The following is a 576,716-nucleotide window of genomic DNA, read 5'->3' on the forward strand; positions in this document are numbered from 1 at the left end:
TACTTCCCCTGGCTTTCTTCACCAAATTTATATTAGAGATCTTTCTAAATAGTGCATGAAGGGAGTCCTGTTCTTTTATAAAGCTGAAGAGCATGCTAATGTATGAAGATACAGTGATTTAAAGAGTACTCGCCAATATAGGAACGTTTGGGTTTTTTCCAGTCATTCGCAAGTTCAAATAATACTGCAGAGCATAATCTTACACACATAAACATATATATCACTTTACATATGTACAAGTATGTCTGAGACTCACTTCCAGTGGTGAAATTGTAAGGTCAAAGGATATTGGCATTTTTAAGGTAATGGATATTGTAAAATTGCACTAGTAAGAATTTCTGTCAACTTACACTTTTACTGACAATATACACGTGTCTATTTTTCCACAGTGAAAAGTGTTGCCCAGAGGGCAGCAAGCTTGCTGGGCAGAGAAAATAGATATGAAGAATTTTGAGTTTACTGAAGTTTGCAGTACAGTGTACAGAAAAGAAGGTGACAGCAAAGAGAGGACCTTCAGAAGTCTTCAGAGATCCTTTTAAGTCTTTGGCCAAATACTTAGCTGTGTATAGTAAAGTTTGGAAGAATTCCACACTTAACAATAACTTCTCTCTCTCACTCTCTCTCTCTCTCTTTCATCTCATACTTAGGCTTATCACAGTCAACTTATTCAAACTAAAAGAGAACAGAGATTCTCAAAATAAAATAAAATAAAAAAGAAAAGAGCATTTTAAAGATGGCCAGAGGAAAAGAGACATTACATACAGGGACACAATGATAGGAAATACTGATGACTCTTTATCAGAAATAATTCAAGTAAACAGATAATGAAATGACATCTTAAAAGTACTGAAAGAAATAGAAGAAAAAAGCTGTCAACTCAGAATTTTATACCCTTCCTAAAAAAATCCTTCAAATTATCTAAAATATATTTTAGATAAACAAAACATAAAAGCATTCTTTACTGTCAAACCTGTGCTACAAGAAATTTTAAAGGAAGTTCTTGAGGCTGAGAGGAAATGACATGACATGGAAACTGTGATCCACCTTTTTAAAAAATCAACAGCACTAGAAATGCTAAACAAGTAAATAAATATGACTTTTTGCTCAATAAAATATTTCTTGAAACATAATTGTTTCTTTCAAGCAAAAATAGTATCAAAGAATTGTGGAGTTTATTACATACATAGACATAAGAGAGAAAGCAAAAGGAAACATGTTGTAAGGATTTTATATTATATATGAGGTGGTATTTGAGACAGACAATGGTAAGTTAAAGATACTTGCTGTAACTTCTAGAGAAGTCACTAAAAATAAAAAGAAAATAAAAATAGTCAAAAAACCATAGAAGAGATCAAATAGAATACTAAGAAATATTCAGTTAATTTTTTAAAAAACAGAGGATAAGGAAAAGTACAAAAAGATAGGAGTTAAATAGAGAAAAGTAGTACTCGGTACAACAGTAAACGGTAGACTTCAACCCAATCTTATTAATAATTATGTTATTAATTAAAGAGTAAATAATCAGTTAAAATGCAAAGGTTGCCAGATTCGATAAAAAGAGAGATCCATATATGCAACCTACAATAGATATAAGTTAAAATTAAAGGTACAGAAAGGTTAAAAGTAGAAGAATGGAAGAAGATAATGTGCATGCAAATACTAGTTGAAAGTAAACTGGAAACATCATGTATTCATATCAGACAAAATAGACTTCAAGAAAAGGAGTGTTTTACAGGAGGTAAAAAGGAATGTTTCCTAATGATAAAAGGGTCCATTCATCAAGAAGGCATAGCAACCCTGAACATTATGTACTTAATTATAGAGCTTCAAAATACACAACTAAAGGAGATGTAAACAATTTTCCAGTTATATTTGGAGATTTTAACCCTCTGCTCAAAGTTTTAGGAGAAACGTGGACAACAGAAGGATAGATAACACTAGTGTTCAAATTAGTATTCCCATTCTGGTGTCGGAAACATTCCCTCCCAAACCAGAAGAGACACACATCTCCATACATCTCTGTGGCTGACTGAGTTATCAATTACCAGGATAAATCACATGTCATCTGATCATGTAAATCTGGACTTGGCGTGCACACTTTCAGATCTAGGTAAATAAACATATCCACTATGTGCATTCTGTCTCCCACCCCATGGAACAATCAAATTGGTATTCCTAGAGACCTGACAACTGCATCCTTACCTCAGCCCCTCTTCTGTATAGAATGGGAATATATCTAGAAGCGTAGCTAGGAGAAATGGGAGATATACTTTTAAAGGTACCATATCTACAGGTTTTCCATGGAGGAAGAAAAAAATATGGCAGATTCATAAAAAAGGAAGAAAAGCCTGTTTTAAACCACACTACATGTGACAGCCAAAGAAATAGTCTTGTGTGTCCAGTGAGCTAGAAATAAACTTCAATAGAAATACTTTGAAGAAATGCTAAAAACAGTCGGCTTCCTGTAAAACACCATAATTATGAGCTAGGGAATGGGCAGAGGGACTGCTGCTCAGATGGGAAGGCAAGCATCCCAAAGGCAACTTTGTAATGGAAGACGCAGCTGGCATGTGTGCACCACTAAAAGCCGTATCTGGAGAATTCCTAATGATTCATTCAAATCTCCATCAAAGAAGGAAACAGTCGGTCCTGGAACAATGGACAGTTTGTGCTGGAAAGCTTAGCTCTCAAACAAAGAACACTCTGGCTAGATTTCTACCATCTATTTTATTATTATGGGGTGAAGTTTTGGAAAGGGAGCAGAAATGGAAAAAATTATTAAGTGAATATACATTTGGTAATAAAATCGATGCTTTTACAAGTGTCTCAAAGACTTTTTTGTCTCAGTTTTTATATAACACAAATTGCAAGTCACCAAATAGAGAACTATAAAATGGGAAGCTGAGACAGCTCTACTTGTAAACGTATCACTAATAAAGCTACTCAATTTCTCTAAGCTTCATTTCTCTCATATGTAAGGTGCTAATAGGACCTTGCTCATAAGGTTTATTTGTGTATTTAAAGAGACAGTCCATGGAAAGTGCTCAATAAGTATTGATTATCATGTTACATTGATATTATACATATTATTATATATGTAGGATTATTTATATATACTTTTGTTACTTCTGTTTCCACTCAATAATGTTCAGATAAATTTCTAAACCAAGAATCACCACGTGTTCATTGGAAAAACAAGGAAAGGAAGACGCAAGTGGAAATCTTCCATTTAGTTTTGGTCTTTATTTCTTGACACAAAGTCTTCTTATTCTTGCCAATTACAGAAAAGCTATTAAGTCAAAAATCATTGAAAACTAGCTTATTACCCAGAAAAATCGAGCTTAATTGAATTTTTAGTCCAGGGATACTTTGGAAAGGACGTAACTGCTCAAGGGATGGAAAATTTTACTTGAAGACCCCAACTAGCTTGTGTGTTCCCAAAGCAGTGTGTGGAGGAAAGTTGCTTCTCTGTTCTTTATTTTAAGACTTGGTTTTCTACTTTCCTTTAATAACACTGGACTTTAGGTTTATTTGATTGAAAAATAGATCTTAAATTTTCTTCTCAGATGAAATTTTTAACTGGGATATTTCCAACTCATTCATGTTATTTTAGGAATGGGAGTAGAATCAAATGTATGCTAATTCTGTCATTGCATATTTAGTAGACAATCAGCAGGTACTACTTACATAAATAGAAAATTAAGTGACAATATAATATCTAAATAAAGCAGCTACAAACTTCTCAAATAATCAGAAAGAAACAGACAAAAAAACTGAAAGACATCACTTGCTGAGACATAAAATAATAAAAGAAACAATAAATGCAAAAAAGTTAAATAAGACACACATTAAAATGAGAAGACAATCAGGCTGAATCACAAGCAGCACAGGAAGGTGCACTGCACAGAAGAGGCACACTCAACGGAATGGCTGAGAAAGGACAAAAAGGAGAAGAATAGGCAAAGGCATAAAAGGCAAATGCAGATTAAAAAAAAAAAAAAGAAAAGGTCCAAATCTTAGTGTCTCACAGGTTGAATTCAAACTAAAGGCATTAACTGAGAAACATAAAAGCCCTTTACAATGGTGAAAGTTAAAATCCATGGTAATGATCTAACATTTCTGAATATCCATGTACCAGAGAACAAAGCATCAACCTTCATAAGGCAAAATATATATTTAAAAAATACCAGCAACAATGGGCAGAAACACACTAGACAGTGGCTTTAATTCACCTCTCTCAGTCCACAGCAGTTCAAATAGATTAAACATATGTATGGATATAAAACCTACATTATTACTTAAACAATACACGCTGATCTCTGAGCCAGAAAACAGAGACAGTTATATTAATTGACCATGTATTAGACCACAGATAAAGCATCAATTAAGCCCCCAAAGTAGAAAGGTACAGACAATATTCTCTGGTCACAATTCAACAAAACTAGTTTAAAAACTAAAATAGAAAAAATATCAAAACCAGAATCCTTGGAAAATTAAAATAACATCTAGAAGTTTATAATACACCTGGAAACTAAAAATAATTTCATCAAGAACTTTTTGTTAAAAAAATACTTAATTAAAAAATCAGAACATCGAAAAGAAATGTTAGTAAAAACACCCTACATTAGAAGTTATGGATACAGCTAAAACAATATTCAGAGAAAAATTTGGGGTACTAATTACTTATACCAATAACTAAGAAAGAAGGGAAGTATATGAATTTAGCCAGAAATAAGAAGTTAACGAAAATAGAAAAATGTAAGGAGAGCTAAATACTAGATTTAGCAAAGTATGAAAAAGAAAAACTACATTAGAAAACAGAAAAAGGTAGAACATATACATAAATCTTAGAGCTGGCTCTGAAAAAATTTAAATAATAAAAAGTAAAAACATAAAATATTATAGGGTAATAAATACCTAAAAATATAGAGGAAATTAAAATAATGATGAGAAACAAGCCTAATTTTATACAATAAATTTGAGAACCTAGCTAAAAATGATACATTTCTAGAAAAATATAAATTAGTAAAATTGACTGGAAGATATAAAAATAACCCTTAACAGACTAATTGCCACAGAAGATGTTTAAAAAGTTGTCATTAAGTTACACCTAAACAAAAAGCACCAGGGTCGATGAGTTTCACAGGCAAATTCTACCAAACCATTAAGAAACTGGTTACTTAAAGCCATATAAAATGTTTTAATCCAGATATTAAAAAAATCCAAAGTTTCTAAACTGTTAAGCACACATGAATACTGCTTCAAAAATCCCACGAAGATAAAATTACAAGTCAGTTGTGAACATCTATCACTGTAAAAATCAACAAGTAAGGTATTAGCAAAGAAAATGCAGTAGCCCTCTGAAGAAATTAATAGAGCAAGACAAGTAAGTACAGTTCCAGAAATGCAAGAATTCCTTAATATTAAATAACTTTTAATAATCAAAAGGGAAAAAATTATAACAGTATCTCCACTAATCCTGAAGATATATTGCATAAAATTCAGTATCTTTTCTTGAATAATAACAATGATAAATAATAATAATGTAAATTACCCATGAGTTCCTCAGCACAGTGTCTATTCCAAATCATTCTGAAATGTTTCCCTTAGCAAACAACTTTGCGCCATTTTCAATGCTGACACTCCACCTCTGTATCCTCAGTTGCTTGGTCCACAGCTATAACCTCTTTCCTGGTCTTTTGCATATCTCTTGCCCCTGGAATTCATTATTATATATCAGAGTAATTTTGTGAAACAGAAATACGAAAACTTTATTTCCCAGTGTAAAATTCTTCAATGACTTTCCTTTATATTCAGCATAAAATTCATGCCCCTTAGCGTAGCCTATAAGCCCTGCATGATCTTGTTCCTGCCTGATTCCCAGACCTCATCTTGAACCACTTCCCCATCACTCTCTGTGCTCCCAGCTAGCATGGCTGTCTTAATCCTCCTGGAACAGTTCAGGCTCATTTCTGCTTTGGGTTTTTATATTAAAGGGAGTTCTTCTCCCTGAAAATCTTCTCCTTGAAATACTGTTTCCTCACTCAAGTTTCTACTCAAATATCACTTTCCCATAGAGTTTCCCTGGCTACATTTTCAAAAAGCTTCCTTCTTGTGCCTGGATTCCCCTTTTCTATCCCATTTCACTGTTTTATTTTATTCATAGAACTTTAATCTACCAGAAATTATCCAGATTATTTGTTATTCCTCCTTCAAGTAGAATGAAAGCTCACTGTAAGCAGTCTCATTTTTTTGTGCACTCAAGTCAGAAAGACGGCATCCTGCAAATGTGGCCAGAACGCGGGATCTGACAGGAATTTGGGCTGGGCTCAGGCATGGTTAGAACCCCTTCAGTAAGTGACTGCCTTTGCAGAAGATGAAACTTGGCTGGGGCAAGTCATGGAGAAATGTGAATAACAAAATTGTCAAACAATAGTCCTGATTTCGAAAAACACAGTATTTTAAAAATATTAAAAATAGATGCAAATTCTGGAGCATGATAATTAGTAAATATTGTTAAACTTTAAAAAAATTTTCAAACTTCAACAACAAAAGCTTTAATGAAGGGGAAAACAATCCCTTTTTGTAGGTCAAATGTTTTATACCCACACCTCATTTTTCTATAATTGTACAAACCACCCTTTTATTATTTATGCACGAATTTCCTAACATATCCTCTTTCTTTCCTTCCTTTTTTTGCTGTTTTTTTTTCTGACTTATTTCTTGTTTGGTTCCTTTACATAAACTGATGAATAGATTAACATCTCAGGGAACACAGGACTAAAGTGCTAGGGCTCCCACTATGAACCATTAACTGTTCCATCAGATCTGACATATGATGGCGTTTTGTGGTGGGAAGGCATTGCCATAAATGCACCGGGCTTTCAATGAGCCAGCCAGAGGACAGGGATGTGTGTACATATACATGTGTGTTGTGGGTACTAAAAACCATCAATTCTTCTCTTCTGTTTTCAAATCTCCCTTCTACTGCCTGTAAAATTTCTCGGGGATGTATTAAGCAGTGACAAAAATCACAATAGCTAGTCCATTGAACTAGTCTGTCAGGGTACATACTCTCCTATCATTACAACAATCCCATGAAGGAGAGAGGAAACAAGTTAAATGATGCACTGAAGGTTATACAGCTGATGTTAATAAACCAATAAAGTAAACTAACTCATGTTGACCACAGCCACCATGACTGTGCTCTGAGTTGTGAGGTATTAGCATGGTAGCTGCCAGTGGCATAAATGCAGAGGCTTTTAGGAATAGCTCCTGCTCTTTAAAACACTTTTCCTGATCACTTGCTGATGCTTGAAATTTTTAAAAATAGACTTTATTTTTTAGAACAGTTTTAGAGTCACAGTAAAATTGAGTAGAAAATGCGGAGTTCTTATACACCTCTTATCCTCACTCAGCCTCTCCCACTATCAACATCCCTCACCAGAGTGGTACATTCGTTACAAATGATAAACCTGTACTGACACATTATAATCACCAAAAGCCCACAGGTCACTTTTGGATTCACTCTTGGTGTTATACATTCTATTGGCTTGGACAAATGTATAATGGCACATGTTATCCATCATTATATCATACAGTGTAGTTTCACTGCCCTAAAAATCCTCTGTGTTCTGCCTATTCATCCCTCTCTTCCCCTAACCATGGTAACCACTGATCTTGGTACTGTCTCCATAATGTTGCCTTTTCCAGAATGTCACATAGTTGGAATAATGCAGTATGTAGCCTTTTCAAATGGTCTTCTTTCACATAGAATATGCACTTAAGTTTCCCCGTGTCTTCTCATGGCCTGATAGCTCATTTCTTTTTAGTGTTGAATAATATCTCATTGTCTGGATGTACCAAAGCTTAATCATCCATTAACCAACTAAAGGATATCTTGGTTGCTTCCAAGTTTTGGCAATGATGAATAAAGCTGTTATAAACCTCCATGTGAAGAATAAGTTTTCAATCAGAAAATATCTCTTGCTCTTCAAAATACTTTTCTTGCTCACTTTGCTTATGCTTAGAATTTTCCTCAGGACTTCGAGGAGTTTCAATTCTGCAATAACCAATGAGACTTAACGGTGCCAAGGCCTCTGGCAAGAGGATGCTGTGCATTCACACTAGTGTATGCATAATTACATCTGAAACTTTCCTGAGAATAAGCATTGGGGACAGCTGTGTATCTAAACCAAGGTTACAAAAGAAGTGTCCAGAAATCGCAAAAATGTAAAAAATGTGCATCAATTTGAATTACACAGCTTTGTTCCTATTTGTTATTTGATTTATTGCTGTGACCAGTTATGTTTTTATCCCTCTCTTGGCCATCATTGGAAATCTGTCTCTAGAAGTCTTTTTTTTTTTTAGCAATTAGGCAATTCTTAAACTTAGCTTCTGGTTTCCGAACTCTCCCTGACCAAGTGATGCATCAGAGCCTGTCTTGTGTTGATACAAAGAGAGAGGATGCTCGCATCTACATTCCTCCACCTAAAGAAACATAAGTCCTTTACATTTAAAGGAAGAAATTTCAAGATGACTTTAAACCCTTTTATTTTAAAATGATTACTGTGACTTACGTATTTGAAGAGACACTACAGCAACATCTCTGCATAGCTCAGAGTGCACACCAAATATTACTTGCACACTCCACCCCTATTTCCCTGATGGGTATCCAGTTTTGTTTTGTTTTGTTTTGTTTTGTTTCAAGCAAAACAGTTTCTTTATAATGGCTAATTTGCTAATACGCAGTTCTAGAATAGGGCCTCTTACTAGGCCATACGAGGCAGTAAGGGAGCAGGTCCGAGAAGGACCAACACATTCCAGACTCCATGTCACACTGACACTCATGCCAGGAGTGACCGCCATGTACGTCCTTGAAGTTCAGCCCACCCACCAGTTCAGTCAAGATCAGTGTCACTTTTAACTCTTTGGCTTTGGCCACTGAAGATAAAATCCACCGTGATGACAGGGTACTGGGCCTGAACTTTTCTAATTAAACAGCTTTTGTCATATCACATAGGTGTTTCTTTCTAGCATCTTTTTATATTTATATATTAGCTATTCAGTAATTAGCATTTCGATGTTTCTATTTCAATAAGAAATCAAGTTCTCTAAGCCTATTTTCCATATTGTGATTGGAAGTATTATCCATTCATGTCCACTAGGCAAACTGCAAAACGTAGGCTATGTCTATAATTTATCTTTGCCTCCTCCTCCTCCTAGTAATTTTAATTAGGATAATCTGGGATTTTACATCCAGATTACCATTAGGAACAACTGTGTTAATTTTATTTACTGTTTTTCAAAAAATGTTTTTACACTTTTACCAGGTTGCAAAACCATATTAAAACTGTTAAAAATAAAAAGAACATGGTTACTAATGGATTTTAGTTCAGACTGTGGTAGTAGAAACAGGGAATGCATGTTAACTTTATGTGTTCTGTTTATGTATTTTAAAGCAACACGTTATTCTTTGATTTAAAAAGTACTTATTTTTAAGGAGAAAAAGAAAATAAGCCATGCTTCCTATGGGGAGAAAACATATTTACAATAATTATTTGGGCAATAAGTCTAGTTCTAAGTAGTTATATTATTTTATACCTATTCTTTTCTTCCGTATCTTCATTTTTCCTGAGTTGTTATTATTATTTTTAAGTGGAACAATTATTTCCTGGATAATATTTTCATGAAGGCAATGTGTCCTTGCACATTTGAGAGTATCTTAATGATTTTATTCACAAATTATAGAATGGCAAATATAGAATTCTTTCCCTTCAAAAGCTATGCAGACTTTTCCTTGAGGATCTCATTGAAATGTTCCACTTTCATTTAGTATTCAGTGCAGTAGAGATTTTGTTTTATCCTGAGATTTTTTTTCCCTCTGTAAATGACTTCTTTTCTGTTGAAAAGCAAAACTTCTTTTCTTTTTATCATTAATGTCGTCTGACATTTGAGAATCCATTTTCTGGGTAAAGATTCAAATTTTTCTTCAACTTGGGACACTTTTATTCAATTATTTCTTTGATTTTGCTTCTCTTTATCCTCCATTCCATCCTCCTGTGCTACATATATCATGTGTGTTGGATCCCCTGGATCATTATTCACAGTCTTTTGTCATTTTTCTTATTATTATGTTCTTATCTTTGTCTTTTTCCTCTGAGTTCGGAGACAATGTTTTGTGCTCAGTTTTCATCAGCTTCTCAGTTTCGTTCACTATCCAACTTGCTAGAGATTGCCTCTATAGTGTTTTTTAAAATGTAGGAATTGGGTTTATTATATGAAACAATATTTTCTCGATATGGGATATTTCTTTTCTAACATCTTCTTCCTGCAATGTCATCTGGAATCTCATTGAAAATATTAATTACAAAGTTCGTATTTACCCCAATCCCTTACCTCTAGTCCCCTTCTTTTGAACAGCTGTATCTTTTCATCTGCTGGTTTATTTGTTTATTCTTACATACAAGAGTAGAAAAGGAATGGCATAGCCACGCTAAGGAATCTTCAGTATGTTATGTGCAAACTCAAAGAAGCTAATGCAAACCCCTTTTCCCACACCCCCTCTTCTCTAGCCTCAGAAAAATATCCGCATATAACTTTGGGGTGAGAATTGTAGCCTCAGTCCTGGAACATTTCTTGAATCAAGGTGATTTCTTTCTTTCTCAGAGTCCACTCTTGCCTCCCACCCATATCCCTTCTAGCTTAGGATTCTGCTAAGTATTTACACCCACTTGTTTCCCAGCTGTATTATTCTTTGTATATGATACTATGTATAAGAGCTTGCCAATCGCTTCACGCCATTTGCTTACTCTCCAAAATTTCTAAAATTCTGAAGTTCTGAATTGGGAACAGTACCCTTCCCAGGATCCAGGGATCTCTAGTATATTTTCATGGCCACTTGAACAGACATGAGTTAGAGAGGAGTGCATAATAAGGGTTATCAAATTATCACCCTCAATGGAAATGACCAGGTATTCTTGTCCTAGAGTGGACCTATGATAAATTAGATGTCTTATAACATTTTAAGTTTTCTGTAACCAAACAGCATCATGCATGGGCCATCTTTCTGGGATTCTGTGTGGGAATTTTCTGCACTAAAATGAATAAGCTTCTAAGACGATATAATCCCATCTCATTTTACCACTCTCCTGGCATCATCCGAGTTTTATTTTTATGCCCCTCCATATGTGTTTGTCCACCAGCTTCCTGCTCCCAACTTAATGACAGCTAAAATAAGAGTTACATTTTCTTGCTGATTTCCAAGTTGCTTGGAAGAGATGCCAATTGGTTTCCTGCATAGACCTTTGCTTTATAATTAGTCCGGGGTTATGTACCATCATAGATGTCACAGCACACTGACTGTCTCCTCTTTAACTCTTGTCATCACTCCCTCGTAGACCATCCAAGGCATGATGTAAGTCCAATTTGACATTCTTCTCTCCTGTTGAATCGTCCTCTTAAAAGCGTTTGGAAATCTCATACTTAAATTGGAAGCTACTGCCTTCTCCCAACCCCAAATCACCAAGGTCTTTTAAGCAAAGTTATTTCACATTCTATTTTCTTTTCTCTCTTATGGAATTTATGCTTAGAGAAAGAGGTTGGATGGGGTAGGACCTTCCATCTTCTAGAGAGAATGTGCTGTAGAGCAGGGGGAAGAGAAGGGACAAGGTGGGAGGGATAAAGCTGACACCTCTTGCAAAAAAAAAAAAAAAAAAAAAAGGCATAACCTGAATTGAATCATCAGGAAACACAGTCAGTTCAAACTGGAAAAGAATTTTTTTTTAAATGTGCAATGTACTGTATTCTCTGAAAATGTCAGTGTTATTCATGAAAGACAATGAAAGATGAAAGAATAGTTCCAGGTTAAGGGAGACGAACGAGGTACAGCAACTAAAAGCAACACATGATTCTTGGGAAAAACAATGCTACAGAGGAGATGGTTAGGAAAATTAGCAAAACTTGAATATGGACTGTGGAGTAGAAAATAGTACAGCGTAAATGCTAAATTTCTTGACATTGATAATTTTACTGTAATTATATAAGTGAATGTTCTGTTATTAGGAAATATACACCATACAGATTAGAAGTAAAGGGGCATGATGTTCGCCACTGACTCTCCAATGGTTCAGGGGAAAATTACATATACATATATATATGTATGAATTACATGAGATAAGGAACAGTGTAGCAAATGTGGCAAATTGTTAACAAGTAGTGAATTTGGGGGAAGGATACATGAGAATTCTTTATGTATTCTTGCTTCTTGAAACTAAATCTGGATGAAGTGTGTATGAGAGTATGTTGCATTATGTTTGTAATTTTTTAAGTTTGGAATTATTTCAAAAATAAAAATGAAAAAGATACAAAGTAGAACAAAATTAAAAAAAAAAAAAAGAAGAAGAAGAACTTGCGTTTGGAATTGGCCTAGGTGAATGGTTATTAACTATGCTAGTGTAATGCCCAGCCACAGGGAAGCGAGTGATCCACGACTATACAGAGATGCTGCTGTGGCCTCTTTTTGGATTATCCGTCCGGTTTACCGCTGTTGGGTCTGGGTGGAGGACTCTGGACATCCTCGCCCAGACCACCCAGGCCTTGGAGTAAAGCATAGCTGCCTAGGACAGAGCGGCAAGGACCCGGAGGCTGAGTGATGCGCTCTCACCCAGCACCAACAGAGGGCGCAAGGCCGGAGGCAGAGCGCCCCTTTCCGCGGGAGGAAGGAGAGCTATCGCACCTTCTCTGATTCTGCTAGTTTCAGAAGAGCACTACACAAAAGCCTCCCTTTTTCTTCCTGATTCAGGCATGAGGGGTGCCTGACTGGATGCCATGTTTAGAACCGTGTGAGTGTCATATTTGAGATACGTGACATTAAAGCTAAGAAAAGAACTAGAAGAACTGGAGGGCTTTGCATTATTTCTTCCACCTCCGTAGCCCCTTGGAATGTACCAGTGAACAGGGTTATTCCTAAAGCAACTTGCACCTGAGCTCCTTCCCATAGTCCTCTTTTTATCATTCTACCTTTGGAAGCATTCGTTGTTGCTTCTCACAGTTTGAAGACTTCTTGCCTCCTCTTCTCCTCCTTGGTCCCAGTAATTTGGTCACAATGTGAACAGTTACAACATCAGGCTTGCTAACACTTCTGCAGTGGCTGGTAATTGGACCCCCTGCTCCTACCAATCCATTCACACCTATGGTTGGGTTCTAGATACCCAAGATCCTAATGCCATCCATGTTCTGGCCCTAAGACTTCAACCTGCTTTGAATTTTATTCCCCAACTTCTTCCCGGAATTCTCATCTTTGATTCCTTGTCTCATCTTTTGCTTTGAGATCTACAGTTACTTCTGGGAAACTGACAGTGGTTAAAATTTCCCTAGTCCTTTTCAGAGGAAGAAAATGAAGTATAGAGTGGTTAGGTAATTTATTAAGGTCAGATGACTAGTAGATAATGGAGTCAGAATTGGACCCACCTTTGGCTGATTCGAGGTCCTTGACCTTGGTACTACATCATTCCTCTCAAAGCATTCTCTACTTGCATTCAGAGGCATAATATTTATGAAATGCATCCAATGGCTTCTAATTTACAAGTTAGAGAGCTAGAGCTGGACTTATGTTTGGCAGAGTTACTAAGCCTGGATGAAAAGGTGTGGGAACAAGGTGAGGGTTGGCTGTATTTTCTTCTCTTTACTGCAGCTGACTGTTCCCTTGGAGGGTACAGAAACAGAAGGAAGTGGTGTGATCCCAATCAACATACTCTATCAATGCTATCAATGATTTAAGAGATAATTTGTAAAGGAAAACTCATAAAAGACAGCATTAGAAAACTTAAGCAAAGTCTATTTCTCCAGTAGTTTCTGCCCCTCTCGTGTGTGGACACTGGGTTTAGTTGAAAGTAACTCACCTGCAGACATATAGAGACAGCTGAATGCAGCCTGCTGCTTTCAACGTAACCCTTGCTTCAGCTGCCGGAAAGCTCCTTTCTAGCTTATTTTATTTCAGTGTCTGACTTTTGTTTCCAGTTGCGAATGCTGAATGAACCCCTTTCAAAACCTGTGCCACCCAAGCTCGTCCTTGCTTTCAAAAGGCTGAACCTGCTCTCCCACATGTGGTCACCTCTCTGCCTTCCTGCAGTAAATACCCACGGCCCCGGTGGGTCTGCAACTCTCACCCTCCTACTCCTCCTTGGATGCCTTTCTGATCCTTTTTCATATGAGGATGCCCATTGTCTCAAGAAGTGGTCACTCCACATGAACCAGTCTCTTGGAGATTAAGATTAAAGCCCAAGGACAGTACTGACTTGCTTGAAGCCACACAGCTGTAGGTGACTGTGCTGGAACTTAAGCTCAGGTCTCCACTCCCTGATCAAGCCTCTTTCCACTGCATTGCGCCTTTGAACCAGGTGGTTTCAAAGGAGAGGCAGCCTGGGGAGTCCTGTCTCTGGAGTCCAGCAGATGTGAATTAAAGCCCCAGCTCCATAACTGGCTGGTAGTGGGACAATGAGCAGGTAGATTAAGCATTTTCTTTCCTTGGCTCTATCCTGGGAATCACAATCCCTAACATACAAGGTTGCAAGGATGAAAGGAGATAACATATGAAAGCATCATAAATGCCAAGTTGTATGGTACATGTAAATAACCGCCTCCACCCTTCTTCAGAATGCCTTGGAGTGGTCAATCTGCCTTCCCTTTGGCTGACTGAAACTCTGCAAAGACAAGTGGGGAGTCAGGGTCTTACCCATGCATGTAGTCCATGAGCTGGAAAACCTGATTCATTTCCCAGAACTTAAAAAAAAAAAACAAAAAAACACAACTGTGCAAACAGAGAAAGACATTTTTAAAGGTCATAACGAAGTCTTAGAAGTTAGTGTTTACCTCACTTATCTAAGATGAATAACAGAATCTCATATCCTTTCATTGTATAGAAAAGGAAACAGTCCATGTGAGGTCTTAATCAATGCCCAGTACTAATTAGCATTGGCACTGAGACTAGAACCCAAATCTCTTGATCTCCAGGCCACAGCCTTTTAGGCCCCACATATGCTGGCATGTATGATTAGAGAAAAATATTTGTATTTTAAGAGGATTATTTTACTTAAGAGAGAATCAAATTGGGGGCATAATGAGGTTTTGTCTAATGGATTTTTATTATTAAACTCTCAGAGTAAGATTGTACCTCTTTAGAAATGCTTTCACCATCCCTTTATTCATTAATTTCCTGTGAGTCTTCATGAATTTATCGCTTTGTTTATTCAACATAGCACTTTTTTTTCCTCCAGACTTGCAAGCAACAAGCGTATTTCACAGTTGATAGAAGCTAAAACTCCCACCAACTCTGCCAGCTTAGTTGCTATGGTGATAAATGGTTTAAGAAAGTCTCATTTATTTGAAAATATATTTAGAAATAATTGAGCCCCTTGAGAGCAAAATGTCCTAAATTTTCACTGTCATAGTGCTTGATACTCTTCCTTCAGGGGACCAATAGCCTTTGAAGGAAAATTCTCTTAATCATGGTGGTTGGGTTGCTTGTATATGAGTTTCCATGTTCCCTTGATTACATCTTGGTCTGGCAGGACTTGGCCCAGGTTCAGTCAATACCCTCTTTTTGATTACACACCACAGGGATGCAAAGGAGTGTTGCCTGGTGGATGTTTTCCCCTGTAGTGATCATGGATTAGATTCTGATGTTAATTAAACAGAATGCGATTCGAACAGAGACGAATGGTAGAAGCCTGACAGAGCAGATGTTGGAGAGAAACGTGGGATACGCACTTGTTAACCTGGGCAAAGGAGAAGGATTGTGGGCCGTTAAGGTGAACGTAACCCTCTCAACATCCTCCTGTTCCAAACGTTAAGCAAGTTGCCCAAGGTCACAGGTATTAGGCTGGGACCCAAGTGTATGCCATGTGGGTGCCAAGAGCTTGCATCGCCCTAATGTGGGCTTGAGGGTACGAGCCAAGTCTTCTCAAGCAGACCCTTGAACTCACCACCTTAGGAGCTAACATCCCCATCCGTGTAATAAACAGAGCTAGTAGAAACCTTGAAGCTTTGAGGCCCTTAGTGCTATTGCATACGGCGCAATGTGGCACATAGTTTAGCGTGTGGCTCTCCATCTGACTTAACCATAGTACACATCCACTTTCTTTAGCTCCCTTTTTCATTTGTTGGGAACAGAAAAGCATGTCTGTCTTCATTAGGCATCAGCAGTGGCAGCAAAGCATGGTGGTAAAAGCATGTGCTCCGGCATCAGACTGCCAAGGAGCAAACCGTAGGTCTCCCACTTACTGGCTGTGTAAGACTTTTCCATACCTCAGTCTCCCTGTTGATAAGATGGGGATGATAACACTGCCTTCTTCATGGGGATGCTCCTGAGGATTAAAGAATATGCCTAAAGCTACTAGGATATAGAGCTCACACAGCCAGGCCCTTGGCTGTATTCTCCGCTGTATCTCTAGATCCAGCACACTGCTGTCACTCAATAAACATATATTGAATAAAAATACTGCTAGGTTGATCAGGGAAATATATTTTAACATGGAGGCTCCATCAGCTGGAGTCCTTGAGCTTAGTCCCACGACCTACCTGTCTGGCAATAAAACATGAAGAAGAAGTGAAACATGTTTGTTCTCGTGAAGCCACCGAGATTGGGGGCTTGTTTGTTACTGTGGCACAGACTAGCCTATGTGGACCAACAGCATCTGGGACTGCTGTTCATGTCAGCCCTGGACCATTTCAATGGGCTTCACTGCTTTACGTGGTATAAGAGTAAGCCAAATATTCTTTCCTTTTTTGCTCACAGAGACTGATCCTAAATCCTTGCTAGAGAATTCTTCTTCCTCTTACATCTGGCTTGACTCTAACCCAAAGGATTTAATAACTGGTTGCCTGGAAGCCTTATGTTTCCAGGACAAATTTTCACTTGTCCACCCTAGACGATCCCTAAATTTGCATATGGTTAAGGATAACGACTTTATCTTTCCTTTTCTGAACATAATTTAGGTCATAGAAGCAAGGACAAAAACTGAAAGGTTCATTGGGAATTATAATCTCAACATTCTTTGAACATTTCCATTTTGTGTTGAAACATGACCAAACCTGCTATCATCTGGCTTGACAGAAGTGGTAGCTCTACATGAAAACTGAAAGAAACTGAGGTATCTAATTGCCAGTATTAAAAGCTACCCGTGTTTTCAAGAAGACGCCAACTATTTTTCCTGGCCAGAACTCTGTAGAAGAAATTTTCAAACATGAGCAGTTTGTGGTAACATCTGGTCTCTTATCTAGTTGAACATGGAACTTTCTGTAAATATTTCCCTGTGGCTTTTTGTTGCCTGCTTCTTCTGGATCACATCTCCTAAATGTTTCCCATGCAAACCATGTTCCTTGGGTCCATAACAAAGTACAGACATGCCTCAGAGATATTGTGAGTTTGGTTCCAGACCACTGCAATAAAGCGAGTGACACACTAAAGCAAGTCACACAATTTAAAAAAGATTGCCAGTGCATATAAAAGTTATTTTTATACTAGACTGTAGTCTGTTAAGTGTGTAATAACGTTATGTCTAAAAAACAACAATGTAAACACCTTAATTTTAAAAGACTTTATTGCTAAAAAATGCTAACCACCATCTGAGCCTTGAGTGAGTCATTATTTTTTTACTGGTGGCAAATAGCACAAAGCCTGACACATTGTAGTTGCACAAGAGTATAAATCTGAACCTTTATTCACTCACTCATTCATTCAACAGTTTTATTGAACGCTACCACTTCCTACTATCATCATCATCAGGAGTAGCAGTACTTCTGCTAGTAGTAATTACTTTGTACTAAATGCAGTTCTAAATGCTATAGGTGTATTATCTTAATTTTCATTTACTCCAGTAAGTTTACATATGATTATTCCATTTCCTAGATGGGGCAACTAAGGCATGGAGAATGTTAGAAATCTTGCTTAATTTCCACAGACAGTAAGTACTGGAGCTAAGATTTAGCTCCAAAGTGTGAGACCCTACAGCCTAGTGACTCGGCACTGAGTGCACTGTGCAGTGATGTGTACCAGTCCAGGAGATGGATAATAAGGAATAAATAGATTAGTAATTGCACAGAAGAAAAAGCTAAGGAGGAAATGAACAGGAAACTGGGATGGAGAATAATGAGGTGGGAATGATACTGATTTAGAGAGATAGGTGGACTCATCCCCCAAATTGTGATATTTACGCTAGGGCTTGAAGAATGAGAGGCGGGGCCGTGCAGCAAGTGGTGGGAGGAGCCTGTCAGGCTAAGGATATAACAGTTCACTCAGGCGCTCTGGCAGGACAAAACTCGTGTGTGGGGATCAGTGTGGCTTCACCTCAGAACCCAAGGGGTAGAATGGCACAAACTGAGACTGGGAAGGTGGGCAGAGGCCAGAACATGTAGGAGGCTTGCAAGCTAAGGTAGGGACACAGATTTTGTTTGAAGTGCAATGAGGAGTTGAGTGGTTTTAAAGTAATTAATCTTTTTGAATGGTCACTCTCAGTGCTGTTTGAAGACTGGATTGGGTGAAAATGCTGCAGAAGAGGGAGCAGAGAAGACAATTACGATATTACAGCAGTGGTCAGATGAAAGGTGGTGGTGATTTACTCTAGGTGAGACAAAATTAAAAGTCTAATTTTAAACATATTAAATATATGCCGATTGAAATGCATTATAATAGAGACATCAAGTAAACAAGTGGATACCTAAGAATAAAACTCCAAGAAGAGAATAAGTATAGAAATCAAGAACTTCTTTACTTCTGGTATTTAAGCCGGAACTTCTTAATATACTTCTGGTCTTTAAAGCTGGAGGTAATGAATGACATCTCCCAGAGAGTGAGTTGAAAGACTGGAAAAGACCAAAAGTTTCACTAGAACTGATACCTGAAAACACCTGAGTTACTCCAACATTTGAAGGTTAGACAAAGTTAAAGGACCCAGTGAAGAAGACAGTAGAATTACCCATAGAAGTCTGAAAAATAGGCACTATGTCCCTAAAATCGGGCAAGAGAGCATGGAAGCCTTAAGTGGTCATTGGTGTGGAATTTTGCTGGAAGGAAGAATAAAGTGAGAAATTATAGGAATATTTAGGAGGAATGATGGTGAGACATCATTTGAGTAGTTATGGGGTCAGGAAGAGGGAGGAACCCATGATGACCAGGAGGCCCCAGAATGCCTGGATGCTCTGAGTGCTGTTCACAAACACAGGAGAGACAGGGGGAGGGGCAGGATTAGGGTGGTGGCTTCTACTTGGCAGGTGTTGAGTGTGAAATGTCTGGAGGTTACCTAAGAGGGTTGAGAGTCCAGAGGATGAGAATTCATCTTTTCCTTTGGCTCTCCCTGAAGAGCAAGGAAGTTTCTGTTCCTTCTAGAAACCTGTAGCAAATGTCTTATGTTTTGTTGACCTGAATTGGACCACCTGCCCTTCAGGGATCAAACATGTTGACTGGATATGGGATACACTGATGATTTTCTCTGGTAAAGACAATCTAGGCACCCCTGGAGCTGAGCGTGGATAAGTCTTTCTCAGACCATATGTGTGACCCTGGGGAGAACTCCGTCAAATACCTGCCACGTGGGAATTCCACCACGTAGAGTGGAGGCACAGGGCAAATAATGAATAAATGTCTGTCCCAGCATCCGGGGATCTCACAGACCCATGGTAGCACGGAGAAGGGACATCTACCTATGTCTAGGGTTGTTGAGAAAGGCTTGATAGAGGATATGACTTTTGAGTTGGGCTCTTCAAGAATGCGTAGAAGTTTGGAGAAAGTGGATGGACAAAGGTAAAGGGTCTTCTGACGGAGAAATAATGCTCAAAAGCCAGAGACCCAGACGGCCAGGCCTGACTGGGTTTGTCTGGGGATTTTCCCTCACTTTGCTGCCCAAACAGCATGTTCTCTGAATCACAAAGTATTTTGTTTCTCTGTAGAAAATTATAGAGCATTGTCTTAATCCATTTCATCTAATTTTTATTATAACTTTTAATTTTCATTCCATCTGATTTTGACAATGAGAAAAGGGAAAGGGTGTGTATACTGCACAGTGTTCCTGAATATACCTGCAGTCCCCGTGGGTTTTGTCCAACAGGACTCATTTTTGAATGCAAAGGAGTTTATATGACAGGTATTTGATCCTCACTTTGGGAACTTGAGAAACTGATTGAACCTCTCTGCACGTCAATTTTCTCATCTAGAAAATGAGAGATAATGATACCTTAGCTGCAACCTCATTGTTGCATTTAAATACCACAAGACATCTAAAATAGCCTGTAGATTGTATCTGTCTACCTAGACCAGAAAAATTATTATTATTATTTTAATGATTATTATTGAGAAATAAAGGAAAATAAATCAAGAGGAGCAGTTTAAGACCTATTTTGGAAGAAAAGTTATCGTGACCAGATTGCGAGCAGGCAAGCAGCCTTGGAAGCCGGCTGAGTGCACTGCCTCTCAGTCTTTTGGTGATAAAGGAGATAGTTCATCAAGTGATTCCAACAAGGGCAAAAGTGCCGTAGCCCCAAAGGACAGAAGTCAGAATACTGCCTTCGCCAGTTGCTTGCACTGCATTGGTCTCTGGAACTTACAATAACTGAGTTCCTACTGGGTGCAGAGCATCTTCACACATTGTCTCATTTAAGCCTCCAAATAATCATGTGAGCTTTAGTACTTCTAAGTGTGTTTTGTTTCAAAATAAAAAAGGAGACGGATAAAAGGAAGTGTTGATAGATTTAATAATTAGCCCTGGCCTTTGCCTTCATTGTTGCCAGTGATACATACTGTTGTAAAGGTTTTTTAGGTACCTAAACACAATACAGTTCATTGTTAAGTCAAAGAGATCATTTGACAAATTAAAAACAAATTCCTAAATTTTAAAAATGAATGCTTGTGGCTTGGGAAAATTTTTACAGTGGAACCATCATACTCAAAAAAAAAAACAAAACAAAAAACAAACAACCCTCAAAATGGGCCCTATCTCAAATTACTTATATGGAAATGAAGATAATGTGTTCTGGAAAACCATGTTAGATGACTCAAAAAGCGGTTATAATGTGGATACAGATCTGGTGTTAAAGATGCACATGAAAAATTTGAACAAAATCATTTCATTAAGTGCAAGACTAAGAAAAAAAAATTTCTAAATTAACCCATGCTTTTCTATGGTAACTTAAATATATATGCATAGGTATGCATAAGTAAGTTGATAGACTGAAAATAATGAGGTAATTATTTAATCTAAAATCCCAAAGTTTGGGGGAGGGTATAGCTCAGTGGTAGAGTGCATGCTTAACGTGCTGGAGGTCCTGGGTTCAATCCTCAGTACCTCCACTAAAAAAAAAAAAAAAAAAAAAATGCCCGAAGTTTATGTATATATAAAAAAGCTAAAAACTGAAGGCCTCTTTGGGGGAATCTTTCTATCAGAAAAAATTGGAAGTCACCTTATAATTGATTTATAATTGATATTACCTTAGGATTGTGAATAATATATGGTAATGTGAGAGCATTGCTTAGCGTATTGTAAGATGAATCTTGTGTTCTTTGATTTGAGTAAGTACACAGGAATATAATAATTGTAGTTACAACCACGGAACACAAAATAATGGGAGGCATCTTGGCGAAAATGTAGGCTCTGCAGGCAGACAGACCCGCGTTTTAATCTCAGCTCAGTCTCTTAGTAGCTTTTTTGTATTGAGAAAATTATCATTCTCTCAGTTTCCTTGTCTACAAATTGGAGCTAATGAGATTTCCTGCTAATTATTAACAGTAATGCAATTAAATGAGAAAGTCCCTGTAAAGCTCTGAGTGGAATCCTGGTATGTGATAAGCCCTAAGTAAATAGTAGTTATTCCTAATATTACTTTAAAGTTGTGGGCAACTTACTCTTTATTTTTTTTTTTTTTTGTCCCTTTCTACAGGCGAAGGTTTGTACTGTAGTAGAACAGTCTTATGTCTAAGCCTAAAGGACAGAGAATCAGAGTTTGGGGACCTGACAGAGCTGCCTGTCATCTTGCAGCAGACAACCGTCAGGCTTGAAGCCAAAGAGACACAGATTCCTATCAGAAATGGTACCTGTGTGATTATAAATGCAAACATTAGCTTTTTCCCTTTCTTTATTTTTTGAAAAGACAATGGTAGTTTAGAGCAAAATTATAGCATTGTATGGTAGAGTTTATAACATATTTAGATGTAATCTAGATGACAATCGTAGCACAAAGAATGTGCACATAAATGGAAACATACTGTTTTAAAAAGAAGAGAAAGAGAGATTCCGATTCAAATCTTGGAGCCATGACATCCCAGCTTTGTGACCTTAGGAACATGATTTCATTCATTTTCCTTGTCGATACAGAGGGAATAGCTACACCAACCTACAGGATTCTTAAAAAATGCTAAAGCCTAGTGATTCTGGAAGAGAGTAAGGGCTCAGTGCGTTGGAGGACCTTTCCTCTTCTAAACGTGACCTTGATCATAAGCAGAAAGCACTTTTTGACACCCTGTGGAAGGATGAGCTATTTTGGAGTTCTAAATTAGCTAAGAATTCAAGATAGTCTAATGTAATTTGCTCTGTCCTAGCAGCCCATTCAAACGAATTATCTCTTAGTATCAGGAACATAAAAAAGGAGTGAGGCCTATTAAAGGGTATAATTAAGATACCAGGGTAAAGGGACAACAGCTGTCAATCATCGTGGTCATGAGCAGCATAATGGTGAACACTAACGGAGCATTTCCAAGTACCAGGATTACTCTACGCGTAGTAACTCAACGAATCCCCACACCAACCTTCTAAAGAGTTTGAAGTTGGGACGGAGAGGATGTGGCACAGCGTTGAACGTCGGGCTTACTCTGGGAGGCTGGCTGGCCACATGGAAAGGACCTTTATAGTGAGATTAGCTTCATAAATTAACCAGTGTGGAGGACCTGGCCCTCAGCCATGACGTAGGCTCATAAAAACACTCTCATATATATCCCTGAGTTAATTGGATTTTGAAATGCTGATTCGGGCTTAAAGAAAAAATAAAAGGACTTACAAAAGATTGATGAGTAACTCAGAATCAGAATTTAGACATTGGCAATAAGAAATAGCTGTCAAACAAACTAGATATTTGGGTTAGCTTGACCAGTATGTTTCCTCCCTGTAAGCAAAAAAAAAGGCAAATATACTTAAGGAGGACCGTTGGTGAGTGAGGGGAGTTTGGCACGATCTGAACACTGATCAGCATATCAGGCCATGAGTCCGACACTTCAGTTTCCAGAGGGGGCAGCCAGTCCTTCCGGATGAGCTTGGGGTCAGGCAGGTATTGATAGGATTTACTTTGCCAAAATTTGCTTCTGATTCTTTAGATACAAAGCCTTAAGTGAATTCTATCTCTGTGAGCTAGAATGTTTTTTATTATGATTTTTTTGTATTACTGTTCTATGCAGGAGTTGGCAAACTATGGCCCATGATCAGCTTCAACCAGTCTTCTGACTTTGGACTGCCCAAGAACTAAGAATAGTTTTTACTTGTTTAAATGGTTGGAAAAAATCAAAAGAATACTACTTTGTGACATGTGAAAATGATAAGAAATTCAAATTTCAGTGCCCATAAACACAGTGTTGACTGGAACACAGCTGCGTTCATTCATTTCTGTGTTTCTGTGGTGGTTTCCATGCTACGAGGGATAGTTGTGACAGCCACCCTGTGGCCTGCAAAGCCTAAAATATTTCCTATCTGGAGCTTTACAAAAAAAGTTTGCTGACTCTTGCTCCAATCCACTGTTACTAATTTTATTAATCTGAACAAGCAATCTTATTTCTCTTACATTCTTGAGGGGGCTACATAGCTACGCAGCAGAGCCCATTTGCACCTGACATATTTCAGGTTACCTAATTTTATTGTCATAAAATCTTGGTTAAATCTGGAGCTGGAATATAAAATCATTTGATCGTAATTGATAGCATGTCATTTACTGAGCAGTCATTATGTGCTAGGCACTCTTTGTCATGTCTTATTTAATCATCAGAATCACATTGTGTGAAAAATTTTTAGTATACCTATTTTTGGGGCTGAGGAAGCTGTGGCCAGAATGTGACTTCGCTCAAGTCTACCCATGATTATTGGCAAAGCTGGAATTTAAACCAAGACTGTTTGCCTCCAACACCTTTTTCTCTCTTCCCTGTCACACTCATCTCATGTCAGTAAGCCAAGAAGGAAATAGGAGTTTAACAAGCCACTTTCTGGCAAAAACACAGTAAAAATTATATCAGGTTTTATTTTCTGAAAGGGTGCAGTTCATGGGCATCTTCCATACAATCCCAGCAAGTTCCTAGCGAAGCATTTTTTAGGTCAACAGTGACAGAATCAGATGTTGCAGCAGAGCCTAGGCAGTGATGTGGACAGGTGAAGTGGACCCCAGGGTAAGAAAGGTTGTGTGATCTTCTTTGTTTCATTTTCAGTTGTTTAGTTTCCCATTTGTATGCAGACATGGATATAGAGGTTATTACTTAGAAAATAAGCAGTAATTCAAGCACTAGGCTTGTGCTGAACCAGAGAGTTCATGTCCCATCTAAAGGGGACAGATGCCACTCAGAGCCAGCCAGCAGCTGCTAGGACGCAGTTTAGGACCAGAGTTTCCAGGTCTGGTATCTCAATGGAAGTCACAGAACCGGATTTTTTTCTCACTACATCATGGGAATCTTAAACACTATACAGGTCAAAAAATGCCTATCTTCAGGTCAAATCTGGCCCATGGGCTGCCAGGCTGTAACCTCTGGGTTGTCACTGGTGGCCAACACGTCCTCCTCCTCAAACCACATACTGTCAGCCAGTATAGGCCCTGTAACAGGGTCCCTATGTGGACAGGGGCCTTTGTTCTGTCCAGGCGCATCTAAGGATGGAGGCAATAAAAGTCACATATGAGGCTTTAATTATCCAAACGGCCCTTTTAGCACTAAGTTCCATCATAACAGTTGTATCTGATGGGCTTTTGATCTCCCTCAGGGTACCGCCTCCTGATTAAAAGTCTTTTCTGCCTTTAAAAGTTCCTCATCCTGGCTTAATGTTCTGTGCCAGCTAATTTGGCAGGCTTGCTCTGCTTTGTTCTCAAGTCTGTTGAGAGTAAAACCAACCTGAGAAGCCATGTGCTTGCCTGCTTTGTGCTCTCCCATGTCTAGTTGTCTGCCCTCCCTGCCGTCGAGGGCTTGACACAACCCACTTCACAAAGCCCCCTTGTGCGCCCTGCCTTCTTGAAAGCCTCAAAACAAACCCAAGTGTTCTTTCCTCTCTTCAACTATTTAAATTTTAACAAAAATAGTGAACTAATTTGGGCTGGAACAAATCTATTTTTATAGCTATTGAATCAGCATTCCAAATATCTTTTGATCTGAACCTGAACCCAGCCAAAATTTCATTCTGTTTGGGACTCTCATTCAAACAGCTTTTGAGAAGGGGCCTTAAAGAGAGCGGCTCCAGCCTGGCAATCTGAAACTCTCTTGGTCGGATTCTTGAACCTTTCCATCTGCTACTCTGATCCACTTCTTACACAAAAGCTCAGCTCCGTTTGGGTTACCACTGAGATATCACGGAGGGGTCACAATAAATGGCATGTGCCCACCCTCATGAGATGGCATGTTCCTTCTTGACTTTCAAAAATACTGTTTACTCAGATTTGTATCCTTGATGGCAGGTACAGAGTAGGTAGTCCATGCTTGTTTATGGAATAAATTATGGATGAATTCCAAGAAGACTTTGTCTTTCACATAGTTCCAGTGTCTACTGCACTTTTACTCCCCATCTGTACCCTGAGGTCAAATCATAAAAGATCTAAGTTCCTCTAAAAGGACCATATTGGTATAGTCAGTCAGTAGGCTTTTCCAGACAAGGAGGCAAATCTTACGAACTTATGAGTCATTTCTTATTATAACCTGGGTTTCTAAAACACAAAACATCTTCTAAACATGTAGAGACCAACCAGAAGGAAAAATTAAGCTCTGTTTAAACTCAAAATGTTTCTTAAAATAAATTTTTGCTCCACTTAGAAAAAGTACATAAATCAGTTCAGGAAAACAGAAAATACTACCCTTGAATTTTTAGAACTCGGCGTTAATCACATAGACCACCCGAGGCCAGGAGCAGTAACCAGGACATGGTGAATGTTGCAACTTACAAGTGATGGGCTGAGTATAAGAGGGGATGGATAGAAAAAAGTCAAGACCCAAGGTGCTTGTAGCGTGTAGGTGTTTCTGGAATTAGTCCTCGTTCAGTAGCCCGGAATCACCCTGTATAAAGTTCTGAGACTACCACAGCTTGTAAAACCTAAATGATTTTATTAATTTCATGGTTCCTGCTTTCAAAGTGGGAGCAGGACATACAACTGGTCTAATTCAGCTCAAAAGATTTGAATGGACAAATATTTCAAGTCCAGAGCAGCCTCCCAGTGCATCTTGTTACCCTGCACAACTCCACTTACACCCCGTTCTTTCAGGAGCCTAAATCTCAGGATGAGTGGTGAGAGCATTACCTAGAGAGACAGGGGTATTCTCCATCTCCGTGAATAGTGCCTTTCTCCAACCAGTTGTGCAAACTGGAAAACTGGGTCATTCTTTGACACCACCCTATCCCAATCACTTATATCCAGCCAAATAGATCTCAAGTTTATTCACTTCCCTGCATTTCCCTGCCCTCCCTCTGTACCTTTCTTTGCTCTCTAACCCAGGTCAAGCCCAATCAGTGCCTTTTGTAGCCGTTTCTGAACAACTCCATCCTTCCTCCTGTGACTTCCAGTTCTCCCTCTGACTTTCGTTCTTTTCCCTGATGTCACTGTTTTATCCCCCACATATCACATCAGTTCATTATGGTCTGTTCCTCTACTGTATGCCTTCTTCTTAGCTTATCCAAACTGTCAGTTCTTGTCAATAAACCAAAGAAATGTAATTATAATATAAAAACAAGAATAAGGCTGTGTAATTAATTCATTTAACAAACAAGTCCTGTGAACTGCTGTGTGCGAAGCATAATGGTAAGTGCTGTGCGAAATTCATAACATAAACTCTGCCTCCAGTATTTTGATAGTTCAGTAGGAGAATAAACATACATGGAAAGGAAACTATAGCCAAATTAGGCATTGGTAAAGGCATCAGACAGGTACATGAATAAACTACTGCAGAAACAAATGAATAGTTTGTGAATTTTCTAAAATGACCTCTCCTCATTGTGGATGTTTACCCAGGACTTAATTTTCTTAATCTTTAGCACGAGTCATCTCTTGCTAGGGTGTCTGCATCTAACAATGCATTCAAGAAAGGAGATACCTCTTACTGACCATCCTGAATGTCTCCATTTTTCTGACTATAAAAGAAACAACATCTTCTCTAGAGCTTGCATCAGCATGCAAGACAGAAAAAACAAAACAAAACAAAAAAAGCAACAACAAAAAACATTTCCCTTAGCTTAAAAAAATATCTGAGCACAAATTCTGGGTTTTACCTAATTTTACTTTTGGCCGCTGACTGATACACCCACTCAGTAATTTTCTTTCTTCACTCCTCTGAAAGCCATCTGTGTGCTGAGGATAACAGCAGAGTTGTGATCAAACAAATCAAATGAAAATGTTTCAAAATATATAAAGCACTGGGAATTAGGTATATCATTAATATAACTAAATGAAAAATCTGTAAACACAAATGAGAAAGTAAAATTCCAGCCATAATCAGCAAAGAATTGCAAAAAAAAAAAAAAAATGCAGGTGGGAGAGTCACCCTTCTTCTCCATTTAGAATGGCCTTGCTTAGATTTCCTGGTATCTATTATCAGGGCCAACTGTGTGTTGCACATATAATTTTCCTTTCATTGTCAGACCTACATACAAATTTACGCTTCTGAGAATACTCAGGGTACATAGTGATTTGCCCATTTTTAACCTATCCATGAAGATTCATTTATCTCAGAAGTAGAATTGCTTTTATGAAAAGCAAGATACAGTGGCCAAAGCCCAAAAGAGGTAGGCAGCACATAATACGTAGTGACAATAATAAGGCTTTGCCTATATACAGTTTTTTCTCTTAAAACCCACATACTGGCTAGATAATACTTTCTTTTGATCCTGAGTAACTAAATAATTCTAATACATAATGTGTTTTGCATATGAATAAATTGAGAGAGGGTAGGAAATAATTGTAACTAGTACTGTCATAGTAATCCATTATATACTTAGTCGTAGGTGTAAGTAATTGCTAAGTACTACTATCCCGAATCTTAGCACAATTTATAGCATGATGTAACTTATAGTCATTTACACCTGGAAATAGTATCAGATACTTGTTAGGTTTATCTAAATTTGATTCCAATACTTGTTAGGTTTATCTTAATTTGATTCCAATTCTTTTCAGGACACTATTTTTTCTACTCATAATTCACTGAAGGAAAAGAAAGTTCTTTAACTTCTCCCTCTGGCCTGTTCAAATATTTAACAAAGGAACTTTCTCTTTATTCTTGATTTTACTTTTGGCCATCTTCTTTTATATTAGAATCATAACTGAAGACAAAGAGTAATGGACCATCATTATCTTTAAAATAACATGTAATACACCCACAGATAACGAAATTATTCATCATTTTTATTCTTCGTATTCCTCTTGACTCCTCTCCCACGCTCAAGGTAAAATCATTCTTGCTCTAATTTGCTCTCCTCCACTCTTTCCCCTGACCACGTGTGTGTGAAGCCTGTGGTCATGCACTGAAAACACCTAATTTCATTACTTCCTTAGCCTCAGCCTCACTGCTTTTCAAAACCTGCACAGCCTGGCTGAGGCAGATATAACATGGCACGTAGATCATTTTAAGGTAAGGATGTGTGGTGTGGGTGTGTGTGTGTGTGTGTGTGTGTACAACTCTTTCCACTTCACAAAAATGGACAAACGATGCTATTTCAGGTAGCGGTAGGTAATATAGAGGGGAGAGCAGAGGAGAAAAGATTCCCACTCACCTGACAACAAGAATAAACTGGACAAAGTTATTAAAAACAAAAATTTCAGGGCACAGGGAACTGACCAAAGGCAAGCAACACCTTTAAAGGTTTGCTCAGGAATGACTGACTGACGCTTCATTGGCAAGTAACGGTGAGTCTGTAAGCCTTCTTACAATATAGCCATTTCCACACCTCCCACACTTAGGTAGTTAAAACCTATCACTTTATCAGACAGAGAGTGTGGTCTTAGTGTGGAGTAGGTTGCAAAGCAGCTAAGAATTTACAGGGAGATTTTGGTAATGAGATCCAAGAGATCTGTAGAACAGATAATAAATGTGCCATGCACACCCGGCTGACTGCTAACTCCATGTGTGTGTGAGATCCCAGGGAACCCAGCAAGCTTTGAGAGACCATGCAAGCATGCTTTGCCTTTGAATGTGTTTCTCATCTTTAGGATAGCTAACATAGAAAAACTGGTGATATCAAATGTTAATAAGTTGTGGAGAAACTGGAACCCTCCTGTATTGTTAATTGATATGTGAAACAGTGCAGCCACTTTGGAAAACATGTTGGCAGTTTCTTAAAAAGTCAAATATAAGTTCACCATATGACCCAACAATTTCATTACCCAAGAGAAATGAACATCCGTGTCTGCTGATCAGCTTATGCAAGTATTTGTAGCAGCATTGTTCATGATACCCTCAAACTGTAAAGAGCACACGTCCATGAACTGCTGAGTGGATAAACACGTGAGCTACCCATTCAGCGAACTACTGCTCAACAATAAAGAACAAACTCTTAAAACACTAACAATATAGATAAATCTAAGGAACATGGAAGTAAAAGAAGCCAGTCACAGAAGCCTGAATTCTGTGTGATTTCATTTAGATAATATTCTAGAAAAGGTAAAACTATAGTGACTGGAAACCAAGCAGTGGTTCTCAGAGGTCAGTGCTGGAGGCCTTGATTGACTGCTAAGGAGAATCAGGGGCTTTTGGGGTGGGGTGGAAACATCCTTAAGCTTGAAAATGCTGGTGGCTGCAGGACTGTGTACATTTACCAAGGCCTTCAAACCGTGCACTTAAAATGCATGAATTTTAATGTATGAAAATTACACCTCTACAAAGCTAAAAAAATGGATTAAATATCCTTTTATTTCCTAATAATTTCTATGAATGACAGGAGGTGTCTAGAAGCCTCTAATTTTTGGTTTTAAGTCCCTCTTTACAATTTCTGTATTATGATTTATTATTACTATTATTTTAGTTCTTTTCAGTTTCTCCTCATGCATCTCAAAAGCTCTGTTTCCATTTCCCAGAAAATTATAACAATGTGCTTACAGCACTGGATTAATACCTGCATCTCAGGTATTTTATTTTATTAATATTATATGTTGCAAATTTAATTTAGTAAATAAAAATGTTACTGATGTAATCTGCCTGTTTTCTCTTATGTTTTACAAGTTTTCTCTACCATATAAGATATACGTGTAAAGAAAATCCTATATTTCTGTTGAAATACTTTTTTTTTTTTTACTATTATGTTAAAACATTTGGCTAGCTTTCTTTAATTCAGTTTTACCCAATTCCCAATGGACTACCTATGGGAACTCAGGAAATGATTATAATTTGCAATTACATCTAAAACTAAGGCTGACAGTCAACATATTGCCAGACCATAGGAAGCATTTTCATTAATTAAAAGCATATGAAGCAGAAATAAGAATTAGAATATGAAAGAGACATTGGCATATGGTTTTCACCTAAGGGAAGGGAAATATTCTTGCCTGAAGTACAAAGAATATGAAATTTCTCGCTCACATCTTTGCTTTCAGATCAGAAATTCAGACCTTTATCTGCTGAAAGCAGCACATCTATTTCTCTGCCCCAGTAAGTTATTATTTTGAAGTAGTGAGACATCATTCCCCACTCCACTCCAATGTTCCTCTTAGTCAAGTAGCTTCAGCAATTGCAACCCTTAGAAGACAAGGAGTCGGACAGTGACAGGTGGACACTGTGATGTTGTGCTATATTGTCCTCTGGAAAAATGCTACAGTGCATCCTGGGCATTCAAGATTTTTATATATCCTATCAGTAGTGTATGTTTTCCAAGAAAGAAGAATAAATACATATTTTTTAAAATGACAATCAATTAAGTAAAGTGAAAGCCAAGCCACAAAAACCTGACTGTTGGCCAACACCGGATCCAGGTAAGTCGCTTCTCATCATTTTAAAGACTTGGAGGAAATCATATCACAAAAAATGATTTTATGAACAAACCCAGCTTTGTAAGGCAGGAACATGAAGCCATTATCAGAGAAGAGATAAAATTAGAATAGAAATTCAAAGGGACATGGATGCTATAAGTAAACTAGACAAATTCAACAGCTGTCTCCATTAGAAGACAGAATTAGAAATTCAGCATCGTGAATAAGAGCTATAAAGGTCAAATTTAAGAAGCTGTCTCATGATGCAGGGGAAAATGGCAAAAACAACGAAAAAAGTTAAAGATCAGAGTAATGGGAAGATAATAAATGGAAATCCATTTAAGAATTATGAATTTCTTGAAAAATAAATCCCAATAATTAGAAAGGAAGCAACAATCAAAAGATACAACTGAAGAACATTTGGCTTGCGTTGGAAATATAACTGAGGGCACAGATGTTAATAAGGAAAGTACTGAATTTCTTGTGTACCCTAGAAAACTGAATTATGAAGAAATATTCTTGACGCATTTTGAAAATACAAATTAAGGAAATAAAGAAAAGAAACCACTCTACTATCGCAAGTAGTAGTCCTGCGGGCTCCCTTTTTTCCTTTCTGGTTCTTGTCCTGGTTTTCTCAGATCCTTGGCCTTTGAATCTGCACTGGATTTCATGACACATGACCAAACATCAAGGAAGTAAATAGAACTGATTCTGTCTCAAGAAAAGCAGACAAGCAAGCTATCACATTTAACTCTGGGTAACAGTAAGATATTCATCTTAGCTCACCTGTTTCCAACACAAATAGGTAACAAGATTTTTTACATTTCCAAATAGATGCCAAAAAGCTGCTGAAAGCCAAAGTGAAGAAGGGAAGGCAGATGTAAAGTGTCTGATACTGAAGACAAAAGAGAGCTTCACAGTAAGCAAGAGCCAATGCTGTATCGTTTGCAATGTGCTTTTCTTATGTTCTGCAGAGATGCCATTAATGAGGAGAAGGGATGAGGAGTCACCAGCCAAGCCAGAGCAAGACCAAGGGGTGGGCCAGCTGGGCAGCTGCTGAGATCAGCAGTATACATGGGGCCCTGAAACACTGCAACCCTAGGCTACTTGGGGGAAATGATGAGATGGAGCGAAATGTGTTGACCAGAACTCCTTTAAGGAAGATTATTGAATGTGCCCAGAAGGAACATTTGATAGGCTGCCTGCAACGAAGATGAGTATGCAAAATTCCTGAAGGAAGCAGCTCATTTTTAACATGATCAGAATAGAATCTTGAGTTCTACCACTACCATCTTGTCCTCACTAGATTTGCTTCCAGTTTCTTCCACCTCAGTAACTGATCCCCCATTTGCTAAGCCCAGAATCTAGGACCTGTCCTTCATTGCTTTTTATATTTACTGTTCTTATCATATCCATCAGCAAATCCCTCTTCTCTGTCTCCAAAGCATTTAATACAGTCATTAACTTTCTATGGTCTCAGTCCTTACCAAGCTGGTCATTTATTTTTTTTTATTATCCATATGAAAGGACATTTTTGTTTTCTTACTTTGTTATTAAATGCCAGTTTTGCACAGGAATGCTTTATGTATATAAAATGTACATACGTATCTTTTCAGATGTTCTCTGGGACTTGTTAAAATTTTCTTTGACGCCTACCAATTATTTGATCAATTTCATAAGTAATTCACATGCAACTGAAAAGAAGGAATATTATTCAAATAGATCAATAAATTCCATACTAATTAATAAATTGTTTTAGATATTCTATATCCTTATCAGTTTTACATCTTTGATCTCTCTCTGTCTGGGATCTCTGTCTGTGAGAGGACTGTTAAAGTCTTCTGTTTTCAGTGTGTGTTTGTTCTGGTTCTCTTTTCCCAGTGGTTTCTGCTTTATGAAAATTGATGCTGTTATTGAATGCATGGATATTAACAATTATTATATCTTCATTGTAATTTGTGGGCTTTAGCAGTATAATGTGTACCTCTTTGTTTCATTTAATACTCTTTTATCTGAATTCTATTTTATCTGGTAACAAGGTTAAGTTCTCTATTTTCTTTTCCTTTGAAGGTCCCTGGTAAATATTTGAGCATCCTTTAGTTTTTAACCTTTCTGAATAATTTATTTTAGGTGCATTTCAGGAATAAAGCATAATGTTGGATTTTGCTTTGTCTGAAAATCTTGTTCTTTAGTAGGTGAGATAATACCATGTATATTTATTAATACAATAAAATTCTTCACTGTATGCCTGCTTTATTTTCTCTTTTGTGAGGAAGGGTTGTGTGTGTGTGCTTAGAAAAGGTTGTATTTTTATACTAATGGTTATTAACCTTTATAGCATACTCTTAGTCCTCCCTTTCCTTGGATAGTATCACTTACCAGTATGACCAATATGGAACTTACTGGTAATCTTTTTTCTCCTTCTTTCTTCCTCCTTCCTCACTGTACAATTTTAGTCACCTAGTATTATCTAGTGTTAATGAGAGTATTTTACATATATTTATCTTCTATGACCTGTTCATCAGCTTCAAAGGTTATCATTTTTCTCCCAGCTCATGCACCTAATACAATCAATAACTTTCTTACATTTCAATGAATCTTCCCCTTCTCCTCACACATTTTTGTTAGTTTGTTTATCTCTACATTGTCAAAGTGTAAACAGTTAAATATTTTGGTAACCAGGTACCTGTGTTTTAATTTCGTTTCGCAGCTGAATGTATTCAGTAGTCACCCTCAGACTTTGAGCTGAAGGTTCTTCAATCATCTGGGTTTGTCTAAAGCTCATTTTCTAATAGATTTTTCAGGAAGAGCTCATGGGATCAATGTTCACAGCATCCTTCCATATTCTTTTAGCTGTTTGAATGTGGCCTTTATAATTAAAGGAGACTTCTGTTGAATATAAAATCCTGGGTCATATTTTCCCATGAATACCTTAAACATGTTTTTCCATTGTTTTTAACATTAAAAAAGGAGAGGCTGTCAGGATAGCATCCAAATCTGATTTTCTTTCCCTCATATATAATGTGGCTCTTTGCCTGGATTCTCAGATTCTTTTTTAAAAGTCCTTTATTTTTACTAGAACATGTCTCTCTGTTGAATGTTCTGGGCTATGTTTCCAAGGTACAGGATGATGTGCCCTTTGCATGTGAAAATTCAAGGCTGCTTTTATTTTAGAAAAGGTTTCCTGAATTATGCTTTTTTTAAAATATTTATTCTGTTCCAGAGCTTCTTCGGTGTCTCCAATTATATGAATATCTGATCTCCTTTCCTGGACCTTCATATGTATCACCTTCCCTCAAATCTATTTTATTCCTTTAAAAAAATTCCCTTTGATTTTTTTCACTTTTCTTCTTTACTTTTCATATTTGCCCCGTTATATTTTCCATGATGTCTATTCCTTTCTGTGTACCTTCTCATTTGGTCTTCATTTCAGAATTTTTTCTTATAAAGTCCTTTCCTGTGTTATGTCAGTTCTCATTTCATATCTTTTTTTTTTAAATATTTTTTTCTTTTCTATTGAAGTATAGTCAGTTTACAATGTTGTGTCAATTTCTGGTATACAGCATAATGTTTCAGTTATACATATACATACATATATTCCTTTTCATAATAGGTTCCTATAAGACATTAAATATAGTTCCCTGTGCTCTACAGTATAAACTTACTGTTTATCTATCCCATATATAGTCATTAGCATCTGCAAATCTTGAACTTCGAGTTTACCCTTTCCCACCCCCTTTCCCCCTCTGGTAACCGTAAGTTTGCTGTCTATGTCTATAAGTCAGTTTCTGTTTTATAAATAAGTTCATTTGTGTCATTTTTTAAGATTCTGCATATAAGTGATATATGATATTTTTCTTCCTCTTTCTGGCTTACTTCACTTAGAATGATGATCTCTGGGCCCATCCAAGTTGCAGCAAATCATTTCATATCTTCCTGTTGCCTGACTATATCACTTCTAAATTCATCTAGTTCTGATTTGTGCCAATTTTAAAGCTCCAGTCATTTTTACAATTTCTTTTAACTTGGTTTGAAATATGGTTACAGTTTTTGTTTGCTTTGTGGTCACATTTCTGGTACATTGTCATTGTCTATCAGTATGTTATTCAGTATATTTTCATCTATTTTTTTATAACTCTGTAAGGGGTTATGTCATATTCCTTCTTTGTTTCCATGCTTAACTGAGATAGGTTTTCCTGTGATGGGAAAGGGATGGGTCAGGGTGATTTTCCAGCTTCATGATTCAAGAGCTTCCCTATTGCTTCTGAGAAGAACTAAATGAATGGTCTCAGTGTACACCAGCCTCCCCCCTCAGAGCTGGATCTAGTTAGTTCAGGGAGGTTTTCTGCGTCCATCCTTGTGTTTATCAGGGGCTCAAAGGTCTCACCTTCCAAGACACTGCTCAGACCTTTAATTAGGATAAATTTCCTGCTCAGTATTTCCTGGGATCTTCTTCTTCTGGGCTCCTTTCCACCTTAACCCCACCTTTGTTGTCTTCTGTTCAATTTTTAATCCTTTTCCTATCACTAGTCCCTCAAAGTGAGGCTTAGTCCTTTGGACAGGAAGTGTTTGCTGGATAATTCTGAGAGCAGGCTTAGGCTGATTTGTCTACATGTGTGTGCAGCCGGTGCCCTTTCCTAGACCTGGGAGCTCATGAAGGCATTCCCGAGCAGTGCCCATTATTTTACTGAAGATACTATCTGTGGGAGTTTCCTTTGCTCCACCATTTGGGTGGAGATGGTTTACAATGACTTTATCATAATCCCACTTGCTCAGGTGTCAATTCAAGACATAAAGCAGGTTCTAACAAATTCCAGTTTAAAACACTCAAAAGTTTCCCACTTCAAAATAGAAGCCAAAATCTTTATTCTAGTCTACAATTTCTCACAAGATCAAGCTTCCATTAACCTCTCTGACCTCGTTTCTATTCGCTGGCCCCTGCTCCCTACACATCAGAGCCATTAGACTCCCTTCTGCTCCTCAGACACACAAGTTCATTCCTCATGAGGGTCTATGCCTGGAATAACTCAGAGAGATCTGCCCTGTCCTCCACTCTAAAGCAGAACTCCAGCCACTCTCTCTCTTAGCATGCTAGCTTAATAATCTTCCCATCACGTACTATGATGCAATACTTCTCCTGTTATATGTCCATTCATTTTCTGTCTCCTCCATTAGACTGTGGTCTCCGTGAGAGCAGAACTGTTGTCTGTCTGGCTTATTGCTCTGCCCTAGTGCCTAGAACAGTCCCTGGCACGCTGGCAGGCAGTAAATATTTACTGAGTGAAAAAAGGGAAGAATAGGAGGAAGAGAAGGATACAAAGGCAGAGTTATGGAAAGAGTATCCTGCTTTGGACTCAAAAGAATAGGAATTTACATTGTACTTCAGTCATCTATTAGCTTTACGACTTTATGAATCTCTCAGAGTCAGAGCCTTAAAATCTAAAACAGGGAGGAGATATGTCATGTTCCTCGCACCACGTGGGGGGATATTAAATGAGATAACATATGCAAAAGCACTTAGCAAGAGCTGATACAGAGAGGTTTCCTTTCTTCCCTTTTCCCACTCTCCCTCCCTCCCTCCCCTCTTTCCCCAATTTCTCCTCCTCTTACTTACACTAATGCGAAGTTAACTAAGATGCACATCTTTATGATCATTCTCAAATGTGGGTTTTCTTCTTCAAGAAGGTATGAGACTAAAACTTAGGGCACAATGAAATCCCTGTGCTCGATCAGGCACGAGCCGTTCTCTTGACTCTGTGGCTGGATGATGATCCTTGCATCCGTATTGGACGACACCTGTGCCTTCTGTAGTTAACTACACTGGGGCAGCTTTACTCTCATTGTCATTTCAATTCTGGGTAAGTCCACTGGCATATGAAAAGGTTCGTTCTCACTCCTTGCTGTCTTAACAAGACAAGTGTAGGAAAAAAGAAACAGCAAAGGGAAAAGGCTCCCTTCTGAATCTCTTGAACCGCTCTTCCTTTCCCCTAAAAGTCACTGCATAACAGTTCAATTAATACCAAAACCTCCCAAACATATCATCATTCTTAGATTTAAAAAGTCACTGTTTCACTGGGCGGTAGTTGCACATCTGATAATGTCTTCATAGGGCAGGCTGAGACCACAAGGACTATTAGAGAAAATGCTGCTCAGGCCCGCAGTGATGGTATGAGCAACAAATATACGAAACAGAAATTACTAAAAGACCAGGTTGCCATTTCAGAGCAAATACTGTTATTTTCTCTGATACTACTGAAAATACTCATTTGTATAGTTAAAAACCAGGAAGGGACTATTTTGGGGGCACCCTTGTGTCTTTTTTAAATTTGTATTACTGTTGTCTTCTCTACTTCTGTTTTTTGAGCTGGGAATTTAATTCACTTATTTATCTTCTTTCAGTTTTATTGGTAAATGTGGTTAGAGTATCAGTTTTCATTTGGCCACTCTTTCAGATGCCTACCATAGCTTCTGACCTGTGGTGATTGTCACTGTCGTTTTTAAAAATTCTTTCATTTCACTGTGCATTTCCCCTTTCACCTAGGAGGTTTCAATAGCAAGTTTTAAAAATTCCTAGGTCGAAGAGAATTTCCCTTTATTGTTGCTAGTTTTGTTTTTTTTTTAGTAAATTCTAGTTGTACTGCATTGTGATCAGAGTGCTGCTGGCACTGTTTATACTTTCTGGGAGATACTGACATTTTCTTTGTTTCTCAATATATAATATGATCAGTTTTTGTGAACGTGCCGTGGACAGTTAAGAATATGCCACCTCTGTCACTCTGGTGCAGGGTGTGATATATATCCACGTGATCTATTCGATTATGTTGTTTGGCCCTTCTGTCTCATTAGTTATTTCTGTCCTCTTGATCTGTCTTACCCTGAAAGAGGTATATTTAAGTCTTCTATCATAAGTGTGTCTTTATGTCTCCTTGCACTTTCTGTAGTTCCGTTTCACAAAGATTGCTCCTTCATTTATGCCTAGATATTCATGTGTTGTATCTTCATTGTGGATTGCAGACTTTGTCATTAAAAAGTCTCCATCTTTGTCATATCATAGCTTTTGGACTTGAGTTCTTTATCTGATATTAGCACAGCTACCCTGCTCTCTTTCTATTTCCATCTGCCTGCTATAAGTGTGTCCATTCCATTATTTTTAGCTTTTCTGAATCATTTTAAGTGTGTCTCTTAAATACAGCACAAAGTTGGGTTACATTTTGTGAACCAAACTGGAAGTCTTATCTGTTTAATATTTATTTTTTGTTATGACCAATGTTTTCTCTCAAGTCTATCATAATATTTTATGATTCTGTGTATTTTGGTTTATATTTTATGCTTTTTTCCTCTATGAGATTTGTATTCTTTTGCATATGTATTTTATATACACATATTTACTTTTTATAAATAATATATAATATATATGTATGTGTATATTTCCTACTTTTGGAATTTAGGAAAATTTATATTTTTGTTAGTAATTACCTTTGCATCTATACCTATTTAAAAATCCATAATCCACTTTTTCTTATTTGACTTCTTAGTTTTTAGTGTGTCAGGGGTTTTTGGTTTTGTTTTGTCTTACTGTGTCAGTTACTATCACCTGTTAGCAAATAACAGTGAGCTTTATTTTCTTCTTCCCCTCTCCAATCTCCTCCCAATATGTGCATTATTTCTACTTTGTCACAGTACATAACATTTATATATTAGTCTTCCACCCTCATCTCCACCTTTGCTTTATTCTTTTTTTTTAATTGAAGTACAGTCAATTACAATGTGTCAGTTTCTGGTATACAGCACAATTATTCTTATATGTACACGTATGTATTTTATAATGCTCACTTCAGTTCTTTTGCTGAGTTTTCCCCAGTAATCACTGTTGGGCAAAACTCACCGCTACTATGTTCCTCATACTTGGGGATAAGCTCAGTGTTCCCCAAGTTCTTTTATGTTTCAAAACTGTTTACATATCTCTTGATGTTTGAAGGAGAGCTTGGCTGGATATAGAGCCCTTCACATTTTCTTTCACTAAGTTTTCTAAAAGTGATGCTCCATTGCTGCCTTGCTTTCATGCTAACTTTGAAAGGAACTGTTAGTCTAATTCCTTTGCCTTTGTAAATATTTTATCGTTCTGCCTGGAGACCACAGGGAATTTATCTTCGAAATCTAATCATTTTACTAGGCTATGTCTCAGAGTCAGTCATTCTGGTTTAATCTTCCCAGGTATGCAGGGAACCATTTTAATGTGTATGTTCAGATGTTTTTCTATTTCTGGAAAGTTTTTGTGAATTGTAATTTTAATTATCAACTCTCTTCCATTATTTTTCCTCTTTATGTGTTCCAGTAATGTAAATATTATTGCTTCTCTGCCAGTCTTTCATTTCTATTACTTTCTTTTTGACTTTTATTTTTTACTTCATTCGTAATGTAATTTTTATATTCTTGGTTGTTTTATCACCTTTATTCAGTGCCTCTTATTAAATTTTTATTTGAGTTTATTCTTCCTTGGGCTCTTGCAATTTATTTCTTCATTTCTAAGAAAATTTTGTCTTTTTCTTCCACTGCTTTTCTGAGTTCAGTCACCTCACTTTTTTTTTTCCCTATTTTTGTCCATTCTGGTTTAAGTTTAGAATTTTTGATTCAAGGTGACTTAATCAATGCAATACACCACATTAATAAATTAAAGAATAAAAACCATATGATCATCTCAATAGATCCAGAAAATGCTTTTGATAAAATTGAACATCCATTTTTGGTAAAAACTCTCTAGAAAGTGGTCATAGAGGGAACATATCTCAACATAATAAAAGTCATATATGACAAACTCACAGGCACCCCAATGTTCACAGCAACACAATAGCCAAGACATGGAAACAACCTAAATGTCCATCAGCAGATGACTGGATAAAGAAGTTGTGGTATATTTATACAACAGGATACTACTCAGACATAAAAAAGAATGAAATAATGCCATTTGCAGCAACATGGATGGACTTAAAGATTATCATATTAAGTGAAGTAAGTCAGACAGAGAAAGACAGCTATCCTATGGTATCACTTACATGTGGAATCTAAAAAAAAATTACAAATGAACTTATTTACAACATGAATAGACTCATGGACATAGAAAACAAACTATGGTTACCAAAGGGGAAAGGCCAGGGGAGGGGTAAATTAGGAGTTTGGGATTAACAGGTACACATTATTATTTATAAAACAGATGAAAAACAAGGACCTACTTACTGTATAGGACAGGGAACTTTATTCAATTTCTTGTAATAACATGTAATGGAAAAGAATCTGGTGTATATATATATATATATATATATATCTGAATCGCTTTGCTGTACACCTGAAACTAACATAGTAAATCAACTACACTTCATTAAAAAAGAAAATTAAAAAAAAGAAAACTGATTGTGTATAACATACTATTAAAAGCATAATAAAAACAGTACTTTTCATTCCAAAAAAAAAAGGTGACTTTTCATTTCTTCAAATGCTTGACTACATTTAATTCTTTTTTTTTTTTTTTTCATTTACTTCTATTTGGACTAAAACTTAAAGTTATATTCAGCTCCATGGTTGTTTTTTGGGGAGTGTCTTCCCTTACTTGACATATGTGATATTTCATTCCTTATTTTCTGCAATAGTTCTGTGTGCTTTTCTTCTGTTTGCTAATTTTTATTATATCCTGGTGTTTTACAAGATTCCTAGTTTAGGAATTTCTCTATTCCCAGCAAAGTCCTGGTGCATGAGTGGACTGCTTTGTTTTAGTTCGTTTGTTAGTGGAGGAGGGGTTGTGAGTCTTCTGGTTTTGTAGTTCTCTCTTGTCTTTATATTGCTCCCATTTTCTTATTTTCCCCTTCACTACCAAATTGCCAAAGGATATTTTTCCCCTTTGTTCTGTCCCAGGACCTGTGCATACAAAGGCTGTCCTTCAGTCAGTCTTACTCTTTTGAATAACAATTGTCCCTTTACACATTGCATCTGCCCCTTTAAATCAGACACGGGCCTGGCCGTTGAAGTCACCTATACTTAACAGTATCTGCCCTGTAGCCCACGCCTTGGAATATTTTCAGTCTTTTCAGATTGAAGGTTGAGTTAATTTTTCTAGTGACTGATCCAGATAACTCCCAGTCTTCCTTATTAGCCCTTCTCTTTTTTTCTTCCCCACATTTGCCTAGTTCTGCCTTTGCTGGAGGAAAAAGGGAGGGAGCTGTAGGGAGCATGAGGGATTATACTTGGGGATTGGCTGATTTTTCTCTTTCCACCCATGACTACTTTCCAGTTTTGACATTCCCTGTCTTCAGTTAATGCTGAAGGTATGGTTGTATGTAGAAATTCCATAGTTATGAAGTTGTTTTGTATCTTTTGTGGAGGAAATTGAAGGCCAATTGCTACCCAGCTTACATTGTCTTTAGCTAGACATTTTTAAATGAATTGTGATGAACGGAATTTGCTAAATTTATTGTGATCCAATTTATCAGTTATTTCCTTTACGATGAGTGTTTATGTTTATGTTTATTCATTACACTTTGTTGTACCTCTCACATTCAGAATGACAATCCACCTGAAATTGATTTTCTTCTGTTGTGTGAGCCTGGGGATCTCCAGTCCTTTTCCTCTCCTCCTGCCCCTTTCAGTCTCCTTATTCTTTTTCATATGAATGAATATCCAAGTGACTTGGCACCATTTATTGAAAGGTTAATCTTTTTTCCTCACTCCACTGAAATACCACCTTTGTCAAATATCAAGTAGCCACGTGTTTGGTATTTTTATAAATTCTCTTTTCTGTTCCATTGGTCTGTTTGTTTTTGTGTATCACCCTAAGAAAGCACTACTCACTGGAGTATTATATCCCACTAATTCCTCATTTTTGAAAGGGTGGGGAAGAGGATGGCAAGAGAAAGCCAACCCCAAAACACTGATATGGATTCCTTATCAGTTTTTAAAAATTTCCTATTTGGAAATAGTTTTAAAATTACAGAAAAGTTATAATAATAAAAATACAAAAATAGTACAAAAACAATCATGTACCTTTTTACCAATTCCATAAATTTACCATAATGTTTTTATTTCATTTACAACTTGTATTTCATTGATGCCAATTGACCTGATATTCTTTATAGCATTTCCTTCCTTCAGTACGGTATCCAGTCTAGGGGCACGTTTTGCTTTTAATTGTCACATGCCTTCTGGCCTCCTTTAATCTAGACCAATACCATAGATTTTCCTTGTCCTTTAAGACCCTGACACTTCAAAGAATACAATTTCCCTCTCTCCTTTTTCAATTAGAATTTTTCACATCTCTGGTTTGTCTGATGTTTCTAATTATTATACTCAGGTTACATATTCTTGGCCACAATACCATATAAGTGTTATTTCCTTATTGAGGTATATGATTATTGTGGTATCTAGAAAAATTTTCTTACTTTAATTTTTAGAAGTTATTTATAAACTAGGACAATATGCTTTTATCTATGATACAAGCTGCAAATGTTTTATCCCAGTTTGGCGTTTGTCTCTTTGAGTTTGCTTATAACGTTTTTGCCATGCAAACCTTGTTGGTTCTTAGGTAGTTGAACTTAGTCTTTTCTTCATGCATCTGAATTTTTAGTCATAATTAGGAAACCTTTTCTTATACCCAGATTAGAGAAGAATTCATTTGTATTTTCTTCTAGCACTCATGGCTTCTGACTTTTTTTGGTGGGGAGGCTTAATTTAGATCTCTAGTCCATTTGGAGTTTGTATGTATGTAAAGCAAACAAACCTGACTTTACCTTTTTCCAAGTGGTTACTTATTTGTCCAACACCATTTATTAAAAAAAAAACTATCAGTGCTGAAGTGATTTGACATATCTTTATCATATAGTAGATTTTTCTATGTAGTTGAATCTGTGGATCTGTTTCTGAATAGTCTACTTAAGGGGTCAGGGAGCTTTTTCTGTAAAAGACCAAATTGTAAATATTTTTGGCTTTGTGAACCCTGTAGTCTCTGTCACATCTCAACACTTTAACAAGCATTAAAGCAGCCATAGATAATATGTAATTGAATGGGCATGTCTGTGTTTCAATAAAATTTAATTTACAAAGACAGGTAGTGAATTGTATTTGACCTGTGAGCTGCGATTTGATGACCCCTGGTCTGTTCTATTGTGTTAGTTTGCCTGTATATTCATAAGCCAGCACCACACTGTGCTAATTATAGAGGCTTTGTAGTTTGTTTTACTATCTGGTAGGGCTAGTCTCCACTCAAAGCCCTATCTTGTCTTGAGTTTATTTTCCTGTGTGAAATTTAGCGTCAACTTCATAGGCTTTAAAAAAAAAAAAAACTCATTTGGAAATTTATTACATTAAATTCAAAACCAGTTCAGCTTTAAATTTATGTCTTGTTTGTCCCCTTTGCTTTAATCTCAATTGCTTTTGGTACTTAGGAAAATAGGTATTTTTATTGTAAAGGTTCCTATTGTTAGAGTACTGTTTTTACTGCCCTCAATCTCCTCTCCGCTGCTTCCTTATCCTTCTAGTCTCCCATACTCTTTTATGTAGTATCTGTTGACTCTTTCCATGACCTATACATCAGTCAATGACGTTACTGTATTTTCCTAATTTTCTGTCCCTTCTCACATTTTAAAAGGTATATTTTGCCTACTTTATCAGAATTCATAATGTTTACATATTATTTTTTAACCTACATTCCCATCTTGTTTTGGTGGTACAATTAAAAATGTGTTAAATCTTCACTGTGTATCCTTTCACTGAATTTTTGTCCGGTCATCTTGGTTTAAATGAAGATCATGCTTTAATAAGGTTCTCATGGAGGACACATGTGTACACTACTCCCTGAGTGAATGAAAGAAAGAAGAAAAAATATTTTACTTCTTCAATTCCTGTGATAGGTATCTTTTTTCCCATTCTAAGATAGAGAAAATGGTCAACTATTCCAAATAGTAATAGAAACAGCAGTGCATTCTAGGAGCCTTTGATGCACCGAGGTCAGCTTCCTGAATTACCCAGTCATGCAGCTGGGACCATTAAGAGTTCTATTCCGAGGCAACCAAACAAACTTTTTAAGAATGTGAGCTGTTCAGGGTAAAAAACACAAAACTGCGTCTCAAATCCCAGGCAAAGATAGTGCAGCACGTGAATGTCTTAGGTAGTTCTCCTGTGTAGGAAACAGTGTTAAGACATGATGTGAGGTTCTGATACTGATTTCTGATTATTTCTTTTTTGTTAACTCCTTTAATCATCCATGAGGAGTCTCTGGTAGAGCACGTCTTCTGCCAACACAACTGGCACAGCATTATACATAGGAGAGTTTTTACATGCTGGTTCCAGCCATGGACCACGAATGGTTCTTTCTCTTACATTCTATTCCCTGGGCCCCCTGTTATGAGACAAGAAGTGGAAGGTTTGGAGAAGCATTGCTTCTGAGGATGAACCAGATACATAGAGAAGGTGTGATATGCCTCAGAGGCAATGGAGTGAAAGGAAAGGAAGAAAGAAGAAGTAAAAGTTAAGGATCCTGGTAAATGAAAGAGAAACAAGACACATGGACCATTCTTCTGCCAACATTCCCATCATCCATTAAAGAAACTTCACTGAAGAGAGGATAATGGACAGAAAGGAACGATCCTAAAGATTAAACAGCATCCAAAAGAAAAGTAGGAATAGAAAAAAATGAGACCACAAACATGCAAAACTACCACAAAAAAAGGTCAGAAAGGAGAAGTTTCTGCTGATGCAAAGGCTCTTCACAAAATCGTATAGTCACTAATAATCATCTCCATTTTTCTAATTTTTTCTAGTAATCATCTCAATTGCATAGCTTTGTACTACCATTCACATCAGAAGCCTTGACAATCCAGGTGTGTTTAAATATACCTTAGAAATAGTAAGTAGCATTTCCAGAATCTCTCTCCAGTTCTATTAATAAAACATACCACTGGTTCTCAGAAAGTAGCAAATTCTGTGATAGCTTCCACAGACTGTCTTCTCAAATTTTAATTCCTCCAGATTTGAGCCACCATGCTTTTCCTGCAATTTTGATGAGCAGGGAATTTTAGCTATATCTTCCATTCTGTTGAAGAAATCTTCAGAAACATTTTGCCTTTTTAAGGATAAGGCACACTTTCTGTGGACTGTCAAAACCTGTTATGTCCTAATGGAAGACTGGGGCCTCCTTCCAGCCAGATCCTACTGACTAGAGAACCAATAAATCAGAGCAGCCAAGTGCAGGATCAAAGCATCATTATTCATGAAGGCCCAGTAACTCCTAAAGCATAGAGTTCCTTGGATAACATTCAAATGGAGAGCACCCAGGAACATAAAGGAGGGTTTCTGTGATCTCTTCCTAAACTTAGCCCAAATGTAGAGCTTGGCACAAACTTGCAGAGAGATTTGGGTCTGAACAGACTCAGAGCTCATTTATTCAGTTACTTACGCTGAGGACCACAGTCTGCCCTAAAATCTCAGGCACTAGCAGAATAGAGGAGACCAAAGACGGCTCTCTGTTGTCTTTTCCATGTCATGAACCAGACCTCACATAAGCATGGCCAGATAGACAGGTTCTCATTAATTTCACTCATCAGAAAAGTCATTCCTAGTCTAGAGAAAAGTGAATAAGCAGCAGCTCAGGATTTTAGAAACATGGCTTTAACATTCTCCATGTTTTGAAGGTAGAGAAAAATCCCTCTTATAAAGAAACATGAAAAAGAAGAAGGGACAAGTATTTCCTACTAATACATTCTTGTGAGTTGCTGTCATGAGTAGAGACATGAACAGTGAGTGCTCAGAATTACACGTGTAAGTTGGTTTTGAAATAAATAAATCACAGAGTGGCATCACAGCAAACTCCAAGCCACTGTTAAAAAGTCAAATATACACCTCTACCCGTGAGAATTCATGGGCTACTCAAGAAATGGAAAAAACTTTACTTTTTTAGGTGATCCAAAACCATTTTTTTTTTTTTTTTTTTTTTTTTTTTGCTAAATTGTGACTCTGGAGAAGGTCGATGTAGGTAGTCTCCCAACCCTCATAGCCTGGCTTGAAATGCAACCGTGCCAAGATCCATCCAGAACTGATGGAACTGAGCACTTTAAATAGGTGAATATCTGAATATTTAAAGACTGCATTGCCCCAAATTGGGAGCAGTGGATATGTTATTGACATACTGACTTCCAATTCTACTGAAGCTCCCTTTCCAAGGAAAAGTTTATAGGGCACTGTTGGAGTGTTGGGAGTGGTTATTCCGATGAGCCTGAGTTTTCTCACATCATGTTCTTTCCCCTGTGCCAGATTGGCTGGAAAAGTGGAGCCAGGGCCCTCAGGACTTGAGATAGAAGGGCTGCAGCAGGCTGTGTGTGGATTCCTTCCCTACCCAAAACCATGAGTTGTCATGGCAACCAGATTTGGAGGCATCTGAAATGGAGGCCAGAGGGCTAAAACATGCCAAACAAGAAATGAAATCTGTCCACAAGAACAAGGTGATTTCAGAGACAGTAGCCTAGGGGCTCAAATAAAATCTGATTTATGTCTGAGTGAATTTCCATCTTCATTTTTTTCTCTACTATTTTACCCCATCCCTAGATTTCCTTTAATAGCATCCAGCCTCGGACAGGCTCAGGAAACTGGTCTCAACTCCTGTGCTTACCAACCTTTGTCCTGGGGGCCCACAGTTCTTAGTTGCTCAATTGTAAAGCATCTCACTCCCTTAGCAAGCAAGTTTCCCACATTGAAATTTAAAACCAGATTGACCCTAGCTGGCCTTTTTAAGACCTTTCAAACCTTTCTGCTCGGGGCATTTCAAGTACTTGTACAGAAATAAAAAGGTGGAGAATTTGATTCAGAGCATGAGCGTTTAAGCTGCATGTATACCAAAACATTCCAGAGTGGGAAAATATAGGAGGTGACTATATTATCTTATCTGATCAAAAACTGTTTTATGAAAAACAAAGTACATGCTAATTTCAAACACCAGTAGAGGCGAAACTCTTCCCCAAGTTCTGCTTGCTAACTGGTTGGTTAATTAGCAGATATGGTCAGCCACTGTAGGGTAAATCTTTTTTGCTCTGAATACCATTCACTTATATTTCTGCGTCTCTATATTTTTTTCCTTTGAGATGGAAACTTCCTTGACACCCAAGAAATGATACAACTGGATAAGCATCAGAAACTTAATCACTAAATAAATAATTGCCAACCACGTCCTGTGCATAAGACTGACCTAATGTGGGCAGCTGGAGAGAGATTGATGAATAAGATCAGTCCTTTGCTGTAAGGATATAGTCGGCTATCTCTTACCATCTGAATTTTCCCAAAAGGTGTGCGATACTTTTGACTCGAAGATTTTGCCAAAAGAAGCAACCCTCTTCACCACTGCAACATTTACGGCAAAGTTTAGAGAATAAGAAAGAACAAGTGAGACCCGAGTCTGAAGACTAACTTCTTCGTGCTCAGATGATACACTTCTTTTGTCTCCTTATTTTCCATCTTCAAAATGAAGGTCTTACGATATTTTAAGCCTTCAATTAGAATTAAAGTACTTTGGAACAAATAAAAGAGAATTCTGATAAGTCAATAAGAAAGAAATCTTTTTTTTCCTTCAAATTGCCTATCAGAATCTCCACACCAAAATCATGGTCATTGTAAGTAGGAAAGACCGTTGTGTGCCGTGAGCTTTAGTTCTCCAACTCAGCAACCTAATGAAAGGAAGGGAATTAACCAAGGCCCAGAGAAGCTGATGTGGGGAACTGAGCTGGGCCTTTAAACTGAGTTTCCTGTCCTTGTATATGATTTAACTGTGGGGAAAAAAACAGTAGGATTGTTTACTTTTTTACCAAGTTATCTTGATAGTTTGTTTTGGCAAGAGATTTCCAAGCATTAGGAAATTGCAGAACTTTATATTAATACATTGAAAGGAAAAATCTGCCAAATCTCAAGCATGTGCATCTGAAAGTGCCTGGGCTATGACCCTGTGGAGCCCCACGTGGCTCACCTTTGAGACCTGTGCCTGGGATTCTGTGGGGTGAACCAGAAGCGTGCAGACCCATCCTAAGGGAGAGGCAGAATCCTCTCCTGGACCAACTTGAATGATGCCCTTCAGAATCCTGCCTTATGTATGCAAACTTCCTTTGTTTATCCTGTATCTGGCCCTTCCTCTTCTAGTCACAGGGACTTTTCAGTGGCAGAGTTTCTCCATTTCCAGAGGTTATGGGCTGAATGGTGTTCCTTCCCCTAAAACGTGTATGTTGAAGTCCTAACCCCCAGTACCTCAGAATGTGTCCATGTTTGGATATAGAATCTTTAAAGAGGTAATTGAGTTAAAATGAGGCATAGAGGGAAAGACCAAATGAAGAAACAAGCAGAAGGTGGCCATCTACCAGTCAAGGAGGGAGATACCAGTTCTGCCAACACCTTGATCTCAAATTTCTAGCCTCTAGATGTGTGAGAAAATAAAAGCTCTGTTTTTTTAGCCACCCAATCTGTGGACTTTGAAATGGCAGCGCTACCAAACTAATATGCCAGGCAGGCAAGAAACTCAGTTTTTGTGGTGTTGTTTTGTATTTTTCAGCTCTGTGGTTCTTCATATTTTGATTAGTAAATACAACGTTATATTATGCTTCAGATGGTGTTAATATATATGAGTGACAATATGAAGCACTTAGTAGAATTTTGAATAAATTAAAATATAATTATTCAATTATGTACTGACAACTATTATCAGTAAGAAACTGACAGACTAACGTGCTAAATATAGGGAGAAGGCTGAGATAAGTTAGAGTAAAACTCATAATCCTGAAAGTAAGACAAGTAACTATTTTAGCAGGGTTGAGACTATCATTGCAATAAGATTTCCCTTTTTAATATTATTCTTTATTTTAGGTTATGGTCTAACAAAACAACATTTTTAACATATGTATTGCTATGCTGATTGTACTGAGAAACCCATGTGGGTGTAGGGTGAATCTGAACATTTGTTAGAGAGGAGAGAGAGAAAGGACCTAAAATCCAAAATTGCACCTGCTCAGAAACAAAATATGCAATTTCACCAAGAAAAACATATAAAGCAGAAGTTTTTAACCTAGAAAACTTGGGTAAGCTTTGATGGTCCTGTGGGAAAAATGTATGTGTATGTACATATGCATATTTTGAGGAAAGGATCTAATTTCTCAGTCTCTCAAATAAGAGCCACTTCCCATGAAGAACCATACACCTAAAGTATAGCTCCATTTGTTTAAAAAGATCCCCACATTTTATCAAGTTTCAGTGACACTGTACAATTAGAAAACTGGCATTTACCAAATTCCGTGTTGTGCAAATATTCATTAAATATCATTCTATAGATTTGGATCAGGAAACACTGTTGTTTTTGGTGGAAATGCAGGATACGTGTTTATGCACACCTATTTGCAGGATGAATTATCAGTATTTGTAGGCATAACTGAGGTATGGCCCTACCCAACATTTTCAAGCATCTACCAGATAACAGAACCGTCAACTTTAAAACCATAAAGCCCTGACGTATCATCTCATCCTATTATTAAATTTTCCAAGGGAGAAAAGGTGGTTCAGAAAATGAACGTATTTATGGTGACGTGGCCAGACCTCTGCATTCTCCGAGTCTAGTCAAAAGCACCTTAGCTCATGCCATTAAGCTCTTTTCCTGCCTTCACAGAGTGAAAGGTCTTTTCACAGACTTCAAGGTGTTATGGCCACTAGAACTGATTTCCCATAAGTGAAGGGTCCTCTTGAGAGTATTGAGTAAACTTAAGAAGTGCAGAGAACGTCTGCCCAGCACAATGACAGGGAATTGGGTGGCAGGCGAGGCAGCAGAGGGGTGTGGTTCCACTGCCCATTTAGGAGCCGGACCCACCTGAAAGCAAGCCCCAGCTTTGCCACTTGGCATTTGTGAGGTCCCAGGCAAGATTCTTAAACTTCTTAACTTCCTCGTAGAAACCTGTTCCCTCATCTGTAAAACAGAGATAATAATAGTGTCCATCACAAGAGCTGTCCTAAGAATTACATGAGTTAGTGACTGCAAGACTTTTAGAAGAGCATTCAGCCCGCAGTACACATTGTGCCAGAGGAGGCTCATTCTCCGCCCCGCCCTTCTGCTTAAATCAAGTCTTCCATGAAGCCTGTCTTGAAGAGAGAAAGAGACTTTCACAATGATTTCACAAGCTGAACCTCACTTGCCCCTTCCTGCTAATTCTATTCCCCGCCCAACACAATTTCATAACCACCATGTGACCAAGGGATCCAGCAGGAGTTTTATTGGAGGGGACAGAAGACATTGATATGAGTATTTGCTATTTTTCCCACGAATGTGCTAATCTTATCTTTCCCTGTAGCCTTACAGTCTGACATACAGTGTAGGCTTACAGTCTGACATACAGTGTGGGCCAGGATAAGTCTCTTTTGTATCCTAACATGTACTGGCCATTCTAAACTTCTTGTATTTCATATAACAGAGAGGAAGAAACATAGTCTTCATTTTTTTTTACCTTAAGCAAATATGTCTCCAGACTCAAACATAAGAAGGGCAGTTACTGTGGATTGACCATTGAAAAGCCATTCCAATAGCCCTTGCTTTTATCTACAATCAAAATGGGAAAGTAAAAATATACCTCCAGCCTCCCAGAAGCTAGCAGCATCCTTGTGTCCCAATTTTTTGCCAATGAGATATAACATGAAGTCTATAGATTAGACACCTGGGGAAGTGGATTTAAAGGGATCAGGTCCAGATGGCATGTTCTCTGAGCCCTTTGCCACCTCTTTTCTCCTTCCCTTTCCTTTCTTCCTGCAGCACAGGCATGATACCTAGCAGTGAAGCCATGGTTTTGTGACATCAGCATAAAAGCACCAGGCTGAGGACAGCAGAGAGGGAAGATAAAGTAACTTGAATCTTTGATGGCATTGTTCAGCTAGCATATCAGCCCTGGATGCCTTACACTTGGACTTCTGCCCTTACATGAGGCAAATAAAGCTCTTCACATTTCATGCCACTTGTAACCAAATAAAATCCTATTTTATATAATAGGCATTTCAATTCAATTAGTTAGGAATTAAAGAACCCAGAGAAAATAATTATTGCAAGATATGTGTCCTTTCCAAACCACACGGCTTTGTAAAGCCTGGCAGAAGTAAGAAAGAGCAGAAGAAAGGTTTGCTGCAAAGTTACAGAGCTTTACTATGATTAATATAGGGCACTTGAATAGTTATTTAGGGTATAGCTCAACACAAGACATGGTAAAAAGTAGCCTTGTGGGAACCTAGCTGGGTTAGAGGACCCCTTGAAGTCCCAAGCTGTTTATTCCATTATTTCCATTATTCTGGAGTTCCCTTCTTTCTAAACCATACAAAATGTAAATACAGTAATAGACTTTTGTGGGACTTCCCGACAAATGGTTGATTACAGCTTCTTTTTTGTGTTATAGGAAGAGAAGTCTTCACAATAACATTTTCCAGTTGTTTTAAAGCACAAAACAGTCTTTTAGGGCAGCCTACAATTCATAGTCCTAAGGGTTGAGCAAGCAAAAATGTGAAGATGTGGGTCTGACCTTGACGATTCAATTTAAGGGTCATACATGTCTAAACAATTAATGGGTCAACACAGAAATCAAAGAGGAAATAAGAATACCTTGATAAAATGAAAATGAAAATGAAAACAGAACTTTCCAAAATCTATGAGACACAAGTGTAGTTCTAAGAGGGAAGTTCATAGCAACACAGGCCTAAGAAAAATTCCAAATAAACAATCTAACCTTATACCTAAGAAACTAAGAAACTAGGAAATGAAGAATAAACAAAGTCCAAAGTTGGCAGAAAGAAAGAAATGATAAAATTAGAGACAAATCAATAAAATAAAGACAAAAAAAAAAAAAAAAGAAAAGATCAATGAAACTAAAAGCTAATTCTTTGAAAAGTTAAACCAAATTTATAAAACTTTAGCCAGACTCATGATGGGAAAAATTGAGACGGCCCAAATAAAGTCAGAAATGAAAGAGAAATTACAGCTGATACCACAAAAATATAAAGAATCATAAGAGACTACCATGAACAATTATATGCCGAATTTGGATAACCTAAAAGAAATGGAGAAATTGCCAGAAACATGAAATCTTCCAAGACTAAATCAAGGAGAAATAGAAAATTGAAACAGATCAATTATTAAATGAAATTAAATCAGTAAACAAAAATCTCCCAACAAACAAAAGTCCAGGACTGGACAGCTTTATAAACATTTAAAGAAGAGTTAATACTAACCTTCTGAAACCACTCCAAAATATTGAAGAGAAAGGAACCCTTCCAAACTCATTCTACAAGGCCAGCATTACCCTGATACAAAACCAGACAAAGACATTACAGAAGATGAAAATTACAGGCCAATATCACTGATGAACATAGATGCAAAAATCCTCAACAAAATACTAGCAAACTGAATTCATCAATATATAAAAAAGACCATACACCATGATCAAGTGAGATTTATTCCAGGTATGCAAGGAAGCTTAAATATTTACAAATCAATCAATACAATATACCACATTAACAAAACAAAGAATTAAAACCATATGATCACCTCAATAGACTCACTAATCAACCGGGAAATGCAAATCAAAACACAAGGAGATATCACCCCACACCCGTCATTATCAAAAGCACAAAAAATAACAAGTTCTGGCGAGGACCTGAAGAAACGGCAACCCTCATGCACTTTCCGCAGGAATGTAAATTAGTACAACTACTATAGAAAACAGTATGGAGGTTCCTCAAAAATTAAAAACAGAGCTAACATGCAGTTCAGCATTTCCATTTCTGGATTTTCATCTGAAGAAAACAAAAATGCTAATTTGAAAAGATATGTGCACCCTAATGTTCACTGCAGTATTATTTACAATAACCAAGATACAGAAGGAATAAAAGTGTGCACTGATAAATAATGAATAAAAAAGAAAAGAATATATAGAGAAGAAAAGAATACATATTTACAAAGAGTATATATAAAGAATACATATCCTTACAAAGGATAGAATATATATAGAAGAATATGTATAATATGTATTTTTTTCCAATGCATTTTTGCCTTTTATCACTTCACATAAAGCTTTAATTACTCTTATGGACAGTGTAGGAATTTTATAGGGGAATGAGTAACATGATCAAGTCACAAAGAAATAAAAATGAGATGTCATAACTCTAATTTTCCTTCATCCCAATTATGGTAGTAGTTTATGTCAAATACATTTTATGTTTAACACAACTGAGGGCGTTGCTCAGAAACCGTGGTTAACTTCGTAGGTCTAAACTTTCTGGGCATGTGGAAACATATTAAATGCCAGTTAAGGTTAGGTTTCATTGGAACTGACTGAGGAAGACTTAGTTCACCAAGCTTATAACTGACTTCTCTGCCTTCCTTTTCAGCCCAAGACTGACAAATGAAGACCAGTTTCATAGTTTTCGTTTTAATAGCCATCAGCTCCATGGTTTCACATTCACATCACTTATGTGATGCCCAACTGCCTCAAGTACACGTATTCTTTTCTTCTTCTAATTACACACTCTAGTTTTCAAAGAATATATATATATATGTATAGAATATATACTTACAAAGAATATAAAGAAGAAATGAATATATACAAACAAACAAATAAAAACCAAATGAACAAACATAACACAACAGAAACAGACTCACAGACATGGAGAATAAATGGGCGCTTGCCAGAGTGAAGGAGGATGGGGAGATGGCAAAATAGGTGACAGTGATTAAAAAGTACAAATATATAGCTATAAAATAAATAAGTCATGGGGATATAATACACAGCATAGTGAATACAGTCAGTAATACAAAAACTTTGTTTGGTGACAGATGGTAACTAGACTTACCATGGTGATAATTTCATATTGCAGAAAAATATCGAACCTCATGTTGTACACCTGAAACTAATATAATATTGTAAGTCAACTTAAGTCAATATTACTTATGATATTGACTTACAATATTATATTTGTCTCATATATATATAGTGATATATGTCTCTATAGCACTGTAATGGGAAGGAGGGATATATATATTTCAAAATATTGAACATATATGATATGCATGTTTCAAATTTTTTGAATATATGTATTTCAAAAATTATAAAAAGACATTATTTATTGAGGGAAAAATAATGTTAATTAAGCTCCTCTTCCCACACCAGGACATTATGTCTTCTCTCTAACTCTTCATGGAAATTCTGGCCATAATTTCGCCAAAAGCCCCAAACTCTAACTTACACTGAATATATATAATGTACAAAGGAACAATTTAATATCATGGGGATGATACTACATCCCTTAATAATTTGAAAGTCGAGCTACAAAATGGTCTAAGTCTAGCATCTTTTTGGAAATAGTTCATAAACAACTTTTAAAATTTCCTTATTAACTTATTAAGTTTTCTGCTGCTTCTTGAGTCAATTCTAGCTATTTATATTCTCCCAGAAATTTACCAATTCATCTAGATTTCTAAAAAATTTAGTAGAATTGGTACAGGAAATTTTATATCCACTCCAACTCTTGGGTTTATCTAATTTTTCATTCTCACGGTGATAGCTTTTATTTCCTTTGAATTGTTTTTGACAAAGTTTTCTAAAATCAAGATGATGAATTCAATCCCAGAGAGAGCATTTGTTTAAGAGAGGAATGTTGATAGCATATATAATTTGACAGCTGTTAGGCTGTTGTATTTATATGTTAATAATTTTCAGGGAAAGCCAGAATACAAGGGGGAACTAAGACTTGTACTATGACTGTTACATGTCAGGAAAACTTTGAGGTACAAAAAAGTAGCACTTACTGAATATTTACCGTGTGCTGGAAACTTCCTATGCACTTTCACTCCGAAGTGTTTAATTATTACTATGCTTGACCCACCACAGTACCCTGCGCATAGTAAATATATAACGTGATTTTTTTTTAAATCATGAATAATAAAAAAAGGATGTAGTAGTCCTGCTAAGCATTTTAAATACTCAATGCTTTTCTCTCACAAAGCAAACATGAATTCAGCTTCCAGTCAAAACATAAGTCTTTTCCCTAGGGTAAATCTTAATTATTCCAAAATTTACTAGTCAAGAATTTTGGTTGATGAGAAGAGCACAGGATGAATGACTGCAAAAATGTCTGCTGTAATTTTAAACCAAGTTGTTACAGAAGCGAAGCTGGTAAAACAGGTCTCATAACATCAATGCAACTTCACATATATAGACAGAAGCCTCTTCACCTACCAGAGAAAAATGGATCATATTGGATCCACCCTGGATAGGGCTCTCCAAACATAATGGGGAAGCCACTCAGTGATGCCAGACTGTTCCTCACATGGCCAGTGTTTTTACTTTCATTTAACGTAGCTGCAAAGTGCATCACAGCACAGAATGCCTGAGTTCCAACACCACCAGTAACTACTTATAATCATAGATAAGTCCTTTTTCCCTCTCTAGCACTCAGTTTTGTTATTATAAATAGTAGGGGCTACACTATTTTTGTCTATAATTTTCCTTCTAGTTCTAATACAAAAGTGAGTTCTTACAAAATGAGTTCTCTCAAAAATGAGTTTTAGAAAAATCACATCACATTTCAGCAATAATACAGTGCAAGTTCTCTGCCAGGCAAATTCTCCATGAAGCATTCCCCAGCTCCTTAGTCAAAAATAATCTTTACATCTTCTGCCTCCCCATAATAATTATAATCCAGCAGCATTGAAGAATTACTGGGAATTTTGGAGCTTAATTTCAAGGAGTAAACACTAGAAACTAGATTTACATTGACTAAACTCATCTCTAATTTGAAACATCTTTTTAAAATCTCTTCCATAGCAATGCCTCTCCAACTACTATAAAACCCCACAACCCACAATAAGCAGTAGGCGCCTTTATTAAAAGAGGCTCAGGGAGAATTGAAGGCAAAACAAAACAGAACAAAACAAACAAACAAAAAACCTTAATTGGGTAATTTAATTAAACAATGTGATCTGCCTTCTTATTGGGTTTCAGGACATTATGACATCTGGCACTTATCTAGAGACCTCGAAATGGTTCTAGGTGAATATGAATACCCTAAGCAACTTAGCACCTGTGCACACGCACGCACACACGCGAGTGCACACATGCATACACAATACAGTTTGATTCAGTTTATGTTCTCTCCTACAGCCTCCCTCTACATATCATGTACACACACAAAGCATGCAACAAAATGACATCACCTCTGTGTAGCAAATCTAGGCTTAGAACAGATGAACTCAACATTTTACCCTATGCCAAGAGAGAAAGAGAAAAACTGCATAGTCCACATGGGTTTGAAATACCCACAAAGCCAAATTTCTTTGTGACCAAAGGCAGCTGGTGGCTGGAAGAGCTCAGGCCACTTCCATCAGAGTGGCCTGTCTTTATCTTCCCTAGCAAATCTGAGCTGGGTCTTAGTTGAACACAATGTGCATTGTGTTTCCCCATCAAAGCAAAACGAAAAATTTGACATTGACTTAACTACATGATTTTGGATACCAAATTTGCAGCACAAAATCTGCATGAGCGCCTGTGTAGCTCATGACTTATCTTCACATCTGACTGTTGATCCTAAGAGCATCTGGCACCTAGCAGGTCTTCAAATAATGTTACTTGATTAGAGGAATGAATAACCATTAACTCCTGACCTTCGCTGTTTTTTTTTTTTAATTTAGGTTGTATTTTTCTCCTCTCATTTACAAGTTTCCTCTCAAGCAAGTTAGTCACTTATTGTTTATTAGGCAATAAGTTGTTCAGAAGGTGGAAATTCTTGTGGCAAATCAGTTTTTAATAGATGATATCATTTGTAAACAAACAATTTATAATCTTTTCTACAATTTCATATTTTCACATCTTTGGATTACTTCACATGGGAATATATCACATAGTTGAAATTACTTGTTACATAAACAGTTTTGTGGGACTCCACTGTCACCCCACCAGGTCTCTAATCTGTCTGTTGAGTGGAATATATCCCAGTAAAGTAAGTAGTTGGAAATGGAGTCACATGCATTACCTTGACACTATAATTAATTTTAAAAAATGTCAGTAACTTGAAATGTCAAATGATGCCATTTAAATTCCAGGGTGCAATTTTCACCTTATCTATAGAAGTATCTTCAGACAGTAATTAGGTGAAACTAAAGTCACAATCATTATTTCCTGTAAGTAATGGATAGTGTATAATACATTTCACTCTTCCAAGATGTCAGAGCATTTATTTTTACTTTGATCAGTGCAGAGTGCAATAAGAAAATTTGTCCAAGTGATTCTACTGACTATGATTATTTTGTGAAGTCAAATTATTGAGGAATTTGGAATGAAAAAATGAGGGGTATAAAGTGCTAGATAGTTGTTTATAAAGCATAGAAGGGCAGCATGACCTCAGCAAATACAATGAAATGTTTTAAATTTTGCATTGCATACTAGGGGCTCAAATTTAACCAGCAGCAGCATGAGCATTCCAGTAAGAAGAACATCTCCTGTGTGCAGGGTCCTGTGCTAAGTGCTGGGGATACAAGGTGAGTGAGAGGGCCATGGTGCCTGTTCTCACCAAGGGAGCCCGAAGATAAGCAAGTAAACAAATAAGCAAAATAATTTCAACCTGTGATAAAGACTACAAAGAAATTAAACAGTGAGGATAGATATAATGACTTACTTAGATAACACGGTGGAAGGAGGACCTTCTGAAGAGGTGATGTTGTCTTGAACGAGGAGAAGGGGAGTTTAGAGCATCTATGTCCATTCCTGGGCATCTGACCCAAAGATCTGAGAATCTCACTGGCCACTGACATCACAGATGATGGCGCCTACATGACAAACATGGGTAAGTTAAGATTATATCTTGAAAGCGTAACAATTCCAAAACAAGTACAAAAGTTACTGAAAAGTGCAATCAGGTAAAACAGACTACAGGATGTGTGTCAACTGGTGGCATTAACTGTACATAAAGAAATCCAAGATGATAGAAACTGTTATTTGCCAGCATAATCCTAGAGGAGAGAGAGATTCCAGAGTTGTGTCAGCCCTCCACTCTTCTCTCTTAATTATTCACCAAGACCACGTAGCATGGCTCCCTTCAATTAAAACTGAGATGCCTAGTTAAAAACTTGTAGTGGACTTCTGCTGTTTTTCACAATCCTGCCTCTTCCTGTTTTTATTTTGGTAATTGCACTCTGTTTTCCTCTTAGGGAAACTTCTTCCCCTTGTGATTCACAATATTAGTGAGGTAAACCACCATGCCCTGCTTGGCCTTCCCAAGCCAGGCTAAGGCTCTCATGCAAGGAAGGACTTTGAATCTTGAGCTGAGTGATCAAGGATCAAATAGTATCATTGGAGCACATTCATTTCAGCAGCCGCACTATGACTGTCCATTTCTGGTGTGCATAGCCAGAGAGTTGCCTTGGTTTCCATCTTGTTTTTGTCTGGGCTTTCTGTCGGTTCCTCCCAATAAGTTACTTTCTGTTTAAGTTATTGAGAATTGATTCTCATTGCCTGCAACCAAAATTCTCTAATTCTTATGTTTCCCAGAGGGAAGCTATGATATTATTCCAAGATGAAGTATAATATCACAAAATCAGATAAATCAAAAAATGTCCTGCATCAACTAGGTAGTCATTATTTTAGAGACCCTGCCATTTAAAAATAATTTAACTAGAAGAAAAACCCTCCTCAGAAATATTGTAATAATTCTGCATTTACACAATGGTTTAAGAAAAATACAGAATTTTCTGTAATTATTATTAAAAGATGTAATAACGAGAATTAAGCATTGACAGACATATCAACTTGAGACAAGGACATAATGAGATGAAGAAAAGGAATAAAGAAAGAAGCTCTCAAACAAATCCTCAGAAACATGCCCCATCTCAGAGGAGCAGGGGTTAGAGGCGAGAGGCAGACGTGAGCTTTTAGAGAACACATCACTGATGTTTTCTTACCTCTGAAAACCAGCAATAATTACCCTCAGTGAATAATCAAAGAAGGAGTACTCTCAGAGACGACGCCTGTCCCAGGTAGCTGTGCCACCAGGGAACAAGGAACAGAGGGGATTTGATATCAACATGGGGAGACATGCTTGCCAAGAACACTTGGTGGCATAGAAACATAGAAATAAAGCTTCCTAATGTGAATGCCAGGAGCCCAACGTCCACATCCAGTAAGTGAATCTATTGGTTGGACGTAGTAGAGTAGAATGAATATTATTAGAAATCATATTAATATAGAAGACAAGCAGAACTAACTCCCCCATAGCAGGGAGAAAGGCCAAAGAGGCTTAAATAAGGATTGATGATAAACACTAAAGATACATTAAAAAAAAAAAAAAAAGCAGCAGAACACAAAGGAAACAGGAATCAAAGACATGAACACATAAAACTCCTCAGCATATATACACCCAACAACAGAATGTCAAAAATACATTAGGCAAGATAAATAAAAACTTAAAAAAAAATTAAATTTAACACTGTCCATTTACATGTGCATATTTAATGGAATGTTGAATTTGGAAGTTTATAAATGGTCATGAGAGATCTTATTGAGGTGATGGAAATGTTTTAAAGCTGGATTATGAGCAACTTGGTAAATTTACTTAAAGTTACTGAATTTTTACTTAAAAATGGAAGAAAACACTAAAAATAAAAGTTATGTTTCAGCTGAAGCATCAATGCAAAAGATGGTGTATAGCATCTGCAGAATGTTTTTAAAAAGTCTCTTAATTCTGCCAAATCAAGTGTAGAAAAACATCCAAATGTTGTAGAATGGGGAGCCTGGGAGACTGCCAGAAAATGACCAGAAAGTCATTTTAAAGGTGTCCTGCCCAAGAGGTAGCCCTACTGAGGTGAAGGGATTTCTGTACTCAGATTTGGAGAGGTAGGAGCTGGGCGGGGCAGGGGGAGAGCTCTCCGCTGTTAATTTTGGCTGTTAATTCTATTACCTAAAATTCTTGGGTTAAGTTTTAGAGATCACATTCTTCTAACTTAAAGTGATTTAGGTGGGGTCATATACAGGAAAAAATCTACTATCCTGAATTTTAAGTTTTCAGGAATGTTTTCTGTCCAAATTACTGGAAATCCACAAAGTTAACATGGAAAAAACATCTTCAGAAGCCAGATGGGAAGTGATGGGAAGTGTGGCAAACTAGAGAACATGAGTCCTTAAAGACAAATTCCACTTTTATGAACAAATGTGCTGGACACTAAAATTAAAAATATAATACTACCTGCCATAATATTGCCTCAGAAGAAAAAAGAAATAGGTGTAAACCTGGTAAAAACAAGTATAGAACATGTATGTGATAAATTACAAAATGTTGACAAAAGAAATTTTTAAAATCTAAATAAATGGAGAGATAGAAACGCCCTTGGATTGGAAGACTCAACATAGTAAAGATGTCAATTATCCTCAAACTGATACTATAGGTTTAGCGCAATTTCTATCCAAATTCCAACAAGATTTTTTATTTACATTTAGATTTAGATAAGATTTTAGATATAGACAAGATTATTACAAACTTTATACAGAAAAAGCAAAAGGAATAATAGAATAGTGAAAATACTTTTGGAAAAGAAAAACAAAGTAGGAGGAATCTGTCTTACCAATTTCAAGGCTTGTTTTATCACTAGAATAATCAGGACTACGTAGTATTAACAGAAGGATAGACACAGAGCAACAGAACAGAACGGAGGACGCAAGCGTAGATCCACACAAATATCTCCAACAGATTTTTGACCAAGTTGCAGAAGCAATTCAATAGAGGAAGGATAACTTTTTAAACACACGTTCTGCAGCAGTAGGACATCCATAGGTGACAAACTGAACTTCAACTTACATCTCACACCTAATACGAGAAAAAAAAAAGCTCGAAATGCGTCACTGATTTAAATGTGAAGTGTAAAACCATAAAACTTCTATTTAAAAAACACAGACACAATTTTCATGATCTAGGGCTAGGCAAAGCGCTCTTAGAATTAACAGCAAAAGCATGATCTATTAGGGGAAAAATGGATGAATCAGACATCATTGGTATTAATGATTTTTTGCTCTGTGAAAGACCTATCTCAAGAAGATAAAAAAGACAAGTTAGAGAGAGAGAGAAAATATTTGTGAACCATATATATGAGAAAAGACTAGTACCTAAAATTCTCAAAAAAATAAAAATAAATACATAAAGTGGTTCAGTTAGAAAATAGGCAAAAGATGTAAAGGGACATTTCACTGAACAAGGTATACAGATGGCAAATAAGCACATAAAAAGACATTCAGCATCGTTAACTATTAGGGAAATTCAAATTAAAACCACAGTGACAAATCTCTAAATGTCTATAAGAATGGGTCAAATGAAAAATAATGACAACATCAAATGCTGGCAAGGATGCACAGAAATTGAATCACTCCTACACTGCTGACGAGAATGTAAAATGATACAGCCAGCCTGGCAATTTCTTAATAAACTAAACATGCCACGACCATACAACTCAGTAATTATTCCCCTGGGAATTTATCCCAGAGAAATGAAATCTTGTGTTCATGCAAAAATGTGTCCTCAAATATGTATAACAGCTTTATTCTTAATAGCCAAAAAACTGGGCCAATCTTTGATCTAGCTGACCCAGAGCTAAGAGGGGTATGCAGCCAGCACCTAAGTAAACAGATGTTGGGGCTAAGAACAATTACCCTCTCTGCACTAGGCGCCGAGATGGGATAAGCCTCAGAGACAAGAATCAAGTCAGGGGGAGGGTATAGCTGAGTGGTAGACTGTGTGCTTAACATGCAGGAGGTCCTGGGTTTCAATCCCCAGTACTTCCATTAAATACATAAATAAGTAAGCCTAAATTACCCAGCCCCTCCCCAAAAATGAGTAAATTCACAACAACAAAAATGAACAGTAGAAAAAAAAAAAAATCCCAGCAAAAGGAAAAGTGGCATTCATGCTAAAGACTTAATCTTTGGAAAAACAGGTAGTCTTATGGCCAGACAAGATTAAATCGCATGTATTTTAAAAAGGAGGACAAAGCAAGTGAAAGCAGAAGCAGCCGACAAAAATCATCGTATAAAATTACAGGTGTCATTCTAGGAAGAAAGTAGGACGTTGTAACAGAAGCAATAACACAAAAATTAGATAAACTGCACCAAGAGAAAGAAATAGACTCCCCCTCGAATCCAATTCTGTTACATACAAAATATTAAGCATGTACCAGACCAAGCTGAGGAGACTAGGTGCACACCTAAATACGTGTTAGCAGAGTATCTGAATAAGATGAATTCGTTTTAAAAAAGGAAACTCTCAGGAGCTTCCAGGCAAAAATTGCGGGTTTTCTAAAACAGGAACCGACTTCCGTAGAAGACAAGACTACAGCAGCTGCAGAATTCTGAAGAAAATAATCGTGTCTGAAGAATTTTATACACAGCCGATTTTTTACGTGGAGGCGACAGAAAGATAATCTTAGATATGCTAGGGTTTACCTTGAAAAAAATTTCTTCAAGATATGCCTCCGCAGGCAAAGAAATAAATTTAAAACTATGAAAACCCAAGGGAAAGAAACCATTGCACTGAGAAGACTGTGAGGAGCCCAAGACGTCCACACTCAACTCATCAGAAAAGCCTGTAGGAGAAAAATCACCCCCAAACCGGCATTCAGCGGAGCTGGCTGTGCCTGTTTCACGCAGAGTTCGTGAGGGTGCATCCACCGTGGCCTAAAGAGAAGGCTGTGAAATAGATGATTTTATTGCAATTATTATTTTTCATTATCATATCAACTCTATTGCTGAGCAAAAAATAGCTCTTAAATTAAAAAAAAAGAATCCTGTATGTGTGCAATAAACAGTTAAACAAATACTCCCACCTTGTGGTCCCCGCTGAGGGTAAGCACACTATGGAGATACCCCAGGTGAGAGGGTCTGTGTGGTGGGGCAGCCAGCAGAGCCAGGCAGTCCTGGCAGAGAGGATGCTTCCGGGGACATGGGGTGCTCATCTCCCATTACCCCACTGGAAAGAAAGATGACTTGCAAATCCCAACGAATTCTGCCATATAAGGCAGATAGACACCTCCACCTCCTCCCTTTCCTCTTCTTCTTCAAAAATCTATTTTACATGGCTCCTTTGTTCCCAGAAGCACCCTGTTACTGGCAAAAGTTAACAAGAAACATGGGATTCTTGGGGCAAAATATTGACCCTGTGTCCACTATGGGTGAGTAGTCAGTTGCAGTTAAAGGGCATTTAGGCTGTGAATCCCATTTTGGCCCTGTTTGGGGAACTACTGTCCATACTAGCTATGGTTATGATGCAGTTTCTTTACGTTCCTTAGCTAAGAGTTAAATTCAAACACCAAAACATTTTGACTTTAAACCATTTGGGATTGGACTCTTCCCAAAGGGGATGTCAAGCTAACCTGCATTATTGTCCCCCTAAAGCCAAATCTCTTGAACATGGCTCTCCATCTTCCTGATGTCTTGACTCCCAGAACTTATTCAGAAATATAAGTTTCTATATTCTACAGCTGTAAGATGTCCTCATGTTTGAGTTCATGATTTGTGTAGATTTTTTCCTCCTCTGTGCTCAGGTTATTGGTGACTATGCCTCACTGTCAGTGTAGCTGCCTCTAAAGGCAGTTTCCCTACCTCTACCAGCCTTTCAGACATCGAAGAGTCAGCAAGTGAGGGCCCCAGAGATGCTCTTGTCCTGTGTCCCACCTTCCTCTCACTTAAAGGAGTGATATAAAAATAACGTTTGTCCCCAATGTCCAGGGGCATCTGAATTCTGTCTTTGGTGAGTCACTCTGCCCCTGAGGTCCCTGTGAATAATAGACGGAAATCAAGTCCTCTTCCTTTTATTGCTATCCCTTGCAACTTTAGTTCAAAGAAATAGCCTCTTCCTGATCGACAGTACAGGCATGTATGGGAGGGGAAATGGCTTCATTAACTCTTCTCCATTCCTGCTCCTCCAAAAGTAGGAGGAAAACAGATCTCAAAAGCCAGGCTCCAGGACATCTAATGGGCCCCATTTCCAATGGATAGAATCACTGGGCACCAGAAGGTCAGGAGAAGCTGATTGTTTCTTTTCCCTCCTACATCAGGGTGGCGCGAGTAGGAACCTGACCTGATACCCACTATCTTACGACCCCCTCGAACATTCTTCTTCTTCTCTGACATTCTAACCTCATTATGGACTTATGTCATGCTGAAGTCCAAGCAGGTTCAGTACTTTCTCTTGCTGTCTCTCTCGCTACATCCATCTCCTCCAGAACTTTGTTGGGGGTGATAGAGCATTAGGTTGTGTTGAATCAGCTCAGATACTGTTTTCAAATGGGGAAACGGAAGACTGCATTGAATCTTTAGTCTAAGCCACATAGTCCAGTTTTATCTACCAGACCTTAGAATTAGTGTTTGGGTTTCAAAATATAGCTAAAAGAGAATTATTCAGCTTTCCTTTGCCTGGTTTCCTTGTGCCTATAAAAGCCACATGGGTCTTTCTGGGCATCTTTCCAATGGTGAGATTTTGGCACCATCTAACACTTCTGCTAGCCTTCCATCATGTCACACATCAGGCGTGTGTGTTAAAACCAACCTCTTGTTAAAATCCAAACAAGAGGTTGCAGTTTTAGGAGGTCCAGTGGATATACTGAGTAGCTACATGGAGGAAAGAGAAAGTTCCCTGCATGGGAAGTGCCCCTGGGGTTTAGAATGAGAACTCCAAGACCCTCTAAGACCTGAGGACAAGCTCCTATGTGTAGCCAACAGGACCCAGTACTAACAGGTAGGAAGTTTATATTGAGAGTGAGGACAGTCTTTTCAAGATCTTAAAATTCCACAAACAACACATTTCTGTAAGAGAAAGACTCTCAGATTAAAATGCTCAGAAGTTTGGCATATGAAATTTACAGCCTTTAGGTTTTTGTTTCTAGATTTACTGCCCTACATAGAGTTCTCCTGTCTTTCCAGGTCCAGAAAGGAGCCTGTTAGGCCTGTCCCCAGCCTCCCTAGGTCAACCACATCCTGGGCTGCCAAGTTTGCTCTCCCCTGTTCATTAGGTAAGTCCACACAGTGGGCTCAAGCCATGTGATCATGGATTTCCTCAATGTACTACAAAAGAGGAATTGAGAAATAATGCCAATATGACTATTGGGAATTATGACCTGAGTAAGCCCACTCACTCATCTAATGCAGGGGGCAGAAAATTTTCTGTAAAAGGCCAGATAATATGCTTCAAATTTTGCAGCCTGGATGCAACTACTCAACTCGGGAGTCGGCAGGAAAGCAACCATAGTGGATGTGCAAATGAATGGGCATGGCTGGGTTTGGCCCAGGGCCTTCGTTTGCAGCACCCTGTGGTCTGGTTAGAATCACTGCCAGTTGCAGTGCCATCGCACACCTGTGGCTCATTCTCTCTTCTTTCACCAAAGTTAAGCCGAAGAGTAAACTGTCAGTTTATTTTCCCCTCTTTTCTTCCACATAACACAAAAGGTAAGATGGAGATACCATAGCCACAAAGGGCCCATTTGTATATTTATTCAATACTTCTGAGCACCCACACTCTTCAGTACCAGCACTGTTTTAGGTCTTGGGCTTATAGTAATCAGCCAAACAGGTGTGCCTGGCAGAGCTCGTGGTACAGCCGAGGCCAACATTAAACCAGTGATTCCACAAATGTCTAAGTAATTGCCATTTCCATATGTAACTTGAAAGAGAGGAATGAGGAGTCGCAATAAGGTGACAGAGGGTAACCTACTCTATGCTAGGGGTCAGGGGAAGGCTTTCCTGAATAAGTGGGTTACACTATGAACAGGTTATGCTAAGAAATTTTTAGCAAAATTCATGAACTCTGTATTCCATAATGCTGCAAATTTGATTTTATTCCATTCCATTTTCTCACTTTATGTGGAATTAGATCAGGTTGACAGAGGGACTGTGATGAGGTAAAGACATTTACCCAAATGTAATTACAATTCCAAGAATGTAATATAGATTCATTCTTAATATTAATTAGGCCAATCTCAGACTCCATCAAACTATCAGAAATCAACAGCTTTCTGAATAGCTTGTAATAATGTTTAAGCTACTTTCCAAATAATTATAGCCATACCAATCTCTAACATCTAATAAAAGAATCTTTGAAGCCACAGCATCAGCTTTATGATTCTAAACACCCCATTTTCCTTTATTTCTTTATTCATGGTAAAGACCTTTCTAAGTATGAACACACACACACACACACACACACACACACACACACACACACATTGAGTATTTGATCATATTAAAAATATAAGCTCTGTATATAGGGGAAAAAAACCCATAAAATCATTAAAGACAGTAAAAAAAATCCCTGGAAAATGGCATATATAAGAGAGACAGGGGTGGTAATATTCTCACTACATAAAGAGTTGAATCAAATCAGTAAGACTGCTAGACACATCCTAACAGATGGCTGGAAAAAGAGAATGACCAAAAAATCCATCTGATACATATTATGTATTTGATAAGTATTTTTGAATAGATAAATATCTTGTTCAAAAGTAATTAGATAAATATCTAAATATTTATCAGATAAATGCTAAAACAATTCACTAAAGAAGGTACAAAAATAATAAAATACGGAGTAGGGAACATTCAATTTAACCACGTATTTAAGAATTACAAAGCAACCAAATGCCAGTTTTCATTTGGTGGGCAAAGCTTAGAAATAATAATAATGTTCGTTGTGTATACTGCTCCTACCCAAGGCAACCTGAACCCAATTTTAAGAGGGAACTTGTACTATGTATCAAAATTCCTAAAATGTGCAAACTCTCAGACCAAATAGCAAGTAGGGGTTTGATGTTGATTTTATAGATTTTCAGATGTATTTATAAGCATTTTCCACATAGCAGTATTTGTAAGACTGACAAAATAGAACAACCTAAATTTTCATCAATAAGTAAACAGTGGAATAATCGATGGTGAATCCGTAAAATGAAATGCTATAATTTACCTTAAATGAAGATCTAAAAGATTGTTCACATGGACACTAAATATATTCAAGATAGTTTGTCAAATGAGAAGGTTGGTTACCAAACAATGTATAGTGTGATCCACATGCCCTCATATTTACTTACATATGCAGGAAAAAAAAAAAAAACATGGAAGAACATTCACCGAAGTGTTAACAGAATTTACGTCTGATGATATTTTTAAAATTTTCCGTTTCCTTATCTGGAAATTCCACAGTTCCTATTATGAATGTGTATTGCATTGATAACAAGAAAACATTTATTTCGTCGTTTTTGTTTAAAAAAATTTTTTTAAACAACATTGATAAGCTTCACTGGAACCTACCATGAACATTCTGCAAGCAGACAGTATGGGGGTTGCGGTGAGGGCTGTGGCAAGGCTTTTCTAAAGGCCCTTTTATTTCTTTTCAAACTGCCATCAGTTTCCCCTTCCTTTCTTCTTTGAGACTGCTTGGGGAGTTGTACAGAATCTAATTTGGTTCTGAGATCAGGATGTTTGCACAAGTGAGAGTGACAAGGGGAGAGATGATGTTGATGGGAAAAAAAGATACCAAAAAAAAAAAAAAGCACAAAGCAAAAGAACACTCAGTGCCAAATACCAGAGCTTTTCATAATGAGTACATTTACCATGCTACAAAAGCTCAGAAATGTGTAATGGTAATTAATTGAGTGACATGTTGATGAAATAAATCAGACACAGATGATTAGTGTATGATTAGAATTATCTGTTTATAAGACTTAATGACTTTAGGAGGCAGTTCACACTGTGCTGGGGTCCCATCTTATGCTGTCTCCATGTGTGATGGAGAAGAAGGGACGTGGGGCAAACTCACATGCTAATGTTGCCCGCGGTATGTTCTAGGGTCTCCAAGATGTTGTGATCATCCTTAGAAGTGGCAGTAACTCCTGACAGTACAAATCCTCCCCTGGGAACAAGAGATCTTTCCCATTCACAGGGGTGACCAAATTTGAGAATCAAGGAGGAACTCTGGGAATCACACTTTCCAGACTTCAGTCTCTAAAAGAATCGGACAACCCCTGTATCACCGTTCTCCACCCTAGGCTGGGCAGGAGCAGCAGGTGGGCCCTACTCCATGCTAAGCACCTGTGTTCGTAACCAGACCAATCAGAATGGACTTTGAGGGACACCAGATTGTGGTTTAGTCCCCTGAGAAATAAAGAGGAAAGAGAAGTATCTTTATACTGGAAATATATGCGGAAATTATTTTTCTCTCAATTCATGTTTGTAGCCAAGGCAAAGGTAAAGCAAATGTGGAAATACATGTTTGAATAGAACCCAAGAATCTAAAGCTTTCAGGGGACAGGGACTGGGACAAAGATGCTTCTGTTGAAGGGATTTAGACACTATATCTCACCCTCAAACGTGCATACACACATCACATACCTGTTTGCATTTATTGATTGATTTAGAGCCTGAGAGAGGTCCCCAGGGGAAACTAAAGAAAAAAGGTCAGGAACCCTGTGAACACTGAGGCCCAGGACATAGAGACATACATGAGACATTACAGGAAGGGGAGTAGGGAATCAGGGGATGACAAGTCCTAACAGAAGCTAGTGGAGGGAAAATGGGCAGGTGACGGTCCTGGGAGAGAACACACCGTAAGTAAAGGGGAAATTTACATCCTGATCCATTGGGAGCACAGTTGTCTGAGCAAAGTCTGGAAGGGGAAATTCGAACATAACATGTGGCCAGGCAGGTGCTGGAACTCATCCAGGGCCAGTGTCTCAGGTTACATCAGCAACCCTGAGGGACTTGTGTAGGAAATAAAAAGTATGGTAACAATGGACACTTGAACTGCTTCACAATGGGACACGTCTTGTGTAAGGATAAAAATAAGGAGAAGCTTTGTCCTTTTCGTTTGGAAAGGATCGTTCTTTCATAGCATCATGGGGATTGAAATAGCAGTAATGAATTCCCTTAATAATGTGTGCCAAGATATTGCTGCAGGAGGTGGGATCAAAGTGAACTAGTATCGAGACCAGAGACACTGACAGAAGCAACAGCCACTCCAGCAAAATTCTGCTTAGAAAGATAGCCCCAAGCTCCTGGCAGAGAGAGGTGAGCAACAGACCTAGGTAAACAAGCCTGAGGACTCTTGAAATATCTTGGATGGAGAATCTGTGAACAATTGCAAGAGGAGTGGCTGGTTAGAGGGATTAAGAGCATTGTATTTAAGGTTATGAATACATTACATCACTTAAACCCAGGTCTGTGAAATGAGACACACGTCAGTTACACTAGAGAGATCAGTCGTCCCAACTGATGGGGCATTTTCTAGGGTTAAAAGTTACCCCTGGTCTGTGTTCTCATTATTTCCTTCAGATTATAATTGAAACATTGGAATGGGGAGTAACTATGAAAAAAATGTAGAAAATGGGAGCAGTTTATGGTGAGAATTGTGCAAGATTAAAGATGGTCATAAATTCTTTGGCACTGCTCCCACCAGATGATGGGGTCAGTTAAACTTCTCCTTGAATGGGGTCAACCTGTGACTTCTTGGACCAAAAGTGCACAGCTGAACTAATGCTGTAGTTCTGGGCCTCGCCTTGAAGAAGGGCTAGCAACTGCCTGCTAAGTCTTCGGGAGTCTTGAACAGCCTCGTAAGAAATCCAACTCCGCTACTGGAGATACCTCATAGAGGGCCCTGAAAGCACACGGAGAGGGAGCGTGGCAGAGGTGAGCTCCGCTTTGAAGCCATCCCCATCAAGCATTACGTGATTGAAGTTCCTTGACTCCTCCAGACCAGACCAGCTGTGAGCTGAATATCACCGAACCATTCCAGTCATTGCCAAGTGAAACAGGAGAATTGCCCAACAGAGCCCTGCCTGAATTCTTGACACATGAAATTGTGAGCTATAATAAAAAGGGTTGTTATTTTAAGCCACTAAGTTCTGGGGTTTGATGAATAGCTGTTGATAACTGGAACAGTAGTATAGGCTGCAAATTCTACACAGTTTTGCCCAAGACTGTCTTCTTGCCCCCCCTACCCAGCCTGCTGGGTTTTTTTGTTCATTGTGTAGATTGCCCCAACAGTACAGAGGCTTTGCTTCCGGGAGGATGTTGTAGATACATCACCAGGAAGCACGGGAAGAACTCCCATCAGTGGTAGAGAAGGCAAACCCGTTAGCAGGGCTGCCTGATTCCCCTTCTCCTCTTAGAAGATTCCCTGAGATCTACCTCAGTCTACATTCACCATTTCATACAGGATAATCCTATCTCGGTTTCTCATCGAGCAGTTTAGAGAATTACCTTAGCCAATTAGAGGAGATAATCCTATGTGATGAGACTGAATAGCTGAATTCAATAAGCCCCAAACTTCCAGATTATTTTCTATGCCTATTACGGCCCTTTTTGTTCTATTGAATGTAGCTAACATCTATGTGGGTCACTCTCTGAGTTGTAAAATGGAAATAATATCTACCTTCCAAGTACCTCAGGGTTATTGTGAGATTTAAATGAGATGATGTGGGCGGAAGCTCTTTGTAAACTTTAAAAGCTTCTAGACTGGCAGTGTTATCATTATCATTACTATTAAGGAATTAGTAAATTATAGGTAGTGTTGGAACACATGGGCTTAGTATTGTGCGATCTTAGGCAATTCACTTAACATCTCAGCAATTTTCTCATCCCTAAAATAAAAAGTGTTTACTAAATAATATCTAAGATTCCTTCTAGTTCTCAAATACTATGATTTTTGAGAACCTGTGTTGGCACAGGCAAACTCATGCATCATGTTCAAGGACAAATGTGGCTCCACCCTTGCTGACCAGGAATTTAAAATGCAGTTGTTAAGATAACTCACACTTTAAATAAAGTAAATAATGATTCAAGTTAACCTTGTTTGTTGAACTATAGTTGATTTACAATATTGTGTTAGTTTCAGGTGTACAGCAAAGGGATTCAGATGCATATAGATTACATATTATAGATACAGAAATACATATATCTTCTTTTTCAGATTCTTTTCCATTATAGGTTATTACAAGATACTGAATATAGTTCCCTGTGCTACACTAAGTTAATCTTTTAAATACAGGTTCCCTGGGACCTAAATGTCCCTAACAGGAAATTTTCCAGATGCTAGTATAATGTTCTGGTATCTTCTATTTTTCCCTGCAGAGACACTCTGCCCTTTCAGGCTGACCTGTAGGGACTACATCAAGGCACTCTCTTGCTTCAGAGCATCTGATTGGGTTCTGCCAGTCTAGAGGTCCATCAAGAGATGGAGAGAGAAAAAAAGACATCAGAGTATTTATCTCACCTGCTCTCTCCCTGTGGGGTCATCTGAAGGTATCTGTTCTCTTGACCCAAGGATGCAATATCTCTCAAGGCTGCCCTCTCCACATAACTCTATCCTTCCAAGTTCTGTAAACTACTCTCTCTCTCCTTGTCCCTTTTCCCCAGGGATGGAAACAGCTCAGCTATAGCTAACCCTGGAATATTTCACAATCCCTTGTAGGGTAGGCAGCCTCCAATATGGCCCCCTGGGTCCAACTTCCTAGTCCTCACACCCTTGTATAACCCCTTCCTCTTGACTGTGAGCTAGAATTATTGTCTCAGTTCTAACAAATTGAATAGAGCAGAAGAGATAGGATGTCATTTTTGAGATAAGGTTAAAAAAAGGTTCTGACTCGTTCCCTGGTCACTCTCTTTTGGACCACTTGGCCTGGGAGAAGCCAGCTCCATGTTCCAGAGGAGCCCTGTGGGAGACCCTGCATCAGGGTCTGCCCACAACTGTGTGGGTGAGCTTGGAAGCAGCGCCTTCATCCCTAGTCAAGTCTTCGGATGAGACCATATCCTTGGCTGGTAGCTTGGCAGCAATCTCACGGGGCTTCTTGAGCCAGATACAGCTACCTAAGCTGTAGTTAGGTATTCCCGAATTCCTGAATTTCTGACCCACAGAAACTGCAAGTTAATAAACTGTTGTTGTCTTAAGCTTCTAAGTTTTAAGGTAAATGGTTATACAACAATAGATAACTCATAAACCTTATGATTTTTTTTAACCAATTGCCTATCCCTTTGTAAACAGTCCTTTCATTGTCTTCCTCTAATGATTCTAATTTGACTATGGCAACTGTTTCCTTCCAGCATCATAAATAAAACAATGATTCCAGGCATGTTGGTAAAATGAAATACATTCTCAGATTCATTTCCCCTAAGACATAAAAAGAACAGACCATGATTGAATAAAGAAATGTCCCTGAGTCTTTGAGGACCCCAGGCCCTATAAAAGAATTTAGATTTATTTTCCAAGGTGGGTAGGTGGTGAGATTTGTGTTTTTAAGGATTTAAAATAAAAGTTGCTCCTTAAGTGTTAAGATGAGAAATCGAGATTGCAGTTTCTCTTCCAAGGACATCCTGGAGCACTTGAGTAAAGCTTATCTCAGGTAACAGACCTGAGGCTAAAGTGGCCAGCGGGCAGGCGGGCTCTCCAAGGGCTGGGCACTCAGGGCCTGAGGCTTGGGAGCCTGGGCAAAAGGAGAGAGAATCTCTTTCGTGGAAACTCGCCTTCCTCTGCAGGGCCTCACGAGCTTTGCTGATGAGTTGGAGCAGAGCTGGAACAGCTGAGGGGAAAGTCAGAGAGTGCCTGTGGCCTTGTATGGTGGTGACAGCAACTGCAAACAGGGACCTTTACTCTTAGTCGTGTAAAGCAGGTTACTAAACCCCTCCCCTCATCCCCCCAGTCTCTTTCACAGATACATTGTTCTACAGAAGGTTTTGGTTTTGGTTTTCTTGACAACGTCAGGAAGGAAGAGGTGGGGAGCAAGCCAATTCCTACCTAAACTAAGGGAACTATTTTTTTTAAAATGTCATTACTTGTACCTTGTGTTTTGTGGAATAATGACACCTGTTATAATTAAAATAAACATGACTAATGTAGACAGTTAAATAAGATAAGGAACCTCCCAGGTACCTTGCATCAGTAAGGCTGGGCCCTAAGCATTATAGGGAACCCAGCATCCTGGCTCCTAGGAAACTTCACAGGGTAACCACATCTGTCATGTCAGCAGGTTCACCGTGTGTGGTCCGGGGCCAGGCTTAGAGTCATCTGCTCACCCAGATTCTCAGTACGTATTTGCCAAGTTAATGTGTGTGTGTGTACACATCACAGGAATAGGAATTCTTAAAGTTATGAAAAGCATACTGTCTTCTCCAAGTATTTTATAGATGCCAAGATTGATAATAACCCAGTGGCTCAGGACATAGGGAACTGAACTAAGGCTGTTCAGAGGAGTAAGCTGTTTAATGATCTCAGCTGAGACAGCCCAACACTTCTTCAAAAATTTTTTACAAGATGCCCTTGACAATGGATCAGATTAGAAGAAAGCCTTCCTCTTGCTGAAGAGCCTCCTGCTCGCAAGGGCTCCATGCTTCTCCCTCTTCTGTCCTTCCGTGGTAGATTTCTTCCCTTTCTGATGGTGAATGTCTTTATTTAGAGATATTCAAGTCCATAACCCATAACTCACAATTCTGAAACCCTCAAAGCTCTGAAAACCAAAAGCTGTAGTAAATTGAGGGCAACTCTGACCTGAGATAACATGAAACTATAATCTTTACTTATGCTTCTTAGTGTGAGGTTCATGCTTTCATTGCACAAACACCGATGATTTTCACAACACATTCTGCTTAGGGTATTATATGTAGAACATATGGTATATTCATTGGATTACAAAGCACTGTCTGAATTCCAAGGCAAATCTTGCCCCAAGGGTTTCAGATTTATTATAACCCAGTCTTTCAAGCTTGGAAACTATTCTATCTCTTTAAGTTGACTTTGCATTTCTCTGCCTTGATCCTGTGTAGTTGGTTTTAAGGGCTAACTCTCAGAGAATTATGTTACTCACCTTGCTTGCCAGTTGTGGGGAAACTCTTCATTCCAATCTCCGTTTAAGTCAACAATTGTGGATGAGTAGTAGATCTGAGTAAAGGGGGAGGTGGGCGTTATTAAGGAGGAGAAGGAGGGGGAGGAAAGTTTTTTAGGTAGCTGAGCTTTCAAGGATAAAGAAAATTCTTTCTTTGGTAAGGTGACACTAGAGTTCTAGACAGAAATAACCGTGCAGAGGCGTGAAGCCGCACAGGGTGTCTAGACTGCTGAAGACAGCTGACTTATTGTTGGGGTTGGGATGAGACGGGATGCGGGCTTTACAAGACCTGACCCCGGAAGACTCATGGAGAGTGAGTCAAGGGTTTCTTACGGCAGAGAGAACTGTAATATAGAAAGCCAAGCCGCCAACAGTGCAAAGAGAATAGATTGGTGGGAGGCGGGGAAGAGATGGGGGCCCAGGAAAGTTTTCACAGAGGTCAAGGAGACAGTCTCAGAATGAAGGCAGTGGGATGGAGAATAGGAGAAAAGAGAGTCAAAGTTTAGAACAGAGAATCAAAAGAAAGGCCTTGGAGGAAGTTGGCTATGATGGGGAGGGGGAGAGGTTAGATCAAAGTCGTTGATGATTGCTGGTAGAGCAAAGTTCACTAAGCAGAAGATCAAGTCTGCACAGTCTTAACAGCTGATTGTTACTAATTTGAAACCAGAAAATTCTAATTTTACCAGGGTGGAGAAGACTATGACCAACCCACTATGGCAGGCAGCGCATGGAACTGGGGGTCAGCTGACCTGAGTTCTTTATTGTAACCTGGGGCAAAACAGTTTCCCTTTCTAAACCTTAGTCTCTTCATCTGAAGAACAGGGACACTACCACCAACCTGGCAGGATCTGCGGCAGGGTGCATACAGTAAGTAAACGAGGATATGAATGAAAATTCCTGCCCCTTTCAAAGTGTGTAAATGAATGCTAGTTACATCTGAATGAGGATCCTTGGATCAGAGAGGTTAAGGGTCTCCCCAAGGTTGCAGAGCAGTGACACTCTTCTAAGACTCTGATGCAGGAGCTCTGTTCCAACCCCAATACCTCTGGAAAACAAGGGACCTGTGGGCTTAGCCTGATATATAGCCGAGGACAGAGACAATACGGAGAGACTTGTCGTCACCATTCTCTTTCCCCTCACATAATTTACCTTTAGTAGAAGATCAATTCTTTGCCTTGTATTATTTATTGTCAACATGAGTAATAAGTATAGAATCAACTTTAAAGGTCAAGGAGGTTAAGCAGAGGGACATGCCACAGTTAAAAGCCTACTTAAACAGGATAAACAAACACAATTCTCTCAAGGGTGTTTTGTCTCACTTGCCTTAGGTAGTTAACTTGCGATAGACGTTGAGAGGCAATTACTTGATTCAGTAAATGACTCCCACTCCAACTTGTGGATGGCTATGCATACGATTTATTTTTAAGTTGGCCAGAAAATCCTAACTTACGTTTCTAATTGATATCAGCTGTTCCACCTGCCCTGTCAAACTCATGGCTCCGAAATATCAAGAGCATTTTTCTATCAGCGTCAGGGCTCAGAAGTGGCTGGCACCAAATCACTGCGCGTGACCTCACACGGTCATTGACCTGTTAGCCGTGACAGGCCAACCGTGCATTTGGCAAGCTGGCGTTCACTTTTTTACACCCAGAGGAAAAAGCAGTCTGATGATGTGCACTGCCAGACAGGTAGGGGTTACAATTCTGCTCTGGCTACTTACTATCATTATAATCTTTCGAGGAGGGCTAACTTAACTTCTGGAATGTTAGAGGTCTTTGGAAATATAAAATGGAAACAATGGTGCATTTCTTATAAAGAAGTTGGCAAACTGGTGCATAGTAGGTGCTCAGTTAAATGTGACATTTCTTCCCTCAGACAGAATGTGAGCATTCCAGTTGTAAGAGCCTTACGACATTCACTCTTTAACAGTCGGCTTCCCAATTCCCCTCTGGGTCTTCCTCTCATCTTCAAGGACTTGGGCTGGACTAATGTTCTTTCTCTAGGGGAATAGGGCTTAGCCTAGACTTGGCTCCCAGGCTGCCCTTTATATCTAATAGTGAATGGGAACCAAGACACACTGAAGCCTTAATTCTAAAACCCTGTATAATCCTCCTTGAATCATATTCTTTGTAACAAAGAATCAATTTGGCTGAATTTTTACTGAGACCACTTAAACAACACTTCTACTGATTTGTCAATTTTATTTTGTTCTACACCTAAAGCAGGTTTATGCATGTGGTTCATTCATACTTTATTTACACTTTTGGTGTAAAGCTAAGCAGCAGGATTACTATTATGAGTTCCTCGAGTTAGAGACTCTCCTACCTAGCTTTGTACAGTTAGTATTAGAATAGGACTTAGAGCAGGTTCACAGAATGTTTCTAATTTGTCTTATCTGAGGGTTTTCTTACCCTCTGGCCACGAGTGTGATCTCCAAGTCCACTCACCCAGAGTCACTTAGCTCCCGTTTAGCTTTTAACATTTCTTGGATTTTTACTTGAAAGGCTTTGTTCCATTCAGTAACCCCCTAGTGTGACTCAGCAATTCTCAAATGACATACTAAATGCCCTCTAAAATACATTAGAAGTTTATCTCTGAATAAAACTTAGGATAGGCAAGTGCTTAAAACAAACCAAAGACATGCAATTTAAAGTGTTTGCTCAGTTTACAAATACATTGGAAATTGCTTATTGGTAGGAAATGATGCAAGAAAAGTTAGGCCACCTAATTCCATCTTCTCTCTTCCTCTGTTCTCTTCCATATGGTTTTGATATGTATGTATAAAAACAATCATGAAAGCTAACATTTATCAGCTAGGAATAGCTAAGGTACTGGGAGCTTCTGCTATGTACCAAGCCCCTAAAGGCTTTTCATGTTTAACTATTTGTTCCCATGATAATCTCATGTGGTAGGTGCTCTTATCGTCCCTATTTCACAATTGAGGAAATTAGTGCACAGAAAGGTTAAGTAACTTGCCCAAGGTCACACAGCTAGTTATGTTACATAGGCAGGATTGAAATAGAAGTAGTCAGATTCTAAGTCTAAACATCAGAAAAAGTCAATATTGAATATCTTATCCAAAGAATTCAAGAAGCTCACAGCCAGTGGAAAGTCACACTTTGTCATGAACTTCTGATAAGAAGCGTAGCTATGTATTTCAATGTCAACTGGTAACTCCCTTCAAATGAGGTCAAAATAAGAGTAACCATACATTTTAGGCAATGCTAAGCTTAGACAAGAAAAATATTGAAAATCTCCATTATCATTATCATTATCAAATATTATATAAGCACTTAACGTGTATAGATATTTATTTGTATTTATTCTTATCAGTTGTATGTGTACATGATATGTGTGCATGCATGTATGCCTGTGTATGCGTACCTATACTTACAGGGGTGTAGCACGTGTCTCAGACATCTATACACTCATCTTCTATACAACAGATGTATGGGTACTATAGCTCAACCTCACATAAGTACATCATTAAAGGGTTCTTTTGCAAACACCTTCTGCTCACCTCTTCTAGTACTCTTGGCCTCACCTCTCACTGTAGGTACCTCTTCAGGGTCAAGTTCTGCAGTCTTCCACAAATTTTTGACAGGTGCAACCTAGTATTTTTCTTGCTTTAAGCCCCTCTTGCTTCCTATCTTTGGGCATCTCCAGAACAGTGAGCACTCACAAATAAGCAGGCATCCTGTACAACAACCCTGACCCATGAGACTGGCAGCTAACAGAAAACTGTTTCCCTCTTTCTTACCCAAGCTGATGAGTTTGAGATACATTTCATGGGGTTTCCCAAAGGCTCATGGTATGAAGGGACCAGTTGCCCGCTGAGTGGCCAACATACGGTGTAGCCAGCTTCTAGTGCAGTTGAATTTCCCTCCTTCCCTGCTTTATTCCCCCATCCCTTGCTTCTCTTCTTTGTAATCACGTTCTCCAGTTAACTGCTCATCATAAACCTTTACCTCCGACTCTGCTTTGGATGATACCGGGCTAAGATGGGCACTATTTATCTTACACTTTCTCTATTCAATTATTTATTTTATTGCTAAGATAGAGTGAAAATTAGAACTTCAACAAGTAATGCTGCAAGTTTCATTGCCTGTCAAAGGTCATCATTTCAGTTCATAGCTTTTAAAAAATAGGAACTTTCCATGGTAAAAGGTTTGCAGGCTGGGAAACATTTATTGCAGGCCAGCAATGGTCCGGTGATCAGAGTCAGTGAAATAGTGATTTATGTCACATGTGTCTGGAAAACAAATTGAAGTCATTCTCCAAGCCAGATCCCTGTTTCAAGAAAAATTATACAATATCATATACAAGTCCTGGTGGGGACATTATGACTTTTAAAGGGCATGCATTTTATTAAGTGTATAACATAGCTATGTAAAATATTAATGAGGATGTTGGTTCATTCGATATGTGAAAAAAATTAGGGAGATAATGGATGAGTGTAGAGTGATATATTGTGATTCCACTGTCAAGTGGCAGTTTCTTTTGCTGAATCAAGTTTAAAATCAGAATACTTCTCTGCTTAGCAAGCAAACGTTGCCATTTCTAAGTGGCTATTAATAATGTGGGGGGTGGAGAAGGGGGAGAGCAGGTCAAAGTGTCATCCTGAGGCGTCTCGGTCATCAATTGTTTAGGATTCTCCAGGGCAGGGTTTTTCGGCCTCAGCACTATATCGACATTCTCTGCTGGATAATTTTCGTTGTAAGGAGATATCCTGCACATTCCTGGATGGTTAGCAGCGCCCCTGGCCGTGGCCCACTAGATGCCAGTAGTATCATTCCCGCTCACGTCATAACAACCAAACATGTCTACAGACACTGCCAAACGCCTGGGACAAAATCACCTCCAACTGAGAACCACTGCCTTAGGGCAGTGCAGATACCGACCGACTGGTGTATCGGGAAGCCTTCCAACACAGAACAGAGGGGTTCAGGGTTTTAGAAAGAGGTTCTTCTGAGAGGATCTGGGACAGTGAAATAGTCAACTTAAAGCAAGGTTTATTAATATCCAACATACGGGGACTAAGTAAAGATAAGTAGCTTTAAGTTTTCTTGAACTTTGGTGGTTTATAAGAGTTACCTACAGAGCTTGCTTGAAACAGATTCCGGAATCCCACACTCAGCAAGACTGGTTCAGTGGTTCTGATGGCCCAGTGAACCTGATTCAATAAACCCAGCGCTTTGCATTTCTCACGATCTCCCAGATGATGATGATGCTGGGGGTTTGTGAACCTTTAAGTAGCCTTGGACTAGAAGTCAGAAGACTCTGCCTTTGAGCAATTCACTTAAACTCTTATTTTCCATTTCAAGTAGATATGTAGATAAATAAGCAATAAAGGGAAGAAGGGCCAGGATAGAAATAAAGGGTCTTAACTAGCTTGTTCACCACCACGGTCATGCAGCTGCTGTCATCCAGCTGCACTCAAAATATGTCCTTTGGATGACTCAGTGATGGCTAACTCTGAGCTGGAGAAAAAGTGGCACGAATCACAAACGCTGCTTGGAAATTTTCACAATGTTTAATTTTTGTCAATTATTAATGTATGTGTGATCTATGAATAATAAATATTTTGCATTATGAATTTATTTGTGCTGTTGCTTCTGCACATTTCATTAATCCTTGGAGACTATGAGAAGCAAAGTACTGTCAAAAGGGCAAGACAAGAAGCAAAAAAAAAGCATGTGTTGAGACTGCATTGCTATTACAAATTGAGCGGGGCAAGCGTCCCCATGTTCTCACATTCCATGGCGCTGCCTGGCTTCTAGGGCTTCTAGTGAGGTGGTTTACGAGTTTACAGGTGTTCATATCTGTACCAATCTTACTTCTGTTGCTTGAGTCCCCACCTAAGACCTATATGGGTAGGCAAATGATCTGAATTCTTCCAATTTCCCTGTTGCACCATTAACTGAACAAAGGGGCGGGCATGTTCTATGATTAGTCTTCTGTGACACCTTGGCTAGTTTATAGTACCCAGTTATTTAATCAGACACCACTCTATATGTTGCTATGAAGGTATTTTGTAGATGTGATTAACATCTAACATGAGCATGTTGTCCCACCTTTGACAGCATGGGGAGGCCTCACTGAATCAGCTGAAGGCCTGAAGAGAAAAATCTATGACTTCCCAGAGAAGAATTTCTGCCCCAAGATTGCAGTATTAATTTCTCTTAAGTTCCAGCCCACCAGCCTTCTCTACAATATGTGTACTTATATACGCATCCTACTCATTCTGTTTCTCTTAAGAACTCTGATGATACAGTATGTAATTAAGCTTTGAGTCAATCAGAATCCTTCCCCAGGATTTCTTCAATCCCCTTTCATCTCTGAACGTGAATTTTCAAGGATGTGGAAGAGCCTTGAGCAGATAGATGATCCACGTAGTCTCAACTGGTTTGGGAGCAATAAAGCCAATGTGCAGAGATGCAAAAGTCAGAGACGGAGACAGGCCTCCAGGCCCTGAGCCAGGAATTTCTGAGGTCAGCTGTAACCCCTTCCTTCCTGTGACTGATTTGTGTGGGCATCAAACCCTCTTCTGGCTTTAAAGCTAATTTGAAATGCACTTCTGTCACTTTCAAGCGAGTTACTGGGATTGGAGTTCCAGTTCTGTTTTTTTGTTTTGTTTTGTTTTCTAAATGAGTCTCTTGAGACTGCTTGGTTGGAGGATCTTAACTCTCTGAAAGTCATGGGGAGTGATGACTACACCTGTCCTTGTTTCCCATGTAGAAAAGATATACAGGCCCAAACAAACACTGTTTTCCTACCTAAACAAATGCTAATGATAAATGCATGCTTCAGCCACCTCTGTTGTAATGTACTTTGCATCTTCAGACCCTCTGCTTAAATAGGTCGTGTTTATATTATGTTACCTTATTACTGTCACAGCCAATTGGAACAACGCTGAACATCTTACTCAAAGAGAAGCGTGTACGGACTGGCCTGTGACCACTCACTTGTGAGATCTGGCTCAGAAAGATGGGCTGGGCTGCTCAAGTTCCATTCTTTGGGAATCTGGAATTTGGCAGTTATGAACCTGAGTTAGAAGTAGAGGTGGATAGTAAATCAAACTCATGATGTTGAGTTGAGGACATGGCAACTCAAGGTGTACATGTATAACATCAAAGCAAGAAGAGCAGGGGACAAAGATGCCAATTAGTCGATGGAGAAGCCCTTAGCAGATGTGCAGTGAGAAGCAGGTGCCACGAGAGAGAGGCTCACAGCTGAGCAAGTTCCAGCCCTGTTCTCATGAGGTGCAATGAGGCTGAGCTCCCTGCCAGGTGAAATACAGCTTCCTTTATTTCTGAGTTATTCTGAGGTTAGCCTCCATCCTTTACAACCAAACAAGGCCACTTGGAACACGTTTGATGGGATTGGGAAGTGCTTATCATGGGTTTAGCTTCAGACTGCAGCATTTTAACTAAAAACGAAACAGGAAATGATTTTCGGATGGCATAACTTCCTAGAAAGGCACATCAACTTGCAAAATGTCTGTTACGTCATATTCCAAATCATCTGTTAATGTTTACAGGGAAAAAAACACCTCTCAGAGACCCTATTTCTTAATTAAATGATTTTTCCCCTGTGAATACAGAACTAGTATTTTAGATAAATATAATATCTCTATATGCCATTACATAGCCCATAAATCTTATTTTTGTGGCAGGAGAAATCTTTGGGAGCTGATGAGTATATGTATGGCCTTGACAGTGAGGATGGTTTCACGGGTGTATTATGTACCCCCAAATTCATCAAGTTTTTGCAAAAAAATAAACAGCTCTTTATATGTCACTAATACCTCCATAAACTGGTTTTGAAAAATCTCATTTTCACTATTATAGATTGGTTTTAAAGAAGAGAAAAAACCCACAAGTAATCCCATTTTCAGATGACAATAAAATATAGGGCACAATAGGAACTGATTCTCAACTCTAGCCAGATTTTTGAAAAGAGGAAAAACCAATGTAATAAAAGAGGAAAAAATTATCTTAGTCTTTAGAGGAAAGTGAGAGGGGTGTTGAAACAACCTGAGAAGTTGAAAAAAATTACGCAAATCCTATTAACAGGTTGTGTTGTCCTCTCTTCCCTAAAAGGGGAACACAAATTATAATGTCAGTCCAGAGGCATAACCTGGGACTCATCAGAGATCAGCATTGACCTGCACAGCTTGGGAACAGCCTTCTCAATGGGTGCTTAGTGTCTGACTGTCCATTTGTGCAAGATGGATGAGCGCAGGTGCTGTAATAAGGCCATGGCATTTGGTTATCATAATGGTCCCCGATGACCAAAGCGATCCATAAATTATAATTGAACTGCAATTGAGTGCAGGCAGCATGTGACACAATTCAATCTAGTCGCCTTCTTCTAAATTCAAGCCTAGAATTGTAAATGCTGAAGCCCAAAGGCAGGGCTGAGAGTCCCAGAAGGAAATCCTGTTCCTACCTTCAGCTTCCTTTGTGATTTCTAACTGGGAGATGTTAAGGATCAGAGCTTTACAAAACTGTCTCAAGAAAGTGGTCCTTCCTGTGGGCAGGTTTTCCTAGAATTTTAAGAGTAGGGGTCAAGTGTGGTAGTCAACAAAAACTTTCTACTTGTTCATTCATTCCATAAATATTTCCTTGTTGCTTAACTGAGCTCCACTGAGGCTCATTGTCTCACAAAAGAGGCAGTCACATGTAGATAATCTAGAACAATGTACAGTAGTGCTCCAGGTGTGCTCACGGAGTTCTATGGAAACTCCTTACAAAGAGTATCTAAAACTACATGGATGGGTCAAGGAAGTCTTCGTAAGTTTGGAGGGTGATGCCCAAGCCAAGTCTTAAAGGATGGGCAGGAGTTCACCAGGCAGAGGAGGAGGGAGTGAAACATTCCAGGTTCAGAGACTGGATGAGCTAAGTGACAGTGAGAGGCAAAATATGATACAGGAAAAATTCATACAGTCTCTCGAAGGGCATGAGAGTGTCCTGTCCAGTTTCAGTCACCATTTTAAAAAGTGAGTACCCACTAGGTCCTCAGGCACTTGCAAACTGCTGGGGTTACAAAGTTTATAAAATATAACCCTGTAGCAAAATACATTAAAATAAATATAAAAAGCACCATCATGGAGATATTAACAAAAGTCTGTGGAAGTCCCCCCAACAGAGGCGAAAACCCAGATTAGTGATAATTTTATAAAGATGATGACTTTTGAGCAGGGACTTGGCAAATGAAGAATTTCTCAAGTGAAGAAGGCATGAATTCCAGGCAGAATGAAACTGGAGGACTCATTTTCTGAAAGGAAGGGAAAGATTGGAGCAGTGCATTCTCCAGGAGAGACTTGGGGAGCCTGGCAGGAGAATCATAAACTGACATTTCAAAAGACAGCAGGGAATTTGTTGTGTTTGAAGTTGTGTTTCCATCACACTGCTTTTATACAGATTTTATGTTTATCTTGAGTGGCTTGCATAGAGGTGCAAATGGAGATGGTAAGAGAAGTAAAATCTCCCTACTCCGTTCCCACTGGCTCCACTCAGCACAAAACTAGAGTTCTCTAGAGTTCTGGAACTGTCATCCCCCAGGACAGACAGAATGAGCATGTCCCACTGAGAAGCCTGGTTCTACAAACCCTCACCCGGGTTCAGAGGGTCTCTGGAGTTTCTTACCACTACTCTTGCTCCATCTTCCACCAAACAAGTCTTGATAACAAACGCCTCTTTAGATGGTAAGGTAAGAGAGGCAAGAACTAAATCTTAAATCCAATTATCTTCTTTCCCAAAGAGCCCAGGGCAGTCGTCATTCATGGAGTGCCAGTGCAGGGCATGCTGGGACATTGGAAGGCTTGTTTGGGAAACATGTCACAAAAGGATGAAATATGTGTACTGGGGGACCAGGGAGGAAACTTGGCAGGACGGGGATGGTCTTGTTCAGTGTCTAAAACTTAAAGGAGGAGCTCAAATATGACCCAGACAATTCTTGTTTCCAAGAAGAATTCTGAGTGGTGGGTGGTATACAGCATAGAAAGAAGTCAAGCAGATGGTCAGATCGTGGCTCCAAGGAGTAGTTCTTCTGCTCACAAGACAGCAGTTTGTGCAAGAGATGATGAGCAGCAGCATCTAGTCACCACAGAGAGAAAAGGGTTATTGGAAATTTGCCAGCAACATGTCCACCTTGCATACTTCCAGGGTACGGGACAGAGCACTGATCTAAGTAGAGATCAAGAGCGCTTGTCCAGGGAACTGAGGCATGAGCCCAGTCCTGAAAGAAGACTGGCGCAGGGCAAGGTGAAAAGAGAGAGTGGAATAATACACGCTAGTGGCTTCAAGCATGCTTGGAACTTGCCCTGTGTGACAGATCCCATGAGCTTGGACATCAGGCGCTCCAAAGGATTGGATTTAGGGATAAATGTACCTGGGTCTGGGTCTGCTCTGGTTGGAGTGGACATATCCCAGAAGGGCCAGAAAGAGGCAGAGGAAAGGAGCGTTGATCTGAGACCGCCACGTGGGTACAGCTGTATAGGAGCAGCAGCACGCAGGCCGAGGTCGACCCGGCTATTGGCTGGGAGCCCACCTGGGGGACCACCGCTGCTTGGGCTACCATATTCCTTGGATGCTGTTGGAGGCTCCAGACGGGAATGCTGAGGGGCGGAGCACAGAAATGCACAGGGAACAGAGCATTAGGATTGAACTTCCAAGCCCTGTGTATATCTCTTAATTCCTTCTTAGTGATTCAAAGTAGAGTTTCCACTCTACAAATTAGTGAAGCTATAATTTCTTCTTTTGTTTCTCTTTACTCAGCCTCTGGGTACTATTGCTTATTTAAATCACAAATGAGGGGAAAGAGAGAAGAAATTTTCTGAAATAGTTTGGAACAAAGGAGGAAATGGACCAGACTCCCAGACGATACAAAGCTGGAAACTTCTTTCTTCCGGCATAAAGTGTCCAGGAAGAATCATTCCATGAATGACCCAAGGACTCACAACTTAAAAACAGTCTGTTGCCCTAGCATATGGAGTCAATCAAGAGGGACGGAGGGTGTGAACTACTGGTAGAGTTTCATATTACCTGTCTACTGGTGTCCAGCACCATCCCCAAACTTAGGGGCTCAAAACAACAATAATTTTTTATTATCTTTATTTATTATCTTATGGTTTCTGTGTGTCGTGAACTCAGGAGCAGCTTGGATTGGGAATTCTGGCTCAGAGTCTCTTATCAAATTGTAGTCAGAGGTCAGCTGGGGCTGCAATCATGTGAAGCCTTGACTGGGGCTGGAGGCTGTAATTCCTCCCAAGTGGCCCACTCTCATGGCTGGCAAGATGATGTCGGCCATTGGCGGGAAGGGGGCTTATTTCCTCCCCTCAGGGCCCTTTCTATGGAGCACTTAAAATATGGCAACTGACTTCCACTAGAGCAAGCAGTCCAGAGGACCAAGGTGGAAGACAGAATGTCTTTCATGAGTAGTCTCGTTGGTCACATGCCGTCACTTCTACAGTCCTCTACTAGCCTTGCCTCAGTGTGGGAGGGGACTGAGCAAGGGCATGAATATCAGAGGTGAGGATGATTGGGGCCAACTCAGAAGCTGGCCACCACAGTCTCTAAGTGTCCCATAGCCTGTTACCTCCCTACCATACCCCCATGACTTTGCCTTTACCTGGAACTTCCTGCTGCTTTTTCTTCTTTTTCAAAGGGCAGCCCCAAATTCTCTTCCTCTGAAAAAGCATTGCTAACACTTACATACAGTACTTTACACATAGATCTATTTTAGAGCGTATGTGTCTGTGTAATTGTTAGGGAGGTCAAGCACACTTTGAGACTGGCAAAGAGCTGCCACTCTCAAGTGCTGGATCAATGAATGAATGAATGAATACTTATCATGGCACCAAAGGACATTGATGGCCTGTAGTTCTCAGTTACCCTCTGAGACTTCAGGATAAGTCCTGGGATGGTCATTATAAACCAGATTCTCTCCTATAAGTAGTTGAGGGGAGTAGGAAGCACAGAGCATGACTTGGCTCCATGCAAACTTTGCTTGGCGTGATCCTCCTTACCAGCATCTTAATGACAAAATTCCAATAGAGGCGTATGATCACAACATTCAAAAATTACCCAAATATTATTTGCAAGATTTTATTTTTAAATGTGTCCTCATCTCACCAAACCTTATCAAGTAAACGAAATAAAGAAGTCAGGGAAATTGCAAAACAAGAGAACATCAGCCAGAAAAAGGGGTGGGGGGGAGCCGTAAGACAAAAGCAAACAGAGAATGTGGGTAACCATTGGAGTGGGCTGCCAGGATTACCAAATCTGAAACATAAATTATTTTCAAGTGGGTTATCATTATCTGAACTATGCTTTATTTAATTTATTCATGAGAGGATCATGATGTATCTGCTTGTTAAGGATTGTTTTTTAAGAATTCTTTTACTCGAAGTGTATGATAATTTGGGTAGAGTCTTGTCTGCAGTTTCCCATTTAGGTTGTCTCTGTGAAAAAGCCTTGCTCAGCAAACCACTAACATAAATAAGGGATCGAGGGAATGAGAAGTGCGTGGAGCAAAGGGGAATTTTGCAGAGAACTGACTCTGTTGGGCCCAGGACCTAGGGCAGAGTAGTACTCAGTGGTCCTCATCAGAGGGTCCTGTTTCTCCACTGAGGCGCCACCTTGGGAGTCAACCTATTGAACATTGTTTCTGGATTCCTGCTGTTGGGGCTCTTGGTGCCGCCGACCCGACAATGTCTGTGACGCCCTGGTACCGGCAATCACTCTATGGTAGGGGCAGCCACACTGAACTTCTTGGGCAAGTTTCTTAACCTCCACGTGCCTCAGTTTCCCTATCTGTAAAATGTAGATAATAATACGATCTACTCCGTAAGGTTGGTTATAGTAGTAAGCACTATAAGTTCACTGAATATATATATATATATATGTTTTAAAATACCTTTAACACTTTCCACTTTCCCTCTCTTCCCAGCTCTGCCATTCTCTCTTTCCTAACACTTCTCTCCTATCTTGAACTCCCTACATCTGGCTAGTGTTTTGTAATTATTTCTTCTAGGAAGATTTTCTTGGTTCCCACCCCTCCCAGGAACAAGCTTCCTGCCCTCTCTCTGAGATTCTTAGCACTGGGTGCTATATACGGACATTCATGATACAGGACGGTAACTGCCTGTTTACTTATCTCGATTTCCCCACAGAAACAGAGACTCCAAAAGGGGACAGACTAGGCCCACCTTGCTCGTCACTGTGTTGCCAGCACAGATCACAGAATATGTTCTATTGCAGGCTTCTCGGTAATTGTGAAAAAGGGAAGAAATTAAAGCAAGAAGGAAGGGAGTGAAAGAGGAATAGAGAAGGAAGGAAGGAAGAAAAGAAGGAAGGAAAGAGGGAGGGAGGAAGGAGAAGAATGTAGACAAATGGTTCCCCAGGCCTTTCTAGAGAGCAGTCTCTAGGAACTGTGCCCACCTGACCCCGCACACATGTGCTACCCTGATATCACAGAGATCAAAGTTATTAAGCCAAAAGAAAAAGCAACAGAAATTGAATGAGATGATGGCAGCTAGAGATGTACTGTGCCCTCAGGATGCACTGTCCTAACTGACTAACAAAAGCAAACACCTCAGGGAAGGGAAGATCAGTGTATTGCCCACCAGGGTGGAGCTCACAGAGCCCTTGTAGTCCCAGAACAACTCTTGCATCTCCTGGGGTCTCCCTCTCCTGGTGTGAAGAGCAGAGTTTCCTAGAGCAGCCTCAAAGCAGACAGTAAAAACCAACTGTTCATCTAGGAAATTAGTTATCCATATGGAGTAGCTAGAAATGCCAGCCCACAAACTCAAGCATGCAAAAAAAAAAATTGCATCTATTTTATAGAAGCCAGCCCGACTTTTATTCCAGCATCTCCCTCACACTAGGCCTATTGTGAAACTGGACCTTGGTCATCCTCAGGGTTAAGCCTGGATGGATTGGTGAGTGATGGGTAGGGACATCTGGTCTTTGGTCCTGGGCACACCTGGGTCATGCTGGAGATGCCAGTCATCCCTTTCTGCTTGGATCTTTTGGAAACATCACCTGCGGCTCTCTGCTCAGACACTGCACACAGCATTCCCTTCTGGGGTCTGGGCCCCTCATCCGGGTGCTGCTGGAAGCCAGGCTGAACCCCACTGCATCAGGACAGCTGTACTCCACTCTCTCTTCCTGCAGCCCAGGGCTTTGTGGACTCTTGGGGAGGACACATGTGAGCCAGACTCTCCCTTCTGCTTCTCCAGGTCACTCTGCCTCTGCCACTGAATGCCCCTCACCCCTGTCACTTGTTCCCCAAGCCCCTAGACTCTCTGTAAATGCATATAAACAAAACACCAGCTATTCTTGCCTGTGATTTTGGCTTTCTGCCCAGCCACATACCTTATCTGTGCAAATGAAGCACAGACAGCCTGTGTGAAAGGGCTAGAGAGAAAAGAGAAGAAAGTGAAGACAAATAAATAAAATCATGTCTCAAAATAGCACCCAGCCATACAAAGTTCCCAAAGCACGAGGTCCGTGGTGGACTTCCACAGTCCGCAGAGATGGAGGGCTGGAAGCTTGGCGAGCTCCTTGAGGCCCCGCCCACGATCTTCATCAGCTCAGTCCCAAAGAGCGGGTTGCGATGCCCAGACCTTCCGTACATGAAGCCTGCTGCCTCAGCGCATATTTATATTCCAGGGCTGGACCCAGCTAGGGGGCCAAGCAGGGTATAAACAACAGCTAAATTAACTCAGTGCCTCACGGGTCTTTTTCAGGCAGGCAGGTGCCATTTAGGGGCACCTCGCTGGGAAAATCCACCTCTTTGTGCCAGCTGAGCCCCTGTATTTACAAGCGAGTGAAGCTTTTACCAGCATTGCTTGGAAGATGCAGACAGTGTTCCCAGCTTTAGAAATATAGTTATTTGTCATCTGTCCTTTACCCAGAGCTGATTGAGGGAGGCGTTTTCTTGTTACATTGATATGCTCTGCTGCTCTTGGTGTGAGAAGATGGCAGATGCTGATCCTCCTGCCATGGGATTGTGGGAACATGCCGCAGAACCCGGGCGTGTCTGCCGGAAAGGGGCAAGTGTGTGAGTACGTGTCACCACGCATGCACACACACACAGTCACACACACTCAGAGACACACAGGGTCTTACACACACACAGAGACACGGACACATATCATCACACACACAAAGTCACACACTCAGAGACACACAGAGTCTCTCTCTCTCTCTCTCACACATACACACACACACACACACACACTAGCACATGCAGCGTCACTGGATTAGGGAAATCTAAGCCAGGGTCAGCCTTACAAAGTCTTGTTCAAATATTTAATTAAAAAGTACTGTGTTCTGGCTTTCCTCTTGGTAAAACGGTTCCTACTTTTCAGAACTGTTTTCTTTTTTTTTGCCTTTTGTTCCTGGCTTTCTGAAGATGATATTGAAAAATTGATCTGTTGCATTTCATTATAATTGATTATACCCATCCATTTAATTGTCTGATTTCTCAGCAAACTTAGGCATCTTTCATCCCCAGCATCAACCCCAGAGTCTAGCCACAGTAGGTACCAAAAACCAGAAGATACTTTTACCAACATCATTAATTTGCATTTAGAAATTCTGGACTTGGTGACATCTAGTATTAGTCAAGTATTACTCCTAGTCTCATGTTATTAAATCTGTGTGTGTTTCATGCCTGCTGTGAGTCAGATTCTTTGCCTAAATGCCATACATTCCTCACCAGAAAGCCACAAAATTGAAAATGTTTTCCTTGGGGAGCTTGAGTGACATGCCTTGGTCACCCAGCCGGCAGCAGAGTTGAGAGTCAAATACAGATCTCCCAGACTCCAGAGGTGGCATCACGCCGCCATCTCTCCACAGACTGAATTGTATTCAGAAACTTGAGAGCTAGAAGGTGCTTAGAGAACGTCCAACCTCTCCATCTTCTAGATGAGGCCAAAAAACGATACGTGATCTTACCCCATGAGGTAGCAATAGGAAACAAGCCTGCCTCCCACTCCGGCCCCTGTAACAAACAGTTATGTAACCCCTGCAGAGGGCGAGGAGCGCCACCAAATACTGTGGTGCATATAACAATGCGTAGAAGGCGAGGCCCCTGCTCATGGGCAGTCATTGCCTGCAGTAAAATATAGAACCAACAGCAGTAAAGTGCTGGCCCCAATCAGAATTCTTCAGGAGTGGGAGGAAGGAGGAATACATGGACGAGCTTCTTGCCAGATGTTCATTTCCAGCCAAGTCTAATGAGTGGAAGGAAGCTGGTCACTGAGGGCTTTGCCAATGTTGCGATTCAGGAATCATCGCTCCCTCCTGTCAAGACACAGGGTCACCTGGCCTCTCCTTAGAAATCAAATCGCTGCTGGAAGAGTCTTGCAGTCCTGGGTTTCCAAATAGGGTAAGACATTCCTAAAGGCTGTCTGGAAGAGGGTGAAATATCCAGCCTTCTTCACTGATGGAGGGAGAAAGTTGTTCAGAGGACCGCCTGCTAGGCAGACACTTTTGAAATTCTCTCTTGAACAGAAGTGGCTTCCTTTGATTAAATTTAATTCTGGAAGTAGCTCAAGGAAGAGGGTTACACAAAGAATTCTCCTTTGGGTTAAGCTGAATTGTTATAAATAGTGATAATCTGATATCTTGATTTAAACTACAAATACGAATGCATTTCTGGCAAACACACATTCTGATCTCATGTATCAGACTTGACCTAATCACTATGTGTTGCCTGCCTCTAAGTGACACCAAATGGGAGGTGTCAGGTTACCATCCTGCTGGAAGCTTCAGACTTAACCATTGCCCTCAGAATTATGTCCAAACTCCTCGGAAAAGTGCAAGAGTCTGTGATGAACCCCTCCCACCCTAGGGACCCCCACCCTAGCATCCCTCCTGCACAAAACTATCAACATTACAGTCAGAAAGGGGACATTGTTCGTAGCTCAAAAATATTGCTTGGCTCATTTTAATAAATAATTTGCAATGTATGCTTGATCAGTTTTTTCCAAGTTTTAGGAAAGCTTCTATAATGTTAGAGCAATTCTCAGTGTTGCTAAAGAAAACAAATCTGAAAGATTTTTAAGTATTCACACTTATAAACAAAGGGAGAATCCTTAATTGTCCTGTTTAATACTGGATGCTAGGAGCCATGCTACCCAGTGATCCCGCCCTATACTGGGCACAGAGCAAGCCTGCCTCAGCCATCGATTGGCTGGATACTACCAGCCCCATTTCCTTTCTCTGGACACGTAGAAGAGTATGTTCCCAAGTCTCTCTTGCAATTAAGTTGTGCCCGTGTGATTGGATCTCACCAAAAGGACAGGGGAGGAAGCAAGGTCCACGACTTGCAGACCAGGATATAAAGCCCCTCACATGATCCTCCTTTCTCCCTCCTTCTCTTTTACTGTGCCTCTGGATAGACTGCAAGAGCCAGAATCCCTAAGTTACAAGTGACTGCCCAACCCTCGAAAAAGAATGCCATGCACAAGAAAGCAAGCTTTGGTCTGTCTTGAGACTTGAGAGTTCCTGTTACTGCAGCATAGCCCAGCACACCCTAACTGATACTCAGTCCTCTCTTGTCCCACCAGACATGACACAGCAGTGCTGGTCTCTGGCTGCTGAGTGGATGCAATGGGTCACCGCTCCCCAGGTCCCCTCCTTCAGGACAGAGCACTCCCTCCTCTCGCTGGGGGAGTGTTGCCTGCTAAGGGCTCAATTCCCCAGGCATCGCCTTTAGCCAAAGGGAATTTTCCTTCCCAAGATTACATCCGCCACTGCCTTTGCCATGAACAACCCCTTCCTATGTTTGACACTTGAGGACCTATAAAGGCTTGGCTCCCTTGCTTCAGTTTGAGACCCCTCTGCAGAGCCATCCCAGCTCTAGAGCTCCCTGTGACATCTACCAAGGCCTTTGCTACAACCACCTTGCAGTTTAACTTCTGCTGAGTCCTGCTTTTGTATCCCCCTCAAGTGTGCTTCCTGTACTGATTCCTCCCCAACAACCTTCCTGCAGGCAAATCTGATTCAGAGTCTGTTTCCTAGGGAACCCCACCAGTGACACCTCTTGTTCCCATGAAAAGCTGGGTCTCTTTTGTTTGCTAACTTTTAGCTGTCCTTTCTGTCCCTGAACAATTCTGCTGAGTCAATCATTTGGTCATTGACATCATCTGGAGTGCAAATATTACATCCTCCATCTTTGCTACTCCTCTGATAGATGGCTCCAGGCAGTCCCCTCCTCTCACCTGGACCTCCCTCCGACATAGCATTTATCCCAGGTATTGTCATTGTGGGCATGGCTTCTGCCCTTTAGACAATAGACTCGTTGACAGCAGCAGATACGAGTCCTCTCTGTCACCGCAAGGCTTAGCATGGTGCCTTACAGTTCATGCTCATCAGAGCTGCAGACATCAGCACTCTTGCTCACCCAGCATGGAGGGCGCTGGGGAAGACCACCATGGCAGGAGAACTTTTGTGGATATTAATTTGCATTTGTTCTTTCTGTCTGGAAAGATTTGGAAAGGATGAGAGGTATTTTATCTTGTTTACTCAAAATTTTTATTCTCACCATGTAGCAGGACTCTAAAATCTAATTTTCTGGAGGGCAGGGCCTCTTCCTAGTGTTTAAGAAAATCTAAACTCTCTGAGGTTATGCTACATAGAAGAAGAGAGAGGGAGTGCCTTTGAAGGATTCCCAGTGCATGGAAGAGAATGGAGGCAGTGGTTTCCCCGAACACCGGAACGTGGTTCCATTCCTGGCAGCCGGATGGGGAGGGGGTCTGGCCGTGGTGCCTGAGGAGGACTGAAGCCCAGAACGTAGACTCTTGGGGGTGGGGGGATGAACTGCAATGAGTGTTGATATTTTATGTCCTGTTGGCCCAGCATCATAGAAATGCAAAGCCAGACTTTATTTTGAAGATAATAGTGGAAATTTCTTATATAAGAGAGGTTATGGTTGAGAATTCACCCTTAAGATATTAAAACTCAAACCAAACTAGAGAGAACGTCTCTGAAGGTGAGAATGTTTCTTTAACCACCTGCCTCTCTTTGTATCCTGGCCAGAGGCCTCTGAGACGAGTAACACTTTCTCCAAGGCAACCCTCCTCCACTCCCTTGTTCTCTCAAAACACATTTCTCATAGAAAATGCCCTTCCCCACATCTGGCATGTTATACTGACCTCGGAAGCACACTTCTGAATATATTATTTGGAGGTTTATTTATAAGCTGCCTTATAATGAAAGACAGGTTACTCTTAATCCCCTTGCAGGCTGATGAAATGTTTGGGATTTAGGGGTCTGGGTGGGCAAATGCTGGTTTGGGGTAAAGGAGACAAATAGATTTGCAGTAACTTAACAAGAGCCACCTGTCTTGGGAAGCTTCCTTGTCATCTGGCGATTCACCACCCGGTTTGTGATATTGTACCTAAACATGTCACCAGCACTTGAGAAAATCATGACAGCCCACTGCCTATGGGACAGGAGCGCTTAGGATGAAGGGGAACGAGTTAGCTGGAGCGTGCAGCAACTCTGTATCACGGAATGCCTAGCTTATTGAAACGTGGGGAGTCTGACCCTTTAAGCTCTGCAGAGGTGTCCGGCAATGCACCCCCACAGTGTCATGACAATCAAAGATGTCATGGAGGTGAACAAAATGGGACCCCCCCAAGATGCTGTGAGGAAGATGAGCTTTGGCCTTCCCCATGGGGGCTGGATGGCCCTGCGTTCTGTTCTCCAGGTTCCTTCTCCATCTTTCTCTGCCTGCTCGGCCCGAGAGGCTGCGCTCTAGGGACTGCACCTGGGCCTCCCTGCCCTCTGGTTTCAGGTTACAAGGAGACACGCGCAGGAAATCGAGCAGAGGGAGGGCCTGGGGGTGTGTTCTGTCAGCTCCCTCATGGGTCACGGGTCTGCTGAGGGTCTGTCCCTCCATCGACGGCCACAACGCCTGTTGCTGACCTGCCTTCACCCAGAGCCACAGCTCCTCCTGGGGTTTGAGGACCACGCCATCCCCTTGCCCAGGCAGCGATCAGAGCAGTAACAGCCCCTAAATGTGAACGGCCCACGGCCCTCACTGTCCCTTGCCGGTTTCCTCTAGCCCTACCACAACTTTATAAATAGTCTTTTCACTGAACCCTCCTCAATTACACCGGTAATATTGCACCAACACCCTGATGACATAACATATTTACCTTAGATCCCCCCCAGGGCTGTACCTACAGAAGACAGGTAACAGTGAATAGATAACACTGCAAACTGACAAAACTTCAACTTAAAAATATATATATACATATATATACTAAAAAACAAACAAACAAACAAAAAACAGTGAATAGGTAGACCTAGCAGTTGTAACACGTTCTTCCTTAGGAATTCCTGGCTTTATACCTTATCATATCAATCATATCATATGTCACATTACGATGTTATATTACTTAGATTAGCCAGCCTCAATCTTATAACAGCATTTGTCTGCTTTTATTTCCGAGGATTTCTGTGTGCACCAAAGCTTACTTTTTGGACTATTAAAGTACAGGTAAGTATTTCTTTAAAAACTAATAGGTTCTTCTGGGAGTTGACAGTGTTCCAGACTATTCTTTATTGAATTCATCCAACTCTGTTGCTCACCAGGCTTTTTCATGCCCCCATGTCGCTTTCTCACCCTGCATGTCTTTTCTACCCATCTCCATCCCTTCATACCCTCCTACTCTTTCTTGCACAGTTAACACCTCGCCTATGAATTTACCCATCTAGCAAATTTAGGCTCTCTGCTAAATTTTGAATGTCTCAAGGACAGAAAATATGTTTTGATCTCTGCCATTTCCTTAAGAATGATGTACACATCAAGTGCATACTATGTGCGTTAGTCAATGCGTAAAGAATCACAACACATCACCAAGATAGCCTTACCCCTTAGGGCCAGCAAATGCCCTGAGCAACTAACTGATCTGATATGGAAGGATGGTTTGACAGCTTGGGGTCTTTGTCAGATATCGCAGAGCTGAGAACCCACAGGTTTTGGCCAATATGAGCAACTTATACCTAAGAGAGTGATATTTATAAGTCCCAGAAAGAGGGCATTCCGGAGAGAGTGAGGACAGAGAAATTGCCCAGTCAGAGCTGTCCTGGTCACAGAATAAGTTCGGTCCTCCTATCTCCTCAGTCCTCCTCCCCAAAGCTTTAAATAACTAGCCAGATCAGTTTTAGTCACTCTGAAAAATTTACGTAACTTCTGATAAAGTCTAGCCCCAACATCCCTCTCACACGGTGCTGACTCATTTGCTCAAAATATGCCTGACCAGTGAGGCAGAAATAATGATTCTTACTGGCTTTCAACTTCCAGTCTCCCCAGCTCTGTTTCCCTCAGTCCCGGGGGCTGATTCTAATTTGGTATAGGAAAAAAAATATATATGCCTGCCAACTTCCATCCTGGAATGACTGAAAGAAAATGTATATGATTATGTTACAGGCACATGTATTTATATTAAAGTGTTATTCACAGCCTCCACCCCCACTTCACACTCCACCATCACTCCCATCGCCAGATAATTGTTTCAACTAATTGCATCTTGGAGTTATGCCATTGCCCTACATTAAAAGAAATGAAGTTAAACATCATGGCAAGATTAAGAATAACATCTTCTTTACAAAAGCTTTCAGAAATCCTTTCCTGCTTTGCCATGGGGAATAGCTGTGAATTGACAAAACAATTGATTTGATTTAACTTATGCTAGAAATACTACAAAAAGTGTCATTGATTTAGTTTCTCTTTACTAGATTTGTGGAAGGTTACAGCCAATGTTTGCACCCCATTTGCAAGGAGCGTGGGTCTCTGAGAGGCGCAGTTTTGTTTAACCCTCACTTCTGTTTCCATTGCATATTCATGCCTCTCTGGCCCTTTCTTCATCTTCTGGTTTAATCTTGTCTTGGTATATTGTCTGTATCTTTGCAAAATGCCTAAATATGTATGGAAAAGGAAAAGGCATACCAAAAATTTAATGATCACTTTATTTGAGCTCTTATCTTCCTACCTCAGGCAGATAAGTCACATCTTTCAAACCTAATAGTACTTCTGCTTAAAGTGAGGGCCAAGATATAGGAGCAAATATTTTGCTTCCCTGTATGTAGAGACCATCTGGAGAAGGAAAGAATTAATCTGCAAACAGTCATCACACTCCCTCAGTATGCACTTCTACCTTCCAAAATGTTATCACCTCTATTTTCTCCCAAGCCTGACTGGTGTCCAGAGGTAACTGATGTCCTTGACCTACTCTTTGTAGGAATTAAAGGCAAGAACACAGGTGCACATATTAATCTGTCTATTAAGGGATCCTTGGGTAGGCTCGTAGAAACTGACTATGACTCATGCTTCTACATTAATTCATAATTGAAAAATGGAACCCACTGATTCTACCTTGATACCTTACCATTTAGAGCTAAGCTGTGCCATGCACCCTTCCTTAAACCTTATGAGAACAATTTGGAAAATCTAGGCTCAGAGGTTATTAAAGCTTTGTAGTCACCTGTTTTTCCAAGCATAAATGTGTGTAGGTGGGCATACTTTTTTTTAAACTTAGTCACAAAACGAACTTATACTAGACATAGAATATCAAATTGCCCTAAAATATAAGAGGTAGAATGAGGCCCATCACCCCTATTAATACTTCCCAGAATAAGCACCAGGAATAGGAGCTTTCATTTATTCATTCAAAAATATTTATTGAGCATCAATTATGTATTAGGCTCTGTGGATCAAGACAGGTGGATAAAAATAAATAAACAGATACAGAAAATAATAATCAGTTCGTCGTAAGTGCTACAAAGAAAAACGTACAGTGGTCTAGCGAAGACTCTAGCTGGCTACCTAAGTAGACTCTTTCTATAAAGACTCCGTCTATCTAGAGGGCCAAGTGAGGTCTCTTTAAGTAGAATGTGACCACATGGCCCAGGGAGCGGTAAATGCAAGCCCAGGGACAGGAGAGTGCCGCGGGTGTGCTAGGAACAGCCAAAGGGCTGAGGCAGCTAAGATGCTCTGAGGAAGAGGGAGCGTTTACAAAATGAGGTTAAAGATGTCAACCGTCGGCAGGGTTTATAAGTCCTTGAGACATTGTAGGGAGACTAATATTTTTATCCAAGTGCCAGGGGAAACAACTGGGTAGTTTTAAATGGAAGAGTAGCATCCTTAATAACCAAAAAGCTTTTGTGTGGGGAGAAACGATCTAGGGAGATGCAAGAAGATTAATTTTTCAAGGAGGCATCAACCAGAGGGAAGAATTACTATATACGGTTGTTTTGTGGTGTTTATGCTTATAGCTGTTTCCTGTCGCATTAAATCCTACCACAATACTAATAACAATTAAAAAATAATAAGCTGCCTTATCAGACTCAGTACAACCTACCTCTTATGCCATGCCAACACCTGAGTTCATAGGCAGAGCACCCAAATGAGACGAAGGGACGATGGGAAGCTGACCCCGGTTCAGCTGACCCCCCTGTCTGCACCAGTAAGATAGTCTATGCCTGTTTTAATGCAATAACTATTATCTCTCTATATACTCTTTATAGTATTTTTATTTTGAAATAGTTTAAGATTTGCAGGAAGATACAAAAATAGTATAGAGAATTTCCTTTACCCAACTTCTTCCAATGATAGTATTTTACTTAATACGTAGAAAGTGTCAAAACCAGGACATTGACATCTATGTAATGTTATTAACTTAGGTACAGACCTTATTTGGATTTTATCAGTTTTTACACATTCTCACCTCAAATTATGTATTTTAGGAGCATGTATAAGTATCATGAAATTTTATCTTTGCAGAGCCAAGTAACTGTCACTGTAATGAGGATTCAGGCTGTCCCATCACTGCAAAGACTTCCTCATCCCTAACCCTTCATTATATCTGTTGTTGTGTTGAAAATCAGCTTTTGTTTTATGAACATTTCAAACCTGAATGTGTAGACTGTTTCTAGTTCTGGCTTCTCTATTGAATTTTCAGTCTGATAAAATCTATATCTACATTATTACCACCTTTCTAAAACTTCAAACATCACAAACATAAACATTTACATATTTCATGAATTCTCTTAAATCATTTAAACTTGATTTTAAATGTCATTAACCGAATTCTCCAAAACATTTCAATAAAATTGAGTCTATTTTGTCAATTTTCGAATTGAATCAATCACCTAGAAAACAGACAACATTCATGGAGTATTAGAATGATTTTAAAATTTATTTTTAAAAGTTTTACTTACCCTAATACGAAAGTGATGATACTGTGATTCTGATTTATTTTTTCACTTTTTTCTATACTTATATTATACCTCCCCAGGATTATAGTAATCTTACTACCCTGAAAAGAAAATACAATCTCCCAGAAATCTGCTAAGATGATGGGTTCTGGAGTACTAAATAACCAATTCTTGGTCATGGCACAAGATCTGGTTGTGTCCAAGCTTTTTCAAAGCCAGATGGGTGCACCTAAGACCCTCTTTTTGCAATCAACCCTCACTTGCAAATGGAACTTTTCAAGTTCATCCCTTTAAACAACCCACTCTCCCCTCACCAAAAGAAAAGTTTGGCTTTTTTGTACAGTGCAAAATTCACGATCTTCTCAAATTTGTTCATAATTTTGATACAGTCTGTTAGCATTTTTAGAAATTTGAGTATGCTTTATTCACATCTTACTATGATTAAAGCCCTACCCAGGATTTTGTAATTAATGAGATGAGGATCTAGTCTATTCAGTCTGCTTTCCCCTTGGTCCTCTGGCTTGCCCAGCATCTTTGATGTACTCTTTGGAATTCTTTTTCCACCTGGTTATTGTGTATGAGCACCAGGTTCCCTCAGTTCTCCCTATTCTTAATAAAATCCTTTCTTCTCCCAGAAATATTTTGATTGCTCGCAATTCCCAAAATGCACCCATTCTTGCTCACATAGATAAAAATTCAGTATATACTTCATAGAAACAACACTTAACCACCTGTATCAACTATCACACATGTGTTACAATTAATAAAAAATAAGCATATACTATTGCAGTCATTGTTTTATTTTACAGCTATCTTTTAACACAAGTTATTAAATGGTACCTGCTTTGAGGCTTTTTGATGACGAAGTTGCCACAGCTTGGTAAATGTGCACCCTATAAGCAACACTTGGGGGTTTTCTGATGGCATCTTTGTGTTCTGGGAAAAACCAGACATTCTACTCCCAAGTTGATTTTTTTCAAGCCCCAAGACATGAAGTTAAGGAAACAAATAATGTAAGTGATTCAAATAAAAGACAGTCTTTATTAGTTGATGCATATCAGGAAGAACCTGAAAACCAGGTAACTCCCCAGACCAAAGCAGGACTGGAGTTTTACAGAAGAAAAGGATGGGTATGTGTCCTTGTGGTTTTCCCTGGATTGCATTTTTAAAAAATCTCTTACTGCTGACAACTTGTGGTTGCCAGAGGTAGAGAATGTTGTGGTTTCTCTTGCTTGTTGCTCAGAATCATTGGTACAGTCCCATTCAAGCAACTGACAGAACAGTTCCTTCAAGAGCTATTTTTGCAAGCTTTGTGGTTCTGTCAAGGTTCAGAGGAGAGAGAGGAAAAGAAGGAAATAGCAGAAGGAAAAACAAAGAAAAGGAGGCTGAGGTCAAAGGAAGGAAAACAGGGGTCTGATGGAATTTATTAACGGAGGTCATCCTAACTCAGGATATAATTAAATTTAATTATAAATATATCATTAAAATTAATTATAAATTTACTTGTATATGAATTTAGTGGAAGGAAAAGGGATGAGCTACACAGAAACAATTAATAATCTTTATTTCAATATTTCTTCACAATGGAAATATTTTCTAAAAGATTCCTTCCAAAGCTAAGAGAATACGTAATTTTTTTTAAATGGCAAAATGTCATAAAAACAAATTTTTCTACTTGTGTTCATTTTAGGGAACATCATTTGCCTTCCTGCTAAAGATGAGAAGATTAGCATTCTCACATTTCTTCCCACAAGCTTCCCACCCACATTCTTATTGCCATCACATCAAAAGGCAAAACAAAATGACCTTCTAGAACATATTTGACCAACAGAACTTTCTGCAATGATGGGACTTTCCTGTATCTTTGGCTACTGAGCCCTTAAAACGTGGCTAGAATGAACAAGGGAACAAAACTTTTCATTTTGTTTAATTTCAATTAATTTAACTTCAGGTTAACCACATGTGGTTAGTTGCTATTGAAATGAACAGCTCAATTCTAAAAGGTAATATAGAGGATGATTTTCATGACTTGCAGGACAGAGAAATTGGAGTATAAAAGAAAACATGGGTAATCTGTATTATATTAAAATTAGAAACATCTTTTTATAACATATCATTAAAAGAGTAGAAAGGAAACCACAGAATCGAAAAAGATATTAGCGACACCTTTAAAAGAAAGGGCTTACATGCAGAATACATAAAGAACTCCTAGACTCAGGATGAAAAACAAGGCGAAATGGACAAGGTACTGGAACTATAGGCTCTTGCCTATAGAGTTTATTCAAATGGTTAGTAAATACATGAGAAAGCGCTGGACTTCATTAGTCACCAAGATCATGAAAATTAAAGCTATATACAAGCCAGAATGGCTAAAGTTTAAAAAAGTGACCAAAAAAATGGGCAACGATATGGAACAACTTGAACCCTTACACATTGCTGGTAGAAATGGAAACTTAAACAACTTTGGTAAACATTCTGTTATTATCTATTCAAATTGAAAATGCATGTTCCCTCTGCATATTTCCAATCCTAGGTATGGAATGGACGGAAATGTTTGAGCGTATACACAAAAGACACATACAAGAATGTTCAAAGAATCATTATTCATTATGGTTGAAAACTAGAAGCACCTTGGATCTCAAGAGTAGAATGGTAAATTGTATATATTCAAGCAGTGAAATTTTATTCAACATTTAACATACTAGAATTATAATTATATGTAATAACAAGGATAAATCTTGCAAACATAAGGTGGAGAGAAATAAGGCAGATATAAAAGAATGATTACACTTACATACAATTCAAAGATGGATAAAACTAAACCGGAAAGCTAGAAATCAGAATACTAGTTACCTTGGAATAAGAGGAAAGGGGTAGTATTTGGGGTGGCCAGGAAGTGGACTTTTGAGATGCTGGTAAGGTTTTATGTCTTGGCCAGATGCTGATTATAGAGATGTTTACTTCGTGACATTTTAAGAAGAATTACATTTAGGTTTTGAACATTTTTCACTGTCTGTTACTCTTCAATAAAAAAGTGTTTTTAAGAAAGTGATCTTGAACCCCAGAGAACAATCAGAAGTGACCATTTCCTAAAGCAAATGCTCTCATTCTTTAAACTGTCTAACATTGGCATGAATGAATGAATAAATAAATAAATCTTTCATTTTTTAATTTGCATTTTTGGTTAGTAATGATTTCACGAGATATTTTTATTCATTTTCTGTACAATGCTTATTCATAGCCTTTTCTCATTTTTACAGGGTACTCATCATTTCCTAATGATTTATGAGAACATTGTATAGTAAGGACATTATCCATCTTTCTGTCAATCGGGTTGCAAATATTTCCCTCAGTTCATCATCTAATTTTGTTTGTAGTATAATTTTATATTGCCAAAGTTTTAATTTTTATTTAGTCAATTTCTTTATATCATTTATGTTTCCTGAACTTTTTATTTGCTTATAATTGCTGTCACATTCCAAGAGTACAAAAAATATTTGCCTGTTTTTCCCTAGTATTTTCAGAGTTTTGTTTTTTAACATTAAAAATCTTTTATCTATCTAGAATTTACTTTTATTTATGATGGGGACAATCTAAGTCTTTTTTTTTCCTTTTGTACATTTGAATTCTAGTTGTCCAAGCAACAACCTGTGTTGTGTACACAATTCACCTTTTTAACATCAGTTTGATTTCCTTTTGCATATATGTGTATGCACTTACGTGTGTGTGTGTGTATGCCTTAGACTCCCTTAGATATCTGGGTTTGTGTCTGGGTTCCCTATTCAGTTTCACTTATTTATATTTCTAGTCTTATACCAATGTCTTGATGGTTTTATCACTGTAGCTGATTAGCCTTCGGTGCAGTCACTGAAATGCAAGTTTTTAGACTGAATCAAGTTGGCAGAGTAGTAGGACCACGAACTCGCCTCTCCTCGCAACTACAACAAAACCACAATGGCAGGTTTTACCTACTGTTTTGACTTCTTCACTCACAGGCGTGTGCCCTTCCATGAGTCTCTCTCCAATGTGGCATCTCATCCTCCAGGTCCTCTCCCAGTGTCCTCTCTCTCCAATAGAGTAGTTAGATGTTTACACGGGTGGATGGCTTCCAAGCACACAGAATTGTGTACTGTCAGGTCTTTTTAAGCTAGCTCTAGCTAGCACCACATTACTTCTGCCATGTTCTACTTAACAAGAGAGTCACAGGCTGGTTAGATTCAACGTGGGAGTGACTGCACTAGAGTGTGACTACCAGGAGATGTGTCCATTGGGTGGTATCTTTGCAGACTGCCTACCTCAGGGGACATTCTAAGCTTGGTTCCGTGTGCAGTAAGATTGCCTTAGGCTCTTCATTGATATTTGTTGTTTGTTTCTAGCTTTTACCCAGATAAGGAGGAATCTACCATGCACAGAGATTTGTTTTGTTTATCACAATGGGTGCTCAATAGTGCCCGATATAATTTGGAATTTATAAAAATAACCCTATGGTTTTCTCCTTTAGACGATTTATGTAATGAATTCCATTAACAGAATTCCTAACCTTTAAACCCTTCTTCCATGTCTGAAGGGAACCCTCTGTGTTAGTTTGTTTGGGCTGCTGTAATGAAATACAAGCGATTGGGTGGCTTATAAACAACAGAAACTTACTTCTCAAAGTTCTAGAGCCTGGGAAGTCCAAGATCAAGGTGCTGGCAGATTTGGTGTCTAGTGAAGGTCTGCTTTCTGATTCCAACATGGCGTCTTCTTGCTGTGCCTTTGCAGAGTGAAAGGGGCTAGGGAGCTCTGTGGGGTCTCTTTTATAAGAGTGCTAATCCCGTTCGTGAGGGCTCCAATCTCATGACCTAAGTACCTCCCAAAGGTCACACCTTCTAATAGCATCATCTTTGAGGGTTAGGATTTCAACATATGAATTTAGGGGTAGACAAACATTCAGACCATAGCGTCCTCCAAGGTCAAGGTGCATTATTCTTTAATACACTGCTAGACTCCATTTGTTAGCATTTTACTGAAGAATTTTGCATATATAGTCGTATATGAGACTGGTGTAATTTTGTGGCACATTTCCTAACTTCTTCATTTTGCAAACAAGGCATATGAGGCCAGAGAAGTGAAATGAGTGCCTCAAATTAGTGAAAGAACTTGTATAAGAAATAATACCTTCTGACTCCAATTCAGTGTGTTTTCTACTATGGGATGCTGCCAGTTTCTCAAAATATTCTAAGGTTACTTGTTTGAATTTTCTTTCCAAAATCATTTAGAATTACAGAACTTGGTGAAAGGGACCAGTGTAGTTCAGTTAACGTTTATTAACCGTAAGCTATTCAAGTAGTGTTTACATGTAATTCATTTTCCACCAGATCTCATTAGTCTCTGTGTATAAACAAATATTATTAACTCCTTTAATGATAGCTTTAATAGCACCTTTCTCCCTGTTTATTAACCCACAGGAATTCCTAGGACCTTGAGCCCCCTCTAGGTCTCATCCAATTAAACTAGGGAGCCCCTAAATTAGTCTCACTGGAGTTTTGGGGGGTGCTCTCTGCTATCATGTGGCATATGTCATGCTCTTTCAAACTCTCATCTCCCTACATCTGGGTAAGTTACCTCCAAGGCCACTCAAGGATGACGTTTCACGTGAGCCTTGCAGGAATGCTTATGTCTAAGGCAAGGCTACTATTTCTGGAATTATTCCGGAGCAGCAGTATTGAAGTTTCAAAGCCACTCTGTCATTTCAGCAGTATTGCTTGGGTCCACCTATTGCACAGTATATATCTTTTGAAAACTTTTGTCTTACCCACTTTCCAAAATAAGAGAAAAACTCTTGAGTATCTGTGACATTCCCTCAGGGGATGCTCACCACGTCCCCCTCACTCTCCTTATATGCAAGTCAGTGACCAGGGACCCATCCTGGCTGTTGATAAGGTACTTTGGGGTACATATGAACCCAAATGTTGGCCAGAATAGGTCCACTACACTGTATGTGTTATTTGGGAATATATTTTCTTCTGAGCTTTAAGAGCAAGGAAAGGAAGAAATCTGTGGAGTTAAATTTATGTAAACCTAACACCAAGCATAAAAATAATGGCCTAACCATCTTTGAATGCTCATAAGAATGCCTCCATATGTAAAGTACAAAAGTGGGCAATTATCCAGTAATTTTGCTCAATAGATCAAATTACACATTTGGAAGTTTCAGACTAAACCCCAGGCTTTTTCTTTTTTTAAAAATATATTTTGAAATTATTTAGGAGATTATGAAAGTACATGCATTTAGGCTTGTGTGAAGAAATAAACCTAAAGAAAACACTAGCAATCCCAGCAGCAAAACATTTTCACAAAATCTGAAGGATTTGGCTTGAAGTCTTTTGTGTAAGATTTTGATCTAAAGCCAAAGGCAGAGAGAATGTCATAACATTGATGATTGATTCAGCTAAAAATTTGAAGCAAATTTGTCCTAAAAGTATTTGAAATATCAAAAATATTTTTGATATCTAAAAATATCAAAGAGCTATGTTCTTTTAAGCAGATATTAGAATTAGAGCAATTTAGAAAAGAACGCTTGGCAAAGAATTTATGAAGGTAGATTAGCTTATTAGGTATTTGAAACCATTAAAAAGCAACAGTTCTTTAAGAAGTGTGGTACTGACCCTCCCAAAAGACTGTAAGTCCTTGGACTGCATGGAGAGACTATATGTGAACCAAGCAATGCAATAAACTTAATATACAATAAAGCTAGCTTTCCAGTATAACTCTCTATTCTTGAGGAAAAAGAATTATTTAATGAGTAATTTTAGAACAATTCAATAACAGTTTTGAAGAAAAAAAAGAAAACACTCACACCTCATATAAGATCAAAATAAATTCCATGCCTTTGCACAAGCTGTTCCATCCACCAGGGTGACTTCCTCCTGCTTGCCTACCTAACAGACTCCCACACACCCTCCATAAACATCTCAACTCAATGCTTCCTTTGTGATTCCTTCCTAACTTCCTTTTTTAAAAAAATAGATTCTATTCTCTGCTCCCACTTAATATGGGTTAAGTATCTTGTGACAAACACCATATTGCATCATAATAACTTGCACTTCCCTAAACAGAGGGCTTACTCAGTTCTTTTAACTCTGCAACCCCACCCCCTGAACCAGCATTGGCCACAGAGTAGACATTCAAAGGGTCTCTGATGAATGAATGGCATGTCACTATCTGGGATAATATGCACACATTAAAATTCCAAGCATGATTTTACAAAATGTTGGTGAGGAATAAGTTAAAAAAAAAATACATTGTAAAAGCACATGTACAATGAGATTACAGCTATAAAAGAAGAAGTATGGTTTTACTGACCCCAAAATAAAAGCATAAGTTTATGTTAGGGTAATTAAAATGTTTTCCATTGTTTCATTACCTTTTCAAATTTTTTTTTCTAGTAGCGTGTCAGCCCTGAGCTTAATGTCATTGTCACAGGATGTTAGAATGAGAATCTTCCTGTAATTAGTTTCAGCTGAAGCACCAATACAATAAATATTGGATTGAAATGGTAGAGACAAACCTATCCACCACTCTCAAGTGCAGAATTTATACTTAATAGAAATCCCTAAATTTTTGGACACTTGCATGAGTTCAAAGGTATATAGAACATCAGAGAGAAGCTTTGGGGAGGAATTTAGGGAAGAAAGATTTTTTTTTTTTGCTGTTGTCTTGCCTGCTTCCCTATGTTTCTCTTTGGGGGAGCATGTATGGCATCATAAGGCAAAAATGAGGCACCAGCCTAAAGACCCACAAGGCAGTGGCCCTTAGAATAGGCAGCAGGTGGTCTCCAAGATGACTGCTCAGACAGTGCTGAAATTCTGTCGCCTGAAATTCTGTTCTATTAAGAAACATAGAAGAGACTGGTCCCTGATGTACAATTGAGAAGGTAAAGCCAGCTCTGGAATATGGTCTGAATTGCCCCGGAAATCTTAAGAAAAGAGGAGGCCTGAACAGTTGCTTCGTTGAGATTAGACTGGTTTCCCAGGGTTTGTAGGGGCAAAGGATAAAGTTTTCCCACAGTGAGAGAGGAGTGAGTGGAATTAAGGTGGAATGGAACTGTCCAAGGTCCTGTCCAGTGGAGGAGTAAGGGGACCTCAGCAAAGAGAAGCTGGAAGGGGGGTGGTGCGGAGGAGCTGGGAGCATAACAAAGGTGACCTAGGGCTGAGAAAGGAGTCTCATTTGGGAACGCAGATTAAACATGTTCCTGCCTGAGTCGAGGAAAATGCAAGATAGAGAGTTCCAATAGGAAACCTCTAAGGGGTCTTTGAAAGCACTTTATGGGAGAATCAGTAAACAGCTTTCACCAGCTGTGGGGTCCATAAAGCACAACGCCATCCGCCTAGAGAGACTTTCCCTACACCTCTTACCCTTCTAAGCCTTCCCCATGAAGACCTCGCTAAGAGTAACACAAGTGGTAGGGGAAGTTAGCAGGACCAGGCTCCCTGTTCCGAGAAGCAGGTCCACACTGGTACAGGGAAGAACGTGTTATTCCAATTTTGTCATTTTGATGGCTTTAAGGAGCTAGCCTTCATAATATTCCAAATTGAGAGTGATTGCTACTTAAAGCAAATGTCACACTGTTTCCTAAGAGTGAAGAAAAAGTCACGAGCCTGCCGAAGAAAGATTACCACAGGTAAAAGATTATCACCAGGGGATAATGTTTAAAAGGATGGTGGGAGATAAAAATTAAATTGTGTTTTGATTTCAAACCACATATTGAGCATGTTCAATATGTCAGTTGCCTAAGGAAAATCTGTCATTCTCCTTTCTTAATGCTCTAGTAAGTCAGAGAAAGAAGTTATCTGGGTCAGAAAGTTTGTTCAGTTTTGATTTTTGTTTTAAATGTCATTTAAACCCTCATGAACTGTGGAGCATCCTACAATGTTTCATATGCCTTTCTCTGGATGAGAATGCTTGGATCATTTATCATAAGATGTGGCCATTGTGTGCCACCCTCTCATTTTACAAATAAAGAAACTGTAACATAGAGAGTTTAAATGACTTGTCCCTAACACCACTGCTGGTTAATAGCAAAACAGCTTCTGACATGCCAAGCTTCCTTTTCTGATCCACTCCAAAATTTCCACAGTCTGCTATCGCTACACCCCCAGTCTGAAAGGAGTCTGAAAATAGAAGAGAAGTGGGCAGTTTTCTCAACAATGCTAATCAGATGTTCCGGTCTTCTCTAAGTAAATGTCAGAGAGGGTCTCACAAAGCAAGCTTCTATGGACTGCAGGAAGTTAATTACCTTCCTCTACAATTCATTAGTCCCCGTCCTTGTAACCTGCGGCTACTTAAAATACAACTTGCATCTAGTAGCATGCATTCAGAAGACTTCAGATATTAATACATCTAAGAGAGCTTCTTTTATCTAGTTTATTATGTTTTCCTTTGACAGGCTTAAACGACTTTTAAAATCTATCTTTGTGTTAGTTAAAAACAACTAAACAGATTACAGAGAAAGAATGTTTTGATTGGAATTAATGATTACCTAATATGTCTCCTCCAAATGAACATGAAAATAGAGCTTACATATTCAAGTGGGTTCCTGGGATGAAACTGACTGAATTTTCAAATACAGGATTGAAGAAAGGATTGTCTACTTCCAAATAACACTCTTAGCAATCTGCTGCTACCAATTCTGAACCTCAGAGGTCTGATTAAGATGACACAGAAACTGGGTACAGGATGCTAACTGTGCCCAGGACCCAGAAAAAATAAGACAGGATGGATGCTCCTGAGAAGAGTTATGTTTCTGGGCCATGTTTGCTTTTTAAAGTGGCCTTCTGGCAGTAATGCCTCAAGAGCATTCTCCAACTCAGAGGAATGGCTTCACAGTTTAACACTGGGTATGGGAAATAGTTACTACTTACTCTTCTGTTCTGTTGAAAGCAACAGAAAAAAAAAAAAAAAAAGGTGATAAAGAGAATTCCTTGACAGGAATTGGAGGCAGTGAGTGAAAGCAGATAAAAGGAGTCAGTACCCACGGGGGGAGGGGGGGCACTGTAGTTGGAGGGACTAGCCCTCTGCTGGTGCAGAACTGAACAGGACAAGGAACGAGATCCTGCGTTATGGATCAACGAGTCCTGAGACCTCAACACTGTGATGAGGAAATGGATCCCCTCCAACAGTGCTCTCACCATGGTTCAGGTCTTTTTAAGCCTAGAGCCTCTGCTGTTGATCCTTTTGATCTTACACTTAACCTGAAAGTTAGTCTTCCCACCAAAAAGAGTCCCCGCTTGCTGCTCGGCACTCCCGTGGGAGGGCAGAGCCAGTGGCCACAGTCTGTGAGCATGTGAGACAGAACTCAAGTGGCATTTCCGAGTGATATGTAACTGGCAGCAGGCACTCAGTCAACAAATATGAATCTGTGCCGATTATCCCAGGCCTGCAGTACAGTAAACCACACTCTCAAGGTCACTCCCTGAGGGACTTTATATTGAATGAAGGAGCTTAGTTCGCATTTAATTTCTGAACTTTCAGCAACTGCTGATGAAAAAGCTGAGCATTTTCTGTTTTAAAATACAAAGGCCTGGGTAACTAATATGGAAAAACAGAGTGTGGCATATACAGAAGAGAATCTGAACGTGATTAATAGAAAAGAGAAAAGCTGTGCTTTGGAGGCAAAAAAAAAAAAAAAAAGATAATTCCATAGCTTTTCCTGGCTAAGAGCTTCACCAACTCCTGTAAACAATGAATGAACAATAATGTATCAGCTAAATTATATAGGGTTTCTAGGTGATATCTATATATACATAATCCTGGGGCCTGTCCATTTAATGTCAGCGTTCTCATAATTTCTGTCAAGAAGCCTGGTGTGTCAATAAGCCTCTTGCTAGTTTGCCATCACAGAGCACAGTTCCCATAGTTTCCATTCTGGTAATAACCCTACTGACATTTCTGTACCCCAATGCTTTGATCAACTATAGATCTTATTCTCTATAATTCATGGTTCAGATTTTAGTGATATCTACTACAAGTCAACATGTGGTCGATATAAATTCCCATGGGACTATGCAGAAGGAGAAGAGGGAAGGTCTCAGACTAGATCCTAGGAGAGAGTTATCTGTAAACAATTTGACTAAGAGACTGGGTAGAATGGAGATTAAAAAATTACTATTGAGTTTGGTCAAGTGAACGGCATGGGTGGCCTTGATAAGAGATCTTTTTATAGTAAAAAAAAAAAAGTCAGGACAAAAGCTTGACTGCAGTGATTACAGAGTGAACTGGAAGAGAGAAAGAAGAAAATAAGAACAGACAATTCTTTCAAGTAGTCTTAATGGAAAGAGAAGAATAAATATAGGGCAGTACCTCTTTAATGGAAAGAGAAGAATAAATATGGAGGACATGGTGTTAAGGGATTTAATTTTTAAGATGGGAGATAAGCATGGGGTTTGCATAATATGAAAAGTAATACTGTGCTCAGAATGACAATGTAAGGATCTCCAAATTTCCACTCCTCCACGAAAGCAATGAGAACACTTGCAAAAATCAAATTTAACTTTCTCAGAGTTCTGAAAATTAATCCGCAGAAATCTGAGGAATGTTTATTTAAGAAAAATAGACAAATCTCAGTAAGAACAGTGAGCTCTGTAATGTTTCAACTTGCCTTAATCTCATCTCCTTCTCCCCAGTTCCAGGGTCTCCATAAAAACCCAGCAGTGGCCCAGCAGCCACTGGGGAGGGGGAGAGCAGGTCAGGAGCCACAAGAAAAGCCCTGTTCCCAAGAATTGTTATCATCTGACTTGCATGACAGCTACCTAGGAACCCCAGCTCACAGGGCTTGTCTTTATTTGACCTGACTTGAGTTTGCTCATTGCTACCAGCATGTTCCCCCCTTTTTTTTTTTCCAAAAACAACGGGTGGTAATTGTTTAATATTGCAGCTGCCTAAGGTGTAATAACTATCAGAAACACTTAAAAGGAAAGCTGATCAAAACACTTAAAAAGAGAAGCTTGGAAATGAGATTTCAAAAGAAAAGCTTTGACATATTCTACAGAATCTAAAAGGCTTCATACGTATGCAGAGTTGTGCACATGCTCAGAAAAAAAAATCTCAGAAAAGTCCTAACCTCTCACCTCTGGCTGACCTTGAGGCTGTGCACAAACAGAAAATGAAGGCTAAAATAGAGTTGTGAACTGTCTATAGGGCAATGGAGTCATGCCCCAAGCACAAAGAGAGTCCCTTAACAAAAGCTGGGAGACTTATTAGTTCAAGGCATTTAAATAAATGGAGATTTAACCAGATTTTGTGTTTTCCAAGTGGGGTGATGTACTCTTGAGATCAGATTTTAACAGATAATCACAATCAATCACAAGAGTGATTATCATGATATATAGAACCGAAGTGGGATAATTAGGGAAGTGAGGATGTGAGATTAATGGAGAAAGTGTGTTAAGGTTAATAGATTGATTGTTTTTGGGAGTTGAAAATTACGAGAGTGGGAATAGCAGAGGAAACTGGAAACTTAGGGAGTAGAGATGATCAGAAATTGGGATGATGAAAATTGAGATTTTACAACCTTTGTGTATATGGACAGAGATGGCAGCAGGCAAAGGGAGGAGTTTTGTATGTCACCAGACTTCCTTTGTTTGGAGATTTGGGATAAACATCGGTAAGGCTGTGGTAAGTTCAGGCTCCGTGGAACCAAAAATTTTCATCATTACATAGTAATTTTGGAAAATGGCTTTTCTGCTGGAGTCTGGCATCTCCTTGGGGACTTTATGTTGATGAATGGCACACATCCTATAGTGACACTCAGTTTGTCACTGTTCTGAACTCACAGGCCAGTGCTTTAAATGAGATCTCTATTAATGCTGTTTCAGGCACAGAAACCTGGGTGAGAATGGAACTGTGTGCTCAGCCAAATGGACCACTGTCTAGTCAAGTAGGACTGACTCCAACAGTTAGTCCATGTGATGCTCATTTCCTCGGTTGGCTGAGCATGACAACCAGGCCCTCATCAGGAAATTTGCTTCATTGCTCCACAGCCATTCTTGGAAGAAGTTGGCTTTAAGTATCCATTTATGTGCTCAGTTAATACGTATTGATCCCTCGAATGGTGCCTAGTTACTTGGCACTTCTCCCAAGTGAGAGAAGGTAGTACCTGCATTCACAAGTGGACCAGTTTCTCCTGTTCAGTGCTTGGTATTTAAACGCATCTTCTTTTAAAGAATTGGAACTTTCACATCTATCTCCTTTATGGTTAAAGCCAATGTTTTCCAAGGTCTTGAATTGGCCGGTTCCCTTATGAAGCAGGTGGTCCAACAAGACTACCGGAGTTCCCATGCAAATTAGTAAAAGCAACCGTCATGGAACATGGTTTATTAAAATAGCTTTGGTTATCCTTTCCCAACTCCTAATTTTTTCCCCAGAGACATCCAGGTCCCTTGGAGCATCCTTATCTTAGGAGTTTCAATAGAACTGAAAGCAAAAAGGAACAGGAAGATTCTCAGGTAATGGCTTTTCTCAAATTTGTAAAAAGCCAAAGTGCTTTAAGAAGAAAATGTGAAGAGTCCCAGAAGGAGGGCATAGTAATTGAAGTTTTTTGAAGGAAAGGGAAGGATGATTGGCCAAGGCTGAGGAGGAAAAGGGGTCCCTTCCTTCCTTCCTCAAGTAGGCCTGGGCTTTCTCCCCTGCAGGAGCCCCTCTAGGAGGATGATGGCAGAGTTTATCTGGGGAGGCTGTACCTCACTCAAGTGTGGCACAGAAGATGCTGGGATGAAGGAATCATATATTTCCATAGTAACCAGTGGGATCTGTGGTACCAAAGCAATGTTGGGGTGTTATGGAAAATCTTAAGAATCTTGACTAACTATTAGAGTTAGAGGAGATAGAAGTTGAATAACTGCTGAAGTTGATTTTTCAACCCTTTCAGATTCAGAATTAAATGATATAAAGTAAAATTATAAAACACAATTTTTCCTACACATCTCTTTGTGGACCAGGAGTCATTCCTACTACACTAACCTTGCATGTAACTTTGCAATTTTCAAAATTGTTTACTTACCTTAGTTAATGCATAACTTAGAATAAATATATAGATAAATCAACCTTGCTTTACAGATCAGGGAGTTGAGATTCAGAAAATTTGAACAATTTGCCTAAGAATAGAATAAGAATACACAGCCAACTTGTGGCAGAGTTAGGAATTAAGGTCAGATCCAACTAGTCCTAAATGAGAGGTTCCCACAGCACCAGCCTTGGGTTCCATTAATTTGCTAGAGCTGCTCACAGGACTCAAAAAGCCAGTTGACTCATTAGATTTCTGTTTTATTACAAAAGATATTAAAGGATATGAATCAATGGCCAGATAAAGAGATAACGTAAGACGAGTTCCTGAACAAAGGAGAGTCTGTCCTCTTGGAGCTGGGGTTCAGCATGGTGCCATGTAGAAGCATTCTGGTTCCCCAACCTGGAAGCTCTCCAAACCCCTTCCTTTCCAGTTTTTATGGAAGCCTTATTACATAAATGTGCTTAATTTAAGTCATTGACCATTGGTAATTAATTAACTTCCAACTCCTCCCCTCCCCAGAAATTAGGAGATGAGGCTGAAAGTTTCAACCCCCTACTTGTGGTTGGTCCCCTCCAGCAACCAGCAACCCCTCCCCCCATATTTAGGTGTTTACAAAAGTCACCTCGTTAACAGAAACCCAGCTGTGGTGGCAAGGGTCTTGTTATGAGTAACAAGACATCCATTTCACCTTTATGGCTCTGAAATAATTTGGGAACTGAGGGCAAGGACCAAAGATTATAACAAAAGGTGATTCCACTGCTCTTATTGCTCAAGAAATTCCCCAAGTTTGGGGCGCTATGAGCCAGGAACCAGGATGAAGACCAAATGTACATGAGAACTATAGTTTGGTCATCTGAATGACCAAACATATGTTTCTTATAAATCACAAATGGCACTGATTTAAGCCATAGTTAACAATAACAAAATCAGACCTCAATCACAGGTTCTCAGGGGCCCTGTGGGATCAGTTTGATGGGGATTTTCCTATCCAGCTGCTCTTTGGCGTCTTCTCAGGCTCTGGCATCTCTCCCTTCTTCAAGGAAGCTGCCCTTGAGCTTCAAAGGAAGCTTCTAGAACTTCATTCCTTCAGCAGAATTCAACCCCACAGATGACGCCCTCATTGTCGGAGCCCTTCTCTCTGGACCTCCTTCTCATCACATTCTCCTGGATTTTCTCTTATCCTACTGGCCTCAGTATCCCTGGTCTCCTTTTTTTTTTTTTTTTTTGTTATCTGAATAAAGTACTGCCTTTCCTCAAAGTTCTGTATGGAGCCCTCTTTTCTTTTTTGGGGAAGTAAGCTCATCAATTCCCATAACTTTAAATCTTAGTAATTATATATTTGAATCCCAAAATAGTAATTCATTTTTGTCGAGCTCCAAACACTGATTGAGCCAGTTTTCCACATTTAATTAAACATCAAAAATCTCTACCACGAGGTTTGATCTGTAAATCAGTCCATTTTCTGCCTCACTTTACTCCCCATTCACAGTCCTTTAATAGGGCATATCCGTCCCTCCGAGGTTTCCAATCTATCTTCTCCGCCATCCCTCTTACCTCTATTGTCACTATCACCTCGCACCTGGACTTGTGCAACTGCACCCCAACTGCTCTCGCCCCCCCTCAGTCCTGCCTCACTGTAACACACCCTGCCATAGCAGCAAAAATAATCCTCCTAAAACATAAATCAGATCATCTGACCCCTGTGTTCTGAACCCTCCAAAGCCTTCCCCTTTCACTTAAGGGAACCCAAACTCCTTATCACAGCCCACAGGCTGCTAATGATCTGACACCTGCTCTGACCGGTCCCACGTCCCTCTCACACTCGCTCAGTCTGTTCCAATTGCACCTAGCCTCATCAGGACCTCTACACGTGCTGCTCCCTCTGTCCATAACTTTCTCCCCCAGAATCAATCCTCCTGCTGGCTTTTCTCAAAAGTCTCAGAGAGGACTTCTTTGCCACCCATCTAGAATGTTCTGAACCTCTGTTCCTCATTTGTTTCCTTCCTTGGACTTACCACAGTCTATGATTTTTCAGGTGTTAGTTCAATTACTTGATTGTACCCGTGTCCACAACAGAATGTATGTTCCATGAATAGGGACCAGGAGACTCTTATTTGTTCTTATATCCCCAGGGCTGAGCACATGAGGGGCACATAGAAACTTCTGGATAAGTATGTGTTGACTGAGAAAGGAGGACCCGAGCCCAACGCTCAGTAGATCAACAATATAAAACAGGAGGTCAGCTCTGGTACTGAGCTCATAGCTCAGATCTTGCTCCAGATTCCATCTAAAAGGCTCTACTCCTACATGACAGGGAGGGAGTTTAGTCATGGCAGACTGAGGGTCCACTAAATACAGAGGGGCTGACCCAACTCGACCAGACTAGAGCCTCGACTTCCCTTGACTTCTTGAGCACAGATCCCAGGGAGTTCTGTTATGTCAGATCATGTGGCTGAAAGTCACACTTCCACTTCACGTGGAGTGATTGACACCTATGCTGTAACATGTAGGTCTGTCATGTCTGACCATCTGCCATGTCTGATCTGATCAGCAGTGTTATGCCTTTTAGCATCTTCATGACCAGTTCAGGAATCCAACCCTTTCCTGATCTGATTTTGTGGCGTAGCCTTTAGCCATGATGACAATCAGTGTCAACTGAGTCTGTCCTGAAATAGTTTGCTGTGCCACATGGCCAAAAAGAAGATTACAATGACTGATGCTTTGAAAATCCACCTTAGCCTTGACTCTGTGTGGTCAATGAAATCATTCTGTTTTTTTTTTCCCAAGGAAAAATACTTGGGCAGGCATGGGGGTGGGGGCACTGTGCTTCATATATGATTTCTCATTGGGTTATGTCTAGGAAAACTTTCCAGTCTTTTTATTGAATCTGCATGCCTATATATCTCCAAACTTCTGCAATGTGCCTGATTTAGAGAACTATAAGAGATAATACCTCTCCCATTAACAAAACTAATTTAGAATCATGGCACTAAGGGAAAACAAGGGAACTTTCTCAGCAGTAAAAAGAAACAAACTACTGATACACGCAACAATGTGGGTGAATCTCATTTGCATCACACTAAGCAAAAGGAACCAAATTCAAAAGATAACATACTGTGCGATTTCATTTATACGATGTTCTGGAAAAGACAAAAATACAGGGAGAAAACAGATCAGGGGTTGACAGGGCTGGGGGTGGGCGGCGCCGGGAGGACTGATCACAAAGAGGCATGCGGGAATTCTCTGGGATGGGGGGACCATTCTGTATTTTCATTATGGTTGTGCTTACACAGCTACGTGCCAGTAAGTCTTCAGTGTCAGCTTAGCTAGGCTATGTACCCAGGTCTTCAACAACACTAATCTAGGAGTGGTCATGAAGGTATTCTGTAGATGTGGTTAACACCTACAATCAGCTGACTTTAAGTGAAGAAGATTATCCTTGATAATGTGGGTGGGCCTCATCCAATCAGTGGAAAGGCCTTAAGAACAAAACTAAAGACATATATATGTATAGCTGAATCACTTCACTGTGTACCTGAAACTAACACAGCATTGTAAGTCAACTCTATTTCAATTAAAAGAAAAAAAAAAGAAAGAAATTCTGCCTCAAGACCACAGCATCAATTCCTGCCCAAGAATTTCCAGGCTATAGGCTCTCCCCTGTGGATTTCGGACTTGTCAAGCCCCACAACTGTGTGAGCTAATTTCTTGAAATAAATCCTTTCATATATATAAATATTTTTAATTTATCCTATTGGTTCTGTTTCTCTAGAGAACCTAACTCATACAATGTGCTTATCAAAATTTACAGAAACATACACCTAAACATAATAAACTTGACTCTATGTAAATTATACCACAATAAACCTGATTTAAAAAAAACTGATCAGGATTCAGTTTTAGTATATATAGAGAAAGTGTGTGTGTGCATGTGCAAATGAGCACGCATGTGAGTTAGTGCACACTTGCTTATGTGCCATGTGTGCCTTTGCAGGTATGTGTGCTTCTGCAAAAGGTGTGAAGAAGGCAAGTGAGTTTGAAAAAATTTCTTAATCATGAAAGTGGAGTGATAAAGGAAGGTATTTACTTGCAATCTGGGCTCCTTAGGAGGTGGTGCCACAGCTAAAGAAGGAGGCCCCCCTCCTTCTTTAACAGGACACCAGTTGGTTTTTGTCAGTGCACTAATGAGTCCTAACACTTGGGTGGGGAAATTAAATTAAAAGCAAATTTTTATTTGCTGATTTTTATTTACTCCCTATACATATGATAACGTGCCAGGCCATTCTAGGTAAACAAAGGGAATAAAATATAGTTACTGTCCTCAATGTGTTCACATGTTAGTGGGGAAAATATTAACAACTTCACAAATAACCATAACCCTGGACACAGAAGTGCAGATCCAAGAAAACATGGACTGCAGGAATAGGGTGCTCCAGCAGGGTCAAAGAGAGAGTGAGTAAGTCCAATTTAGTTATTCATTTGATAAATAGTTGTGGGAAGGGGCTTCCTTTGGGCCAATCTGGCCAGCACATACAGTATATATAAAAAAGACAAAACTAAAAAAGGCAAGGCTAAGGTGAAAACACTGAGTAGACAAATTTTTAATTAGAAACAGCTTAAAATGGTCTATTTCCATTTGAGATTTGCAGATACTAACTACTATATATAAAATAGATAAACAGGAGTCTACTGTATAGCACAGGGAACTATATTCAATACCTTATAGTAACCTATAATAGAAAGAGTATGGAAAGGAATATATATATATATATATATATATATATATATATATATATCTGACTGAAACATTATGCTGTACACCAGAAATTGACACAACATTGCAAACTGACTATACTTCAATTTAAAAAAAGAAAGAAAAAAATGGTCCATTTCCCCTTGAGACAGGAATGAACTCAGATGTGAAATGGGTCACCTGCCCCTTAAGATCTAGCGAAGATTTGCTTAAGCCATCAGTTCACACTCTATTAAATGTCCAAAGTCTTCCTTGAGAGGTTTGCTAATTCTCGGGCTGCTTAATCATCCTCACTTTGCTCTGATTTTCTGCTGCTCCGGAATCCTGGTTTTCACGTCGTCTCTTCCACACCCTTCCAGCCATCCCTTCTCGTCGTCTCAAGGACTAGGCTCTTGCAACTTTCCACTCATTCCTGGGGCATCAAGTTTTTCCTCCCTGCTGTACTATTCCAACAAGACTGCAGGACCTTCAGACTTGAAACCCCTCCACCTTATGTCCTGCTCCAACTACTGGCCTAAATCTATGCTCTCATTCACTGAAAAATAGTCAAAATTCAGAATAACAGATGCATGTATTTTAAAGAAATGACATAGGTGGACTTCTCACTGGAGCACCCCCAAATGTTGATGTCTGGGAGTCAGGTGCTCAGGTTTTTGGAGACCATGACCGTGACCTTAGTCTGAGGCAGGGCAGTGGGGTAATGTCTGTTTGCCAGTGATCCAGAAACGGGCTATGTAAAGCTGACTGAGTATCCCTGTTCCATTTGTAGACTAGCACCAAACCCCTCTTGTTTTCAGCCCCCCAAGTTGCCTAGCGTCCCTTGTTTCAGATTCTCTCTGGTCTTATTTCTTCAGAAACAACAATCTTTCCTTCATCTATCAGGTGTGTTTGGGAAAGCTAGAATTGTCACCCGGCTGTCTGGAAAGTGGAATGAAACCGGGGCAGGCGAGAGCTTAACTGTTCTCTGTACAGAAATTCAAGCAAATCCCAGGCCTCTGGCTAGAGGCACTCAGAGATTAAGATCAAGAAGCTGCTATCGCTCATTGGGATGGAAAAGCAAAAGTAAAAGTCCTCTGCTGTTATTTGGAAATTTGATGTCTGAGCAGAGACCCAGGACTGCTGTCTATGAAGCTGCTGCCGCCACCGATGACTCTGCCGAACACTGAAGACATGACTTCTCCACACACTTACTAATGTCCCCCTCACGCAGGCTGCTGCTCTGAACCTCCCTCCCCACCTCCCCGCCATGGGAAGGTAGCAGCAGACTGGGTTAATTTCCGCACTGATATGAACTACACTTCTCCTCTTAGAAGACAAAATACCTATAGTTTCTTCTGGTTTAAAACAACTTTAAAAAAAAGAGTTATTAGGTAGATATTAAATTAGGAATACATCCTCAGATATGGAAACTAGACACATATCAGGATAATCTCTCTTCTGAATCAACTACTGCATGTTAAGGTTAATAAAAGAAAATAGAAATATAGCTCAGCTCCCTGACTGTCCTCTAGTGTGTATGCCTGCTACAAATTCAACGAAAGGAGGAGTAAGAATGGTGGGCACAGGATGTGACATTCATGCCATCCACCTTCTAGTTTAATGACGAAAAAACTCTCTCAATTCAAATGACTTCTGAAGTCTGAAAAATAAAACTCAGCAAAGCGTGGGGGCACAAGTGTGCATTGCAAATCTTGATAGAACAGGTACAACTCCAGACATAATTTGGATGCACAATGCTCAGAAAATTCAAGAATTTGGGGAGTAACCTTCAGACAAGGTCGGAGTCACCAGCTCCTTTGCTGCTGAGAACCAATCACAGGACTGGCTGTTGCCAAGAGCGGCTCTGGGGCCTGAGGCTGAAGTTGGCAGAGGTGATGGAAAGGGACGGAAGTCGGGCAGAGTATAGGAGAGAAAAAAATAGAAAAGAAAATAAAGATGTGTGAATACCATCAGCAATCGCCTCAGGTACACTTTGCTGTCTTGGCTGCGTGAGTCAGCCTGGCCGGAAACGATCTAAAAAAGGCACCGGCAGGGCTGGCTGCAGGGTGCATATTTTGGGTCCGCTGCGCTGCCCACGCCGGAGCTGGCGAAGCGGCAGCTGCGCTGTCTCTCCCGCGCGAGGCACGGGCTGCTGGCGCCTTCCAGGGTCCAGCTGGAGGCGCGCGTCTCGGAGGTCACGGAAAGAGGAGGGAAGTCACTACCTTCTCTGCATAATAATCATCCCCCGCCCCCTCCTCATTGCTTCCCAAATTGAGAGTTGAATATGAACTAGAAAATGTTGTTAATCAAACGAAAATGCCTTGCTTAGCCAAGGAAACGTGGTAAATGAGCTGCCGCGGTAATCAAGTTCCAATTCTTACCTATAGCAAGGGAAAGGCCACTCCGAGAAGTGTCCGTTATAAGTGTGGGCAAGTCTCCCCCTAGTGGACAAACGTGTCACCCTTCCCTCGCAAAGATTGTGCCTCGCTGGCATTAAACAAAAACTCATAGCGACGAACCAGACGAGAGGCGGAAAACGAAGCAGATGTGTTCTTATGACGCGTATCTCAGCCTCGATTTCTAAGGGGTTCTTCTGAGTGGGAGGGCAAAACTGAGCTGAAGTTTTTACACCTCACTTGAGAATTTTTACCCTTAGAGTGTTGGTTATTAATCAGTTAAGTCTGACTCCACGTCTCATTCTAAGGAAAACTGAGCAGAGAGAATACCATTTGCTAGGATTGGTTTTGAAAGGCCTAAGTCACTTCCAGGGAGGCACTGTACTTGGGGACGAGCCAAGAAGGTTCATGGTAAAAAAAAAAAAAAAAAAAAAAAAAAAAAGAGTGATTGGTAAAAGATGATCCTATTTTCAGAAGTGAGTCCCCAGGTCCATGCCCCTTAAACAGTGGCGTATTCGCCACCTCATCAGGCTGACAGTTTCTCGTGGGGTGACCTTGTGTTAGCATCTTCTGTCACCTCTACCCCTGTTCCAACCAGGGGTGGAGCAAGGCACCTGTGCTCTCAACTAATCTCGACCTTCCACAGTCTACTCCAGCTATTCTTGGCTTTCAGCAGGAAAACTTGAACTGAAATCTTTGGAATAGACCACAAAAGAGTTTCCAGGATCCTGATGTGTATAGAAAAGAGATCTGTATGTGTTCGTGTGTAAGTGTGCATATGTATTTGTGAGTGTGTATGTACTTATCTTTCTGGATGAAAGTTTACAGACTGGAAATGCAACTGATTTTTCAAAGCATCTGTGACCTGAAGAAACATTAGAAACTAGTTAGGGAAAATCTCACTCCACTGGAAAAATAAGCCCCAGCAGTGATGGGATACCTGGGTTGTGGAGTCAGAATACCTAAATTCAAATCCAACTGAGATTCCTTAGAAAAGTAATATGATCTCTCCAAGCCTTAGTTTCCTCATCTGTAAAATGGGAATAACAACAATAGCACTTAGTCCACTGAATTAATGCAAAGATTAAATGATATAATGTATGCAATGCACTTAGCAACTTGCTTGACAAGTATTGATTGTTCAACAAAAGTCAGCCTTCAATATTATGATGGAACTTCAAATATGTGCAAAATGATAGGTTCATTAAAATTTCACTGTGTGTATCACATATTTTCCAATAATTTTACAGTCTGGGGGATGAGGTAGAAAGGTTATTTTTGTCTTTTGATAGGAGAGTGTTATTTCTTTCAAACAACCTAAGTATGGCTCTATCCATGGTGATGACCTAGATCATAGAATTATATAATTTTAAAGCAAGTAGAGACCTGAATCGTTATCCAGTCATATCTCCTTCAATGATATTTTATAGATAAAATAATCAAGATGCATTTTGATAAATTACTTGTCCAGGTCACTCTGATAATGTGGCTGCAATCCAGGACCTTAACTTTTAATTCTGAGCTGGTTTTGCCACAGCTCTCTTTTTCCCCCCCTATTTCATCACATGCTCAAAGGTCTATAACAGAAAAGATTGAGAATGGCTGTCCTGTGGGAAACATCACCATCCATTAGGACTCTGCTCAAATCCCTGACTTCCTGGGCCCTCTGGCTCAAAGCCAGTTTTCTTTTGTTTTTCTCCTCTGAGAATTCTGTGTATCACAATCTTCATACTGTTTATCTTTGTCTCCTGATGCATATCACATTATATGTCTCTTTTTTACCCAGTAGGAGTGTAAGCATCTTGAAGACAGGAGCTTTGACCTTGCATCCAACAGAATCTGGCAGAATAACATTTCATGAAGGGAAGGACAGCAGGTACAAAGGGATCGGCAGGGCATCTATTTCACTGATCAACTTAAACCTGAAAAACTCCATAGGACCTAAGAAATGTCCATTGCTCACTGGTGGCACTTTCCCCTGGAGTCATCTGGAAGCAATAAGAACTGTAATCAGCCTGTAATCGGGGCCATCAGCACAGAAAGGCTAGAGGTGGGTTATAGGAAAAAATCCAAGACCCATTCACATCGTGGGGACAGGACTCTAAAACTTCAAAAGGGCAGAAGATGAGACTCAGGCCTGAAAAACAGAATATACAGCAAGGACATGTTCCTAAGAGTGTGGCAAGCTTGGTTCCTAGACTTTGATCCTAAATCTAGAAAGAACGGAGCAGACCAAGAGCTCAGCTTGGTCCAGGCATCTGGGATTGAACAGGCACTGAGGGAGGGGTGAAAGCTGTAGTTCTGAAGATCAGAAGCCTTGAGGGCAGAAGTCGGGTCAGACCCTAGTCTCCCCAGTGTTGTCTTCTGCTGTTTCTTAGCCTTTCTCCCTTACTGCACTTCAATTATGCCACGATAGGTGAGACATGGTCACACGTTCTGCCAGTACAAGCGTCTAGGAGCACGGGCTTTTAACCTGACCCTAACTCATTCTTTGACTCCCCTGAAAGAATACTCAAAAGGGGAACCTAGAGCATTTGTGTGTCAGGGCAAAGGATGTGTAGATTTCATGAGATTCTTTGAGGAGTCAGTAACTGCAAAGAGGTGAATAGTGGTTGTTTTAGTCTCTCAAGTCCTCACAGCTCCCCAAACCCTCCCAGAGGAATCCTACTCCTTTCTGAGTTCTAAGAATGACAATTCCTTTAAACCACTCCCTGGACAGTCATCCCTTGTGTCATAGTCCAGGACCTGCAGAGACACCCATCTCTTGGGAAGGATTCTCTGAAGTTGCTGCAAATCCAGTGCTACCAGAAGAAAGTGCTGGATGTTGGAGAGCCAGGCTGCCTGAGAATCCTACAGGAGCCTCAGTAATCACTAACCCAGAAGAAATTCACAAAGCAGAGTACAGATGTATTGACCTCAAAGTGTTCCTTTAACACAGCAGACAGTAGCTTAAGGAAAGTTTGGAGTAATGTGTAGACTGATAATCACTAGCATATTAAGAATAGTGATTTATTCCTTTTAAATCAGGTTCTGATCTTAACAGAGGGCAGAAACAACTTGCCTCATTTTGTCTTTAAATTATTTGGAGACCTGCTTTTCAATAGCTGGAGAAAATGGGTCATGTGTTTGTCTTTTTGACCAAAGAAACTCACATCCCAGAACAAAAGGACATCATCAAGACTGTTCTGCTCAAAGACATAGAATTTACAGAGTGTTGTTTGAGGTTCTGAGGTTAATTAAACGCTAGAAGTTATCTGTAAGTATCAAGTGAGGAAACAATTGATTTTCCATGGGATTTAGATCTATTCTAGCCTGTAGTAAATTGCAAGTGTTACTGCAGTGCCCAGGTTCGAAGAGTAGCAATCAAAGAGACTGTCTTAAACACTACTGAGGTTTTATTACTCAAATGAGCAGCTTTTGAAATGGGGCCTTTGGGTCCCCTCTTGTGTTGGATGCCCAAATCAGCAACATCACCCGTCCATCCACCCAGATGCCAGCACAAAATCCATGATAATCCCAGACCACCATGTCTCGGTGGAGAAGGAAAGTAAATGTCCGTGGAGAGAGAGACCATTTGCCGGGGGCTGAGGAGTAACAGTGTTCAAAGGATGCTGATGTGGATCGTGTGATGCTCCTGAGAGACACGGCTGGCTGCCTGCTTAATGGTCATGATCTCTTCTTCTTCACTACCAGACAACCGTTTTGTTTGGAAATGTTAAAGAAAAAGTTACATTTTCCAACTTTGTTCAAGCAGGGAATGACTAGGTGACACAATTCAGGCCACTGAGATATAAGCAGAAGTTGGGAAATTTTTCCCTAAAGGTACTAAGTCAGCTTATATGTGCCTTTTGACCTTGGTTATTCCTCTTCTTTCTTCTTGGAATGGAAACAAAGGGCTGAAGACAAAGCAGGCACCTAGTGTCCACGAGGAGACATGCGTGGGGACAAAATCCACACGCAAATGAAAAGACAGGAAGTGTGTACGTCCCTGATGGCATCCTACAGCCGTCCTCTCTGCCCAGGACTCCTTGATTCCAGTTTTTTTATTACACGAGAAAACTCACATCTCTGATTATTTTTATTAGTCACTAATTAATTGGTTTTTCTCATATTTGCAACTAAATGCAGTCCCTACTATGCATGTCCCTACTCTCCTGATGAATTGAGGCTCCATTAAGTCTCCTGAAACTTAGATGCAAATCTAGAGAGAGAAACCTCTTGATTACCAAATTGAATTAGCCTACCTTTCTGGCCCTGGTTGAGATGGAGGCTCAACAAAAATATAGTAATCATTTTCACCTTAGAAAAAAATAAAGGATTTTTTTTGCACATTTGATTTTAGAGCTTCTGAAATTCTTACATGCTACAAAAGCACAGGATGAGAAACAGCTTAAATACCAGACAACCATGTGGTGTAAGTCCATTGGCTTTCACAACCAGAAAGAGATGCCACCAATAAGGTGGTATCTTCCTCTCAGTGCCCCAGCTATGCCTGCTCATGGCTTGGGACCCACTCTGACTCTCTGTACTAAGATCTTTCTTCTACTCTTTCATAAATTTCTCTCATGTCAGCTGACCAGGGGAAACATTCAAAATTCCTATTCATTTGTTAGGTAGAACCACTCAGCCGCTGGTTTTTCATCCTCTCCCATCGCTTTCATTTCATAGAAAGAATTATTAGTATGTTTTCCTGAACTAAATGAGTAGACTCCTAGTTCTCCAATTTAGCTCTTCTTTACAGCTGCCCAAACCTCTCCTTACGTTTTCAGGCTGGGCTCCAGCTCCCACCCTCAGGGATGAGCACAAAGTGGTGCACGGGGCAGGAAGCCACGCTGGAACATTTATTCTCTTATGTTCCCAAGTAGAATCCATGGAGGTTATGGTTTTCCCCCTTCTTTTTATACAGATATTTATGTAGACTCTGTAACACAAGAGGCACCAAAAATCAAGTATTAGAAGCACGGTTTAAAAGGTAAGAACAACACAAAGCTACCTATTTAAGCTCAACTCATCAATTTGGCAGCAAGAACCACAGTTCTCCTCTCCTGCAATCCCTTCTCTCCAGTAGTTTCCTGGGAACTGTGGCCCTTTCCCTGCCTCAGATTTCCACACCCCACAGGGGCCTGGCTCAAGCATGAGCTAGCACCTCCCTGTATTAGTGACACTCCCATTCCTCTGTCTTCATGGTCACTACCTATCTAAGAGAAGGTCACCTCCCTCCCTGCCTCTTCCCAGGAAGTATTGCCAAACCTCTGCCACTCCCATCTCCACTGGGAGTCAGTGTAACCAAATGGTTAAGACCATGAGCTTAGCAGCTCATAAAGCTGGGTTCAAATCCCAACTTGCTGCTATTTAGCTAAGTGACTATGACAAAGTAACTTAACCTTTCTGAGCCTCAGTTGCCTCATCCTTAAAATGGGATTAATGATTATTCCTGTGATATGTTAAAGGGTTATACAAGGTGATGTGTGGTAAGTACTTAGCGGTAAAGCTGACACCTCGTAAGTGCTTGGTAAGTTGGTGCTTCCAATGATGGATTTCTTTCTTTTACAATTATTTAGAGGCTGAGAAGCCAGCAAAGTCCTTTCTTCAACTATTTCCAGCTAGTGGTCTCCTGGCTGTATTTCCTCTGCTTTTTCTGCCACAATATTAAAAAAAAAAAAAAAAAGTACATTGCACTCTGGCTCTTCCCCAGTGGGGCTTGTCCCTCAGAGGAGATGCTGAGGCTCCTTCTGCCACCCTCCTCCGTAATCCGTCTCCTGGTCCCTCTCACCCCGGGATCCAACACAACATGTAATGATTATATGTTAAAAAAAAAAAAAAGGTCAACTCTGGAACATGGAGGTTGGTCCACCACCCCTGCAACTCCCCTCAGTTAGAATCAGTGAGTTAAAGAGAAGAGGCCAGAAAGATGGAAAGAAGTCGTACCACATGTGGCCTTGAAAGTATTGGTAAAAAGAAGGTGTTAGGGATCTAAAGCAAGGCAGTGAGATGATCTGGTTAAGAAGGTCACCCTCACTGCTTTATGGAGAATTAACTGGAGGGACACAGAGTGGAAACAGGATCAGTTTAGTGATGTGGTCTAGGAAAGAGATGCTGTGTTACATTCACACACATACATGTACAGATATATACATATGTATACATGTATACTTACCCACAGAGAATATTTATATATAAATGTGTTGCTGATTACTTTTTAAAAAAAAATTTTATTACTATTTTTGGAGGAGGGTATAGGTTTATTTATTTATTTTTTAATGGAGGCAATGGGGATTGAAACCGGGACCTCATGTATGCTAAGTATGTGCTCTACCCCTGGGATATACCTTCTCCCCTTCTGATTACTTTAAATGAAATGGCCACCATATTGTGCCCTTATGTAATCTGTTTTCTTGTAACAATTATTTTTCTCACCTGTTCTTCTGAAAAATTACTTTTGACAGGTGTATGGTATTTCATTGAATGGATGTGTCACCATTTATTGAATTAATTTCTTGGTGTTGGTCATTTCATCTCAATTTTTTTGTTCAGGATGACACTTTCAATAACATCTTTGCCAAGAGCTTGTTGAGCATGTCTCTGATTATTTCTTTAGGGTTATTGTTTGAAGTGGAACTATTTGAAGTGGTCACATAATTTCTTTTTGAGGGTTTGGCCATCAAACTGTCCTTCTCAATAGTTGTCCTAATTTATACCCAGGTCAGAAATGTGTGCTGGTGCCCATTTCCACAAATTCCCCTTTTAATTTAAATTTGCCAGGTTAATGGACAGAAATGCTGCAGTTATTTTAATTAGTATTTCTTTGATTATTAGTGAGGCTGAATATGTATAGTGTCCCTTTTATTTATTTTTCTGGGTATTGTCTCTAAAGTAGAGCAGAGATTTAAGAAGCACGAAGGTTCCTTAAATGATGGATGTGAGAATGTCAATTATGTAGAAAAACTTGCCCCAGTCTGTAAGCTCTCTGGGGTTCACTAAGTGAGGTCTTAGGTCTATGTGAAACCTCCCTTGCTGCATGCTATCTAACTCACAGAGGAAGTCTGCAATGGGTGTAAGTTAAGAGTAAATGCTTTGAAAGTTGGTTCAAGTTGCTACCTGGTGCGTGAGGCTCGGTGCTTAACAAATGATCCTGGAACAGTCTTGCAAGTCCCATGCAGTCTCACAACTGAACAATCAGGGCTTGTGGCTCTCTCGTGAAGGAAAGGAACTCAAATGGTCAGGCGAGCCATGTGAGTGAGAAAGCAGTGTCTCCAAGAGATATATTATAGAAAATGGCTCTCAAAGGCCGTTCTTCACAATGGCACCAGGATTGGATGAATTCAACCATGGACCAGGCAGTCTGAACCCTCACTTAAATGCAACTGTGGCTTGCTGCCTGTAGGAAGAAAGGAGTCAGGCTCGCTGTTAACTGGCAAAACATTCAAAGTGTTAAGAATTAAGAAAGAATTATCAGTGGGTATGAAATCTGATAGTAAAATAAGTGAACAGATTTGTGGTTTTCATTTCTGTAGTTTAGTCTTGAGATTTTATTGACTCTGAAGCAAATAGGCATATCATTTAATGAAGTTTTAACTTGGAGTGAGAACTAGCTTTTGATTTGAATCCTGCAGAGCCTAAACTGAGGAAGGAATGGAGTTGGTAGACCTATATTTCTTTTAGTGGATATGACAAGTGGGGGTAGGGTGTAGCTTAAGTGGGAGAGTGCATACTTAGTATGCATGAGATCCTGGGTTCAATCCCCAGTACCTCTCTAAAAATAAATAAACCTAATTACCTCCCCTCCCCCACCAAAATAAAATAATTAAATAATACAATAATAAATAAAATAAAAAAGAAATATTTATTTAAAAAAAAGAATACGACAAAGGTTGAAATCCTTTTTCTCATCTGTTTTTCTTTATTGAATTCTGTGTCCTTGGAAACAAAACAACTCCAATTACATAATTTTTATTCCTTTAATACTAGGGAATCATGGATCTCGGGACCCTACCATAGCCCTCGGTTAAGAGTCAGCATCAAATCTCAACAGCTGACACTCAACACCAAATCACCATACTCTCCAGGAACATCATTTAAGCAGAGTTGCTCATCAAGCCATGTCATGGGAAAATGCACTGCTCTGGGATTTTTGATCTATTCTGTCCCAAGAAGAATATAATATCCCAGAAGGATGGAGCCATTGAGCAAAAAAAAAAAAAAAAAAAGAAAAAGAATATTTCTTAAGCACCTTCTATGTACCAGGCCCTCTGGTATTTTATTTTAAAATATTTTATTTATTTATTTATTTATTTTAAATGTTTTTGAAACATATTTTATTGCAGTTAATTCTCATACTGATGATCTGAGGTAGACACGGGTATCCCCATTTTTCTGATGGAGAAACTGGAGCTCAGAAAAATTAAGGAGTAGGTCCAAGGCCCCGTAGCCAGAAGTAAATTTAGATGTTGGTGACTTGAAAGACTATGTACTTTCTGCTGCTTGTTGACAGTATGGGTTTCAGGATTTAGGGAAAACTCCCCTTTCACTCAGGGAGAAAAAGAGAGGGGAGCAGGAGAGGGCAGCCTGCCCAAGCCCAGCCTGGAGGACCTCGACACCCAATTGAGCCCTACTCCTCTCACGTGCGCGTGAAGACCTAGAGGCCCAGGGATTTAGACGTGCTCCCTGGATGCAGGGACTAAGGTGGGAACTGTGCGTAACGGAGTAACGAAGCAGGCTGGGCAGGGCAAGAAGCTAAGCATAGATGTAGTTTGGGGCTCCCTAGCTGACAGCACCAGTCTCCAGGAATGGGAGGAAGACCATTGTGGAGGCCTCAGCTGTGGTCCAGCTTCCTTGGCTGACACCATGTGGAACAGAGATAAGCCATCTCCACTCAGCCCCAAAATCCTGACCCAAAGTATCATGGCCAATGTCATGGTTTTTATCTTCAGCCAGCTACCAGTTTGGGGATGGTTTTTTGGCAGCAATAGATCACTGAAGCATCCCCAAAATCTGTGTCTGATTGAGGAAGAACATTGTCTAACACAAAATGTGATTACTATTTCTAGCAAAAATGTGTGTGTCCTGGGGGAGGAAAAGTATGTTAGAGTCACTGGGAGACAAGACCTTGGACCTGGTCCTTACAAGCTGCAGCCTTGACTTCCCTGGGAGCATATCTCATTACCTTTGTGTTATTTCAGTCACTTTTCCTGAAATTCAGTTTCTGGGAAGAGAGCCTTGGCTAGGCCTCGCCAGGGTTAGAGGTCCACCCCTTGCCCAGGAATGTGTTGGACAATCAAATCCATGGTACTGAGAACCTGAACCTCAAGTGGTGTGATGTGGGAGCTACATGCATCTTTATGAAGCATCCTCAGGGATGTTACATCCTCCTCCTCTGAACCTTGACTCTTCCTAGGTTTTCTTTCTGAAGCCTGGCTGTGTGACTTCTTTGTAGATTCTAATTCCATCTTTCAGTGAATTCCTTTGGTTCTTGTAATCAAAGAGCCTTAACTAATACAGAGAGAGAAAGGGACCTCAGAATATAGCTCTAATTTAGCAGATGAGGAAACCAAGGCCTCAGGAAGTATAATGCCATTGTTCCAGGTCTAGAGCCAGAATCAAAGCCCAGGCTTTCTGGCTTTCCGTCCAGTGCATTTCCTCTGTTCCAAAGGAGAAGCAGGACTTGGGGTAGAATTTTCATTTTTCAGATGGAGATAATGAAGTTAAAGCCCCTAGAGAAGGGGTGTTACCATCCTTGAGAATCACCCGACGCCCAGGGTGGCAGACTTCAGTACTGAAGCCATTCAGCATTCTGTCTCTTCTAAGGAGATGCTTCATATGTGGCTAAAAAATCTAAACCACTTACCAAATTCAGTAGTAACCTCGTGTTTTGAATCAAAAGCAAAGAAATGCACTTGCCCCTCCCCAATTCACTTTAAGAATTAGTGAGAATTTTAGCTTATAATAAATGAGTTACTTGAGAAAGTTATTTGTCCTACTCAATAGAAATTCTCAGCAGTGAGACAAAGGCCCTGGAGTGCATTCATGAGATGCTCTTAAAACTTGCATAATAAAATAATTTATATTTTTAAACTATGAATTAAAAACTGTGGATCTATTATTCATGAATTTACTTGAATTGGTCACACAATCTCTGCTTTCTCTCTCTCTCCATCTTTTCCCTAGGTTATAGGTGTTTTTCTCTATTTCTCAATTTTCTCTGTTGAAAGTAAATTTTCCCTTTTCTTTATTTGTCAAGAAGATATTCCCTTCAAACTGAAGACACATCCCCATTTTCCATAACATGTCTTGATGTTTCCTCTGTCCACACTCTCTATATTTTTATAGATTCTAGCTGTATTCATTTTTCATTTTTGAACTTTCATAGCATTCTCATTTTTGGCAATTAAATCTAGTTCTTACTTTGTTACTTTCCACCTGTGCTTTCCGCTTCAAGATTATATTTTCGCTGATGTCAGTAAATCTTTTTCCTTTTTCACATGCCTCATAGTTCACACAGGTTGTTAAGATAAGCGGTGTTTTTTCTTTTTTCATTCATTCACTTCTTCAATAAGTATCTATAGAGAACCTTCTATGTACAAGGAATGGTACTCAGAACTACCAAAATGAATGTGATGTCATTCCTGGCCTCAAGAAGTAACTGAATCAATGAACACCCTTCTCAGTCTTTAGCTATCCCAATGTCCTACCCCTAAAGAATCTAAAAAGAAAAAAAAAAAAAAATATATATATATATATATATGTATGTATATGTATAACTGAATCACTTTGCTGTACACCTGAAACTAGCATTGTAAATCAACTACATTTCAATAAAAAAAAATTTTTTAAATGCCCTATCCCTGAAAAGGGAAATTAAACCAATTAGCAAATTGAGGGGCCTGAGGCACATCCAAGTGACACATTCTAAGAAGAAAATTCACAGAACCTGGGCAAAACACGGGAAAATACTCAGTGTCCTTGAACATCGTGGAGGTTAAGAGACCTGGGCTGAGAATCTGAAAACTTGAACTTTGGTTTCAGTTCTGCTAAGACGGGTTTTGTGACACCTTGAATTTTGGTATCTGAAAAATTGAGAAGATGGACAAGACACCCTCTAAGTTTTCCTCCAGTTCTAAAATTCAGTGAACAAAGAACCAGGTAAAAATGCCTCCAGGATCTAACCAGAAACAACAGGATGAAATCAGGAATATTAAAATTAAAGGTAGAATAAGACATGGTTCCCCTTAGTAAAAACTTAATAGAATATGGAATTTTTCTTACAGGGAAGCGATTAAAGCCTCCTTGGTTAAAGAAATTTAAAAATAAATCCTGACCAATTTCATACACTATCAGCATCCCACCAAAGCCTTTGAAAGCAAGAAAGCAAAGGAAGGAAACAGAGATAAATGGACTTTTTTTCTTCCTGGAATATCTATCATTGTGTAAAAGAATTTTACTAGTCCCCAGAAATGTACCATTCTTTGCTTCTTAAACAGAATCAAAAGAAAGGAAATGATGGCAGAATAGATTTGCGAAGTGTTCAGTTAGAGTGACAAATTTACAAATAAACCTTTTTTTTTTCCACACAGGACTTCAAGACATCAAATACATTTGCTATTTTGTAACAGCACATCAGAATGCTAAGTTAATGAGACACAGGAGTGAATAATATGTCAACATAACGATAAGCCTGAGTGACAAAGTAATCGAATATGAGGAAAACTTTTTTGGAGCAAAGTGGTAACATCTGCAATAAGGCATGAGCTAAATTGTGCAGGATCCATTTAGTTCAGGAGCCCCAAGTGAGAAAAGAAGGGAAAAAAAAAAAAAGCAGAAGCAGGAGTTGAACACGAGCTTGCATTGTGTCAAAGTCCAAAGACTGAGCAAAACTCGCTAGACAGCAGAGGAAACACACCGAGGAACCAAACTCAGCTCCAGAAATGAAAGCCTGTTTGAAGGCGGGTGGATGATTTGGATCATCGAGGCATCCCATAGAGAGAACTAATGAGTCAGAACAGAGTTGGAACATGAGATTTCCAAAATGTTATTTCACTCTCTTTTCAAAAGTCAGTGTTCCTCCTTGGAAATAGGTACTGTGCTCGCCGAGTGAGCCCCTGTATAGCTTTGCAGAACTTGAGTTGGTTCCAAAGAGGCTGGAGGTAGGAAAATTAAAAGTTAGATGTCCAAAAACATGGCCTCAAGTGTAGACAGCTGTGAAATAAAGCAGAAGTCCAGAAGTCTCCGACTGTAAGAAAATATATTCTCAAATGTACAAAACTCTGTTAACATATAAGTGAGACAACAGGAAAGTTACCCCTTAATGGAATCGAATTCAAGTTTAAACAAACATCAAGGTGGTTAGGCTTTTTAAGTAAAGTCAGAAAATTCAAACAGATGACTCCCCAGGTAACAATATCTCTGACAACTTATCCATACATTGTATTTCACGTCTGTCGGCTCTGTTAACTTTTAGACTTTTCTTGTAAAATGGCCAGCGCGGGATTGGGGTGAGACTTTGCTAAACCTCGGCAAAGATGTATAAACCACATCAGGGATCTGTGGATGGATGGAAACAAGTGTACAAAACATAAAATCTTGTGGAAAGATAGTACTTTCTCCCTGTGCTGTGCTTTGATGGGGATGTTTTAAGGTTGCATACGTTGAAATCAAAGCATTCTTGAAGTGAGCAAAGAAAGATGGTGTGAATCCAGGGGCATGGATGGGTGACCCAGCCAAAGCACCACCCTTATGTGCAAAACACAGCTGCTCAATGGGCCTGGGGAAGGGAGGTGGGTATAGCTCAGTGGTAGAGTGTGTGCTTAGCATGTGCAAGGCCCTGGGTTCAATCCCCAGTACCTCTATTGGAAAAAAAAAAAAGGAAGTTGCATGTAGCACCAGACACCTGGCAATACAGATAAACAAGGCAAACGGGAAGAAAAAAATGGCATCCTGGAAGTGTACCGAAATACTTTGTATTTATGCTAGGTTTTGCATTTCACAAAGTTTTCTGTGGAAACTATCACTGACATTTTCCATACAGGTAAACAGAGGTTTGGAGAGATTTCTAATTTAACCAACACTCCAGCTAGAAAGTAGATTCGCATCCAGGGCTTCTGACGCCAAGTCTAGTGCCTTGTCTATTCTGTTGCCTTCTGTCTGTCTTGATCCAGTGGCATATGTGGTAGAGCAGGACGGGGGCATCTTTCAAGGGGACAACTGACTAAAGTGGCCAAAGTTATTTGCTATAAAGTTTGTATAACCGTAGTTAAAGAAGTCTTGAGCTGTACACCCAGAAATGTACATACTGAAGCGGGCAGGGCCACAAGAAAGAGTTATGTCTGTGCTCGACCCAGAAGACCTCATGGGAATAGGAGAGGAAAAGGATTGAAAACTAACATTTATTGAGCATCAACTATGTGCCAGACACAGAGCTAAGTGCTTCCCATGTTATTCTTTTAATTCCACCCTGAGAAGCAGGTCTTACAGGTCCTATTTTAGAGCTGAGGAAACTGGGGATGAGAGAAGTCGAGAGATACTCACATTAACTAGCTAGAAGGAAGTGGAGATAGGATTTGAAAACAAGCAGGCCTGACTTCAAAACCTCCAATGTGATGTCACCTCACAGCACGCATATCTAAGAATAACTGGTTACAAGGAATAGACTCATGAACATAGGAAACAAACTACGGTTACCAAAGGGGAAAGGAGGAAGGGATAAATTAGGATTTTGGGATTAACAGACCCATACTACTTTATTTAAAATAGATAAACAACAAGGACCTACTGTATAGCACAGGGAGCTATATTCAATTTTTTTTAATAACCTATAATGGAAAAGAATCTGAAAATATATGTATATATATGTATATGTATAACTGAATTGCTTTGCTGTACACCTGAAACTCGCATTGTAAATCAACTACACTTCAATTAAAAAATAAAATTAAAAAAAAAAAAGACCGTGTGCATGCTAAGCACACACTTTACTGCTGAGTACTCTCTGAGGTTACAGAATGCTTTTACCTCATTTTACCTGCTCTGAAGCACAGGGCCCTCTGCTCATGGTTGGACCCCAGCCTCAGGAGAGGGGATGGGCAGTCACCTTACTCTCTCTCTCTCTTTAATCAGGGATAAGAGGAAAATCTAGTTTGGAGAGGAGCAGATTTGGGTCCCTTCTCCTAGAATCAGGATCTGAGTGGGAGAGAAAAGCAGGTTGTGTCACTGAACAGTCTTCCCTTCCCTGCTCCACTGCGCCACAGCAGTACGACTATGCTTCACGACACAGTCCCTAAGTAAGCAGCACCTGCCGCACACAGATTTCAGGGCTTATTACAAACAGCGAGCTGGATCCTGCAGTGAAGAGAGAACATTCCTCGATGCGGGGTGTACCATTCTCTCTTCAGACCACAAGGGCTGCTGCACTGGGCCTGACAGCAGAATAGTATCCCAGGAGGCAAACTGCTCACCAGGGTACAATTGGAGATTGCTTTCTCCTGAGGGCAAGGGGAGTGTCCAGGAAAATAATAACATAGAGCGTAAAAAAATATATACTAAATACCCCTGAAGAAGCGCAGAAAGAAGCTGCTGTCCCCTCACTCTAAACCCCCTACCCCCATCCCCACATCTCCTAACCACACATTACACTGTGCCTCTTAATAAAACAAATGGAGAAATGCCTCCATGATGTGTATATAGCAGATAAACAAATACGTTTCCCTAAAATATTAGGCTAGTTAATACTAGCTGCTGTTACAATCTCAAAGTCTTAGTGGCCTAACACAGTAAAAATTTCTCATTTAAATCACAGTCAAATGAAGATCAGATAAGGCAGTAACAAAGGGGAAACTCCTTTCACTAGCCTGGTGTCAGTGGAATCATGCTGAAACAGAAAATTTAATAATTTAAGTAAGATCCAAAGTTTCATAACATAATACCCAGGATGCCGAAAATACAATTAGATGCCACTTATCACACTAAGAAAAAATGTCAATTTGAATGAGAAAAGACAATCAACAGATGATAACACCAAGATCACACAGATGTTAGTATTATCTCACAAGGATTTTCAAGCAGCCGTTATAAAATTGCTTTAGTGAATAATTTCGAGCACACTTGGAATAAATGAGAAAGAAGAAAATTTCAGCAGATAAATGGAAGACACATAGAAGAACCAAATGGAAATTTTATTTAATTATTTATTAAATAAACTATCTAAACTGAATAATACAAAACCCAAAATGGAAAGCTCAATGGATGAGCTCAACGGTGGAATAAAAAGGACAGAAGAAACAATCAGCAAATTGGAAGGCAGAACAATAGAAATTACCCAGACTGAATAACAGAGAGAAAATAGGCTGAAATAAAACAAATAGTCTTTGGATAGAACAAAAGATCTAATATGAATGCTATCAGAGTCTCAGAAGAAGGAGAGAAAGAGGCTGGGGCTGACAAAAATACTCAAAGAAATGACTAAAAATTTCCCGAATTTTCCCACACTACGTAAACCTAGATTCAAGAAAATTAGTGAAACCCAATGAAGATAAATTCCAAGAAATGTACACCAAGACTCATTATAATCAAACTTCTATAAACTAAAGACAAAAAATCTTGAAAGCAGTGAGAAAGGAGGGACACCTTATCTATAGGGGAAAAGTAATTTATATGACAGCAGAGTTCTATCAGAATAACCAGGAGGAAGTCACACCAGAATTTGCAAGTGCTGAAGGGAAGGAGCTATCAACCCTAAGTTCTATATCTAGGAAAAATAGTCTTCAGGCCTGAAGGAGAAATCAAGACAATCTCAGATGAAGGAAAACTAAAAGAATTTGTCACCTGCAGACTTACCTTAAAAAAAAAATTCTAAAGAAGTTCTTGAAAGAGAAAGAAAGGGTAAAGCAAGGAATGTAGGAAATCAGGAAAGAGTAAAGAATAATGGAGAATGAATAAGAATAAGTACCTACACTTTCTTTCTCCTCCTGAGTTTTCTAAATTGTGTGTGATGTGTGAAGTAAAAAGCGTAGCTCTGTTTGATATGATTATGGACGTGTGTAGGGGAAATATGTAAGGCATTAGATTTTAAATGGGAAAGGCTAAAGGAACTTAAAGTGAGATAAGGCTCCTACAGTTTACATGAACTGCTAAAAATGTCAACATTAGTAGACTGTTGATAAATTATGTATGTATAACCTAGTACCTAGAAAAATCACTTAAAATTTTATACCAAGAGATGTACTAAAATGCAGAACAGATAAATCAAAACAGAATTCTATGAAAAGATCCAAGGAACTCACAAGAAGGCAAGGAAAAGAAAAGACAGAAATAAGATGGCAGGCCGAATGACAAGCTGTCTACAAGAATCTCACTTCATGCATAAAATCTGACCCTCCTTTGCCTGCTGAATGAGCCCCTCTGCTTTATTGATGGGGTTACTAAATGAGAGTAAATCAATTCTCCTCATACCCCGATCCATACCCACCTTTCACTGCCCCGAGGTCATAAGGAAAATAATAACTCACCATGCTCCTGGAGATCATTACAAAACTAAATTCAGAAAGAAAATTTACATATGGAAAACTTCAGTTCCATATCTAAATGGTGGGTTGGGTTATACATTTGCATAAATTTTGTAAAACTCACGAGCATGCCGAACTATTTAGGGGGAAGTGTGTCAAATCTGCAGCATACTTCGAAACGCATAAAAGAAATTAGATTAAAGAAAGATAAAAGGATAAGAAATAAATATGTGATAAAGGTAGAATCTAGGTGGTAGGTAGACATGTGTTCACTGTAAACTTCATTCATTATTTCTCTATATTTGAAAATGACCATAATAAACTGCTAAAAAATTAATGACTGCTCATATTATATAAGCAAGAATAAGAAATATTTATAGAAATCTTTTCTGAGGGTGCTTATCTAAGGAGGCAGAAAGTCAATTTTTAAAATCAGGTTGAAGGCGATTGTGATCCACACAATTGGCCCCTCATCCATTCCCAGTCCTGGAGAGCTCCTCTGACAGAACAGATGGCTTACTCTTGGGAAAGAATACTACAATCACGATCATTCAAATGAACAAACGAACAAACAAACTAGAAATATGCCTTCCTCAAATTTGAGTGAGATTATTTAAATCAAGTAATAAGTAGTTATGACTCGAGACCAACTCCTGGTAGACAAGGTGAGATGCAGATCTCATTTGTGGTATATTCCCTGCTCTTCAGTGCAGAGGTGGAAGTAAAATCTTCAGCAACAAGAGGAATTCCTACATTGATTCCTAGAGCCATTATTGATGCTACTGTGGCTGGAAGGGCAAAGTAGTGGCCCGGCAACTCGTCCTTCATGTCCAGTGCGTGAGTCAAAAACAGTATTACTCGCTGTGTGATCCAGAGTTTGGTGCCACCTTCAGCCTCAAAACTTGCGTGGATGGTAATTCCCCTCATATCTCCAGTTGTCTACAGTTAAATGTGCAGAAGTCACATTGGTCTTATTGGTCTTTGAGAGTAAAAGGTTATTATAAGGTTGATCGTGTGAAATGGCTCAATTACAGCTGAGAAATTGGCTCAAGGGAGATAGCTCCAATACCTGGTACACAATTATTCAACTGGCAAATGTTTTTATTGCTTCCCACTAAAGAGAAATAACCAGAAGCAGTATGGTTTTACCTGAGAGGGACAGGAGTTCATTTTTGCCTCAGGGTTACTTCTCTGCAGATGTGTGCCATAGTTCATTTATGAAAACTTTACCATTCCACCAACTCACAAGTCAATGATTATGTTGGTCTATTATACATATAAAATCATAAAGGAATAATGCTTCTATCAGGAGACTCAGAAGTGATTACATCAAAATTAGATGATGGTCATTTGGGTTTTTTCAAGCGACTTAAGTAGACATAAAAGGAATTCACAATGTCAACTGTCATTAATAATTATCACAATGATTATGATTATCATGGAAATATAGAGACGCTTTTACACATTTTAGCTGGAGAGGAATATGGAATATGAAACCCAGGACTAATAGTAAAAGTTAATAGAAAAACTACTGCAGGGCAATAAAGGAAGAGCTACCAGGAGCTCAAATCTCTCAGGAATGAAGTTTGGGGTCAGTTTCTCTGGGTCAAGAGCACCGACTAGCAGATGTACTGGTTGAAAGCAAAAGGAAAAATAAACTGAGTAGAAATGCAAGAAAAGACAATACCAGCAAGCTATAGCCTTATAATCCCTCACTTACAAGCATAGCCTGAGGGGGAGGGTAGAGCTCAGAGGTAGAGCGCATGCTTAGCATGCACGAGGTCATGGGTTCAATCCCCAGTGCCTCCATTGAGGTAAATAAAACTAATTACCCCCCCCCAAAAAAACCCAAAAATAATTTTAATAATGTTAAAAAAATTTTTTTAAAAAGCATAGCCTCTACCAGAAAGCCCTTCCTTATAATATTTATGTATCTTACCTACATTCTACTTTATTTCATTTTATTTCATCTCTTTCTCTCACTATGGGTTTTTTTTTTTAATCGAATTACTATGATGTTCAATGTTTAATTGAAGTTCTGGATGGTGAATTTTACAGTTTAGTTTATAGTTGTAGAATGTCCAGACTGACTGGGAAGGAAAACAGAGGAGTGAGTATAACCTGGAGATCACAGACTTGTAACAGGACGCAGCCCTTGATGTAACTTGAGAGGTCTCCTTTTGGGGAACTGGTGAGTTTATTTTTTTCCTTAAGAGTATAATTAGATGACAGCATTTTTGAAAAGGGAAAGGATACATATGGTTCTTGGGCTGATAAAGGGACTGTCTGAATCATGATAAGACAAGAGGTTCACCTCTCAAAAGACAGGAAGTCATTGAGACCAGTTACTCCCTTTTCATACTCCGTGGCAGCTAGAGAAGCGCTTAACCAACCCAATCTGTGCTCCTAATCAAAGGACACTGAAACAGGTGAGAAATTATTTACAGTAGTGGTGATGCTGAGAGTCTAGCTGTCCAGTGATATCAAGTGTCTGGAGGTGACAGCACAGAGCGACCCAGTTCTACAGCAAAGATCAGATTAAGGGTGTCACCTTCCCCACCCCTTCAAAAAGTATATTCTTTTTAGATAGCTTCAATAAGGCTACCATTAATTTTATAGAAAGAAGGGTGGGGAAGGAGGAGGCAGAAGGGAGAGAGAGAGAGAGAAAGAGAGATAAGGAAACAAAGCTGCTTAAAAATTAAGTAAGAAAAGATTGGGATAGTGTTGCCGGTACGTTAGATTTACTGAAGCAAATCAATCAGAAACCTACACAGTTTTTGAGGGACTAGTGTTGTCAAAGAAACCATGATCCTGGGCATGAAGACATCTTTGACATTTTAAGTCCATGAGCAAACAACCTTACATAAGCAGAAAATGGGCCATGAAAAGCCCTGCATCCCCTAAAGATGGTATTCTCTCCAAAGCCCGTTTCATAAGTAAAAGAGTTAAAGTGTAAGAACCTCCCTGAGGGTGGAACCAGGTACCAAGCGCTCCTTCCATACAGCAGAATCAGGGCGTAATTGAGAAATCTCCAAATGAGGTGGCTTTTCCAGTGCCTGCCCAGCAGGGTTCCATCATCACTGTGGACCAGATGAAGACAAGTGTCTTCTTTTTCTAAATGGGAATTTTGCTGCTGTCTTTTCTATGCTCCGTTGTTGCCTATGGAGTATGTCAGGCTCAAATGATTTATTCCTGGGTAACTTTCATTGGAACTAATGGAGAGGACTGTACGTCACACAGAGATCAAAATTGGATGTGGTGACTGTGGAGCTTTCGTTTCCTCCCTCGATGAGGAGTCTGAGTGTATTTTCTGTGTGGGAAGAATAGCAAGATAGATACCGTATTTGGTGAACAGGAGGTGACTAACTATAGCAGAGACTGGTTAACGGTTCACTCACCTATAATCTATTTCCTCTTCTTCTGAAACACACAACTAGTCTACATCTCCCAAACCCTCTTGCTGTCAAGTGCATACAGGCGACTGAGTTCTAGCCCATAAAGTGTGAGCAGCAGTGGCATGGGCTTCCTTCAAGCCTGACCCCAGAAACCACCCGTACATCATCCCTGATGCCTTTGCCTGCTTGCTAGGTTCTTATACGTGAGCACAGTGAATTCTGAAGCAGCAAGCGTGAGCTTGGGTTGCTGATTGCTGCTTGTCAGTTATAAACACTCATTTTGAACTCTATGTGAGGAACAAATAGACTTCTCCCATCATTTGCTTTGAGCTAGTTTGCATTTTGCCATTTGTTTATTACCACAGTTGGACTCATCCTAGCTGGAAAATCTCTCCAGTATTAAATATAGAAGATTAAATCTAAAACATCATAAACATATGGATAATAATGCCACCAAAGAGATTTATTTCCTTCACCACTATCTAGACAGCAGCAGGGTGCTGAATTTAGGCAGATTTTATTCTCAACATTCATAGTCTCTTTTTTTGCATTATACATATATATTTGCAAAACTAGTCTCAGTAATTGACAGGACATTAGCCTCAAGCAGCATCTTTGTGTCCAACTGGGGTTTCCTTCAGGGGGGCAGACCCTGCAGAGAACCACACCAGTCACTGGCATAATGAATCAAGACAACAGTCAAACTCATCTCCGTAGTCTCTCCCTGGACATTTTTCTGGGTACAAGTCACCCATGTCGATCTAGCAGAAAATTCAATCTCCTGCCTCACTAAGTCAGGATAAATTTTGCCACAAGAGGCAGATTTTTTTCTCACGAGGCAGAGACACATCGGCTTGGAAAAAAACAGCCTGGATGTTCTTCCTCCACAGGGATTGCACGTTCTCAGAGCAGTAGGTATGCCGGTGAGGGGAGGTCTCTGTCCCCAACTTGGCTCATACTTAGGAGAAGGGAAGAACCACCATCAGGGCCACACTGGGTTCCTGATACGTCCTGGTCCTTACAAGAAGACAGAGGATACAAAGGATGTGTGGGTCACGCCTGTCTCCGTGGGACCTGATGGACCTCGGAACCAGTATGCACACCTGCCCTGAAGAAACTGATGAACAAAGCTACCCAAAGAAGAGATCTGAATTCTGGGCAGGAAAGCTCACCCTGCCCTGCCCCTGCTTTTGCTTTTCTATATCTTGATAAAATCAAATCAAATCCGTTCTGCTGCTCCTTTACATCCACACGGGCTCTGGAGGCACAGGATGCCCTCTCCCCTGTGCCCACGCTTCCTCCCCTGCATCCCTCCGCACATGATGCATCACATGGTGTTCTGACCCTTGTTTCTCTGCATGTCCTGGGAGACTGTGGGTTCCGCAGGGGCAGGGATGGAGTCACATCCATCTTTGCCTATTCTGTATATAGCCTAGGGCCTAGCGACCTGCTAAAAACTTCAAAGGTGGAAACATTTTTTGTTGTCAGTCTGGATAACTGGAGTTTCTCAGATTTCTTTTATAAATCTTATTCATTTTTAGGGCCCAGGCAGATGATTGCTGAAAAACAAAATTTAACTTAAATGACTAGATTTTGTGTAGAAATAACACAGGGAGATATTGGAACCTGCTTAGTAGCATGGTCCTCCCATGGAGAGTCTCTTGTTTTGTTTCCATCGTCTCAGCTATTCCCCTGGTTGAGACCCTCTTGGTCTCTCAACAGCCTGCAGACCTGGGAGCGCCTCAACTCTCCCATCCTTCCTATCCTGTTGCCAGAATGAATCACCCGAAACACCCATCTGACTCCAAAGCATTTTGTGCTTCTCAACTGACTACAGATTAAAGTCCCAGCATAATGTATTTTCAAGACCTTTTGCAGTCATCAGCCTCCAAAGATTTCTCTTAAAAGCACATTTCCCACCTCCTCCCTTGCATTTTAACATCTCTGAAATCAGTTTGTGCCTTAAAATCTCTGGCAGCCACATGGTGGGAGTGATGTGGTTGCCACTGCCTGAGAACACATATCAGACTTTGCAGAAAGGGTGTCAGTGCTTGGAGGAAACCCCAGAGAAAATTGCAGAGCACTCCTTTAAGAAACACCACGTTCCCAGCTCTTGGTGCCGCAGAGGACAGTATGCTACTGAATGCACAAGTAACTCAGGATGCTGAAAGTGAAGATGCTTTAGGCATTCTTGAACCAGCTTCTTTTCTTTTCTTTTTTCTTTCCTACTTATGCATAGGAATGATATATGATGTATAACTAATTCTAAAGGAGCTCTTTCAGTGAAATAAATGTTTTGTGTCACTGTTTAGTTGGCTGGGTTTTTTTCTTTCTGAATGGAGCGTGAAATCACAGTGCACCTTACAGTGAATGTTGTTTTTAGATGTGATTGAAGTGGATCATAGCAATGCAATCACCCTATGAATTCCTCATCTCTCCCCCGTTAACCTTTTACCCCAAGCCAGTCCTCACCACTAGTGATTCCTGAATCACAGCTATACTCTTCTGCCTTTATTTAATCCATTTACTCGACTGGAATTTTGTTATCACAAATCTCCACCTGTTGAAATTCTGTTGATTCTTTAAACGCCACCTTAACCTACTGCATGAAATCTTTCCGATATCACTCATTTACTTGGACCTTCTCCAGTCTCTATAACCCTGCATTACCTTACATCTCTTATACTTCAGATAAAACCAATTCTTTTGAAGTCTTCCATGGCCTGGGACAATGGTAATCCCTTTAGCATACGTTGACTCAGTTAATCATCACACTAACCTTCTGAGGTAGGAATTAGCCTCCATCCTTCAGATGAGTTTAACTGAGATTTAGAGAGAACAACTGAGTTCTACACTTTCATACATTTAGTAGGTGGTAAGCACGGGTCTTTGGCCCAAATCTGGTCTAACATCAAACATCAGCTTCCTTTTCTCCACAACCTGCCCTCCCCATCTACATACTGAATACATTGTACTGAATTTAATTGAATATGAAATGCAAAATACCATTCAAAACTAAATTCCCTTGAGAATAAAACCCCAAATTTATGTGAAAAACAAGCTAAGTATTTTAAAATTCACATTTTCATTATTAGGCTGATATTCTTTGTTAGACCCCCTTTGTTTAGGAAAAATTAGAACTATATTTCATTGTGAGAGAAGAACTATTGAAGATTAGCCTCAGAAATGTCATGATTATTTCTCTTGTCCCTTGTGTTATTCTCTTAGATAATAATGCAGAACTACTGAAAATTTAACCACAACAGCCAGTTTACATTCAAAGTAGTAAAATATGAGAAACAGAACTCACCTTTCTGCCTGTGGGAAGAGTCAGCTATGAAAAACATTAAAAAAAAATTTCCTTGCAAAGAGGAGGAGAGGACGTGCCATTTCTCAAATACAAGGAGTAAGAACAGCCAATATAATCTGGAAATCAAACAGCTGAATCACAGTTCAGGCACTCCCCAAGTTTACACTCTTGGACAAGTTACTTAACACTGTTGAGCATTAATATTCTCATTCATAGATTGAGGATTAATAAAAACTACATCATAGTGCTGTCTTAGGACCAATTGATAACGGTACATATATTAAAGGCATTATTATTATTATTATTATTATTATTATTATTATTATTATTATTATTATTATTGAAGCTATTTCTTTTTTTATGGACTGGGGATTGAAACCAGGACCCTGCTAAGCATGTGCTCTACCACTGAGCTATACCCATTTCCCTGAAGCGATTTCTTAACGGAACATTTGGCCATATCCAGGAAGAGGGCTATGATATCATCTTTTTAAATAAAGAATAACCTCTTGCTGTCATGTAGAGAATAGATTAGAAGGGGTCAAGGATTGGGTAACCAGAAAAATGATGGCAGTTTTCCAAATATGAGACTATGGTTGCTTATACCTAGATCATAACACTGGAGAAGTTTCAAGTGTCTCCAGTTGAGATGATTTGAGGATATAGATTCCATGTAGTATGGTATTGGACTGGTTGTGGGAGGATGCGGGGGAGCAAGGAACTGAGAATCACCTCTAGGTCTATGGCTTAAGCACCTGGGTACATGGTAGTCCCATTAACTGAGTTGAGGAAGGCTGAAGGAAAGAGGTCAGGTTGGAAGTGGGAGTAAAATAAAAAGTTCAATTATAGGACAAAAGTCCACTGTCAGAAATTAACAGTAGAGTTTTCAAAATCAGAATTCAGATTTTGATTTTAATTTTGGTGATTTCTTTATTTCTGTCCACATCCAAAATATTGATCCAGGTAAAGAATATTTTCTCCTCCTCTTCCTTTGCCACATAAGAGACAGGCAATACCTCAGTGACCTTATCAGCTTGACTTCTTGCAAGAAACCTTTTAGATTTTCCTTCTCTCTCTTGCAGCCATTGATTAACTCAGCAGTTAAATTAGCCATCGTGACTTAAATCTTGAAATTCTCCCTGCAATTTTCCTTGCAGGAGTGATAATTCTGATCTAGGAACTTAGGTTCTCATAGTGGGTTGGCTCCTTTGTCTTTGGAAGCAGAGATTCCTTTTAGGACCTGAAAAGTTTGATTGTATCACCTGTCATGCCAAAGACCTTTCCAAATTTATACCTCCCTCTGTACTCCCTTGGGATCACTTTTTCAACAATACTCACATTGTTCTGTTTGACAAACTCTTCCCTGATTGGTTTACGAACATAAGTCCAATTGTTACCTTATGGTCACCATAATCACAGTTGCAATTTCTATTATACCTTGCATTTCCAGTAATCATCATTACAACCTGCATCTCAGTGACTTAAGCTTCCCCTCCCTGAAACTGTACAAGCAGAGACAGTCTACATGACCATGATGGATGAGAGGTGGAATGAGATGACCTCTCAGCCAACCTTCTCCTCTCAAGTTCTGTGTATTTCACATTCAACATTGTGCAGAAAACCAAACGTGCTTCCTGTTCACCTAATTTACTGTAGCTTTGTAATACCAACCACATTTTAGCTGATCTTATTCAGCTGAAAAGGTGAATAAGCAGAAATGGTCTCACACTTGACTAGCGAAAAAGCTATTGCTACCATCTTTCAGTGAAAAAGAGTGCCCTGTGCAGAGTTATCTGACATACACAGGGAGTGGTTTGTTTTAAATGAACATCTGTTAAGGGGGTAGGGTGCTGCAGTGGAAAAGGCTATAGTTGGGTTATTACCTTCATTCTGGCACTAACTAGCTAACTGAATTTGAACAGGACACTTCATATCTGTGAGTCTTAAACTCCTCATACACAAGATAGAAAGGTTTAACTAGATCAGGATTTCTCAACTTCTGCACTGCTGACATTTGGTGCTGGGTAAGTCTTGGTGTGGGGACCATCCTGTGCGTTGTAGGATGTTGAGCAGCATGCCTGACCTCCACTCACTAGATGCCATTAGCATCCCCTCTTCCCAGGTTTTGACAACCAGAAATGTCTCCAGATATTGGCAACTATCTTCCAGGGGGCAAAATTGCCCCAGCTGGGAACTTCTGCACTAGGTAACTGTAAGAGGAAAATATACTTAAAAAAAGAAGGGCTGTAAACCAAATTGCATCTCATCACCTCCACTGGTGTCTACTATATATAAGGGTGTGTGTGTGTGTGTGTGTGTGTGTGTGTGTGTGATTTAAAGATAACCACTAGTGGAACTTTCAAGTAGATGTATACCTTCCAAATTACTGCAGAAAGTGAAATCAAATAAACCCCACTGGCTATTTAAAATAAATAATAAAATAAACATCAATAACAAAAATAGGCTATGCAGCCCCATAAGGGCATCAATGGAGAACTCAGAGCACGTTACTATTGGAGAACTCGGAGCATGTTACAAGGTAATGTCAGACCAAACTCACCAGTTGTGACAGTAACATCTGAGCACATCTGTTAAAGACAAAGGCACTCAGATTGTTCAAAAAAAAAAAAAAAAAAGACTGAACTATACACTGCCAAAATTTATAGATCTAAAATAAAATACCTTGAAGTTTAAAAAGAAAGCGATGGGCAATGATTTATCTGGCAAAAATAAAAAATAAAAAAGTCAAAATGGCAAAATTAATTTCAACCAATCTGGAAATCAAAGTGAAAAGAATTAAATAAATTTGAACAAACCTCTAGATTTAACTATTGATACAAAGAAAACACAGGAGACAAAGGAACATTTCAGATGCTACCACAGAGATGCAGTTAACAAAATCCTTACTGAGGAAAATGCAGATTTTCCCTCAACAATAAAAATTACCTAAGTTAAAGAGATAAAAATGCAAATCGTGTCTTAAAAATTATTTAAGAACCATTCAACTAGTCACTAATCAACTAATCAATAAATGGGCCTCATTTGGAATCCCATTAAAACAAAATATGATTAATAAAAATATTCTCTATGATAATTGGATAATATAAACTTTGGACATTTGATGACATTAAAAATTAGTTAATTATTTAAATATGATAATGGTATTATGGTTCTTTTTAAATCTCTACCTTTTAAAATAATATTCTGAAAACTTCATAGATGAATCAGGTTTAGGATTTGGTTCAACGTTATCAAGGACTTGGAGGAAAAGTATGTGAGGATATAGATAAAATAAGGTTGCTTTTGAGCTGTTAGTTGTTGAAACTGGGTGATGGATACATGTAATTTCATTTTTTCCTAATTTTCCATATATTTGAAATTTTCTAAAACTTTCTATCACTAAAATAAAATTTTAAAAGGCAAACTGTGTCATATAAGCTACTGAAATGTCTGAGAACATTACAAAAAGGCACAAAAGTGTATTAACATACACTGAAGTCTGGTGAACAATTAAACCAGCCTAAGACGAAAGGGAAGAAGATCCTAGAAAGAAGGAAAGCCCGTTGAGATAAGCAGCTGTTTTTTGTTTTGTTTGTTTGTTTGGGGTATATGTTTTATTTTTTGGTTTATTATCCTTTGGGGCATTTGCTAGTTCATGTTATGGGGCATAGAGGTTGAACAAAAATCAGTAACCTAAAAAATTCAGCCATCCTTCTGGGGTGCAAAGGAAAAAAATATAATTCAGGGTACCAATGTGACAAGGACTTGAGGGACCAAGACCCTGGAGAAAAAAAACCCACAGACGGGTGAGCCCAAAATGTATGTCCATTACTCTCAAGGCATTTGTCAGTTCTTAAGTGGTGCGTAGGGGTTGGGAAGAGCAGGCAGTGCTAGAAGCCAGGAAACCAAGCAAAATTATCTGCCAAGAAGCGAAAAAGCTAATCAGAAACTCAGGCAGTCTTATGGTACTAGAGAGACTAAAACTGAGTTGGGCCTGCTAAGATTTTGGTTGAACCCCTGCGCCCCGCCAAAAACAGAGCTAATCCTTAGGGGTAAAGACAAACAAAAAATACGTGTGACTCAAAAGCCTAAAATCATAGTAATCGCTGCTTGCATTAAAGTGATCTATTTTTTTTTCCTTTTCTTTTCTAAGAGGTTGTTTATTGTGATATTTAAAAACATTGTCACTGGAGTCAAACTTGCTTGTGTGTGATACTGGCTCTGCTGCTAGTTTTTTGTTTTGTGTTTTTTAAGGTGATCTTGCATTAAGATATATTTCTATCTGCCTGCCAGAAGAATATTAAATTCACTCTGGAGGAAGATAAAATCTTCCAGAGCCCTAATTATTTTTCACACTATTTTTCATGCATGATGTCTAGCATTTAAATTAATAGACATGCCAAGAAACTGGACCAAATGCCTAAAGACCAGAGAAAAAAAGGGAGAAAATATGATGGAAACAGACCATAAGTAATAACAATATTGAAGTTATCAGAAATGGATTTTAAAATGCCTACAATTAATATGTTCAAGAAAAAGATGAAAAAGTGGATCACTTCTCTAAGGAACTAAAATATATAGAAAAGAATCAAATGGAAATTCTGGAACTAAAATTAATGTAATACTAAAATTAAAAATTAAATACATGAGTGTCACAGCAGATTAGATAAACCAGAAGAGACGAATCAGCAGCTGGAAGATAGTCAGTAGAAAATATCTAGATTGAAGCATATACAAATAATAAAGAATGGAAAATAAAAAAAGAGTTAGTCTCAAATGGAATACAGTGAAAATGTCTAAATTGTGTGACTGGGATCTAAGAAGAAATGAAGAAAGAATGGAGCAGAAGAAATATGCGAAGAAAACTGGCCAGGGGTTATCTGAAATTTGTGAAAAATACAAAGCCACAGATTCAAGAATGTCTTACACCCAAACAGGATAAACAAAGAAAAGCACACCTTGGCATCTCATAATAACAAAAAGAAAATCTTAAAAGCTGCCAGAGAAAAAAGACACATGACCTTCCAAGAGCTGTAGTAAAACTGAGACCTACTTTTTTTTTTAATTAAAGTGTAGTCGATTTACAATGTTGTGTTAATTTCTGGGGTACAGCATAGTGATTCAGTTTTCCATATATACATATTTTCCTTTTCATATTCTTTTTCATTATAGGCTATTACAAGTTATTGAGTATAGTTCGCTGTGCTATACAGTAGAACCTTATTGTTTACCTATTTTATACATAGCAGTTAGCATCTGCAAATCCCAAACTCTCAATTTATCCCTCCCCACTTCTTTCCCCCTATATATAAAATAAATAGAAACAATGGAATACTACTCAGCCATAAAAAATAAAATAATCCATTTGCAGCAATATGGACGTACCTGGAGATTGTCATTGCTAAGTGAATTAAGCCAGAAAGAGAAAGAAAAATACCGTATATCACTCACATGTGGAATCTTAAAAAAAAAAAAAAAAGGACACAAATGAACTTAGTTACAAAACAGAAACAGACTCACAGACATAGAAAACAAACTTATGGTTACCAGGGGAGGAAGGAAATGGGAAGGGATAGATTGGAAGTTTGAAATTTGCAGATATTAACTACTATATATAAAATAGATAAACAACAAGTCTCTACTGTAGAGCACAGGGAACTATATTCAATATCTTGTAGTAACTTATAATGAAAAAGAATATGAAAACAAATATATGTATATATCTGTATGACTGAAACATTATGCTGTACACCAGAAACTGACACATTATAAACTGATTATACTTCAATAAAAAAATGGGGAAAAAAGAAGAAATGGATAGCACTGAAAATGAAGGAATGTGAGTAAATTTTAAAATATTCCCCTTTTAATAATAATAGTAACATCTTGTAAGTGTTCAAATAAATGTAGAATGAAAGGAAACGGCAACAATGGCACAGAAGTGAGAAAGGATATAAATAGAAACTGTGGTGTGAAGCCCTTTCATTATCTGAGAGGTCCTACAAGTACTAATATTAGGTGGACTCTATTAGGTCAAGGATCCATTATAGGCAGCCGCTAAGAGAAGAATAAAAGAATATGCAACTAAAAAGCTAATAGAAATAGGAATGAAATTTAAAAGTACTGACACAAAAAGAAGGCAAGGAGAAAAAAGGAGCAAGATTAAGATAGGAAAAATAGAAAACTAATTGTAAAATGGTATATTTAAATCCAGATATATATATCAGTAATTACATTAAATGCAGCCAGACTAAATTATCTAAATAAAAAACTAAAATATATAATACATACCCCTATATATTACATATTTTTATATCCTATATATTACATATATCTATATTCTGCATATATTCATATACATATATGTTAGTAAAATATATATAATATTCCTGTAAGATTTTATATATATATAAAATATAAGAACACAAATATTGAAAGGAAAAGGACAGAAAAAGACATATCATTGCAAACTCTTATTTTAAAAAGTTGGCATTGCATTACTAAGATCAGTCAACAAAAATTTTAAGGCAAGAAATTTTGTTAGGTATGAAGGAGACATTCGTGAGAAAAATTTCAGTTCAGCAAGATATAAGGTATAATAGTTCGACAAGAAGATATAATAAGATAGGAATTTGTATGCACCTATTATCATGGCCATAATATACATCTGTGAAAAGAGCAAACTGCTCCCATATGTAGAAACATGAACAACTCTCATAGACATCATACTGATGGAAGAAGCCAGGCACAAAGGCATATAGCCCATTTAATTGAAGTTCAGAAGCAGGCAAAACAACTCCATGGTGAGGCGAGTGTGGTGGTGATTGCCTTTGAGGGTCCAGTGGATACTGACTAGCAAAGGGCCCGGGGGAGACTTGCAGGGTGCCTGGTTCCGGGTGATGTATGGGTAAGGTGACTTTTTAAATATTCATGGGATATATACACTTAGGTTTTCTGTACTTTATAGGGTAATGTTATGTTTCTATTTTGTAATTTTTAAAAAGAAAAGAAAAAATGTGTCCTTGAGAAATTCTAATGTGCCTCAGATGTGAGAACCACAGACTCTGTCATCCTGGAGGGTTGGTTCCTGTTTGTGCTTCTTTAACCAAATGCTGTATGTGAGGCCCCACCTCCCCACTGGACTAACTGCATCCTTGGCGACCCGTGGCATGCTGGATGCTCCCAAGTACCACCAGGCAGAGCCATACGATGGAGACCTCTCGCTTAAACACAGAATCCCATCCTGCTCTGATCCATGGAGTTTTATATTCTCCACTCCACCCGAAAAATTCTCCCTTTAGAAAAGACTAGAATATACCAAACACATACCCCATTACATCACATACCCCTTTAAATAAGCTTCAGCTATTTTATTCCGCAAAAGGCAAAAACCTAGAGCCCTGAGACCTATATGTGCTAAATATAGGTCTATATACTTTGACGCCTACTTTGACGCCTTTTCTCATTTGTGATCACAGACCCCGATTCCTAACCACTCACACCACGTTGGGAATGGGCAGACACAGCCTGATTTTAACACAAAGTGGTGGTAAGAATCTCTACTTCTGACCACAGTTATTATAGGCTTCATCTGGGGAGCAAAGGATTTTGGTTATTATATATAGAGATCTAGAAAAATGCCTCCTTGAGGACACTTTAATAGCCACTGTGCTTATTTTGCAAATGTGGGAAGCGTTGCAAACTTTAAATGGCTTGAACTGGTGCAGTAATTGGACATTTCTGGCCAATCTTCAAGAAAATGCTTTCTCTTAAGCAAAAAATTCCAGCAGAGCTGGACCAGTTTCTTGTGGTGATATGATTAATGCACTTATTGATGTATATGTTTGTTGAAGGTGCCACTGGGTTTTCTCTGACTGTGCTTGACATCAGGGAAGTTTCCTGGAGAAAAATGTGCTTTGTGTTTCTGCTCAGGTTTATTTATTTATTTGTTTTCCATTATGATAAATTGCACTGTGTTTGGGGAAATTGAAATGGTACATGGTAAAATGAAAGAACAACAGAGTGAAAGAACACAATATGGGAAGCAGCTGGAGCACCTTAAGATAAAAGGGGGAAATCGAAATGACAAAGGGTTTTTAAAAGAATTAATTTACTCTTCATCATCTAGACAGACAAAACTATCTTCTAGGAGCCATGGGGAGAGACAGAATGATAACATGCATGCTCAAAGCCTTTCGGTGTGATGGATAGGTATCCAGCCTCCACCACAGAGAAGCATTGTGGTCTTGAGTGAATTATTTTGTCTTTCGGTGCCTCAGCTTCCAAATTTGCAAAAACAGACTAGTAAGTATAAACATATCCCACACAAAGGGCTTTTTATATGCCAATGTTCTGAGCACTTTAGTTCATTTAATTGTCACAATGCAGTGAATGCTATCATTACCATCTCTACTTTACAGAAGAGGAAACTGAGACACAGAGGCGCTAACAGACAGCCCCAGGGCCACACAGCTAGCCAGTGGCAGAGATGGAATCAATCCTAGGCTATTGGCTCCATGCTGTGCTCTCAAAAGCATTAAATTCTACTGCTTCTCTTCAAGTTTGAGCACGTCACTTTTCTTAAAGTGCTCCTCCCAGAGTTGCCATCAGGATGAAGTCCAAACTCCATGACATGAAATAGATGATCTCTCACAATGGAGCCTAGTCTTGCCTCTCCAGACTTCCCTCTCCCGACCTCTGGCCACCGCGGCACCTCACCCACTGGCCACACTCTCATCATGTGTTGTTCCCTGAATATCACTTGCTCCCTTGCGTGCCTTGGGCTCTGCTCTTGGTCCTCCCTCTGCCTGCAATGCTCTCTTCCACTGACCACTTCTGTTCTGCTTTACGGACTCCTATACTTCCTTTGAGTCCCTGGAAAACTATTTCCTCTAGGAATTTCCTTGACTTCCCTGAGCACAGGTGAGTCGCCCTGCTGTAGTGCACGTCTGCTGTAGTGTTTGTCTCTCAGCATTTTAGTATTTTATGTATGACTCTGTCTCTCCTGCCAGACCATGGTTCAGACAATGGGGTCTCTACCAGTCTAAGGAATTAGTGGTATGAGAGCACTGTGTTGAGAAGGATTCTGAGGCCCTGTTTCATTTCATCAGGTAAATGTTAAATGCAGACCTCATAAGGGCAGAGACCTTACCTGACTTCTATACCTTGGTGTCACTAGTGCCTGGCTCAGTCTGAGTATGTGGCAGACACTCCATTCATCTTTGAATGAACGAGTAATAAATTAACAATATCTCCTATAATAAGGCAGGTGAAAATGGTGACACTCATACCAGATATTTTACATCCCTCTCATAGTCCCTGAACTCTTCCAGGGCAAAGACGGCATCTTATTTATCTTAGTATCTTTGGTGCCTCATTTAGTCCATTGAACAAAATATTATTGCTGTGTAAATACATTGTTGGGGGAAGGGCTTTAAACCTCAGTCTATACTGATGTGAGGCATGGAAGAGGAAAACCAAGCCATGTGACTCATTCTCTCCTCTGTTCTTTGATGAGCCAAATGGACCCCTGCAGAAAGGCTGAAGATACGTTCATTGATGTACGACTCTCTTGCCCTGTGTGTGAAATCACAGCAGGTCCGCCTGAGGGTTAGAGTGAAGAGGGACAAGTGGCAGCTACCAGAGGGGCTGGGAGGTGGTGAGTCACACTTTGCATGTATTGTTTTCTCCTCCAATCCTCAGGAATACCTTCTTCTCCCTCGCTTGTTCACTTTTGCACCTCCTCTCCTAGCTCTACGTTAGTCAGCCTGGTGGGTCTAGGGTTTGTCCCAAAAAGAAGGAAAGCTCTCGGAGGTCCTTGCTAGGTTGTTTGGATCTGAAGAATCATTATTTGTTTAATTGCATTTTGAAACTCCTTTCTCCAAATTGTTACAAGATAAGGAGAGGACGCCTAGCTCTAAAAAGGATTAATCTGTTTTATAATGAGCCAAGGCCAGATGGGACGTTTCCCCTCAAGATACCAACCTGATATGCCTGTGTCTCCTGTATAAGGATATACTGTTTACTCCGCAGTTGACTTTGACTCTCACTCTTTGGAAGGCACCAGAAAGTCTCAGTGAAAAAGGCAGAAGACCCAAAGGGTGAGATGGCAAAGGGATCTGTCCGATGAAACAACACCTGGCGTAGCACCAAGGGACCACCTGCACATGGATGTCTCCAAACGGTGCTGGTGATGCAGTTGGTGAAACAAACAAGCCTCACTCTCCAAGCACGTTCTATTTTCAGCTCTGCTCAAATAGCTCTTCTGAGATGTGAACAATAAAAGTTTTGCTCTTCACAGAAAAAAAAAAAACGGAGTGTGACATCTTTTTTGTTTTAATTGACCTGAATTGGAACAAATTAACTTAAAAATAATTTGGTGACATTCTTTGAGATGTTCTGAGAATGTTTGAAGTGTTATTAAACTAAAGATAGCTTGGGGAGGGCAAGTGTTTCCTCTTTCCTGATCTCACTCTGGGGCTTAGAATGAACTCACTGGGAGATTTAAAGCAGAGCTGCCCAAGAGAATTTTCTGCAGTGATGGCAGTATTCTACATTTGCACTGTCCAGCGTGGTAGCCACTGGCCACGTGTGGCTATTAAGCATTCAGGACGTAGCTAGTGTGACCTTATTTTACTCTTCTCTTCAGAATGAGTTTCATAATCCAGCCAGGAGAATTTTCTTCATTCCCCTTAAGATACACATTTATCTAGAACTTGAAGCCATTGTTCAAGCTGAGTTTGATATAGAAATTCCCAAACCCTCAGGATTTTGGCGTCAGGAGCTATACCTGATCAAGAGAAGCCACAAAAAAGCCCACCTACCTTCAACTGTCTGCCGGGAATATCCTGAACCCCTGGCACCTGCTGTCTACCTCCTCAAGACCAAAAGTCACTCAAAGATCTTTCCTATCCTCACCAGCTTCATTGCTCAGACTTGCTCAGCTAATTATTTTGCTATGATCACTGTTCCTCCTCTGCCATGACCCTCCTCTTCCCTACCTTGGGTCCCTGGAAGTAACCCTGAAAGTAATCTTTCCCAAGTTCTTCATTTTATGGAAGGAAGGGGTACTAAGACACAGATAGAGTTATTGTCTTGCATCAACCCTCCTCATTAAACTCTTACCCCTTACTCAAGGCTCATCTCTAGTACCCCCATTCCCTAACAGCCTTCTCTTATTGCATTTGTACCCATTCATAATCCCTCTGTGTATTTCTCTAGCACACTGCCAAAAACATCCATTTTGGCACAAAGTCTTGCATTGTTTCATCACTGTTTTCTTAACTAGAATGTAGCAATCCAGAAAACGGAGACTGTTCCTTTAACTGTCTTCCCACACAATGCCATGTGTCAGCATGCTTGAGCTCATAATGCTATTGAAAGACAAAAATGACAGCTCTTGTCCTGACTCCTAAGAGAATATTATGTACCCTAAAGGGAGAAAGAGGGTAATCACATCAATTCTCCTCCTCTCAGATAAACTGTAGAAGAAAAATATTCACTTAAATTTCCTTTATATTTAAATGGCTATGTTTGATGGACTATGTGCAGGTACATACTTAAAAATTAGAATTAGTTCCAACACATCAGTCAATTCAATTGGGCAACCGTTTATTAAATTCAAAGACCTTATACTATAGTTTAAAGGACAGTACTTTCGCACTTGAAGGAGACTGAGATTAATATGACCAAATTTAATTTAATTTAAATGTTTATTGAATGCCCACTATGAGCCAGCAAATGTATAGCTCAGAGCTTTTCAAGGTTGGTAGCAGCGAAAGTTACTAAGGATCGCTTTACCAATATGGAGAGAATTAATACAGGCTTCATGTGATGGTAGAAAATAGCAAAGCTGATAAAAGGAGTAGAAAGGAGGGGAGTTGCCATTTCCAGGGATTGGCTAAGCATCAGTGCTGATGTGGAAAGGCATGGGAGGTGCATAGACTTTGGCCTCAGAGTTGAGGTTATTTACTGAGAAGAGGTGGGAATATCACCATTCAAGAAGAAGGGCCAACCTGATGGGAACATGAGACTAGACTGGGCTGCTCAGGCAATGGGGAAACACATAAATTTCTGAACAGCAGAGGGACATCTGGAGGTGTCAGAGACACACGGAGTAGAAGACGTGAACTGATGTATCTTCTAACTGTGGTTGTGCAGTGGCAACAAAGACCAAGATACTGATCTACTTGGAGAATCACTGTCAGAGTAATTTAGGGATCTTTTGTTTTATGGATCTGCAGAGTTTTGAAGGAGGAAGGAAAGATGTTTCCAGGCTTGGAGTTTGGAAGAATGCTCTACTGATGAAGAGAGAAAGTACAAAAGAGTCAAGGTGGTAAAAATAGGACATCTTGAGTGTGCAATGACTACAGACCTGCTGATAGAGATGCTAAATTAATTTCAAAATAGGGAACTGGAACTAGAATTAAGGGTGAGGATGAGGACAGTCAAGGACTCCATTTACAAACAGAATCACAGTAAGGCCCATCTTTACCTGTTATGTCATGCCAGGGTTCAGTGGGAGGACACCCAGCTCAGTCACACTCACACTCACACTCACACACACACCCTCACTACAATAATAGTAACGAGCAACAGTAATCAGAGACTACTGAAAACAAATGCTTTCTTAAATAACAAGGATCATGCATTTCAGGATGGGTAACTAGCAGCTACATAGGATTTTTTGACTGAAGCCAGTCGCCTAATCTTATGTAAAACATGTCACATTTTCTTTGAAATCCTTCATACAAACTAGAAGTAAGTTTAGGATAATTCGTTTTAAAATAAAGATTAAATCATAATTCATTGCCCTGGCTGAGTCCAAAAATTCCTTGGTCAGGACTTCCAGTCATTTCCAGTCATTTGTAAAAGACAAAACATTGCTACTCTGATAACCCTGCTGATGATTTCAAGCTGGCCTTTATGAGGGTGAAAACGATCCTGGTTCCAAAATATTATCTGATAGCTCAATGGGTCCATTTTTCTTTACTGCCAGTAAAATAATAGCTTGGAAGAAAGCAAAGGAAAAATCAGTCCAAACTGTAAGTTATGAGAATAAGTTGGACCATATCATCTCTCTGCGAGTATGACTGATTTAGCTAATAATCTTTCAGGAAGTACATCAAAATGCAGCAGGAGTGAATTCTGATTTTTTTTCTGACATGGAATGAACTTTAAAAAATGGAAAAACACTGAGAGACAAAAAAGTATTAATTCACCTATCATCATCTGACGCCAACTGGGAAGAGAAAGCTCTATTCTAAATTTTTCTAGCAATTTTTCCTACCCACAGCATGTCTAGGTGAAAACAGCTGGCCCATGATCAGAATCTAAATCATAGCAAGACTTTTAAACGTGTACTTTATTTAAAAGATCGCAGCAGTAAATATTAGTCGGAGGACCTGCAGTGAGAGGTAGCATAAAAAGGAGGCAGAAGTAGGAAAAGGGTTAAGTGGAGAGAAAAGTCCAACCATCCCGAAGGGAGGCCAGTGTGACCAGCAAGGCACCACTGGTGAAACTCAAACAACTATCTGGAGAGCAAGCATATTGTGAACATTCAGTAGAGATGCTTTTGCCATTGTTGGTGGGATATGGAGTGGAGAGGACTAGCTTCTTAGTTGCTTTGAATCTGTGACACTTATATTCCTGTAAAGTATCTTTATCTGCGAAATCTCTGGATGATTCATCATACGCTCCACCAATTTTACCAGGAAATATAGTTGATTCTGATCCTGTTACCCTTATACAAAGTATTCCCAGCATGTACAAGATCAAGTCAAATCCCCCCGCACAGCTTAGATCACACATCATCTGCTACTATTTTTCTAGTCTTTTCTTCCTGGCTCCTCCTCACTCTCAATGTATAAACCCACTGCATAAACCCCCTGCACCACCATGCTGACATGCTTGTAGGTGCCCGATCAAGCAGTGGTACTCCTCTGTGGAATGTAGTTGTGTTCTCAAATGTGGTTCTCTCTGCCTGAAAATGCCCTCCACTCCACAGTCAGGATTCCAGGACAACGCTCAACCCTCCAACAAATGGCAGGTTTCTCCCAGTAAATCTAGTCAAGGTTTCCTTTGCCTGGTTCATCCGAGTGGAACTGTTTCCCTCTGGCAGACCAACCTCAACATTGCACACACGGCTAGACTTACAAAGTGATGCCTTCTCAAGTCAATTCCTGGCCCCCCAACTTGGGGGCGCCGGAGGTCTGCGGGGCTCGAGCATCTGTGGGGCATTCTGATGTACCAGACCATGAGCTACACTGTGTAAGGCTGGGAGAGGCTGCATCTCAGATCAAAGCAAAATGAAACAATCAGGCGCACACCTTCCACATGGCATAGTGAGCTTCAAGGCTGAGGAGCAAAAGAAGAATCCAGGTATTTAATCTAGTAAAATAGAAGTCAGAGAAAGAAAATGACCCCAGAGATGTTTCTACCATGGTCAGAAGCAGCCACCCTAAGAAACATGCTGTAACCCTGGGTATAGTTGAGTCCTGAGGGCTTCAAACAGAAAACACCTGGGTTCGAATGGACTGGATTAGAGAGATACAAGTCGAATTATTCATTAAGCAGCTGTAATTTTAGTTCATGCTCAGTGACTCAATATGCACAGTGATTCTCATCTTTTTATATCCAGTTGATCCCCTTAGAGAATGTATTTCCCAGCATTATGATGCCATCTTCAAACTTGTCTGGTTGGAATCCCAAAAACAACTCATAATGTACTTTTTCAGAGGTGGGTCGTTTTCTGGTTCTGCTGAACCAGATGGTGGTGCTGCTTTAATCCGAGTGTGATGAACCCACGGCTTTACCCCGGCTAGCTTGACAGATGGGTGTGTGGTACTGCCACGTGGGGGCCTGTCCTCCTTGCAGCCCGCAGACGTTCAGGCCCTCGTTCTCTCCAGGTTTTGAGGAGGACTCGGTCTCCAGGTTGGAAAGGACAGGCAGACCTGCTGGAGGCAAACTCACAAACAGAGGTTAGTATAGTGCCCAGAGTTTTAAGTAATTGGCAACTGCTAAGTCCTTCAGAGACTTTACAGGTTTTCTAGCCCGGGGAAGGCACCCGGAACAGCCTTCCATACGGTATTTTAAAGGGGCTTAATTTAAGCCTGCTTCTGGGACCCACTCTGATCTGTCTGTAGCAGGGCAACTGGCAGGGCCTTATCCCAAGTTAAATTAGTCTCTTGACAGATTTTAGCAATGTTCCTTTTTAATGTGTGATTCATTTTCTCGGTTTTTCCTGTTGATTGTGGTCCCCAGGAAGGATGTGGTTTCCAACTAATTTGCAATGCTTTAGACACTTCCTCGAGACAAAAGCAGGCCTGCTATCACTCTGAAGGGTGCTAGGCAATGCAAATCGGGGCTGATTTCCTTAAGGAGGGCTGTAACCACTTTGGAGGCTTTTTCTGTCCGGGTGGGATTTGCCTCCCTCCTTCCTGATAAAGTGTCCATAAACACTAGCAGGTATCTGAAATTTCCTGCAGCTCGAGGTATTCAAGTAAAGTCTATTTGCCAGTCCTCAGTGGGGCAGCTTCCTCTGTGTTGAGTCCCCATCTGGGAAGGTCCGACAGCAGTCTTTGGGTTATTTTTAGCACAAGTCATGAAATTTGAGTGATTCACTGGACAGTCTTTTGTAAGTTAGGCCCCATTACCTACTTCTGAATCCATTATAAGGTGGCATCTCTCCTGCAAACTGTTTCAGGGTGAGGTCTCTTAATTACCATTGCAGAGGTTGTAAGAAGGAACGATTTTGTCCTCTACAGACTCCTGTGACTGGGATGGATTGAGATGTTTTCTGTGCCACCTTGGTGTTTACGACAGAGGATGTTGCCCCAGGATCCATTATAAAGTCAATCAGCTCATTCCCCACTGTCAGTTTTACCCAGCATTTCTGTGGGGAAATTGGAACTGGGTGCCTCAATTCCAGGGGAGCCCCTAGGCCACTTTGTTTATCACCAGAGTGTTCCTCTTCCTACAATATGAAAGGCTCCTGTCTTTTTTTTTTTAATTGTTTTCCTGGATCAGACTCATCAAATAGACATATTGAGGGGTACCATCGACAGAACTATGCATCCCAGAAAAATAAAAGGCAACTCATAGGCAGAGGATTGATACAAGAAGCCACCTAAAGAAGGACTTAGCATTAGCCCTAGTCCAGGAAGAGTCTCAAGACTTCCCAGTACTGTAGCCACATCATTTGGAAATGCCTTTGCAAAGATAGAAGATGTGGTTATTGCTGTAGTGAAACTTACTGCATCAGTTATTCTCACTAGAAAACATATAGCAATAAACACCAGTCCTTTTGGAACTTGGCCCAATACACTAAAGAGAATTATAACTTCTCCTGAGACAAACATTCCTGCTACAAACGTAAATTTTGCTCTAATATGTACAAGATATTTTCCAAATGCCAAAGATGCCAGCAAATCAAACAAAGCATAACATCCAAAGATCATACCAATAACTGTATTGCTGGCTCCTTTCTTTTCAGCCTCCCTGGGGGAGAAGGGCCCAAGGGTGGAATAGCACAGCATGGAACTAAGTTAACGGAAGCTTCTGATACCAGTACGGAAATACGTCCTCTTGAAAGCTGCCTGGGTGTCTCCCGTTCATTTCCCTGAGGGCCATTACCTCTCAATGTGCAAGACTGGGGCAGGTCCTAAGACAATGTAGCATCAGGCTGTGATTAAGTTTCTAAAAACCAGAAGCCATTTCCTTAGATGTGGCATTTTACCACTGAATCGGCCCAATAGTTAAGAAGAAATGGCATAGGATAGTGCCAAACCCAGGAATACCAGTCCCACGTATCCAGCTGGTAAATCAAACTTCTCCAAAACAAAGAGGGGCAGCATAGGATCAAGAAAGCCAAAACATGAGCTGAGTGAGGTGACGAGGAAGGATATAAGGGCAACCTTGGGTAAAGTGACGACCCTCCAGAGTGAGTATCTCCCTGTTGTTTAACATTTTAAAAGCAACATCTACCATTTCAAATGCACCATCTAATTTTTTTCAATTTTCTCCTATTTACCATTCTAGCATTTTCTAGGGGCCTCAGGATCTGCTGTAGATCTGATAAATCCTTTCCAAAAATTCAGAGAGTCCTTCACCTGTTTTCTGCTGGACTTCTTTAATTTTGTTAAACCCAGCCTGCTGAGATACTGATGTAGAAGAAATTGTCCTGTGCAGGGAGTGGCTCCTGGTCCAAACTGGGTGAACTGTCAGGTCTTGGATGGCAATACCAAACCAGGTCCCTGTGTTCCAGGAACTAGCACAGGATTTTCTAACTGATCCCTATAAGGAGTGGGAGCCAGTTCAACCACTTCCCAAGGCCCAGGGTCGGGAGTTGGGGCTGGCCGTGTAGGAACGGGAGGCAGTGGAAGGGGTGGATACAGTGGCAGAGCCCGGAACGGCTGGGACAGCTGGCTCAGCCAGAGGAGTTAAGGTTTGAAGCAACATACCCTAACTCTCATTCCTTTCCTTTTCTTATTTTCCCTGATGTAATAGCACAAATGCTTGCATACAAAGGAATTCATTATTCTTGCCTGCTTTTTCACAGAATACCTGTAATTGCAGGATTGTATAGAGTCATTCAAAGGCCACCATTCCTCAGCATTTTATTGTAAAACCATAAATAGCAATTAATCCTCTTTAAGCATTTTGCCTTGGCATCAACCAACCTGGCTAAATTTGGGGCTAAGGCTTTTGGTGATTTTAGAAACCAAGGGAACCTTTCTGTCCTCCCTGGGAACGTCTCACTCTCGGGCAAGAACAGACAGAGTTTGGGCTTTTTTTTTTTTTTTTTTTTTTTTTTTTTTTGCTTTTGCCTTTTTTTTCTGTTTCTTTCCTCGATTTGACATCAGTAAACTTTTAAATATCACAAAACTGACTTGGCTGTAAATGGAGAAACAGTACCAAAACACCACAACAAAATGAAATTAAAAAAACCCAAAGGACAAACAGAAAACCCTAAATAAATGCACAAGTTTGCTCTTAGGGTTTTACATATACCAAGGATACAGGAGACCACAAACAACCACAAATTTACAGAACAAGGGTGGCAGTACATGGACATAACCCTGCATACACCCCTTGTGGAGATCCGAACAGGTCCGACGGCCACACGTTGTTCATCTTCCACTTAGGCAAGGGTTCATAGCTGTAATCAGGCCACTTACCCAAAATGTGCCTCAGAGAACTTCCTTAGGGATAGTTGAAACATTCCCCATTTTTTTAAAGACAGAAATACAAGACAAACAGAACACAAACGGCGCACACAAATGCCAGCATCCAAAGAAACAAATAAACTGGTTCACAAATCCAGTAAAAGTCCAGCAACTATTTCCTCTCTCCAACAGGGCACCCCACTCAAATACAAAACAAATTGGCTTGTTCTGGAGAAAAAAAGCCTCAAACAGAATGGAATAAAGTTTCTGGTTTTACACACCAGAGTGGCTTACCCTACTGCATGGAGCCCATCAGCTCCCAGATAGTGATTCCTGCTCCAGCTGCCAGGTGCTAGGAAGCGGTGCCACTTCGGGGAATTTTGAATGGAAGATCCTCTGGACAAGTGATTCCAGCAGCTGCCAGGGCCTTATCCGAAAATTCCTTGACTGGGGCCAGCTGGTCACGAGCAGCTTCACCAAAATTTGTTACTGAGTCCAAACTAACCCTGCTCACTGCAAGACAGGCCACTAAATCAGAAGATGAGGTGCTAGGGCAAGGAATAACAACTTTATTCAGAAAGCCGGCAGACCAAGAAGATGCAGGTTTGCTATCCTAGAAAGCCATCTTACCCAAGTCAGAATTCAGGCTCCTTTTATACTAAAGGCGGGGGGGGGGGGGGGGGGGGGGGAGTATGGTTAGTTGTTGCAAACTTCTGGATGTGGGAATCCTTTGTTCCTACAGCTGTCCAGGTAGGTCAGGTCATGCATGATGTCCCTGTAAGCTTCCAACAAGACAAATGTTATTTTCTGTTCTGCAACTTTTTATCTCTATGTGAATGGAACAGTGTTATACCCTTAAAGGTCAGAACCTTGAGAATGGGCGGTCCTATATTATTTCAGGCTATTGGCAACATTCTTTTACAAAAGGTGCAGAGCCAGCACAACTAAGTACAGGAAACAGCCAGGGTTAGAGCTAAATTTAGGAATAGATCTAATGTGGAGTCAGATTTGTTCTTCCCTATTACAATTACATCTGATTGTAACACTTAAGCTCCAAAAATGTTTCCTTAAATATTATGAGAAAGGTACCTTTTTTCATTCTGGGCTATAAAGGAGTTGGTTTTATTTTTGTTTAGAGTTAGGGTATACTGGCCAACCATCCTATTAAAGATTAAAGAAAATGTAAGTTTAAAGGAATGTAAGCATAAAGGAAATGTAAATTAAGCCCCTCAGCTCGGGCCACAGGAGTGTTTTCCTTCTGGTGCTGGCTCAGTTCTCTAAGAAGCCAAGCGTGCTTTGTTTCAATATCATGATGTAACTTTGCCATCGGTAAAAACAATCTTTGATGTCAAATCAATAGTCCCCATAGCTCAAGGTGCTGAAGATGTCCTTGGTGAGCAAATTCCGGGGCCTCTTTGTGGAGTCCCTGAGGAATAAATGGTGATCATTATTTGGTTCTGCTGAATGGCAACACTTCTGGTTGACAGGAGAAATTTGGCTTCCTGTAGTGCTGATTCATCTAAGGATCTGTATGTTGAATTGGCCGAAGGTGATAATCTTCCCCTCAGTGTCATCTTGGTAGAGCTGTCCCAGCATTCATGGGAACTTAACAATTGGACGGGGGTTTGTATTAAGGGTTAAGTAGTGAAGTCAAATGAAGAACATTCACGTTCCATTGGTGATGTTTTATTATCACTTCTCCAGTTACCGGTTTGTAAAACATTGTCAGTAAGCCAGATAAAACAGAGCCAGCTTGGTGATGTGACTTAAGAAACAGAATTTAGAAAAGAATTCAATAAAGTCCACTCAGAATAATATTAAGTTTAAATTTTACTATAAAACTATCATCCCTTCCAAAACACACCCATGACATAAACACTTACCGGAGGACCTGGACGTACTGAAAACTGAGAATAAAGGGAGGTTAGGGGAATCTGTGAATAAAACCTCGGAAGCCCAGGTCTCATCTGATGTCTAGGAGACTCATTCTTCTCAACTTCATAATCCAAGGAAAGTTTAGGAGATTGTAGGGTGCGTACCTTGTTTTGTTTGTAGATAAAACTCACCAGATGGAGAAGTTCGAATTTAACACATGCCTGGTAAAGATTTTCTGTCACTAGAATGTTGACATTTCCATTGAGACCTTCTCTTCACTAACTTGTTGGACCTAATGATGTAGGCCTTATGTAATTTTTCTCCCTTTAAAGAACACTTCCTTGATATCCTCCAAACCATACATAAATCATGCAATTCATTGGAAGCCCCCTTCTCTCTCCAGTCCCTTATGCCAGTTGCTTCATGAACAAAGGACAAGCTGTTGGGTCTTAAGCTGATACTTAGTTTAAGGAAAAAGAAGACTTTAAGTATGACTATGATATGCTTGACCACTTCCTTATCATCTTGAGATGAAATCTGTCCAGAAAACAATGTAGTAACCTATTGCTATGAATTGCCCTTTTCCCAGCCTCTGACTTTGTGTGTCGTGGGTGAAGCTGTCTTGACCCAGATTACGGATGCCTTTACTGAACTTGCTCTTTAACAAGGTGACGGTTAGGGTTGGTGGAAACAGCTGTATGACAGATTAATCACAATTCTGGGCAGTGAGAGACAGAGCTGCTTTGGGCTCTTGATTCTTTTTAACTTAAAGCTTAATAACTGAAACTTACTTAATGAAAGAATAGGTATGTATGTGTTATTTTCTTTTCTCAAAAATGTATAGATTGTTTTCTATTCTCTGATTTATCATGATGGAATACAAGTAACTCTCATTCATAATTTGCATTGTAATCTGATTGTTGTCAAAAAGAAGACTTCAGATAACAGCCTTAAACCAAAATTGTTAGGCTTGGCAGACATCCTCCAAGATTCAATAGGTGTATATTCATTTTTCTAATGGAAGTTTAAATGTTTAGTTTTTACCTATAGTACATTTTTGCAAGTATTTACCCTGAAGTGTTTGCCAGGAAGTACAGTGCTTGACATTAAGCTTTCTATTTTGCATGCAAAACTTCCTGGCAGACTGGCTGATGCTCAATAAATAGTCACCATTGGGATGATGAAGATGATCATGACAATGGTGACAGCCAGCCTGCTGGCAGCACCATTTGAAGATTTCACATACTGCCCTCCAAAGAGCAAAAAATCCATCCTATAAAAGGTATAATATGAAGTATCAAAATTAACCCTCTCCCCAAAAGTTTAACAAATGTCTTTTATGTCACACAATGTCAAAAATTCCAAAGCCACTTCACAGAAATGGCCACTGTTTAGTTGAATTTATTTTGAACAGCTTATAAAATGATTCTCCACAATCTATCAGACAGACTTGTCAGTGTTTGACAGCAGTTGAAAATCTGGATCCTTAGATGTTTTCTAGAGGGATCTAATTAAAAGAATAAGGTGTCTTTTGCAATCGAGAACACAGAATGCCTGGCCCAGATCTGGACAGTAGGAGCAGCAGGCGGCTGCAGGCAGGTAGGGTCTCCTGATGGGGAGCTGGCAGGGAGGGCCTGGAATACCTCACCGAGGGCTGCTCTCTTCTGAGCAGTGAGTGACATAATGAAACAGTGGGAAGTGTGAGTTATGGAGATGGAAGCTCTCTCTCTGCTATGTTCCGTGAACGAGTCATGGAGATAACAGAAAGGAAGCTGCTTTATCAGTGCAATTTTTCCAGAATTGGGTAATTAGCTTTATTGACTATCGCTGGATATAAATTCCCCTTTCTGAGCACTCCTGGAAATCTCTAAATTAGAAGACAAGTACCATTATCATAAAATTATATTGAGTTTAACTAACAGAAATCACTTTTTAACACAGGTCAAACATTAGGTGCTGTGAGGTTACTGAGAGACACGAAGAATTCCTAGCTGACTTCCACATTTGAATTTTCATTCACTGTTCATATTGTGGATGTTATACCATAACTCTATATAAATAAACAGGAAATGTTGATAACATATTCAGAGTAAGACTTTTAATATGCATTAACTGATTTAAACCCCATTCTCATTCTACGACATAGATTCTATCATTAGCTGTATATTGAAAACAAAAAGAGGCACAGAGAGGTTAAGTAACCTGCCCAAAGTACACAGGTGGTAAGAGGCCGGGTGGAGACTCCTGACTCTAGAGGCTGCATCATTAATGATAGAGCAACTGCCTCTCCGGACATACAAGTAATACCGGGAGGGTGTGCTGGCTGTGGTGGCACCTTTCCGGGTTCCCAGCTGTCCCGGGATGCTGCAGAGTGCCTTGCCTAGGACGTCTCCAAAGCTCACCACTTCCGCAGGTTTCATCCTGCCCATGCTGAGACTTGGCATCTGATGGGCAGCCCTCTCTGACTCACTCCCAGCATAACTGCCATCTCTCTGGCACCTTCCAGACCGTCATGGGCAAGCTGTCCTCGCTGGCTGGCTGGCCTCCTCTCTCAGCCTCCAATTCCACACTGCCTGATCCTTGTGGAATCACTGGGGAGAACTCAGTCACCTTTGTTACCCATCCCTGAAGTCTTTTCTTCCCTATCCTCACCTTTCTTTTCTTTCAGTCACACAGAAAGTATCCCTGGTCTGTTCACGTCTAGATATCTAAATGGTCTGCCTGTAGTGTTTAAATAACACTTTAGTTTCTTAAGCAATTTTCATATTCCCCACATAAATTTTAGCCACTATTAATTAAGGTAGAAAGAGTGCTGAGAAACTGACATTTATGAAGCACTATTATTTGTCAAGATTTCTCCTAGACAATACACCTATCAAGATCATAGAGGGGCATTAAATCAAATAATAGTCACAATATCCATTATTTCCATTTCACTCCTTAGGAGACACTCAGTGAGGTGAAGCCACTAACCCTGCTCACAGAACTGATAAATTATGGCACCAAAAATTAAACCTAAGTCAGCTTCAGTCCAAACCCACGTTCTTGTCATTACAGCTGTACTCCCAACACCTCAGTGAGCACGTGCATCACCTGGAAGCCTTGTTAAAATGCAGACCCTGAGTCAAAAGGTCTGGGGTGGGGCCAAGATTTTGCATGTGTGACAAGCTTCCATGTTAAAAGAGGCTGCTGGTCTGCAGACCACAAGCTGAGTAGCAAGGCTCGACAGTGCTCAGCTAAACGTTTTTTCACAGTGAAAAGGCCATCCTCAGGCCCATCCCTTCTAAATGCTGCAAATCCCATGGCTTGAATCAAAACAAGCACACATGGACTTGCTGCAGTACAGAAGGTGAGGCTTAGTATTTCCTAAAGCAGGCAGCTTGGATCATGTGTACAGAACTCCCTACAGTGCTAGTTAAATGCAGCTTTCTGGCATCACTTCAGCCCCTCTGGACCACAATCATGTGAGGCAGGACCTGAGAAGGTGCATTTATGACAAGCTTCCCAGGCCCTTGTAATTCACACTCCAGCTGGGGAAGAACTACAGTAGCCAACACATCAAATGGTGGAAAGGAAAATGATGGTCATAGAGGCTTACTGACAAAGTCCTGCAGACAACGGAGCCTGGATGACATCTCCCTGAAGGCAAAAGGAAGCTCTTTGTAAAAGTGGGATTAAAGTTGAAAGGATGGGTCATAAAGTTTTAGACTTGGAAGAGAGCCAACAGACTAGGTATCAAAAAGCAGATCATCTCGGAGAGCCCAAGAAAATTAGTCTCTGCCCCTTATGAGGAAGGGGTCATAGCATTTTTACCCTGTTGGGTAGAAATTTGATGGATATTAACTATTGGATTGATACACACTTTAGACGCTCCCTTAGCTGTGCCTGTGGAGAAGAGGAATAAAAATAAACTTCAATTTGTAAAGTATTTTCACCATGCGTATTAACATCCACGACATAATTTGCCCTCATTCATTGCCTCAGAGGGTGTATAAAGGCAAGAATTTATTTACTCCCATCTCACAAGTGAACATACTGATTTGCAGGGAGTGGTGGTAATGCCAGGACCAAACCCCTAGTCTCCAACATTGTGACTTGAGTCTTCACCCAGCCCAAGAGCTCCCAGACATGGCTGTGCCTCAAAACCCCTGAGAGACCCTACCTGAGTTCTGCTGGGTCAGAACCTGTGATGGGGGCCTGGTCACCTGTATTTTTAGAACACCATCATAGGTGATTCTTATGCAATCTGTCTAGGGAACCAAGTTTGGGAACTCAACTAAATTATATGGCATGAGAAGAGCTTCCTATGACTCAAAGGATCATATGGAAAGGAAAGAAGTAAAAATGTTAAGACCCTGGGACCCCTTCCAAAGATAGGAATTAGCAGGCAGGTTGCAGGGTCTTCCTTGCTTAAGGGTAAGCTTTCAGGACTGCCAGATGTAGGAAGCTTTAAGGGATTTTCCTTTGAAAACTGGGTCAAAAGATAACATAGCTCAGAACCTAGAAGATTTTATTAGCGAGCTCCTCAAAGTTAATGGAGAAATTAAGATTTCTGTAACTATAAGACACAGGGAGAGTCTCAGTGCTGCTGCAGTGCTGAATTTAGGACTAGCTCTTAGTTTAAGTCCTTACTAGCTGGGTGGCTTTGTCTAAGTCAACTTACCTCTAAGATGTTCAGCCACCTTTTCTTCAGAACATAAAAAGTGTGGGAAAAGATGAGAGGAGATTAGTGAAAACACAACACACATATTGGCACTTTTTACATATTAGTTGACCTTAAATGGGGGTCAGTGGGCTGGAGAGAAGAGAGAGGGAACAGAAGACTCCCTGTGGCTGCTGGCAAGACCCAAAGTAGCTCACACTCTAGGAAAGCCCTTCTGTCAGCAGGTCTGGCCTTCCAAATGGGCAGATGGGGCCACAGACTGAGCAGTGGGATGGGGGAGTTTCCTCAGGGTTGCAGTGTCTAAAATGTTATCATTTTTTCGTTTAGAGACTGCTCCTCAGAGCCTCTCTTCTTGTGCTTCTCTTTGAAATGTGAGAAAGCCCTAAGGAGCCAACTTTATTCTAAATTTTAATTGTCTGTTTATTGACTAAAAGAACTACAAGAACACAAGTGGGCTGAGAGTGGGTGGCATGGGGACACTGGAGGAAGGATGTGCAGGGGATAAAGGGGGCACAGGAAAGAGGGTGAGGGGGCTGAGGTCACATGCCGCCCACATCACAGAGCGAGCAACACCATGTGGTGAGGTGAACATCAGGTGCCCACTAAAGGCAGGTTTGCTACCAGAAGAAATCTGTCTGAGCCTGGCATCACTCTTCTTAGATGGAGCGGGGAGCCCATCTCAGTTATGGGGGAACTTGAGTAAGAAGATCATCATTATAAACTCTTGTTCATCAAACAAGGAAGGAGGCAAACGCTCCTTATCAGAATGGGGGTGGGGAGGAACCTTTTATTAGGAAGAAAATGTGCTATTCACATGAGACCAATTTGTGTTGTCTCTCGAGGAAAACAAATTCTCATTGTAGAAGTGTGTTTGCTTGAGGTGGGAAGCCCCATGAAAAACATCAGCAGGATCCCCAGGCAGGGCCATTACTCTCCTGCCAGCACCATCCGGTTCCCTGGCCCAGCGGCATTATCTCCCTTTTTGCCTCTGAAACGGCTTACTTCTAAGAAAGTGGAACTTACCCCTAAGATTCTATTGGTTCCCTGAGCTCACTCCTGATTGGTCCATTTCTACTACTTCTGATTGATCCATTTCTATCACTCCTGATTGGTCCATTTCTACAACGCTTGTTCCTAGTTAGTCAACTTTTGTTACACCTTATTTGCATATGATGTTGCAAAGTTTAGACTGGTAGCCTATAAAAGCCTATGTAAACCTACAGACGGGTTCTAGAGCTTGGGGTGTTAACTCCTCTGGGCCCCCTGGCGTAATAAACCTGAGTTCTCCAACCCTCCAAGTGCTGCTTGGTCTCTTGCCCAGATTCAGGTTGCTGTCACAACTGAGCTGTAACACTGTGCTATAACACACTTCGCAGCAACTTGCTTATAGATGACTCACCAGAAAACCAACTGTTGCTATCAGTGATTTCCCTGATTCCACCCTGACAAATGCAGAACATCCACTGTGAGACGGAAAATACTTGGGGCAGGGATGAGGGAGGTGCAGGGAGTTGGGGGGTGGGTTGTGGAAAAGTGTTCTACTGCACCCAAGTGGCACTTACGCTTTTTGTTTTTGAGAGATTAGCCACCCAGTCATCTGGTCTCTCTTCTCCCCTCCCCAGAGCCCAAGCTGACCATAAAACAGACCGATTTTCCTTATGAGTAAGATTTCCTAGGAAGGCCAGACCACTTAAAAGAAGATTAAGGACACAGCATATGGGAAATGTGGGCTGCTTCTCCACAGAAGATAGGCAGAAACTTCTAAATTTCATTAATGGTGGCATTACTTAGATCAGAGCAACCCTCCTGCTCATAACAATTACTAACTTTAGGGAATTAAAAAAAAAAAACTTGAAGGCACTGGAGAATGACAAAACACTGTTAGACCTGGAGAGGTTGTGACGTTTGAAAGAAGAAAACCCTGCTGGGTGAGATCCTCATTTAAAGGATTGTTTCTCCAGGCCACCCCTCTAGTTTGCATGCAATACACGCAGAGAGCAGAGCTCAAGAAGAAAGTAACAGGCTCCTGGAAGCAAGATCAGAGTTTAGGGCAACCGGAATGCTAAAAATTTAAGGGGGGAAATCTCCAAAAGGAGGGAATCTCAAATCTGCATATTAATTACCCTGCAGCCCTTGGCTGACTCTTAAACTACTTATGTGCAGGATGAGACACCTAACAGCCAGGGGAGAGTGACGGCAGGAAGGCTGAATGCTTACAACTCCTCCCGCCCCACTTCTCTTCTGAACCCTAGGCTCAGGTACCCAACTGTCTCCTCAACAATTTCCTGTGCATACATACCACTCATGTCAAACGTAACATGGTCAAACCCCAAATTCTGGTCTCTGCCTGAAGAAAAAAATCCTAGTCTTCCCTTTCAGTTATTAACACTGCATTTGCAGTGCAGTGCATTCATACACTTTGGAGCCATGCTGGATTTTTCTCTTTCTCTCTCACTTGACATCCAACCCACCAGCAAATCCTGTCGGTTCTACCCTCAGACCTGCTCTCACCACCTCTACTACTAACACCTCCATCAAAACTGCATATGGAAAACAATATGAAATTGAATCCCTTTCATAGTCTATACATAAAAATCAATTTCTAATTAAATAAAGACAAGTATGAGCACCTAAAGTTAAACACTTAAAAGTATATATATTTATATCTTTTTGACCCCAAAATAAGAAATGATTTTTGAAAAGAAGTGCAAACCACAAAAGAAAAGATTTATGCATTTGACTATATTAAAATTTAGAACTCTTGTTCACCAAACAACTCTTGTTCAAGTGAGTGAAAAACGAGCCACAAACCAGGAGAGGATATTTTCAACTCAGGTGAAGAATTAGGATTAGTATCCTGAATATATAAAAATTTTCTAGAAATCAGTAAGAAAAAGTCAAAAGACCCAACAGAAGACTGAGCAAAAGACATAATAAGTAAAGCTAATATGCAGCCAATTTTAATTGATTTGATGTACTCTCACAGGCATTCAGTTTCATGGTACCTGTTGTAAGTATTTTGAATATCATTAACGTTAGCATGCATTTCACAGAAAACAACACAAATATGAAAATACCCTCGATTTATTAGTAATGGTAGAATTTCACATTAAGTCACAATAAGAAACCATTTCACATCTACAATATTGGAAAAAATTAAATTCTGATGATACCAAACCTGGTAGGATTTGGAGCAAAACATACTCTTAATCATTCCCAGTGGAGAATAAATTGATACTACCAGTTGAATAGTTTGGCATTATCTTATAAAGTTGTGCATGTATATACCCTGCATCCTAGAACTTCCACTCTAGGGAAATGCTGACATATTTATATCAGGACACATGCAAAAGAATGATCACAGCAGAATTGTCTTAAAAAACAAAAACAATGGCAATCCAAATATCATGGATAAAAGAATAGATAAGTAAACTGTGGCGTAGTCACACCATGGAATATTAAATGACAGTGAAAATGAATAAACTATGTCTCTAACAATATGGATGAGTCTTTGAATTTTAATGTTAAGTAAAAAAAAGTAAGTCACAGAACACTAAAGATCATTTGATATTATTTTTATAAATCTCAAATAAAAAGACGACTAAGAATCGCATTATTCAGAGATGCAAGCAATACATAAAAACAATTTTCAAAAAGCAAGGAAAATGATAAGACAAAATTCAAGATAGTTGGAAAAGATAGGGTCTCCCTCTAGACAGGGTCAAGGGAGGCCCACAAATATATTCCATGCTATTATTCATGTTCATTTTTTTATATGGGTAGTGGGTTCACCAAAACTTATATCATGATTTATAACTCGTTAATATTACAAATAACTATAACAGAAAACAAATGTCACATTAGTACTTATACCTGAATCCAGATAGCTCCAAGTGTCTGCTTATCACCTGCATTAATTCAGTCTCTTAAACAGTCATTCCCACTCCTGGTGAATTTCTGGGAGTCCCTAAGAGATGTCATATGTATACCCAGAATTATGTTGACACTAATCTCTACTGTTTACATTGCCAATAGCTTCCACTATATTTTATGTGGGCTTCTGTCTCTATTACTGTTGCCTGTAGATTTTCCCTGGGCACCTCAGTTCTTATGAGGTAGTGGAAGGCCATCGATCTCTTGAGAACCCAGAGGGAGAATGAAGTTTTTTCTCTGTTATGCTGAAATTGTTTGGTGTCCACCATAATGTATCGTGGAGTTTACTGAGCTATATCTTCCCACTCACTTATGGCCCTTTTATCTCCCAAACTGCATCCTGTCAAAGTCACTGGATAGTAACACTGGCTCACTGTACCTGACCCTTCTGCGCTCAGTCCACATATGAAACAGAAAAGTGTTAGAAATTTTTGAGGCAATATTCATCAAGAACAGGCAAGATTACAATCAAAATAATACATACAATTACTTAAAACATTTATAATGGAGACAAGAAAAATATGCTGAATAGTAGAACCTATCAATCCAGTTAATTTAAAGTCTGGCTTGCTCCTGCAGAATTTGGGGGAAAAGAATAGATATAAAATATACACAGAACAGATCCAAGAGAGCCAGTACAAACACTATAAGAAACCTAGAAGGAGAAAATCAAAAAGATAAGACCCTCCTACACTGCTGGTGGGAATGCAGTTTGGTGCAGCCACTGTGGAAAGCAGTGTGGAGATTCCTCAAAAGACTAGGAATAGACTTACCATATGACCCAGGAATCCCACTCCTGGGCATATATCCAGAAGGAACCCTACTTCAGGATGACACCTGCACCCCAATGTTCATAGCAGCACTATTTACAATAGCCAAGACATGGAGACAGCCTAAATGTCCATCAATGGATGACTGGATAAAGAAGATGTGGTGTATTTATACAATGGAATACTACTCAGCCATAAAAACCGACAACGTAACGCCATTTGCAGCAACATAATGCTCCTGGAAAATGTCATTCTAAGTGAAGTAAGCCAGAAAGAGAAAGAAAAATACCATATGAGATCTCTCATACATGGAACCTAAAAACAAAAATAAAAACAAAAACAAAAAAACAAAGCATAAATACAAAACAGAAATAGACTCACAGACATAGAATACAAACTTGTGGTTGCCAAGGGGGCGGAGGGTGGGAAGGGATAGACGGGATTTCAAAATTTTAGAATAGATAAACAAGATTATACTGTATAGCACAGGGAAATATACACAAGATCTTATGGTAGCTCACAGAGAAAGGAATGTGACAATGAATATATATATGTTCATGTATAACTGAAAAATTGTGCTCTACACTGGAATTTGACACATTGTAAAATGATTATAAATCAATAAAAAATTTAAAAAAGAAGATAAGAAAGAATTTATGATTAAAGAAATAAAAAGACTCTTTCCCTGAATCCCTGAGAGTAAAGGTGTCACATTCTTGCTTCAGGTTCTATAATTCAAGTGACATAAGAAACAACAGGAGTTAAAAGCCATGTTTTCAATTGCCTGAGGACTCTGGAAAGAAGTGGTCCTTGAAAACCCCACCATGAACGCCAGCTTCTGCCAGTCATGTTCTTAGTGAGCGTAGGAGCAAAGAACAAGACTCAAAGAGCTGGATTAAGGTTCCTGATTAATCATTTTGAGAGACAAACTGTAATGTCGCTAAGAAGTCTAGCTTTAACGTCATCTAGTGAATGACATAGTGTGATCATCAGGTATAGGCTGTCCAGTCACAAGGAAACACGCCATCGTGATGTGATGTCATATTAATTTAGATCAATATGGAAAGTTGGAGGCTATGGTTTTATACAGATTATTTTAGAAACAAGCTTATCATGGATTTTTTAAAAATTTTATATCAAAACTTAAAGAATACCTTCCCAGCCACCACTCTGATAAGGCTGTCACTGGGACTGGAGTACGTGACTAATTATTTAGGGATAAGGAAGAGGATTTGGTGGTGAAAATGTCACCACCATGATTATCTCAGCTCTGCCCAGTGACGTGTCTACATAGCTCTCAGTGTCACCAGGATTACATCCAGGTCTGAGTTAAAGTAGAATCCCGCTAAGGCAGTTCTTTTTGAAAACTGTAAGATTATGACACACTCAGTATCATTTTCTTCCAAAAGAGAGAGAGCCAGTTGTTAATCATCGGTGTCTTCATTGCTCATATCTTACACTCAAGTGAAATGGCTTTATGGACAAGAGCAACAGGAATCAGCGAACGGATGGCAATTTCAGGCTATCACACTCTAGCTGTTACCAACAGCTGTGAATGCAAAAATGATATTAAAATGCGTACATCTCATTTCACACACCGCAGTGCCCATGGTCATTATGTTAAAGGCTCTGGTTTCTGATTTTAATAAATTAATTTAGCCACTGTCTATCTCTTTATAGAGTACATTAAAATCCCATATGGTTTAAGATACATGCAATTATTTTTCTTGTGAATCAAGTATCCTAATTAATAAATAGCTATCCCTACATAGGCACATTATACAGGCATTAACAATTTTCAAAGAATTAGAACACACTCTGTTCAACACTAAAATAATCCTGAACAAAGTTAAAGTTAGAATTCACATACGTTGTTCTAGTATATACTTTTTAAGTCCTGATTTAATTTTAATAAATCTTTTAAAATGTTTTATTAATTTTTACTTTTTAATCAAGATTTTATTAAATTTAAGTATTTAAGAAGAAAAATGGAGGAAGAGAGTTGAAGAAAGTATTTTATGATTTATTAAGATATGAGTGGTAGCTACTCCTTCATGTGTGAACAAATTGGAAATAAAACAGAGTCCTGAAATTAGAGTATAAAGAAATTCACAGTAGGATGTATCTCCATGATTGTGAGCCAGTCCGTAGGATTTCAGAAAAGCAAAAATGGCTTACTGGACAAAGAAGAAATTAGACTACCCTGAGGGCATATTGTAGAAGAGGTGTCCTCAGGGCCTCAGGAACAATCAGAAAGAAGGTTTGATCAGAGTGGGCTCTGCTAAGTGAATAGTAAAATGGTTTTAGTTACCACTGCCTCCAACTGGTCGGTGTCTGGACTGTACCAGTCATAAGATAGTCGAACATTGTGCCTGCATTTGAAGAGGGTGGAGACCATGAGCAAAACTAGGCCAATGCAGTTTATTCACTGCATCAAAGCTGTGTCAGTGAGCTGCTCTGAGCTGCAAATAACAGCTAACTTGAGCTGGCTGAAATGAAGAAATGGAACGGCTTACACAATTATAATCCAGAGGAAAGCTGGCTCCCGCATCATTTGCCTGTTAGCCCCTCTCCTCTGCCCTCGTCCCTATACCAGCTCCCCTTCAGGCTGCCAGCCAGATGCTGTGGCAATATTTGCCCTCTGCAGGTATGCAGCATCGTCTGCAGGATGAGAAGCCATGGGTTCCTAAGGCCATGTCTAAATGTGACAAAGCTTTCCTCAAGAAACTTGAATAGCCTTTCACTGGTGTCTCTTTGACCTGTGCTGGGGTCCCATTCACATTCCTGAAGCAACCCTATAGCTATCGATTGTCTTAGGCCTCGGTTTCTGAACTAATCCCCAGCAAAGACAATGGTGTTCGACCAACGGTTCTCACTCACGTGTGAGCCTGAGAATCTCCTGGAGGGCTTGGCCCTCAAAGTTTGTGATTCAGTAGGTCTGGGGGGAGGGGAGGGCGGACACAGAATTAAACTATTGTTTTAGAAAAAACTTAGTTTTTTCTAGGTGATGATGATGCCTCTGGCCCCAGGATTGCCATTTGAGAACCACTGGTTTAGGTGAGACATGAAAGCAGATTGTGGGTCAGGAAAGGATTCTGTAGTCCTGGCAAGCTCCCGGTGATGCTAATGCTGTTGTCGGTCCACAGGCCACTCACCGAGAAGCACCGCCTCAGAGACCTCTTCATACTCTCGCCTCCCTGGTCAAGTTTATTCTCCGTTTCAAAGTACACGCTCCTCACTTCCAACCCTAAGCACAGAATTCTTTTGCACTATGAGTATTTTTATTTTCTCCTCCCAGAGAATAGAGAGCAGCAATTTCAGCACACCTGGGCATAGCCAACAAAGAAAAGCCCTCATCTCTGGTGGGTATATCACCCTCTGGGGCAAGCGCTGGGTTCAGATGCAGAGGAGCAAAAATGCCTTCACGTGGTACTAGGGTCCTGGTACCCGTCATGGGGACTGAGGGAGCAGCCTCCTGGCCACACGCTTGGTGTCAGGTTAACCAGCAAGACTTCCTACGGAAAAGTCAGTATACTCTCAAGTGGACTGAGGGAGAACTTTTTCCTTTCCACAGCGTCTTTCTTAAAAACGGCTTCAATCACACTATAGTGAACATTGCAATTTATTACAAAAACATCATGAAATGAGTGATCTCTTTACTCCTAATGCACTGGTTCTGGTCTGGGAGGGGAACATGTCAGCTGGGAGTGATGGAGGAATTCATCACGGTTCTCAGCCTTCCCTTTTGTCTCTTCTTTGCTTAAAATGTTTTATTTAGAAGCCACAGGAGACCGTGGAAACGAATCACCTCCAAGCCCTCAATGACGGCAATGAATTATACTCATGAGAGATGATCGCATCTGAGGCAGGCAGGAGGTCCAGTGCAGGTAATCACAGTGCAATTACAGCATTAGGCCGAACAGCACTGGGCCAGGTGGGATGATGTATGGCTTTTCTGAAGGAGAACGGGGTAAGAGCACTTGGCAGCAATGGCTAAGGCTTCTTTCTGATCAGCAAGCATCACACTGGATTTTCTTAAGAACGAGGTGAAGCACTTCTGTGAGGCTACTTCAACCATGTGGCGTGCTAAAGCAATCACTTACTAAATGGTGCAGGTCAAAGAAAGAGAAAAATAAACCTAGAGAAGACCTAGTTACTGTACTCTTTGGGCTGCCTCCAGCAGTTTGAGAAACCCCATGAGCAAGAGAGGAAATGGAAATAGAGGAAGTGGATGTGGGCTGACAACGTGTGTTGGGGAGAATGACGTTAAACAACTTGGCCCTGGATCTGCTATTCAAGAGTAAGCAGAAGTCTGCTGTCTGGATCTCTTGATTAAAACTCCAGGAAAGTGGGCAGGGCTGCAAAGTTGGCTGTCTAAATGCAACAGAAGAAGAGAGGAAGGTGACTGACGGGGAAAGGACGTGAGAGAGATGTATGTGGGCGTGGATAGCCAAGACGGAGGCTTGGGTGGACCAGCCTCTAAGGGCTGTGCTGCCTAATGGTCAGTGCGGGTGTGTTTTAGATATCTGCTGCCTGACCATCATCAGCTCTGTGTTCAGAGACGAGCTTCATCTCAATAGGAAATGGCTCGCTTCTGAATGGCCCTGTTGGATATGACAGACAAGGCTTTGGCATAACCTGAGAGAAGACGGTTAAGGCAAAGCGAAGATAAATGGCTTTGCTTAATTGTAAAACAAGAATCTTGATATTTGATAGGAGATGGAAGCCTGCGAACTGAGAGACGAGATAGGAGGAAGCTCTCAGGAGTGGAGACTGCGGAGCCAGCAACGTGGAGGGAAGATGGTCCCATTAAGAGAGATGCCCAGGTGAAGCTTTCTCTGGGTTAGAGGGTAGCAGACCAAGTATTAGGAATAGTGATTCCTGACAACACAGCTACAAGTTTCTTCCTGCTCTGTGCTGCAGTGTCTTTGATGTCCCCAAATATTTTCAGTAGAATTCAATTAGACACAACCTGCCTTGTATTAGCAATGTCTTGGAGGAATATTGAAAATGTGCTGTGTCCCTGTTTGGGTGAAGTCAGTGTATCTTTTACCCTAGCTGCAGCTGTATGAACTCATAATTACCAAAGGGAAACAAGAAATCTCAGATGGAGGTGAAAGACTAATAAATATTTCAAAATTATTAGCTACATGTAGCTCATTGGAGACTTAAAGGGTCTTTTTCTTTTGCCTTAAGGAAACAAAGATTTGTAGGACCGCTGGTGTAAATAGCCCTTATAATTTGAGAGTTACATGGTTAAGCAGCCAGATGACCTGATTATGGGTTTCTCACTGACGTGACACTGTGTTCACATTTCCAGATAATGAGAAGGGGGAAATAATTTTCAACCAGGTGTCAGTCTGGAAGGTACCCTTCCACAAAAGCTTCTCAAGTCCTTCCCACTTCCACAGCACGGGAGGGAAGTGAAGCAGTGCTGTTAAAGCACAGGGTGGCTGACAGTGTTCTGGGAGAGGCAGAAGCTTCAGTCCAGGAAGTGATGCTACCCGCAACCAGGACAATCGTCCCGAAAGAGCATCAAAGGAAGCAAATGTGCTTAACTTCTCCAGTTCAGGAGCTTGGGATCTGCAGATACACACCAGTATATATAAAACAGATAAACAACAAGGTCCTACTGTACAGCACAGGGAACTATAGTCAATACCTTGTAATAGCCTATCATGAAAAAGAATATATATATATATTTATTTTATATATATGTAAATAAAAAACTGAATCACTATGCTGTACACCAAAAATTAATACATTGTAAATGACTCTATTTCAATAACAAAATAAAAATAAAGAAAAGAAAGAATGACTGAAGAGTAAGGTGGCAACTGTGGAGATGGGAGCATGCAGTAACTAGGAAACAGGGCCTTGATGTAAGAAAGAGATCAACTTGGGGCAAGAGGAAGGGTAGAAGCCAAAGAGACCTGAAAATACAGAAGAATGCTGGAGAGCTGGGCAGGGCAGAGGTCTTTGTAATTCCTGGTGGAGACTTAGAAAGTAATGTCAGAAGATACTATGTATCATTTATAATTTTTATGTGTAATTTTGCTTAAGTTCTCTGTATAGTGAATTATGTACATAGTTCTTATTCTAGTACCAAAATGTAGGTTCTATCATCTTCAGCAAATTGCCTGCACTGTCATCATAAGTGCCTGGGTTGCAAAAGCCCTTCCGGTATTGAGATAAAGACACCTTATGGACACCACAGCTTATACCCAACCCCCCACCCACCCACATACACAAATAAACACATTACTATAGAAGATTCTGGAGCTCAAACTGAACATAAAAGTTAAATATCTGATTTATCTTTGAACCCCAATCAAAAGTTCAAGGTCATTAACACACACATACACACACACACACAGTAATTCAATACTAAAAAATTGAGGGATAAAATGCTAGCTTAAAAAATCAAATATGCTCTGTGGAAATTTTAGTGCCAGTACATTTTGCTTCTTAAAATTATTGCCTGTCTTTCTTCAGTGGGGAGAGATTGCATCAGGGAAATCACATTTTAAGAGAATCTGAATGGCAGGGAAAAAATTGCTAAGTATACTTTCTCTGGGAGGATTAGATAAAAGAATAATTTTCTATACAATAATGAACAAAGGAAATAAATAGGCAATTTATAATAGACAAAATACAAATAGCTAAGAAACATATGAAAAAAATTGTTTCCACTCCCCACTAAGCAAGAAATGCAAATGAATACAAAACACCATTTTTTCACATCTCAAGTTGGCGAAGTTTAAAGAGAATGAGAATGCTTATTATTGGCAGAGGAATAGGGAAGCTGGCTTTTTCTGGCACAGAGGTGGGAGTAGCACATGGACAGCCTTCTGGAGGGAATTTTGGCCTGTGTCGCACGAACCATAAAATGCACATACTCTTTGGCCCCATAATTCTACTTCTAGGAATGCTTCCCAAGAAAACGATCAGATCAGCAAGTAAAAGATGTTCATTGTGTCATTGTGTAGGATGATACATTTTTGTTCAGTTTCAGCAGTAAAAATTATGTCTACATATTATGGTACACCAATACAATGCAATATAGCCCAGTCCCTTGAAGATGTGATTAACTAGATTTCATTGACATGGAAAGATGTTCACGATATATTACTACACCAACAATCAGGTTATGAAAGAGTATTGTATGATACCACCTAGAAAAATGGTAAAGACTAGAACATTTTATACACACATGCATCTACACGTGGGTGAGGGAAATGAAGAAAGAATTTCTACCAAAATGTTTATTATATCTGGGAGGTGAGATTATGAATGATTTTTCCTTATGATTTATCTGTCCTGAGTTTTCTATAAATATAAGTTAATTATGTAATAGCCATAATAAAAAGAAAAATGCTACATTCTTTCACTTCCATCAAAGGGAAATTGATATAAAAATAGATTAAAATACAAGTTTCTTCTGTATAGCATAGGGAACTATATTCAAGATCTTGTAATAACTTTCAATGAAAAAGAATATGAAAACGAATATTATGTGTATATATGCATGACTGGGACACTATCCTGTACATCAGAAATTGACACATTGTAACTGACCATAGTTTAATTTTTAAAAAAGGGAGATGGATTCTTTTGTAATTTAATTAGTGTTATTATTATTTGCGGTTGTTTTTCTTAATGACAACAAAACTAATATCAATGCCTTTTTATAACCATATGTGATCTGTATCCATATGGGTCTATTAAAGGCTAAACTGCTTTCATATTCATCTTCATAATGAACTGAAGGAGGATTGAGGACGGTTGTGTTGTAAGTGGGGAAAACAAGGCCCAGACAGTCACTAAAAATTTCCTTTGAGTTTAAGGAAGAATTAGAAGCAGCTCTGAGAGGAAAAAAGAATATGCAAGATTCCAGACTGTTATTTTAAATAAAAGTTGATTTCCCCTCGGATGTCAGTGGTAATTTTCTCATCAAAGCAGTCTTAACACCATGTGCCTTTGGCCACACACACACACACACACACACAGAGAATTCTTTCCTCTGGTTTTAAAAGCATCTTCCTTGAGCTGGGAACACATATACATGGAGACAGACCTGATGCTGGTGTGTGTATTGTGTTTCACTCTCACTTTGGGTAGATACTCTGGCTGCCCTCTGAGCCCAGTCTGTCCTCAAAAAGAGATCATTCTCCTTCTACCAGGATGGAAATTTCCCCAGTAAGAAGGCTTTAGCAGCTCCGAGTGAGAAAAAGAATAGAGAACCAGACATAACCAGGCCTGACTCTTCACATCTCCGAGCCTTACTTTCCTCCACGATCAAGCGACACTGACCGAGGATGGGGAAATGAACTGGTGGAGTGTGACAAGCACCAGGGACTCAGCAAAAGTGAGCTCTTCCTCCCCAGACTCCGACATCATCTGGGACCTGCCCATTCCAGCCCCTGCAGGAGAGTCTGGTCCACCTCATATCTGATAATATCCACAAATCTCAACCCAGAGCTCAGTCGAGGAGGATTTACCGTGAAGGTTTAAGCTTTGGGGCTTTTCCTTGCAGGCGCCCATGAGAGAGCTGAGTGTTTTGCTGAGAATTGCAGCATGTCCTATGTGGAGATGGAAAGACAGCTTAAAAGCAAAAGGATTTCTGGAAAACCATCCCTAGAAAACTACCTGAAAAGATCTCAGAGGCAGGAAACCTGAAATCTCCAAGATTCCAGTAATCTGTTGTGATTTCTTTTCATACTCTAAATAAATACTTAGCTTCCTATGTAATTGCTATTTGTATTTTATAGTTTTTAAGAGGCATCCCCAAATTGTACAGACTCTGGGACCCTCAAAACCTGGATCCTCCATGAAACCTTAGTTCCCCTCTCTTACCATCCCTACTCTGACTTCTGCTTGGAGCAACAGTGAGATTTCTACCTCCAAGGCAGCCCTCTCAAATAAGAAACAGTTTTAAACTGGACCAAATACACCGACGGAGATGCTGTCCCTGAGCTCCCACTTGTGCATCACATTTCTGCTCCCTGGCCCCGCACAGAACATATACTACCTCTGATGTTGCTTTCCAGACAACACACGCAGCCTGGAGCCTTCTCTCATCTGCTTGCTTCCGTAGGTCACCGCGGTCCCTCCTCAGAGAGCACCTAGGACTGAGCCCAGCACTAGGGGTGTGACCTGACTCCCCAGCACGTGGCAGGCTTGTGGTTACCACCTCAGTATTGCTGGGCACAGTCTCTTCTTGAAAAAGAGTGATCACCCTAAAAAAGCTCAGGTCACAAGTGATTTTCCCATAAGAAATTATGGTGACGAACTTCAGTGTGACACTTTTGGGGCCAAGACTGCTGCAGCCAGTTCACTGCCCATCAGCTGAAACAGCTGCACCCTGCACAGACCTGATTCTAAACTGCAGCGCGCACACACACACACACACACACACTCACACACACACACACACACACACACACACACACATTTACTAAGTAAGGAAACCTTACACAAGGGAAGCTATTTCTGGCGTGTCCCCCCACCCCCCGCACCGGCTTGCTCCCCCCTGAACATAACTTGGTTTTGTCTTATGTCAGCGCCCACAAGGTAGATCATGCCCCAAGCCAGTAGATGCAGCTCTCAGTGACTCAGAGCCTGACTGGCAGTGCAGCGGAATTACACTATTTGTGTACCCGTGAAAATTTGGATTGACTGAAAGAGAAATAACAGCTCACAACAATAAAAGACTAAATTTCAGTTTTCGGAAGCAAGCCAAAATTGAAAAAATAGGCAGATTGGTTTTGACAGCTCATAGTTTGAGTGTCAGGAAATAAACAACACTGGTTAATAAGTTCTGTCATGGGAGACCAAGGAGATGATATTTCATGCTTTTTAGAATTGAAGAAGATTATAAAACAGCACACTAGAACAACCATTACAATATCCACTTGTCCATCCCTAAGGAAGTCCAGGTGAACCAAACTTACTCTTCGCTTCATTCATCTTCATCCCCATCCATCCAGACAGCCCCCAAACTAGCCAGCCAGCCAACAAATGTTTGTGTGCACGTGTGTATCAGAGACTGACATGCTGAGTCACGTCAGCAGGAATTTCCTCTCTACGACTCCTCCCTTGTTTTCGTCATCATGAGGACCAAGACTATGGTTTGTAACTCAGGAGTGCCAGACAGATGTGTACCATCTGGTGTTAGCTGCTCAGAACCATTTCCAGGACAGGTGCCAGGAGCAGAAAGCGAGGTTGGATTGTTTACTGAGATGCCCAACCAAGAAGGCATGGAGCTAGGGGATTGCGGTACACAGCACTGGAGTCACTAGGTCAGTAACATTAGACGCTGGATTTGGATCACAGTGAAGCAACAGGTAATAATGGGCCAAGGAAGAGGGCCACACTCACACTGTGGAGAGGAGGCAGAGTCTAGGGAGAATAAACTAATTATAGAAATTTGTTTTTCTACTATTATGAATAATTCCTTTGGGCCACAGTATGCTTATCTGGATGGCTGTCTGTCAATTCAAGTCATTTAAATTTAATCTTGGTGAATTCTAGTATGTTACCTAGAACACATTGAGCATATTCAAAAGATGAATTTAAATTTGTATGTTAGATGGCATTTTTCTTAAGTATTAGATTGCATGCTATCAGATTATGTCTGAAGCCATATATTTCAGTATCCTGACTTTTGTATAGAATATTCTACTTCTAACACACAAAGAGAACTGTGTGTATTTGAACTTCTTTTTGATTTTTTTGGTACTCTGTGATTTTTTTTTATGAATTTGACTGCATTACATAATAGTTCCAAAACAATTATTTAAAAATTCATCTAATACAGAATTTTCCATTTACAAACCAAAACAGACTGATGGACATAGAAAACAAACTATGGTTACCAAAGGGGAAAGGGTGGGGAGGAATAAATTAGGCGTTGGGGATTAACAGACACATATTACTATATATATAAAATAGATAAACAACAAAGACATTCTGTATAGCACAGGGAACTATATGCAATTTCTTGTCATAATATATAATGGAAAAGAATCTGAAAAGAAAAAAATATATTTATTTTTATGCATAACTAAATCACTTTGCTGTACACCTGAAACTAACATTGTATCAACTAAACTTCAATAAAAAATTTAAAAAAAAAAATTTAATCTTGGTAATAAGAGAAAGAGAAGGCTAGAAAGACGAAAAACAGACATTAATACAATGGGTTGAGATGAAGGCAATCTTGATCAACCAAGGAGAACTTCTGTAGATAAAAAAATGTTTAACAATATGCAAAGAGCAAAGCATGTGCCAAGGAAGTTTGGTACCAATTTTTAAGCATCACTTTCATTTGCTTCATATTAGAACTAAGCCAAAGATCATTACTATTTCCTGATTGTTTGCAGGCTCTTCAGACTCTTTAATAGCTTGGACGGGAGCCAGATGTGCACTACAATAAACCTCCCAGGACTCAACATTAATTACCAAGGCTGAGGGAAAACTAAAGTGCTAAAGAAGACAGTCAGAGCAGTCAGGGAGACATTTTTTAAGTGTGGATGCAATGGGAGTGGGGGACAATCTGTTTGGAATTCTGAATCTACCGTCGCTAAGTGATATGACAGATCGACATTTCAATCCCAGCTCTGTGTCTTACCTATCTTGGATCTCTGTTAGCTCATCTATCGTATATGTGTGATAATATGTCTGTCACAAGTTTAGGGTGGTTTCACCAAGCAACTCTATCTTGTCTTTATAGGGATGCTCAGAGCCCTCAATACGGTGGCGGGGGTGGGGTGGGGGACTGAGGAAGTTGTACTGAAGCTTCATGTGCACCAAACTCCTTTTACTCTTGTTCTGCAATTATTTGTAAGAATAATGGACTTATTGAGGAGATTATAGCCATTCCAAGTCATCCCTTTACCCCAGCAAACCTTCTATGTAAAAGGCCGGTTTGTAAATATGTTAGGTTTTATGAGTCACATAGTCTTTCTAATAAATACTCAACTCTGCCATGCAGTGCAAAAGCAGCCAGAGACAATATGTAAGCAAAGAAGTGTGGCCATGTTCCAATCAGTATTTATTTACAACACATAGCAAACGAGATTAGGTCCACGGGCCATAGTTTGCCAACCAAATGAGATAGCATCGATTTACTTTGTTACTTTGACAAAACAGTTATTTTCTCAATTTCTGACAGTTAAGACATGTTCCATAAGTTCATCTCTGGCTATTGGTCAACACGGCTCCTATGACTCAAAAAGCATGTTCATTCATTCACCACATTTTGTTTTAGTGCTTTCTGTGTGCCAGGATCTACTCTTGTCACCAGCATACAACAAAGAACAAGACACAGTACCTGCTTCTATAGACATTATGTTGGGGAGGTAAGGAAGGAAAAACGGGTGAAAGAAAGGAAAAAAGGGAAAGAAGTTATCAGCCCATGACAAATGCTAGGCAGAGAATAACTGGGATGTTATGGGAATAAAAAGTGAAAGGATAGCCATTTTGATAGGACGCTCAGAGGAGACATCTCACAGCAGGTGACATTTAGCTGAAATCTGAATGAAGAGAAGGAGCCACCCGTGCCAAGACCAAGGGAAGCATTCCATGCAGAGTAGACAGTGAGAGTGGATGTCCAAGAGTAGGGCTGAACATTGCCTGTTCATGGAAAGGAAAGACGAACAGTGTGGCTGAGCTCAGGAACCAGCAGGAGGATGAAAGAGGGCAGGACAGAGTCAGGTAGAGGTCACATCATTTAGGGCAGCACTGTTCAACTGAAATATAATTTGAGCCACCATGCATAATTTAAAATTCTCTAGTAGCCATATATATGTTGAAAAATGCATGAAACTAATTTTAATAATAGATTTTACTTAACCCAACATACCTAAGCATTATCATTTCAATATGTAATAAATATAAAAATTATTGAGATGATTTCCATTCATACAGTCTCTTTTTCACATAGAGTCTTCAAAATCTGGTCTGTATTTTATCCTTACAGCGCACGGCACCTCATCGGCTCAATAGCCACATGCGGTGAGCGGCTTCCAAATCTGACAGCCCAGATTTAGAAGTTTGTGAGGTAGGATAAAGAGTTTGGATTTTCACTCCAAACTATTAGAGGGTTTGAGTAGGAGAGTGATATGATCTGATTTATTTTTTTAAAGATCATTCCTTGGGGACTGCTTTGTGGAGAATGGATTAAGGGGGGACTACAGGAAGAGAAAATTGAAGTAAGGGAAGTTATTGGCCAGGTGCAGGTGAGGGAAAGTGGCAGCTTGGATTGGAGTGGTGGAGGTGGTTGGAGAGATGGAGAGGAGGACTGGGTGTAAGATGCCGGGTTGGCATGGTATACGGGGTAAAGGCTTATGGATTATGTTCTTGGAGTCAACACCTGTCCATATAATGGACTCTCTGCTGCCCTCACACAAAATACACAGTTGCTCAGGGTGACCTGTTGCTCCACCATATTGAATAACGCCACAGAGTTTTAGTCTTTGCTGAAATTCCCCCATACCAGGTTGAACAAGAGTGATTCACAAGGAGAAAAAAGAAATAAGAGCACGGGATGAATTATACGCTATATTATCTGTAAAAAGAAATTGTAGACTTTACTAGCACTAGAAATTTGCCTCCCAACTGCCCATCCACTTCAGCCCCACTGGGGAAGCCCAAATTTCTTAGGATCCTGTCTCTGCTACCTTACCCTGCCCCACTCTAGCTCTGCCCATGTCACTGCAAACATTTCCCACGCTTTGTTTATCTGCTTCCAAAAGAGGCAGCAGGAAGCAGATATCTGAGCCTCACACCTGTCTCCAATCTCAGCAGCTGCCTTAGCCCCGTCCCTGAACCTCAAAGGGAGATAGGGCCGCACAGGCGGAGGAAGAAGGGAGCTGCTCGGAGAAACTTCTGGGCAGTTGTGGAAACATGCAAGTGTGGAGAAGTCAGAAAAGGAGGCAAGGCAGAAGCAAGGAACAGACCTAAGGAGTCCACAGAACAAAAGGCCCCATGTTTATAGAACTCTGTACAATTTGCTATGCGCTCCCCTATATTTGCTCCATTTAATCTTCAGGAAGACTCTTAAGGTAGGCATTTTTTAGAACATTTTCAGGAAAGGAAACTGAGCCTGACTCATTTGTCTAAAATCAAGCAGCCTGCAAGACATGAAACCAGGGGCTTCAAATCCATCCCTCACTCCCACTATACCCATGACAAAGTAGGAATGAGTCCCTGGGGCCATGTTGGGGGCCCCATCCGTGATCGTCCAGCTGTGAAACACAGAGGGAAGTCATACACACCAAGGCTCAGTCTTCCTCATTGAGCATGGAAGTCGTTTAGGTCATGCCCTATGGACACCAGGCATCTTTTTTTCATTTCTGTTCCTTGATATTTAAGTTTCAGACAGTGCATTTCAATAAATGAAATACTGCTCTGGACCAAGGATATCACTAGCATCTGGGATCAGCCCTAGAGTGGAGAATCTGGCCGGGGGAGGGTGGAAAATGTTTTCCATCATAGTTCATTTAAAGATTTCCAAGTTAAGTTGACCAACCTTGAAATGCCTCGGAAAGACAACTGAAAAACCAAATGGCCTGAAAGAAAAAAGGAGCGAAGGTACATGAGCTATTTATTTATTTCCCTTTATTTGTATTTCTAGTCTAGATCCAATAGGAAAAATTTTTTTATACAGACTTGCTCTGTCTTGTCTCCATCACAGAAGTGCCATATGAATATAAAGTAAGATTAACCAATGCAACATTTACTATGTGTGAGACACTAGACTAAATGTTTTACTTTTAATCCTGTGACAACTCTACAAGAAAAGGTCCTATAATTATTTCTATTTACAAGAAAAAGAAAGAGGAAGTGGAGGAGGAGGAGGTGGAAGAGGAGGAGGACATTTATTGAGCACCTGCTATGGACTATCTACGAAGGGAAGTATCTCATACACGCTGAGTTACCTACTGAGTCCTCCCACAATGCCATGGGGCACTGCTATCTACATTTTACACGTGGGTAAACTGAGTCAGAGAGGTAAGTAACTTGCCAGAGTTCACAGTTAAATGTGGTGGAAGCAGAATTCAAACCCAGGTCTTTCTAGTACCTTCTGCTATTGCTGCAAGAGATCTTTGTGATGGGAGGCCTCCTATAAAACAACTGTGTGATACAGAACCGAAGGACACAATTATGTTTCGGTGTATGAATGGCATAAGTCCCTTCATCGTCTTTTCAATAGTCTGGCTCACTCTTCTGTGAGCTTGGCACTAGCTATTCAGCTCATACAGCAGTCTCATGATGTGGGCGCTTGATATTTTATAAAAATGGAAACTGAAGTTCAGATAGTTAAATTGACAGAGATAAAAAGCACCAAATCTTAGTAAAAGTGATACATATGCTACTTCAAATTGCCTACTAAGTAAAAATTAATGACAACTGCAAAAAAAATTAAAGCCAACCTAAAGAGCTCTAGACATCTTATGATACCTCCCCTCCCATTGTCTCCAGAAAAATAGAGGGAAGGACTAGGACAAGACAGGTTGGGCGAGCAACTCAAATCATATTTCAAATATTTAGGGGTCAAACTCTCAGGACACTCTGCTAAATATTAACTACTATATATAAAATAGATTAAAAAAATTTCCTTCTATATAACATGGGGAACTATGTTCAATATCTTGTAGTAACCTATAATGGAAAATAATACGAAAATGAATATTTGTATGTATATGTGTGACTGAAACATTGTGCTGTACACCAGAAATTGACACATTATAACTGATCATATTTCAATTTTTAAAAAAAGATGCTCTGCTACGTTTATAAAGTGTCATTCAGTAGAAAAACAATATGAAATTGGTGAGGAAATAGGCTTCATGTGTGTCCGTCTCATTAGCTTAAAAGTTAAAAAATATCTTTTTAAGAACGACTGGCTTTGTAAGAAGTCTCGTGAGGGCTCTCCAATGAGCCTCACCCCTAATGTAAAAAAGGAAAGAGATCTTTCTAAAGTTAATTTTCTTAAAAACAGAAAATCATATTTGTCCAATGCCATCATCCAGAGGTCCAAATGTGACTCTGCCCTTGCAAGTTGTATATAGTTTTTGAATGGGGTTACAAAATGGGACATTTCCTAAACTGAAAGGAAAATGGAGGGAAAAGAAGAAAGGAAGGGAAGAAATAAATGGGCCAAACAGCTCTTATTCTCCCTAATATGAACCTTCCTGAATCTCTCAGGAACAGATAGTGACATTTGTCCTCCCCTGGGCCAGGGCTTGAATAAGGAGAGAGAACTTGGAGAAGCAAGAACCCAGGGCATTTTGCCTAATTCTGTTCCCTCCAGCTCCAGGGACATGCCATCTCTCACGAGCACTCCTGTCGCTCCCATCTTCTCTCCCTTTCTGTCTTTTTCTCTTTTTCAACCCCAGCACAAATGTATTTATTGAGATCTTTGTGCCAGAAACCAATAGAGACCTTCATATACCTCATCACATTCCTTTATTCCTTTATCCATCAAATATTTTCAACTCTTGATTTGTACCGGCCACTAGGCTGCGACCTGGGGATCCTGTGATGCACAGAATGGCCTTGAAACAGAGCTGAGGTCTGAACCAAGGCGTCTTCCATGTACTCTGCCTTCACTCCCAAGAGCTCATGGTCAGGAGCCACGGGGCAGCTGCTGGGAATCAAACAGGATATAAACCCTCCTTTCAGGTTCAGACCGAGCATTCTGCCTTCACACTCTACCCCCCTGCAAAGCCATTTACTCTGACATTTATTCGTGAATTCATTTGTTCACTCAACCAATATTAATCAAAATACATTAAGTGCCAAAGAGCAGTCTAATGTAGTGTGTACTGTGTAAGCTCCAGGACCAGGCTGATCAGACCTCTCTCCTTACTAGCCATGCAACCTCTCTCAGGCTCCATTTCCTCCCCTGGAAAATTATAACAGGAGCTCCCTCACAGTCTTGTTAGGAGGACTTAATACTGTAATTGCTCACAGAGCACCTAACCCACTCAATAAAATGGTAGTTGTTATTACTGCTGTCACTGTCAAGTGTCCTGCACGTAATGAGACAGATCAGTAAATCAGACAAAATTTACAAAGGGACCTTGAAGGGGCAAACACTACATCCACACCAAAACAGGGAGGACAGTGTATCTGGCAAGTCTGATGCATCTCTCACCAATTCAGCCATTGTGAATAAGGTACCACACAAGTCACCAGCTCGCTCACATGCATTTGAAGGGGGAGTAGCTCCAGGGACTTTGAAGCACTCCAGCTCGTAGCCAGCTCATTTTTCGCCTGAGTGAACATTATATATAATTGATCACACTGTAGAGCTCATACCTAAGAAAGCTGTTAGTTCAGTAATTCACCTTGTCTGCTTGCATAAAACAGACGTGACTTCCCCAAGCTGGCTTGAGCATCCGTTGGTCTTGAGACGCAGTGTTTTATGTGTATCAGATGGTCCTAAAAGAAGTAGCCTGAGCCCATCCCTGAACAGAGAAGTGGGCAAGGAGACCATCAGTCCACACAGTGCTTTGGAAAATAGGCTCACAATGAACACCCAGGAGGGGCAGGTTATAGTAGCAGGGTATACACCTCTTTCCCCAGGGTGAGACATGTGTTTTTTCAGCTTATAAGGATACAATTTAGCAAATGACATTGCCCAGAAAAAGAATTATTCCCTAAGGAAACTGAAAGAGAATGCCAATGTGCCGTATGAGATCAGCTTTAGCTCTAGCATTGAGACAGCTAGAACAGTAAGGGAGAAGGGGAAAGCTGGTAGCAGGAAACAGGAAGTAATCACAGATTAATGAATTTTGAGTATGAGAGAAGAATCTAGAAAGCACTGGCTAGACTTCATTTGCTTCCCATTGTAGTCAGTACCTATGAGCTTCTACAGTGGGCACATTTATTCATTCAATTGTCTAATCATTTATTTGTTGAATATTTTAAAGAGAAATTCTCTGTCTGACATTCTAATTTGAAGAGAAATTCTCTGTCTCCAAAAAGGGCAAAAATTACCGGAGTAATAGATGTTCAGTCAATGAAAGCGCTAAACAGAAAACAACTGCAGGCAGAGACGGCAAAGTCCCTGTCAGTGGAAGTGCCTTGTGTTCCAAGCTGAGGCTTTCAGAGGCATGGCAAGTTCCCTGCAGTCCTCATGCGCTCTCATGCCCTGCTTGTTCACCACATCTGAGCACAGCCCAGTAGCCTTCAGCCTAGGTCTCAGAATGAGACCCTCATGGAGCAGACCTGAACCCAACCAACAGCTTGAAACCAAGCCCAGCCAAGCCCAGCCAAGCCCAGCAAAGCGTCATAGACTCACAGCTGACCCATAAATCTGTGAGTAAGAAATAAATATTTGTTACTATTTGTGGGGGGTTGGTTTTCACACAGCATCATTGCAGCAAAACCCGATCGACACAAGTCCCAAGTTGGAGATACTTCACGTAACACCTTGAAGAAGTTCACCTCAGTTGACAATTGTACTTCAGTTCATAGTACCAGGAGGCAAGTGGGCCAGTTAAGAAACGTCCCTCACTCAGTATTGTATGAATACGGCCTGCATCTGGCTGACAGTGCCACTCATTATGTAAGTAATTTGAAGTCCAGAAATCAGGATGATACACCCATGGGTGCCATGCCCTAGGTAACTGTTTGCAGGTTTTATTCATTTCTTTTTTTAATGTATTTTTTAATTGTAATGTAGCCGGTTTACAATATATTGATTTCTGATGTACAGCATATGTGTGTGTGTGTGTGTGTGTATGTATTCCTTTTTATATTCTTTTCATTATAGGCTATTACAAGGTATTGAATCTAGTTCCATGTGCTCTACAGTAAGACCCTGATATTTGTCTATTTTATATGGAGTAGTTAGTACCTGCAAATCCTGAACTCCCAATTTATTCTGCCACCCCTCTTTTCCCCTGTGGTAACCACAAGTTTGTTTTCTATGTCTGTGAATCTGTTTCTGATTTGTAAATAGATTCATTCGTGTCATTTTTTTTAAGATTCCAAATATAAATGGTATCATATGGTGTTTTTTTCCTCTTTCTGGCTATCTATTCTGGCTTATGTCACTTAGAATGACAATCTCCATGCCCATCCACGTTGCTGCAAATGGCATTATTTTGTTCTTTTTTTTTTTTTTTATAGCTGAGTGGTATTCCATTGTAAATATATACCACATCTTCTTTACCCAACCATCTGTCGGTGGACATTCAGGTTTCTTTCATGTCTTGGCTGTTGGAAACAGTGCTGTTGTGACCTTTGGGGTACATGTGTCTTCCTTATTAATCCTAATGCTACTCTTTATGAAGGGCCCCCTGATAAATGATACTATCTCATTGAATCCTCGAAACAACTAAATGAGACAGTTATTACTATTATCCCCATTTTATAGAAACTAAAGCAGAAAGAGGTAAAGTACACAGAGCCAGACAAATATAAGCGGTGGAGTCAAGATTTAAACCAGACAGTAGATCTTCTAGTACATTAAACTGCTGCCGTTTAGAATCCACAGGGCTCACACAACTGTTCGCACCTCCCTGCTACTCATCCAGCCTCATTCACAGACAGGGCTTCCTCCTGCCCTTTGCTCCCTGTCAAAACTCACTGATTCAGGATCCTGATGCAGGTGGGAGGAGCACACTTGTAAACGGAACCCAGGGATTGTCCTTCTGTAAAGAGGCCCACGATGACACAGGTGGTCTGGCTTGAGCTGGAAAGGCGGGCTGTGATCTAGGAAACTCCTGTCAGCCATTTGGCTCTGGGTATTTATTGGTGCGCTCCTTCCTTCTTGGTGGGTTCTCACAAAAACTTGCCATTGTTTTGGACCACAAACTTCCTTTTCTTTTCCAGGAAAGACTATGTTTCTTATTTTTTTCTCTTTAGATTCACACCATCCCTTGTCACCACTTTTCTCTTACTGCTCTTACAACTTTGTGTATTTTTCTTCAGGATGTAATCTTTACTTTTACTGTCTTCAAAATTCCTCAAGGGCTTCTAAAGGCTTTTTGTGGTTCTTCCATCTTCTCAGGATGCAGTGAAAGGCATATTTCACTCAGATGGAGCCGACATTGTAGTTGGAAAATAAGCAACCCCTTCTGAGATTGTCTAACCAAAAGAAAAAAAGAAAAGGAAGATTTCTGGATTATGAAAGTAATATGTGTTCATTGTAGAAAAATTGGAAAATATAGATTAAGTAAAATAGATACAAAAAAACCCAAATTCTTCCCCCCTCAGATTACTGCTTTTAGTTAGTATGTTAATATTTTGATATATTTCCTGCCAGTCTCTTAAAGACATTTTAACGTAATCGTGATTTTACAGTACGTGAAATTTAGTAGCTTGCTTTCTTGCTTAATATTATAATGTAAACATTTTTTTTCCAAATTCATAAAACTTACCAGAAGAGTGTTTGCCAAAGCATGCCAAGGATCATTGGTGTCTGAAAATATGGGGACCATGGCCAAGCACATTTGGGAGACAATGTCTGTTACATGGCCCCATCTTGGGGATGCATATTGGTTCATTTAAATATTTAAAAAGCCGTGCAGTAAAGAAATCTGTTTCATTTTATTTACCCAGCATTTCCCAAAGACATTTGACCATGCATCCCATTTTTAGAGGAACAACTATTATGTCCCACAAAACTGGCATTTGGAGGGGTGGGTCAGTGGTTTAAATTGGCCTGGTGAGAGTCTTGGAGATTTCTAATTGAGTTCCCTTTAACTTCTCACTTGAAGTCAGTTGATGTTACAGGACTAGGCCTCAAAGCTCTAAAAACAAGAAATTTTCATTAAGCCCTGCAGAAAAATCCAGCTGAAATTAAAAGAAGAGATGCAAGGGTATATGGTTTTCCAGATTCAATTCAAATTCCTAAAGAATCAAAAATAAACTAATTCATGAACCCATTTCAGTTTGTATTTGACAGTCAAACACTGCCAGGCCTCTCATTTCATTCTCATCACAATCCTGTTCAGTTCATATTGTTGTGCCCATTTTACAGGTTGGGAAACTGAGGTTGAGATAGTGTGAGAGACTGATTCAAGGGCACAGCAATTACATGTGTCTCTAGTCAGTTTTTTCTCCCAGCAACCAGCATTGGGCATAAAATCTTTCAATGTGGAATTAAAACAAGTAGTCTGGAGCTAAAGTTTTCATCCTAAAACCGTTAGCCATCTTCTCAGTCATTTAATCATGCTCCAGCACAGTGTTAATCTTTTTTCATTTTTACCATCTAAAGCATCTTCCTCTGAATGCATCTCATGTTCATGCATATTTGGATCATAAGCTAAATCTGTCTTTCTGTCTCATACATTAAAATTACTTCACTTAATGTATCAAATATCAGCCCTTTTATTTGGTACATTAGAAGATGCTAGGAATGCAAACTTGGGAATCCCTTTTAAGATAGAATACTGAGTAGCAGATCACAGACCATCTTCCCTTTAGAGGAGACTAAGTGGAAAGAAACAAAGTTGGTGTGCTTCATGGGTTTCATTAAGGAAAAGATGAAGAAGTGGAAACTAGAGTTGATTGAAGTATCCCACGTCAATCTATGTTATCTTATTTCATCGTTAGAGCCATTTATGAGACAGTCACCATTATAACCATTGTACAGATGGGGAAACTGAGAGTCACCAAAGAAACTACTTGACTCCTGCAGGAGTCAATCCAGGAACTGCACCAAGATCTTCCTGGATTTAAAGCCATATGGTGGCTGTCACATCCACATACCACTGCCAAGAGAAATGGCCCAGATATAGCCCTTGGCCAGGGAAAGTTTTCTCTATATGGGCTGCTAAAGACAAGGTCAGGATAGGACTATGACTGTTGATCATAATAGTCCTGGTTAATTCCTGTTATTCTGGCATAATTATTAACAGCAGCTCTTTCATTCTCAAAATTATCCCCACTTGGGATGATAAATTATAAGGTGTTTCCAGGTTGGATAAATGGGCTCACCTCTCAAGAGTAAAAATCTAAGGGAGAGTGCAGCTACCATTCCAGAAAGAAAACATTAGAAACTTAGAAACTGCAGCCCAAGGCCATGGGTACTTTAAAGCTTCATCACTTGCCCAAGATGGCCATTTTCCTCACTCTTGTCTATCCCCTGCAGTAAACAGCAACAACCCAGTTGAGATGAAAACGGTAAGTTGATTTGTTTTCAGGGACAGGAAAGCAAAGGAAAAGCTGGGGAAGCAATGTTTTCATTCCATCCCAACTTCAGGGAGAGGGGAGCAACTGACTTGGGATGGAGGGTCACCCTGAAGCCTGGAGAGAGTGGAGACTGACTTGGGCCTGAGAAGGAGCCAACCCTAAGTTGAGCTGGAGAAATTCAGCACAGAGCTCCAACCCCCAGCCCTGGAGCAACGGGAGTGATGGGCAGAGAGGCAAAGTGGGAACTCTGTTACAAGGTCCTGGACAAAGCTGTGGGCTGGGTCAGAGGTACCAGGCCAGTGTCCAGAGAGGTCCAGTACCTGGGATTCTTACAGTCCTCGAGTGCATCATGGGACTGGCCTGTGGGGCCAAAGTGAAGCCTTTGGACTGGAAACAGAAGTTCTGGGGCCATGAAAAGACATGGAAAGAAATGCAGTCAATTAGGGTCCCAAACACCAGTCCAGAGAACCCATGCAGTTACGGAATCGTGGGGGCAAAGTCAGAAAAAATTGATTCCTAAGCTCTTAGCTACATAACTGAGTCTTGAATTTCAAGAAAAGCTAGAACTAAAGACTTTATATAATTCACTTTTGCTTGCCTTTGCAGTTATTTGATGCATTAATGGAGAAAACATCATTTAGCTATTTCACAAATTTTATTTGTATTTTGTTTACCTAATATCCCCACCCTTTGGCACTAATTAATGGATCCAAAATACTAAGTAACTCATGAAAATAATTGAGCTGTACATCATCACCTCCCTCTTCTTCTGCATCAGGAAAAAAGTGTCCACATGGCAGGACCTGCAGTTACTCGAGCTGCTCTTATGGCCAGGGGTTGGCCAGGTTATGGCAGGGTTCATTGGAGGAAACACCTTTCAGGTTGTCCTCTCTGCCTTGTAGGATAGTTACAGCTTTTCCACACCAATAAATTCTAGAATACAACCTCTTTCTCTTAGCCTTTGAGAGACAAATGAATACAAGTAGGAGACACATTCATCAATTCTGAAAAGAGATAAATTCTATCTTTAATAGAGTTGTGCTCCAGCATCTCCCCCACTGCAATCAAGTATACTTGCATCTTTTTAATGTTTCTGAGACAAACTACAAGCCCCCTGGCAGAGCACATCCTACCAGGGTCAATGTCCAGTACAAGCTGGCAGTAAGTATCTGTTAATTTTGAGCATTCATAGGTGTGTCGGTTAGAGGGAGGGGAGATGCAATGGGATGCTTAAGCTAAGGAAGGCAAAAACTTGTCATCATAAGAACCAACTCGAATGTGCTGGTGGTAGTGGTCTGATGCGCGGTGTTGAGAAGGATTCTGAGGCTTTCTGGGAAAGAGGTGTTCCATTAGCCACCCTAACAAGTCTCTCCTTGAAGTCAGGGAAGTGGGGCTGGCCTACCAGGACTTTCCAGCAGGAGCAAGTCACAGAATTGGCATCTGTGACTCCTACTGGTGATTTTGTTGTGCCCCGGGGCCGATGATCCGGGAATCCTTGCTTCCCAGCATCTCAGTCAGCACAGCGCTTGTGGAGCATCTGTGTGTTTTCTGTCCCAGCTACTGCTCCGAGGCCAAGCCTGTACTCAGCCCAGACTTTTCCATTCTCCCCTGCCTAGATTTCTAGAAGGGCCTCTCATGGTTTTCTATTTCTTCCTTTCCCAAAAATCTTAGCCTGAGGTGCCTGACCAAGGGAGCCAATGTGTCCCTCTTAAACTGGTGGGAGGAAGGAAAATAATTTACAGAGCCGATTAGGAGTGAAGCAAATGATTCTGTGGAAACATTTAATTCATTCTTGGCAAGCCATGCCATCATCTTGGAAAAACAGAGCTGCCGTGTGCTCACCCGGCAACGAGAGAGAGCCATGTTTTGTTAGTCTCCTCCGGAAGCCTATTCATCCGGCCATGGAAAAAAGAAAAAAAAAAGACCTAAAGAAAGGTAGAGCCGACATTCTCCACCACAATCTGGAAGTAATGACAACAAGGCGTGGGAGTAACTATTGTTAGCAGGACTGGCGCAGCGGGGAGAGAGCTGGTTCCAGATGGTTGGCCTGGCTAAGCCATCAGATTCTGGCCAAGTAGCATGCGCCCTGCCCTAGGGCAGGGGGCGGCGCTGGCCCTAGCCTGGCCTGGGGGAGCTCTGAGCACTGCCACTTCAGGATTCATCTCTGAGGCTCTTTCCTCCTACACACAAAAACGGTCTTACCTCCAAATGGAAGACTGATAACTGCTGGACCTCTTTGCCTCCCTACTGGTCAATAAGGGAGAGTGGAATTGATTTCTTCACCACTCACAGTGTATCATTTCACTCAGAACAGAATTCTCTGATATTTGAAATCTTTGTGAATGCCACTGTGGACCTGGCAGTCTGGATCCAGCAAGGGACATTTAAATGCCTTAACAGAATCAGCAGATTCGCAGCCTGAGGTCCCCATCACCTCATTTCCCACGGCCAGTCCTCCAGCTAGCCGCTAAAACTGAAGGAAGTTGGCAAAGTTCACGAAACACATATGCCTTCCCTGTCTCGGCCCCTACCTGAACTTTGCATTGCCCCAGCTGCTATGGCTGGATGGCTTTGTCTGACAAGGAATGAGTTACTGACCCAAAGTCTGGCAACCTAAGAGTGGCAGAATTGGCATTGTCCCAGACACTTGCCGTGTTCAAACCAGCCTTGAATGGGACCACTAGCCCTCTCCAGCTCACTCTCCATTACCTGGTTCTCAGATTACTCAGACTATTAGCTTCTGCTGCTCATGCTCCTGGACTCTTGCTCTCAGTCTGGCTCCCGGCTGCTGGGGGCAGACACACATGATGCAGTGGTTGCCCTGGTTCTGACAGTGGCCAACACAGAGGTGAGCAGTTACCATCCAGTTTATTCCTGGAGGTCCTCTCTGGAGCTGGGCACTGGCACAGAGCAGAGTGGCCTCAGTTGAGCCCACCTAGGGCTACAAAGGCCAGTGCATGGGTTTTGTAGCTGATTCTACAGCTAATTCAGGCTAGGAAAGACAAGCAATGTGAAAACAGGGTTGGAGGAGAGTTATTTAACTGTAATTTTCTCTGTCTTGGTGACTGTATGATGTCTCCCAACTTCTGTGATAGCACCTGGAAGTCCCATTGGATGCTTTTCTTCCAAAGCTTTGCTTTCTGAACCTTCTCACTCCCCGACCCCCATCCTCCAAAGGCTACTCATCTTTTCCTCTATTGTAGGCAGGAAAACCCTGTGCTCAATCCAGACCGCCAGCACCCGGGCCCAGATCAGATTCTTATTTACAAGGAAATAAAGAGCATGGCCGAGGATTGATTAGGCGAGGACAGAAGAAAGGCTTCAACCAGTCAGGCATCAGATGGCAGGGAGAGGAAGGGCGAGAGACAGAGAGAGAAAGAGAAAGACACGCGGGGAAGGCAGCCAAAAAGAAAAGCGAGAGGCACCCAAAGAAAGCGTTGTAATTTGGCGATTTTTTCTGGAGCCAATCCTGGCTGCCTCACAGCTTCCTTTCCTGTAAAAGGTGTGGAAAGCACTGTCTGTTCTCTCTGATTTCCTGTGAGATTGAGCTAATGAAAGTAGAGAAATGATACGGGAATGGGGGAGGGAGAAATTGGTCAGGACAGAGGCCCTTGATAATGAAGCCTGGAGGGTAGAATGCTTGCCATAAATTAGTTTCCATCAAAACAGCTTCGTGTGTGAAAGATAATGTTGTTTCCTCATTAGTGGTTTTTGTCTGCGATAATTAAGCCTCCACATTTGATTCCAGATAAATGTCTCTAGCTTGACATCATCCATTCAGTCTGGTGGAGATTGGAGAATGGGAAGAGGAGACGGAAGAAGACTTGAATCAAAAAGACTTTATTTTCTGTGGCAGCTGTAATGATCATCGTAGAATTTACTGAGGGCTACAACAGGCAGCAATGCTTACATGCAGAGCCAGCTGCCTCCAAATTCTCCTGTTCTCTGGGGGACTTTAATTTTCAAATAAAAAGGCTCAGGCCCCAAGCACCAAGGGAAGTTCAGTGAGCGACCCCTTCATCCCACAACGTATACACAATCAAATCGTAAGGATTTCAGAGAATTTTCCAGAGGGCTTTTGCTCACTCAGGGCCCGCCTGCTGTGATTTTGAGCTCTGGCTAAACTCTCAGCGTCTCTTCACGGTCTCAGCTTCTGAAGCTGCTGCTCTCACTCCGCTAGATGAGTGCAAACTGTAGAGAGCAGCCTTTCCTCTTTGGTTCGTCAACACTTGTGCACTTCACAGCTTTATGAAGTTTTGAAGATGATAGAAACTCAGCCACAAAATATTTCTCCCCATTCACATCCCACCTGGGGCACTGGCCTCTCACCTATTTTTAGAACTCCTCTTTTTTAGGACTCATTTGATTACCTCACCTTCCAGGGCAAAATTCACACATTTGTGTGTGCCTTTTTATGTGGAATAAATTATGTCTTTGTTTTCTCATTTCTCTCCCATCTAAACCAACACAAGGGTTTATCATTTCACATTCAAAAGGTCCTTTAAGAAGTTTATCTGAATAGAAAAACATCTTCTAGGAGATAGAAATGTCTACCTTATGGTGCAAAGGAACAGTCAACATTTTCCTTTGTTATCATCCAATTTTTCTCTCTAGTAGTATCTTAGTTATACACTGTTTTTATGATTCTTTTTGTGATTATCCTAGAAACTACAACAGCATCCTTAACTAAGTCTAAGAGAAATTTTTACTTTTTAAGTATCCCTGAAACACTTTAACTGCATTCACTGCTCCTCCAATCTTTTGTGTATTGTTGCTATGCGTTTTAATTTACTGTGTGTGTAAAATAAGACATTGTGATTATCGTTTTATTCAGTCAAAATTTATTTACCCACGTATTTGCCCTTGCTTTTTTTGTTGTTGTTGTTGCATTTTCATGCTTCTGTCTAGCATCATTTCCCTCTGTCTGAAGAATTCTTTTTTGTGCATGTTTTCTGGCAATAAAATATCTCAGATTTTGTTTTTCTGAAAAGATATTTTTAGAAATACATTTAACATCATTTATAAGAATATTTTTTGCTGTGCATAGACTTCTAGGCTGGCATTTATTTTCCTTTAGTAAAGCATGAAAACACTGAAGTCCTTTGTTTTCTGTATTTCATTGTTCCCCTGGAGAAGTCAGCTGTTAGTCTTATAGTTGTTTCTTTAAAAATAATGTGTTTCTTTTTTTTCCTTTGGCTTTTAAAAATTTGGTAAGGAAATGCCTAAATATGTTTGCTTTTTTAAAAAAAATCCTGCTCAGAGTTTACAATGTTTCTTTCACCAGGTTTAGAAAATCTCAACCATTAACTCTTCAAATATTATTTCTACCTCATTGTCTCTTTATTCTCCTTCAGTTACACTGTAACATGTATATTCAATATTTTGACTCTGTCCCCTGTGACTCTGATGTTCTTTTTTTCATTTCTCATTATTTTCATTTCTTTTTGTCAGCCATTTTCCTGAGTCTCTGTTTGAGCTAGGCTGGGTGCTCAGCCTCTTTTTCTGGCCAGAATTAGTCCAATGGCCACAAGGAGAAAAAGCACCAACGGGTTTTTCAGTTCACTTCTCTGTGCTTCTAACCTCTCCAGTCTTAACCCCTCAAGTCCTCACTGCTTCAGCAGCACCCCATTGCTTTTAAGCCAATTATTCTTACTTTATAACCTGATTTTTTCTTGTTCTTAGAAGCAAAATTGGTCACCCTTCAAAATTCCATCTTATGTAGAAGCAAAATTCTAGTCATCCATTTTTAATATCACTTTATTTTTCTTCCTTGTGTATCTATGTCACCTGAGTTTTTCCAAAGTATTTGGTATATCAGGAACTCCTATTTATTACCCAAATAACAATACGAGAAATCAGGCTACTTACCTGAAGAAGTCCTGGCCTATTTTTGAATAAAAATTTTCACAAATCAATAGATTATGGATATTTTTGCCCAAACAAACTCTAAAATTTTGAAATTGTAATTGTCTTAAAAGCTTTAAGGAGTTAGGATCAGATTCTTAGGCAAAGATCTAGCTCTGTGCCCTGCCCAGCCACTTCTGTAGTGCAAATCTTTGCTAAAGTATAAGATGAATCCAGCGTTGATAAGGAAAGGAGGATCTGCTAAGAGGAATTTATCTTCTTTTTCTGCAACAACCTCAAGGATCATATTATGTCCCCTTTACACTCATTTTACAGGTAAAAAAAGTGAGATTCAGAGAGGTCATTTGTCCGTGATTACACAATGAGTGAATGGTGGAGCTAATAAATGGTCTATCTAATTCCGACACTTTATATCCTAAAAACACATGGAAATCCAGATAAAGTAACACAGTATCATATCTGGACTAGTTTCTTAGTGACTGAGAATAGCACAGTAGACCAGAGACGCAGAGGCACCCTAAGAGATCATGCAGCCTGTGAGAGAAAAAGTAGCCTCAGTTGATGCCAGTCTAGGAATTCCATTTTATGTAATTCCTGTACCTGGAGATTCCTACATTCTTGTACTGGCTCTGACTTGAGTCAGCAATTCCTTTAGTGAAGCACTGTTAACCAAAGCTCTCCTCCCTGCGGCAAGCGCTTTCAGACATGACTTCCAATGATCCCTAACCCTTTTGTAGTACCTTTCCCTTGGATGTGGGCAAGACTCTAGTGATTTGCTTCTAACATATAGAAATGCAGTGAAATTGATGGGAAACTGGGAAGCAGGGATGTTTATACTCACCAGGCTGTATGTAGAGGCCCACCTTCCCTGCGGGAGTGGTGTCAGAGAAGACTGAGGAGGGGACTAGGACCTTCCTGCCCACCTGGTGGTACCAAGGCGCCTCCTCATGGTGTCAGTGGAGGCTGCGTGGGGAGCAGTAACAAGGTGCACTCTCGCTCAGCCCAGGTGTTGCCAGCAAAGGTCTAGTGGGAAGCTTTAACGTCTGCCTGCCAGCAGTGGTGATAAAGTGCCCTTACTCCCACCCCAGGGGGTCAGTGGAGGCTGAGCAGAGGACACGGACTTCTGCCACCTGGCAGTAGCAAGGTGGCTCCCACTTCCTCGGCCAGTGCAGCGTCAGAGGAAGCCGACTGTCTCAGACTGAATCATGTCCCCCCTTAATTCATATGTTGAAGCCCTAACTCTTGGCCAACAGCTACTTTCCCTTGGTACGACTCTGGTTCTGCTGACTCATTGCCAACTAGGGTGGAGATAGGGAAGTGGCGGGGAAATTACAGGAAAATTGACAAAAGGCCTTTTTTTAATATAACTGGTGCTGTTTGTAGTATACTGTCAGCTGTAGAAGACTCTTTACGTGACCTGTATCCAAATTCTAGACCTTTCTCCCGGAGCACATTAATGGATGTGGTAGAGAACCAGCCCCCAACCCCAACCTAACAAGGACTGCACTGAATAACCCCCTGGTTCGCTCAGCACCTGCCCTGATGTACGATACCCCTGCAGACTCCACGTCCTGGGTCCCACAGCTGGAAAATGGCCCACCAGGGCTTTGAGAGCAGGGCTGTTTCACTGTAAAGCACAGCCTCTTTCTTCTCTAACTAGAAGATGCAATGAGGAAGGCAGAGTATGTCTCTGAGGTCCTCTCTTTTGGCTCACTTCTCCCCCTCACCGCCAACATCTGCATTCTCATGTCCCATCGGTCCAGGACTACCTACTTGTTTTTCAAACCTCATTGTAAGGAGATGGGTTCCTCCGCTGTCTTCATGCTCCATGGCAATGACTGCTGCTGGCTTAATCCTTTTCACTTGCCTCCTCCCTCAGGTAATAATCAGGATGCTTGAACTCAGTAGAATATCTGCTTCCCATGGACCATACTGTCAGGGCTTCAAGGTGGCTGGGGAAATCATGTATGTCAAGTGGACTTTTCGGTCCCTGGCTCTACCATTTGCCAACTGCACATGTTTGGGCAGATCACTCCATCTCTCTAATCCTCAATTTGCTTATCTGTAAGGAGTGAGAGCTCCATCAATTGGGTGATGCACACAGCATGGCCCAGATAATGCTCATATCCTATCAGAGGTTTCCAGATCACAGTCCTGGGTTCACAGCCATTGGAGTAAAAATATTCTCTGGCAAACAAACAAACAACAAAAAAAGATTGATTCTTGTGTCTAGAATTTTCAGTTTCTACTGATAGGGACGGACTTTTGGCTTCTCTGTGATTCTCCTGGCACAGGCTTTTCAGAGAAAACACAGTGGAGAGAAAGCCCAGGGCAAATAGGGGTTCCCGGCTACTGCCCCCTGATTGAATGGTCTTTCTTCTGGCTCCAGCTGAGGATTTTGTCTTTCTATGATCTCTGCCTGCATTTAAATACATTACTGTTTAAAACAACCTCAGATCTGTGCGAGCTTGTTCTAAAAGAAGTGAGTGATAAACTCCCCCATATCGTCTCTCTCTATATATTAGCAAAGTTAAAAAAACAAATCGGACACCCAGCCTGCCAGGATTTATCTCTTGGAAATGACAATAGGCTGCCACAGACTTTAAAACCCCTAATTTGTAAGTGATCTATTTTTATAAAGGGCAGGGAAGGAGGGGGTGGAGGGAGGTATACAATCTCATTAAAATTCCCACAACGATTTAATGAGAATGGATTGTCTTCATTTTACAGTCAATGAAACAGAAGTTCAGAAAGATATAGCAACTTTTTCAAGGTCACACTACATGTTAATAGGGAACCAGGAACATAAAGCTAGCTTCCCTAACTGCAAATTTCCATGCTCTTCGCGCTGGATACAGGCACCCCACTGACACCACCAAGAATAGGTAGGGGTGCTTTGAGTAGGAGAAACAAAGCAAAACAAAAAAACAAGGATTCTTCTAAGTTTAAGATTTAGGAAAAAGATGGATAGAGCTCTAGTCTGGGCGTTCGCTTCGGTGAGCATGGAGAGAGAGTTCAGATTTCAGGATGTTCCCAGTTCTTTTTTCATTCAGTGATCACTGTAACCCTGCGCAATTGACAGAGCCTAGAGTACACCCTCGTGGCATTTATTTTTCTTGTGTATTTAACTGATCTGTATTGAGTGCCTCCTTCAGGTTAAGAACTTCCAAGTAAACATATATTTATGTAAATTAAGCCAAACTACATACTATATAAAAAAAAGACTAGGCTACTTGTCTTCAATGGTTCCTTAGTGAGGTGTGGCAGGTGCCCCCGCATTCACAGCCTCCAGCCATGTGAGTTTCCATTTCCCACCGTTCCCCTGGTGGCGACTCTTCCTGGCCCCGAGGAGCAGCTGAAGAGGACGCAGTGCCTGGTGGAAGGAGCAAAGAGCAGCACGTCCTGTATGGTGTTCGCGGCTCTGCCCTGCGCTCCTCATTTGATTCCAGCTCCAGCATCATCACAGCAGACAAGCAGTCACATTAGAATGAAGGCTTGTTGTAAAAAGTCAGCATGGCCGCCTTTGCAGAGGGATGTTGTCTGATGGGAGCCTTTCCTTCAGTGAAGATGCCCACTGAGGTTTCAGGGAAGGAGAAAAGAAGAGGCAGTTGGAGGAGGTGCAGAAGATGAGCAGATGTCCCATGAAGCACCTCTGCCATCTCCTGGCCCCTGCCCTCTGCCTGAGCCTAGCCTACCGAGATGCTGCAGAGACAGGACATGGCGTTCGTTTTCATTTCCATTTAATTTGCTTAAATGAAAACTGCAATTACTGAGCAGTTATACATCCCCATGTGCTTCAGGGATGCTGTCTCTGGCACATTTGCTATCCCCATTTGGAAAATTCACCCATAAAAGCATCAGATTCGCCTGCATTGTATGTGGAAATCTGCAATTTCATCCTTTGTGCAAGGGATAAAAATTCACCCTGGGGCATCAGTTTTAATAAGGCTTAATTAGACCAATTTGTAGTAAGCTGAGGTTTCCACTCTGCAATTTGACAAGCAGCTGAACTGGTTCACTACATTTTTATGTTCGGGAATTTCTGTATCTCAAACAAAAGGTCAAATGGAACATAAAATTCTATCTTAAAGACTCCTAAAGGCATAGTAAATTTCTGTTGGCATTTGTGTGTGTGTGTGTGTGTGTGTGTGTGTGTGTGTGCGTGTGTATTGTGTTATGTGTTTTTTGAATGTCCTTTTTGATGATTAAAGTGTGATCCTGGGTGGCTGTGTAGTCCCTCCATCAGCGAGGTCCAGAGGGCAGATAGAGCTGGTCTCCTCTCCTGAAGACCTTGAGCGTAGCTCATGGTGCTCTTTTCTGCAGAGCTGGGGAAGGATGTTAAATGCCAACACAGAATACAAACAGTAACTAAAATTTACTTAGAGTTAGCTGGAGAGATAAGTCACCTTGCCTAGGGATGGTAAATAAATTTTATGTTTTATCCTTGGATCGGAAAATTGTTTGCTTGAACTATATATTATCTTCAGCATATTCAACAAAGTTGATTTTACTAAGTTGCACCTTCATTCCGTACCTCTGGAATTTCACCCAGGACCCTTAGACAGAAAAGCCTTAGAAAATTCATTCATATTGCCAAAGGAAAATAGCCGTGAGACCACTCTTCATAGGAAGGGGGATGGATGTGGGTCAGGACACAAGAGAAGAGAAAACTGAATAATACTTTCATTCTTCAATGAATTTTTGATGTTAGAAATTCTAGACATTTGACTGAAAAAAATAGAAGGAATATTCTCCCAACAAAAAAGTTTCCAAAGGGCATGTGGTAAACAGAGCCAATCCTCTCTGCCGAGGACGAGGTAGTGTCCACACTGCATCTGCCCTCTGACATTTTCCCTGCTCTTCTGTACCACTGCCCTAAATGCTCACATTAAGATTACACCACTAGCTAAAACTGTTAAATGCCGGAAGACTCAAGGTAAGAAAATGAACATATGGTACCTAAGACTGTTAATGTGTGGACCTCAGAGTAGCTCAAGTATATTTTTTTGACAAATTGATTCTTGAGGGAGTAGGAATCAGGACAGCTACATTTTCCAAAGTGCCAAGAAAGCACTGGAACACAAGATGCTGCCAGGAGGGCAGGCCAGGTTGGAGTGGGGGTTGGGGGGCTGGTAAAGAGAAGCATGTGACAGCCCCATTTAGGGAGAGGATGAGAGAAGTGAAAAAAGGGAAAGAACTGAAAGGTGAAGGAAAGGAGCATATATAGAAGGGAGGATGGCACAAATTAGTAGCTGACATGACACTTTGTTTTAATTCCTGATCAAAAAAAGTCTCAGGAAGCTCCCTTGTGATCTGTTTCTCTAGTACAATTGTCATTGGCCCAGCATGCTATAATCCAGTTGCTGGATTTTGGGCTCTAAATGCTGAGATTCTGTGGTCTGCGAAGGAAGCCTTTCCTCTGTCTACCAGAAAAGGAGCGTGAGCAGAAAGCGAGGCCAGTCCCGCAGGCTCACTGGACATCTGGCAGGAACCCCTCCCAAGCGTGTGCACACCCACGTGGAGGACCTGAGGTGGCCTGCCTGGACCACCTGTTCACTCCCAGGGTCCAAACACCAAGTCAGACCAGGACGACACAATCCCCAACATCCAGCCAGATCATGCTGTGAGAAAGCTGGTCCATCTGGAAGTTTGTCCCTACCCCCACCAACAGCCGAGACATCTGGAAGACAGATTCCAGCTTTGATGGAATTCAGTAGATGCTTTTAGACTTGGGGACCCTGTTCCCATGTGTCATAAAAGCACGTTCTTGTAGACACTGTGGGGCAGGCCGTGCAGCTCATAGGATGAGAATCTCAGCGCTGGATTTTATTTGCTTCCATTTGTTTGAAGGCATCATAGATAAAGCCACATCTGCACAACTCCTGCCTGATACAGCCCCTGGTAGGCTGTGCTGCAGAAAGACACATGTGTTTGTAGCTGCTGCATCTTTGCTGCCTGCCTCACAGCCTCGCCCGGTCCCCTACTAAGCTTCTTCCTTCACAGTGTGCTTATTCTTGGAGGAGCAGAAACAAATTACTGGTATAAAGACAATAAATGTTGTTACATGAGAAAAATAATACGCATATACATTATTTAGGCAAACATTTCCACACACTTGCTGTCACAAAACAGCCCAAATGAAAGAGCCATATGAACAATAAATCATGGAACCAATTTCAAGGGAACAAGTTTTGCTTTGGAAAACTGCATTCAAAATATACGCAGTTGAAAGCAACAAAATATGAAAATTTTAGCATTCAGTAAATTAGGTTAGGTAGAACTTGAATCCCATGAAATATAAAATTCCCCAAATTTGAAAAACAATCTATTTTACTCAGTATTTTTTAAGACGAAAAAGAAAATATGTACACCATATTGTTCCTTGACATTTTCTCCCCAAAGTAAAACCAAAGAAAATAAATAGCAAATTCAGAGAGAATTAATATGGAAAAAGCCTTCCCTTGCTTGCTGCCTTCTCCATCCCCAGATAGAAGAGTGAAACTGATGGATCCATTCTGGCTCTCAGGAAGAGTTCAGACACAGCAAGCACCTCCAGGTTCAGCGGGACATCCAGTTCCTCCGGATGCTCCTCTGGCCACCATCTTTATCTCCTTTAACCAAAGCAACCCAACCATTCTGTGGCCCAAGCCAACGGCAAAGCAAAGAAAGAGCACGACCATCATGCCATGAATTACAAGAGATCACAATAGGCAAATTCATCCAGGCTTAGGGTCTAAATTCACCAGCCAGGGTGGAATAGCTGAACATGTTAAGGGAACATTGAAAGAATTCTCCCCAAGGCATTTCAGAGAATCCCAGATCAAGATAGCTGTGCAGATCCATTACGGAAAAGAAATTGCTCAAAAGCACAAACCACAGAAAAGTAGGAAAGGGGGCACTGTATAGAAAAAAACTTCTGCTCATCAAAACACATCATTGAGAGAGTAAAAAAGCAAGCCACAGAGAAGGAAAACATATTTGTGATACATAGAAGTAAATGGTCCATATCCAGAATATACAAACAACTCTCACAATTCAATAAGAAAAAGACAAACAATCAAACAGGAAAATGGGCAAAGAAATCTTACCAATGATATCCACGGTCAGTAAACATCAGCTAGTCATCAAGAAAATCCCAAGTAAAACCTGAATGAGATACCACCCCATATATGCCAGAATTTCTAAAATTAAAAAGACTGCTGGTACCTTGTATAAAACAAGAATACAGAGCAATGGGACCTCTCATACACTGCTAATTAGTCTGTAAATTGGTACAGCCACTTTGGAAAACCATTAGACATATACTAAATGTAAATATCTGCACACTCTTAGACCCAGAAATTCCATCTCTACATATATATCTGACAGAAATGCATGCACATGGACACCAAGAGCCTGGAAACACCATCTGTCCCAATGTCTCTCAACAGTAGAACAGATAAATTGTAATGTGTTTATATACCATGTTACTACACTGCAATAAAAATAAGTGAACTGCAGTTTCCTAAAACTTACATAATGTTGATCCCTAAAAAAGCTAAACATAAATCAATATATACTTTATACTTCCATTCCATAAAGTTTAAAAGGAATTAAGTACAACCAAGCAATAGTGTTTAATAATGCACACTTATAAAGACAAAAAAGAAGAACTTATAAAATCAGATTATTGATCACCTTTGGTGATGGGAAAAGAAGGGTAGCAATGGGAAAGGGAGCACTAATGAAGACTAATGGAGCACTAGTAACATTCTATTTCTTGACCTAGGTGATAGTTATACAATTGTTTGTGTTATGAAAATTCACTGAGCTGTGTTTTTTTGTTTTCTGTACTCTTTATGTTTTAAATTTCACAATTAAAAAGTTTTTTAAAAAAGGAAGAAAGAAAGAAAAAGAGAGAAAGAAAGAAAGAAGGGAAAGAAAGAAAGAAGGGAAAGAAAGAAAGAAAGAAAGAAAGAAAGAAAGAAAGAAAGAAAGAAACAAAGAAAGAAAGAAACAAAGAAAGAAAGAAAGAAAGAAAGAAAGAAAGAAAGAAAGAAAGAAAAGAAAGAAAGAAAGAAATTGCTCAGGTTGAGCCGCTCTGACTATAAAAATGGACATACCCCAGATGTCACCACATAAAACAGTGGAGAACGCTCTTCAGTGTGATCAAGAGGTCTGTCCCACATCCACTTTGAGGCTTTAGAGGTGGACAGGCGTGGTTGCTGCTGTGGATAAACTTGTCTCTTAATCCTCTCTCTTTATTCCCACTTCAGTTTCCTATCACAGCCAGTTATCTCTGAGAACAAGGGAAGTGAGCAAGCCAGGTTTCTCAGACAGAATCCTCCTGGTCTGACCGTCTTGAAGAGGGCAGCGGGAATTTGTCCTGGGTGGCCCGCTTGCTTTGAATCACCTCCTCCGCAGAAGCATGCGGGGGATCGGGCAGGGACACGTGGCATCACAGGCTCACGGGCAGCCTGCTGAGTGTGGGGGGAGCTCTGGCCAGACTGCCTGCTGCCTTCCACTCTCCTCCAAGCTTGTCTAAGCACCCAAGCCAGAAGGAGCTGTTCAGGATCTAACTCTTTAAATTACACAGAGGGACATGGTGAGAATGACAATAGAACACATGGTACTCACGCTCTCAGAGCCAAAGTGAAACTTTTTCATCACCACAAACATTTCCTAAAGCCCCAGATTTCCTTGCTGAAAGGACCCCTCAGGGGAATTACTCAGTTAGCCAAGTTCTGGTTGGAGGAAGCAGAGAAGCAGTTTTTGTCAAGTTTTCAAGGCCTAAACTAGGCTATGACATAAAGCGGCTAAAGCATGACAGAATTGTTCCAACCAGAACTCTGGGTGAACTGTGTTTCCAGGCCTTTTACCAGTCAGTTTGGCCAGAGCTGCTGACACTAGCGTCCAGCTGTTTGGACCCTGAGCATCCCCTACATCTGCCATCTGTCCACAGCCAAGTCAACAAAAGCAGTGGTTGATGAATGTATCGCTGTTGGACCAGTTCCGTTAAAGCAATGAACGCCTAGAGGGCCTGAGAGATGCCTCCTCTCTACACAGCACAACGCTGACGTTCAGACGGAACAGGCTCACCAGATGCCTCTTCACGCTCCCTTCCCTTCCTAGATTTTCAGAAGACACAGTAAGGAAATTCGAACACACCAGAGACAGGAAGCAACGAGGGCTTATAACAAAACGACAAAATATCCTCAAGCCCTACTTGTGCTCCCTCCAGTAGAAGTCAAGGGACGACTGAAAAGACCTCTTGGGCTGTGTGAATTGCGTGGCCATAGCTCCAAAAAGCTCTGAGTCCGCGCTATCCCAGCAGGACCCCAATCCTGTTGTTCTCTGCACCCCCAGGCTGCCTGCTTGTCTTGCTCCTTATCCACACCGTCACTTGTGCCTTATGCTCCCAGAGCACTATCCCTGCGCGCGCGCGCACACACACACACACACACACACACACACACACACAATCTCTTTGCATAGGTAGAACTTATCCAGCCTAGTAAGGCTCGTTGTGGGAGTCACTTTTTCTGGCAAGTTTCCCAGACACATCCCCAAACAGAAAACCCCAAATCGGGCGTCCGGAGGCTCCCGCGGCCAGCTGTGTGCTCCTGTGGTTTACTGCAGGTCATTCATCCATCCTGGTCTGTGTCTGAATCCCAGTGCTCAAGATGTTTGCTGGACTGAACCAAACACAGCCTAGAGAAAACATTTTGGTTTATGACAGAAATTTCTTTAAGTTCCTTATGTGGCAGACTGCCACAGCCACCCCCCACCACTTGCCTACTTGCCACCCAGTCTGTCCCGAAGTGCCCCCCTTGTTTCCTCCTGCCTCCTAGTTTGGAGGCTCGTCTTCTCTCACCTGGACTATCTCAGGGGCCCCCCACCTGCTCTTTGGACTGAAAAGCCCACCTCCACTCCACCCTTGGAGACAAAGCTCTGATGGCGTCACTCCATTGCCTAACGCCATCCCACAGCTGACCTGCCCCAGCACAGACCTTCCCATCTGGAACCACAGCCCCCTGGGAGCTGTGTGAGGAGTGGGTGACAGGGATGTTGGCATCCCTTCCACTCTTGGAGCAGTTAGACTGGAACTAAAATGTCCCCAGATGTGATCTCCAGCTGCAAGCAGCCCTGTTTACTTCAATACCCAAATGCTGTTTTCTGAAAGCACTAGGACATACAACACTTCGGAAGCACAGCTTGCTGTAAAGATCAAACCAGGCTCTTTAGCATGACCACGAGCCTCCGGACGCGTGCTTTACCCTCGCCGCCTGCCGCGCCGCTTGTGGTTCAGCCACAGGTACAGAGGCGCTGGCTGCCTCGGTGCATTGCTCCCCCTCTACCTGGAACACTCGTCCCTTTTCTTAGTCAGTCTCACTCTGAATTATCCTTTAATTCAGGCTCATCTCTACACACAGATTTCCCATCCTTCTTTTGTTTGTCATTTGATCGATTTCATTAAACACATGCAACAACATGGATCTAAAGCCCCAAAATTCTCCTTAAAGGACTAAATGTCTGGGTTCCTAGTTCAGGGTCAGCACAACCACCAGCATTCATTTCTTTTCCTTGTTTATTCATTCTTGGCTGGCCACTTGAACATTGTCACTTCAAAATTAAAACCCTGGGTTCTGAAAAGGCTTGTACTTCAGGATTTAGAATCAAAGACTATTTTTGCTTGCTCCTGAGGGTTATGTTTGGAGGAAATAATCTTAATTAAAATATCTTGGCGCCTGTCCCTTAAGGCATCTCTTTCTCATACACCAAGAGCGTTCAGACTCACGTCCTTGATACTTGTCAGGTTCAGATGAATTTGAGTGACAAAGAGCAGCAAAGTGACCAGAAACTCAACAAGGAAAAACTTCACACACAGCTGTGGTAGCCGAGAGACTTGATTTGATTTTATTTATGTTAGAAAAATGTATTGACAACCTACCAGGTTATTTTTCTTAATTAGGGTAATGTATTCATGGGTAGCTACATTATTCTCTATACCTTCTTGTATGTTTGAAATATTTCAGAGTAAGAAAGAGTTTTCCAGTCAAAATGGTTTATCCATGTTCAACAAAAGTTAGGGGAAGAGTCAACCACTGGTCCTTCTCATCTTGACAGGAGGTGCCCTTTTACAGGCTAGTGATCACGTTATTGAGTTCAAGTTCGTACTGCTTGCCGCACGACAGGCCAAGAAACCGAGAGACGAGGTGTTGGGGCAAGGAATAGTGACTTTATTTGGGAAGCCATCAGACCGAGGAATGTCCCAAAGAACCATCTCACCTGAGGTAGAATTCAGGCTTCTTTTATACTAAAAGACAGGAGATGTGGTTGGTTGTTGAAAAGTTCTTGGTGTAGAAATCCTTTGTTCCTGCTGTTCACACAGGTCGGGTCATAATGTTCCTGTAAACCTCCAACAAGACAAAAGTTATTCTCTTGTTCTGCAACTTTTTATCCCTATATGAATGGAAAAGTGTTATAGCCTTAAAGATCAGAGCCTTGAGAATGGGCTCTCCTGTATATGTCAGGCTATAGGCAACATTCTTAACCTGTAGCAAAAGTGTTAGAATACGAAGGTTAAAGCAAAGGAAACCAATCCAATATGGAGTCAGATTTGTTCTTTCCTGTTGCAGTCAGAAGCTCAGGAAGCACTCAGTGAGTTTAAAGGGGTGGCTTTTCACCGAAAGAGTTGGTAATTCTCAATGTGCCACCCTTTTAACAAAAATTGACCTTGGAAATGTCAACAATGAATTCTTCCTGCTAGTTCAAGACTTTTAGTTTAGGACTTTCAAAACAGTACTATTTTCACAAGGAGAGAAGAAAGAGCTTACTTTTACTGCGCACCAACTACAGTTGGCCGTTCTTATCTGTGCAGGTTCCACATCTGTGGACTCAACCAGCCGCAGATCGAAAATATTTTGAAAAATTTTCCAGAAAGTTTCAAAAAGCAAAACTTAAGTGTGCTATGTGCTGGCAACTGTTTACATAGCATTTACAGCTATTTATATAGTGTTTACATTGTATTAATTATTATAAGTAATCTAGAGATGATTTAAACTACATGGCAGGATGTGTGTAGGTTATATGCAAATACCACACCATTTTATATAAGAAACTGGAGCATTCGCAGACTTTGGTACCTATCCCTGGTGGACACTGAGGGATGACGGTATGTGCGATTGGCATCGTAACTGTGCTTGTTCTTCATTCAAGGGTCTTTGCCCCTCATCAAATTCAATATTCATAGCTAGTAGCATAATCAGAGTAAGGATCTATACATGTAAATAAAGTGATATTACCCCATCTTTTAATTTTCTGTATACCATGGAACCAATACTAATTGCTAACCTCGGTTATGTACATTAAAGAGAAGTAGAATGTTTTCATTTCAAGTCATCTAACTCTGCAGGAGTTGGGCTTTGAGAGCCCACTGAAAACGTCCCGTGTGATTAAAGTGGGGCCACTAGCATTGAAGCACTTGGTTAATCTCCATTATAATCAATCATTAGACAAAATCATTGCTCAGCTTTAGCGCAGAGCCAAAAACAGAATATGCCAACCAACTGTTCAGCTGATTTCTCTACCCTCCCCCATCAGACAGCTGCCTGAATCACCCTTTTCATTCTGCCTTCTCTTTCTTCTAAGATTAGGAATTTTAAAAAGTATAAAAAGGTTAAACTAAACCCTAGATAAGGTAGGTGACATAACCCTGTAATCAAGCCACCCAAATTGATGGAAACAGTCAATGAGGAGGGGCCTTCATCATGCATCCACTGTGACTGTCCATGATTGAGAGTGTTGGGAAAGAGGCTATTTAGCCTTAATTGGTAGAGGTACCCAGTCCACGGATGAATCATGAGCACTGAATAACCATTTACAATTTTCCCTTCTGCATCATTTCCCCTCTGCTTCCCTCTTTCACAGAAAAGAAAGAAAAAAAAAAAAAAAAAACCAGAGTGAACTGGAAAGGAATTTAAAAATTGTCTAAAAGAATAAGAAAGAAGCCAGTCAGGAGAGGTCAACTGATTTGCCCTACCTCTCCTTTCAGAACGGGGTGGGAGGGGGGAAGTAAATGAGGTTATGAGTGTAGACGGGTTTGCACTGGGTCTCAGATTACTGTGCGAGTAATCTCACCTGTGGCAGAGTGTCTAGGTCCCCTGATCCTCAATGCTGCCCATATACTACAAAGCCTCTTTGTGTTTCAGAGAAGCAAAAGTGTGGCCTCAAAGGCTTAAACAATGGGGACAAGGTCACAAACCACACCTGGAACCCAAGTCTCCTACATCAAAGCCTCCTTTTCAAGTGAAGCACTGAGGCACTGGTTGCCTCGGGTCCCAGATACTGAGGTTGGCTATGACTCAAAAGCACAATGACAACCATGTTCCCTGTTGTCACAGCCAGTCACTATTACACTGTGGAACTTACTCACTTTCTCAAACGGCTGGAGATGCCCCAGCAAAAAATCCAAACTAATCCTTTAGCTGTCATAAACACATGTAACAGGAACACAAATTAACAATCTGTGACAGCATGCTGACTTTCAAAACTTTGGAGGTTTGCTATTATCTATTAATAATACTCCTTATAAAAATTAAGTTATTGTCAGGTATATAAAAAATATGCAGATAAAGTTGTTAAAAATGGACACACCTGAAGCTGACAAAGCTTATTTATGAAGCATAACACAGCACATCTTGAAACAGAAAATCCATTGTTTTAAATCTTAAACCCTTTATTCACTACAATGCAGAACATTTTATTTTTAGACATCAGTGGGTTTTGTTTTGTTGACATTTTTCTCTTATTCAGCTGAAAACAAAAGTCAAGAAAACCACATAGTAACTAGTAGGAACCTATGAGGAAATTAGAGCAAACATGTAGACCATTCTTTGTTTGGACTGATGTTAAATCAACCAGCCTGTAAAGCCTTTCTTTTTGCTTAATAATTATGATAAATTCACTGTTGCCAAATACTGTTTGGACTAAGAATCCTCTAGAAATAATCAAAGGCTCTCATTTTATATATGGAATAGTCAGAAAATGTAGCTAGCTTACTTCCACTCATTGGATTCGCCCATCCTAGACTGCTGTGAGTCAGAGAAATGGATATTTTGTCTCACGTTATGCAACAGTTTCTTCAAATATCTGCTCATGCTCAGTAAAACTAACAAGCCATCCAGACACTCCATCATCTCAGTGTGTGACAGAGGCGGACACATCCATCATACACACGTATGTAATTAGGAGACTCAAGGAATATGCAAAGAGGGCAAGAAAGCAGTTGATTCTTCGGTTATGCTCTAGTGACAAATATATATTTCTAGGCGACCAGCCAATCAGTTTGGGAAATAATGTCAGACCATGACCCAGTAAAGTCTAACAGCCTATCCTTGCTTTACATGCACCATTAGAGCCTGTCGCCAATCACTAGCCATCTCTCTCAGGCACACATTCCTTTCTTTGGAAGGCCCCCAGATAAATCTGCCCTTCTCCAGAAAAACACATTTCCCACTCAACTGCAAATCCTGATTCAAAGCTAAAATTAATTCAGGCAGGCAATTTAGATTTCTTTGAAAACTTCCTTAAAAATGACAAATGTCTGTGATGTTAAAGCCATCCAATATATCTGCATGCTGCCTTATTAAATTAAAAACACCTGGTTTATTTATACAATGTATTCAATGGCTTACAGAGTAGGATCCGAGAAACAATATATGTCTTATAGCAAAAAATATACATATAATCATCCACCTATAGTTTATATAAATGATGAAATGCTTCTGAATATATCTATATATCTATATATGTACACATATATACTCCGTGTGTGTGTGGTTGCACAATCAGCACACAAATCCTGCAGTCTTTCATTGGCTCTTCCACTTCAGTGTCAAGGACACCAGGTTCAAAGTCTGATGGAGCAGAACAAAGGTCACCGCTGAGGACAAAGGACTGGCTTGATGCACCTCCCCTTGTGAAGGACCAAGTTTGCTGGACAGTGGCAACCAGCAACACACGGCTTATTGCAAGGACCAATCTCGTTCCAGTTGTCACAGGTCTTGGCACATCCCGGGCCACAGGTATCATACACAGCACCGTGCTTACACTGGGTGGCTACAAAGGAGGAGGAGACGAAGGTGAAACATGTGGAAATAGCCAGATTAATGCACCCTCAGCCCCACGCCATCTCCTCAGGCTCATGTCACTCACGACACAGGTTCCCCGGCGCAGGTGCACATCTGCATTCTAACAAAGGAATAACAAACACCCAACACTCCTCACACACTCTGGGAATCACCTGCACCTAGAAAAACAACTTCAAAGAGCCTCTTGCCGGGCCAGTAAACTTCAGAATCAAATCAAATGAAAAAGCTTTAGTCCCAGATGGGACACACCATCCATTAGTAAAGCTACAAGGAAAAATCTATAAGGTTATTTAGGGACTGAGAATAGTATGAAAGTTAACTCCAAATGGTCCTTCCAGCTATTAAGGTGCAATGAATACGAGTAATTTCTGTAACCACATTGATACTCAAATATACAGAATTACACGTACAGGAAAAAAACCTGCCAAGGGTATTGGAAATGTGTGACATATTTTAATCATAGTGATCCTGTGTTGAATTAATCAATTTGAGGCAAGTTAGAGCAAGAGTGGTGTAGAGCCCAAGAAAGACGGGAGTAGCTGGCTGGCTGGGAGAATAGAAAAATGATGATGTAGCCAAATCGTAGCAATTTACTATCTTTGTTAACTTGGAGCTAAAATGATTTTGACAATATTCTGAGACTTCCTGAAAACTCATGAATAGATGTGTCAGAAAAAAAAATACTGCCGACATTCGGGAAGTTTGATGACACTCAGACTTTTCCATCTGAGTTATTTCCAATGAAAATCAAAAGAGGCCAGCCCTCATTCTCAGGAGCTGGAATGTTGACACATGTAGGAATTCAGAAGAGGATCTCTTGAAGAATAACAGTAACAATCCAGCCTCCATCTGAGGCTGCTCCAAACAAAAGCAATAACAATGGATGATCGCCATCAGCTTGTGTCTCTCTTATTATTTTTATGCAGGTTGCAGAACAATACCTGGTGAAGTTGTGTAATTCAAACACTGAAAAACAGAACTGGTTTTCAAGCCAGTGGGCCTGACTTTGGGTCTTTCAAAATGTATTTTTAGAGTTAGCACAGAACATTTTTGGTGTTGGACCATATCTAACAAACAGTAAGTTAATGAGAACCGTGAAAGTAAATTGTACGAATGCTCCTCAAATACCCATTACACTATTTTAAATGGATGTCCATCCAAGGAGTGGCCCATTTTCTCTCACCATTTCTTACACATTATTAGAAACCTGAGCTGCGTGAAACAGAGAACTTTGAGAAACATCTGAATGGAACTGAATTTATAATATTTGGCTCCCTATTTACCATTTCTCTGCATGAATTCGAATTTCCTTATTAAGCACTGGCATATTTATCTCTGTACCAGGTGGTAATTAAACTATTAGCTGTTACTAACCACCTGTTTTGAACAAAGCCACTGAGCAAGATGCTGTAGGGGTAGAGATAAATGACCTGGCCATCTGTCTGATACACCAACAGAGGGATGAGTTACTGGGAGCAAATTACCGGCCAATTATAATCAAACAGCAAATGTAACTTTATTGATTCCTATGCCTGGCTCACACTCACTTTTTTGAGATGTCTTCTCAAAGGTAATTTCCGATCTCAGATAGGATCCACAAATCCTCTACCCCTTTTCCCTATTTTTCTCTTCTTTACACAAATGACTACCATTTTTACCATTTGTACCATGTTTACTTTCTGTCTTCCCACACTAGAATGTAAGCTCCCTGAAGGGAGAGTTTCCATCTGGTCTACCACTACATCTCTACCACTGGCATATTTTCTGGAACCTAGAGGGCATTAGGTGTGGAAACCAGCAATAAATACTTGCTCAGTGAATGAATGACTCATGAAACAAACATAATTGCAGCAGAGAGGGGACTGGACATCTTCCACGTGCCCCTTAAGATCCACCCTCTTCCCTCCTTTGTCCTGCTCTATATCCTGTGAGCAGCTCTGTGCTGACCTCCAGGAAGGACATCCATGGGCTCCCCTGTGAATGGTGAACACTGATGGGAGATTGGAGGAAAGGGAAGAGTGAGGTCCAGGTCCTTGTTCCCTTAGCACCCTCCTTCTGGGATCACCCCTCAAACAAAGACCACTGCTCCAGGCCAGCAGCCTTCTCCACAGCTCTCTCTGTCCCCAAGTTCAGAGAGCCAACCTTCCCCTTGCCTCTTTAGGCCCAGGGGTGATAACAGTCACTCTGTGATGAGCTAAGGTATGATATTATAAAAAATAAATATTCAATCTTTGTCTCCAGTTCCTGGCTCACAGCTCCTAAAATCCTTGGAAACTCTACAGTGATAAGTGTCTTTGGTATGATAGGAACTGGTGGCTAGCATCCCTAGGCAGCTTCAGGATTGAGGCTGGTCACCAGAAAGATTAAGGCGTGATTAGAGGGTTAGAATTTTTAGCCCCATCCCTGGATCTCTGGGGGCAGGGAGAAGGACTGGAGATTGAATCAATAACCTCAGCCAACGACTGAATCAATCATGCCTACGTAGGAAAACTTCCATTAAAACCCCTAAATGACTAATGACAGGGGTTCAGGACGCTTCGGACCTGGCAGACACATTAAGGTGCCGGGCTTATGGTGTCCTCCTTCCCTTCAGACAGAAGCTCCTGTGCTCAGGGACCCTTCTCGATCTTACTCTGTACCTCTTCATCTGGCTGTCCATCTGTATCCTTCATAATGAGCCAGCAAAAGTAAATAAAGTGTTTTCCAGAGTTTTGTGAGCCATTCTAGCAAACTATGAAGCCTGAAAGGGAAGGGGGTTGTGAGAACACATCTCTCCCCCGACTTTGCAGGCAAGTCAAACAGAAGTGAGGGTAAAACCTAGGGACCCAATACTCGCAACCAGCATCTGAAGTGAGGTGTCTTGTGGGACTGAGCCCTTAAACCTGTGGTGTATGATGTTAACTCTGGGTAGTTAGCGTCAAAATTGAAGTGAATTTTAGGACAGCCAGATGGTCTCTGGAGGGTTGGAAAATTGGTTGTTGTGAGATAAAACCCCCACATTTGGTATTAATTTACTGTGAGTAAAGACAGTTCATTTCCAGGGCACTGGACTTTTCCTTGTTAATTCCCTACATCCTACACACCCCTTTTTAAAGTAGTCCATCTAGTAAACTTACTTCAACTAATTAATTTGAGTGTGCCGCTTGTTTTCTGCCTGGATCCTAACTGATACAGCGGATAAGGAAAGCATTACTCGTATTCTTTAAGGCTACTTTCCCTAATGTGACTTCCACTATGTAACTCTAATAAGCTGTTTTGGCTTTTCATAATTTAATTCTATTCCTTAAGCTTCTAGGAACCTCCTGCAGCCAAGCCAATCCTAAAGACATGCCCTCTGCCTTAATCTCGTGCCATTTTCAAGCTTGGTAAATATCACCACCATTCACCCCATCTTCCCCTCTTTTAGACTCAGTTCTCAACCTTTTCTCTGAAGGTGGAACCAAATTATCAGTAATTCAGAACAGCAATGGAAAAAATACAGTTCATTTTAACGTGCAGCCAGGTTTGAGAACTGGCCCTATTCATGCTTCAGTCACTGTAGAGACATGTCTTTCTCAGCAAAGGAGAGGGCAACTAATATTTCCAAAGTATAAGCAGGTACACAATGGAAGCCCCTGTTTCCCATCCTCCTCCACTAAAACCCAGCGGTGCTCTCCCCGAGTCCCAGCACACTGGTCCTCTCCGATGGATGGTTTAGGTCACCTGCACCAGCGCCCTTAACCCACCTCCCTACTGCGTCTCCTCCTGATGGCATCTATTCTTCATTTGCCATTTCTGTTTTCTGGCCCATCTCCTCCAGGAACTTGCTCTGTTACCTGTCCTCCTCCCTGCACGTTCACCTTCTCCTTCTCTGTTGGCCCCATCCTTTAACTATCAAAAACACCTCCTGATCAATACTAATCTTCAACAGAAAATACTCCCTAATCTGTTTGACTTTTCAAATCCAAATTTTATAGAAAAGTTTACAGTCATTGTATCCAGTTCTTGTGTAATTAACATTGGTGACCTATCTTCCTCGCCCACCACTTTACTGAAGCAGATCCTACCAACATCTTCCATAATGACCGTATCCACGGACACACTGGCAGTCCCCATTCTCACATGACCTCTCCAAAAATTATTTGCTCTTTTTGTCCATTTTATCTTATGACACTGAAATCTCCAGTTTCTTCTGCTAACTTCTTGCAAACACCTTCTCTTCCTCGGGCATCTTAGCCTACTCCCTGGCCCTAAATGTTCAAATTACCTCCAAGACTCTTCCCCTGACACTGTTTTGTCTTGTCTTGTCTCCCCTCCCTTCCTCTACTTTCTCCCTCTCGCTCCCTCTCTCTCTCTCTCAATCAGTTACTATAGTTTCATTTTTAATTTCTAGTCAAAGAGCTCTGAAATTGATTATCATCATTTGGGATTCTCTTCCCAAATTAATCATTTCCCAAGCCTTTATTCAAATGTCACCTCTTTCAACTAGCTCCCTGGCTCTCCCCAGGATACTTTTCCCTCCTGTGTCCCACAGCAGCTTTCATAATAGTTATCTGTTTACTTGTTTCAATCACCCAACTACAGTGCAGCTGGAGTTCTTAATCAGAGATGCTCACAAAACTCTCCTGAGGATCTTTTAAAAGAGATGTATTCCTTAGCCTCTTCTCTAAAGAGTTTCGCTCTGTGTCCACAGTGGGGCCAGGTAGCGATAGACTTTAAAGATTCCAGACAATAAGCACCCCTGGTTGAACAGAGTGAACCACTGAGGCTGGGGCTCCTGCGGGCAGAGTCCTTGTCTTCCATGACCCGAAATCCTGGCTCGGGACCAAGCACAGAGGAGCAGCTTGATAAATGCTTGTGCTTGTTGGATGATGATTTAATCTTAATGGTGTTTAATCCATCATCCCAGTTCCCAATGTGGATGACATCTGGCTGGCCTTGAGTTCATTTTCCGCTCTGCTGCTTCCAGAATGCCTCTTTTAACTCACTTTACCCTCCAGATACTTTGCTCCCATTCAGATCTTGCAAAGATCCCTTCTAGTATAAAAACTCAGCAGAATTTCCTCTTTTCCACCCGTGTTCTTTCCTTTTCGTTCATTCTCCTATAGACACGCACTCTCCCGAGCCTTCTCCTCTCTGACCTCTCAGTTCTTCTAACTCAACCACTTAGTCTTCTACTGCTTCTCTGTGACATCTTACCTTTGATTCTTGAACACTAGATATCTCCCTCACCATCGACAGATAGAGTAGAACACAGAAAATGAGGAACTACTAGGAAAAAAAGGATCTTATCCATCATATAAACACCATCTCCATTCAATTCAAATTAAATCACTAAATATCTAGGGAGTGTCTACTATGGGGCGAGCATTCTCTTAGGCCAGGGAATCAACTGTGAATCAGAGATCTTCTCTGACCTCCAGTTACAGGATCCTGGGTTTACAGCCAAATAGGTGAAGGAGACACATAAACAGATGTTCAATTAAATACAAGATGCACTTTTGGGGACAAAGTATAGTGAAGGAGTAAGAGAGAGAGATCACCTTAATGTTGAGGATGGGGTAGGGATCCAGGAAGATTTCTGAGGACAGATCCCACTTAAGAGGTGAGTAGCAGCTGCCAGACAGATAATGGCAGGGAGAGTTCCCAGGCAGAGAGAGCAGCAGGAGCGAAGGCGGGGGTGTCAGCAACAGCAAGCGTCAGGGCCCCGTGGGGAAAGGGAGGACCACCAGTTTGTAGGACGAAGGGAGCACGGAATTTGAGAGGAAGGGCGGGAGGAGACAAAGGCAGGGAGGTAGTAAGCAGGGAGGCAGAGCTGGTAAGCCTTGGCGAAGAGCAGTCTTGGAAGGCTTTTAACTGGGGAATGACGTGATTAAATTTGCCTCCAAATTGGCACAACTTTTAGCTCATCCTAGAAATGTAATCCTAGCTTGGTCCCTGTCTTACCTTTCTGTGAATATAATTTTTTTTCACACTTATAAAAGGCAAACAATACTTTTTTAAAACATCAGTGTGATTTGATTTGCACGTATGCATTTGAAAAGTGTTCATGTAGTCAAATACGTTTTTAAAAAACCTGGAAACTACCAAAGTGGTCGGGGTTAGCAGGGATTTATTTTCTAGGGGGCAGCTACTCAGTAATGCTTGCAGGCAGCGTTATGTGTTGCTTTATGCGCTACCCAAGAGGTGTTTCACATTGGCTTCAGTGATAAGTTCAGGAAGTGTGGCTCTGTGTGTCTCCAAGGTAATGAAGGTCACAGTACTGACTTTATCTCCCAGACCTTTACAGGAGACATCCAGTCAGCCAAGGAAAAGCTCAGTGCATATAAGTGGAGCCGAGTTACTGCAGGGAAGAGGCCAGAATCACCTGGAGTTTGTAGAATAAAACAAGGAGGAAACTGCTCACAGAACCCATCAGAGTATCTGATGTGCTGCGGAAATACACACACCACTTTGAACATCACAGCACTTTTCCTACTTACAAAATGCACTACTAGAAGTGCAGTGACAATTAGTAGTGTCGCCTACAAAATCTGCTAAGGATGGCAAAGTAAGACGCGGGAGCAAGATCACGGCAAAGTTACAGAGTCAGAAGGTAACAAGTAACAAGTATCAATGATAAGGAACAAATGAATAGAAATTGGAAATATCTGGGACAGGAGCCAAGATGGCAGAGGAGAGAGACTCACAGCTCACCCTGTCCCACAAACACACCAAGAATTACACTTATAAACCCACTGAATCTCACAGAACACCAACTGAACTCTGACTGAGTGTCTCTCGCTTGAAAATACAGGAGGATTCTCACAAAATCTGATGAACAAGTTCACACTGTATAGCACAGGGAACTATATTCTGTATCTTGTAGTAACTTAAGGTGAAAAAAGAATATGAAAACAAATATATGTATGTTCATGTATGACTGAAGCATTAAGCTGTATACCAGACACAACATTGTAAACTGACTATACTTCAATAAAAAATATATATATACAAAACAAGATTATACAGACCAAAAAAATAAGTACATCAAAGTGTTCACACAAAAAAATAAATTGGAAAGATCTACATAACAAATATTGATAAATTGGTTAATGCTTATATAAATACACACATGTACTCATACTTAAATATATTTCTCTACAAGGCATTTGCTTACTTGTATTCTCATAATGATTAAAAACAAGGGCTATGATGCAAACTGACCTGGGTTGGATTCCTTTCTTACTTTCTAGCTCTGTGACTTTTAGCAAGTTACTTGAATATTCTAAGGCTTATTGTCCTTTACAGTAAAATGTGGTGATAGAATGTTACCATATAGATTATAGCAGGGATTAAATGTGATTCAAATGTAATATAAAGCACTAGAGCCATCCCTGGGGCAAAGGAGGCTCTTAGAAAATAGTATGCATTGATATAAACAGTCATTATTAAACTTTCATAGCCCTTCACAATAGCCCTTTGCACATTGTTGTGTTTAGTAATTCCTGTACTAAACTAGAGATTCGTTAGTCCTTCTTGCCGTAGCCAGCGGGCAAGTACTTCGTGCTGGCAGCCATGATAGAGCTAAAATTCAGCCTAGATTAGAGATGTCACCTGTTCATTCAGTTTCTTGCCTGGCTGGCTTCTTATCTGTTCAACTTTCAAGCTTTTTTTACTCTGGAAAATTTGTCTTCTCTGCATTAATGGCCCTAAGTGCTGTCATAAGTCAGAAGATCTGGGAGCTAAGAACAAGTAAAGAGTACTCTTATAGTCTTCAATATCCCAGGTTAATCGGAAATGAATCTACAGAGAGACACTGCTTATTTCTGTAAATACCACCTGTCAGTCGGTGGAAGCTCAGGGGTTGTGTGTGTGTGTGTGTGTGTGTGTGTGTAAAAGGTTCCCCTGCAACCAAACATTGACAGGGTTATACTTCACTCTGATGGCTCCACTAATTTTAAGTGGTAAATGGAACCTTTCAGGAGCCATATTCCCTTTCCATTAGAAAAGCAATTTTAGCTGCTGAGATTCAGTCCCGGAAATCAGGATCCTGGGGTGTGGGGGTGGGGAGTGGAGTCCTCAAATGCATTGACTAGGGGCACTGAACTGGTGTGAAATACAGCTCTGGGCCAGGAAGAGAGGGTTCACATATTCTGTCCCTGATATGATCCTCATCACGGCACCGCAGCTAATAAAATGAATAAAGTTCTGCTGAGCCCCACGTCGCACCAGGATGAATGGTTGGGGATGGAGTCCATGTATTTTATTCATTTTCTGGTAGATTCAAGGGAAGGAGGACTCAAAGTAGAGAAAAGAAGATAGGAGTGGTCAAGGTGTCCTAGAAGGACCCAGTCTCTCAAAAACACTCCCATGCTCTACTACCTGGCACTGATGCATTAGGTGGGAGGTAAGGCAGCCTCACCTTTCAGGACCCTCAGCCACATCTTAGAGTGAGTTATTTTTTTCATCAAATCAGTACTCCTCTGAGAAGGGCAGCACTGACAGAGGGGCACTTTGGCCACGGGAAGTGAACTCAGATATAAAGACTGGACTTGGGCATGCAGGGGAGGCGAGAGCAAATCCCAAAAGGGAAGTCACAAGCAGATAAATGGGCTTGGGTGCTTGATGAGGACACAGATGAGTGACTGTGTCAGGGGGTGGCTTGAAGAAGCTTTAGCAATCCCCAAACCCTTGTCATCCTACCCGCCAAAGCCACCCAAACAAGCATCCAAATTAACTCCGTGGTTTCAACCCTGGTTGCAAGTTAGAATCATCTGAGAGGTTTCAAATGATACACAGGCTAATGAAGGGAGGATATGTGGGCACAGGGCCCAGGTACGGTTTTCTGGTTTATTTTTTTAAGCTCCCAGAGTGACTCCAAAGTCGAGACAGTCCACTGTCTAAGTGAACACGATGTCCATGCACTGAAAATACAGATTCAAGACCATTCTTCTCAAAGTGTCTTCCAAGCAGGTGACAGCTCCTGCCCTCCACCAATGCAGACACTCTAGCGTCAGCAATGTCGTGAACTGCCTTCTTTTCTAATATCAGAGCTAAGGTTTTGCGGATTAGTGTAGAATGTTGCCAACGCCAGTCTCTCCGCTCCAGGCAAATCTGGTCCTTTACAGAAAAACATTTGCCAGCCCTTGGAGTAAATGGCGAACATTCATCTCATCATCAAGTCTATGTGAGAGCAGCAGTTACTACTGACTGAGTATCTTCTACGAGTGGAACTCTTCCCACTGTCTCACGTACAGATCACTATGCGTATAACTCTGCATAGCAGATACTACTGTAAAATTCCAAAATTGATCTAGAATTCCTCTTCTCCCTCTACACACTGCCTCCATCTTAATCCAAGCCACCGTCACTTTTTCTCCCCAACTGTTTCAACAGCCTCTTGCCTTCAATCCAGCCCCATTCAATGTGTTCTCTACACAGTTGCCTCTATGCAGGGTGATCTTGGAAAAGCCAGAAGAGGGTTACTTAAAGCCCATCAGCAGCTTCCATTCTTTTTGGAATAGAAGCTGGCCTCCTGCCCAAGACCTGCAAAGTCCTGCATGGTCCAGACCCGACTTCGACTCTGCTCTCATCTTCCTTGGCCCACCATGCTCAAGCCACACTGACTCCCAGATGGAGAGCATACTGTCTTAGTCCTACCTTGCGGCCATCAAATATGCTTCTTCTGCATAGAACACTTGCCCTGACTCCCTTCAATCTTCCAATGCTCGGCTGAAATATCACCGCCACAGAGAAGCCTTCCCTCTTCACCATCGAAGTAGCCACTCCATTTGTTTCCCGTTGCTCAGCCCTATTGGTTTCCTTCATCACACTTACCACACTTAGCAAGTACTTCCTGTAGAGTTACTGTTTTTGTCTGGTTCTCCCATTGGGCTGCCAGCACCTCAATGACAGGAACCTCACCTCATCTCTTAAATAGTCACCAAAGGACCCACAGTGCTATGTTCAATGTCTAGAACTTAGCCATTTCATAAGAAATAGTTCTTGGATGAACAAAGAAGTCCATTTGACAGATACCAAATAAGCTACTTAACTTGCCCGAGATCAAAGAACTGTAACAACTATCTTAGTAAACCGCCTCTCAGAGGGAAAAGGAACACTGTCCTAGGGCTTGTATAGCAATCTCTCAAAGAAAGAAAATCACACTCATCCTGAAGACCTTAAATGACCGTAATTGTCCCGACTCTCCTTTGCTTCACACGTAACCTGCACCACAGCTGTGACCATCTGTGTGTTAAGCACATCCAGCTGGTAGCTTGAGGTTGGGAGGATTTTGCAACAGTGGAAATCCTTAAACCGTTCAGATGTGCTTGTCACGAAGCGTTTCTCCTAAGTGCTTTCTATCCCGCCCAGTGGGACGCTCCTGTGTTTTACTGAGTAGCATTCCAGCTGGGCCACTGATAAGACTTCCCTTTGGCCAAGGGGGGGCGTGACCATTCCAATCACCCAGTCTCTTCTACTGCCCTCGTGGGCACTGGAGGGAATTTCTGCCCAAGGGACCCGCCGGGCGTGTCTCACCTGCACAGCTCTGCTGAGGCTCCCAGTGGACGCTGCTGCCCTCTCTCTGGCAGGCCCGGGTGTACGCCAGCAATGACTCGCAGTAACAGTTTTTATGGACTGGACATTCACACATGTCTGTCACGCAGGACCTAAGGGACCCAACAGAAAGAAGTGAACATTCAAAAACACCAAATCATCAAATAAATACCCTAAATGAGACTTGCAGAAAAGGGCGAGGTGGTGGGTGGATATCAAATCTTGACTGGCCATTAAAAGTTGCTATTTTAGGTTGGAAACTTAAAAATAGGGTAGAATTTCTGCATGAAATCTTACTGGATACCTCTGAATAATGTCCCCTTTCTTCTAGCTATAGGGTTCCTTTTCTTCTAGAGCAGGGCTGTCCGATAGAACTTTCTGTAACAATGGAAATATCCTACAACCTCCATTGTCCACAGCAGAAGCCACTGGCTATGGAGCATCTTGTGTACCCAAAGAACCAAATTTTTTATTTGACTTAATTTTAGTGAGATGTAAATAATCACATATGCTCACGTTGGAGAGGCAGCTCTTAGGATGTAGCCCCCAATTAAGGTACTGCCACTTTGTGAGTAGCTCTGATACATGAATAACAGGTTCTCCTACAATATAAGCAAAATAATGACCGACTTGATGAAAGCATAAAATCTCAGGGCTTTCTGAAGACATAAAATTAGGATTCATTTTTGCAGTATCTTAGAATCTTAGTCTTTGAGGAACTCTGAACCTCGCTCTTTAGAACATGGAGGTGACCAATTCCAAATAAAGCAAAACTTTCAGGCCCCGAATGAGACTGAAAGATGAAGGAGACTGAGCCAACGTCTTTATAGTCAAATTCAAACATGGAAATGATGGACCAGGACATAAAGAGAACCGAAGTGTATTTAAAATACAAACTAATAAATTTTCGAACACATTGACCTCAAAGACATAATGACAACCTTACCCTGGTAGATAATATTACAGTTTACAAAGGGCTTTCATATGCGGTCTGTCACTGAGTGCTAAGTGGGACACAGCAGAGTCTCTGTTTTATAAATGAAAAGGCCATTTTACAAATGAATGGAGAGGCCCAAAATCACATTAATAAGTGACTAAAGAGTGAATTAAATCACACCCCCTAAGACGAGTGCTCTTTCTGTCACACCACACCACCTTCCTCATCTTCATCTTCCAGGAAAGCTACTGCCTAGCAATTCTGACTTAACATTTTATGCGAGGCCCCCAAGAGTAATAAAATTAGACTACCCTTATTTATTTTCATATCCTGTTCAGCAGAACCTCTTCCTTACAGAATTTAATTCAAGGCTGGAAGCAGAAAAAATAATAGTCAGGATTACCAATAGCACCGATGATCTTGAAAAGTGATCAGGACACGGTCATCCAAGGCTAGTATGTCAGTATTTCCTCCTGGTGTGGGGCAGGAGTACACACTGATTACAGAGAGGGACCAGCTAGCTCTGTGTGGAAGCTGGTACACCCCCTGCTCTGAACAAGAACTAAACGACAGAAACCACGTTAAGGATCAATAGACTCACCAGGTCCCCTCAAAGTTATTACATTTCAACACTCAAGGGCACAGCCTTGGGAAATGGGAACTAACTGGAACAAAAGAGAAACAGATCTGAAACCTCAAGAGCTCTTCCATTTCATCAGATGAGGGATTATTTGATGCCCGATACTTAAGACACGCTAATCAGGACAGAGAAACTGCTCTCTCTTCTCTCTGTAATAATCAAGACTGTCTTTCCTAATACCTTCTCTACTTGCATTACGGAAAACCCGTGCAATCGTGATCACTAGCAAGCCATTTCTGATACTAGACACGCATTGTGTCTTCAAATCCATGTGGAGTTTCCAGGCTTCCAAGAAAAGCCAAATAAAGCCTGTCCTTAAAACGCCTTCTAAATGTCTGAGGGTGACGCCTCCTCAACACCGTTTCCTCTGCTGTTTCCATTTTCAGCTCAGACCGACCCACGCCCGCCACATTCATGCTCACGCTTCACAGCAACGTTTTTGGCTGCCCCAGGTTCTACCCTCGAAGCCCGCTTATGCTTCACTTCCCCGGGTGACTCTTGTCACCCACCCTCCTTCCTGGCCCAGGGGGATGGGTCTCTCTCCCTGTACACTGCGACATGACATTGGTGGGATGGCACCTCGCAGGCCTCGTAAAATGACGGACGGTCCTTGTATGGAAAATATCTCAACAGGAGGAAACGCATCCTCTGACTGGAAAGAATGCCTAATGGAACTCTGTAAAATTGTGTGCACAGGAGACAAAACAAAATTTAATTTGTTTGAGTGAAAGGACTGTTGGTGAATGTTTTCCGTCTTCTCTCTTTACTTCTGCTGATTGTCTTATGAAGCCACGTAGACAATCTAAGATAAATTCTGGACAGCGAAACCGATTCACTGAGACTGCTGAGAAAGTGTTGTAAGCGCATATTTAATATCTGCTTTGCACACGTACCCCACCCAACCACCAGACCACTCAGCGCCCGCAGGCGTAATCAGTGATTTATCTACCCTTTCAAGCTGTGGGAGGTTTGAGCTTATTCTATTACTTGGCACTCATGAGAAACAACATTTGAGGGAAAAACATTTGTCAAAATCAGCCCTTGACTTGAAATACGTCACATATTTTTAAAGGCTTGAAAGATGTGTTTTGTCACAGAAGTTGAAACTATAAGATGTCTCTTTCCATTTGTCAAGTTGATTTTTACACAGAATTGTGCCCAGGGTTGGTGAGAGAATGGAGAAGCAGACAGTCCATACTCTGCTGGCAAAAGTGTTAAACTGTTAGCTCTTACGTTGAGTATTTTGCTTAGATGAATGATCTCACTTACTCCACAAAGAACCGGATATGAGGCAGGCGTATTACTGGCCCACTTAACAGACAGGGAAACTGCAGCGTGGAGATGTTAACAGCTTGCCCAAGGTCACGTGGCTCACAAGAGATCCAGAACTACAAAACTAGGGCTATAATTCAGGGCTTTCCAATCGCAACACCCATATTCCGAATAGCATTAGATCTTTCTAGAGAGCAATTTGGCAACATTTATAAATAGCCCTAAGAAAGGTTCTTATCATTTGTTGGGGAAATTCCACACCTAAGGAAATAGTAATGCATGTGGACAGACTTTATATACAGGGGTTTTTATCACAATGCTATTAAAATGGGGAAAAGAAAAAAAGAAAGAAAAGAAAAAAATCTAAATTACCTACAATAGAAGCCTAGTTACATATATTTAGGTGATCACTATGATGAAATATTCTGCAGACATTACAATGATGTTTAGGAAATATATTTTAAAACATGAGGAAATGTGTAAGAAGGATTAATTGAAAAAGAGAAAAACTGTTTGTCTTGTGTGGCCACACACAGAAAACAAAAATACCTGAAAGTAGGTATGCCAAGACGTTCACAACAGTCACCTCTGAGTGGTGGAACTATGGCTCTTTTTATGTTCCTGTGTATTTTCTACAATGAACGTGTCACTTTTTAAAAAAGATAAAAATCACAGTGTATTTTTTTAAGCAACAAAAAGAATAAGATAAGGAAATATTAATATTTAAATCCAGATATACGAACTAGAATGATAAAGAATACAGAATGGGAGAAAATTAAAGTTTCTGTTTGTAGATCTTAGTTATTAAGTAATTCTCTAGCAAAAATCTTTCCTGTGTATAAGAGGCCTCCTGACATAGGCTGTGATGCGATTCACTTTGTGTCCTCAGATTTCCACCTCATTGATCTACTGATGCTGTGAACTCGACACCCAGACAGATGGAATGGATAACAGAATAATTATGCATGCTTCTGCTGGTCACAAAGGAATTTATTAGGAGAAAAATAAAACCATCTTCAAATGCCCTTCAAATTTCAGAGAGGGGCAAAACGACAGTCACTCAAATATTCAATCCATGTTTATCACACTTAATAATTCAGTAGGAAGGAAATCTAACTCATGATGCAGCAGAGTTGAATTTTTATATGTCAATGGAAGATTACCGTCCTTTCCTTAGTCAGTATGCACCAATACGCCACATTTATATTCGTTTTACAGAATAAGTAGCAGAATGTTATCACTTTAAGTAGTTACTGAGATTTATGGCTTTGGTTTCTCTGCTTTCGTGGCACTGTTCTGTCTGTTGTATTCTGTTGATGCTGACTTCTTGGTCAGGAACCAGCCGCCCACTGCTCCAATGGGAAAACACAAGTTGCATTGCAATTGAGCTTTTCCAGGAAAGCTCTGCTCTGCAGGTAAAGAGCACCAGCCCGTGCAATCCCTTTAAAGCACACTTTCCGTCACAGGAGCTTTTAATTAACGTATCGAGAAATGCTTTTTTGATTTATCCCCCGTGCTCTTGGCATCTTTCCCGACAGCCGAGAGGTGCAGGCAGGACTCTCATTCCGTGGGGTTTGCACAGCTGCGTGGTGCAGTGATTTGGAAAGAGAATGCCAAGAGCTACTGCAGGGTCCGTGCCGGCCAGCTCTTTGTCACACACCAATGCCTCCCGTCCCTAACTGTTTCATGTGCGTGTGCCGTGTTGCAGTAAGACCCTTGGAAGCCTTTCCTCATAGAACCCAGGACAGTACTAGGATCAGAACCACCTGTGGTCCATCTGCTCCCTGAAAGACAACTTACCACAATTTATCTGCAGGGGAGCCCTGCTCAAAGGCTGCTGCCTCCTGTAAAGCTCCAAGACAGCAGCCACTAGCCACATGGAGCTATGTACGTGGAAACTGAAGTTAATTACAATTAAATAAAATTTCACGTTCAGTTTCTTAGTCGCACTAATCACATTTCAAGTGCTCAGTGGCCACCATATTGGACAGTGCAGATTCACACCAGTTCCATCACTGCAGAAAGTTCTACTGGACGGTGGTACCAAGAACGCAGCCCCATCCATGTTAGAAAACCATTCCTGCCCTCCCCAGAGGGATTTACAGGCACAGTGAGATTAAGATCAAGCTCACGCCTGCTGCTTTACCGGGCGCCTTCTGAGGAAGTTCAGGTTTCTCGGCCTCAGATTCAAGGTTACGAAACCATCTAGGTCATCCCCTCTTCTTCCCCACTTGTTCTTTCATCCAGTGATATGGATTGTCTCATAACCCTCAGGCTTCCTTCCGCTTTCTCCTTGTCTTCTCCACTGGAAAAATCTGATGCCTATCCTTTAAGGCTCAGTTCAAATTCCTCCGTGGCATGCCCTGACTGGCCCAAGAAAAGTTAGCCCCTTCCTACTGCATCCTGTCCCCTCCACATCTTTATTCTTGCACAGACCCTTTGCATCCTAATTACCCCTTGCACTGGTTAAGGCTGAAGACTGTCTTTTACTCATCCAGGCAAGCACAGAGCCTTGAACACACAGCTCAGTAAACAGTGAATCACTGAAAGAGTGGGTGAGAATGGCCTGATGACCTTTGTACAGCTTCCACAGGGCCAGACAGTTGGACTTCGATATCTGAAGGGCGGGAATTCCATCCTTGTCCCCACTCCTGGGCCACTGCCTCACGTGGTCACGGCGTGGGGCTGCAGGCCACAGCAACCTCGGGGCTAAGCTACTTCTACAGGAGCCTTTCCACTGTCATTGTCACGTTGAAACTCTTGCACTCCTCTCCCGGATCCCAGAGGATTTGGGTTTTTTAGATTTAACGAATGGTGGAAAAAAAGGAATTTGATGAGAGACTTCTGCATTAATGACACATTTGCAGAAAAGCACATATTCAATATTGTAAGAACAACCTCTAGCTCTTAGTGTTATTAAAAAGGCAAGCCTCCAATACTGCTAAAATCAAAACATCAAACACCTCTCTGCTTCCTGGCAACGGTATACCCAGTGGCTTTCCTTCTGCTTTTCCTGGCACGAGGGCCACCCCTGTCAGAAGGAAGCAAGTGCTCATGACTTCGCTACCCAGACAGTTTTTGAAAGACAGATATATGAACCACTGGGAACTCTCCACATGGCTTCTGGGAGAACAGAAGGGCCAGCGGCGAGTGGCAGCAGCCAGCCCCCTCCGGGAACCAGTCAGAGTCCTGGCTTTCCTCTCTGCCACCAGGAAGGTCTCTGGCTGCTCCTGGCTCTCCGAGAGCAACAGGAGAATGGGACCAGAAGATGACTAGAAAACCGTGCTGGGGTCAGGTGGCTTCCCTTGCTCCTTGTATCTGGGAAGTTCACAGATGCAAATGAAGTCATCTTAGCCTTGTCAGTGCCTCGGGATCAATGAGAAACGAGGAAGGGAAAGGATACGGGAGGCAGAATCTTGGCTGGGTGGACAGAATGTGTTTAGCTACAGAGGGACTATAATAGAAAAGAACAAATCTGACTCCACGTTAGGTCTGCTCCTTTAGCTCTAACCCTGTGCTCTGTTTCCTGGGCTTAGTCATGCCAGTTCTGCACCTTTTGTAAAAGAATGTTGCCTAAAGCCTGAAAGATACGGGAGAGCTTATTCTCAAGGCTCTGACCTTTAAAGGCATAACACTTTTCCATTCACATAGAGATAAAAAGTTGCAGAACAGAAAATTGCATTTGTCTTGTTGGAGGTTTACAGGAACATCATGACCTGACCTATGTGGAGGGGACAGCTGCAAGAACAAAGGATTCTGATACAACAACCACCCACACCCCCTCCCCTTTAGTATAAAAGAAGCCTGAATTCTGACTGGGGCAAGATGGTTTCTAGGATATTAGTCCTCCAGCTACTTGGTCTGCTGGCTTTCCAAATAAAGTCATTATTCCTTGCCCCAACACCTCGTCTCCTGATTTATTGGCCTGTTGTGCAGTGAGCAGAATGAATTTCTGTAACAACACTATTTAAAAATTCACATATAGTTTAACCGTTGAAGTTCTGCCCTGACCTCCCTGCCCTGAGTTGCATGGAAGTAACTAGAGGTAGTGGCCATGGTGAGAAGGCACATCCTCGTCACGTTATATGTGAGAAAGTAACTCGCAGCATAGCTCAGGAGTGGCCACCTCAGGTCTCCTCAGTGCTATACAGGCACCCTTAGACTTTCAAAAAAAAAGGGCACTCTGGCAAAAAACAGGGCCTGAAGATTCAATAATGAGAAACAGCAGGTTACTTTATTGAGTTGTTAATGAGAGTGTGGGGCAAGCCTGCAAAGCCAGCCAGCAGAGAGTCTCTGCTGCTCCCTCCAGGCCTGTCCCTGGCCAGCCACTGTTTGGCACCACTGTGGCTTAACTATCAGTGAGAATATCTGATATCAAAGAGTGGCTCACATGTTGGTTCTGGGCTGCGTGGGCTTGCCAGGACCGCACAGTAAGGCCAGGCATTTCCAGGTGAGCTTGTACGTTTCACGAACTCTATCTGAGGAGACTGGGCAGGAGAAACTGGGAGACCAGCTGCTTCTCTGGTTGTGGCTACTGAATTTATCTGCAGTCTAGCTTCACCAAAGACCCCCATCGTCCCCCCAATACACACACACGGTAGACCTTTAGCCCACTCCTTAGTGTGAAGAGTGAGTTCTCTAAGCTGTTTGTTGCAGGCACTCAGGGAAGCACAGAGATGGGCCCCAATTAGAAGGGAGATCACACAGATATTAAAAACCAAACTCCAAGCGATGGAAGGGCTATCGCGGGCAGGAAGCTACTGCAATGGGATACTGAGGACTAACTCCGGGGAGGCGGGGATGTTCAGGGCTTTACAGAGTAGGAGAGACACAGGAACTGAGTCTCAAAGGATCTGTGGAATTGTGCTTGGTTAGAGGATGCGGAAAAGGAAATTCTAGGCAGAGGGAGGGGCCCAAGTAAAAGCCCAGAGTTTCCAAGTCTCCAGATCTTAGGTTTGATCATCATGTGATACGACCTCCAATGTTAAAAACCAAACCAAAACCAAAAAGTCCGCGCCAAGCAGTCACACAGCTGCTCCTGAAGACCTCGCTTCCTCACAGCACAACCTGGCAGGTCTCCTGTTAAGACATTTCTTTCTTTCAGGGATTCCAACCCTCATAATCTCCAACCTTAACTCTTGGGTGTGACACCTGGAGCCACACAGACTCAGTCAGTGTTCAGTGCCCATGAAGATGCTTCCATTACCCTCCGTGGTTCACTCGTCCCTCCCTCAGCCCATGTGTTTTCCTCTTCCTGCCTTCAGTGTCCTTCCCTCTGCAACCGCTCTCTTCCTGCCTTGATAAGAATAAAAATCCAACTACGAAAATAGCAGGGAAATAACCTACCTAGCCTGGTAGGTTTCGTTAATTATTCACAGGGCACCCCTTCTCCGATTGCCTGGATTCTGCTCTTGTCGTGTACACACGGCCTACTTACACACGGTTCCAATTTAAAACCTAGGGACTCTAAATTTGTGCCTAATTTAGATTCTCCAGATAATGAAAAATCTTGATTGCTTTTGTCCCCGTAACACTCCCCAGGAGGCAAATGCCATGGCCTGCACGGTAGAGGCCAGTGTGGCATCGGCGTTCCAGAAATGGTCATCAGCCTCAAACACCCGTCTAAAGCCAGGGGTTGTTTTTGTGGAACAACAGGCATTTGGACACAGTTACCGCCTTGAAAGAGGAGCAGTGCCTATGACTTTCCACAGATGCCAGTTTTAACAAGAGTCCCTCACACTTGCTTTGAGCAGAGACTACACAACCATCGTACGTATTCTGCAGCCTAAAATATTTTCTCCCTTGATAGGGCCATATATAAGATCATACATGGAGACTATGATTCCTAGCCCATCGTTAATACTTCTTGCGTCTGAGGGTTGGGGAAGGTGTGTGCACCATCCTGCTGTTTGTCCCATGCTCAGGGGCTATGCATTTAAAGGGTCCGAAGCCATAGACTCTATACTCCCTAACGTGGTTAGAGATACTGCTCTTGGGAAAGATGACCTCTCTGCTCTAGTATGAAACACTGGCTTCATGGAGGGAAAAGCTGATGAACAGACATATGCTGAGTTGTCACTCCTAGAAGGATAACATTATTTCAGTTTGGGCAAAGATGTCTCACAGTCAGCCAGGGAGAGAGGAAGCCTGGTCACTACCCCCCTCTAGTGGCCAAGGACTGGAGTGCCAAATAAACATAATTTGGATTCCAGCATTTACGCCTTATCCTTCACTCTTAGGGGGAGGCTGGCTGATACAACAGAACATAAAAATGGCTGCTTGTCAGAAAAATCAATCACTTTTCTCTTAAACACTTTCAATCCATCACTGTCACACTCACTGTATAACAATCATAAGGCTTGTTGGTGGACTAAATACCTGCATGATCATAGAAGTCTGCACCCCGAGTGCCTGCCTAGGAGGGGACGATACAGGGGGTGCAGGAGGACAGGTGAGGTGGAGCATCAATGGGGAAAGCCTAAACTTTTCCACTTTTTGGGTCAAATCTCATTTCCTCTGTGCACTGGATTAAGCTTCACATACTTCTGTTTTTACAAAAAATTCCAAGTACAAAAGGGTACTAGACCTTTCACCTAAGCACGGGAGAAACATTCTCTACCACATCTGAGGAGGTAACCCGATCAGAGACGAAGATGCCAGCACGGGGCCAATATTCATCCACGTTCCTGTCTCCCCATTAGTGAAAACGCAGGGTCCCTGCACTACCAGTATTCCATGATAGGTCTAAATATGGATTAACCCTCGGTAGTATTTGTGTTTGGAAAGATCCTCCGTGAATGAGAGACAGGCGGCTCTTTACCCAGAGACTCTCAATATGTCTTCTCTGGGGTGAGTCGGTCTCATATTTCTCCCTGGATATAGACAAGATATACACTGTCTTTGAAACTGGTCTATTCAACTGGACAAACACTAATTGAGTGTCTGTTGTGTACAAGGCAACCCTGCCTTAGATTGGGGACATTCATGGTGTGCTGGGGAGGGCAAAGCTAGACTGGGAAAGGCAGCGGGCAACAAGCAGCACAATGAAGGAGGCTGGGTCTAGGGCTCCTGTAAGTGCAGGACTGCGCTGGGGACAGGGTGCCTCCTTACATTGTGCTGCAGGGCGCCCTGTGCATCTCTGGCCCCAGGAGAGGAAAGTCTGCCCGCACAGGTGCTCCTGCAGAGCAACTATTAGAGAGTCAGAGGAGGCAGCCAGGTGAGGCAGAAAGCGCTGTGGAGTCACCACCCCAGCTGTGTCACTTTACCTGCCAGTTTACCTTGTACAGCCTCTCATAGGATTCTAGTGAAAAGTAAGGGAGGAAACAGACCATCCCACTCCTGCCATGGCCATCCCCAAAGAGGAGAAATTCACCCAGCTATGGAAATGATGGTGAGAGATCACCAAGGCAGAAACCGTGGTTCACTCATCCCAGCCCAGCTGAAGTTCAGAGTGAGGAGGGTGTGCAAGGTGGTAGGCTGTTTTCTCTTCTCTCATTCTAGGGTGGCATCCCCTTGGCTCCACTCTCGGGGACCCCCAGCCCCTGCAGCGCCAGGACAGGTCCGCCTGCCTGGACCGCGCCTGCCCACCAAGAGGGCAGCTATCGGGAGAGCTTCTCCCGAGGGGCAGTGAGGAAAATCCATGAAAGCGAAGGCATCCAGCATCTGGAGGCCACACCCCAGCCACACGCAGCAGCCACCACCAGCCCAGCAGCTTCAAAGGGGACGATCCTTTCAGAGGCCTTTTTCACATTAGGCAGTGGACGGCTGCCAAGCCCCACAAACCTCCGCTATGTGCGTTCACAAAAGGGCGGCAGTGCAGCCGCCCCTGGAGGAGGCGGCGGGCCGGTGAGCTTTTTCAGATGCTGGATGCCTTTCATCACGCATCCGCCGTGCCTCCACGGTCAACCGGCATTTACATCCCATCTGCACAAGGAAGTGCTTTTTGCACTCCGTACCCCAAGGTGCACAGGAAAAAAGCAGTCCGCTAGACCTAAAAGGAGAAGTGTCCTTCCCAGAGGTGAAGATGCCATGGATGGGAGACGGCATGCAACCACTCTCAAATCGCAGAGAACAGGTTCAGGGACCAGAAATTTCCCAAACCCAAACCATAAACACCACGGGCCCACCGCCTCCTCACCGGCTTCCTTCTCACCCTCTCCTGGAAGGACAGCGCCCTTGTACAAGCCCCAGAAGGATGGAAGGCAAGGCCTGTTTCCTAGAAGCAACCAAGGGGGACATTGCCTTAAAGGCCCCCTGATGCTCACAGCCCTGGGAGTGGAAGAGGTTGGGGTGAGGCAACATTTCCTGAGGACCTGCTCCATGCCAGGTGCGCTGCATGTATGAGCCCATATAACTCTGCAGAATGTTTAAAGTGAGAACTAAGACCCAAAGAGGTCAGTAAGTTCTGTTTGGTTTGTTTTCACATCAGACTGTTTAGTACGTGGCAATGCAGGGCCCATGCTCTCTCCCTGACAACACACTGCCTGATACAGTGCGGGCTGTTCCTTCTGCTGGAATGTTCTTCCCCTTCCCCGTCTCCTGGTTAAAACCCACTCCTCCTTTAACATGCAGGTCCAAAGCTTTCTTGGGGCAGGCTTCTGAGTTCCCCAAGCTACATGAGGCTGCTATTAAAACAAGCTCATGGTGTTGGTGAATGGCCCTTCTCACCACCTGCAACTCTGCCCTCATGGAACTGAGGCCTCGCTCCATCCACCCCACTGGACCCCAGGGTGGGCAGGTTTTGTACACCCTCTTTCACCAGCCTTGGGGCAGTGCCTGGTTGACATTACATGCTCAAAATCTATTTTTCTGAATAAATCATTGATAGATGTTTTACAGTCAAATCCTGTTAAATGATTGCTAAGACGACTATGAGAAGCAGGTGGCTAAATGGCCTGAGAGAGTTTCAAGGAGGAGGGAGGAGGGGGCATCCCGTAGACTGAAGTATTACCCACGGCCAAGGGGAAGAAGATCGGAAACTGGCCATTAGGCAACTAGGAGATGAGTGATGGCCTTAGTGGGCATAGTTGAGTGGGAGTGGTGAGGACAGAAATCATCCTGACACGTACTGATGGTGGAAAATATGTGAAGCACTGAGTGAAGACCATTCTTGTAGTAGGCTGGCAGTGAAGGGAAGCTGAGAAATTGGGAAATAGTTTGAGGGGAAGCCAAGTGTAGCATGTGTGTGTATGCGTGTGTGTGCATTATGGTCAAGGAGACTTGAACTTGTTTTGCACCAGGGAAAAAGACGTCCAGGAGAAGGTATTAAAGTCAAAATGATGGAGAGGTTAGGTAATTCTGAGAATTACTGCCCTTTCTTCACTTACCGTTGCTAGGAAATTCCTGGAAAAAAAAATTCCTGGGGGTGGGAGGGGCAAGCACAAAAGCACCTATGCTTATGCAAGGCACAGTAGGAGAGGGGGTAAAAACCAAGTTTACCCTCTATATCAACAGGTGGATGAAGACCAATGGCCCAATACAAATATCTGGCAAAGAAGAGGGCAGAATTGAATGAAATCTGCAAATGGCATTTCCAGGTGAAGGACACCAGATGAGGGACAAGATTACCACCCTGAAGAGTGACAGTTCTGCTCTCTCAGGCCATGCCCTTGGGGACCCATGGCAAATGAGCTGAAATAAAACTAAGCCAAATTTTTAATTAGGCAGAAATTGCTGGTGAAATTTGCCTTTAGTGCCTACGGAGAAAGAGACAATATGGCAGGTTTTCTAGACGTTAATTTTTAACTTTATGATCTGAAATTAGTGATGGAACACTTCTCCCCAAATCAGAGGCCCTGAAGTTTACAACCATTTTTTTGCAGGGGAGGTGGTGAGAGGGGGCTTTTCTAGACACTTTCTTTCTAAAAATTTTAATGCCCACGACTACACAATAAAAATCTTAACAGCAACCATTGTGGAAACTCATCTTGGTTTAAGACAGTGAGTGCTCAAAACTTCTACCAATAGGCTGGATGACTCATAAACAGTCACAAAATCATGGAATCAGGAGTCTTGAAAGACTTAGCGAACATCTCCTCCCTACAGGAATTCCTTTTATAACATCCCTGACAGATGGTCATACATCTGCATCCTGTCTGTGATAAGAGCTCAGTAGCTTTTTAGGAATCTCATTCCTGTGATAGACAATTAAGGCTTCTATTTCTCAGGAAGTTTTCTTAGACATTAAGTGAAAATGTGTTCTGTAACTTCCACCCATTTGTTCAGACTCTACCTTCTGTTACAGTATGGAATTGTTCTATTCTGTTCCAGCATCCAGATGATGTCTTCTTCAAATATATTACAAAAAATAAAAAATGTCCCACTTAAAAGCTAACTTTGGTGGGGGGGGGGCCTTCCAGAAATTCCTATTATACCATTTTTTACTCCTTGAACTTTTATTTCCTTTACACCTACCAGCTAAAGAATGTCTAGCCTAAGTGTATATATCTTTTTTCCCTTTTATTTATTCTTTCAACAAGTCTCTACAGAGCAGGGCATTGTGCTCACCCCCAAGTTAGGGGCAAAGATGAAAAAGATGGGGTTTCTTCTCCAAACTACACAATGTGCTAAAATAAATTGTAATGAAAGGAGGCAAATGATGGAGTGCTAGAAAAAGCAGTAGGGTATTGTGACGGGGGTTTGATGGCGAGAGAGATTATTTTGGCATGGAGGTCAGCGAGTGAGGAGAAATGACAGAAGATTTCAAGGAGGAGGCATCCCTTGAGTTACATCTTAAAAGAAAGAGTAAGTTTGACCTAGGCAAAGTGGAAGAAAAGGCTTTTCAGAAAACTCTTAGTTTAGAAATAATCCTTTTGTTTGAAATGCCACATGTGCCATTTGGGGATTCCGGAGCATCCGGGAGGGGAACAGAGGCTGTAGGAAATCAACTGGAAAGGTAGGTGGTGCTCCCGTAATGGACTGCTCTGTGTGCCAGGCTACGAAGCATGAACCTAATTGGGAAATCAGAGGAATCACTGATAAATCTGAGCAGCAAAGTGACACGATACAAAGCACAGCTCAGGGGGAGACGGAGAAGATGGCGGAGTAGAAGGACGCTCGCAGGTCACCCTCTCCCACAAATACACCAAGACCCACATCTACAGACCCACTCAGCCAACCAGAGCACCTGCGGAACTCCGAAAGAACATCGCCCTCTTCAAAAGATAAAGACGCCAAAAATCTGGTAGGAGAAAAGGAAAAAAGAAAGAACAAAAGGCAAAGCAGCGCAGGACGGGTCCCGCGGGGAGGGAGCGGCAAAGGAGGACTGGCGCTTGCTCGCTGGGTCTCCCCTCTCCAACTGAGAGGCCAGCGGGACGGAGGGGGAGCCTCCGAGGCTCGGATCTGTACAGAGCAGCCCTTAACTAACAGAACTAAGTTAAACGGGCACAGAGCGTCCCCCGGACACCCAGCCTGAGACGCGGGCCTGCAGCCGCGGGCAGGGCCAGGCTGCACAAGCCAGGCAGAGGACGGAAGTGGCTACACGGAGGCAGCCCCGGGGGAACGCAAGGGGCTGCGTGCCGTGGCGGTGGGTGCACAGGGCAGAACAACCTGGGCCCTCCATAAAACAGCAAGGTTGATGTGCTCTCGGGGGAAGGGTGCACACCCCCATCTCTGAAAACCCGCGGAAAGTTTTCGGGGGAAGAGAGGCGGGGCTCAAGCACAGCCGCCATGTCCTACGCGCTTAGCACTCAGGCAGGGGCGGGGACGAAACCTGCATCCGCACCGAAGGGCTTAGCAGCCTCAAAGGCCAGACTGAGACTGGCCTGCAGCCCAGGGCAGATAGGATCCTTCCATCCTGGTCCCTCAGAGAACTTGCTCCACAAAGACAAACAAGGAGCTGGGTTTTGGCTCGGAGCAGGGACAGGGCTGTCCCTCGGTCTTCCCCGAGCCCACCCGCGGAGCGCCGACCAGGGCGGAGCGCCGACCAGGGCGGCGGAGCGTGCAGCCGCACAGAGCAGCGGAGCTACCGGCGGCGGCGCAGGTAGAGCGAGAGCGGCCCCCCGCCTTTCGTGCAGGAACACAGCCCCTGACCGAGGTGCTGGGAGGGGGCACGACCCGACCTCCTACCCGGCCAGTCTGCAACATCTGACTGCGGCATCCAGAGGGGCAGCGACCCGCCCGCCCACAGCAGAGGAGAGCTGCACCTGACCCAGTGTTAGCAGGAGGTGCGATCTGCTTGCCGACAGGTGCTAAGAGCAGCACAGAAGAGGGCGCCAACGGAGGGCCTCTGAAAAACAGCAAGCTGAGCTTCCAAAACAGGACGAAGACAGAAAGACTTCACAGTAAAAGCACACAGACTCCAGGAGAACACCGAACCCCCCCCCCCCACTTTTTTTTTAAATGTTTTTACCTGTTCTATTTTCTATTACTCTCTTAATTTTTACTTCTTAATTCATTTCTATTTCTCTTGGGTTTTGATGTCCTGCTACTGATTAGACACAGGTTTCAAATACATCTATTCATCCCCCCCCCCTTTTTTTGTAAAGGTTTTAAAAGGACGTCTCAACCAGATTAATACTCTGCTTCAACTCACTCTTCTATTATTCATTATACACTGTTTTCAAACCCTCTTTCTCCCTTCTTTTAAAATTCTTTCTCTCTCTTATTTTTTTTTCTTTTTTTCCTAAGTTCTATTCCTAAATAGGCATTAGATAGATAAAATCCTTAAGGACCAAAATAAACAACTGATACTCCATAAACCACAGTGCCAAAGAGGTATGAGCAAGATGAAGAAGCAGAAAAACCTTTCCCAATTAAAAGAACAAGAGAAATCCCCTGAAAGAAAGATCAACGAAATAGACATTGATAGCCTACTAGATCAAGATTTCAAAAAAGGAGTGATCAAATTGCTGAAGGAATTAAAAGAGATAGTGTTTAGAGATATAAAATATGTCAAAAATGAAATTGAAGCTATAAAGAAGAGCCAAGTAGAATGGGTAAACTCATTGACAGAGATGAGGAATGATCTAATAGCTGTGCAAAGCCGACTAGATAATGCAGAGGAACAAATTAGTGATCTAGAAGACGGCAATAGAAAGCACCCATTCAGAAGAACTACAAGAGAAGCAAATAAAAAATAATGAAAATAGCATAAGGGACCTATGGGATAATTTAAAGCGTCCCAATCTTCGCATAATAGGGGTCCCAGAAGGAGAAGATCAAAGGGGATTGAAAAGGTTTTTGAAGAAATCATGACTGAAAACTTCCCAAACTTAAAGAAGGAATCAGATATCCAAGTACAGGAAGCTCAGAGGGTCCCAAACAGGAAGAACCCAAATAGACCCACACCAAGACATATCATAATCAAGATGGCCAGAGTCAAGGATAAAGAAATGATTCTAAAGGCAGCAAGAGAAAAGCAAAGGGTAAGTTACAAGGGAACCCCCATAAGGCTCTCAGCTGATTTCTCTACACAAACACTACAGGCCAGAAGGGAGTGGCAAGATACATTCAAAGCCCTGAATGAAAAAAAGATGCAGCCTAGGATCCTTTATCCAGCAAGGCTATCCTTGAGGATAGAAGGAGAAATAAAGAGTTTCACAGACAAAAAAAAAGCTGCAGGAGTTTAGCAACACTAAACCCATGCTAAAAGAAATATTGAAAGGGCTATTCTAAATAGAAAAGCAGCAGGATGCTACAGAAATGAGAAACACACAACTGGAAAGGTGATAACTCATGAATTACAAATAAAGTAAACATGAAATTATAAAAGAAGACATACAAATCACTGAGAGTGGGAGAGGGAGGCAGGGAAATATAGAATATTTTTTTCTTTCTTTTTTAAATTTTTTTAACAGTAGGATGGGTTTGAGATCATGTTACTATCAGTTTAATAAAAACAGTTATAGTAATGGGTGGATAGATTTACAAAAAAGGGTAACCACAAGCCAAAAATTTACAAAGGAGTCACAAAAATTAAATAAAATCCATGATAATACAAAGGAAAATTACCAAACCACAAAAGGAAGAAGAAAGGAACAAAGAGGATATACCAATTCAACTGCAAAGATAAGTTCAAAATGGCAATAAACACACATCTATCATTAATTACTGTAAATGTTAATGGACTAAATGCTCCAGTCAAAAGACACAGAGTGGCAGACTGGATAATAAAGCAAGAACCTTCAATATGCTGCATACAAGAGACCCACTTTAGGGAGAAGGACACATATAGATTGAGAGTGAAAGGATGGAAAAGGATATTCCATGCAAATGGAAAAGCCAAAAAAGCAGGTGTTGCAGTACTGATTTCAGACAAAATAGACTTTAAAACAAAGGCCATAAAGAAAGATAAAGAAGGACATTTTATAATGATTAAAGGAGTGATACAAGATGAGGATATTACACTCGTTAATATATATGCACCCAATATAGGAGCACCTAAGTACATACAAGAATTACTAACAGAGATAAAGGGGGATATTGATGGGAATACAATCATAGTTGGAGATTTTAACACTGCATTAACATCACTAGACAGATCTTCCAGACAGAAAATAAACAAAGCAACAGAGAAATTAAATATACTACAATAGAAAAACTGGATTTGGTGGATATTTTCAGAGCATTACACCCCCCAAAAATAGGATATACATTCTTTTCAAGTGCACATGGAACATTTTCCAGGATCGATCATGTACTTGGGCACAAAAGAAACCTCAACAATTTTAAGAAGATAGAAATTATCTCAAGCATCTTTACTGACCACAATGCCATGAAACTGGAAATCAACAACAGAGAAACAAAGGAGAAAAAAAGGAAAGCATGGAGATTAAACAATATGTTATTGAAAAAACAATGGATCAATGAGGAAATCAAAGCTGAAATTAAAAAATACCTTGAGACAAATGATAATGAAAGCACAACCACTCAAAACCTATGGGACACAGCAAAGGCAGTGCTAAGAGGGAAGTTTATAGCGATACAGGCCTTCCTCAAAAAAGAAGAACAATCTCAAATAAACAATTTAACCCACCACCTGAATGAATTAGAAAAAGAAGAACAAAAAGCCCCAAAAAGCAGCAGAAGGAAGGAAATAATAAAGATCAGAGAGGAATTAAATACAATAGAGATTAACAAGACCATAGAAAAAATCAACCAAACCAAAAGATGGTTTTTTGAAAAAGTAAATAAAATCGACAAACCTCTGGCCAAACTCACAAAGAAGAAAAAAGAGAAAGCACAAATTAGCAAAATAAGAAAGGAAAATGGAGAAATTACAACAAACAAAATAGAAATACAGAATATCATATGAGAATATTATGAAAAACTCTATGGAACCAAACTGGATAACCTAGAGGAGATGGACAAGTTTCTGGAAACATACTGTCCACCAAAACTGAATCAAGAAGAATCTGAACACTTGAACAATCCGATCACTAGAAAGGAAATAGAAATAGCAATTAAAAACCTCCCTACAAATAAAAGTCCAGGACCGGACGGCTTCATTGGGAAATTCTACCAAACATACAAAGAAGAACTCATACCAGTCCTTCTCAAACTCTTCCAGACGATTGAAAAGGAGGGAATACTCCCAAACTCATTCTATGAAGCCACCATCACCCTGATACCAAAACCAGGCAAAGACACTACAAAAAAAGAGAATTATAGGCCAATATCACTGATGAACATAGACGCCAAAATCCTCACCAAAATTTTAGCAAATAGAATCCAACAACACATAAAAAAGATTATACATCATGACCAAGTGGGGTTCATCCCAGGGACACAAGGCTGGTTCAACATACGCAAATCAATCAGTGTAATACATCACATCAACAAGAGAAAGGACAAAAACCACATGATCATCTCAATCGATGCAGAAAAAGCATTTGATAAAATTCAACACCCATTTATGATAAAAACTCTCGCCAAAGTGGGTATAGAGGGAACATATCTCAACATAATAAAAGCTATAGATGACAAACCTACAGCCAGCATAGTACTCAACGGTGAAAAACGCAAAAGCTTTCCGCTAAAATCTGGGACAAGACAAGGATGCCCACTATCACCACTCCTATTCAACATAGTCCTGGAAGTCCTAGCCACAGCAGTCAGGCAAGAGAAAGAAATAAAAGGGATCCAAATTGGAAAAGAAGAGGTAAAAGTGTCATTATATGCTGATGACATGCTACTATATATAGAAAATCCTAAAAGGTCCACACAAAAGCTACTAGAGCTGATTGAAGAATTCAGCAAGATAGCAGGGTACAAAATTAACATTCAAAAATCAGTTGCATTTCTTTACACTAATGATAAATCAACAGAAGAAGAAAGTAAAGAAACAATCCCCTTTAAAATAGCACCCAAAGTAATAAAATATCTGGGAATAAATCTAACCAAGGAGGTGAAAGAATTATACACAGAAAACTATTAACCATTGATGAAGGAAATTAAAGAAGACTTTAAAAAATGGAAAGATATTCCATGCTCTTGGATTGGAAGAATCAATATTGTTAAAATGGTCACACTGCCCAAGGCAATCTACAGATTTAATGCAATCCCTATCCAATTACCCAGGACATGTTTCACAGAACTAGAAAAAATCATAATAAAATTCATATGGAACCAGCAAAGACCTAGAATTGCCAAAGCATTACTGAACAGAAAGAAAGAGGCTAGAGGAAAAACTCTCCCAGACTTCAGACAATACTATAGAGCTACAGTCATCAAGACAGCATGGTATTGGTACCAAAACAGACATATAGACCAATGGAACAGAATAGAGAGCCCAGAAATGAACCCACAAACTTTTGGTCAACTCATCTTTGACAAAGGAGGCAAGAATATACATTGGAATAAAGACAGTCTCTTCAGCAAATGGTGTTGGGAAAACTGGACAGCAGCATGTAAAACAATGAAGCTAGAACACTCCCTTACACCATATACAAAAATCAACTCAAAATGGATTAAAGACTTAAACATAAGACAAGATACAATAAACCTCCTAGAGGAAAACATAGGCAAAACATTATCTGACATACATCTCAAAAATTTTCTCCTAGAAGAAATAAAAGCAAGAATAAACAAATGGGACCTAATGAGACTTACAAGCTTCTACACAGCAAAGGAAACCAGAAATAAAACAAGAAGAAAACCTACGGAATGGGAGAAAATTTTTGCGAGTGAAACTGACAAAGGCTTGATCTCCAGAATATATAAGCAGCTCATACGACTCAATAAGAAAAAAATAAACAACCCAATCCAAAAATGGGCAGAAGACCTAAACAAGCAATTCTCCAAGGAAGACATACAAATGATCAAAAAGCACATGAAAAAATGCTCAATATCACTAATTATCAGAGAAATGCAAATCAAAACTACAATGAGGTATCACCTCACACCAGTCAGAATGGCCGTCATTCAAAAATCCACAAATGACAAATGCTGGAGAGGCTGTGGAGAAAGGGGAACCCTCCTACACTGCTGGTGGGAATGCAGTTTGGTGCAGCCACTATGGAAAACAGTGTGGAGATTCCTCAAAAGACTAGGAATAGACTTACCATATGACCCAGGAATCCCACTCCTGGGCTTGTATCCAGAAGGAAATCTACTTCAGGATGACACCTGCACCCCAATGTTCATAGCAGCACTATTTACAATAGCCAAAACATGGAAACAGCCTAAATGTCCATCAACAGGTGACTGGATAAAGAAGAAGTGGTATATTTATACAATGGAATACTACTCAGCCATAAAAACCGACAACATAATGCCATTTGCAGCAACATGGATGCTCCTGGAGAATGTCATTCTAAGTGAAGTAAGCCAGAGAGAGAAAGAAAAATACCATATGAGATCGCTCATATGTGGAATCTAAAAAACAAAAACAAAAACAAACAAACAAACAAAAACAAAGTGTAAATACAGGACAGAAATAGACTCACAGACAGAGAATACAGACTTGTGGTTACCAGGGGGGTGGAGGGTGGGAAGGGATAGACTGGGATTTCAAAATTGTAGAATAGACTATACTGTATAGCACAGGGAAATATACACAAAATGTTATGATAACTCACAGAGAAAAAAAATGTGACAATGAGTGTGTATATGTCCATGAATAACTGAAAAATTGTGCTGAACACTGGAATTTGACACAACATTGTAAAATGATTATAAATCAATAAAAAATGTTAAAAAAAAAAACAAAAAACAAAAACAAAGCACAGCTCAGGAAAGTAAGTTGATAAGAATGCGTTAGATGGGCTGAAGAGGTGGATGTGAGGGATTAAATGGGGGATTAAACAGCTATTGCAGATGACTCAACTAGAGATCATGGAGAGAAAAAAAAAACCAGAGACTTACCTGGGGGAGCACCAGTAGAAACTAAGAGGTGACAAAAAGCACATGAGATAGGAGGAGGTATACTCTGTGGAGTTTGCAAAAGGATCTCATGTTGGGACAAAAGGGAAAGATATGAGCCTGGGTTTAAAGTCTATCAACAAATAAGAGGAATGCAGAAGGAGGAGGGGACAGTGGAAAGAAGGGACAGTTTATATTTAAATATGCTGAGTGTCTGGAGGAACATCCAGGCAGCAACGTGGTGGTAAATGTTTAGCAACTGGCTCTTGCGGGGTTGGGGAGAAGAGAGAGAATCTCCGATCTGTAGCCTATGCCAATGTCTGTGGTGAAAATTCTCCCACTGCAGCTGCTTTCAGGCTACTGACATGACATCACTGATGACTGAACATGAAGCTGGGAAGAGATTCTAACATTTGGCTCTGGAGAGCCACAGCAAGCCAGCTCCAGCACACCCCTGCACCCAGTCAAAATGCTGAACAGATGTTCGAGAGGGAAGGCAGGAGTGGAGCCAAGAGTGTTCCTTATTGTCCAGTAAACAAAATGTGATTCTTTATGAGACAAAGTTAACACCAGAGCTACAGACAGACTTGAACATCCCTACTGATGTATTCCAACGTCAGCCAAAAGCCACAAATAAGTTCTCTCATTCTCTGTTACCAACATTCATGTAAACACCATAAAAAGGAGTGCTGACAGCAACCAATGAGTTTATGCTAGTTTTATTTTTCATAATGTCCTAGGAAGAGTCCTCTTTTAAGATTTACTATTGTTTTGCCTACCATGAAATGGTAACTAAGTGTTATGCTAAATCAATTTAAAGGTTGCTTTGTTTCATTGCCACCTTTTCAAGTACCTCTGGGCTGGGCTGACTAATGTTTTATAAATGGCTCAAAATAAAGCTGCTCAGTCAATCATAGCATGAAATTTGGCTTTAAAAACAAAAAACTACAAACTCCACTTTATCTCTTTCCAGGTGTATAAAAATCTAGCAATGTGACTGATGACTATTTAGCCAGTCAATGATGTGAAGAGGTTGGTAAGGTGTATTGTGTGGAAGAAGAAATTTAAAAGTTAAAAAAAAGAAATAGCCCATATAAAGACAATGGTTGAAAGTCAAACACTGGGAAGAAGATAGGAGTAAAGAGGACAAAAATGAATGGTCAAAAAAGATTTTACTATGACTCAACAGCAAAAATTTATCATTTCTTACCCATATCTTTCCAGTGACAGCACAGATATCAACAGATGCCTCCAGATACAGCAGCCAGTTAAGTATTTTTGTGTAACTACTTATAATAATACAGGAACATAAACTCTTCATTTCCCATACAGCAGCCAAATGTTCTTTTAAAAGTATAAAACACATCGTAGCACTCCTCTAATCAAAAGTTTCCAAAGATGTCTCATCACATTAAAAATACCATCTACCTAAGTCCTAATCATGTTCCACATGGCCTCATGAGCTAAGCCCTTCCTGCTTTACATCCTCATCTCTATTTATTAGCCTTAGCTCACTACCTTCCAACCAGGCTGGATTTCCTTCTTTTCCTTAAATGTGTCAAGCTCATTGCTGCCTCTGGCTGGAACAATCTTCCAGGCTCACTGGAGAGGAATCGCCCACACATTCTCGATTTTCAGGCCAATATTACTTTCTCAGTCATTCCTTCTCTGACCATCAGTGTCTAAAATAATCCCCTGCCCCAACTCTACCACCCTCTCTCAAATCAGAAATTATATGAATTAGTAGATTACTATGTTATTTCTGGCCCCACTCTCCAACTAGAATGTAAGCTCCATGAGGGACCCTGTCTAATTTCCTGCTAAATCCTCAGTCCCTAGCATAGTCACTAGCTTATAGGAGTGCTCAACAAACATCTGTGGAATGAAGAATGCTACCACTCCCACTAGACGGGCACATTTTTAAGAAAGAAAAATGAAAGAATGATCGGTCCTATCTCCACAATTCTGCCCGAGAGACAACAGAGGAAGGGATGATCAACTGAGCTGGGAATGTGGGCAGTATATTAGAGAAAACTTCAATGAAGCGGGAACCCAATAATCACCAATGATCTTAGTCATGCATGAGTTTGAAAAGCAAACAAGGAAAGAAAGGACAGCAGGGAGAATGACAGATATAAAGACATTCAGCCCTGAAATGACACCACCTAGTTGGGGAATTACAATTAATTTTATGTGGTACAAGTGGTTGCACATATGTAGGTAAAACCATAGTTTTACCAAAATAAAACAAAGAGAGCATAGCCTGGGGAACTGCACGCTATCTATTTACAAATATAAGGGCAAAAAATGTATAAAGTACAATTAAACAAAATCCAACAGTATATTAAAGGAATAACATATCAAACCAAGTAGTATTTGTTTTAAAAATGCAAGGCTGGTTTGATATCAAGATATTTAATAATTTAATTTTTCACATTAATAGATGAAACAAAAATATCTATATATTTGTGTTGACAAATGCAATAAAATATGCAATAAATTAAACATTTACTCCTGGTTTTAAAGGTTTACAAACATGGTAAAACTGAAACAAAAGAATGCTTCTTTAACACAATGAATAGCATCTATCTCAATTTAAGGAGCCAGAATTATTCCTAATGATAAAGTGTTAGAGGCATGTCAGTAAATTCAAAAACAAAGGATGCATTCCATTACTACCATTAAGTAACAGTATTCTTAAAGTTACATCTCCTAAAAATACACAAGAAGTCAAACAACAGACACAGATTTTAAAAAGGAAAGGGCAAAATTATTCTTGCTTGCAAATGATAAGACAGTCTATAACTAGGAAACTTCAAAAAAATAAGCTGTAAAACCAGTTTTACCAAATGCCAGTAATAACTGCTTTGGAAATACACCGTACATAAAAATTCAGTTCACAGTACCAACAAGCCAATATCACAGAAGACTTAAAAATGGCAGAATCTGTCTGAAACAAACATTAATATGTACAAACTTCTGTAAATGAAGAGAGGTTGCCTCAGAGAATGGACTTTATTTTTGTATTTAAAAAGTCTGCCTTCTGTTAAGTATTGAGAATAAGATAAGAATTAAAATAATACATTTAAGGAAAATAATTTTTAAAAATCTCTTTGGCTGTTCAGTGGAACCTGAGGGGCAGAGAGAGAACTTGCATGAATACTGGGAGATGGAGGCACTTGGGGGAGGAGGGAGAGAAATTAAAAGCACAAAGAGACAATGACAGTCTACATCAAGGTGATGATGGTTACAACCAAGGAAGTGGGTTTAGATCTATTTAAGAGCTTACATCAACATGATTCAGAAACTGACTGAGTATTTGAACATGAGAGTTAAAGAGAGAGAAAAGTCGATGACTTATACATTCAACAAATACTTGCTGGGTACATTCTACGTGCCAGGCACTGAATTAGGCACTGGGAACCGCAGATAATCTAACTGAGAAGACACATTAATTTTGCATCTTCCTAGGAGAGAGAATGGATTAGAAGATATAGTTTCAACCCACAAGAAATCTACATGTATTTCTTCAAGTACAAACAAACAAAACCTAGTGTAGACCTTAAGTAGCTGGAAACTATGAAGAAATTATGCTTTCAAATTAAAGGACAGCCAGAGGAGAGCTGAAAGTGTTTAGCTAATGGAGAAGAATGTAGAGCTGCAGGGAGAGGTAGACTTGAAACTAATCTGTAAATTTGGCTCAAACTGAGCAAATGCAGAGGAGCCAGAACCGTAATTCAGGAGATCAAAAAATGAAATTTAGAAGTGAGAGAACCGAGGCCTCTTGCCCACTGGATCGCAACCCTGATTACACTTTAGAATCATCAGAGAGCTTAAACAACCCTGATGCTGGGGACCACAACCGGCAGAGATTCTGACTTTACTGGTCTAGATGTGGCCAGAGTATCAGCAAACCCTCAGGTGACTCCCTGGTGCAGCTCTGACGGAGAACCCCGGAAGCTGATCCTTACCACGAGCAGATGTTGAGTGATGGTCTAGATTATTGACCCCAATCAAGCACAGCTAAGAAGGTCCTGTCCTTAGGGGTCACAGACCACACTAGCCCCTGACTCTCCACAGGAATCCTCATCGTCAGTAAACTCACTTTTTTAGAATAGAGGAACTAAGCTAAAATTTTTAGAATCTTCCACGAGTGAAGTATTTTTCCAATATTAAAAGTGCTGAAAGCACATTACAGCCTGGTGATTTTCTTCCACTTTTGTTGTATACATAAAATTGTACGGTCAAAATATAAGCCTGGTCCCCCTAAATTTGCATTAAAATAATTTTACTTAATTTTCCAGATGCTGGTCTGTTTTGAGCTCTTATAGTTAGTTGTATCCTTCTATGCAATATTCTATAGAGAAAGAATTTTGATGTTAAAGAATGCAATATAAGTACAAAGACTGCCTGGAAGAGTTTCTGTGAACTCTAAGAAGAACATTCTATTTGCCCATTAACCTTTGCAAAAGAATCAGCTAACTGCTGAGGTAAACGTTATCTAAGACCTGGGATGAAAACCATCCCTGTGTACATGTCAGAACTCAGAGGAAAATGAACAATCTTGGTTATTATTAGAAACATTTCAAAGAAAGACTTGTAATCTTCTCCTTCAAAGTTCTTTACTCACAATTGTCCTTCAATTAAGTTCACCGCAAAACCAGAATTCCTGAAGGGAGGAATGAAGGAGTTAAGGACAAATGACAGGGCTGCAAGAGGTTTCTTGTTAGCAAGGCTCTCTCTCTCTGACAAAATCAGCCTCTATTTCTCATAGCTTTGCCCTGTAGGCCTGGCATTGTTTGCAAATTCACTAAGGGACTCAACTTAAGGTCCAGCTGAACTCTGTCCTAGGGTCCTTCTACTTGAACTGGCAGCCTTGACCTCACCTGGGGCTTCACCTGGGTTTTTTTTAGGAATGCGGAAAATCAGCCCTATCCCAGCTTACTGAACCGAAATTTGTATTGTAACAAGATCTCTGGGGATTTGAATGTGCATTCGAGTTTGAGGAGTGCTAGTCTAGAACAGAGCTACTGAGAATACAGCAACTTCAGCATCACCCAGGAGCTAAGTCGAAATGGAAAAATCGGGCTCCATTCTAGACCTGCTCAATCAGAATCTGGGGTCAGGGGGCCTTAGCAGTACAACAAAGCTGGGCCGGAAGGAGAATAAGGAGGTAAAAACAGAACTTCAGTTTATATTTATTATTATTCTGCCGTATTTTAATTTATATTTTCCTATTTTATAACATAAATGATGTACTAGTATTGAAATACATAGTTATATATGATACATATGTATACTATAACATATATGTAATATGTGTATGTGTATAAATGTATATATAGGATACGTGTTCTAATAATATACGTGTGTATATATATAAAAGGTATGTGTTCAAACAATCTTTTACTTATAAAAGTCAGCATTTAAAGACATTTAGAGACTGGTTACTGGACCTAGAGACCCACTCACTGGTGTACTGAAATCAGCTTTGGTAGGTGTCACAAATAATATGTTTCTAATAATAGTTAAAATATACAAATTCATAATTCGCTTATTGATAAATTAGAATTCAAACTAGATCCAAAGTTATCACCATAATAATATGACTCTGTCACTTATATTCTGTCTTTTTGTCTCAAAAGTTGGGGTCCTGACCCTCTGTCCCATCCCCATCCCCACTAAAGATGTCTGAAAGTATTAAAAACAAATTTTTCATGATGATGGAAATCTTCAGATGTGTGCACCTCTAAAATACTAATATTATCAATGCTATCGGTAAATTTAATTTTTTCCTATGTTCATGGTGACTTCATTGCATGGAAAATACAATTGTATTCCTCAAAGACTTTACCACGTGCTTCAAAGAGTTTACTATGCATTTCATCTACTCCCCTTTCTCCCTCAACAAATATGCATTGAGCATCTACTACGTGTGAGGCCAGGACACTAAGCAAGGCAGATGGAGTCCCAGGCCTCATGGAGCTAGGAGTTGGGCAGGGAACAGCCAAGTAATCAGGCACATAGCACGTTAAAGGCTACGGTAAGAGCTACAAGGACTGTTGTAGGATGAACCTCCCCTGAGTCCCAGTCCTGAGCTAGGGAGCAGTGAGAAGGAGGACTAGTCTTGTTATGGGAAGTCAGGGATGGAGTTTCTGTGGCTGGCCTTTGGTGGAGAAAGGTTTTCTTTTACTTTTAAAGTGCTAATAATCAGGGCTCTGATTATTCCAGTACTGCTTTTTCCTAGCTCTTTCCAGTACTGCTATTTCCTGGCTAAGGGAAGGCTTCTTATAGACAACAAAGGTAGACTGTCATCTTTTTCAAGTGCAGAAAAAGTCCTTGCTCTATCTATATTTCTTTGGTCTGCCACAATGCCCTAGATTTGACACACTGCATTGGGTATGTCATAGATGCTCAATAAACGTGAATGTTACTTGATTGACAAGTAAAAGAGGTCCTGGACGATGCTCATTGAATAGCAATCAAGCTTAACTCAGTGTTGAGTCCACGATAAGGGTAGATTTGTATTTCATCCTTACACCAAAGGTTCTTCTAATGCAAACTGATTCTCTAATTCTTTCTTGTTTAATATTCATGACCAAAACCCTCAGGGGTCAAGGAGAAAGGTGCATAAGAATGCAAAGAAAGAATAAACTTCAGGAGTGGAAGACTAAAAACCAAGTCACTTTTTAAGTATAAATAAACTTTGGAAAAATGGAAGGAATTCAGTTTGAAATTATAAACATTAAGAACTTTTGTACAATAAAAAATAAAGAAACCAAAATACTGAAACTGAAATACCAAGTGCTAGCTGTGTCTCCAGGCAAATAACCCAAAGTTTTGCTCATAATGAAATATTTCAAACAGAAAAGAACAGAGAGTAATACAGCAAGCTGCTATGTAACCAGCACTCAGAATTAACAAATGTTAACATTTTTCTATATTTATTTTAGGTTTTTAAAATAAAGAAAACATTAGAAGTATAATAGAAACTCTTTGATCTCTCCCAGCCCTAACTCCATGCCCCAAAGACAAATGACTATTCTTTCTTTATAATAATTTCATACTTGTACTACATATAATTGTATCCATGAGCAATATGTGGTCTTCTTTTATATTTTTAATTTTACACCAACGGTATCACACTGCACATATCCTTCTTGAACTTGGTTTTTTCCATGCAATATTATGTTTTCAAAATTTATGCATATTGATACTAGTCCATCGACTTCGTTCACTTTAAGCTAATCATTGACAATAAAGTACTTCCAATTTGGGGCTACTTCTGAAAATACTAATAAGCACTTTTGCTATATTTTTGAGAATTTAAATAATTTAATTGTATTATATGTTATAGCAATCTTCAGCATATGTTGGGACTTCTTGGAGTCTAATAAATGGTCAATTTTTTGACAACATTTCATGAATTCCTTAAAAAATGTATACTTTATTTCTTGAATGCAGCTCTATATATGTCTATTAAATCACACTAAATTCTAATTGTTCAAATTTTCCATATTCTTAAACCAATTTTTCAGCTTGATATATCCATTTCTGGGAGTAGTGTGATTAGAAATGTTTCCTTGTAATTAAGGAGTTGCCAAATTCTGCTTATAAGCTGGTAGTTTTTGATGTATATGTGAAGGCAATGTGGTTAGGAATGGACATATGCATGACTATAATATCTTCTTAGTATATTGTTTCTAGTATCTCATTTTAATTTTTTTCCTCTTTAATTCTATTTTATCTGATATTATTGCTATACCAGCTTTCATTGGTTAGTATTAGGATATATTTTTTTCCATCCCTTTACTTTCAACGCCATTCTGTTAGGTATTCCTTTTGCAAACCACATATAACCTTACGCAACTACTTCTTTTAGAAATCCAATCTGAGTCTGTAATTTGTAACAGAAACTTTAATCCACTTATAATTTTCCAGTTACTGGTCTGTTTGGATTTTTGTCTTTCATCTTTTTCTGATTTTTATCTACAGTACTTTTTCTTCTTTATTTCTCTACTTTCTACCTTCTACCACATTTAGGACAACAAAATGTTGTTACTGTCCTATCCTACAATCCTGTAACTGGTTGTTTACCCTGCAGAAACAATGAAGAGATCAGAAAGCATATATACATGAAGCTATTCCATGAAGCATTATCTATGATGTTGAGCTAGAAACATATGTCCCACAATAGAGAACACAATGAAATGTTTTATAACCACTACAAATATTTCTGAAGTCTATGTAGCATAATGAGAAAATGTCGAACGATGTTGTATTAGGAGGAAAAGCAGAAAACAAAACTGCATGTACACCACGTGTACCATTACTTCCAGCATGTAGAGATATGTTGATGCTTGGCTGAAAGATGTTCAGCCCATCTGGTTCTTAACTTTGAGCAACACTGCCCTTCTCTGCTGTGGGTGCTATGTGCACCCTGGCACACACGTTTTGAACACTTGACCCAGCTGTGTCACATATCCCTCATTATTTTTAACTCTAAGCAGTCCTAGTCAGTGAACTATGTATTCATCCAGAGAAGTTCTCCTGAGTTCAGCCTTCTCCAGAGAAACAGAACTAATAATCCTTGGGAGAGAGAGAGATTTATGATATTTATTTTCAAGAACTAGCTCACAAATAGCTGAGGCTGGCAAGTTCAAACTCTGCAGGGTATGCCTGGAAACACAGGGAAGGAATAAGGCTGCAATATGTGAAGGCAGACTGCTGGCAGAATTTCCTCTTCTTTGAGAGAGGTCAGTATTTTACCAATAAGGTCTTCAACTGATTAGATGAGGCCCACCCACATGACAGAGTAATTTGCTTTACTCAAAGTCTTCTGATTTAAATGCTAATCTCATTTAAAATATCCCTTCATAGAAACATCTAGAGTGCTAAAGCAAATATTTGGGTACTACTGCTTAAGCAAACTGACACAAACATTAACCATCACACTCTCCTTGCTCATGTTATTCACTCATCTATCCATCCATCCAACAAATTTTCATCAAATACCAAATATACATGCCAGGCGTTGTTATCTTCTGCTGACCCAAGGTAATGCTCCTCCTTTATGGCAATAGATCCCAGATCAACTAGCCACCCTCCCACCCACAAGGAATCTGCTTTGGAAATGTTCCTCCCCTTTAAGCAAGGAAGGCCCTGCAAAAAGAAAAAAGAGAAGATGCAAATATGAACAGCACTATGCAGAGATAGTGGAATAATTTCTTTTAAAATACCTTTTGTGGTGCTAAGTTTTATTTTGTTTTGTTTTAATAAAATGGGGTAAATGAATTCAAGCCTTTCTTAAGAAAAAAGAAAGTGGAAAAACCATAACAAAGAAATGCATTGAAAGTAGAAATTTAGTTCTCAGGGATTTTCAGAGGTTTACGCTTAAATCTTTAACACAAGGAATAAAAGTTCTGGAAAGTGCTTTTTCATCCCCCTTAGGATGGCCTGCATTTATTACATTTGCAGAGTGTCCTTTTAACTGGCCTTACAGCAACCTTTCTGATGCCAAATTGGCAGAACGTCTTCTATCTCAACCTTCTGTTTTGGGGTGAAAAATGATTTTTGAAGTAAGTTTGGCTTGTGTTATGCAAAGACTTTTCAGAGACCTGCAGCTTCCGAGGTATTAAATAACAGCTGACAAAAATGAAAATGAAAAGATAATAGTAAAACAGGGCAATAACAACAACACTTTAAAGTACTTTTCCTAGGTTATCACAAAGGTCTTGGGGTTAACAGATAATTATTTTATCACTTCTGTTTATAAAAACTGAATATCAAGAGCGATTGTCAACCAATGGTGTGCTTGCCTGCTTCCTATTACTCAGGACTTTTTGACCCCAAACTGGCCTAGGATAAGATATGGCTTCTTGATGTACCCTTCTGAGGAGCTGAGTTCAGTGCTTCTGACTCAGCAGATCTTAGAGACATCCTGATGGGAATGTGAGCTTTGGACTTTTGACTCTGGTAGTCTCATAAAAATGAATGTCACAAGTGGAGAGAGTACAGTTTTAAATTCAGAAATGCCTAAGTTTCTGAGGTGGCCTCCCATCGAGTGATGAGCCATTTGACCAGCAGCTCTAACATTTGACTGCATCATAAATAATTTCCAAAAACCTAAGAGTAGATGACATTCTGCTTGGGAAGGTATGGATTTACAATTATTTTAAGAGTCTGACTCTATGGCATTTAATAATTGTCTATGTTATTGTCTATGTACCAATAGTAATACCCATTAATAGGAAAGATAATGGCTTGAGAATCCCAATTTGCTTTTGGAAGTTTATTAATGCATGGCTGTTGGGCTGGAATGATCTTTTTGTTGTTGTCATTGTCACTGTTATTTTTTGATGTTTGATTTTGTTGAGAATCATGAAAACAGATGAACAGTTCAAAGAAGATGACAATAGTTGTTTGGAAAGGTAAAAAGAATAAAACATTTAATTAAAACACTTGACCTCTAAAGTTACAAAAACTCTTCTAACTTCCACAGTTCTGTAATTCTGAAAAGTGAATAATTCAGAGAGACAAGGAAAATAAGCTGTAGCGATCTAATACCTGACAAGTTTTCTTTCTTTGTAAATGTAAGAATGAATCAATAAACTGCACAAGGCAATGGAAAAGGCTGATGGAAAACAATTATATTCCATTTTAGAAATTACTTTATCTTCATTAGAAAGAAAGCATCCAACCATCCATCCATTCATCCTTCTATCCATCCATTTTGCCATTTATCCATCTATCCATCCATCCATCCATCCATCCATCCATCCATCCATCCATCCAGGCAGCCAGCCAATATTTTGCTGTATACTACTGCTGCCTACCACTAGGTTAATGGGATTGCAGACATGAATAAGATAAGAAGGTCCCTATCCTCATGGAGTTTATATTCTACCTCATTTTTACCTCATTCTCTCATCAATATGAGGTTTATGAGGATATGAGGTTTCCATTGTTTTCTAACGTAAGGATGAATGTCAACACATTAAAGGATGCTAGCCATCAACAGTCATCAAGGAAACGCAAACCAAAACCACAGTGAGAGGCACCACTTCAGCCCCATTAGTACAGCTATTGTCTGACTCATGCCCACTCCTTATCAGATGGCATCTTAAGGATCCCTTCCTCAGCTCAGCTTCGCTACAGCCCAATTCCACACCAGGCTTACATTAAAGCATCTCACAACTCTTCTCACTTTTCTTGATCACACTTTGCACTTATCACTGTTTGCAATAACATTTATTCATGTGGTTACTTAATGCCTTTGTCCTAGCTAGACTGTAAACTCAGTGAGGACAGAAATCGTGCCTCTTTTATCTGCGTATGCATCCCTCATGCCTAGTACAGTTCTTGGGAACTACTGGGCACTTGGGAAACACTTCTGAATGAATTCATGAATTGGGTTCTTAACGGTCAATAAAGAAAAACAAAATGCAAAAGAACCTCAGTGCTAATATGAGCAAAATTTCATAAATTAACAGTTCATGTGTCTAAAGCAGAAGTACAAAGGAATGAGGAGAATCCATAAATAGCAACTGCTGGACACAGTCAGGATCAGAAAGTTAAGAAGTCTAGGCCCTTGGCGGGCTGAAGGCACAGCAGCACCATCTGCGAGATAAATCCCTGGGGCTCTGGGCCCAGGGGGATGGAGGTGAACGCCCAGAGAGCCTGGAAAAACATGTGCAGATATTGCTGCCTGTGGTGTTTATAAGAGGAAGGGGATGAAATACATAGCCACAAGAAGACAGCTGCCTAAAAATGGAAACCCACACCTATTATGCAGGAACCTCTTCCCCTAGATTAAAAACAGACAGGCAATAAAAATGCCAACCGTATCAATAAATGCTGTCAGTAAGAGAGAAGACGCAACAACACTCATTCACAGGAACGCTGCACTTAGAAACCAGCAGAAGAAGAATCTAGCGGGGAAAGGAAAGACAGTGACACTGCCCAGACTACACCCCAGCAGCAGGGCCAGAAGAGGGAACCTACAGGTGAACCTGGATTGTAGTTGGATGATTATGCCCCTTACCCAGCAATGTCCTAGGCCATTACGGGAAGATGACTGGTTACCATGATGCCTCCGTGGTAACTAACATTTTAAACTGAGCTTCTCGTTGGAAGCCCCTGAAATAATACATGCAAAGCCCTTAGCACATTACCTAGCACATGGGAAGAAATTAATAAATGTTAATTTTTAAAAATTGTTGCTATGATTAAGCCCACGGTTTGAAGTTTCATTATAAAACTTGCTTAAAAACCACATGGATAAGATTTGTTCCTATGTACTGAAAGCATTCTAGATAGCTTCAAAAAAATTATGCTGACCAAAATAAATTCCAGATGGATTAAAGATCTAAAATAAAATAAATGAAACCATAAAAGTACTTGAGGAAAATTTGTGTATATTTTTATGCAATCTAGGGGCAAGTAAATCCACATAAGCATAAATGCAAAGGGAAAACCCATAAACCACCAAGAAAAAAATAGATATATTTGGCTACCAGAAAAGGAACACTTGCATATGGTATAAACGACTACAATCAGAGTATCAAAACAAATGACTAAGGGGAAAAACTGCAGGATATTACAAGTTGAATATCTTCAATATCAAAAGAATGTCCAAAAATCAACAAGAAAATGATGAATGCCATTAAAAATGAGAAATAATTTTTGGAAAAAGTTTTTTTTTCCCTTTGCTTTTGGGTTTTCTAGATTTGTCTCGTTTGGTTTTAATGAAAATGAAAATACTCTATGCTAGCAAGGACACTTGCTCACGTATTTTTAGTTAAAATGTAAAACTGGCTTCGCTTTCCTGGTGACAGTTTAAAAATAAATCAATATTTACTGTATATCAAAAGCCTTAATATTTGCATACAGTTTGACCTAGAAATTCCAGTTCTAAAAATTTATCCTAAGGAAATGATGATAAGCACAACTATTTAGCTAAAAGGTGTGTTCACTGCAATGAGACTTAAATTTATTATAAAAGCACCTTAAATATTCCATTAGAAGAATGGAAAAATGAACTTTGTTATCTCTATATTTATATGAAATGAATTAACATTTGTAAAGCAACCAAAACTTTGTCTGGCACATAATATACCTGTTTAGGTTTTTCATAGATGAGAAGAAAAATAAATAAAACACCATACAAGCATTTAAAAATAATATCATAGAAGAATAGTTACTGGTATATAAGAAAGTTAATAATATATTGTTAGATGAAAAAAATAGCTTACAATAGTATATATAATAGGATCTGGCTGTTTTTAAATAAGTGTCTATGTTTATCCACATATATGTGTGCCTAAAAATAATGAAAACCAGTTATCTTGGTGGAGTTACTTCTACTTTCTTCATTATCTATGTTTCCTGATTCTCCCGCAGCATTCACGACAGATGCATCATACCTTTTTGAAGCATACTTTGTTTGGATTTTAACCTGCTAAAAAGGAAGAATTTTCTAAATCTCATAAACGTCCCCAAGAGTTTAAATGTAAAATTTATACCAAAGTTTCTATGAATTCTACTAAAAAATAGTCCTATCCATTCTTTAGGAACCATTTAGACAACACAAGATGGTTTCTTTTAGGTTTGCTTCAGAATTGACAGCAATTCCCACAGACCATAATTTTGCCTTAGACTGTTTTCTCTTCAGAGAGCTGAAAGGGGTCTTAGCCTATGAGATTCACACAGATTACCGAGGAATTATTTATCATCATCCAATGCCAGCTGAGATCCAAACCAAAGTCTTGGATCCAGATTTACTCCACCTTATTATTCCCAAATGAGGTTTATTTTCAGCAGACCACCCAACTGCCTCCAAATGACTGTAACATTCAGACTTCAGCCAGTCAACAAAGTCTGCACAACCCAATTGGATCAACGGCGAATTCCATCTGATTGATTGTGCAGACCATCCATATTCATGAAAAGGTAACTGGGGGACAAATTAAATTTGAACAAAAAGGGTTGATGCAGGGCCACGGATAAGTAAAACCTTAGTACAGCTCACCAGGACAAAACCTCTGCTAATAATCTAGAACTGAAAGATTCTGCGATCGAGTCTCTGATTTCCCATTTGAAATTCTATGTAACAGCAGGAGATCCCATAACAGCTTAAGAAAAAATAATAAAAAGCTGTCTCCCCTCAGTAATTTTTCCAAGGAGTTGTTAACAGGACCATGTCACTGAAAACTAATTTAAGCATCAATTTTTTCTCAGGAAAATCCCAGCATTTACTCTCCCTGCCTTGCTCACAAAGCAGGTTCAGCCATTAGCCTTAAAGAAAACCAGTGAACCAGAAGGACTTTTTCCCTTGGAAACATTTTAAGGGCAAAAGCAATCTTTATCTCTCACACGGAGGTTTCTGAGTCCATGGAAGTCTGTCCTGTACCTTAACCTGGAGTTTTGTGATCATCTCACTGCCCTAAGATTAATGTTAACTCTTCTACTCCTAAATCTTCACACTCATTTGATTACTCAACCTGGGTGCATTTCTCACTTCAAATTATACATTTTTAAATTAAAAACCAATCTGATCTGGATTAGGAAGAATAGCTTTAGCGTCTGAGGCCAGCCCTGTTGAGTCCCAAAGGAAACTTCCTTCCCAGATGCAGCTCATCCAGGGTCTCCACAGGACACAACTAAACCTTTCCACCCTAGATCCATTTGGACAGATTCTTCCAAATATCACAGGAACACACAGTATAGAAAGTCTGAAGGCACACACAACAGTGATGAGGAAAGCGACAAACATACTGCTCCTGTGATTTCCAGACCAGCAGGCCAGCTGTTGTTCTCATCACTACATCCTTTCCTGAACCCTCCAGAGGCTGTGCAATCTGGCACTAACCCTCAACGCTGTGCTAATCACAGCGAACAGGAAGCAAATGCTCACCTGTGCATCCACTCTCCTTCTCTCCCCGCTGCCCCACACCCTCACCCCCAGCAAACACAGACACTGAGGGGGAGGGGACGGAGGGCGAGGAAGGAGGGGACTGCAGGGAAATTGTTGGAACAAACTGGCTGGGATTGGCAACTTGAAGTAATAAGACCTGGGTGCTTATAAAGCCAGGTGTCCTTTGCTTATAAGAAGACCAAAGACGATAAAAATGCAAACTCTACAGCAGAGCCAATAGGTACACAGCCAGCAAAGTTCACTGCACACGAGAGCCAGTGGAAACCTTGATACACGGTTCAAAATCAGGTCACAGCTTCAAAATCTCATCAGAAGCATGATTTCATTTGAAAGGCTTCTGGGGAGGGTTTTCCTTGCTTGGCATTTCCCCTCTCACTGTACAGTGACTGTCAGCAAGATTCTACGTAACATTAAAAACCAGAAGGATAAAAAGCAGCTCCTTCATTTTGCATGGATGCAAAAGATGCAGAGGGCAAGTGGAGAGGAACCAACCCACCGAGACTGGTTAAACTCCCTGGAGAAAGTCAAGTTTTCAAAGGAACCTTTTAAGTGCACACACACTCAGGATCAATTATATTAAAGAAAATGAATTTATAAAATTAGGTTGGCAGCAGGCGTCTGGTACAGAGGAAGTTTTAATCTTGAGGCAGAAATCATAACTAGTCCCTCTTTGTTCCCTCACCAAAGCCTAACCAGCACCCACATGTAGTGAGAACTCAGTGACTGCAGACTGAGCTGAAGTCTCGTTACTGTTTTATGTATTATGCCAGTAAGAAACCCGAGAAAGAATAACAAATTAATAGGACGGCTGTTGGATGACCTGGAGAGGTGGATCAAAGTAGAAGTCTGTACTCCAATTGTGATGGATAATTTTACATGTTGACTTGACTGGGCCGTTGGGGTACTCAGACATTTGATCAAACTTTATTCTAAGTGTTTCTGTGAGGGTGGTTTTGGATGAGATTAACATTTAAATCTCATTAGAGACTGAATAAATCAGACTGCCCTCCCTGATGTGGGTGGGTCCATCCACTCAGTGAAAGACCTGAATAGAAGGACAAAAAGGTTGACCCTCCCTTGAGAAAGGAAGAACTGTTCCTGACTGCCTGACATCTGGGACATTGTTTTTCCCTGCCTTTGGGCTTGAACATGGGCCCTTCCTGGATCTTCTGAGCCTGGTGGCCTTCAGACTAGAACTACCCATCTGATCCTCTGGGGTCTCTGACTTAACTTGCAGATCTTGAGACTTGTCAGCTTTCATAACCATGTGAGCCAATTCCTTATAATAAATCTCTTTATATATCCTGTTGGTTCCGTTTCTCTGGAGAACCCAACTGATACACCAATCCATTTGAAAATCATACTCCATCCTCCCCCATGACTGCTCACTGTCTTGCAAGAAATATTTGAGGCTTAATTTAAGACTAGGCCATCCAGTAACCCCTACCAGGGTAAGAATTAGAACTACTTAACCACTCAAAGGAGAATCTAACGTTTAGGAACAGTCAAAAATCCATGAGGAATTGTCAGGGTCTTTTTCTCATTCTGCTCCTGGAATCTGGCATCAAGTAGAAACGGCTCTAAAGGTCACATGTCCTGTGTAAATACTTAAAAAATATATAGACAGAAACAGTGTAGTCAGAAAGTCCTCTCCTTTTCTCCACTCTCATACTCAAGATCCCCACTAAAGGTTACAGAGAAACCCTAAAGGGAAAGATGAGGACAAGGAGCATCTGTCCTTAAGTGAGGGACTTGGTAGCCAACACACACTCTGTATGTTTCCATTTGTCACTTAGCATACCATGATGGGACACTAAGAGTTAGTGACCAAGATAAGACAGTGAAAGAAAGTTCATGTGGAAACTGGGAGCTCTGGTGTGACCTCAGCAGGCAGGCTGGTGACCCCAGGAATACGCTGATTTCACATTCAGGGAACCGTTCACAACGGTGTCCTCCACTGGTCCCATGTACCTCCTTGGCTTATCCACGGTTATGATGCAAAACCATTTCTAATTAGCCAGGCTCATTTCATAACCAAAAATGTACAACTTCCATGTAGGTCCAATACCCCAGAGATGGGTATAAGTAACATTCTTCACTTACCTGTCAAAACCACTGTTCATAATTTGACTTAATAGAATCAGCACAACTCTTTCATTGATATTTTAAAATCTCTACAAAGTCCAAGATCATAATCTAAAAAAAAAGGTTTTGTTTGTTTAGTTTTATGTTGTTCCCTATCACTACATTGGCAAATGAATATATAGCATTTTCACAAATTACCAGCATTTGTGGATCATTTATTTTATCATAGACTCTGTACTGAGTACGTAAAATATATCATCTGTAACAGTTGCAAAAATGTCATGAGGTAGATATTGGTAGTCTATGCACTTAATAGATGAGGAGCTCACGGCTTAGAAAGCTTGCCGTTTTCCTGATGGCACACAGTAATGGTGCAGGCAGGATGTGAGCTCACGTGGTTAGACAGTAAGCCCCCCTTCTTAGCCATTGCCTCAGAACTCAACACACCAAGGAACCCAAACCACTCAGCCTCCTATGTTGAGCATCAAACCTTGTATGTCACAGAGTTTCTACCAGAAAAGGGGCCCAAAATTACATGAAATGAAAAGGAGTCCCATTGGGAAAAAAAACAAACAAACAAAAAACAATCCTAAAACCTAGAGAGCTGCCCCATATTTATTTTTGAAAGACCAGAACGCAGAAGAGAGGAGAAAAACACCTGGGCCTGGGTGGGTGTCATATTTCTATTTCACTTCCGAAAAAACCTAAATCGAAGTCCAAATTACGTAACACTCCAAATGGCTTACTTAGTCAGTTGCCTCTGTTCCAATTTAGCCTCTGGAGGCTGTCAGCCAGAGCCACGCTCAGAGCTTTGGCAGAAATTATCAAGTCTGAGAGAATTAGCATTCTGATGTCCAGAGGATACAGTGACAAATTAGTTTGAGAATGCTGTGCCGTTAACAAGGGGCTTTGAATTGGCATGTCCCGATCGAGATTAAGATGCTGCGTGCTGAGTTGCCACGTCGACTGCTTACGCATGCTACAAACAGAGAGTCCTCTGAAGAAAAGGTTCCTTCTAATCACGATGAACCTCTTCGGCCTCAGATCAACCACTGGGGGCCTCCAATGCAAGGATGTTATGCTAGGAGATGGGAAATGGAAACGTGATCTAGTCACATTTGGGACACTTACACCCTCCAGTTGAGGAGAGGGGAAATAAGCTGAAGAAAGGATAAAAAGCAACAGAGGATCTGAACTCCGATTAGTGACCAAAAGAAGCTAGGTAGGTCAGTTAACAGCCGAATCAACAGAGTGGTTAATTCATGAAAGAGTTCAGGAAAAAAACCCAAAAAACGGAAAAAGCCTGTGTCTTTGGTGGACAGGAAAGATGTAAGAAAGTCGTGAAATTTAGCTGGATATGTAAAGATGGGTAGATTTGGAAGGATGGGGAAGAAGATTCCAGGGAAATGGTCTAAGCAAAGGGCCAGAGGCATGACACAGCTTGGTTCCACTCAAAGCCCATCCGTCTGGCTGGACCAGAGAGTTTGGGAAATGAAGTGTTTATTTGAAAAGATGTGCAGGGTAGAGCCTGGTGCCAACACTGGATGCCAAGCTACAGCGTTTGGACTTTGTCATTCGAGTAGGGAGACCACTTACATTTTTGATGAGAGGACCGAAGAACTCAAAGGATCACCTGAAGGTGGAGAGAGATTTAGAGGTGAAAACAGATTCTAGCAAAGGGGCCCCGTTCAGTAGTCTATGGCCATAGTGCAGGCTTGTGGGGATGAGGGCTTAAATTATATCTGTGGGTGAGAAAGGCGGGGAGACAAGGAGAGCAATGCCTAGATGCTTCACATTCACTGTCTCATTGGGCTCTTTCTCACAGCCACCCAGAGTGCAGCTCTTATTCATCCCGTCTCACAGACCAGGAAAGCTCCGGGAAGTTACCCAATCACAGAGCCCGTAAAGGGACAGAAGTGATCTGTGCATAACTCCTTAGGCAGGATAGCTCAGTAGAGCTGGTAACTGGTTGAAGAGGGTATGAAAGGCTGGACAGGGTCCATTATGCCTAATGATGCCTATAAAGTTGCAAGCAGAAAAGGCTAAAGGTCTTTCCTAACAAAAATAAGAACCAACAAAAGCACAGGAAATGCAAGGTCCCCTTCCTACGGTAGCTGTTTCCCCTGGAAGTGTGTGGAGTATGCGCCCAGTAGAGCTACATAGAGGACTGCGTTCTGTTTATTTCCACCCAGACTTGAAATGAGCCCCCTAGTTGGCGTAAGCTTTGCATACACAGTCCGGCGGCACCTGTGGTCAGATCAACAGGGGTATTACGTTAGCAAGAATCAACAATAACATCTGGAAGATAGACGGTGGGAGCTGTGACCCTGAAGGCCTGGACATCAATCTGACACTTACTTACCTCTCACAGTCTGAATACCTTGTGGAAAATGGGTCTGTTAACTGATCACTTCGCTCCCCTAACTTGTCGAAGCACAGCAATGAGAACGGTCCCAATGCTCCTTCGGCTCAGGACACACACTGTTAGCATGAGTGAAACAGTGTTGTCAGTTCACATGGAAAGTAGTTCACCCTTTCATCTCAAGGCAAATGGACTCTTTGGAAAGGACACAGCCACCTTTCTTACATAGGACTGTGAAGCAAACACCCATTTTGTACATTAAATTGTCTAATTGGCTGTAAGTCAAAAAAGGACTAACTTCCTCCTCACCGAGGAATCCACATACCAAAAACTACTTCATTTTCCACTGGAAAGATAACTTGACTCACGTGTCCAAGATCAAGCTGTTCTCAACACGGGTGAGTCCAGACACCACTGATTGGCCCTCTATGGTGAACTTGGTTTCTAAGCAGAATATGATTGACTTTGACAGGTCCTCAGGTGCTTTTTGTTTTCTTCCAATGTCATTGAGAGGGAAGAGGAACAAAACCCAAATTGAACCTGTCTTCTTAGCCCTCTCTTAAGAAAGTCCAGGTCAGGACAAGGAGGCCTGCGTTACTGCAGCAGCCAGGCTGCTGCCAGCACCTGCAGACGTACAGGAATGTGCTCAGAATTCACACACCATGGTGGCCCTGATGGTGCAGCTGTGCATGCATCACAGGCCTCAAACTGTAATTTATCTGTGAGATGAGATTCGCAAAGGATAGGCAGTTAGGAGCCCCATGACTCTACGTAACACGCTGGGGAAGAGCCAAGAACATGGAGACACGAAGACACGCTGCATCACCTGCCTCCCTCCTCCTCCCGGAAGGCCATGGACCTCCCACCCTCACACGAAGTACACATTCCGAGCCAATCATTTCTACGTAGGAGGCAATTCCTAGTTAGGATAAATTGAGCAGACAGATTGTTAAACAAAAGAAAGCAAGTAGAGCTACAGAAATGTAGTTAGGGACATCTCTGGGAATCCCAGAGCCCTGAAAATGTGCACAGTGCCTTCTCCAGTCCCCCTTTCTAAGCTGAAATTCTTTTTCTGAACACGCTGTACGTGGATTTGTCAGGCTGGGAGATTCATGGTGGTGACATCCTGGGTCCTTCTCTCACCCAGGCAGGGGGCCAACAGAGGGAAGACAAGTTTGCCACGCGGGGCCAGAGAGGCCATATTCACAAGCAGAGCACGTCTGAGCTCATTGTTGGCCTCCCCAACCTCCACGACACACTCATATTTCAGCCCTAGAGATGGACTGCTTGTTAGGTTGGGTTAAATCACATTTCTCTTTCTCAGAGGTGGTTCTAGAAATTTCTAGAGAAAAAGGAAAAGTGACCTTGAGCTGAGGAAAGTGTAATCCAACTGTCCTCAGAAAAAAAAAAAGGGGGGGGGGGTGGAGAGTGGAAGATTATCTAAAAATACCAAAGACAAAAACAAACACAAACAAAAAACAGGAAACTGCTTGACAAGTCCCAGGATTGAAACGTCCCACAATCAGCATCACTCAGCCAGACCTGGGATGCAGTTCAGTGCAACTCTCTGTACCTTTCTTGAGCATTTCCTCTGATTCCCCCCGGCATATGCTGGGATGTGATGGGTGTGGGGGAGGGACACAAATGTGAATGACAAATGGCCTCTCTCCTCAAGAGCTTACATCTCTTGAGGGAGGCTATCACGTAAAGGAATCACGGTAATATATTGAAGGCCAAATGGACTTAGTGCATAAAATGGAACAAGTGAAGCACGAGAGACAGAGCGGGGAAGGGGGGCGCAGAAATCAATTTTAGCTGGAGAAAGTCTCTCAGAATGAAACGGTCCTTACACTGGGCTGGAACAGAGAGAAGCAGGGAGGGCCAGTCCTAGCAAACGACATCAAATGTAAACAAGGCACATTCACAGGAAGGTACTCAGTGCACTCAGGGGTTGCTGAAACAGCTGCAGTAACGTAGGTAAAAATGAGCAGATTTCAAAACATAAGGCATCGCCAGATGGAGACCTGACGGCCACACACAGGAGTGTAAACTGGAATGAATGAGTGATTAAGCACAGGAGGGCTGTATGGGCTAGGTTTGTTCCATCACTGGCCCCAGAATCACAGTGTCAGGCTGAGGCGAGAGCCCCCTGGACCAACCGGCCCTCTGGAGACTGTCTGGTGCTTTGCGTTCACATTTCCTGCTAGAATTGCTCCATGATTCACCCTCTGGAAAGTCCCACGAGGCCTTCTCAGCAGCCCTGCAGACCTATGAACACGTGACCTGGCGGTATTTGACCTGTATTTGAATCAGACCTACTTTTTCATTTCTTCCTTTTCTCAGAGGGGACGTTATTTTAAAAATCTATATGCTTCTAAAATGTTTTCCTGAGCAAAATTCAATTGCAATCCCTTTTCCCCTCTGCCTTGAGGAAGAATGGGAGAAATGGGCTAAGCTTCAAGTTTATATGATGCCAGGGGAATCGCTCAGAGTTTAAAGTTGGAGGAAAACAATCTTCTATTAGACTTCACTAGAAAGACACTCAGACTGCAGAGGCACTGACCAGAAGACAGAAGGGCAATGAATACCTTCCTCTGTAGAATATCGAATTTCAAAACATGTGATTACAGGAAACAGTTAGGGTAGGGAGCAAAGACACCAGGTCCACTCAGAGCCCCACACTGGATTTGCAGTAGTTGGACGTTAACCAGATATAAAGGCACAGCTCGTGCTCTCACATCCAGGGTTATTCTATCACATTCCAAAGCCCTGCTCCCAGATGTGCTGTCCATGTCTCAGGGAGGTGTCTCTTCCTCCTCACAGTAAAACCCAAGGCCCGTCCCACAACCTGTAAAGCCCTGTTTCTCCACCACCTGTCCCTCTCTCTTCCCCTCGCTCCTTCTGCCCCGGATCTAGTGACCTTCTGTAATTCCTCAAGCTCTCCAAGTTCTTGCATTCTGCCTGGAAAGTATTTTTTCTAAATTTGAGTGGACCTCCCTCCCTCCCTCCCTTGAGGTCTCAGTTCAAATCATACCTCATTGAAAGGGCCTTCTTCCCTCACTATGTTACGTGAAACAGCCCCCCCAAGGCCCCCCCATCCTCCATCTCCTTCTCTGCTCTGTCTTTCTCTGTAGCTCCCGAAATCGCCTCATATATGTGTATTTACTTATTGTTATCGTCCTCGCCACCCCTCCAGGTTAGGAGAGCAAAAACTTTGTCTTGATTACAGCTGCATCCCTGGGCCTAAGAAGCACCTGATGTAGAGGTTCCTCACTGCACACTGGTGGGAGCGGGGATTAAACAGAAGCACAAGGACACTAGACAGGGGAGGGACGTAAATACCCCTTCTCTTCTCTCCAGGTAAAAGAGTACCTAGAAGTATGCTGGGGACACCAGCTTTCTCCCTGTGATGTGGTCTTGATGGTCTAAACCAGTGGTTCTCAGGGCTGATGCTCAGACCTCAGCATCAGCACCACCTGGGAACCTGCTGGAGATTCTCAGATCCCACCTCAGACCTGCCAAATGAATCAGAAACCTGGGTGTGGAGCCAGTGATCTGCGTTTTGACAGGCCTTCCAGGTGGGTGGCCTACTGAAATTTGGGAACCGCTCGTCGAAAGGAATCAGCTCATTTTATTTTCCTGACTGCAGTGAGTGGCTTAGAGTTGTGGACAAGACCCAGTCAGGATCGAGGAGGTGCATGAGACTTGCTGGGGCTTTGGAGAGAGAAGACTCCCCTCTGCCTGTGTAATTCGTCTGCAGCGATAACCAAGAAGAATCTGGCGAGGGAAGGACTGTGTTTCAACAGAGAAGAACTGGGGCAGGAACTGGAGAGAGCACAGATCCTGGGGGCCTCCTTTAAGCCTTGGATCAAGCTACGAGTGAAGTGCAAGCACCCTCCCCCACCGCTTTCCAGCTACGTGAGTCCGTCAATTAAACATGTTACTGTGTCAACTAGTTTAACTGGGGTTTTCTTTATACACAACTGAAAAATCTAATTAATGCAAGGTGAGCAAAGGTACGTGCTGCAGCAAACTTAATCAAGCTCAGCTTGGGAAACAGGGGACCCATCAAAGGGCAGAGAGAAGTTATATCACCACATTGGTACATGGCTTTGTACTCTGCCCGAGCAGGGATGCTCTACCATCCGAGGGGGGCCCTGCACCTGAGACTCGTGTGAAAGCGGCTTCTTACTTGATTTCGTAGGTGATGCTCAAGTCAAGGAAAAGGACAGAATATGGGACAAATGGGTGATCAGTCACCAGTAGCAAGAACTGAAGGACGGAGTCTAGGAATCCGAGGGCAGGGAGGAATGGGTCCGGGGCAGGAGGCTGTGAAAGCCATGGCTAACCAGGCCAAATGCCTGAGCAGGGCTGATGCCTGGGGCTGCCCTTCAATGATGTCTTGTGGCCCAACGCCCATGAAGACCTTTTAAAGACCTAAGAAGGAAGCAAACACAAATGGCCTTGCAACGCATCAATGTGAGCGTCTTCCCTGAAGAGTGGACGAGCGCCTTGCATCATCAGTCACTTCAACAAAATGTGTTAAGAGAGTTTCCATCTGACGTAAATAATAAAGGGAAGAATAATCCATGAACAGGTGGAAACGCCTTTTGCAGAAGTGTGATGGTGTGCCCGCAGCCCCCTGTGAGCACGTACATCTGTTACACGCCGGAGTCGAATTACATTACAACTGTCCCACAGCGCAGTATCTGAACTCCTTTTTCTAGGGGGAAAAAAAGTGTGTGTGTGTCTCAATGTGCTATCAAGCCTTAAATGGAAGCATTTGGACAAAACTATTCAACAGCTTGGGCCAGGCTAATGTGGAAATGGACAAGACCAAACGAGCAGGGCTCAAACTTCAAATGTGAACCCAAATTTCACAGGAACCTTGTCAAAACTACATGTTCTGATGGAGAAGGGCTAGGGTGGGGCCTGAGATCCTGCATTTCTAACAAGCCCCCAGTGCTGCTGGTCCAAGGATGGTGCTTTGAATAGTAAGAGTCTGAATTTTATGCTGGGATATTGACGCACATATGTCCTAGAATGTGTGTTGTGGCGCATGGACATGGCCAGGCAGGTGTTCCTGTGAGTGTGCACCCACATGTGTAGCAGTGTGTCTTCATCATCCCAGATGCATTCTGAAAAAGAACACAGCCCTGACTCCACGTGTATCATGGCAAAAAAAACCCCACCACCCTAGATACAACAGACTCAGTAATATGGACTCCCTTGAGGGTGAACAGAAAACCCAGAGAACCCACTGTAAAGCTCCATGAGAGGGGTATATCTTCAGGGGGAATATGATTTGACCCATGACATGAATGAATCATCGACAGGTGAGATTCCGTGTAATGGAATTTACTATGTTGAGAGTGTAACTCAAGAAGGACACAGAGCTCCTTGGGAGAGGCACACGGCGGTTCCGAGGAGTGTGAACGCAGCACAACACTCCTGGCCAGGCCCCTCTCCTCCTGCCTCTCAGTTTGGGTCACTGCTCTGCATCCTTTTGATCTCAGCAGCTCAAATATCATTTCCTCGGGGAAGGTGCCTCTCCAAGCCATCTGCCTCCCCCTCACCCTGTACGCATTTTTTACTGGGTCTGACCCACCCATGAAATGGTCATACACACCAAAGTTTTCCTTCAAGTACACACATATCATAGCACATTCATTTGTAGGGATATCAGTCTACTGTCTTCCTTACTAGATTATGAACTCCATAAAGACAGGAACCATGTCTATTTCATTCACCACTGTAATCCTAACACACAGCACAGTGCCTGACATTTAACAGGGCTCAAAAAAAAAATCTACTGAAGAATTGAGGGGACAGAGGGAGGGAAGAATGAGGCAGGATTTCTTAACTCCGAGTTCCTGGATCCCTAGGCAGAGAAATCCTTGTACGTGCAAGTGTGTATGCGTTTTTCTGGAAAATCTCAAAAAGGACTGTGGCCTCTCAGAAGTCAAGAATCACTGCATCTGACATCAACTGAAACATGCCCAGCAAGATGACTAACCGCTATACATAAAATAAACAACAAAGTCCTCCTACATAGCGGAGGGAACATCTTTTAAAAGGAAAAAATATCCTTCAAAAAAAAAAGAAAAAAAAAACAAAAAACAAACTGTAGTATGTGAAACATTTGCAAAACCTGAGCTAAAACACTCAGGTTAGAAAGTGGAGATGATTTGGGGTTAAGGATAGGTTACGAAGAGGAACTGTTAGCAGATTATGGTGGTAATGGTCAAAAATACAATCTCTGGGCCAGATAGGTTTGGTTTCAAATCCTGGCTCTGCCTCTTTCTTGCCTGACGGCCTTGAGTGATATTCTTACCTCTGTTCAGCTCATGTTCTCATCCACACAAATGGACCACGACGTGCAGGGAATGCCCTACCTGGCCGCCTGGCACACAGCGCTCAGACACGTAAGCCCTCACCCTCCTCTTCTTACAGCATCGTCCATTACTATTAACGCTGGGCTGGACTGACAGGCTTCCCTGAGATTCAGGCACATAACGCGTGTCAGTCAATGCTATTAACGTGGCTGTCGCCACCTCCTGTTACCAAGGCCCATGGTCTCATTTCTGTAGTAACGCAGGCCTCTGTTCTCAGTCAACTTCTGAATCCGAATCTTTTCTTTCCCTCAAGTAAATACCAACCTCAGCTTTCCTGCAGTCCTTATTTGCTGTTCAGTCAATAAATCCTAACAGTGGCTACAACACTACGAGCCAGTATCTGCTTAATATCTTTCCTCCCTGGCTTTGATCACAGAGACAAAATGAAGACTACAATTTCCTGGTTTCCTTTTCATGTGGAAAAGCTTTCAGGGGTTCTGAAAGGTCTTCGGGCCCATATTCTTTGAGCAGCTCAAAATGCCTCACACACGGACCGTTTGCTTGGGACACAATGAAGAAACCAGCTCACCCCTCTCTCTGCTTAAACTCCAACACTAGGTAAGACAGTAAAGATCACAGAGAGCAGCTCTTTCATGTTAAAAGAATTATTAATTCCAGCTTCATCACCGGATTTCCCCATTGCCTTGTAAAGCATTTATTTCTCTACTGTCTGTGCCCATTGACCAGGTTCTTTAAAAGCCCGAAGCCAGTAGAAAGGAAACAGATTTTTACAGATACATCCTGTCGGCCATTCTAGGCTCACCAGCCTGGCCCCTGGCCCCGGGCCTGTCTGTCCTGCGTGCTAGGGGGGAGGGGAGGTTTGGTCAGCTCTGCCTCTGCACAGGGACACCAGCTCCAGTTCTGTCCAGCAACAAATGCACCGTGTCCAGGATTCTCTCCAGCGAGAGTGCCTGCGAGGCCCTGGGTTATTCAGGTCAAGGTGATCGAGGTGGTTCGCAACACCGCATGGGGCTCTCTGTGAAAAGTGTTTCAGCAGCCAGAACTTTGACTGGATTCTAAGTCTGGCTCACAAATGATCCACTGAACAAGTTCAACACTTCTGCCCGGCCTGGCCTTACGAAAAAGGAAGCAGTAAGACCAAGGCCCTTTCACTTACAAAACAAGACATTAAATGGTATACTTTAGTGCCAGTACTTTATTTATTTTCTCCATTTTTAAAATTGAAGTATAGTTGATGTACAATGGTATCTAAGTTACAGGTGTACAATACAGTGATTCCTAACTTTTACAGGTTATACTTCATTTATAGTTATTATAAAATATTGGCTACATTCCCTGTGTTGCACTATGTATCCGTATAGCTTACTTATTTTATACATAGTAGTTCATATCTATTAATCCCCTACTCCTGTCTCTTCCCCCTTCTCTCTCCCCACTGGTAACCACTAAATTATCCTCTGTATCTGCAAATCTGCTTCTCTTTTGTCATATTTACTAGTTCGCTGTATTTTTTAGATTCCACATACAAGTGATATCATACAGTATTTGTCTTTCTCTGTCTGACTTATTTCACTTAGCATAAAGCCCTCCCAGTCCATCCACGTTGCTGCAAATGGCAAAATTTCATTCATTTTTACAACTAAGTAGTATTCTGTTTGGTGCCTGCACTTTAAACAACACACTAATAAAACGCCACTGAGCTTCAATCCCCACTTTAGTCTAGGCGGGCATGTGCTTAGCTCTTAACCCCTCACCATGGACCCACTCTGCAACCTTGTCTCTAATGTTTGGAGGTTGGTTGTACAGGACAAAGAAAGGTAAACTCCATCAGCCATAAGAGGGTCTCTGAATAGACCAGGTCTCAGAGAACTGAGTCCCTCGGGGACCCACAGAACTTGGGGGCAGTTCTTCTTGTAATTCCTCCACCTCCTGCTGAGTGTCAGGTGTGGTTCGAGCTCCAGCATCACCTTAGAAATGTACATTCTCAGCCTCTGCCCTAGACCCACTGAATCAGCTCTCTAAATGATTCTGATTCCTGCTGAAGTTTAAGAACCATGACCCAATGCACAGACTACATGATGGGTGTATACAAACTGAGAAATAAATGCGTGATGAATAAATGAAAAGTCTTCAACTTTACAGAACCAATGCCCCGTATAAGCTGCTCCCAGGTAATAGGTGAAAGACACCACAGCGTGCCCTCTTCGTGTCTGATGGATGCTGGGGCATAAACTGTAATGATCTGGTCACGGTCTTTGCCTCCCGTCCCACTGTCCACACCTCCCGTAGTTTATGACCCTGCCCCATGGAGCATCGTTCTGTTAGCTGCCTGTGCCAGGCTCTCCCTGGTTTCCATGACTTTGAACACGCAGTCTTCTGTGGCTGGAATCTTTCCCTTTGTTCTCTTCCCCAAACCCCTAACTCCTCTTTTTTTGTGCAGCTAAACCCTACATATGCTTTTGGTTTTAGCTTAGGAAGTCACCTCCTCCAGGAAGCCAACCCCCAACAGGTTTCCACAGCATCCTGTGCATCCTCTATCAAAAATGCGTCCCTCCCCATCTGCACTCCTGTTTACTTGTCTTTCTCACTTGACTTTCTCACTAGCCTGCACTGCAAGCTCTGTGAGCCAGAGGACTCATCTATCTCAATCACTGCCATGCCTCCAGCACCTTGAACAGCGCCTGGTGAAGTATTTGTTCAATGAATCCTAACTATAAAATAATCTATGTGTGCTTTTTTACATTAGGTAATATATACCTGTTTTAATTTATTATTGATTGATTTCATTGACTCCTAGACATGAATAATTGACCATTAGCCCAGAAAAGAGGACTGTGGATATAAAATAATAATATTTCCGCATTTTCTTCTTTAACAAAACTGCCCACTGAAGTCTTCTTTTTTGTTTTAACACGTGCAGACTCCTGAATGTTTGGTCCCCGCTCGAACCACTGGTCCCTGTGAAAGCTTGTGTGTGAAAGCCTACTGCTCCTTTTACTTTTCAGATCAGAAGAAAAATGAGGTTGCATGTAAGATTTGTGTGGAGAAGTCTGCCCACGCTAGACTATGGGTCGTCTGAAGGAGGAGCTTCTGTCTCCCTTGGTCAGTCCAAAATCACCACACCCACAGTAGGACCTGGCACACAGCAGGTGCTCCATCAAAAGTTCTTCTAAGGAGTGAATTAAACAATGAAACCCTCCTCCAAAAGCCCAGGGCAGAAGCAGGATGTTTAAAGACTTGAGTGGACAGGGACGGACTCTGAGAGCAGTCGTGGTGGCTCTTGACAAGTTCTCGGACAGAGACCCAAGACAAGGTGTCCTCGCAGGCTGGCTGCTCAGGCTCCATGGGGAGCCTGGAATGAGTCCCCTCACCTTTTGATGCCCCAATTAGCTCAACAGTGACATAAGGAAAACACTCCTCATATCAGCCACTACTCATATCACCTTCATGGACAGAAAGGGCTTTACACCCATTGATAATGAAAAGACAACACAGCTCCCTCAGACTGCTGCCTGCTCACTAAGGAGCAATCAAAGCCCCCTGAGCAGCCGAGAGAGATGCTACAGAACACTTAGTGTTTTACCTGCCGCAACGACACTCATTCGAATCTGTGTTCAAAAGCCCCATCTAATTGTGATCAGGAATGTAATTTTCTGAGGAGAAACACTGCAGGATTCCAGGAAATTTATGCTGAAAATAAACTCAAAGCTAAAAGTAAAATAAAACTGAAATTACAGTTAACCTTGAGCTGGGCAGGATGTGTATGAAGAATTAAAACTTGCCCAAAGAGAGACTGGCCTTAGCTTTTAGCTCCCGGGGAGTGATCTCTAGCCCCCCAGAATGTCCTGCCCAACAGGAGGGTCCTTTTTGGCCTGGGCACTTTGCCCGACACTCTAACAGTGTGGTGTATCATGGGGGCTTTGGGCCACGTGAAACCAGTTCCAACCTCCAGAGGAGCCGGAGAGTAAAGGCCTTAGTGTGACCTCCGGGAGGGGCTGGACAAAAAAGGTCAGCCTCGCAGGAAGCAGGTGAATGACTGAGTCCCGGTAAATACTGTGGACACCAAAGGCTCAGATGAACCTCCCTGACTGGAAATACCCCGTGAATAGTGCCACATGTTGTGACTGAGAAGAGTCCACGCCGGTCTATGACTACACAGCACAGGACAGCAGAAACTCCATGCCTGGACTTCTTCTGGACTCTGCCCTAAGCATCTCTTCGTAATTTTCATCCACACGCTTTCCCTATAATGAACTGTGAATAATGACCATGAATGTAACAGCATTCAGGAAGTTCCGTGAGTCCTTCTAGAAAACCAGTGCCCCTGAGGGGGGTGTGGGGAGCACCTCCAAAATGCTGGTGTCAGAAGTGAGGGTGGTTCCCCTAACTCTGTGGTTGGCTAAGTGCACAGTCGACCTAAACTCTCCTGAAACGTTAACCTACCTATCATGACAGGTACAGTTTTCTTTGTTCTTCTTTAAAGGATAGTGTTTGCCTCTTTTTGATATTAAAACGTTCAACATGATAGGGTCTTGGACTTGGAGGAAATCACATCCCGAACATCCTACCTTTCTAAGTGGGCCACTTTTCTGCTTTGGCCCAAGAAAATTACACTGACCAGGAAAAGCCCTTCTGAGCTGAGATCCAGGCAGTTAGAAGGCAATTTAAGGGCTTTCTCTCAGGTTACACTGGTGGAACAAAGAAGGAAAAATGTACCTGTGGCTAAGGTAAGGAAGGATGAATGAAAGGTTGACAGAAAACCACAATAAGGCTTTGGTTCCAACCTGGCAGAAGGCGCAGGATCAGGGACAAAGCAGAAGACATGTGACTTCCTGGTGAGAACGCTGAGCAGTGCCAGGACAGAGGGCCAGTTGACTTTGGCAAAATCACCCAGAGCTCAGTCGTGCCTCCTTGAGAGGAGGCTAATTTAGGTCCTAAGACTGACTGCGAGAGGCCAAAAGCAGAAACATCTATGGATCAGAATACTGCACAAGAAGATGGCAAGGCCAAATATTAGCTAAGGGAAAGAAGAGGATCTAGGAGGTCCAAGTGGCTTACAAGTGAACTATGAGTAGGCAGAGGTGGACCCTGAGACTCAGAGGCCTGCCGTTGGCGGCCCCGGAAGTAGACTCACGCAGTAAGAAGAGCTAAGAGTTCTTATGGCAACAGAGGTGGACCAGGGGTGCCGCTGGCTTGACCAGTCTATTCCCTGAAAGGACAGAAATGCGTGTGCATTCTGACTATCAGTGTACAATCGAGTGTGGACATAAGACCTAACATGGACTTGGCAGTGGGGGTGGAAGGAGGCCAGAGAGGATGGAGATGAAGGGGACAGAGGCTAGGAAGGGAACCAAGACACACCTGCCACAGGTGAGGTGGGCGAAATACAAAAGGGGAGAAAAGACTCCCCATTCCCCGCAATAATCTGAAATCCAGAGCCGGCGGGAGACAATGCAGGGCAGCACAGCGCAAGTGCTAAACTAGGATAAACACAATCAGCATATCTAAGAAGCCGAAGAAAGAACATTTACAAAACTTAAGCTGTGCCTTCAGCTTAAATCAATACAGAAGATGAGGGCACCTCAGGCAGGGGAAGACCCGGACCCAGAGGCAGGAATGCGCATTGTGTACTTAAACTTGGTGAAGGAGTAGCCTAGGGCAGAAGTTTAAAAAAAAAAAAAAAAAAAAAAAGGAGAGAACTACTGAGCAGGGAAAACATTTTGAACTTTAAGGTTGGACTTGTAAGGGCTGAAGTCTGATAGGTGGTACAACCGAGGTGTCTACTGCCACCTGGTGTCACCTTCATTCCAGGTTCAGAGTGACTGCTCATCCTAAAATAAAAAGGCAGGCCTAGAACATCACACTTTGAATTGAACATCTCATTTGATTTAGGATCATAGTTCTAATGGTAATGTGAGACAAGTCATTAAAAGATGTAAACAAAAATGTTCCAAGCCTGCTCTTCTTTGAAACAAGGGAAGATTGGCTTGATGTTAATTACAGAATAGCAGTTAGCTTTTTATATGATGTTTTCATACACACACACACACACACACACACAAACACACGAACACCCCCATAAAGTCTGTACTCCTTGCCTGGATCTCTCCTCTTGCTGTATAATAAATGATTAGCTTCCTTTATAGGAAAACACAAAGTGGGTCATCCACAAAGTCTGTGATCTTCCCCTGGAAGGAAGCCACTGGCAGTCCCAGGGCGCCAGTACATCCAACCCCGTGTGCTGTCGGAGTTCCAGTGTTCTCCTGCACCAGCTCCCCCACCTACCTCCCAGGACCTCAGTGGGAAGGACACATCTGTGAATCCTCTGGCCTTCCTTCAAGTCCCTACAGCTGTAAAAACCACTGCATGGAAAGAAAAGAACATTTCCTAGACTGGGAATCCCCAGACACTCTCCCAAACCGAACAAGTGAACGGAGTTTTTGCTCCTGTGAATTATATCCCAAGAAGGGGAGTGGAGAGGGGTAAACAGTTCTAAGATGCTTGTGGTCTGTAAATGTCTGGGCTCCACTGCGCCTCACATTTGTTTTCCTGGCTTCTCTGAAATGTGGGCCAGCCCTGACTGAAGAGGCCTGCTTTGCTGGCAGGTTACTTCATCCAAGAGTTGGGTCTGAGTTGGGAAGAAACCTGTTGCTGGTGTTTCATCCACCAGCCCGAGGTATACGCAGCCTTCTCTCCCAGGGTGACCCACACAGCCCAGCCCACCTCCTGGCCTCTCTGTGCCTGAAGCTGCCCAGGCTGATCTTGTCAGCACGGCTGAGTCAGGGTTGGGGGTGGATTTGGTACTGGCCGCTGAGGACCTTGAGGGAGGCTCTGTGCAGGGGGCTGCCTATTCCTCCTGGATCTCCCAGTTGGCAGCCAAGACACAGATGGTGAAGGCAACGTGAGTCTGGGAGAGGGAGGTGAAGATGAAAAATGAGAAAAGACACGAAGACTCAACATTTTCCCCTCAAGGGAGCCTGCATTTAAGTCCAAATATAATTCAAATAATTTCACATTCATTTTTCCACAGTATCCTACCTCCCTTGCTACCAGAAATGTCTCTATAACACGCCAGCAAAGACTAAGCAAAAAATTTGTAAAGAGGATTATCTAATTTGAGGACAAGTCAATTAACAACTCTAGGACTTAAGACACGTTATCAATGCAGCCAGTTAAAATTTTTATGTGATTCATAACTGAATTATTTTGCACCCAAACATATTCAATGAGTTAATGAAGCTAAATTATGCTGATCACAAAGACTTTCATTAAACACTACATTTTTATGCCAAATGATGCCAAGATGTGTGGAACTGATTTGTGAAGAAGAAATGAGCAAAACTTAGAAAGTTTCCCAAAAGTGGAAAAAAAAAAAAAAAGTCTTGGCTAATATGTAGTCATTTCTTACTCATTTACAAAGTTTTTCGAGTTTTGAGGCAATGGACAATTTTCTATTACACATTTTGAACTGGGTAAGAGACCAAAATAAAATAAGTTCTCAAATCTAGACATCTCAAAATTAAACTCTAATTCAGAAAAATCAGAATTATTATTTTGATCTTATAAGCAAAGCTGTCTTAAATCTATAACAGTTTTCCCTGTGGAACATGTCATATGACGAAGGAAACCCAAAAGAGGTAACATTCCCTCAGAGAAATACTCCTTTATTCTCTCCCTTCTCTAAGTTACAAATACAGTGGTGCTTGGAAGGTTGCATTTGTATCTTTGTCCTAAAGGAAAATACAGATGTTTCTTTGGAGGATGAGGGGAAAATGAAAGGAATCAAATTCATACGAAATTCAAACATATGACCTTCCATGATATCAAGGCAAATCTTGTTAGTCCTATACTGACATAAAAAAGATCACCGCCCTGGTCACAACTGTGTTTACAGGTTCATCTTAGAAATGTCACCAATGACATAAAACATACCGAAAAAAGTTTACATGTGTGGAATGTCACATGATTGCTGTTTTGTTCTTTTTAATATTATTTAAATGTCATACATTAATATGTATTATTCTTATAAGACAAAAGCAACAGTTTCTTTCAAGGCTTGCAATGCAATCTTCACTTACAGTATTTCAGTCAGTGTCACGAAAGAGAAATGGGGTCATTTTTTAAATTGCTCCACAGATTCATCTCATCTTTGTGATGAGAACAAGAGAAGACATTGATAATCAGAAAGGTGAGTGGCTGAGCTGGGGGCAAGATTCCCCACAGAAAGGAAGGGACACAGGACCACAGCACACCATGCCAGTACTGCCCACCTATCACGTGCCAACGCGGCAATGCCTGCTGACCTCAGTCCCTGGAGAAGCAATCCTACCAGGCATTGAATACCTATTCTACAGGTAAAGAATCTGAAACTCAGCAAGCTACCAGGGCCACACAGCTAGAGAGTGGCAGAGTTGAAGTTACGTCCAGCTTGGCATCACCCAATACATCCTCTGTCCATTGCTTCCTAAAGGCAACCTAGGGTCTGGTTCTTGCTTGAGATCCCCCGAGAATGTAATTCCCTTTCTGTGTTGACCTTGTTTCTTTTCTTTCTTCTGCCACACCTGTGCTTGGAAGAAAGAAAGAAACCCAGGATCTACCAAACGTTGGCCACCCTTACTTGAAAATGCATGAAGATGCACCTCTTGGTTGGGGAGTGAGATTATCAGCAAAGTGTGTGACCAGCAGGATGGTCCAGCTCTACCCTCCTGAGCTCCCCGGCCTCTTCCAGGGGGTGGCTGGCCTGGAGCGTGCTGGGCCACTACACCATGCACAGAAGAACACGAGCCCACCTCCCACCATAGTCCATCCTCCAAACTTCACTGCACAAAGATCCCAAGAGCATTCCCATAAGCTCCGCAAACTCAGACATCAAGCCCCTCACACAGTGACCCCCGCTGTGCTGCTAGAGCTGCCGGCCCAACTTTCAAGAGCAGACAGCAAGCATCTGCCTGGCCACCTAACAATTCTGATTCTGTTCATGTCCAAGTCATTTCTCAAGACTTCTGCCAAGGTGCTCATCACATTCCTACTCTAAGTCCAGGGATCATAATACGAAATAAGTCACCAAAGAGAGAAAAGAAATAGAAGTTTGCAAAAACGGACCAATCTCTGCAGGCTCACTCTCCAACTTTTGTTTTCAACACATTCCTTTGAAATGGGATGAAAACCAAAGGTGTAGACTGCTGGAGCCCTGGGAGAAGTACAGCCTTTCCATTCTGTTTGAGATAGAGACATGTCCAATCCAAATCCGCACCTGGGTCAGCGGGCTTCCAAAAGAGGTCTTACCCTTGTTAATCATTTAATTAATGGTAGAAGATAGGATAGCAGCCAACAATTACAGAGTACTTAATACGTGTGGGCGCTGGGTTGAGCACCTGCGTTAATGTTCATAATCTCTGAATGAAGAGATTATGAAGATCTCATGAAAAATCTGAATGACAGCTTGTCAAGGTAGGCTCTTTTATTCTCCCCACTTCCTAGATAAGCAAACTAAGGTTTAGAGGGCTTAAATAATTATTCAAGGTTGTAGAGCTGGACTGGATTTTGAGCGCTGGGAGACCACCAAGTTCTTAATTGCTGTGCTCTGTTTCCCATCAGACTTTCACATGATGGATATTTAGACTACAAATGAAGCCTGGTTTGTCTGTCCAGGTGCTTAACTTACTCCAAAATATTACATTAAGATCTTTCAATTTCAATAGACAAGGCTGGGGATGGGTATAGCTTAGTGGCAGAGTGCATGCTTAGCATGCATGAGGGCCTGGGTTCAATCCCCAGTACTTCCATTAATAAAAATAAGTAATAATAAATAGTAATTACCTCTCCCCCAAACAAGGGTGAGGTCAATCTAGGGTGGGCAGGTGCAGGGAGGAGAAGGAAGCTAAACCCAGAGAATTCAAATTATAACCAGAAAATGGCTTGAAGGAATGAAACATATGGGTTGGAGCCAAATCGTTTGGCAGATGCAGCCCTGTTCAGGGATTTGTGATGACAAGGACGGTCCTTTTTCCACCCCACTCTGAGCCTCCTTTACAGGACTTTATCTTTTATGTCCAAAGATCAAATAATTATTTTTTAAAAATCACATTTAACAAGAACTAGGGGAAATAAACTGGTGGCAATTAAAGAGTAAAAATAACTTCTCTGTGGCTTCAGACCACAGGAGTTTTCTCATTTTAAGAGGCACAGGCAGGCAAATCACTTAAATAAGGCCTTTTTGGGCTGTGTTCATCTCATGTTTCCTCCCACAGCCGTGGTGGTTAAAGTTATAGACAGTCACAGCTCTCGAACCCATGGAATTGTGCAATAAATGCAAGTACAATCAGGCCAAACTCATTAACTCACAAATGCCACCTTGTCGTATGGAAGTCAAATCCAAGTTTCCTTTGTAACCAGTTGCTTTATATGGAAGAGGGTTAATCAGAGTTAGAAAAGGTTACAGAATCCATAGTCTTAATGAGAGACCTTCCTTCCTCCATCCTCAAGTCCCGTTTCTACTCTCCTCTGACCTAGACACAAAGTCTCATAGTTAGCCAAGATCCGAGGAATCCTTACATCACAGCCATGTTTTCCATGCGCAGATTTGTTTGGGGCTAGGCGATGAGAAAAACCTGACGAACTCTTCCTTAGACCTAGAATAACCAAGCTCACCGAAACACCCAAAGGGAGCCATAATGATTTGAGATTCCCACCTCTGCCCTATACCATTGTGTTTCAAGGCCAGAATTTGGGAAGTACTCCTTAATCTTAGAGTCAAGAAGTTAACACCTGGAAAAATCCTAGAGAATCACTAGCTTCCCAGTGAACCTGCAGACACAAAAACAGAATCACCTAGAAGAGAGAGCTGTGAAATCCTTCCTGCAATTTCCTAATTTGGAACATAACATGGGACTGAGTCAAGATGAGACCAGTCTCAAGATGAGAAAGCAGCAGAGGTGTTTACACTATGCTTTAGGGGACCTTGTTTTGTATACCAAGAGATCTGATACCCTCTATTCCAAGGTCAAGTCTATCCTTGGTCTGTAACCCAAGCCTGTTTCCCAGATCACTGTACTTACCGGTAGAAAGTGGCATAGTCTACAGTTGAGTGGCAGGTCTGAAACTCCCAGGATTTGAGTTTCTGGCATTCCCGATGGGCTCGAAGCTTCACCTTCACGGTCCCTTGACACAGTTCAGGCACTGGTTTTCTCTTGGGTCTGTTGCAGAACTCATTGGATTCCACCCTCCAAGACTCAGCAAAGTCATCCACGTCAAACTTGAAGTTTCCATCTCCACCAATTAAGTCATCACGCTTATGTCCATTGTAGTTGCCACAGAGACCACAGAGCTTGCCTTTCAGATGGGGGGCAGCCGTGACTTCCACAAAACTGTCTCCATCCCAGGATATTTCCAAACCTAGAGGAAAAGAGGATCAACCACTCTTGAATCCACCAATAATTCCCAGGTGTATAGATCTGTACACTGCACATTTGACTATCCTCTAAAACGGAAAACATTAAGGATCTAATCAAATTCTTGATTACCTTTTAATCTTGCCATATCAAACATTGTGTGATATTACATGAATCACTTCCTTATTGGGGCTTAGAATTTTTTAAATGTATAAAGTTTGCCCTAACAGTGATACCTGAAGTGCCCTAGTTTGATTTGTAGGTGACTATTCATTGACCATGTTCCTTTATGGTTTAACTTTTTGTCCTTTTCTAGAGTAGCTGAGTTGGTCCAAATCATATTTTCATTTATCCAATGACTACTATAATATAGACATGGAAAGATAAAAAGATGATAGTTTTTTAATGTAATTTTTTTCTTTATTCAACCCTCCATATGATTATACCAAATGCCAAATGAAAATGTCCAAATTATTTGTTACAGTGGAAGAGTAAAGTAATAAATATATAGCTTCTGAACACATCCTCTTCAAAAGACAACACTCATACAAATGAAAAATGTTTGCTCCCTTGTTATTTTATAGTCATCCCTGAGACATGCTTCCCAGGGTTGAGTTGTTATCAGCCCTAGGTTGGGGCCTCCATGTGTGGGCTGATCATAAGCATCAACATCTGAGGAGGTGTTGGAGGCTACCAGATCATGGGCAAAAGTTCCTCTTGTGTGGGACAGAGTCAGTGGAACAGCACTCTCTTGTTCACCTAGGAAATGGTCTCCACTCTAGAAGGTAGAGATGTAGGCCCCTCTCGGTTTGCTTAATGTACCATCTAAAAAGTTGGAGGACTTGTCTGAGAACATTCATATATCTCTCCAGACTTGCTGACCCGAAGCTTCCAGGATTTACTCTAGCCAGAGACCCTACTGAGTGGTGGAATTTCTATGTCACATGTTGGACAACCAGGTTCTGCTGTCACACAGCACAGATCAGTCCAACCAGAGGGTTAAGAAGAAATGTTCTCATATTTATCCTGATATCGTATGTGAAGACACTGTCCAATAAGACAAAGGAGAGGGTTTCACGAAAAGCCATTTGAGGCTCAGCCCAGAGTAAATGATAACTCTGGTCAGAGTTTTTCTTTATGTCTCAAGTGTGTAGTGGAAACTTTTCTTACTGTTCTAGTAATATCCTGGCAGTACTCAAGCCCCAAGTGAATGGATGAACTAGGTACTAATTCTGTGGCATGAGCACCAAGAGAAGGTTTCTTCCCTGAGACTTCTCCTTATTCACTGTCACTGTCTCCTGAGAGTGACAGCCCATAGAGAAAGTCCTCTTTTAACAACAAAAAAATAGAAACTCTTCCTAGCTGTGGATATTTTAATTTTACCCTCTTGGGTTTCTGATAAAACCTAGCCTTTGATTTAGTCTGTTCTGAGCCTGTGGAAGGGGCAACATGACTCTTTTTAGACGACTTTATCTTCATTCTTGAAGTATCAATATTACCCTGATGACAAAATGTTCAGAAGATGCTCAGAAGTCAGAGGATAAGGCAATGATGAGAAAGAAGAAATGGGTGGGGAGGGAGGGAATGGATCTTGTCCGAATATAAAATTGGCATGAGGCAAAATCAGAGTGATGTAAGATCGGTAAGAAACGCCCAGAAGTAAGATGCTAAAAGCTAATATTCCCTAAGCCAATATGCTAAAGTCAATATTCCCTTGGACTTGGTCCAGGAGGAGAAGCCCAGCCAAACAGCATTCCTGTGAGTAGGCCACACAACGGCCACAAGAAAGAGTTACAGATCCGCTTTAGGGAGAGCGATTGGTAGAATAAACCAGTGGCCTAAAACTGGATTTCTCAAGAGGTAAACAAAAAGGCCCATATGGAAATCACTGTATGATAAATGAAAAGAATGGAAGCATTCTCAGTCCAAGGCAAATGGTAGAGAAGATTTCTTGGGTGGGAGAAGAAGCTCAGTTCCAAAAACGCAGTTAAATAGAGTTGGGTAAAAATCAAGGAAGAAGGTCATCAGAAAGTCTCTCTTGGGCACTTGACAGTAACTGAGTGAAGAGAAAACAGTAATGGGACAAGGTGATCAGAGCAAGGACCCACTGCTCGTCTATCCACACACTGGACTGACCGCCTGTGTGGATCTCAGAGAAGATGGTGTCAATTCTGACAACCACAACTATCACATAAAATGATTTCTATTTCTTCATACCCCATCACCCAACACATTGTCTGGCACATAGTATATACTCACTAAATGAATGAATTACCCTGTAAATTGATACAACAAATCTGCAAAGCCAAAGAAATTTGTGAATTTCATGCTAGTTAAGACACTGAAATAACATTTTGAAAAAGGACAAGCAAACCATAATATGATTTGTAACGCACTCTCTAAGGTATAGAAGAAACTTGACCTCCTAAGCCTGTAACTAGGCAGCTGCCCAGCCAGAGAAACGAGGGGAGAAAATCAATTCCATACAACACTCTAACTTTTAGAGCCTAATTCCAAAGATTCTCCACATTGCAAAATTTTCCAAACTACAAATCTCTTTCCTAGACAGCAGGCAAATGCTATTCTTCCAAATGCCACATTGGTTGAGAATTTACATCCAAAGGAGCTCCAACAAAATTACTGGCAGTGACATAATAAATTTGAGACTTTGGGCAACTGAGTTCATGGGAACTCAACTCACAGTGAACAAGCCAATCATTCTTTCTTTGCAATGGACTGCTGGTCCAGGCATGCTTGGGAAGATGCAGACCCATTGTGTTTTTAATAAACTCTTCTCTCAAGACTCTAGACATCTCTTTCATGAAACATGGTCCCCAAAGTAGGAGAATCATTTGTAATTCACTCTCCTTTCCTCCTCTTTTCTTTGTTACTATTCTATTAAGAGAATTTTCACCGAACAATGCTGGGCTTCAGATTGTGGAAGGATGGCTTATTTGATGACAGATGCCTTTGTCTAGTGCTGTATATATATATACACGTGCATGTGTGTGTGTGTTTGCACGATTATTTTTACCCTCAGCATGAGTAAAGTCCATGCAAAGTAAATTACATTAGTGACAGGCAAAAAATTTATAAGTCGTAACTGGGAAAAAAAAAAACTGCTCTTCCAAAAGATATTTTTAAATAGGCATCTTATGAGATGAAAACATCGTGGAAGCACTTAGAGGTTGGGGTTAGCCCTTTCTGCAGCTGGGATGAGTTTCCCAATTCTCTGCATGGGACATTTGTAGAAATCACTGGCAGAGTTAGAGGCCAGAGCTGAAGCACATGTCTCATCTGGGATGTGAGCAGCGGCCACATTCCTTCCACCGTATGAAGAGCCTTCCAATTTTCCCTTCTCACCAGTGAATGTTTTACCAACTTGTTTTTCGCCCTTCAAAGGTGTGACCCAGCTCCAGACACTACTTCTGGTTTTCGGTTGTTGTTTTGTTTGTTTCTTGGTCGGGGAGCTGTTGTTCTTTTATTTGGGGGTTGTCTGTTTTGTGTCTCTTTGTTTCTGCATTGCTGTCATTGCTCTTGCTGCAGTCTGCTTTTAAAAGAGAGAGGAGGTGCAGGATCTGTAGACATACCATAGGGATGCTTAAAAATGGACAGTTTTTCTGTTCAAAGCTTACGCCAAAGAAAAAAAGAAAAATATATTCTCCAGGTTCGTCAAGTACAGAGCTCTAGCAAAGTAAAATAAAAAGCCACACTCCCACGTGTTAATGCTTTCAGGTGGATCTGACGTAACTCTTTCAGGTGGAGTTGATGAAGTGAACAGATGGCAGAAAGGAAATATTTTTGAATTATCTGCTAAGTGCCGGGAGTTGGGGTGCGGGGGCTGTGATGGGGGTGAGAGTGCTTTCTCAAACTACTAAGCCCTGCCTGGTGCCTTCTTACTACCCCAGTTGTTATTAGGTAAACAGCTACAGCCTAATTCCACCCAAGCCACACGGCCACCTGTGCTTCACTGCCAAATGATTCCATCATGAAGTGCTGAGTCTATAAGCCACAGGGGCAAATCGTCCTTCCTCCCCGACTCCTATCCTCCAGCCTCAGGCTTGATTTAAGCTGCTATTTTGAAGAAAGTACCCTTTGATCACGAGCTTATAAAAAAACACAAAACAATTATGGATGGAGAACACTCAAAGGGTATACTGGGATATTTGAGATAGACAATCAATAGGTGATAAAAAGAAAATATCCCTAAAGGGTAGTATACACAGAGATAGGTGGACCAGGGTGGAAAAGACCATTGTCTGGAAATGGAATTGCTCCACTCAAAGGATAATTTCAAAGCAAGTTTACTGCCCAGAGAAATAAACAGTTCTTCCGTGGGAAGCAGAAAGCTGGTGCACTTCGCGTGCTACAGGAAATTGTTCAGCTGGGTATTAAGGGAACCACATAAATTATTTCCATTGTGGCAAGAGAGAAGGAAAAAGAAAAGAAATTGTAAACCTGAGTTCAAGGTCTAGGAGACTTAAATTCACTAATCTAATTATGGTATTTGTCTAATTATGATCGTTTATTATTTTCTTAGCAGTCTCATCCTTTGCTCATTTTTACACCATGTGAAATCCTTACAAGGAGCGCCCTTATCCCATAAGGCACTGGCAGCTGTGAGAGCAACAGTATCAGACTTCCTCGAATGTTAGGAATCTTCGAGCATCCAGAATCCCTTTGAGAACTAGGCTGTGGTGACAGGCTGTGTAATAATTTCCATATCAGTAGACTCCATTGTGTCTAGCTGGCTTGCAAACGGATAAGCAAGGTTCCTCTAATTAGTACTGTGTAATAATGGATCGTTTCGTGTACCTTTTTCATGGAGCCAAAAACTGTTGCCTCCTTCTAAGGAATGAGCCAAGGGCTGCATGTGCAGAGTGGCACGTTATTTGAATACAACAACAGGTGTCTGAACTTCTGGGATGGACTAATCCCTTTAAAGTTGAATGAATGGAGCTTTTCACATCTACCGCGTTCAAAGTGAATAATGGGAATCTTTCCTTCTTTATAGAATGTTCCAATACATTAATATGTAACATTTCTCACTGAAACCATGTTATACTCTCTAAATAATAGCTCCCAGGCTTCTCCTTGGCTTCCTGCCTTTGTTTAGCTGAGCTGGCATTCCATGGGCTCAAATCAATTTGCCACCTACATTCTGGCTTGAATGGAAACAATTAGCCGGGTTCTGAAGGTGCTCCGGAGAACAGTCACTATAGTCCCTCAGAAGTGCCTCCTTTATCAATTGTTTCCCTTTCGGGTCCATATTAGCTAAAGAACCTGGAACCCAGCTGATGCTTTTACACTGTTAAACTCTCATCAATGCAAAAAGCAAGAAAGATGCTGATTTCCTCAAGTATCACGCTTAAAGAAACAGCATCGGTCAGGAAAACATGCAATTCATTATCCAATTGACAAACAATATGCACTAACCAAAGGCAGCATGGAAGGAACCATACATGATATAATAAAATGTGTGAACGAGCTGAATTCATTCTTCAAGGCTGATACTGAAAGACTGAGTCCTGCTTCTAAGATGTCTCTCTTAGGCAGCACCTCACAGACAAGAATTTAAGCCTCACTGAACCCCTAGGGGTAACCTACTAGCAACCATGAACAGTTTGGCCTAGAGGAAATGGATCTGCCCACAGCATGGAAACACAGAGTCCAGCAAGCCTCAGGCAACATGTGATGCTGAGAAAAGGCCTCAGCAGCCAGCTCCATGTGCCCAAGGCTGGGGGATGCTTTCAGAGCAAGCATCCTTAAGTGTCCTCCAGCAGGAGCCAATGGTTCTAGCCCTCAACGCATGAGCATCCTTCTCCAGGGTCAAGAACGGCCAGGACTGCTGGTCATACAGTCCATCATCCACACTCCCATCTGTACACCCACACGTTTGCGGTTTGCTTTTGAGGAATCCCTCCTTCTTGGACAGATGCTAACAAGGAAACAGTCTTTCTCCCAGATGTGAAACTGCACATTACTGGCTAAGCTGGGAAGGACACTGACAATTCCAAGCTGGACATCAATGACCTCAAATAGCAACAAAACATAGGAAAGGGGTTATTCGGAGAGCACAACTGCTATTTTTGGAATGAGGATGGAAAAGCACTGGATGGGGACAGATTGCAAGACTGGTGAGACTCGCGTTGGATTGCAAGGCTCCCCAGTGTGCAAATTTCTTCAGCTATTTTGTGCCATCTCTGGGATCCCCCTTCAAAGCTCCAGTGAGTGCGGATGAGACAATGCCTACAGATGGAACACTTCTCTGCCTCTGGTTTTCCTCCGTGGAGGAGGAGAAGCAGCTGCAGCTCCTGAGCCCAAGAGGGTGAGACAGAGGGAAGGGCCGGAGAGACACAGAAGCCCCGTGCTTCTGGAAGCCCACCTGCTTTGGTCGTCACTTTCAAGAGGTAGCCATCCAGGTCGATGTGAAACTGCGGCGCCTGGCAGGGCAGCGCGATGCGCGAGCCGTTCCAGCGCACGGTCAGGTGCTGCTGGAGGCTGACAGTGCTGGTGCCCAGCACCAGGTCCACTGACTTGGTCCAGGAGAAGGAGCGGGTCCTGCGTGCATCGTTCTTCACCAGCACCTGAAAGGGCGAGGCAGGGGAGGAGCAGTCTTTTGTCAAAACGTACTGACACGTCCCCTGAAAGTTAAATGTCCGTCCGTCAAAAGTGTTGTAGTGGGGATCTCCGAATACCGTGCAAACGCCGGGCTCTGCGGATGAGTGAGAGACAAAAGCAGGTCATAAACCGAGCGAGGGATTCAAAGAGAAATCAGGGGTCCCTGCAATAAACCTGACAGGGGCAGCTGGCAGGTAAGGGAGGGACTGAGCAGAGCTGCACTAAGGAAAATCAACTTAAAAAAAAAGATTAGTTGTTTTAAAAGTTTGTACCAAATCTCATAGGACATGTAACACTTCTGGTGCTTGTACATTTAAAAGTTACTTATAATACTCCTGAATTTTTTAAGGCATCTCTATTTGAGAATCTCAATATGCTTCTGTGGTCTTAATGTCAAGGACAGAGAAATGAAACTAGGATAATTTTGTAAATAGAACTGACTTAATTCCATAACCATATAAACAAGAACGGAGAATAAATAAAAGAGAGCAACATAAATGACAATACACCAAAGCATTGGTATTATTTCCATTTAACTGATTCAAAACATTTGGAAACACGGTATTCTAAATGTTATTCATGGTTTAAACAAATGTATTATATTCAGTACTCATGTATTTTTAAGGCCAGATAAACAGAATTGCCAAACAGATACATGTTTAAACTTTTAGGAACCAAAATATCAATAAAACTGATAGTCTCTGGGTGTTTTATTTAGAAATACAAGGCTCCTATAGTTTGATCTGTGTATCAAAATCTAAAGTTAGATAAAAAAAGATAAATTGTAAAACCCAGCATTTGGTAAGTTAAAGAAATTCCAATGAATTCATCATTTCAAAATACCATTAATTCAAATACTTACGATACCCAGGTAAAGTTTTACACTGGAGTATTTCAAAGGTTTTTAGAGAAAATTAAGTATTGTTTCTTTTTTAAAAACAAAATTTGGCATTTATTTGTTCTGCATGCAAAGATATTTTATCTGTTTTTTTTTAAGAAGGGGTGAACAACCAGAAAATGAGAAATTCATTTAGAGAAATTAGCCCACATGATGAAAGAACTATCATAAAAAAGCAATTTTCAGGCAGCACTAGAACAGGTCAAGAATGTGAAACTTTCCTATAAGTAATTGCTCTGAGTATGTCGGGGAAGAATAGAGCATCGAGAGAGAGGAAGGATGTGCCAATGATCTGATAGGACCAATGGGATCCAAGGCAAACATTTGCTTTTAATTTCTAAAGTGTTTGGAGAGTATTGTTGTTTTATGTTATGATACATTATGTCATTTTGTGTGTCAATTTCATATGGCTCCATCTAAATCACATGTATTTGGAATTTAATAAGTTAATAACTTGTTCTAAGTTAGCTTTCCTTGTCAACATTTAATAGAGACTCACAAAAGAGAGTTTCTGGTTTGCAGGATAGATTCAGTGAACAAATACTTTAAAGAATATATAAAAGGCTCTAGTTGGGGGAGGAGGGTGGAAGAAATGGGTTGGAGAGAAAGCTTTGAAACCTCAGCACTAACAATTTAATTCACCCTCCATTTCTATTCCTTCCTTAACCTTCATGGTTGGTTTTTTTTTTTCATGTGACTCCAATTTTACTGTTTGTTGCTTCATATTATGTCCTAGCTCCACCTTCCTAATCTTACACCCCCCGAGTGTCCCCACCTAGCTAACTACATCCCCCCAAGTGTCCCCACCTAGCTAACTACATCCCCCCGAGTGTCCCCACCTAGCTAACTACATCCACCCGAGTGTCCCCACCCAGCTAACTATATCCCCCCGAGTGTCCCCACCCAGCTAACCACCCAAGACTGCATTTTCCAGTTCTTTCTCCAAGTGATTACTTTCAAAATTGTCCCATCACCCATTCCCCCTCCCCGCCCCCATTCTGACAAGCAGAATCCCTCCCTGGCATGAAAACGGTGCTTTTTGGCTGACAAGGAGCAAGGCAGTCCTTTGGGACACCCCAGGGTGCACCAGGAGAATTACAGTTCAGAGTTAATACTACCACCTGCCACGGAAGGACTAAATGTTAACCTGACCACCAGATGCACCAAATTCAAGCCAGGGCTCTTCAGAGTTTTAAACTCCACATACTCGGCAAAAAACCCAGAATCAATCAAAGTTTTTGAGCTTTTGAGCTTGTAACAGATGGACCTCAGCCCAGGCACAAATGAAGGAGTTGAAATTATACTCCTGGGAAATCCTCTCTCAGCTGTGAGCAGGCACAGGCAATGCCTGCATCTTCTGCCCAGAGTCTGCAGAGGACAACATACAACTTCTCTAGCGGTGATGACACCAACTGCATCAAAACTATCATTAACAAAAACAGTCATCGCTAACATTTGCCAAGCATTCACTACATACCTTAGCACTACAGATCATGGACACATTATAAGAAAATGGATATTTAGACTGTATGCTAATGTTAAACAAACAGCTAAGCACTTGGTGGTATATCCAGAAAATGAACTATTAGGTAGTCACTGAAAAAGTTTGTTGATGATGTTCATGACTGAGGAAATGCTCATGCCAACAGGAAACAAAATTCTATCTATAGGATAATCTTGACTGTGTTAAGATAAATACTCAAACACACACATACCACCAAATTATAAGCTGTGGTTATTTCTTGGTGGTAGAGCCATGAGTGATTTTTTTTCCTTTCTGCCTTATGCATGTCTGTTTTCGTTTTTGTTGTCTTCATGTTTTATTTTTACGAGTCAAAATGTGGGTACCTGTAGATACGGTCAACTATGTGACAAAGCAAATCCTCAAAGAAGCATCAGAAAATATACTGCCTTAGCATAGTGGCCCTGGGCCCTGGGAAACCTCAGCTTGCTCGTAACCACACAGGAAGCAGTGCGGGACATCCAGGGGTACCGGGCAAGGGAAATCGTGTGTGAGCAGGGCTGTCAGGAAAGACGTTTTTCAAGAGTCCCTAACTTGTGGAAGAGAAGGGTTTGGAGATCAGGATGATTTTTCGTGTAACAGCAATACAGAAGAAGCCAACAAAATTTCATGACGAGGAAGATGCCTGAGAACTACGTGTTGCATTTGGGATGTGTGCATCACAAACTGAAATAATTTTGAAACCTTGGCCCTTTTTCTTGGCTCCTCAAGGTCCCTATGCCCAGTCCTGCAGGAGCAGCGAACATGTGTGCTGGAGAACAACTGAAACTGAGAAGCTCAGGGTCACACAAATCTGCTTCGCTGAAAAGGGAAAAACTGGAGAAACACTTGGGGGACAAACATGAACACTGTATCCTCCTGTAATTTTTGTTCAGCAGACCTGGTGAAAGGAGATGCAGTCCAAGACGTCCAGATGTCTGGTCACACTCTTCTGGAAAGACTGGAGTGATCACTGGAGCTGAATAAACAGCCCATTCTATAACTAACCTTGCTTGAATATGCTTCAGTTGGAGGACAGAGAGAAAAATGCCAGTTTACAAGCAGTGGTGTGTTTTTTCATAGTCCTTTAAGTCCAATCATCAGACGTCATTTTTGTTTCAGTTTATGTTCAGTAAAATGTATACAATGTCTAGGCATTGGGGGAAAAAGGATGAGAAGTGTAGAAACCCAAATATTAAGGATATTTTTTCCTCTTAGGAAATGGAATTATGTGTGACATTTATTTTCCTCTTTCTTGTTTCTGTGTATATACATTATTATTTACATGTACATGTTATTATTCACAAACGCTACGTATACTCTTGGAATAAGGACATTTGTTTTCAAAAGTTAAAAATACTGCATGAAAACATTTTGCTTTGATGTTATGTGCTTTAATAAGACTGCTATGAGAATTGAGAGATTCAGGCTGCTTCTGAAAACATAATTCCAATGTTTTTCTCTTAATCTCATCAGGTACATTTATTTCTGCCATGGGTATATTTATTCTAATAAAATGCCTTCCTTCTGCGAGCAGTGATTATTCTCCAAATATCCGTCAAAGAAAATTAAGGGAAAATTATACAACTTCATGTCATAAGGAAAATAAGAGAAACTGAGAAGACTCTAATCTCCTCCCCCCAAAACACAACAAAACAAAAACAGAAAAGCATAAGAAAAAAAAGCATCACTCATGGTTCCACCACCAAGAAATAATCCGTTTAATAATAATTTGGGGGGGGGGGTGCCTGTGTGTGCATGTATTTTAACATAATTAAGATTATCCTGTACATGAAATTTTATTTCCTCTTCACTTAATGTAAGATTCCCCCAGTCATTAAGATCACTTTGAAGACAAAGAAAGTGACTTTCACCCTCAGTCCATTACTTCTGCAAAGAGGACCATCTCTCTAACTCATCGTACCACACCACCACACAGATCAGGACGTTTCTGGAGCAGTGTTCTAACCACGAGGAAGTCTATCAAATAAAAAATATGGCTTTAAGCTTTCCTCAACACAAACTGCCGTGAAACAGGCCCTGTGGGACACCAGGGTCACTGGGTCATGCAGGGGCTCCTGAGAACCCCAGGTGGCTGGGAGTCGTGATGATGCCAAGTTTGAGTCAAGAACCAGGAAAGGCTGGGATTAGAAACATTGCTCTTAACACAAGCCCTTATGCAGTTGGTCGAGGCTCTTCCTGAACATGATGTAAGCTTCCAATATAAACAGGCTGTGTGTGACCCAGCAGGAACCGAACTTCTCTGCACAGGAGGCTCTGGCCTCGCTCAGAGGCGGCTGTTGCCCCCAGGGGACCTGAAAGCCGACAGAAGTTCCACCAAGGGGCACCTGGATTCCTTTAAGATTTTACACCCTTGGCTTCCTTTTTCCACCCCCCCTCTCTTTTTTTCCCCAATCTCTGTCTTTTTAAGCCAAAGTGCAGTTAATTTACAGTGTTCACTATGCTGTACACCAGAAACTAATACACCCTTGGCTTCTTAAATCAAGAACTTAATCTGATTTTACTGTGTGAATGTGGGGGGAAGGCATAGTGGATCTCTCTCCACCAGATATACTTACAAATCTACATATAAAAACTGATTTTTTAAAAAAGTTGCATAGGCACCAGAAGCTAATATTTAAAAAGAAAGGAAGGAAGGAAGAAATAGAGAGAGAGAGAGAAAAGAAAAAAGAAAAGAAAAGAAAAGGTTTGGTAGGGATACTGTTAAGAATATAAGTTTCTTTCCACATGTTTTCCATAACCTCCTGTACTCACCAACTTCAACAGCAGAGCAAAGGAAGCATCACCACCTTCGAGATCGAACCTAAACTAAATTTCACCCTAAAGCCCGGCTGATATCCTACAGCCTCCCCACCTGAGCCCAGGGCTTCTCACCTCTCACCTTGGCTCGAACAGTGGCCTGAACTTCACAGTTTATGGCACAGGAGTCCTTCAGCTCCAGTCTCCCGTGCCAGCTCCCCAGCTGCCGGCTTTCCCAGTGCCTCAGCCAAAGTCACTGCTCTTTCCTTTAAATCCCCAGAACAAAACTGACCACAGAGCTCAGATTTTCTGGGACAGACTTCATTTCAAATACTCTCTCCTCTAGTCACACTAGGTTTTTCAGTTTGAGGGTTAAAAATATGGTCACCAAGCCCACAGCACACTCATGATAAATCACTTTCTACCCTAGCTTTTAGTCATAACGTATCCTTAACTCCTAAACCAGGCATTAAACTCCTTATATGTAAATTTTGTGTGTATTTCTTAGTGCCTGGCAGGCTGCCTTGTATATTGGAGGATCTGTATTTATAGATATAAATATGATAAACAGACTTATCTGTGCATTACTCACAGACATGCCTGGTCAGGTGTCAAATATTTGTTAAATAAATGGGTTAATTAATTAAAGAATATATTTTGGTGGAAAAAAATAAACTGACCACACTGAATTCACTAAAACAGTTCATTGTAATGAATGGCCTATGGCAGGTAATAAATAGAATTTTGCTTAATCCATTAATTAATTGAATAATTAATGAAGGCTCGCAGAACAAGGAGTTAAGGCTGCAAATGGAACTAAGGTGGTTACTCAGCTGAGATGGGGAATTATCCTGGATAATCCAGGCAGGACCAACGTTATCATGAGGATCCTTAACAGTGAAAGAGGAAGGTAGAAGAGTGAGTGTCAGTGATGCAGCATGAGGACTTGATTTGCCACTGTCGGCTTTGAAGACAGAAGGAGGCCTTGAATCAAACAACACGGGCAGCCTTAAGAAGCTGGACAAAGCCTGAAAACGGATTCTCCCCCAGAGCCTCAAGAAGGAATGCGGCCCTGCCAACACCTTGATTTTGGCCGATTAAGATCCATTTCAAACTTCTGATCTCCAGAACTTATTAAGATAACAAAATGTGTACTGTTTTTAAGATACTAAGTTTGTATCTGCAGCAAAATGAAACTAGTACATTTAGCAAAAGCCAATGTGACTATTCTAAAGTGACTAGTTTATGCCAGATACTTTCCATAGTTTCACTATCTCCTCTAAGCCTCACTACTTTTCTGATTCTTCTTTTAATTTCTTAGCAATGAGTTTAGAGAGGTTGTCATGTTGCTCATGGTCAACCAGAGAACAGCAGTAAAGACAGAGTCCAACCCAGTGTCTGTGGCTCTGAGGCCAGTGCCTTCCTGGCCATGATGTTTCCATTTACACTCTATGTATTACAGCATCCCACGCAGTCGGAGTTAACGAGTTGGGTTACAGAGCTTTTTGGGAATCTGAAGAAATGTGTAGATACCCTTCCAAGTGTACATGAATATACTGGCTCAAATGTAGAGGTTCACAGACACACTGTCCCAAGACTGATCAATGACCTCTTAGGAGTTCATGAACTTCAGTTTAAGAATACCTATCTAGAAGTTAACTATAAACTATATTATATGGTTTTCTCATTTAAAGGTGTTTACATTTCATCTCCCCAACCACATTGCAAGTTCCTAAACTCAGAGTCTGTATCAGCTTTTTAATCCATGTCCTCCAGGACACCTTCCAGAATGCTGGAAACTCACCAAGTGTTAATACAAACTTGTTACAGATGAGCATTTTTGCCACTCTATCAACCAAGCTCTGACCCCAAAACGTCTGGTCTCTTTAAACTAGAAATTGCTATTTATCAATAAAGAAAGCTGTGTACCTGAGCTGAAGAGATAGGTTTCACGTCTCTAAATTAACCTACCTTCTAGCTTTAAAGCCACCTTAAAGCTCTGGGAACTTTAAGTATGTTGCTGAGAAGAGAGTCCGGGTTTGAATCCCAGTCTTGCCACTCAGTGACTACAAAATCATGCACACACCACCTACACAACTTCAATTTGTTCACCTGTAAAGTGTGTCTAAGAACCACCACCTTTCAGGGTGATTATAAAGATAAAGACAGGATCACAAAAGTGCTGAGAACATAATAGATGCTCAGACGGCAGTCATTGTTAGTTTTATTATGATAAAACTATGCAAATCAAGCAAATAGACTGGCTAAAATAGGACTGAATAAGACTGTAACATACACATAAAACAGAAATTTGTTGAAAAGACAATGTGAGCTGAGTTGGTCTAGGAAAGACATATACAAGGTAGGTTTGGGACTAGAATGGAGTAAGCCTCGAGGCCAAAAGAAGAATGTTAACAGTCATGGGCAAGGAAAAGAAGGCAGTTTGCGCAAGAAGAGCAGAAGACAGATCTGCCAGAGCGGGTAGTTGCTCCGAGAGATGTGAGACACTCAAGCCATCTATAAATAAATTGGCCTGAGATTTATTGCCAGCCCAAGAAGTTTAAATGTAGTCCAAAGAACCAACATTTCTTAACCTGTTTCCTCTGAAACATCAATCCTGCCTGTGACTCTGCCAAAATAAGTAGAAATAAGAAAAACCTTTGCAGCCCAAATTAGTTCGGGAGGTACCCGTACTCCATCATCCTCCTGAAAGTTTACCCTGCACGCTGGCATAGAAAGGGCTCTGAGAACTCTGCAGTGAGGAAACATATCTAAGTTTACTTGACCCAGCATTTCCCTAATGTATTTAATCACAGAATCTTGTTTCAAAAATATTACTCATTACTGTCCCTCAGCACTAGCGTTTTATAAAACAAACTTTGGGAAATTCTGCAAGAGACCAGTGCAGGAAGCTGGTGTAGGTCCTTGTGAAAGCCAAGTTTGGGTTCTGACAGTGGTATGCAGAAAGGGCTGACGGAAGGAAAAACAGAAGTTAGTTGCAGGCAAAAGGATGAGGGTCTGGCTGCTGTGGGAATGGAAAGGAAATTATTTATTAGAAAAACAATGCAAAGAGACAAGCAACCAGACTTGATGACCGATGATCAACATGGGAGAGAAATGCCAAAAGTATGAGAAATAACATTAAGACTCAAAACCTGTGCAGCTGGGATAAAGGAGGTGCCAGAATTCAGTCAACAGATAGGGGCTGGAAATCAGCCATTAATCTCTTCATCCAACTCCCAACCAAGATAATTTGGAGAATCAAAGGTAGCAACTGTTAAATTCAAATACAGTACATTGTGAAAGAAGAACGTGGTCTCCAAAAAAATGAGACACTGAGATCTACCATATTAGCGTCTTGTCCAGAAGTCCTACATTAAGAACCTGGAAGTACAGACAATATGAAACCAGAATGAGAGAGTTAACTAAAGAAGGGGTACCGTGGAGGCAGAGCTGTGAGTTCACAGGATTAAAAGGTGTCAAGTGAAAGGAGAACAGATGTATGTACTGAAGAGAGACAGGAAAGTGTGGAGCAGAGGAGGGGAGCAATGGCTGGGGGCAGAGAGTATTAACCAAAAAGGAGACTGCGATGAGGAAGAAGAGGACAGTATTCATCAATATGAACTTCACATCAAAGGGAACTACAGAGTGCAGCTAATGAGTCATTTCTCCAAACTCCCAGGGAAGGTTAGAACTCAAGTATTATAACCCAAGAGACTGAAGAGTTTAAGGGACCTCGGAAACGTAGCTAAGGTTTTAAAAGGTGAGGAAATACAACTGCTTTCAAATAGAAGACCCTGATCATGTATAGAGGAAAGAAATTGGTAAACTTTGTATATATCCAGAGGCAAGCCTCCAAAATGAAGAATAATGTAGTCAACAGAGAACACACAATAGTGCTTAAAAGTTTCGGCTTTGGGGTCTCATGGACCAGGCATTAGCTGACCTCACCTTATTTAATTCCTCAGACCCTCAGATCTCTCATTTCTAAAATGGGGATAATAGCTTCCACTTCACAGATTGTTGTGAGATTAAATGACAGAATGCATGGAGAGTGTTTATCACAATGCCTGACACGGATTTATATTCAATAAATCGCTGCTGGTAATAGAAGCAATTGTAGAGGCAGCAGAGTAGCAATTTTTGTTGTTCTTATTTTACTCGTGGGAGATGTGACCTCCAGAGAGGTATAAACCTGCCTCAGCTTTGCATAGAGTAATGTGTAATTTATTATACAGGCTTTTCCACAAAGTATACTTTTCATTTTCAGAGTTTGGGATTTGTATTCTTTGTTTGTTTTTTCACTTAGCCGCATTTTAGGTGTACCACTGTTAAGACGTTTTGGTCACAAGTTCCTTTAAAAACTGGATGCTTGCCTCTTTTTTGTGATTCAAGATGGCAGCCTTGACTAAATGGACCAGGTGTCTAATAATGCATATGTATTTATAAATATGTATCTTTCTGTATAAAACATAGTCTTTAAAAATTAGGCAAGAAAGCAACTTTTCATTGAATGATTTAATAATATCCCAAGCAAAAATCCAGGGGGGCCATATGATGTTACAGAATGAATACTGGAGTAGGAGGTTAAAAAAAAAAAAAAAAAACTCATCCCAACTCTTCAGTTAATACTACCCTGAGTCTCAGTTTCCTCACCTAAGAAGTAAGAGGGTTGACCTCATAGTAAGGTCCATTCATTTATACAATTCCATGTTAATATGATGACCATGACTGGCAGAGCAACTTCAACTCTTTCCTACTCCCAGTGAAATTTATACACAGTTATTTCAAATATTAAATTACATGTATTTTATTATTGTAAGAAAATTGGGAGAGATCTTCATTTACTGCTGGAAATATCTCAACCCTGAGTTGCCAGGAAGGAGAAGAAAAATACCGGGAAAAGTGAGAGGACATGGAAAACCATGCCAGCTGGATTTGTCGAGCACACCAACTATCACTGCTCTGAGCCGAAGCAGAAAGGTGGCGGTGTCGCCAGGTGGATGAAAGTCTGGGCACTTGAATCTAAGTTTCTTCCTGGGTGGGGTGGAGGGAAACCCTGCCAAATTGGAAACTCCGCCTGAGATCCTTCACCAGTCTCTAATCCTTACCAATTGTAAAGCCCTCCAGACCTTCTCTTCCCTTCCTAACTGCAATCAGTTGTCTGACCGTACAAAAATGACAAAGAAGTCAAGGGTAGAAATTCCAGCCCAGGCCCTGGGGCCAGACTTCCTTGTAGGAATTCAGGCTCCACCACTTGATCCCTAAGCCTCAGTTACCTCAGCTGTAAAATGGAGCTAATAACATGACTTGACTAGAAGGTGGCTGCAAGGATCAAAGATCAAATGAGATAGCCCAGGACAGCGTTCAGACACACAGAAGATGCTGAACAAGTAGGAGCCATGGCTGCCCCTGCAATTATTGCCCATTGTTGTTATTTGATGATGAGGATGATGGTGGTGACGATGACTGGTAAGTATACGGTCAGAACTTATGAAGTATTAACACCCTGTAGAAAATGACAATAGGTGGTAGATAGAAGATGGCCCCCAATAATTTCTGCCTCCTCCAACTTTGCATCAACTTACAGTCAGAAAATTTAAAGGAACAGTATCCCTTAGCACAGAACAGCATCCATAACAGAAAACAAACTGATTTCCTCACACCCTTTTAATGCCCCTCCTGCCTGTGTGGGGTTTCCTAGACACCATGTGTGGTACAGTTGGGTTTTATTTGCCACCTCTGTCTGCTGGTTGGGCCTTGGGAGCAGTGACAAATCCACCTCCAGATGCTGGGGCAGAAAGTTCAGTGGCCACTTTGCTTAACACCTCCTCGGCAAGGCTAAAGTCAACACCACAAATTCTTATTCTACAAGCATCCTGAACTCCGGTTTCAAATTTCCTTGCTTTCCCGGGTTAAGGACAGACTCTTGGCATTAAGGAACCTGGAGCTGCTTACAGTCTCGGAGGCCAGAAACCTTGCTCAAACACAGAATTACTAATTTGTGGAACCTCTGTCAGTGGAGATTTCTCACAAAATAGGCCCAAAGGTCACTGTTTCATTAAGATGTTGCTGCATTCCCCCCAACCCCAGCTACTCTTTAATTAGAGATAGCTGCAGGCACACTCAGGGTCTTAAGTAGGTGAGCCAAAACCAGCCAGGGCAACTCCACGGTGCCCGCGCTGGGCGCACGCAGCAGGCGGGGGTCCTCTAGGACAGCAGGCACAGCAGTGCTGCGCACAGCTGGGAATCTAACCCTTGAGGCTTTTAAAAAGTCACCTGGCAACTGTGAGCCTCCTCGCACCCTAAGTTGCTGAAATCTGATACTTCCTGTTACTTGTGGGATGTGTAGTTGAGGTTATTTCAATTAAACGCACATCTGTGCTCAGTATACCCTATCCTCCTCTGCGTTATGTAATCGTGAACTTTCATTTTGGGTTTGGATCCCGATGGTTAGGACTGATGTAGCTACAGGCACTACTTAATGAATCCATGAGACTGGAGATTGGACATCTATGTCTGGGCTGCCTTGGGTTGCCTCTGGTCTTGTAGATGGTTGAGATTAAATTCTTTCTCAAAGTCAGTCTCTTTCTCTCTCTCTCCTCTCTCTCTCAACACACACACATCCACACACGCACACATCCACTCCTCTGCTAGTGAAAACTTCGCTACTAAGTACTACCTCTGTGTCTGAAAACAGACATTCTGCCAGCAAAGAATTTATCTGACTCAGGTCTCTTGTCAGGTAGCGAGGACAAGATTCCACCTACTGTTTGCCACACGTGCAGTAAGGTAACATTTCACTTGGTAAACCAAGTGCTATGCACACAATGAACAGTGGCCTTCTTGGCACCCAACTCATGGTCCCACGGCAATCAGCCCAGGGAAAGTGGGACCGCTTTAGTCTATGGCTCATACTTTGGCAAGAAATGGCATTTGCACAAAAGCTTTCTAAAGTTTGTTTAGCTCACTCCAAACATTTTATTTTAAATAAGTCATCCGAACCAAATTAATTCTTTTCAATTTGAAAGGGAGAATGTCCTGTGTTATTAAAAGACAGTAATCCTTTTCACACTTTCTTCAGGTCTGGCTTTAAGAGGACTCTTTTTTTTTAAAGACTCATCACTGGTCTTTCAGACCAACCCCACAAAAAGCGTTGTACTTTAAGGAGTACAACAATTTTGTGCCTCAGCTGTTGCCTATTACCTCCAAAATTATAAATTACTGTTATCACTGACTATGGCAAAGAGAAGCCTCTGAGAACATACAACACATTTACTTCAGGTTTCCTCTTCACTGTTCCTTTCAGGGGTCTGAGAGAGCCCCAAGCACTGCCGAGACAGACTAAGCCAGTCAATAAAGCAGGAATTGTGTGGGATTTCAGAAACAGACAATGCAATGTCACTGTTGGAAATAATGCCACACTCATTTAACTACTGCAGGTAATCAAAGTAAGCTTTGGTTCTGAAACCATGGAATCAACTCATTTTATTTGTGTATGTATGGATGTAAGTATCTAAGTATTTTTTCCTTGCCTCCATTCAAAAGAGGATTGGAAGTAGCTTATAGGCATACACACTAAATAATCCAAAACATGTAAGAGTAGTAGACACATAAGATGACGTCAGGAGAAAGCTCACTGCACAAAACCCACATGCCACTAGCGATGGGATAAAAATTTATTTCTAGCTTCCTAGCAACTAAAGCAAAGATGGTGACTTTAATCAATCAAGATATAATCATGCCTTTATAATTTTTTTTGTAGGGCTAGACAATGAAAATACAGAAACACATTCAATTGAATCCAGAGGCTTTTAGTTTGTCATTTTTTACATCAGCAAAAGGTCAGCCTCACTCTACCCTCCCCCTTCTATTTCATCTAATCACTGTGTCAAGAATCCAGTTACTGTGATTCATACCACAGGTGTTTATTTCTGGCTTCATCTATGCTGTCACCCCTGTTTAGAGTACCAGTGGTTCTCAGTCAGGGCTGAAGGTGCCCCCCAGGGGACTTTTGGAAATGTCTGGAGATAGTGTTGGTTGTCACACCTTCAGGGGAGGGGTTGCTATCGGCATCTAGTTGGTAGAGGCCAGAGATATTGCTAAACCTCACAAAACGCACAGGAAAGACTTATCCACCACAAAGAATTATCTGGCCAAACTATCAATAATACTGAGCTTGAAAACTCTGCAGTAACTAGTGGGGTATGTACACGCATGTGTGATCCTGTTTGCACGAGACAGAAATCAGTCATTTTTCTGGTTTTCGAAAACACTAGCATTAGTTTGTACTTCAACCTTCGTTTGTCTGCTCTAGAAACCTATGTACCAGAAGAGCTTTCATAATTGACAGAGGAGGAAAAAAATGAGCCCAAAGGCTTGTTCTGGATCCTGGATATAATGACAAAGGAATTTCGAAAAAGGAGGTCTTTAGGCAACTAGCTACAGGACATTGGGGTAAGTCTACCTGAATGTGCTATGAAAATCTGGGCATTGCTTAAAAAAAGCAGAAAGTCACGCCATCTCATAATTCAGTCTGAACAAATAAACCTCTCTAAACAGAATGTGTTTTACAGCATTGATGGAAGAACTTCTGGAGAGCAAGATAGAGTAAACAGATGGAAAGAACACCAAAGGAAATTGAGAAACTGCCATCTGATGATATCATTTCGATTTGGACCAAGAACCACATGCCTGGACTCTTCCCACACTGACCTGCTGGACGCAGGCACAGAGAGTCAGTGGTCTCCCTGCTGCCCCTCCAGCTGGGTGGCTTTTCCCCTTGCCAACTGCCTCTCTCAGTGGCAGAAGTCACGGGCTCATTCACACATATGGTATTTATATTTATGGTGCAATGTACAATACATGGACAATAAACGTTTAATACGTCTACTTAAAAACTTTTGGTTTGGATTTGTCATGCCCATCCTTCTATTCTTCTCTTCTTTCTTTTTTGTTTTCTGATAAACCACCAGTTTTCTATACATGGAAAGGCTAGTCCGGAGTGGATAAACTGATAATGAAACGTAGCCTTCCTCTCAACGATCTCAAGAATCACCCTTCTTGATTCTGGTAACATAAAGTCAGATGATTCGAGATGCAGGCTGTTTTGGTACGAGACTGGCTGTATGTTTGTATTAAGCTGAGCAGCAGTGGTCTTGCCTGACAGCAGTGAGATAGGCAGACGGAGCCCCTCTGTGCTCATGCAAATCAAAAGGGTTAGCTAGAAAATCTGAGGAGTTTGCTGGAAGTCTGTCTCTGCTTCAGCTAGGAGATACTTTCTAGGGAAATGCAAACATCTCCATGCACACAGATACAGCGGGAAACTTCATCAGTTTAGACTCAACTCTGCTCATCCAACAAGGAATTAAGCTGGAAGCAGTCTCCAAACCATCCATAAACAAAGTTTCCTCAGAGAGTCTCTGGGAAGATGATTAAATGTAATAGTTTATACACATGTTTTAAAATCAACTGGTGTGTTAATCATAGCTAATTCTACTTCCTGCATAATTCCCAGGCTCTACAAAGTCGTACTTGGTTGGCCTCCTTTGAATTATTTCAGGTACTTCATTATCTTTAAAGAAAAATTCTTTAATGAAATCTATAATTTATTTTTCATTAATTCAACCAGTACTTTTATCCAATGTACAGTGTATAACCATTTAATATCTGCCTCAAAAAACCAGTGAGATATGTGTTTAGTAGTATATACACATCTGTGTACATAGTAATATACAGAATGAACTTATGTATGAACTCTTTATTGTCCAAAAACAAGAGCCAAGATAACTCTTATAAACTCTGATTTCAGGCAAGTGGAATAAACAAATCTATTCCCATGTGAAAGCTGCTTTCAGCCGTCATCAAAGCCCACTTCTCTAAGCCTGAACGGCTCATAAAATACCTTCTAATAGATTCCATGGCTTGGTTAATCCTGCTTATCATACTTCAGAACTAATTTGACAGTGACATTATGAATACTCTCCCTTCAATGAAACACTTCAGAAAGCTATCCTGAAACCAGATGAATGTGAGGAGGACTAAAACGGGGATTTGCTAATAGATCTGGGCATGTCTAGATGTGGGGATGACAGTAAGTCTGCTGCTATGCTGTCTGTGATGCGTAGCACAGTCCCAGATGGCTTTCAGGCCACGTTAGAGAGAAGCTTCAGTAACAGTCAAAAATAACAGGAGGGTCAAACCACTGCCAGCCTAATGTCTGTTGTCTTATCTTTTACCAAGAGCTACACAGGATGTGCCCAAGTGACATGGGGGTGGGGATGAGGGAGGAAGAAGTACAGCTGTTTGACTTTCAAATGATAGCAGGAAAATCTCTCCTAGATTATGCACGATGTTTGGTTTTACTGGGTATCGTTATCTTAGCCGCTACGACTGCAAATGCTATTAGAAGTTAAAACGTACATTAAGTTATCCGGTCCTTTCTAAAAACCTCATCAGACCATTTATCTTCTCAATTTCTCATAGCAACAAATTCTGATGGAAACATCTACATTTGTCTCAGTTATGTTCTGTGCGAAGATTACCACTGACTTAAATTGTCTGTAGGGAGGTGAGAAGACCCCATCCTGTACCTATAGAAATAGGCTGAAAAGTTACACCACCATTTCCCTTGCTGCATGATAAAATGTGAAACACATATTAATAGCACATTTTCAATGGAATAAACTTACTTTCAGTGCAAATAGGACAGCATCCTTTCCTGTTGAGAATTTTACCCTAATCGAGGAAAAAAAAAAAGAGTTTAGTGTTAAGAAACAGGGTCTGCTGAGGACAAAACTCTTTCTTAAATCTAATACCAGATAAACCAATGAAATCAGTCCAAGCTGTATTTGAACTCAGTGCCCAGATGGTGATGATGGTGGTGAAAATGAAGTTTCGAGTATCAAGTTCTAAGGCCAGGCAAAGTCATTCAGAAAGCTTTCCTGTTTTTATCCTCCGAGAAATACAATACTGAAAAGGCTCAATGGTGTGATTTTTCTCACATGGAGGGAAGATGGGGACAGTCTGGATTCTACCTTTTTTTACTGCTACTCAAATCTAGCCCTCTGGAGACCCAGTGCATGCTCATAAAAATAGGAATTGTCATAATCTCCCAGCCTATCAATCCATGCAAGGCCTTCGTTCTCTCTTTGCTTACAGGAGGGGCCCCCAAAATAAACCGTCACCCAAGCTTGGGCCTACGTTTATGAACATATCTGTGCTACAGATCAAATTCAGTCTGATTTCTTGTTTCAGAAAGTGGGATGCTATCATGTTAAGTCATTGTTATGCAGTCAAGGCCAATGAAACTGAGGGTTTTGAAATGCTGAGTAATTTTCCATTACCTTTCTGGAAATGCAGTGTAATCTCCTACACTGCGTTTCTTTCATTTTTTTTCCCCTAATGCTTGACATTTAAAGGAAGAAGCATATTCTCAGGACCCCTATCGGAAAATGGCATTGTCTTATCTCTGACTCAGTGGACTGGCAGGAAAAGAGACGTGGGAAAAGATTAACATTTGAAGCACATGCTACGGAACCAATATGCCATTAGGTATTTTCCTTAAGTTACCTAACATCAGCTGAGTGGTAAGGATTTAATAGGTTAATATTTAGAACATATTAGGGTTTAATTAATATTATGTTGTCATAGTCCTTGTCATTAAGATGCACGAGAACTTTATGAGCTATTTCCCTTTTTATAGATGAAGAAATTGATGCCATGCAATACAAGGGTGGTAGGGCCCAAAATCAAACCTAGTTTTGTGCGACCGTATAGGCCACCTTCTCTCCACTCCAGATTTTTATTCTCTCTCATCTTTAAGAGAATTTCATTGGGTATCTGCTATACATTACAAAGAATGTTGTATATCCTTCACACTTTATTGCAATTACACTTCAAAACAACCCTCTAAATATTGATGCCCCTTTCCCCTCCTTCTATGAAACTAAGGAAACAGTGACCACAGAAAGGTGGCCCAAGGCCTGCGTCAAGGCCACACACTTACTTGCCCACTGCATCAAGAATAGATTTAGGTACTCAAAAAAAGAAAAAGAAATCATAACCAACAGGAAGGAAAGAAAGAAAGAAGGAAAGAAGGAAAGAAGGAAAGAAGGAAAGAAGGAAAGAAGGAAAGAAAGAAAGAAAGAAAGAAAGAAAGAAAGAAAGAAAGAAAGAAAGAAAGAAAGAAAGAAAGAAAGAAAGAAAGGAAGAAAGAAAGGAAGAAAGAAAGGAAGAAAGAAAGGAAGAAAGAAAAGCTAGTTGGTAACTGAAGAAGTGGAACCATGTCTGAATCATTTTTGCATCAGCTAAGCCTAAAATGGGACACTAAAGGCTATGACAAGTTTGAATGAGACTTAAAACTCCATCCCATGCAGCCTTCCCATGGTTTGGGGCATCATGACACTTCCACTGGCAAGAGCTGTTATCTGTTCCCATTTGGCACAGAGGTCTCTTAACGCTTCTCGTGACTGAAAGCCGCTGAGGACAAAGCCAAAGGAGGTTGGCTCAGGCTGATGGAATGACAGCCCCAGGGTGTGGTGTTTCAGGTGCTCTGTACCAGTGGAGCAGAGCTGTTTAAACCGAGGCCCCAGCAGAGGGTGACTATATGAGTCCCTCCACCTGCACCTCCACACAAACGGCCATCTCCCTTCTTCAGGAAACAAGAGCGGGGCTGGAAACATCACCAAACTGGGTAGGGGATAAGCCAAGCGCAGGCTGTGAAGCCTGTGCTCATGAGTTACGTGTCTCTCGCTGTGAACCCTGGATGCTCTGTGACCGCATCAGTAAGAAGGGTCTGGTAGCAGCATCCACCTCAGAAGGGTGGTCTCAGCGTCAAACAAGGTCGGTCCTGCAACTGCAGAGGCAGTCTCAGTACATGTCAGCAATGATGACATGACAGTGACATAGCGACCCTGGCCCTGGTGGAACCCTCGGTCCTCCTCACAGAAGGCACTCCTTTGCCTCCAGGGGATTGTCAGGGAGGGAATCCAACCACAGATTCTTCTTCAACAAGGCACGTATATTTCTGGAAAAAGAGATGTGTAGTAGCCAGGAAGGATAAAGCAGGAATACCGTCTACTTCAAAAAAATTTTCGTTTTAATTTCCCCAGGCAGCGCAGGGGAAGGGAAGTTAAGTGTTTAACAGGATTTCCATGGTAGAACTAACTTATCTTCCAAAGTGCTGGTGCTGGCCCCTGAGGAAGGAAAGTGTGGACTGGAGGAATGCTTGGAAAAGTGCCTAGAAACAGAAAGGTGGCCCCGGAGGCAGGAGCAGGGCACTGACTGACTGGCTGTGACAAGACAGGGAGGGGGTGGGGTGGGGAAAGGCCGGCGCCTGGAGGGACGGATGCTCCTGGCCCAAATATGGTCCATGGAGAAGAGATGCTGGTGACATAAAAAGCGTTGACCTCCTCACGGCAAGAGGACAATGAAAACCATCACCCCTGCCACAAGTGGCAGGACTCAAGTGAAGCTGGAAACCGCCCCGCGGCCTGCTGAGGCTGGTTACTTGAGCCACCAGGTTGGCACAGCGTTCTGTTTTTGTCTTGTAGAATAAGGAAGCCCATTATTACTAACATGTGCTGCGAGAGTTCATTAGCAGCGAGGGTTCCCTGAGGACTGGCATAAATGATGTGATCCCATTTTTCCCAATGAATATTTATAAGCAGACAGTGTTCAAGTCTACTTATTGTATCTCCTGTTCTTTTTTTTTTTTCTTTTATGGGAGGTTTTCAGTTTTATGTCTGAGGCTTTTTAAAGCAAGACTAATTAGGGTTTTTCTTTTTTTCTTTTTTCTCTCCCCCTTTTTATTCAGTTGTGCAATAGCCACAGCTGTTGTTTTTTTGTGCCTCATTTGGCACTCAAATAAAAACAGCAACTTTTTGTTTATCATAATAACAGATGTGAATAAAATTAAAAGCTGCCTATAACAGAGAACGGAAGACATGTCCTGAATATATGGACATATTTTTTCATTCACTAGAAGGTACTGAATAGGTTTGACATTTTCCCAAAACGCATAAAACCTTGAAAGGTTTCAAGTTGCTGAGGTGAATTCAGTGAAGCTCAGGCTTGAGAAGATAATGGTTGCTTTATTCAGTGCACTGGAACTGTGGGTTTCTGAAAAGAGATATTTCCATAAAGATGCTATTTCTATTTGGGGCTATAAGACAGGCCAGGGTTAAAGAGGGAAATTTTCAGTAGAGGGGTTGGAGGGTGCTATTGGGCAGGTGAAACCCCTAGGAGAATTTATTAATAAACATATTACTTTGAATGACTAAGGGAAGAAAACTGATTTGAGAAGACAGAGAGAGAGAAAGGAGAAAAATGCAAAGGCACGTTATGATGTTCAACAGAAAACCCAGCAAAAGATACAAGGGAGCAGATCAAACAGGAGTTGGAAATGTTAAGACAAAAAACTGGGAGAAGGTCAATAAGAAATAGGAGAGTGGGGACTAGGACAAGGTGAGAGCTATTCCAGAACCTGGAATTTTGGAGGATCTGGATTCTGTGTTCAGAAGATAGTGGGTGACTACGCCACCCACAGGATGGTTCTCAAGATGCTGAAGTCAAGAGAAAGTCCACCTCCACCTGCAGACGTACCTGAGGGCAACTGCTGATGGGAACGCACTGCTTCTTGCGACACTCTGTCTTGCCTTTCACACAAGCACAGATGGTACAGTTAACAGAGGACCACATCTCTCCATCCTGCAGGAGAGAGCACAGGATTCCACTATCAGCTGGAGGCTGATGGGAGCTAATCCAACAGGCTGGGATTTGTCTTTCAAGGAAAGCGTTTCTTACCCAGAGTGATGGATGCCATCATTAGAGTAAATGACTCGGAAGTGTTTATCTACGCCTAGCTGATTTAATAGAAAGATTAGATTTGAAGGTGTGTGTGTGTGTGTGGGCATGCAACCCTCCTCCAGGATATAAAAAGAGTTCTTGTGCGTCTAACCAAGTCACATTTGCATCTTGCTCCTCCTGCATTGTTTACTGAGTTTCACCCTGAGAGACAAACAAGAGTTTCCATTCATGATGCAACAACAAAGAGCTAAGTTTCCCATTTGATAGGCTGAAAGGTTTGAGCTGTCCCAGATGCCAGCAGTTAATTGAGATGTCCGGAGGTGGTTAGTTTATTCCCAGATGTGACATGGTTCTGGCCCACACAGGGCACGAACATACAAAGAATAGAGGCTAACTTAGATGATTCCCACTGGCAAGCAGACACCTGACCAGCAAGCCATCTGAAAATGTGGCACCCAGACAGAAAACTCCAAGAGCCATTCCTCCCATGTCCCTGCCTGTCTGATACTCTCCTCCCAGGAAAGCTGGGTAGCGTTTTGAGTCCCATTTCCTAGCCCAGGAAGGGCTGTTTGAGGAATTTCTTTGGCTCATTGGATTTATCATCTGCAACTGCCAAATGCTTGGCCACAAAAACCCTGTACCTCGGGAGAACACGCAGGAATGTGCATCCTTGCTTGTGAGAAAAGAGATTACGGGCAACAGAGTCAGGCCTGAAAACAAAGCAAGGGTTTCTTTCTAGGCTTACAGATCTAAGCAGTAAATTTTATTAAAAACAGGAAAACTGGCTCAGACCTGTGATACGGACTATTGCTTTACCTCTCTCTTCTCCTTTTTGGAAGGTATTTTAAGGACAATCTACTCTCTATTGCCTTTTATCTCTCCGACTGAATCTGTCAGAAAGGGCATCTGACTATTGCAAATTCTCTGAGGGCATTTCTAGGACTCAGTGCTTCAAGGAGGACCCTCTGCTAATTCCTTCAGGCCTCATCCACATAAAGGAACCTGGAAAGGACTTTGCACACAACACTCTCATGAGAGTGAGTCTACTGCGTCTGAGTGCTCTGAAGACAGAGGATGACTTTGTGTGAAATGGACACACAAGTGGCTCTGAAAGCCTTGCGTAGACACAACACACATGTGACCCCCTTCCCTTAGGCGCGACACATCAGGTCTTCCTACAGAGTCCGTAAGAACCAAGACTCTCCCTCCCACCCTACAACAGGAAGTCTGGCCAAGGGCAGCATGCCCGAGGAGCCTCCATATCTGATTTGATTCTGAGGGTCTCAATTCTCACGAGTGTCCTGAGATGACGCCTTCAGGTACAGAGAGACTGCCTCTGCTCCAGGGGAAAACCAAATAGGTGGTGGCAGTTTGAACAAAGCCAACAATCTTCATCCTGACGTTGAAACGGTCACCGTGTAACTTCCCACCGGGGCTGTCAGAAACCAATGTGAAACACACCTGAGATGGGTAGCAGAGGGCCCGCACACAGCCCTGCTGGCTCAGCTGGGGCAGGGCTCTCTCACCTTGCTCATCTGCTGTGCTGGCCACGTACCTACTGCGTGAACATCCTCACCTGAACATCTTCCAAATGAGAAAATCTCTCTCTGAAAAAGCAGCTTAGTAGAAAAGTTCTAACAACATCAGGATCATGGCAAGGGGCACTGAGCATCTCCAACTGTTGGAGATGCCCCTGGGCCGGGCATTCGGGCACCCATAGCTGCACCACCCGGGTGCAGCTCAGTCCCCACCACTGGCCACCACATTTGGGAAAGGCAATAATGTTTCACAGGTTTAAAGTATTTTATAAAGCAAAAGTAAAGCCAAAGGAAAACATGTTTTCAAACAGTTGCTTCTCTGCCCCTATGTGTTCTATTACAATATAAATAAGTACAATTTATACACACAGAGATATATATACAAAATATGCAATACTCCAATCTGTATTTTTGTCGGGAACTTGTTACGAATCAGTACAGTATAGTGGTTCCCACGAGCCAGACATGTGACATACCCGGAAAATTTTGTTTCCAAACTTGCACACTTTGATGTCCTCCAGGGGCACTCGTAGGAGGCACTCCTCACAACAGGCCTCCTGGCCTCTGTCACAGCCACCAGGGTGGGAGCATTTCTTCTTACAGACTACCGTAGAGTCCTGGGGGCCCAAAGGCAAACGAGAAATCAAAAACCACTTCCACCTCTACCAAACACCCTAACAGGCCTTCTTTTAACAACCCACAACTGACTGCTTTAAAATTGGGAGTCTGGCAAATGCTGGAGAGGCTGTGGAGAAAAGGGAACCCTCCTACACTGCTGGTGGAAATGCAGTTTGCTGCAGCCACTGTGGAAAACAATATGGAGATTCCTCAAAAGACTAGGAATAGACTTACCGTATGACCCAGGAATCCCGCTCCTGGGCTTGTATCCAGAAGGAACCCTACTTCAAAATGACACCTGCACTCCAATGTTCATAGCAGCACTATTTACAATAGCCAAGACATGGAAACAGCCTAAATGTCCATCAACAGATGACTGGATAAAGAAGATGTGATGTATTTATACAATGGAATACTACTCAGCCATAAAAACTGACGACATAACGCCATTTGCAGCAACATGGATGTTCCTGGAGAATGTCATTCTACGTGAAGTAAGCCAGAAAGAGAAAGAAAAATACCATATGAGATCGCTCATATGTGGAATCTAAAAAAAACAAAACATAAATACAAAACAGAAACAGACTCATAGACATAGAATACAAACTTGTGGTTGCCAAGGGGGTGGGGGTGGGAAGGGACAGACTGGGATTTCAAAATGTAGACTAGATAAACAAGAGTATACTGTATAGCACAGGGAAATATATACATGATCTTATGGTAGCTCACAGCAAAAAAAAATGTGACAATGAATATATATATGTTCATGTATGACTGAAAAATTGTGCTCTACACTGGAATTTGACACAACATTGTAAAATGACTACAACTCAATAAAAAAAGTTAAAAAAAATTGGGAGTCTGGGATTTTCAGATACTAAATACTATATATAAAACAGGTAAATAGCAAGGTCCTACTATAAAGCACAGGGAACTATATTCAATACCTTAGCCTATAATGAAAAAGTCCATAAAAAGGAATATATATAACTGAATCACTAGGCTGTATACCAGAAATTAACACAACATTGTAAACCAATGATACTTCAATTAAAAAATTATTTTAAATAAAAATAAAATACATGCTGAGATACCATATTTTAATCCATTGCAATACATCTCTCATTCTCTTCAAATGTTACTTGCTGACTAAATTTCTAGATTAGAAGAAGAGGAAGCTATGAACAGTGTGACACATGCTCCCTACCTTCTGAGGGATTATAATTTCATGCTCAAGAGACAGAAGATTCTACTCCAGCCAGTGTGTGGCAGGAAGGCTCAGCTCAATACAGGCCAACCAGCTTCCTTCTTTATTCCCACCTTTTTCCTTTTTTGCAGCCTTCATTAACAGTGCTCCCTGGGGTCACCTCCATGGCTTTGTGACACCTTCTAGGAGTTAGCATAGAGGCAGTTTATCTCTGATCACAGAGTGAAAACAAAGAGCTAATGTTCTATGTCGAGAAGAAATTCCTTAGTGTGTTCTGTGCTCACAAAGGAACCGAACGAGATATTCCAAAGCTGGCCCTGGGTTCTGGGGCTCTTCCCAGAACTGTGTGACCTTAAATGAGGCCCCTTAAGCTCTGAGAGTGACAAGTTTATATCTGTAATGTAAAGGGGTGTGGCTTGACTTCTAAAGAAGCGTCATTCCATGAACAAAACAGCCAAGTAAGCTGTGTGCCTACTGACTCAGTCAACGATGCACTTAAGAAAACGACAGAGCAGCTTCAGAAAAGCAAACTTTTCCAGTTTCCCAGCCAACAAGATGCAATTTCGCCTAGACTAGATTGTTGGGGAATGACTGTAAGAGTAAAACATTTATGTAGCTTAGCAGAAAGCAGGATGGAGGAAGGAAGTGCCCCAGGGTAGATCAGCAATGCTCTCAAAGCGGTGAGTAAGCATGAGATCAACAGCAGGGGAATGAGAGACCAAACCCCTCTCCACGGCATAGGCCCTACAAGGAAGCTTTGAGAGAGGACACATTTCCGAGCATTATATACAAATAGGTGGTGCAAATCAACTGAGGGAACTTCTGTAGCTTCTATGGTAATTCTATGACCTTAAGAGGCACTTCTGGTACCATCTACTGTACTCCCACTAACTTATCCATCTAAGATTAATATGGCAATGAAATGACCCTTCAAAAAAAGGCATTTGTTAGTCTTTATTTTAAAGGTTCATATAGCTGGGATAGGATGTAGAGTTGAACCAGAGCAGGGTAGAATGTGAGTTTGTTTATTAAATGTGTTATCTTGTGTAAATCCAGCTCCCTGAGCCTTGGATTCTTCATCTTCAAAGTGAGTGTGGTAATATCTACTTCTCAGGTTTATTGGGCAGTTTAAATGAAATATGTAAAGTACTTGGCACACTGACTGGCAGAGAGAAATTATTATGTCAACTCATAGTTTGAAAAAAAAAAAAATCCTTTGTCAAACTGCAAGTCTTGATTTCTAGTTTGGGAAACAAGGGCACTCACCAGCTCTCAAATAATGCATACTTCATAATAGATTTCCAAACTTCCATTAAACACACACACAGAGTACCCACTAGATCATGTGCCTGGTGCTGGGCTGAGCACTGAGGAAACAGAGATGGATGTCTTCAAGGAGCTCACAGAGTAACAGGAGAGATAACCTGAACAAAAACCGCAATATAATGTGATAAACAGAACCAGGAAAGGGGTAGAGACAGCAGAGAAGGAACAATCATGTATCCAGGTGGGTTGGGAAAGCCCCACCAGAGGTGACACCCAAGATAGGCTGTTGTGGATGAAGAGGAGTTTGCTAATCAAATTTAAAGGAGATGAGGACACTTAAGGCAGAAGAATCATCAACTGTGAAAGCATGGAGCCCTGAAACCAGACTGCGTTCAGAGAACTATTAAAACAGGTGTCCTGCACCTGCCAAGAAATTGGATTGGGGTGCTGGGAGAGGGCAGCTGATCTACAGTGTTGTGTTCATTTCTGGTGTACAGCATAGTGATTCAGTTACACATATATATTCTTTTTCATTATAGGTTATTACAAGCTCTTGAATATAGTTCCCTGTGCTGTACAGTAGGACCTTGTTGTTTATTCAGTATATAGCAGTTTTCTATCTGCTAATCTCAAACTCCTAATTTATCCCCCTCCATTTATACTTCAATTAAAAAATGTCTGTGAAAAAATTAAAACCCCTTCATGTGTATAAAATGTCGTTAATAAATCAGATCTTGATATCAAATGTCTAAATATAATCTTTAGGATAAAAAAAAATACCAATCATCCCCAATGACTGCAGCCTGATTCTATAAACATCCAATTTCCCAAAAATGACCATAACTCATACTCTGATAAAAACAACCTCTTGAAGGAGCAGTATCAATTATACTTCTTTTGGGTACTGGGACCCATTGCCTAATCATCTCACAAAGAATCTCTCAAAGAATGAGACCCAAAACACTGCCAGTACAACTGCCTTCCATACTTGGGATGCCTGGCTCTCCTGCGATCAGCAGAACTGGGAATGGGATGTGTTTTGTCAAAGGCTCTGTGTTCCCAGGAGGAAGCTAGAACCTGTGAGATTCCCGAAGAGAAAGAAAGTCCTGAGATGGAGGCCAAGGCAAACAGAAGGAGTGGCTGTATGTTCAGCGCCAAGATAACGCAAACCACGGAGGAGAGGTGGGCGCTTCAGGAAAGTATTCTCGGGCTTAGGAATTACTGTTGGGTGCCAGGGAACAGACCTTCAGCCCTTACTCAGCCACCTCCCCGAAGTAGTGCCCGCTGCTTAACAAAGCACGCCTCAAGTAATCAGGAACTTCTGAACTCTAATCCCAGCGACTGACTCATACCTGACACTGAGGAAAGCTCCTCTTTCCCTCGCTAGCCCTCTAGCTATTAAAAACAAAGCAACAGCTATCACCACGAAAATGTATCATTCGAAACTCATGTCACACAGATGTCTGGGTTAACTCATGAATGAACGATCCTAAAGTCCTCCATACAAATGATTCTTTTCTCGGTTTTAGAAATAAAGCACCACATAAGCATAGTCTATGAATGTGTGATGTGTATCCCTTTAAATTTCTGGAGCTTTGGAATTCTTTCTTTACCAGTCACTGGAATTCTGGTTGCCTTCTGAGAAAAGGGCACAGTGACTCAAGTAAGAAATGGTACAATGAATAACACGTAAATACTCTCTTTCCAAACTACCAGGTTTATTTTTGTGATAAACTTTAATCCATGCCCTTCTTTTCTCTTGAGTGTGATTAAAGCCCTTTTTATCGCCAGGTGTGTCAGAGAACTCTTCATGAGTAATCAGAGCCCGAGAACGTTGCCACATGCATTTGTCTGATTTTAGACAGTCCCCCAGGAAGGACAGCCCCCCAGAGTTTAACTCTCATCAGCAGGAGCTGACTTACTGGCCTGGGGAAGATGACAGTAAGTTGTAATTTGGGTCCTATGTTTGAACCTTGAGGTATGATTTGACGCGTAAAGTGGCATCAGCAATGCCTCCTCCCCATAAATAACACATTATCATGTTTGGCTATAATATTAACACTAAAAACCAAAATGCTACCATTGTTGGACCACAGCCCCTCATAGCCCCCTTACCCTGCAGGAACACGTGGTGCAGTTATCATAGAGAAACGAGGACCCGTTGTCATAAACATCACTGCGAAAGAGGCAGCTTCCAAACGGGAGGTCAAACACTTTCCTCTGACCTAGAGGGAAGCAACAGCATAGTGTTAGCAAGACAGAAGCCAGAGATGTCCCGCTGCATTGTCAACAATTGCATCTCAGGACTATTAAACATTCTTACAAGACCAGGTAAATCTGGTGCATAAAACTAGAGCCTTGGGTCCATATTCCCCAGGGAAACCCAGGAGTCATGACTTTAGAGAGTTTTTACTAAAAAGGCTTTGACACCACACTGAATCTTGTAAGTTCAACAAATCTTCATTACAAGCCTATCACAGCTGAACCAGAATGACTAAGACATCCTGTCCTTATAGGGTCCACAGTCTCCTGGGGCACAAACCCACAGGAGATGATTTCAAAACAAGACAGTTCTGAAGAGAAGCCTATCTGGGAACCGTGGGGACATGGAGGACAGAGAAGACTTCTTGGAGGATGTGATGCCTGAGCTTATCTTAAAAGAATACATAAAATTATGCCAAATGTGGATATTGGCAGGGAGGAGGCAGGAGGAGTCAAGATATCCGAAGAAGGGCTAAAACGAGCAAAAAGAACTAAAGAGACAGCATCTCAGCTGAAGAAATTGTAAGTCCACGGTGTAAAAGGTGAAGTTGCTCAAAGAGCACATAGAGGCGGACCCCAACTCCACACGCAGTGTCCAGCCTCCCACAGGCATCATGTGTCTGTAGAATTAGCTTGGTTTTCGCTCATGTAAGGGTTTGATTGGTGACCCAAAGGGCCAAAAAAACAACCCCAAATAAAGAGTACAAACCAATTTTCTCCTTTCTTTCAGTATTTGAGTTTCTACTCCCTGGAGCACATAAGAACATCCCTGAAATATTACTTTAATTAAGGACCACATTGAGAAGTCAAAGATTAATGGTTCCTCATCAAGTTTACATTCACACTCTTTCTGTAAAAAGATTAAAAGCAATCTCTATTTATTAGGAGGCCCAATGAAATGCTGAAATGTCTATAATCACATACTAAATGCTATTCTCAGAATTGGAATTGTTGGGATTACTGTTAGTAGATGTCAAGAAAAATGATATTTTCCCATTAGAGTCAAGCTCAAGGCTATCAGATAGAGTATAGAGGCAGAATTAAGGCGTTAGTTTTGAGTCTCACTACAAAAAGCAAACCTGCCTCAAAAGACGGCGGTGAGTTATAATTTGGGTCCCATGTATAAACTCCCTGGTGACACAGCATGATTTCTCTGGGCCTTACTTAGCTGACTCATAAAATGGTATCAATAATGCCTCCTCACAGTAACACCTTACTATTTCTAACTACAGTGTTGATACTGAAGTATAAAATCAAAAACTCTTTCATGGTTAGACAAAATTTAGTATAATGATTGTACTTGCACCTAGCAAGTGCCAGTACCCTAACTGAAACAGGTATTCTTGTGTATATACCCAGGTCCTGAGTCTCTTGAAGTCTGTAAGAACTTATAAGAGGATTACCTGCAAAAATACAAAATTCACCCTTTCTCTAGGTTTTTCCCGAGGGAACCCCCTAGGGTTACCCTGAAGCATCAGAAAGCTGCATGCAGGCCACCCACCCCACCAGAATCACTTCTGTCACGTCGCACCGTGGTTTTAGGACATTCTAGTGTAAGAAACATCCCTAAGCAGATTTTTTTTATTTATCACAAAAATGATGACAACATTATTTTTCATTGCTTTAAGCACTGTCCTCTATATTAATCCATCAGAGATATATTTCTGTCCTTTAAGAATTAAAAACAGCTCTGCTTCAATTGAGTATTTTTTTCAAATTGTGATCACGTGGTTTACCTTTTTCCTATCTTTTATCTACATGTGCTTCATATATTTTATAAGTGATTTTAAATCTTTTTTGACAAAATGCTGGATATAAATAAATATACAGCTATAGTCAAGCTTCCTTCTTCACCAAGCAAAATACATCTTCTTTATGACTAAGTGCCACACTGTCTCCTTAGGGGCCTTTTCACCTCCAAGAATGAACAGTGCCTTCCTGTGTTCCCATAGCTTGTTGCTTTTCCTATAATTATAGTAATCAATGTTGTTGCATGCATGCATGCATGCATGGTTGGACTGGTGGACTGATACATCAGTAGACTGCTAAACAAAAAGATTCTTCAGTGAGTTTATCCCACTGAACAAATGTGACCACTGGCTTGAACTATCCCTCCAGAAAATGTAAATTTTACCTAAAAATATTGATGTAAAGCTCTTAGCATAGGGCCTGGTACTGATTAAACACCCCCAACAGGCAGCAGATGGTAAGTATTATCATTATTCATGGTGGGACAATTCAAATTTGATCCCAGGCTGTGTCACCTTGAGAGGAGCACTGGGTGCTCTGTGTACACAAACCTGATGAGGCTGTCATTGCAAACGAGAAAAGAGAGGAAAAGGATGTTATAATACAAAAGGCAGAGGTATGTCGTGTGAATGAATCCTGGTCAGGGGGGAAAATGAAAGCAAACAGGTGTCCAACAAGCCAAGTCTAATTAGCCTAAGATTTCAGTGCCTAGTAAGCATCCCAGCGTTTCCTTTTTCTCCCTTTCTGTCTTTTGTTGTGTGGGCCTGTTTCTTTCTAATCTCAAAGAACATAAAATCTTACCTTAAAAGTCATCATGGCCCAAAATAAGACAAAACATTCAAAAGACTAGTTCAGAGATTCCGTGTCCAGCATAATTTAAGCCATTTCCACATTATTCCACTGGGGTTTGGACCAACTGAAAAAGGTCTCATTTGGGAGAATTATGATTTTTGAGTTTTCTAAGACTAGTCATTCCTTTTGTAGTCTGTCTTATGACCACAAATGGACAAAAAAATCTGCACTCAATACAACCACCACTGCTCATATGAGAAAGCCCTGACCTGACTCAGCATACCAACGTAGATACCAGCTTCAAAGCATTCATCAGGCCTGCTTATCTGCAAGGCCAGGCCCCAAATGACACCTCCTTTGTGATGACTTTCCTGCTTAGATGGAACACTGCTGCCACCGTGCCTCACAGCATGATTTCAATGACAGTAAACTGGCTAATTCTATGCCAGGGTCACAAGCAGACATTGGCAATCCAAGAAGCACACATATCAGTGAAAAGGTCTTCAGTCAGTCATGTCTAAACAATTGTCCTTTGTTCTTATAATATCTTTGTATTTACTTTAAAAGCATGTGTGTGTGTGGATGTGTGTGGGTGTGTGTAGGTGTGGGTGTCCACACAGTAGGAAGGCAAACACTGTGAGATGAAGAGTTGGCAGCAGAATCCCTCAAAGAGGAGAGAGCTGACTTAGTTTAACAAGACATCTTTAGTCACTAATTTGGTTGTGGAAAGACAGACTTCAGGGTATGATTGTGATAAGCTGGGACTGAGAAAAATAAATCAACAGCTGTTTTGGAACTGGGGAAAACAAACTATGAAAGAGAAAAACAGATGATTCCAGGAAAGGGTGTGGACAGTAATTGATAGGAGTCTGGAACCCAAATAAAAGAGACAGACAGTTAAATTTTGCTAAAGGCAAAATAGCTAAGATCTTTTAAGAACAAAGGGAGCTTCATATTTCATTTTATGTTATTCACTGTGCTTCCCTGTAATCACCCTCATTGACTTGATTCAATAGCACCATAGGATGTGGAAGGGCTGGCCAGGGGGTGATGATGGGGGGGGTCCCTGAAAGGATAAAATGATATTGACAAAGAAGAATAAGGAGAAGGAGGGGGCGGAGGAGAAGGAGAGGAGGAGGAGGGAGAGGAGGAGGAAGGAGAGGGGGAAGGAGAAGAGGATGAGGGGGAGGAGGAGGAAGATGGAAGAGGAGGAAAAGGAGGAGGCGGAGAGAGGAAAGGAGAGAACAAGGAGGAGGAGGAAGAGGAACAGAACAAAGTGAGCAAACAGCAGGGGAGAAACACAGCCAGTGGCGACAAGGGAAAATATTAGCCTCCTCGAGGATCCCTGGAGATTCTAGTGGGGATTTTGGAAGTTCTACTGTATTCATGTGACGGATCCAGTGACTTCTCTCTGAATCTTAAACAGTCTGATCTCAACTAGCTCATGGACCCAAGGACCCCATGGAGGAAGGGGACATACAGATGCACAAACAAAAGCCAAAGAATTTCACTCTCGAGACTCCATCACGGGTTGTCTCCTCTCAGCTGGCAACCTGCGGGCTGCTCTCCATGACTCCAGGGAAGCCGAGGGGCAGCAAGTTAAAGCGTGGGCTCAGGAACCACTGAGACTCGTGTTCTGGTATCAACTCCAGAACCCACTGGCTGTGCTACCTTCTAGGAACCTTCTTCCCTCTCGGTACAACACAGCTAATAATGGCGCCTGTATCACACATCAGCATGCTGTACTCAGCGCCCATGGGTCACAGCTTCTGGAGAAAATGAAATGAGCAAAGGTATATAAAGTGTTTCACAAGGTGCTTAGGACATAGTAAATGCTCAGTAAGAAACAGCTAATCCTCATTTTTTTACTATTATTCACTATTCCCTTCCTAACGTCTAGTTTCTGACATGTTTCCTCCTGCATGTTTTTGCCTCTGAAAGTAACACTAGGCTGTATTCCTCCATGTGTTTACTTCACATGCCCTTAAAATACATTCCTATTAACTGTCAGATGCTCAGTTAAAGACAGTTTCCCAATACTGTTTTCCCCACAAAAATATATTCCTAAATTGTAGTATGTCCAATGAAAGACAGTTTCTTCACTACTGTTCTCCCCACAAAGGGCTATTGTCCCAGGTTGTCTGGTGTACTGGGTTACAGATACAAGGGAAGAAAGCTCTGGGGTGGCCCAGAGGAGGGATAAACCCTGTACACGCTCTTTGAGTCCATGTAGTCAGTCCATGTTGTCTGTAAGAAGCCATGACACAGGACAACTTGAGAACCCCAGGATAACAAAGTGGACGAAGGCTCTCAGCAGAAACCCAGGGAATAAACTGCATTGTTCTTTGACTTGAAAACAGCCACTCACCTAAACATTTGGGGCAGCACTGTCCCGGGGGAATGTGGCTAAGGTGCTGAGGGCAGGAGAGAATGGGACAGACTTCTCTCACGCACTGTGTCCTGCCTCCCTGAAGAAAAGAGAAAGAAAAAAAAAGCACATTTAGAAAAGTAAGTGCATTTATATTGTCTAACCAAGGTATCTGGAACAAACCTAGGGCCTTTCCTGGTGTTGGGTCCCTGGGGTGACTGCTCAGATCCAAGCATCCTCTTATCTTCCCTGCCGGCCCCATGAATTGCACCTGTGAGAAGACCACCCCAAAAGAGATGGTTACAGCATCACCCCTCCCCCCCACCACTTTTCTTTATCTTTTTTCCTTCTTAAGACCAGCCAACCATCTCAGTTTGCCTGAGATTTGAGGCTTTCAGTACTAAAACCAGGAAAGTCTTGGGCAAACTGAGACAAGTTGGCCTCTCTTGCCAAGCCCCATGCAAACAAAGCAACTTTGGGGGTTTTACCAAGATGTGTCCTCCTCCTTTGGACCCCCCCCATCTTTCTGGGTCCTGCAGTCAGTCTCCTCCAGGAAGGCTTCCCTTCCAGCCACAGCTTAAAGGTGTTGCTGGGACGGCTGAGCAAGGGTCAGATTGGAGGAGGTAGCCAATCTGCTGAAACGGGATACACTGAAAGCCAGTGTTCAGAAAAGCATTTCACTGAAGTCACCAAGCCAACCAACCTGTTCCTATTAACTAAGCAGGTATGTGACGATTGATGCTAGAAGGGCCGGCAGAGCTGCAGCAGCCTTGGAAGACGTTCTAGAGACTTCAGGTTTCCCCCTGCCCTGCATTCTTGACCCTTTCTGTCCTCCAGCATCCATCACTTCTGACACCCATTCCTTCCCCCTCTTCCTCAGTATCCCTCACTTCTCTGCCCATCAGTATCTCTCGCCCTCTCTAGGATGTGAAGATGGGTCTCCCCATTCTCTATCCCTCAGCAGGCACACCTGTTTTTCCAACCTCAGCAACTTGTAACTGAATCTTCAGAAAGCTGGAACGGGGGGGGGGGGTGATTTCCAGTCAATTTACATCCAACAACTTTGCAAGGCTCATGTGAAAACTCTCCTGTGCGATATGAATTGCTATCAAATTTATGAATAATTAAGGATTTGGGTTTTTTTTTTTTTTTTTTTAGAAAATCAGTAAATTTGGTAAATAGATCATGAGGCAAATGGAATTTCAATTAATTGGCTTCTCTAGGATTTGAGCCAGAAACCAGACTAGGAGACCCTCAAGTACCCGCTGTCTCAAGCCGGGAATTTATATCTTAAGAGGACTCAGGAAATGAGGAACTCACGCCTCAAAGAGTCCAGGGCCTTGCAAGGGAAAGATTCCCTCACGGCGTTTCCTCACACCTTCTCCGCCACTCTCTGTATTAACACCAGGCATTAGCCATCTGGATTATATTCATTCCCATCTGAGCACACCACTGTCGCCTGTTGTTTCTGCTTTCCCTTCCTGTTCTTGCCATTTTTGTTATGACAGTTTAGTTTTCGGTAGGGATGGATGAAAAGGGTAGGGCACGTTATGTCTTTTTAAATATTTATTATTTTTCAGCCACTTTACTGTTGGATTCTTCCCCAAACCAATAGAAAACATGCGAAAAATCCCACAAAAAGCTCTTCTGTTGTTTTTACATTATTTCCAGATCAGCAAGAATCACTAAAAATCTCCTAGGAATCCCTGGCTGTTCTCTGTGAGGTTCCTCAGTCAGGTCTGCATACTCCCAAAGTCTGGTCTCTCAGCAGACTTCAGAGGTGCATAACCTGGGTCTAGGTCAGACTCTGAGGTCTGCCCTGGCTTATACAGATACCACAAGAGTCACATCTAGAGGGAAGACATAACGCTGTCCTTCGCTTTTCATTTCAAAGAAGTCCATCTGCAAGCAACTTCCCCAAATCGCCAAGCCTCGGGCCGCATGGAGTTGCCTGTGTGTAGGCTTCTCTTAGGTGCACAGAGAACGTATTCTTTTCATTGATCCTCTCTGTTCTTGTTGGATCAGCCTTTATTTTTCAAGCAGATTTTAAAATTAAAATTTAAAAAAAATATTGCATAATTGCGTTGCTGTTAACTTGACCAACACTTTGGAAAGCTGGCAAAAAATTGTGTGTACTCCAGTCATGTTCCTTATGATAAGGTTGAAGAGCGAATTTTGCGTACATAACACAACTGCAGTTTGTGTTTCCCAAGAGTCCGTTAAAGTAACTTGAACTCCAATCTGGGTTTGCTAGTTTAGTCAAGTTTTATTTTGTTTGGGTTGCAGTATTGTGGCACGGCCCAAGTCCCGAGGCTGGATTCCAATTAATACCTCTGAAGAAAGTCCCAGGCCCTTTCGGCTCACAACCTGCTTCTATGATTTCAACTCAGCAGGGACTCTGGTTAAACTATAAGCCGAGGCTGTGCTGTAAACTAAGAAAGTTAAAATCGCAGAAGTAAACATTTCTGTTTCTAAAAATGTACTAATTCCTACTGTAACTGCACTAACTCGGGCTCTCACAATCAGATGAGCACAATCGCTTTCTAATGGGCTTCGCTGCCTCAACTCTTTTCCACTAATCCATCCTGCAAGGGTCAATATCTCCAAGACCCCTTTCCAGCATCCACCTGGTTTTTGTTTTTAACATTTTTTATTGATTTATAATCATTTTACAATGTTGTGTCAAATTCCAGTGTAGAGCACAATTTTTCAGTTATACATGAACATATATATATATATTCATTGTCACATTCCTTTCTCTGTGAGCTACCATAAGATCATGTATATATTTCCCTGTGCTCTACAGTATACTCTTGTTTCTCTATTCTACAATTTTGAAATCCCAGTCTATCTCTTCCCACCCCCCACCCCTTGGCAACCACAAATCTGTATTCTATGTCTATGAGTCTATTTCTGTTCTGTATTTATGCTTTGTTTGTTTTTTTGTTTTTTGGGGTTTTTTTTAGATTCCACATATGAGCAATCTCACATGGTATTTTTCTTTCTCTTTCTGGCTTACTTCACTTAGAATGAACCCTCCTACACTGCTGGTGGGAATGCAGTTTGGGACAGCCACTGTGGAAAACAGTATGGAGATTCCTCAAAAGACTAGGAATAGACTTACCATATGACCCAGGAATCCCGCTCCTGGGCTTATATCCAGAAGGAACCCTACTTCAGGATGACACCTGCACCCCAATGTTCATAGCAGCATTATTTACAATAGCCAAGACATGGAAACAGCCTAAATGTCCATCAACAGATGACTGGATAAAGAAGATGTGGTATATTTATAAAATGGAATACTACTCAGCCATAAAAACTGACAGCATCCACCTGTTGTTTCATTTTTTGAGCAAATATTTATTTAAGGTCTACCAGATGTTGGGGATGCAGCAGTGAATATAATACAAAAATCTGCCTGTATGGAGTTTACATCACCACAGGGCATGTTCCTGCGCTGAGATGGAGGGTGACTTACCACCGCATTCAGGACAAAGTTCAACCCACACAGGGTAAAAGTCAATGGCATGTTCCTATGTGACTGAAGTACTATGCTGTATACCAGAAACTGACACACTGTAAACTGACTGTACTTCAATAAAAATATATTAAAAAAAAAAAAAAACTCAATGGAGCGGAGACTGTGCTCCCAAGAATCTTTTTTCTCCCGACACAGAGCCACTCTAGATTTCCCAGACTCCCTTCCAGGTAGGTGTGACCAATGGGAGGTGGATGGAAATAACATTAACAAACTTCTCGGCCTGACGCATACAAACTGCTCATGCTCAAGGCTCCATGCTCTCACCTTCTCTCCCTAGTGGATGGATAGCCTGCTGAATGGAGGGAATAGCAAGAATTTTGCAAAAAAACATAAAGAGCCTGCTTCCCTGAGTCACCATATGGGGGTCTACCTACTAAACCCCTGCAATGAACTGTTAAATGAGCACGAAATCAATTTTATTGTCTTAAAACACTCAGACGCATTAGTGCTTTGTTACACTTGTGAGCCTACTTCATCAAGATACCACGTCATCTTCTCTCCAGTCTCCTTTCCTCCAAACACCAAGAGAGAGAGAGTTCCAGTCTATCTCATTTCTTTATTGTCCCCCCACACAATTATGCCTTCTATCTTCTTTATACATGCCTCTTTCCCTCTCTCCCCACATCACTGACCCCTAGGGCAATCCTGCATCATTCAAGGTCTATTCCCAGCCTCTTGCCATCTGTGAAAGGCTTCTAGACCCCTTCACATCCCAGTAACCTCCTCCATCTTCCTATATCTCTTTCTCATCTGTACTCCTATATTTTTGACACATACGTAAACATTTAGCTCTGCGAGACAACACTGGCCTTGCCTCTAAGATATACTATTATATGGTCAGGGACCAGTCCCTTCAACCTAATATCTTTCAGGAGAGTGATGGGCTCAAGAAAACATCTCAGTAACAATTGGTTGAATGAAAGGAAGAGCTGCCACATAGAGTGAGCTCCAGGATCCAGATGAATTTTGCAGAGCACTTCAACTACAGGAGGCTGATGAGATGGCAGAGTTCAGGGCTGTCAGCATCCACTTACCTTTGTATCTCCTTGGGTTTTGCACATTTTGGGTACTAACTGAATGTTTTTTGGTGCTGATACTTCAAAAAACAGGACTCAACTTCAACTTGTAAAGCTGATAGGATCCTAGTATCCCATGTATTTTGTCGAATGTTGGAAAATTTCTAACTGGTTAAAATACACAGGGAATAATGACTGTATTCCTATCTGGTCAACAAGAAGAGAAAAGCTAGGAACTTCCATAGTACTGGTGAGTTTCTATTTTCACCATCTGCCGGTCCTTGAAAAGGCAAGTTTGTTCTTTAGAAGTGGTCATTTTTTCCAATTGCTTGTCACAAGTGCTTCTCCAAAGGTACCTGTTTTACAGAATTGCTTTGCTGTACACCTGAAACTAACATTGTAAATCAACTACACTTCAATAAAAAGTAAAATTACAAATAATAATAATATTTTTAAAAAAAGAGAAAGACCTGAGACTTGTCCCAGGTCTATTTTCTGTCCCCCTTATTTTTGTTTTAGCTGATTTAGTCAAGAACACAATTGCTTTGTGTCAAAGTTTACCCTGGAGCAGCAGTTCTGTTGCATAATAAAAAATCTATCTTCCTGAATATAGTGATGAGTGCAAGATGATAAAACCACAGCCATGTGCATGTAGGATGCTTATCCCACCCCAGAGGACCGCTGAGAATTGGCGGCTGGACCCCATCCCATAGCATGCGACATGACACTCATCCCTGGACCAGGAAACAGAGCCTGGCCCCCTAACAGGAGGTGGGAAGCCCGGCAGTGCACTTCTAACCAGTTACAACCAATCAGCTACACTCAACTATATTCTAGAGTGGATTTTTTTCCCCAGTGTTCAATTCTTTAAATAGAATGGACTTTCCCATTGATTTTAGATGAAGGTGGGAACAGGGGTTAGTGTAGGGGAGAATTATATCTTGGTTACAAAAACTTCATGTGTGATCCATAATTCATACATCACAACAGTCAGTGGTATAAAGCTGATCTGTGAATAGAGCACCCACTCTGAATCACAAATTGGGTCAAAAAACTTCCCCCAAAGAAAGGATGTCCGTATCCATGCCTCTCAACTTGGAAATTTAGTTTCAGATCATTAGTTTACTTCCAAGAGTAAAGGATGTGGTACTTGGCTTCCCCTGTTCTTAGCCAGTGCAGAACAGGAAATCAAAGCAGAGGAGGGGCAGCAGGTGAGCTGTCATGCTGAGGGAACAGAAATGGAGTGGACAAGGGGAAAGAGGACACCTGCAAATTATAGAGGGTGATGAGCCCACTACAGAGAGCGAGAGAGAGAAAGGTGTATACACATACACACACATGTGCATCGCACATACACACACACACACACTCCATTGGCATATATGTGTATACCATGTGGTATAATAATTTGTGCATGTGTGTTTGTGAGACTTACCCACAAGACTAGGACTTTTCAGTTTGGGTGTTACTGATATTTTGGGTCAGTTAAGTATTTGTCTGAGGGGGCCATCGGGCACACTGTAGGATGTTTAGCAGCATCCCTGGGCTCTGTCCACTAGATGCCAGTATCACTGTTCATCCTCTGGTTGTAATAAACAGAAAAGTCTCTAGATACTGCCAAAGGTCCCTGGGGGACAAATTCAATTCCAGTTGAGAACCACTGCACTAGACCAATATTTTCTCAAGCCATAGTCCAGGAACCTGCATTTTTAATAACCTTCCCAGCTAAGTTGGATGCTGCTGTCCAAGGCACCACATTTTGCAAAATGTCTCACCAACAGGAGCTTCCAGCGAGCTGGGATTATGGCGTATTTATCTTATTAGTTCCTCTGGCAGCTAGCACACATCAGAGCTCATAACATGTGCTCAATACATGTGTTCTGAATGATGGAGAACATTTTTCAGTGGAGGGGTTCTCTCCCATATCACCTGTCTGGTGGCTGGAGGCCACTTTTACTCAGGCTTGTGGAGGAAGAGGGCAGAAGGAACAGGGGTGGGGATGGATGGGGGTTGAACAGTGCTTCACCAAGGCATCTGTACTGAGTTCAAGGTAGGCTTTATCATCATCTGTGCAGATCCTGGAGACATTCTACCCCAAGAATCTGAACATTATACTACACATGGGTTTTTGTTTCCAACGTATAAAATAAAACTCAACTTTAAATCTATACACAGATAATCAAAGACGTGTCAGCAAGGCTTGACCAAGATATTTCTTTTGTCCCATGAAAATCTTGAGCAAACAATGACCCCTGAGAAGTGCCCACTGGGCTGACAAAACAAAAACCTTTTTTTCTTCTTCACTACCTATTCAGAGAACCATGACCTGTCTTGAGAATCAAGCCTGAAACAAATTCCTTTTATTTTTCCCATCAATTAATGTTTCTAAGTCCAATTGTGTTGTTGTTCGTGCTATTGTTTTGGTTTCCTATTGCTGCTGAAGCAAATCACCACACAGACTCAGTAACTTAAAACAACATACATTTATTATCTTACAGTTCTAGAGGTCAGAAGTCTGAAATCAGTTTCACTGGGCGAAAATCAAAGTGTCAGCAGAGCCGCATTCCTTCTGAAGACTCTGGGGAAGAATCTGTTTCCTGGTCTCTTCCAGCTTCTGGACGCCTCCTGCCTTCCTTGGCTCATGGCCTCCTTTCTCTGTCTTCAAAGCCATCAGCGCAGCATCTTCAGAACTGCCTCTGACCCTGGCCCTTGCTTCCATCATCGCATCGCCTCTGACTCTGACCCTTGTGCTTCCCTTTTATAGGGACTCTTGTCCAAGGGCCCGTCCAGATAATCCAGGATAATCTCCCCATCTCAAAATCCTTATCTTAATCACATCTGTGAAGTCCCTTTTGCCATATAAGTTAACAGTCCCAGGTTTGGGGAATTAGGAGGTGGACATTTTGGAGGTCAGTAAGTACTTTATTCTGCTGACCAAAGTTACTATTAAAGACATTTCATTTCACTGTGCAGTCCCAGATGTACTATTTCAGGCCTAACGTCACGACAGCACACTAATATAGCCTGTTCTATCAGCCTTTCCCTCACTGAACAAGCTCGTTTTCCCCACGCTTTTCGGAGAGGAGGAGAGAGCCAGGCATCTCCCTGTGAATCCAGTCACATGGTTGCTGAACTGAACAAGCTCGTCACTGCTTGTTTGTTCCCCATCCTACACTCATCTCTAGTTGTTCCATGTCTACCTTTCAGAAGGCGACATTCAATCCAGACAATCTGAGTTTCCCATCTCACTCCCTCTCTCTCCTCCCTGCCACAGGCCAATCCTAAATGCTGATGCGCACCTTCAGGAGCAACGTTTTGGGTGTTAATGAAAGAGGAAGGAGGTTCTGTTTGCCAACGGGCCTCTTCAGGGGCCCGGAACTGAAGTTCCCACCAAGTTGCAGGACTTGTCACCTCTGGCTTCTGCCAGTGAGTCCTGCAGGGACTTCCGTATCCTTTTATGACCAGACGAGTGCTCCCAGAGAGTCTGACTGTGCTCATCCTATTCTGAGATACTTGCAAGACACGGGACGTGAACGCCTGCACAGCCTCAGCGGGGTGGGGTGGTACCATGGTCAGGCCCTCAGCGCTGACAGCACAGGGCTTATTTTCAGCAGCTGCGCAGGTGAGCAGGTCCAGCCCGGCCGTGGAGACAGAGGTGAGCTTCAAGTGCACACAGAGGCAGAGCCAAAGGTCATAATTTCGTGAAATAAGTATCAGAGTCATAAATAAATAGGTGATGTAAATGTGTTTATTATTGCTTCGCTAATGCTGTTTTAAAAGGTGGTTTCTGTTGTGTGTTTGCTTAAGTCTCATATTGAAAAGATAAAATTCGTCTGTCTTCCTCTTTTGAGTCCTTGCTTTTAGCTCTTCCTTGTCACTTAGCTGAATGGCAGGTTTTGCGTTTTGTTTTTGCTTTTTATGATGTTTTTTCTTTTAAAAAAGAAAATGTAGAAATTGTTCCTCTTCCTCCAAAACCCAGCTTTCCTCACAGACAGACGTACAAATCACTGAGAAGACTGGGATACTGTTTGAGGCAAATTCCAACTGGTTGTGGGTTTCCACAAATATTTCAGTCCTTTCTTTGTTGATTTTAGGAAGATAAGACCACCCTACAGGACCAAACTCCTACAAGATCTTGGGGCAAATGCCCTACAGACTGAGGGGTGAGAGACTCCCTGGGAACCCGAGCAGATTTGCCAGCCTTGGTTCCTTTGGTGTCGCAGGCAGGAGCTAAGGGATGGCCAAGCATAAGTGATCTGCCCTGAGGGAAGGGACACCTCTTTCCAGGGCTCACTGAGCAGAGAGGTAGGGCTTGCTGATAAGGGCTCTGAGAACCAGGTCCAGTCATGCCGGCGGGCATGGGGGTTCCCTCTCTGAAACAATCAATCAATAAACAAACAAATCTACACGAGAATACCCTCCTGATACTTTAGATTCCCAGAGACCTCACAGACCACCCTGGTAGAACGTTTCTCAACTGCCGTCCAGAGAAAAAAAAGAGCAAAAGAAGGAAAATGAGCCCTTTTCCTTTTCTTGCCATTTTTATCAAAGTTCAACCTTTCATCATCATGTAAGTCGTCAAAGCTGTTACAGGCCTACTGCTGACACATCAAACGCTTTATCTGCAGTCTGGACCACTTCCAGGGAGATGAAAAGAACGATCATTCAGAACTCACACCTCATGTGAGTTATGAGCCATTCCTGAAAGGAAGGAAATAACACCATTGTGCGGGGGAGAAGAGCATTTTTCATGTTCCCCAGGCTGCCTGCATCGCAGAGGAGCTGGATGGGCGCTAAGGAGGAAGCCACACGAAGGCCTGTGATGGAGACAAGAGTCTCTAGAAACACTGACCCACAAAGACAGGCACCCAAGCATCACTAATGGACCAACTGTTCCTCTAAAACCTTTCTGTTGGCCTTTATGTTTTGGCTACCAAAAACAGTTTATATTTACATCACACACTTCATATGCTGTTTTCCTTTGTTTCCACAATCTTTCACTTGGATTTATCATTTGACCAAACTAGATGGAGAGTTCACTGAGGGTGGAAGCCATGTTAATATTTCTCTGTCTCCCTCAAGCGCCTTCCTATCTTCCCAGCTCCACAGCAAGACCGTAGTAACATCACAAGTGTTTGGTTTTCAGTTAAACACCTACTTGTTGGGCTGTCAATTAAAACTGGCAATAACTCAAAAATGTTTGGGCTCCAGTAATGTTTCCTGAGGTACAAAAATAGCTGTTGTCTTGAAATGAATTAGTCTTAATTACAATATATCTGGATCCCCTCATCGTATTGACAAAAATTAGAAGTCTTCCAGATATTTCCTAAATATCTCCTGATACACTGAACACACTACAGAGAAGATGACATTTAAACTTTAGCTTCTGAATAGTAACTGACGAGTCACAGCATTTTGGCTTTCATTCATCCGTGCAACAAACATTTGAGTTTCTATATGTTTGACACCGTGGTCTTTAAATGAAAAATTTTAAGTCTCTATTCAGTATACATTACTACATGCAGTTCTCTGCTTTGTATCAGGTGACAGTTCCCTAAAATTCTAACAAAATCTAAAACGCTGTTAAGTACGACAATCATGGAGTCCTATAAACACTCCGGCCTCCATCAGGGGACACTGTCCAGGGAGACTAGAGGTTTCCGATACTATTCACTCAAACCATGATGCTCCTGGGTATTGGCCTTGTCAAGCAATTTTAAGTTTGTGTTTTGAGAAAATCAGGCTGCAACCCAATCTTGGCAAGCTCCTGGGATGATCGTAATCTAGGCCAAATATGATCAAAGAAAAAGAAGTACACAGGCTGCTGGAAACAGCTGTGGCAGGGGGCTCCCAGCTGAGCCAAAGCTGGCGATCTGACATGTCTGGGCAAGTCCAGTGAAAGAGAGAGGTTCCCTTCTTTGTCTTCTTGTGAGATCAAAATCCATCCCAAGGGAGGAAGAGATGTAGCACAACAGAATCACCTAGTTACCGAGCCTAGTTACAGAAGGAAGGCATTACTGGGAACACAACTCAGTATCCGTCACTCAGGCCATCCCAAGTCCAGCGCCATGGATCCCATGTTGGTCCCGGGGAAGAAAGATGTTGAAAGTAACCGCAAAAGAACTGTGTCTCTGTGAAATATTCAAGGACTAGCCCACTGATTCGGGATTCCTATAATTGACTAAAACATACGAAAAGGAAAATGAAGTCAGTCCTTCCTTCCCACATCCCTTCCATACCGCTTATCCTCAGAGGTCTCCAGAATATTAGTGGCCGTGTGCAATCAGAGTGTGGAAGCAGCAGCCATGCCAGGCTGAGAACCAAAGTGCCTGGAAAAGTGGTGGCAGTGCCAAACAGAGAGAGCAACAGCAGACAGACATGGGAGAAGACGGAATCTTGTCCAGCCCAGAAAAGAGATATTTCTTCTATCACGAACTCTGACTTTCTGGGAACACCTACCATCTTTCTACAGAAAGATGATCAGTGTCAGCACTGGGCAGTATAAAATAACACGTACAGACAAAGCATAGGTGTGGCAAATGGACTCATCTATTGGCCAGACAGAAAGAGAAAGTGCTTGGCTTTTTATAGAAACAATGAACTATGTTCAATTGAGCTTCTCCTGGAATAACATCAGACGAGGACTGGCCAGAACATGCTACCATGCTTCAGAGAAGCCCGAAGAGAGTAGATACCTTGGTGAGGCAGCAGCTGGTTGGAAAATTTGTGTGTGTATGAGGTCCGTGTTGACAACAGCTCTTTAACTGTGACAATATGCTTAGCAATCCCAGAGGTTTGTTTCAAGAAGGATGGAGAACCATAGGACTGAGCAGGTTAATTCCTTAACCTTATTTAAAAGAATGGAAAAAAGGTCTACGTTAGCAACACAATTAGTACTTTATTTCCAGGCTCCAGTCTCGTCCCCTCTTTTGCAAACCCTCCCAGGGAATTAACTTTGAAATCAAAAGTGGCCCATTCTCTGGGATCAGTTCTTCCTGGAAAATGGTTGCTTCTCATTTAATAAAATATGCCATGGTAGGAAAACTTGAGCAACCACAAAATTCATACGGATTCAAAATCCACAGTTCTCAAAGGATCTAATGGGTTTTACTTTGAGAAGCAGAATTCTTAAACCTTCCAAATGAAAGAAGAAGTCTTGCACCAAAACTGTTCATAGCAAATATTTTAAATGGTTCTCTTCTCAAACGTTCCTAATTCCAAAGAAAGCAGAGGTGAAGGAGGTGAGCGTCAGTTATACGTGTATCCCAAGGTTAGGGGCAAAAGGCTGCAAACCTTTATAAAGAGGTCGTTTCCTTCATCTCATACTGAGATGTAAAGTCTTTGCACTGGATTATTATCAAAACTCCAAATCTGATCTATTGTTAGTGTTGTAGAAATAACACCACCCATGAAAGTGGAAATGATAGACAATGGGTAATGAATAAAAAGTTTGAGGGAAAAAAATGACATTTCAAATGTTTATGAAGTCCTAGTTCGGGAAGGTAAGAGCAGATCTGTACCTTAAACTTAGTACAAATGTGAAGAGTTTCCAGAGTCTAAATCAAGAAGGAAAACTAGAAATCCACATGGTTTAAAGGAACAAACCCTGAGGTTAAGGACTCCTTCTGACCCCAGTTCCATCCCTTACTACTTTGCACCAAATTTACTTAACTTCTCTAAGTTTCAATTTCTTCCTCTGTCAATCAGGAAAAACAACAGTACGCACTCTCACGAGCTCACGTAAAGAATAAGATGATGGAGGTAAAGCTTTTAGCCCAGTGTCTGTGCACCAATAAGTGCTCACTAAATGTTTCGTTCTTACAAATGCATAGAGTCAAATTAATTTTAAATCCCAATCAGCTCCATAAATTAATAAATGAGTGACCTTGGGCAATTTATTTAATCTAAGTCTTGGTCATTTTATTACTAAACAACGTTATTTTCCTTACAAAGCTGTTGTGAAAATTTTATGAGTGCGAGTACTTAAAGTGCCCAGCCCAGCACTTTAATCTATAAAAGTTACCGATAAAAATGAACCTTCAGCACCCCTACCCTAACCCTGCTCTCTTTGGGATTAGCCATTCAAAGTATGTTTCACTGGCCAGGAGAGCAGGGCTATGGAAGGTACTGGGCTGTGGTGAATTTTCCTCTGAATTAGTTGGAGAACACTTGTGTTTTCCTTGGCACCAGGAACACAAGGAGTAGTCTTTGGGGTGCACAGTAGTGTATACATTGCCCATGTATTTGCATAAAATTTCAAAGCCCTTTCTTGATATATGCAGTATGACAGCTGCTGTCACAATATATTTATGTAAGTTCTATGCAGCTTTTATAAAATAAACTTGCAAGTGTTTGTTTTCCTAAGGAGGGGTGTGTTTGGGGGTTGGTGGGGATAATCATTTCATCTGACTCTAGAAAGTAACACATGCTGGCACGCTCCCTTGCTCCATTACCACAAATAGGCTGGTGTTCCCTTTGAATATGTGCGGCAACCCCACAGATACAGTAGGTCACTGTACAACCATTTTTCAAAAATGCTTTTTCTATAAAAAATGTCATTGATGGGCGTGTAACCACAATCCATCTGAGGTCGAGAGGGAAGGATAAAATAGTTGGCTGTGACTTTTAGCACACAGAATCCCGCAGGCAAAGCGTCATAGCCTCATCTGGCTGGCCATCTTTCCAGTGAAGGAGTTAGCCAGATGTGAAAGACAATGACAACTCCTTACCAGCAATACGCCAACATTGACTTCAGTCTTCTTTCAGAGCCACTAGAAGAATTTCCTGGATTGACTAAATCTCTCCATCAAAAATATCAAGGTAATTTATATTCAGTTATTTCCTATACCATTTCCTAAACTAGTACTTTGTGGAATCCTGTTTCATAAGAGGTTAACTGCAGGTTCCATGACACAAATCTCCTGTCGAGAAATGAGTGAGGTTGTGTCAAACAAAGTAAAATAGGATTTTTTATTGCAGGATTTTTCTTATCTTGTAATGCGTGTGACTGTCCAATGGGGAGAACGTAGGATATGGTGTTTCTCAGACTTACTTGAAATGGAACCCTCTGCAACGCACATGGACATATCCTGGTACAATATAACGAGGAACACAATTACAGAAATAAGGAAATCAACTTCCATTTACTCCTGTACATCTATCCTAAGTATCTACAGCTATAGGATCCTTCCTCCTTGGCACAAATTTCTTGGTGACAATTTTAGGTTAAACAAGTCCTTATATTGAGCAATTGATATTCCTTAATGAAGCAACCAATTCTACTCCCCAAAGCCTCCTCCATAATTACTACGATAAATAATATGCTCTTCAAATTCAATTTAACGTTACATCTTTATAGATCCCCCAAACCACTCTGATGATGTTTTTTTGTTTGTTTGAAGGATGCTGTCAATACAAGCTATCTCAGAATTCCAATTCATTCTGGTTTTCTTGTGTTTTTCAGAATTCTCTTGATTTTTTCAGAACTTTTACACATTCTACTATAGGGGGAAAAAATTCTAGACTTCAACATGGCCCTTTTCCAATTCCATAAACCATGTCACTTACCAATGTCTGGCATTTCTGGAATATTTATAAATACCATAGTAGCAAAATCCTACCTCCCACATCCTCTGAAAACATAGCTGCTTACAAATTCCCCAGGCAGACGATGTGGGATATGTGGTTTCCATGCCTTTCAAAAGGGGTATTTGTATGATATGCTGAGGAGTATTTCAGCATGTCTTTCTCTTGTTTTGGTTTTTTTTTTTTTTTTTGGCCTAGCAAACTTGCCCCTCAGTCCCAGCCTCTGGGTGGCCTTTAAAATGTGACACGTTGTAGACAAATAGAACCCTTGTAGACTTCTCAGCAGGTAGTAATGGCAGAAACCAGGATCCAAGGAAAAGGCTTATTTGCTCCAGCGGCTCCCTTAAGGTGGCACCTCGTGGGACCACAACACAGGTTATGACAGCCCCAGATTGGTAATCCAGGTCAAGGAGCCACATAAACAGAGTGACACAAGGCAGGAGCCTCAGGGATCAGGCAAGGACACCAGGCTGGGAGCAGCCAGAAGGATCAATGCCCTTCGCAGGGCCTCTCCTTCACTGTTCTAAAGAGACAGAGGTCAAAAGAGAATGAATTTCACACCCACCTCTAGCCCCTCATTGCCCTGATATGGAAATTAGAATAGTAATACCAATAAAACATTATTTTTAGACACTATGAGAGGTTTGAGAGGTTCCTCCTCACTTAGAATCCTAGCAAGCAGATATTTGTTGTTGTTGTTGTTAGTGGAGGTACCAGGGATGAACCCAGGACCTTGTGCAAGCTAAGCACTCGTTCTACCACTGAGCTATGCCCCACCCCCCTAGCAAGCAGTTTTCATGATTTTTCATAATTAACATTTAGTTGCCCACTAAATATTCCATTGTATCGATGATATTCTTTATGATGAATTCATAAACACCCCTCCAAATTCCAACTCAGTCTTTAGATAAGAAAGGTCTCACACAGAATCATTCATGCTAGCCACCCTACCCCCAGCCAGCTGTCCACCTTTCTTTATAAAGGAGTTAGCCAGGTGTGAGAGACAATGACCATGTGTCCATAACTGCACACGGGCTCCTCTCTTTCCTTTCGGGTAGGTGGAACCAGTGGCTGGTACCTATTTCCAGGTGGACAACGTGCCAATCTGGGAATCTCTAGATGGTGGCCAGCAAAGATATCTTATGGGCATTTCTGGACACATAGGAACCAAAGGACTAAGGCAATGCTGAAAAAACTAGAGGGGGTTGGTGGGTGGTTGAAAATGACTTGCTTTATATTTAAACTAGATATGGATTCCTAGTCTGGATCACGTGTGGAAAACATAGCTGAAACCAGTGGTTTTCAAGTTTTTTACCTCAGGATCCTTTTACACTCTGAAAGATTACTGAACCTACCACAAAATTTTTGTTTGCATGGATTATATCTACCTATTGATATCTATTGTACTAGAAGTAAAACTGACAATTTTTAAAACTTGTTCATTTTAAAATAACAAAAACCCATTATGTTAACCTAAGTAACACGTTTTTATGAAAAATAACTATATGTTCCCAAGTAAAAACAAAAAGACAGTGAGAAAAGTGGCACTGTTCTACTTTTTTGCAAGTCTCTCCAATGCCTGGCTTAGTAGAGGATATTGGGTTTTCCTATTTGATTCTTTCAATTTATTGCAGTATGCTGCTTTGGGACCAGTCTTAGATAAGAAGTTGAAAATAGAGGCAGATTTTATGAGCCATTTCACATAACTGTGGATATTCTTCTTTAATATAGTATCAAAATGCAATCATTTCAAAGGTTGGTTGTGATATGGAACTGGAAACCATATCTTGTCCTTTGAGTGGAAATTTTTCCCATGCATGATTTTTGTAATAGTATGTATTGGTCATTTGGAAAATACTGATTTAAACAGATCTTCCAAATGTTGGTATATTTTATCATCAAATATCAAAAATAAATTACATTTATCATCATTTTTTACCAATTTAGAAAAGTCTTTAAGTATAAAAAAATCTGTCAAGCTCACAATGGCAAATAAAAGTTTTCCAAAATTCAAATTTTTACAGGAAGGCTAAAGTTTTATCACTGGTGACTTAAACTGCCATTTATTTTCTTTAAAGTGACATGCTCACTTTTTTTTTTCTTTGCCAAATGCCCAAGTAAAATTGGAGTTCCATTTAAAAAAAAAAAAGTGGTTGACTCCACTCACAACTCAAATAAACACCTAAGTGGTTTTTTCTTTAAGTATCCATTGTATTTCAATATTCTGCAAACTTTTAAACTTCCCATGCTAAAACAATGTGTATCCAAGGCAGAGATTAAATAAAAACAAATTAAATTTAGTTTCACAAAGGACATTTTTAAATAAAAATGGCATTTTTTTTTAAAACAGAGTATACAGTGGTGACCTACACAATGGCCAATTCGGTGCCATTGCCTTGATCAGTGCTAAGGCTCTAGCACTTAAACTCACCATCAGTGCAAATGTGAACATAGCCAAAAAAAAAAAAAAAAAAAAAAAAAAAAAAAAAAAATCAAATAATGTCCTAGTACTACAATAAAAATGGTTTTGAACTCCTAAACCCTCTGAAACAGTCTTTGGGACTCCCAGGAGTTCACGGACTACACTTTGAGAACCACTGACTTAAATGCTTTGACTTTTACATTCTTGAGGTCTACCTCCATGAAGTAATTCTTATAACCATGATAAACAAACCAAAGTAGAGCAGCGCATTTGGGTCACAGAAATGAACTCTATGGTCCCAGGGAAACACTGTACATCATCACTTAAATCGACAAGTTCACTTAGTAGACTCTAATGCCATATGGATGATGGAGCCAAAAACAGGGATAATCAACACCACCCACAGTCAGCCAGATTTGGGCAATCAAAGCCTGAAAACACCAGTTTTGTTCCAGTAAAACTGTCAAGAATCCATATTAGTCATTTACACCCACATTTTCAGGTATTCAGTAGAAAAAAGAAAGCCCTTTGTGTGGGTAAAAAATGAAGGATAAACCAAGTAGGCAAGCCTGAGAAAGAGCAGATGCTTATGTTTCTAGAGTTTGTACTTTTTCTCTAAAAACACATCTGTCATCAGCTTCAACTTAGAAGACCAACAAAGTACTTTTATAAATAAACACAGTGGCCATTTTCATTATAGTGACTCTGAATTCTTGGTAATCAATCTGATGGCCGGGAAATGCCAGTTAACTTTTCTCCAATGTTTTAGGCAGGGTGTCCTCACAATGGTCATTGTCTTGAGTAAACCAGACCCTACCTATCATGTTGTTGATCCAACAACATGGCATTTTTAGCCACATGCTTAGAATTTGTATCTAAAGAAAGCTGAGTGAGAAGTTTCCATATCGCCCTCATTTCAAAACCCAAGAAATCCTTGCATTAGGTTGACACAGAAGGAAGAAATGATCCAATGGAGAACCTGTGAATCCTAACAATGAAGGCAGCTGAAGTGTCTGATGATCTCATAAAGTCAGCCTTTGACTCTGCCTGGTCCTGTTTCCCACCACTGCTCCAAATCTGTCTACCTAGAGCCACAGCCCAAACCCACTTCCCAGACCAATCAGGGCAAAAGAAAGTTGGAGATCAACCAGTCTTAAGCCCTCCACCTTCCCAACTCCTTAGAGGTGTTTGGCACAGGATCATCTTTCTTACTGTGCTAGACCAGGAGGAATATTCTAATGCTGAACCAAACAGAGGATCTGGAATTACTCCTGAAATTCCAAGAGTTCTTGAGCCTTTTTCCTGACACTTTCTGCTCATGGGCATCACTGCCCTCCCTAAATCCTTGGAGCTGGACAAGCTAACACTGTTTCAGCTTCCAAACAAATGTAAAAGCCCAATACATAGTCAGAAATATCCTGGCAGCTCCATCTCCAAAGCTTTTCCTTTTAGGCACAAGCAACACATGAACACACTCTAGGCTCCCCTGTTATACCTCAAATCTGCTTCATGGACAAACGTGCCTGGGACCTGAAATGAGTACTAGTCCCCCCCCTCCCCCATCTGCTCTCACCCAAACTGGCTCATGCTCTCAGGCTGGGCTTCTGCCTCCGTCCCTTTTTAAATTATTATTATTACTGAACACTTATTCTGCCTGGCATCTGGGACCTAGAATCACTTCTCTTTCTGCCGCCGAACCCCAAGCCTCCTTGTAAGTAGAACTTTCTAAAGAGTATGTGACATCTGCCCCCCTGGGTATGTGAGCACAGTGAACTCCTGCCTCCCGGCAGTGGGCACAGCCCGCCTGTGATCCCGCTACCTCGTCTCAGGGCCCGGGCGCTAACATCTGCCTGGAGGGCTTACTCCCCGGTGCCTGTCCCTCTGCCCAGCTGCACCTTGACTCTTTGAGCACTACCCTCCGCTTCCTCCCCCTGCTGTCACACCTGGGAGCTGCTGTGCCTCTTAAACGAATACAAACACATTTAGAAAGTAAAGAAAGCAACTCAGACCACTTTAAACATTATAAATCACTTGATTAAAAGGTCAAGTTAAAGTTTATGCTTTCCTTGGTGAATCATTTTAGGGGTACATGTTTGTTATGTTTAGGGGAAGCAAACCACTTTCAACCTTACTTATAAGCAGCAACTACAAAACTATATATAAACAATTTGCAGAGTCTACAGATTCATTTCATCTACTCATTAAAACAGAAGCCCTGAGTCACTGCCTACAAACAACTGTGCCTGTGGATCCCCCACAATTTTGGAAACCCTATATCATCTGACACCTAGAGAAAAATCAAGGGTCAAACCTTAGGCCATAGTTTCTCCAAATATCTCCTTCAGGCACCTGCATCAGAGTTACCCAAGTCATTTGCTAAAAATGCATATTGCGTAAAAAGGAGGCCACCTTGCACCTCCTGCACTGAAATCTGAGTGCAGAGCCTGGAATTTTAATGAATACTTTCCTATTCGGGATTTGTATTATTAGCAATATTAATATGTCACATGTTGAGATAATGTATCAGTAAGGGGACAAATATACAAAAACAGCTCAAATAATCTGAAACAACCACTATAGGAAGTCTATAGGTAACATTTAAAACTGATGAATCAAGAAGGAGCAGTTCATGCACATTACTGAGTAACATAGAGAAACGTCAGAAGAAACAGCTGAAAACACTGGAATTGGTCACTTATGAGGAAAAGGACACAGGATGGAAGATGGGGGGAGTATTGGTTTTGCTGTTAACCTTTTAGCACTACTTGATCTTCATCAATACCCACATATTAATTTAATTAAAAATGAAAATATATTAAAAATAAAGAAAATAATTCATTCTATTATTCAGACTTTATTCAGATTACTGTTTCCATCCTATTCCCTTTGCTCTGTGGTGATAAAGTGGCACTTCTTGGGGAAAAAACAAAACCCCACAGGAATCAAGGGTGACTTTTTTCACTTTTGGTTTACTTTGAGAGAAGACAATTTACACCAACGTATTATTTTGACCCTTAGCTTGGATGTCTAGTCCATTAAATGAATAAGAAAATTTCACAAAACCTCTTTAAATGAAATGTGCAAAAACACCACTAAATTCCTACTAGTGATTTAAAATGGATTCTAAACATGAGTACTTGGACCACTTCAAATTTTCAGTATGATGGCCGCATAATTCGTACTAAAACGTCATAGCACGTGGCATTATTCAATATTTTCTAGAAAGTCCTGTAATTTTTCTTTACCCAATCTTTCTGTCAAATTTGTATAATAGAGGTTGGAGTTCGTATGTTTAGAGCCTCAGGAAACTTGAGATCATTTAGTAATTTGGCAAGAGATATTGGAAGTTGGGAGGAAAGGGCTCAGGATAAAGAAATATGGAGAGAGCCAGAGAACAGGAGAAACGCGAGAGAGAAACAGCCAGCCAAGGAGGGCAGACTTGAATACTAACATCCCTCCCAGCCACTGTAGCAGTGGTGCCCCCTGCTAGCAAAAACACAAAACAAAACAGAAAAACAGAAAGGTGTATACAACCCAGTGACATCAGATCTATTTCCCACCCTGAGTAAGCTAAATGTTTTTTCACCTTACGTCTACCATACCTTCATCAGCGCCCATCACGTACGACAACGGAAAAATGTTTTAACTCAAGAGTCTGGGTTCCCAAAGATGTATGATGACTAGCCACAGGTGACAAACTGTGACAGCTGTGGGGTATGGGTACAAACAGGACAGATGACTTGTCGATCATTAAGCCATTATTTCTTCTGTGTCACTTGGGAAAATCTAAATATTAAGAGGATTAACTGGATACTTCCAAAGTGAAGCCGATTTTGTGAGAAGACCTTCCTTGTGTCACGTGCAGCCCAAGTTTCATCAGGTTGTGCCTTTCCTCCGTGGCTCTCTCAGTCGTAACTCATTGTTTTACTAGTTTCAAAATGTTCCAAGTTGGCTCAAAGTCCCTCAGATCGCGTATCAACCTCTGTGACAGGGGATATATTACCTTTCACTTCTGACTTTCAAAGAGAAGCCCAGAAGGGTGATCGGTCACATTATCACCACAGACGGTATGAGACCACTACTGTATCTGAAACAAACTCTGGACCATTGCAGGGAAAAGGCAAGAAGCGTTTGAGCATTTCTGCCAATGCGATAGATCTTTTTCCACCTCTTCTCTGGCCTTTTTTCCTTTTCTTTCAAATGTTAAAGGAACCGGTCCATTCAGTCATGATCTCGTTAAGTGAAGACAAATCTAAATTACCCTTGCAGGTATTTCTTCCATCAGGCTGAGCAGTAAAACTCAGAAATTGGCTATAACAATTATATGTAGAGCTTTCAAAAGGATTTGATTTGAATGTTGAGTTGGAGTTTCCTGATTGAGAAAACTTTCATGAAGGAGTTCAGATTCTCCCTCCAATGTTCTCAAGTCTCCAATGTTGGAAGTCTCATTGCCTTATGGAATTCAAGAGTTCATCTCCCCTAAGAGGCCATGGAAACGGAGAGGGAGGTTGCTCGAGTACTTCTCTTCACTGTTAATTCCCCCAAACCCAGCGCAGGACAACAGAAGGCAAAGCATGGAAAGCGATCTCTAGAAGTAGCCCCCCACAGAGCACACCCACAAAGGAGACAAGGATAATGAGTCCTATGGAATGAGGAATTTTTCAGTTGCAAGTCTCTCATATTTTCAAAATTAAAGCAGCTTCCCGAGTCCTATAACTTGGAAAGAATCCCTAAAAGGCCCATTATTTGATGACAGGGCATCATCTAATGAAAGTTGGACAGCTTTCATTAGTGCCAAGATGACTTCTAGAAGTCATGATTGATAAGCACCATGGAGCAGAACAGTCATTAAATTTGTTTAACTCACTGTTCTCTCTCTGGCTCCCTAGCATCCCATCACTGCCATCACATTTCAAGAGCGCAAGAAAATGACTCATCTCTGGATTCACTGCTGTGTTTAAACGTCTGCACAGAGTCTGCCATTTAAGAAAGTCCTTAGATGAGCAAATAAATGAATGAACGCTTCAAACACAAAGGATGAGTATGGCTTAGACAATTTGGTATTTTCTTAGAAAATAATGTACTTCATTATTTACATAATGAAGTATCACCAAGGGACTTGATAACACATCTTTGATGTTTCTACTGTCTCAATACAAGCCAGTGGGGAAAGAATGCTAATCTGCTATCTTTGGTAAAGCATCAGAAAATGAATGCACAAGTCACAGTTCTCCAATAAATTCTTTGAGGATTTGCTTCACAGCCAGACTCTGCTTCCAGCTCTAGCTAAGTCATTTAATTGCTCTGTGAGCATAGGTATAAATGCCTCATCTGCAAATGGCAAGACCTTCCATTGTTGTGATGTTGTGAAATTACTGTTGTGAAAAATTAAGCAAAATATCTCACCTAAACCTTCATTAGAAGTCTCTGGCATATGTCAGGCCCAATAAATAATACTTCTTCTTGGGATCATGACTGTATAAAAAGTTTTCATTTTGATTAGATGTGAATTCACTAAGTCAGAATGAAATCTTTTCACTGAGGACATATGTAGAATTTGTTTTAAATGCTATTAAAAAGTCACACAAGACAATTAGTCTCAATTAGATAAAAGAAACCTTCATTACAATTGATCATTCAGTACTGTCAGAGAATTCAGAGATAATAAACGTCAGTAGTTGGAATCCATGGTAAAACAGAGCTAGTCATCCTAAAATATTTTTCCAAAAGTTTCAAACAAGTTTTTCAATCTTCTTCTCATATTTCCATTAGCTTTGTCCAAATAAAGAGCATTTATTCCACAAGCACGTGATTCTACTGCATCAAGGTTTGTGAAGCATTTCCCTCTACATCAAACTCATGTGTGTTTATGCACACATGTATGTTTAGTATGAATGTCTGTCTATATACAATTTTTTTGAAAGAAATGTGCTCTTCAGCGAGGAGGAATGATTTGATTTTCTTGTTTGGGAAAATGCATTTATCAAGGTGAAATCCCATCGAAAGATCCATTGAAGGACTCTCTCTGACCACATTTTGCCCATTACTGGCTGGCACTCTTGTCGGCTGTGACTCAGCAGACATGAGCCTAAGGGAGTAATTCTGGGTAATTCAGTCCAGTCATCCTGCGCCTCAAGTTTCCTCCAGGGACTTCTCATTTTAGCCCGATTGTTTACTTTCTTCAAGTACCTACAACCCACAGACTGCACGCATCAGAATAACCCAGGGAGTTTGGGTAAAATGCAGATTCCCATGGAGTGCCCAGATCTTCAGAACCAAAACCTCTGGGGTGGGACTCAGGAGTCTTTATTTTAACCAGCACTAGGTGTGACTCTTAAACAGACTACAATTTGAGCATTGCCGACCTGCACATACTTCCAAAGGTGACGGGCATCTGCTCCCATGGCCTCAACCATGAGCCGAGTTGGAGAACTCCCTGCAAATCTGTAACTCGGGGCAAGACCCTGCTCCTGTCCCCTAAAGCTAACCGCCAACTGACTTCTATACCTGGGTGCGCAAAAGAAGAAAGAAACTGAAGACACTTGCCATCGTCCCACTCCCAAATCCCTGGTCTACACTCCAGAGTTCTGATCAGGTTTTTTAACTGCTTAAATCTTTCAGTGGCTGCTCCTCTTTCTTCTCAGGGAAAAAGTCAGTAAAGAAATCTCCATCTGCTTCTCACCACCTCTTGCTTCTGCTGCCCACTCCACTCTCCTTCTAGGATGTTTCGTGTTTTCTCTGGTCCCTGAGCCTTTGCACATGCTGTTCTTTTGGCTTCCCTTCCAAATTCTTCTTACCTCTGGCACCTCCACATTCACTTTCCAGATTTCAGCCTGGCCATAATTTCTTCCAGAAAACCTTAAAGGACAGCTTCTCCCTCTTCCCCTCAATAAGGTCGGTTCCCCTCCCGTGTAGTCTCACTGGCACCTTTCTACTAGTCTCTGAGCACCAATTACTCATGTACAGAGCTTTTAAGTATTTCATACCATTTTATGATCCTTATTACACTGCTCTGTAATTGCTAGTCTATTTACTTTTATTCCTCACTACAGCTCCATGAAGCAGGAACCACATCTGCCCTATTCACAATGGTACCCACAGCATGAAGCACAAGACCCAGCACACAGTGAAGCTCCTTGCATATTTGTGAAATGAAACAAATGAGTGGTTCTTGCTGCCTGAACTCCCTCAAATATGGAAGAGATGTGTGTGTCCCTGCGGCATCACTCCAAGGAGGAGGCTAATCTCAGCAACATCAGGCAGCTTGCCATGAAGGCTTCCCGAGCTCATCCTCCAAGGACTTTATTGATGTTCAGAGTACAAATGATGCAGATCAGACTGGGGAGAAATGTTTTTAACGTGTCTTGGGCCCCAGAAGTAAAATCTGAGTAGGAGATGCTGAGACAAGGGTCAACTTTGGACAGTAGGGCCCTTGATCTTAGTCCCCTGACCAAAGAATGGCTCCTGGCCTGCTAACATGTGCAGTTTCCTCCTTATCCCAGCTGCCCATACCACGTGATTTATGTAGGAATCAAAACCCAAGTCTCCACTGTATACATGCTGTTTGGAGGGTAAAGGAGGAGAGTGATGTTCTTTTTCAGTTTTTCCAAAATTATACGCTGGACAGTGATGCAATCTTGCACGCAGTTCAATTCCAAAACAAAACAGCCGTCCCTCAAGATCAACGTCTTCCAGAGAGTAACTAAATCAGTGGTCGAGCAGATCACCTGTCTTTGGGGCTAGTGCTTCTCAGTCCTCTGGACATCTGCAGTTTCCTTTCTCAGCCTGAGCACTGAACAGGACGTTACAAGTAGATTAGGCACGGGGTCTTTCCTGCCACCGACTAGTATTTTCGCCTGTCAGATCCCTTGCGGAGTCAAGGCAAGCAGCGCATTTCAGTTCCAAGGCGAGGCAAGGAACATGCAGCCTAAAGCCACATGGGTTTTTTTTTCCCCCCAGTTTTGTTTTGCGATTTTACCTCCCGGGAATTTTTGTCTTTCATCTTCCAGATTTACAGGGGAAAGGGAGACAACTTGCAAGGAAAAATTCCACTGCAACATGGTTTCTCTCCAGCATGAAACATCTCAGGAAGCATTTGTGAGAAAGTCAAGGCAGATCTGCATCAAAAGGATCAGAAACTTGAAGCACTAAACAAGTGCAAGCCACATTTAGGACTGGAAACGAAACATGGAACTCGTCTTGGTGTCCGGTTTCATCTCTAAACTTTTGCGAGGTGTCAGAATTTTTCCAGGGCCTTTCCAAAGTGACGGTTGAGATTCATACACAGATTTCCTAAAAGAGGATCTGAAGGTTATAAAAAGGAGCCCACCTTCAACACTCGATCTCTGCTTGCTCATGCTGACTTTAAAAGGCTAGAGCCATCTGAAATGTCTCAGTATGTGCTAAAGGTGAGATTTCCCTTTGTATTTTAGGGCAGTGGGGGTGGGGAGCAGCGGAAAGAGCAGATTTCCATTTGGTTGCTAAGACAGGAACTGTTCCCTCACATGCCCAGGTCTCTTTGAAGTCAACCTATTTTCCTACAGCCCATAATTAGAGATTCCAAACCCGATATGGTCTCCACTTTCTCTTGGAAAATAAGGTTGAATGGCAAATTGGATGTGGTTGCTGGTGACTTCAAACTCAGTAAATGCAGCTCAGGAGACATGCTGGTTCTGGAGACCAGCACTGACAAGATAAGTTAGTGGATTTTAAGCCAAGCAAGGAAATGCATCCTTGCCCAATACTCAGTCATAAAACTCAACCACTGGTTTTCACTGACAGTCTGGGTTCTTTGGTAGAGGCACTCAACAGAGGAGGCTGGATCTCCCAAGCAACAGCCACACAGGTAGCAGTGATGTTAATATTTTAGATATTATAAGGAAAAAAAATTAGATACGCAGGCTTCTATGTTCAACAACATTTGGCTAGCACTTTAGCTCACTGGTTCTCAAAGCCTTCATCAGTAGCCTCCACATCCTGGGAACTCACTGAAATGCACATTCTCAGGCCTGGCCCCAGATCTACTGAGTCTGTGCCACTGGCCACTGCAGGTGAGAGAGGCCTGGCAATCTGTGCTGTAATGAGCACGTCAGGGGATCACAGCTTCACTCAGTGGTTCCCAGATCAGGCTAATCATTAGCATCACAATGCCGCGTTTGAAAACTTTCTAAATGCCGCCTCCTATCAACTGAACCAGAATTTCCCCAAGTTTAATGACTAGCCTTTGATGGAGACCACTTGCTTTGATAGAGACTAACTCACATTACTCAACCAGCACAGTACACAGAAAATCTCTATCAAGTGCGTGGCATTCCAGGGGGATGCTGACAATTTTGCAATTCCTGCTTCACCCAGTCTCAGTAAAGTCTCCCAAATCCCTTCTGGTTTAATATCGAGTTGATTTTGGACTTAAAATTAAGTTGAGTTTTGTGGCTTATAATAAAACAACACTGACCAACACCAAATTTGCCTAAAAATTCTGAATTTGCAGTAAGTCTATATTATGTAACAAACTGTCTGCTGCTCCCTTTATCCCTCAAAAAAGGCTTTCCCTAAGAGCTGGAAGAATGCATTTGGCAGGAGGGTTGCAAGGTGAGCAAAGATATTTTATATGAGCGGGAAGTTTTTCAGATAAAACTGGAAAATTGTGAATCTCAGAGGACAATAAATTATGAAGAATTTAACATCCACTGGAAGTGAGGTGATAAAAAGATAACCCAATCACTTTAAATCAATTTAAGTCTCCATTCAGACCCAGATTAATTCCACCCCAGGAACTAAAAGAAATTGCAGATATGATCTTAACATGCAGTCAGTAATCTGTGAAATCATGGTGAGCTAAAAAACAGCCAGACATGGGACAAGGGCAAATGAAAGAGAAGGGGAAGATGAATTTTGGAAATTTTGGACCAATGAGTTTATCAATTTGCTTTAAAATGTTTTCTAGGCATTGCATTAAACAGGTAGGTCTGAACATTCAAGAAAGAAAGTAAAGTGATTATTATGGGCACGTGCAATGATTATTAAAGAACCAATCACAAAAGAAAAACCTTCTCAGGTCTGTTTGATACAGTCACTGGGGATCAAAGGATATTTGAGCCATGTTGTCTCTCTATTTTAGTAAAGTAATTGGCAAACATCCCATTATATTCCTGGGGAGAGGATTAAAAAAAAGAGAGAGAGAGAGAGAGAGAAATGGATGCTAAACACCATCCAAAACAAAGGTTTTCATCACTGCAATAAATATGATCAAGGGATAATGGTCCCCTCTGAATTTTCTTTAAAAGTCTTAAAACTTTACAGTGTTTTCTTTTGGGGGTGGGGGCTAGCTTTTTAGTGTCATATCTGAATGAAACAGCAAAGCCATGGTTCCCAAAATGCTGTCACTTCTCATAAAAACATGCATGATTTCCCCGGATCCCTGTGCCTGAGGTGAGGCACACCCTCAGATCTCTCTGAGCTGCATGGCTTGGGGCAGGGTCTCAGAGCTCCAGATCCAGAAAATATGCCCCACTCTTCAGCCCCATAGGTTTAGAGCGCTCCATCTTTGATAGAAGTCCCCCTTCTGGTCAGAATTAGCAGACAATAGAGGAAAATTGATATTACTCTAATTGATCAAAGTTTTCATCTACCCAAATGTAAAAGAAATGTGCATTTTTCCCCTTGTATGATTAACTGAACTTTTTTGTGTTTCCGCTCTTTGCATCTCACTACAGGAAAGCAGGAAAAGTTGTCACAGCAGCAACTGTTGAGATGCATGTATCCACAACATTCACAAGCTGTCAGATACAGTGAGCATCCCTCACTCATCTCAGTTTCCCCGAGGTAAAATTCTCATAGGCATGGATTGATAACAACATTGATACTTACAGGTATCACTTTTATACCTCTTATGTGTACTACCAGGCATGCTTTTAAGCACTTTTAACAAATCGTTTAATCTTTGTCCAACACTGTGATGAATTATTATTATTTCCTCTCTTATGGATAAGGAAACGACAGCACAGAGCACTTAAGTAACTTGTCCAAGATCACACAGCTAATTAATTGGTGGTGAAATGTGACTCCAAACCCAGCGATTCTGACTCCAGAGTCTAGTTTTCTTAGTCTGTATGCTAGCTCATCTTTATTTCTGTATATTTCTCCCATAACCTGAAAATTTTAGTGAACATTTAGATGAATCTTCAGAGTACACCCAGTCATGACAGACAGAGCATGAAATGAGAGGCTCTCTACTGTGAAATCACAAGGGTATTCAATATTCTGCTTTCCCCCATAGGGAAGAGTACACCATGGGGGATAGAAACACTACTTCTCAGTGTGCACATTACTGGTAAGAAAGCAAAACCAATTTACAAGCATCCTTTAAAAACAGAGGGAAAGACTGAAAATATGCCAGTAAGTGAAAGTTAATGATAAATGAAAATGAATCATTTGAGATCTACTTTTGTTAATGTTAATATGTGTACAAATACTCTTGTATTGTGAAAATAGATGTACAAATACCCTACTGTGCTGACCTGACTCTTTTATTTAGTGGACATGCAAACCATTTATAAAGGCTTTTGGACCTTCATTCCTCGGTATCATTTTCCTATAAGACCTTAAGTTGCCCAACCAAGAATTCTTACACTAGGTGTTTTCAGGGCCCGAGTTCTTCAGATGTAAGTAAATTCCACACTCCGCAGTACTGGCCTGGCACAGCACTGCACAATGCGGCGAGGACACGCCGCAGACCAACAGCAAATGAATGGGCTGCTTTGAGGGACCTGAATTCATTGCATTACAATGATGCCTTCAAGGGCCTTGGAAATGGGGCACAGGGCTGCTTCACACATTCACAGAGCACAGCATATCTTGTTTCAAGAATCTCCCTCCTTGCTTTGTCCCCTAAGCATTCACGCCATCCCATGTATTCCAAGAAACTTCTCATCTGCTGCCTCTTCTCTATCTACATTGAGTCCCCCTCCACATCTCTGAATGCACTGTCACCACCATCTCCACCTGGCTTTACATTCTTTGGTTTCTTCAATCTCTACCTGCCTTTCCCAGATTTCCCCACGTTCAGGAAAACACACCCATACAATATGCCTTTTAAAAATAAATGTTGTGCTATAATCTTCCTTTGATTGAATTCACTAGCTTACTCATTGATTTCATCTATTCCAAGAGTATTAAATGAGTACTAGTACTGGTCAGGCACCAGCCTGGGCCTTTTATGATGAGGGACAGCAGACACAGTCCGTACCTTCAAGGGGTTTGCAAAGTAGTCAGAGGACAATGAAGTGATCCCACCAGGCTATACTGAGATTCAGTGGGATGTGTAGTGAGGGAGAGAAGAGGGAGCTGATTTAAGCAGAAGAAAGACAAGATCAGATTTTCATTTCAAAAAGCTCACTGTGTAAAAGAAAAAAGTTCGCAGTGGCTGCATTTTGGTTGAAAGCAATGATTATCAACGGCTGCTACAACTCTTAGATGGAAGGTTGATGAGACACTTTAAAATAGACTGATCAGGCTGACAACACCTGAATCTCCAGATGTAACTTAATTGCACCAAAAAAAGTACAACCCAACATTAGGTGCCTACCAATGGAAGTTCATGATACCAAGTATGATGTATTCTTTATAGAAAGTCAAACTTACAATACTCCAGATATAACAAAAAAGACAGAAGAACATGTTAAATGACACTGCAGAGATGCCATCAGGAAACCCAGAGCCTGAGAAATTCTAGTATAGAAACACTGTGGTTTTATTCAATAAGTAAGTTATAACAACAATTAAAAAAAAAAAAGAGGGAGAGGGAAACTTTGAGTTAAGAGAAACTTACGAGATCTATAAACCAACTTCAAATAATAAACCTTGTTGCAAACAAGCCGATCATACAGAAAAGAAAGTGAGAGAGAAATTAAAAGCTGATTGAACACTTAATAACATTAAGGAATTATTGGTAGCTTTTTAAAGATGTGTGTATTCATGGTTTTAAGTGTCTTTATTTTTAAAATACATACTGAAATACATACAGATGAAATGATCTTCGATTTGGAATATGCTTTGAAATCATCCAGTGTATGTGAAGAAAGTAGGTAGAGGGATGGATGAAAAAAGATGAGCTATGTGTCGATGGCTAATTACAGTACCTAGGGGCTCCTTTTACTATTCTCTCTACTTTTGTAGATATTAATTTTGTATAATAAAAACTTTGAGAAAAAGAATATAGGATTTTGGTAACAGTTGCACAACTCTAAATTTACAAAAAAATCATTGACTTGTACACTGAAACAAGTAACTTCTGAGGTATGTAAATTATATTTCAATAGAGTTGTTTTTGAAAAAATGTTAAAAAAAGAGATTTGCCTATTAATTTTTTTATTAAGGTATAGTCGGTTTACAATGTTTTGTTAGTTTCTAGTGAACAACAGAGTGATTCAGTTATATATATATATATGTATGTATATATATATGTGTATACATATATATATATATATATATATATACACCTTTTCATATTCTTTTTCATTATAGGCTATTACAAGGTATTGAATATAGTTCCCTGTGCTATTGTTTATCTGTTTATATTTTATGTATTTTATACATAGTAGTTACTATCTGCAAATCCCAAATTCTCAACTAATTGGTTTGCCTATTCAAATTTTAAAAATAATAAAATAAAAATAGTAAAGTTAAGGAGACTAGTTAGGAAGCCACTGGAGAGCAAGAGATGGTAAGAGCTTAAACTGCAGTGGATGCCACGAACGTGGAGAGAAATAGATTCAAGAAATATTTGTGATGCAAACTCTGCAGGCCTTGGTAGACGCTATGTGGTGGAAAGAAGAAGGAGGTGTAGGAAGGGGGACTTAGAGGGAAGTGGGCAAAAGGTACAAACTTCCAGCTATAAATAAGTACCAGGGATGGAATGCACCACATAATGACCATAGCTCACACTGCTGTAGGATATACAGGAAAGTTGTTAAGAGAGTAAATCCTAAGAGTTCTCATCACAAGGAGAACATTTTCCTTTTTCTTCCTTCTTTCTTTTCTTTTCATCATATCTATACGATATGATGTATGTTAGCGGAAGCTACCGTGGTAATCACGTCACAATATTTGTAAATCAAACCATCATGCTGTATGCCTTAAACTGGTACGGTAATGTATGCTCATTATTTCCCAATAAAATGGGGGGAGAAAAAGAGGAAGGAGGTGTAGAGTACAATCCCTGGGTGTCTGGCATTAAAGTGGCCAGAGTTGTGCTCCTTGCTGAGACAGGGACCAGTAGAGAAGTAGGCCTGGGGGAGGACGACCGTGAGTTCTGATCCAGTATCAGAAGAGCGACAAGCAGAGATGAGCCAGGGCAGCTGGAGCCCAGGAGAGAGGGCTCCATGCAGTGTTCCACATGCACTTTTCAGGTGTTTGGTCCTTGTCAGCCATGCCTGCCTGGTGTTCAGCCAGGGCTAACAGGCTGAGACATCTGGAGATTCTAGAAGTCTGACAACCAAAAAAGGGCACCGAAACATGCTGCCCTTTCAAAAAGTTTGAGCTAGTTATTTTTTAAAGTAAAGTTTAGAAACAACAGATTGCTAAATTTTTAATATTGATTCCACTTGACATCTTTAAAGGCATATTTGATCCAATGAGATTTATTGTTATGAGTGATCTTTCATGTTCCTTCTATAAGTCTTTGCTAAGCTTGTTGTTCATACTTCTTTGATCGTTTTATTTGGTTGGGACTGTTGTTATATGACTAGTTTATTGGTATAATTTGGTGCTAGTATATTTTGTTTTTAAGTACAATACCAACAATTTCTTTGACTTTATTTGTCTCCAGGGCTTGAGATGCTGTGGACCTTCCCATCTCACATGGGGACACCCTGGAGAAGGGATGGAGGGAGAAATGTTGTCTGGTTTTCCCTATGTGTGTGGGGTGTGTCAGGTAGTACAATTGGGAACTGGAGTTACAGAACATTTTCTGCTCTTTTTCTACCAGAAATTTTAAGCAAAGAAAAATTAAATATGTAGTAAACTAAAAATTAAGTCAATTTCCTTAGCTAGGACCTATTTGCCTTATGATTAATGCCAGTTCCTTCCGGATACAGCATTGGGTTTCTGCCTACCTCAATTTTCAGAGTACTTGAGACTATATGATGTGAGGGGTCGGGGTGGGGGGCGGGCTTCATTTTGTAAGAGCCTACATTGAGGACTATCATTTAAATGAGATTTTGAAGCTAGCATCCCTCAGAGGAAATCAAACTGAAATGAGAGGCGTTCAGCCTCCTCTGAACTTTTAGCCTTTGCCATCTTTTTAGCTTACAGAAGTTTCTTGTTCCCGGCCTCCTTTGTACAACGTCTCAGTACACAGTCTGTATTGGAAAATGGGTTTCTCTTACTTCCCTCTTAAGTTTCTGTGCCCCGTGCCAATTTCATCCTAATAATTTGCAGATTTCATTTGGCTTCATTTATTCCCATTGTTACTATTTCAAGGCCCTCCCAGTTGCTGCATGACATTCAACTCTGGATGCATTCTTGGGGTTTTTCCTTTCAATTAAATGCTTCCAGAAACAAAATTTTGGAAAATGGGTTTCATCCGAGCTGACTCAGTTCTGAAAGCCTTTCCAAAGAGATTTTACAGGGAAAATATTACTGGTTTTAAACCTCAAACCCTGAGTTCTGGGCTGCAATTTGAATTTGGCTTTCATTTTTCATATCTCCAGCAACGTAAAAAATCCCAGCAAAGTTATCGTCTTTTCGAAGAAGGGCCTGGATTTCTGGAATGTGCTTGTTCTCCTTATCCAAAGGAATTTCAAGATACAGTATCAACCGATTTTTCTTGCCGTGACCAACTTGAAAGCAGCAAAGCCCTTATTTATATTCTGGTTTAAAAGGTTTTCCTTTAATGGAAACTTTTACTCATCTTCCATAGAGAGTGGTGTGAGGATGAGTGAGCTCAGTCAGATTGTGAAACTTTGCATATGCAAAGTATGCTTTTTATTTCCTTCCAAGGATACCTTTCAAGCAGCCAAACAAGTTTCTAATAAATTCTTAAAGGCACAGCATCATCCCCTGACCTTGCTCTTTGAACTGTAGTCCATGGACCAACAGCATGAATATCACCTGGGAGCTTGTCAGAAATGCAGAATCTTGGGCTTCACCCCAGACCTACTGAACCAGAATCTGCATTTTAACAAGCTCCTTTGATGATTCATACGCACATTAAAGTCTGAGAAGCCAAGCAACAAGATTCCAGATGGGGGTGGGGGTGATGCCGCCGCTGCTGGTGTTGCTGGAGGTCCATTGACTACACTTTTGAGATGCCAGGATCTAAAGAATGGAAAGAAAAAGCCCAGTGGTACTGTAGAAGAGAGACGGCCAGAGTGTATCTCCAAAGTCATTATAAAAAACACCAGGTAATCATGGACCCCTTAAGTAGAGAATTTGAGGGATGGTGCTTTGGATGTGAGTAAAAGAAAAAAAAGTTCTAGAGGAAGAGAATAATAATGAGGGCCTTTTACACACACTCATGCATGCACGCACACATGTATGTATGTATGCCTGTGTGTATGTATATTATAAATTCTAATTTTCAGTGCATGCATGTATAATTTCTAAATTTCAGTGCATGCATGTATATTATAATTTCTAAATTTCATAACAACCTCATAAAGTATATATTTTCAGTTTTTTTACAGAGGAGAAAACTGAGGTTCATTGACTGTAAGCAGCTTACCTAAAAATATCATACAAGATGTCAATTCTATACATGAATTCAAAGCTAGATTCAGCCAACTCCAAAACAATTCTCAGCAAAAAAAAATTGCTCTCATTTTACTGTCTTCCCATGATCTGAGACAGTCATGTTAATAGTGGTCAAATTAATCTCTTTAGTTTCTGCCAGATAATCTTATTAGCATCAGTACCTGGATAAAGGAAACATAAGCCAGAATCATATTCTCAAAGAAAACACCACAGATACCCAATATAAGTTGAGGAGGGGTTTTTTTGTTTGTTTGTTTTTACCATAAATTATACCTCAGAAAAAGAGATTTCCCTAAAAATTCAAGTAATCACAAACCTCGCATATTAATAAGGCATTTTCTAATTTACTTTATTCTGAACACCAAATTACGATTTAGTAAGACCCATTAGTCTGATGAGCTGAGAGAGGTCATCTAGTGGAATCAGTAAAAAGGCAAAGAAATTTAACAAAGATATGGTAACTATTTCTAGAACAGAAGTCGACATTTAGTAAGTGTAGCATGTCATCGTAAACAAAGTTTAAATCATCCATTAAAAAGAAGTTCAGCATATGGTTATATTGTGAAATTCATGAATATAACTCTAGAGGTAGATGAAAAAAACCAGTATCCCTAATGTTGTATCATTGGATACTTGTGATAGCATCATGCATGGATTTAATAAGTACTGGATCTCAAACAGCTTAAGTGGAAATGAAGGTTTCCTCTGCTAAACCGTGACTGATGACTCAGAGAGCAGCCCTAGTGATGTCAAAAGTCTATGTTGTAGTTGCATGTAATTAGTTTGAATAAAATTGTTTTATGAGATGTGAGAATAGAACCACTATGTTCCTTAAATGATATTTCATATAATTATTTTAAATATGTGTGTAAAACTAAATTAATAAATTAAACATTAAAGTAGACTTTTGACCATCCCATCCACAGCCCCCAAAATATATTTATTCAAATTGACCAAAAACATTTCTATTGAATTTTCTTATTGGAAAAATGGAAGGTAGCCTTCTTAATACCATCACAAATGTGACTATCCCTAATACTCAGGAAACAGAAACAAAACTACACAATAAGGTGATAGATGTTAATGGTGAAATATGGACAAAATGCATTTAGAGAAAGAAGAGGGCAAGTAATGGAGGTAATCAGGGAAGGCTTCATAAGAGGTGACATCTGAGCTAATTTTAAAGATGAATAGAAGAGGAATCGCAGAAAAAGACTGTAAACATAAGACACCACATGTCTTGAGTCCTGGAGGTGAGAAGACAGGGCCTGCTTGAAGAAGAGTGTGGTTTATATGATGTGTGAAGGAGGGTGGATGTATAAAAATATTTGCAGCTGGAAGTAATTTTTAACCTGCAGGCCCTGGGAGAGGAGAGGCAGAAACATGGTATCTTAGAATTACCTGGAAGGTCACTTTCCTTCTAAGATTGCCTTAGTTCAACAAAAATGCCCAATGATCACTTTCCCCACTCTAAAGTACAATGACCAAGTGGACACAGAATCACAGAACAGGACTAGAGATACAGACAGAATGATGCTCTTGAAGAAAAAATGTTTGGGGAATTTCTAATTTTCTAAAAACAAAACCTGAAACTGATTGGACAGACCAAAAGAGGAGACTTGCAAATATTCTCCTTAGTTTAAAAGTAGCTTCTTCCACTGCATCTCTCAATCCTGTGATGCCTCTTCTCTTCTGAAAGGGCAGCCGAAGAAAACCACCTCTCTCTCCTACTTATAAATTCCGTGTAGGGATGCACACTTTTCCAGCCTCAGGGCGCTCTTTTACATTATTACATCTATTTCTTATATTTCATTATATTAAGCACTAATTGTTATTATAAAGATGGTAATGATATTACTGTACAGTCAACTCTACTACCTGCATTTAGAGGTGGCCAATAAAGTCAAAACACTTGCATGAAGTGACCAAGCTAGCCCTTCTCAGAACAAATGGAGAGTCTTCCCCGAAAGTAAATCCTCCCTTCCACGAATAGAGCACCTCATGAAGCAGAGTCTGGGTAGTTTTAGAAGAGTTATTTCATCCCCCTTTCCAGTCCTTCAGAGTTCAGAAAGAACAAAGCCTAATCTCAGAGCATTCGATAATAAGCGTATTTAAGAATTTTGCTTTAATACACTAACTTAACTCTTAAAAAAATAAGGTTGGATATATATTTCCTTAACATGATGCTATATCAGCCCACAAAACAGTCCCAAGGGTGATAAAGAAACACTAGGACACTGCCATTCAACTTAGGAACAAGACAAAGATATCTAGTATCATTTAACATTATTCTTACGGTGTGAGTCAGCAATCGTACACGAGAAGAATTAAAACATATACATATTTTACGGAGAAAATAAAAAGTATTGTCAGATGATAGGTTAATTTGTATAAAAAGTCCAAGCATAACTTCAACAAATATATCAACATTTAGAACTAAATAGACTGTTAATAAAACTGCTATAATAATAAGAAAATTCTGGAAAATTATAAAAAGATGAGCGGTATAATATTAAGATAAAACTACCAGAATAATTAAAAAAATCTGGGAAAATGTAATTTTTTAAATCTCAGTGTGGGAAAGACCTTCTTATAGTGACACAAAAATCCATAAGCTAATACAGAAAAACTGGATGAATTTAACCACACTAAAAACAAAAATTCTGCCTGGAAAAAAAATACAGAATTGACAGTAAAAAAAAAAGGGGGGGGGAATGTAGTATATATCACAGACATGGGATAATTTTCTTTAATTTATAAAAACCCTTGGAAATCAGTACAAAAGGACCAACAACCCAGTAGAGAAATAAACAAAAGACACCTCACCAAACTGGAAATAGATATGCTCAAGTATCATATTTCATTGATTCTTAGTTTGCTAGATTTTACCTTTTCTGAAATCCAGATGTCTTACAATCAGTGGTTTCTTAAATGTGATGAATTTCAGTACATAAAAAGATGTCAAACTGCACTCATAGTAAGAGAAAATCAAATTAAAAGTACAATGAAATAATATTCATCAATCATATTGACAAAATAAAACAATAAAAATACTCTATTGGCATGGACCAACATCCACTCCCACACACTGTTAGTGGAGGTGAAAATCTCTACAACTTTCATGGAGAGCAGTTTGGCAGTACCCCAAAACAACTAAAATACATGCACTCTTTGATACAACAACTCTAGTTCTAGGACTTTATCCTAAGAAATATTTGCACATGCTAAACTGAGATAGGTATATATTATCATTGTTTATAAAAGCAAAATACTGAAAAATATACTTATATTCATAAATAAATTACTCTATACCCATGAGTAAACTGTCCTATATCTATAAATGGCATAATGTGCAGCCATTTAAAATAACGAGGCAACTCTTAAATATACACAATATACAAAACACATAGTTAAGTGAAAAAGTTAACATGGAACAGAATATAAAAATACTACCACTTGAAAAGATAATATGTGTATATAAATGGAAATGAATATGTTTCTGGCTGTATATTCATAGACAAAACCTGTTAAGGGTGTTTACCTACAGAGAAAACTAAGAGACTGAGTGACGGGGTGGGTGGGAGACTGTTTTCACCATTTATCATCTTGTACCTTAGAAATGTACATGTGCATATAAAACATATCTAAAAGAAAATTTTAACTTTAATTTTAATGTCACGTGCATAAAGTTTCTAACCTTAAGAGCAGGGCAGAAAACTGTAGAAAGAAGGTACCTTGGCAGCAAAGGGCCGGACCACTCTGAATCAGGTGGAGGAGCCTCACGTGCTTCTCCAATCTCCCTCATTCTGGCCTGTTGTCCATTTCTAGTACAAAGGAACAATCACATAAAACATGGATTGCTTTCTTTGTTAAGGTGCCAATTTGCACTGAAGGTCAAACTATGAACACCAAATTCATCAACTTCTCTCCAACCACGTTCCAAAGAAGATGACATAAATTACAAAGTATAGGTATTTGAGAAACATCACTGCTTCCAAGTAATATAGCAACATCATCAGCACATTTCTTGGGAATTCCTGATGACTAGTGATGCTCGTCTGTCCAATCTACCCTATCGCTAGTTAAGCCTGATGTGTCGGCGACCTTTCCTAAAAAGCGCCTCCTGCTCCCAGCAGCAGTCTCTTCACCCAAGGAGAATGTCACAGATTAGCAAGTTCAATATCTGGAGTACTCATCAAATTTAGTTCTGGTTGTTTGCATATGCTTGGCTTTATGGTTTTTTCAACATTCCTCCTCTTTTCCTTGGCAAGTGGCAGAGTTTAGTAAGGTATCTCATTTCCAGTATAACTGAGCCAAAAATATATGATGATCTTAGGGATTCACTCACACATTGTAAAACCTAATCCCTAATTAAGAAGATATAAACCAAAATTTCTCTAAGTATTTAAAAACTTGTCATATTTTATTTATATTTGTCGAAGGCTTTTAAAATGAAATTAGTATTGTGTATGTATTTTAAATGGAGAATACAGTGATACAATGATTATTTCAAGAAAAAAATTATTTTTATTTAGATCATATTTTTGGCCACTATCCTAGTTGTTACTGTAGTTTATTTAAATTTTTTTTAAAAGATGGCACTTGAACTTTGTATTTTCTGACTTCATAATAAAAAATTATGTATATATTATAATATCCAGAGTTGCTAAGTATGCAGGAAACACACCTTTACATACACTAATGGCTAAAGTGTGCACTGAGTCTTTGTGAAACATAAATTGGCAAAGGATAACAAAAAATGTAAGAATATTAATATATTTTGATATAGTGATCATTTTTCTAAAAATGTATTTATCTTAGGTAAAAACTTGAGAACACAACAAAAGATTTAACCTCAAGGACTTTCTTAGTACTTAAATGAAATGAATTCATAAAATAAAATGCAAAAGTAACATAAAATGATTCTACAGAGTTTACAAATTCCAGATTGGTGGAGCAAGGACTTATGAAAATCTACTCTTCCATAAAACAATGAGAACATAAAAAAGAACTGTCAAAATCAATATTTTCAAGTTCCAATCAAGATGGCACAGTGATAGGACCACGAGCTTGCCTCTCCTTGCGACTACAACGAAACCACAACTGAATGCTAAACCACCATTGAAAAAAGACTGGAACCTAGCAAAAAAGATCTTCTGCAACTAGAAACATAACGAGGGAACCACAGCAGGATGGTAGGAGGGGCGTGCTCGCGATACAATTGGGCCCCATATCTCCTGGGTGGGCGACTCACAAGCTGAAGATTTGTTAAGCCTCAGAGGCTCTCCCACAGGAGTGAGAGCTCTAAGCCCAACATTAGGCTCCCCAGCTCAAGCCCTGGCACTGGGAAGAGAAGGAAACCCCAGGACATCTGGTTTTGAAGGCCAGGGGGTGCTTGGCTCTGGGATCCTCATGGGACTGGGGGAAACACAGAAGCATACATGAAAACTCATGCACCAGGCCCAAGGGCAGAGGCAGTGATTTCATAGGAACCTGGGCCAGATCTGCCTGCTGAATTTGGAAGGTCTCCTGGGGACATGGGGGATGGCTGTGGCTCACTCAGGGGACATAAAAGCTGGTGGCAGACATTCTGGGAGTGTTAATCTACATGAGCTTTCCTGGAGGCTGATATCTTGATTGGATCACTAGCAATAAGACCTAGCCCCACCCAACAGCCTGTAGGGAAGCCTCAGGCCAAACAACATACAGGGTGGGAACACAGCCACACCCATCATCAGACTTCCTAAGCCACAAAGGCCTCTAGACACAGCCCTACCCACCAGAGGTCCAGGACCAAGCTTCACCCAGCAGTGGGCAATCACTGGCTCCTCCTGCCAGGAAACCTGCATAAGCCTCTAGTCTAGCCTCATCTACCAGGAGCAGATACTAGAAATAAGAAAACAATAATCCCAAAGCCTGTGGGAGGAATCCACAAACACACAGAAAGCTAGATGATATGAGGCAGCAAAGGAATATCTCCCAGGCCAAGAAACAAGATAAAATCCCAGAAGAAGAAATAAATGATGAGGAGATAGGTAATTTATCTGAGAAAGAGTTTAAAGTAATGATGGTCAAGATATTCAGAGAACTCAAGAGGAGTATAGATGCACAGAGTGAAGTTTTAGCAAAGAGTTGGAAAATATAAAGAATACCCAAACAGAGTTGAAGAATAAAATCTCTGAAATGAACAATACACTAGAAGGAACCAAGAATAGACTTAATGAGGCAGAAGAATGGATCAGTGAGCTAGAAGACAGATTAGTGGAAATCACTACTTCAGAACAGAAAAAAGAAAAAAGAATAAAAAGGAATGAGGATAGTTTAAGAGAATTCTGGGACAACATGAAGCGCTCTAATATTTGCATTATAGGGGTCCCAAAAAGAGGAGAGAGACAAAGGACCTGAAAAATTTTTGGAGAGATAATAACCAAAAACTTCCCCAACTTTGGAAAGGAAACAATCACCCAAGTCCTGGAAGCGCAGAGTACCACACAGAATCAACCCAAAGAGGAACACACCAAGGCACATACTCATCAAATTGACAACAATTAAGGATAAAGAGAAAATATTAAAATTAGCAAGAGAAAAGCAATGAATAACATATAAGGGAACTCCCATAAGGTTATCAGCTGATTTTTTGGCAGAAACTCTACAGGCCAGGAGGGAGTGGCATGATATATTTAAAGTGATGCAAGGGGGAAACTTACAACCAAGAATACTCTATCTAGCAAGGCTTTCATTCAGACTTGATGGGGAAATCAAAAGCTTCACAGATACACAAAAGCTAAAAGATTTCAGCACCACCAAACCAGCTTTACAATAAATGTTAAAGGACTTTCTCTAGTCATCAAGCCATAAGAAAAAAGAACAAAAAGAGGGGAAAAAAAGAAAAAGAGACCTACAAAAGATTGCTTTGACTGTTCAGGATCTTTTGTGGTTCCTTATAAATTTTGGAATTGTTTGTTCTATTACTGTGAGGAATGTCGTGAATATTTTGATGGGGGTTGCATTGGATCTGTGGATTGTTTTGGGTAGTGTGGCCATTTTGATAGTGTTGATTCTTCCAATCCAAGTGCACAAGAAATCTTTCCATTTCTTTGTGTCATTTCAGTTTTCAGAGTATAGGTAATCTCCTTGGTTAAGTTTATTTCTAGGTATTTTGTTGTTTTTGATGTAATGAAAATATCTCTTCCAGTTATAAAATTCTGGTTTTGGAAGTGAAAAAAAAAGTGAATGAGGGCCACAAATGGCAAAATATCCTTCTTTTTGATGGGTGAGTTGTATTCCATTACATATATACATACATGTATACATATATATGTATATATATATATATATATACAAAAAAAACCCATTATTTATTCAAATATTGATGTGCACTTAAGATACTTCCATATCTTTGCAATTATAAATAATGTTGCTGTATATTTTTGAGTTAATTCTTATTTTCTGGTTGGCTTTATTTCTTCAATAACTGTAAGTTTAAGAAGCTAAAGCTCTAAACGTTCTTAGAAACAATGAGCAATACCTATACGTAAATTTAAAAATATATGTGCAGTAAAAAAAAAAAAAATCTATCAAGCCATGAAAGATACAGAAGAAACTTAAAAGACATATTACTAACTGAAAGAAGCCAGTCTGAAAAGGCTGCAAACTGTACAATTCCAACCAAATGACATTCTGGAAAAGGCACAGCTACAGAAACAATAAAAAGATCATGGTTTCCAGGGGTCTGGGGAGAGGGAGGGAGGAGGAATGAATAGATGGAGTACAAGAGATTTTTAGGGCAATGAAATGATTCTGTATGATACTATAGTGGTGGCTACACGTCATTATGCATTTGTCAAAACCCATAGAATGTACAACAGCAGGAGTGAACCCTAATGTAAACTATGGACTTTGGTTGATAATAACGTGCCCATGTTGGTTCAACGACTGTACTAAATATGCCACACTGATGAGGGATGTTGAGAGTAGGGGAGTATGTATGTATTGGTGGGGAGGGCTATGTGGGAACTCTGTAATTTATCTCAATTCTGTTGTGAACCTGAAACTGCTCTAAAAGAATACAGTCTATTTTTTAAAAATCAACATTTTCAGAGCTCTGGAGATTAAAGGTTTACAACAATCTGAGAAGTATTTATTAAGGAAAAATAACTGAATCTCAATAAGAACAGCAAGCTTTACGGCATTTTAACTTACACTAATCTTGTCCCTCTGTCCCCAGCTCTGCCTTGAAAACCAATAGCCTCACAACTAGAGTTGCCTAGCAGCCACTAGAGCAAGAAGAATGAGTTTGGAGTTCCCCAAATATCCCCAGACATTCCCAGAGCATCTGTCACTATTTCATCTGCCTGGAAGATCACTGAAAAGTTTCACTCTCAGAATGTGTCTTTATTTACTCCAACTCAGAGCTCATTCTATTCTATCCCCAAGGCATTTGTTTAAAATGATCAGTAGTAATTGTTTAACGTAGTAATTGTCTGAAACAGCATTACCAGTTGGGGTTAACAAGATACTGACCAAAAATCTTAAGAGGAAAAGCTGGATGTCTATATAGAGTTTTGAAAAGATCCTATAGTATCCTGGGAATCTAAAGGCCACATATATGTGAAAGGCCAGGTGTGTATCTCCAGGAAACACTTAAGGAGGTCCATATCTCTCATATATGTCTGACCATTAGGCTCTGCTCCATCAGGAAATAGAAGATAGGACAGTGTTGTGAACTCCCTGCTAGAATGTTGAAAGTATTCCCCAACACACACACAGAGCCCCTCGGCAAAGGATGGAAGGCATATTGGTACAAGACATTTAGGAAAATCTCTATCCAATCATCAGCTGACGTCTAAAGTTACTAAGCAGTGATTCCATGGCCACACATCACCAAGAATGCAGACTTTACAGAATTAGTCCAACAGTCACCAAACAAACAAAAAGCAACAACCACAAAAACAAACAGCAACAACAAACCCTAGGGAAAGCATAATCTGATTTCCAGAGTTGTTATACTACATTATTTAAAATTTCCAGTTTTCAACAACAACAAGAAAGTGAGATATTCAAAGAAACAGGAAAGTATGACCTAAATACACATATTCATATAAAGCAGATAATAAAAATTGTCCTTGCAAAAGCCCAGAGGTTATATGTACTATGCAAACTAATTCAGCTAATATGAATACATTCAAAGAACTAAGAGAAAACATGTCTAAAGAAAAAAGAAACGTGTAAGAATGTAGTCTCATAAAAGAGAGAGCATAAAAAATTCATTACAGCGGGGAGGGTATAGCTCAGTGCTAAGACTGCACACTTAGCATGCACAAGGTCCTGGGTTCAAACCCCAGTACTTCCATTTAAAAATAAATAAATCTAATTATCTACCCTCTTTCCCAAAAAATAAAAAAATAAAATTTCATTACAGGGGCTCCATAGCAGATTTGAACTGGCAGAAGAAAGAATCAGTGAACTCAAAGACAGATCAATTGACATTATCTGGCCTGAAGAACAGAAAGAAAAAAGAATAAAGAAAAATAAACAAGAGCCTCAGAAATGTGAGAGACACCATACAAATAACAGGAGTCCTTAAAAAAAAAGAAAAGGGAGAGAATGGGGCAGAAAAATACATGAAAAATAATGACCAAAAACTTCTCAAACTTGATGAGAAATAATCTACACATCCAAGAAGTTCAACAAATTCCAAGTAGGACAAGCTTAAGAAAACCCACAACCAGACATATCATAGTCAAACTATAGAAAGACAAAGACAAAGAGACTCCTGACTGAAACAAAAGAAAAGTGACTCAACACATACAGGGGAATCGTCAATAAAATAAAGTTCATTTCCCACCAAAATCCACTGAGGCCAGAGACATATTCCAAATGGTGACAGAAAAAAACCTTCTAAATGCAGCAAAACAATTGTTCAAAACAGAGGAGAAATCAAGACATTCTCAAATAAGTAAAAATTAAGAGAATACATTTTTAGCAGAACTACTCTATAAGAAATGCTAAATGGAGGCCTTCAGGCTGAAATGAAAGGACACGAATCAAATCCACATGAAGAAATAAAGGTCACCATTAAAAATTAACTACATAGGTAAACATAAAAGACAATGAGAATATATATTTGTCTCTAATTCCTTATTTTCCTATAATATTTAAAGAAACTGTGTAAAACAATACTGTAAAACTGTGTTGATAGGCTTATAACTTATAAAGATGTAATTTATATTACAATAATTGTAGAAAAGAAGAGGGAAAAAGTTATATGGAACAAAGTTTTTATATACTATTGAAATTAAGTTGGTATTATTCTGAACTAGATATTTTATAAAATGTTAAATAATATCTCCAGGACAACCACTAAGAAAATGACTAAATATATATATAGTAAATAAAACAAAATGAGAACTAAAATGATATGCTAGACTGTATCTATTTAATTTAAAAAGGAGGTAGTAATGGAGGAATCAAGGAGCAAAAAAGACACACAGAAAATAAAATTTAAAATAGCAAACATATATCCTATCTTATTAGAAATTACGTTAAACAAAAATGGACTAAACATTCCAATCAAAATGCAGAGATTGGTAGAATGGATTAAAAAGAAAGGCATGATCCATCTATGTACTGTCTACAAGAGAAAAATTTTAGATTCAAAGACACATGTAAGTGAAAAATAAGACAGAAAAAGTTGTGCTATGCAAACAATAAGTAAAAGAGAGCAGCAGGGACTATACTAGTATCAGACAAAAATAACTTTAAGACAGAAATTATTACTAGAGATTCTATAATGATGAGAGGGTCAATCCATCAGGAAGACATAATTATAAACATACATGCATTTAACAAGAGGCCCAAAATACAGGAAGCAAAAACTAAAAGAGTTGAAGAAAGAAATAGATAATTGAACAACACTAGTTGGAGAGCTCATTACCTCACTTTCTATAATGGATAGAACAACTAAGCAGAATATCAATTAGAAAAAAGAAGACTTTAACAACACTATAAACCAACTATACCTAACAGATGTATACAGAATACTCCACCCTAAAGAGCAGAATACATATTCTTTTTCAAATGCATATGGAAAGTTCTCCAGACTAGACCACATGTTATGCCATAAAACAAGTCTCAATAGATTTAAAAATACTGAAATCATAAAAATATGCCCTCTAATCACAATAGAATAAAACTAGAAGTCATAAGAAGAAAATTTTGGAAATTCAAAAGCATATGGAAATTGAACAACGCACTCCTAAAACCAGTAAGTCAAAGAAGAAACAATAAGAAAAATTGTAAAATGCTTTAAGATGAATGAAAATAAAAACATAATATACCAAAATTTATGGAATGAAACTAAAGTAGTGCTTAGAGAAAAATTTGTATCTGTAAACACCTATATTAAAAAAGATAAAAGATCCCAACTCAATAACCTAAACTTCCACCTTAAGAAATTAGAAAAGTAAGAGTGATTAAACCCAAAGCAATCAGAAGAAAGAAAATAATACAGACCAAAATGGAGATAAATGAAATAAAGAATAAAAGAATTGAATAAAACCAAAAGTAGAGTCTTTAAAAAGTTCAACAAAATTGACAAACTATTAGCTAGATTAAGCAGGAAAAAAAGAGAGAAGCCTTAAATTACTAAAATCAAGGATAAAAGTGTGGACATTGTACTGGCCTTACAGAAATGAAAGAGGTTACAGGGAATACTATGAACAACTGTGTGCCAACAACCTAGATAATCTACATGAAATGGTCAAATTCCTAGACACACACAAACTACTGAATATGACTCAAGAGGAAAATTAAAAATCTGAATAGACCTATAACAAGCAAAGAAATTGAATCAGTAATCAAAAATCTTCCCACAAAAGAAAGACCAGGCCCAGACGGCTTTACTGTTGAATTCTACCAAATGTTTGTAGAAGAACAGACACAAACCCTCCACAAAATTTTTTCAAATAACAGGAGAGAATACTTCCCAACTTACTCTATGAAGCTGGTATGATCCTGATCAAAAACAAAAGATATCTCAAGAAAAGAAAACCACAGACCAATAACCTTTATGAATATAGACTCAAAAATCTTCAACAAAACACTAGCAAATTGAATCCAGCAACATATAAAAAAGATTATACACCAAGACCAAGTGATATTTATCCCAGAAATGCAAGGTAGACTGGGTTAACATATAAAAATCAATCAATATAATGTACCATATTAATACAATAAAGAATCAAAAACACCTGATTATCTCCATAGATGCAGACAATGCATTTGGCAAATTCCAACACCAATTCATGTTAAAAATATTCAATGAACTTAGAAATAGAAAAGAATTTCCTCAACCTCATGAAGGTATCTACAAAAACACTCACAGCTAACATCATACTAATGGTGAAACGGGTTGGCTGATAAGATGATGAGTACATTTGCAACCACTTCCTTTTCTTTTCCCAACATTTAATTTTGAAATTTTTCAAATCTTCAGAAAAGTTGCAAGAATAGTACAATGAACACCCTTCACCTGGAATCACCAGTTTTTAGTATTTTGCAATACTTTTAGAGAGGGAGAGAGAACCACTTAAAAGGGGTTTTTTGGAACCATCTAAGACTCATTTGTAGACACCTTACTCTACACAATCATGTACCTCCCAGGCCTAAGAACACTTTCCCTTTTCCTGTATAATCACAAGGTAACTATCACAGTAGTATAAATGCAGTACTGTCATCTCACATATAGTCTATTTTCACATCTCCCCAGTTTCCCTAACACTGCCTTTTACAGTACTTTTTGTCAGTCCAGGATCCAGTCCATGATCATGTATTGCATTCAGTTGTCATGTCTCTCTTAACCACCTTAATCTACAACAGTTGCCCAAATTTCCTTTCTCCTTCACAACACTCATATTTTTAAAGAATCTGAGCCAGAACTGAATATGAATTTGCCTGGTATTTCCTCATGATAAGGTTCAGGTTAAACATTTTTGGATGGAGTACTACCTAGGTAATGTTTCAACTGTTACTTAAGATGGCAGATTTGTTTCTTTAGAATGGTGATGCTCTTTATTTTTGTGCAAACACTGTAGGGGGGTTGCATATCAAAAGTCTGTTCACACAAAATTCATTTGCATCAGTCATTTCTCAAAAAAAAAATCACAGAAAATCGGGCCCTAAAATGGCCATAAGGATTAGCAATGTGAGATCCATACATTTATATGCCCTAAAATTCATTATTTGGTCTATACAAATCTCTGGGGATTTCTTAAGTATCAGTACCTCTTTTCATTTAACAGATACGAGTGTCTATTAGTTGCAAGCAGAGTAGAGTTTGAGCTCCAACGCTCTCAGATACACTGGTGAGGCAATGGCGAGCCTGTTCCTGATTCCATTATTTAAAATCAGTACCCACACCATCTCTAACACTTTTCTCCCCCTTCTCTGCTTTGTTTTTGTCCTCAACACTTTTCACCTTCTAACATATATACATTTCATTATTTCTCCTGGTTGTTGCCTATCTCGCCCACTGGAATGTAAGCCTCACAATGGGGGCGGCTTTATCTTTTTAGTTCACTGTGACACTCTCAGCACTTGGAACAGAGCCAGGCTCTCAGTTCTAGTGGAGATGTAGTAAAAATTGCTGATATGTGAATGAGTGAATGAATGAACTGTTTCACTTCTCTCACTGAAATATGTCAGAGTCACAAGGGCACAAGGGACTGGGGATATTTGAGCACACAGCTCTTTTTCAAATACAATTTGATCAAGCTGTCCTTAAACCTCCTTTCTACCTTCACTTCTCCTGCCTGGGTGCTCAACATGTGAATATTATGAGATTCATGAGTTTGTTACAGAAAAGGATTACAAATGGGCCAATTATTAGATTAGAAAAACAAACATGGTTATAAACCAAATACAAAACTCCTGCAGATCTTGACCATGAAGCTCTGGATACAACACCCTCCACTAGAGGGTTTGCCGAGGTCTCCAGTCACCTCTAACCATGGTTACCTTTGAAGTTCTGAGGAAGTGGGAGAAACTAAAGAGGTATTTGGAAGAAGGAGATAGAGCAAAAGTGGGGGGAAAAAAGGCTGGAGGATGAAATGAGTTCTCTGTGGCCTCCCTTCCTTCATCACGTCTTTTCATCACCCTGAAGCCCCAGGTTTACACACAGTTCAACATTAGCCTTTAAAACACATTTGGCTTCATTTAGTGAGGATTGTGGGCAGGTCAGGAACTAAGCAGTCAACAGAATGGATATCATCTTCTCATCTTAATTATAAAGTTTGGAATGAGGGTCCCAGATGGAAAGCCTCTTTGAGAGAAAGGGGAAACTGATTTCAGGCAAAATATCCTCTCTGAAGGAATTCAGAAGTTCTTGTCAAACTGTATCTTTTGCAAATGCTTGACTGGTATAAACCAGTAAATACAGTAAAGCCTTTTTTACAGTAATGAAAATGTGGAAGCACAAAAATTACTACATAATAAAATTCAGGCTCAAGAACACACTTTCACATATGTAATTCTTTTTTATAAGGAGAAAACATATCTTGTTAAAGTTTCAGGTGTTCTTAATCCAAAACTATCTTACTGAACTTTAAACTAACCACTAGACCTTCTCGACTTAAAAATTCTAAGTTCTCATTCACCAGATGGCAGGTTCTGAGTACATGAAACCCACTGGGAACTCAGTGCCAGGCAGGTAACTCGAAGTGGGAAAGAGAACCATCTAGAAACCTCTACCTTGAGTTGTGACTCTTAAGCAGCTGACAAAGATTTGATTTTCTCCCTGAGAACATGTAAGAGAATGGTAAGAGGCCGTGCTGTTGCTAGGAAGAATGACTTAGTGTGAAATATATGTACAGTCGTTGTATGTGCAGGGACTGAGAGCAGGCAGGCAGAGACGACAGAGAGGTGGAGAGCTCCTTGCTAACCTCCACATTACAAGTCTCAAAATCTTGAGTGAGCCTTCTCTGACACCAGACTCCCCTCCTGCTGAGGCCTTCAAACTTCGCCTTCGTGAAGAGAAAAAAAGGTAAGACAAAAGAAAGTTGCTTGGCTTCTGAATTAGACTGGCCTTTCCTCTGAAGAGCGGTGTGGCCACTGCACCAGACTCTGGTGTCTGCCAGGCGCTCGGCCTCCAAGGGATCACATCACACTGTTTGGCTGCACAAGCCCATGGTTAGCGCTGTTCCCCACGTGGGTCCAGCCAACAACAACAACCCCTCTTAGCATTCAGCCTTGACCCTGTGCACATGTTCACGATGTTCTCAAGGCTTTTGCTAAAACTGAACAGGAGAGGTCTGCTGGAAGGGTTTGTGGATTTGTAAAGATGGTGGAGGTGATCCAACCTGCCCCCATTAAATATCCAAGTTGAGAGTTCCCAAATTTTGAGAATTCCTAAATACCTACTTTCAAAGAAGGAAAAGCATTTAAGAACTAATGAATTTGAATCTGTTCTGACATTCTAACAAGTCACCATTTAAAAGTGATCAGTGCTTGGGTTTGAGGGCACTGGCCAGACTTCCACTGGGGTCTGGCTGACCTGGACAACAACATAAGGGCTCATTAGTGGGTCTTCCAAACAAGAACAAAGCTGATGCATTTGATTGTGTTTTCCAAATTCAGCTAGATAACTCCATTAATCTTGGGCAGGGTAGTAGACAGGGCTTTGACAAGTGTTAATCAACTGTTGGTAAATACTATGACTGGAATTCTGAATTCTTAGGATTATCAAAGGCTTGGTATTCTTCATTCAGCTACTCAGCAAATATTTGTTGAGCGCCTACTATTTGCTAAGCTCTGTTTTAGGTAGTGGGAATACAGCAGTGAACAAAACAATATCCTTGCCTTGATGAATCTTATATTCTACCAGGGCAGGGGGAAGATGGCAATAAAAAAGCTGTGGAAAAAAATAGGTTGGTTTGAGGAGTGTCAGGTGGTAGCAAGAGTTGGTAGCAAAATACTCACCATTTTAAACAATATTGCTTTTGAGAGACTTCCCTAAGAAGGTGACATTCGAGCAAGGCCCTGAAGGAGATGAAGAAGCCAGAGCTAGGTATCTGAAGAAGAACATTCCAGGCAGAGCATTTTATAAATACAAAAGGCCTGAAGTGAGTGGGTGCCTGGCATGTTCAAGGAATCTTAAGGAGCCCAGTGTGCCTAGAAAGATTTATGTGAGGGAGAGTCTTGGAAGATAAGGTTTAGGGGTAGGGGGAAGGAACTTCAGCTTTCACTCCAAAAAGAAGGGATGCCATTGAAGGATTCAGAGCAGGGGGAGGAAAACCCTTAGAAAACCCTTACTCTGTCTGGTCATTAACTTCCATTTTTATTTTCATCCTGATTTCTTGGCACAGTATCAACAAGGCAGACCACAGATAGAATGTCAGTATGGCACGTGGTGCTAGCAGGCAGAAGGGAAGGTCCTATGAATGTGGGACCTGTCCCTTTGTGACATCGGAAGACCTATGATGTCCAACACGGTAGCCACTAGCCACATGTGCTACTAAGTAATTGCAATGTGGTTAGTCGGAAACAAGGAGTGCTGTGAGGATGAAATACACACCGGAAGTTGAAGGCTTAGTATGAAAAGAAGAAAAAAGAATGTAAAATGTCCCATTAATATTTTTGTAATGCTTATATATGGAAGTGACAGTATTTTGGGTACAATGGGTTAAATATACTGCAGTATTAAAATTCACTTCACCTGTTTCTTTCTTACTTCTTTTAACATGACCATTGGAAAGTTAAAAAAAGTTTGCACTTTTAATACTTTATTAAATTGCATATGTGGCTCACATTATATTTCCAGTGGACAGAGGAGGGCTAGAGTGTTATGAGAACAGCGCTGACATTTCCCATTACAAAGAAGCACCAGAGAAAGAGTAGCAGCTCCCTAAGCAAAGAAAAAGAATGCCTCAGATTGCAAAATACTGTCTCCCAATGGGCAAGAAAGGCTCTGGAATTTGAAGGCAGAGGCAGCTTCTTCATGTGGCCCACTGTGTGAAGGGCAATAATCAGACACCAAGGAGCTGTCTGGGAGGTTTCTCCTCAGAAAGACAATCCAGGAAACACTGGTCTAAAATATTTAGGTTTGATGTACAAATTAATGTCCTAAATTCAGTTACCACTGAAAGGACTATAACTAAAAATTACTCAGCCTTGCAGGAAAGGGCAGGCATCTACTGAGTCCTGGTTACTAGGCAAAGCACTTCGTATGCATCATCCCACGAAATCTTCAAAACCATCTGGGACTTCTTTAATGTTAAAAAAAGAAAAAAATAGGGGAAGGGTGTTTTGGCTCCCAAGCTCTAAAGTTTCTCTGAAATCTTCTATTTTATTTCTACAGCAAGAAGCAAGGACCCTTGATCCTTTCTGTTTTGCATTAAACACTTCATGCATGGAGGTCCTGTTTCTACAGCAACCGTATTAGAGATGGAGGAAGAAAACATAAGGTTCCTGAATATTTTTTGCCCAGAAGTTGTTCCCCATTTTGCGAAGGAAGAAAGTGAGGTCCAAAGGTGTATCTGTTGTTCAAGGAACAGAGCCGAATTAAATCTCCCCACTGACTCCAAAGACCATGCCCTTCCACCAGGGCCCACGGGCCGGATCCCAGGTGGAATACACAGAACCCACCAGTTCACTCCTGACTCTGCTAATACTCTGGTCATGGCTACTCCACCCCACAGCAAACTCGGCTTCTTCTGTACCAACGTTTGGAAAACGCCTAGAAAAGGGAAGCAACAAGGGTTAACATGGAGAAGGAAGCAAACTTTACACTTAACATCTGCACAGGCCTCAAGGAACAAACACTGCTGAAAAGGTCAGGAGACACGCTCTCTCCTTAGAGAACCTCAAAACTCTTCCAGAAAACCATCAGTTTCCCCTCTGCCTGGTTTTATACTGATGTGGAGGCACGGAAAGCTACTGGAGTGCCTTTCCATCTCTGAGCTATGAATCTAGGATTGTATAATAATTAGACACACTAAACCTCATCCAGTCAGCAAGTGAGAAGTGAAGAAACCTGTAAGTGGAGTTCTCTTCCTGGCTCTCACTACCATCCGATTTTACAGCCTCACCCTTGCTGCGGGGTGAAAAAGAAAAGCTTCCTCTACCTCTAAACATTGCTCTGCAAACAAAACCTGCAAATTCATTTCCAGAGGGAAGAACTTCACGTCACCCAAGACGGATGAGAGTCTCTTGCTCCTCATTCTAGGCATCAGACACGTCTTAATATTTCAGAGAAGCTTTAGGATCAAAGAGTCAAAAATAGCTTGTCTTTTTTAATCTGATAAGTTGTGGTATTACTACAATGATAGGTAAGACTTCCTGCGTTTTTAATATAATTCATAATAATATTAACTATTTTAAAATGTACATGAGTGTGCATTTGCCAAAACTCACAGATATGTATGCCAAAAACAGTGAACTTTACTGGGTATGAATTAAAAAGTAATTTTTTTAAAGTAAAATTTAAAATGTAGTGGTGATCTATTACTACATTAGAAAAAATAATTTCTATTAACTGCTATTTAGACTCTGTCCAATAATTTGCTCCCTGGGAAAAGAAAGGCCTTTTCTGAGTTGGGGAACTATGGAATTATAGAACCAAAAGGCCTCCTCATTTTACTTATAAGGAAACTGAGTCTCAGAGAAGTTAACGGGAAGGTTTCAGGTCACGTAACGGTCCGGTGACAGAAACAGGGCAGGACTGCAGGCCTCTTCACCCCCAGATCAGAGGCCTTCTGCCCACAACAATGCCCCCTAAGGGGAGCGGAACACATCCACATGCCTAACACCACTCAGAACCATCTGGTAGCAGAAGTGAAACTTCAAAAAAACGCCCAAAACTTCATTGTACAGTTTTCCCAGTGCTTGGTCAAATGATTTTACTTCATGACAGAAGTTTAAAGTCAGCATCCAGTTTGATTAGAAACGAAATCTTGCTTCAATATATGAAACTTTTTGTGTTGGAAAAACCCCTCTTCCAGCCTGATGTTTTTCCGGCGCGTGTTCTGTTCTTTCACTTAGCGGGCTGAGTTATTAAAGACAGCTGTGTCCATTGTTTATGAATATTACGGACGCTGAAAACCTAATAACAAAACCAAAAATTCTCAAGAGTCCCCTCCCTCTCCTTTTCTTGAACTTGAAACTGAAAAGGAACATATTTCCCACCAATGTCAAGACCAGTCACTCCTGTCATCCACCAATCCCGTTCATCAACTCGGACTGGTGAGGTAAAAGCACCCTAGAGTCCACACAGCTCCGCAGCAAAAATCTGAAAGTATATTAAAAGCTTATTTTGTCAAGTTAAAGCATGAAAAAAATTAAGATATGGATCAGCACTAGTGATGTGGTGAGGATAATTTTTCATACTCATTTTGAAATTAAAATGTAACTTCTATTATTGAATTTCAGTTATTAAAATATGACCCAAGAATTCTCCTTCATAATGAGTAACTGCTTTTACTGATGTTTGACTACATTATAAATTTATGTTTAATGTGACCAAAAATGAAAGAGGTACCTTTTTCCCCCCAATAAAGTGAATGTCATGCACAAACGATGGCCTTTCTTTTTATTCGTTGTGAATACCGGGGGTTTTCTCTTTTGTTTAACACCGGCAATACTCGGAGGTTTGCAGAGTCCTCGCACACGGCATCTGGGACATAGTGTTGTTAATCACGATCACATCATCTGATTCTGTCATGTGTAGCACACAGAACAGAAGAAAGGCACTAGCGCAAAAAAAAAGAAGCACGTAGAGTTACGTGATAGATGTGTTTGACACTAGATATAAGTCCTGGCTGTTTGTACGTTTCATAGAGCTCCTTACACAGAAGGTTCACCCTGATCCTGGAAACCTGAACCCTTTCCAAAGAGCAGACTTGGCTCGCTATTTCCAGCTGGCTCTTTTAAACCAGTTAGAGAACTTAGGTAGGTTTAGAAAGGATGATTCATCGCTGTGACTCAGTGTAGGCTCAGAGATGGGCTTTAGAAGACAATGTCAAATGTGCATTCACATGATTCCCCTGTGTGTTTGTGATCCGGTATCCTCCCATCTTTGGGAGGACCGTGCTGCCTGTGATGTAAAACGTTGCTTCTGACACTAAACAAGTGGGACCATTTAAAATTCCACTCAAAGGGAATGGTGGTAATTGAAGCCATTCACAGGACCACAAAAGCACTGCCACCCTCCAAAGTGAACATTCCAATGACATTTAAAAGGTGCCAAGATGTGTAATCAATTCATCCAAAAGATATTATGTGAATATCTGGTGGTACAGAACTCTGGGACAGTTATTTGAGGAGAGGCCAAGATAGCAGTGGAAAGGAATTCAGCTACTTTACTAAAACAGGCTGTCGGGCTGAGATACTGATGAGAATGGAAGAGGAGCAGCTTAGGGAGGTCTGGAGATGACAGGAAAATGGAAGCATGAGGGAAAGGAGAAAGGATGGAAGAGTGAAGGGGGTGCCGGGGGGCATGAAGCAGAAACAAGGAAAGAAACAAAGACCCACAGGTATCAATTTTTTAAAAATTAATTTCTCTAGGTAATAATGGAGAAAAAGACAAAAAAAAGTTCTGGAGAGATTCTAAAGTACTGTAACCCTAATATTTTATTCTATTTTGCTGACAAAATAGGCTATTTCTTTTACTTTCATTAATGAATGATTCCTTCCTCTTCCTCCCACCGCACAGGAAGAGCATTCTTACACCTGCCATCCTACCAGGCCGTGAGGAGGCAGCAGTGCTCACCCCACCCCCACCCTATCCTCTTCACACAGCTACTCTGAAGCCTCCTCCCCAGTTTTTTTTCAGTGCTTTAGGTTGGAGTCTACTCCTCTCCAGATCTATCATAAATCCTTCATGTCACCATGATCACTGAAAGAAGAGTGCAAGTTTAACGTGTTGCCTTCAAAATAGAAATGAAGACCAAAGTAGGAAGGTAGAAAGTTCTAGATCGTCAAACTCATTTTCAAAAACACAGATACTCAAATAAGAAAGTATAAGATTAGTAATTTAGTCAAATATTTACTGTTTCCTATGGGCAAGACACTGTACTCAAAGATGTGAGGTACACGATGCCTGGCCACAAGAAACTTAAAATCTGAAACCCAGAACAAAGAGAGGGGGGAAGGGATGGGGGCAAAAGCCTGAGTGGAAGATCAGACCAGGAAAGCAGGAGGAACCCTTCTCACTCCGAGCCAAGACAGAAAGAGAAGCCTGGGAGGACAGAGAGGCGGGAGGCTGCAGAGCCACAGGTAAGGAAAGAAACTCCAAGAATAACTTCCCTTCAGTGTGGAAGCAGGTCCAGATGGTCACTATCTCCCAGTGAAGGGATCAGAGATGGGAAGAGAGGATCTTACATAAAGAAAGGTCTTGGACTAATTAAACTTGGGAGCTGACAACCCTTACTCACTTTTCTCTTGGTTAATATATTTGGATCAAGATTAGAAGCAAAAAGATTGGAAGAAGACATGGGATTTCAGCAAATTCTGCCATTATCCAACATGCAACACACTAAGATCAAACTGCACATACAGCAATTTTCTCAGCTTTCTTAAAAACACACCTTAACATGAACAGCAGATTACGATCCTTCATACATACACAGAATTCAACAGCAATTTAACCACTCAACAGAAAAACGAGGAAAATACACAATTTACGGAAGAAACACAGTTGGCTAATAAACACCTGAAAAATGTTCAGTTTCAGAAGTCAAATGTTAATGAAAACAATATTCTCAAACGGAAAAATAGTTTTGGTGCAGGGAGATATATACCTAGACATTGCTGACTGAAGCAGAAATTAGGCCATCATTTATATGAGGATTTTAGCAACATACACACATATATACAACTTAAAATGTTTGTATCCTTGACTTACTAATTATACTTTATTCTCTGAGTTTAGCCTAAGGAAATAATCAGAGAAACAAGGAAAGATTAACTTTCAAAGATGTTTGTTACATTATTCTTAATAGTGAAAACTGAAATCAATGTTAATTTTTAATAACATAAAAAATTATTAAATAAATAATAGCATACTGATGAAATATGCTATTAAAAATTATTTTTCAATGACTTTTTAATGAAAGAGAGATATGTTCACAATATAATGTTAACTAAAATAACCAGGATGCAAAACTGCATATAGAATGTGATCCTACCTAGTTATATAACTATGTGTCAATATGGGGGAAGAAAGGTTGGAAGGAAATATATCAAATCATATTAAGTGTGGTTTTCTTTGAGTTGTATAATTATTTCTATTTTTTAATACATCTGACTTTTTATAATTATTATATAGGTTATAGTTGGCATATATATTATACTGTTTATACTTGGCATACAAAAATATGTTACAGGATGATTTTATTTGGGTTTATTTTTAATAAATACACCCAACTCCATGGATTGTAACTATCTGGAGAGAAAAAGTGAAATCCCCTTCATCTTTGAGCACCCAATACCTAATATAGTATCTAACATACAGTAGACACTCAATCATTGTTAAATTAATAAATGACTAGTTGGCTGCAGAGGCAAGTGATTGATGAAAAGATGGAAGAAGGAAAGAAGGAACACTTGGAAAGTTCTTCAATCTTAAGTAAAATCAGTATTTTTCCTGGGACCTTAAGGAGATAAAAAAAAAAGGGTTCATCATGTGACAGACCTTAAAGAGAATAAAAGGAAGAGGAAAAAAATGACAAGGAATGATCTTTGCAAAGATACAATGGGGTGAGATTTAATCAATTGAGCTTGTTTTCCTACCAACTCTCAATATCCATTCCAAGCTTCACTCAAATCTCTAAATGTATCTGCTCCTTAGATGGGTAAGAGAAAGCAACTGCACAAAAGCAATTACACAACTGCTGGTTCATTCTACTAGGAGGATGAATTTACATCCACGGAACCACTGAAACACGTGTCTAGGTGAACGCAGCTCCTCTATATAATCTCCAAAGAGGGCTATCCAAGACTGATGCTTAAACTCCATCAGTGACTATTGCAAAGAATAGATGGGCCCCCATCAGATAAGCATTTATCTCTATCCATCTTTGGAAGCAGAGGCACTGAGCATGGCTCTCCCCCAGCAACTATCTCATTTTCTTTCTATATTGATAAGTTCTTGGCAAAGAGACGCACTGTAGATCACAGTGTCCCCATTCTCCAACTGATGTGAGGGTAACAGGTACGTGTTCTTCATTCTCTCTGGCATCACTGTGACATATACTTAGGCTGAACGCCCAAGGCTGAAATCTGGTATGAGTTTAAGTTTGCTAAGACTTGTGAACTTCAGAGAAAGGAAGTGTAACTCACATTTTTATGGTGTTAATATCTCTTGCACCAAAACTGGAGTTCTTTGTAGATGCTCACATCACCATCATTTCTCCCTCGAAATCTCTGGTTGCTCTTCATTCCATAGATTCAAATGACATTTCCCACTTTCAAATGTCCACAAACAATCAAACATAGTATCTCAAAATTACACTGGTTAGTGGGGGAGAGAGGGTGGATGGGATAGAAATGACATGTGACTTTATAATCAAGCAGTTAAGGATTTCAATTCTTACTAACTTTTTGACCTTAAGCAAGCAATTGAAATTCTCAAATCTCAGTTTCCTCATCCAAAAAAAAGTGGGGCTAATGCCTCCTAGGTTGCAGGACAACTCTGAAAATTAACATTAAAACACTATCGGTATCTAGCACAGAGTATACACTCAGTAAAAGTAGCTACTATTATCAGTAATTCCTCTATAAATAAATCATTTGCTGATCTCTTTTTAAACTGTGTGTTTTCCTATAAAATGTTCAAATGTCATACAAGAAATTTCCTTGCCAACTCTCTTCCCCATTAGGTTCATTTTCCGACGGTGGCTCCCTATGTAGAAAAATAACTTTACAGGATGCTTCAACTATAAATTACGTAAAGAAGTAAGCATAAGAAACCACAAAAAAAAAAAAAAAACATACTTGGGGATTAAAATTCAGTGTTTGGCCTGAAAATACATGAAGCAGGGCTGAAATAGGATTTAAAATGTACAACAGTTATTCCCAATCTTTTTAACATCAAAAAAGTTAAGCCTCCTGGTGATTTCAGGAACTTGCTGAAAGTACTCAACTAGTAACACAGATAACTCAACTAGGCTCATGACCTCTTTAGGACAAGCCTTGAAGCCCTCACCTTGTAGTTTCCACTGATTCTAAACTAGTATTTTAGTTTATTAGAAATTGCCCAATCCAAATCAAGTCCTTACATGGAAAAACCCACCTTAAAACTAGACCTCACCCCTCGACAAAAAAAACTCATAAATATCTTACCTTTGTCCTCTTCCTTCTCAGACATTATTTTAAGACTCTATCAACGGAATCATCAGTGACTACGATAAGCAATAAATTCAGCTTTGCCTGATAAACAGGTCATTCTGGTGGTATTTTCAAGAAGCAAGAATTCAGTACCCCTATAGCAATAGTTGTATATTTATGGAGTCAATCTTGAGAGACTGGCGTTACAACAGACCTTCCAACAGAAGCCTTAGGTGACCGAGAGATCACAATGACTCAGATTGATTCTAACCTAAAACTTCAAGATCCAGAACCTCATGGTCCAGCCAAAAGCAGTGCATCGGCCACTTTTCTAAGCAAGCTGGAGATCCCTCCTAGTGGCCAAGTGCTTGCTACCCAGCCCTTAAAGAAAAGCGTTTTTTTTTTGTTTGTTTGCTTGTTTTTCAATTGACCTTCAAAACCAAGACCTTTTTGCCCTCAGGGTGATAGTACAACCACAACGCAAAATGGAACACTGAAGCAGTCACACCAATATTTCAGACTAGTTTTGAAAACTACTCTGAGGGTTTTGGGCCCACACTGCTTAGACAAACTGCCCACATTGATCTAATTCACTCGATAATTGCTCAATTCTCCAATTTATTGCCCAGATGTAGCCAAATTTCTCCCCATGGACAAGGAAGATGTAATGACAGTCGATCACTAAAATGGGCCAAATTGCACATATTACCAAAAGTAAGGTGGAGGCCATGTGAGAGGGTTCAGGCATCGAGGGTCCCAGGCTCCCAGGTCAGAAGAGCAGCGGTGTGGTTGGGGATATGGAACTTGGATTGCCACGGCATCACGTGGCCACAGAAATGACAAGATGTCCCCCTGTGTCCTATTACAGAGAAGTACAATCTGAAGCTGGACACCCTGGAGCAGGGAGAGGTCCAACACGTCTCCCCACATTTCAGGACAAGGTCAACTCAGAGGGTCAAGAAATATGCTCTCTTTCCAAAGCTCTGCCACAGCAAGTGGCCCTGACCATCCGCCAGCGCTTCCTGCCCCTGTGTCTCCCTGCTGCCATGAGTAGAGGGAATCTTTAAAGCCTAAAGAACACTTTTCAAACAAGACCTCCTCAGGGAAGTCACCCACATTCCACACCAAGCAATTTATAGTAAGTACTACAGCAGCTGAACATAAATCCAGGTTCCTTTCCAAGTTGGAAAGGACGGAACGTGCAGCAGGGCAGATAATGTAGCTGAGGGGAGAGGGAGGCAGCGGGGAAAGAAAGGGAAGTCAAAGTCAGCACTCACTTATCATGAATACCCATTTTGCACCAAGCACTGAAGGTCCAAAACTTACCACTTTACCCTTGTGGAGTTAAAGAAAGCCACCACAAACAAAAATATCGACGTGCAAATCATTGTAAATATTTAGGAAGTAAAGGAGGGGCTGCTTGAAGCAGTTTAGCAACAAGGTCTAGTCTGGAAAGTCAGAAAAAGTGCCCCTAAAGAAGGAATGTTTAGGCTTCCAGGTGCAGGATGAGGAGTGTTAACTAGGTGCGGGGACCCCACAGAGGAGCAAAAAGGAGAGAAGAAAGAAAAACCTGGGTAAAGGCTGTGAGATACTAGACCGGCGCGCCTCAAACTTCATGTGGCAGGTGAATCCTCTGGGAATCTTGCTAAACTGCAGATTTCAATTCTGGGTCTGGGGGAGGGCCCAAGACTCTGCATTTCTTACAAGCTCTCAGGTGAGGCCGTCACTTCTGGTCAGGTACACACTTTGTGTAGCGAGGATCTGGAGGACCCACCCAGAGGCCAGAGCAAAGGAAAGGAAGAGGGGTCAGTGGGGAGGCCAGAGAGCCTGGCCGAGGCTGGACCGTGGCAGGCTGTATGGAACATCTTAGGGAATCCAGTCTAAGAGGAATGGGTACCACGATGATCTCCACTGCCTTCGCTCTCTCCAAATACCCTTGCTAGGAGTTTCATTCTCCCTGGGAGACAGCACTTTGCAGTATCTACAGTGTAAGTGAGAGCAAAGGTGTTTATGGACTGCAGGGCTTCTAAGAGCCAATAAAGTCCAGCCCCTTCATCACAGACAGCCCATTAACAACCCATGTTTATTAGTAAAAATCCTCAGAACTTAATACGCTTTTGTCAGCAAAAGTAATTGATCTTGGCTGGTTAATTTGGCTGGTTTTGCAGACAGAGGACTTGCCACTCTTTTAAGAATGTCCTAGAACTCTGTGGGCTTCACTGCCTTCGGTAAGCAATTTCCAAGAATGCTGAGCCCAAAGGGTTCTTAAAATAGTTTGGTAAAAGAGAGCACGAACACCTCTCGTTGGCACTTTGGTCTTTAGCCTCACCAGCCTGATGACGTCAGGTTTTACAGAAACGTCCGTGCAAACTGCCACCAGCCTGTTCCCTGAAAATCTGAATGAACAAAGGCATAGAGAACTGTGTGCTGTTCAGTCAGGCACATAATAAAAACTCCAGCTTCAACGACAGAAGCAGCCGTGTGCTTTAAACCAATGCTTGGTGTACTTTATAAACTGTCTTTGCTTTTAATTTGCTTCTGTCTTAGGAAAGATCATCTTCTTTGCCTCCTTCTTAGGAAAGAATCATCTGCTTTCGGTTTTAAAATGAATGTAGGACTCATTCACACTGCACACATGCCATAAGGAAGGCACCCTCTTGTGACTCAGACAGCTGTAGGAAACAGCTAAAGGAACGCAAGCTTTCCCCACCCTCATTAGAACTGGCTCTCCAGAGAAGCAATTGTCTAGGCTCTGTCATTTACATAAGGGGCGGGGATGAAACAGTTTAACAAGTGATGGTAAAGCACTGCATCTTCCCTGTCAATTATGATGTTATTTTCACAACTAAAAATGTGAGACGCTCTGCTTCTGGAATGGGTAAGAAGAGCGGTTGTGAAATCCTCTCCAGACCTCTTCGAATGTTAGCATGTTCTCAGCTGTCTGGAATGCCGTATATACTGCCCTGAGCTAAATCAAGGATGTAAAATCATGTGTGAGGCATTTGTTCCCTCATCTGAGGAATCCATCTCAATCAGATGAAGAGTCTTTCTGGTGGTCTGCCTCTGTCACCACATCCTGAAAATATGGGTAAACAGGTTTTCACAAATTTGGAGAGTATAACTAAGGAGGCTGGATGTAAAAAACAAGTCATGTGACATATACCATATTTACTTGAGAATGAGGGACACCTCAAGGAGTTGGCAATTCATCCATCAGAGACGGGTAATATACGCTAGAGATGCTTTACACATCATGACTCCATACGGTGTGCTCCAAGGCAAACAGTAATCTAATGAGGATGAAATATCTAGCCAACATAATAGCTATTCTCCCAGGCAAGAAGGAGCTGGCCAGATTTAAAGGGCAGAACTGTCACAGTTTGGGAGGGAAGAGATGACTAAATTACAGTGTCATCCATCACAAGACAGCAATATGAGAGGAGCAGAGTGCTAGCATCGCTGAGCGCCCAGAGCGCTGAGCACGGAGGCTAGCAAGATGAGCAGAAGGTACATGCTCCTCCCTGATGGAGTACACGGCCAAACACAGGAAAATAAACCAGTAACTGTGCTACAGTGGGGCACATGCTCACCTGGAAGTGTGCTGCGTGTGCATGTGTATGCGTGTGAGGGAAGGAGGGAGGGAAGGATGGCAGGGAAGCCAGCCAGTGCGAGCCATGAGCCTCAGGAATGCAAATAAGAAAACAGTGATGGCTTCTGCCCCTAGGGATGCAGTGGTCAGGGACTTGCTGTAGGGTGGTGATAACTGACTTTGAAAGGCCAAGCACTCACCAGGTGAAGAAGAAAAAAGAAGGAACTCTGTATAGGGGTGGTTGCATGAGCAAAGGACTGGTGGCATAATAAAGAGTAATGGGCTTAGGGAGAAGCTAGTGATCAGGGTTCCAAAGACGTGTGTATGGATACATACACATACACGTGTATACCCCTATATTCATACATATTCAGAGACGTGAAAATATCGATGTACGTATTTGTGGGCACATACATGTACCCGTACACATACACATATATGCTGGAGCTGACTGCTGCTGCCCCAACCACCTCCTCTCAACCTCACACTTGCATGCACACACCAGACTTTCAACTGCCTGCCCTTCTGTTTTTTTCTCCTCTTACTGGAGGCTACTTGGTCACCTGAGTGGCAGGCTCAAAATGGTACCCAAACGACATTTCCCTGGAGCAGATGGGAACTGGCGTAAACATAGTTCATCTCTCTTATCCCCCGGGTGGGAAATGCTGAGGCATGACTCTTACACGGGCTTCCAGAGTTTGCCCAGCAGGAGTGAGCCCTGCTCATGCACAGTGAGACTCGCTCAGTGACACACCTTGGACTGGCTGCCTCCCCATCCTCGCCTCATCTCCTCACTCCTCTGGCAGAGTCTTCTCTGTCTCCCACAGAGACTCCTTACACTCACACATTTGCTGCAGGGTGTGCTTCTGGAAGAATCCAAACTTAGACGTGTAAATATGTGTGTCTGTGTTTATATGGACAGGCATGTTTATGTAGATGTGTATGTGTGTGTGGATAGAGACATTCACATTTACGGACATCTCTTCATGCCAATATATAAGCACACAAATACCACATATGCTCAAATGCATAAATGTGTTTACGTCTCTCTACATATAGTATTATTGTTTTCCTTTTTACCAAAGCACAGCAGGTTATCATACACAGTCTTCGTTTTGTCCTAGGGAACCTGCAGCCTATGCCCCTCCCTGTAACCTCTCAGTTGAGCACCTGACCTCACACGGGTCCTGTCCGAAGCCCTTGTCCAGCTCTGTCTCACTCAGCAAGACGGCAACTCACTCCCCACACCTCTCACGACCAAGCGTCAGAGCGGCACCTCCACACTCCTGGCTGCACGTCTGCAATACTGCCTTCTAAAGCAAACATCTGCCCAGCTGCCACTCTCAAGACAGGGCCATTTACTGCCAAGACATTATCTTTTTTTTAGTGTACTACTTCAAAAGATAACAACATGAAAGCATGTTAAAAAAAAAAAACCCAATTTATTTCAGTAACAAGCCTCAGAAAGAAAGCGTATGCCTCAAATTTCTGTATTCACAAAAAGAGAAACTGCTCTTATGACCCTCCCGATACCCAAGCCGACTCACAAATGTCCTGTCTCCAAACCAGAGCTCCATCGTCCCTTCTACTTACCCTGTTAACTCACAGACCCACAACAGGGACACGGTCAAAGCCACTGGCTGCCCCTTATGTGCTGAGGGTGGCAACACAGAGAACCAGAAGGAATATAGGGTTAGGAATACAGCAATGTAGGAATTTAGAATACAGGGATATAGAAATTGAGGTAGAATATAGGTCTGGAGAGAATTCATAAAGCAGGAAAACTTGGGCAAGTTAACCACATCTTTCGGTTTTTCTTTCTTCAACTGAAAATGAAAGCAGGATTTCCAGGGGCTTGAACTTGGCCCTCTGATGTGTTTCGTTCAGCACACATTGTGTTTAAAAACACATAAAATCTGAATGGCTTGAGTACATTTGATAGGTGACCCCTGGCCGTATAATCTCTAAGCTCACTTCCAGCTCCCAACACTGGATAATTCTGTGTCACTCTCACTGGCAGAACTTTAGGAACCTTCCATCCTCCTTGCCACCTTCTAAATTTCCTCCCCAAGGAGGCTCAGCTGCCTAACCTTGGCACATCTTTATGGAAAAAAACAATTCACCCAGGTGCAGATTTAAAATTTCCTGCTGAAATGTGTCTTCTTTTTCCTCAATCTACCCATAAGAATGAAATTAAATTAACTTAAAAAAATTGTCAGAAAACTTTACAGCTACCAATATGGAAGAAATAAAATTGAGAAACATTTAGTGGCAAATGGAAATTGCTTGCATCAAAAATAACATAAAGCTATTTAACTAGAATTAGCAAGACAGGAAAAACATGGAAGTTGAGTCTGAATATGCAAACTCATCTTCATCTTCATTAATAAATCACTTCTGTGTTTGTATACAGTATTACAATATGATGTGCACTCTGTGCTTTACATATTTATATTTACACATGTATCTCTAGCCACGCCTGTATCTATCTATAGATAGGTAACAATAGGCATGCATATCCTCTCAATTCTTCCCTCTCTCTCCCTCCTTTCCTTCCTTCCCGCCTTCCTCAAACAAAAACCATCACCCTTGGTCAGGTTTACTTTAATCTGGACTCTCTAGGTTGTGTGTGCACGTGTGCTAGAAGAAGGGGGAAATATTTTGGAAAAGACATGAAGAAAAATGACAAATACTATGATTTAGGATGCTCCACATATGATTCTGCTTTGGTGAAATTAGGATGCTGAAGTTCCCCATGTATTTTTTTTTTAATATCCTGAGATGAGTACTGTATGTTCTTTATTATAAAAGACTAAAAGTTCAAAAAATATATGGTTGTACTAACTCCCTACTGTAAATAACTTGGAACAGCTGCTTAAGACTGGATTCCACATCATCACCAGTACCACACTCACCCCCAAGGGTTTTACTACAAATTAAAAATACGATAATAAAGAAGTATCGCATGTGCCAAGTTCCTTTTTCCTTCCTGAGCACTCTGAAGAGATTCTTAGTATATGAATTACAAATCAACAGCGCTTAGAAAGGCAAGTCTGTGGCTTGGTCTCACTAATCCCTTCTCTGCCGGAGCCCACAGTTTTGGTAGGGGCCCTTTCCTCCTGTCTATTTCCCCTCAATGTAATTGACCAATCCTCAGATCAGCTTCTCTCTGAAGTAAACTGCATTTATCTCCATCTGCTTCCCATTTGACTGCACTGAAGAACTCAACAGCTGCCTTAGTGAGAAGCTTCTCTGGCCCAAAGAGCAAAGGATAAGTATCCTCCCAAAGAAGAAGGCAGAGGGAAGTCAGCCTCTCTCCCTCACTCTTCAGACCAGGGGTTCTCAATCAGGAGTGGCCATGTTCTCCAGGACACACGAGGCAATGTCGGAAGAGATTTTTGCTTGTTACAACTGAGGGAGGTGAGCGCTACCAGAATCTCATGCGTGGAAGCCAGGGATGCTGCTAAACATCCTACAAAGCACAGGATCCCCTCCCCAAAGAACTGCCAGCCCAGAGTGTTAACACTGCCCAGGCTGAGAAACCTGCTTTAGAGGCATGAGCTGTTCCCTTGGTTCCACACCAGGAGGGAGAAGAGGAAAGGCTGTCAAGAGAATCAGGGCTGCTCTTGGTGAGTCCCAGCCACACTGAGCCAGAAGGAACAGCCTTGGAACATCCAGGGCAGTACTTACAACACAGGAACACTTGGTACACTTGTTTCCTTCTGGCTGAAATTCCTCCCCTTCTCGGTACTGCACCCCCTCAAACACACAGCCTGGAAAGCAAAGGAGAAGATCAAATTAAGACAGCAGCCTTGATTCAGCTTGACACCATCTTTCTACCTACTGCCCATCCATCCCCCACCTCACCGCCCCCCCAGCACAGTGTCCCTTCCAACCAGAGAACAAGATTGATTCATAGTGAAAAAAAAAATGATAAAGTACCAGAGATCGACATGAGCCCAGAAATCTGAAGAAGCCAGAAAGCATCTAAAGCACCTGGTTGGGAGCCCAAGCGAGAGCAGGGCAGGGTGATGAGCCCAGCAGCATCTGAGGAGCTCCCCATGATCACCTCGACCACAGCCGGGGAGCCAACCCCAGACAGGCCAGAAGAAGCAAAGAGAAGGTCAAGTGAGAGAAGTCAAGGATGAGCCAAGGAGCAAATGACACAAAGAGCTGCCACTTTGAGAGGGCCAGCAAGTGCCCCACCTCTACCATACCCCTGATCTCACTCCATCTTCTGTGAGCCTACAAAGGACAGACTCGTCATCATCCCAACAGATGAGGAGAACGTGGCCCAGAGAGAGGAAGCAGTGTATCCAGCTGGCAGGTGGCAGAGTTGGGATGCAAACTCAGCTCTGGCCCACCGGCCACACACACAGAGGGTCAGGCACCAAGACGAGAAAGGACAAAGGCGAGGCAGGAGGTACCACACCGGTTTTCAGTCCCGCCCTCTGTGCTGTTAAAGGGGTTATGATGCCCTCACCAAGTGTGGCTAAAAACAGGACCAAAAGCCCATGAGTTGCCTCCGATTCAGAGAGATGCTCGGGTCACTGCTATATTCTTAAGCAATCTCACCGATGACCAGAAGCACAGGCTGGCTGGTAACCTTGTGTCACATGGGCCATGGGAGGACTGTCAGCTAATGGCAAAATCACCTTTCTCAGGACTGTCCTTAGGAGATGCTTTGCCAGATTAGCTGAGGTCACTTTGCACATCGTAGACAGTGCTGGGAGCAGCACCACTGATGGGCAAAACACAACAAATGGGGCTCTTGGGAAAGACTGACAGCAGATGTTCAAGGCCTGTCAACAGAAGTCATCATCAACACCCACCAAACTCTTAGAGCAGCTGGTTCCTGACAAAGGGAAATGAGCATCACCCAGAACCACCTGATCTGGCCACTGGACCTGTTCGTTTAAAGCTAGATATGGGGCCCTCTGTTCAACTGAAAGGCATGGAGACAAATGCTCCTGGAGCTGAACAGCTGGGTGAACTGTGGTTTTAAGATCTTTCTGGCTATCAGCCACCTCCTGTTCCCTTTGATGCAGGGCGACCTGGTAAGCTTGGATCCCTCCCCATGGCTGTATCTCAGCACTGCTAATAATAGCAGGTTCCCAGTCATCTCTTTTCAAAGGACACTTCCAACAAAGGGTCTTCAATGCTTTCATATATGTTTGCATCACTGGTTCTGTCATGGGGGGTTTGCTAGACAGGTTAACCACAATAGTCTACATTGAACAATTCAAATAAGGAGATTTTAAATGAACATCACATGCACACTGTTCTCATCACAACCCAACCTCCTTGAGCGAAGAGTCAGACAGAAAGAAAGCAGCAGACAACCAAGAATGCCCTGAAATCTGTTTCAGGAAGAGACTGACCACAAACTGTACGTGTTTGTCATTATGTGGAATACCATTCCATGATCAAGGACAGATGCCAATCCTTCTGAATTACCAAGGAGAGCACCCCGGGGCTTCCCTTAACTGTCCCTATCTAGACTTGGCTGAGGCCTCCTTCCCAAGACAAAGGATGATGCATCCTGGATGTGACCTCTCCTCAGTCTTCTGATTTGCATCCCAAAGGTTGGCCTTTGACAGTAAGGAGAGAGAACAAAGTTGATTTTTGACCCCCTCACCAAGGGCACAGTGCCTGCCCGGGTGTCAGAGGGCTGGTGTGTGGCACCGGCAAGCTAACTTTTAAAAATTTGCCTCCCGAGGCATCTGCACCCAAATAGAACACTTATCATGTGTGGGTTCAGGGGAGGTAGTGCAGTATGGTGGCCAAGAAGAAGCAGCCAGAACCGAACCCCATCTTTGGCCCTTACTCACTCAGGGGCCCTGGGCAGGGACCTATACTCACTGAGTCAACTTTCTTTCCCTGTGAACTGCGGAAGTTCCCCAACACTCACTGGATGGCGGTGAGGACTTAGCACAACAGTGTACAATGTGCAATCACGGAGCTCAGCCTTTCCTTCCTGGGAACTCGACCAAAAAACAACGTGAAAGAAGCAACTGCTCAAATATGATAACTTCAACTGCAGAAGTAAATTCACTCTGCTGTTTGTATATGCACACTTTCAAAGGCAGCCTAAAAATATGACTGTCTCCTAAGTGAGAAGGAATGTTACATATGCCGAGTTGATTCTTTATCAATAAAGCAGCGGTGTCCTTGACACAACTGAATGCATACTTAGGAGCTACAATAACTTTTAAATCTACATAGCATATAAAATTTGCCCCGCTATCAATCTCAGGCTTGGCTGTGTACAGAAATTTTCTGGGAGGCCTGAATCTCACCCTCAGAGATTCTGACGGAATTGGTCTGGGATGCAGCCTGGGCGTCAGATTATTTTCTTAAAACTTCCCAGGTGAGTTTCGTGCGCAGCCTAGAGAACTACTGAGCTAACTTAATAAAGACCCTTTAGGCATTTAAGAATATGGTTACACGGTACAAAGCATTCAATGCATTCAGAGAAAAGGAGCTCTCAGGCAAACTGTCTGATAGACACAAAATAACTGAATTATAGAAAGAATTATTTCACTCTCAACCAGTTTTTGGCCTTCATATAAGCTTATCCAATAATACAAGCTTCACAGAAATACTAGTGTGAAAAGGAAGTCTGGCTCAATAAAGGCTGTCCAGGGAACTCAGGGAGGCTAGAAGTAGTGGAGAGGGACTGTCCCTGTTGTCATTCAGAAAGAAGAGAAGGCTGGACTCTGGAAGGGACCCAGGTCTGGGCGCCTTGCCGACTGTGTGGAGGAGAATGGCAGGAGGGGAAGGGACCGGGGGCTCATCTTCACAGAGCATCCCACTGCGATGCCTTCACCATTTCCCGGGAAGGTTTGCAGAACAGAAGGCCCTTTGGAGATTAACTTCAAAAGCAAAGCGAAGTAGTTGTGAGTATCGCCTCCAGTGAGGAAAAGCACTCAGAGTAAAACCCAAAATGCAGAACATCTGTTGAAGAGTAGGGGCCAGGGGCTTAAGGGATCAGAAAAAAATTTCTCACCTCAAAATCCCTGGGCTTGTACCTAAGGGCAAGAAAAGGTGCGGGAGGCCTTTGTAATCCTGTTCAGAAAAGTAAGAGGAAAACACTCCAGTCACTGGAAAGGAAAGATCCCTTTGCTGTCGGCGAGGCCACGGGGCCCTCTACAAAGACAGTGGGTCCCACTTGCTGTACCACACGGAAAACTGAGACCAGCAAACCCCTCAGCTAAATCCACTTATGGACACAGCTCCCAGGGTTCAGGAAACATCTGGTCACCTCATCACCAACGTGAGCTCTGGCCAAGGTATTGCAATACGAGGCAGTAAAAAGACATTTCTGGAAGCAAGGGCAAGCCACAGCCTTTCCTTCCAAAATAAGCGTTACCTGTGGCTCTGTGGAGTGGAAAACAGGCCTCCAAGCCTGGAGCATCCACATGCCAAGACCTACAGCACGTTGCAGTCATCCCGGGCACACCAGAGAGTCCAACCGGACATTTCTATGCAAAGGAGTTTGCTCTCTAAACCCATCAGGTACACAGATGTAAAGTGAGAAAAATTCCAGGCGGGAGTGGGGAAAATCATGCACTCTTGAGAGACCTCAGAAGATTTCAACAGAATCGTGCTGGACCAGGGGACGGGGTCTTGCCGCCTTCCCCTTCCTGAGAGTGTTACCTGGACACGTGGGGCAGCACGTTCCCAGATGCTTGGAAGGGTTTTTACAATGAACGACACATCGCACCTCAGACTCTGTGACAACACCTTCCTGAAAAACAGAACGCCACAAGCAAAGTCAACCCAGAATTCCCACGTTTGGAAAGTGACAAAAGTAGTAGAAGAATTCGGCCATAAAAAATGCCAAGGGGGGATGGGTGCCAGGTCCAGAGGGACAAGGCACAAAAGAGGTCTGATCTCCCCAGCTCACACCACTGACACTTTCCATGTCAAAGTGCAAATCCTGTCAACCCTTCTCTTCCCCGTCCTAGCTCTTTCTCTTTGGCTCTAATTTCTTTCTTTCTTTCAAATCCAGTATTTAAGACCTCTGTCAGTAGCTGACGGAATCCAGCTGTTCATTCACAACTGTTTCAAGTTTTCAACACTTAATTGTATTTTCTATAATTGTTATTACACTTTAAGCCATTAATTATGAGGCACAGAGTACAAAATAATACCCCAGACTGGCATCTGGAGACCTAAATCCTCATCACCCTTCTAGGAATAACTAGACACCAGCTCTGCAATCTTAGAAGTTTCACTGAGCCTCACTGAGAGCCTGACTCTCAATCATCAAATGAAGAAATGAGATAAAACTATTCTGCAGTTCATACTACGTTACACCAAATTAGACACCATAGATTTTATTAATGAAGTCAGGGGACTCATTGCAAACTGATCTTGGGACCTCAGTATTTTAATGTCAGTTGAAATAGTTTTAAAATTAATTTTCAGAATTGGTCTTTGATTTTCTCTATATTCTCTACCCATTGTAGAAAATGGATTGTTTAATTTTGTTTTGAGGGGAGAGGGTAACATAAGCTTAAAAAACTAGGTAATATGTAACAACTTGACATCTAGATAATTTTCTTCATCCTGTCTGCTACTACGTCATCTCAACCCAACAAGGAAGGTTATATCCTAAATGTCTTCAAAGGTGTCAGGCCTGAGGCTTCCACTTCCAGGGGAATTTACTACGGTCTATATCACATTTGGGAAGGAAAAAAAAATGCAAAAATGCCAGCAATACACAACGTCAAAAAAAAAGGAACTGGGCTTTAGTTATACAACTGAAGCAGTGCAGAAAGTTATGGCCCAGGATCAATTTCCCCTTGGTATCTGCAATCCAGATGGAGGATTCAGGTTAGTTCCCAGCATGAATTTCCCGTCTCTGATCTTTAGATTTTCCTCTTCCAATAAGACACTTAAAGTGGAAAATAAAGGTAAATTTTCCACTATCGGAACTCCTTTGGTAGGAAGATATAATAAAAAAGCTAGAATTCAACTCAAATAGAAATAAACCAGATCACTAGACTAGCTGTTATCTGTCTGGTACCCGGTCGTACCCAGTCCACGTAGGCTCTACAAGAAGTGTTTTAAATGACAGTGTTGCTTATTCTTACAACTGCCCTATGAGGTGGTACTCTTCTCATATTCTGGGGGATGAAAGTGAGATCTGGAGAGGCTAAGTAGCAAGCTATGTGGGTGGCAACACCCATATTTTACTCACTACACTATACTCTCTCTTCTGTTACTGCCTGTGCCCTGAGATGAGAAGATCTTGGAGAGAGGGGTTGCAATTGTGTCATTCTGCAGAGGAGCATCTTAAATGAAGACTTCCCTGACAGGTACCAGCAAAGAGTCGTTTCCCGCATTCATAGACAAGGTCTCCGTCCTAAAGAAGGAAGATAGTCCACAGATACGAGCTGAGCAGAGGAGTAGATTTTTGTAACTACCTTAACAGAGGCTTACTTTTATGGTCATTGAATGAAATGATACTTTAAAACTAGCTAGCAGGGCTTGGGCAAAGTATTATAAAAGGAGAAAAATTAAAAGGCAAAGTTCATCTTTGGTAGCTAAGGTCCCCTTTCTGTGCTTCATCCAACAGCTCAGCATTTCCTGACTTCCAGGGCCACTGGCCTTTAGTATCTCTTCCAATCACAATTCACTATTCCTGCATCATTCTCTCTGGGCCCTGCTGAGTGGCTCGTGACCAAAGAGGATAAGCAATAGGAGTTTCAGTGTCCACAACTGATGATGGCTTAATATGTTATTCAGTCAACAAAATATTCCTTCCCAGATAATAGTTTTCATTTAAATGGCCTTTATCCAAAGGCAGCAACATTCACCACTGGTCCATGCAACTTGAGCATCTTCAAGACTTCTGACTGTTTTACACAAATGTTATACTACACTCCAAAAGGCGTGCAGTTGTCATGTTTAAAAGATAATGTAACCATGGCTTTCAGAGCATCTCTGTCAAACACTGGAAACTGCGTCAGTCAAGAAGCAGGGTGGGGAAGGAATGGTGCAAATTATCGAATGAATGTGGGGGTTTTGATGTTATTAAAAATCATTGCTGTCATCATTTTGTTCCATGAAGCTGATTGAGTGTCTAACCCAAAGTAAAAATTCAACAAATATTTATTGATTCAATGAATCTATTATTCATATCTATTCTACCCCCAGCTTATTTTCATAAATACTTTAGATTTCTGCATAAATAAGCTGGATATTTAACTGAATAAATAACTGAAAATCTTACAAGTGAACATGCCCACTCTGGGCATATAATAACATGATTACATACAATTCAGATTTCAATAAACTGTCAATATACTTGAGATAAGATCAGAGAGAATTATGCACGATTCTACTCGTCCTTCTCCTTTAAATGCAAAAGCATATCCTTGGACAGTGGAATGAGGCTATGGGTAAGACAATTTAATGGCATCTTCTCTACAGAAAATAATTTTTTAATTATGTCAAAATGAGATGAGCATTAATTTTTTTAACAGAGTATGTCTTTAGAGGTAAGGAGTCTGAAAATTGAGATTCTTCATTTCCCCTTTGGTTTATCTTGCTGTGTTTAAGACCTGTGTAACGATTACAGCCACATGGAAACAGTGCTCTTTTCAGAGTTCAGCAAGCGCCAGGCACAGTGGGCTCCTTAGTAGCTGGGCTGGTGGTTCTTAAATTTGTCGGGTTGAAATCACTGGGGTTACAGTGTACTAATTGCTTTGATTTAATACAGTTTACAGATTGGCTCCAGTTCAAAATGGTTTTGAATCAAAGAGGGAAAACATATATCCTCTAACAATACCTCTTTCTGCTAACAAGAATTCGTGTTTTGCTCAAAGCTGACTCACAGGAAGACATGAATTTCCCCCAAGGACATATGCATCTTCTCGGAGTTTTTCCAGGCACAGTTTAACAATGGTGAACAATTCTGCTGTGTGTTTCTGGAAGCAAGTCCTATGCGCTATCTATCCTGTACCTGTCTTGTTATGGTGAATGTCACAATAAATATGTACAAGGAGACAGTTGGTTTTCCATTTGTTTCTCATGTTTGTTTTGCTTTTTTCTTTGGCGTTTTGCTCTCTGTTGTCTGCAAGGGGTTTATGAGGAGGAACTTTATGGATTTCTTTTCACTGGAGAGTAAAATAGTCGGACTTTACCTGACACTGGCGCAGGACACAGGGTTCAGCAAGACTCTGCCATTTGAAGGAGCTGTTATAGGTGTTTCCTTCATAGGTACAACCTAGACAGAAACACAGAAGCAGGAAAAAAGGCCAAGAATAAGTGTGGGTTTCCTTTATCTTTGGAGCAAAAGACGTTCCATCTCCTAAGCCAGAATTAGTGACCACAGGAGCCATCGTGCTCTTTGGATATTTTCCTCCAAACACAACTAAGCCTTTTAAATAACCACTTGGCTGTCGCTTAAATTAATTCTTTGACTACTGAAAAGATTAACCTCACAGACTATATTTTCAGATGGAAAACCATGGATTGATGAACTCTCTTGGCCAAAATGCATAACCTCGCGACTTTATTTATGCCTTGTGAAGTGTGAGGAGAACCAGAGCTAAAAACACCACTGTGAGAGGGGATTTTACACAAGACTAAATGAACTCAAGATTGCTGAAGGTCAAGAGGGAAGTTTAAAAACATGGGAGGAAATAAAAGCAAAAAAATTAAAATAAAGGAAATGATTACAAAATCCCATACCTCCCTAAGACTCTTGAAAGCTACTGTCGTCAACAAATGAAACCTCCCAAGCCTTGCCTCCCAGCTCTAAGAACTGTGATTTCATATATCACTTTGATTTTACTTTTAGGTAGTGAACCAGATTAAGGAAATCTGAAACTAACAATGTATGGATTATCAAATACCCATTCACTAGCCAAAACAGAAGTCAAGCTCATTCAAAGTCAAAGGCCAGAGATCCTCAAAAAAGGAAACATGCCAGTTAGTTTAAGTCCGTGGAGAAAGAGCCAAAGAATTAATAGTGCAAGGATTGCAGCCTAGATTTTGATTTAGTTTATCCAAATAACACCCTCCACCCCACGAGTTACATTTTCAGGGAAGATACACCTGTCTATGCCTCCAGTCACTGCATATTTCATTATTAGGAGCCCACAAGGCAAAGAATTTACCAATTACAGTCCAATTACTCAGCCCAAAGGGTACAGGAGCAGGAACACACACATGGGGTAACGCAGAAATAAAAAGGCCTGCCTCTGTATACCAATGATTGGCTTCTGGCAAGCCAATCAACCTCAGTTCACATCAGGTTTTCTTGCCCAAGATACAGAGAAGAGACTCACCTCCTTCCTTGAATTACTTTAGATACTGCTGTGGTAATGAAAAAAAATCCTCAATACATACAAACAGAATAACGGACGTAAGAAAATTTCAATAGACATTTTCATAAACATGGAGCCATGATCTGAATTCCCAGAGAATTATGAATGATTGAAGATAGCTCAATAATACTCTTCTCTCCAGTTCCTACAAATCAAATTACTAAAGTACACAGCTGATTGGAAACATATTAGGGAAATGCTTTCACTATACATTTTTTAATTTCCTTTGCATGAAGTGTTACAGCGATGAAATGTTCAACCACAGAAACCCCTAGCACACTACAAATACTTAACGCCAAACCCAGAATGAATACAGTAAATTTTCAACAATGAAAACCAATAGAAAACAATTTGGGCTAGCATAAATCTTACGGAACAAATGCACTTACAATAGACATGCCATGTGCATGTCTGATCCACTGCCACAGACTCACTTGGATAATAAATAACTTGTTCCGAGAGATGGAGGCAGGGAAATCAGAGGACCAAATCCAATTCATGTTAAGTCCAAGTAAATATGAAACGCCTGCCAAGTCTGCCAGTGGAGTTTCCAAATATGTTATATATTTTCATCCTCTGGATTAAAAAAAAAAAAACACTGAAAGAAAGAGTGATTTTATGCTGCTAATAGGGCAGGCAAAGGGCTTGCCTTTCTCACTTTGGAGGAAGTATAGACAAGGCAGGAAGCGCATACCCAGAGACTGTTCCCAAACAATGCCAAGCCATGTGCAAGGGCTCCCAGGAGAAGGGCAGGCTGCTCTGGATTACGTTACGCAATTCAGGATAAAAGGTATTGGCGCAAGTGGTCCACAACGCAGGGAACCCAGCAGTGTTTTCTGTTTCAGACAACTCAACTGGAAGGCCGGCTCCTTCGCCAGTTTAACGTGGAATGACCAAGGTCAATCAGTGAAGTGCTTCATTGCTTAACTGCCCTTGAGACATGTCAGTCTACCACACCCGAGTCCGTGTGGTAGACTGTGCCAAATGTTGGATGAGTCTGAGTGACTGAACAGCCTCAAAAACATCTGTGTTAATCTCCTTCACAAGTGGAATCCATACCTTCTCCTTCTTCACCTCCCCTCAAATCATCAACTGGTTTTAGGGACTCCAGTAGACCAAGCATTCTGGTAGATGTCATATGTAAGGGATTCTTGGGGATAAGACAATTTTATGTACTTATTTATTTATTTTTCTTCTTCTTCTTTTTTTTTTAAATCTATTTTCATATATAGTGGCTAACATTTGCAAATAGGACAATTTTAAAATGGACTTTTTTTTACTGCTCTTTGGGTTCACGTTCTACGCAACACATGTTATCTTCATGAAAGACACCAACATGAGCAACATGAAGCCTCCCGTATACATACAATCAAAGCGAACCTCAGATTTACCACAATTACCTCTTCTTCTCTGTAAGGCAAATTTCTTTACAATAAAATCTATTTGCCACTAACTTTACACTGCTAATAGGGCAGACAGGCAATATCTTGCCCCTCTTTTCATTGAAACTCCAGAAGAGGAATGTATTAAGTACCTGTTATTGGCCTGGGTAGAAAGAGGGGCAAAGAAAAATTCCCATTCACACACTGAGGCAGTGTTTCTCAAACTACCTCTAGTGGAAGACAAGTTTGTTTCAGAACTAGAAGCAAACTTACAGAAAATATATTTCCTCTCCTTCATTTACAGATAAGAATATTTGCAGAGAAAGCTTAAAGTGGCTTACTCAAAGCTAGAGGCATTAGGTATTAAACTAACGCTAGAATCAGGTCCTACATGAAATCCACATTTTTACATCCAGGTCTAAACCGGCAGTATTATTTGGGCACTTTCTAATTCACTATACCCTTTGCACTGAGGACTTAATGGCCTAGGAATGAAAATCCACTCTGTCCTTATAAACATTAAATGCTAGCAGATTTGGGAACTAAATGAAAGGGTGGGTAAGAGAAGCAGGCAGAGGAATGGTTAGTCAAGCAATAAAGCGGCTTTCCTTTTTTCTTTAAATATTTTTAAATCAGCTTTCAACAACAGAATTTATAAACATTCATTAGTTTTCTTTTGGTGATAAAAAGCTTTTCAGATTTCACAAGCTTCATTAAAACCATCTATACTGCAGCAGGAGGAAGTGGTTATTTTCTGATAAAATCACTACAATACATCTAAATCTGTGGTTCTCAATCTAGGGTGATTTTGCCTTCCCCCTTTAAACCCCCTCCAAAGGGATTTTTCATAACGTTAGGAGATATTTTCAGTTGTCACATGTGAGGGTGAGCGCATAGAGGCCAGAGGTGATACTAAACATTCTACAATGCAATGTAGAGAAGCTTGGCCTAGTCAACTATTCAACCCAGAAAACAACATGGCAATGGAAACAGGAAGAACACAAATAAATTGAATCCACAGTTAAGCAATAAAACTCATTTTTCCTATTAGTTGTGGCCTTTTTCAGCAGCCACATCATCCCAAGGGAGAGAGAATACCACACATTTTCATCATTCTGTTGTTAAAATAGCTGTTAAAAATCATCAGGTCCATAGAAAATAGCACTGGCCTTCTAATGAGCCTTAGCTCCACCCAGTTTCACCCTTCTAGTCTTAATCCTCTCTATTTTCATGTTAACATTAGCCTAAGAGCAGAGAACTGGATCTTACCTTTGCCAATAACTTAACCCCTGGCAACCAACAGCCTCACAAAGTGGTCCCAATCTACCTTTCCAGCCTTTTTCCTTCATTCCTGGAACTCCATCTGGGTCCCTGGGATTATCCACCTTTCCCTAATGATAATGAACTTGAATGCTTCTTTCCATAGGTTCAAGTTCTTCAACCAAGGCTATCCGGCTTCTGCCTCCATCACTGAAACATCACTCTCCTGGGCTACAGCTGCCCTACTAAGTGCCCGATCTAGGGGACACTCTGTCCTTATCTTACAGGGCTTCTCTGTGGCAAGTAGACCGCATTTTCCTTTTTCCTCTACCCACCCCCACCCCCACACATCTTCTAGATGCTCTCTTTAAATTATATATATATATATATATATATATATTTTTTTTTTTTTACGATCTTAAAGGTTTTATTTAGCAAAGGGAAAATACACCTCCCAAAACAGGAAGCAAGCTGATTCAAGGGCAGATAGCAATGGTCTTTGTTTGCCCCCTTCTCATACCCTTGCTCAGAGGTGGTCTTCTGATTGATTGATGGCTTTAGCCCCTGAAGGGCTTAGTCATGCTCACCCTCTTTTGTGCATGTCCTTACCCATGATGCACACAGAAAAACCCATGGTGGGGGCCTAAACCACAATGTTAATTATATTACAATGAGAATTGGATCATATCCAGTTAAGTCCTTGTTACTACCACCCAGTTGCAGCCAGGTTCCAACTGATTTCTGCTGGCATTCATTTATAGAGGAAGTAAAGCCCTTTTATGCTGAAGGTGGGCATACTGCCATCTTCCGGATCATCCTCCCTCTCCTCAACCTTATCTGCCTGGTGCCCCCACTTATATAACCACCCAACACTCCCTGGTACAAATCCTTTCTGTCCCTTGTTTCTCTTTTGCAGGATACAGGCTTCATTCAGCTTCCTTGATCTTCCCTGAGTTCCAAAGGGCAGATTCAGACAGTTGCTAATCAGGGAAGGGAGGGAATGCAGAAACAAGGGAGGAGTAGTCAAGAAACAATAGTGCAGCCTTGGGGCAGGGTCCTGGCTCCTCATTAAGGAATATACATAATAATACCTACCCTTCAAAGAAACTTAAAAAAAAATTAAAAATAAATAAAAATTTCTAAGTATCTTTCCATTCCTTCCACTCCTCCACTTCCTCAACTAAGCTGCTGGTTGTTCCTCACCTGGACGATTACAGCAGGCTCACTGGCTGCTCCTGACTGGGACAGGGTCCGTCTTCAAGCATCCTCCTTGCACAGCCACCAGTGTGTGCTCTTTCAAGTCCAGGTCTTCTTAACTCATTCACACACTTTAACTATCAGTGACTGATGGTTCTCAGCTGGGCTGAATTGTACACTGGTACCTATCCCCAACCTTTCTTCTCTAGACCAACTGGATCAGAGCCTCTGGAAGTAGGAAGTGGAAGAGGAGTCTAACTTGCAGCCAGGATTGAAAACTACTGACCTTTAATATAAAACTCAAGCTGCTCAGCATATACAACTATCAGGTCTGGCCTTGACTCACTTCTTTATTCTCTTATCTGCTGCTCCCAAACTCACCACACTGCAAACATGCTGCACTTTGAATCCCCCCCCCAAATATGGCCAGAGAATCTCATCTTGCTGAGACAGGAAGGAAGGAAGCAGGACACAGCCATTCAAGGAATGATGCAGCAATTAACATCACAATGGTGGAAGATTCAACCCCCAGTAGGCCTTGAGGCTCAAGATGGTGGGAGATTTGACTTCTAGTAGACCTTGAGATTCATTATACACCTATTGTAATATATTAGCATGGGGAATAACATGCCCACAGGCACCAAGACAGTTCCAAGGCTGACCATAAAAGGTCAAAGAGGGGCCAATGGCCAACTTCCTGGGAATTCCAGCCCTTTCCCAGGGTAGTTAAAATGGTCCTCCCACTTGTTAGCATATAAAGCTACCAAGCCCATAAAAACTGGCAACAGGGCGCCTCATGGCCACCTCTTGCTCCCTCATCTTCTGAAGACGATCTGCACTCTGTCTGTGAAGTGTGTAACTACTTCTACTCTAATCTGAGCATCCAACCCCCACACCTTGTGGCCTTTCTCTTGCCTTTTGAAACAGCTTACACTCTATGCATTGTGTATGTCTCTAAATACATCTACCTTTACTCAACTGTGGCTCGCTCTTGAATTCTTTCCTGCAGGGAGCTAAGGACCCACACTTGGTGGGGCATGTTCCAGGGGCTCAACCGAGACCTAGGACATGGCCATCCTCTCGCCCTACATCCATTTTTCCTGCATCATTATGACTTTGAAAACACTGGCCCCTTCTTTGAAAAACCCAGGTCTCATCCATTCCCTCCATCTCCATCATCCCGACAATGACACATGAGCCATCCAGGCTCACCTTATTTGCCTGGCTAACTCCTCCTCCAAGACTCAACTTAGGTCACAGCCTCCAGGAAGCCTTCCTGGAAACTTCCCCACTGAGGGTGTGCTCCTGTGCTCCTTCTCCAAGAACATCTGGCCTTTCAAATGTCTATTTCTAGGTTGTTTACAGTACTTTCTGTGTAGCAGGTATTTAATAAATGTTTCATTTCACTGGTAATAAATAATAAGCACCAATATATAGCTATTCCTGTAAACCACAGGAAAAAAATACATGCAGAAAGGATGAGATTCCTTGGCCATCACATACTCTCCTTTGGCAACTAGACCAGTTTCATGCACTATTCCACCACATTTTCCTGGAGCAACTCAGATGTCAAAGTCTCTCACTTCTTACACCAACCCCCTTCCTAACTCCACCATGGACCAGGCCGGCTAGGGCTGAACACAATGAAGGAGAGTCCTTGAGCATCCCAGCACCTACTCACCCCTAGAAATGAGAAGCCTGTCAACATATTCTCAGTCCCCTCTTCCCACAATGTGCAAAGTTAATTTTTAGTTAATTTTCAGGAGGATGTCTTTTCTTTTCAAAATCCACTTTGGTCTTCCAAATTACTGGTTTATTCTTGTCTCTCTCTCTCTTTTTTTTTTTTTTTTTTTTTTTGAGGTGGGGGTAGCATGCAAACTGCCATATTTATTTAAAATTAAACCAACCATGGGGTCTTTGAAGTCAGTTCATGCCACATGGTCCAGGGAAGCAGGGCAGGGCCAACTGATCAGGCAGCCCCACCCCATCAGGCAGCCCCACCCCCTGGACTTGGTCAATAAGCCCCAAATTACCCCAGACCAATATGATCTTTTTAATGAACCACTTTTGGACACTGGTCTCCAGGAACATATGGAAGTATAATCAAAAGGGATAAACATAAAATCTGACTAGTCATTCTAGGGCTTAAATCATGTCCTTAGGAATTCATTTAAAACAGGCTTTTATGACTCTTCAAGGCTGTACCTACCATGAATCCTGCAGGCAATTTTGCTTATTTTTAGCTAATGGGAATTTTATAGTCAAACCATTTCTTCAATTCCAAGAGAAAGAATCAGGCCCGTGAACTGAGTTCTTAAAGAGTGGCATGTGCCCCCATGCCACAACATTCTCTTTTTTTAGTTTTGTTTCTTTTTTTTTTTTACAGAACATTCTTTTCTATATATTTTTGGTTTTGTTTCCCAATGATGAATTAAACAGATGATTGAAATGAAATAGTCAACAATAGAAAAATAAATGGCAGAACACTATTTAACTTAATTTCTGATGGTTTTATGAATAAAATCCTAAAGACACAGAAATATCAGATGAGTACAGATAACCTGTAAATTCAACTCACTCTACCAGTATATAGGAACACAAAATCTCCATGTGACTTACTTGGATTTCTAATCTATGGGTTTACTGAAGTCTGTAAGGTGATGAAATTGTGGCTTACAGGACCCATCTCATAACTTTATAGTGTTGTAATACATACAATATCTGGTATTGATGTTAAGGTAATAGGACACATTCTATGAGCCACAAATAAGTTAGGTTTCTATTTGATAAAATATGCTTTCAAACTTTTAATATAATTAATACAATAAAGGAAATATGCAATGCATGAAGGACAAAAATGCTTGCAACAACTTTTTCTATATGAGCCACATCCCTCATCATTGCCGCATTTGATCTGGTCTTAACCATAAATACTTCTAAATCCGAGAGTGCTTCTACCTCTAGGCTGAATCAGCACTGCAGCAGCTACCCTACTGCCAAACAGCCAGCACCCACGGCTTCTCGACAGGCAAAAAAGAAAGAACTAGGCTGAGCTCATACTGAGCAAAACTGGGAGAAGAGGGAAAACCAGGAGAGACTGTCCTGTGAAGTCATAAGCCTGGTTTTCTAATGTGGGCAGGAAAATGTCACTAGAGGTTATTTCCAAAGATGAATTCTAAAAATATGTTCAGAAATATTATGTAAATAACCCTCCAACAGGAGAAGAGAGAACACTAAAAGCATTGCATAATTATTACAGGTGAGTTGAGGCATTGTACTTGGAATTTTCACTTGTGATTTAATTTATTTTCATAAAAAGCATTCTAGGGCAGAAAACAATTTACCCCTGGTTTTTAAAATGTGGAACCAGACTCAGAAAAGCTAAATTACTTGGGGGGAGGGGATAGCTTAGTGGTAGAGTGCGTGCCTAGCACATACAAGGTCCTGGGTTCAATCCCAAGTACCTCCATTAAATAAATAAATAAACCCAATTACCACCCCCCCCAACAAAAAGTTAAAAAAAAAAATAAAATAAAAAGAAAGAAAAGCTAAATTATTTTGTCCAGGTCACACAGCCACTCTTTTTATCTTACTCCAAAATCCACCTTCATGAATCAGGTCCCGCGAGGTGCACCAAAGAAGCTCAGAAAGTGGCAGCTTCAAGAGGAGAAATGATACCCCTGGGGAGACGATGTGCTGTCTTTCACTTGCTCACTTACATGACACTGTAACACCATGTTCCAGCGATGTCTGAAAACCAGCGTCATAAAGTAAAATGCAGGTTTTGTGGCTGAAGATCCAAGACCTGATTCTGTGGATTTACATTTAAACTCTGTTCTAAATGCCTTTAACTTTGGCTATGAACCATGTGATGCCTCAGGCCTTTTGACAATAAGAAGCAACAAATAACGAGGGATCAAAAGATCACATTCAAACATCTCAGGTTGGATTCATGCATTTTTCAAAACAGAAACATGTTTCACAGTTTGGGGTGCACAGGAGCAGCTTAAGAAAATTAAATTTAGTTGAAGACAGCAAAACAACCAACAACCTCATGGGATAAATTATGGCGGCTACAGATTCCAAGTCACGAATGGAATCCTCAGTCTCCCGAACATAATTTCAAAGATATCAGTGAAAACCTCTTTGACCAGCAGAAAGAAGAAATGAGTATCTAACACACATATGAAACATCATTTGTGTGACTAATGTAGTGCCCTGCATCATTTTTATACTTTGGGAAGCACATTACACAGATGTAACCTTTATGGTTGACTGAATAGAATGTGTATAGTTCACTGAGAAAAAAAAATTGTTGGGAATATTTTACCACCTCCTTTTTCCTCTTCCTTTTATATTTTGAAACAATTATAGATTCACAGAAAGGTATAAAAAATACATATATGGGGAGGTTCCACATACCCTTCACCCAGCCTCCCCCAGTGCTGACATCTTGCATGACTATTGTACAATATCAGAATCAGGAAATTGACATTGGTGTAGTCCACAGAGCTTATTCAGATTTTACTGATTTTATAAGCAATCATGTGTGTGTGTGTGTGTGTGTGTGTGCGTGTGTTTGTGTGTGTGTGTGTGTGTGTTTCTATTCAGTTGTATCATATATGAAAATCTGTGTAACTAGTCAACATGTAGAACTGTACTATAACCACAAGGACCTCTTAGGCTATTCATTTATAACTACACTCACTCTACTTACAGCCTCCATCCCTAAGCTTTGGCAACCGTGGTTTTGATTTGCATTTTCCTAATGACTGATGATGTAAAATATCTTTTCATGTGCTTTACTGCCATCTACATATATTATTTGGTGAAATACTGTTTCATATCTTTTTCCCACTTTCTAATTTTTTTGTTCTCTTCACAAGGTTTTCCACAAAGCAATTTTTTTTTTATTTTGATGAAGTCGAATTTATCAGTTTTTCCTTTTTATGGGAAGTGCTTTTGGTGCCAAATCTAAAAACTCCTTGCCCAAGCCTAAGTCTCAAAGATTTTCTCCTACATGCTTTTTATATATGTTTTAGAGTTGTACATTTCACATTAAGTCCATGATCAATTTTGAGATAATTTTTGTATAATATATGAGGTTTAGATCACATTTCTTTTTTTGCCTACGGATGTCTAATTCTTCCAGCATCATATGTCAGAAAGGTCTGTCTTCTTCCACTGAACTAACTTGTCACCTCTATTAAAAATCAGTTGGGCATATTTGGATGAGTCTAGTTCTGGGTTCTCCAGTCTTTTCCATTGATCACTGTGTCCATCCTTCCACCAACATCAAACTGACTTTATTGCTATAGCTATGCTGTAAGTCTTGAAATTGGGTAGACTGATCCTTCCCACTTTATTCTTGTTTTACAAAATTGTTTGAGCTATTTTAGGTCCTTTGCCTATAAATTTTAGAATAAGTTTTTTATGCCTACAAAATGCCCCTGCTGGGCATACCCCTTTTATAGCATTTTAAGAAGAATTTATATGGGAAGGTCAGGCTTGATTCACACGTCATCCAGGAGCCTCTCCCACTGCAGGATGAAGCCTGTCAGTGTTTGCCTAGTACATTTTAGGGAAGAATTCATCAAAAAGCAGTCCAAGGACCAAAGGCATCCTTAGGGGGCTTGTGAACATGCAGATTCCTGCAGCCCATCTTTTGCCTCTTATCTGCCACCTTCTTTACCTGGGCTCTTTTCTAGAAAGTCTGAGCAGAGCCTCATTTGCTTGGGATGATTTTAGAACTATGTGGTCAGCAGAAAGGATGTCTGATTAAATAGCCCAACATGTATGTAGAGTCTGCTGGGAGGTTGGGTGTAGCCCTCTCTGATCTTATACCATGAAACCAGAGGTAGGTCTTTGTTACATTCGAAACATGGGTAGATAAGGACATTAAAGAGAAGAATTCACCCTCTCTAAAACAGGACAAAATTGAAAAAGACCTTAATCTGTGGGCAGACTCTGTACAAGACACAGCAAATATCTGCTGAGAAAAGCAGTCACTGAGGGATGTGGTCATACCTGGAGAGGAATGAGGAGGAATCTCCACCAAAAGATGAGCCTCCACTTTGACCAATACAGAGCTGACATGGAGACACATCACGGGAGCTCTGTACTGTCAATCTCCTGCACTTCCAAATCCAAGAGGAACCAAGGACTTCTGGATTTCAACAAAGGCTGACGGTAAAAACTGTATTTCTTTTGTTAGTGATAATTGTTAAAAAGAAGAAAAATACCGAACACACGGTAGTCAGTGGTGTGCTCCTAGTGTTTAACAATCAGCTCTCCAGAGGAGAAAAGCCCTGACCTTTTAGTGTATTCCAATTTCCAAGGTCTAAATATGACCACCATGGACAATTCCGAGCTAGCAACACGATGTCACTGAACACAGAGTTAGAGAAATAAGCACTTCAGAACATCACTGTATACAGAACTATTTATTTTAACTATAATGTTAAATAATAAAATTTTTCTCTTCCTAACAGCAGGCCATGAACATTTGGCTAGAGTTTAGGGTATTTTATTGGCATCAGAGGTCATGCTGTTTATTCTATAAACCTAGATAAAATACTTAAGGATACCAACAATCACATCTTTCCAGTTATAACATTATATCTCACCTTCCTTCTCCTAAACCTGGTATACACAAACTCATAATTTAATCAGAGGAACATTCATTCCAGTGGCCTCCAAAATTGTTAACCAAAAGAAATACCAAGGGGCTAACAAAGAATAGAAATGCCCAGTGGAAATAAACTAAATGTCCACTGATGGATGAATGGATAAACAAAATATGGTGTACACATACTATGGAATATTATTCGGCCTTAAAGAGGAACGAAATTATGATACATGATACAGCATGAATGAACCTTGAAGACGTCACGTTAAATAAAATAAACCAGACACAAAAGAACAAATATTAGATAATTCCACTTTACAAGGCACCTAGAATAGGCAAATTCATAGAGACAGAAAATAGAATAGAGGTCACCAGGGGCTGCAGGGAAGGGAGAATGAGGAGTCACTAATGGGAATACAGGTTCAGTCTGGATGATGAAAAAGTTCTAGAAATAGACAGTGGTGATGACTGCACAACACTGTGAATGCACTGAATGCCACGGAACTATACACTTTAAAATGGTAAATTTTCTGCTTTGTGTATTTTACCATAATAAAAAAAAAATATGCCCGGGCCTCACTCATTGGAAATTACATTTCACTTGGTCTGGAGTGGGACTTGAGCCCCTGAGTAATTCATAAACAGCCCTGGCAATTCTAGGCACATTCAGGTTCAAGGCCTCTGCCTTTTACAGAAGAGGAAACCAAAGCCCAGAGAGAAGCAGCTTAGTGAAAGTCAAGTAACAAGAAGTGGCAACGCTGGGAATTGATTCCAGATCTAGTTCCAGGTCCAGCCCCCTTTCCCTTCATTCTTCAAATGACTGAGTCTATAACTATTCCATCCTGAGGCCCTGAGGCACAGAAGTTCCCTGTCAAGATGCCTGAAAATAGGACCCCGGTGTCTGCACTTAGCATTCCAATGTGGTCCTGCCACTAGAGGTTTGAAATTGCTACACTGCATTCACAGCCCCATCAAGGTGGCCATCCACAGTCTCCAGAACCCCAAACTTCAAAACCTCCAAGTGTGTGTTTAAATCTGATCCCTCTGCCGGGCCCAGGTATGGCTCGGAGAACGTCCAGACATTCTCAGGTCGTCAGAGGGCTGCCTCATGTGTTAACCATCAGCCGGTCGATGCCCAAGCACGTCTGCAGATAAACATCTGAAGCCCTTTAACCGCCAAGCTGCTGGGAACATAATTAGGTGGCCCTGGTGTAGATAAGCCCATACGAGTGAAGGAGGCACTCAAGTTCATGAGCACACCAGTGCACTTTGTTCACCTTCAAGATCACACGGTCCTGTTCAACGTCAGCCGCTCCAGCAGATACAGTTCTACAGCAAATACACGTTAGCTCTCAGGGTGAGATACCTCTTGAAAAGACAACGTAAAATATTTGATCAAAAGAGAAAAAGAAACTTGTGCCTACTTCTAGAGGGACTGGCAGAGAGTATTCTCTGATCAAAACCCAAAAATGGTTATAATTGCAGCATGATGGTCATCTTTAAAATCATAAATAGATGCATGTACATTCATGCACCTTCACAAATAGATACATTTCACACATACAGACTCAGCTTCAATTTTGCAGTTGCCAAACTTAAGCAGCAAATAAGAGAACTTAAATAGAACTTAGGGGCTTCTGTGTCAAATTATTTCTTCCCTGTAGTCTTTGATGATGCAGTCCAACTTTCCATTCAGAATACCTCGCTTTATTTTCTCAGTTTAAGAGCCTCCATGAAACAATGTTATTACACATCTCAGAGGATATAAGACTGTTTCGATTCTAAGACATTTTGAGATGGTAAGCATCGTGGTGACTCCATTCCCATAGTGAAATATAAGATAGGAGGGGGGAAAGTCATTTTAAAGTGCAGAGCGTTTTACTCTCCACGGTGGGCAAGTCATAAGCAGTCACAGAACAGTTTTCAGAGCAGCTGCAGAAAACTCAAAGCCAAATTAAAAGTGTGCTTTATCAAACATGTAGAGAACAGAATAGTGGTTATCACAGGGAAGGGGAGGGGAGAGGGCAAAATGGGTTAAGAGATCAACCATATGGTGACAAGGGGAACTAAATTTTTAGTGGGGAGCACACTGTAGTGTATACAGAAGTAGAAATATAATGCTGTATACATGAAATTTATCTAATGTTATAAACCAATGTTAATCTCAATAAAAATAGATAAAAATTTTTTTAAATATGTTTTATATGATTTTATACAAGGAACCACAAAATCATATCAAAATGGTGGTAACTAGGGAATCTGAAGTCATGACTATACATTATCTGCTAACTTTGCACAATACAGTGAAAGATCTACCAAAAATTACATTTAGGTTATCACTAAGTCTACAAGTACTAAAATATACTGCAGCCACTACAACATGAGAGTACACTTAGGCTATGGTGATTTTAGGGATTTTTTTTAAACCTGTATGGAATTCAGTGAAAACCAGTGAAGTGTCAGGAGATTGAGAATGGTTTCTAGAGATCCAGCCATTTTTCATTCCTATTTATTCATTTTTATTCTCTCTGTAATTCTCACTCAACTTTTTCTAAGTCTTGCTCAATTCTGAAAAGGACTTGAGATGTATAGCTTAATAGTAATATATTAAATATGCAGTTGCTATTATGAGACCCATACTGAAGTAGAAAGACTAGAATTTGGTTCCAATTTTCCTTTCTCTTCCTTGCCTTTCTCCAACTTATATTCAACTATTCTGTGACAGGCACAGTGATCACAGCTCAGCATACTACAATCCCTGCCTTCACAGAACCTCCAGTTCAGCTGGAGTTACAGAAAATCAAAATGAGATACCACAGTTGTGCCTAGCATTTAGAAGGAGATAATTAATTCTATGGCAAGTAGCCATGGAGGCCAGGGGCTGATGCCTGAAGTGAAAGCTGAAAAAAGGGTAGAAGTCAACTTGATGACACAGGGTGGAAAAGCCACCAGTCAGAGAGAACCGTATGTGCAAAGACCCATGACAAGAATCAGGCACGGAACACTGAGAGAAATAAAAGAAAGTCTTTCACCCGCAGGAATCCAGAATGAGAGGAGGCTAGAGGGATAAACAGGAGCCAGACCTTGCGGGCTGGTGGCCACCTAACTAGAGGAGGAGAGGGAACAGCCAAGGGGGAGCACTTACTAGCACTTGAGTGCAGGGTCCATACGGTATATCCTAGCTCTAAGGGCCATTCTTAACAGTTGCTTCTACATCCTGTGCATACCAGAGCTGCTCTGAATACAGCTGGTAGATTCTAAGGTGACCCTCAAGACTTCTACTCCCTGATACATCCACCTTGTGAAATCCTCTGCCCTTGAGCATGGGCAAGACTTGTGAATGTGACGGATGTCACTCCCAAGATTAGGTTATGTCCCATGGCAAAGATGAAGAGATTTTGCAGGTGTAATCAAGATCCCTAATAGATTTCACTATGAGTTATTAAAGAGATAAATTATCCTGAGTGGGCCTGACCTAATATATGAGCTTTAAAAAGAGTCTACAGGTCAGAGAGATACTCTCCTGCTGGCCTTAAAGAAGTAAGCCATTCTACAGCTGCGAGGAACCAAATTCTGCTAACAACAACACAAGCTTAGAAGATGACCTTGAGCCTCAAATGAGACCTCAGGCCTGACTGACCTTGACTGCAGTCTTGTGAGACCCAGGTAAGCCATGCCCAGAATCCTAACCCATGGGAACTGTGAGGTAATAAATCCCAAGTGTTATTTTAGGCCACTAATTTTGTCATAACTTGTTAGACATCAGTAGAAAATTAACAGACTGGGCATTTGTAGCTGAAGGCAGTTCTGTTAGGCTGGTAGCCATGGGAGAGGAGCCCATGTTCTGATACAGCTGCCAGGCAGACACTTGATGGCAACACTTTGCATATGATACACTAGAGGACCAGGGCCACCATCCTCCTCTGTCACAATGAGGAACATTCACAACTTGCCCACTTCAGAAAAATAAAAACTGATGCAGCTCAAGTCAGCAGCAAGCCTTGGAAATCTAATCTTCTAACTTAAAGGCAATCACAAACTCCTTAAACTGCCTTCCAAAATCCTATGGAATCTAAAACGATGACACCATGAATGAAAGGGCTGAAACATATTTGATGAGGAAAGCAGATCTGTGTTTTAAGTTTTCTCACAAGTTTTTAACAACAAAAACAGATTTTTGTAATGTATGATTTTAATGTTAACAAGATCTTTTCAAACAAATAGGGTCATTTTTATGTAAATGCCAAAACAGCCTGGTTTATATTATGGGAAACTAATCTATGAAATATAACATTTTATACATCTTTTTTCCAGTTAGGGAAAAGGAGGGAGGAAAAAGAAATCTCTCAAGTTTCCCTTTTTTTTTTTTTTTTTGTCTTTAAAAACATAATAAGTTGCCTCGTTAGCGCAGTAGGTAGGGCGTCAGTCTCATAAAAACATAATAACAACCTCTACTCAAATTTCTGGATTGGATAGATAAAATTAATTATTTAAAAATTCAAATAGTTATAGGTTATAATGTATATGCAGGCATCTCATAATCTAACAACTTCCAACAAAAAAACATTACGGATTCTCCTAGGTTAAAATCATGGTAAAAGTAACAGTGGCACTGAGTAGCTCAATGGAGGGGATGTTTTCCAGAGCAAAGCAATTTCCTAAGATGTTTTAAGTGATAGGTCAGGGTCTCAGCATTAAAACAGCTAGGAGTACAGCTGGTGGAGACTGCACTGTGTGTGCAGGGACTGGCTCTGGGAGGATTCCCACAGATCTGAAAAATAGTTATCACCAACAAAGGGTACAAGGTGGCCAGGGTCAACAGTCGGAGGAAGCTTTACTTTGATAATAGACGCTTTTGTATAGTTTTAATTGTATGAATGCAATTAAATCTATTAAAAATATTTTCAGAAACCAGGCATACACATTCTCACAAAACAGTAAAGCTCTAAATTGTCTCTTTGGATTTTGGCTGCAGTACAGTCATGGATACTGAAGAGGAAAAGAAACCTACGGGTTCCCCCCAAAATGTCAATTAGTAAGAAAAGCCACCACCTTCTAAGCCACATGCTGTTTCCAATCATCTCCACAAAGCTTCTCTGCCCACATACTTCCTTTGAAATTGCTGGTCCATCCAAACTGTCAAAGTCTATGGAGGGAGAAGTGGGGTGACAGAGACCAAACTGATGCAGACAAAACTGACGCCAGCATCTTTCTCACTGCTTAATCTCCAGAGTCCTCCTAATTCTCCAGGTCTCTCCTCCCTCCTGATCTCACAGGCGGTGGACGTAATGCCAGGAAGAAGGACGGAGCTTTTGGGGGTCAGGGCCCCGCTACCCCTGAGCAACTGTGGGATCCTGAAAAACATCACTTCACCTCTCTCAGCATCTCTGCTTCTTCATTTCTTAAATCAGAATGATAATGACCTTCCCTCAGGATGAATATAACAGTGTCTATGGAAACCTAAAGATTCGGGTTTGTCTTTTCCAAAATATTTTCTAAATCTAATTCACAGTGTAGTTAAAGTGACTGATGAGTTTTATCAACCTTAAGGCAGGCCACTCCGTATCTGAGGTATGAAACCTGGGGCAAACTACATCCAGGTCAATCATGTATAGCTACCAAAGACATTTGGTCATGTCTGAAAGAAAGGAAAACAGAGGCTGAGGAAAGAGCTGCTCTTTTGTTTTGGGCAACAGACAATGCACGGTTATGATTTTCAAAAGAAGTTTGGTTAAAAGCAAACAACTGGATTGACACATGCATGGCTTACTCAACCTTTCCATCTTAAAAATGTATAAACAATAGGATAATTTACTCTGTCAACACAGGGAGTGTAATTATTTTTTTAAGTTTTTTTTTAAATGCTCATTCTTATATATGGTAAATGGCTGACTCCCTCCAAAACAGCCACAGAGCAAGATTCTGAAAGGCCTGGTCATCTTCCAGGTTATTCTCGAAGCAACACAAGAAGAGGTCTCTTATTCATAGCCTTGTACTGTATGAAAGGCAAGCTCTAATTAATAATACTCAATCTTTTACTATTATTCATAGTTCCCTTTGACTTTGGTCACCTCTTGGTCCATTGAATGAACCCAATCTCCCTAAAATTCTCCATGCATGCTTTGCTCCTTAATTATTTACCAGAACATGGGATGGCTGTCTGATTTTGGAAATCAGTGTACAACATATTTATATTTTGCCTCTTTCCTTTTGTTTTCTGAGAAATCAGAGGATATTTTTTAATCAAATATAAAAATTAAACTATAAGAAAATACCACCCATGGGATCACAACCCATAGAAAAACAAGATGGAGCACAGAAAAATCAAAAACAAGACTGTGGAAAACAAATCCCATTTGACAAATGAAAGACTATTTTCTTATATCTTTCATCAAAGTATTGTAGACAATTAATATTTTATGCTCTATATGAAGAAAGAGGATGGAATCTGACCTATAAATGTTTGAAATACATCTTATTCATTTATGATCCACTAATAACAAACATATATTCAGATAACAAGTACATTATTGTTCATGAAAGAACCCCAAATTAAAGGGTGAGTCTCCGTCCAAGTAAACACAGAAAAGCTGCCAAAACCATCTGTTTGACTCTTGATGATCTCATTTGTTTTCATCAAACAATATTGAGTTTTTCCAAATTAGATTAATCTTTTGCCCAGTTATTAGGCTATTTGGATGAAAAATGTATGACAATTATTAGCATAAAATAATCTGAAAAGTACACTGAAACACTTGCTTGAGAAGAATCAGTTATAATTTACTTACTATTTTGTTTTAAAGAATAATCTGGCTTCAGAAAAGGTAAGAACAATTTGGTGAGCAGTGCCATCCCATAAATACCTGCCATGTGGCTCAGGAAATACTCGCTGAATCAGTGAATGAACAAATGGAACATATGAGCCATCTGACTGAAGCAAACAGGAACACAAGTGCCTACACACATCCACACACACACACACAAAACCTTCTTAAGAATCCCTTTGGAAATATGAGCTTTCCTATTTCTGTCCTCAGCTGATTTACTCTATGATTGAGTTTTCAATATCAACATCTTTTTTGGAGGAAAAGAAGTAGAAGTCATATTAGGATTCTTCACATTTGCGTCTGACCCCTCTACCCTCCCCCAAACAATCAATAAACAAAAACTTACAAGCCCAGGAACTGGTATTTTCATAAGTTCCCTAGGTGATCTTGAGTGGCGGCCAATGCCTAAGAACTATTCCATGCCTTTGTGTGCATCATGACCTTCACCTGGGAGCCCTTCCCTAAACAGCACTCTTTGGATGTGGTGAGCTCCTTCTTGATCACGAAAATGAGCTGCCTCTTCTGGAAAGCCTTCCCCAGTGCACTCCTGAGCCCCTGGCCCACGAGCTGGCCCCCTTCCCTTTCCCTATGCACTTTGATATGCCTTTCCTGGAGAACCTCCCCGCCTGCCGCCCGTTTGGTATTTCCTTGTCCCCTCAGTAGAATAAGCTCCTTGGCCATCCTCTGGTTGATCTTTGGGTCACGAACACCTTGGCAAATGAATGATTTAACTTCTCTAGTAGGCCTCCTGTTTTCTCACAGAAATTACCTTGCTGTTGTGAGGACTAAGCGGTGACCATAAACCAACTAACTCAGCACTGTGGGGAAACGCCTATGAAGGTAACAGGTGGGGATAAAGATTTTAAAATCAACCGGATGATTCACACCTCACTACCCACAGGGCTTCAACAATACGAAGTGGAAAGGCAAATGCCACAGCTTTCTCAAGGGATCAGAGCTCTTGGTAAATACAAGCAGGTTCCACTTTTCATCCCACCAGAAGGTGATCAGCATATAGAAGATCTTGTTTTCCTGTAGGAACCATGTCATCCGTGATGTGTGTTCCTGATAAGCAGCCTGGCCTCAAGCAAAGAACAGCCGTAAAGACCCATAGAGAATGAGTAAGGGCTTTACGGATGTAATAAAGGTAAACTTCTATAATTATTTAAAGCATGAAATAAGGCTTCATATAATTATAAATAAACCATGGACAGTAATTACAGAAGTGGCCCAAATACACTAATCACAGAAGTGGCCTATATATCTTGGTCAGTACATACAGAATAAAATAGATATAAACATAAAGTAACAAAATATGGGAATTTTAAATGGCCCAAAGTTCTTAGGAGATTGTCTCTTAAGAGAATGAGCTGATAATATGCATTCTCTCCACATTTTCCCCATATTGGAAGCATCGAAAACAAAAAGTAATAACCACAGAGTCTTCAAATGCGTCAGATGTGGAGTACGTTTGATAATTAGGATGAGAGTGATGATGATGGTATTTCTCACTGAAAAAATCACTCTTAGAAACAAGAATGGCTTCCCACTTTTTTCATCTAGTCTATATTCTAAATTGAGTTGATTCTATAACTTCAGTTCACCAGCACTGAGATTTTGCAAAAATATCATCATTCAAATCTTAATTTGTTGACAACTATCTGCACTCTCTATGTTCCACTGAAAAACATAAAAGTAATTGTTGACCCTTGGCTAGGTTCTTTAGAAGAAGTTTGATACCATTTCTCTCAAAACCACAGAAAGGGGGAGGAAAATATGGGAGAGATTCAGAACAGAAAAGAATTGGGATAGGAGCGTGCACGTGTCTAAAAGAACTGGCTGCATGGGCAGCGTGTGGGCAACATGGCTATAGGGGCAAGTTTTTAAGGCAGAAGCAGCGGATTCGCCTAACTGTTGCTATGTGTAAAACCAACTCCCCTTCTAGTGTATCATCTTTTAGGAAGAAAGGCTTAAAAACTCTCAAGGCAATAGGAAAGGAGACTAGCTGTGCCTTTTTTAGAGGCCACTGATGACTGTCCATTACAATTTAACATATGCACGCCTCGCCCCACTGTACTTTGATTTCTAGGTTTCTGTCTTTGAGCATCAGACACATGCGGGCACAATAAAAATGGCAAGCTGGTTCCTTGCAGCTTGGCATAGAACTGAGAATCTGAACGTCTATCAGTAGGGAGATGTGAAATAAATGATTGTACATCTATGCTGTGGAATCCATGCAACTAAAAAGCATGAACTGACATGGAAAAATGCCTAAGTCATATTATTATAGAGATATTTTTTAAAAGCAAATTGTGAAAGAATAAGTACTATTTCATTTATGTAAAAAATAAAACCACACATACAAAATTACATACTTATGTATATGTACATGTATAATGTAATAAACTGAAAAAGGTGTGGGAAGGATACAGTAAGTTGATAACAATTGTCTTTCTGAAAAGAGTTGGTTTTCATAGCTCAGAAGAGACTTGATGCCCTTTTCTGTTTGCATTTTTAGAATGATAATGTATTAATGTAGCAATTCAAAATTAAAGTTCAAATTAAAGATAATTATGCTAAGGAAGGGAAGGAGGAAGAAAGAGAAGTTGGAAAAGAAAAAAAAAAGTTTCAACAAATGACAGAAGGTTCTTTGCTAGTTCTTTCAGCTCAAATCCCACCCAGCTCCCTGCTGTTTACTGACCCGACTGAGTATGTAGGAAAGAGTTTTGATAGGCATTCACCCGCATCTCAACATTTGACTTATATCTTCCCGGTCATTATTTTACTCTTTCTTATACCATCATTCTAATGATACAAAAATTTCAAAATAGTAAGAAAGCAAAGGATCACAGCCTCACGGCTGTGAAGAACAAAGGGATTTCTCACCCCAAAGATGCGCCGACTGGAGCAGATATCGAAAAGAGCCTCTCACAGAGGGGGTATAGCTCAGTGGTAGAGCATTTGACTGCAAAAAGAGCCTCTCACAGGTGTGCTCCTCCTTTCTTCATGAAGAAGGGCCCCCTTCTCTCTTCCTCTTTCTTTACCTGGTAGCAGTGGTTCTCAAGCCTCAGCCCCCAATGACAGTCTGGGTGGAGACCTGAGAATGTAGCCTCAGGGAGCCAGTGTAGCCGCTCCCGATACAGCAGGCCTGCAACCCTGATGTCTGTCCCCAGCTCTGTCATTTCTAGCTCTGTGGCCTCGGGCAAGTCACTAAACCTCTCAATGCCACCACTTCTTCATGAGTAAAAGGGGGTTGTGATAGGCCCTCCCTTGCTAGGGTGTGCAGATTCAGTGCCCGGCTCCGAGTAAGGACTACATTACGAGCCCCTGAAATCTTGACAAAGACAGCGAGGATCTCCGTTACTACTATTCCTGAGCAAGGCCCAAGAATCTGCATTTCCGCGGGTGATTCTTTGGGCCATTGCATTCTGAGAAACACTGTTTACACTCACGACTCCCTCAGGTAGGAGGAAGGACAAACAGAAACAATACTCAAGGGGAACTCAGAGCAACTAGCTTGGACTATTGCTTCATTCAGTTAGCATACCAGATGCCCCCTTCCCTTCCCGTGTGCCTGCGGAGGTAGGAAAACTTCTAGAAGGGCTGTCTCTGCTGGGAAGCCTTGGCAGACCCATGTCCTGCCAAGCTGGGTACGTGCTGTGCTCACCTTTACAAGGTAAGCAGCTTTAAAAACAGCATAAGGTGGTACCTCTGACAGTGAATGCCTTCCAAAGTACAGCAGGATTAAGTCCATCAGCTCTCCTGTCACCACGCGTTAACTGATCCAAAAAACCAAGAGGCTCCATTTCTTTGCTAAGAAAAAAATCACTGCAGACTCTTCCTTGATCTGATTAAAAAGTTTGGACCCTGAAGCTGGTGGGCAGACAACAGGGCCAAGGTTCACCCCGCGTGTCTTTAAAGTCACTACCACCGAGTCCGGGCCCGCCCCGGAAGCCAAGAAGGGGGCGCGACGCGGAGGCGGGAAGCCAGGGCGGGAGGAATGCCGGGATCGCGGGCGGACCCCGCGTGGAGGGACCAGGTCCCCGCCTCCTCCGCCCGCAGGTGGCCAGCGGCCTCCGGGGCAGCGCGGAGTCCGAGAGCAGCGCGGGCTGTGGATCCGGGGCACCGGGCACGGATGTCCCGGGCCCTCCCCCAGCCCCACAGGCGGCTGGCCGCCAGGACGGGGCCTGGGGTCTGTAGGACCTGGGTGCAAGTCCCGGCTGGCCGGTTCAAACTTTGTTGTGACTTTGTGCAGGTTGTTAAGTCAGTTCCTTATCTGCAAAATGGGCTTCATAAATAATATCTACCTCATGGTCAAATAGATGTACGCATTGACTGAAAAAAAAAAAAAAATTAACCCTGGGATAATCTTGCCTAGACATCCTTCTGCTCTAAAATAAAATATGATCAACAAACTCCTCATTAATAGATTCCTCACTGAATCCCTCTGTATAAAGTCAAATCCCCCACTGTTGGCATGGCGCACGCTCCTTGGAAGAAGCCTCGGGAAGCACTGCTGCCGTCTCAGAATCTTTGCTCCACACTCAGGGTTTGTTGTTCCCCTGTGTGATCAGAGGGCAAGAGATGGGGGGAAGGAAAGGTTTACCCAGATTCCCTGGGAGGCCAAACCCAGAGCGGTTTCTGTTCTAACACCAAGATCTCCTCTCTTGGACCCTTGTTGGTGCTCTTTTTGGTCGTTATTTCTTTACTGCTGGTTACCTGTACTCACCCTTGCCCAGTGCTAAAATCCAGGGTACAACTAAACGCCCAGAAGCAGAGAAAGGACCCAATAAATGTTGGTACATTTCCACACAGACTCTGATGTACCCGTTAAGGACAATATTTCAAAATAAGTTGAGAAGATGTTATGCCCTGACTTTAAGTGGGAGAAAGTAAACCAGAAATAATACAGTACAAGTAATAAGATATCAACTAGTAAACATTTTTACATGGGAAAAAAAACAGGAAAAAAATACCTCAAATATTAACAATTCTTACTTCCGGGTGGTGGGGCTATTAGTAATTTATTTTCTGCCTTGCCACAATTTAGACTATTTTTCAAAGCATCTTCTATGAGCATATGTAACTCCTCTAATCAGAAAAACATAAATAAACTAGTAGCTAAGGGCCAATACAACTGTGTCCCTTAAAACCCAGGAGGCAAACACTGTATTACAGAGTAGAAACAGAAGAAAATGAAGGGGGCAACTTTAATACCCTCCTCCTGAGCCTGAAAAGTCAGGAGTTTCTCTCATGAAGTCACCTTCACGAAGCACTGGCTGGGGATTTTGACCTCTGCCAAAATGTCTTGACAGTACCTTCAGAAAGAGAACTCAGGACACCAAGATCACTGATCTGTTCTTGCGTCCAGTTTAATTTGAAGAGACTTCTTAAGCTCAAAAATACTCAGGAAATGTATTTGTCACAAGTATCCCTTTCCCTTGGAAGACTAGGAAAATCGGAGGACAGAATGATGATAAAGAAAACAGCAGCACAAGAAGGAAAGAAGGTTACACACTACAGCAACGGAAAGTGCCCTCCTGTACTATAGATTACGGGAAATGGACCGTAAGCCTCAGGCATCCTGTGGCAGCCAACTCCAGGCCACCTTGCAAGATGAAGATGGCAAATCAGAAGTTAAAAAAGTATGAAATAAAAGAGGTTCTTTAAGGTGAAACAACAGTAACTTAGACACACATTGGCACAGTAACGTACTCTTAATTGTAATTACTTTATCTGACCATCTGCTTGGGAGATTCCTAAGAAATTACTATTTCAGATCTTGCATTGGTAGCCCTCAGAAATTACATGGGTAAAACATCTGACTCCCAATTCCGTAGAAAAGAGGTAAGAAGCCAATGGTTGGTTTCTCCTGCTTCAAAAGGTTTCAGAAAACATGTTTTTACAATCAAGTCTGTCAAGTATTTCCAGAGGACCTATTATACTTGTATTAACTGAGAAATGTTTACATGCCAGGCACTGTGCTAAACACTCTGAGTGTATCTTCCTGTCTGATTCCCCCCAGCACAATTATTACTCTCGTTTAACAGACGAGGGAACCGGGGGAGAGACAGGTCCCACGTCTCCACCGGCTCAAGTGGAAATGTTGGGGCATTAGTGTTCCGGGGCTGCTGGAACGAGCGAGAACAAGCCTGGCGGCCTCAGACCACAGAAATTTATTCTCTCACAGTTGTGCAGGCTAGAAGTCCAAAAGCAAGGTGTTGGCAGGGCCTTGCTCCATCTGAAGGTTCTAGAAAAGAATTCTTCTTGGCCTTTTCCCAGGTCCTGGTAACCCCAGGCATTTCTTGGCTTGTGAAGCACAGCTCCAACCTCTGCCTCTCTGTCTTTTTTTTTTTTTTAATTAATTTATTTATTTACTTTCAGGCATTAACAAACGATTATTATAGTTTCCTGTAATAACCATAGTTACTCACAAACCATCATTAATCCTTAACAGGTGGATGGGTGGATTTTTTATAACAGTGTGTGTTGAAAAGTTCACAGGATCCTCATTAAGTGTAGAGGCTCGTGGATTGTCACTACAAAAGGTGCTTTTGTAGGTGTCCCTGGTGTCTGTAGGGCTCTTTTTGATGGCTCTCTTAGGCTTCCCCCTGGCCCCTCTAAAAGGTTATATTCTTCTGTGGGATAGAAATCACCTGTACTAGGTGAACATTTCCTTCAGGGGTTCCCGCTGAGCTGTGTGTCAAATCTCCTGGAAGCTTTTTAAAAGACAGGTGCTCAGCCTGCCTCCCCAGAGCAAGTGAATCCAAATTTGAGCAACAGAGCCCAGGTGTTTATACCTGCCCCTCCCTCCTGTTACAGCCACCTCCTCTGTGCATCTCTGTCTTCTCCCTATAAAGACACCAGTCATACTGGATTTGGAGCCACCCTAATCCAGTGTAACCTCATTTTAACTAATTACATCTCCAAACATCCCATTTCCAATTAAGGTCACAGTCTGAGGATCCTAGTGGCCGTGAACTTTCGGGGAACACTCTGCAACCCAGGATGCATCTTTGGGGCGATAAATCTCTTTACAACCCAGGACTATTGGATTCAGACTTGACTCAGTGTGATTCCAGAGCCCACATCCTGAACCACTGTGCTCATTTTGACCCCTGGGGGACCACACTCTATGAAGCACTGTTCACACATATGCTGACAGACACTAGGTGATGTCAGAGCACGACCTGGCTCCTGTCCTCGGGAGCTGATGATCTACTGAACACAAACGAGACAATGAAAGGGAAAAAGCATGTCACTAAAGTGTCTGTGCAAACTTCTGGATGCCATGGAAACTTAACGGGGAAAGTAATGAAGGAGGGCTGGGAGACCTGGAGCACAGGCAGCAACTGGACAGGTAGGGAGACACGACCTGGGCTAAGGCAGAGAGGCAAGAACAGCGTGGTCAAGGGAGACGTGCCGGAGAGCTCCGGGAGATGGGGTTGGAGCAAGAGTATTTTAGGGACACTTCAAAGACAGAGGGAGGAATTTACATTTAATTTGGAAGGAAAGAAAAAAATTTAATAGGGACCAAAATGATAAAAAATTGGTCTTAAAGACTCCTCTGGCAGAGGTGGGCAGGGCAAACGTAGAGACTGGAAAAACCATTTTGAAACTTCTTAACAAAACAGGCTGGCGTGTGTGTGTGCCACATGCAGCATCACGTCACATCTCCTCTGTGACATTCTAACAACTTACTTTAGAAAATAAGCCAGCGATGCAGATGCTCACCACACTTTCATCCCCCCACTAGGAGAAAGCTCCCTTACCACCAACCCCCCAACCCCCAGCTTCCCTCCCAACACCCACTTGTTGCCCCCCAGCCAAGAGCTGAGTGAAGAGAAAGGTGAGAGAAAGAGAAATAGAAATGCCTGAAGGGCCTGAAGGAACAGCCAAAAGAGAAGGCGGCCAAGACATAAATCACCTTTGCACCGCTCGCAGCAGGCTCCCCTCTGCTTGATGGCCAGGGCACAGTCTCTGGACAGCACTGGACACTTCTCTCTCTTACAGGTCACTTCCTTGTTCTGGGCAGAAAGAGACAAAAGAAGATTGATATCAACTTCAGACAGTCCCCAGAATCCTGGCACATGGCTGAGCTTTTCCTAGCCTCCCTCTTCCTGTCTTGCCTTCATCCTGGCAGGAAAACTCTGTGATAGCAAATGAGATTTTGCTCTTTGGGGAAGAGAAAAATCCATCCAGGAACAGATTGAGATTAGAGGCAGATGAGAAGGGATGAAAAGTCCCTTCTTTACAAGCCAATTTAACTGTGATAACCCAACTCCGAGAGAGAGAGAGGCTTTCTCCTGCTCTGCTCTAAGGTTTCTTTTTCGTACACACTATAGAAACGATAATATTTGTGTAAATCATATTTTGCCCATTGGGCTACCTGGACCAGGGCTGCATCGTGAGAACAAAAATATTTGCACACGGCTGTCCAACAATCCTTAATAGTTGAGTGCATTAAAATGCAGCAATCTAAAGTTCCAACTCAAATAATGACAAAGTTGAGTATTGAATCGGCTCAGTAAGAGAAAAAATAATATTCCCCATGCCAAGCAGAGACACGGTCGTCAGTGTTTTATAGCTGTGGGACAGCTGCGTTATATTAGCACTTATGCTAATGAAAGCGTGGTGACCATTTGCATCTTTGGTTTTATCCTGAAAGGTTAGCTGTAAAAATGACTTTGAGAAGATCCAAACATGATGTATATACCTGTTTGTAGAACAGGATGCACATGAACCAAAAATACCATGTCACAAAAGTTCAACAAGATTGGAACTGTGACAAGTGTCTCCTAAGTGCTAGCTGCTGTGGCTTTCATGTTTATTAAAATCCTATGATTTTATCATTAACTAAGTATATCACTAAGTATGATGACTAACTCCCATTTACAAACAGGAAAACAGCTGCTCAGAGAAGATGGACGACTTTTTCAAAATCATACAGCTTGTCAGTGGCAGAGGTGGATTTCAAGTTGAGCTCACAAATGTGCACAATGCCCATTACCCTGAGTTAAGGCTGGTACGACCACATTCATGGCCTGATGTGGGGACAGATGGGAGAGGAGCAACTGTCCAGCTCTCTTACCTCGAGATGATCTTCAAACCCTCCTGGAATATGTGCAGGAGAATCCTGACTCAGTCCTGACAATGACCTTGGGAAGGTTCACAAGTGGACCCAGTATGCTTCATTGTCATGAGAGTATGGAAGCTGGACCACTTCTGGTCCAGCACCAAGGAGGGGCGTGAGGAGTGTGAGTGTGAGTGAGTGAGTGAGTGTGTGTGTGTGTGTGTGTGTGTGTGTGTGTGTGTGTGTGTGTTGGGGGCTGGGAGTCCACGTCCAGCCCATACACCAAATTCAGCTTTAAAGCAGTTCTGGTTTGTTTTTGTTTTTTTTTAATGGAGGTACTGGAGATTGAACCCAGGACCTTGTGTGTGCTAAGCATGCACTCTACCACTGAGCTATACCCACCCTCCTTAGCAGTTCTAAGATAAAACATGTCACCTTCTGTGCTGCCCTCCAATACCCTGGGAGTTCCAGAGCCCCCAAGATGCTCCCAGGATTTCATTCTAAAATGTATCCAGATTATCATCTCCTCCCTTGTTGAACGATCAGAGCCTCTGAAAGTCCCAGAACCCCACTCCCTCACCAATTAACTCTCCCCCAGAGTGAGGTCCATGGAGCCCTGGACAGTTGGGCCTTGCCATCCCAACAGCTCCATTTCCACCTAGTCTTGTTGTCTCACAGCCCTGATGGCTTTGCAAGGCCACTGGCGCCTGGGAATAATAAGCCCTGACCAGTTCCCACTAGATGACACATATAGAAAAGGACCATCATTTCCAGTAAGGAACCCTGAGACCAATGTGATAAGCACACAGATGGGGCCATCCCAGGACCTGCATAGCTACCTAGAGAGAGGGCATCAGTGCTCAGCCACTGTAGCCCCTCCCACAGGGCTGGCGTGCAGACCTTTTGTTTCTCGTTGATTGGTTATCGGTGTATGATGGGAAGGTGTGGTTGACCTGAGTAATCCAGTCTCCTTTTCTTCCCCCTCTTTGGTGTCTGTTATGTGGAAGAGGTCCTCATAGGGCTAACCTCACTGACTCCTTAAAATCCTGTGAGGCAGTAGTCCTCACCCTTATTTGAACATCAGAATCTGTATGCAGTTCTTAACAAAGCCCGGCACTGTCTCCTACACCCTGAAGATCAGATCTGATTTATATCTAAGGACCAGGCAATCCATGAGCAGTCTGGGCCAAGAACCACTGCTGTGCAGGGAGTACTCTCCCTGCCAGAGAGGCCGAGATGGGCTCGGGAGCTGTCCACAGTCCCATAGTGAACAGCTCCTGCGATCTGAACCCAGGTATCCTGGCTCCGAGCCCCCCAAAGCTCCCTCCCTCACCCTCTCTTCTCCATAATGTTGGTAGCATCCTGACTCACTGTAAGTCATGGCTCTTTGATTTATTTTCACAGTTTTTCTTATATTACAAATGTAATACACAGTTATGGTCACAATTCAAATTTAAAAGGTCTATGTTAAAAAATTAATAGTGCTCTTTTACTACCACCAAAGTAATCAGGAACGATAATCAGGTGTATATACTGCTTGGCATTATGAGCAGTGCTTTGCAAAGTGCAGTTCCTCCTTTGCTAAGGGCAAAACCTTAGTTTGACAGCTGCTGCCCCCACCCCAGGGCATCACCTTGGAGCATCTGTTACCTCGGCTTTATGCATTCATCAAGGCTGGCTGCAGCCTTAAGGGAAAGGCCGCCCCCAAGCGCATTTACTCTCTGAAAGGAAGAATCCTCAAACACAAGGAATTCAAAACTCTAAGGAGAGTCAGAGCAGGGTGTGAAATTGAAATCTGAGGTCTAATAAGTAAGAAGACACACTCCCTCATGTACAGGAACTCTTTGCTAAACTAGAAACCTAGCAGCCAGTCAAACTCCATAGCAAGATCCCAAGATTCATAATAAATAGCTTGTAATTACTGTTCAGCACAAAAGTGATTTCAACCAGATGGTGCGTAGATTCACATCTGGAATTTTTTCTTGTGTACACACACACAAAGAACAAACCTAAATCTTAGCTACAGGTTTAGTGGAGTCTTCCCCCTTCTAATAACACATGGAGTTTTTTATATTCTACCAAGGGTCATGTTGGTACAGAGCTGCCAATTCTGATCATTTCCCTGCTGTCTGATTGCGTGGATACCGAGCACATACTTAGAATCTCAGGCCCTCAGAGAAAGAAAGAAAAATTACAGAAAATCACTGATGAGAGGCTGATTCCTCCATCTTCTTAATTGAGTCCAGCAGCTACAGAGTAAATTCAAGCACAGGTTAATTAAGACCACTCACTTTGTTTTCCCTGATTTTGCCGAGAGACAAAAACACTGGTCTTCAAGCCAGCAGCTCTGGTGAGAAGTGGCACACACAGAGCTGTGCCTTCACGAGTCCCTCTCCAGTGGCCGCCTCATCTCCTCGTACACCAAGCGTCCCCTGCTCTCGCTCAAGGGCGTGGCTCATTTGGTTCACTTTGTTATTTGCTGATTCATACCTACTATGTGCTTTCTACACATCAGGCTCTGTGCTAAGGATTTTGTATGCGTTTCACAAAAAAATTCCACATCATCCCCCATTTTACAGGTGAGGAACCAAGGTTAGGAAATTTGCCCAGGTCATACAAGAGGCAGATTTGAAACACAAAGAGAGGTCTGTCTGACTCCAAAGGCACACATTTAAATGCTGCACTTTGCTACTTCCCAGGCATTCAGGATACAGACAAGAACAAAAGAGTGACACAGTTCCAAGGCCCCTGGGGAGATTGGTGCCTCCCAGGTGGTTCCACACATGTGAAATAAGCTCTAACAAGAGCAGAACAACTCCAAGGAGCTGTGTCATCCCCAGTTGTGGGGAGGTCTACAAACACCAGCTGTTCTCTGCTAACAAGGAAAATTGCACCATTTTTGAGTATTAACAGGTATCTGTGCCTTTCACACCTCTGACAGCTAGACTCACATCCCCAAATAACATTTCCCCAAGATTCCAGCTGGAGTTTGAGTCTCCCCCAATCTAAGCTGCTGAAATGGTGGCAAAAATGCACTGGAGGAAAGTCAGGACATGCAAAAACTCCAATCTAGCCAGTGCATAAGAGTAATAAACCTCATCATGTTTTTCATTCTCAGTCTGTGTCTCTCCGCGTTTATCACTTTCTAGGGTCAGCCACCCTGTGATTTACCTGTTGTCAAAGGCATCTGTTTGCATTATTGCCCTCTTCCCGAAAGACCAAATATATCAAAATTCAAAACATAGCCTCTGGAGGCGCATGAAATGAAGTGCCAACATGCAAAAATAAAAGGGGGGCATAGGGAGAGAAAAAGAAAAAAGCCTACATGGTTGGCAACAAAGCTCTATAAGGATGCGAGCCAAACCACAGCTCTGGACACAGCCAAGTTCAAACAGGATTCCAGCAACCGGCTTGCTATGTCTAACATCTGCCACTAGATGGCAGCACAGAGTTCCCGGGCTTAGGAATTGTGGCCAAGAGACCTGCTAGTGCCTCCTGAGCACTTTTCAGTGTCTGGTTGGAAGGAAACGATGCTCGTTGTTGATGAGGGTGGAATATAGAGAAGACAGTAAGACCATAGTGAGATTTTCCTCTTTGCTCTCCTCAAAGAGAATTAAAAAAAAAAAAATTGAGATGCTTTTGTTCTGTTTCAAGCCAATGTCTTGAAGATATTTTTTTCTAAGATTCTTCCACGACCAATCCTATTACAGAATATGGAAAGTATTACATGACCTTTCATTTGTATTTTAAAATAATAATAAAATGCAAAAATCTGGAGAGGAAAACACAGCAGCCGATGTGATGAGAGAGATGAGGGAGAAATGTCAGCTGGCAGACACTGTATTTCTAGACTATGAAACAGCAACACTAATCTCTTGAAATAAGAAAGAAAATGAAAATACCTGGTGCCCTGCCTGCAGGGCTTCCATGTGATCAGCCATATTTAGAAGGTGGCTGACCACTCGGGTCTCCACCTCGAGAAGATGGCATTGTTTTCCTGCCATCCATGTCTTTTAGGAAAGCAAAGTCTGCCTTGGAGGCAAACAGCTGTCCTTTGGCAAACTAGCAAATTCTAAGTGCCAGATTCTTTTGCAGAAAATCAAGAAGGCTGTGAAATCGTGACTGGTTTTGTTTTGTTTTGTTTTGTTTGTTTTTGCTTTCTGCCCCAAATGAACAGCAAAATATGTTAATAAAGTACATGGGAACTTAGTCACTATCTTACTGCTTCGGAGGAGGTGCGGGCTACCCAGGGTCCTCTAGGAGAGAATCTGAACCCTAGTTCTATAATCCTGGACAAATTCCTGAACCTGGCTGAATCTCAGAGGGACAGAAAATAAACACATTATAACCACCAAAAAAAAAGAAAAAAGAAAAGTACATGGGCCAGGTAGGATCATTAGCAGGGATAAAGAAGTAGAAGTTACTCTTTCCTAAATTAGAAACCCTCCAGACTACCCCGCCCTCCCATTTATATGCACACACCCCTTTGTCATCTCATCACTGCAATCTTATTTGGGAAGGGGCTCTACAGATTGATTCCCCTGTCAAAATGCAAATACCCATGGGGCTGGATCCATAGTCATCCTGAATAAGATACTCCTTCTGTCATCAGCTACTGTCAAGGGATGGTTGCCCAGCAGAATAACAGAGTAAAGGAGCTCAGCAGTGGAATTTCTAGAGCAGCCGGACCAAAGTCTTGGCACCCGTGTCATCACACTCAGTGCTGTGGGAGCAAGTAGGAAATCATGCTGCGAGCTTCCTATCTGTTCTCCTGAAACATACATGCCCTTAGGGGAAACAAGACATCAGACGTTAGCAGATCACACAAAAAACAGCAGTGTCACTTCTGGCCCCAAGTGAGAATTACAGAAGAGGGTTTAGCCTTGACTCAAAAGCCATCGTGGTCAGTGAGCACAAATAGGACACTCTGACCCTTAAATCAGATTCTTTTTATGAGAAAATTTATTTGAAGTGCACACACAATAGCGTTTCACTATTTGAGAGTCTCAAAATTGCTCACTGAGGAATTTGTTTTTAGGAACACATGTCTTACGTCAAGATTCCCAAGGAAGAAGGTGACCCAACACCAGCACATGTATTCCCTCGGAATGCCTAGCCTTCCTATGCATAAAGTCAAAGAGGTCAACTTCTCCTCAAAGTGACTCCTTGTAACCCAATTCCAGCCTCAAAAAAGCCAAAAGGAACATTACGGTACTTTTGAACACCGGTCACAATATCTCCTAGGCAATATTATAAAACGTCTCATAAACAGAAGAATAATACTTCATGTTTACATAGCACTTTTCTTGTAAAGAGCTCTGCAGACGTTATTTCATTAATCCTCACAGGTTTCTTAAGATTTGCAGACGGAGGAATGGCATACAATGAAGTTAAGTGTCTCGGGTCCCTCAAAGAGCTAGCTAGAGGTGGACCTGGGATGAGAACCTGGTTCCCAGACCTGGATTAAGGGGCCAGGCAGGGAGGTTGGTTGCTAAGGCACAGCATTAAAATTTATGGGTGTATCATATTAAAATTAGGTTAGCTCCTGCATGACTGTTGAGATTTTAGGAATAGATTAGGATATAGCTGAGCGAGTCTGGAAATTTTCTAAGACAGGCCACCTGGGTCGGACATGTGAGGTCTCCTGCCATTCTCCCTGCCCTGTTAGAAAGCAACCTGTAAAAGGGGCCCCATGGAAGGGATGGGCCAATACTTGAATAAACAGGCCCGACTGTGAGACGTTACAGTTTTAGAATGGAGAGAGGTAGGCAAACGCCAAAAGAAAAGACCCAGAGGGGGCAGGTTTTGTTATTGTCACCAGTTTTGATAATCGAAAAAAGTAAAGCAAAGTGATTCCCTCTCTGAAACATACGGTCAGAGAAAATCCTTTGCAAGCGAGCAAGAGCCTTAGAGAGTAGACAACACGAGTTTGTACCTGCTCCCGCCGGACTCCTCTGGACGAAATCTGTTCTTAATCTCTTAGAAAATAATCACCAGGGCAGTGGGGGAGACAGAGATAGCTCAGTGGTTGCCAATGGCAGTAGTAAATTTGATTGATGATTTATTATTTTAATTAAGCTTTGACTTGCTTGTTCTTTGTTACTGATAGTGCAATTGACTTCACCGTAACTCTTGCACAGAAAGAGCTGGGAGAGAAAAACAAAAAAAACAAAAAAAAAAAAAAGGAAAGGCAGTTTGGTCCACTACAAAGCCTTAGTGTACGATTATGAGTCTCTGGGCCGTGTGTCTCTCAGCTCAACGAAAGTTGGGGAAAAAAAAAAAAAAACTAACAAAACCATTTCTAAGGTGAGGAGAGGACGTTCGATAGGGAAAATGACCCAAACTTCCCAGCCAAGATCTTTTCTCTTCCCCAGCTAAGTGAGATCAGTACAAGGGGTGGAGGTGTCTGAGGTCTGTAGAAGTGAGAGGTGTCAGTGGCCCTTGCTTTTAATGTAAAGTAACACTTCCAGATCTTTCTGAACCACCCCCAACCTCCACTGCTTTTGCAAACCCCTTCAATAACCAAAGCCGCAGAGCCGCAATCTATCTCTAACCAAACAATAAAGCGGCGTAATAGTTCTCCAGGCAGGCTGCTGAGTTGTTAAGAATAATAGCACCTGACGTGTACAGAAAATCTATTATTTGCCAGACTGTGCTGAACACGTTTTGTGTTTTATGTCCTTTTTCACCCTCAAGACAAGCCTGAGGAAGGCACTGATTTACCCCTAGTTTATGGGTAAAACTGAAGCTCTGAGAAGTTAATTGGCTTACCCAGCTTTACACAGCCAGCCGCGGCAGAGATCCAAGCCCAGGACCCTCTGATTTCATCACTATGCCACACAGCTGGCTTTGGAGGCAGAGATGAGCCATCTCTTCCTTGCAGCCAAGAAATTGAAATGTTTGCCTTTGTTAAGCGCTCTCCATTTTCAGACCATTATAAACCTTCGTTTATGATTTCATGTTGAACACAGGAGTAAAAATAGTGCCTTTTAGGAAAGACAGATTAGTCTCTGACTTAAAAACTCAAAACAAGTCTCAGTCTCTGAGTGCCCTGTCATTGGCAAGACAGACCAGAGCCTGGACCAAAAGCCTCCAAGTCGTTCAGTTCCTTCCTTCATCTGAGCTGGGGGGTGTCTCTCTCAGGAGGCTGGCTGCATCCCACGGCCACACTTTCGGAGTCTTCCCGCTAAAGCATCTTGCAAGAACATACTTTCAGAGACTTCATGTGAAAGCATCTTGCAAAACATCACACGATCCATCGCACTCCATCTGGGAGTGTTATTCTTTCTTCCTCTAGTCTAAGCTCGGCGAGCCTTCCCCCCAGAGACCTGGACCCTGGCAAACTCGGCCTCCCCTGGCCCAGCTAACAGTGCAAACTCTGAACAAAGCTGCCCTTGAAGCCCAGCCATTTAAAAGACTTTATGAAGCCCACTGGGGCCCCCTGATTATTTTGCAACAAGTCATATCCCATGAAGAAATTCACTTCTCTGCAATACAAAACAGAGGGAGATTAAAGAAAAAGGCAAGAGGGGGGTACGAGGGATTGGAGAAAAGAAGTAGACCCCCTGCCGTTCTGTCTGGCCAGAATCGTGTCTTTTAGTGCCCATGTCCTCTACCCAGACGATGTTCTGATGATATATGGCCCTCATACATCACTAAATGACAGTGTTCTCCTGATACTGTACCTTGAAAATGGAACACGTGCCAGCAGGAGCAACGGGGGATTAATAAGGGGCCCTTTTTACTCACCTAACATTTCAATTCTTTTTTAACGGGCTTGAGTTTGCTGGAGGGATTGTTTGGGGGTCCTCCATTGTTTAAAGATTTTGGTCTGGTTTTTTTGGGTTGTGTTTTTTGGTTGAGTTTTTTTTTGTTTTTTGTTTTTTTTTTGGCCTTTTCAAGGAACTCTCAGAACAAAGAAACACAGGCCATTAGATTGTCCCAGCTACTCAAGTACAGCTCTGATTTAAAACAGGGCAGAGTCAAGCAGCTCCTCATTCTGTTTAATCATATTTTGAAATAGAACCAAAACATTAGAGATGGCAGAACACAAAAGAAATAACCACCAAATAAAAATAGTAGCCCAAAGAAAGTAGCACTGCCTGGTTTTTATTATACTGTACATCGTATAAGCAAGCAATCTGCTGGTGGCACCACATTAACGTAACTGGAATGGACTGAACACAAAGCGGCCAGTGACTGAGTGCAGGGGGCCCTGTCACAGACGCAGCTCCGTGACACTGCTGCTCCCAGAAGGATGCCTGAAAACCACAGGGTGGACTGTGTCCCCTTCTGCCCAGGGACAGGATCCAGGTACGTGAGCTGAGAGGAGTGGATGTCAGCATCCTTCCTTTATATGGTCCAAATTCTCCAGTCTACCCCTTTTCTCCTCCCCAGTGAAAAGAGACTCAAACACCTAGGATGTGGGATGGAGTTAGGGCTGCGGAGAAAACGCCCACAGACTCTTGACGTGGGACGAATGTATGAACCCAGGGCGAAGGGGGATAAAGGCCTGCAGAGTAATCTGGCCTTGTGCACACATGGCCCAGCTACCTCACCCAACACCTTTGACTCTGATTCTTTTACACAACAGGCGCCCTTCAGCACGGGACGAGTAATGAATCAGCTTTCTCCCCTGCAAAATTGGGGGCGGGGGGAGATGAGATTCTGTGAATATGTTTACGTATTTCTGATGAGTTCTTCTGAACTAACAAGAAGACAATGGGGGTCCAACCCCAACCACCAGCAGGAGCTACACCAGAGGGCGTTAATCGGGCTTCCCCATCTCCAAAGCAGCACGGAGGTGGCTGGCCAGGTTGGCAGGGGCATTGAAGGGAGTGAGGAGTGAGGGTTAAAAAATTAAAAATAATAGTAAAAGTGGAGTAACTGCCATAGGAAAGATCTCAATATGGTGTTTAGGAAGGATACCTGGGGAGGTCACTTTGGCGGCCCCTTTTCTGACTCATCCAATATAAGAAGCTGGGCATCCCAGCTGTACAACAAAGCTGCAAACTCAATGGACCCTTTTAATACACACAGACGATTCTCTGTCCGTGAGGAGCAAGCACATCCAAAACACGGAAGCCGCATGTCTTAGATCCTGTTTGTGTCCTGCCCAGGAGACGGGTGATGGCAAGCCACTTCTCACGACCCACCTTGGAGGGCTGTCACCTGCTCATCAGCACTAACCTCCTCCCTGCACCACCCACCCACAGTGGGTGAGGCTCACCAGGTCCTCAAATGACCCTTATTCCTGCGGGGCAACAGCAAGCCACGGAGCAGATTTTTAGCAGAACAGAAGATTTTTCATGAGTTGCCCGTGAAAGCCCGTGTGCTGTTGGGAGCTACAAAAATACCTGATCTTGACAAGTAAATGGAGCTGACATCACAGGGGACAGGCAGGGCAGATGAACTGCTCGCAGCCCATCTGTCATCTTGACAAAGTAACTTTCTGGGCACCAGTGAGACACTTTTAAAGACATCTGCACAATTGACCCCAACCACCAGCAATCACAGAGGCTTTCAAAGGGACCCCTGGGATGGCAGGTTTTAGAGCTGGTTCCTGCCATCCTGCCTCCGGATAGCGGTAAGGATGGACTGATGCGTCAGGTGCTGGAAGCATCCCTGCCCCCGAGCTGTATTCACACTGGTACTGACGGCAGAGTGTCCAGTTAGCCTGAGCAATGTCAGGAAGGGGAGCGAGGGGGCAGGAGGAAGCTCCCAGAACTGAAAGAGCCAGCCTCAGACAGCATCCCCCAATCAGGGGCAAGCCTGTGAGCTCGGGTTGGTCCGACTCATTCACGGGGGCCGTTAACAGCATGTTCTCTTCACCAGGGCTTCCCCAAGGGCCACATGCAGATGTCAGAAAGAACCAGAGAAGCCACAGGTGTATTTCATAGGTTTAGAATGTAGTTTGAATCCACTAGCTTCCACTTTCAAACTCATTAAACAGTCAACAAATGCCAATTTTGCATATATGCCATTTCTGATTAAGGTGTTATTAAGAAATGAAAGTTGTCACCCAGAAAACATTATTAACATAAACGTGTTGTTAAAGGGATTCATGACATGTGCCCCACTTAAAAAAAAAGAAAGGATCTGCCATGCTGATTACCCTTAATAACTAGTTTTTAAAAGGGTTTCATCATAAAAAAGCATCTCCAAAGCTTTAACATCTAAAATAAGACAAAAACATCAACAGAAAATAAATGGCCTTTAGAAAATGTGACATCTTGGCTCCAAACTTGGATTTTTCTGCAGGTTCAACCTTGGCACTGCAAAATCCAAATCTGTCTGACTAAGAATCCATGAGTCCACTTGACAAATATTGTTGAGCCCCTGCCGTGGGCCAGGCACCGTGCCAGGTTTTGCTGAGAACAGAACATATGAATCAGTTACATTCTCTGCCCTGGAAGAGCTTACAGTCCAAGAGGGAGCAGGGCCAGAGAACAAACACAGCAAAAGCACCTCACATGTTGCAACAGGAGTGGACACAGTGCTCTTCACGAGTTCAGAGGAGGCGAAGGTCTGTTTCAACCAAATTCCACTGCCATAAACTCCCTGAGATCATCCAGATCCTCTTGGTTCTCCAGACACTACGTGGGCCCCTGAATGAGCCTCAGAGAAATTATGTTACACCATTATCTCACTGAGACAGAATCTGACCTATGTAGGTCTGGCCTTTGGGATTTGACAACGCACAGACGGAATCTCCCTCAATGATGACACCCCAGTAGGTACAGCAACGCGGCCAGGCATCGCTGAGAGAACAGTCTGTCTTATGTGTATCACAGGAAATATTTTGTGCCACTTTTCTCTTGCTCTGTGACATTGTAATAGTCAACACAATTTGCTAGTTTTTCTTTTACAATACTTCTCAGGTAAAGTAGAAAATGCCAACATACTGAATTGTAATTTACATTCCAAAACCAGTCACTATTCTGCTACCTAAGTATAAGCAGTAATGTCTATTTTTTAAAATGGTTTAAACAGGATACATTTTATCTTATAATTACTATTGCTTAATAAATACTTTACTGTGGTTATGTTACAGTCCATTGGAGACAACTTTCCACCTTTGGTCAGTGTACTTGTACAGGTTTTCCCACCATCCGACTCGACGTGCAAAGCAAGGTAACGTGAGCTATGAAAATGGCAAGTCATCATTACAGAAAAGGCAGAGTTTAGAGGAGAAAGGAAAATTCAGCTTATTTTGGAGGAAGAGAGTTAGTTAGATCTTCAAATTATTGAATCAAAAAATTAAACACACACGGCATATACTCACTCCTCCAATAGATACGCACTGGGGGGGGCCCAGTACTGACCCAGGCCCTGGGGTACCGCCTGAGTAGGTAGGAGAGGCCACATCCTCACGGAGCTGACAGGAAACAAAGGCATATGTGGAATAATGGGCACTGATGAGGACTCTGGAACATATGAAGCAGGACAAGGAACAGAAAGACAGGGTGTGCACTATTAGGGAGAGTGGTCAGAGGAAAAAAAAGAAACCTCTAAAAAGGAAACATTTTCTCAGAGGCTAGAGTGAAGAAATGAGGATGTGTAAACATATTGGTGTGTTTCAGGTCAGAACAGCGCCAAGGCCCTTATCGAGAAGGTGGTGGGTTCATGCTGGAGCAGCAGACTTAGAAGGGAGGCTGCTTCAGGAGGGGAGGCCGGAGACAGCATCAGAAGGCAGATCACGCAGGGCCTTGGTGACGCTCCGCACTGTACTCCAAGAGAGATGGGAAGCCCCTGGAGGGTTTCTTGTAAGTAAGTGAAATAACTGGATATAAACTTTTCAGGGGTCACTGGTTGATACTGTATTGTCCAGAGGTAAAAGGGCTAATGAAGGTAGTTAGAAATTGTCAGATACATTTTCCAGGTTTTGCTGTCAAGATTTGCTAATAGCTCGAACACAGGATGGAAGAAAAAGAGGAAAGAAGGACACCATGGATGATGGACTGAAAAACTGGAGCCGGGCAGCTGGCACTGCTGACTGAGGGAAATGAGATTTGGGGGTGGGGGGGGACAATATCTCTGGGCCATTTTAAGTTTGAGATGCTTCCTCGGTATCCATGTGGAGATGCCAAGTAGACGTTTGAATTTACAAGTCTGCCCACTTGAAGGGTGAGAGATCTGGCAACAAACACGTAGAAATTTTCAGCATATAGATGGTTTTTAAGCCATGAAATTACCTAAAAATCACCTACGGAAAGAGTGCAGAGAAAATGTTTTGATCGAATTCCGGAGCCCTCCAATATTTAAAGTTCAAAAAGGTAAGGAAGACCCAGCGTAAAAAGGTCTAAGAAAGAGCAGCCAAATAAACAAAATTCTTATAAACCCAGCATTCAAATGCAGAGAGAACTCTAGACGTGTAAGTCCTTATACACACGCACACGCAGGCACAGATGCACACAACTGCACATGATCACTGGCTGAGATTATTAAATTAATCCAGTGGCCACCAGAGGTCACCTTCTCTCAGCACCTGCCACTGTGTCAATACCTACAGACCAAGATGCCTCAGGACGCTGTCGCTGTCCACCATAGAAAGCTCGGGAGAGATGCTGTCTTGACCACTGCTGGCCACTCCTCACCCCTAGTGCTAATAACCACCGTGCCTGCCAAGCTACATCTCCGAGGGAACAGACTCAAGTTCAGGAAAATGCTGACTGCCTAGAAGATCTGAGAACACCAAGGAAAAATTCTAGGATCCACATCCCGGAACAAGGGAGCTGGGACCAACCAGAGCCTGGTGAGCAAAGATTAGGTGAGTGTAAAAGATGGATGTGGGAGTAAGAGAACACTAAGCCCCTGGCAGTGAAAAAAAAAGGGGAGAAAAAGGAAACTCCCTCATTTTAAGCTTTCTTTTGCAGTTTTACTAACAGTCTAAAGCCAAAACTCTGGGATGAACAGAGTCCACAGTCAGACCCTGCTTTCGATCTCTGATCCCAACAAATGTGCCTCAGAGCTAGGAGTGTGAGCTCATCTACGGCAGGGTAATTAGGATTTCTGGATCTAGGGAAGAGGCCTGCACTCACAGGCAGGCACTGGCCAAGAGGCAGGGAAGCCAAGACCCCACAGCCACCTTGGGGCTCACTCTGACAGCGAGGGAGAGGCAGCGGCCAGTGGAGAAGCTGGAGCTGAGGATATGTTGCAACTTTGGGATTTGTACTCCTCTCTGTCCTTTCAACATCGTATTTCTTCCCACATACTTGAAGGCTGTTAAAGTTCCCCTGGGCATTCTCTCCACCAGGCTAAATTATATCAGCACACCATCGTTAGTGAAAAATATTTACTAAAGCCCCACCTGGATGCTTGACACTGCTCTAGCCTAGCTGTTCCCAGCAATCATTCCCCTGACCCCTTAGTCATGATCACAAACGGCCCTCCTCTGGCCTCCACCGGCCAATGTCAGAGAGCTCCCCGCTGGCCATTCCATCCCTCAAATGTCTGGCCGACAGGCTGCGTATAGGAAGAACCACCACCCCACTGTCATTCTGTTTGTGCATTTCATTATCGGGTTGGAACCAAGAATTAAAAGCTGAAACGGAGAAAAACAAGACACAAAACCGGAGGAGGGGTGACATCATGGAAATGTGGGGCTAATAACAGAGAAGGAAAATAACACGGTGAAAAATAATAAAGATGGAAATGATAAAGGTGGAACCCTGGAACAATGGAATGCCAGGCTCACTGAGAAATTTTTTTAGAGAAAGGATTCTCATTAAAAGCATGGAAGATAGTTTAGCAACGTGACCAGAACCACGTGAAGGCAGCATGAATCAGAACCTCGCCCGCTTGACTCTCTGCTCCCCTGGACGAGGGAAAGGAGTGCGTGGGCAGGACCCAGGGGCATCAGGGGAGTGGAGGGGACTGGGATTTCCCAGAATGGGCCTGTTCTGGACAAGGAAGGGACCTACCGGACGGAAGCTGCCAGCAGAAGGAAACAGCTTCTGTTACAGAGGCTGGGGAGCGGAAGGGGCTAGGGCGGAGCGACATCTCTAAATCCCGCTTCACCTGGCCCTCAGCTCTTCCTTTGCTTGCCTCTGGCTCCTCCAGATGCTGCTGAATCACAGCAAGTCTGTCATAAAACCCTGGCCGTTCTGTCAAATTGCTACATCTAGCTGGCTCGTGCTGGAGAAGCAAGAAACATACGTCACATCAGCTTCACCCTGCAGCTGCTGTCTGTCACAGAAAGACCACAGGAAACGGAGTGTATCCCTGCGGGAGTCCATCCCATGAAAAGGCTGGCAGCAACCCAGAGGGTCCGCCTGTCCCACCCAAAGGCACCAGGCAGGACTCTACCTCCCTGGACCACAGGCACGGGTAACATATCCCCCAGGGAAGTGAGTTGCTGGATCTCTCTCTCACCCCCTTGGGGTGCTTTCTCAACACTTGTGGTCAGGAAACATCCTCTGAAAGTTATCTCAGTAGAGACTACCCAGGGTGAGTCAAGATTCCCATAGCTGAATTAGAGTCCCAATTCTTACTGATTTGCAGTGGAAGATTTGTCTTGTTTTACTTATCTGGGCCTTAATTATCTCAACTATGAAACAGGTTTCTTGAGAAAGCCTCCTCTATCCACCTCCCCGCGAGGCTTTGAGGAAGAGGAAGGTAAGGCTGCCTCCAATTTAAGAACATGGTGTTGATTCATAAAGTAGTGATTGAGACTTACAGTGTGCAAGGTGCTGTTCAAGATGCTTTGAGTGATGGTGAAAAGAATCAGACACTATCTGTGCCCTGAAGAAGCCCAAAGTCCAGTAGGAAGATAGCCAAGCAAATAATGAAACTCCGGGGTAGGCAGGGATAAGGGCTATAGATTGAGAAACCAACGTAAGGCTTCAAAGAACAAGTGATTAATTCTGATCAAGTGACTAAGGGAGGCTTGACGGAGGGGAGGACTCGAAGAGAAAAAGGAGCACTTCAATAAAGATGGCTAATGTATAAGGTAACTGTGTGACAGCTCCACAAATATCATGTTATATAAATAAGAGTTGACCCATGGATAAGTTTGGTACCAGTAACAGAGTTTGAGCCGTACCTGACCACTACCTAGTGTGGCTTCAATAGGAATCTATCTATATCTATGGTTCTGTTCATAGAGCCTTCTCTTTCTATTCACCTCAGTTGGGACGAGTTTTTCAAATGTTGGCCCCCTGTATAGAGTCACTGGGAAGAGTTTATTAAAAATGGAGAGTCTCAGGCCTCTGCCGGACCTATTGAGTCCAAATCTCTGGAGTAGAACCCCAGAATCTGCACTTTTAACACGCTCCCTGGAGGTTCTTGTGCACATTAAAAACTGAGAGTCACCTCTGCTGGGGCCCTGGTGGGAAAACAGGGGAAACTCAAGGCAGAATTCTTAGCACTGACTTGTTAATGACCTACACCTGTGTGAGAGAAGACAGGCCACTTCAGACTGAGGTGGGTGGGTGAGGAGGAAGGAAGGAGAGGCTGCCAGTGATGGGAACGCAATTGTCCCTCATCACCAGTGCTCAAAGGTCTACCCTAAGGGCCTCCTCCAATGTGTATACAACACATTGCTTCACTCACATGTTCACAGTTTTATTTTAGACTCTCTAAGGGGAGAAAGTCATTTGCAAACTAAATCCATGATCCAAATTTTATATTAAATGCGTACATACACAATGCATATGTATACAAATATATCATCTAGTACAGTCAAGGAATAATAATTTGTTCTGATTAATCAGGCACTCCAACCAAGAGTTAACATCTATGGTCTGCATGTGTTCATCAATTTTCAAAGAACTCGAAAGCAATAAAAGAGACCTAACTTCAAAACTATCTGGACCATAATTTAATCTCTTTTTGTTTATGTAAAAAAAGCATTTTTCCAATCTCACAGTGCCTCGGGCCATTATTAACATAAATGCTTGATACATATGTGCTGTGTTTAATAACCATCAATCATTTTCCTACTTCGGTCTTGCAGTCTGGTTCCCAGTTTCCTGCAGGACACCCACCACATGCCCCATCTCGTCAGTACCAAGGTGAATACTGCTTCCCTCCCTCCTCCCTGACACCATCAGGAGGGTCTTGAGGACGTACAGAAGAGCCTGCTGATTCAGAGAGGGGGGCTCAGAGATTGAGAGGTGTTACGTTTTATTATATCACCACATTTGATTTTTAGTTTGTGAACCCAGTGTCAATTCACCCTGAATTTAAAGGCCCCCTTCATTAAGATACATTGCAACAACCCGCCAGGATAACTATCTCCAGTGAAAAAGCCTGGAGGTGCTCAAAGCATAAATTGAGGTTGAAAGACATAAAATTGCTGTTTCGATAGGTCAGCACCAAATATCCAATATTTCATATGCTTCAGTCTAACGCCAAAACCTGGGAGCTCTATATTTCTGTCACTTGGCCAACTAGTGTGTAAAGTATTTTAAGCAAATGTCTCTTTGCCTTTGCCCAGTGTATGGCTTGCATGAAACAGAAAAAAAAAAAGTCACATTTTTAAATAAATCCCAATTAGTCTCCTACACACACAGGCAATCACATGGGAAAGGAGGCCACTGCTGTCTGGCACAGGCCCTCCCTGCACATCCCAGTGAGAAGAAAGTGATGTTAGTTCCTCCAACAGAAGCCACCCTGCAAATAACTAATGATACCAAAATAGGTAGGCCCCTGCCGCTTCCCTGCCATCCACCTAGTCCCCAGTTTCTGACTTGAGTCACCCCTTAGGAGAAAGGAGTTTCCATCTGGGTGTTAACCTGAGGTGCTAATGAGGCTGCAGGGTGACCTCCGTGGGTCCTGGAACCACCGTTTCACACATGTGCTTGAAAACAGGAAACCACCACATATCAACTCTAATAGGTCCCGTTCCGCTCAAGGAGCACAAACCCAGGTACGTGGCCCAGCCGCTCTCAAGGGGGAGAATATCTCATCTGATCAGTCCTCTCATCCAGGAAAACGGCAGCCCCCTGAGACCAAGAAACACTGGCACATGAAAGTTGTGATGCCTCTGCTGTTGCTCTATAAATCCACAAACCAGAAGTGTCCAAAATTCATGAATTTCTGAGAGGTACTGGGACAGTATGAGGCGGTCAAATACTGCACAGCAAGGTTCTCCTGGAGGCAGAAGTGGCAAGTCCCTCCCCCCAGGCCACGGATAAGATGCAGCCCTGTCCTCTGAGCCCAGAGGAAGCCATTGTCCGATCTTGGCTCGAATGGTTCTATTCAATTAGAAAAGAAAATGGAAAAGGAATCCTCCCAGTATATTTTAATAAGAGGCTCAAAGAATAAATATGGAAAAGAATGCAAATGTCATTACTCTGCTCACTAAAAGGAAAGCAGTGTGGGGTTAAAGAACATTATCGCTAATGCTGCAGTTTGCAGATTTGCCTCCACGGGGAACCTAGGAGGATAGATTTAAAAAAAAAAAAGTTTTTTTTAACTGAGAAAGAGAAGGAAAAATTAAGAAAAAGATGCTACAAGGCCCAAATAAAAGTAAGAACAGCTTTGGGCCCTCTAGTCTTCCTGGCTCCTTTCAGAGGGCCAGCTCGGTCCCTCCTGGAAACAGTCTTCTGGGGTCCCTCACAGCTGCAAAGTCCAGCAGCACAAGAGAGAGGCCCACCGCCCGGCATCTCAAAATAAGATGCTCAGCCTATGCCACGGCCTTAGCAGCCATGACAGTCCATCTGGCCAAAATCTACTTGTTTGACCAAGAATACAAGAGCTATTTGGGAAGTGCGTGCTTTTACAAGTGAAAATGCAAGGATTGTTATCGCCGTTATTTTTTCTCTCACGGTCTTTCCCTTTGAAGTACTCCGGGGATATCATCACTCACATTGCACATCCTCTCCCAGAGTCGTTTTCTAGTTATTCCATCAAAGCAGGGTATTCAGGGGACCTGCTCTGGTCACTGAAGATGCTATTTGTCCCACCCTCTCATTTTCTCTTGTTGAGTAACTTGCACACAACCTTCAAATTGCCATTTAGGATACAGACCTTTGAGCTTCTCATTTGGCAGATCTGGGTTAGTCCCACCCATTACCTAACATTAAAAAAAAAAACAAAAAAACTCATTACACTGCACGACATGAACATACAATAAGGCCTTTGTCCTTAAAAGAAAAACATAATTTTCAACAGAGTCGGCTCCCCGAAGCCAAGGGAGCTAACATCCAAAACTTAATATAAACACTGAGGCTTGTGTCAAGGTTTCGGAGTCAGCCTCACTGGGAGGGGGAGGAAATGACCAGGCAATGGCAGACACAGGGATCGGAGGCATTTTTCATTGTGATTTTTTAAAAGCAGAACTGAGAAAATCCCAGGTCCGCCCCGCCCCCCTTCCTGGCACCGCCTCCTGCATTGTCACTTAGGAGGCTGCTTTCGGCAGCAGGATATTTCTGTAAGAGGGAATGTTCCTTTTGTCACAAATAAAAGCAGGTCTTATTCTATAGGATCCTACTTTTCAAATGTGAGTACCTTCCTTTCAAAGGGAAAAAAAGTGTTTTTGTAAAGATTATTTAGGATGTCTTTTATAGAGGAGGTTGACCTTCTGTGACAAACTCCGGGAGAATCATGTTTTGGAACTTGAAGTTCCATTCTTGGGGGCCGGAGGCGGGGGCAACTAGCCCAAGTGTTAACAACCCAAACTATAAACAGGAAACTCCAGCTTGACTCCCACTCAAGTCCCAAGTTGCGGACCTCTCACTGAAGCCATGGGGCTTACAGAGATGAGGGACAAGGTTCTTACCCTCAAAGATCTCAGCTCATAAGATAAAGCTGCCCAAGTAACTACCATGCAACACAGAACATGCTATAGGTGAGAAGATGCACGTTCTTAGAGGAGTTGGTGGGACCACTCACCACAAACATACAAAGCTCTGTGAAGTCTTAGGGTCCACCTGTCCAAATCTGGTCACGTCAGTCCACCTGGGATTCCTCTGTACAGGGAGAGGTCCCACACCATGGGCATCCACACACTGACTGCGGTTGGGCAGATGGCAGGGCTCTGCACACCCTCAGAGGGTGAGGACTCAGAAGTGGCAGGCTCGGGGGGTCCACTCCGTCATTTGCTTTCTGCTTCTCACCTGCCACTTCCTGATTCAGTGGCGAGTGTCACCAAGGACAGCTCGGCCTCACTGTGAACGCAACATTGTCATTCGCTGCCCATAGATGGAAGCCAATCAAACAAGTGGACTTTTGAAGATGATAAACAGAGGAGCAGCCCATCTTGCTAAGCCCCAAATACTTCCAGAATTTTCTTTTACCAGAAAAGATGGCAGTCACCTCTACTGAAGTTCTACTGTCTAGCCTGACAGAAATTCAGAGTAAACACACTGCACAGGAATTGACAATAAAATGAAATAAAAGCCGTTAAGTCCGTTTGATCATTTCTTAGAAGTAGCTCAGTAGTCTAGTGAATCACTTCTTAGCATTTACACAGTGGCAGTAGCGATCATTTCTGAAGTGCTTACCAAATTCCAGACCCCATTTTACAAATTTTCAGTGTTTTAACTCACAATTCTGACAAAAGCCCTGCGATGAAAATAAAGATGTCGAGATTCAGAAATATTAGGCAACTCACCCAGGGCCATACAACTATTAAGGAGTAGACACAGGAACCACTACACTGTTATTCTTAAAAAATATTCGCATTGAAGTACGTGCTAAAAACTGGTTCACAGCATATGCGTCGCTTTCTTCTACTCAAGTTCTTGCCCTTAATCATAATTCCACTTACACTGTTTACAAAGGGCTTTCACAAACACCAGCCCATTTAACCCATACACATCACCTCAGTGAATGGCTATAGCCATCAGGCGGGGTCTGTATGATTCCTCTTTAGAAATGGAGCTGAAGGGCACACGCGTCAGTGTGACTTGCTCAGCACCCACAACGAAGGCTCCGAGAGGGCCAACTGCCTGCCCAGGGATGCACAACTACACGGTGGCCCCGGTGAGATTTGAACCCATAATTTCAGAACCAAGGCCACCACTCCACAGCTGTACTTCAATGACAAAACAGGCATTAAAAATTTAATGAAAAAAGAAACTCTTTTTCCCAGAGGCTCTAACTAAGGGATTAAATTATAGCACATTGTTTTTTAAAGCATCATTAGCTGTTTCATAGAGCAAACTTTAAAGTTTATAATGGTGAGATTTTATACTAGGCAGGTTCTTTGATATTGTGTCTCTTATTCATAATAAAAAATGTCTAAATGTAGCCTTGTCTGTTTTTGCATTGAACTCTAGAAACATTCCAAAGACATTGCAAAAATCTCTTACTTGTATTCATGAAATTAGTTCCGTTTGGGGACCTTTTAAAATGTCACGTGGTATCTATTCACTTTTGCTAAAATCTCTTCATATCAAAGTTTGGAAAATTTGTGATTTTTGCACTAAATTTTCAACATCCCTACAGTAATCTTAGTTTGGGATTTCTCTCAAACGGGGTTTCACCAAATTCCATCTATGATCAATTTTATTCCAGGTGAAAATGTGCAGCAGGTACCGGGGAGGTGGGCACCATTGTTGATGCTTTCAAATAGTCCGAGAAGATGATGAGAAAGTTCCTTTTTTGATCGTTTCCTAAAAGGTTTCATCTAACTCTGCAATTTTCCATCAAATCAGGTTTTTTCTTCTTCAAATCTCTTCTGTCTTGACCTGCACGTTCCTGCTTCTCTGTCTCCTGTAACTAGCTCGGTCATTGGCGTCTTCCTTTCTAAACTTCTCTTAAATATGGCCCGTCTTCTAGTTACTATTGTACGCTCATTTCTTGAAATCTCAATTTCCCAAGACAAATAAGTACTCTCAAAGTTTTGAAGTTTATTTCGACGTAGACAGTTAACAAATTGCTGCCTTCTAGTCCTGATTTCTCTATTGAGATCAAGATCTACATTCTGACGAGCCTACTGGGCTTTTCTGCACGGAAAGTCTATCAAACCCAGCCCATCAAGTCTGAACTGATTATCCCTCGTATCTGTGGCCTCTTCCCTTCCTACATTATCTATAACATTGGCTAGAATTCCCAAATTCCCCTCAATCCATCCCATCTCTCACCTCTTCCAGCTATTTTATTGCCAAGTGCTATCAACTTGGGCTCAAAAATTCCTCTGCAAGTCCAGGGGTCCCAGCACATGGGTCCACTTTTTTTAAGGTGAGCCATCCAATTTCGATTATTGTATAAAATGTGTGCTACTGCTGAGAGTACGTACTATCATGGTAATATCTACCAGGCTGAATAATTTGCCAGCGGGGTCAAGCACAGTCACATGCATCACATTACTTCTGTGAATAAGAAAAGAGAGTTGGCACCCAAAATGGAATTTTCAGAGAGACATCTGGAAGTAACCATTCTATTCAAGTAGCAGCACCTAGAAATGCTCTATAGACACCAAGTAGTTAGCAAAGAGACACACTAGCACATCATCCCACTGTAATGACTACTGCGTTTTCATTACTATGTTTTTCTGGGCACTACTTGGAGCCTTTTCATCCAAATATTCTAGCACTAGAAGATAGTTAAAGTAATTTGAAAGAATAAGCAATATTGGTTTCTCCCAACACCTTCTTTCCCACTGCCCATCCCTATTCCAGGCTGCTGGCTCTCCCTGACCACAACCATCCCTGGAGTCTGTTGGCCAAACTCCAGCCTTCCTATACTCTAAGCATCTCCCACAGAAGCTTCTAAAGACATTTATAGAAAACACATCTTATTGTGTCATGTGGTTATGCCAAAGTATTAAATGGCTCCCCCAACTACACTAGTGGAACTGATCTCCTTGTCATTGCACTCAAGGTTCTCCCCTTGATGGCTCCACGCAGGCCTTCGAACTCAGCTTCCATCAGAGCTTCGGACACATTGGGCACACTGGACTCCACCGTCCCATGATTCCCAAGCATACACTCCTCTGTGCCTTCCCTCCAATCATGCCTTGCCAAGACTCTCTTTGCTCCACCCATTGAGGTCCCAGGTAGTCCAATCAGAATTCATCAACAACTCCCCTAGTACTTGGGTTCAAGTCTAGTCTAGTGCTTTCCTGTTACTCCTGTGAAACTTATTTATGCACGTGTCTCTCTCCTCACTTAGGCTGTGGGCCAGAATCTGTCTTATTGGTCTCTGCCTCCCCAAGGCGCCCAACCAGCACAATGCTTCAAAGACAAAAAAGGCTAAAAATGGAAGGGGAGAATGAAGTGTGGAGAGAAGGAAGAAAGAATAATATTATTGAATTTATAACCTGTTATCCCTAGTGCTTTGAGCGGTGTTTTATAGAACTGGAGCTGGGAATCGAGAGGTCTTAAAATACACACCCAGCTCATTTGCTGATCTTAACTAAGTTCAACAAGCACACCTGACCTCCCGGTGCCACGGAAGGTGATGTTATTAGTATTCTTCTAGAGCACAAAGTATCCCGTAGACCATTGGTTGGACAGAAGCACCACAGAAGAGGGTGCGAGAAACTGATATACTTTGTTTATTCAACAAACTTTTATTAATGGGCTTTACTTTCCATCGTTGTGCCTTGCCTGACTTTGGCCACTATGTCCTGTTCTCCTGCCCTCACTTTATCTGTATCCCCATCTGGGGAAGGGCTCTCCTTCCTCACCATCAATTCCTACACTTAAAACACAGTTTACTGTTGATGCGCACTGTAAAGGCCGGTGCCTTGACATGAAAAGAAAGTGTGTTTCAAATGGGATGGGGTGGGGAAGAGGGGAGCCCACAAGGAAGTAGGCAGCAAAACCCCCCTCAGGTCTGGAACGGGGCTGGGAGACTTCCACAAGGCAGGCCAGGAAAATCCCCATGATGCCAGACCACTAGGCAGTTTTTCCAGGATTACAGCGCTCCTGAGTCCCAACCCTATCCCTCTGCTAATAAAAGTACAAGTGAAGGTGACCCCACAGGCATCAAGATGTAAATACTCTGCAGAAAAACGAGGCCCCTCTTCCACGGAAAGTTTTTTTAGTGTTTAATGGAGAGCAAGGGGAAAACTTACACCAGGGCTCACAGACCCCTGGACCAATAAGGAAGGAGCTCAGATCGGTCCAGTCCAAGTCTGGAGGGACAGAAAACCCCACAAAACATTACTGACTTCGCCCTGTTCATTCATAACGATGGGTGGGCTTGGCATCACTATCCCTATGTCTCTTCTCCATCGATTTCTCTCTCTCTCTCTCTTTTTTTTTTTTTTTTGATGAACCTTTACATCCTATTCCATTGAGGAAATAAGAGTTTAAACAGTAACGTCATCATCAGCAACAACAATCATGAATCATCCCAGAGAGCTGACTGCATGCCAAGCCCGGGGCCAAGCCCGAATTGCTGCATCTCACTTACTTCCCACAGCAAGCCTATGAGCGCAGCGGTGAAAGCCATCCCACTCTCCAGATGAGGAAACTGAGGCTCAGAAAGGTGAGATAACTTTCCCTATTTCACCACCAGTAAGTTAACAGAGCCAAGATCTGAACCCAGGTCTGTCTGATGCCTGGGCCAAATCTCTTTGCCAAAATAATACAGTATCAGCCAATAGCTGTCCAAACTGTGTCTTCCTCTGAAAGGGCCTCCAAGTCCAGTCTTGGTTTGTGTTACAAGACCAAAATCACTCTAAATACCCACCACAGTGAGCCCACATCAGCTCTGCAGAGGCTGAAATAACTCTCTGAAGCCCTTGGAAGTATTTGCAGACTTTGTTAAGTAGTAAACGACTGGCAGAAACAAGCTGGTTTAGAGGAGGAAACACTGGTTTCACATCCCAGTTCTGTCTCTCAATAACTATGTCACCTCAGGACATTCGCTCCACCTCCTGAGCCTCAATAAGACATGGGTAATAATACCCATATATCCAGAGGAAAAAAAATTTAAAAAGACATATGCACAGCAGTGTTCATAGCAGCACTATTTATGATAGCCAAGACATGGAAACAACCCAAATGTCCATCAACAGATTACTGGATAAAGAAGATGTGGTGCATACATACAATGGAACAATACTCGGCCATAAAAAAGAATAAAATAATGCCATTTGCAGCAATATGGATGGACCTGAAGACTATCATTCAAAGTAAAGTGGGCCAGAAAGAGAAAGAAAAATGTCATATGACATCATTTATATGAAGAATCTAAAAAAAAAAAACCAGTAATAATAATGACACAAATGAACTAATTATTTTGATTTCTTGAATATGTGTAAGCACATTTGACTGTCCTAATGATTGGATTACCACATTCTGTTGTTTCTTATTTTGTAGTTGGCTGTATTCCTTTGATAACTAGGTAAGTTTAAAAAGCTAAAGATCTAATCTGTTCTTAGAAACAATAATTAGTACATATATGAAAACTAAAAAGAAAGACATGGGTAATAATAACTGTCTCAGAGCTGATGTTGGTGAGTTTGCCAGCAAGATGCCATAAATTAGTTACCTTTCCCTAAAACTGTTCTATTAACTAAATTGTTCCATGGAAAAGCAATTGGTCACAACACCTTCTGAACAAAGTATAAATAAGACAGACAGACAGACAGACAGACAGAAACATAGAAATCTTGATCATTTCCTTACTGAGCATCCAAAACCCAAAGCCTAAAAATGATACAAAACACTTTTCAAAAAAAAAAAAACCTCTGACAACCTCTGCAGATGTGCACGTACTGAGTGCAGTATCTCTCTGAACACATCAGGACCGCTTCATATCCCTTCTCCTTCTCCTCGTCCTTCACCCACCTCACTCTCCCCCTCTCCACCTCTCTCCTTCACAGGCGTGCACACACGCACAAATTGAATCCTGATGCACCGCTGTCTCCCTCGTCCTCAAACACATGCCTAACACTTGTCCAGATGACAGATAACTATTCTCTAGCCAGTTAATTTGAACAATTAAAAAGCACAAGGATTTTACAGAGGTAAGGAACCCGAGAGAATCAGAGATTCTGGTAGCTGCTTATTTAGTGACGGGGGATTTCTGCGATTACAAAGTAGAAGACAGCAGACAAAGCCCCCTCTGTTTGCAGCACTTGGTGGGCTCCGGGCTAGGTGGAGCCCCGCTTCTTGTAACACCAAATTTCACGTTGCTTTTTATGAGCAGAGGGTCCATTTCGAAATTGCACCTCTGGATTTAAAAGAGGAAATTTAAACCTCAGAATAATGTTTTTTGCTGAAGAAAATGTATGCCAAACTAAGCTCCGACTGACTTCTGGTTTTCTGAGTCCCAGCCTCCAAAGTTTTCTCAGGTTTCCAGTACTGAGCCGAGCTCACTGGCTTGTGCCACTTCCTTCCACGCTACGGTTAGGTGGAAACGGGGTGAGGAGAGCAGGGGTACCACTTCCCCAGGCACACTGGGCGGATTTGCAGGCCCCCAAAAGATCCAGAGAACCACTTTAGAGTCATTAGCTTGGAGGGACAGCTGTACTTCACAGGAGGCACCGACACGTTGTCCTAGGCATTACAGGAAAAAAAAATTCTAGCGAGAAGGGGAAAAACATCAGACAGAACAGCAATAAGTCTCCGCCTTCCTTCCTCAGCCCCACAAAAGACCATTTTGTAAGGTGGGAAAAAGCTGTGCTTTGCTTTCAAACTGAATAATGAAGCACTTGCATCTTTAATCCAAACTGTCTCCCCGTTTCCCTGAATATTGGGACAGTGGTCCAACTTCTCACCTTTCCCCTTGAACAGTTGAACTGCAGCTTTTTGACCCACACACTTTAAAACGATATCCATCGTCAGCTAACAAACAGGTTATTCTTGGACCGTGGCTGATGCTGGCAAGATGCTCAGGTCTAGGCAGACGAGGACAGATGAGAATAAAATTATTCAGTCCTGCTCGCCGTGGCCACTGCGCCCACTGTCATCCTCCAAATTCCCACAGAAATGAGCTCATTCCACCTTCTGAAACATTTCGGAGCTTCAAGGTTTAAATCAGGCTAAGTTGATTTTGTGGGGTTTTTCAAGCTTTTACACTGTAATTATATGCAGGACTTTGTGCCACCTATTTCCTCCCAACTGTAACATTTTACATCTTTTTTAAGCATACGTTGAGGTTAGCTTTTTTTTTTTAGTACATGTTATGAAATAAGATACGAGCTTATACTCAGCTTTAGGTAACTTTCTGCCAAAAGGCTGGACCAACACAAACTAAATATGACTATTTTCTTTATCCAAAGTACAGTTTTGACTATTACATACCCTCTTAATGTACATATATAAAACTAGCTCACAACTAAAGCTCCCTGCAGGTCAACTGAAATCATAACGAGATTTTCCTTTCGTATAATGTGATTAACAAATGTTAGCTAACCGAACTCCTGAAAGACTCAAGAGAAAAAAAGCAAAATAACTCAAGCAATGCCAAAAAGTAAAATAACTCAACAATCTTTCTATTTTTTTTCCTAGCTTTTTCACATCTTTAACTTAGAAAATAGCCTGTTTTGCTTGGTTAGAGGTGTGTGCTCTAGAGGCAGGTGAGAGTGAGTTACAGCTCCACTGTTTACTAAAATATGACCTGCACCAGCTACCAAACTTCCTTAAGCCTCAGTTTCCTCATCTGTAAAATGGGGGTGTAAAAATCCTCAAAAGATTTTTGTGAGGATTAAATGAAATAATGTAGGCTTAGATAAGTACCAACAAATAAAGTGTTTCATATAAATATTGGTTGCTAATCTGACATTATCTATTTGCTCAATAAGTCTACCTTCTAGCCTAAATATAAAAATGCCAACTAACCTCCTGGCGGTCTGGGTGCTTTGAAATTCATGGCACATGGTAAGTTTCTGAGGGGCTCACTGTCGTGAGTGGGTCCCTCAGAAACTTACAAGAGCAGATACAGATAAAGAAGTGGCCATCCACCTCTTCTTACTCAACTTTATCAGTATTACAAATGTTTGGGAAGCAATAATAACTATGACAACTTGGGCCCTGTAATCCTAAACCCCTGCAAAGGTCACAGTAACATATCACTGAGCCTTTCAGCTAGTGAGAGCTCTGAGGCATCCTCTGAATAGTAAGTGAGTCGAGCTGCCAGAGTCTCGACTTCATATGCTTAGAAAGTATTTCTGACAGCTTTCACTAAGGCAGATACCTCCAAATGTTACTCAAAGATATAAATGAATCTACTACCCTTCTGAACTTAATCAGTGCTTTTCTGGAATAAATATCACTCCAGAATTCTTACTGATGCATCTTTTCATTCCTAGATTTACTCTTTACCTTCAAAACAGCAAGATTCTAACATCTGTCTTACTAGCAGTAAGGCTGTACTTTCAGAGAAAGGTTTTCCCCCAGGGCAGGAGGACTGAAAAGGGGCAATGCTGGGTGGAGAATTTTTCACATTATTTGGGAACAGTTTGGAAAACCCAACCTGTATATTTAAACTTTATAAATGTAACAATATTGCCGAAGAGGAAAAACATGTGGAGCTTCAAGTTCCTTTAAACGTTTCCCCATCAGGGTTAATTTGTTCTGAAATCTTAAGAGAGTAAGATAAAATAATTTACTCACATTATACAGATAGGAGAAATTAAAAAATATTATCTTCTTTCACACACACACACACACATTTGTAAGTATACAGCCACGCCAGAATTTAAGCGCAAAGCTTCTTTTCAACAGGTCCTTTAGTGAAAGATTGTTCCTTAATAAGGCAGCTCATAAACACAAAACTTAAAGGGTCCCTCTCGCTTAGCTCTCTTTTCATAAAGCAGCAATACTTAGCATCTCTGCAAGCATAATGTCTCTTAACCTTTATTTCTGTTGAGTTCCTTAGTCTTCAGAACCTGATAATCATTTGATACAGACGTTCACCTTCACCCATTTATCATTTTGCAACACTGACCTCATCTCTTGTCATGAAAACGTTTGGGTAGTTTAAACCCAGATGGCTTGGCTTTCACCAAAACACAGAAGAATCCCTTTTCCAGTTCCATACAGCATGCTGATCTGATAAATTTCAGTCATCTATCACTCTGAGGCTTTGCATTTGACTGCCTTAATGTATTTCCAACAGGGTTTTGTGATGTGTAGTTCTTAATCAAAGTTTGCCAAAAGTGATTGGCGTGTAAAACACTTTTAAGCAAAAATGTTGCTCTTTGTGAGTCTCTGTGTCATCTCAGAACTTCTTACTCGTATAACTTAATCTCCCCCATGTGGTTACTTATTAGATCTTATCATTAACTATTCCGCTAAAATAAATGGAAACAAATTATTATTTTTTTTCACCTAGTAGCCACTGCCAGTGTTAACTAAGCAGCTGACAGCCAAGTATCATTCTCTACTAAGGATAGAATGTCCTTTCTGACTCATGCTTCCAAATCAGAAATATAAAGACTGGTTTTGAGAGCCAAGGGTATAAGAGGCCAAGAAATCCAAGATTACATCTTGCCCTGATGTTTGTGCTTTGTGTATGTCACCTTTCTTTCCCCTGCTCACATACCTTATCCCAGACCTTTATACCTAAATGCTAACATTTTCACACTAAGCTCAGACTACAGAATCAAGGCAGAAAGTTTGGTGGCACCAGTGGTTTGGAGGCAATAGCCATTCCCGGGAACAGAAGTGCAAATGGTAATTATCACTGAGACAATGCCATACAAAGTCCATCTTAAGTTTACTTACGTAATGTGGTATCAAAGATAAGAATTCCCCAGCCTGATAAAACAGAAATTGTCAAAGTCCATAAAACTCAGAAATTCCACTGAATTCAATTCACCAGCTATGTGCAGGTTTGCAATGACTAAAATCAGTTATTAAAAGCTGGTTATATTACTACACTTAATCCACTCACCCTCTCAGAGGAAGCAACTGACTTCGCATTACCTGATCTCCATACTCACCTGGCAGACACACATTATACAAGGGTTATCCGTGATAAATGGAATCTGGAGGACTTCACCCTCATTTTCACATTTTGCAACAGAACCTGAAGTAAAGGAAGAAAAAAGCTATTTAAACTTAGCTGACTGGCATTACTACAAAAAAATAGAATTTTTACACTCATCCTTTTTGAAATAGCTATACCCAAATTTCAGAAATTCCTAATGAGTTTTAACTTATCAAGTTCACCAGAAAAGGTCCTTCTGAAAAAAATCTATTTTAGTTTTATTAGAACAGGTTTAAAAAAAAAAAATCTGTGCTATATAGATAGATTTTCTATTCTCAGATGGTTTGAGCACAATTCTAAGTATCTCACTGGGTCTTTAATAGTACCCCTCCTTTATGAAGGCATTACGACTAAACACACACTCCCATATGCAAAAAATTCAAACTGGCCATTAGGGTAGATTTTAAATTTGAACAAAATTCAGGACCGTGTCAATGAACAGGCCTTCATATGAATCTGCCGCATACTGTCTTGAGTTGAAATCACTTTTTGAAACACTATCTTCTTTCCTCTTCTCTTAGAAATTGACTCAATATTTTCTTTTCTGCACCAGGTGTCAGTACAGTATGTCCTTTAGAATAGCAGCTGAGGTCTTCACCTGCCTGAAAGCATATAATTATTATATCCTGCTATTATTACCCTTTTAAAATATGATGGTTTCTTTAAATTCAAGGTCTAGAGAGCGGATGTTTTAAAAGTCACTCCCAGTACAAAAGCTATATTGGAAACCTATAGAGTGAGAAAGGCTGACGGGTGGAAAACGGTGTAAAATTTCTTCTCAATTGTATCGGGGAGAAGAGATCAAAATAAAGCTTGAAGAAAACTAAAAATAATTTCTCAAATTCAAATAGAACAATTTCCATTATCACTACAGTATTGCTATCAACAGCCTTCCCGCTCTCCACCGCTTAACCTACTCACTGCCTTCCCACCCTTTAACCCCGCTGGCTTCGATTCATCCCCATCCGCCAGCGAGAGGCAGGCTCCAAGGTGCTCGCTCCCCACCCTCCCGTCCCCGGGGCAAGCCAGTGCCTCCTCTCCCAGGTACCAAACCAGCATCCGGGAGGGCCGGTGCCTCTTGCCCCCTCCCCTACCTGTCAAGAAGGAGGAAGCCAGAGACATGGGGACCCCCGAGCAATTGAGCAGCAGCAAGACGCAGCAGGTAATCCCGGGCGAGCGCCGGCAGGGACGCTCAGCCAGAGCCCTGACGCCGGAGAACCAGAGCATCGTCACCTGGAGGGAATCCCGGGCGACTGCAGGTCCCGCGCCGCCGCCTATGCTCCGCTACCACCGCTCGCAGTCAAAAAGGGCTCTCAGCCGGCGAGTCGGGAGACAGTCCGCGAAGGAGGGAGGCGGGCGCCCGGGAGCCGGGGGGGCGGGGGAGGCGGGAGAGGGAGGCGAGGGGTGGGGGGCGCCCAGGGAGGAGGGTCCTGCGGCCAGGCTCCTCCAATGCGGCTTTTTTTTTTTTTTTTTAAGGAGTTGCTTGCAGCGGTTTAGTCGTCTGCCCTTCTACAACAGAGCGGGGGCCGGGAGAAGGGGGTGTCACAGCAGCTGGAGATAGGCAGAAAGGAGAGGCTGCGCAGCCCGCTGCGCACCGCTGCTCCGCCGCCGCCGCCCGGGCTGCAGCGACTGCCCCGGGGCGCTGCCGCTGCCGCCGCGTCCTCCACTGCTGCACTCCCACCTTCTGCCGGCCCACCGGCTCTCGACCCGGCCCGCGCGCACGCTCGCTCTGGCGTCGGAGACCCGGGCGCACCGGGCGCCTCCGGGAACCCGCTGGGGGCGCCCCGGCGCAGGAGGGACTGCAGAAGCCCGCGCCCTGCACTCGTCTCCGCTGGGCTTCCAGCCCACTCCCCAGCCCCTCGAGGGAAACCACTTGCCCCTAGGCGCGGATCCCAGCGGGGCAGGCGTGTCTCCACCGCCCGGAGCGCGCGGCGCCTCCTCCCTTCCCCGCGGAAACCTCCCCTAAGGGGGTATGCCGCACCACCCCTGCTCACGCCCGGGTGCTCCAACCCTGGGAGGGAGCAGAATATGGGGCGCAGAGCGCCTCATCACCCCCACTCTTTCCAGGTGTCCCAGCTTTGGGAAGGAGCGACAAACGGGGGCCGGGGGGCCCCCTAACTTTTCACTCCCTGCTTTACTTCCCTCTGGTGGGGGCGCGACAGCGGACTCAACGGGCCGAGCAGTCAGAGGGGCGAGGGGCCTTCGAGATCAGTGCTCTGTGCTTATGTGTCTGCGCGTCATGACAGTAGAGAAGACAGAAATTGAAACGACGCGCAAGGTAGAGTAATAAACGTACAGAAGCTAACGCTTTTCTCCCTTAAAAAAAAGGAACAGTCGCTCCATGACTCCTCCCTTCCAAACTCGGGCGGACCGGGGCGGGTGCTGTTTGACTAATCATTCATTCACCCGAGAAAGAGGGAGGGACCCGCGGGGCGGCTAATCTCTGGCTGGAGCCGCCGAGGCTCGGAGTTCTCGCCTTCGCAGACCTGGGTGACAATAAGTCCGACCGTACGGCCGGCGGATCCACCCTGGCCGGACCGCGGCCTTCCGCTCAAGCCGTGGCACCCTCTGCTCAAAGGAGGAGAGAAGAGTTTTTGTAACCAAATGAGAATTAGGGGACGCTTGGCAAGTGTTGGGACCTGATGATCAGCCGTCCTCGGAGCTCACAGTGGGTCGGCTTCCTTTCCCCAATAATGGAAACGCCCCCCCCACACACACACACACGCCGACCCTCCTGGCTGGTCGGCCTGGTTGCATCCAAACGACAATCACCGACTAGCCAAGCATGTTTCCCAGCGGGGCGCACCTAACAATTTCCCGGCGAAGTGGGTTGTCTGTAGTCGCAGAAACTATACCTTTGCAAATGAATTAGTCTGTTTGCCGACACATTTAGTATAGTTTCCTCTTAAGCCCTCCTGGCTTTGGAAGGGGTGGGGGAGCCCTGTTTATTTGTTTTTATTTTTTCGAGTAGATGGAGAGCTTCCTTTAAGGCTGCAATGCCCACAAACCGGCACGCCAAGGGGCCGATACAAGCGCATTGCTCTGACACGGAAAAAATCAGAGAAGGGAAAGCTGTCATTAGCTTAGCACGCTCCATTTCCCTCTCAAAACAGATTTTTAGTGTAAAACTTAAATTAAAAGAGAAGAAAGATGATGTGTGGTTGCTTTTTTTCTCCCCAAATAACCACCATGGCCAGGCAGCTTCTTGAAAATCAGTGTTTAATGTATTCACTAACAATAAAGAGAACGTGCAAAAAAAAAAAAAAAAGGAAAAAAGAAATCTCTAAACCCAGCCTTACCTCTCAATCCATAGAGACCGATTAAAAAAATAAAATAAAAACATTTATTACAACAGATAAGTACAGTCCGATGAAACCACCACCCCTCTCTAAAGATTCTCCCTGCATGAGGCTTTAGCTAAAGATGCTAATCGTGACTTAATTAAGGAAAACGGAACAATGGAGAGGTTGGGAGGCTTTTCATTGCCCTAGACCTCAGCAGTAGATATGGAATTGCAGAATATTTGAAGAGGACACATTAGTTATAGGCAGACATCTTCAAGGGTTTGCATGACAAAAGTCTGTATGATGGAATCTAGGTGTGTGTGGCATTTCTCAAACCAAAGATGTAGTGCCCTGAACTTTCCCTATAGGTGTGAACCTAAAAACTACCTGGAAAATATTTTCATCTACCTGGAAGTTTACCAATGGGAAGGATGTACAGAAGCCTTTGGCAAACTTGTCCATTCTTCCCATTTGTTCCAATCAGCTGCCACCAGTGATTTTCCCTGCTGCCTTCTCAGCAAAAGGGCCCTACTTCTTCCTTCTCCCCAAAGAGCTTATCAGCCCTCCACTGCTGCTGCCACCACCCCTTCAAGTGACAGTCTATCAGCTGCCAGTTGGTCTCTGTCTACACAAAGCTGAGATATTCTGAGGTCAAAAAAAGAAAGAAAAGAAGAAAGAGGCTGTGCACTGAAAAGCATATGGATCTGCCTTCACGTTTAAAGGGTGGGACCATCCAAATCCCCAAAAGCTCTTGACTGAAATCCAAAGGAGAACAAAATGTGTTTGACTCTGTTTATGACATTTTTCAGAGTAAAGGAAGTAATGGGACCCAAAGATCATTCTATAACTTAGGGCCTGTTCTAGTCTCAGCTAGACAATGAGCCATCTCATTCTCTTTAAAATAAAACATATAACCTAATCAGACCCAAAAGGAACCAGGCCTGTGGTAGGAGAAATTCTCTTCATCTCCCTTCAAAACTATGATGCTGAATTTGCACTGAAAAATGCTAGCAAATACACCATTCAGTAACATGGATTCAAAGTAACTTCAAGAGAAATTACATCAACCCAGCTTCCTAAAAACAGAAATAAATAGACCCTTCAAACAAGGCAGCAGGGTAAAGAAATTGTGATACCAACCACTAGGGAGGGCCGGAAGTATTCCATAAATGCGTGAGGGTTTTGCTTTATGGAAAGACATCAGGCATTTTAGACTTCATGAGGATAGGGAAGTTGCTACCTAGGAGCCCAGTCTAGTAAGGAAGAGAAAGCATGTTTAGAAATGGATGCAGTGCAAGGTCTGAAGTGAATGTAAGAGAGCATAACATGGCCTGTCAGCGAAGTTTAAAGAAAGAGGAGGTTTAGCTTCATGGAGGAGATGGCACAGGAGTTGAGCTTTGAAAAGCGGAGAAGGCTTCAGTAGGGGAAAGGACAATTCAGGAGTGGCAGCAAGTAACAGCAGGGAGACACACGTATACAGAGACTGGGCAGTCGTCATTCAATTGGCGCTGTCTGTTGGCTGAGCAGCGCTGTGGAAAGGCTCGCAGATACCGAGGGCTACATAGGCAGCCCTGGAAGTATCCAGCCCAAATGAGCAACAGGGTGTTTACCATGGATAGGTGCCTACTTCTTGGAAACAACCAGACTGTATTTCTTTAGAATGGAAATTGTTTCTGCAGGTCTCGTCAGCAATCTGCACATTTATTCATGAGAGCACCATTTTCACCTACATCTGTTCGAAAGGGTTTGGGGGTTGGAGTGCATAGTACACGTGAATCAGTGTCTCAGCCTCTTCAGTAATGATTATATGATTCTTCTTGGGATGAAAGTAGAAATGCTGCCTTTAACATTTTTTAAAGCACTGGAGATCTTGGAGATCATACAAACCAATTCCCTATGCTTTGCCTTTAAGAATGAGAATTCTGAAGGCTAAGAGGGAAGTGACTAGCCCAGGGCCACACAGCTAGTCAAGGGCATTGTCTGTTTAAACAGAGCTCCTCTGGCTCTCTGATCAAGATGCTTTCCATTTTCAGTGTTCTGCCTTCTTGAGTCATAAGAATAGAGGAAAGGATCACTGGATGTTTTAAATATAATGCAGATTAAAGTTAGAGAGTTGTCGCAATCAGTACTGAAGTATCTATTGTACTGAACTGTCACCAATGATGCAAGTTACAGGACCTTGAAAAGCAGACCATAATATGGCTCACCAGTTGAACAGTGAATTTACTCTTAGGTCAGTAGGTGAAAACACTAAAGAACTGCACTGGGCTTTGCTATTGATTTGCTCAGTTTCTGGTTCTTCAGACAGGAGAGTGTACCATTGAGGCTGATGAGAAGTCCTCTAGATTCTGCCAGAGGGCTCTAGTATCATTCCAAAAAATCAGAAGCCCTGAAATTACTTTTTGTGGCAGTAGGGAGAGTGAGGACAATGACAAAAGCATAATTTTAGTGATATTGGTCTATTTTATTTAAATGTTTATTAAAATGGAATTATTAATTATTAATTATATAATTATTATAATTAATAATTAACCTGCTCTTTTTCTCATTTTCTCTATTGTTTGTAATCTTAAAGTTCTTTTCATACAACTGTACTCATTAAAGAGTTTATTCACTTTTAAAGCAGGGCATTTTGAAAAAAGATGATGGGACCAAGGCATTTTTAGACACAGCTGCATTGAAATAACAAAATCACTGTTTTTTTTTTAATTTTTGAATTAATGTTGTAATAAACTCCCCTCACTCCTTCCCTGGCCCTCACCCACCTCTGACCTCACCCCATCTCTGCCTCAAGGATGATGGTACTTCATGAGTAATGGGGTAAAGTTTTCCTGTTTCACATAGTACTTGTTTATTTAAATATCCATCAGCCAAAACAACCACATTGGAGTGTAACAGATTCTCCAGTTCTACAATTAAAACAAAAGCAGCTATTTTTCAAAGAAGATGTTAATTTTTGTCAACATCTAAAATATTTAATCAAGAAATTATTTTCATATTGGAAGTTATAGAAATCAGATAAAAATCTGACTCCACTAGGTAGGCACCAATGTGTGCTCATTAGTACAGAATGATCTTGGAGAGAGGGTCTTCCACATTCTATCTGGTCAGTAACTCCCCAACCAAATTTGCCCAATCACCAGCTTCATTGGCAAGAAAACCACAGCCCTATCTGTCTATTTAAGTGGGGAATAATAAATGGAATCTCAGCACAAACTCAAGGCACCAGTCTATCGTTCTAGGTTTTACAAGCTCAGTCTCATTTGGAGGAAGCATCAGCTGAGCCAGCAAATCACCATTGCCTCAGAATCATTATTCAAGATTATCTATAGACTCAGAGAAAAACAGTTCAACATTATCTACCTAAGGATATATATTCCAAGATGCTAATTAACATGTTACACTCTGGGAGAAAACCCTGGCTGTCCCTCAGTATTCATTCTTCCTCACTTTAGAGCCCCTAATTTGTGCAGTGCATATGGCTTATGGGCAATAAACACCATTTTCCTCAGCCTTTCTTACAGATAAGAGTGACCACATGACTAACTTCTAGCCAATGGAAAGCATCTTTAAAGAAGGGACATACTCTTCCTTCTTCCTCTCCTCCTTTCTTATGGCTGGAATAGAAACAGAAATAAAGCTGCTGGAGCTCCAGCAGCCACTTAGTCCCAAGAAAAGACTCCAGGAAGAAAGCTTTAGGGACTTGGCAGAGCAAGAAAAGAGAAGATTAGACTCTGAAACCATGAAATGCAATATGAGCTCTGGGCTGATGACCTCAGACTGTCCTGACTATGAGAGGATGAGCAGCACCTGTCTGGTTTCAGCCCTTGTTGTTGGCTTTTTCCCTTGTTATTTTCAACTAAATATAAAATTTTCTGAAATAACTAGCCTCAAAGACAAAGTGCCTAATAAAAAGCTCAATATATTAATTAGTTTATTTATTTATTAAAAACTGAAGCACTTTCAGAGAGAAAGAGCAAGTCTAGGATTTCAATCACCTGTAGTCCCTGTTTACTTGCATCTTACCAGTTTTAGGAAATTTAGGGGAACTTATAATATGCTTTCTTTGAAAAAAAACTGTAATTATTTGTACCCATGTTTATAGCCACATTAGTCACAACAGCCAAAAGGTAGAAGCACTTCACATGTTCATCAGCAGATAAATGGATAAACCAAATGTGGTATATGCATACAGTGGAATATTATTCAGCCTGAAAAAGGAAGGAAATTCTGATACATGCTACAATGTAGATGAACCTTGAGGACATCATGCTAAGTGAAATAAGCCAGTCACAAAAAGACAGATGCTGTATAGTTCCAGTACAGTATCAAGAGTATTCAAGTTTATGGAGACAGAAAGTAAAATGGTGGTTGCCCGGGGGCTGGGGGGGAGGAGGGAACAGAGAGGTACTGTTTAATGAGTCTAGAGTTTTAGTTTTGCAAGATGAAGAGTTCTGGAGATTGGTTACACAGCCACATGAATGTACTTAACACTACTAAACTGTACATTTGAACATGTTAAGGTGGGTAATTTTATGTTATATGTATATTATCATAATTTTAAAATGTTTAATAATTTTTTTAAATAACTTGTATTTTCTTCATCATCACCAAATTAACATAATTGTTGGCCCCCAAAGTAGGAAAAACAGATTAGCAAAGAAAAAAAATGTTGTACTGTTTTATAATCTTGTTATAGTGACTGGCTCTGTGCTAAGCAATTTACTTAGATTACCTCATTCATTTCACCCAACAAGCTTATGAGGCAGTACTGTCATTACTGGCCCCGTTTTATATCTGAGTAAAATTAAGCACAAAAGATTAAGTAAATTGTTCAAGGTCACACAACAGGGAGTTGCTTGAACTAGAATCAGAATCCAGGTAGCCTGACTCTGGAGCGTTTGTTCTTGTTGGTTAAGCTATTGTGAATGTTTTTGTCACTAATTATTCTTTGGCAGCATCATTTTAAAATTATTATACAAAAGTCCCAATTTTATGAAGGTATCATAATCTTCTTTAGTAACCTCGCATCTAAGTTGTTTCCTGTTTTGTTTTTGTTTTTTTTTTTTTACTACTCTGAGGTGCTTTAGCAAACATCCTTTTTACTATTAATTTTTATTTCCTTGAGGATAAATTCATTAATTGGCAGACCCAAGGCAGACGCATTAAGGCTTTCAAATCATAATTTTATACATTCTTCATCAAAGATTATTTTCCCCTTTGGTCGTAAAAATGTTATATGTTAGACTGAAATATTACTCAAAAAGAAAGCCAATCATTAGGAGCTGCAAACTAGTGCTCAAAGTTATCTTAATAGATGTTTGTAGATGCACAGGATATACAATTAATTTAAGACTTGTTAAAAATAAAACCCATCCCACTGACTTTGTAGACTTCATTGATTGTGTGGTGTAAATATTTATTTAGGGAAATCTTAAAACAAACAATAGTGACTTATTTGACTGCTATCAGCTTCATGAATAATATCGAGTGTCTGTGAGCTGGAAGATAATAATCAGTTCCTCCCAGTCTTTCCTTCAGTCTCTTTCTAAAAGCAATTGCTTTCAACTTGAATTCTCAGTTGCTTTTCTTTCCCCAAGCCAAACTTTCCAGTAACTCCCATCAAAGCGACAGTAATCATATTAATGAACAATCTCAGCACCTCTCAGAAGGCAGCAAAATTAAAAATTCAAGTGCCCGAGATTTAATTCATCAGAACTATCCCTTCAACTCTCGCTTAATTTATAGCAGTTTGCTACCAATGAAATTAGTTAGTGGTCATTATGGAATGAATAAAACTAATTTCACTAATGTACGTAGTGTTCAAAGGAAATTCTCCAGAACTAATCCAATCACTTAATATCTAGTCCTAGTTCTGCCACTTTACATTCTAATGATTGAGGCAAACTCATTAACTTCAGGAGGCTTGGTTTCCCCATTTAATAAGAGAGTGAAATAGCATCACCTCTGTCTGCTTTTCAGGGATGGATATGAAATCATTTCATACCTAAGAAGGTAACTGAAAACTAGAGATTTTAGATATGAAAGGGCCCTCCGAAAGCACCTAATTCTACTCCTTCAAACAAACATACAGACTCTTCAACTAAGGTTCAAATAAATGAAGTCACTTGACCAAAGTTGTGATGGACATGAGTTTTTCCCAGAAGAGTAAGCCTCTTCTTAGGGAAATATTTCTCAAAATATATGGTTTGATTAAAGTCTGAAATAATTATAACCCCCCCATTCCCTCACACTTTTCCAGCAAACAGGGGGATTACGTGGCCAAAGCTGGGCCAATGGTTATCTCTCATCCCTCTGACCACATTCATTGGTCCAGGGTTGAAAACGTGACCCTGTGGATTTTTCAGACTTAAGCTGGGGAGGGGCCAGTACCTTAATCCATGTCAGTCTTTGCTATGCAAACCTAGCAATCAATCTTAAGGCCATGCAAGGCAATAAATGCACATTTTTGGAAAAACTGCAATGTGCAGAACAGGTACTTTGTGCCTGTTGAAGTGACCATACTTTCTTTCATGTTGTTATTATTCAATAATTTCCACTATTCTAATTTGAGGCATTTTATTCTCTACGACATCTAAAGCAGTCGTTTACATTGAACCATTTAAGTATATAGCTTTTATTCGTGTAAATAAGAAGTCGTAGGGGAGAACACAACACCTTTCCTGCTCGTTTTAATTGATGTTGGGGAAAAATTCAATTCCAAACAGAGGATCTAGTTCCATTGCATTTCTCATCCCCAGTGAGGTGTATGATGGAAATAACTGCTGGGCATTAGCTATTATAATACCAACAGATGCCATTCAGTGGGGACCAGACAAAACAAACAAGTTAAGTGGCAGTCTGTTGATGAGTCATTTTATTCTTTACTGCTATAAATAGCTTGTCCTATGAGCATCATAGATGTTTGCTCTGTATGACATGTGAATGTGTTACTTTCTGCCCTTCAACATCTGGAGACACTGCTAAATGTAAGCATCAATGGACCCCCCAGATCTGAGGGATATGAGATGGTGTTTCTTGGGTTTTTTAATTAATTAATTGCAAGGGGGAGGTAATTAGATTCACTTATTTATTTTTTAATGGAGGTACTGGGGAATTGAACCAGGACCCTGTGCATGCTAGGCATACTGTCTACCACTGAGCTATACCCTCCCAACTGCTTCTTGGTTTCTAAGTGAGTCACCAGGTCTACTACTCTATACTTTCATATAGCCAGTTTCCTAAATGGCAAAAAACGTCAGCTTGAAAAACCTGAAAAAACGGGAAGTTTAATTTTTACAAGTTTTTCTTGCATTAGTACCACCATTACTCTCCCTTAGAGTTTGGAAAATAATTTTCATGGTGACTAAATTAGTCTCTGATCAAAGGTGAAATTTCTTTCGGTCCCAGAATTTCTAAAGATAAACACTTTACAATCCAGCCTGGGTAAAGGAATAGAATATCCTGGTAAATTCCTTGTTTCAGTTGATAAAGTATTTTAGGTGGAACATATAATTTACTGATTCTCAAAGCATTTGAAAACAATCAAATATAAGTAATATGCAAGCCAGTAAAATTTTACTTTGATGATTCAACAGAACTGCAAATCTTTAAGTTCTCTGAAACGCAAAACATGCTTGCTAGCACCCACATCACCTGAGAGCTTATTAGAGGTGCAGAACCTCAGACCCCAACCCAGAGTCACTGAATCAGAATCTGCATTTCAGCAAGGTCCCCAGGTGAATATGTGTACACTAAACTTTGAGAAGCATTGTTAGTACCACAGGATGATCAATTCAAACACAACCTTTGTAGTACAAATGTAGCCCAAATGTGTCCAAATGTCAATTAATTATAAGAGTTTGACTTGGTAAAAGCAAGACAGGGCACTTTGTAGTTAGGCTACGACATTAATTCATTCAGGCCGGCTTGCATATATAGAAATAATTTACAAATGGACAAAGATTGAAGTTGTGGTAATAAAGTCCTTAAGTGAAAATTTCTGCTTTAGCATCATTTGAGGGGTTCAGATTTTCAAAGCTCACGGTAGGCATCACTTGCTATGTGCAAACAGAAGCTCTTTGTGACTGTTGATTCTGTTTGGTCAACTCAGTTGTGTGCCCTTTTATACATGGGAACGATGCAAAAATAATTTGTCGGGTAGTGTGTTATGACATGTGGACAACTGGAGTGGGAGTGGCTCAGGTTCTAAACAGTTGTGTCTTGGATTCCTTAACCTACCTTGAAATGGGCAGAATACTACTGACACTATCTTTTGTGTGGATTCAATGCAGTTTCATGTGCCAAGCCACTAACTCAGTGCCTGGCACTTGTTGCTACATCAGGGTGATATTTTCTACATTTCTGTGTGTGGAGTTCTGCCTCATTTTATGTTTTCATCCCCACCCCCCCTTTTGGAAATAATGTTTAAAAATGTGTCCCAGAACTTTTGGGGCCAGAAGCATTTAAAACTTGTAAGAGAGGGGAGTTAATGACGGCTAGTGAGGTGCTTACCCACCCAGCGTGGACCCAGCTCCCCGCCGCCTAGGAGCCCTGAGAGCTGCGCGCTCTGCCTCGCAGGCCCTGTAGGTGGCAGCACTGAGCTCTGGAAGCTGCAATTTAACAAGTGCCCGCTGCGACCCGGACTGAGGTTAAGCCCCTGTCATCTGCCCGAAAGTGCGAAGGGTTTGCTGCCACGCACGTAGTAACTGTTCTTTCAAGTACCTGTCAAAATTTCCTTTTTCCCTCCTTTCCAATCTACTTTCTCTGCAAGTGTTTACATTTGTATGGCTTCTCTTTAAGGAAGAGTCTGATCTTAACTCAGAAAACTGGCCTTCCATTATCTTTCTGACCAATTCCTTTTGATTCACACCCAGATGTTTTAGAGCGGTCTTCTGAGAATTGCTTCTTCCTCCTCCTGGACACTCCTGCCCCAGCCCCGCCCAGTTTTTGGCAAATGGTAATGCTTGTAAACCGCATATAGGAAATGCTTTGCACAATTCTAAGCATGTTAAGTACCTTTACTCATTGATTCCTTAAAAATAGCCTGTGAAGTAGGTTGTATTGAGGTAGGTTGTATTGTTGGCAACATGCTCTAAGTCAGACTGAACCAGGATTCAGATCTAGGCAGCCTAGTTCTCAAATTGGTGTTTTTAAAACCACATTGAGCTGCCTTTTAAGAGAAGATTGTAAAAGAAATTTTAAAAGCCATCAGATAATTGCCTGCAAATTGAAGAGATCTCAGGAAGGAAATAAGTCTCTACTCTTGGAGAGTTCCCCAAATACAGATAATAACTCTTCTGGCCCACAAATAGGCAAGCTAATGGGCTCGGTAATAGCCTAATTTAGTCTTTCACCAAGGCAGTAGGAAGATGAGAGAGGTCAGGCCTGGCAACAGAACAGGGAGTCCCATTGAGAAATGCAGGTGGAAAGAAAAGCGTTTCCTGTCTCAGGTCTTGAGAAAAGCCACACCCAGTTCGTTTACTGTCAAGTCCTCACCTTTAGGGTTGGCTTGGTGTCACCTCTCTTTACACTGCCAGGGGAGACTGACTTCTCTTACTTCCCCCAGGGAGCTCAAAAACAGAGGTGGAGTAGAGTTAAATACTTTCCTTTGCGGTCTTTGGAATCCAACAGACCTGAGTTCGAATTTTCCTTTCCGTACTTGCTGGCGGACTTGTAACTTAACCAACGGTGAAGCCCATTTTCCTTGTCTGTGAGACAGATCTGTTGGCAGCGCCTGCCTCCGAGTGACATGAGATAACGCAGGGCAGAGCTGTCTGCACAGTGCCCAGCACTCAGGAAGAGCTTCACCTAGGTTTTCACAGTCACACTCCCAAAAGTTTCCATTTCCAGCTTCTAGGGGGTCAAATCAGAGTAACTCCGCTCCTCTAGCTCCTGCTAGATTGATCACTCCGAAGCTGAGTGACATGCTGTCACTCCCCAGCTCACCAACCTTCACTAGCTCCCATGGCTTAGAAAAGAACATTTAAACTCTTTACACTGATGATCAGTTCGCCGCACATCTCCCTCCAGCTGCCTGTGCTGCTAAGTAGTGTCCTCGCACCCTGGGCTGCAGCCAGGGCAACGCGGGGTGCACGCCAGGCCTGCCCCCAAGATTTCTTTCCTGCTTCTGTCACTTCACTTTTGCTTTTTCCTCTGCCTAGTCCTGTGCTGGCCAGTACCTTAGCCACTTGCCATACGTGGCTGTTTAATTAAAATTAAATTTAAGACTCACACTTTTGCCACACCAGCCACATTTCAAGTGCTCGGTAGCCACACGTTTTAGCCAACACAAATCACAGATGATAGCATGGTTCCATCATTGCAGAAAGTTTAATGAGACCATGCTGGCCTAGAGGGTATGTCTAAATCTTAACCATCCTTAGGGACAAGCCCAAATGTCACTGACGCCACAAAGCCACTTCTGTGCCTCCCCAGCTGCAAGTTATCTTTCCCAAAGCGACAGATACATCGCAAACCATGACTCACCCGGCAGACTGGTTACTACTGAGACACCCAATGTCCCAGGCCACATGTCACTTCACGTACAGTGCGGCTCTTTGGTTTCTGAGCCACGTGTGGTAGACGGGGAGGCATGGAGGCCGGAAGCTCCAGGGACGGGATGTTTCATTCTATTGGTTTCACTGAGTTTGGAGCCCCGTTTTAGGTACATTATGTACATTATCTTATTCGGCTCCCTTCAACCCATAAAGTAGGTATTACTGTCCTCATCTTTCAGATGAGAAAAAGGAATACACTGTGGTTAGGTAACTTGTCCAAGATCACATACCAAGAAATAAACCAAATGCAGAATCCAGATCTTTGTGACTCAGTGTTGGGGCTTGTTCCCTGTACAAGCTGCCTGCCCTCAAGCCTTCATTGCTTTCAAGCTAAAAGAATGATTTCCGTCAGAGCTGGGAGAGAGGGAGTGGTGGGGGGTGGATATTCCTGAACAAAGGATAAGAATATTGTGAGGAGAACTGCCTTTTATTCATGTAAATGTGCTACCTCACTGTCGTCTGGTTTCCTTAACTCTCTAAGGGCCTAAAAAAGAAAAAGTAAGTCATACTGTTAGTGTGTGTATGTTTGTGTTTGTACGTGTGCGTGGTCTTAGCACAGGTATACAGGGAACAGGAAAAGAAATTGGGGGGTAGAACACAGTGAAAAGACAAAACAAAAATCTTTCAATATCTCTTCATTGATATCTGAAACCATTTTGTAGTATTAGGTCGAAACAAAACATTTCTATAATTATAGAGCTGAATATTGGCAATTTCCTATGATCCAACCTAATAATTTTAATAATTATCAATTATTTTATCAATTGCACTATCAATTATTTTATCCCTTTTTATCAATTAGAAACAATAGCTATTTAGGGGCCCAGCCTTGAATTTAGCACAATCCAAGTATGAATGCTTTAAAACACCTGTCAGGCATCTGGGACACAGAAGTTGTACCCCGAGCCTGCAACCCTCACCTGAACTTGTAAACAGGGAAGCAGGCAGCTTTGTGAGACAACTGTACGGGCGCCATCGCTGATCTGGGTAGAGAGATAAAATCCCCTGAAAGAGACTGAGAGGCTGCCCCAGGTAGCGCCTCTGAGAGGGTATTAACATATCTAAGGAAAGAATGTGAAGATCAGAGGGGAGGAGGGGGGCTTGGAAAAGGAGAATCTCTGCAGGAGCCGGGAATATGCGGACAGGAGCAGGTCCTGGCTGACTGGCTTGCAGGGATGTATCGCCTGGTGGAGACAGAGGAACCAGGCTAAGCGCCATTAAGATAGCACAACTCGGCTCCCTTGTAACGTTCCTTGTGGATTTCTCTGCAGGCGAAGGAATTCCTTGCACCCTGCTAGCCATCCCCGAAAATGCAGCAGTTTCGTTAAGACTGCACAGAAACAAGGTGACCCACGCCCAGTCTCCCATTTCTGGAGCCGGCTGTCGCCTTCTGTAGACAATATATGAATGAGAATGGTCAGAATGAAAGTGGGTCCTACTTATGTGAGAACCTTGCGGAAAACCAGATAGGAAGTTAAATTCTCAGAATATTTATGTACAGGGCGAGAAACCTATGATTCCAAATGTGTTGGGCAGAATTTTTCTGTCTCTACCAGAGTTGAGAACCTTGTAACATTTCACTTCCTATGAAACCGATGCCCACAGTTTAATGGACACATTTAAGCAATCACACTAAAGCCAAACTCCCTTGAAATGTTCACAGCCCTATCAAACACCAAAACGGAGGTGAAGAAAAGTTTACCCTTGTAAATATGAATGATCACATGTCCTCCTGTGCAAATGGTTTACTTCTGACCCACAAAAAAAACAATTCACTTCAGGATGTAGGTGTACACAGAAATTTTTAGATAGTGTATGAAACTTATTTTAGTTATCTTTAAGAAAAACCTTTGAAGTCTTGTAAGAAAGACCTCCATAAGTTCCAATTCATTTGTTTGGTGACAAATTGTTCTTGAAATGTTGAACTAATGTTTCTCATTAATTTAATATTTTTTAGACCTTTGTGGCCAGATCGTCTCATCTTTAGAACTTTTTGAAAATCTAGAGGTAACTTTAGGTCATTTTAAAAATTTAAGATGTCAAAATGGACCTGTAATGAAAATATGCAAAAAGTTTCTTTTTTCTTTTCTTTTCCCCCAGAAAATGTGAATAAAGGGGTCCAGGAACTTGTGTGGGTTTTTGTGTGTGTGCGTGTGTTGCCTGACTCCAAAAAACTCAAAATGCAAGAGGATATCTAAAATCTGTTTAATATTAAAAAATAACCTCTGAACAGTATAATCCTCCTTTGAAAGATGGAGAAAATAAAGCCCAAGGAAGGGAGCTGACTCTCCAGCAATGCCCTGGTGGATTCTAGCACGGGTCACCATCACTGGCTAAAATTACCTGATGGCATCTGGAGTCCTGGGGCCCTGCCTCCACCCTGGACTGTATCTCAGTCCCATTCTCACTGTGTCTTCGGGTCATCTCTCAGGCTGAACCACATTTGTAAACCATTAAACCAGAGACTGCTACTCCTGGTCAGACCACGGGTAACAGTGGTGATGGGCCAGAAATGACCTTATCTCTTTCAGAAGCTTCAATCCCTGTTTACCTGGCCCCAGGACACTTCTAGCCTCAGGATTTAGCACTGTCTTTGAATAAGATTGTAACCTATTCAAGGAGTAGGAAGAGTATTTTAGGTATCTTTTAATCTTTCTGCTCTAAAATTGAGGTTGTGGTAGAATTCAGTACAAAACAGAAATAGATTATTTTGAAGCCTGAATATCAGTGGATCTCAGGCAGAATGGATACTCTTAAGTATTCCAGCCTTGTGGCAACCTAAAGAGACATTAGGTGGATAAAGTTCACTAAGTAAACAAGCCTCCTAAGGTTTGTTTTCTTTGGATGAAAAATGTACATACAGATGTAGAAAATGAGGAGGGCCAGCATCGTGCTTGTGCAATGTGTGCAGTGACACTGGGCCCTGAGCTCAGAAGGGTCTGCTCTCGGTTTAATGCTCTGCTGTCTCAGTCTTGAAATTCTTAATAATTTTGAACAAGGGGCCACTCCACATTTTCATTTTGCACTCGGCCCTGCAAATTATATAGCTGGTCTTGAAAATGAGAGTCCATACTTGATTCTCAGGGGCCTTCTGAATCAGCAATCAGAAGACCTCGGTCTTACTGTCCCAGCATCTTTTGACTTCAGCTGGGTTTTTACTCAAGGCTTTTGTCGTAAGTATATTCTCAAACTAGAAAAGGGCAGCACCGTGACAATGTTTTTAGACAAAACTATTGATGATGCCGCCAATGCACCCAGTCATCTTTGTTAATGTAAAATACTAGCCAGCAGCCAAGTAAGTTGCTTCTGTGTTCTGTGGTCAATGCAGCCTCATATTTGAGGGTCTGCTCTGTGCCAGACCCTGTTTAGGGCACTGAAGATGGCAATCAACCAAAGGAAAGCAATCTCTGCTTTCAACTGGCCTATAGCCTAGTTAGAAGAAATAGACAATAAATGTAAGTCAGTCAATTGTATGTTAGAAGGTGATTAACTATAGAAAAATAAATCAGAAAAGAGGCACTGGGGATATTTTAAATAGGATGGTCAGGGAAGCACTCAGGGAGAAGAGGGTATTTGAGCCAAGCTTTGAAAGAGATCAAGTCATGCATTCTCTGGCCAAGAAATGGAAAGGGCAAAGGCCCTAGGGCAGGTGTGTGCTGTTGGAGGAACAGCAAGAAAGGAGAGAGAGGGAGAGAGAAGAGGAAAAGATGAAGGCGTAGTGGTAATAGAAGTCCAGTCTTGCACAGACTAGTAGGCCATTGTAAAAACTTTACGGAGTAAGAAGGGAAGTGATTGAAGGGCTTGGGGCCTGGGAGTGACATGACAAGACTGAACAGGATTGTTCTGGCTGCTGGGTGGAAGGGCAAAAGGCATCAGGGGTGAAACCAGGAGACCAGTTAGGAGCATATTACAGTCATGCAAATAGAGGTAATTGTAGCTTGGACCAGGTGATTGGCAGTGGAGGTGATGAGAAATGACTAGATTTTGGCTTTATTTGGAAGATAGAGCTGGTAGGATTTACTGAACAATAACCACAACAAAAATAATAACAAAATATTAGACCTGATTTTTCAGCTAACCTAACTCTAGCCAACTTGGTTACCACATTATCTGTTTCCATCTTCACAGCAATCCAGGGTAAGAATTATTGTCTCCATCCTGCAGATAAGGAAACTGGGGCTCAGAGGATTTAGATAACTTGCTAAGGGTACCAGCAAGTAAGTAGAAGAGACATTGAGCTATTTAGATCCAAAACTTTACCAGCACACCATGCTGGATGGATGCTAGATTCCAGAGTCAACTCAGAAAAAAGAAAAAAAAAAACCAAAGAGCACAAGAAAAGTCTTATTTGGACTCTGAACTTTGTTCTCTGTTGCCTGGCTGAAAGGGTAGCTCATAGTGAGTTAGCAGTGGGGTACCATAATGAACTTTGTACTGGGAAAATGAGAAATCTCCTACCAGGCACCAATTTAAGAGAAACGGGTTCATCTAGTTCTTTGAAGAGTTTTAACAACCACGGAATTGCGCCAGTAGGGTAGAACCCAAGCCAGGTAAATACCCGCTAAGGCGACTTCATACCAGACACTTTCACAAAAAGCCCATAGCTGCTCCCGGGGTGTGGTGAATGGAGTAACTACAGAAATGGCTCTAGAGCTGATGGGAAGCTTTTGCCTTGGGGGCTCAGTGGACTGAAAGGTATCTGCCATCCAAATGGGATGCACAGGGGAGGGGGTGAGGAGCTGTCAGCTAGAAGTGAAGGATGGCAAAGGGGCTGGGAGTGGAGCCTGGGAGCCTGGCTAAGAGAGGCAGTTGTAAAGTAGCCGGCTCATCTTTGCCATTCCCAATGCCCTCATCAAAGGATGAGATCAGCCCGTGCGGTCTTCAGAGGTTGGCTGCCACTGTATCCACACAGTTCACTGAAAAGTAAGAGCTTGGCATGGGGGGCAAGGAAAGGAACATGGGCTTCCCCTAAAAATAAATGAAGTGAGATGATGTTCCGGTTACTCTTGCTGCTCAAAAATCCACCCCACAGCTTTGGGGCATAAAACAGTGACTTTATTATGCTCTTGGATTCCATGTGTTGGGAATCCTGACAGGGCAAAGTCATAGCTTGTCTTTGCTCCATGATATCTGGGATCTGGACTGGGAAGATAAAAAGATGGAGGTGGAAGGGGTGTGACTTGAAGGCTGTGGACTGGAATCATCAGGAAAAGTCTTCACTCACATCTCTGGTGGTTGAGGATGGCTGTCAGTTGGGACCTCACCTGGGGCTGTTGGCCAGAACACATGACCTGGCTTCCTCATAGTCTGGCAGCCCTAGGGGAGCCAGATTTCTCACATGCTCAAGGTTCCAAAGGAGAGTGTCCAGCCAAAACGGGGGCAACTGGGTCACCTTGTCTGAGCCAGCCTCAAAACTCTTGCAGTCAGTTTTGCTACATTTTGTTAGGTATTAGCAAATCACAAGCCCACCTAGACTCAAAGGGAGGGTACATAGACACTTCCTATCTCATGGGATGAGTATCAAAGAATTTGTGTGCCTGTTTAAAACCACCACAAAAGAGCTTAAAATATCCTGGCATCTGCAGGTATCCCAAGACCTGGGAGAAGAGTGGGAGGGTGCTGTGACCTGTAGGGGGCGTTAGCCTCCAGCAGAAAGTGCTTTCACCTGTTCTCTGCTCCTTTTCCTACTTACCCCCTGAAACCAGGTTGATTCCACTCTTCCTAACTTGGCGTCTTGGGAGGACATTATTTTCCTAATGGTTCATCAGAGTCTACAAGCTCATTCTTATTTTTTTTTTTTTGCGTTTTTTTAAACATTTTTTATTGATTTATAATCATTTTACAATGTTGTGTCTACAAGCTCATTCTTATTGTCTCTTGCTCCTTTATGCAGAAGTGCATTCTTCCCTGCCTTATCTATTACATTAATCATTCAGTGAATTAGTAATTCAATAATTAGGATTCCTGATGCCCTGAGTCTGAGGTCTGACTCTACAAGTTTTTAGTTCTCTGACTTTGAATAAGCAGCATGACCTCTCCTAGTCTCAGTTTCCTCATCAACAAAATGGAAGTTTTATAAGGATTAAAAGGAATGATGCCTGACAGAGAAAGACCACTTAAGAAATACAAGCTGATCTGATTTTTAACTGTTCAGCACAGCTCTTTTCTTTTCTTTTTTTTTTAAATGAATTTTCTACTCCTTGTACTTGGTTCATGGCCGGGGCCCTGACAGACCATATTCCCATCCTGACCCCCAGAGGTCCCAGCTGTGTGGCCTTGGGCAGCCCCCTGATCCCCATCACCCTCAGTTTCGCTCTATATGTGCAGTGGGAGGGGGGATAATAGAGGTCTCAAGGGCACTCAGTGTGTTAAATAAAACGATACATGAAAAACAGCACCATCAGTCCAGGCTCTTACGAAGGTTGATTCTCTCCCTGTCCTATTCCCCTGCCACCACGTCCCCATCTTTTCTTCTTTGGTACCACGTACCCCAGTGAAGGGAACAAAGTTCACTCTGCTTAAAGATTCAGAACTTTCTCTTCGACTCCATCTCATGAGCTTTTCCCATCAATACCCTTTTGCCAATTTCCCCAGTCTCCCACTGTGAAAATTCAACTACCTGAACCTTCTGTGAGAAGAGGCTGCTCAGAGATAGCAGTCTCTGGATCTCTGAGAAGAAAGCCAGCGGGACAGCCCAGGTTAGAGGGGGCAGCCCTCTATCACTGGGGGCCGCCCTGCCTGGAGGCCTGGGTAAATACATTAACCAGGCCTGACTCCAGCCTCCTGGTGGGGAGGCTGACACCCTCTGGGTGGAAGGAAAATCCCTCTTGATGGTATGTCTGTTACTCAATTTCCAGCCTTTGAACTGAAGGAGAGAGAGGGGCAATACTGCTATAGCCCAGGGTTTTCTCATTCAGGACTAAACTGAGCGTAGCGTGACAGCCACTGCCGGGATGTGACTTCCTCCCAAGAGAAGAAAAGCCTTAAAAAAAATCCCCCCAAAATGGGGATAAGCCTTAAGTGATCCCAGCCCTCCCTGTAGTGTCTTTGCCCAAATACCCATCTCAGTCACAAACATGTTCCCTGGCGACCCGGCAGAAACCATTCCCCCAAGTAACTGTCAGCTTTCCTTCCTTTTTTTTTTTTTTTTTTTTTAATATAAGAAGTTGTTTATCAGTGAAAGGAATCTGAGTGTTTACATTCCTTGGACCAAAAGAGGAGACACAGCCTCTGGGAAAGGCTCGCCAGAAAGTTGAATGAACTTCCTCCTTCACATTTCCTCCTCCAACTTCTTTTAGGGAGTACAGTGGGGTGGAAGGTGCCATCTTTTTTCTCAAATGACCCCGCGTCTACACTGGTTTATCAATGTGTGCCTTCAACAAGCATTTAATAAGCATCTATTCTGTGCCTGGCTATGTGACCCAACCTGGAAACATAAAAATGAACTAAACAGGATCCAGCCTTCGAGATGCTCCATGCATGTTCTGATGAGAGATGGAGGGATGGCCAGATACATGAGAACACATAGGTGTCATCGGGTATCCAAGTGCTGCAGTAGGGCCCGGCCATGCAGCCACAGGGGAGGACCAACAGCTCTTGGTGATAAGTGAGCAATGGATGAGTGGGCGTTTGCTGTGTGAGGAAGGAGCACGAGGGGATTTCAGCAAGAAGGGGGAGCAGGCACAAAGGCAGGATGCAACATGGCCCTCTGTAACGGGTCGTTGGGTGCAAGAAGGACTCAGCTAGAAACGCAGCTGAACTTGCTGGCTAGGCTGGAACTTGCCATGCTACAGAATCTGGGCTTTTCTCCAACCCTCAGGAAAGCTGCTTTTCCAAAAGAGTAGCTGGCGGGCAACTTTCTGGTGGCCCTACTTGGGGTCACGGACCTGGTGTTTCCTCAGTTTCTCCCATCTGCAAGCCATAAACTGATTGATTCTCCAAGTCCTTGCGTGGCCTAGATGAGCTACACAGAGAGCATTACGTGGCTTCCAACTTTCATCTGCTTTATTGGTTCAAGAGTGAAAACATTCATTTATTTTTATGGGACACATGGGCTTGGCGATTTTTTTTTAATTATTAAAAATGAAATTCTTGAAAAAAATTAAAAAGTTTGGGTTCACAGCTTCCTACAGTATTGAGTTTGGACTGTGTTTCTCAGGCAAAGCCAGGGACTGATCTCTGCTGAATAACAGTGAACCACGTGGGTTCCTCATGAGACAAAAATGAATGTGTGCATTACTTTCCCCTCCTCCTTTCCTACACGTTCTCCCAAGACAAAGACTCGTGATGATTTTACTTCTCTATTGTTCAAGGAGTTGACATCTAGGTAAAGAGATGGCTGGTTGGTGGAATAAATAAGGCTTAGAGCTGGTTATTTCAATCTGTGACCCCCCAGGATGTCCAGTTGACAAATGAGAAAGAACTGCTTAAGAGAAGAGATGGTCTTCCACCTTCTTCCTAACTGTTCTTACTTTCAGCCTCAGATTCCAAAGAATTAGGACCTGATGTTTTTATGCTAAGATAGGCCAGGGTCTGGATTTCCTCTTGTGCTGAGGAGGAGGGGGAGGGGGAGGAGAGGAGGTATGGGTGCTGTAGTGAGGTCAGTCTGAAGTGATGGAAGGGTAGGCTTGGAAAGAAATGAACTTGATCGAGGGGTAAATAACATAGGCAGTGACCCTTAACTGGGGTTTGGAAGCCCTCGTATCAGAACCACCTGTACTGCTTGCTTAGAATGGAGATTCTGGTGACCCCCACACCAAAGTTGCCAAATGGAATCTTCTGGAGTGAAGTAGAGCAATCTGCAATTTGACAAGGTCCCCAGGTAAAGTTAGAGAATTATTATAAGGCGGACTAAGTGTTCTGGCTCTGGATTCAGAAAGAGGAGGATTCCAGCCCAGGCATTGCTACACACTAATGTGTCCCCAGAAACCTCAACTGTCTTCATTTAAACCCTAGAGATAGTCATAGTACCTATGTGTATCAGTAGGGTATGGTCAGCCTCAGTGAACAGCGTTCCCAATAGTGTCTTAAATCGTGAAAGCATTTGATTCTCTCACGTGACCAGAAGTCTGGAGATGTAGTCCTGGGAGGTCTGGTTCTGTGACTTGACACTTCTGCTGATCTTTCCTCCAAGTTCCAAGGTTGCAAGATGGTGGCAAAAACACAGTCCATCAAGCTTTCACACTAAGGGCACAAGGAGAAGGAAAGAGTAAATGCAATAGGCTCTCCCTATAGGAGTTTCTGCCCTGTTATCTTAGGAGACTTCCCCTTACGTGTCACTGGTCTGAACACCGCCACTCCCACTGCAAAGGGGCTGGGGTAAGGGTGCCAAGCAAATGGAAACTGAAGTTCATGACAGGCTTCTTGCAGGGCTTTGGAAAAGGGTGACATTCCCTGACACCTGGACAACTTTACTACCTGAATAAACTTGGCTCAGTGAGCAGGGAAGAAGGCAGGCCTCGCTGAGGAACACGTGTGTTTGTCTTCTTAATCAACAACATGTAGCAAGTCTTTTGGAGGTTAGTTTTTTGCTCTTTGGGGTTTTTTTTTTTGTTTGTTTGTTTTTGTTTTTGTTTTGCCTTCATGTCCTTTTGTGCAACTCACTTATAGCTACTGAATAGTCCCATATATCCTAGTCCAGGACCTTGACGTCCTATTCTGTTTATGTTATATTGTTTGTGCTGTCATTACTGCGAGGGGGCTTTGTGCATGGATAGAATAGGCGAAGACAGACAAACAATGTGGAGGACTCCAGAATGAAAGAATATGTCTGCTCTGCTGTAACTCCACAGCACAACCTCCCTCAGCTTGAATTAGCAATGAGCTACCCTTGTTCTAAAGAGTTTCCTGGTTGGAGTTAACAAGAATGAAAATCAAAACAGTCCAGTCTCAGAGCCTCACCCTATCCCGTCTGCACCCAGGGAAGGGCTGGGAGCCAGGGTGGGAAGTACGAGATCAAGGTCATGGTCTACTGCAGTAGAAGGGGACCGTGTGCAGTTCTCCTGGGAGCGACGAGGCTGGCACTATGAGATGACCAGTCTAGACTGTCTTCCACAGGCTGGGAGGCAACCCCTTCCCAAGTGCAGCCCATCCAGGTGGCCTGCCCATCTGCCCTGGCTTTCCAGCCGCTGTCACCATGGAGTTGTCAGGAAATTGGTGATAATTCTCCTTATTGACTGTCTCTATTGATTTTGTCTATGGTGAAAATATACTGCAGGCACATTAAGTAGCTATTATAGGCAAATTGTCTTTTAATGAATTGTACCAACAGACGGGATTTTACATTTAACCCTAACTGGGACTTGGACTTCTTCTTAGGCACTGAATGATCACAGAGGACCTAGGTTCTAGTCAAGAACCCAGGCTGGTACTTGACTGTGGAGATGTCCCTGGATCCTGCTGGGGAGGGCCAAAAACCTGACCAGACGGAAAGCCTGAAAAAGGTCCTGTTAGGAGATGAAACAGATCATTGTCAAAATCACACAAGAATCAGTGCTGTGACTCAAAGGTATACAAGAACTCCTCCCAAAACTGGGCATCACTTTAGATAAACTCCCTATTCTCATCCCACATCTTTTTTTTTTTCATCCCACATCTTAAAATGAGATTGTTGCTTTTAAGAGGCTAGAAGAAAGCAAGACTTCATGCCTTGTGAGTGTGCTTCTTCCTCCTTCATGTGGTTGTTTTGGCTTTGTTTTCTCAAAAAAAAAAAAAAGTTTGCTTGTGTGTTTGTGCACGTGTGTGCCTTCATTTTGGCAAAACTGTATACAGAAGAATGCTTGGAAGCTTAAATCTAATATGCTAAGTGTTAGCCAGCAGCAAAAATTTCCAGCTCTGTTATCACATCCCCCACGGAGGGCTGGAATTGGAGGTCACTTCGTGGTGGTGCTAGCAGATACTTCAAGGGGACTCTATTATCAGAAGCAAGATTTTGACTATTGTTATTTTATAATATCATGAGCAACATTCACAGTAAAAACGCTATCTCTCTGATGGAAAAATACTTCTTTGCCAGATTCTCGAAAATTGTAATTTCAACAATTTGGCAGAAGAGACTATATTTTTGATGGAAATGAATTATGACTACAGGCAATGAACACAGAGGCCAATGTCCCAGTTGTACTTGAGTTTTGGTTTTAAGAAGAATAATCATTTAGGGCTGGTCACATGTTAAAACTGCACTTTTCAATTCATTCAAGGAAATCTTACACAATATACGGGAAATAGAGTAGCTCTTCCAATCCTCACTGGCTGATACTCCAGGATCCTTTTGGTGCAGATTCAAATGAGGATTCTCCAACTCAGCAGAACCCAAGGTACTGCTTAGATCGCACACGCTGAACACTGACTACAGGTCAGGCTCTAAGCTTGCAGCTCTTGTCCTTCTGCTTTTCTGCCTCTCAGCAGAGGTTCTGTCCCACAGCTGTTTTGCCTCTTGGTTACAAGATGGCTGCCTACAGCAATAAGAGTTCATACAATTCCTGGTTCACATCCAGCAGGAGAAAGAAAGAAAAAAGAAAAGAAAAGAATGCTTTTTCCCAACATGGGATGCAAAGCATTCCTGTTTGTGTGACTGGGTCAACTCAATCCTGTGCCCTCTCTTAAACAAATGCAGGTGTCAAGGAAGAGCCATAGTCTCTTTAGTTGACACACTCAGGACAGCTCTCTTGAGCTGTAGGTAATGTGGACAACCTAGACTAACTTGGGGCTCTGTTTGGAAGTAAGGAAATGGATGTCAGCTGGGCAATCAAAGGTATCTGCTCCAGGATCTTGTTTAGTGCTTACTACAATCCTATGCAGTAATATGATTTTGGTTCATGAGGAAATTGAGGCTTAGCGATATTAACAAATATGCCCAAGCTTACACAGCTGAGACATGGAGAAATCTGGGTTTGAACCCAAGCATATTAAATGGTGAAAACCCATGACTTTAACCTCATCACTCTACTGCCTCTCTTGAGTCAGAATGTTACATGACTGTTCCCAATATTTTCATTTATGAATGCTTATCATCTATGCAACAAAGAAGTGGCATCTTCTATTAGTAATATGGGTAGAAAAGAAATAGAGGCAAAAGGAATGCCAGCAATTGATTCAGTTATTTATTTATTTTTATTTCTTATTGATGTATAGTCGATTCAGTTATTTATTACTATTTTCACTTACCTATTGCTGTACCTCAAAACCTAATGGTTTCAAATAACTACGTTAGGGGATAATTTTCAAAACAGGTAAAATCAGGACTCTCATATTGATATAAAATGAGCATGCATTAAAGATCTTAATTAACCCATTAATTAAATGAGGGAAACAGGTAGACATCATAACTGATTCAAAGAAGTCAGAGAAACATAAATCTATACGGCGCAAAGGAACTTTGAAGTGAAAATGGAGGCAATATTGACTTTTAGAGGGGAAAGAAGGATTGTCTCTATGGGATAGAATTCATTTGCATGTCTATAGATAAGAATTGTTTTGGATTGAAATCAGTTCGCAACACTTTACAGTGTTCTGAAATGGCCCTCGTAGAATCAGAATCTGGGAACCTGGAAGCATGTACCCTAGACAATGCAGTTTTCCACTGCAGCACATTTTCCCCCCATACCATAAACACTTAGTTTCTCATAGCTTTACAATTTGAACTGGAGTTAGCGGGGGACAGGTGGCTCTACTGGTGTCACCTGAGACCATTCCTTTGGCTGTAGTCAGATGAAGGCTTGACTGAGGCTAGAGAATCCCACCAGTTCGTGCTTGTTCTAAAATTTGTACCCCTGGGATGTTAATTTATGGTGGTGACTGAGTGATGCTAATGGCATTGAAAGAAGCTTTTCATTACTTACATTTCTCAAGAGAAGGGGACACACACTATGCAGGGCTACTTGGGAAAGTACCAGGTCTTAGACAGGAGGCAGAAGCAAGGGGAAAGCCAGAGACTTTCTTCAGGTTTTCATGGGAAAGGCAAGGCATGGTAAACTGTTTAGGACTGGCTAATTTGAATAATTTCTAGAGGCTCTGGGACACAGAGGCTGTCCCTAGCTGTCTGGTAGCTGGTCCTGGGTTGATTTAAGGCAGGGTAATGAGTTAGATATGGAGGTGGGTTGGGGCTCGGCACTGGATGGAGCAGTCTGCTAATGGAAGACAGCCTCCAGGCAAGCTGACCTCCCCCTCCAAGAATTACCCAGCCTTGGGAGGGGCAGTCTCTCCCCAGCTGTAACAGCCCCTCAAGATGTCAAAACATTGTAAGATACAGAAAATTAAAAAGCACGATTACTACAATGCTGCCATCAGCTGAAGCACCTCATTTCTCTTCCATGTGGCCTCTTGTCCTCCAGTAGACTCCTCTGGGCCTCTTCACATGGCATCTGGCTTCCCAGAGAGAATGCAGATGCTTGCAAGGTGTCTAGAGCCAAGGGTCAGAAAGGACACAATGTCACTTCCATTGCATCCCACAGATCAAAGCAAGACACAAGGACAGCCCAGACTCAAGAGGTGGGCAAAAAGCCCACTTTTTAATAGGAGGAGTCATAAAGAATTGGTGTCCACATTTAATCTATCCACTGAAACCTATCTTATCACTCACCAAATTGTACTGGAATTGCTTGTTGACATGGCCAACTCACACCCTAAACAATAAGCTTCTTATGGGCGTGTCTGATTAATCTTTGTACCCAAGGGCCTGAGATATGAGAAGCTGTTGCTCGTCCAAATCTAATGGATGGGCATATCATTCACCTGGATGGAATTAAATGAGTAAAGACAAGGAAGCATGAAAGTATAAGAACTGCCCACTTTTCAGAAGTTGTTTGATTTGCTGTTTGATAGAGGGAGGAAAGCAAAAGTTGTAAGAGTCTTAACCTCGAGACAAAGGAGCTGGATGTCATTCTTGGCAAACAGGACACCATGGAAGGCTTTCCAATGAGAGAAGAGCCAGTACCATCTGCTTAACTGATGGCTAATTAACCGATGGCTTGGCTGAGAGGCCAGTTTACACAATTATTTGCCATATCAAAGAAAAATGCTAAGGGACACCAGCCGTCGGATACATTAACCTCTTGGCACATCAGCACTTTTGCAGAATGGTCTAAGTCAACTTGGTCATTCACATGTGTTTCATTCTTTCTGGCTGATTTCTTTAGCTTCTATTAGAAAAATGTGAGAGCTACAAAGTTCTCATGTTCTCTGTAGCAGATAGTGTGTTACAATGAAAGCAACTCTCTGACCAAATTCTGTTTGTCACAAACAAACAACTCTTAACGTGCAGGCACAAAAATGTCTCAGAATCTGCTCGTGTACACTCAGGGAAGTATCAACTCCATCCTTCAGCCTCCTTGACAAGTAGCTTGCTTGGACGTTTTACTTGAGACAAAGGCCACAGTGTTCCAGCAGTAGATCTTAGCTAACCTGAGTCACATCAAGCCACAATTATCCCTCCATGTGATGTCCTAATCCAGGGCTGAATGAGAATTCTAGGCCTAGGGAACCATTTAAAGGAGTATTGGACTCCAGAGTTACATATTCGTATGCCTCTTACATGCAAAGGCAGAGAGAGGTACTTTATGGTACATTACTTCTAGCCAACTCATATACTTTGTATACCACTTCTTTCATAAATATATGTATATGTTGTTTCTAATATTATTTATGCTTTCTAACCCATGCTCCAGTATACACTTTAAATAGCTTTATTGAGGTATACTTTGCATACCATATAATGTACCTATTTTAAGTATACAGTTAGATCAACTAGTACAGAATAAAACATGATCCTTGTAGCACTTGTGTATTAGTTATCCATTGCTGCATAACAAATTACCCCCAAACTTAATGGCTTAAAACAACTTTTATCAGCTCTGAGTTCTGGTGGGCCAGGAATTCAGACACAACTCAGTGGGGTGCTCTGTTCAGGCCCTCTCACAAACTCCAATCAAGGTGTCAGCTGGGTCCATAGTCATCTCATAGCTCAACTTGGGAAGGATCAGCTTCCCAGCTTACCCAGGTGGTGGCAGGACTTGATTCTTCATGGGGTCTTAGACTGAGGGTCTCAGTTTCTCTCTGTCTGGAGACCTCCCTCAGTTCCTTGCCGCATACTCCTCTCCAAAATGGAATTAGCTTCATCAAAGCCAGCGAGCCTAGAAGACAAAATCAAAAATGCTAGCAAAATGGAAGTTAGAATCATAAAAGCTAATCTCAGAAGTGACAGCTCATCTTTTTTGCTGTATTCTGTTTGTTAAAACCAGTTGCTTGGCCCAGCCCACGTTCAAAGGGAGGGGACTGCACAAGGGAGAGAATATTGGGAGGCTGCCCACCACACCTTGTGTCAACTTCCTGAAAACCCTTGATTAGAGTTTTTCAAATGTTTACCAAACACCCCTGGTTAGATAGCTTTAATTAGTAACTAATCCAATGATGGATATAGAATGAAATTAATGCAAGTATTTATCACCTTGAAATTCTTGCTGAAATCTGTAAGTTCCATATTATCACTGACTTTTTGTTTAGCTTATCAGCTAGGACTTATGTTTGGAGGAAAGACGGGGTTGGTTAAGGTGCAGGAATAAATAGGCCTAAGCCTTAGAAAGTTGGGATGTTTTTGGATTATAAAGGATTCAAACTAACAACAAGATACAACACAAAGATACCATGGGTTTACTGAGGTTGCCAAAGTTGTATCCAGAAACTAACAGTTGATATTGAGGTCATTCTTTCTAAGAAAATAGCAAAAATATTTTTGTCTATCTTGAGTCAAGGGAAAAAAAAAAAGCAGGATTATTTCTGCTGAAAATAATCTATTCTCTCTCTTCAGTACTGAAAAACATAAATTGTGTATTTTGATAAAAAAGAAAATATACTTATTTGGGATAAAGTTTTTTAAACCTGACATAAAATCGACAACTTCTGTTTTAAGACTTGGTTAATGCAGTGTAATTCTCTTTGTGTAGGCAAGCTTGCAAAATTCCTACCAGCTTATGTTGTAAAGGGTGGTGGGAGAGAAGATCATGGACTCCCACCCCTGGACCAGATTAGGTTTCTTGGAAACATGGGAGATGCTTTTATCCATTGCTTTATTCAATTATGCCTTGGATAGAAAATTATTCTTGGGGTACACAAACCACAGAAGGCTTTTGGACGAAACATAACCTCCAAAAATTAAATGATTCCAATCTTGCAAAGTTTCAATTGGATTCATATCCTTGTAAAAGCCATTTTTCTTTGGTTTGGTAATTGCAAGGTCAAATCAAACGTGGACAGATCGTAAACTTTTAAATGATATTATTAGGCAGCCAAACCTACCAAATGTCAGATTTTGAAGGCAATGTACAGCTCATTCAGTGTTTTTGGTAAAATCATTTTGTTCTAACAGCAACAACAAACTTGTAAAATGGCTCTCACGAAAAGCGAAAAAATTCATTTCCATCAGCTTTTGGAAGAATATTACTGCCGTATATCCAGCAACAAGATGAAGATTTCTGTTTGTTTTTGACATAACTGTTAGCATCTTGATAAATGTCAGACTGGCAATTGAATAAAATCCATGTCAGTCTATCACCTAAAAAGACAGCATTTTCTTCTGATAACCTCATGAAGTCAAGGCATTCCCTGGCCTTGAATCGTGTTCCAGTGTGAAACAATAAGATCTTTATGCAGCTATTCATTCTGAGGTATAAATAACCAGAATCCCAGATAAGAAAATTATATTTACAGCCTAATTTTATTATTTTTAAATTGTTGTTTTTCTCCTTAAACAAGTCAGCTGACTGTGGATTGCTGGAAATCCCTGCACATTTTATCAGGCCTGGGTCAGCAGTATATTCCTGGCTTCAGAAACATTGATGTTAAAAATTGAACATCTGGTCTTTCCTTCCCATTTCCCTCCCCACCCACCTCTACCATTTCTCCCCCAAGTAATTACCATTTCCTCCTTTGCCTCTCTGGCCTGAATAGCATTTACAACTTGAATTTGGTGTATATTATATTTATTTGTTTTTAGAGCCAACTTGATCCTATTTCCAGTTCTGAAAAGTTCCTAGCAGTGCCATTTTCCATGGTTCATTTTTATAAACCACTTAAAAGCAAGGGTAAAAGTTATTCTGGTGGATTGGATTAATTGGTCACTGGAAATAGGAATTCTACCTCTGCCCAAGGTCAGAACCCTGTTTCTTTCCTACTGTCTACCATGGATGTTTTTTAAGTAGGCCTAATGAAAACTCTCCCAAAATGATGTTCTAGGCCTAGAGTTACTGGAACCCTGGGACAAAATGCCATGTGTATATGATATGCATGTTCCCTTTTTCTTCTTTTTAATCAGGTTCTCAGAATAATCTCTAAACCTAATACAGTTGATCCTTGAACAACATAGGTTTAAACTGCACAGGTCCACTTAGGATTTTCTGCAATAGTTAGTACACAGTACTACACAATCTGCAGTTGGTTGAATCCATGGATGCAGAACCACACGTATGGATGGAGGAACCGTGTATATTACTGAGGGGGGACTATAAATTATATGCGGATTTTCCACTGGGTGGGATGTCGGTGCCCCTAACTCCCACCTCATTCCAAAGGTCAACTGTATTTTATGAACTAGCCTTCCTAAACCAAGAGGATCAGTCGCTTACATAAATAAGCATCTAAATTCCCTCCTTAGGACCACTGCTGGTTTTCAGGTGGTGTGAGGGACACTGCTGAGTAGAAACTATTAGGTAAAGCACAGTGAGGAGGTGTGTCCAGAGAGACATGTTGCACGTTCCCAAAAGCACCTGAAACATGAGGCACACGCTGGAGCGCACAACTACGTGAATTCCATTTGGATCCCCGGATTCTATTCTTTTCAAAAACAGATTATTCTTTTCTTTATGATAATGTAAGATTCATTGACAATTCTTGCCTCTCTAGTTGAAGACACCTCTGGAAAAAAAAAGACTGAAGTTGTTTATTTTTTCCTGATTCCCTCTAGTTGTTGAAAAATACCACACACTATCTAGGGTCTTTGAGGTAAATGGCAATTAAATGTTTGATTGAGAAGAATCCTTCCTGTAGGGTCACTAAGATGTGAACAGAACCCAATAGAATTCATTTCTACTGTTCCATTTTAAAATAGGGCTGAGAATAGAAATAATCCCTTTTTAAGTGGGACTGAACTTCCACATTTAAGATATGCTGTAGATTTTTGAGGGAATAAGGGCTTGTGTCTGGGACCCAGCATCCCCATGTGGTTTTCAGATTCTAAAATTTTTCTCATGTGTTTAAGTGTTCGGTATAAATTTGAGGGACTTCACATTTCCATCCAATGTGTTAGCACTAGATTAAGACCACATGTACACACCTTTTTTAAATTCATGAGCAATTAATTGATGCACTACCAAGAAAAGCAACTTTATTTACAGTGCCAGTGGAAAAAAATCGCAACGTGATAACTCAATATAAAAATGTGACTTCTTTTTATACATTTCTAGACTAACTTTTAGAACAAACTGTGTCTTTTTTCAAGGCAAGGCCCTTGGAACCACTTGGTGAGTATATACTGAATATTTTACTTTCTTTTTTTTGTGATACAGCAAGAAGTTCATCCAAATAGAACCATGCCTCCACCACATAAATCATTCAGAAGATCTGGTAACTTTCCATGTGATTCAGTTAAATCCTTTAAATCCCACGGGAGAATTTACTTACTTTTGGCATATTTCACCATATTAGGAGGAAAACCAGTCTCCAGGGACATGGTGGTTAATGAGAATGGGCCAAAAGCAGATGTCCTAAACTCAATTTTGTTAGCTGAGGAATTTTCAGATGGTGTTTCTTTTGGTTCCTGAAGAAGTTTTCTTTCTGGGCCCTCAATAACCCTCGAGGTCCCTGACAATGGCTTTAAGAGAGCAGAGCCTTTCCTCCCATAATTAAAGATAAGATAAATGCAGAGAAGAGTTACACATTGAACTAAATTCACTGACACTGAGCTGCAAATCCAAAGATGCCTGATACCAGAATCGATGGGTCTGCAGGGAGCAGAAAGAGATGAAGGGAAAGGAGGAGAGGGAAGAAGTGAGCAGGACACTTGCTGGGAAGCGGTGGCGAGGCCATGGGAGCCAAACCAAGTTTTCCCACCTCTCAATTTTGCCCAGTCTCTGCGTGAGTGCATATTCTCTGAGCTGAGATGGAAATCAACCTTCTGGAGGCAGTTGGTATATTATGGGTAATTCAAACCCTCAACTGAATTTTAAGCCAGAAGACTTTCCCATCCTCTACTTCTCTAGGTTTCACAATGTAAGCATGAATCCACCATGACCAGGAGAGAGATGTCCTGTGCCCCAAGAAGACTATAGTGTGTTTGGAGGGGTTAAGATCATAACACACATTTTGTTCAAGAGATTCTTCTCCCAAGTAAATGGAAATGAAAGGGAAGGAGGGAGAGGAGACAAAGCTAGGACTGAACACATCACTTATAGATCATGTTGATGCCACAATGAAAGGAAGTATCTCCTCTGAAAGACTTCACACACTTGCATCAATCCACTGAAAACTGATTCATTTCTCAGTTCCATAAATTAGAGAATGCATTTTGGAAATCTTACTGGGGCTTTCTGCTGAAGGTTGTGGCCAAGTCTAGGTTCTCCCAGGATCAGGTTGGTCATTGGTCATTTGATCATCCCCACCCCAGGGAAGTTTCCAGAATCTGTATCTTCAGGCTAGAGAAGGGAGGACATAGGGTAAGGAAGGAAACAAAAAAGGGAAGTTGTCAGAGTGTGGCTTCTTACTCTACCTTCATTAGCAATCTGAGTAGGTTCTGGTGAGCCGCACCCCCAACGCACTTTTTGTGCCAATATCTGCTATAGAAAATTTCCCAGAGCAGAGTACAAAATTTAGTGGATTTCTCCAGATAATGCTTGCTTTGAAACTCAACAGACCTGCTGGCAGAGAGAAGGAAGAAAGCACTGTGTTCAGCCTAAACTAAAAGGAGCGTGGATCACGGGACAGGGTTCTCTGCACCTAACCCGCCCCAAGACAAGACTCTCACTGGGGCTTTTTCTTCCTTAAATTGAAAAATAGACTGTGCCCTACAGCCTATACGCATAGTTTCAAGTAAGACTCAAGTTTTTTGTGGAGGAAGAGAGAAAAGATAAAATTGAGGGATGAGAGTAGATCCCAAGGCATGTCACAGGATGGACTGTCAGCTTTTCAACTGAGTGTAGCTCGGTGAAATACTCCAATGCCGCAGCTGTGACCTGAGCCCAGGGCTCCAAACTTCAACAGAACAGCTCCTTCCAAAGTCAGCACTTAAATTAGTTGCCCCCACCCCCACCCCAGCCCCAGAGGTCACAAGAACTAGATCAATCTAAGGTCTCTCCAGCCTCCCACTTAGCATACCTATTTAAATACTGGAACTCCAAGCCAAAATTCTCCAGTGGACCACCTTATCCTTCATTAATTGAAAAAATTAATAGTTCTGTAGCAACGGAGAAGGGCCCTTTTCACAGAAATATCTTTGATGCTGATGCTGCTTGGAGGATACATGTCCCTATGCCTCCAGTGAATTTTAACACCACGCAAACTCAAGGACCCCACAATACAAGGGGTCAACCAAGACAGTCAAGACCAGCAGTGTTTTCTGTAAAGGCAACAGATGGGTAGTTGTAGTCACCCTGATTCAAGTTTCTGGGACCAGATCAGCAGGTGGCGAGTGCACTGGGTAACAACAGCTTGTACATTCAACACATTAGACAGAGCTCAGCATGGTAACGGTGTGACTGCCCCCCCACACACACACACCAGGCCGCTGTTTCTCCTCTCCAAAGGTGGTGATAGCTTAGAACATTCTAGCTGCTACTGCTGTTGATCCCATGGAAGCAGCCCATGGTATGTTACAGGCAACCCACTCTTTCTCCATTCACTTATCTATTACCATCATCAGTGGTGGGAAAGAAGAGTTTGTTGCTATTTCCTTTATTTTTTCTTCGGCGGGGGAGGGGAGGAAGCTAGCGTGTGCCTACACATTCTTGTTTTCAGCTGACTGGTTTTAAAAGCTTGACAACCTAACTGACTGTGACTTTCTCCTCTGTGCAGGGTTTTTATCAAGAGCATGAAGTACACATATCCTCAAGATGAAAAGAAACACCCTTGTGTGTGGCAGGATGAGAAAGGTGGTTGTATAGAATTAACATCTAGGTAGACCAACTCGCCAAGTCCAAATCAATAAACCGGGAACACATGAACACATGCTGGTTAAAAGTACGCCTATTTGAGTCTGTCAGCCTTGGGTTCAAATCCTGACTTCTGCCACTAAGGTGTATAACTAGCTTCAGTCAGCTTCTCCCAGAAGCAGATCCTGAGCTAAAGATTCAAGTTCAAGTGAATTCTCAACAAAGAACTCCCAGGAAAAAATGGTAAAAGTTTGAGAAGCAAACTAGGGGAGAAGAAGCTAAGCAAGGGTCTGATTTCAGTTAAAGACCCAGCCTCAGCCTGCTCCCTGGAAATCTCTGAAGTATGAATTGCAACCCAGAGTTTATCTAGAGGTAAAAGAAGCTGGGCTTTCCTATCTGAGCATCAGTTGTTGCAGAAGAATGTGTCACAGCTCACTGTTACAGCTCAGTTGTGACAGCAACCTGGATCCACACGAGAGACCAAGCAGCACTCGGAGAGTTGGAGAACTCAGGTTTATTAGCCCAGTGGGCCCAGAGAAGTTAACACGCCAAGCCCCGCTGTAGGTTTACACAGGTTTTTATAGGCTGCCAGTTTACACTTTGCAACATCATATGCAAATAAGGTATAACAAAAGTTGACTAATTAGGAACAAGCTTTGTAGAAATGGACCAATCAGGGGGGAGAGAAATAACCAATCAGGAATGAGGGAAATGGACCAATCAGGCGTGAGGGAAATAACCAATCAGGAATGAGCTCCATGCAAATGAAGTACTACAAATGGACCAATCAGGAGTGAGGGAAATGGACCAATCAGGAGTGAGCTCCACTTTCCTAGACTTTAGCCATTTCAGAGGCAAAAAGTGAGATAAAGCCACTGGGCCAGGGAACCAGATGGTGATAGCAGGAGAGTAGTAGCCCTGCCTGGGGGTCCTACTGGTCTTTTTTGTGGGGTTTCCCACCTCAAGTCAGCCATCAGCTCATGAGGGAAGGTTCAGCAGTAAACTCCTGGGCCCTTGGGGATGTGGGGCAGCCCTGGTACCTGCAGGCAATCCTGTGAAGAATTTTGCAGCTACAAGCCATTAGCAGCCAGATGCATCAAATTTTGGGACGGATGCACAGCACTGGTGACGATACACAGAAAAGGTCTTGGTGGGTGTACCAAAAATGTCCACTGCAGTGACTAGCAAATTTCCTAACTTCTCTGAACCTGTTTCCTTCTGTGTAAAATGGAGATACTAGTACTAACCTCAGAGAATTGTTGTGATGAGAGGGAGATACTACATATAAAACACACAGAACCTGATAGAAAGTAAGTGTGCAATTAAATACAGTTAATCCTCCATATCTGCAGGTTCCATATCCATGGATTCAACCAACCACTAATGGAAAGCATCCAGGAAAAGAGAATTCCAGAAAGTTCCAAAAACCAAAACTTGAATTTGCCACAAGCTGGCAACTATTTACATAGCATTTACATTATAATAGGTATTATATGTAATCTAGTGATGATTTAAAGTCTAAGGGAGGATGTGTATAGGTTATAAGGAAATACTAAACCATTTTATATAAAGGATATGAGCATCCTTGGATTTTGGTACCCACAGGGTTTCCTGAAACTAATCTCCTACAGATACCAAGGGATGACTATACTATACATTACATTTTCTGACTGGACTATCAACTCCGCAAGAACAGGGTAGCATCTCCTTCATTATATTGTCTCCCCACTCACTAAAAAAATGCCTTGCACATGGGAGACACTCAATAAATATTTGTACAGCTTTAAGGTAAGAACAGCATCACAGGGATGCATGAGACTGCAAAAGGCAGAAAAAAACGTGTTCAATTGGGATTGGACAGTGAGCCCATGAAAATTCAAAAATTCTGTATTTAACAACAGAAGCATGTGAGGAAGTGTAAGTACATGCAAGTGATAAATGAAGACTAAAAAGACTTTTATTGGCAAAGACCAAAATCGCTGCTCTCCAAGTTTAGAGATAGACCCAGAAGAGAGAGGGTCTTGTAAGCTGCTGTTAGTGCACTGTACCCACAAGTCTCAAGTCAGTAGTTTGACTTCTTGGAAGCTTAAAAAAGGATTGTCTAGTCCAGTGGTTCTTAAAATGTTTGGTCCCAGAACGTCTTTACAGTCTTAAAAATTATTGAGGATACCAAAGAGCTTTAGTTTATCAGAGTTATAGCTAGCAATATTTACCACATTAGAAACTGAAACTAAGAACATTTAAAAATATTACTTACTTAATTTAATTTTAAATATAAAAGTTATATCCTAACATAAATAACACCTTTTATGAAAAGTAACTAGAAATAATTGACACATTGTAAACTGACTATACTTCAATGAAAAGATAACATTTTATGAATAATAGCTATATTTTCTGAAACCAAAAGAATGAGAGAATAGTAGGGTTTTTTTTTTTTACATATTTGCATATTTCTTTAATGTCTGGCTAATATTGACAGCTGGACTCTCTTTTTTCCTGTATTCATACTTTGCAATATGTTGTTTTGGTTGAAATTTCTAAAAATAACCCAGCCTCACACAGTTATATACTTGGAAAAGCAAGAAACATTTTATACTATTGCTAGATAATTTTAGATACTTTTATTTGATAGTACACAATATCTTGATGAGTGTTAATTTCTCAAAGGCTAGTTGCAGTGTAGAATTTGATATCATGGAATTGAACATTTCATACTCTTTTATATTAAATCCATTGCCTGTCTTGCATTCTGAAAGTATCTTTTATCCTGCATGATTTTATAATTTAATTCAGTGGAAAATATTACACTGACTTATGCAGATCATCCAAATGTTAACACTTTTCATTATATAATATTTTAAATTTAATTTTTGAATTTACATAATTTATTTTAAATTGAATTATAATTGATATATAATATTATATTAGTTTCAGGTATACAACATTGTGATTTGATATTTTTATACATTGCAAAATGATTACCACAATAAATCCAGGTATTATCTGTCACCATACGAGTTGAGTATAGTCCCTATGCTGCACATAACAAGCCCATAACTTATTTATTCTATAGTTAGAAGTTTGTACTTCTTCATTTCCTTCAGCTATTTCATCTATCCCCCAAATCCCCTCCTCTCTGACAACCACCATTTTGTTCTCTGTATCTATGAGTCTGTTTCTGTTTTATTTGTTCATTTTTGTTGTTTAGATTCTACATGTAAGTGAAATTACATGGTATTTGTCTTTTTCTGTCTGACTTATTTTACTTAGCATAATACCCTTTAGGTCCATTCATGTTGTTGCAATGGCAAGATTTCATTCTTCTTTATGGCTGAGTAATATTCTATTGTATGTATATACCACATCTTCTTTGTCCACTCATCTATTGATGGGCACTTAGATTACTCCCATACCTTGGCTATTATAAGTAGTGATACAATGAACATAGGGGCACATATATTTTTTGAATTAGTGTTTTCATTTTCTTCAGATAAATATTCACAAGTGAAATTGTGGGATCATATGGTAGTTCTATTTTTAGCTTTTTTGAAAACCTCCATACTGTTTTCCCCAGTGGCTGCACCAATTTACATTCCTACTAATAGAGCATTAGGGATCCCTTTTCTTCACATCCTCAGCAACATTGGCTGTTTCTTGTCTTTTTGATAAAAGCCATTCTGTCAGGTGCCAGGTGGTACCTCACTGTGGTTTTGATTTGCATTTCGCTGATGATTAATGCTGCTTAGCATCTTTTCATGTGTCTGTTGGCCATCTATATGTCTAGTTCAGAAAAATATCTATTCAGGTCCTCTGCCTATTTTTTAATGAGGATGCTTGGTTTTTGATGTTGAGTTGTATGAGTTCTTTATATATTTTGGATATCAACCACTTATCAGGTATATATCATTTACAAATATCTTCTTTCATTCAGTAGGTTGCCTTTTTGTTTTGTTGACAGTTTCCTTTTTTGTTTGCAAAAGCTTTTTAGTTTCCAAAAGCCCAATTTGTTTAGTTTTGCCTTTATTGTCCTTGCCTGAGGGGACATACCCAAATAAATATATATACACATGTGTGTGTGTGTGTGTGTGTGTGTGTGTGTGTGTATAAAATATATATAATATATATAATACATATATATTGCTAAGACCTATGTCAAAGACCTTACAGCCTAAGGTTTCTTCTAGTTTTATGGTTTTAGGTTTTACATTTAGGTTTTTAATCCATTTTGAGTTTATTTTTGTATATGATGAGAGAAAGTGGTCCAGTTTCATTCTTTTGCATGTAGCTGTCCAGTTTTCCCAGCATCATTTATTGAAAAAACTCTTTTTCCCATTGTATATTCTTGCCTATTTTGTCATAGATTGACCATATATGTGTGGGTTTATTTCTGGACTTTCTGCTCTGTTCCATTGATCTGTCTGTGTTTTGATTACTGTAGCTTTGTACTATTGTTTGAAACCAGGGCATATACAGTATTTTTTAAAATTCCATTTATTAATAATACCACTGATCTCAATAGGAAAGTCTTTAAGTATTGAGAAGCTCTCAAACTGAGAATGGAAGATAAAAGTTTTTCAAAATTCAGTTTTCAGTTGAGAGCTCAAACTTGTACTGCTCCTGTACCTCTTGTTACCGCATTAAGGACTGGTTACCCTTGAGACTAGGAAGCTTTCCATAATCTTCCTGGGCTGGGTTAGGGATGGTCCTCCAACAGCATTCTTTCCTTACCCCTAGTAGAACACTTGCTGAATTCTATTGAGATTGTCTGGTTTTTGTCCCTGTATCTCTCAACTGGCCCGTCAGCTTCTTCAGAGCAGAACTGTGTCTTCTGTCTCTCTCCCCTCAGTGGCTCGCACATAAACATTGCTCAATGAATGAATGAATGATTGAATAATTGAATAAATTCCTTGCACTGATGAATGTGGTGAGTATGGAAGTCTATCTCACATTCCCAAATAGGAGATTTTGTTATAATGGAAATATACATCCTATGTATCACTAAAAATGTAAACAAAGTCAAAGAGAATTGCTTTCCAAAATGGGTGTGACCTAGGTAGCTCTGAAAAAAGATGCACCAAAGAAATAAAGGTCTGACTTCCTGGGCCAAAGACCTGAAATAAGAGGACCAAATGGAAGCAGGGAAAGAAGACAGACCCTATGAAGCCATGTAGGTCATATATGGGTGTAGAATGATACTGTGGGTGAGGGGAAAGGAGAGAGAGCTGAAAGGAAAAAGGAAAAGGAAGGATAGGAAATTTGAAAGGCTAGCCAAAAGAATAGAAGAAAATAAGAGGAAAAAGAAGATTAAAGGATGGCAGAAAAGTTACAGAAGAAAAGAATAACCACAGCCCAGATCTTAGTAGCTAAAGATAGACTAAGAAAGAGTGGTGACCGTAGGACAGTCAGATCTGAGCTCAGCTGAGTGGACAGCAAAAGATAAGCATTTGTGAGATTTCTATGTAGAATTAGTCTACTCCCTAAAATCCCTGTGGCCTTGCTTCTTGGACCCCAGTTCTCTCACACTCTCATGTTTAGGTGTGCAATAAAATTATGTCTCTGGGTTGGTCTACCCTGGAGAGAAGGTAGTGTAGCTTCCCCAAATATTCTTCTGCCCATCTTTGAGAAGACTCTGATGGACCTCTTCTGCAGGACCACATTTCCTACCAGCAATGACTCCTTTCAAAGCAACAGTTAGCCAGCAAGTCAGTTTCATTCTGAAAGCTTTTCTATATTTGCCCTCTGTGTCCAGGACCCAGTGGTTATGCAGGAGAATTTTATCACCTAGCCCTGCCTTACAATCCCACAACACCAAGATTATGGAGGAGGGAAAGAACAATTACCAGACAGGCTGCAACGAGCCTGAACATTATCATGCGGCCCACAGTGCTCTGCTGAGCATATGCTCCATAGGATATTAATAGCTATGGCATGAGAGTACATTAGGAAAGCTTGGGGTTAAACCAAGATCAACAGGCTTCTTTACTGCACAGCCTTTCACAGGCACTCTTCAAAATTGGGAAGAGAGCACACTGTGTTTCCCAAATTTCCTTAAGAATGAAACCCTTTTTTCACTGAGCAGCTATCATTCAGGTTGAGTTCCTGAAAAAAACATTTTGGAAAGTCTAATATAAACTCTGATGGCAGAAAGAGGGTTTATGGGGCCTCAAAACTTCCTAGCTCTTTTTCCTGTTGGAAAGCTGCAGATTTATAAACAGTTTCTGACTAAGGTTAAGATAGTTCTGTACCCTTGAGGTCCCTCCTCCAAATTTGGAGGGGACCTCCAAGTTTCTCTTCTAAAAATGTATTAATCTCGAGACTGTTTTCAAGGTTTATGTTATTCCACCATAGACTGAGCCAGAGATGAAGTCCAAAGCTAGAAAATACCAGAAAGAAGCCCCTCCCTATGCCTGGTGCTCCGCCCAGGTATCTGCATGGCTAACTGGTCTGCGTCCCTCAAATCTACTCAGATGCCATCTCCTCATGAGATCCTTCTCTGACCAACTACCCAATTTAAAATTACAGCCCCAGTCTCCAGCACTCCCTGTAACCTTTCTCTGTCTTGTTTTTTCCTTATTCTCAATTTCTCACACACTGTATAAGTTATTTATTTACTTTCATGACCGTCTCTCTCTACCAAAATGTAGGCTCCACAAAGGCAGGAATTTTTATCTCTATTGTTCACCAGCCAATCTCTGGATTTGGGGTTCTAAATCTAGAACATTGTCTAGAACAACACCTGGTGGGCAGTAGGCACTAAATAAATATTTGTTGAATGAATGAATAAATGAATCAAGAAAGACAGGGTGTAGGGTTTTTACTTGAGGGTGCCGAGTGTGTTTTCTACATCTCATTCCTTCATCCTCCAATCTCTAGGTCCCAGAATGCTAGGCAGGCCCAAGATTACATTTTGATCCCTCAGTACTGCCCCAACTCAAGCCCTTGACACAGCTTTGGTGTTTGGTATCCTGGAGATGAAACAGCAGTAGCCTTTGTGTTTCCAGGGCTCTGTCACTCGGCGACATCACACAACCACCCACAAAACTGCCAGCTCGTGAAACTGTTAAGGTGAATGGGGAAAATATTATTTTCATCTCCATATAAATAAAAATGATCAGACATAAGCACAGAGCTAATGGTCTAGGAAATAGCCATCAACCATCAAGAGAAGGTGACATAATTTACTTAATATTCCCTGAATATTCCATTTTTAGCAGTATTTGCTAATTTTTTCTATTATAGATAACTTCTTAATGAACATTTTAAGATACAACTTTTTCATACTTAGTCTATGTCTTTATGGAACATACTTAAAAGCATAGGTACTGGATAACCCTGTAAACTTTACTCTGTGATTATTTTCATCTAGTCCCATTTCCTGAGTTCAATTATTCAGATTTAAATTTTGAAAGAAGTTTTTATTCTTTCATCAATAGTTCAACTGCCATGTATAGTTCAACGATGAGCAATTTTATTTTAATGGAATATTTATATCCAGTTCTTTATTTTTGGTGAATTTTTATAGTTTTCAATATTATGAACAAGAAGTAACTTTTCAGGCAGTTAATCATTTAACACTTTGTATTTTATATATTATCTTTAGTAATATACATTATGACCTAAATAACAGTCTGATAGTACTTATTTCTTAGCTAAACTGTAATAAAACTGCAAGCAATTCTCAAATAGTGGAAGGTTGTTCTATTATGAAAATACTCTCACTGCTCTCAAAAGACTTCTTTCCAACTTTGATGAGTTTCAACAGGCTCTTCGGTATTGTCAACACATCCTTGGGTCAAAATGGTAGGGGTGAAAACAGTGGGGACAATATGTCCTCCTTTGGATCCGAAAAGGCCTAATGCAAGATGTTCAATTTCAGTTAGGCATTGAAAGATAATTAAGTTTTGCTGCCAGAAAGAAGGAATACAGATTGTTCTCATGCAGCTGCTTTGCTCTGTATTTCTGACTCCACCATTTGACCAGGTGGATAGTATGACCTCACCCTTCTAGCCTATTTTAGCTCATGTTTATGAATTTCTTATCCAAATTTTGCCAACACTAATGAATCATCTTCTCATGAAATCTTTCTCAGATGAAAAGAATTCTCTGGGTCAAATGTCATTAAATAATTTTCCTTCTTTGATCAAATCCTATATTGCACATTTAAACCTTTTAAAATACTTTTTCCATTTTCGTTTTTGTTCTACTGAATTTTTTAAGTCAGATTGTAATCCTTGTAAATTTGAAGAATTTGTGCAACACATTTTGAACTGAGACACTGTTATATGCTGGGCTCTGTTCTAGATGCTGGGAATACACAATAAATGAAATAGGTACTGATTTCTGCCCTCACAGAACTTAATATTGAATCATTAATCGGGATTTTTTGCTGTCTACAAATAAGTTTAGAGTAATAATCTCTGCCTTTGTGAACTTTCTTTCTGAGGCCACTATTTCACCAAGTTCAAGTTTCTGGGTCCAATTTTGCAGTTTCATTTTTAAGAAGATGTGATTCTTTTATCAGTTTTTTTTTTATCTATATCTTGCCATGTGCAATTTTAGCTGTTGACAGTTTTATTTCATGTTGATTATTTCAACCAAGTCTAGTTTTTGTCCTAAGCCAATTCCTACAGTATCCAATATGATCGACATGAAATGACCCGTTAGGCAGGTTTTCATTTATGATAAGCTTTACCATTTGCATCTTTAGCCATTGTCAGTTTTATTTTGTGTTGATTTTTTTGGGCAAGCCAAAAATTTCCTCAGAAACCTAGTAAAAATGCCCTTTGGGTCACATTTGTGGTATCAAAACTGCAGAGTATTAAAAAAAAGATCCTTGATTGAAATGGTATGGTAAAAATTGTGATCCAAGATTTTCTATTTTGAAAGGAATAGCATGAGGAAATCTGAGAAGTCATAGTTGCTTAGAGTAGCACTTCTTACACTTTACTGTGCACACAAATTACCTGGGGTCTTGATAAAACACGGATTCTGTTTCAGTGGGGTCCATGGTAGGACCTTTTCTAACAAGTCCCCAGGGGGACGCTGACACTGGAATCCCCAGACTAAGTAGCAAGGAGTTAGGATGTATGCTCTGTGGTCCAGTCAGGGCTGAATTCCAACCCCTTGCTGTCCTCTAAATTTGAGGAAGTTATTTAACCTCGGAGTCTGGTCTACTTCATTTATAAAATAAGATGATTAATACAATTATCTATCGAAGAGGTTTCTGGTCAGGATTAAATAACATGATTTATGCAAAATGCTTAGCACAGGGCCTGGCACCTTGTAAATAATAAATGGCAATCATTATTAACTGAAAGTAAAAGCACCCTGTAGGTTCCAAGAATGACTGGTAAGCCACCTGGCTATTCAAAGTGTGATCCACGGACCAGCAACATCTTGTAGCTTGATAGACATGCAGAATCTCAGCCTTACTGAATAAAAATCCACATTTTAACAAGAACCCTGGAGATCCATGTGCCTATGGTAGTTGGAGAAGCCCTGGCACTGAATTTAAAGGAGGCAGGAGGCAAATCTGGAAAGGCATTCCAACAACTGTCAGGTACCTTCAGTGCCCACTGAGGACTCTGAAACTTTTTTGGAGAACTGTGGGGTGGCAAATACCCACCCACCCTACCCCTCCTCCATGCCACACTGACATTCCCCTGGCAGGCATTGTTAATCAATCTGTTAATCAATCGAGCACTCTTCCAGTTGAGCCTCGGTTAATCTCAGGAGCCCTATACACACAATGCCCTAGGAAAGGCCCTATCAATGCACCCAACATGACGTAAGTGGTAAATTGCCACCACTGCAAAAGACCGTATGAAATCATCAAAGAACTTTAAAGAGGGAAAAATAAGATCATACATGTAAGAGCTGAAAAGAATGCCTGGTATACTTGGAAGACACAATGAATACGAGTCAATTATTTCTGCCTAGCCTAGCAATCTAGGCCAACATTTCCTCCAGACAGTGAGGAAATGAGAAAACAGGACAATATTCATGATTTTGGTGTTACTTTTATTATGAAATGATAGGGGCAGTAGATGGAATCTTTTTTTCTCATGTGGCAAAATTTTTGCAACCTCTTGTTCCCACCTGCCCATTTCTTTTGGTTTCGTTTTCATAAAAAATGATCGATACCCTGAATCCCTGGAGGGGATTATGGCCTGTATTTCTGGGCTCACGGGCACTTGGGTCACTCAGACTGACTGTAAAGGCCTGAGCAGAGTAGGGCAGCCCTTCAACATCTGCTTTGACCTAGGGAGGATGAGAATGTTTTCTTCTGCAAATGGCATAAGTCATACCTCTTACCACATTGGGCTAGAGTTGACTCTGCACTTGTATTAAATACTGCTGACAAGGAGTGGGAGCCCGTGGCAAGTCCAGGGGTGGTGGCAGAAAGCCATTACAGAGGAGTAAACTCCAGCTGTCCCCACACAGCACAGTCTACTGAGAGCTGAGTCGCCATATCAGCAGCCCTCAGACAGGCTAAAATTGGGTAGGATTAGCACAGAGCCCAAGGCCCGGAGTTGAAGACGGTTACTTTGCACTGGATGACCGGAGAGAACTTTTCCAATGTGAGCATCAGACTCTTGGACAGAAGTGAACTGCTGGCTACATTTTCTGGATGCTGCACTACACCAGGATACCCTTAGCTCCCAGAGCCAACCCTTGCTTTGAAATGCATGTGCTCCTGCTTCTAAGTGCTCGGCTCTCCCCGAGAGCTCGCCCAGTGAGTCCAAGACCAAATTGTGCTCACAAGTCCAAGAACCAGAGTCTATTGAGGTTTAAAGCTCTCTCTTTTTAAAAACATTTTGCATTTATTGCCTTTTATTTTAGGTCAAGCACAGGAATTCATGTGCTGGAGAAAACCACCCACTCCCTCATATGCTCCCTGGTGTTCTGTGTGCTGTTGTACTGCCATCTGAGTCTAGAAAATTCATATGCAAATGGGAGTGACAATAGTGCCATATAGTGAAATACAGTGTTCTGTGTAATTTTCTGACTGGTTTCTTCTTGGCAGGGCAACCCGAGAGAGCGAGAGGAAGACCGGGAGCCAGCGTTCAGAGCCGCAACGTGTGGGGTGGAGACAGGCACCCCCTTTATACCACACTGTGCCACTTCCAACGGGGGACACTCCCTGACATCTTTTTGAATACCCAACTTACCCAAGTTCGTTATTAATTCATTTTCAAAGTGTGTTATCAACCGACTCTGCATAAAAACATTTCTCAAATAATGAAGGCTTTGGTTTGACTGGATTGCTTTGAAACAGCAGCCTTTAAAAACATGATTAAGAGTTTCCACTGAAGTTTATTATCAATGAATAAGGTTTTGTACTTATGCATATGAGGCCTTCTACAGAGAAAGATTTCAAAATCCTTTCCATGTGAGGCCTGGGACAAATATAACCACTTCCCTTCACGAGTGGATACACTAGGGCTGGTCTCTGTGGCTAATTAGGGGCCACAACTTAAAATGTAAAGTATTTTAACCTTCTATGAAAGGTTTAAAAAGAAAAAGAAAAAATGATGCTCACCACCTCCCAGCGGGCTTGTGGTATTAGCTATGGCTTTGACATTCAGGGCCTTGCTAACTGTGGAGAGACTGCCTGTCCCAGGGTTAGCTAATTCCCAGATATGAACACTCACCAGGGAACACACTTTTCAAATACACACCAACCAGTCTAGAACTCATACCCCAACAACCTCCTCCTTCATCAGGCTCTCACACTCCAGGCTACTCTCCATCTGCCCTAATCACCCCAGAGCCGGGTACCGGACAGCCAGGGACAGCTCCTCTGTCCCTGACTCCACTGAAATCACTCAAACGGGCTAACCTTAAGCCTGCTTACTCTGCCTTGCCTGTTCCTCCCAGCAGAAACCATAATAAAGGCTCTTGTCCACAGTTCTCTCTCTCCCTCTGCCTTCTAACTGAACCCAGTGCCTCCCTGCATGGCCCACCTTGATGTGGCATACTCTCTCCTTTTGGGAACTGGGAGTAACAAACTCTTTTTAATGGGAATCGTCTCCTGACCTGCTGGCCTTACTGTACCTCAAGTGTTCTTGAATAGACTTTATACTGACTTTCAAACACTTACTAACATGGACTTGACCGTCCTGGACACCTTCTCCTGTCACCAGGCAAGAGCAGTATAGCTCCAGGATTTTTGCTCCCCAATTCCAGGTGGCTAGCATTCTCCATGCTTCCCACACCCTTCATCTGTGCCCCCCTGCGCCCTGCAATGATTATCTCGGGGTCGGTACCATCACCAGGCAGCACTCTGAAGTTTGAACAACTTCAGCCTTCAACACCTCCCAGGGATTCCTTGTCCCAGTTTGAGGACCAACTTCTGAGGCTGCTCACTGCTGTTACTACTTTCAAAAATGTGCAGTTTATTTCACTTTATCCTTAGCGGGGGATTATAGAGATGTTGTTATACCTCTTCTTCCAGAAATTCCTCTGAGGCCTCTGAAATGACCCCCTTTCTACAAATGTTGAGGGTTCTTAGATTGGTAAGAAAAGATTTCCCTCCCTCCTCCCCCCAGTGATTCATTTCAGTGCGGCTCTGAGCAAGAGACCTCAGCCACCAGTGTGGGAGAGGAGAGAAATCCACTTCCCTCCATCCTCAGTCCCACCATGTGTGTGTCCTCCCTCAGGAGGATTTGGTAACAACTTTCCACACAATTTTCACATTCAATTTTATGAAGCCCAAGGTAAATGCTTCCAAAAGGTACACAGGTCCCAAAGGTTCTTCTCTCACTGGACTTGAGATATGCAGGGAGGTGCTGGACTTCAAATCACACCCACACCCAGGTGCCCATACCCTCTCCCATCCCACAAAAAGAAGAAAAGATTCTTCTCTAATTTTCCAATGCTAAACTTGTATCACAGGATTTGGGAGTGACTGAGATGATTTCCACATACAGGTTTCTTCTCTTTACCTATGTTTTCCTGGCTCATGACCCCACCCCCACCTCCACCCCTCAACATGGCTGCCTATTTCTCTATAATATTCTACCTTAAATAGAGGCACTGTTCAAATCACAATAAACACAGTTTGATCATGTGGAAGAGGAGGAAGAAGAAAAGAAAGGAATTGACTCCATCACTCATTGCTGTAGGGCTTTTGACTGAATATGGGTTTAAGTTGGGGAACAAAATGTCCAGTTTAGGGGAGGTGGCATTTCTGGAAATAATGCCCCACTGCTTTCTCCAAAAGCAGCTTCAGGACCAGGAACCTTAGAAAATGAATCCTTCCAATCACCTGAGACAGATGTTCACAGTAGTCTCCCCATGGCCCAAATTACAGCCTCCCAAGGAAATGCACCTATGTTTCTCTGTTGGAAAGCCTTTGCTGCTACTTGGCTGGGCAAAAGTAAAGGGAATTCATGTCACCCATGAAGAATCCTCAACAAAATACTAATGGATGTTGGTGTGTAAATGCCCCAGCTCCCTTGCCTCTCAGGGAGAACACTTTCCACCCCAGGGTGTGCTCATGCTGGCTCCCAGCCATCCGCAGCAGTACTAATCTTCAGCCACCTACAGTGGGAACTTGCTTGATAATAAACTCTTATCTTGGCTGCCTTCTCTTCCCTGTCTCACCACCCCACTCTCCTACCTCTGTTTCCCAGGATCACCTCCATCAGAGTCTGTCTTAGCATCTGCTTCTGCAGAAGCCGAGACTAAGACCATTGATGAAAGAAGGTCATAATTTGGCTCTAAGTTCTTTTTCAGACTAAGATGTGAACTGGATGGAGTCATTTATGTCAGAAGTAGCTACTGTACATCTCCCAGTGTGCTAAGCCCTTGCCTGGTGCCTCTGCCTAGAAAGCCAGGCTCAGTCCTACTCCTAGTCATTCTCCATCCTAAAAAGCAATGCGTTGTAATGGTGAAAAGGGGGGTTCCAGAGTCAGAGTGCCTGGGAAACTCACTGATCTATGTAATGTTTCCTACATATAATATACATGTAAATGTGCATGAGTGTGCAAGGCAGACAAAAAGATGCTTAATCTCATGGAACAATAGAACATAACAGTTCATCAAAGTGGACAGGCATTAAACACACAATTGAAATAAAGAGTGGTGAGGATTATGATGGGTGAAGGACAGTGAGTTTATGAGAACATATGAGAGAGACAATCTCAGGTCAGGCAAGGCTTCCCCTAGGAGGGTCATTTAAACTGAGACAAGAAGGACAATAAAAAGAGCTGACATTTACTGAGGACTTGCTTTGCACTAGACAATGTAGGCACTTTATCTAAGTTATCTCATTTAATCCTTTGAGGTTCAACTATTATCTCCACTGGAAATATAAATCACTCAAAATTGCACACCTGACAGGTGTTAGGACATGGACCTATCTATCTTTTGGGTGACCATCACTCAGCCCACTACCATGTGCACACATAATATATATAATAAATGTACATATAATATATATATATATATTATTTTATATCTATATCTATATCTATATATCTATCTCCCCTCAGTGAGTAGCACATGCCTGTTCACATAACAGATGCTAAATAATAATTGTGGAAGGAGCAAATGGATAAACAGAACAGGATCTCTGCCATCCAAGAGTTACAGAAACTAATGGCCAAGGTAGACAGTTACAAAAAAGCAAAGAGAGCCTTGTTTTGGTAAAGCTGCAAATCCTTCCAGAAGTTCTGCTGTGTTCAGGTCACTGCTTCCCGCCCCACCCCAAGTTTCCCTGGAGAAAACACAATAGCCCTTTTACTTTGTAATATGTAGGATCCCCTCCAGAATATTCTAGCATTTATAAGAAGCTTTTATTCACCGTGATTTCCCTCTCAAGAAATCCTAGCTCTCTACCGTTCACAACTTCTCATCATGAAACTGAGGGACAGAGTTGGGGGTGGGAACCCTACTATTTCTTTTTCCTCAACATCTAATATTTCTCCCCCACTCTTTTGCCAAAAATGGCACTTCAGAAGCTATAAGAGGGAACAAGAACTGATTACTGCCAAGATAACCATGGAGAATACCACCCATCTAGGCCACAAACTCTCCAGAACACAAGCAAGAAATTCGCTTTTCATTTCTTTCCTATTTGATAAAGATAGATCTGCAAAGATATGGCTCAGCTTCTGTGGGTCAATTCATTATCTGGAAATGTCACTTTGACAGTGGCCACCCTGTCAGAGTGGCTGGGTCACCCAAAAGTCAGAGAGAGGTGTCATTCTTCCTCCCATGTCACAGTTGGGAGGAAGGGCAGGGGCACAGGGAGGCAGCTGTAGGCACCCCACCACAGACCCCCACCCTGCCTCACCTCCTCTCCCGTCACCAGGCAGCTCCAGATGGGAATCATTTCACACTTTCCCAGTTAGCTTTGGAACTGAACCAGTGTCTGTATCTCCTCCACACCCCCACCCCTCTATAAAGGGATTGTTCGGGGGCAGCTCCTGCCATTTGCTTCTCTCTCTGGTTCTCCAGAGCCCTGACCTTGGTGCCCAGGCTTCCAGACAAGGAGCCATTGGTCCCCATGTGCTGTGGCCGAGCACACATATGCCACATGAGGAGGACAGTGGGTTTTCCTTTTCACTATTAAAAATTGCTTTCCTGATTATGAAAGCTGAGCGTGTGAAGTGAAAGTGTCCAAAAAAATATTAAAACAAAATAAAATCACTGTTATCCTACTATTCAGGAAAAAAAAAAAAACCCACTATTACCATCTGATGTCACTCTTCTAGGCTTTCCTTTTTTTTATAGGCTTTTAAAAATGCAACATATTCTGTAAATATTTTCTTTTATTCTTTCTTTCCTTGCAAAATTGGGATCAAATAAACAATGGATCTCAGTGAATCTTCCTCAGCTTATGAAGTGGTTTTAATTCCTACAGCAAAAGTGAAATGTTAGATGAGAAAGGTGAGAACTCAGTCTGCTGCAGGCTGGGATGGTGCAGAAGGCAGAGCAAACAAGTACAGCCCAGTTTCTGAGCCCAGCAAACCTGTCATATCTGACCAGGGCCTTCAACTTGCCCACTCTGTGATCTAGCAAGTTCCAAAACCCCTCTAACCCACAGCTTCCTATCAGGCATGTACCCAATGAAAAACAAGTAAAAATATGAATAATGTTAGTACCCTTGTCTTTCTAAATGACAGTGTGATACACAAAGAGACGTCTATCACTTCCTCTGGGTAAACGTTTTATTCTAAGAAGTCACAGGCAGTTCAGGATAATTACTGATTCTATTAGTCTACTCAGGCTGCCATCACAAAATACCACACACTAGTGGCTTAAACAGCAGAAATCAATTTCTCTCACTTCTGAAGGCTGAGAGCCCCAGATCAAGGTGCCAGCTGCTTTGGTTGATGGTGAGACCTCTCTTTCTGGTTTGTAGACGCCACCGTCTCACTGTGTCCTCACATGGTGGGGAGACAGAGAAAGAGTAAGATCTCTGGTGTCTCTTCTTGTAATGACACAAATCCAATCAGATCAGGGCCCTACCTTTATGACCTCATTTAACCAAAATTACTTAATTATAGGATTTATTCCAAATACAGTTACATTGGGGGCTAGGGCTTCAACATTTGAATGGGGGGGGGCACAATTCAGTTTATAGTACTGATTAATAATATTAACAAAATGATAGTTTACTCCTGTTGAGAAAAGTATGCTTTTCGCCTACAGTAGGGTTGAACATATAGACCAAAAAAAAAAAAAAAAGTGCAAGATGAGCCCTTTCCACTGTAATGAGAGAAGCACAGTGAACCTGCTCCCTCAGGGAGACCAGCATTTTCTTCAAGGCCTTTGTCAGTTCCCCAGGAAGAGCACAGTTGACTTCTGTAGGCTCCAAGAGGAAGTCTTGAGGTGAAAGCTCACTGTCCTGGAGCCTTGTATTATAAGGAGAAGCTTCTCGTTTTAGGAGTCTCCTTACTTTAGATAAAGAGACAAATAGGGTATTAACTTCTTTTTAGAAAGTTAAGGCAACTTTCTCTCCACCCCACCTCGCTTTGGAGGGACTGCCTCGTCTTTCCTGCAGCTGGCTGGTGCATGATGTTGCTGAGGAAGACAGGAATTCGTTCTCACGCCAGCATGATGCATCTTGACTCACCCATTCCTCTCTCCCACTTTTCCATTCAGCCATGTAAACACTGGTCTGACCCCTTGCCCTCAAGCCAGTCTCCTGGAATTCAAACCTCTGATGGGCCGAATGTAATTATACCTACAGACTGTGAGGGAAGCTTCGGCTCCAGAATCCCATCTACCATTTCCTATTCATTTTCTGCACACAGAACCCGGGGTTGTTTAATTACTGAGAGATGCCTCAGTCTTTTGAAGAGCTGAAGTACCCCCCAGGTGGTGGGAACTGTGCTCTAATTCCTCAGTGATTCCTGGCTTCCAGATTTTGCAGACCAGGATAATGTATTCACAGAGAGCTGTCAATTGAGTCCATGCTGTCATAAAAGAGAGGGCCTTTTATATTAGGAAGAAGATATTTCTAAAATAAATGACTCCCAGAAGTAGTTTCTGATTGGTTGAGCTTAGGTCATGTGCCTGGCCCTATGATCATATGCTTGGCCTCTAAGTTGCACCCTTGGCCTTTAAAAGTGACACTGAGCAATAGAGAAGAAGAATCTGGACTCCTAGATTCCATAATGTGAGTCATAGTCTTGTGGACCCACATACAACAGAGCATTCCCCCAAAGACAGGAAGATGAGAATGCCAGAAGGAAAGTCAAAGGGTTTAGATAGAAGCCAAGAAACAAGAACTGTCCTCCAGAATTGCCTGTGAGTATTGTCCCTCTTCACTCTGAAGCTGCCCTGCTGTCAACTTACTTTAAAAAATATATTTAAAAATATATTTTTAAAAACTTTTCTCAATTTGGGGAGTCTCTTTCAAAATGCTTTCCCTGATAATGGAAGTTCACCAAGAGTATGTTAGATTCAGGCATTACATCTTTTCTAAGAGGATGTTTTCAAAATCAAGTTAAGCTTTCATATTCTTATTAACAAAAGCATGTCACTGGTGTTCCTACCCATTTGGTCAACAAATATTTGCCAGGCATCTGTGTGCCAAGTGCTATGCTGGGTGCATCTCTTCATGCGGTGGGGACAGGGCTTCAGGTTCCTTACCCCCACCCTCTTGTCACCAGCCACAGATATGAAGCCTCGCTCTTTCTGATGTCAGCAGGTCATTCACAATGCAATTAACAGAGTTGTGAAAATGCTGGACAAAGTGAAACAACTCTGCTTAAATGTGGAACTTAGAATCAGCATTGCCTCCTTGTCCATCTTTCAAGTCTAATCCAAAATGTAGCAGTGGGTGTGATGCACGGTTCTGTTTGGTGAGGTTTAGCTCTTGGTCTATCTGAATGTAGAGAATAACAAAATATGCTGAAAAGCAATATTACTCTCCCTTTGACTTTCCCTTTCATCCAACTCTATGGAATTTATACAAAGAGCTTAATACAGGATATCAAGTCACTCAAATTCTCTCTTTCTTCCCAAGAGAAACTTTGGGAGCCATTTTAGTAGGAAACAATATTTTATCAATAGTGGATTTAGGAAGGGTCTAGGAAAGATAACCTCAGAAGACTAATGACCCAAGGGTAGAAGGTAGCAGATCAGCAGCCCAGGCCAGCTGCATACCCCCACTGCTGGCCCTCTAACTAGTGGACGTCTATGACCTTGGATCATAACCGAGACATCCTATTCCAGACTTTGGCCACAGCTGGGCTGCCCCTGCTCCAGACAGTAGGTAAAAGCCTATGGCCTCCCAACCTGAGCAACATCACCAACACCCCTTTCAGACTGCTCCTGATCTTCCTGCATCTGCTTTCATGCCCTTGCTTCTGGGCTTCTGGCTCCAAACTCTGGCTCTTACACTTATGTGTGACCCCTTTTGATCAGCAGCTCTCTAGCTTCTTGTTCTACAGATTCAGACGCCAACTTCCACCTATCCCCAAAACCGTACTCCATTCTATTTAATTCTTGGTTGGGGAATCCCTTGTGTTCTCTGAGAAAAACAAAACAAAATGGCTCTGGTCCCGGCCCTGACAAATGCCCCTGGGCAAAGCATTCTTTATACCCTCCTTCACTATTGTCTCCCTACTGAGTCTTCTTTCTATGCCCCAAACCTAAGCTTACCTGTAATTACACCAAACCAAACAGGTTCCAATAGAAATGGATCAGCTTCAGGAAAGAGTGAAGTAGTTTGGAGAACAACGTGGAAAGCAAGTAACTAAAGCCAAGAGAACAGGGTGATTTATGGTCTCCACTGCTCTGAATAGGACAACGGTGCTACAGCTGGCGAGTGCAGTGTGGCTGGTGGGGCATATGGTGCCTGGAGGAGGGGCGTGGGAGGTAAGGACAGACAAGCAGTCTGTGTAGTCCCTGCTCTAACTGGTGCCAGGCATGGGAAGACATTCAGTAAATGCAAACAGCTCAATCAATCCTCCAACAATCATGGCAAAGGGGACTCTTCCAATCTGGCTTTTAAAGATGCCCCTCTAGTTGCAGTGAGAAGCGGGGCCTGGAGAAGGGGAGCACAGGAGCCCAGGCCTGTCAGAAGGAGAGTGGACTGGAGTATGTGAACGGGGCAGAGACATGGGAATGGGAAAGATGGTAGAAATCAAGAGATCCTGCAAAGACAGATTAGGAAGGGCTCAGTGGGGAAAGGGAGCAGGAAAGGCGAATCCCAGGTTTCTAATTTGGATAAGTGTGTGCGTGGAAAAGGCTTTAACCATGCTGAAGGCTTGGGGCAGTGGGGTGATGAGTTTGTTTCAGGACCTGTTAGGTTTGAGGCCCAGGGGGACTCCCAGACATCTAAAAGATGAGTTTTGGACAGAAAGACTTGTGAAAATTTACGTCAACAGAGATTCCTACCTGAAAGTCAAAGCACAATCTGTGTACAAGTTGATAATGTGATATCAAGATAAAACAATGTAATATATGTTCCCTGGCAAAATAGCTCTCAAAAGAGAATTGCTTTACAAAGCGGCACTTGTGAGAAGACAAGAAAGAAATAACAAATAATGGATAGCATACGCTAAAATTTTAGGCAAAGATGACTACATTCCTTGTGAACTGCAGAATGGGCACACGTGCGTGTGTATGTGTGTGTGTCTACACATGTCTGTCTGTCTGTCTGACACCTGTGTCTCCAGGGTCAGTCCTGGCACAAAATTATTATTTCCACAATAATCAAGATAAATAATTTTTGTCTTTATCATTTTAATGCAACATTTAAAAAATCAAAATTAATTATCCATCATTAAAACACACAAAAATTTTAAATAAAGACAAGAATGGTCTCAATGCCATGCTGAGCTGAACTATTTTGGCACTGAAGGCAAAGGAAAAAACAATAAAAATGATCCTGCCTCTATTTAGAGTTTTTATATTCTATTCATCTTGGGGGTTTTTTGCATTAATTTTGATTTTTTTAAATATTGCATTATTATTTTAAATTTACATTATTTACCATGATAGTGTTTTTTTTAAGGATCTCCTTAAATTTTGTGCCTGGGGCAAATGTCTCCTTCACCTCCTGACTGCACAGTGTGCCGTGTGTGTGTGTGCACACACAAGAGTGCAAGGGAGAGAGAAAGAGTGAGAGCAAACACATCAATTCAAGTAGAATTTGACAGCAATGTACAAACAGCCATTAGCATGTGCTTTCATTCTGCCCCAAGCAAACCTTCAGTCTCAGATTTCATGCTGTTCTTTGTGGCTGTCCAAGATAAGGGCTCCGACCTCATTTTAACACCAGCAGTGGGACACAACCATCTTTGAGCATACCGACAGTGTGAAGAGTCCACGGCCGTCCTTGGCCGCCCACCAAGCTGTTCTCAAGCCTGTGCTGTCTGGATCCCAGAGCGAGCCTGAGCTTCCCTTCCCAGACCGGCCACTCTTTCATGATCCTTAGTCATCAGATACCAGGGACACAAGACAGGGCTGGCTGGAATCCGTGACTGGGCACCTCGTTGGGCTCACCCAACAATGTTTCCCAGTGTTGACATGCCTTTTCCTGGACATAGATGTCATCCTTACAGGCATGAGAGATTCCCTTAGATGATCTGAGTGAGAATGTGTGAAAACAAGTTCAAATATAAACCAGGTTCCAGGCCTTCATGACCGATGATAGCCCATGTTTACAGGGAGTTATAGAAGGAAAGGATGGCTGCTACGACAGTGGACAGAGAGGAGGCAGTAAACTCAGGCAAATACAGCAGAGCAGAGAAGCACCGCGTGTAGAAAAGTAGAAGATGTGAAATCAGGGCTTTCCTACCTGCCTCACAGCTCAGGCTGAGATGCCCAGGTTTCAAAGTGAGGGAAGGTTGGGTTTGTTTGTAGTTGGCTGCCCCCATCCAGCATGACCTTGGTGGCAATCTAGACTCACGCCTCTGTCTGGACAATCTAATGTCACTAACAAATCAGGTCTCAGTGACACAGGCCCACATGGCAAAGAGACTGTCACTGCCTCTAAACTTTATCCATTTGGAGGTGGTGTGTAGGAAAACAAAAGCAAGGCTTTTGGCTTGCTAAAGCCATCTGACACATTTCCCAGATTTTGAAGGTCAATTCGGCTGAAATCTGAGCATCCCAGATTTGGGGTGTTGAATTAAAAAAGGCTGGTTATAAGATGACTCATATGCCAGCCGAATCAACTATCAACCTATCTAGTGATTTCAACTAGATAATCCAAATGGCTTCTAAAATCTTCTAAAGGAATGCCTTCAGTTTTAAAACCTTTGCGCTGCTCAGGAATGTTACATTTGAAAAGAGCCTCTTCGGTTGCCAAAGGCCAAATTTATCCCAATATTCAACTTCTTAATACAGTTATTCCTCCTTCAGAATGCGAAAATTGCTAAGTAACTGATTTTGTTTTAACTAACACCTTGTTTGGGGTGAGGGTGTCTTAATTTATTAGCCCTGCACAATTTGTTTTATAAAGGAAGAAATGTCATGACTACAGAAAGGAGGCATTAGAGCCCCTTCAACTGTCAGGTCATAGCTTGAAAGGCAACTAGAGAATCAGAAAAATGAAAGAGACGCAGATTAAATCAATGGGTCAGAGCAAAACTCCCTACAACAGACACTGGAGGGTTTTCTCCTCTACCATCTCAAATGGCTCAAGAAATGGGATTTCTATCCTTCCTTCGAAACGCTTAGCAGCCCAGTGGATGTAGTGTTTAAACTCTTCCCTGCTGGAATTTTCCAGAGCAAAGTTTTATCCAGATTCATCTAGGAATCTGTGCTGGATGAATGTAACTCTTTATCTCCATAATACCTGCTCATCCTTCAGATCTGAGTGTGCAGCACCAGGATGAGTTCTTTTCTTATATGCGTCAATAGGGCCTTGTTCATTTTTTTCAGAGTATGTCTTTCAGTTTTTAATTACATTTCGTTATCTGGTTATTTGGTTACAGCCCTTGGACTGTAAGTTCTATGACTGCAGGAAACCCATCCATTTTGTTGGCCACTTATATTAGTTTGCTAGGCTGCTGTAACCAAGTACGACAAAGTGGGTGGCTTAAAAAACATGAATTTATTGTCTCAGAGTTCTGGAGGCTAGAAGTCCAAAATCAAGGTGTAGGTAAGTTTTGTTCCTCCGAGGGCTGTGAGGGAAGAATCTGTTCCTGGCCTTTCCTCTTGGCTTGCAGATGGCTGTGTTTGTGTTCACATGGTGTTATCCCTGTCTCTTCACACTGTCTTCTCTCTGTGTATCTCTTGGTGTTCAAATTTCCCCTTTTTAGAAAAAGACCAGTCATATTAGAATAGAGCCCATGCTAATGACCTCACTTCCCCTCTATCAGCATCCTGTCTTCAAAGATGATCACATTCTGAGGTACTGGGGGTTCCTTCCAAGCCTGGGTTATAAAAGACTGTGACTTCCATCTTGCTTGCCCTCATTTGCTTTCTCACGTGTTGCTCTGATGGAATTCAGTTCTCATGACATACATGGTCCTTTGGAGACACCCACATGGCCAGTATTAGAAGTGGCCTTTGTCCCAAAGCCATCAAGAGCTGAGGCCCTCCATTCCACAACCACATGAATGAGCTCGGAAGTGGATCCTGCTGCAGTCCTGGGAAGACCGCTGCCGTGGCCACCACCTTGATTATAACCTTGTGAGCAGTCCTGAGCTGGAGGACCCAGCTAAGCTGTGCCTGGATTCCTGACTCACAGAAACTGTAGGATGATAAATGTCGTTATGGGTGATTCAGCCCATGACAAAGATAACTAATATACGTGGCACATGTATTTTGCTCATTAGGTAGCACTACAAATTACTTGAGCTGGAATTTCACAGGACAATTTTTTTTTCCACAATTGATTTTGAAAGCAACTAGCTTAGGGAAGTGAGATATTGAAAAAGAAGACGCTGGTCCTCTGAAGTTAGCAGTCTAAAACATTATCCTCATTCTTTTCTCACTTCCGTTAATATACCAACCATCCTGCTTGTCTGTGATGTGATCTCTTCTTGGGTTTACTGCTCAAAGGACCCCCTACTGTCTGCAAGATTCAGGAGTCTTCATCATTTTCCCATGCCTTAGATTTAAAGTACTTGCAGATCAAGACCACGTCAGATTCAGTAAATATTCTACCTTATGCCCTGGCAACATAATCTTTAATAGGTTGAATCATATGACGTTGCCCATATTCAGAGAGGGGCGATGTCCCAGCCTCCTCTCCTCTGAGGAACAATTCCGAGGAGTCTTCTACCTAGTTCCTCAGAGGGTCTCCAGCATGATGGGACCCCAGTGATCCCCAGTAACCAACTCAATGACAGGCTGTTTAATGTACTGAAGAGCATTGCGCTGCATGCTTTAAGTGGGTGAACTGTATATTTACTTAAGAATGGAAAGAAGAATAAGCTTCCCTGTGTGTGTTCCAACTACGTCTCAATAAAGCCGTTACCAAAAAAACCAAACCAAACCAACCAAACCTCTTTATGGGCTCTCCCTGCCTCATGCTTCTGCTTTCTGGGATAACCTCCCAAATAAACCACCCGCACTCAAGTCCTTGTTGAGTTTTGCTTTAGGAAGAAACTCCAGTAGGACAGGCCCCATGTCATTGCTCACTGGGTCACATTTTTTGCTACTCCATTCACATCCTTTGAGTAACGCTACAAAAACAGTCTTACAGCAGCCTCCACAGTGGAAATATTGCCAAGAAGTATGTTCACCTCACCCCTTGATGTCTACCAGTTAAAGGCCCACATTAATGTCTCAGGTTGGGGGCCTCAAAACTTTGCCTCTGCACCACCAAGGGGTTTTCCCTCTTTGCTTCAGCCACTAGGAAGCCTCATCCAACCCATGGTTTGACTAATACAATTAAGTAGGAGTTCATGGCAGATAGATCTGGGTTTTATTTTTATCTTTCAGTCTTGATATTGTACACAAGTTTATTTTTTCTTCAATACTGATTTTTAAATTATGTTTAATCATTTTACCATATTTATTTCTCATAATTAACCTCAAATATTTTATGGATAAAATGGGGCATGGCTAAATTAAATAGTATTACTTCCATCATACCCTTTAATAAACTGCTCAGTGCTTCCCAAAAAACGCAATGATAAATTTTTAATTATAAGAGGAATATATGCATGTTGTTGAAAAGATAGTGAATATAAAAAGTAGAGAAAAAAAATTTTCCATAGTCTCACCAGCCAGATATAAACTAAAATGCATCAGTGACTATGTACTTCCAATATTTTTCCTATACATATATTATGTACTACAATTATTTAATTAATTCATTTCATTCCCTAGCTTTTTTCACTTAACATTATATTGGAAGAATATTCCTTTCTACATCTTTAAAGTCTTCAAAACTGATTTTTAGGTCTGAAGAATATGTATGTCATAAGTAATTTAACCATTTTCTTATATTGGGAATTTTGTTATTTCCTAAGGTTCCACTCTTAAAATAATGTGGTGAAAATCCATATATATATATACCTTTAAGTATATTACTGATCATGTCCTTAGGATAAATTATTAAAAGAGGCATTACTGAATTATAGTGTATGAAAAATTTTAGCCCAAAACCTATAACAATTTACACTCTTACTGGCAATGTAGGAGTATGTCCCTTTCCCAATCTGTCACCAACATTGGGTACTATCTTTTTAAAAAATATCTACCTGATGAGGTGCTGCTCAAGGTTAAAAAGCCAACAAGAGAGTGAGCCCATCTGCAAGTCACTTTGCTTCTCTTAAAGCAACACCTCCCCATAAACTCTTCAACTTCTACTTAAAAGCAAATATATTCTATTGAATAAATATGTATTGACCATCTACTTGTGTCAACAAGGTCCTCAATTCTCAGTTCCTTCAGTCAATGTCAGCTTGATGGATTTTCATGGCTCATGTAAAGTGTGTGACTTTGCCATGTGCCTGGGAGGCTCAGCATCACAGATATGACCAATAAAAGGAAAATCCACATGTTTTGGAGCAATGCCACCATTTGTCACACAGTGTTACAAATTAATGTCTTTGAAAGTTTTAGAAGTGCTCATTGTCCCTGGGAGGTGGGACATAGGAAAAGGTCCCCCCAGAGTGTCCATTTTTAAATGAATTCCAATGACAAGGTCACTGCTCCAGATAGATTCTCCTCCCAGGACAGTGACTCCACAGGAATCCCCATAGTCCACATACGGCTGCGACTTGTGGAGGGTGAGGAGGTGAGATGAAAACAAATCTCCTTCTCTGTGGTCTATGTCGTTTGGAAAATAATTAACTTTAGCAGGTAGCTTTGACATCTTCAAGATCCTGGCTTAAAGGTGACCCACAAAAGGAAAATTTCAACTGAACTGAGTTGTTGCAGAAATAAGAATTCCTCCCACCCCCACCCCTGACTGAGGCAATCAAGCAACTATCAGGTAAGGCTTCATTTGGAAATCCAGAGAACATTCCAGTGCCAGTTGTTCTTGGCCAAGAGGTAAGAGGCAGTGGGGAGGGGTTGGCCTTTGGGCTGAATCTCATTGCCTTCCTCTTCTCAGTAATCCTTCATTCAAATCCATTTTATTTTTCTTCTATGCTCCAAGCTTTGGTCTCTTGTCTAAGGAGGACATATGGGGACCAGGTCAGACTTCCTGCCTAGAAGCTCAGAGATGATGGTTATTGCTTTTACACAGGCCAGCAGGCACAAGCCCACACAAGAACTCTGGTAGGTATGGAATCCATTCCCACTCCACTGCCCTGAATCTCAGAGACCTCTCTTCTTATGTTTGCACTCCAGAAACTGCTTTCCTAAGTCAGACTCCCCCTAGTTTCTCACCCTACTGCATGAGAGCTCATGTGCGTGCATGTGCACACACACACATACACACACACACACAGGGACTAATGTGCCCAGCAGTTTCCTTTTTGCATGCCCTTTTGCACAGGAACTTCTTGTTTAGCTTTCCTGAAATTCGGTTCATTTTTCATTCTTATTTCTTCTTTTTTTTTTTTTTAAGCATCATTGTAATAAGGGGACTAAGGCAATTCAACAGATGCTTCACCATTCCTTTAGTTTGTGTATTATATCCTTCACAAATGAAGAAAATTCACATTACTCAATGTCTACCCATGATATAAATAAATGTTTTATACGTAGCAGAGGGTAATAGCCATGCTCCAAGTTAAATTAACCCATTTTAAAACTTCATAGGAGATGTTTTGATTTTCTTATATTCCCAAGAGAGAGAGAGATTAGGGAAATAAAAATCTCCACCCTTCTACTAAGTAGAAAAAAACAGCACATTTTGGCACAATTTGGGTTCAGAGAGAGGGAAAAAACAATGTCAGTAAACCAACATATAGCCATATATTTTCATATCCCATCTTGTTTCCAAAAAGATTTATCCTGGAGGAGAAGAAAACACACCAAGATTGTGGCAACTTTCACCTCAATTCACTGGAGCCAAAAGGAAAAACCCAAGCCTCCGTTTGGATTTGGGTTCTTAGGACTTTATCTCAACCATTCCCCAAGATTATGGGCAGAAGTTCAAGGAAACTTAAGAAAGAAAGCAACCAAGTCAAAACTTTGTAAGTTAAGGCTAATTTATTTTTTGGCTTGGGATTCACTGTCGCACAAAACAACTTCCTCTTGACTTCCCTGAGGTTTGCCCACGAAGGAGCACATGTTCCACTCTGGGGAGGAAGGAACGTGTACTCTTTAGTATATTTTTCACATCATGAAACAGGCAGACTTTAGGGCAGGAGCCTCAAATAGCCAACAAAACCAAGCAAGGCTGTGAGTCAAGAGGAGTCATGAGTCAACAGCAGAAAGGCTGCCCCAGCCTGGGTTGGTCCTGCCAGTAGGTGTTACTTTAGCCATTAATCCGGGGCGCTCCATGGATGGAGGATGGTCCCCTCCTGCCAAGAAACACACAACAAAACTCCAAACCAAACTCAAATCTGCCAGTCTACAAGTCTCCTCTGAAGGCAGAGTTGGGCCCCTAAGACAGGATGCAGGGCTTGCCTGAGAGAGCTGACAGCAGCCCTGCCCAACAGGGGCAGCAACAGAGAGCCTCCTGGTCGCCATTGCAGGCCACTTCACTCCATCATTCAAAGTGGCTTTTGGCATTGGGATTAGTATGATTTACTGCAGTCACAACAATAACCATCCTCACCTACTGTCTGAGGCCATGAGAACCCATCCAGCACTGTTTATTAGCTTTGGCTTCATTCACCATGATTAATTTCTTTTCAGGCAAGCTTTCCTTGTCCTCTCATGGTCCTACTTCTCTCCAAAGGAGCTTTACCCGCCAGCTTGAGGACCCAAATTCCCCTAGTTTCCTTACATAACACGTTGATCGCTACATCACCCAAATCTGGGCGACAGCTGTGTTTCCTCAGGGGCACCCGATCCACAGTGGACAATCAACATGTTGGAAAGCATGTGCTTTATGAATTCATCAAGAGCAAATGGAAACTTCCCTACTGACCAACAGTGACCTCTGTATTGAAAATGAGTCTGAGGGTCTGGTTCCTGCAGAGATTTGTTAACTTTCTTGTAGTCCTTGAGCCTAGTTACAGCAAAAGGTCCTCCTGGCCAGCAGAGGGTGCTTCAACCTGTCACTGTTAGGACAATTGGCCTGTGAATTGCTTGCCAGTTGCTTTCTGGTTTTTTGATTCAGATTTATAACTTTAAAATCACCTTCTTCTCTTTCTCACTTTCCCTTTCTTCTTTCTTGGTGTTAGGGACAAAAAGTGAAAGTGTCCTCAGAGATCATTTAATCCAGGTGTAGACAAGCTTTTTCTGTAAAGGGCCAGACAGTAAATATTTTATGCTTAGCAGGTTATGCTATCCTTGTTGCAACTCCTCAGCCCTGCTGTTTTAGCTGAAATATTAGCACATATGTAAACAATGGGTGTGGCTCTGTTGAAGGAAAATTCTATTTACAAAAACTAGTAGTAAGCAGGACCTGCCCAAAGGCAGGGATGCCTCATACTGTCCTCATTTTCTTTCTTTCTTTTATTTTTACGTAAGGAAACAGAATCCCAGAAATGTCTACTGACTTATACAATGTCACATGGCTAGTTAACTGAGAGGTGGAGAAGGAATCAAGGTTTCAGATCCCCTTTCTAGAACTCTTTACTCTCTGGGCTGTTTCCTGTAGTAGATGCTTACCCCAAAGACTGAAAGCATCTCTTAGCTGTGATTGGCTAAGATCTATCAAACACCCTCTGGCTAAAAGCACTTTATTACTTATTGACACAAAATAGTGTAGAAACATGATGCTATAAATACTCACTACCTGGATTCTGGCCAGTGGGTTAGTTCAGCCACTGACTTCATGGTAGGAAAAAGTGGTTCTGGGTCTAATTCTTGTACAGATCTGTTACCTTTCTTATAGTCCATGAGCCCATATTACAGCTGCAACTGTGATCATCAAGTCCTCATCTCTTCCCCCCAGATTTGACTCCTGGTCACAAGAGGTTGAGGTGAAGGAGAGAGTATGTGGAGGCAAGGGATAAACCCAATTCCCTACCACCGGAAAACAATGGAAAGAACATGCAGCCCTTTCAAATGCTTTGAAAAGAAATTAATTTGCCCTGTTGTTGGATGAGTACCATTGTTTTGGCATAGATAAAACCCTCTTTTGTTGCAACTTTGGGACAAGGAGGGAGGTACTGTGATGAAGTAGAAATCACCTCTGTTGTCAAATCCTTGTTGTGTTGAGTTGTATGTAGTGAACGAAATCTGGGACTGGGTATATGGCCACCTGAGTTATCCAACATAGATACTTGAAAAGTCTTACTTTTCTTTTTTTTAATTTACAACGTTGTATTAATTTCTGGTGTTCAGCATAGTGATTCATATATACATATATTTTTATATATACATACATATATTCCTTTTCATATTCTTTTTCATTGTAGGCCATTACAAGTTATTGACTGTAGTTGCCCGTGTTAAACAGTAGGACTTCTGCTGTTTATCAAATCTTAGTTTTTTCCTCTTCCTTTTTCTCAAGAATTCAAGCAAGTCTCCATTAACATCCTTCTCTCCTGTTTGTAAATGAAATCTCAAGCACTCCAACCGGACAGTGGAGCCACGTATACCCGCCCTGTGGAGAGCCCCCCTCCACCATCCTTTTCCTAATTTCCAGAAAACCAGAGCCGTGTGTCCACACACTCTGCCTTGAATGTTCACACTGCCCTTCCAAACTCTCCCTGACACCAACAGGGCCTGGGGGAGCAAAAGGAGATGGCAGTCACTATTCTGCCAAAAGCACAGATGGTCATTTGAAACAACAACATTCCTATTTGGGAAGGAGAAACGTTGTGCTGTGAATACGACGCTTATGAAAGCATAAGGACTGAACGCCTTGGATGTGGCAGAGGGCCGTGTGGGGGTTTCTGATCAGTTCCACCCACGAACACTGCATGAACTCACTCAGAAATAATAAAGCCTCTATGCTCTCTCAGTCTTGTATTTGTCTTAAACTCAGGCCCACCAAATTGTGCCAAATTATGTGTTGTTCAACTTGCACTGCCCCGAGAACACTAAGCTCATTTTGCTAGTTAACTGTGCTGTATTTGTAGGATTTCAGCATTACAACCAGGAGTGATCGACAGCGAAAGGGAAATAAACAGATAATTTTTTAAAAGTCGAAACGACAGCCATTTTTTCACGTCAAGCCTGAATCAAGGTTAAACTTGTTCAGGACCCTGTGTGACGTTTACACACATGCACACATTGGCAGTCTCATATTAGATAGCGCTCTGTGTATGAGAACATGTAAATAAAGAAGAATAAGATAAACATCACGCATTGCATTTCTGAATTTTGTGTCTATTTTAAGACAGGACATTTTGGATGAACTTCTCTTTCACTTTATAGAGTATCTTTTTTTCTATATGAAAATGTAATTTATTCATTTCTATTTCAAGCTGGCTAGTTTTTCCAGGCTAAAAACAATGATGATAATAATAGTAAAATTCTTTTGAAATGTTACATTTCCAATATTTTCTAAAAGTTTCTTCCTGTTTTCCCTCCACCTCTTTAATTCCCTCCACAGACAGGCAGTAAGACACACTCAGTGGTTGGGAGTTTGGAGTTTCACAGTGTGACGTTGATCGAGTTACTTGACTCCTCTAAGCCTCAGTTTCCTCATCTGAAAATGAGACTAATGATAGTTCCTACTTCACAGAGTTTCTGTGAGGATTAAATACATGCAAAGGGCTGAGTAGTTTGGCAGGCACATGAGAAGGGGTCCAAAAATGTTGGTTGTTACTCCGCCTCCTAACAACTCAGCATAGCTACTTCTTCTCCTGCAAAGCCTCACTCTTCTCCCCTTCTTTGGTAACTGGAGAGGGCCCCCTTGCTGCACCCTTGGATTTTCAGGGATCCCCAGTCTCTCTTCATGTCACCTTGCTCGTCCCACCTGCCAACCTGTCCTGTGAACACCTATCAAATGTCTTTCTAAACTAGCCTTCTCATTCACATCAGAAAAACGTGACAATTCAGGTCTGACCCAGTCCACCCTGATCTTCCTTTCCAATCTTAACTTGAACTCCAAATGTGAATAGCTAATTACCTTCTTACCCCAACAAGAACCTCCCCCTTCTTTCCTGCACATCTTCCCTTCTCCAAAGGCCATCTTAACACTCCCTCCTCTATAAAGTCTTGTCTGTCTTCTCCATCCTCACTGATTCATTCCTGCAGCAAATCTACTCCATTCATTGTTGCCATAGCTTATTTGGTACTTAGTTTATAGAATGTCTTGTGATAACTCTATAATCAGTGGACTTTCAGGGAGCAAAGAATATATTTCAGATTGTTCTAGACTTCTGCCACTTCCACATAGTAGATGCTCAATAAAAAAGGTCTTGAATGAACAAATAAATTAAGAGAAATGAAAATATAGAATATAAGGGGGCAGAATTTTACAACCTAAAAATCACACACTATGATAAAGACCAAAGGTCCTAATTTATAATGGCTGTAATAGACTTCTCTACCCTGGAAATGTATAAAATGTATAAAATCACTCATAAAAATGATGTTGAGAGATATGATCGACATTCCTTTTGAATATCCAGAGAATTTGGCCAAATCAAAAATAAATGCAAAATAAATAGCTATATGTAACTATCATATTAAACCCATCTCAAGGGCAAACCCTCTGAGATTAAGCCACCTTTCACTAAAGTTCTAGGGAACAAAGTCCATTAAGTGATATTCTAACCTACCAACCCATCAAATATAAGTCTGAGATTCAAATAGATCTTTATTTTCTAAATATATGCAAAATACCTCAAAGTCCCCTTTAAGCCAATATTTGTTACAAAGGCAAGATAATTTGCTCTGTGCATGGAGAAACTTAATAATGTCTCAACATTGCCCGAATGTCTGAGACATATGCTACCCATCAGGACCCCCAAAATGCATAAATGCATCTGTTTTACTCAAAGCCCCCTTTTACATCTTTATGAAGTGAGCAAAACTGAAAAGTCACAAGGAATAAAAAGATGGTTGTAACATACACAATACTAATTGCTTAATCCTCTCTCTAGTGCCCAGGCTGTCAGGGCCAAGGACGATAATGCCAGTGCTAACACACGCTGTCTGCAGGAGCTGTCACTGCCGCCCGCATCCCTGAGTTCTGTTTGTCAATACCAGAGGGATTACAGAGAGACAGAGTACATAACTGAGTCAAGTTTGTGTCCAACACAGATCCAGTTCCCTTGTTTGTCAGTGAGTGCTGATGGGTCCAGGAGGACGGTGATGACACCAGCTGAACTCACAGCAGGCAGATGCGGTGGAATTGCTATTCCAACACAGAGCAATCGGCATAAAGGGCCAGAAAGAACAATTCAGCAGACCCGATCTCCCAAATGGCACAACTCACTTAACTCACACTTCACCAGAAAAATGCCAATACAGCTGAAGTCCCACAGGAGAAAGTGCTGACTTTTAAAATACCTGGGTGCTTGGAAATCAAAAATCAAAGACCACCTTCCTGGCTGTTGGGGGCTGAGCAATCACATCCCTTGTGTAGGCCTCCCTTGGCTCTGCGTGAAGGGCAGTAGGAAGACTAGCTGCTCAGGAATGGAGTGAAATGAAGAGAAGAAAAAGAAGCAAGTGTCCCTTGTATGGGCCCTGCAGCTCCCAGAGGTTGCCTGCAAGGTGAGGATGCAGAATCACTTTGGGTGGCCCTGAACTGACTGAAGAATTGCACAGCTCTTCTTCCGCTTTGGCTGGGGACGTCCAGCTTCGGTGTGGCGCCAAGTTTAGCTCATCATCTAAAACAACAGTTCTCCACCATGCCTTCCCCAAAACCTCAATTCCAATCCAGCTGGCATTCAAAAAAAGCATGGATTAGGTCAGGTAGCCAGTCTCTATTAGAGTGAAGGCTGATAATGTCTAAAAGAGTAACAGGCAGGCAATGAAAGGAAGAACTCCCCTCACGTACCAGCTCTACGACTTTAGCTGCTTCACCCACACCTCCTTGCCTCCCCTGGAAAGTGGGACCCTCATGTCCACCACCATGCTCTAGTGCCAAGACCCAAGAAGATAATTCATGTAAAAAGTACCCGGCATTGTTTCTAGGACTTAACAACTCAAAAATCTGTTATTAGCATCTTTTTCCTGAACACAGAAAATTCCAAAACCTGAAATGGTTAGGAACAGTTTCCAGTTCAGTAAGGCTAGAGTGGCTGGTCTGGACTCTACTAGATCCTTTCCAATCCCATGGAAAGAAATATTCTACCAATATCTTCACAGTTGGCTCCGACCAACTCTAATAGGGGTTTGATTTTCCACGTCCCTCTTCAGGACACTGTGTCGCTTTAGCAGGATGCAGGAGGCCAGAGCCACAGTTTCCTGTGCCTCAATAGATCATTGAAAACACAAAAGTTAAACTTTGGGGGTTCTCAGCCTATCATAGCAAGGGGCCCAGTCAGAGTTTCCACATGGGGATGTGGGATTTTTTAGTCCCCAAATCAAGAAGATTCTAAGGAAACTGGAAAAGTTGGTCACTCTACTCAGGACCCTCATGCCCAGCCAGACTGTCCCTCTTAAGCTTCCACCCCATGAAAAAACTCTGAGGCCACTACTGTCCTTATATACCTCAGACTACCCTTTGCCCAATTTTTGATTGAGATTCCATTGATTAAAATGTCATTTATAGAAGATAGATGAAAAGATGTGCATTTATCCATCTTTTAAAAAATTTTTTTGTCTTTTTTAATTTTAGATTTTAATCCTGAATTTGCTGGAGCTCCAGAAATCTATACCAATGAACCACAGTCTTTCAGTCATTTTGCAGAATTCCTTTCAGTGGACTGTGCTTCTACTGCAATATCGAAGACACCTTTAAAATTCTATTGAATGCAATGGGGGGAGGGGAATGATGAAGACAATGATCACTAAATGATCCAGTGTCAGCCTCAATCTTCTAGAGGAATCTATTTCAGATCTAAGTGCCAGGGAAATCTTGGTGTCCCTTGAGAAACTGTATTTTCTATAGTGTTTTCTTTATGAAAATTAGTATCTTATACCTCATCTTATTTCTGTTTTTACTTTGACCAGCAGGAAATTCAGAGCCAAATTTTTTTGCTCAGTATTAAAAATTACATAGGACTCTTTTGTCTGTATATTCACATTTTAACTTCCTGCATTTTCCAGATCTTAATTTTTCATGTAATGCAATGAGGTGATAGATGAGAATGTGATCATTTGCACATATTATTATAATTTTCAGTTTCTCCTTACAACAACCCTGCAAAGTAGGTATTATTTGGGGGATTTAAAGTTCATGTTGGAATCTGTCAGACAAAGGAAAACTTGGGTTCAGCATTGGAATGGGAATTTAAGACAAGAGGCAGCTGAACAAACACAGCAACGACTAGTTCAAAATTTTGTAATTTATTCCGACATTTGTCAACACCTTCTATATGCCACCTAGGAGGAAAGTGAAGGTCCAGCTGAAAAATTCATTGTTCTTGTCCCTAATTCATTCTCTTTGCATGATTTCAGGTGAAGTGTTGGTTCCTATTGACAAATGGGTGACAAATAACCAGCCTTAGGCCATCCGGCTCTATATTCTCAAGTTATGTTAGAGGCAGCCTGGTGCAGGGCAAGTATGGAGTTTGAGTGGAATTTCAGACCCAGTATTTATCACGAGTGTGACCTTGGGTTTATCATCTAAACAATTTGCATCTCCGTTTTATCATTGGTCAAGCAGGGATAATAATATCCACATTAGAGAATTATCATGAAGACTTATTGAAAGCATGCATGTGAAAGCATCTCGCTCACCCCCACTTCCACCACCAGCACAGTGCCTGCCCCCACATCAAAAAAAAAAAAGTCTTAGCTGTTACTACAGAAAAGTTAATCCTCAGACTGACAGGGTTCACACTGTCCCTGGCAGTGACTGGAGATTTTATCATAAACCTCTGGCAGCATTGCCTAGTATAACTTTGGCCACTTCTGCTCGTTTGTTAAAGGATACTACACAGGCCCAAAGCACAGCCCCCACATTAAAGTGGTTATTATAGTGGGTCACTGGGGTTCTTTTTCCCTAGGCAACAATGAAACTGAATTAACAAGCATTTGCCAGGGCAAACCATAGGCAAGGAACATTAGAACTTTGCAAAAATAATAAACTCTTAAAGAGACGCGCTGCTACACAGGCCAGCCTTTGGGGGTTCTGGTTTTTGGCACATGCTGAGCCGGCTGGAGCCAACACAGTAAAGCAGAAGGGCGCTGTGCAAAAACTGTGAGCGCTCATCCTGGGATGCCTGAGGGCCAGCCTTTGACAAGTTGCAGAGCCCTCTCCAGTTTCGTTAGCTAAGGACATATTGACTCATTCTGTCCCTCTCACCCCCTGCTCACTTCCTCCCTGTCTGCACTCCGCATCCTATCCTGACTGAATTCGATATTCTGTGAGCTTCCCCACCTACCACCCTCTCCAAATTCAAGTGCCCAAATGGGCTGAGTAAACAGAACTGGTGACAAATTTTACGCCAGTCTTTGGATCACAGATTCTAATCACCAGAAACAGAGAGACCAACAAGGTCAAACCTCCTGAATATCCAGCTGGAAGCATCAAATGCTTCCAAAATGCTCCTTGGGCTGGAGATTCAAGGAGGAAAGGGAGAATGCCAGTGAACAGCATGCCAGAGCACCTCCCAGTAAGTTCTATTCAAGGCATGATCTGAATATGTGGAGTATTTAAGGTACAAATTCTCTGAGTTGACTCTTAGAGGTCATCTGGGCCAACCTTTACCTGATGTATGAATCAATCTTAGATCCATGAATCTCTGTTCACTAACAGACAAATGAAACCCACCTGAGGCAGCCCACAGACCCTTTAGAATAATTATAACGTATAAACTGGTCTTCATTGTCATACTATTTCTCTTTCAGATTGAAACTCTTTATGCATGAAGGAGTACCTGCTGTAGTGTCTGGCTTTGAACTGGGGTATAGTAGGGAATGGGGAGCAAGAGATGTGGCCCCACTATCAAGGAGCTTATATTCTACTTGTGGAAATGGACATGAATCACATATGACTGATGAGTGTGGGCAAAGCACTCAGAAGGAAAGAGAAAAGAGAGTTCCATGATATGGTACCAGCTAGGCTACAGGAGTGGGCAGAGGAGCGGGTAGCTGGAAATGCTCCTCAGAAGTACTGACAAGCTGAGGACTAAAGGATGAATAGGAGTTGATGCTTGAATGGGGGTCAGGGACAAGGACATTTCAGAAAGAACAAACTCATGGCAGGAGGGATCATGATAACTCAAGGAACAAAAAGAAAGCCATTGTGACTCCAACATTAGGCAAGTGGGCAAGAGCCAGTAGGCCATGCAAAGGATTTTGTCTTTATTCTCAAAATAGTGGGAACAATTGAAGGAACGTGTGTGTGTGTGTGTGTGTGTGTGTGTGTGTGTGTGTGTGTATGCTAGACCCAATACATGCACCACGTCCTCAGATTCCTGCCTCAATCTTACTCATGTAACACCTTGGATGACACAGCCATGGGAGCTGCCATCCGACCCCCAGCACCACTCACTGTCTAGGCCCACCCACTGCATGCACATCAGGCTCTAGCATAGCATGCCCCTGAGTGCCCCATCTCAGCCCTGCTGATTGGCCCCATGGAGGCTCTGCTGTCTCCTATCACTTCTAGAATCAGATGAAACTTCATGTCTTAGGGACTGGGATCCAATTTCCACAAGAAATGCATCCACAGGAGTTGGGAAGGAATCAACAAATAAATTCTTTAAGAGGGGCAATGGAATACTACTCAGCCATAAAAACCGACAACATAACACCATTTGCAGCAACATGCATGCTCCTGGAGAATGTCATTCTAAGTGAAGTAAGCCAGAAAGAGAAAGAAAAATACCATATGAGATCACTCATATGTGGAATCTAAAAAACAAACAAATAAACAAAGCATAAATACAAAATAGAAACAGACTCATAGACATAGAATACAAACTTGTGGTTGCCAAGGGGGCAGAGGGTGGGAAGGGATAGACAGGATTTCAAAATTGTAGAATAGATAAACAAGATTATACTGTATAGAACAGGGAAATATACACAAGATCTTATGGTAGCTCACAGAGAAAAAAATGTGATAATGAATATATATATATGTTCATGTATAACTGAAAAATTGTGCTCTACACTGGAATTTGACACAATATTGTAAAATGATTATAAATCAATAAAAATGTTTAAAAAATAAAATAAAATAAATAATAAATAAACAAATAAATTCTCTCACTCCACTCTTCCTTCCTCCTATGGAATGTTGGAGACCCAGTGGCTCCATATGGCCTATCTGGAGATACCCAACTAATTGTGCCACTACCTGTCTCTTCATGGAGCTGTGGCTAGCCACATAACTACACCATCATGTCTTGTTTCTTCCCTTTTCCCATACCTTATTTCTACCTGGCTCTCTGTTCCAGACCTCTAACAAAGCGTTAGCACTAAACATTGCCTCAAGCTCTGTGGACTGGAGGAAATGCATATGGAAGACAGTATACATAGATGTGTGTGTAAGTACCTGCATATGCATCGGGTGTATCTGGTGAAGAGAGAAAGGGGTGGCGCCATGAAAAATCCACACAATGTCAAGACATTTTTGTTTTGAAAAGATCAGTTGTGGCTGCATATGGTGAATGGAATAGGGTGCTGAAGGCAACAGTGGCAGTCCAGGTTGGAGGTGATGGTAACTTGGCCTCTATGTTGCCTTCTTTTAGCCCTTTAGATGTCCCCACAGTCATCTCCCTCTGGAGCCTTCTCTTGTTCAGGTCAAATACTTAGGTTCCTTCATTTTACAACTGCTAGGAGTTTTCTCAGCATCTTGTTCACTCTCACCTGGACAGTTCAGCTTGTCAATGTTACTAGTAAAATGTATTGCCTAGAACTAAAGGTAGCAGTCCAAGTGTCCTTTGACAAACCAGAGTAGAAAGCATTGTCATCTTCCTTCTTCTAGCCAGTGTCCCTCCACTAATATGGCCTCGTACTGAACCACATTTTCCTTCTCAGTTGAGCCTTGAGTCTTTGAGTAACACCATTTGTCCTGTAGTCAAGGAGTACCTTGCTCGTTCTCTGCTTATATCCCAGTTACTGCTGTTTTTGTTGTTATTTTAACTGTCATTCCAATTAAATTCCATCCTATTGCTTTTGGCCCATTGCCCCAAGCTGTTGTTTAAGTTTCAAAGGAGATATAGGGTAGTGGTTAAGAGCAGGGGCTCAAAAAGCAGACAGTCTTGGCTCAAATCTTGGCTCCTTTTCTTATTAGGTGTGCATTTGGGGGGTATTATTTAAGTTCTCAAAGCCCAAATTTACTCACTGAGGAGATGAGTGTAAAAAGAGTACTGATCTATTAGTCAGTTTCTGTTGCATAGTAATAAATGTTCTTAAAATTTCAATGGCTTACAGCAACACACATTAATTTTTACACTCATGAGTCTGCAGGTTGGCTGTAATTCTGTTGATCTAGGTTGGGCTCAGGTTTCCAATTGCATTCAGATCCACTCCACCTGAGGGCCTGTGATGCCACCCAGACTAAGGGACTACAGATTACCTGGAGATTGCTTTTCACATTCAGACCACAGTAGTGAAAGAAGTCAATTGCCCAAAACCCAAACAAACTGCTCCTGTAATGTCTACTAATATCTCATTGGTGAAAGTAAGTCTCTTGGCCAAAGCCAACATCCATGAAGTGGGAGCTTACGCTCTGCCTGCTGTAATACTGCAAAGTCACATGGTTAAGGGGAGAATGTATAATTTTGTAACCAAAAGAGAGGGAAGAAATGGGAATAACTGTCTAATTTCCCATCACTGCCTTCATGGGACTATTGTGAGGAATACCTTGGCCGTGTCTGTGAAGTTCTTAGTGCAGTGCCCAGCACAGAGTAAACATGCAGTAAATATTAGCAGTCATCAGTGTTGATTCCAAAGCTGTCACCCAACATTCTCACCATCTTTTTCAGATTTGGATCATCGCTATCCATACCTGCCCTCTTTAACACGGCAATTTCTTTGTCACTGATAGAATTCATTACAGCCTGATGTAGAAAAGGTGGCGACTCTCTAACTCTACCACAAGCTTGGGGACATGAGAATTGTGTAAAGAAATACAGCCAATCTCAAATAAGCAGAGCTTAAACCGAGTAACTATGTCTCCCTTAGGTTTCCATGACATTGAAGACCACTTCTTGTAGGAGTAGGGTAAGTTGGGGTGGCGGGGGTGGGGGGGTGGACCTTTGAAAACTTTAAGAATATTTCAGAAATTTGCCACTCACAGATTAAAAACAAAAGTTTTCCATGCCTCAACTAGATGACTTTTTTCCCAGACTGGAAAAAAGGAGAAATACTAGCAAACAGATGGGGAAGAAAAAGTAACTTATCTCACAGACTAAAGTGAGTCTTCTCCCACCAGCGTATTTTTGAGGTGTCATCTGAATGGAAGCACACCTGCGTGGTTCAATAGAAATGTCTGACAGGAGAGTAATTTTTCAATACAACTTTAACTCATATTTATAAACAAAAATTAATACATATACATATGAAAAAGTGCTCACTCTCATTAGTCATCAGGGAAATGTAAATTTAAACCACAATGAGATACTGCTGCACATTCAGTGGATTGGCTAAAATGAAAAAGTCTGACAACACCAAGTAAAGGTGTGGATGTGAAGCAACTGGAATTTTCAAATACATCCCAAAGAGAGTGCAAATTTACATCACCACTTTAGAAAACTGTTTGGCACTAACTCTTAAATCTGAACATACATACTATGATCCAACAATTTTCTCCTAAGTATACACCTCACAAAAATGCTTACATATGTGCACCAAATAACATGCACAAGAGTTTTCAAAACCACATTATTCACAGAAACACCAAGTTGGAAACAACCCAAATGTTCACCAACGGTAAAAATAGGTGAGCAAAGTATGAGATATGCAATAAAATATACTATGTATCAGTGAAAATGAACAAACCACTGCTACATGCAACAACACAGGTGAATTTCATAAATATAACGTTGAATAAGAGAAGCCAGATGTTAGAGGCTACATAGTGTATGGTTCTATTTACATAATATTTAAAAACAAGTAAAACCAACCTCTTCTGTTAGTAGGGATAACAATTATCCATGGAGTTGAGAGAGGAGTAGAGACTGCAGGAGGCATGAGGATATTCTATTTCTTGACCTGAGTGGTAGCTATATCAGTAACGTGGGCTCAATTGTATCTCCCAAAAGATAAGTCCACCCAAATCTTAGAATCTAACCTTATAAGGGTCTTTGCAGAGGTAATTAAGGTAAGGATCTTGAGATGAGATCATCCTGGATTAGGGTGGACCATAGATCCAATGATGGATGTCCTTGTAAGATAGAGAAAAGGAGAAAACACAGAGCTACACAGAGTAGAGAAGGCCATGTGAAGACTCTCGTAAAGATGGAGGCAGAGATTGAAGTGATGCAGCCACAAGCCAAGGGTACCCTGGAGCTACCAGAAGCTAAAAGAGACAAGGAAGGATTCAATCCTAGAGACTTCAGAGGGAACACAGCCCTGCTGACACCTAGATTTTGGACTTCTGGCCTCCAGATCTGTGAGAGAATAAATATCTCTATTTCAAGGTACCATGTTTGTAGTGATGTGTTATGGCAGCTCTAGGAAACTAACACAGATTTTGGTTCTGGGAAGGGGACTGGTGCTGTAACAAGTACCTTAAAGTGTGGAGGTGGTGCTGGAACTGAGTAACAGGTAAAAGTTAGAATTTTGAGGCACATGATAGAAAAAGGCTAGGTTGCCTTAAAGAGCTAGTAGAAACATGGACTTTTAAGGTGATTCTGATGAGAGGTCAGAAAGAAGTAAAGGGAGCAGAAGAGAAAGCTTCTATCATTGTAGGGACTATGTTTATCATCCTAAACAGACTCTTGTAAGAAATGTGAATGTTAAAGGTACTTCTGGTGAGGGACATGTTTTTAAAAACTGGAGAAAAAGCAATTCACATTATATAGTGGGAAAAAACTTGGCTGAATTGAGTTCTACTGTTGGATGGAAGGCAGGATTTGTAAATCATGATCTTGGATATTTAGCTGAGGAATTTTTCAAGCAAAGTGTAGAAGATGCAGCTTCGTCCCTTCTTGCTGGTTATGGTAAAATGTGAGAGGAAAGATAAATTGAGGAAGGAACTATTAACAAAAAGGAACCAGTGCTTGATAATTTGAGAGGTTCCTGGCCTATCCAGATTGCAAAGGATGCTAAAATTAGGAAACTAATATAACAAAGTGTACTCACTCACTGACAATATATCAAGCCAATACTTACAAATTACATACTTTTATGTATGTATGTTATACTTAAAAGGTTTTTTTTAAGGGCAAGACAAGCTCATGGTTGAAAAATTAGAAAATAGCTAAGCAAAACTAAGAAAATAAAAACACTATATTTCCAATACCGAAAAACAAACCATCAACATTCTATTTTATATGCATCCAGATTTTCTCCTACATGTTTTTATATTTCTACATATATTTTCACCAAAATGGGACCTCATCACATATTCAGATCTATTGGCTACGTTTTTCTCTTAACAATGTATTTATTGATAGATAAGTTTCCAATGAATATACTCTTAGAAGATCATTCTCAAAGGTTAAAAAGATGAAAAGTTCTTTACCAGTTTACAAGAATTTCACAATAGCATATTTTATTTTTTAACTTTATTTGAATGTCTTTTAAAAAATTGTTAAGGAATACAAAAATTTATAAAGTGAAAAAGGAAACGTGCTAATCCTCAGAGGGTACATTTAAATATTCATTTCTTAGATTACAAGCAAGTTTAAATGTGTTTTCATATTTGTATTGAGCATTTCTACTTCTTCACTGTGAATTGCCTCTTTATAGCCTTTGCCCCTTTGTTTCTATTCTAGTGTTTATCTTTTTCTTATAGACTTGTAATAATTCCTTCTATATTGAAGGTATTAATCTCCTGTTTGTCTTACATGTTACAAATATTTTTCTCAGTTTTACCATTTGCTTTTCATTTTGTTTATGGTAACTTTATGCATAATTTCACATTTATGTAGTTACATATCTAAATTTTTTATGGTTTCTGCCTTGGGGTTATGCTTGAAAAGACCTCCCACATACCCAGATTATATGAATAGTTAACTAAGGTTTCTTCTGGTGTTTTACGGTATGTTTTATTTATTTTATTTTTTTATCTTCCTGAGATTTATTTTAGTTTATGGTTAGAGGTAAAGGATTAACTTAATTTTTTAAATAAAAATTATTCTAGCGTTATTTATTGGATGATCCATTTTTCACATTATTTTTAAGTGCTGGAGGTTTTTTATCCCCACATACAAAAAATAGGCATACCCTTGCGCTTGGGGCTGTCTATTCTATTCCATTGTTCTATCCATTTGTTACAGGTTCTGCATGTTTATTTGAATGCAGCTTTATGTTACAATTTATTATCTGCCAGTGTAAGGGTCCCCTCCAATTTCTTCTTTTTAAATATATTTTTGCTATTTGTGTGTATCTATTCTTTCAGACAAATTTCAGAAGTTACAAAAACAAATCCATTTGCATTTCAATTGCAACTCTATTATATGTGCAGATTAATTTTGGGAAGAACTGCCATCTCCTGAATACAGGGTATTCAGAAAAGAAATGCTGGGTATTTGGGAAAACAGTGAGAAACACAACTTGGTGACTGAAGAAAAGGATTCATGTAGAATTCCATAGAAGCAGAAAGAAAAACTGGCTGTGGTCAGAATGCATTTAGATTTCTCTTGGAAGCAGTACAAACCACTTTTAAGGAAAATTAATCTCACAAACACACATGCCCTAATGAACCTGGAGAGACACATGGTGCCAGAGACTGACTAGGAGCTCCTGCAATGGTTTGAAGGCGAAAGAATTAGAAGATTATAGAATCAGAACCTGGTGCCTCTTCAGGAGTGAGAGACAAGAGGAGCCTCCTATGATATGATTGAGGTGTCAGCCTCATCTGACAGGAAGAAGCTACTGCCAGCAACAGAAACTAGGAAGTCAGGAAGTAGTTTCCAAAAGGAAGGGGGATGCTCAGCTAACTGGAGTGTCCTGACAGTGAGGACTGCAGAAAACACAGAGCCTGGTGCACAGGCTCCGCGATAAATGTGTGGCACTGAACTGAATTAAGTTGGGGGGGGGGTGACAGGATGTGAGAGCTGAAAGTCATGTTGTGAAAGAGCAAGGATTCAAGTGTCCCTAAGCCTTGTTGAATACTACATTTACAGGACAGAAGAAAACTAGAGTCAGAAAAGGAAGCAGTTAAAAACCAACCGATCAATCAACTTATCAGTGAGCTGAGTGGCTGTGACTGTGAGCAAAGGTTGCTGAATATCACAGGTCTCCAATGATGATTCAAGGTGAACACAAGTGCACACCCCCAAGATAATACAGTGGCATGTTTAGAGACTGTTAAAAAAAAAGTTTCAACTTCCCTTCTTATTTGATCCTCATGGCAATTCTGATGTTGGGAAATGCCAGATGGCTCCCACCAACAAGAAAGCGGCTCTAATTCAGCTAAAATTTGCAGAGTCCAGTCAGGCCATATCATTTGTGTTTAAGGATATGATTTCAATTCTATACAGTCAGTAAGAAAAAAAATAATTTAAGTAGTGTTGCCACCAGGAGGAAAGGCTAGTCACATGCGAAGCGCTCACTGGAGTTTGTAGAGAACCCATTACCTCATGGTTTAACATTTTTCTAACAGGCTGTATGCACACAGCTATATACACAGAACATGGTGAGCAATTTAAGAAATTTTCCAGGGTAGTTTTGACTCCAGGTGATTTTTGCCCTTGGCAATGACTTTCAGATTCTAATATTTTCATGAGATATGACTTTAACTTGGTCCTTTTACATAGTTTTTATTGTGTTACTTTATTACACTCAAATTGCCATGAGCCCACTATCTGAGCTAAACCCGAAGAGATTTCAAGTTGGAAATCTCACAAAGATCATGTAGATGGAAAGGATGCTTCTGGGACTCACACTGAGGGCTGTTGCTTACAGACCTCTCCATCATTACGAGAGGGAGAATAACATGGTGGCTAAAACAATGGACTCTGGAGTCAAACTCTGTTCACATTTTAGCTCTATCACTTTCCATCTGTGTGACCTTGGGCAAGATACTTAATCTCTCTGAGCTTCAGTGATCCTATCTGTAACGTAGGGTGAAGAATAGCCTATCCCATGAGACTTTATTTAGGTAACTATCAAATGACTTTGATATATGTGAAAAGTTTAGAACACTGTCTGGCCTCTTACAGGTCCTCATTAAATAAATACTAGCTGTTAATTTTAATTAGTACTCCATGTACTTCTCCAGCTGGTTAAGTGGTTAGATAATAAACATATACAGTTAGTAAGCGGATGAACTTAGACTCATAGTTCTCTCGACTAATTCATTATTTTTTTTCTACTATTTTACACGTGCTCAAACATAGGTATACTCAAAGGAACAAGATTATTTGAATAACAAGATTATCTGGCAAAAAGCAAGGACTGCCTAATTCAATTTAATTTGTTTTACTTAAATTTTATGCAAGCTTTCTGTGAGGTATATTAGATACATTTATACACATGTACACTCACAAATACTTATCTTTTGTATGTCTGACATGTTGACATGTTACTGATCATACCAGTATTGTCCTAATGTCTCTAGGAATAGTGAAGAGCCACTGCCACCAATCTGTGACACAGGCCCTCTTGCACTGAAGGACCCTGTCACCACAACTTCCAACTCTGAAGAATGAAACCAATAACAAGTATCTTTTATTGAGAGCCTGTGGTATGATGTACTATGCCAACCTCTTTATAGATGTTGTGTCTAAAATAAGTCTCGTCAGTCCTGCTTTATGGAGGGGATACTGGGGCTTAGGGAAGTTATATAATTTATCTAAGGCCAACTGACTGGTATGGGATGAAAGAAGATTTCAAGTCTAGGTCTAACACCAAAGCCCTGGTTCCCCCCTACCTCAGCCATTCTGTTCCAACCGATGCTAAAAGGAATTAAAGAAGAAATTAAGTGGTCGGGATTTATAGACAATGGTCTACTATAAAAATCACTGTTGTGAACTTTAAAAGGGGAAAGGCCAGTCAGTTGAACATTGGTTAAGGGAATGATTTCATACTGTAAACATCCCCCCTTATTTTTCATGTTGTCCCAAAACAAGAGAACAAAGGGTCTGTCCAAAAGTTCACGGCAGGTAAATTTAGGGAAGAAAAAGAAAGAAAGAAAATATATTTTGCCCCTCAGCATGGAACCCCTCTATGGAATTCCACATTTGCAGAGTCAAATTTCAGAGCTGTAGTTTTTAAAAGCACTTGGGTTAATGTAATGCCCGACAACAATGCTAGCCGTTGCCTGGGTGAAGATTAGAGCAAACACATCACACACTTCAGGGCTGCAAGTGGTTTCTGCAAAGGCCAAAGAAGCAGTTTCCTTCTCTCCTACTTTCACCGTCAGCTGCATGACCAGTACGTCTCCGATAACCCATCTAACCAAGGCAGAAAGTCTCAGTTCCCACAGAAGTAGCTAATCCAGTCATTGAAGGGTTACCCAGTTCAAATCCCCAGCCACAAAGTGGAAACAGAGCAGGGTCTTTGTTTATTGATTTGCCTAGGACCCTCTGACTGGCAAAGGAAGAAAAAAATAACCCGGCACAAAATAAATGTTCGATTTCTTTTATGTAAACAAGATCGAAACCAACTTGGCTGTACAAAGCAATTCTTTGCATGTAAAGCAAAAAATAGCTTCCCTGAGGAGAAAGGAACCCAAGCCCCACTCAACTCCCCCTCCCCTCCACCCTTCCCCCAACCATTTTCAGTAACCACTGCCTTTCTGCCAATGAATGTCTTATTCAGGGTCCCTGTGCGGGAGTCACTGCAGGCAACGAGCTCACCCCCACCCCACCACCCTATCCAAAATGTTTTCTGATCAAGATAAAGGCTATGGACTCTATGCTGAAAGTCAGTATTATTGCAGATTATCTCCATAAAAAGGAAAAACTTTTATCCAAAAATCTCAGTCTCCTATTTCTTTCTGTGAGGCTCCGACCAGTCCCAAACTGCTTTTATGTGGGTTTAGAAGTGGACTAAAGGGAGACCTAAAAAAAAAAATCCAAATTCTTTTTTGTTGAATACCCAGATGGTGGATGGCACTTTGGATGCAAATCCCTTAAAGAAGAGTCTCAAAAACTTAGTTCACCTTTTGGGACCAAGGACATTAATCCTAAATCTTTGTTCGATCTTTATTCATGCCAAACTCCTGGTGACTTAAGTAAAATATTTGCCAACTTGGATCATGTGACTCAGCTTCATTAGCTATTATATCTATGGACAGGAACATTTTAAGGAAAACAAGAATCCAGCTAAACCTTCACCCAAAACTCAATGCCAACACAAACGAAGACACTCAAATTTCAGAAGACCTGATTTCCTGTGGAAAAAGAGACTGCTTTCATTTTCATAGGTCCCGTTCTCTTAGTTCATTCAAAATGAAGCCTGGATGAATCCCTTTGGAAAATCTAGTCCCCTTAGAGCCCAGTGACACCAAGCCAAAAGGTATCAGGCATTTAGGGTAGAAGGTATTTGCAATGCTTCTAAAGTTCCAAGTGCTAGGGAAGTATTTGGACTCGTAAAGTTCCCACATTTTATTGGGGTTACTCAGTGAATGTGAAGAAGGTAGAAAAAGGATCTTACACCTGACTCACTGATACTTCTCTGACTGAGAACCCAAATCTTAAGGGGGAGGCCCTGAGAGCACAAGGATGTCCACTGATGAACAACACAGATGTAAGAATGCTTTTCCTGGATTTACTCAACAAGCCCGTGAAAACTCCACCAGCACACTTGGAGTGCCTGTAGAACCACACTGGTGTCAACACTATCCCTCCTTCCTGATCATTCTTGGTTCCATCACTTGGTAAGGAGTAGCTTGATTGCATAGGATGAGAAGGGACAGAGGCACGTCCTCTCCTACCTAATCCTGTCCTTTCCCAACCATCCTCGTGATCTGGGGAAAGTGTTTGGGTGTGGAAAGAGGCAGGTAGAAGGAACAGATAAGCAAGTTTTCTAGGTTCACATGAAAATTCCTGGTGCCCCACCCCTGCAGCTCCCCCAGACCTAGAGTGAACTTGTGAAAAAACAACTTTTTTTTTATTAAGCAATGAGATTAACCTAATAAAACGAGCAGCAAGAGTTATTGACCAAAATGTGTGTTGCTTACTTACTTGTTCACATAGGGAAATATTTATCACCTGCCTCGTTCTACAAAGGATTTGAGGTGGAATGACTTCATTCTCAAAGGCCCAGATAAAGCTCTTTATAATGGTTTTTATCTTGACTCAAATAGAGGATTCAAAAAGCATGGAACACAATCAAGGAAGAGATCATCACCAGCACGTCAACAGGCCCCACCTTGTTTCCAGACTTGGGTAGAAAAGTCTCTGGTGGTTAACAGTATTCTGTCTTGGCATTTTTTGCCCTGGTACAAACTGTACTTGCCACAGAATGGTACATCTTTTCATTCACTGTAATGCCTGCCTTAACCACTGGCAGCAAACTACCAGCAAGGTCAATTCATTCAAGGTTTACCAAAAGAGAATGAGCTATGGTACTAAAGGCATGGAAGGTGGGAATTATTACCAAGGGACATCCGACATCCACTATGTCCTACTAAAAAATCTAATCTCTAAGGCAATTCTTAGGAGAGAGGTCAATTCGAATTAGAAAAAAAGTCTACATTTTAAAAAAGCTTTACTTTTTAGAGCAGTTTTAGATTCACAGCAATACTGAACAGAAAGTACAGAGAGCTTCCATACACTCCCTGCCCCAACACATGTACAGCTGCCCTGATATCTACATCCCCATCAGAGTGGTACATTTGTTCAATTGATGAACATACACTGAAACATTATAATCACCCAAAGGTCATAGTTTACATTAGAGTTCACTCTTGGTGTACATTCTCTGAGTTTTGACTAATGTATAATGACACGTATCCACCATTACAGTATCAAGCAGAATAATTTCACTGCCCTAAAAATTCTCTGTGCTCCAATATTCATTCCTCCCTCCCCACTAACCCCTGGTAACCACTAATCTTTTTACTGTCTCCATAGTTTTGTCTTTTCCAGAATGTCATATGGTTGGAATCATACAATATGTAGCCTTTTCTGGTTGGGAGGAGGTCAGAGTTCCAGGGCAGTGCAGTCAGTCAATGGGAGGGTACAGTTATGCTCATGTTTCAGAACTAAGTCAGGGATACAATGCTGCAAAGAAGTCTAGGACATTATTCAGGGGCTCACAGCTGTAACACAGCAGATAGTCACACCTCCCAGGAGCTAGAACATGAGAGACAGAACATAAGAGGTGGCTGAAAAGTAGAATTTGAAGGGTTCCTAACTCTTAGTTTTCTATATACTTATTGACCAGTTAAGCAACCACACAAATCAATGCTGTACCATAAACCTTAAAATTGAAATCCCAACCTCAAGTCCAGACTCTAGTTACAGTGGGAGAAGAATACAGAGAAAGCCCCAGAGAGACCTAGGGAAAGACAGCCTTCCATACACGAGCATCTTGTTTGCCTGGGATAGCCTCAAATTGCATGAGAGTCATTTGTCATTAACCATCTGCTCCACAAGCTTTTCTTAGTCTTTGTGGTAGGAAGGGAGGGAACGTGGTCTAGTGTTTTGCATCCTAGGTTTCGGGCTCTGCTACAAACTTGGCGAGTGGCCTTGGATATGATACGGAAAGTCACTAAAATGTGAATCTATGAGCGTCTGCCTTTGAGGAGGAATACGAAGGAGAAGAAGAGTGTGCCACAACTCTCCGCAAGATCGCAACAACCCCAAACAGCAATATGAAGGGTCATTGGGAACCTGGACGTCACACAGGAGAAGGGAGTCATCCCCTCACTGAGGAGTGGTCTTAAAATTCCCTAGGGCATGCTCTGAAGAACCACTGAAGCACCCTATCAAGGGCTCAGTCCCTAAGTGAGCCCAGAAAGTTTCCCTTCAAGTCCATAGGCAGCAGTGGTGGGAAAAGAGCTTTGCTAATTATTTACTGTGTAGGAAAGATGGTTCTTATAGAGAATTTAGAGTTAATGATTCAATCAGAGGCAAGGACTAGCTTTGGAGATACCTAGGAGGGAGCGCGTTTTAATGATGATAGCGTGACTCTACCAGGTGGCTGGCCCGGTGAAAGGCACCCTCTCCTCTAATTCTCTTCACAATCCCCAGGCAGAGAGAAACTGTACCCCTGCTTAATACACAAGGAGAACAGAGTCCAGGAACTTGCCAGAGGTCAAACACAAGCAGAAGAGCCAAGATGCAAATGCCAACCCCCAGGTCCCTGACAATTCCTCCTGCCCCACATGGCTGAAGGCAAGTAACATTTGCCAAAATTACTTTTCCTCAAGCATCAGATTCACGTGCCCTCCGAGGACCTCTGCTGTGAAGGGAAGGCTGTATTAGGTGATCTCTAAGGACCCTGTGAACTCTAGCACTGCCAGAGGATTATTGTGACTTTTTAAGCCAAGATGGGCTGGATTCACAAAACAGCAAAGGAGGAGAAAACTGCCTTTATAAGCGTCACCTTTGATAGAACTCTGAATCAACTGCCTTGATCTTCCCATTTAAAAAAAATGGGATCTGTACCAAGCGTGACACTTGCTGCTCTCCAAATACATCCCATGTTCCTGCAAGACACATTTCTAGCTAATCAAAAACTGAAGGTTGGTGACAATGCTGTGAGAAAAAGCAGGGAATAAAACTATTTTGCCAAATTTAACAAGATTATCACTTCTCTTTGAAAATATTCTTCTAAAAATGCTGGTCATCATGTACTAAGTAAGAGAAATGCAGCCCAAGGCGAGGGATAAGGAATGGGTGGAGCACCTCATAATCTCTGTCTTCTTCTCTGCTTTGAAGTGTGAGAGCTAAAGTCTCACCAGGCCTCCAAAAGCAAGGTGGTGCCGGAAGTACTGGTGGTAAAAATTTAAATTCAGTGTTGATGCACCTTTTAATCATGCCAGGCAGTATGTTCAACTTCAGGAAGAATGATGGTTTAGTCCTTGCCTAAAGAGCTTCTGTTCTCTTCTGTTCTGGTCTGGTGATCTTTGACTCTGTTTCCATCAGAACACACATAACTAAGGACTTTGATAGTGCTGGCACACTAAGATAAATGATCACAATGCTCAGGTAGACCTAATTCACATTCTAGAGCTGTACCTCCACCTGCTCCCTCTGTCTCTCATTTCTAATATTGAAATAAGAAAAGCAAAGCCAGCATATCTAAATCCCGGTAAGAGTGACCCAGCAATGATGATCTTGGCTTTCTTTAGCTCATAATAAAGGAGGAACATATTTGCAAATTTAATATTAGATGAGTGACTTGCAGCCACTGACTAGTGCAATGATGCAGCAGTACATTGAACCTAACACGAGGCTGAGGATCTGAGGATTACTGTCACATGGGAATGAGGCTCAAGTTCAGGTTGCTGCCTCCTGCCACACAGGTTGTAAATTGCACAACTCCAGAGGGTGCCAGTCACATGGTCTGTGATAGGAATGGTGCCCCCTGGAGTTGTGTACTGAGATGAGCCTGCCCATATTGGACTTTAGAACCAGCTTGGAACCGCCTATGTAGTCACTTTGACCAAGCTAAACTTTCAGCCCACAACCTTCCCTCTGGCCAAACTAGACAGATGGTTTTCTACAAGAGAGTCCCATAACCTGACTTTTGACTTTGGGGGAAGAAGAGAAAAGCAAGAATGCTGATTTGCACTCTCATCTGCCTTTAGGAAGACTTAGTTTCCCATGAGTCTGGGCTATTTCATACAGAGGATAATCCATCTCTGAGGGAGGGAGCACTAAACGTGATGAGGTGTGTCTCCATCCCCTTGCTTTCTGTTGCCTACAGAAAACATTTCTCAAAACCCAAGACCAATCACATGGAAATGACCCACTAGTAGCATGCTTGCAAAACACCTAGCAGGTGTTGGAGCCATGGGAGCTCTGAGGCCAGTGCCAGAGGCCCATTGTAGGGACAGGAAGTAGCCCCACCTCTGCTCTAGTGACGGTAGGTGATCCGGGCAATAGTAGCTCCAAGAGGTTGAGAAGGATGCAAGATGACTTTGTCAGGGGCTCTCCTACTCATTAAATCTCCTTTAAAGACATTGTGTTAAGAGAGTTTATGAGTGGGGTACACTGGGCTGTCCTGTGAGAGGGCCTCCCACTCCCCCCATAAATGAGCCCAGAGGTTTTGGGCCCCCTCCCTAACATACCCTCATCAGGGTTTCCATAAGGAAAAAGACTGTTAGCAATAAGTGCTCCTCCTTCCCTGAGAAAACTTCTCAGTCATCATGGCTGCTTCCACTTCCCCCAACAAGCTGTTCCAAAGTTATTTCAAGATGGCAATAGCAGAAAGATGGATTGGCTCTGTCAACAGGGAGCCCTAAAGTCCTGCCATTCACTGAGCGAAGAAACGTGTTCCTGCCATGGGCGGCTGACAGGGGAAGTGGACACAGGATACACTTCAGCCCAGCCAGCTGACAAAGCTCAAACGCAGCCTTTGAAAAAACAGCCACTACTGGCCCACTGCTTTGTGAAGCAAAGACTGTGAGCTTTGTTCGACTCCCAGGCTCTTAACATCAGCAGGAGGCTTGCAGGTCTGAGCTGCTGCCGCCTGCTGCAGAGACAACAGGACCCGTAAGTGTATCTTATAAGACATTTTCATTGACGAGAACCCAAAGCACAAGTTGTCACAAAAATGGCCTTTCACCTCCAGTGCCCCAGCTCTCTGTCCCTCATTCCCACCGCCTAAACCTCTCCATTCTGGTTCATTTTCAGGAGCAGAACACCGCTTGCAAGTCCTGGACTTCCCAATGCATATTTGGAACTGGATAACCACTCAACTTATTGGAGGTTTTAGTATGTGCTTAATAATAGTAAGAGTTTTACACGCATTATCTCATTAAATCTTCACAACACTCTGGTATCATAAGCACAACATTTTATAGATGAAGAGACTGAGGTGCGATAAGGTGAAGCACCTTGCCTAGGGTCACACAGCTAATAGGTGGTAGCTCTGAGGCTTGACCTCCAGCCAGAAGCATCTGAGTCCAAGGCAGAATCCTCTTTTATTCAGTGCACTGTCTCCCCCGCCCCTTCTCAGTCTATGGAAAGAAGTCATACTGCGAGAAGTTTCAGAGCTGGCAAAGGCTTTGGAACCCCTTGCCCAGATGATAGGTTTGGAGAAGCACAAGCTGGGCGTGCTCCAATGCAATAAAATAAAAAACATGACTCCCTCCCACAGTCCCTTGTGTCTCTGCTTGTCCCCTTTCAAAACACTGTCCACTTTGCCTGTTCCTATCTTATCATGGTTAATCGAGCCGTATTTTACTTTTCTCTGGTTATAAAGATCCCCTGAAGCCCTCCCCAGCCAGATAAGCCTTGGAGGGTTCCTTCTCCCTGCCATTAGCCACAGTTTCCCAATGTTGAGCTTCTGCCAGGAAGACAGAGAAAGCAGCTCCAAATGTAAGTGATTAGCTCATGGGTGGGGCTTTAACACAGAGTTTTGGTCACTTCCAAAGGCAAACATACAGCTGGTTTAAGGGCAGCTCCCTGTCATTTTCGATCTCTGAAGGAAAATGTAAGTCTCAGTAACTAGTTGCTTCAAAACAGCTAGTCCCTTAGTTTCTGCGGGGATAAGTAGATAGACATCTGAAGCCCGTTACTGGGTCTCAGAGCATTCGGGCCAGTCTAGTAGCTCACCTAATCATGGCAACGTGCACATTGTTGGGTGCTGTTTCCTAAAAAGCTCCAATGGTCCATTAGGACCCAACCACACAGAGATTTACACACAAAACATGTATTCCTGTACGATTTCTTTAACAAACATTGCCCTCATTGCAATTCAAGGTCCAGAGCCAGAATACAAAACTGCACTGAAAATTTAATGAAAACTGTTATCAGAGAAAACAGTATTGAATTAGATTTAAGGACATTTCTCAAGTGGCTGTTATTTTTTAATAGGCATTGAAACACTATAGTTTTACTAATAACTTTCTATTGCTCTCCCTAGGATTTAAATACCTTATTTATGCATGCATTTATTCAACAAGCATGTCACTGAACACCTACTGTGCACTTGCAAGACAACAGAGATGCCCAGAAAATAGAAAGAAGCCCGCTGAGGAGTTCACTGTCCCAGGAGGGTGACACCTGTTGTACCAGGAAGGATTAGCTAGGTTATGCTGCAGTAACAGAAAACCCCAACATCTCATTGTCCCAAATTACCAAAGGTTCTTGCTCATGTTACATACGCATTGTGAGTCAGGTGCCTAGGCTGAAGGAGCAATCACCATCTCTAACACTGCCAGTCATCATGCTAGAAGAAAAGAGACGTCTGAAGATTCTTGTACCAGCAGTTGAAACGTTCCAGTCTAGAAATGACACTCATCCCTCCGGCTCTCAATTTATTGTCCAGAACTAGTCATTGATCCCACCCAATCACAAGGAAACCAGGAAGGGTCATTCTCTCTTACAAGCTGGTTGGGGAAGATCCAGCAACATCTGAAGGCTAGCTCTAATGAATTCCACACATATTTCGGTAGATAATTGTGATACAACATGAAAAGTGCTATAACGGAGAAATGCAAAAAAGAGGGAGCAATTGCGAACAGACTTCATGGAGCAATTGCAAAAGATGCCCAAAAGAGGTGGTATTTGAGTTTAGTCTTGGAGGATAAAAAGGCATTTTTTGCGGGGGAAGGGTATGAGCATTCTAGGAGAAAGAGCATCGCAAAGGCAGGGAATGTAAAAACACCTTCCAGTTGAAGGGAGTGGTAGGAAATTCAGTGTGGCCAAAGCACCAGATCTGGGAAGGGCCAACTGTGACGGACATTTTCCTTTCTTGGGAGATTGGTTTCATCCCACAAACAACAGGAGATAACAGGGTTTGTCCTACAGAAGTAAGTCCAACAGCAGAATGTGTCAGCAGTATGATTGTTGGTTCTGAGGAAGATAACACAGACAATGCAGGGATGAGGAACTGAAATGGGGAGGCAAGCCACTTAGGGAGCTGGGGCTATCATCCAGGTAAGAGATAGTGAGCCCGGCTGCAGGCACTGCCCATAGAGTCTGAAATTTAAGAGGCATTTCTGAGGAAGATCTGATAAACCCTAATGATTTATCATTAAAGAACACTGATGTTGTTAGTTAATGGGGAGGCTGATGACAAGGGAAACCTTCAAGACCGCGTCAAGGCTGCTAGCTTAAGATATGAGATAAATGCTCGTTCACCAAGGCAGGGTTACAGCTGGAGGATGCAGAGGGTTGAGGCAGGAATACATGGATGTGTTGAGTCTGAGGTGCCCACAGAGAGTCAGGCAGAGATGCCCCTGGGAATATAGAACCCAGGAGTCTAAATTTGTTAGCTGATATGAATTTGGGTCGATGTAATTACGATTAACTCAGGGAGCTGGCAGCTGCGCCCTGTTAACACTCACAGTGCCTCATAGAGAAAACTGAAGGATTAAAAGCAAATATAGAGAAACATTCTGAAGTAAACTTTGTTAGTCACCACATGAAATCTGTATAGGAAAAGCTCAGGGGAAAAGAATTTGGAATGGTCTCATCCATCCAAATGCCCAGGCAAAACCACTTCCAAAATTTCAGTTAACATCTACCCCTATCGAAGCACAAAGTTCTTGCCTATGGAAATGTTGCTCATTTACAACAAGCCGATGTATAAATTTCAGTCAGAACTGATTGGATGTTTAACCTGAGGAAAGAATTTTAAAACTGAACTTTTAATGACAATTAAAAGTAATCAAGGCTGTTTTTCAAAGTGACTAATCAAGTTTTCAGGGTTTCAACAAATTTGGGTGGCCATCCATACACGTTTTCATTAAACTGGATTTTTTTTCTTTTAATTTTATTAAATTGGCCAAAGTCAGCAATCAAGGTTTCCATGTTACTATGTAATGTATAGGGTAGTGAGTACACTGGGCTCCCACCAGCTCCAAAAAAGCCCATTTTGAAGGCTAGAGGGAGAAATCTGAACTCTCACTGTCAATGTTCCAAGAGATAAACAGAGCATTATAAGTCATTCTGAGGCAACAGAATCAGGATTTTAAAATAAATCATATTAATGTGTGAATAAGACAAGCACTATTCTCTCCTTTCAAAATTTAATAGAGCTTTTGTTTCTGCCAAGCAAGAAGGTAACTATTGGGCTGTGCAGCTGGGGAAAACTTCAAGGACTTTCTGGTCTTGCCTCTTACATGCATGCGGGGGTGACACCCACGATCTAACCAGCTAACCTTGGCCCCTCGGGTCAGTCCACTTCCGGCAGGCAAGCTCCAGCAGTTTCCAGTGACAAGCTACCTCCCACGGCAGGAAAAAAGTTTTCTTCTGTGATGCAGACCATTCAGGAATTGGTAACGATACACACATTTCCAGAAAGTGAGAGTAAAGAACAGACAGGTTAGATTCTGCGAGGCTGTTTCTAAGTCTGATTTTTTTTTTCCTCTGCCCAGGTGACTGAAAGGTTCGAGCATATATTCTCCACACACAGCCCTACATAAAGATATTTAAGTCTGGTGGGGTTTTGTTTTGCATTTAAAAAACTAAACATATTTTTCCCTTTCTGGGCTAATCTATGTTCTGAAAAGCAGTGGTTTTCAAACGTTTAGGGCCTGACTCACATTAAGAAATACATACCAATATCACTGACACAAAAGATTCAGAAAATAACATTGGCCTTTAAATTTATGAGCCAACTGAGTTTTCCCAGTCTGTCCTTTTTTTCTAAGAGGTCTGCTTGTGTCCTAAACGACTTAGGACCCACTACTTGATCTTGATTCCCATTTTGACAAATACTGCTGTGGAACATCCCTTCCCCAAATATACATTTAAATCTACATTGAAAAAAGCAAATAACATCTGTAACAGTTGGTACTCTCAGCAGGTAAATGGAACTACTGAGTCTCTGAGGTAATCTCTTCAGGGCTGACTATCTCCCATTTCACATGGATGTTGGGCAGATTCCAGTGGGCCTCAACTCTGTAGAACCATCTGTAGCTTTTGATCCAACTCTCATCACCAGCATGTTTACCATGTTTGAACTTTACCTTCTCAAACAAAGCCCCACCCTTTTTGGGTTAACTTTCAGCTACGAGGCATTTGACTTCGCTGATCCTAGACCAGCACTACTCACTCAAACTTTTTATGTCAATGGAAAATTTCTATACCTGCCTTGTCCAATATGATGGCCACTAGTAACAAGTGGCTAGTGGGCACTTGGGATGTGACTAATGCAACTGAGGAAATGAATTTTACATTTTATTAAATTTCAATTATTTAAACTTAAATAGCCACCTGTGGTTAGTAATTGCCATATTGAATAGTGCTAAGTATAGATAAACTCTCACACCTACAGTCCATTAATCTTCAACAAAGGAGGCAAGAATACACAGTGGAGAAAAGACAGTCTCTTCAGCAAGTCATATTGGGAAAGCAGGATAGCCGCATGTAAATCAATGAAGTTAGAACACTCCCTTACACCATATACAAAAATAAACTCCAAGTGGCTTAAAGACTGTAATATAAGACAAGACACCATAAACCTCCTAGAAGAGAACACAGGCAAAACATTCTCTGATATAAATCTTAGCAACGTTCTCCTAGGTCAGTCTACCAAGGCAAAGAAATAAAAGCAAAAATAAACAAATGAGATCGACTTAAACATATAAGTTTTGCACAGCAAAGGAAACTATAAATAAAATGAAGAGACAACCCATGGAATGGGAGAAAATATTTGTAAACAATGCGAGTGACAAGGGCTTAATATCCATAATATACAAACAGCTCATACAACTCAATAACAAAAAAACCAAACAACCCAATCAAAAAATGGGCTGCAGACCTAAACAAACATTTCTCCAATGAAGACATAAAAATGGCCAATAGGCATGTGAAAAAATGCTCACTGTTGCTAATTATCAGAGAAATGCAATCAAAGCTAATCAGAATGTCCATCATTAAAAAGTCCACAAATGGTAACTGCTGGAGAGGGTGTGGAGAAAAGGATACTCTCCTACACTATTGGTGGGAACATAGTTTGGTGCAGCCATTATGGAAAACAGTATGGAGATTGCTTAAAAAACTAAAAATAAAGTTACCCTATGATCCAGCAATCCCACTACTGGGCATATATCCAGAGGAAACTCTAATTCGAAAAGATATATACACCCCAATGTTCACAGCAGCACTGTTTACTGTTTACTATTAGTCAAGACATGGGAACAATCTAAATGTCCATTGACAGATGATTGGATAAAGAAGTTGTGATACACACACACACACACACACACACACACACACACACACACACACACACAATGGAATACTACTCAGCCATAAAAAGGATGAAATAATGCCATTTGCAGCAACATGGATGGACCTGGAAGTGAAGTAAGACAGAAAAAAAAGGAAAAATACCATATGAAATCACTTATATATAGAAGCTAAAAAGTAATGATACAAATGAACTTATTTACAAAACAGAAACAGGCATGCAGACATAGAAAACAAACTTACGGTTACCAGCAGGGAAAGGGCAGAATTGAATAGTTGCAACAAAGGGCAGTATGACTCGAAATGCCTAAAATATTTACTATCCGGTCCCTTTAAGGAAAAGTTTGCCAGACTGTGATCTAAAGTGGATTGGTGACAGTGGAAAGAGGGGCAGGTACACCAGGGAAATGACAATAGCAAAATTCACAGGATTCAGACACAAGTGGCCCATTGGGATTGAGTCACATGGGAAGTTTAAGTCAAGGTGTCTTTAGGGTCTCTACCCTGGGAGATATGAAAGAAAGCAATTTCATTAACTGTGACAGAGATGAGAAGGCGGCACGCTAGGAAAACAGGTAAGGAGTTCCATGTTAGTCGTGTTGTGTTTGAAGCACCTGAGGCACACATGCCACTCCCCGAGCCGCCCAGGAAGATGAACATACCCATCTCTGGAGCCAAGGAGCGAGGCCGTGTGTAGCTGGAGATGTAGACGTGGGAGCTACACACTTAGAGTTGGGAGGTGCTGAGAAGAAGACGGCCCAGAGAGAGAGGAAAGGGGAGAACAGGAACAGACTGAAATCCTGAGGAACATTTCTATCTAATCAGGAGACAGAGAAAAGAGAACCAGTGAAGAACTCATCAAAAGGTAGGAGGAACACCATGGCATTATGAAACTCACAGGAGGCAAAAACATAAGGTAGAGAGGACGACCAGCAGAGTCAAAGGCTGTTCTAAGGGTGAGAAAGAGTGGGACGTTTGGAGGGGGTGACTGAACACAACTGAACAGTATTGTTGGTATCTGGGGACAGAATCCAAGGAATGAACAGAAGGAGAACAAACTGTGACAGAAATGAAGACTAATCCTTTGAGATCCTTCGTATTGAGGAGAGATGAAGGCCAGCTGGAAGCTGGAAGGGGAAGCAGGTCTAAGGAGGGCTTTCTCAAGGAGAGGAGAGCTTTGGGTAAGCTTATTTTACACAAACGTCGATAGATTCTGGCATGAGGACATTTCCCAGACTTTGGACAGTTTACATATTGCTCAGATGCCTTTGTTTGCTTCCTTTGGAACATACATCAGACCATGGCTGTGGTCTGAAAAGTTGATGCTTCTGGAACCCAAGCATGAGCGAGACAAACTCCTCCTTCTAATTTATCCTAAAATCTTCTTAAGTTTTTTAAAATGAACCAACCTTTTCAAAGATCTTCATATACAGATCTTCAGGTCAAGGGCTTCATACCCTTTGAGTCCTAAAGGTGAAAATAGCCATGGTAAAATCTACCAAGTTGAGGAGAGGTTAGTATCTGGAGTCTTTGAAACATTCCTCTCCTAAGCACAGAAGATTGGCCCCCAGACTTACTTTTATGGGGCCCAGGGTTCCAGCCCCTAGAAATGTGTCTTTTCCTCTGGTATTACTTTGAGCCATGAATTTAACACTCGATTACAGACAGCACTACCTTAGAGGGAGTGGAACAGAAACTAAAAACTTTCTGGTATGACACCCAAAGTCTTGGGTTGAAATCAGTAGTTGATCAGCTAAACAGACCTCAGGGGACATTTGGCAGTGTCTAGGGAAGTTATGGTTGTCACAATCGGAGGTGGGGTGCTACTGGCAACAAGAGGGTAGAGGCCGAGGATGCTGCTAAACATCCTGTATTGACAGGGCAGCTCCCACAACAAAGAACTACCCGGCCCAAGTAGTCAATAGTTCTGTCCAGTGTGCTCTGAGCCACCTGTTCTTTTGGAAAATGTGTCATACATTAATTCACACTGAAATAAAAAGACTGATATGGTATTAATGTATCATTTTTGCTGGTGGGGGTGAGTGACCTTTATAGTTGTAGGTAGTTTTGTTTGCCTAGCCAAAATTCATCCCCTGCTTCCTTTTTCCTAACAAATCCTCTTTTTTAGTTCAGGAAACTACCCATTCCCAGCCACAAAGGGGAATTAATGCATGACATTTCAGATTTCAGGGTGGGCATGTAAGCTAGATTGGCCTAATCAAACTAAAGGAATAGGGGAGTGGTGCTAATAAATGCTTAACAGTGGGCTGTCCCAGGAAAAATACAGTCATATATACATATAGATACTGCTATCTATATGTATCTGTGTATTTATTGTAAATTTTTACTGATCTAACGGATGGGTAGAACCCAAAATCTACAAATACGATAAAACGTGAAATGTTCCTTATTGTAAATTCCACACCACAAATTGATTTTTACAGAATACTCCTGCTGGCTTTTGCCATTCTTGCATCTATAACCAACCTATAGTTGTAACTGATGGATGAGTGTAGTACTGACATGCATGTTGGCTGCTTTCGCTTCTGATAACAAGTAAAACAATGAAGACACACGGTCAGAACTTCACTCATTTGTCAATGATGTGAATGACTTCTTAGCTGAATCAGGTAACATTGGAAAAATATCCCTCAAGTTTTTGTACTATTCACAATGTAACAGTTTTAGAACTGTTTAAAGTTTAATCTGCATTATTTACATTTCTCCATCACTTAAGGCTGGACAATCAATAAACAATGAATCATGACCTGATTTACAGCATTTGCCCATTTCTGTGCTGTACACACTTCCACCACAGCTATTTCAAGCCATCAGTGCGGAGTTGGAGAGGCAAGTGCAATAGCTCCATCATTCAGACAGATGTAAATCATGTCAAGGGCATGGATAATAGTAAAACTAGTAAAATAACAGGGAGTGATGAGTTTTGAATATTTATTATCTTTGTTTTTAATGTAGTTTATTTCACTTTACGTTTACATGATTTAATTTTTAATAACTGCTGTGTTTAACAACCTGCTTGCAAAATTCCTAAAAATTTGACATTCGGATCTCACGAGCCAGGACACCAACTCCAGCACAACAATGATGGGGGGAGAGGTTTTCTCTTTCTCTCCCTCAGGGTGTGAATAAGGAAGCATGTCGGCTGACTTCCACTGGTGGCCATTATAACCAGCTGAGGCCAGTGGTAAGAAAAGCGAAGTGCAAAGAGAAAAAGCCTAAGTCCTCAATGCCATCACTTAGTTAGTGATCACACTGTGCCCAGAACCCCGCACTGATCTGCTCAGGGCGAAATACTCATGCTCCTGTTGTTCATTCCAGCTTGTATCGTGGTTTTAGGATGTTTGTAGCCAAGAGCATTCGAAGCCAATGCTGATTTTTCTTTCTGTTTTGTTTTTAAGGGAACAATTGCTTAATGAAAGAAATCATCTCTGAGCCTAGAAGTTAGGCCTTTGAAGTTGGGGGAGAGTATTTTAGAACCTTCCAGAAGTCAGGAGAGAGAGCTGGCTTATTTCATCTGTATTCTTTATTCTTTTTCTTGCCATCCTGCTCGTGCCAGACTTCCCTTCAAAATTCAATTCACTCAGCATCTTGTCTTTGAAGCCCTTTCAGAATCCTTCTTCGTCCATTCCCCAAAACAAGGTGGATTCTCTCCCTCAATGCCCTTGTGTAGATAAATTGCATATCACGTTCATTTTTTACACGTCTGTCAGAGGCCAGGTTGTATATCATTTTTTTCTCTGTCTCTCCAATGCCCAGCACATAGAAGGTGCACAATAAGTTGTTAAGGACTGAATTATGTCCCCTTAAAGTACCCATGTTGTTGCCCTAGCTTCCAGTGCGACTGTATTTGGAAATAAGGCCTCCAAAGAGCCAAAGAGGTAATTAAGGTTAAATGAGTTCATAGGGTAGAGCCCTAATCCAGCAGGACTGGTGTCCTTATAAGAAGAGGAAGAGACACCAGGGACACTTGCAGAGAAAAACCACGTGAAGACACAGTAAGAAGGTGATTGTCTCAAGCCCAGGGGAGATAATTCAGGAGAAACCAAAGTCGCTGGCACCTTGAACTCGGACTTCTAGCCTCCAAAACTGTAAGAAAATATATTTTTGCTGCTTAAGACTTCCAGTCTGTGGTTTTTGTTATGGCAGTCTGAGCAAACTAATACAAAAGGAGTGTTGATTGAATATATGAGTGTCTTTTAAGAAAGGCAGTTCACACGTATACATTAATCTACTGCGCTTAAGCATTTATTTGCTTTCACTATCAAGAATAAAACTCTGACAAAGTAATTTTATTTTGGTTAAGAAAAGAAAGAAAACAGAAAAACACATATCTCTCTGCCATCAAAAATATAAAGAAAGATATTTTCTCTATTAAGTCCTTCCATACCTTAATTTTTGATTTGTTCTCTTTTAGGTTTGTTTTAAACAGAAAATGATGAACCCAGCAGAGACCTGGGAACTATACACAAAAGGGAAATATGACCAAAGAAAGGGGTCGCTTTCATCTCCATGAAAGCAAGGCTGTTTTTGTTGATACATATGGAAAAAATCAGGCCCAATTATACATTGTGATTTTGCAGCCACACCACAGGCCTTTTCTTTTTTTCCACAGATATACCATTACAGTCCACTTTGCCCCAAGCCCGCCATCACCGACAGGGCCATTCCTTGGAGAGACGGACCTCACCAGAGGTGTCTCCATCACTGTCAGGATGGGTTTCAATGAAAAAGGGCTTCCTGTCTGTTGACTCTGAGGAAGAAAATCCCTACTCGGTCAAAGCAACACCCAGTTAGGCTCCCAGTGGAGACAGTCACGTGCTGCTTCACACAAATTGGCGTGGGCACCCCTGTCTTAGCGCCCATTTAAGCCTCAGTGCACCTTCGAAACCAGTCTTCCTAGTATTTCACATCGGTTTTAGGTTAATAATGATCAGTCCTCTTTTCTAATTTCCTGGCCTAAATCAGGGATACTCAGAATTTCAAAAAAAAAAAAATTTTTAATGAAGTGTAACTGATTTACAATGTTAGTTTCAGGTGTACAGCAAAGTGATTCAGTTTTACATATACATACATACATATTTTTTCTCTTCACAGAATTTTTAAAGTGGAGAATATCAGCGTGCTTGAAGACCTCGTTCTAGACCTGCTCTCTGCTAATTTGCTGTCTGACCTTGAGCAAGTTCCTGCTCCACTTAGAACCTCAGTCTCATCATCTGTGTAAGAAAGGGGTTGGACTAAATGGTCTCCAAAGCCCTTCCCAGATGAAACCATCTCCTGTGCTGCCACCAGAGTAGCAACCAGCCATGCTGGCTGTTTAAATTTAAATTAATTAAATGAAATTTAAAATGTAGTTCCTCGATCTCACTAGTCACATTTTAAGGGCTTTAACAGCCACGTGGGGCCAGTGGCTACCGTACTGAACAGCACACGTAAAGAATATTTCCATTACAGCAGAAAGACCTATCGGAGAGCCCGGGTCTAATGCTTTCACTTTATCATGACTGTAGATAATTTCATCACAAAGCCTGACTATTGAATAGCACTTTTGTGTCTATCATGTACTTCAATACACCATTACATTAACCACCCAAAATGGGTAAGAGAGTATCATTATGTCTACTTCATCAGGCGAGGACACTAACTCAGAGATTAAATGTCTTGCTGTAAGGTCATGCTGCTAACGATCAAATGTATTTTCCCCTCTAAGACATGCCCCTAAGTCACAAGGAGAAGATGTGTGTGGTCTCACCAAGGTCATTCCAACCCATCGCAGCACAGGAACTAAAACCCACTTATTTATGGGTGATCTAGAGACCCTGTGCCTTAGTTTAGATTTTAATTTAGCACCCTTGCTGTGTGACTATAAACAAGTTACTTAATGTCTCTGGGCTCCTTTCCCCTCAACCTGTCAAAAGGGGTAATAACAGTATCCACCACTTATGAGAATTACAGGAGCAGATGCAAATAAAATGCTTAGCTCACAAAGTCAGGCACAGAACAGTTGGTCTCTAAAAGCTGACTACTATGAGAATTGACATCATCACTACCTTTATTCTTCCCCCAGGCCTTTGCATTTCCTCTGCCCCAGCAGACCCACTGACAGCCCTTGCAGGCTCACCGCCAGCTTGTCCAATGAAGATGCTACTCTCTCCACATGGACAACGACTAACTTTTTGAAACCTACTGAGTAATTTGGTCTCATAATCTCCCGAGGCCGTGAGCTCTCCAGATTAATTACAAGTTGTTCAGGAAGAGCTCTCTCTGATGGACTGGATTAACCCACCAGGGCAGTGTGCCATGAGCAAATGGCTTTCCCCTCTATAATTTCTCCAAACCATTTAGGAGCTGGGAGCCCACTATGCGCCTGCCCCTGAGGCAGGCCTGGCCCACAGCAGGTGCCATCAGTGCCCGTGGGTGAGGGGTGGGGAGGGGGCCCTTCAGAGCCTCCTGTAGGGTTTTTCCCCCTGCCGCAGGAAACAGCAGCAGCCTGACTGCAAAGCTGGCTCTTCCCAGACTTATCTCCTGTAAGGCACCACAGACACGAGTCCCCATGATGGCTTTTCCTTTCCCGTTTCCTCACAGTGGAGGACAATATTTATACCGACGGAGCTTCAGAGCATGGGGGGCCAGGCTACAGAGTCCAGCTCAACCAGAGAGCATGGCAGGGTGCAGGCAGGGCACAGGTCAGACTCCAAAGGTATTTCCCCATCCTACCCACCCTCTTCTGGGGCCAGCCCAGGACCGAGGAAGCAAGAAAGCATCTTCCAGCCAGGGTTCACTTTTCCAGAAGCCTAGGATGGAATTGTAGTTAGACCCCAGGTGTCTCTTGGGGCAGGAAAATGAAGTGTTTTTGCTACCAAATGCAGCCACGGCGAGGTGTGGTGCTATCCATTAACAGGGCCCCGCTGTGGAATGGGCCGGCCGGCCTCCACGCAGCACAGCCAGAGCCATGCACACCACCATGGAGGAGGAGCACTCAGTCACTCACACATTCATTTGCTCATTTATTTATTCAGTGATAACTTCCTTTGCATTCAGTCTTGGGATGACTCTGAGATAAGTAAAATCCAGTTCCTTTTGCAAGAACCTCAGAGACTATGTTGGGAGCAGAGAAGATGAGAGAAAAATTAGGTGTCAGTGCAGTGAATGCTAAAACTGAGACACAAGCAAAGGGCTAAGGGGCACACAGAGGCCCAAAGTCCGCTCCAGGAGGAAGTGGTATGTGAGCTGGGTCTCAGTGGCTGCTTGAGAATTTAGAGGTGCTGGAGTGGGGGATGGGTGTCGGGGAGAGATCTTGTACATCTTTGCTGACTACTGTCCAGGCTTTTACTCTGAGATGTGGAAAGCCTTTGGAGGGTGATATGATCTGAACATGGGTTTTCTTGGGATCACTCTGGCCTGCTCTGTTGATAACAGACTGTTAAGGGGAGGGAATAGATGGAAGCAAAGAGACCAGTTTGGGGGGCTCTTATAATCATTCAAGTGACAGATGATGGAGCTTGTAAACCCAAGACCCTAGCAGTGCCTGGTGTATATTAGATGTACCGCCAATGTCGAAGGAAGGACACAGACAATCATAACATTCACTCAAGATACTTTTTAACCACCTGGCCAGAACTTTTCCCTCCTTCAGCAGCTACCAGAGTTCTGAAGACTGTTCTCCGGTAATGGTTATAGACTCTATCTCCTTACTCCTTGCTCTGACTTTCCTCCTAGTCTTCAAATAATCACTAGGCTCATCAAGTTTCCCTACAGTATCCCTTCTGGATCTAAATGCTTTGCAGAGTGCCTGCTCTATCTCTGGGGTGGTAGGAATCAAGGAGACCCTTTGGACAATAACACTGGGTCAAGCCACACTTGAGCATAGAAAACTCTAAAAATTCCAACACACCCAAGCACGGCTCAGAAGATCAGTACAAGTGATGTGGGATGACAGATATCTAAACGTCACGTGAGTACAATAGATGCTATTCTTCCCCGAGTTTCTAGGAGAGACCCTGGCTGTCTTACAGAAGACCCTCTTTTGTCTGCTTCCCTCCCTTCCATGGTGAGAAGAGTCCTTCAAAGGAAGCGTTTAGAGGAAAATGTCTCCACAGGCTGATCCCCTTCTTTGAAAACATAATCACACTCAAGAATGACAACAATGTAAATCACTAGAATCATTAGGCGGAATCTCGAATTAAAATCGCTTACATCAGGGTAAGATTAGGTCAGTTGCCTTGAAGGGAGCCAGAGTGCTGCTGGGGTTCACCGACTTCCAGCCTTTCAAAAGCAAATATTGTCAGAGCTCCACAGGCTGTGTCTCAGCAGCACGGAGAGTAAATCCCTGATAAGAACATCCTTGTCTGGGACGGAACAAATTACTGTGCTGCTCGGTCTCTGAGACCCCTTCATTACCCATCCCACAAAGACAAATTACCCTGGACACGTTGATAGGATTGATCCTCCAAAACGTCTAGGTCTGTCCCACAAGCAGGGGCTACATCTGCTCATCAAATGGGTGGAGGCAAAAGGGCTGCCCAGAAAGCCCAAGTTGTTGCCTCATGAGAAAAGTTGCATTCACATCACTAAGCAAACCTAGGAAGGTCTGAATACCAGAGGCGGGAATATCCTAAAAGCAAAATAGAGCCATTATGTCTCAGGCCTAGGGGAAGCTGAGTGATTCTGGTGCCTGAAACAAGTAACAGGAAAAATATGTCAGATGTGTGGTCATGGCATAAACCATGAACAAAAACACAATTCTGAGGCTCCAGAGGGGCAGGAGGGGCAGGAGGAGCAGTCGCTTGAGCACAAACCTTGATAACTACTGAATACAATTTTTACTCCAGAGACGTAGGCAGTGTAGCCAAGTTTATTTTAGGATGTCAAGAGTGACTTGCCCTGGGAAGCTATAGTATGTTTCTCTATTTTTCCCCTCACCTCATTTAAAATACAGTAAAATTTATTTTAGAGAAAGTGGGAGTTGATTCCTTCCGGGAGTAGCGCTCACTCCAGACCTAAGCTGCCTATGAGAATGAGGAGGGGCAGCCTGAGGACTAAGTGTTGGTGTGAGTCCTCCAGTTGTGTCCGAACCTCACACTCCATTTCCTGCCCCGCCGTCATCTTTCACAAGGGAGTCTTCTATCTGGTTTGAGCTCCATGACTTGTGCCGTCATGTGTGCAGTGTCTCTGCATGGGCTGAAGGAACACCTGGTGGGTGGAGGCGCAGCCCTCAGTGCTCAGGTTCTGAGGTCAGACTGTCTGGGTCCAAATCCCACCCCCAACACTTATTTGTTGGATAATCTCAGACAAGGTGCTCAATTACTCTGTACCCTCTTCCCTTCTCAGTAAAATAGGAGTAGAAGTAAAGCAGTCAAGAAGGTTAAATTAGATCACCCATGTAAGCCACTTAGCTACCATGAAAAGTTTGCAGAATTGAGAATAGAGACGAGAAGGAGGCGAGGGAGGAACGAGGGTCTGTATAAGGCATGAAACTCCTAGTCCCTGGATGACCAAGGGCTGACCTGATAGAAACAACAGCAATGGTCCTACAGCAATCCATTTGCATTGGGGGAAAAATATTTTTATATTTAAAAATTTAACAAGAGAAAATGATTTAAGATAAGAAGTGATTCAGAGGGCCAGTTATCACAGTTGCTAAAATAGAAACAGCTGATCCACAGTGGCCTGGGGAGAATACAGAAAGATTCTAAAAAAAACGCTTAATAACAACTTCTGAATATGGCCATTCTCTGCTCTATGATAAGGATTCCTCTTGGTCCATCATGGGGAGTTTAGATGATACAGGAGCCAGCTTTCTCCACAAATGAGAAGCCCAGAATGGAAAGGAAAGAGCCAATGATGCAATTTTACAATGTTACCTGATTCTTGAATATTGTTTCATCATAACAGCCCAATGAAATTTTCCATTTTACAGATAAGGAGATCGAGGCTCAAAGAGGGACCAAAAGTCATGCCACTAGTTAAGTGGAAAATCTAGGATTACACCCAAGTTTGTCTGACTTCCAAACCAGTGCATCCAAGCATCAGGGGTCACCAGCCACACACATTTGGAGAAAGATACCAATTAATCTACTGGGCCCATTAACAAGCCAGTCTTTCATTAATGACAGATGGCATTGATGGTGAAGGGATCTTTATTCTTTCCCTTACTGGGTCCTCCCTACCCACATAGCGCAGTTACCCTCAGGCATGTTTCTACAAGGCAATTTGAGGTTTCAGTGTCCCATAATGTCAAGCTGCCAAGCTGGAAAGGAAAGCCAGTTTTAACAATGCATCTCATTTTTCACCTAATTAGTACCAACATACTTAGGGATGTTAAGGGTGAAGTCTGACTTGTCAGCTGCTGGCAAATACAAGACCCATCAGTGTAAATCTCATCCCGGATGGGGGACCTGGGTATTTCCCCAGTTGAAGATTATTGTTCTTGGCTGGGTGATTGACAAAACATCGTCCCTTCTCTTCTGTGTCTATGGTTCTGGGAGAGTCTGGCACTGCCTTGAGCAAGTCTCACCTCCCCTCCCTCCAGCACAGGAATTTCTGGTGATTCTTTACACCTAGGAAGCCTGGCTCTGGGGAGTGAAGCCACAGGGCCATGCCTTCTTTTGCCCAGGAATAGAAGCTGCATTATGTCAACTGTCCCAGACTATGGATTCTCCCTCCTCTCTATTTACAAAATGGAAACAGATGAATTCAATCAAACATAAGCCCCCCGAATTATGGCTTCCTTTATACCTTGTGGTAAAGGAGTTTATACATAATTGGCACATGATTTTCTCCAGTGGTTTCAAGTTGTTCCCAGTTGTAAAAAGGAACCTTTCAGTTTGGGAACGAGATGGTTTTGTTTCAAACCAATCCATCATGCCTTCCAAAGGCAAAGCGGGTGGGTCGGCTGAGTGAAACCAGGAAAGTAGCGGGCAGGTCATGGCCTCAGCTGCTCTAATTGGGTAAATGGAGGCAGGCGGTGAAGCAGGGAGATGAGAGGCACAAACTTCCTTTGAGCAGTTGTGGTGGTTCTGGGGAATGAGGCCCTCTGTCATAGTGGGGTTGGAAAGCCACTGACTCCCCTGCATTTAGCACTGCCGTCTCTGTTACTAGACCACAGGATAGAAAGGTAAGTCCTCCCCCTGTTCAGGTCAAGGTCAGCCAACACCCAAAGCCTTCATCTTCTACAGACTCTGCAGATCAAAAACCCTCTGCCTGCAAGAGCCAATGTACATAACTGGCCGGCACCAAAAAGCAACACAGTCACCGTTCAGTTACATTTACCCAAATCTTTAATGAACGTCAACATAGAAAACAAGGAAAGACCATTTTACTTGGCTTTAAAAAGCTGGGTTTGGAGCCTGAGAGATTTTCTTAAATTACTATTAACAAAGTCAACAGGTTAATACGCTTTCAAGGCTTCATCCAGATGGGGCACCTGGGTAATGATCCTGGTGCATTAAGGTAAACAAAAGTGCAATTGTGCTCACCCCAGGATCAGAAAGCATCTTAAAAGCTCTTTCATATTTCTTTTCCACAGTTTAGCAAGCCCAAAAGGGAAATGTCCAATGCTGTTAGAGAAGATTGCTTACATGTTGTGGAAAAACAGGTCACTCCAGGTCCTCAAGGCATTCAAGATTCATTTAGGAATTTTTACCAAGATGGTAGGCCTCAGTGGGCCAGCCTGCATGCTCTCCAGGGAGATGATGGATACAAATTTCAGACGATAACATCTCCCACAACCTGGTATTGATTTCCATCTGGGGACAAAGAGGATTTAGTTATCAAGAAACTCTAGATTGATTGTGAACTAGCAGTCTTCAAAGTTCAGGAAGCCCAAATATGACACTGTGGGTTGCTGCACTGAGCTTGGCTCCTCTTTGATCCTCCTCCTAGATAAGCAGGAGCTGGGAGCTCTGGTCCACAGAGGAAAGTGACCTAGCAGGAGCCTGTGGCCAAGTGTTCATTGGATGGTAGAAGCCAAAAGTCCCAGGAGAACCCTGGGAATATCACCTAAATCAAAGCCTAGACCATCAAGCCAACTGGGGCCCAGTGGAGAGGGACCACTGGAGGCGCAGCAATCATTTGGAGACTGTGAGACAGCCCCAGAGAAGGAGTCTTGTGACCACTGTTTATAAGACCTGTGGTATGCAGCCTCTAAGAGGGCCCTCCTGATCCTTGCCTCCCAGTATTACAGCCTTGTGCAATCCCATCCCCATGATTGTGGACTGGACCTAGTGACTAGCTTCTAAACAACAGAATATGGCAAAAAGGATGGCATGCTATTTCCCAGATGACATTACTAACAACAGCAACAACAACAAAACCCAGGGCTGGACAGAAGTAAGAGAAGTAAAGGCAAATTTTATTCAGGAACTATTGCAGTAAGGGAAGAGAGGCCTCAGTTATAGAACTGGGCTCGATTCTGAATACAAGAAGGACAAGTGGGTATATATCGCCAAGGAGCAGGGAGAGGGGTCAGTGGATGAAAAATGACTAAGGAAACATAAGGATGAGGAGGATCTGGCTAACCTGGCCCAGAAGAATTTTTGCTATAGTCAGGCCAGGGTGACAAGATATGGAGGGTTGGGGATGAGGAATTTAGTCAGATATCAATGGTGGGCAGATACCAAGGGGATTCCAGCTAAAGTGACTCAGCAGGATTCTCGCTAAACTTGAAACAAGCAGACCAAGGACAGAGCCCAAGGTGGGGTCCTCAAGGGCTTACAGGAGCCTGACTGGAGTTAGATCAAGGAGAGAGTCTTGGTCTCTCCTTGGTTTCCAAAGGGAGGTGGCTTCTGTCCTGCATCCCCTTCTTGTTCTGATGCAATTCAGCTGCCAGGTCATGAACTGCCCTATGGAGAGGCCCAATGACATGGAGCTGAAAAAGGCCTTTAGCTGGCAGGAAGCAAAGACCTGGAGCTCTTAGTCCAATGGGCTTCGAGGAACTGAATTCTGCCAACATCATACGAGTGAGCTCGGGAGTGAGCCCTCTCTCTCCTTCAGATGAGAACACAGTCCCAGTTGACACCATGACTGTAAACTTGTGAAAGATCTTGACACAGGGACACCCAGCTAATCCACACCTGACCTACAGAATCTGTGAGATAATCAATGTGTACTCTTTTAAGCTGCTACATTTGAAGGATAGTTTATTACACAGTAATAGAAAACTAATACAAGGCCTCTGTGGTCCCAGGTGGGTTAGGGAGTAATTGAAGGTACTGAAGGCCCTAGGACTTGATCCTCAGAGCATCTGGGCATCCAGGGGTCTCCCTCAGTGGTCAGGTGCTTCCTTCATTTGATGTGGAATGAATGAGTAAGAGTTCTGCTGGGATTCACCATCATCAGGTCACACTGCCAACCACAACAGCCACAGCAATTATGGACAACAGTATAAGGCAAAGGAACAGAAAGGATAAACTACCACGGTATTCTCTCCAGATAAGTTTTATGACTGAACAAACAGAATCCTTGTTCAGGATAAAAACAACCAAATGGAAGAAACTTTTAGGGTTTACAAAGTGTTTTATATCTGTGATGGCATCTCACCGTCACAAATGCCCTCCAAGTTTCTTCTTGGACCTTGAGGGACCATGGGAAGGCTGGGTAGAGGAGCACACTTCCCCACATTCCCAAGTCAGAAAGATGGTCCTCCTCTATCTGAGAAGGAAACTAGTCTCGTTGACCAAGCACAGAGCTTCAGGTGAGGGCCGCCTGCCTAGCTAGCTAGATGGGTGGCATCAATCTCTGCCAAGACAGAGGGAGGAATGCTGCAGAGAGATCAGCCTCACACCCACACCCCAGAGCAGAGGCTAGCTCCAATTCTGCAGATGAGGACATTCAGATTTGCAGAGCTGGTCCCAGGTAGCAGAGCCAGGGCGTGGGACGTGTAGAAACTGGGACCAGATCCTTCCTCATACCCTGTGGCTTTTCTGTATTCTAAGTTGAGCTGTTGACTATTTAGCATGCAAATCCAGGTTAAGACCTCTTCCCAGGTTGCACTAGCAATTTTCTCCAAGCCTCAGCAGGGAACAAATGAACAAGGAGGCTATGAGAGCATTAGCAATGGGGCTTCTGCATTTAGAATTATCTCACACCCTTTGATATAAAAGATCAAAATGAATGGGCATGCCCCTCATTTCCAATCCATGCTCTAGCTGAAGTATGTTTTCTATTCCTTAGTTCCAATCAACCCCCAATCATGATTTGCCCTCCTAAATATGGTGTGAATCTGTTTCTTGCCTCCATCACTGTTCGCACTGCCTTAGTACAGGTGACACATCTCACTTCTCACATCTTCTTACTGCTCACTGCTTCATAATCAGTCTCCTCATCTCAGGCTTTGTGCCTTGTCCACAGAGGGAACTTAAAACTCAGATCTGACCCTATCGCTTTCTTCTTTCAAACCTCACAATGTCCCCCCATAGATTCCAGATGGCTCTCATTTCTTAAATAGCAGAAAGGTCTTCCATGGATGGCCTGATTGCCATCCCTCTCAGCAGCCTCAGCTCTTACTCACCCACTTCCTGTCCCCCAGTTTATGTTTCAGCCACTGCTGGAATGGCTTGTTTTCTTACACAGATCATGCTGCCTCACGCTGTAGACCTTTGCTAGCACCATTCCCTCCATGTGAACTGCCCTTTTCCTTGTATACACTTGTCTTTAAGACCCAGGCATCCCATCCTGCTCCTCCCCCATCCCTCCTTCTCTTCTCCAATACAGTCACTCTTTCCTCGGTACTACCATTGTACTCTGGGCATCTCTCCACCATCATTTGACATCATATTATAGCATCGTTATCCATGTGTGTACCCGCCTCTTACACCAGCTTGGGATAGTAGATGTGAATGAAGCACACACGAGAACAGAAGGCTGAGTGAGGCTTGCTGTCTGCGCCCTAGTGGCCAGAAGAGGGCTCATACTCAAGGTGAAAAGTAAGGCAAAAGGGAAAAAGGCAAGCAAAGGAGCAGGTTCACACGGTCACCTCGTGTGGATACAGATTCAGGCTTGCTTGCTCGCTCTCTCTTCAGAGCAAGATGGTCATGCAACCATACCAAGTGACAAAAAAAAAAATCCTCTTCCTGGATTCAAATCAAATCATCATGAATAACTGAAAAATTGTGCTGAACACTGGAATTTGACACAACATTGTAAAATGATTATAAATCAATAAAAAATGTTAAAAAAAAAATCATCTGTGAAGGAGTTTCAGGCAGATGTGGGAGAACACCAGGTTGGCAGCAGCAGAGATATGGGTGTTCCTGAGAACATTAATGTCACCAAATGCTCCCTCGAAAAGCATTTGAGGGACAAATGGCATTGTGAGGTTCTTAATATTACGATCCCTTTTTGGAAAAAAAAAAGGCATTTGCAGGTCGCAAATCCTGTGTGGTGGTATACTATAAAGCTCTGAGAAGTCCTGTGCTTTTAAAAAGTACATCAGGATCTTTGACCTCATATTCCCAAAACGCATTTGCTCATGGCCCATCCCTCCCCGTGTCTCTTTCCACACTTCATCCACGGTATTCCCATTTTAAGTGCACTTCAGGAAATGTTATTTTAATGGAAGCCTGTTTAAGTTACAGAATCAAGCAGACCTCAGTTTGCATAGGTGCCAATTACATTCTAGCAATGTGGGCAACTCATTCAAATTCTCTGAACCTGGGTTTCCTCACCTCTGCAAAAATGGACAATAATATCGACCTTGTAGGTTGCTGTGAGGATTAAAAGAGATGCCTTGCGTTAACTACCTGGCACTCATTAAGTACTTAACAGTCACTAATTCCCTTTTATTCCCCAGAATTGCTTTATTTTTACCCTAGAGCCCAGTCTATATGGCCTGAAAACCTCTAGCAACAAAATAAATGCCAGCTGCATGGTTACTTGCTTTCTTGGATGCTTTCTTGGACAACAAACACACCAAGCTTTACTGATTTTTTTTTTTTTTTTTTTTACTAAATCAACCAAAAACAATACCTACTGGAGGCAAACCAGCAAGCCATTCTTTTCAAACGGACTAATCACTATTTCCAAATAATGACTCCTTTTGTGCCATGGATATCAGAAGACCATGACACAGACAATAAAGCAGAATGTTCTGGCGCCTGGGAGACGCTCAGTTATAAATTAGCCCCCCAACTAGAGGACTGGAGCCACCAGGGTACTATTCAGAACACACAGCAGACACAACCTTCGTTTTGTTTCTCTTCCTTTGAATAAAAATGTGTCTGATGCTTCACCTACAACGAAAATATTCTACAAGTTGTAAAAAACAAAAGTAATAACACACTCCATAGGCATGCATAACCATGAGATAATTGTGCTTCTCAGTTCATTGCTGTCACCCCCCTCCTAACCTGGGTGCTATAATGTATGCCTTGTTGTGTGGGAGTTCCCCTAAATATTATTCATAGGAGGTTTATAATAACGAAGCATTACCATAATAAATACTGGTCACAAGAGTCTTCTATCAAAGGGAAGCCTGCTAACCTCGCTCACATTTCCCTACCCATGATTCAAGATTAAATTTCACTTTTTTAATCAAAGATTCTAAATCCTAAGTACTCTAAACCTTGAAATTGATACCCTTTTTTGAAAGAAAAATGAGATAGAAACTGTCAGAAGGAGCGGTCAAAATGACATGAAGCAAATCAGATGATGTGTGTGTAAGAGGTTTTCTTTAGTTCAGCTGTCAAGAAAACACTGAAGTGTCTTATCTTCCTAAAAGCCCCAAAGCTGGTGTCCCTGGCCAGGCAAGCCAAAATTGTTTTAAGAAAAAATAAAGGCACAAAAGACTTCTTAGGAAATTCACATTTAAAATGTTACTTAAGCCCACGGGTTGGACCAGTAAGAAACAGGGAATCCAGGATGGTGGTAAAAGAAATTAAAGAAGAAATTGCTTATGCTAAAGATCAAATCCCGTTAAAAAAAAAAAAAAAAAAAAAAAAACTCTAAAGAGACCGAGGTTGTTTAATTATTCTACCATATTACCCTATTAAATATTCCTCCAAGTAAATAGGTCAGGATTTAGACCTTAGAAATTTAATTATAATACACGATTTTGTTGGAGGAGCATTTGTTACAATGCGATTTGACCTTCAGCTTTGATTGAAAAGAGAGACTCCTTTTTTTAAAAAAATCCCTTTATAATGAAGTATTAGTAACTTCTCTAGAAGACTTACTGTCTGGAGGTCTCTCAGATAATTTAAAATGGATAGTGCAGCAGAGTTAAATCTCTAGTTAAGCAATATGGGAGATACTGATTATTAAAGTTGCTCTGTTCTAGAAGTTAACTGAAACCCCATTTGCCTTAACCCTTACAAAAAATATTCAGAAAGGGTTTGTACACACACACTCCCATCTTTGAAGGGTTAGAACATGACACAGTAGAATGAATGACTGGCCCCAATTCTTCACCCTCTCTTGCTCTGGCCATGTCATGGGGAAGGTGCACCTCCTCACCTGCATCAGGAAGGGTTCAATCAGAAGCAGAACCGTGGGGCAAACAGTGGATTTATTTTAGGATTAGACTCTACGTGATCTTGGGAGTGTGTAAAGCAGTCATTGTTAGGGTGATGTGCTTGCATCAGCTGTTAGGCCTGAGGTCAGCAGGGCCAGCATGTGAGAAGGAAAGCTGTATGCCAAGAGGAGAAGAGCAATGGCCAATCGGAGGTCACAAGAATGAGCTACTTCCCACATGGGTGTCCCCCTGCCTCCAAGACTCCAGTGGTTGTGCAGACCTGCAGCAGAACTGGTGCAATTCTCCCTTCACAGAGCTCACAGGGTGCAAAGAAGCTGAAGGTGATCTTGTGGGAGGCACTGGAGTTGTGGGCTGGCTGCTGCTCCACACTGACAAGGTGAGCCAGCAGGTCCTCAGCCATGATCTGTGACAGTCATAGACATGACCATAGTTTTGCTTCCACCTTCCAAATCTTGTGCAGATTTCTCTGGTGCCCAACTCTCCTCCAGAACCACGCAGGGAAGGGCATTCTGAGAAACATAGCTCCAGCTTTAGCTCAGCTACCACACTACCCTCTGACTTTGAGTTCAGCTGAGAGACTTGCTTTGGCCAATGCAAGTGCCCAGCATTGACAGCAAACCAATTTAATGTCCAGAATTTAAGAGACCTTAAGTTCCATCTGACATTTGTACCATCTTGTGCAGAACTGAGGAGATAGCAGAGCAAGCTCAGTGCAACCCCAGCCATCACAGCCCAAGGCAGAGGCCCCAGCCAAGCCCCAATGAGATGAGCTGAATCACAGCCAACCTGCAGGTGTGTGAGCAACAACACATGATTGCTGAGGTCCCTGAGTTAGGGGAAGTACCGATACAGGCCACATTCACTTTGATGATTAAGGACCCCTCTCCCTAACCATCAGTCTCATGATCCTGAACTCCCGCCATGTACCAAGGCCCTGCAAGCCACAAGCACATATCCATGCGGTGATACAGTCTCAAACGCTATAAAAGGAATCTAGCCCACTTGTCTCATTCCAAGACACTCCTCTTTTTAAAAACAGTTGGCGTGTGTGTGCATAAAGCCAACATCAAATCTCAGCTACAGCCACAACAATACAGACCCTTGAGAAATACAGTTAAAGAAATGCACAAGTCCTGTATGGAGATAAGCTTAAAATCTGATTAAAAGACGTGAGTAAATGGAGAGACATGATGTTCCTACGTAGGGAGAATCAGCATTGTCAGGAGGCCAGCCCTCCAAATTAAATTATGAATGTCACGCAACCGCATTTAAAATCCCAGTGGGTCTCTGGATGGGGAAAGCTTGGTAACATCATGAGGGAAAAGAGATGCGTGGGAATAGATGAAATACTTTTCCGAGGTAAGGAAAGCACACTCAAAGCCTGGTCGCGAGGGCTCTGCTGGCCCCGAGGATGCCATGAATCTTTGCCTTGAGGATCTGCACTTCTGCCTCTTCTCAAGAACAGACCAAGGAACCCTATGTAGAGACTCAATAGAAGCTGATGAGATAAACACACACCCACACACATACACATAAAAGTCTTTTGTGTGTTTTAGTGAATTTGTTTGAATTTCTTTTTTAGATGTGTCTTTCTATTTTTTGAGCTGCTTCTAAAGTCTGGGAGTTGAGACTTGTCCCAGGGCAAGAGAGTAAAAAGAGGCAACCCAATGGCTTCCAAAGACTTCCCTAGTCCCCCAGTTGTGCAGAAGCTGTCAGCTGCTGGGTCATGATTTACTCTCAAAACAGACTGCTGCCCATGACAGGGGTGAGAGAGTGACATGAAAAGTCTCAAGTCTTGCAGTGGATCTGAGATGGATGGAGCTAAGGTTGGTTATTAAGAGAAAGGTTTCACTGGCACTCAAAAGCCTCCTGTTTTTAACCACAAGAGCCCTCAGTATCAAGGAAATCACATGGCAGCCACTAAGACTCACCTGTGGATTTTCCTGAATGCTGGGCTATTTCTTACAAAAGTAGCATCATCTACAACCTTTTGAGTCAAAGGCTTCACCCTGGTAAGATTTCAGGAGCGAGCTCAAGCAAGTAGTAAGTTTACATTAGCCAACAAATAGTCAAGGCTGCTCAGTGAGCCAGGGCCCAGGGGAACCCAGAGAGCAATCTGATGGGGATTCTGCTCCCAAGAGGGTGGGGGCTGGAGATGGCGTTAGATCCGTGGATAACCAGCAGAGTTGAATGTGGCAGTTTAGCCAAGGAAAGGGAGAAGATTCAAGAGTAGAAAGTCCTGGCTTTAAATACATCTTATAAAAACTGTATCACTGAGAAAGTCACCTGGTCTCTCAGAGGCTCTACTTCCATCTGCAAAAGGAAGGTAATCATGGAACTTACTTGATAGACCCTGGTGGGATTCAATAAGAAAATTATGCAAAGCTCTTAACAGTGAGCCTGGTAGCACTTCGTAGCTGCTTTGCATATAAATGAATGCTGAAAACAATGTTGTTAAGTGCTGGACTGTGGACACATTCAATAGGCAGCAGGGGGTGGGGTTAGGGCCATTTATTGAGCCTGAGGAGTTGGGTTAGGATTCTTTTAGGAGGTAATGTTTGAGCTGCAGCTTCAAGAATGAATGAGGTTTGATATCCTCTTTTACATCTTCATGTAACCCTTGCTGTTTATTGTAGTTATCGCATTTCCAATTGTGGTTTTCTCTTTTCTGTAGATTCCTGCTTCTTTCCTATTTAGAGAAGACTTTTCAATATTTCTTTAGGATAGGTTTAGTATTGCTGCATTCTTATGGTTACCAAAAGGAGGAGGGGCCGGGAAGGAATAAACTGGAGTTTGAGATTTGCAGATACAAACTTCTGCATATAAAATAGAAGAACAACAAGGTCCCACTATATAGCACAAAGAACTATATTCAAAGTCTTATAGTAACCTATAGTAAAAAAGAATATGAAAAGGAATATATGTGTGTATATGTATGATTAAGACATGCTGTACACCAGAAAGTAATACAACATTGTAAACTGACTACACTTCAATAAAAAAAATTTTTTTAAAAGAATGAATGTGATTTCAACAGCTGATGAGGAGGGAGGTTTTCTAGGATGAAGAGAGAGCTTGTGCAAAAGGGTGGTGGTAAAAGGAGTGAGGATGATCTGTGAGGGCGGGAGAGGCAGGTGAGGCCACAGAGGCAGGTGGGCCTTGGATGTGGGGTGGGTGAGGTTCAGGGACCTCATCACATAGGCAGTGATGGAAAGTTGTGAAGCAGGCAGTGCCCAGTCAGATAACAACCATGTCGGATACTACCCTTCCCTTCTAAACTTGAAACCTCCAAAACTAGAGAAAAGCAGCTGAGGAATGGCTAAGAAGTAGGCAGCCCCAGAATCCCATCGTGCATTACCCGGCAGGGTCTATGTGGCGCGTTACACTGTACCCCGTGGAATCTAATCTTCCCACCATACCCTGGCCGGGCGAGCCTGGTTGCCAGGCTGTTCCATTTTCCCAGAGCCCCGTCAGGTATAAGAAAATATTTTTCCGGTGGGAGTCTACTAAATGTCATGTCTAATTTAATCCTAAATACATTTCCACAGAAGAAGGAGTCAAATGAGTAAACCTCTCCTAACGCCCCTGATTTTTTGTTTCTCTAGCCCGTCACCCACATCTCCTTTCTGTCTCCACCCCCTCCCCAAGGGAAATAGAAGTGAACAGGGCAGGTGAGGAGGGGGACTCTACCACCTACTAATTTGTTTTCCATCCTCAGCCCTGAATTTCTTTCTCTCTGATTTGTACTGAGGCAGGACAGATGGGACAGTGCCAAGGGGAGATGAACTTATTTCTCTTGAAAGCATAAATAACCTGGTAATTGGTATCAGAATACCAAGTATATCCAGGCAAGCACGTCTGCTTCTCTTTAAATGTTTTGGTTTTCTCAGCTGCTCATTGAAGTTTTCATGGGGTAAAAGGAGGTCAGAAAGTCAGGGAGAAATTTAGTGTTGCTGTAGATCTAAGCCCTGTCCCCCTCCACCTTTGTTTTCTTCCCTGCTTTTTTTTTGTGGAGGGGGAACCTGATTTTTCTCTGATTCCAGTCTGAGTCAGAGGCTGGGAAGAGGCCTGGTTAGGGACCAGAGACCCGGGCTTAGCATTGGTTTGCCATCACATTCCCATCTGGAGCCAAACTCCGGAGGCTCACATTCCACAACTGCAGGATAAGGGAATTGAAAGGATTCTCACCAAGATCACTCCTCATTCTCACTGCAATGATTTTGAAATTCCAACTCACATTTACCTTTCATTTCTGAATCATACTCAGTTTGATTTCAAATTATTTATTGAAATCTCCTGTGTTGGATGTGTTAACATGATGCTACTCAAAGTGGGGTCACAGACCCAGCCAGTGTGCAAACGTTTGTTTACTGGTCAGGGATGAGATAAGCAGGTGAGTGGAGAGTATGCATGAGAAAATTTCTGGCACTTGACATGGCCACACTCGACGTGGCCATACCATCCAAGCATGTGACCAGTGGCCTCATTCGGTTGTGCTAGCATATGAGCTGGAAGTGGCATAGACTGCATCCAAGAGGTATGCAACAGAACCGTGTGTAAAATGGAATGGCAATAAGAAAGAAACAAACACTCCAGCCAGGTGATCAAGGTCAACTTCAACAGTCAGCAAGCATACTGAGAGTTCGTACCCTTGATGTGATGTGACGAGAATGGCACTTTACCTCTGTGGTCCTCCTGCCAATAGCCCAGAGCCCCAGTCTTATCATGAGAAAACTGTCAGAGGAATTCCAATAGTGGGACACTATGAAATATTTGACCAATACCCCTCAAAACTGTCAAGGTCATCAAAAACAAGGCAAGTCTGAGAAACTGTCACAGCTAAGGAGCTGAGACATGACAACTAAATGTCCTGTGGTGTCCTGGAGGGGATACTAGAACAGATAAAGGACATTAGGTAAAAACTAAGGAAATTAAATAACTATGGACATTAGTTAACATATTTTTTAAAAAGAAAAAGGAAAAAAATGGTCCTTACTGAAGATAATTTAAGAAAAATTGTTTTTACCATACATTAATTTATTTAATTTTCACAAAAACCCTGGGAAGGTTGGAAAGGAGGCAGTAAGGTTGCTGTTTCATGGATTTTTATTGATGAGGAAACCCACTTAGAGACATTTAGTGAATGAAAGAATAAGGTTTGAGTCCACTTCTCTTGATTTCTATTCTCTCTCTCTTGCTTTTATGTACTTACTTTTCTAAGTAGATAGATATTTATACAAATTTGAGCTATTTTTCTGATGAAAACTATGCTTAATGTAAAAAAAAATTAGAAAGTATATAGAAGAATAAACAGATTCCTTTAAAAAATCACCAGAAATTTCCCAATCTAGACCATACAGTTGTTAACCTTCAGATTCTGCCCCACACCCCCACCTTTTTTCCTGAGCACTTTCCACTACTAAGTGTGAAGGAGAGTGGGTCCTGGGCCCAGAGACAGAGAGAGACAGGGCACACGGCAGTGTGGAGAGGACCATCCAACAAGAGTCAGGAGATGGGACTTCCAGTGGGGGATGCAGCTAACCTGCTGGAAAAGGGAGGGGGAGAAAAGGAGATGCTTACAGGAGTAGCAGAACAAAGGGAAGCTTTATCTGGACCAGAGTAGCCATGATCGTTTGTACAGAAATAAGAAGGTGCTAGTTAAGATGAAGGGACTGAAAATGCTAGGGAGCAAGTGCTCGCTGGCAAACAAGGCCCTGGAAGAGGTGAGAAGGACAGGGTCAAGAGCCGTGGGGAAGAGTCCAGCACTGGAACTAGAGGTACAAAGGACACAACTCGTGTCAACTGACCTCATGTTTTTTGTTTTAAGCAAAGTAGGAGTTGAAGTTACCTTCTACTGAGGAGGGGACAGAAATATAGTCAGAGTTTGGGGTTAGATATACTAAGCTTGAAACATCTGCTGTAGGAACTAAGCCAGAGAATTCATAAGGCATTAAATAAGAGCAGTTTCTAGCACAATTTAGGCCAGGGATGTGTCATTTCTCAGCTGCGTCAGTGGAACAATGGCTACACTTGAACAAATTGTGTAAACTTGGCATTGGTGAACCTTTGACCTCATGACAGCAAACCTGAAAGGAAGCCCTGTAATCACCGATCAGTTCTCCCAAGCCTGCCACCAGCTGCTTCGTCTGCAAAGGACTGGACTCAGTGTTCCCCACACACAGCGATGTGACTCAGCTCAAGCTGCACTTGTAACCATCATTAGCCAGGGACATGCCTGCTACCCAAGTGCAATGTGTAATCTAATGAGGGACCTGAGGTCGTGAAGAAAAGCAGAACCCAGGACAAAAAGAAAACTACACTGAGAACAGAGTACCATCTTACCCGTGGATTCCACATCCGCAGTTTCAACCAACCATGGATAGAAAATATTCAGAAGGACAAAATTCCAGAAAGTTCCAAAAAGCAAAACTTGAATTTGCTGCATGCTGGCAACTATTTACATAGCATTTACACTGTATTGGGCATTGTAAATAATCTAGAGATGATTTAAAATATATGGGAGGATGTCCGTAAGTTATATGCAAATACAATGCCATTTTATATAGGGGACTTGAGCATCTGCAGATTTTGATATCCATGAGGGTCCTGGAACCAGTCCCACACAAACACTGAGGGATGGCCGTACTTAAAAAGGTGGAGTAGAGCAGGCCCTGAGGTGCTACGGACGTGCCCTAAGGAGTTGGGAGGAGGGAATCTTCTGGTCGGTTTAGTAGACACTGCTAGTTGTCAGAATGGTATACCTTCTCCCCTTCTTTAGAAACGAGCTCCAGTTTTGTTGGGGACAACAACATGCCCAGATAAAAGTACTTCCAAACCTCTTTTGTGGATGGAATGGCATGTGATGTAGCTCTAAATAAAGTATATAAGCTAAAGTTGTTGGATAAAGTTTTCAGAAAAGCTCCTCAGAATGTGAGTGTGGGAGCAGGAGACAGAAGAGCTCAGCAGTCTCCCGCCATTTCACCCTTTATCTGCCCGTTCATCCTGCCCAGAATTTGGAGAAGATGCCAGGAAAGGTGGGAGCAACCACTGGTCCGCAGTGAAGAAAGCCCAAGAGTTCACCAAGGACAGGATCCTGACACCCCTGAGCTGCCTCCAGACTTCCCATTATCTAAGAAAAAAGAGCCAGTAATTTGCTTATGGCTCTGCGTTGAGGTCCTTTGTTTCTCTCGGCCAAATATAACCCCTAATCCATATGATAGGTAACATTTCATTTTGATCATTAATTTAGAAACAGTGTGTGTCAGATATTTGCTTGTACTAAAGTTTCACGTAGCAAATGCCCCTTGAAAGGACCAGGCCATCCTTTGGGGGCTTGAAATCCTTTCGTAGAACTGAGTGTTTTGTTTTGGGGGTGTCCATCGTTGCTGTAAAGCGAGCTGACCTACATGCACAACATAGGGTAGGCATGAAGCAGCCTAACTGGTTTTATTAGTCTTCCTTGGGCTTTGGTCTAAAAAGGTTTCTTGCTGAGTTGATTTCACCCCCGATAACTTCCTTCACACTCCACTTCCTAATCGAAAAAGGCCCACATCAGGGGTAGAGAAACACAGACCAATCCTTTCCCACCCCTCTCCTGGGACTCCTTAGCTCTTTACTACACCACTGGGCTGGCTTAGCAAAAGCAATTTGATGTCCAGAATTTCCTGGCAGCCTTCCATGAATCTGTCTGCCTCATCAGAAAACTCCAATCAGTAAGTCTGTGGCCTAAAGGGAGTCTGATCTCACTGGTGGTGTTGCCACACTTTGTTCTTTTTCTGATATGTTTTGTATTCACAATGGTTTTGTTCTTTTTTAGTCCTGAAAGCTGACATGATTTTGGAAAGTGAAACGTGCTTCCCTAAATTCTGGCCCACACTTTTTCAGGTGAATCTCTCCAAGTCATTAACCTTAAGGTAAATCTCCTCAGAGGAGGGCTTTTTGTATTAGATTCCAAGAGCTACCATTCCTAAAGCCTTGATTTTAAAATTGTTATTAGTTGTAATGTAACTTTTATAAACTAAACCAAATGGGGAAGGCCAATACAGAAAACCGATAAAAGCAGAGCTGCTCTGATTGAAAGGAAGGTGGGGTGAGGGGAGGGAAGAGCTGGGTGATGGGGAGGCAGCTGGTGCCCCTCCAGATTAACCATACCCTTTCCCCAAGGGGATCCCCACGAGTGGGGGTTGTCCTCCAAGGAACCCTAGGATTCCAAAGAACGCAGTTTGAAAACCACTTTGCAAGTGAGTCTAGAGCGGCAGGAAGATGTTCCATCATTGTCTTTAAGATGAGCAAACTTAAGGACACTTGTGATGAAAAGGGTCTATCTAAATACTTTCCTCAGTTTCCAAATCCTGTCACTCATTTTCAAGCCCCTCACGTTTTGTTTGGATTTGTTTTCATCAGGCTTGAAGAGCTTGTTGATTTGCCAAACCTGAACAGGCTTGAATCATGCCTACAGCTCCCTAGCATTTTCCAAGCTGCAAAGTAGTGAACCTGCTATATGGGAAAATGACCATATTACACGACCAACAAGCAGCGATCCAGAATTAGGGACTAGATTAAGGGACGCCTTCTTTAGGGTGTGGTGCTTGGGCATGCACAGTACGTATTCCCTCCCCCCCAACGCCAGATTATGTTTCCTTTATGTATTCTCAGATTTTGCTTTGCTTTTCTCCAACATCTGCCTTCAGTCTCAAATGGATAAAATCTCTGATCGCTTTTGTGTCCAACTCTCCTCAACATACTATAAACATTCATAAGCAGACACACTTAAAAAGACAAAAGCCCATATCCAACAGAAACTCGGTTTCCTGACCAGCAAAATGGGAAGATTAAACCTGTGTATTTCCTACCAAGTAAAATAAAGTCACATGAAAGTACTTGGCACAGTGCCCAACACATTCTAGAAATTCAACTTAAGATGTTATTTTGCTTTTGTTCTTCTTTCTATTTGCCTTCCAGGGCAACACAAGAGAACATGGATGAAAGCGCTCTGAATTATTTAGAAAACTTAGAGTTGGTGGGTTTGAGCGAGACTAGCGCTCTCGGGCTCAAGACCACTGGTAAAGCTCTGTGTTGAGTCACTACGGAGCCTCGGAGCCCAGAAGGATGAAGCTCTCACATCTTCACCCACACAAGCATTCGCTCGCTCGCTCTTTCTTTGGTTTGTGCGTCTTTGACTCACCTGTCAGGCCTGTGAGAGGGAGCTTCAACACCTGCAGTGATTAATCTGTGTTCTGCCTCTAACAATAAAGGCTTCCAGTTCATTCTTGAAAAAACTAGCTACTTAAAAATAGTTTCCTTTGACTGACAGCAGTTAAACATTAGAATGAGGAAAGTGTTTCCGGTTTCTTGTTCTGCTTCGGACCCATTTTTGACAGAGTGATAGAGACCCCAAGTGGTGTGCCATTCAGAGTGTGGCAAAGAAACCATTTCTACTCAGGCCTCATCCTGCTGTCATGAAATCCCACCACAGAGTGGTCTTTAAATTACTTTGATGGTTAGAAACTATACCGCAGTCAGATTTCAGTTTAAAAAGATGTGTGCATACACTGGCGTGTGTATATGCTTATGTGAACTCACCAGGGTTTCGGTAGCACCACGTAGAAGAAAACCCCAACTGCTGTCTGCCTTCCAACTCCATCTCGCCTTTTAACGTTTCTAAGGAAGCTTCTCATCTGCTTCTTGCCCAAACCTGGAGGTGGTAGTGGGAAGAGAATTAACATATTTTGATTCTAGTCACTTGACATTACGTTAATCTGCACAATAACCCTTAAGGTCAGGTACCATTATTGCCATTTTTAGGTGAACACACTGAGGTCAAATACTGCAAAGTTTGCCATTGGAATGAAGCTCTCAGAGAGTAGAACTGTGTTCTGTTCACTTTTCTATCCAGACCACAGTTCCTGATACGTCATGCGGACTCTCTCAAGAAGTTTCCTTCCACTCACTGTGGGGACAAGGACGATGACTAAGATTAGAAACTTGGGCCAAATTTAAGGTGGTGTACAAGCCCAGGATGAAGAGGGGGAAGGTATGGCATAGGTCTTCTCCACAGAGTGGGAGAGGGCGTTGTCTGAATTCCCATAATAGATTATGGGATTGCAAAGAAAAGTGGACCTCAGAGTAGGAGAGAAACACATAATCTTCCAGTTATAAGCTGTATCATTTTGTCATCTCTTATAAAATCTCTTTGAGCTTTTATTTTTCATCTGAAACAGAGATATCAGTATTTATCTCAGACAGTCATGAGTATTGAATGAGAGTATTAATGAGTTAAATGAGAGAACTGTGGTGGGGTGGGCATAGCTCAGTGTAGAGCACATGCTTAGCATGCACAAGGTCCTGGGTTCAGTCCCCGGTACCTCCATTTAAAAAAAATTAAAATAAGTAAATAAACCTAATTACTTCCCCCCTCCAAAATAAAATAAAAATTTAAAAGGTACTTTGAAAAAAAAATGAAAGAACTGTGGCTATTCCTGGCCCAGATCTTGGCATACAGGGGATGCTCCATAAATATTTGTTTCTTCCCTCCATTTCCCCCTATTCCAAAGCAGTCATGGACTCTCTTGATAAGGTGACAGTTTGTATTAAGTATCACCACAACCTCTAACGTTCATAATCTCAATGTTTTTATGAAATGGAACAGTATCTAGAAATGATTATTTTTAATTCAGAATAATGAAACAAGAATATGATACAGTGGAATTACTGTCTTCATTTCACGTTTTTTTCCCCCTGTAATTGAAACCATTTTCAAGTTTTATTTAGTACAAAATTAATTTCACATTTTCATCAAGGAACTCATGTGGATCCCAGGGTGATTCAGATTTTCCGATACAGAAATTCATAGCATTCATTACTGGTATTTTTCAAGACAAAAGAGTTTATGCCAGAGAAAACCATTTCAGTCCTGCTGTATGCACAAAAGAAAAGATCTTTTACATTACACGTCCAAATTCAGGCCTAACATTAATGTTTTGTAAGAGAGCTGATTAAAAAAAAAAAAATCTACATGAGTTACTCAGCCCCAACTTTCTCATTTCCCAAATAAAAAACACAAATTGATTTACCTGAGAAATAAATTGATTTCCTCATGAACTGAACTCAGAAATGACACTAGGCTCTCTTGTCGAGGAGAAATGCACATTATGTCAACATGCGTGGGTAACGTTCTGGCCACTGAAATTGGGAAAGTTAGCTTCCCTGCACTTCGCCACCAGCATGGGCTCCCTGGGGGACCCCAGGGCTGTTGTGTGGAGGCTCCAGCGATACACATGGCATCAGCACTAGGACCCCTCTGGGCTGGATTCTATCCCAGGCAAAGGAGAGCAGAGGCTGTGCTTTGGGACATCAGACCCAGGCATTTTAGGGAGCACTTCCTGCTTTAGTCAGTCCCCAGAACACAATCCAAAGTCAGAAAAACCAGCCAAACAGGGGCAGGCATGAGTAGGGAGCAGTGACCAGGGAAAGACAAATGGGCGCCTTCAGGGCCACCAGCCCAGACCTGCCTGTCTCTAATGCTGAACTCCAACCACCCTCCTCCCAGGCTGGTCCCAGCCCCGCGAGCGGCTCTCAGCAATCTCCAGGATGCAGTCAGCCCTTCATTCCCTACCTAGCACTGGGGGGAATCTGACATTTGTTCCGTGCTTAACACTCTTAGTTTCTGGTCCCTCTTTATTTTTGTTTCAATTGAGGTAAAATTCACTTAAATGTAAAATCCGCTGTTTTAAAATATACAATTCAGGCACTTTTAGTAGATTCACAATGTTGTACAACTGTCACCGCTGCCTAAGTCCAGCGCCTTTTTATTACCCCCAAAGAGACCCTGTACCCATGAAGCAGTCACTCCACATTCCTCCTGCCCCCAGTCCCTGGCAACCTCTGATCTGTTTCTGTCCCTGTGGATCTGCCTGTTCTGGACGAATGGCGCCCCCATAAGCGGCACTATGCCCTTGGCCAAAACCATCAGAAATGAAGGTCAAAAGATTACCCAAGCCTTTTTAAGATGTCAAAGTGTCATCAGCAAAATGGTAAATTGCTCTCAGAACAGATTTAGTATATTTTGTTCTATTATCTCATTCCCTAACCTCTATCTGTGACATGGCAATGAACCTGGACTCCTGGTCAAGAAAAACTTATGTGTGGACAGCTACGTGTGGCTAAGCACATCCTGCGTGGGCATGTGTATGCTCCTGCACACGTGTGTTCTCTTCACACAGAAAGCCAACCTCCCATGGTCTCTGTGCTAAAAGGCCTTGCTACTATCAAATGAGGGGAAGCACATGATGCTAGTTTCCAGGGCGAAAGAAGGGCTCTTGATTACAGCCTGGCACAGTGGGGAAAAACAATGCCACTTGATTTTGGCCAAGTCACCCCTGCCCGTGGGTCTCATGGAATCTGTCCCCCTCTGGACCTGTGCTTATGGAAGTTCAGGAAGGTGGCTGTCATGCATTGATCTGTCTGAGGCCTCCTGGCAACACTTGGGGAGCACAATACAGTTTTGTAGAACTATGTTCAAAGGTCAACTCTACTTGTTAAGATTCTTAAGGTGTCTGTTTCATTTAAATCAAGTTTTGTGTTTGTACATTTGTGTTTTTTAAGGGAGAATGGAATCTCCTGAGAGAACAATTCCACGCAAATTAGAAACACATGCAGGCATTCAGTAGGTCAGCTCTGTAAAGAAGTGTTATTATATCTTATGTTTATAGGAATTTTGTTCACGGATAAGGGTGCATATGAATTGTATGATTCTCTGGTGCCCAGGTTAGTAGGTCCTTCTCCTGCCAGTATAGTTGTTTAGCCACAAAAAACATTTTTGCTGCTCCATCAGAGAGAGATAAGAAAAATATCATATTACAATCCAAAGAGCTAGAGATCTTTAAGTGCATACACTTATGAACTATTTCAATGTGACACCATATTTGATACCAAAAAAGTGGAAGAGACACAAGTTCTGTGTGGACCACACAGCTTTTAAGCAGCCTTGGCCTGTTTTGTTTCTATTGTGATGGCACTGCCCACCTAGGGGCCAAAAATCCTGTCTAAGGATGAGACAGATTTAGAGACATAGTTAATACTGTTTAGGACTTTCTGCATTTAAAATTAAATACATGAAACTGTATTTCATATATTGTTTAAAATTACTGCTTCCTCCTCTGCCTTCCAAAAATTGCTAAATCACCTATGACAATATAATGGGACAGGGAAGCAGGAATAAGGAAAAGAAAACTGACATTTATTGACTATCTTGTCCTATTAGGTTTTAATCTATTGGCCTTATTTTTATTTCTTACAACTACCACGTGGGGTAGATAAAATCATCCCCACTTTACAGATGAAAAAACTGAGATTGAGAGAGATTGGGTAACCCATCCAAGCACACATAGCAACTAAGCACTAGAGCTGGAATTTGAAGTCAGGCTGGCCTGACTTCAAGAATCACGTAACACTGTTGGTATTAGACTCAAAGCTCCCAAACACAGTGGGAAGAGCCCATGAGAAGGGCCAGGCCATCCAGCTCCTATTCCAAACTTTGCCCCTCTCTTGGCAATATTGTGAGAGAACCAAGAATTCTCTCAGCTTCACTTTTCCCTTTGGTGCCATGGTATAATGCTACCTGCTCATCCTGCCTCTTAAGGATATCATGAACATCAAATAGGAAAATTTATGGTGAGACTTTGAAATACAAAAGTAAAGTATTTGTATAACATGGTTTAGTGAGTTACAGATCTCCCCAAAGTGGGATGCACAGGATAATCTATTGGAGTGTGAGAAGAAATTATTTATTCAAACTTCTATTTATATTTTATTTTAGTTTAAAACAAAAAAAGATATATTAATAATAGTAGATAGATGTACATAGTTTATCAATAAATTCACAGATATTAGAAGTGGATGTTCAAAAATGTGTTACTGATTAGGTGCATGATTTTAAAAGTTTGAAGACCACAAATCTATACAATAAACAACAAAATCCAAAATAGTGTGGTATTGTTGCGGATATATAGGTAGTGGTGGCTATAGACACATAATGAAATTACAAAGAGGGTAGCTTAGAGCTCTACTAATAGGAGGTCAAAGATTTGTTTTTAATCCTCAGGCATCCCAGCATAACAGAAAGACCAAAAAGTCACTTTTTTCTTTTAGTGAACTTCAATTGTGGAGTCTATTATTCATTATCTTAGTTCAAACAGTCATCATTGGTCTAACGGGGGAACTTTTATTTCGTTCAATCAATACTCAATCATTCATTCAGTTACAGTGCCATAAATACCCACGAACCCATTACTGTACTCAAGGACTTGAAGTATATCTACCTATATTGTCTATGTGTCTCTATTATCCCATCTCCTGCCTCTTCACACAGAGGTAACCAGTATCCAGAATTTTATGATTATTATTCCTTTGCTTTAAAAAGTTTGACACATACACATATATGTATGCTTAATTTATTATATTTAATTTAATTTATTATATTTTTTATTAATTTATTATGTTTAATTTAATTTGATATATTAGTTTTGCTTATTTTTGAACTTTGTAAGAAGAGTAAAATATTCTAAGAAGTCATTTGGGACTTGTTTTCATTTACTGTTATATTGAATGAAATCCATATCATTGTGGGTAGTTGAAAGTCACTCTGTGTCACTGCTGTGTAATATTGCATTGTGCGATTATACCATAAGTTATTCATCCATTTCCTTAGGGATGGGCATTTGGATTATTTCCAGTTCTTTGCTACTAAGAACAACACTTTTTTGAACATTCTTATATGTGTCTCCTGGCACTCACATGTATGCATTTCCTTTGGGAATATACCAAGAAGTGGAAATTTGGGGTTGCAAGGGTACATGAAAATTCAATTTAACAGAGTAAAACCAAATTATTTTCCAAAATAGTTGCACAGGGGGTCACTTTCTTTGCCAATTTACTCATCTTTCTCATATGGGAAACCTGACCAAAATGATTACCTTACATGTATCTGTGAAGGTTAAGGAAGTTAAGTAGGAAAGCACCCAGCACCCTTTCGAGAAAACAGAAGAATACCAATAAATTAGCTCTTAAATTTCTCTCTCCCTGTTATCTTAAAACCATGCCCGATGCAGACCTCCTCTCCCATCTGTGAAACGGGGGAGAGAACTGGAGGACCTCTAAGCCCACCACAGCTCTGACACATTGTGAGGCAGTGAAATGAGTGCTGGTCTAGGAGCCACTCACTGCTGGTTCCAGAGGCTTAACCGCACAACAGGATATGCTTTCTTGCCGACCTGGTACTAATTCACTAATTTTTGGAGCACATACTCTTTGGAATTCCTACAAAACTGGATGACAGCTGGCAGGTTCTTGGTGGTAAATAATGGTTGAAATTATAATGGGAAAGGAATAAAACTAATGATGAAGTTGTACTTAGAATGAAATCTAAACTCTCTACCAAGGTTATGCGTGACCCATCCTTGTTGACTTCTGCCTTGTTCCTCCCTAGTCGTTCACCTCTTTGCTCTCCAGGCCATAACCATTGGTCTTGTTCAGTTTCTGGAACACTCCATGCTACTCCCTGCCTCAGGACTATTGCACATGCTTAGAATGCTTTATCCCCACTCTTCTCATGGCTGGCTCTTTCTCCTGCTATACCTCTCTGTTTCAAGTCACCTGTTCAAAAAGG

At 41.3% G+C, this 576,716-nt stretch overlaps 1 protein-coding gene across 5 annotated transcripts; it reads right to left on the reverse strand.

Annotated features, from left to right (window-relative positions):
• Window positions 1-213,807: 213,807 nt before the first annotated feature.
• Window positions 213,808-480,172, reverse strand: BMPER (BMP binding endothelial regulator). 5 transcript variants are annotated; one of them, XM_074367258.1, is made up of 17 exons: window positions 480,036-480,172; window positions 478,341-478,443; window positions 474,101-474,227; window positions 451,155-451,240; window positions 421,217-421,316; window positions 394,808-394,890; window positions 391,311-391,401; window positions 387,342-387,424; window positions 322,426-322,525; window positions 317,370-317,479; window positions 312,640-312,780; window positions 310,422-310,526; window positions 306,509-306,554; window positions 290,423-290,752; window positions 283,705-284,041; window positions 225,743-225,873; window positions 213,808-215,210 (listed from the first exon to the last, which is right to left on the reverse strand). In XM_074367258.1, exons 3-17 carry the CDS (start codon window positions 474,213-474,215, stop codon window positions 215,029-215,031), a joined length of 2,040 nt encoding a protein of 679 aa, XP_074223359.1. In that variant the 5' UTR covers window positions 474,216-474,227; window positions 478,341-478,443; window positions 480,036-480,172; the 3' UTR covers window positions 213,808-215,028. The 5 variants fall into 5 exon arrangements, with proteins under 5 accessions (XP_074223359.1, XP_074223362.1, XP_074223360.1 ...); XM_074367261.1 differs by lacking the exons at window positions 474,101-474,227; window positions 478,341-478,443; window positions 480,036-480,172 and adding exons at window positions 451,629-451,803; window positions 452,435-457,238; XM_074367259.1 differs by lacking the exons at window positions 478,341-478,443; window positions 480,036-480,172 and having other exon boundaries at window positions 474,015-474,130.
• Window positions 480,173-576,716: the final 96,544 nt, after the last annotated feature.

Source organism: Camelus bactrianus, chromosome 7 (assembly GCF_048773025.1).
Source record: "Camelus bactrianus isolate YW-2024 breed Bactrian camel chromosome 7, ASM4877302v1, whole genome shotgun sequence".
Lineage (NCBI taxonomy): Eukaryota > Metazoa > Chordata > Mammalia > Artiodactyla > Camelidae > Camelus > Camelus bactrianus.

Coding starts and splice junctions, on each gene's coding strand:
- BMPER (XM_010970983.3), bottom strand. CDS start 452,428: ATGCTCTGGTTCTCCGGCGTCAGGGCTCTGGCTGAGCGTCCCTGCCGG. Junction 290,753..306,508: donor CTGTCCTATTTGCACTGAAA/GTAAGTTTATTC, acceptor ACTCATCCGCAG/AGCCCGGCGTTTGCACGGTA. Junction 225,874..283,704: donor GACTATGCCACTTTCTACCG/GTAAGTACAGTG, acceptor TGGGTCCCTTAG/GTCCTGCGTGACAGACATGT.